The following is a 576716-nucleotide window of genomic DNA, read 5'->3' as shown; positions in this document are numbered from 1 at the left end:
CGCCTCACTCAAATTTGCAATGTATTTAGTCAATGGATGCTGCAAGAGAAACAATTTAAGCCAAGAATGGTTTAACTTCTATATTCATCTAGATTTGGAACATGGTGAGAAAAGATTTTAGGAAATCTGTTTTCTCTCTGATATTTTGTAGTGATACTCTTTTTTACATGCAAACACAATTTACAAAGTTACTAAGAGTCTAATTTTCCTCCAGAACATTTAACATAAACATACTTATTTTGATACCTTCTTTGTCAAAGAAACAAGCTTGTGATAGGAACTTTCTCAACCTAACAAAAGGTGTCTATGAGAAACTCATAACTAAAATCATGCTTTATGGTGAAAGACTAAAAACTGCCCCTCTAAGATCAGAAATAAGGCAAGGATAACTGCTCAGAGATATTCCGTTCAAAGAAGAACTGGAGAATGTAGCTAATATAATAAGGCAAGAAAAGAAAGTATCGCAACTGATAAATTTTGGCGGTTGTTTGCTAGTTCCTATTTAGTTTTAAGTATTTTCTTAACTTCTTTTGTGAGTTCTTCTTTGATTCAGAATACTATGTGTATAGTTTAATTTCCAAATATTTGGGAATTTTCCCTAATTCACTTGTGCTGATGCTTTCTAAATTAACTGTATTGTGTTCAGAAAACATTTTGAACTATTTCAATATTTTTTACATTTTTTAAGACTTGTTTTATGGCCTATCTTGTGGTCTGACATGGAGAATGGTTCATGTGTATTTGAAAAGAATTTTTATTCTGTGTCACTGGAATAAGTGTTTTAAAATTATCAGTTGAATCAAGTTAGTTGATAGTTTTATTTTAATCTTAAATATACTTATGGATATTTTGTCTAGTCACTCTATCAAGAATCAAGAGCAGAGTTACAATTGCAACCATAATCACTTAGTTATTTGTTTTTCCTTTCAAACATGTCACTTTTTGCTTCATGTAATGTGAAGCTCTATTGTCAAGTGCATGTATCTTCATACTTGTTATATCTTCCCAATATATTGACCCTTTTATCATTGTAAAACACACCTTTATATCTGTAGAATATAGGGATAGAAGTATTTGTTGTCTTAAAGTCTATTTTGTATGATCAATTAATATAACCACTCCCATTCACTTATCATTTTAAAAATGTTATATATTTTTTCCATTAAAATATTTTTAAACTGGGCGCCTGGGTGGCTCAGTTGGTTAAGCGACTGCCTTTGGCTCAGGTCATGATCCTGGAGTCCCGGGATCGAGTCCCGCATCAGGCTCCCTGCTTGGCAGGGAGTCTGCTTCTCCCTCTGGCCCTCCCCCCTCTCATGCTCTCTTTCATTCTCTCTCTCAAATAAATAAATAAAATCTTTAAAAATATATATATATATTTTAAGCATATCTGGAAAAATAGTTGGATCCTATGTTTAATTCTATATGACAATATCTTAGTGTTCATGAGAGTGTCTAGTCTAATTTTACCTCATTTAATATAATCATTCCTATGATTGTATTTATGCCTGATATTTTGCTATTTATTTGCTATATTGTTTATATCTACTTTGTTTCACCTGTTGATATACTAAATTTACTGTGTTAAACAAATGTAATGGTATATAATTCTAATTCTTTTGCTGATACTTTACCTATATTTTTGACTTGTTTTCTTAGTGGTTTATCATGAAATTACAGTATACATCATGATTTATCACTAATTCAGGTAAATATTTTTTTTTTTTAAAATGCAGTAATCTGGGGCCCCTGGGTGGCTCAGTAGGTTGAGCATTTGACTGAGGTCATACTCTCAGGTCATAACCTCAGGGTTGTGAGATCGAGCCCCACATTGGGCTCTGTGCTCAGTGAGGAGTCTGCTTGAGATTCTCTCCTTCACCCTCTCCTTCTTCTCCCCACACCCCGCTCACACTCTCTGTCTCTCAAATAAATAAATAAATCTTTGAAAAAAAATACAGCATTCTTGCTCAAATGCACTACCACTTCCTTCCCTACATTTGTTTTATTATAATTATACACCTTACTTATTTATACTATAAACCCAACAAAATAGTGTGATAATTATTGCTACATATCTTCTGTTACCTTAAAATATTAAATTAAAAATTTTGAAAATATTTAATGAACTCTTTCATGTTTTCCAGTACATTACCATTTCCTTTGCTATTTTATTTTTTCCTATGGATTAGAGTTACTGTCTGGTGACATTTCCAATTAGACTGAAGGAATTCCGTTGTTATTTATTGTACAACAAATCTCCTAGTAACAAATTCCCTCAGTGCTTTTTAATCCTGGGAATATATTTATCTTACTTCTATTTCAAAAGGATTTTTTGACTGATATAAAACTCTTGGGTAACAATCATTTTCTTTTACAACATAAAATGTGTTATTCTATTGTCTCCCGAATTAACTTAAGAAGAGATTTCCATGTATGGAAATGTAAAATGTATAGCTGTTCTTTTGAATATGATGTCATCTTCCTTTGTTGTTATAAAAGCTCTCTCTGTCTTTGGGCAATGATGTGTTTAGAGTGAACTGTTGTGTCCCTCCTACTTGGGATTCAGTGAACTTAGATATTCATTTTTTTAAGAAATTAAATTTATTGTATCAGGCATTATGTCTTCTAATATATTTTTTCTTCCCTCTCTTCTCCTCTGGGAGTCCCATTACACATATATTTGTCTGTTTTTTTAATTTCATCCACAGATCTGAAGCTCTGCATATGTGTCTTCAAATGTGCATTTCTTTCTGTTGTTCAGGTTTTATAATTAATATTGATCAAAATTCAAGTTCACTGATTCTATTAACTGTCACTTTAAATGTTTCTAGCATGATTCATATTTATTAATAATTTGAAGAGTGCTAACTATAATTTAGAAAAAATAAGTATATGGTTAGTTTTATCCATAACAAGCACAATCACAGGAGGATTTAAGTGGGAAATCATTACTTTCCCTTGAAATTGGAAAAGATAATGATCAAGTTTCCCAATGCTTCTAAAATTTGGAATTTTGTCTCACAATGAAATAATCTTTCTATTTTAAGATACTAATTATACACTTTACTTGGGTGGTTTTGTGCACCAAAGCCATAATTTAATAAACATTTACTAGTGAGTACATATATAGTTTAGAAAGATATCTATCCTCTTATTTTAATAATTTTATCTTATTTTTTTTTAACATAAGTCTTGAGGAATCTTCAAAGATTCAGTATTTGGCCTATGATTAAATACTTCTGGTACCAAGACACTAACTCTTAGAGTAATAAATCTTACTGCAGACATGAAATCCATTAGAAAGTCCTTACTGATACTGAGCCAAAATATTAGTACCTTTAAATTCCACCTGTAAATCTTAACCTAAGCTTCTGTGACCATATATACTTTTTTTTTTTAAACTTAATTTCACAAAGTAGACAAAGATTTTGGATGAGCAACAAATCTTTTGAATCTCCTTTTTACTTCAAAATATTTGCTACTATGTTAGTTTTTCTTTAAAAGATTTATGTATCGCCAATAGCAAGGGAAAGGGAACATAATAATCCAGGAGGTATTTTTGTCAACAAAGTGAAACAGAAGATTCAACTCCCTTCTTTTTTTTTTTTTTTAAAGATTTTATTTATTTGACAGAGAGAGATACAGCGAGAGAGGGAACACAAGCAGCGGGAGTGGGAGAGGGAGAAACAGGCTTCCCGCGGAGCAGGGAGCCCAATGTGGGGCTCGATCCCAGGACCCTGGGACCATGACCTGAGCCGAAGGCAGACGCTTAATGACTGAGCCACCCAGGCGCCCCTCAACTTCCTTCTTATGAAATTTATACTGTTGTTAGTGTAGTCTATTATCACATTACCTGCTTTGGTAAACACAACTTTTTTCTTCATATAGATTCAAAATGAATCTAAGTACATTTGTTTGTTTCTAGAAATATCTATGATAGTTCTTTGCATATAGTGTCAAGACATTCTTTTGTATTATCAAATGAATTGTTAATGACATAAATCTTTCCATCTGTGTATGTCTCAGTCTAAGTCTTGAATTATTTAGCAGAATAGGTAGAGGAAATATTATCCAAATAATGAATTACAGTAAAGAAATGCATACTTAACCATTCTCTATCTTATCTGCAATATAATTACAGGCTTGTAAAAGGACCAGTCCACAAAAAAAGACAAAATGAACAAAAGTATATACAGAGCATATCTGAGTGTTGGCAAACATACCAAGCATGTGGGCTTCCACCCACTGTATTCACAGCCAATATTTTTCAGATCATCTTCTGTCCTTAGCCCTCTGAAATATGTTCCTTTAAAAATTAACAAAAAAATATGCCTTTGTTTAATCTGAAGAATAAATCAGCTATGTTTGAAGCATGGTAATTTATTTTGATAATTTCTCTACAGCCCACTTATATTTTTACTTGGATTAATTTACTATTTAATTATTCATGGCCTGATTGTTGTTGATTTGATTTCCATCAAAGTATTCATGAAATACATATGTATATATATATATGTATATAAAAGAGGGCCCATTTCTTTAAAAGTGTCAAACAGTGTTTTAAATGCTTACTGTAGAGTGTCATTACTTACAATAACCCTAAATGCAGGGACTATAATTATTCCTATTTCACAGGTAGAAGAATTGAAGCATTGAAAAGTCATTTAATATGCAAAAGACTTTACTTTTTATTTTATTTAATTTATTCAATGACAGTTATTAAGTGATAAAACCAATTTGAAATCAATGTGCACTGACTCCAGAGCTTATGCTCCTAACCACTTTTGTTACTGAAAAACATGTACCATTATTCTTTATAATTAAGTAGACTTTTCAAATGGAAATAAACAAACCCAGTGGTATCTTTGGATTAAGACTTATGTTGTATTAATGAAGCACTGGATCACTCAATACAGAGAAGAAAGACATTTCTGTGTTTATTCTGCCTATAAGCAATTCCTGGCTTTAAAGTGAATTTATGACACGAACTTTTCCTTTAAGATTGAAGGTTAAAGATGCAGAAAATAACTCAAAACTGCTTTGACATACAATTTTATAGAACTATGTAATGTCACGTAGGAGAAACATGAATACATTTTAGTATTCATGAAATAGAGAAAATACTAAAAATAAATATATGTAATGATACACAACAAATTATTAAATTTGTTATATATAGGACCAAGTTGGGTGGGAGTGATAGATAATGACTTTCCCTTTTATTTTATATATCTCAAATTTATTAAAGATTTTACTGTGTGCCTCTAATCCTTTTAATATTAAAATTAAAAATTTGAATTTCCAGTTTTAATTTTGTTGGTTTCTCCTGTAATTATTATTTCTTTTCTGCTGCTTACTTTTAATTTGATCTTTCTTTTTTTTTCCTAAGGTGGGAGCTTAGATTACTTATCCCTCAAAGCACTACTTTTGCTGTATCCCACAAATTTGGATGAGCTTATTTTCATCTTCATATAATTCAAAATACTTTTAAATTTTTTGAGATTTATATTTTGACCCCAGTATTATTCAGAAATATGTTTTTTAATCTCTGTGACGGTTAATATTAAGTGCCAATTTGCCTGGTCATGGTGGGTCCAGACTATTATTTTTAAGTTTGTCTCTGGGAGGTTTCCAGATGAGATTAGCATTTGGAATAGTGGACTCAGTAAAGTAGATTATCGTCCCCAATGTGGATTGGCATCATCCAATCCATTGAGAGCCTGAATAAAACAAAAGCTGGGGCAAGGTGGAAATCACCTCCTTTTTTCCAGCCTAACTGATTGAGCTGGGACATCTCATCTTACTTTCTCCAGCCCTTGGACTGGGAATTATACCACTGACTCCTTTGGTTCTTGGTATTTCAGACTTGGAGTGATTTATACCTCTGGATTTCCTGGTTTTTCAACTTTCAGACATTAGATCATGGGACTTCTCAGCCTCTGTAATCACATGATGCAAGTCCTCATAATAACTAAATAAATTTCTCCCGCTGGTCTGTTTATTTGAAGAACCTGATGAATACAGTCTCCAAGTATTTGGGGATTTCCTACCTATCTTCCTAGTATTGATTTCTCATTTAATTCCTTTTGGTCTGGAAGCAGACATTATATGATTTCTAATTCTTTAAAATTTGTTAAGCTGCTCTGTTAGTTGGTAGATGATAATTTATCCAGTTTGTTGATGGTACATTTGAGATAAACTATGTCCTCACTGATTTTTCTGTCTACTGGACCTCTCCAGTACTTACAAGGAATTGTAATCTCCACCTATGATCATGGATTTATCTAGTCTGGTGGTTCTATAAGCTTTTGTCTCACAGATTCTGACACTTTGTTGTTAAATTTACACATACTAAAGGATTGTTACGTCTTCTTGACCTCTTCATAATTATCTAATGCTCCACTTTGTCCTTGATAACTTTCTTTGCTCTGAAGTCCGCTATGTCTGAAATTAACATAGATTCTCCCCCTTTCTTTTGATTAGTGCTAGTATGATATATCTATCTCTAACCACTTACTTTTAATCTATATGTTCTTTTAAATTTAAAGTAGGTCTTTTGTAGACAACATATAATTAGGTCTGGGTTTTTGATCCACTCTGATATCTCTTTTAAATGGTATATTTAGGCTTTTGAGTTCAAAGTGATTATTCACATAGTTATATTAATATGTATCATATTTGTTACTGTTTTCTATTTGTTGCCCTTTCTCTTTATTCCTAATTTGCCTTCTACTGTTTGCTTTATGGGGTATAATTGAACATCTCATGTTTTTTTCCCCTCACTTTTCATATCATATCTTTCTCCTCCTCCTGTTCACCCCTCCCCCTCTTCTTCTTCTCCCCCTCTTCATCCTTCTCCTCTTCCTTATCCTTCTTCCTCTTCCTTTTTTAGTGGTTGCCATAGAATTTGCAATACAAATAATCCAAGCCCTCTTTCAAATAACACTACACTACGAGTATATATATGTATATATATACACATATAGAGAGAGAGAGAGAGTACATGTCTGGGTATCAAGAAATATCAAAATAGACAGAAAAGTGACCACTTGCTGGAAGGTGGGACATGCAGAGAAGTTAATCCGAGGTGATATTCGGGAAGATAGACGGCAGGGGGAGGGGGCCTCTGTCAGCCGCTACTGGTAAGTGATAGAGGAGCAGAGAACAAAATTGGAACTTTTAGAAGTCGGTTCTGCTGAGGGACATTGCTCCAGCGGCTAAGCGGGGGGGTGGAACCCTCACTGGGACAATGTGGTCTCAGGACCCTCTGGGTCACAGAGAGACTGGGGGTGCCTGAGTACAGCAGAGCTCCCATGTATTGGAGCAGGGAAGCTGGCTGCAGTGACGGAGCCAAGGAGTGGCCTCTCAGCTCAGGGTTGCCATAAACCGTGATCCATGGCACAGTCAGGCCACTGCTCTTCCAGCAGGGACCCAACAAGTGGCAGATCGGGGGAGACTCCCCTTCCTCTCCCCGGAAGAGTGGCGTGGGAGCGCATTGCCAGGATCTGCTGGGTTTGGAGACTCCACACGGGGTTGTGTGCCAGAGATAGAAATGCTCGGTCACAGGCAGGATGAGCATGGAGTACGCCTGGAGACCATGGAGATGGGAGTGACTGACTGCTTTTCTCTGGGGGCTCACTGAGGAGTGGGGCCCCAAGTTCTCAGCCCCTCCAGGGCAGAGATTGGGAGGCTGCCATTTTCACTCTTGTCCTCCACAGCTGTACGGAAAGCTTGCAGGGAACAAAAGCTCCTGAGAGCAAACTTGAGCAGATTACTTAGCCTGGACCCAGCAAGGGCAGGGCAATTCTGATTCCAGCAAAGACATTTGAGAACCACTGCAACAGGCCCCTCCCCCAGAAGATCAGCAAGAACAGCCAGCCAAGACCAAGTTTACCTATCAATGAGAAATGCAGAACTCCAGTGCTAGGGGAATACAGCAGATAGAATTCATGGCTTTTTTCCCCCTGATTCTTTAGTCTTTCAAAGTTAATTTTTTTAATTTTCTTTTTTCTTTTTCTATTTTTTTTGAATTTTTCTTTTTCTCTTTTTCAACCAACATCTTATCAATCCCTTTTTTAAAAATCTTTTTTAATTTTCATTTTTAGACTCATATTCTATCCCTTCATAGTAGTTAACCTTATTTTTGGTATATATATAAGTTGTTCTCTCTTTAAAATTTTGGGATACAGTTGCTTCTTTTCTTTTTTTTAAGATTTTATTTACTTATTTGACAGAGAGAGATACAGCGAGAGAGGGAACACAAGCAGGGGGAGCAGGAGAGGGAGAAGCAGGCTTCCTGCTGAGCAGGGAGCCCGATGCGGGGCTCAATCCCAGGACCCTGGGATCACGACCTAAGCCGAAGGCAGACGCTTAAGGACTGAGCCACCCAGGCGCCCCGGGATACAGTTGTTTCTAACAGACCAAAATATACCCCAAATCTCTAGTGTATGGCTTTGTTCTAGTCTCCTGCCTGATCACATTTTTCCCCCCTTTTTTTTAAATTTCTCTTCTTTCTTTTTTCAACCAACTTCTTATCAATTCCTTTTATAAAATCTTTTATCATTTTCATCTTTACAGTCATATTCCATCCCTTCATCATATTAACCCTTATTTTTGTACATATATAAGTTTTTCTTTCATTAAATTTCTAACAGTTTCTACTAACAGACCAAAATACACACAAAATCTCATGTGTGACACTGATCTATTCACCAGTCTGATCATATTTGAACATTTTTTTAATCTTTTTCTTTTTTTTTTTCTTTTTTCTTTCTTTCCCTTTCTTTTCCCATGGTTACACATCCCTTCTGATTTGTTTAGTGTATATTTTTCTGGGGTCATTTTTACCCTGTTAGCATTTTGTTCTCTCATTCATTTATTCTCCTCTGGACAAAATGACAAGACTGAAAAAATCACCTCAAAAAAAAAAAAGAACAAGAAGCAGTACTGACTGCCAGGGACCTAATGAATACAGACATTAGTAAGATGTAGGAACTAGAGTTCAGAATGATGATTATAAAGATACTAGCTAGGCTTAAAAAAAGCATGGAAGATACTAGAGAAGCCTTTTCTGGAGAAATAAAAGAACTAAAAATCTAACCAAGTCAAAATCAAAAAGGTTATTAATGAGGTGCAATCAAAAATGGAGGTGCTAATGGCTAGGATAAATGAGGCAGAAGAGAGAATTAGTGACATATAAGACCAAATGATGGAAAAGAAAGAAGCTGAGAAAAAGAGAGATAAACAACTACTGGATCACGAGGGCAGAATTTGAGAGATAAGTGATACCATAAGACAAAACAACATTAGAATAATTGGGATCCCAGAAGAAAAAGAAACAGAGAGAGAGGGGCAGAAGGTATATTGGAGAAATGATAGCAGAGAACTTCCCTAATTTGTGGAAGGAAACAGGCATCAAAATCCAGGAAGCACAGAGAGCCCCCCTCAAAATCAATAAAACTAGGTCAATACCCCAATATCTAATAGTAAAACTTATGAGTCTCAGAGACAAAGAGAAAATCCTGAAAGCAGGTCGGGACAAGAAATCTGTAACCTACAATGGTAGAAACAATAGATTGGCAACAGACCTATCCACAGAGACCTAGAAGGCCAAAAAGGACTGGCATGATATATTCAGAGCAATAAATGAGAAAAATATGCAGCTAAGAATACTATATCCAGCTAGGCTGTCATTGAAAATAGAAGGAGAGATCAAAAGCTTCCAGGACAAACAAAAACTAAAGGAATGTGCAAACATGAAATCAGCCCTACAAGAAATATTGAAAGAGGTCCTCTAAGCAAAGAGAGAGCCTAAAAGTAACATAGACCAGAAAGGAACACAGATAATATACAGTAACAGTCACCTTACAGGCAATACAATGCACTAAATTCATATCTTTCAATAGTTACCCTGAATGTAAATGGGCTAAATGCCCCAATCAAAAGACACAGGCTATCAGATTGGATTAAAAAAACAAGACCCATTGATATGCTGTCTGCAAGAGACTCATTTTAGAACCAAAGACACCCCCAGATTTAAAGTGAGGTGATGGAAAACCATTTACCATGCTAATGGACACCAAAAGAAAGCTGGGGTGGCAATCCTTATATCAGACAAATTAGATTTTAAACCAAAGACTATAATAAGAGATGAGGAAGAACACTATATTATACTTAAAGGGTCTATCCAACAAGAAGATCTAATAATTGTAAATATCTATGCCCGTAACATGGGAGCAGACAATTATATAAGCCAATTAGTAACAAAATCAAAGAAACAGATAGATAACAACACAATAATAGTGGGGAACTTTTAACATCCCCCTCACTGAAATGGACAGATCATCTAAGCAAAAGATCAACAAGGAAATAAAGGCTTTAAATGACACACTCGACGAAATGGACTTCACAGATCTATTCAGAACATCACATCCCAAAACAAAAGAATACACATTCTTCTCTAGTGCCCATGGAACATTCTCCAGAATAGATCACATCCTAGGTCACAAATCAGGTCTCAACTGGTACCAAAAGATTGGGTTCATTCCCTACATATTTTCAAGCCACAATGCTTTCAAACTAGACCTCAAACACAAGAGGAAAGTTGGAAAGAACTCAAATACATGGATATTAAAGAGCATCCTACTAAAGAATGAATGGGTCAACCAGGAAATTAAAGAAGAATAAAAAAAATTCATGGAAACAAATGAAAATGAAAACACAACTGTTCAAAATCTTTGGGATGCAGCAAAGGCAGTCCTAAGAGGAAAGTATATAGCAATACAAGTCTTTCTCACGAAACAAGAAAGGTCTCAAATACACAACCTAACCCTACACCTAAAGGAGCTGGAGAAGGAACAGCAAATAAAGCCTAAACCCAGCAGGAGGAGAAGAATAATAAAGATCAGAGCCGAAATCAATGAAATAGAAACCAAAAGAACAGTAGAACAGATCAACGAAACTAGGAGATGGCTCTTTGAAAGAATTAACAAGATTGATAAACCCCTGGCCAGACTTATCAAAAAGAAAAGAGAAATGACCTAAATCAACAAAATCATGAATAAAAGATGAGAGATTACAACCAACACCAAAGAAAAACAAACAATTATACGAACATATTACGAGCAACTATATGCCAGCAAATTAGATAATCTGGAAGAAAAGGATGCATTCCTAGAGATGTATCAACTACCAAAACTGAACCAGGAAGAAATAGAAAACCTGAACAGACCTATAACCACTAAGGAAATTGAAGAAGTCATCAAAAATCTCCCAAAAAACAAGAGCCCATGGCCAGATGGCTTCCCAGGGGAATTCTACCAAACATTTAAAGAATTAATACCTATTCTTCTGAAATTGTTCCAAAAAATAGAAATGGAAGGAAAACTTCCAAACTCATTTTATGAGGCCAGCATTACTTTGATCCCAAAATCAGACAAAGACCCCATCAAAAAGAATTACAGACCAATATCCCTGATGAACATGGATGCAAAAATTCTCACCAAAATACTAGCCAATAGGATACAACAGTACATTAAAAGGATTATTCACCACGACCAAGTGGGATTTCTCCCTCGACTGCAAGGTTGGTTCAACATCCGCAAATCAATCAATATGATACAATACATTAATAAAAGAAAGAACAAGAACCATATGATCCTCTCAATAGATGCAGAAAAAGCATTTGACAAAGTACAGCATCCTTTCTTGATCAAAACTCTTCAGAGTATAGGGATAGAGGGTACATACCTCAATATCATAAAAGGCATCTATGAAAAACCCACAGCAAATATAATTCTCAATGGGGAAAAACTGAGAGCTTTCCCCCTAAGGTCAGGAACATGGCCAGGATGTCCACTGTCACCACTGTTATTCAACATAGTAATAGAAGTCCTAGCCACAGCAATCAGACAACAAAAAGAAATCAAAGGCATCTGAATCAGCAGAGAAGTCAAACTCTCACTCTTTGCAGATGATAGGATACTTTATGTGGAAAACCCAAAGACTCCACCCCAAAGCTGCTAGAACTCATACAAGAATTCAGTAAAGTGGCAGGATATGAAATCAATGCACAGAAAGCAGTGGCATTCCTAAACACCAACAACAAACAGAAGAAAGAGAAATTAAGGAGTCGATCCCATTTACAATTGCACCCAAAACCATAAGATACCTAGGAATAAATCTAACCAAAGAGGCAAAGGATCTGTACTCAGAAAACTATAAAATACTCATGAAAGAAATTAAGGAAGACACAAAGAAATGGAAAAACGTTCCATGCTCATGGATTAGAAGAACAAACATTGTGAAGATGTCAATGCTGCCTAGAGCAATCTACACTTTTAATGCAATCCCTATTAAAATACCATCAACTTTTTTCAAAGAAATGGAACAAATAATCCTAAAATTTGTATGGAACCAGAAAAGACCCCAAATAGCAATAGGAATGTTGAAAAAGAAAAGCAAAGCTGGTGGCATCACAATTCCGGACTTCAAGATCTATTAAAAAGTTGCAATCATCAAGACAGAATGGTACTGGCACAAAAAAAAGATACATAGATCAATGGAACAGAATAGAGAGCCCAGAAATGGACCCTCAACTCTATGGTCAACTTATCTTTGACAAAGCAGGAAAGAATATCCAATGGAAAAAAGACAGTCTCTTCAACAAATGATGTTGGGAAAATTGGACAGCCACATGTAGTAGAATGAAAGTGGAACATTTCCTTACACCACACACAAAAATAGACTCAAAATGGTTGAAAGACCTAAATGTGAGACAGGAGTCCATCAAAATCCTAAAGGAGAACACAGGCAGCAACCTCTTCGACCTCAGCCACTGCAACTTCTTCCTAGAAACATCGCCAAAGCAAAGGGAAGCAAGGGCAAAAATGAACTATTGGGACTTCATCAAGATAAAAAGCTTTTGCACAGCAAAGGAAACAGTCAACAAAACCAAAAGACAACTGACAGAATGGGAGAAGATATTTGCAAATGACATATCAGGTAAAGGGCTACTATCCAAAATCTATAAGGAACTTATCAAACTCAACACCCAAAGAACAGATGATCCAATCAAGAAATGGGCAGAAGACATGAACAGACATTTCTGCAAAGAAGACATCCAAATGGCCACCAGACATGTGAAAAAGTGCTCAACATTGCTCAGCATCAGGGAAATCCAAATCAAAACCTCAATGAGATACCACCTCACACAAGTCAGAATGGCTAAAATTAACAAGTCAGGAAATGACAGATGTTGGCAAGGATGCGGAGAAAGGGGAACCCTCCTACACTATTGGTGGGAATGCAAGCTGGTGCAGCCACTCTGGAAAACCGTATAGAGGTTCCTCAAAATTTGACAATAGAGCTACCGTATGACCCAGCAATTGCACTACTGGGTATTTACCCCAAAGATACAAATGTAGGGATCCAAAGGGATATGTGTACCCCAATGTTTATAGGAGCAATGTCCACAATAGCCAAACTATGGAAGGAGCCAAGATGTCCATCAACGGATGAATGGATAAAGAAGAAGTGGTATATATATATATACACACACACACACACACAATGGAATATTATGCAGCCATCAAAAAAAAAAAAAGAAATCTTGCCATTTGCAACAATGGGGATAGAACTAGAGGGTGTTATGCTAAGCGAAATAAGTCAATCAAAGAAAAACATGTATCATATGATCTCACTGATATGAGGAATTCTTAATCTCAGGAAACAAACTGAGGGTTTCTGGAGTGGTGGGAGGTGGGAGGGATGGGGTGGCTGGGTGATAGACATTGGGGAGGGTATGTGCTATGGTGAGTGCTGTGAATTGTGTAAGACTGTTGAATCACAGACCTGTACCTCTGAAACAAATAATACATTATATGTTAAAAAATAATAAATTAAAGAAGATAGTAGGAAGGGGGGGCACCTGGGTGGCTCAGTTGGTTAAGCGACTGCCTTCGGCTCAGGTCATGATCCTGGAGTCCCGGGATCGAGTCCCGCATCGGGCTCCCTGCTCGGCGGGGAGTCTGCTTCTCCCTCTGACCCTCCTCCCTCTCATGCTCTCTGTCTCTCATTCTCTCTCTCTCAAATAAATAAATAAAATCTTTAAAAAAAAAAAAAGAAGAAGATAGTAGGAAGGGAAAAATGAAGGGGGGGAATCAGAGGGGGAGATGAAAAATGAGATACTATGGACTCTGAGAAACAAACTGAGGGTTCTAGAGGGGAGGGGGGTTTGGGGATGGGTCAGCCTGGTGATGGGTATAAAAGAGGGCACGTATTGAATGGAGCACTGGGTGTTATACGTAAACAATGAATCATGGAACTCTATATCAAAAACTAATGATGTATGTATGGTGATTGATATAACATAATAAAATAAAATTTTAAAAAATATATAAAAATAATACTAATTCCTTGCTCCCATTCCTTGTACCATTGCTGTCATTCATATCACAGATAAATAGATAGGTATATGTTAGATATAAATATATATATATATATATATATATATATATATAATACCAATTAAGAATAATAGCAACAGGGGCACCTGGGTGCCTCAGTTATGAAGCATCTGCCTTCGGCTCTTGTCATGATCCCAGGATCCTGGGATCGAGCCCCACATCGGGCTCCCTGCTCAGCAGGAAGCCTGCTTTTCCCTTTGCCACTCCCCCTGCTTGTGTTCCCTCTCTCGCTGTCTCTCTCTCTCCATCAAATTAATTAATTAATTAATTAATTAATAGAATAATAGCAACAAAAGGTTTTTTTTTTTTTTCACTTCTACCATTTCTGATGCTTCTTTTTCCTTTAGAAAGATATGAGCTCCTGGCCTATACTATTTTCATTCTCTTTGAGGAACTCTTTTTAACCATTTCTTGCGAGACAGGTCTACTCTCTACTGGCAACAAATTCCCTCAATTTCTGTTTTTCTGGAAGTTTTCATTTCTCTTTCACTTTTGAAGGATAGTTTTGCAGGGTACAGAATTCTAAATTGCTATTTTTTTCTTCTTAATATTTAAAATATTTCCCTTCAGTCTCTTCTTGTTTATATGGCTTCTAAGGAGAAGTAATCATTATTTCTGCTCTCTATAGGTAACACATTTTCTCCCCCAGGCTTCTTTCAAAATTCCTTCATTTTTGTATTTCTGCAATTCAAATAAGATATGTCTAAAGATAGATTTCGTTTTTGCATTTTTGTTTGTTTTTGTTTATTTCATTTATCCTCTGAGCTTCCTTGATCCATGGTTTCATGTCTGACATTAACTTTAAGGAAATTCTCTCTTATTATTGCTTCAAATATATATTTTTTTCTATTCTTTTCTCTCTGTTTTTCTGTTTCTGATATTCCCATTACATGTAAGATACACATTTTGTAGTGTCCCACAGTTCTTGGTAACTGGCATTTTTTTTTCCAGGATTTTTCTTATTTATGTTTTAGTTTTCAAAATTTCTATTTTTTTCTATTTTTTTATTTATTCATTTGAGACACAGAGATACAGAGAAAGAGAGAGAACATGAGCAGGGGGAGAAGCAGAGGGAGGGGGAGAAGCAGGCACCCCGCTGAGCAGGGAGCCTCATGTGGGGCTCAATCCCAGGACCCTGGGATCATGACCTGAGCTGAAGGCAGATACTTAAACATCTGAGCCACCCAGGTGCCCCTCAAAATTTCTAATGATACATCCTTAGGCTCAGAGTCTTTCTTCAGCCATGTACAGTCCCTTCATAAGTCCACTAAAGGCATTCTTTGTTTCATTCACTCTTCTTTTAGTGTGTTTGGTCATTAGAATTTCATTTTGATTCTCTCTTAGAATTCCCATTTCTCTGCTTATATTACCCATCTATTCTTGTATGTCATCTACTTTATCCATTAGTACACTTAGCATATTAATCATAGTTGTTTTAAATTCTCAGTTTTAAAATCCCAACATTTCTGTCATATCTTGTTCTAATGCTTACACTGTCTTTTTTAATTGTTATCTATTTTTGTCTTTTGGCATGCCTGGTAATTTTTTCTTGATACCCAGACATGATGTATTATTTAAAAAGAGTTGTGGTTAATAAGCTTTTACTAACATGATGGTAAGGTGTGATAAGACATGTTTTATTATCCTATGATTAAGTCTCAGTCTAAGTACTCAAAAGGTAACTCTGAACTCCAAATTTCACAAATGCTTCACAGTTTTTTTCCTCCCTTAAGATAGGATGGCTAGAGTAGGTTAGAGTAGTGTCTATCCCTTTTCAGAGGTCAGTCAGGCTCTGAAAAAACCTCAATAGTTTAGGCTCTAGTAAAATAGTTTCTCTTGGGGCCAAGACTTTTGACAAAAATTCTCTAGAGTATTTCAAAATGATTATTTTTCTCCTCACTCTGCCAGAAGCAGGAGGGAATTTTTCTCTGTTATTCACTTTGGAAACCTGATCAATTGTCTGGAGGTAAAACTCACAGAAGTGAGGCATCCCTCCCCCACCTCCTGCCCCCATGACCGGGTTTCCTGGAGTTTTTAACTCTCAGAGTTATCCACAGTGAGTCTCCAGTAACTTGTCAATTACAATTTGGTTTACCTACATCAACACTGTTCCCACAGAGATTTTTGTTTTTATTTGTTGTTAGGTCAGAACAAGGAGTTCCAAGTTCTTTACATGATGGACCAGAATTCAGAAACCTTTTTTTTATCAGTTTTATAAGATGCTACATTGCTATAAATCTTTAAGTTTTGAGTATATGTGACTAATAAATAAGCTGTTTTTGATCTCATCTGTCAAGTGTCTGGTGCCATGTGTTTACCCATCCTCATGAAACAAGAATGGCAATCCTTCTAGTAACAAGGAGTGAATTATTTAAATATTACTCATAATATTTAAATACATATTTATTTATTCATATTATCCTGAAAATAGACATGAGATTTATGGGGTATGGATAGATAATTATCCTCATTCCCAGCAATAACTGCATTTTTCTCCCTTCGCCCCAGTGTTATGAGAGCTGGATGCCATCCTATATATGCTGGGGTTTGTACTGTGATTGAAGAAGCCCCCAAATTTAGGTTATTTTAGGAAACTTATTTTCAATTGTTTTTCTTTCTTTTTTCAGTGTCAGCCCTAATAATGCATATTTTAGATTGCCCTTTCCTAAGATCTATATCTATAATGTTAACTTTAATTCACTATATTCTTTCTGTTTATTTATATGTATCATTGTACCAATACTGTTTATCTTCTGTGTTCTCATTGTGCTTTCTATCTTGTCTATTTTCTTTTGTGTTTCTTTGTATTTATTCTTTATTTATGAATTTTTCCTTTCTTTTCATTTTGTCAGAACTCATTTCACATTCCACTGCTGTCCTGTCATCAGATTCTATTTCCAATTTAACTGTTATTTGAGTTTCTAGATGTTTACCCTTTGTGCTACTTCATAAATCTGACTGCTTCATTTTAAACAAAAATATGTTGGAAACATGTTATCATGTTTTTGTTGTTATTAAAACTTTTTTTTTAATAGAGTATATCAACTTTAGGATTGCTCTATTAACTTTTTAAATATTTTTCCCAAGCCTACTTCTGTGGAGTTTTGAGTATTCCTTTTCTGGTACTTGTGTTGGACTGAATTAATTTCCCTGTACTAATAGCAGGAAGTTTCAATGGAGTGTAGAAAGAGGGGAGCTTTTCAGGCTTTACATTTTCAGGTCTCCCTCTGTCTGTTATTACAGTGGTAATTCATACCACCACTGTGTAGCCCCCCCTCCTGTGACCCTTAGAACCTATTCTATTTCATGGAGACTTCTACTGATAAGTTGGGCTTTCTTTGATATTTTTTTATAGTCTGCTGTCACCAAGAGACACAGTCCTTTCTTCAAATGTGAAGCAGTCACTTTTAGAAGATGTATTTGGTAGAGACTATGAGATCAGTCACCTCTGGGCACTTCTGCACCTTCTTTCTTCCCAATTCACAGCAACAGTACTACACTTACACTGCAGCATTCCTATCAGGATGAGGCTTTTTGTTTTCTTCTGGAAGTGAATATATACTAGAGAGTTCTGAAATATGCAACCACAAGATGGTTTTCCTCTTCAAGGTACTTCCTTGACTTCCTATGTGGTCTCGCTAGTGGGCTTTGCTTTTTGGTCACATTTTTATCACATGAAATTTGGAGGCATTTCTGTGTCCTAATTTAGCTGAGAATGTAGTTTTTAAAATATTTTTTATTTTCTTTGATGACCTAGTTGGTTTTTTTAATGAGAAGTAAAGAAATTAAGCCAAATTGCTGCCTATTCTTACCAAAGATGAACATTTTCACATAAAAATGTTTCTAAAATATACTTCTAAATTTTGATATATACTTTCATGTAATTCAACCTATTTATATATATTATTCAGAAGATATTTGATATATCCTTATCATTGCAATGGTTTAGAAAAAAATGAAACCAAAAGCCAGATATAGATAGGTTCCAATTATTCTCAACAGTCTATTACCATGCATGTATATACGTATGTAAAAAAATTTTTAATTTCATTAAAAAGAAAAAAGTCTACCTAGATCATATTTATAACATTACACTTAAAAATATTCAATTAGAATTTGTGCTATTAGGATACAAAACTGGAAGGTACATAGTGGAATAAATAGAGAAATCTAGTTATTAAATGTTGGAATTTAGAGAACATGATAATTATCCATCAATCTGACTTACAGTAAATATTTTAATTCAATTAACTTGATCCCAGATAGTATTATAAAATAATTTATTTCATTGGGAGTATTCTTTCAATTTTCTTTCTTTGCCTTCTTTCTGTATGTCTCATATTATTATGCAAACCAATGTAGATTTTATTTTCAACTCCAACAATTCTCCCTCTCCCTCTCTGTCTGTCTGTCTCTCTCAATACTATTCTAATTAATGTAGCTTTAATGATATACTGCAATAATTGCCTCCAGATTTCAATATCATTGCCTCATATAACATATTGCAAAAAGTTAAATGGCAGACATAGAAATACAAATAAATTATGTCACCATAATTACTTTTGCTTAGTTTAAGTCATTATTATCACAAGAGCTTGGAAAATTCTTCAATTCACTTTCTGGAAAAGAATAGCAGTAAAATCCATAGTATTTCCAGAGGTAGGCAGATAAAACATTATTGACAACACTAAAACTAAATATTAAAATGTAATTATATATAATATAAATATATATAATGTAAATATATATAATATAAATATATTATATATATTATATAATAAATAACCATGGTAAACTTAGTACTTTGTGTTTATTTTGTGCTATACATTTTAGTAGTAGAGATTCTTTATGTCTGTAACTCTCAACATTAGATTTCTTTCACAATATTTTTTAAAAGACTTCACTGCTCATTCAGAGAGTTGTAAATATGTTATTTATAACTTAATATTTTTCTTATGTGTACAAAATATAAGGTAGAAAACTACCTGAATCAACAATAGCATAAATTAAATTCTGTAAAAACACCTAAGATGATGATACAACTATCATCATCTAAATATAGGTTAGGACTAAGAGTATTTCTAGAAAAAATATTTGTAATACTATTAAAAGCCATCTGTCAATGCAGAGTGGAGCTTAGAAAAGATATGACAGGAGGCCTAAGAACAGATGACTCATACTGAACCCCATCTGATTGTAGATGCTGAGGTCTAATTAAAAGAAGAAAAAGAATTGAGCTAGTCTAAATGTAAAGCTCCAAAGACTGCTCTCTCCTCATTCTTATTGTCCATTCATCTGTATACAAGCTTAGGAAATGGTTATAATTTGGTCTTGTCAAGAAGGCTAGTTCCTTTCTTTCTGATCATTCAGCTTGTTTGGAGTTGGAGATTCTGTATTCTTTTTTTTTTTTTTTTATGAGGTAAAAGTGTCTTGAATTTCATTTTTCTTGAGTACAGTTGATACCCAATATTACATTAGTGTAAGTTGTACAACATAGGGACTCAACAAGTCTGTGTTATGCTATGCTCACCATGGGTGTTCTTATCCTTCATTTCAACTTTGTCCTTTTTATAATTAATTTAGATGCATGAGAGAAGCATAAATAACATTTTAAAGAAGTCAGGAATTATGAGTTTTTTCCAACTTTATCGCTCCAAAATGGCATTAGATAAAAACTTACTATTACTGATTAAATAAAAGAAGCCCATTTCAATTTGAAATTAAAACTCACACAATTATTTAGAATGTTATTTAATAACCATAAGCATATTTCATTCTCTCAGTTTGTCAGATTGACATTGTTCAGGAGATAAACACATTCCCAGGAATTACTGTCTTACTTGCCTATTATTACACACAGTATAATAAGAAAAGGAAATTAAAAATGAACCTTGACTTCAGAATTCTAGCTAAAAATTCAGATCACCTTAGTGATTCTTGAAATCATATTACTATAACATATGATTTGTTTTTGGATACTATAAAGTAGCACTATCTTAATTTGAGAATAATCTGCCCATTGGGATTGTACCACATGCATAAATCACTTGAATATTCTGTTTACTTCATTTATCAAGTAGCTAGTTTTACACATTATCTTCAGATGGTTTACAAGTACCTATTAGTATTTTTTAGAGTGACATTTTAGTACCATCACAGTTTTACCCAGCACCAAACAAAAATCAAAGTCTATTTTTCTTTGCTTTAGGATTGTTTGGAGAATAGAGGTGCATGGCAGATATTAGTTGCAGAGACCTTTTCAAAATTTGTCACATCTGACATAAACATGACAGTAGGGATTGTAGCAGGGTGATGGGAATTCCATTGTTGTTACAGCTTTCCTATCTCTTGGCAAAAGTAGTACTTCTCACTAGAGTTCACTAGGTAAGGAAAGATAGAGCTTTCACTTCGGAAAGCATAGGATTTTTATCCAACTGCCTCCACTGTAGGCTTTAATAACAGTTTTTAAGAATATCTACCAATTCTCTGACTGCCATATCTTTTTCCAGAAGAATGTGGAGAAAATGGTAAGATGTATAATGTGATTATATATTTGTCATGTTTTAGGGATAAGAAACATCTTTCAAACATGTTTCATAATGTCAACTTACAGGAGTGCTTTAGATGGCAAAGAATTTTAAGTTAGAAAAGATTTTAGAGATTACTGGTAAACTCACCTACATGTTAAATAGTTTCCCTAAAGTTTTACAATGTATTAGTACAGGGTTATGAAAGGAAACTCAGTCTCCTGACTCTAAATTAGCTTCTTGGTTATCCCACAGTCTGCTCATTTACTAGCTACAACTTGCCAAGACCATTGAGGAAACCACCAACAAAATGAGAAAATAAGTTAATGACAAGGACTTTTAAAGATAAAAAATAGGTGGAAAAATCTATCTTGAGAAATATTCCCTAAAATGTGTTTCATACCTTGCTGCAGTGGATGGCAAAAGAGTGATTATCATAATATTGTAATTATAAGTATTACTACATAAGAACCTTGTCATGCACAAGAAACCTTCCCAAACTGGCAAAGAAAATCCCAAAATATAATTATCCTTGTATAGCAGATAAATAAAGAAGATTTATTATGGGAATGAGCTAAGTGATCTATAATGCCATCTAATTTCTCATCATTAGATGTTAATGTACCTATGGAGTCACCTATAAATAATAAAAACTGCACATGTTAAAGCTTTAAAAAAGATTCCATTTACTCAAATGTGTTCTTTAATGTGTTACTTAATGAAAGCAAAAATTGAGAAGTAGTGAACTCACACTTTATATATTTTACACATCAAAAAGTAAAAATAATTCAGTAGATTTTCAATAAAACTTATAGTTCCTTTTTATACAATTATTTAAAACCCTAAAAGGAGGGGAGCCTGGGTGGCTCAGTCAGTTAAACGTCTGCCTTCAGCTCAGATCATGATCTTGGTGTCCTGGTATTGAGCCCTGCATTTTCTGAACTAGGTGCTATTATTATCTCAATTTTATAGACACTGAAGCAGATATATATAGAAAAAAATATTTAAAATATCAAAACCCAAATGAATGCCTGAGAACCAAGCTAGCTGTAGTAAACTCAGAATATAGAAGCTTTCAATCCACTCATAGCAAAAGATGCTTATATGTATTCCAAAACTCCTAATGGTCTCAAGGTTTGTTTAAACAAAAATGTACCATGGTTGGCACACAAACTCCATGAGCTCATTATAAGAAGCTCTGGGTTCTGTAGAGTTTAAATAAGATTGAATTAATGACTGGTAGAGATGGAAGGGCCCCAGAGAGTCCCTGTACTACTTTTTAAATGTATAGATAGAGGAGAGGAAAGATGGCAGAGGAGTAGGGGACCCTATTTCAACTGGTCCCTGGAATTGAGCTGGATATCTACCAGACCACTCTGAGCACCCACAAAACCAGCCTGAGATGTAAGAAGATCTGGATCTCTACAAACAGAATAGTCACAAGCGGTTGGTTTTGAGGTATGAAGTGGGGAGCCATAATTCCATGGGCAGATATCGGAAGATAAATGGCAGCAGGAGGGTGACTGGCTAAGGGGATCCTACACCGCCGGTGAGTGACAACCTCCTGTGCTACAGACGGGGCACAGACTCGCAGACCGGTAGCAGCGAGAAAAGGACTTTAGGGCAGCCCCCAGGGCAGAAACCCGGAGCAGAGGGATCGCGCGCGCAAACTGGGAGCAGCTGGCGGTTTTAGAAGCACAAAAGGCAGAGACGTGCCCCGACCTGGAGGCAGGACTGGAAGCGCTGCAGAGGGGTGCACAACCCAGGACGCTGCAGTTTATAGCAGCACAGACAGAAACGGAGACAGTGTGGCCTGGAGAGCTCACTGAAGAACAGACTGCGGTCTCTCTGCTCTGAGGCAGAGGGTTGGAAATGGTCTCTTCTGCTCTGACTCATGGAAGAGACGCGGAAAGCCTCCAGAGAACAAAAGCCCCAAAAAGTGATTCCCGCTGAGCCCATCCCCCGCCACAGGGGGGCAGGGCAACTCTGCCCAAACAGGGTTGCCTGAGTAACAGTGCGGCAGCCCCCGCCCCCCTCCCCCAGAAAACAGCTGGGGAAAACAAGAAGTCAGCAACCCTAAGGTCCCTAGAAAACAGGCACATCTTGTTTGGGTTCTGGTCAATAATTTGGACTCTATACATTCCCTTAAACACCCATCAACAGAATGACTAGGAGGAGGAGACCCCAAAATAGAAAAGACTCAGAGATTATGACTTATGCTACAGATTTACAAATGGATGCAGATATAACCAAGATGTCAGAGATGGAATTCAGGCTAGCAAGTGTGAAGACAATAGCTAGAATGGAGAAATCAATTAATGGCAACATACAGTCTCTAAGGGCAGAAACAAAAGCTGAATTGGCAGAACTTAAAAATCCTATCAATGAGATCCAATCCAATCTAGATAATCTAACAGCTAGGGTAACTGAGACAGAAGAAAAAATAAGTGACCTGGAAGAAAATATAATAGATAAAAAGGGAAAAGAGGAGGCCAGGGAAAAACAACTCAGAATCCAAGAAAATCGAATCAGAGAAATAAGTGACACCATGAAGTGTTCCAGTGTCAGAATAATTGGAATCCTGGAGGGAGTGGAGAGACAGAGAGGACTAGAAGATGTCTTTGAGCAAATCATAGCTGAGAACTTCCCTAATCTGGGAAATGAAACAAACATTTGCGTCCTAGAGGCAGAGAGGGCCCCTCCCAAGATCAAGAAAAACAGGCCAACACCCTGGCATGTAATAGTAAAACTTGCAAATCTTAGAACCAAGGAAACCACCTTAAGGGCAGTTAGGGGGAAGAGATTCCTTATGTACAGAGGGAGAAACATCAGAATAACGTCAGACCTATCCACAGAGACCTGGCAAGCCAGAAAGGCCTGGCAAGACATATTCAGGGTACTAAATGAGAAGAACATGCAGCCAAGAATACTTTATCGGGCAAGGCTCTCATTTAGAATGGATGGAGAGATGCAGAGTTTCCATGACTGGCAGAAATTGAAAGAATATGTGACCACTAAGCTGGCCCTGTAAGAAATATTAAGGGGGGTTCCATAAAAGGAGAAAGACCCCAAGAGTGATATACAACAGAAATTTACAGGGACAATCTATAAAAACAACATCTTCACAAGCAACGTGATGACAATTAATTCATCTCTTTCAATAATCACTCTCAACGTGAATGACCTAAACGCTCCCATAAAATGGCACGGGGTTGCAGATTGGATAAAAAGACAGGACCCATCCATATGCTGTCTACAAGAGACTCATTTTGAACTTAAGATACATCCAGACTGAAAGTGAAGGGATGGAGATCCATCTTCCATGCCAGTGGACCTCAAAAGAAAGCTGCTGTAGCAATTCTTATATCAGACAAATTAGATTTAAACTAAAGTCTGTAATTAGAGACACAGAAGGACACTATATAATTCTTAAAGGGTCTATCCAACAAGAAGATCTAACAATTGTAAATATCTATGCCCCCAACATGGGAGCAGCCATCTACATAAGCCAACTGTTAACCAAAATAAAGAGTCATATTAATAACAATACATTAATTGTAGGAGACCTCAATACTCCACTCTCAGCAATGGACAGATCATCTAAGCAGAAAATCAACAAGGAAACAAGAGCTTTGAATGATACATTGGACCAGATGGACCTCATAGATATTTACAGAACATTCCACCCTGAAACAACAGAATACACATTCTTCTTGAGCGCACATGGAACTTTCTCCAGAATAGACCATATACTAGGTCACAAATCAGGTCTCAACCGATACCAAAAGATTGAGATCATTCCCTGCATATTCTCAGAACACAATGCTTTAAAAATGGAACTCAATCACATGAAAAAATTTGGCAGAAATTCAAACACTTGGAAGCTAAAGACCACTCTGCTCAAGAATGTTTGAGTCAACCAGGAAATCAAAGAACTTAAACAATTCATGGAAATCAATGAGAACGAAAACACATTGGTCCAAAACCTATGGGATACTGCAAAGGCAGTCCTAAGGGGGAAATACATAGCCATCCAAGCCTCACTCAAAAAAATAGAAAAATCCCGAATTCACCAACTAACTCTACACCTTAAAGAACTAGAGAAAATGCAACAAACGATGTCTAAGCCATGCATTAGAAGAGAAATAATTAAAATTAAAGCAGAGATCAATGAATTAGAAATCAGAAACACAGTAGATCAGATCAACGAAACTAGAAGTTGGTTCTTTGAAAGAATTAATAAGATTGATAAACCACTGGCCAGACTTATCCAAAAGAAAAGAGAAAGGACCCAAATTAATAAAATTATGAATGAAAAGGGAGAGATCATGACTAACACAAAGGAAATAGAAACAATTATTAGAAATTATTATCAACAACATTATGCCAATCAACTGAGCAATCTGGATGAAATGGAGGCCTTCCTGGAAACCTAGAAGATGCCAAGACTGAAACAGGAAGAAATTGACAACCTGAATAGGCCAATAACCAGTAACGAGATTGAAGCAGTGATCAAAAACCTCCCAAAAACAAGAGTCCAGGGCCTGATGGATTCCCTGGGGAATTCTACCAAACTTTCAAAGAAGAAATAATACCTATTCTACTGAAGCTGTTTCAAAAAATAGAAACAGAAGGAAAACTTCCAAACTCATTCTATGAGGCCAGCATTACCTTAATCCCCAAACCAGGGAAAGACCCCATCAAAAAGGAGAATTTCAGACCAATATCCCAGATGAATATGGATTCCAAAATCCTCAACAAAATCCTAGCTAATAGGATCCAACAATACATTAAAAGGATCATCCACCATGACCAAGTGGGATTTATCCCCGGGATGCAAGGGTGGTTCAACATTCGAAAATCAATCAATGTGATAGAACACATTAATAAGAGGAGGGAGAAGAACCATATGGTCCTCTCAATTGATGCTGAAAAAGCATCTGACCAAATACAACATCATTTCCTTATTAAAACTCTCCAGAGTATAGGGATAGAGGGAACATTCCTCAAGTTCATAAAATCCATCTATGAAAACATACAGTGAATACCATCCTCAATGGGGAAAACCCAAAAGACTCCACCCCCAAATTACTAGAACTCATACAGCAATTCAGTAATGTGGCAGGATACAAAATCAATGCACAGAAATCAGTTGCTTTCTTATACAATGACAATGCAACTGTAGAAAGAGAAATTAGAGAAACGATTCTATTTACAATAGCACCAAAACCATAAGATACCTCGGAATAACCTCACCAAAGAGGTAAAGGATCTATACTCTAGAAACTACAAAACACTGATGAAAGAAATTGAAGAAGACACAAAAAGATGGAAAAATATTCCATGCTCATGGATTGGAAGAATAAACATTGTTAAAATGTCTATGCTACCCAGAGCAATCTATACCTTCAATGCCATCCTGATCAAAATTCCAATGACATTTTTCAAAGTGCTGGAACAAATAATCCTAAAATTTGTATGGAATCAGAAAAGACCCCGAATCACCAAGGAAATGTTGAAAAAGGAAAACAAAGCTGGGGGCATCACGTTGCCTGATTTCAAGCTATATTACAAAGCTGTGATCACCAAGACAGCATGGTACTGGCACAAAAACAGACATACAGACCAATGGAACAGAATAGAGAACCCAGATATGGACTCTCAATTCTATGGTCAAATAATCTTTGACAAAGCAGGAAAAAACATGCAATGGAAAAAAGACAGTCTCTTCAATAAATGGTGTTGGGAAAATTGGACAGCCACATGCAGGAAAATGAAACTCAACCACTCTCTAACACCATTCACAAAGATAAACTCAAAGTGGATGATAGACCTCAATGTGAGACAGGAATCCATCAAAATCCTGGAGGAGAACATATGCAGTAACCTCTTTGACATCGGCCACAGCAACTTCTTTCAAGATACATCTCCAAAAGCTAGTGAAACAAAAGCAAAAATGAACTTTTGGGACTTCATCAAGATAAAAACTTCTGCACAGCAAAGGAAACAGTCAACAAAACAAAGAGGCAAGCCACAGAAGAGGAGAAGATATTTGCAAATGACACTACAGATAAATGGCTGGTATCCAAGATCTATAAAGAGCTTCTCAAACTCAACACCCAAAAAACAAATAATCAAGTCAAAAAGTGGGCAGAAGAGATGAACAGACACTTCTCTGAAGATGACATACAAATGGCTAACAGACACATGAAAAAATGTTCATCATCATTAGCCATCAGGGAGATTCAAATCAAAACCACACTGAGCTACCACCTTAGACCAGTTAGAATGGCAAAAATGGACGGGGAAAGAAACAACAAATGTTGGAGAGGTTGTGGAGAAACGGGAACCCTCTTACACTGTTGGTAGGAATGCAAGTTGGTACAGCCACTTTGGAAAACAGTGTGGAGGTTCCTTAAAAAGTTAAAAATAGAGCTACTCGGGGGCGGAGCAAGATGGCGGAGGAGTAGGAGACCTGGATTTTGTCTGGTCTCAGGAATTCAGCTGGATAGGGATCAAACCATTCTGAACACCTACAAACCCAACAGGAGATCGAAGAAAAGAAGAGCAACAACTCGCTGAACAGAAAAGCGACCAGTTTTTGGAAGGTAGGACATGCAGAGAAGTGAATCCGAGGCGATATTCGGGAGGCTAGACGGTGGGGGAGGGGCCTCCGTCGGCCGCTTCTGGCAAGTGCTAGAGCCGCGGAGCACAAAATTGGAACTTTTAGAAGTCGGCTCCGCTGAGGGACGTCACTCTGGTGGCTAAGAGAGGGGTGGAACCCTCGTGGGACAGTGTGGTCTCAGGACCCTCGGGGTCACAGAAAGACCGGGGGTGCCTGAGTGCGGCCGAGCTCCCAGGTAACGGAGCCGGGAAGCCGGCTGCAGAGGCGGAGCCCAGGCGCGGGCTCTCAGCTCGGGGTGGCCATTGACCGAGATCCGCGGCACAGTCGGGCCCCTGCTCCTCCAGCAGGGACCCAACAAGCAGCAGATCCGGGGAGACTCACCTTCTTCCCCCGGGAAGAGCCGCGCAGGAGTGCACTGCAGGGATCTGCTGGGTTTGGAGACTCCACCCGGGGTCGGGTGCCAGAGATAGAAATGCGCGGTCACAGGCCAGGTGAGCACGGAGTGCGGCCGGAGACCGGAGAGACGGGAGTCACTGACGGCTTTTCTCTGGGGGCTCACTGAGGAGCGGGGCCCCGAGTTCTCGGCTCCTCTGGGGCAGAGATTGGGAGGCCGCCATTTTCACTCTCCGCCTCCAAAGCTGTACAGAAAGCTTTCAGGGAACAAAAGCCCCGGAGAGCAAACCCGAGCAGATTACTTAGCCGGGAGGGGGCAAGGGCGGGGCAATTCCGCCTCCGGCAGAGACATTTGGAAACCACAGCAACAGGCCCCTCCCCAGAAGATCAGCGAGAACAGCCAGCCAAGACCAAGTTTACCGATCAATGAGAACGGCAGAACTCCAGCGCTAGGGGAATACTGCACATAGAATTCATGGCTTTTTTACCATGATTCTTTAGTCTTTCAAAGTTAATTATTTTTTTTAACTGTCTTTTTTTCTTTTTTTTCTTTTCTTGAATTTTTCTTTTTCCCTTTTTCAACCAACATCTTATCAATCCCTTTTTTAAAAAACATTTTTATTTTTCATTTTTAGAGTCATGTTCTATCCCTTCATAGTAGTTACCCATATTTTTGGCATATATATATAAGTTGTTCTCTCTTTAAAATTTTGAGATAGTTTCTTCTAACAGATTAAAATATACTCTAAATCTCTAGTGTATGGTTTTTTTCTACTTCCCTACCTGATAACATTTCTCTCCCTTTTTTTTCTTTTTTTTTTTAAATCCTCCTCTTTCTTTTTTCAAACAACTTATCAATTCCTTTTATAAAATTTTTTATAATTTCCATCTTTACAGTCATATTCCATCCCTTCAATATATTAACCCTTATTTTTGTACATATATCAGTTTTTCTTTCTTTAAAATTTTGGGAGGCACTTTCTTTTAACAGACCAAAATACACCCAAAATCTAGTGTGTGGCACTGATCTATATACCAGCCTGAACATATTTGATCACATTATGTTTTTGTTTTGTTTTGTTTTGCTCTGTTTTTGTTTGTTTTTATCTTTATCTTTTTCTTTCTCTTTTTTTTATTTTTCCTTTCTTTTTTCTCTCTTTCCCTTTCTTTTCCCACTGCTTCAGGTCTTTTCTGATTTGTTTAGAGTATATTTTCTGAGGACGTTATTACCCTGCTAGCATTCTGTTCTCTCATTAATCTATTCTCCTCTGCACAAAATGACAAGACAGAAAAAATCACCTCAACAAAAAGAACAAGAGGTAGTACCAACTGCCAGGGACCTACTCAATACGGACATTAGTACAATGTAGATCTAGAGTTCAGAATCATCACTTTAAAGATACTAGCTGGGCTTGAAAAAAGCATGGAAGTTATTAGAGAAACCCTTTCTGGAGAAATAAAAGAACTAAAATCTAACCAAGTAGAAATCAAAAAGGCTATTAATGAGGTGCAAACAAATATGGGGGCACTAACTGCTAGGATAAATGAGGCAGAAGAAAGAACCACTGATATAGAAGACCAAATGATGGAAAATAAAGAAGCTGAGAAAAAGAGAGATAAACAACTACTGGATCACGAGGGCAGAATTCGAGAGATAAGCGATACCATAAGATGAAACAACATTAGAATAATTGGGATCCCAGAAGAAGGAGAGAGAGGGGCAGAAGGTATAATGGAGCAAATTATAGCAGAGTACTTCCCTAATTCGGGGAAGGAAACAGGCATCAAAATCCAGGAAGCACAGAGAACCCCTTTCAAAATCAATAAAAATAGGTCAACACCCCGACATCTAATAGTAAAACTTATGAGTCTCAGAGACAAAGAGAAAATCCTGAAGGCAGCTCGGGAGAAGAGATCTGTAACCTACAATGGTAGAAACATTACATTGGCAACAGACCTATCCACAGAGACCTGGCAGGCCAGAAAGGACTGGCATGATATATTCAGAGCACTAAATGAGAAAAATATGCAGCCAAGAATACTATATCCAGCTAGGCTGTCATTGAAAATAGAAGGAGAGATCAAAAGCTTCCAGGACAAACAAAAACTAAAGGAATGTGCAAACACGAAACCAGCCCTACAAGAAATCTTTAAAGGGGTCCTCTAAGCAAAGAGAGAGCCTAAAAGAAACATAGACCAGAAAAGAACACAGACAATATACAGTAACAGTCACCTTACAGGCAATATAATGGCACTAAATTCCTATCTTTCAATAGTTACCCTGAATGTAAATGGGCTAAATGCCCTAGTCAAAAGACACAGGCTATCAGATTGGATTAAAAAAACAAGACCCATTGATATGCTGTCTGCAAGAGACTCATTTTAGGACCAAAGACACCCCCAGATTTAAAGTGAGGCAGTGGAAAACCATTTACCATGCTAATGGACACCAAAAAAAAGCTGGGGTGGCAATCTTTATATAAGAGAAATTAGATTTTAAACCAAAGACTGTAATAAGAGATGAGGAAGGACACTATATCATACTTAAAGGGTCTATCCAACAAGAAGATCTAACAATTGTAAATATCTATGCCCCTAACATGGGAGCAGCCAATTATATAAGGCAATTAATAACAAAAGCAAAGAAACACATTGACAACAATACAATAATAGTGGGGGACTTTAACACCCCCCTCACTGAAATGGACAGATTGTCTAAGCAAAAGATCAACAAGGAAATAAAGACTTTAAATGACACACTGGACCAAATGGACTTCACAGACATATTCAGAACATTCCATCCCAAAGCAATGGAATACACATTCTTCTCTAGTGCCCATGGAACATTCTCCAGAATAGATCACATCCTAGGTCATAAATCAGGTCTCAACTGGTACCAAAAGATTGGGATCATTCCCTGCCTATTTTCAGACCACAATGTTTTGAAACTAGAACTCAATCACAAGAGAAAAGTTGGAAAGAACTCAAATACATGGAGGCAAAAGAGCATCCTACTGAAGAATGAATGGGTCAACCAGGAAATTAAAGAAGAATTAAAAAAATTCATGGAAACCAATGAAAATGAAAACACAACTATTCAAAATCTTTGGGATGCAGCAAAGGCAGTCCTAAGAGGAAAGTATACAGCAATACAAGCCTTTCTCAAGAAACAAGAAAAGTCTCAAGTACACAACCTAACCCTACACCTAAAGGAGCTGGAGAAGGAACAGCAAATAAAGCCTATACCCAGCAGGAGAAGAGAAATCATAAAGATCAGAGCAGAAATCAATGAAATAGAATCTAAAAGAACAGTAGAACAGATCAACGAAACTAGGAGCTAGTTCTTTGAAAGAATAAACAAGATTGATAAATCCCTGGCCAGACTTATCAAAAAGAAAAGAGAAATGACCCAAATCAACAAAATCATGAATGAAAGAGGAGAGATCACAACCAACACCAAAGAAATACAAACAATTATAAGAACATATTATGAGCAACTCTATGCCAGCAAATTAGATAATCTGGAAGAAATGGATGCATTCCTAGAGATGTATCAACTACCAAAACTGAACCAGGAAGAAATAGAAAACCTGAACAGACCTATAACCACTAAGGAAATTGAAGCAGTCATCAAAAATCTCCCAAAACACAAAAGCCCAGGGCCAGATGGCTTCCCAGGGGAATTCTACCAAACATTTAAAGAAAAATTAATACCTTTTCTTCTGAAACTGCTCCAAAAAATAGATATGGAAGGAAAACTTCCAAACTCATTTTATGAGGCCAGCATTACCTTGATCCCAAAACCAGACAAAGACCCCATCAAAAAGGAGAATTACAGACCAATATCCCTGATGAACATGGATGCAAAAATTCTAACCAAAATACTAGCTAATAGGATCCAACAGTACATTAAAAGGATTATTCACCATGACCAAGTGGGATTTATCCCTGGGCTGCAAGGTTGGTTCAACATCCGCAAATCAATCAACGTGATATAATACATCAACAAAAGAAAGAACAAAAATCATATGATCCTCTCAATAGATGCAGAAAAAGCATTTGACAAAGTACAGCATCCTTTCTTGATCAAAACTCTTCAGAGTATAGGCATAGAGGGTACATACCTCAATATCATAAAAGCCATCTATGAAAAACCTACAGCGAATATCATTCTCAATGGAGAAAAACTGAGAGCTTTCCCCCTAAGGTCAGGAATGCAACAGGGATGTCCACTATCACCACTGCTATTCAACATAGTATTGGAAGTCCTAGCCACAGCAATCAGACAACAAAAAGAAATCAAAGGCATCCAAATCGGCAGAGAAGAAGTCAAACTCTCACTCTTTGCAGATGATACGATACTTTATGTGGAAAACCCAAAAGACTCCACCCCAAAACTGCTAGAATTCATACAGGAATTCAGTAAAGTGGCAGGATATAAAATCAATGCACAGAAGTCAGTGGCATTCCTATACACCAACAACAAGACAGAAGAAAGAGAAATTAAGGAATCGATCCCATTTACAATTGCACCCAAAACCATAAGATACCTAGGAATAAATCTAACCAAAGAGGCAAAGGATCTGTACTCAGAAAACTATAAAATACTCATGAAAGAAATTAAGGAAGACACAAAGAAATGGAAAAACATTCCATGCTCATGGATTAGAAAAACAAACATTGTGAACATGTCAATGCTACCTAGAGCAATCTACACATTCAATGCAATCCCCATCAAAATACCATCCACTTTTTTCAAAGAAATGGAACAAATAATCCTAAAATTTGTATGGAACCAGAAAAGACCCCACATAACCAGAGGAATGTTGAAAAAGAAAAGCAAAGCTGGTGGCATCACAATTCCGGACTTCCAGCTCTATTACAAAGCTGTCATCATCAAGACAGCATGGTACTGGCACAAAAACAGGCACATAGATCAATGGAACAGAAAAGAGAGCCCAGAAATGGACCCTCAACTCTATGGTCAGCTGATCTTTGACAAAGCAGGAAAAAATGTCCAATGGAAAAAAGACAGTCTCTTCAACAAATGGTGTTGGGAAAATTGGACAGCCACATGCAGAAGAATGAAACTGGACCATTTCCTTACACCACACACAAAAATAGACCTCCAAAATGTGAGAAGGGGTCCATCAAAATCCTAAAAGAGAACACAAGCAGCAACCTCTTCGACCTCAGCCGAAGCAACTTCTTCCTAGAAACATCGCTAAAGGCGAGGGAAGCAAGGGCAAAAATGAATTATTGGGTCTTCATCAAGATAAAAAGCTTTTGCAAAGCAAAGGAAACAGCCAACAAAACCAGAAGACAACTGAAAGAATGGGAGAAGATATTTGCAAATGACTTATCAAATAAAGGGCTACTATCCAAAATCTATAAAGAACTCATCAAACTCAACACCCAAAGAACAAATGATCCAATCAAGAAATGGGCAGAAGACATGAACAGACATTTTTCCAAAGAAGACATCCAAGTGGCCGACACATGAAAAAGTGCTCAATATTGCTCAGCATCAGGGAAATCCAAATCAAAACCTCAATGAGATACCACCTCACACCAGTCAGAATGGCTAAAATCAACAAGTCAGGAAATGACAGATGTTGGCGGGGATGCAGAGAAAGGGGAACCCTCCTACACTGTTGGTGGGAATGCAAGCTGGTGCAGCCACTGTGGAAAACAGTATGGAGGTTCCTCAAAAAGTTGAAAATAGAGCTACCATATGATCCAGCAATTGCACTACTGGGTATTTACCCCAAAGATACAAAAGTAGGGATCCGAAAGGGTACGTGCACCCCGATGTTTATAGCAGTAATGTCCACAATAGCCAAACTGTGGAAAGAGCCAAGATGTCCATCGACAGATGCATGGATAAAGAAGAAGTGGTATATATATACAATGGAATATTATGCAGCCATCAAAAGGAATGAGATCTTGCCATTTGCAACGACGTGGATGGAACTGAAGGGTAGTATGCTGAGCGAAATAAGTCAAACAGAGAAAGACATGTATCATATGACTTCACTGATATGAGGAATTCTTGATCTCAGGAAACAAACTGAGCATTGCTGGAGTGGGTGGTGGGGGGGAGGGATGGGGTGACTCAGTGATGGACACTGGGGAGGGTATGTGCTCTGGTAAGCGCTGTGAATTGTGCAAGACTGTTGAATCTCAGATCTGTACCTCTGAAACAAATAATGCAATATATGTTAAGAAAGAAAAAAAAGAAGAAGAAGAAGAATGTAGCAGGAGGGGAAGAATGAAGGGGGGGGAAATAGAGCTACCTAACGACCCAGCAATTGCAATCCTGGGTATTTACCCCAATGACACAGATGTAGTGAAAAGAAGGGCCATATGCACACCAATGTTCATAGCAGCAATGTCCACAATAGCCAAACTGTGGAAAGAGCCGAGATGCCCTTCAACAGATGAATGGATAAAGAAGATGTGGTCCAAATATACAATGGAATATTACTCAGCCATCAGAAAGGATGAATACCCAACTTTTACATCAACATGGATAGGTCTGGAGGAGATTATGCTAAGTGAAATAAGTCAAGCAGAGAAAGTCAATTATCATATGGTTTCACTTATTTTTGGAACATAAGGAATAGTATGGAGGATATTAGGAGAAGGAAGGGAAAAATGAGGGGGCGGATTGGAGGGAGAGATGAACCATGAGAGACTATGGACTCTGAGAAACAAACAGGGTTTTAGAGGGGAGGGGGGAGAGGGGATTGGGTAGCCCGGTGATGGGTATTAAGGAGGGCACGTACTGCATGGAGCACTGGGTGTTATACGAAAACAATGGATCGTGGATCACCACATCAACAACTAATGATGTATTGTATGGTGACTAACATAACATAATAAAATTTAAAAAATAAATAAATAAATAAAATAAAAATAAATACATGTATAGATAAAGAACCTGAAACCCAGAGAGTTTGAATGCTTGCTTGAGTCAAGGAACTAGTTGGTGGTAAAGCTTTGGTTAATTCAGATTTCCCAACTCAGGATCATAGATTCTGTACTCTTCTACTTCCCAGATCAAAATTTGGTTGGAAGAATATGCTAGGTATTTAGTAAAAAAAACATAGAGATTATAATTTGGCTGAAATGCTTCATGAAGTCTATTTCCATTCCTCCAAATGAAAGTTCTTTGAAAAATAAATGTGTATATAAGTTATAAAATTTCTTTTGCAATATTGATTTAAAAGGGAGGCTATGAGTATTTTTTAATGTCATGTAACAGAATTGTACTTAACTCCTAATTGAATGTATCTATGATAAACTGTAAGATTGATAAAAATTTGATATTAAAAAGAAGTGACAGAACTCTGGGTTGTAAGTAAAAAGGACTGTATTCAATTCTTGGATTAATCTTTAAATGAACTATATTTCCTTGTGGAAGTCACTTTGTATCTCTAAATCTAATTTTCCTCATGTACAGACCAAGGTATTTAATTTTAATGATATTTATTATTTTCTAGCACTACATTTCCATACTTTTGTTTGAACTTTAATTATCTCACTCTTTTTGCAATTTTTTAACTGCAAGCTCTCTTTTCTGTCCCCTTTCCTTCCAAATATCATTCTCTCTACTATCATATTCATTTTCTTAACATTGCTGTAATAACAGCATTCATGCAGAATCCTTCATTGACTGCTCATTTCATTTTAAATAAAAATTAAATACATTAGCTTGGAATTTAAGACTTTTCTTTTTCAACAGTAGGGTCCTAAACACACTTTCGTCCTGTAGCTACCACTCCACCTAGTTTAGAAGACTTTAAAAATTATCTATGTAAAAAAAAATTATCTTTGTATATCAAACCTGCATAGGTCTTTATTTCAAAAAATAAACTGAAATCAAAAGAAATGAGTATGAAAAATACTTCACTGTACATACCTATTATCTTAAAAAAGGGATTTTCTTAAAAACATCAAAATATGTAATTTCTGACAATTTCTATTTTATTCACTTTTTCATTAAATATAAATACCTGATAAATAATTTGCATGTTTTGCATAATTTCTTTTAACATAAGCATCATATAAAAAATGTTGCTTCTTTTTAACATACAAAAAGTTTTGTGTTTTTTTTCAGCCAAAAAATATCACTATATTGGACACTAGGATATGCCCTGTAAAGGCAGCATTTTGTAATGGGTATCACTTACTTAATTGCCATATATGGACAGCAAAATCTTGGCTCACTGATAATATAAAGTGCCTCCAGGAAAAATATTATTAACATCTATTTGCAACTTTGGAATTTTTTTTAAAAGACAGAAACAAATCTTTTTACCAGAATATTAAATCAAGATGGTAGAAGAAGCTCAGTTTGTTTCACCCACTCTGGCCTCAAATCAGAATATAACATATTACAGGGGTGCCTGGGTGGCTGTCGTTAAGCATCTGCCTTCGGCTCAGGTCATGATCTCAGAGTCCTGGGATCGAGCCCCACATCAGGCTCCCTGCTCTGCAGGAAGCCTTCTTCTCCCTCTCCCACTCCCCCTGCTTGTGTTCCCTCTCTCGCTGTGTCTCTCTCTGTCAAATACATAAATAAAATCTTTAAAAAAAAAGAATATACCATAATACAGATATGCATATAAATATTGTATTATAAATACATACATATGCACATACATAGGTGTGAAGATCAATTTTACGTGTCAAAAATGACTGGGCTAAAGGATGCCTGGATAGCTGGGAAACATTATTTCTGGTTGTGCCTATGAGGGTGTTTCTGTAAGAAATTAGTATTTGCATTGTCCTACTGAGTAAAGGTCACCCCTACCAATGTGGATAGGTTGAGGAATCATTGGAAGATTTAAATGAGTAATAAGATGGTTAGAGTCACCATTAGTAGAATCCCAGAGATCATCAGAAGAAGACTGTTGTGAATGTAAAAGTGGGAAAGATGAGATAGACACAGGGAAGGTGTGGGGGATGGGACTCACACTTAGATGAGGAGAAACAAGGTGTCCTGACCAAACACCAGACAGATAAAATTTTGAGCAACTGATCGGTCAGTGCCTCTTCCCAACTCATCCTTTGTTAGACAGCTGGAAGAAGTGGGATTTACCCATAATGTAAAGTAGAGAGAACAGATGTTTGGTCCAAAGAGATAACAACAACAACAAAAAGTCAATGGATGACAGAGTGCCACAATCCTTCAAAGGTAAGCTACCAGTGTATCCCTTTGAACATCATACTTCACAATCATTTGAGGAGTCAGAAAATTCAAGTATATGCCTATCATTAAGACTCACTGAAACTTGTAAGAAACAATACCAAGAAAGAGAAGCAGCAAAAATAAAATGTAATAAAACTCTTAGCCAAGAGAAAATAGAAGTTTTAGAAAAACTAATATCTTCAGAGAGATTTTAGAATATTTTGTAAAATGTAAAATAACTATGTAGATTGGTTTTAATAAAAAATCTAGATTGTAGGAGTAAAAGTCAAATTAAAGGACAAAAATGCAGAATGGATTTGACTGAAGAGAAAATTATTGACCTGGAAGAGTGTGCCAAGAAAGATCTAGGAAGACAGAAAGAATATAATTATCAGAGAAAAAAAAAAGAGAAAAAATATATGAAGAAGTAGTGAGTGGAATGACTGAGTGTACACTTTGGATTGAGACTGTCAGGAATTAAATCCTGGTTTCTCTTAATATTTGCATAACTTTGCCAAGTAATTTAGCCTTTCTGCTTCTTTTTCACTTTTAGAATACTAACAATAGTAGTAGTAGTAGTAGTAGTAGTAGTAGTAGTAGTAATATAATAATAGTTATTTCTTAGAAATATTGTGGGGTTCAACAGTTAATATATGCAAAGTCCTTAAAATGCATTTGACAATATTAATTGCTTGGTAAATGTTAGCTAGCATCCATATTGTAAGGGTAAAATTATGACATTTTATCATCTCCCCTTTAGTGTGTCTCCTTAGAAGCAGAATAGACTTGATATTGAATAGTCCTGGAATATTATTTTTAAGGGCTTTCTGATTCATGGAAATGTAAACACACATCTCTGAAATAAACTCAACAGTCCTTCAGGAGATGCAGGAGACTATCACAAGGTATAACCATGAGTCAAGGAGATAAGAAGCATTTACATTGTTCTTTCTTCTGTTCTACCTAACTAATGGGTGTGAAATTCTGTCTAGACTTTGTAGTCTCTTTTGCAGACTGCCTACAATGTGCATTCCACTATAGATATATACCATTTTGTAATAAAATTGCTTTCTTTCTTTTCCCTGCTCTGTGGAGAGAATTCTGTCTTGATAGGATTTTTATTTTCTCAGCACTATATTTTCAGACATTTCAATATCCATTTAGTAGAAGTTCTGGGAAAAAAAATACTAAAAAAGTGAATGAGTGGAGAAGATAATAATAATAAAAAAAACAATAGAAGAAAGATGCCTTTAGCCAAACAATTAGAATTTTCAGATTAAAAGGACCCAATTAGTATATCTTCAAATGGGAAAAAAAAAGAGCCCATACCTAATTTCACTATGTTGAAATTTAAGAACACTAAGATTCAAGATTAAAGTCTAAATATTCCCAGACAGAAAAATAAAAAATTCCATAGGAACAAGAATCAGAGTATTATCACAACTTGGCAAATGTTAGTCCAGGATAATGGAAATGGACCCAATTGAGAGAGAAATCTATGATAAATGAAATAATGTGGCATCTAGATGTATTTATCAATTCATTTTTTCTTAAGGACTGGTAAAAATATTTTATCAGGGTTGACTAAAATAGTTTTCTTTATATTGGTATGACCTTCCATTTTTATCTTACTTTGTTTCACTTCTGACCATATATTTCACCTACTTCCGTGTCTCTCAAATCACCTTTTCATCCACACAGCTCTATGATTCCTCAAATCATAACACTCAATATTAATTCAAGAAAATTAGACTCTATAATTAGGAAAAGATGAAATTCTAAATTAAAAAAAAAATCTCTATCAATTGATTAGATGCCTTTATTTCTTTCCTCTGGAACAAGTATCTAATTTTACTACGTACCAGACAGTGGTTTCCTTTTCTATTTGTGTTGTGTTCTAGTAGTTTTTCTCTTGTCTGTGTGTTTTTCACTAATCTGTGATTATGTTTTTTCTGTTGAAGTAATAATAGTGTTTTTCCAGATTATCTTCTAGAGGGGAGAATAGACTTGAGATAGCTCAGAGCTGATAATAGATTTCTAATTATGTAGAAATATTCATGCCAAAATACCTGTTAGAAGTTATCACATTTTTATTTTATTTGGAAAAGCTCTTTTAATCATTTAAGATGCATTTTCATGTCACTGCCATACATAATTTTAGTGGACATATGTTTCTTGGTCAATAACCATTCCTTTAGGGAATCAGCCTTCCTGAACTCCATAAGGTCTAAGATGATGTGTCAATGATCATCTCTATCATTCTCAAAAGGGACACATTATCCCTATGGTCACAAAATTGGTTCAAAGAAGAACATTTGACTGAAGCCAAGTCAATTATGTGTTTTCCTCCCTGAGTTGGAAAGACAGACCCTCTCGTTCCCATACATTACAATGTAGATTGCATTTGAATTTGGACCATCTGAAATCAACTCCCTTACTGCATCTAAAGAGCATAATTAGAGAATGAAATCTACATACAGAAGAAAGGTAGAATATGAATGAAATGAGTAACAGAAATTTGACAACATTGCTTGAACTCCCAGTATCCAGTAGCATCTTACACTTATGGGTTTCCTAATTAATCCAGCTTTCTTCCACTTGCACCTGAAAGATTCTCAACCAATACAGAGATAATATTTCAATTTTACATAAGAGACTAAGATTAAGAATTTAAGCAATTCTCTCAGTGTACATATACTCACATATGTATGTGCATGCATGCAAACTTATTTATCGATCTATTTATTTGTTTGAAACATTCTTTTTCCTTCCAACATTGCAGAACAAATATTATATAACAGACATCATATTAAGTAGGCATCTATATTTCATAATCTAATATCCCTTCATTAAAACAAGCACATAAAGTAGACTGATAGATAAATAAAATAAAATAATGGAATACACCACTAATTGATCATTTAGAATTAGTCCTTTCCCCTTTCCTCCAAAATCATTTAGTTACTAAGACCATCTTAAGACGTTCATGTCTCAAGATATATTGTGGTGAGTGGAATTTTGTTGGAAGATTTCTTAGAGTAATTTACCTGCTACTTTTCTCACCATTTGTTACAGCAGCCCAATCCTTAATAGTAGCAGCTTATCTCTCTCATGGTTTGTTGTATCAGAGATTGTTGTTGTATCAGAGATTCACAGATGGTTGTTGTATCAGAGATTCACTTAATACCCAATTCAAATAATTAATCCTGAGGTCATAATTGGGTGTTTCCGCGGGGGATACTTCCTTATACATAGCTACTACATAGCCCTTTACTCAGATCTACTAAGAAAATATAAACCCTCATTTCTCTCTTGCTGGCTTTTCTGTGTAGAGTCTTTCAACATGTGTTCTTGATTTATGGGTTTCAGTTGCTTAATTCCATGGCTAGTCATGCCCTGTATGATCTTGGAAGTGGCCTGACAACTTTATCACACTGACAATGAGACATAATTTCCCCCACCCCCAATGTATTTCCTAAGACTAAAGTTCCTAAACTGTCTGAACTCCAAGTATTATAGATTTTTCTATGGTTTATATACATGATCTTCAATGGGACATAATGATTTACCCTTTCCAAATTGGCTTCCTTAGTCGTATAGATAACATGAGACCCTTAAAGAATCCACAATCAAATGTAACGTTTGGCAATGTTACATATAGAATCAAGTATCTATTCTTGTATTTGAGAACTTCTGAAAATATTTTTTAAAAATTTTCTGCAATATATGTTAAATTTGTTCCAAATACGCACGCCTCTATTCAATTCTATACTTACAGAGTCTCCCCTATTGAAGAAGTACACTTCTCACCACCATGACTTTAGGATTGGCTATATGACTTGCTTTAGGAGAAGAAACACGCACAGAAGGGACATAAGCCATATCTGAACCAAAGTTCCACGAGGAAGATTAGGTTTTTCTTTTAGTCTGGACCCTGAATGAAGACTCCATAAACAGAGTCAAATCTAACCCATACTAATACATAAAATGAGCAAGAAATAAAATTTTAATATGTTATAATTTGAGGCCTATTATTGCAGCATAACTAGAGAAAGCTAACTCATATGTTCATACTACTTAAAATTCCAAGTGATTTATTTTTGGTGTCTGACACTAATTTTGGAAATCTCTTGGCAATTGTCTCTTCCAATATTTTCTTTTCACTTTATAAATATAAACATCATTTCACAAATTTTAATTCTTATAGTGATTAATGAAAATTTTGTCTAATCTTCAAAACTGTTCTGATTAGAAGAATCTGCCCATTGATTTCTTTAAAGCCTTCATTTAATATTAGTGTTAGGGGAGGGCTTTAAGAAGATGTGACCATTGGTTGACCCTTGAGCTGGATCCAGAAATTGGCAACTCCTCACTGCCTTCCCTGTCCTTTGAATGTCTGCTCTGCTTACGTCTCCTGCTCCCAGAAGCTGCCCTGAGAGGCAAGGATACAGCCCTGAGACAGTAATGTGGTGGTGAGACTATCTGAACCATGTGCATGAATGAACCCAGTTAAAGCCTTTAAATAAACTTTTAAGATTCTGGTGGGCAGGTGCAGGAATCTACTCATCTTGCAGTCATCCAAAGACAAACCTCATTAGTAAGTTCCCTTGCTTATTAAACCTGCCACCTACCAACCTGGACTAGTCTGCCTCTTTCTTCCATCTCCCCTATCCTCCACATATAGGGACCAGCTTCATATTACACCCAGGAAGTGCTTGAGGTTGCAAAGCAACAATAACAATTAGAAAAATTTTCAGTATGCTTCTACTCATTCAGATTATATTATTTATTCTTGCAATTTACACTAAGTTTCAACTAAAATATCTAAGAATTAACATATCTTGAGCATCCTATATTAACATTTTCTGTTCTATATTCCAGATTGTCACAAAAGTGTTTCAATGAATTTCCCCATTAATATTAATGGGGAATATTAAATATTAACCGACTTGAAGCTGGAATAGTCAAGACAGTTCATTGGAAAATAAATGTATTCTGTTTTATGTTATATCTTTTTTTATTTCAACTTAATTTTTTAAAGATTTTATTTATTTATTTGACAGAGAGACACACAGAGAGAGAGGGAACACAAGCAGAGGAAGTGGGAGAGGGAGAAGCAGGCTTCCCGCCGAGCAGGTTGCCCAATGCGGGGCTCGATCCCAGAATCCTGGGATCATGACCTGAGCTGAAGACAGACGCTTAATGACTGAGGCACCCAGGCGCCCCTCAGCTTATTTTGAAGATGATTTTTATATCTAATTTCATGATGTTAAAAGTCAAAAGACCTACATTTTTATTCAATCTTTTTTTGGTGGTTAGTTACTGAGTACCTTCTATGTCTCATAGGTTACGTTGTTCTTGGATTTGTATACAAGAAATTTCTGAGAAATATGAAAAATAATATATGATTCAGTGATCAATTTATATTATAGGGTTCAGAGATTAACAAAATCTATGTAAGTATTAAGAGACACCTGTCGGGCACCTGGGTGGCTCAGATGGTTAAGCGTCTGCCTTCGGCTCAGGTCATGATCCCAGGGTCCTGGGATCGAGTCCCACATCGGGCTCCCTGCTCCTTGGGAGCCTGCTTCTCCCTCTGCCTCTCTCTCTCTCTGTCTCTCATGAATAAATAAATAAAATCTTTAAAAAAAAAAAAAAGAGAGACACCTGTCAGTAATTCTTCCACTAATGTATATGTCATCTTGGGCAAGTCGCATAAATTTTATATAGTTTAGTTTTTTCAAATTTAAAGAAAAACTTAATACTTTTAAATTTCATATGTTGTAAAGCAAAAGCAAATAAACATATGTATAATACATTCTAATATATGAACACTACAAAACAAGTACAAATTACCAAATTAAACAATTTTTACTCTGGACTTTTTTATAGTAATCTGTAAAAGATATAACATATTCCTGTATACTTTATAAAGTAGTTTCAATTGTACAGTCTAAAAAGCTTTCCTTTTTTCCTTCTAGATTCTTTGGCTGGCCTAATAATTAAATTGACATAAGACAGATTAAAGGGAAAAATTATTTTGTATGTACAGGAGCTCATAAAAATTTGAGACTCAAAGAAGTGACCAAAGCAGGCAGCTTTTATACCTTTAGGATAAAGAAACAATAGATTTGTGAAGAGTTGATAAGACAAAGAAGTTTGGGCTTGGGCTACTGAATTATAATGAAGTAACAAAGTTTGTTTATACAGCCTTCTGGGCCTTGAATTACTATCTCTGTTGATAAGAATACCTCCTTTCCTCCTGGTACAGGAAGGGTATCTTTCACATGGGAGATTTATTTTCTGCTTTCAGGGAGGTAAAGGATGCTCAGAGTGTCCTTGCATTGACTGTTTCTTAGTTAACTTTAGTTCCAAATAACCAATACGACAAAGTGGCATATTTGGGGAAAGCCTGCCCTGAACCCCATCACAACAAAAAGTATAATGGAGAAAGTGGAAATTGGATTATGAAAATTCTTTCTAGTCCTGTGTGTGTACATATGCACATCCACACACAATTACCTTTAGTCTATAAAGCATTAGTTTTCTGGAAACTGCCTATAGACATACAACTCTCATTATCAGATCATGAGCACTATCACAGCTGTTCATGTCAGTATTAAAATGATTAGGTTCAAATAAGTTTTGCATGTGTAAAAAATAAGAGATTTTTTCTCTCACCTCTGCCAAGTTTCTCACTAATCCACCCTCATTTTATTTGAAGTATGTCAAGAGAAAACCATAAAAGGTAAAACTATGGGACTAACTTCCAGCTGTTAGTCCAAACATAACAGTTAGAAAAAAATGTGAAAGAAGTTTCAATTTGTTCTTAGATTTGTAGTACAAGTAGATATGGGATAATATGTTAAACATTTTAATATAGAGCCAATATTTTAATCACTATATATGTAAATATATTTATATATAATGAATACACAGCTATGCATATATATATGCATATATAAACATGTCTATTATTTATTTATGCATAATGTAAGCATACGTATGCATAAATGGTACTTAGAAGTTGTTACATTTCTATTCATAGTTATATTATTGTGCAAAACCCATTTTCCCTAAGTAATAATGTTTTTCCTTCCTGCATATATGTCAATACAAATTTTTCTCAGACCATGTTATTTTTCACTCTTTCCAGAAATGAAAAGTAAGTGACCTGCTTAATTGGGAGGTTGTGTATCAGATACCTTTAATTCTACAGTATAGCTCTGCATTCTCAAGATTGTTTCACATCATTGTCATTCCCTGGCAGATATGAATGACAAGTCCAAAAGCCGCCGTTTTAAATTTTGTATAAAGAAAAGAAAAAGCAGACAACTTTATGAATAGTTTTTCTTCCTTTCTATAATAAATGGGGTGTATGTATTTGTGCAGCCCAGTTAAAATCTATAATTAGAATGACATGGATGCATGAAGGAGGATTCAGCAAACACTAAGAAACTGCTAAGTGTAGCTGAAAGGTTTTTGAATACCAAATAATACCCACTATGGAGCCACCTTTAAAGTCACATTTACTGAAGGAAATGTAAACTTGGTGAATGTTATTGAGAAAGCAAACATTATTTCAAGCTCCAGGCATGCAAGTACAGAACATTAATAACCACCTATTTCTAGCTTTAATCCATGCAATTAAAAAGGTCAAAAGTGTTAATGTTGATAAAGGTCTCGTAGAAAGAGAAGTAGTAGATGAGATTCTAATTATTAATCATTATCAAGAAAAGTCCTGACAGCAATTACCACACCATCACAAAATAAGTATCTCAGAGGACTCTAAGAACACAAGCACATTTTCATAACCAAACAAACTCAAATTTTACATTATTAAAGACACAAGGATAAAGGTGTATTTCATATATCTAACACAACAATTATGCTAAGATTTGCAAAACATCTTCATAGACTGAATATGTTTAGTGTGAATTATATTAAACAGTACCTCATATGATTTTTTACTATTGATGTGTTCTTTCAGAAGATGCACTCTGCAGAGGGCATAATATTTGCAAAAGCAATCAGATATTTGATTTGAGTTCATTATTATTGTAATCTTTTGGTGATAAAGTGGCAAGATTTCCATTTTAGCACAGAAAAGATTCAGGATTATTATAAAATTTGTGCTCACAATAAATCTCTAATTTAGAAAAGGAAAGTAAACGTTGATATGTTAGAGTAAAAAGTATGACTCAGAGATGAATCTAAGGAACTTAGAATTGTGGGGTATCTTCTAAAGTTACAGCTTGTGAAATAAGAAAGATATTTAGTAATAAACATAAATAGTCATTCATTGATTCATTTACCTAGTGAGTCCCTTCTATGTCCCAGTAAGTGTATTAGGCACTCACTATATACTTATTATACTTAATATAGTGTACTAATATTGGATGTCAATAGAAATAATATTTTAAGGGCTATATAAAAATGTTGGGTCAACCTTCATTAATTCAACAAATATTTATACTAGTCATTATGATAATTTCTAGTGATTAAAAATAAAGAAAAGATCAATTCCTTGCCCTTAAGTAGCTCTAGTTTCCAGTGCTGTTCATTGCAATGTAATTACTTTGACACAAGTGTGTTAAAATGTTGAGAGCTCAAATGTTACTCTGCCCTAGGATAATTCAATGGAATTATCAGTAGAGAACATTTTTAAAGAAAAAAATCAATGAATTTGAAGATAGGTCAATAGAAATTCCCCCAAATACAAAGGAAGTAGAAAAAAGGTAAAACAAACAAACAACAAAAATAAGCAAACAAAAATAAAGCAAAATCCCCACACTATCCAGGAGCTGTGACACACTACAAAAAGGATTAATATATATGTAATTGGAATCTTGGAATGAAAAAATAGGATTGAGAGAAAGAAATATTGGAAGAAATAATAACCAAGAAATTTCCAAAATTAGTGTTGGACTCCAATAATGTCTTATTAATATCAGGTATTACCTAACATAATACAATGAGAAGGCACTTCACCCCCTTGTAGTCTCCCCAAAACCCATAACCCCACTCTCATGAAATCATCACACAAAGTCAAATCAAGGGACATTCTATAAAATGCTCAACTACTAGCTCTTCCAAAGTGGCAAGGTTATGAAAATTAAGGAAAGATGAAGAAACAAAAACATATTGGGGCATTAAGGTGACATGAAAACTAAATGCAATGAGATATTCAAGACTAATTGAATCCTAGCACAGTAAAAGGACATTATTGGGGAAAGGAAAAAACAGGGCAAACAAAAAACAACACTTGGCAAATTTGAATATAATCCTTAGCTTAGCTAATAGCATTGTAACAGTGTTAATTTCTTGATTTTGATAAATACAACATGATTATGTAAAACAATAACATCAGCGAAAGTTGAGTGGAGGGTATAAGAGATCTTTCCATACTATCTTTACAACTTTTTTGTAAATCTAAAATTGTTCCAAAATAAGAAGTTAAGGAAGAACATTAAAAAATAATCTTGGATACAAAATACGTAATCATATGTAAACAGAGGTACAATGACAATGCAATTCTGAAGTTTTCTGTGTTTTATAAACCCATTCTTTATTTCCATATTTTTCTGTTCTAATGACTGACATTTATAAAATATAATTAATTTTGGATTAAAAATGTTTATTGTCTCAATTTAATAATCACAGTAACATTTAAGAAACTGCAAATTAAAAGCTATTATCATTATTAGAAAACATTAAAGTCTAAAAGGAGAGTTAATTGTACACTAAGGAGCTAGAAGTTTAATGAATTCTCACATGAACAAAAGACAAAAATATAAATGGGGATTATACTTGGAAATATTTTGATTATATTATACATACTATTTCTTATTGATATTAAATGAGTGTTTTGGCTATATTACCATTATACTTCATGATTAGTCAAATGCAACCAGACAATTTCATTAAATGTAAACAGAACATCCAGAAATATTACAAAAATGTTCAGAAAATAAATAGATTCATTGAGTAGAAAGATAATCATTATAAAATCTGTTAACTAATTCCATGTTAATATGTGTATGATATAAAATACTGTATCAATTATAATTTTGTGGGCACCTGGATGGTTCAGTCAGTTAAGTGCCAACTCATGATTTTGGCTCAGGTCAAGATCTCAGGGTCATGAGATCAAGCCCCACATTGGGCTCCACACTCAGCGGGGAGTCTGCTTGAGATTCTCTCTCTCCCTCTTCCTCTGACCCCCCAGGGCATGCTCTCTCTCTCTCTCTAAAATAAATAAATAAATCTTTTTAAAAACCAATTATAATTTTTATCTAATCTAATAGTAAGGTAACTTAAAATATTAAAAGAATATCCAATTTTAGTGCATGCTAGTTGCCTATGCATTTTTGTCCTTGTGCATGTTTATTATTCTTAAATAATTATTTATGTACTGTAGATTCTACCATCTCTACATTTCTCAAATTATTATTTCTGCTCTCTTCTTATTGTCATATTCTACTGAGAACAATAATTTTTATTTCAACAAAATTCTTCAGGATATGTGTGGATATGTAAATCAACAGACATGTGGAATATTTGCAGAAATGATTTTTTTTACAGACAATAAGAGGTGCACTTTTCAACTTATATCCACTGCTTCATATTCATCCTGCTAAATTTTGGTAAATGAAGATAATTGCAGTATACTAAGTAAGTGGCATGAGGTTTTAACAAGTAGTAGTATCCTATTTGTACTTCATACCAAAGCTGTTGGGCTTTCTCTCCCGCTTTCAGATCTGAGAGAAAGTGTAATTTTATCACTGGTCTTTTTCATCCATCCAGTTCTTTAAGATTTTTATTAATTCTTAACTTTTCTATTAAGATTCAATAGCTCCTGAACTTTTGTCTGGATTATAGTACCCATTGCCTCTGCTATTCCTATTGTAGCAACTTGCCCTGTTCTTATACTAATATTTTATGTTTTATTATTGTTATTTCAGTTGTCATGTGATCTTGTTTCTACACATTGCTATGAACATTATAATAGCTCAAAATACAAATATGTGGTAAAATAAAAATACTATGTAAGGCATAAGTAACTGTTGCAGAATACATAATCCACATGGTACAATACTATTAATTAGAATGTGATGCATTTGTGCACATTATTGGTGATTCCAGCATATGCCATGAGTGAAAAGTGCAATCAGTGAATGAAAATTTTTTTTTTGTTGCATATTATTGTAGGACATTGGTAAACCATTTTAACTATAAAACTAGCATTATTTGGGGTTTATCATTTTTTGTGCATACTCAAAATTCTATTTTAGCCATTCAATACTTTGGAATTTCCTTCATCAGGATATTCATTCCAAAGACATGTAACAGAAAGTATAATAGACAGATTTCCTATTTCAGCTCTAATGAGAATACAATCCAAAAAAGTTTATAACACAATAAGAAAAACAAACAAACAAACTGAAAATCGGTAACTTACTTTGTGCTCATCAGAGTACTGACGTTGCAGGGCAGATCCCTTCCTGCAATCTGGAGACACAAATGAATCTAGAATCACAGCCATGAACTGTTTACCTTGAGCAGAAGTCACTGAAGCCATAAACTGGAAGAAACATTTAAATGGTAATTTTGATTAATTGTTGGAGGCTAGGTGTGGACTAGCTTAATAGTAAAGAAATCCCAGAGGTGACAGTCTCTGTAGGGGGGCCCACACTTTCATAGGTTTTATTGCTAAGAACCCTATCACATTCTCATGATTAAGAGGAAGAAAGATGCCTTCCTGGGTATGGCAGGGATAGGGATAACGTAAACATTGTGAAATATGTCTAGAATGTTCTCCAAAACAAAAACCTAGTCTCCAGAGGAAAAGATCTTAACAGAGCCTTCTATCAGGTGAGATAAAGGAATTCCTCCCATTCCAGACCCCTCTAGTCTTCCTGTCTCACATACAGAAGGAAACAAGGTAAGAAACATTTGTGAACGGCACAGCTCAGGCACAGGGGCCCACTAAATGACTGAATCTTAATCATAACAGGATAGGATACCTCCCTCTTTCACACTTTACCACCACAACAGGGCTCCAGCATAATAAAAACAATGACAGCTGAAAGGACTGCAAAATTCACTCTATCTGAGGAGAAGTTCATAGGAAAGTCCAAAGAAAACAGAGGGGAAAAAAAAAAAAACTAAAATTTTGAAGCCTCTGACATCTTTGCTATAGCAAACAGTGAATAGTTTTCAGCTCTTGACTAGATTAACATAAAACCTCATACTAAAGGCCTATTTATTCAATGCCTCTTATCTGATACATCATGTTTGGCTTTTAAGAAAAAATCATAAGCCATATCAAAATGCAAGAAAAAACACAGTCAGAAGGGAAAAAGCAAGCATTAGAACCAGACTCAGCTATAATCACATTTTGGAATTATCTGACAAGGAATTTAAAATAACCATCGCTTATATGCTAAGGACTCTAATGAAAACAGTAGACAACTTGCAAGAGCAGATGGGTAAAAGAGCAGAGAGATGGAAACTCTAAAGAGAATTAAAAGAAGTTACTAGAAATAAAAAACTGAAACAGAACTAAACAATGCCTTTGATGGGCACGTTACTAGACTAGATATTACCAAGAAAATAATCAGTGAGCTTGAAGACAGGACAATAGCAACTTCTTGAATGGAAATGCAAAGATTTTTTTTTTAAAAGAATCATAATTTTAAAAAGACCCAAACATCCAAAAATCATATATAACATACATATATTTGTAGCACTAAAAGGATAAGAAAGAGAGAAGCAGAAGAAATCTTTGAGGTAATAATGGCTAAGAATTTTTCCAAAATTAATGACGAGACACTGAATTGCAGATTAGGGAGTTTCAGAGAATACCAAGCAGGATAAATGCCAAAAATATCTATAGTTAAGTTTATCATATTCAATATTCATAAATCCAAAGCAAGGAGAAATCTTAAAAGAATCCAGAGAGAAGTGTCATAAAGACATATAAGTTTTAAGTGAATATGAATAAAAAATAAGATTGTCTTTGGTCTTGGGAATATTTTGGATATGACATAAAAGGCACTAGCAACACAATGAAAACTAAGCATCAAACTAACTTCACAACAAAAGAACCAATCAACAAAATTAAAAGGCAATGTAAAGAATGGAAGAAAATATTTGTAAATTATACAGGTGATAAGGAGTTAATATCCAAAATATGTAAGGAACTCATAGAAATAATAGGGAAAAAAAAAGACAACAAATAACCCTATTAAAATATGGGCAAAGGATCTGAATCTATGTCTTCCAAAGCAGACAAGGAAGTAGCCCAGAGATATATGAAAAGGTGCTCAGCATCACTACCACAAGGGAAACACAAGTCAAATCACATTGAGATATCACTTCACACCTATTAGAATGGCTACTGACAAAAAGATAAGAGATAAATCTCGGCCAGCTTGTAGAAAAAAAGGAATCTTGGTTCACTGTTGATGGCAATGTAAATTGTACAGTCACTCTGGAAAACAGTATGGAGATTCCTCAAAAAAATAAATATAAAAATAGAATTACCATATGATCCAGCAATTCTACTTCTGAAGGAAATGAAATCACTATATCAAAAAGATATCACCACCCCCATGTTAATTGAAGTATTACTTAAATTAGCCAAGACATGGAAACCACCTACTTAGGGATTTTTGGAATGGAAAAGGGACAGATGAATGAAAAAGAAATTTACACACATATATCTATGTGTGTGTGTGTGTGTGTATATATATATATATATATATATCCCAGTATATATAACTGGGATATTATTCAGCCACTTGTGACAACATGGTTAGACCTTGAGGGCGTTATGATAAGTGAAATAAGTCAGAGAAAGACAAATACTGTACAATCTCATTTATATGTGGAATCAAAAAAATATATCAAACTCACTGTGTTTGCTGAAGCTCAGGCACTGGAAAGAATGTGCTGCAAAGGGCTCACTAGGCAGAGTCAAAGACAGAAGAGAGAGGAGTAAGACGGAGACAGAGAGACAGAGAGACAGAGAGAAGGCTGGGTAGGTCCGCACGCTAAAGGGTCAGCTCCAGGTTTGCCCAGGCCCATAGACGACCTTTCAACATACTTATATGAGGTGATGAGTTGTAACTAACCTTACTGTCATGATCATTCACAATATACATTTACATCAAATCATCACATTGTACATCTTAAATTTACACAATGTTATCTGTCAATTATATGTCAATAAAGCTGGGGGAAAAAAAACTTTTAAAAAAGTTCATAGCAAATTTGAACAAAAAGAAATAGCCAAAACAGAAATATCAGAGAAAACTAGAAATAGATACATATTTGGGTTGCCCCAGCTCCATTTTACTCAACAACAGATAAAGGAACTCACCAGTTTGAGTATCAGGAAGTAAAAGATCAGAGCATCATCCCCAGCATCAAGCTAGGCCTTTTTATTACCAATTCCAAGAGCATGCCGAAAGACTTGACCTACATTCCAATATCTTCACTGACAACAAGCACAAGCACAACAAAAAACGTTGGAGGTCCCATGATAGGTTACATACATAAAATTAGACTCTAAGAGTATATTCTATATTACCTACTGTCTACACATTACAGTCTTGCTAGGTTCTGCATGCAACAAGAGGTAAGGTTGGACTGTATTTGGTGGTCTATTTTGAAATCTATAAGCAAACAAATAAGCAAACGAATGTATATTTACTTTAATAGCACCAGTATCATGAGTGTATTATCTAAATGCCTTCACCAAGAATGCATATTAAATCTTAGTATTGACAGCTAATGAATTTCTAGCATCATTTATGTTCAAATGGGAACATTCTGGAATATAATTTATCCTTCATAGATTTATTATTTTGGGCTCCTAAACTTGCAACCATGTTTTTTGTTTGTTTGTTTGTTTTTTGGTTTTTTTTTTTTTTTTTTGCCAATATGTTTTGAGCTCTGTATACATATTTCTTCCTGGGTCCTCTTTACCATTTTTGGTACATAGTTCTCATCTATGGTAGATTCATCTTAAAAATTCCTCATTGACCAAGCAGTAGTTTAGTATCCCATGTAATTTTTTATGCTTAAATTCTAATTCTATTGGACTTTAAACTCAGTAGAACAGCTATGGCGACTACAATTTTATTTTCACACTAACTGAAAAACCACAAAGATATGACTCAAGTATTAAATATCTATAGAAGAACATAACTAAATGACCTAATCCCCAAAGAAAGAGTCATGCTAATGAGAAGTTTGAAGAACAAATGTTAAAGTATCTTCTACTGAAATAACAACAGTAGATTTTAAACTTAAATAATGCCATACTTTTTAAAAAATATGAGTGTATGTATATGGTTTGATGTATGTATACTTAAATATCTATATAGATATATTGACCTTAACTCATGTTAATATCCCAAAATTTGATTTATATTAATAAATTACTATTCTGAGTATTATTAGAGAGATAAAGTAGATTAGTGGTTCCCAGAGGATACGGGGAAGGAAAGATGGGGATGGAGTAGTCTTTGGAGTGATTAAAAAGTTTTGAAACCAGGAAGCTGGTGATACACAAAATTGTGAAGGTACTAAATGCTTCCTCATCAAAACTCTTACTTATGGATACTGAAATTTAAATTTCATAAAAGTTTAACGTGAAAAAATATTTTTCTTCTGATCTTTTTTCAAACTTTTACAACATAACATGCATTCTTAGTTGGAAGTCCCTATAAAAATAGACTGAGGGCTGGATGCAGCCTGGTCTATTCTGCTGACTCCTAGTCTGGAGATAAAACATTTCTAATTTTCTGGAAATAAACTCTAGTCCTTGGGCAAGTCACTAACTCGTCTGTTTTCTCTATTTATGGAAGTTTATCGTGTTGGGGAAAACAAGCAGATCACTCTAATTTCTGCTGAGCCACTGCAGCTGCAAATCAATGCTCAAGTGTTACTGAACTTGCAAAGAATTGCTTTAAAATAGAAAACAATGAGTTTGTAAATATTGATTTTTAAATGATGTAAACTATTTTCTTTTTTTTTTTAAGATTTTATTTATTTATTTGACAGAGAGAGACACAGCGAGAGAGGGAACACAAGCAGGGGGAGCGGGAGAGGGAGAAGCAGGCTTCCCGCGGAGCAGGGAGCCCAATGTGGGGCTCGATCCCGGGACCCTGGAATCATGACCTGAACCGAAGGCAGACACTTCATGACTGAGCCACCCAGGCACCCCCTAAACTATTTTAATTACCAGTTAATGTTAAAATTTTTAAACAGTTTTATAAATTCATTTCTACTAATATAATTGAATTCTACAATTGAAATTTTTTCTACAATTGAATTATATTGACAAAGAGAAAAAAGTCCAGACCATTCAAAAATAACCATCTTCTTGGGGCGCCTGGGTGGCTCAGTCAGTTAAGAGGCTGCCTTCGGCTCAGGTCATGATCCCAGGGTCCTGGGATCGAGCCCCACATCGGGCTCCCTGCTCGGTGGGAAGCGTGCTTCTCCCTCTCCCACTCCCCCTGCTTGTGTTCCCTCTCTCGCTGTGTCTCTCTCTGTCAAATAAATAAATCTTTAAAAAAATAAAAAATAACCATCTTCTTATACCTCCTTTCCCATTATAATTGTTGTTTTAGATTTTGTGTGCATATTGATAATTATCACTTGTGAGTGTTGTATTTAATTAAGGTAATGCTATACATACTTCTTTGCAACTTAGTTTCTATGTGTATAGATCCTTGCACTTCCCCTTGACAAACATTTCACAGTGTATAATTACATAGGTGGATGGGTGATTACTTGAATTAATTCATTTGACTCTTTGATCAATGCATACAGTATTAATAACTATATAGTATGGTGCTTGCCACACACTAGACAACTTCCTCTTTTAAGGCTTTGTTTTATACTATTATATATAGATGATAGATAAGGATATATATACATATATATATACACACACAACCTTTTATTGATGTACATTTGATTGTATATACTACTTTTACTTATATATAATTGTGTTATTTCAACAGTTTTTATCACAAACAATGGTTTCCCAAATACTATGGTAAAAATATAATTACCTTTTATAAGTAGATTTACTAGGTAAGAAGGTAGGCACATTTTATAATGCTATTAACAGGCCTTTCTTAATGATATTGTTTTGACAATAATACATATATAATTTCTCAATATCCCCTAACATACAAGGTGATTCCTATCATATGCCTTTCTAACTTCTCTCTGGAGCCTTAACATTGCAGGGGCAGGTATAGTCTAAAACCATTGATTATCATGTTTTATAATTTTGGGAGATTATATAAATTTGCATAGAAGTATTCAGACAAAAGTGCTAAATCAAAACAAATATTATTTGAAAATAAACTTGACCTCATGATGCAGCATTGTTTCTGTAAAAATAAGCTTGGAATTTAATTACAGAAGAGAATATTTAACAGGTTTCTGGCAGAGGCCTTTTGTAGATGGTTCTTTGTGAAAACACCTAGTTTGTTTCACACTGAAATGTTTCTTTAGCAGAGTTAAATAAAATCACAATGGTAACAAAAAAATATGAGCCACAGCTAGAGATTCTAGATTCAAAGCCAGGTGGTAACTTTGTCTGATTGAAAAATACAACCGGAATGCCTAAGCCCATTCAAAAGCAGCTAAGCAAGAAAAGTAATTCAAACTGGTGACTATAGACATATAAGAAACTGACATGTCTCTACCTACTGGCTTGCCACAGTGAGCTTATAAATGATGTATTTTGTGTGGGACGTTTTCAATTTGTCCTAGGAAGCTTCCAAAAACCTATCTTTATGTTTGGAATGTACATAATATGGTCTATTGTATATGGAAACAGTAACCAAAAATGTACTACTAACTATAATACAAACACAACCATAGATATTTAAGAGTTAAGTTGTACTTGATTGTGTTACATATCATATTGCCCAAATTGCATCTTATTAAAATTAAAATGTGTATTTCCAAAAGAAACTTAAGTAACAAGAAAAAGCATTGGAAGAAAATGTAATATTTTGATTATAAAAAGGAGAAGTGTATGTTTCACTCGGTTTAGACCAAAATAAAAATGCTCAGAAACATTGCAAATACAAGAAGTTATATGCAGAATATAGAACTTCAAGGACACTTCATGTAACAAGTCATTTCTGTTTAATAAAGTTTACTTATCTACAGTCTAGTCTTTGTGATATTCTGAAATGGAGCATTCATAATTTGGCTGAAGCCATTAACATACCTAACTCAGATTAAAATGTATGCACAATGCCTCAAAAATCCTACTGGACTGTGTACTGATTGTGAAGCTAATAGTTATGAACAATCAAGTATATTTCAGTTTATTCATAACTCAATTTGAATTTCTTAACCTTTCTGCATAATACTCCATAGAATTGGAATTTGTGTTTTAAAAAAAAGCCTAATATCTTTTGTTATGGTTGTTAAATATATTTAGACTCCTTGTATTATTAAAATAGTAAAAACAATACAGACTATAAAAATGTATTTTTAATTTTTTTTCAAAGATGATAAGGTTATCTTAAAGAATATATCTGGTGTTTCTGAAATGTGGACAATTTATTTGGGCATTTATTTCAAATTAGGTGTTATTAATGTAGAAGACTTGAACTTCAGGGCAGAGAAATCTCATTTTATAAGAAGTTTTTTATTTATATTTAAGATCAAATTATAATTAAAATTAATAACGTTTGAAATTTTTCAGTACTTTTTTATTTTAAAAGTACTACTGTACTGTTTTAAAGTTTCAGAAAATTATAAGAGAAAAATAAACAAGAACTATCTTACCATTCAAAGGTAATCATTGATGTAATCTATAAAACACTGACAGACTTTGTGTGCTTCTTTTTCTCTGATAATAAACATAATAATATACCCAACTCTGCATTCCAGGTTATTAACCTGACATAATATCGTGTACCTCTCTTCATATTGATAATTACAAAATAATTCCATATATTAATCAAGATTTTGTTTGAGTACGATACAACCACTCACCTGACAGATGCTAACGGAAAGAAAAACTTATTACTTCAACCAAATCCTCAAAAAAAGTCAGTGTGGGTAGCTTATTCTCAAGGGTAACTACAAGCTGGTGTGTAACTTCTTTCCAGGATTTCCTATTCAAGTCTTCTCTGTGATTCTGACTTTTACTTTTTACTGGAATTTACCTACGAAGAGGTATAGAAATTTCACAGCCCTACTATGACTGGCATCTTCCATCAAGTAAGTCTGATTTAAACAAAAGAGGTAAGTTTCCCACCAGAAAGTTGTGCTGTGTCCATATGATGGTGGTGTGACCAGTCTAACCATTGTTACCTTTTATCTGTAGCCACTATTACCTTAGCCTACAACTGGAAAGTCTTGCTAATAACGCTTTTCTTTTTTTTCCTTTTTTTTATTATGTTCAATTAGCCAACATATAGTACAACATTAGTTTCTGATGTAGTGTTCAGTGATTCATTAGTTGCATATAACATCCAGTGCTCATCACATCACATGCCCTCCTTAACACCCATCACCTGGTTACCCCATCCCCCCAATCCCCTCCCTTCTGTAACCCTCAGTTTGTTTCCCAGAGTCCAGAGTCTCTCATGGTTTGTCTCCCTCTCTAATTTCTTCCCATTCAGTTTTCCCTACCTTCCCCTGTGGTCCTCTATGTTATTCCTTATGTTCCACGTATGAGTGAAATCATACAATAATTGTCTTTCTCTGCTTGACTTATTTCACTTAGCACGATCCCCTCCAGTTACATCCATGCCAATACAAATGGTGGCTATTCATCCTTTCTGATGGCTAAGTAGTATTCCATTGTATATATGAATCACATCTTCTTCATCCATTCATCTGTTAAAGGGCATCTCAGCTCCTTCCACAGTTTGGCTATTGTGGAAATTGCTGCTATGAACATTGGGGTGCATGTGCCCCTTCTTTTCACTACATCTATATCTTTGGGATAAATACCTAGTAGTGCCCCTTTCTATTCTGCCCCCACCAGCCTAAATTCATCACAAGCTACCAGAGTTGCCTTTTTAAAATATAAATCAGATTAGGGGTGCCTGCAAGGATCAGTTGGAAGCGTCCAACTCTTGATTTGGGCTCAGGTCATGATGTCATGGTCTCATGGGTCATGAGAAGGAGCCCTGCATCAGGCTCCATGCTCAGTGGGGAGTCTGCTTGAAGATCCTCTCCCTGTGCCCCTGCCCCCATTCACACACACACTTTCTCTTTACACACACTCTCTCTTTCTCTCTCTAAAATAAATAAATAAATCTTAAATATATATCAGGTTAAATCATTTCTCTTAAAATCTCCCAATGGTTTTCCTTTGAAGCAAGAATAAATCTGAATTTCTTACTATTAAATGACATGGTCATAAGTGATCTGCTCCTGCCTACATCTCTGGTCTCATATCCTTCACACCGCCACTCACCCTCACTCATGTTCCTCCAGTGAAATCATCTCCTATCCTTTTCTCATATACATTAACTCTTTTCAGGATTACAGATTCTTAAATCATGGTCTGTGTACTCCTGGACACACCAAGACACTTTCAAGAAGCTCACAAGGGTCAAACCTATTTTTATTATAATAGCAAGACTTTATATGCCTGTTAAGATTCATTCTTTCACCACTTGCAAGAATTTTTCATGGTGGAATTTTCAAGAGTCTACATAAACTATGTAGCCCACAGATACCTTCTGTCAAGGCAGAGATTAAAGAATTTTGAAAAATGTACTATACTGATATTCTTCTGCATATTTATTTTGTTTTGAAAGATAACATTTTTAAATTAAAAATATTATATTTTAACATGTAAGGAGTTTATTATTGTTTTTAAATAAACCATTAAAATAATATCTTTTTCATTGTCAGTTTTAATTTCTAATACGGCAAATAGTGATAGATATAGGCCCCAAAGCAAAAGTTCTTTGAGGTCCTTAATGATTTTTAAGAGTGGAAAAGTGGGGGCACCTGGGTGGCTCAGTTGGTTGAGCAACTGCCTTCGGCTCAGGTCATGATCCTGGAGTCCCTGGATCGAGTCCCACATCGGGCTCCCTGCTCGGCGGGGAGTCTGCTTCTCCCTCTGACCCTCCCCCCCTCATGCTCTCTCTCTCTCATTCTCTCTCTCGCAAATAAATAAATAAAATCTTTAATAAAAAAAAAAAAGAGTGGAAAAGTGATTTTAGGCCAAAAAGTTTGACACTACAACACCAGATCTTTGAGTTCACTTCTGTTTAAAAAATTCTTTCCCAAAACTTTCACATGGTTCTTTTACCAAGCTGTTTCCATGGCCTCTTTTTCAACATTCAGATCCCTGCTCAGATGTCAACTCTTCTGAGCAGCCCCTCCACTGAAAGAGTGAAAGAGAAGCTCTGTTATTTATAAAAATCTGTTTTCTTTGTGTTAGCTGAATGTGGTATCGATTTTCAAATCAGATTTTATGAAACAAAGATAACACCTAGCATCAAAGGTACAAGAAATCAACTGTCATGGGCAAATCACATTTGTGAGACTTTGATGGTGGCTCCTGGTCCTCCATTCCCACGTGAGATACTCTTTCTCTAACCCAGAGTAATAGATGAGTTTTCTGAATGAAGTACATGGTTACTTCTCACAGGGAGCATCTTGTTTATGACACCACTTTATACACCAAAGCATTGCATAAATGACATGGCATTTTCTAAGGATCCAGGCCTGAAAAACTTGCAGATTTGTTTACCATAAGCAATCCTATTCAGGGACTTCCTGTTAAAATTATTCCATGTAAATATTCTCTTCATTATTAGTCTGTGTGTTAGGGAGTCTGTTTATTAACATATTTACAAGGAGATTAGATTGGGTCACTTTCTTTCCCCAGTGCATCCTTCTCTTAATAAGGACAGAAAATGAGCAGGTCAGCTACATAAATACCTTTTGTCCAACCACTAAAACCCTAGTTCTTGAGATAGAAACCTAGAATATACTAAGTGTTCATTACTATGTGTAATTTGAGTGACTGGAAGTTATTATATTTCAATGTTCTTTTAATATTTCACTATGTAATTTGATACAATTTATGCCTTTTTAAAAACAACTGGGGGCCTTTATATAATATTGTAGTGAACATTCTTGCTGATCTTTCTTGGTGCATTTACCTAATTCTTTCCTTACATTAAAAGTGGAGTCCTGGAGGCATCTGGGTGGCTCAGATGGTTAAGTGTCTGCCTTCGGCTCAGGTCATGATCTCCAGGTCCTGGGATCCAGCCCCATGCCAGGATCCCTGCTCAGTGGGGAGTCTGCTTCTCCCTCTCCCTCTGCCTCTCCCTCTGCTTGTGAGCTCTCTCTCTCTCAAATGAATAAATAAAATCTTAAAAAAAAAAAAAGTGGAGTTCTGGATCTAAAGACATACATATATCACATTTTTAAGCATGTAACAAAACTGCCATTAGAAAGATTATACCACATTGCATCCCTGTCAGCAATATATAAAATTCTCTACTGAGTCACACTCTCATATATATTTTGTAATGACAGACTTTAAAAGTTGTTAATGCTATAAGCCAAAATAAAGTAAGCTTTTAAAATATGTATTTCTACATGAACAGACATTTCTGCAAAGACAGCCAAATGGCCAACAAACACATGAAAAAGTGTTCAACATCACTGAGCATCAGGGAAATACAAATCAAAACCTCAATGAGATACCACCTCACACCAGTCAGAATGGCTAAAATTAACAAGTCAGGAAATGATAGATGTTGGTAGGGATGTGGAGAAAGGGGAACCCACCTACATTGTTGGTGGGAATGCAAGCTGGTGCAGCCACTCTGGACAACAGTATGGAGGTTCCTCAAAAAGTTGAAAATAGAGCTACCCTACGACCCAGAAATTGTACTACTGGGTATTTATCCCAAAGATAAAATTGTAGGGACCCAAAGGGGTACATGCACCCCAATGTTTATAGCAGCAATGTCCACAATAGCAAAACTATGAAAAAAGCCTAGATGTCCATCGACAGATTAATGGATAAAGAAGATGTGGTGTATATATGTACAATGCACTATTATGCAGCCATAAAAAAAAAATGAAATCTTGCCATTTGCAACGATGGGGATAGAACTAGAGAGTATTGTGCTAAGTGAAATAAGTCAGTCGGAGAAAGACAATTATCATATGATCTCACTGATATGTGGAATTTGAGAAACAAGGCAGAGGATCATAGGGGAAGAGAGGAAAAAATGAAATAAGACAAAACCAGAGAGGGAGACAAACCATAAGAGAATCTTAATCTCAGGAAACAAACTGAGGTTTGTGGGAGGGATGGGGTGGCTGGGTGATGGACATTGGGAAGAGTATGTGCTATGGTGAGCACTGTGAATTGTGTAAGACTGATGAATCACAGACCTGTACCCCTGAAATAAATAATACATTATATGTTAATAAAAAATAAAAAAATAAAATGTGTATTTCTTTGATAAATAGTAAGAAAAAACTTTTGTTGCATATGATTATAATTATATTTGATTTTTATGATGTCTTTTATATATTTCTATATTTTTATCTATATTTTTCTGTATTTTTCCTTTTCTAGCTTTATACATTCAGTTTAACCAGCTGAGTGTATATTTGCATATATATAGACATACATATATGTGTATATATACATATATTTCTCTAGATTTATAAACACACATTCATATTTTCACCTGTGTTAAGAATTCAATATGCATAATTCTGTACAAATTCATTGGTTAATATCTGATTTTCTTGGTACAATGGCCATCATTCTATGAACTTTTGACTGTTAATTATGCCATGAAATATGGCCTGTTATTGATATACATTGTCATCACAGGGTAGCTCTTATGTAATGTCCTAAGTTATAATTCAGCTCTGAATTCTCAACTCATAATTTTATAGGAAAATTTTAGCTCCTTCAAGTAGATTATTTGAATATTTTGTTGTATTTCTGAAAAAGTTATTTTCTGCAAACTTTTATAAATGATTTTCCTTCTGTTCTTCTAAGGCTTAAGGTAGAAGTCATAAATGAAAGTCTTCAGGGACAGAAAGATAGTTTTAATGTCTAAAAAAAAGTGACATAATGAGGTGTAGTACCAATGGTGGCCATGTAAACGATGGTAAGTCCAACTAAAGGCAAATTCATTTTGTATAATTAATTGTGGTGAAACAAAACCTATCTACTGACTGAGAATGACCACAACAGTCCTCAACCTTTAGAGAGTGAAAATTCTATATGTTTAGTGAAGACTATCAATCCTTATTAATTTCATAAAATAAATTCCTCTTTGCTTTAAATATACAGACATGCACACACATGGGCATGTGTCCATACTACACAGGAACATATATATGTATGTATATGCATATATATAAAATATTTTTATTATTAGTCCAAGTTAGACATATAGATATTTTTTGTCTTAGTATTCTGTATATGCTAGAATTTTGAAATTGGCAATAACAAAACAGACCAAAACCTTAGGTGTAATAAAAAATTTGGATGTAAGTCTAGCTTGTACCCAACAGAAGAATTTTTGTATGATCTACATTTTTCTATTTGCTTAATATCTTCCTTCCCAACTAGAATGAGGGAAGAAACAAATTGGAAATAATTAATATTACGTGTTAGTATCTCTCTATTTCTTCCTAGGATATTGTTCCCTCAATACTTGAGTTTCTTTGGAAACACTTCATTTAATGTAAGTCATTTTTCTTACATTTATATATTGGTTTTTTAACGTTATTCTTCGTGGAAGCTATTCAGAACCTATTTATGAAATATCAGTTTGAAAGTACATGAAGAAATGTGGTATCTCTAGATGCTAAAACATTTGTGTAGTTTAGTTATACAACTTCTCAGTTAAGTGCAGCTTAAATTGGAACTCAGCTGACATGTCTCAAAAGAGATTTTCTCTCCTTCCCAGGCATTTGAAAAACTTGCTATAAACTTCAGGTCTTCTGCTAATTAGCATTGGTAATAAACTTGTTAGAAGGGTTAGAGTTCCTTGTATTTTTTCTGAAAAGCCCTTAATGATTATTTTTTTCTCGTGGTCTGTGAATGACTTAATCATTGATTTGTGGTACATAGATAAAAATATTTCCATTTATCTTTGGCTTTAACAATAACTACTGGGAGAAATAGAATGTCAGTGATTTTGTTTGATATAGCATTTGTCCTTTTTTTAAAGATTTTACTTATATATTTGGGAGAGAGAGCACATACCAACAGGGGAGAGGGCAGGGGGGAGAGGGAGGAGCAGACTCTGGGCTGGGCAGAGAGACCGACTCAGGGCTCCATCCCAGGACTCTGGGATCATGACCTGAACCGAAGGCAGACATTTAACTGACTGAGCCACCCAGGAGCCACCTGGCATTTATCTTTTGAATGTGATATCAAATGAGATACAATAAAGACTTTTACATTTTGACAGTGTTAAGTATAAAATGGAAATAGGTATAAGCACAAAAGAAAACGCAACAGTGTCCATGTAATTAAAGTAAATGAATAAAATAAAATAATGATCATAAAGAGATTTGACTCAATAATACTTAGATTATAGAATTAAATGCACCAACTTGGTGAATGTTTATTAAATAACTTAGATATTCCAGCTTATTCACTAACACTCATTTCATTTCTTTATTCCTTTTCTTTTTTTCTTTACATGGTGAAAGATTGTAAATTTATGTTACTAATACAGAATTTTCTAATTATGCAAAGATTAATTGATCTTTAAAATGCTGCACATTTAATTATTTTTAATTTCGTATTTGTGGGCCAGAAATTTTTTTGAGAAAGAAAGAATTTGGAAGATACTTTCAGATTTGGTCAAAAATAATGAAATAGATCCAGTAAGCTGGAGATCTGAACATTATTTTGACAGATGTGGGAAATAAGGGTTGTACCTGCCTATCTAGGACCTGGTTTTCAATGCTTCACTTGCACTGACTTCCAGCCATTCTCAACCATGGTATGAATGAGGTATATAGTTAACATTAAGTGACAAGGTCACTACTAATGATGTCCTGGAGGGCAGCCAGTCTAATCCTAAACTCTGAATTGGCCATGTGGAAAGAAATGAGCATAAAGTGTGAAAAACTGCTGCATCTAAATTCTGTGATAATAATACAAATAAATACATATTTTCTATGCTTTACAAAGCACATTAACATACAGAATTTATTATGATAGTCACAGTTAAAACAATGAGGAAAGGCAGTGCTTTTAGCCATGCTTACAAACAACAAAATTCATCTTCAGAAGCAAATAGCATGTTTGAGGTCAGACATTAATAAAAAAAAAAGATGCTTTCTTAAGCAAGACAAAGAGAAAGAAAAAGGAAGCCCTAAGTTATCATTTTGAGTTTAAAACTGATAGCCAAGAGGCGCTTGGGTGGCTCAGTTGGTTAAGCGTCTGCCTTTGCTCAGGTCATGATCCCAGGGTCCTGGGATCAAGCCCCATCAGGCTCCCTGCCCAACCTGCTTCTCCCTCTCCCTCTACCCCTCCCCCACCACTCGTGCTCTCTCTCTCTCCGCTCTCTCAAATAAATAAAATCTTTTAAAAAAAGTGATAGCCAATACAAAATGTCAAAGTATCTCCATACGTATAAAACACTAGTATTGCAGAATGGAGCAGGGGGATGGGGAGAGCAAAGGCTCTACAATATTAATATCCATCTGACAGTAGATGCCTTTCACAATTTTACAATTCTGTTCAGATATGTGATTCAGTAATCCCTTGACTCAATGGTTTGTTAAAGAAAAGTTTATGATAAAATAAAAATTATATGAATTGACTTAAATCATTAGCCCTTATTTTCTTCAAGCCTACTAGCCACTCTTAACTGTTAACTACCTTTTTTTTTGCGGCCCTGCAGAAAACAAGTGTGTATTGCTCTTTCACTGAATAATTACTTATCTACATTGTGAGCTATTAAGTTCCTGTTCTCTTAATTTCTTTTTTGTTGTAAAATGGAAATCATTTAATTTTTAAGTTCTTTACACAGTGCCTTTACAAATATAAACTTAAACCTTATGTCCTATGGATTCTTAACTATCATTCTCTTTAGTTCTTATTAGAAGCTGTCCCATCCCTTCCATTTCTATCATAGGTCGTATAATGTTTGAGCTAGGAGAACCCCCAGACACACTGAGGGCTACTCACTTACAGATAAGACATGTTGGTTAAAAGATTAATTCTCACCCTGTCACCTTAACAATTCAAAAGAAAGAGCACTCACATCCTAGGCACTACTGTGCCATTATTGTATACAGAATAGCACTGAAAACCAGATAGCTACTTTAACAATTGAGGTCTGATTTTTTTTTTTTAAGATTTATTTATTTATTTTAGGGGTGGGGCAGAAGGAGAGAGAGAATCTCACGCAGACTCCCCACTGAGTGTGGAGCCAGATGTGGGGCTCAGTCTCACCATCCTGAGATTGTGACCTGAGCTGAAATCAAGAGTCAGATGCTGAACCAACTGAGCCGCTCAGGTGCCCCAGGCCTGATTTTTTTCTTAGGTGCTTGTAATACCTAACCCTTCTTCAGCTTATATCAAGTAATAGCAGGGTGACTACTTTAAAATCACGCTAAAAGGAGAAGAAAATATATTATTAAACAATGCAAGGTTAATTATGTAATTCATAAATGAATGCACAGGCCTATTCTTGAACGTTGAGTGAGCCTGAGCATATAGGGCACTCAACTCACAATTTAGCAAATGGCAAAAGATTGCTAAATGAAACCCCAAACTAATCATCTAAAATACTGTATATTTACCAATAGAATATATAATATGTTATATTCCTCCCTTTCTTTTCATGCCTTGGTAATTCATTTCTTTTTGATGGTGAATAATACTCCTCTTTTAGTCTATTGATGTGATGCATTACATGAATTGATTTTGGGGAGCTTTTTAAAAATTTTAATTCCAGTTAGTTAATATACAGTGTTATATTAGTTTCAAGTGTACATCATAGTGATTCAACAATTCCCTATATCACCCAGTGCTCATCACAAGTGCATTTCTTAATCCCTATCACCCTTGCCATGGCCTTGTCCTGCTCTTCCATTTGGGATAAATTTCTCTGTCTTCTCATTTTGTCTAAGTCTCTGCCTGTTTCTGTGTGTTAGGAAAGTCATCTACATCTCCTGTTCTTGAGGGCAATGGCTTTATGAAGAAGCAGTTCTGTAGTGCCTTGCTGGGTAGTGTCTCCTGTTCCCTAGGGGGCTAGGTGCTTCCATGAAGGTCTCCAGTGTGTGCTGTTTATGCTCTGCTGTTGTGTCCTGGCCACTTTATCCTTCAGGCCAGTCGTCTGCAGAGGCTTTTTGCCTATTGCAGGCAGTGTTTGGGGCCTGGCCTGAATGTGGCACATTTTAACTTGGTGTGCCCTCGTCTGTTTGTGAAATGAGACATGTCACCACTGCTGCCAGAACTGAGGCTCCATACAACTCCCCAGTTGGAAGACACAATGTGAGCAGGGGTTTGGGCTGGTGTTCCAGTGGAGGGGGCCAGCTGCATTGGGATTGAGACCAGCTTGACTGGGAGGAGCGGTTCCCCTGGAGCACAAGGGAGCAGCACTTGGTGTAACCAAGTTAGGTAGTGAATGTTCTCATGGTGCTGGTTCCCACAGGTGGCCCTGTGCTTATGCTAAGAGGTGGGGGAGGGAAATGGCTCCAGCCAGTTCCTTTGCTCCTGGAGGGATCTCGCCATGGACGCTGTTTCTCTGGGACACACCTCAAGATGAGCAAACAACCTCCTAACTGTGAGCCTCAGGAGATCTTCAGATCACTGTTTCCACGCTGTATGTCCATGCATTGTTTGCCAGACTTCTCCTGAAGATCAGCACAATCCCTGTGGTCTCTATTCCACCCAAATCTGCTAACCTTCGAAACTGCAGGCTTTAGAACCCTGCTGGTTTCAAGAACTCACAAAATTCAGCCCCTCTTGCTTTTCAAGCCAGCTGCTATGGGGATTAGTTTAGTCTCTGTGTTAGTCTGTCTCTTGCCCTTCTTCAAGGCTGGGGCTCCCTCCCCACTGCAGTGGTAGGATCCATTTCTCTCCCAAACCACATCTCCACACTTCCTACCTTCTTCAATGTGACCTCTTCTCTACCTTTAGTTGTGGAGTTTGTTCTGCCAGTCTTCAAGTCAGTTTCTGGGTAATTAGGATGATTTGACAGTTATTTAGTAATATCCTGGGACCAGTTGAGCCTAAGTCCTCCTACTCTGCCATCATCTCCCAATCTCTTCTATATTAATTGATTTTTAAACATTGAACAACCCTTGCATACCTGAGATAAATCCCAGTTGGTCATAGTGCATAATTCTTTTTATGTATAATTGATTTGACTTGCTAATATTTTGTTGAGGATTTTTGCATCTTTGTTCATGAGAGATATTGTTCTGTACTTTTTTGTTTTTTGTAATGTCTTTGTCTAGTTTTGGTATTTGGGTAATGCCGGCCTCATAGAAATTTCCTCTGGCAATAAATTCCTTCAATTTCTGTTTGTCTAAATAAGTCTTTATTTCACCTTCACAAGAGAAATAGTTTCACAGAATACAGAATTCTAGGTGGATTTTTTTTTTAACCTCTCAACCCTTTAAATATTTCACTCCACTCTTGCTTGCATGGTTGTTGAGAAAATATTGGATGTGATTCTTCTCTTTGCTTCTCTATGGGTAAGATACTTTTTTTCCTGTGGCTTTTTTCAAGATTTTTTTTTTTTTTTTACTTTATCTTTGATTTTCTGTAGTTTGAAAATTATATGCCTAGGAGTAGGGTTTTTTGGTATTCATTCTGCTTAGTGTTCTCTGAACTTCCTAGATCTATGGTTTGGTGTTTGGCATTAGTTTGGGAAAATTCTATCATTTTTTCAAACATTTTTTCTGTTCCCTTCTCTTTATTTTCCATCTGGTATTCCCATTACCTGTATGGGATGCCTTTTGTAATTGTCCCACAGTTTAGATATTCTGTTGTAATTTTTTTTTGTCTTTGCTTTTCAGTTTTAAGTTTCCACTGGTATACCCTCAAGCTCAGAGACTCTTTCCTCAGCAGTATCCAGTCTACTAGTAACCCATTTTGATGACTAATTTTGTGGGTTAACTCGACTGGGCTAAGGAATGCACAAATGGCTGACACACTTTTTTTTTTTTTTCCTGGATGTGTCTGTGAGAGTGCCTCTGTAAGAAATAAGCATTTGCACCAGTAGACTTAGTAATTAAGATTCACCCTAACCAGTGTGGGCTGGCACCATCCAAATGGTTGAGGACTTGAATAGAAGCAAGAAGAAGAAAAGAGAAGAGAGAAGAAAAGAGAAAAGAAGAAAAGAAAAAAGAAAAGAAAAGATAAAAAAAGAAGAAAAGGCAAAGGAAGAGCTAGTTCTTGCCCTCTCCTCTTTGAGATGGGAAGTTCATCCTTTCCTGCTCTTGGACATTGGAACTCCTCGTTCTTGGGCCTTCAGACTTACACCAGTGGACCTCCCGGTTCTCAGACTTTCAGCCTTGGACAAGGAGTTACACCATCAACTCCCTTGGTTGTCAGGATTTTAGACATGAGCTGAATTATATCACCACTCCCCTAGTTCTCCAGCTTGTGTAAGGAAGATTGTGTGATTTCTCATCCTTCACAATCATGTGAGCAAATTTCTATAATAAATCTCCTCTTATACATATCTCTATATCTTTTGCTGGTTCTGCTTCTCTGACTAATACACCAACCAAAAGCATTCTTCATTTCTTTTATAGTGTGTTTGACCTCTAGCATGTCTAGTCAGTTCTTTTTAGGATTTCCATCTCTGTTTATGTTGCCCACCTGTTCTTACATGTTATCTACTTTATGCATTAGAACCCTTAGCATATTAATCATAATTATTTTAAATTCCTGGTCTGATAATTCTAGTATCCCTGCCATGTCTAGTTCTGATGCTTGCTCTGTCCTTTCAAGTTGTGTTTTTTGCCTTTTATTAAGCTCTGTAATTTCTCCCTCATAGCCATACATGAAGTACTGGGAAAAAGGAATATCTTTAAATAGGCCTTTAGTAATTGGTGGTAAGATATAGAGGGAGGGGAAGTGTTCTATAGTTCTGTGATTAGGTTTCAGTCTTTTAGTGAGTCTGTGCCTCTGGACTATAAACTTCACAATCCTGTCTCAGGTTTTTCTCCTCCCTAAGGTAGGCCAGGATGGCTAGAGAGGGCTGGAGTTGGGTATTTCCTTTCTCCCACTTGGCAAGATAGAGCTGACTGGAGTTGGATAGTTCTACTCCCCCAGTCAGTAAGGTCCTGATTAACAAAGTAGATTAGGCTAGGCTCTGGTTAACTAGTTTCCCCTGAAGGTGGGATTTTAGGGAGAACAGAATTCTCTGGTATATTTCAAAATGTTTCCTTTTCCCTTTCTCCCCTGCAAGAAGCAGGCAGGGATTTTTCTCAAATGTTTACTGAGGGGACCTGGTTGAGCTCCTGGAGGTAAATCTCACAAAAATTGTGGGGACCCCTTGTGACAGGGTTCCCTTTAAGTTTTTAATTCTCAGAGTTGTCCACATTGAGCCTGCAACAATTCACCAATTTCAGTTCAGTTTTACCTACCTGGCAGTTCCCTTGGCAGCTTCCACTCTTGAATCTCTGTTCTGTTAAGCTATGCCTTATTATATTGGTCTGTCCGAATCTCTCATCTTTGGCTCTCTCCTCTCTAATGGGTCCAAGAGGAGTTGTTGGTTTTTCAGTCTGTTCAGATTGTTACTTGTTGTTAGGATGGTGGGGTGACGTCCAAGCTCTTTACATGCTGAACCAAAACCCAGAACTGATTTATTTTTATAACGTAACTAATAATGTTCTCTATAATCTGTCTCTATAATCTGATTAGAGTTGTGTCCATCCTCAGACCATTTTTATTCATGTTAACATTTGGATTGATTTCTATGTGTTGTGACACACATTTTTTGTTCTACTTTCTTGCTGATATTTGATGGTTTAGATGTTGCAATTAATGACTTCTGTCTTACTGACTGTATTATTTGAAAATGTGGCCAAGGTAAATGTCTCTCTGCCCCACCACCCCATAGCTTATAATCTATTGCTCTCCAAAATCTTTAGCCCACCTGTTTCTTTTCTTGTTTCCTTTTCCTTTTCCTTCATTTGGCTTAGACTTTCTTAGAATTTGGCTGTTAGATCTGGGTTATCAGGAACCTGACCATAAGAAAACAAGAATGTTGCAATGGTACCATGCAGAAACAATGACAATTGTCTCTAGTGCCATTCAGCATTCAATCCCCCCAATATTTTGTTCACTCCATGCCAATAAAGGAATAAAGTTTATAGCTCCATAATTCAAGGAATTTGGAATACAATAGTGGAATAAAAACATGTACATATTACTATAACAGAATGTCATTTAAAATGTGGGTCAACAAGGTACAAAGTGTTATTCAATTTAATTCAAGGAATACTGAGTGTATTAACAAGCACTGTGCTGCAGGCTGGATGGAAAATGATGTTTTCTTAGCAGCTCTCTGTCTAATGAGAGAGATAGGAAAGTAAACAAACTATTATGATACATTGAGAAAAGTGCTATGATAGAGGAATGTTATAATAGTTCAAAAAAAAAAAAAGAGAGAGTCACATCCCACACACTACTCTGTTATAATGCAGGTTTTTATTTTTATTTTTTTATGATTTTAGAATAATAGAAAAAACTTCTAAAGAACCTTAATGAGAAAAGTTGCATTAGATATTCGGCTGAATCCATAAAAAGGTATATATGTTGACAAGTTCTTTTGCTAAAACTTAATGCTATTGAGAAGTGCAAACTCAGGCAGAAATATTCTCAAAGACTTTCATCTTTTAGGATAGCCTCAATTCTCTTTAAAATTTCTTTGGTCAGCAAAATTCTATTAATCAAAACATAGAAGTTTACACATATTTCAGGTAACTTCTATGAAAGGATAGCCACAATGTTAACTATAATCAAATACAAAATTTTAGAAGCATAAACAATTAGAACAGGAGGATTTGGAATAGTCAAGCTGGAGAAGGCTCCTACGTGTCACTTTAGCCTCTCAGAGTTTATTCTTTAAGTTACACTGGACATAGGTCTAATAATGAATAGTTGACATAATTCAATGAATATATTTTTACATATTAGAATTTATAAAACAATTTAAGAGGTTTCCTCATTTCAGTTCCATAAATACACTTTGCAGTGATAATAATTCCAATTTTAGAAAGAAGAGGAACAGAGATTGGAGAAGATAAAAAACTGCAAGCTGGCTAAGTCACACTTTGAGCAATGTCTTCTAATGTCAAGGTCAGCAATTTTTCTAAAACATTTCAGCTACTAGCAAAATATTGGTTCTGATTTATTTTTACCTTATAATCTATAAATTTTCTGCAGAGATATCTATCAAGTCTTTCTCATTTTACCATTAAACTCTTCAAAATATTAGTTGGGGTAGAAATTTTCAATACATAAAAGCTAAAATAAATAAAAGTTCTAAAGTACTTGACACCCTCCAAAAAGGCTTTGCATTAATTTTATGTAGAGTTTTCTTTCAACAGAACTTTGCATTCATTAGTTTAAAAATGTATGTTTATGACCATTCATCATACTCACATCCTCCAATTTGTATCGAGTGTTAAACAAAAAAACAACCCATTTGATTGCTTAAAGATACTTAAAGAGAGGTCTAAAAAAATTAAACTGAATAAAGATATTACAAAATGGCTTAAATGACACCAAATAACTTTGTGTTCACATTATCACATTAGTAAACATTTGTATTCTCTAATTTAAACATGCACTTTCAATGTGAGTGATATAGCTTCCAAGGGGACAAAAGTTGGTTCTTGCAGTATAAAAAATGTTAGCTATTATAAAGAAGTCCTCCAAAGAGCCACAGTACATCAACAGATATATACATATACATCTTTGGTATTAAATGTTACAGAAGTAGGCAATTAGAAAAAAAAATGGTCTAAAAGGCTAGTAGGGGAAGGGGACAATAATGAAAAAAGTTGAGATATACATTCTAAAGATTATGTCTCAGTGGATCTCAGCATTCTCTTTTGTAAAAACAGAGGTGGTGGTGGCTGCGGTTGGCGGGGAGAGATTAAATTGTTGAATTTTATGGAATGGAAAAGACAGATTTAATATACAGGTCCACTGTATAGTTACCACTTATCCACCATTCCAAAATCCCAAAACTCTGCTTTAAATTTTAAAAAATTCTCCTAAGTTGGTATCTAAAGAAACACAAATCAAGATATCCCTGAGATCTCATCTCCTACCTTCCTTTTGGTAGATTAGCGAAGTGCTATTTCAGCAGACCTGAGTTAACTCAGCAGAAGAACAAACTAGTAACATTTGCTTCTAGTTCCAGAGCCCTCTCCTTCTTTCCAGTGAAGCCACTTCCTTGACCTCTGAAACTTTCATTACCTCACAGTCACCTAGATATTCCCTGCCACCTGCACTTTCCGTTGTATAAGTGATGAACAGTTTGAGAGCTGGGGTCTTCTTCCAGATTTAATTCTATACTGCGTCCCGCTCAGTTTATCCAGACTAAACACAACCCTGGCTTGAAGTGATGTGAGGTTATTTCCTGCCTATGTGTATACCACTTAATGTAAATAGTCATTCCTGAGACACCAGAAAAAAAACAAAAACATATTTACTTACAGAGTGCTACCCCAAACCTCACTGAGTGTTATTAAATATACAGAATATTAACTGTATTGTCTTTCTAAAATTGAAAAAATTCTTAATTTCAAAAATTATCTGGCCCCAGGGTTTCAGATAAAGATTATAAGCATGCAGGAAATGCAAAGTTTTGCCAGGGAACTTGAGATAACATAGTAAGGTTTGTGAGGGCAAAATAGAAAAAGTAAGAAACTGTTTCTGTGAACAGTGTGTCTGTGGTTAAAAGTAGGTTAGATATGAGACACAAGTCTGTGTGGGATGAACCTTAGAGATGATTTCTTTAAAGCTGTGATCCTTTACTGCGCATTCTGCAAGGCTGAGCACCTTCCAACTGGTAATGCTTACATTGTTTTGCCTTAGGTTTGCCTCTGAAGCCAAGCTAGGTTGTTCCTCTCCTTAAGCCAGCAGTCTTCCACAAATGACTGGTAGTATTTACTATATAAATCCTCTGAGGGGCGCCTGGGTGGCTCAGTTGGTTAAGTGACTGCCTTCGGCTCAGGTCATGATCCTGGAGTCCAGGGATCGAGTCCCACATCAGGCTCCCTGCTCAGCAGGGAGTCTGCCTCTCCCTCTGACCCTCCTCCCTCTCATGCTCTCTGTCTCTCATTCTCTCTCTCTCAAATAAATAAATAAAATCTTAAAAAAAAAATAAAAAAAATAAAAAAAATTATAAAAAAAAAAATCCTCTGATTCCTTTACCATTTAAAGCAAGTGGGCTTTAATAATTTTCCCATGGGGTTAAATCTCAGTTGTCCACAGCATAGCTGGCTTGATAGCATAATCTATTGGCTGCCTTCACTCTCTTTTTTTACTTCTGTACTTCTCTACTGGTGTTTACTACCTCTTCCAAATAAGCTACTTGTGCTTTCTTCTCTCTCGGTCTAATCCTGGGGGAACTCAAACTAAAACAAAGACTTACAAGTTTTCTAGTCTTCCCTAAGAACTGGAATTCTTTGACTGAATCCCACATAGGTGCCAGGGCATCTGTTACTTATAATTTTCTAATGCTGTCTGACTGCTTGCCTAGCTTTCTTACAACTAGTTTTTACATTCCTTATTATGATTTTCCATTAGTCAGTTAATGGTTTTGCAACATCAACTTGAACAGTACTATTCCCTTCAAGCTGCTTGATTATTTGACCTGTTGTCTAGTTCCATAACCTACTGAAAATTATGATACACCAGCTGGATTAAACATCTATCAAGCCTCTCCATTGGATCCAAATGCTTCTCTATGTTAGAATATCTTAGTTTCAACAGCACAAATTCAAGCCCAACAATGATCGGTCTGCTTTTTTCCACTGTAATTAAGTGGGCTGTGTCTAGCCATGTTCTGAGATAATAAGATCTTACGAATCATGGTAATTATCATCATCATAATAAAAAAGTTATAGAGGACTTACTAAGTGCCATGAACCTTGCTAAATGCTTTACTGTTGTGTATCATATCTATGAACTTGCTCTGTTTATCATCACACAGACCTCAAATAGTGAAGTAACACACTCAAGGACATACAACTGGGAAGATGTAGACTAGTAGTTTGTCCCCAGGACACTTGACTGCAGAATCTTAACTTTTAACTGCTATACTGTGATACCTTTCTAAATTCTTCCAAAAGAAAAATAAATTCTTTCAAACTAAAGAATTCTTGTCCCTTGAAAAAAAGTCTTAGTCCAGTGTTAATCATTAGATGCCCCTTAGCCATGACCCCAGGACGCTAAGAGACTTCTTTTATTCAGGAGATGCCAAGATTTCCAAGATTGGTAGCCTATAAATTTGCCCTTTTCTTGCTTTTACTTACTGTCTTTCACAGATCAACAGCCATAACTGAGCAAGAGATATAATTGCTCCTAAAACTCCAACTTTTGAATATTTGCATTATATGACCCACCATGAATAACGCTTGTTAGAAGCAATCTTAAGAAGTTTAAGAAAAGAACTAGATAAATATGCCATTAAAATCAGGGCTTATTTTATCTCTCAAGACATCGTTGTATTACAAATGCTTGTTTAATAGTTTAATCATTACAAGATGCTTGTGTGATTAATATCTACTTATTATTTAAATCCTTAAATGGAGCTTTCCTTGCAAATAACCTCCCATCCAAACACTGATATTTAGCACACAGATGCATGATGAACATTGAAGCTATCATTGCGTACCTACTTTGAGTCAAGAATTTTACATACATTTTCATGATAAAGCTTCCCAACAACCTTGGAGAGTATAGATTATCTACATTTTCTTTTTCAGAGAGACTGAAAATGAGAAGATTTTGACCAACAGCTCAAAGGCGACAGCTTTTAAATTAAAAATTCAATTGGTATCTGAGGTTTGCTTTTCTCCAATGTTCCTATAAAAAAACTTTAATTGTGATCAAATATACATAGTAAAAACTTCCATTTTAACCTTTTTTTAAATTTTATTATGTTGTTAATCACCATACATTACATCATTTGTTTTTGTTTTGTTTTGTTTTGTTTTAAGGTTAAAATCTCTTTTATTTTTTTTATTCTTATGTTAATCCCCATACATTACATCATTAGTTTTTGATGTAGTGTTCCATGATTCATTGTTTGCGTATAACACCCAGCGCTCCATGCAGTACGTGCCCTCTTTAATACCCATCACCAGGCTAACCCATCCCCCCACCCCTCTCCCCTCTAGAACCCTCAGTTTGTTTCTCAGAGTCCATAGTCTCTCATGGTTCAAATAATACATCATATGTTAAAAAAAAAAAAAAAGAAGATAGTATATATGGATTGCATTGAATCTGTACATTGCTTTGGGTATATTGACATCTTAACAATATTAAATCTCCCAGTCAATGAACACAGGAATCAACTTTCCATTTATTTTTGTCTTTAACGTATTTCAGCAACATGTGGTATTTTCCAGCGTGCAAGTCTTTTGCCTCCCTGGTTAAGTTTATTCCCAAGTATTTTATTCTTTGTGATGTAAACAGAACTGGTTTCTTAATTTTTATTCAGATTGTTCATTGCTAGCATGCAAAAATCCAACTGATTTCTGTGTTGATTTGGTGTTCTGCAAATTTGCTAAATTTGCTTATTACTTCTAACAGGACTTTTGGGGAAGGTATTTCTTTATGGCACATCATTTTGCTATATCACACTGCCTCTACTATTAGCGTGAATTGCAGCCACTATCTATGCAATTGTGGCGAAGGCATGACTCTTATTTGTTTTTTCATCTTGGGACTATGAACATCATGATGAAAACAGTAACAACAGCAATGTGATTAAAAACATAGATTTTGGCAAAAGTTAATTTTGGCCCTTTACTGGCTTTGTTTCCCTGAGCATCTTTATTTATTGAATTAAACCATGCTTACCTAGGCTTATCAAGTACAGTCACTTGCTAGTGCTTAATATGTGAGTCTCAGATTTCTCTTCTATTACTTGGGTATGATCAAAAGCTGTAAGGATTCAATAAAGTGAATCAACACAGTGTCTGGCTCATACATCAGTAAATGTTAGAAATCGTCATCTCACAGTATCCTCACATCAAATGAAATAATATATATGAAAATACATTGTGATCCAGGAAACTCTCTTATAAAATAATAATTTTTAAAGCATGTATTCTTTCATTTACTGCCCCATAAGGAAGACATTTTATCCCACAATATTTCTGCAGGAATAATGAGTTGCTACCCCTGGGAGACAAAATGAGCATTAAAATACTCTGTTTCTGCCTTTTCCCATTGGACCACTAAGAATCACCCACTGATCATGAGGAGTCCCGTTATCTCTGCAATCCCTCTGTCACTACTAACAAGTACTTTCTAAACATGTAGCCACTTCACATGAAAGCTATAAAGTACATAGTAATTCAGCCATAGTTTAATAAGGATTAACGAGTTTAGATTTGTAAAGCATTTAGAATGCTGCCTGATATATATACGGTGTTATATAAGTGTTTATTCAATAATTGAAATAGTTATGTGAAAAGTCGTGATCTGCAAATGCTGTCTTTGTGTCCTGCTTAAAATGGTGTGAATTTATGTTTATGTCTTATACAAAATTCTAATGAAAAGAATATAAGGTCAGGATAGAAGATTTAGCAAACAATTTTATTCTTTAATTCTATCCACTCAGCCTTAATTGATAAATCGTTTTATTTTTTTATAAAATATTTGGGTATTTTACAAGTTTTGCCTCAAAGATTCTGGAGGCTTCTTTTTTCTCTTACACATCTCATGATAAATTATGATTCCTTGACTGTTTACTTGTAAATATTACATCAGTTAAAACACCAGTGTTTGATGAACTCCTCCGTGTCAAGCATGTGATGGTTACCTGTTCATCTACCACTGATTAGTGAAGTAGTCATTGTGAAATAATAATTAAGAAATTTTAGAGGAAGATTTGGTCAGTGCAGGAAAAGCCAATGTCTTAGTATTAGCAAAATGAAGCTATGGTGTTACAATTACTAGAGAACAAGTTTCTTAAGAAACTTCATTCACTTTATGATACCCGCATAGGCTGAAATTATGCTTGGTGTGGAAGTGATCTCAGGTCAAAACTTTAAAGTTTAATAGGATGTTCAGTTCACAGAGTAGCTTATGAAGACAGTGATCAATTTGGAATAATCTATATACTATGAAACTGAATTATGAAATGTATACTTGAAAAAAGTATCAGATTAATGTGGAGAAATAACAACATGAAGAAGGAAGAAATCAAGCATCTCTCAAGGATACATTTGAATGAGTCCTTAAAAGAACATCCTTGCTGGTATATAAGGTGGTTATCCCTTCCCAAATTAGGTGCCTTCCAGAAATTAAAAACAAAACAAAACAAAACAAAAATCCTGATCTCACTTGTATTAAGAAAGGGGATAACAGATGGTCATACAAAAGTTAATTTTTTTCCTATGCACACGGGCAAGGTGAACAGAAACACTATTAACCTTGGCAATTGTTCACAGTTATTATAGCATCTAAAATGAGCCTGAATGCTAGATAGAAAATAAAATTAAGACACGCTAGAACAAGAGGGAGATAATCCAATGTGGTATTCCTTTTGATGGCTCCCATCATATACAACAAAGTTAGCTACCTCCTTGTGGCCGAAAAATTGTTCATGGTCTGGCCACTGCTCACTTTTTTCTGTTCTTTCTCTCACCAGTCCCCTCATCTTACTCTGTGACCCATCTCCATGACAAAGCAAACACACCCCACATTCCAATTTTACTGAAATGCAGTTTACTGACAATATTTCTCCTCCAATGTAGTCTCAGACTATCGTGCTATTATACTTTAATTTTCTGTACCTGAAATCTTTTTTTCTTTCTTCTCTCTTTGTTATTTCCTGGTCTCAGTTCTACTTACAAGATTCTGGATAGCAGGAGCCATGCTTCACTCCTTTTTGTATCCCCAGATCAGGCCACATTTTAAAGTCTAAACAAGTTACCTAACTGAAATACAAGTGTCCTAGGACACCTGGGTGGCTCAGATGGTTAAGCGTCTGCCTTCGGCTCAGGTCATGATCCCAGGGTCCTGGGATCGAGTCCCATGTCAGGCTCTCTGCTCAGAGGGGAGCCTGCTTCTCCCTCTTCTTCTGCCCCTCCTCCTGCTCTCTCTCTCACATGTGCTTTCTTTCTCTCTAATAAATTTAAAAAAATAAAAAATAAAATACAAGTGTCCTATTAAAATTATTGAATAAGAAAAATAAAAGATATCAGTGAGATAAAAATTATTCCAATAGATACATAACAGTATTAAACTTAAGAAATAATGTATTACAAGCTGAAAGAGGGATTTTTTTGTTGAATTACTATTGCTTCTATGGTGAAATTCTAGGAGGAAAGATTAAAACTATTGCATATAAAGAGAAAAAACACTGAGTTGGGATTTGAAATACTGGGGAAGTCCCATATCTGCTATTTACTAATTATCTGGTGAGGGAAGTAATACATCATCTGTACCATCATGAAAAAAAATCTCCTATAAGCCCTTCTTCATTACATTTGAGTTTACATCCCATTTCAGTTAAGGGTACCATTGCTATATCATAAGTAGCAAGAAGTTTTATAAGCAATAATGTGGTTGGTAAATAGAAAATTTGAAGCACTTCGCTCTTTATTATTTTCACGTGTTTTACTTCAATAATAAAATACGGTCGACAAGACATTATGTTGAAACAGCAGTTCAGTTAGCAGGAGGTGTCAAGAGTAGCCTCGAGATCAGCTTTTGATCTGGTAAAAGACTGCTTACTGATAAGCAGTTTTCCATCCTTTCTAGACATACGGAAGACTGAACCTGAGAATCCCTTAAGTTTGGGTGCTTGCAATACTAGCTCTTGAGGTAAGAGAGGGAAATGTCAGGTTATTTCCAAACGGCAACTTTAATTCCCAGTGTGATGAGCTCCTGAGTTCTCTCTCCCCTGCTAGGATGATTGTGGGAACGCATGTTCAGATGGCACTTCGTCATCCCCGTCCCTAAGTGAACGAGATGAGAAAATAAATAAACATCTTCTCAAGGCTACCAACCCACAAAAAATAAACTTTGTTTGTCTTAAGCCACCAAAATTTTGAAGGTGTTTAATTCCACAGCATAACCTAGTTTATCCTTATTGGTAGAGAATTTGGTTCACATATTTGAAATGCTGACATATAGAAAAGCCTAAAACACGTGGCATGAGATTAGGTATTCAGAGGCAGGTAACGAGGTAAATGTTATCAAAGACTTGAAAGGTGGGGATCAGGAACAGTTTAACTATGAAGTTAATGAAACAGACTTCAGGTCCCCCCACTTACACAGGCCCATCCCAAAGCCCTAGGAGGGAATCTAGTAATGTGTTCACAGGGACTTTACAAGCAGACATATTTGCAAAATGTTCTGACATCAGTACTATAATCTCACTTTATTAGGATGACTGTCTCTTTTTACTCTACCTCTCCATCACCTTCTTCATGTTAAGTGGAATTAGTGTTACCACAATCATTTCTGGTATTTGTCTAAGGGGAAATTGAGTTGGAGATACATTTAGTTTGAGGATAATAGAATATAAGAATTAACACAATTTATAACTAAGTTTTGTTAGCCATAACAGGGGAGAAATGCTTTCCAGAACATTCCTACAGCTCTCTGTGCCAATTCACCTGGTATTATTCAACAGAAACGTGTCCTCTATCATCTGGCACCAGAAGAATGTGAGTTGTGGAGGAGTAACAAGATTGGTATGTATGGAGTCAGAAATGAGAATATGGAATATTTTTTCTAGTTTTCTAGTTATAAAACTGTAAGCAAAAGATTTGTTTTTTATAGAAGCCAAGTCAAAACTGAAGCTCTCTCCTTTATGTTACATAGAAAATAATGTGATGCATATAACTATAAACACACAATACATGTTTAAGTGGAATTATAGAATTCATCAGCATTCCCTTATTTTGAGGGGCAAAAAGATGCACTTGCTACTAACAGTGTGTATTTCTATAAATGAAGTCATGTTCTATGTGTCCAAACTGTCAATAATTTTTAAAAAGATCTACCATGTTAAAGGAAAAACAGATGTACTTTTCTGTTCTTGAAGGAAAATATTATTAAAATTCACTGTAATATTAAGATGCAATAAAAGATAATATAATTAAAAAGGCAGAAAAATGTATAGGTATATCATAAGTAAGATTTTAAAAATCTGTGATTTTAAAAATTTGTGATCATATTTTTTTATTTGTAATTATTTTGTTGTTTATCTTCTCATTGTAAATACCTAATTTTGTGTTTATAATTTGGTGTTCTTATTTATTTATTTATTTATTTTTAAAGATTTTATTTATTTATTTGCGAGAAAGAGAACACAAGCAGGGGGAGGGGCCAAGGGAGAGGGAGAAGCCGGCTCCCCACTGAACAGGGAGCCTGATGCAGGGCTTGATCCCAGGACCCCGGGATCATGACCTGAGCTGAAGGCAGACACTTAACTAACTGAGCCACTCAGGTGTCCTTTGGTGTTCTTTTTTAAAAGAGGTCTTCTCAGCTTCTTCCCTGAAAACTTCAACACACACCATCATACCGATTCACATTTTATGGTAGAAAAACTTTTAGCAAGACTTTTTTTTGACCATTTGGGATTCAGGTAATATCTAATAAACTAATAACACTGGGGCTACAGGTTGAAATACAGAATGTTGATAATGTATGTTTGTTATTATTGGCTGCATTTGGAAAGGTATTGAGAAAGATGAACCCAGAAAATGACTGACAGTAATGAATGAAAACAGACAAAACCCTTCAATTCATATAGATTTGGAAGAAGAAACTGCTATTCAACCACAGATAATAAAATGTACCATTTAAAACAAAAAAAAAGAAAGATATTTGTGAATGAATATTCAAAGCAGTTTTATTGGGGCACCTGGGTGGCTCAGTCATTAAGTGTCTGCCTTCGGCTCAGGTCATGATCCCAGGGTCCTGGGATGAAGCCCAGCATGGGGCTCCCTGTTCCACCGGGAGACTGCTTCCCCTCTCTGCCACTCCCCCTGCTTGTGTTCCCTCTCTCTCTGTGTCTCTCTCTGTCAAATAAATAAATAAAATCTAAAAGACACACACACACACACACACACACACAAAAGCAGTTTTATTAGCAATAGACAAAAACTAGAAACAATTCAAGTGTCTATCAATAGATAAATAAAAACATTTTTATACATCCATAAAATCAAATACTATGCAGCAATGGAAAAAATAATTATGCTAAGTGTAACAAACAAAATTCTAATTATGTAAAATTATAGACAATATTTACTATGGTCACAAAAACTAGATCAGTTGTTGCTTGGGGATAAGGAACAGAAGGGAGGATATAAACAAAAAGGAAGGAGGAAATATTTGCAGGTGATGAATATGGCCATTATCTTGACTGTGGTGATGCTTTTGCAGGTTTATACACATGCAAAAACCTAAAAGACTATACACTTTAAATATGTGTAATTTATTGTCAATTATAGCTCAATAAAAGTATAAATAATTACTACGAGAAACAAAGGCTGACTGAAACTGTTTTGTTGCAAGGATCAAATTAAGAAGATGGCCATCCACATTGTTTAAAGTCTCTGATGGGATGGAATTGATGCCCAGAGTATCTTCACAAATGGAAATATATATATCTGCCACAGAGAAAATATACTGCATGAGTGGATTTCCCAATGAAGCCTGAGAGGATGAGGGTATCTAAAAATAAGTCATATGTGAGAGTGAGAAAAAGTGAGGGAGAGCAAAAGAGAGAGAATTGTATTCAATGTAGACACAAATCTTTAAAAAAAGCAAAAATGAGAAATATTCTAGAAAAGAGTTGGAATCAACTAGATGATAGGTCCACTAAGGTTTTAGCAGAGTAACACCAAAGAAACATTGCATAGACCCTAGAGTAAAAATGGGTCTATGTCTGAGGTGTGAAACAATCCTTGATTCCAAACCCATAGAAAGAAAAGAAGTTTTAATTAAAAAAAAAACTTCACAATGACAACAACAACAACAAAAAAACCCTTGGGTTTCAACTTTCTATAAGCAGCCTGCCTGCTGAGAAAACTTCTTACCTTCTTGTAACCCCCACCCCCCAACCCCACTCACACACAACCAGGAAAGCATGCCTCTCAACATCAACTTTCTCTGTAGTGTTACATTAATTAAACATGGAGGGCATTAGACTGAGGTGGCTCTGATGTCTTGATGACCCATTTAAGCAAACCAAAATCTAAGCCTGTAAACGCCTCAAAACTAAGGACAACCAATCACAAACAGACAACTAGACTTTAAGCTATAGCTCATCAATAATTTCCTTGCTTTGCTTCTGCCTTTTCTCTATAAATGTCTCTCACTGAGCTCCTGTCATTGGAGTGCTCCTGACTACTTCCAGTTTGCCGCTGCCCGAATTGGAATTGATTTTGCTCAAATAGACTCTTAAAAATTTTACTACTAAAAAAAAGTTTATCTTTTACAGTAGCCAACAATGTTATCTTTTTATAAACACACACACAGAACAGAAAAACCAAACATGTAATGGGACAATGGTATGACATGACAAAGAGCCTATTGATTTTGATCTCCACAGGTTTGTCAAGGGTGGATTGGTGAGGGGCAGCATCTTAAGGAAGGGACACCCTAAAAAATAATTTTTACTCACTTGAACCTGCAGCCACTTATATCTTTTATGTTTTCTTCAAATGTAAATGTTTGTAAGTTTTGAAGAGTGAAAAACTATCAACTCACAGTACCCTGAGAAGTGGAAGAGATAGAGAAAGCAAACTAGCTTTTCTCGGTAAACCAGCTTGTGGATGGGCTAATCCTCTTTGCCCTGCCTTTCAATATAGTAAAAAAAGGATGCAATTTCAGTTGAGGTGAATCCTCTTCTAGGATTCACATTTAGTCCTCTTAGCATAGCCCTTTGACCTGACAACACTCCCTCCCTTCCCTAACTGGATACATGCTCCCACACACAAGCCAATGAAAAACAAGGATGGTATTTGTTTCATTCCTTCACTTATGAAATATCAACACATGTTCATTGACATTAAACCTTTTCATCAATTGTAAAATGATAGATTTAAGGATACTTTTAGGACTTCTATTTAGATGAATACACATAGAATATTCATCACAGGATATTATACAATATCATCAACACTTAAAATTTATGCTCTGAAATAAGACTGAATTTTTGGACGTTCAGACTGTAATATTTACTGGCTGTGTGGCTTTGGATACATCACTTATCCATGTATGGCTTCAGTTTTTATCTATAAAATGAGCACAAGAATATTATCAACCTAATGTAGTTATTGAGAGGATTAAATAAAAAAAAAAAAGCAATTTTATGGGACCAGCTTAATGTCTGGCCCATAATGAGCACTCTGAAAGATATTATTTTTATTACATGAAGAAATCAAGTTTTGAAGTTGTCACAATTTTTTAAAAAGTCTCAGTTATAATAAAATAAAAATTATCTTTGCCTATAGCTTACACACACATACATGCACAAAGGGCCTAAAACTTCTTGGGAGAATAGCACAATTGGATAGCTCCAGTTTTTCATGGTTTCTTCAGAAAATGAACTATGATCTGAAGTTTTCTTTTTTTATGAATTATTCTGAGACTATCAGGAGGGTGAAGAGCTAATTAAAAAGGTTTTTTGTTTGTTTTGTTTTGGTTTTTTGTAGAAAATCTCTCCTTGGCCTAAAGCCAAAAGATCAGAAGGAAGGACGATGCAAAGAAGAGAAGGTAAGCCAGTACTGATGAATTTCTAATGAACATTGAGGGTCAACAGGTCAGGCTACAACAGTGTGAGGTGCCATAAATAATTTTAACTCACTTGAACCTGCAACCACTTATATCTTTTATGTTTTCTTCAAGTGTAAATGTTTGTAAGTTTTGAAGAGTGAAAAACTATCAACTTATAATTCTATAATATAATTTAACTAACAATTAAAAACAAAAGATGTATATCAATATAATTGTTTTGCCAGAAACTTAGTAAGTGGTAGAAACAATCTAATAATAGCAGTGCATGCAGATAAAGGGGTGAAGAGAACAAGTCAAGTGAAACAACATTGTTAGCTTTGGTTGGGATTGATTCAAGGAATAGAGTTTAGGATAGTTGGAAGGGATTTTTTTCCCCCTGTGTTTTGTTGCCTTTTTAAAAGTTATTATTTGTTATTATTATTGTTTTATAAAGAGAGATAAGGTGAATCCCACAGAAATTCAAGAAAGTCCATGATAAAGCTGAGCTGTTGGCCAGATCTGAATTAGAGGAAACTCTTGGAACCTCAGCAGCAGATTTTGTGAATCTTCATTTGAAGTTTTCTCCATTATCTTGACTCATTTATTCCATATATCTTTCAGAAATTCAAGTCCTGAACTCCAGGAATATGCTCTGTTATAAAATGTTGCCTCTCAACTCTGCATGAGTTGGAAGAAAGCAATCTATAAAATAAATATTCAAAGGTGCCAGAAATCATTCCCTGTAAATGGAAATTTTGAGGTAGTAAATAGAAGTTGTGTATAAATTAAGAAGGGCAAGATAAGAAGTGAGGCCTTTCCTTAGGAGGATATAGAAAAGTCAGAGACAAAGAGTAATTATCTGGGATGCCTGAGTGGCTCAGCCAGTTAAGCATCTACCTTTGGCTCAGGTCATGATCTCAGGGTCCTGGGATCCGATCAAGCAAGCCCCACATCAGCATCAGCTGCCTGCTCAGCGGGGAGCCTGCTTCTCCCTCTCCCTCTGCATACCCCCCCATTTGTGCTCTCTCTCTCATTCTCTCGCTCTCTCTCAAATAAATAAATTTCTTTTAAAAAGAGTAATTATTTAAGATTAAGGTGGTGGGTTTATGCTAGTAAAAACAGACCCATATTCTGAAACAAAATGCTGATAAAAAGATGTAGGTTTTCTTTCTCTCTTGCATAGACAAAGAATTATCTTGACTCATTTCCAATTTCTCTCTTCCCGCTATTTCTTCAACCTACTCCTCTCAGGCTTTTACCCTCACCTTTCCACCTCAAAGAGGTTTTTTTGTCAAAGTAAGCAATGACCTCTACTTTGCTCCATCTCATAGCTAAATTTCAGTTGACATTTATTTATCAACAGCATTCAACAAAATTGATTAAAAAAATAATTTCTTTACTGCCTTTCCATAGTATTATACACTACTGATTTTACTTTTTCCTCACTGGTCACTCCTTATCAGTTGTCTTTCTGGTTCTTCCTCATAACCTTGACCTTACTTCATTAATGTTGAGATGCTGGGGCATTCATCCTTTGGATGTCTTTAGTTTTTTAGTCTACTTACTCTCTTAAGGATCTCATGCAATCTGTGTCTCCCAAATTTACATATTGCTAACCCAAACTACTCTTCGGAAATTCAGAAGTATACATATACCCCACTATTTGACACCTCAACTTGGATGTTTAATAGAAACCTCTAACTTAACATGTCCAAAAGAGAGCTTCTGGGGCGCCTGGGTGGCTCAGTTGGTTGAGCGACTGCCTTCGGCTCAGGTCATGATCCTGGAGTCCCTGGATCGAGTCCCGCGTCGGGCTCCCTGCTCGGCAGGGAGTCTGCTTCTCCCTCTGACCCTCCTCCCTCTCATGCTCTCTGTCTCTCATTCTCTCTGTCTCAAATAAATAAATAAAATCTTAAAAAAAAAAAAAGAGCTTCTAATCTTCCCCCTTCAAACTTGCTATGCTTATATGTCTCCAACTGAGATATTGACAATTCTATCTTCCATTTGTTCAGACCAAATAACTTGGACTCTTCTCAATTGCTCATGCCATTCATTCAACTTGTTAGCATGTCCTGTTATTTCCATATTCAAAATATTTCTGGTGTCTAAGCATTTTTCAGCAATTCCACCATTACCGCCCTGTTTAAGCCACAATTATCATTTATCCAGATCACTGTAAGAGTCTCCTTCACCTGTTTATGCAGTCTGTTGTCAAGGCAGCAAAGTGTTTCTGTTGAAGACTCATCACATCATGTCACTCCTTTTCACAGGAACCCCCAGTGCCTTCCTATCTCACTCAGAATAAAAGTCAAACTATGTACAATTATCTATAAGACCCAACCGAATCCCTTATAGGCGATTGTCAATTATAGCTGAATAAAAGTATAATAAATAAATATATTTATATATTTATATATAAATAAATAAATATAGGCGATTGTCAATGATAGCTCAATAAAAGTATAAATAATTACTATGAGAAACAAAGGCTGATTGAAACTGTTTTGTTGCAAGGATCAAATTAAGAAGATGGCCATCCACATTGTTTAAAGTCTCTGATGGGATGGAACTGATGCCCAGAGTATCTTCACAAATGGAAATATATATATCTGCCACAGAGAAAATATACTGCATGAGTGGAAGTTCCTTATAGGCACTTTGGCCTCTTCTCCTCCCCACTCACTCCACTCCAGCCACACTGTTTTCTCTGCTTTTCCTTGAACTTGCCAGACACGTGTACCATCTTAGGTTGTTTGCCAGACACGTGTACCATCTTAGGTTCAACTACCTGAAATACTATTCCCCCAGTCATCAACATAACTTTGCTCAGTTAACATTACCTTCACGTCTTTGCTCAAATGTTACTCTCCAAGAAAGGACTCCTTTTACTAGCTATCCGACTTCCCAACACACTCTAGTTTGTTTTGTCTTTTTGTCCAAAGCACTTACACCATTAACACACTGTATATTTTATTTTAGTTGTTTATATCCCACTGTTTCAACATAAACTCCTTCAAGGCAGGGCTATTTGTTTTTATCTACTGTGTTCCTAGAACCTAAAACAATGCCTAACTCAAGGTAGGACTTAATATATCATATATCATAATTAAATGAATGGATATTAAGTATCAAATTATTGTATCGACAATAGCAGTTTAGTAATTCAGATCAAAGGACACTGTGGATTACAAGGATGTCTATATAGATAAAATGGTACTACATTTGGACCTCAAATGAGGATAGGATACATATGAGGAAAACGGTAAGAAAGGCAGCAATATGCCAGCCATGTCTGATAGAGTTACTGTAACTACCTACCTGGAATAGGTGATTTATGCTGAAGAATGGTAAGAAATCAGCTTATCAATTTTTTTGGCCCAAATGATAAAATATGAAAGGGATCTCCCCACTAGAGAATTTTGATTTTAAAATGTCTTCCTTTTTATTAAAAACAGAACAAAATATAAATGACCTCCTCAATGCTGAGAAAGCTCAATGCTGAATGATGAATACCATCTCATGTTATAACGTCCAAAACTTTCTAAAAGGTGGTCATTTGGGGAGTTAAAAAGCAGCAACAGCCTGAGAAATCTGTGAATGAATTTTTGGCTAACGTGATGTCTAATCACAACTCTCAGATGAGTGTGTTTGCTTGTGTTTTGCGTCCTACCCCTACCTCTTTGCGTTTTACTATTTTAGTGCACATAAGAAAACCTCCAATTGCTACATGTGAATCTCTTTGCATTTTCTGACAGCTTGAACTTATTCTGCCCACATGCAAGTGTTAAAGAATTAATGCAACCTCCAAAGTAGCTCTCAACTAATGACTGTTGGAAGTTGGAGTATAAATGTTTCAGCTATTTTCTCCCTTTGGTGGGATAATTCTGAGAGACATTCTTTACATCAGCTCTCCGAGTTCCCCAGTAGGATCATGCTAAGGGAAATAAATCAGTCAGAGAAAGACAAATGTCATATGATTTCACACATATGTGGAATTTAAGAAACAAAACAAATGAGCAAAGGGGGAAAAAAAAGAGAGGGGCAAACCAAGAAACAGACTCTTAACTCTAGAGAACAAACTGATAGTTCCAGAGGGGAGGTAGGTAGGTGGATGAATTAAATAGGTGATGAGGATTAAGGAGTGCACTTGCCATGATGAGCACAGGGTGATGTATGGAAATGTTAAATCACTATATTGTACACCTGTAACTAATATGTCACTGTGTGTTTACTAACTGGAATTAAAGTAAAAACTTAAAAAAAAATAAATGTACACAATGATCACTTGTCTAATAACCCAACATATTTGCTGCCTTCCCTTTCCTGTCTCACTTTCTTATTGCCATACAGGTGTCCTGGTATCAGATCCCAAATATACTATCATTTTCCAATACTCTTACATTAGTGTTTGCTATTCAGAAATGCTGAGTCTGTCAGGGAAAATCTAGATATTTTGTGAATATAACAGAACAAGTCCAATAAGGCATTGAGTTTATCAGCTATAATTTTCATCAATTATTCTGTCTATTTTAATAACTCTATCTTGTTAAATGGGTGATCATCCATACATCAATGGGTGCATGCCACAAATATCCTGGGCAAACACCACTTTAGTAGTGGCAGAGGGGAAATGAGTGCTAAAGAAATTAGCAACCTATACTAATAAAAACGCAGCAGGCAAGTTTGTTAAAAGCTTTCTCCTCTTGTGCTGACCCTTGCTACCTCATTTGTGAAATTCAGTTTCATTATATCATCAAGTGGTACAGACATAGGCCAATAGGCCACATGGGGTAAATATGCACATTAAAGTCTCAACACACTACCATTGTAACTAATACTTTAAACCTCACTAAAGTCATTTTATACCATTTCTCTATTTTTGCAAATAGCCAACTGTCTTAAAATATAACCATATTTTTATTTCAATTTTACCATAAGTTCTCACATATTTATTTTTCAGGTTTTTGAATTCTGATATAATAGATGGATTAATCCTACTTATATTAATTGTTACTGTGAGGTATTTATCATTGTCCACATAAAGAAGATTTCCTTCTTAATTATTTCTCTTGGGATCTTTACAACCCCATGTACTTTTAGCAATAAAAATGAAACTGACCTATATACCAAATAAGGTGGTTTAAAAAAAATAATTTCAGCAGAAATACACAGGTGTGTGTGTAAATCAAATTTGAGTTAGGTAAGTTTCTTTTTCTTCTACTTCTTTTAAAATACCACTCTTGAAACTTTCTGCATAGAAAACTGGTCAATCTTGCACTCACCATTTGAATGATAAAAAGGAGATAATTAGCAAACACTGCATTAATTGAGTTTAATAAAAATTAAGTTAGCATAATGGTTTTAGGGGCAATGTTCTTAGCTTGCAAAAACAAACAAACAAACAAAAAAACTCAGACTAGTGATTCCTAAGGCTTAGAGAAGAAAAAGATACCCTAACATTGACCAAGTGAAGCTATTTTCCATAAAGTATTTTGATTTCAGCTTTGATTGCTCTAGAACAATATTTCTAGAATACAACAGAAAGATAAATGAGAATAAATGAAGAATGTTCATAAAAAAACAAAGCCTATTGTTGAAAAATAAAAACTCTTTTATCTTATTACAAAATAGCAATGCAGTGATGAAAGAACTGTTAAAAATATGCAGGGCATATTTAAATATTCTATATTACTACTACATAGATTGCAAAATGTAATATTTGGCTATAGGATATTTTGAGTTCAAAATAAAGGATAAGAGAATCATAAACGCAGAACAGTTAAATTTAAAAATATCATTTGTCATTACTTTTCCTTAATATATATATTTTTTTACTCAGAGTGCTTAATAATATTATATTTTATGAGAAAATAATTTGATGAATTTTTATATTGATTTTAATATTTAATTAAGATATCAATTATTTCATTGAGAATTTAAAATCTGTTAAAATTTGCTTTTTAAACTTTGTAGTATTTTGTATACTAGAAATAAAATCCCTCAAATAATTCCCTGTAAAATATTAAATGATAGAAACATATTTATCTATTTTACAGAGCTTGTATGTAACTAGAGTTCATTTTCATAAAAATAGATTTTCATTAAAAAATTATTCATCAAATACACTTGGGAAATAGTTACAATAATTAATACTAATTCCCTGATTTTGGAATGTGTAAAATTCATTTATAAGCTTATATATTTGGGAAATTTCAAGAAAACATTATAATGGGCAACATCTTTAAGTTTATTTTGTAGAAAAACTTTCTTCCCCTTCTCTAATTCCCACTGCCACCCAACTATTCAATGAAATACTATAGGAATAAAAATGTTTATAAATAGGATGACATAACCAAAGCAATATTTTTAGAATATAGACCACCACCCATATGGCAGCATAGAGAATATATTAAACTACAAGAGGTTACCACTACTGAAAACTACAACAGATTTGACAATTTTCTTTGCAAGTCTTGCTTAGAAGTACAGTACATCACTTTGAAATGGTGGAGAAGTTGATATATAATATTCTGGTCTCTATTTTGGATATATCTGAAATGGAGACAAGTTCGCAACGTTGACCTTTTAGTTAGAGGTGAAAATTTATTTTTTAGACAAGTTTATACTTAGATTTGCTCACAATGTATGTGTTTAAAGTTAACTGCGGCAATATTATCTATAGGTTGGAAACCATTAGGATGTGCCATAGCTTTGTAGTTACATATATATCCAAATATGTTTCATGTGGTTTGTGCTCTCCTAGATACATGGTTCCCAAAGCATTAATCCAGTTGACTTCCAAACTTGAAAAGAACTTCATCTGGAGAAATTAATTTTGAATTGGAAGAATTTTATATTTTTTCATTTAATAGACTATATTGTAATGTACAAAGTTACAGAAGGAAGAAAGTGATCCAATAATGCTGTCCCAATAGTGAAAATTACACCTCTCTCTACAGTAGCTTAACATACACACACACACACAAAAAAAAACCATACACACACAACTATACAAGCACATATGCACACAAATATAATATTTGAATCTAAGGGATAATCATTAGAAATGAATGAATCAGCTTTTTACTCAATTCTTACAATTACTTGCCTTATAATTACATTAGAATCAATGAAATACTATATAAAACTACTTTGATTTACATGTACAGATCCCTAAATCTTGATACAATCATACATTTGTTAATTTATAAAAAAGCATGGACTGAATGTGGCAAAAATATCCATGCCAAATTCTTACTTTGTTTACTAAGAAATGTGAACAGGACATTTCTTGCTTATTTCATGATCTGGGTGGTAGCACCGGAACCAAGTAAGATATTGGCAACTAAACATTTCCTAACAGTTTCTGAAATCAATAAAGTTTTGAAATCTAAAAATACTCTCTTATTTTAGGGTTCATGACCATGGAAGAACAAATTCTTCCAAACAGACTTCTTTGTCAGTAAAACTGTTTTACTGAGCTTATGGTAAACTTGGTGCTATGTGTCTCATAACATATAAATCAGATCTAACCTCTGATGGAAGATCTCAATGACCTCTGTCTCCCTATAGGGATAAAAAAATAACAGATGGATTGTAACATTTTGAAGAATGATATAAATGATGTTACATCCTCAATTTAACTTTGAAATCTGCTCCCATTTGGCAAGATTAAGTGTAGTCCATATCTTCTTGGAAAGCAATCTATTTTTAAGCTATCACATGCTATTTGTTATTGTTTCTGAAAGACGTTTTAAAGAGCTTCATCTGGGACATATTATATGGGTTCTTAGTTTAGAGACTTGTTGAAAAAAAATTTAATGTACTTTATGCCTTAGATAATAAAGGTAGAAATTACCTGCTATCTCTGGATTTCTCACCGAAGATAAAATTTTTAACATGAGATAATTTGAAATTAGGAAGAATATTCCACATTCAATTATTTTTTAAAAACAATACCTTAAATGGTCAACATCAAGTCAATTGTTAATTATCTTCTGTCCTGGGCCATTTCATACTTATGTTGAATAAAAGTACAGGTTTCATGGTTTAGATTCATCATTTCGATAGCTTTATGTGGTTCATACGATGCTATATTTTCTCTAACACACATCATCTGTTACATTTCAAATCAGTTTTGATGTAAAAAATGAGAACAATAAACATGATTATAATTAGGGGGAGTTTGTTAAATGTGCTTAAAAGGTCCTATTGTGAGATGTGTCTGATGTACAAGCAGAAATCAAGGCTAGCATACTAAAGAAGAAAAGATAAACAAACCCCATGGTTAGTGAGTAGATATAGAACTTGAAATTGTTTGGTCTAGGAAGACATCTAAAATACAATTTGGTACATACAGAAAATGTAATTAAATGATAATTGCACTGAAGCACAATGAGTGTGGGATAAACAGCTTGTGAATCAATAAACCATGAGGCAGCAGGCTGAGGTATTTATTGATTTATGATTCATTTAGCTCCAAGTTCACTTCATTTCTAATTCAATTGGAACTACTGTATTATCCTTCATTGGGAGAGCTGGGTGGAGTGATTGTATCATTTTTATATGAAGAAAAGATTATCTGAATTAATATCATTTTTTTTAGTTTTATGTGAGTACACTCCTTTGAGTTTTCCTATTTACTAACCAAATCTATAGGCTATGATATATGGCTATACTAAAATTTGTCTTTTTACATATTATAATTTACATTAATTTGGAAACTTTAGGACAGCATACACCTGGGATAAATGAAAATCCTATGCTTTCATTAATTTAAGACATGAGTATTGTAGAGTATTATAATACACATTCTATCATGGGTCCTAACAAAAAAGCATTCTGCATTTGAACCTAAGAAAACTGAACATTTTAAGTAAACTAGACAATCTTATTGTTGCTAGGGAGTCTCATTATTAGCTTCTACATGGATTTTTTTTTATTTATGTTGTTACCCTGAGCACCTTCATAGATGAATCCTAAGTATCTGTTTCCCCTCACTGATCTCAAGTAGATCAAAAAGCAAAAATTCAGCTTTTTCCCTTCAGCAAGCATCAGAGGCAAGCCACTAAATAAGAACACTTTCTAAGTACCTCTCTCTGAGAGTGTGTACAATATGTAGAAAGCATAGTCACTGAATACTCATTACTGGTCACTTTAAAAAATAAGCAAAACTATTATTTTGTTCTATCACAAAAAAGCTGTCAGTTTATCAAGGATAATACTGGAAAAATGAGAAGTTTTTGAGGTGATGAAGAGCTTTATAATTTATAATTGAATTTGTACAGTTAAAGATGTCTCAAATAAACAAAGAAAAATGAAGCACAGGGACACCTGGGTGGCTCAGTTGGTTAAGCGTCTGCCTTAGGCTCAGGTCATGATCTCAGGGTCCTGGGATCAAACCCCAAACCCTGCATCATTGGGCTCCCTGCTCAGCGCCTGCTTCTTCCTTCCTATCCCTTTGCTCTTTCACCCTGGTTGTGCTCGCTCTCTCTCATGCATGCTGTCTCTTTCTCTCTCTCCCTAACTCCATTCCAAACATACATATATATTTGGTTTATGTGCTAAATAACCAAGTAATAAAACATATTTGTAGGGTATGGAGATTGCCTCTATATACCATATCAGTGTAAAAGAAGACATCTTAAGGTCTCATAGGAGAAATACCTAGGAGTGTTCTCTCTAGCCCGTCTTACCAATGTGAGAGAAGAGAGTTATTTAAATAGAGTGAATACTAGAGATGGGGGAAGGAAAGAAGAGTGTCAATATGAGAGATGGTCAAGCACTTGCTTGAGAGTAGCTAAGGGCCACTTCTTACCTCTTCAGGCTTCTGAGAGGAAGCTAGTTATCTTAATAAGATACAGACAATTAATCTTGCCTTGTGGTGTAATTAGAGTCCTAGATCAATGCATTATATTCCTTTCTTAAAAGCAAAGTACCTTCTTGCTTCTCATTTATCCTTCTAGAAGTACGAAAGGGGGAGGGATATTTAAGAGGAGCTTTTATCCCCTTCAAGGCTAAAAGTTAACTTATGTGCCATATAGCATCTCAAAAGGAATAAATTCTGACCCTAACACATACCTCTGAGTCCCTGGAGGAATTATTTAAACATCAAATTTGGCTATGTTATTCCAAATGGCAAATCATTATTCTCATGCAACAACCTTGAAATTTCTGCATTTATCTTTAAAAAATCAATTTCAAAACTAATTAATCAATACATATCCTTGATATAATACAATACTCCAAGAGTTTAGGTATATTTTCCTTCAAGGGATTAATCAATTGAATTCGTAAATATTTATTTAATATCTAGTCAAGAAAACTGCTAGACACTAGGAATACAAAAGTGAATAACTTAAGTGTTGTCCTTACCCTCAAATTATCATGATCTATTTAACAAGGGTACAAAAAAGAAATGCCTGGAAAACAAATAGATAGGATTTCACCAAATGCTGAGCTTTTCTAGGAGCAGAAAGTCACATTAGAATGAATTTCAAGTATCAGCTTACATAAAAATCAGAATGCATCAAGCATATATAGTAAGTACACATGAAAATTGCAATATCTAATGCAAGAATTCAATCTCCTATCTATAAGGATGTACAAATATACATATTCAACAACCTAAACATATTTTTTAGAAACCATGTTTTTGAAATATTTATGTGATTTATGGTTGCAGGAATGTTTCATGTCTTTTTTTTTAATTTTTAAAGATTTTATTTATTCATTCAAGACACAGAGAGAGAGAGAGAGAGCACGAGCAGGGGGAGAGGCAGAGGGAGAAGCAGGCTCCCCGCTGAGCCAGGAGCTGGACATGGGGCTCGATCCCAGGACCCTGGGATCATGACCCGAGCCGAAGGCAGATGCTTAACCATCTGAGCCCCTGTTTCATGTCTTTTTAAACTTCATATTGTATGTTGAATTATGAGAGCTACAGTGTAATAAGTGTACTGCACTTTTAAAATATTTTCCTTCAAGGAGCTTAACCATATTGGCGGTTTCCTAGTGAGAGGAGGCACTCAAAAACTTTAGATAAATGATGTCAAGAAGTAATCATTAAAAAACAAACAAAACAACTGTACTCATTATATGTCAGATGGCTTCTCTTTATAATGGAACCAGTGATCACTGAATTTAACATCTGTTCTCCCTCCCCGCACTGTTAGAAGGTGGAGGGTCAATAATGTATTCTCCAGACTGAGAAGGTACTTTAATACTGAAAAATGAAGCCAATCACTCCATACCATTTACAGAGTTTTAACTCAGGTTAACTTACTGATAGGGCAATCAGGTGGGCGATCCACGGGGTCCTACGTAGCTATACTACACAGCTCTTCCCCACTCCCACCCCCAGACCATAATCCCCAGCTTTTATGGAGCGAGAGGTATGGTGGTGAGGTCACAGGGTAGTTATCTAAAGTGGTGCCATCTGTGCGCCAGAGGATCTCTACTAGTTAATGTAAAGCACTCCAACTGTGCACCAGAGGGGAGAACAAGATGGAGGTCCAAAGATGGAGTCAGTGTTGTCCTCACTCCCACACCCCACCTTTGAAGGAACCACTATCAAATATTGCATTTCTTTCTGTAGTCAGGAAAAAGTGGGGTAGGTAAATATAACAATTGTGTCAATGACTAAGTAACACTGAGTACTCAAGGATATTGTGTTATTATTATTTAACGGTTACAGACATGCCAGTTTTTATTGTTGTTTATTTTAATTCCTGTATAGTTAACATACCGTGTGATATTAGTTTCAGGTGTACAATATAGTGATTCAACACTTCCATACATCACCTGGTGCTCATCACAAGTGCACTCCTTAATCCCCATCACCTACTTCACCCATCCCTCTACCCATCTCCCCTCTGGTAACCAGCCAGTTTTGACAGAAAATGAGTTGCCAGTTGGCAAAGTCTATCATTTTGCAAATATTTCCTGAGGTATCAGTTCACTGTCTGTATTTTGCCATGTAGGTGGCACAAATAAATCTTGTTTATAATTTTGAGCCTGGAGTGACATCATCTCATATTTGTCCTTGGGCTTTCTTTACTCTGGTTTTCATTTCTTAATATATAAATGTTTTATCTTAATAATATCATGTTGTATGGTCTTTTTGATCAATATTTTAAAATTACATTATTTGATAATTTCTTAAAGAAGTTTGTTAGCACTTCTTATTTCATAGTATATAGAAGGCTTTATTGTGTAATACCATTGTTTTTTAATATGTTCAGTATTTTCTTGTGACTTAGGCACATAATGAAAGTATTTTTCAAGTGAATGTAAAATGAAAAAAAAGGGAAATATAAGTTGATATAGAAATTATTCCAGCAACAGTTGAACCAGTAGGGACTGTAAGTGCCATGTTCAAAATATATATCTAATATTTATCAAAGTATATAAAAACTCATTATAGCTAAGCAACAGATACAAGCCAAAATGGACTAACACATACTTAAATTTTAAAGGCAGGAAATCTTGCTGCCGTCAAACCTAAAGCAATACTGAGGATAAGATTTTTTTCTAGACTAAAGAATGCTTTTTAAATGTATAAGTGGTCTCCTTTACTTTTACCACGACCTACTGATTGTCTTCAAAATTCCAAGTTCTGAAGTCAATTGAGGCATTTTGTTTCACTTGTTTCCTTCGTCATAAAACAATCCTATAAGATTAGTCTTTATTTGAGGAATGGAGTAATTGTGATAGTATTAATTTTTGAGTCTGGATTTGAAGAGTAAATATTTTGGTCTTTAGGAGGATTTATACCTTAAATTGAGAACAAATATTCAGTTAATTTTATATAATATAATCATGCAATAGAAAATACCAAAAAATGTTAAAATTCAACTAGCAGTTATTTAAATATAATTTTGAGACAATTTTTTTAAATGATCAATTTAAAATCCATCACATGTTCTAACATTGTATATTTTTATTTATCGCATTTTTTGGAATGTATTGGTTAGTTTTTACCTTACTTCTTTTTTTGTGTAGAGCATAATAATCAGTGAGTTATAATCACTAAATAGTAAATTATTAATCTGCATTTTAAAAATAACATAATTACATAAATTCTAGTAAAGTTCCAGTGATTGATTTACTTAATTCAATACATAAAACCAACAGTGTTTCCTCATTATCAATATGAATATCTAATTGTTTTGCTTCTTCTTGGAGTCTCAGTGCCAGTGATTATCAAGAACGTTTTCCATGGTGAATTTCCATGCATTTTCAAGTCTAAGTAACTTGAGGAGTGAGCTGTTTACAACCCCTTATCCTTTTCAGGCTTACTTCACCAAGCTGCAATTCACTATTTCTGGCACATTTTCTGAGTTATGATGTATTATAGCATGTGGATTAAGAACCTTCTTCTCTAAAGCCACACGAATGTGTGGTTCTAAACCAACTCTACTGGTTCTCATTACTGATACTCGTGTGCCTCTGATGGCCCACATATAAAAGGGAGATCACCTTACGCAGCTGTCGTGGGGGTTAAATGTATGTGCAGGGTCTAGCTCGTTATCCGGCTTCTAATTAATATTCCAAAACTATTTCCTTATAACATGTAATACTGGGCAACTTAGATTGACATTCCATTAGTTCACACTGAGATCTGTTTACAAAAAAGGCAGACATATTATTAATTTGACGTATGGAAATGAAATGAAATGAAATGGTTTGGGAGCTAAAATCTCTAATCGTTTACTACCCCGGATGAAACTCTATCAATGAGAATCTCTGCAGGTATTATGAATCAGATGATTGGAAAATGACAGGAGGAGATACAAATATCTGCTTATAGACAATTATTCTCATCAGAATAACAGAAAAAAATACTTTTAGAAAAGAATTTATGCTGTGGAGTTTGCTTTGAGTCATATTTTTTCTTTCTATCAAATTCTTTCTCTGCCTCCTGTTCAGTGGAAATAATTGGGTGATAGATATTAAAACTACCAAGTATTACAAACTTGAAACACATTGATGCATCCTTTTCACTCCTAACATTTCTTAATATTACTGAAAATGATAAAGCATTATAAGAAATCTCTTAGATAACTGAATTTCAATGATCTAACTAATTTCTATTTTAATGTTGAGTAATATTTGATAAAGCAAAAATTATATACTAATTGTTCCTATCTATATAATAGCATATATTGGTGTAAATAAAGCTTCTCTGAGATTATTAGGCATATAAAATTTTAAATCAGGAAATAAAGAGTTCTTCAACTTTGAATTCAACATCATAGGTCTGACTACATTCCTTCTCTCTCTCAGCCCCTCCTGGTTCAGTACTAGACACATTAAATACATCTGCTGGAAAAGGAAACCTTTACCATCACTCTGTTCCCTCTGATTCTGGGTACAAAGAATCTTAAAACCCTTCTTAGGCTGAATTTTAGGATTAAAGATACCACATTAAAAAAAATATTGTTGGCATGATTTTCCTGTTTGATTAATGATTATTTCTATTAGTCCCACAATTTTTACACATAATATATATTGATTTAAAGTACAGGGAATTACCATTGTTACAACTGAGTATCTAATGTCACTCTGTCTTGTGCTCTCCATTAATTCCAGGCGATTCCCATATTCAGGCCAGCCCACAACTAATTTTTTCAAATTTCAGTGACTGGGGAATTTTAGAAAAATCAAGAGATAAAGATCTGTTAAAGGATTCTCCATGCCATTTTTTTCTATATTCAAACCAATATCCAGCAACATTAACAATCATCCGTGTTGTTTTCAGCCTTCTGTTTTCAAATGGAGAGTATCCTTTGTGCTAATATTGGAGACAGTTAAATGATGAGGATAAAGGAGTATGAAATAGCCTAGGGATAATCTTCTGTAGGTCTATAGGTCATATTCTTTAAGAATTATAGGTAATGTTCTCATCTCTATCTGTAAACTTTCCTGAGGCTGAAGGGGAAGATGATTTCCTGATGATGAATTCTCTTTAGCCTCATGAATTAATCCCATTAGCACTAACAATAGACAAAGTCCCAGGTGTGACAAAAATCCTAACCTTTTCCTAAATAGATTAGGGAGCAGATATGTAATGGGATGAAATTACAGGATCTGAACAAAAGAACAAAAGGAAGGAAAATAGAAATATGTACATGCAAACTTCCTCATTGCAAAAATGAAGACATGGGGGCAGCTTACATCAAGGGAAAAGGGATACCTGTGATGCCTTGTTTATGAATAATAATTACACATTCATTAATAATTTTATTTCCATAAGAAATAAAATCTTTACATAGAGGGACCAAAAGTTTCCAGTCTCTAGAGAGGGAGAATTTCCTAAAACTCCCCTACTATACAATTGTGGATTCCCCTGCATATAACAAAATTAGACTTGTGTATCTAACTAAGCCTAAAGTTTTTAAAGGTTTCAGTTCTTCAGATACATGAGAAGTATACCTCTCCTTTACCATAGCGGTTAAGAAAGGTAGAATATCTTCTACATGCCACGTGATGGTGGCCTTCCTTGCTAACTGCAGCCACCTGTGGCTTTAGGATGTCCCCCAGGTTCCTGTGCTCCCTACGCTCTCACAGTCTGTCCCTCCCTATCTTCTCTCCTAGAGCAGTGTATCACTTCAATGTGCATAAATTAAAATTTCCCCTAGGAATTGTTAAATTACAGATTCCAGGGTCCACCTGCACAGATTCTGATTTAGAATGGCTGCTTTGTGGCCCAAGAATTTGCATTTTTTTTAAGTATTTATTTATTTATTTATTTGAGAGAGAGAGAGAGAGCATGAGCTGGGAGAGGAGCAGAGGGAGGAGAGAAGCAGACTCCCCGCTGAGCAGGGAGCCTGACCTGGGGCTGGATCCCAGGACTCTGAGATCATGACCTGAGCTGAAGGCAGATGCTTAACCGACTGAGCCACCCAGGCGCCCCCCAAATTTGCATTTTTAACAAACCCCTTAGGTGATTTTAGTCCAGTTAGCTGCTGCTATTGTAGGAAGGCCTGCCCTCTACTAGAGCAGTGCACACAGCTTTGTCTCCACTCCCCAGGTAATTGCTCCCCTTTCATCTGCTATTTCTCTGATCTCCTCTAGTGTGCATGCTAGTTCTTGGTGTTTAATTTGCTTAAGATATTTCTTTCTGCTGTGTAATATTCATGAATATTTTTTCCTCTTCTTGCTTGCCTATTCAATTTTCCAGAGTGCCACTATACCCATGGCCAATTTTTCACTCTTTTCAAGCCCTTATCCCATGGCCACGACCTCACCTTCTTTAGGTATCTTAGCTTTCTATTCTCCCAAAATGTAAGGCCTATCAATAATAAACTTCTTCAAATTTCCTTACCCCTTCCAATAGACTATTTCACTAGCTCTTAGCAGATTTTTAAACATGAGTTATAGAAAAAAGTGCTTCTGGGGCACCTAGCTGACTCAGTCAGAAGGGCATATGACTCTTGATCTCAGGGTCGTGAGTTCAAACCCCACATGGAGTGTAGAGATTACTTAAATAAATAAAAACTAAATAAGAAAAAAAAAAACTAAATAAGAAAAAAAAAAGAAAAAGAAAAAAGTGCTTCTACATTTTTCCAAGGTTAGCCTCCTCACTTATTTTCTTGATCTTATAAACTTTGTCTCTTTCCAGGGATCTTGTTAAATCAATCTTTAATGTAGGTTTTTATTTGTGACAAATAATTACTGAAAATATACTATGAGTTCAATCCAAAGACAAGGAAATTCCTTTCACAAATTTAACTTTTTCTTGTCTATGACCCTTTAAAAAATCAGACTCAAATTTCTGTCACAGTGTAAAATACTTTCCCTCCTTACTTTTACCTCCCAAAGTACATAAATTTCCCTCCCTCTTCCTGTTTGGAAACTTCTAAGGGCATCCCATCCCTATTATTCTCACCTTTAGCTATCCAACTGGCCATACGGTGTTGTTGCCATTTTTCTGTTTGATCCTGGCCCTTAATCACCACCTCCTCACACCCTCCTTTACTTCTTGGTACCATTTGATATTTAGGCAAACCTTCATGAATCTGTTCTCATAACTTCTGAGAGGCTGAATGTTCTATAGCATTTTAGATTTTCTTTTCTTATTATCATTCCCTAATGCATGATTGTGTTTCTGTGCTATAATTTTTGAGATTCCCGAAGTTCTGTCCCTAACCTCAAGTTTTCTTTCCAGGATTTCTCTCCCACGACAGTCTCAACCATAAAATAAATGCAATTATCTGTAATTCAGAAAAGGTACATCTATTAAAGGAAATCCTGTAGGCAATGTTTATTGCAGTTGCTGGCAAACATCGTGCATTCATAATAGATATTCATAGCTATGATTGCTGTGGATGTTTTTAATAGTAAATCATTATTGTGATTACTTCCAAAGCTCCATGGTCTTTCTAAAGCTCAAATACTCATTTTCCGTTTTTACCGCTTATACCTGAAAGACTCGTTTGTAAGACAAACTTAATAAAAGCAGTTATGCATAAGAGGCTATCAGTTATATGTTTATCAGTTTGAGAGTCCTACTACTTGTATAGTTTTCCATCATTACATTCTTTCTTTTGATTACTTAAATACTCTGTAATAAACTCACAAGTATTCAGTTGGAGGAATACATTGCATTTTTCCAGTGTACCTGGAAAATATTTTTTTCCAAAAAAAAAAAAAAATTTAACTCCAGATTACTACCATATGGGGAGACTAAACCAGCTGGATACTTCACAAGAAGTGTGTTCATGTCGCTGACTTAATAGCACAGAAGGGAATCTTGTTGCTGGAATATGGCTTAGGCTCTCAGAGGAGACCTTCTAATTGAATACCAACCATATGGGACCCTTTTGATGGAAATGCTCTGAAGGACATCTAAAGGTACAAATTTTGTGATATTAAAATGTTTCCCATTAATATAGTTTTAATTTTGTTCACCTCATGGGAGAAATTGATCGGTTTGATATCTAAGGGTAATCAAAATATATAGTGTCCCATTCTTCTCAATATAAACACATGTCTATTTTGAACTACTGGACATTAATTCATTTAAAAACAATTTTTTTGAGTTGTAAGTTACATGTCTAGCACTGAGTCAGTCACTAGGAATTAATTGACAGACATGGACCCTTTCCATGTAGCAAAATTTGCATTCTGTTAAAGGAGACATATCAGTTATAGTACCGAGTGATCAGTTACATAGCTGAAGTACAAAGTGTTATAAAAGCAAATAAAGACATTTTTTGCTAAATTTACAAGGTTTTATTACCTGAGACACAATCTAAGGTGTTATCTAATAGATAAGAAAAAAATAGCTAGATGAACTATTATCTGTATAATGTTCCTGAGAGCAACAATATGGTGCTGATACTAAAACTCTTTGTTATCAGAATAAAAACAACCATACCAGGAATCAATCCAGGGTTGTCAACTGTACCATTATCTAGAGAAAAATGAATGCACTTCAGATGTTCAATTAACTGCACTGAAGTATTTTAAGGTATAAACTCAAAGCTTCATTTAAGTTTAAAGACTGATTCTTATGAAATCTAAAACAGTCCCTAACCTCATCTTTTAGTTTCTCTTTTCCAGTCCTAAATCAGTTGTTCTTCTGTTTTTTATTGGAGAATGGTATTAGAAACAAAGTGCTAAGTGGGCTTGTAGCTTTTGAGTTGTTACTATTTCTAGGCCCTCTAAGTGGACAAAATTAGGAAATATATGTATTTTAACCCAGGTTAAATATCTATAATTATTTCATGATATGTTGAGCTAAAAAGAGTCCACACTGATGTCTCCAATTCTATTTCAGTAGAACATGACTCATTCCAATCTTCTCCCTTGCTTATCTGCAATGTCTCTGTCCAATAGTAAGAAACCTGACTCCAACCATTCACCATCTTCCATCCATTTACTTGTTTGTTCAACCCCCGTACACCTGGAAAGGACTTTCAGAATTGTTAACCCATACCCCTGTGAGAAACAGCTTTAGCAACTAGAATACAGTATTTTTGGAAGGTCCCTTTTTTGTTTATTGTTACAGTTTCCAGTGGAAACATCATTTTGCAAAGTTATTTAAGTCAGTTCCATTTTTTATCCACCTCCTTCAGTGAAGTTATGATCTATACTTGTAAAACAATCTGATTTTTTGTTACTGTCTGCATTCTATCCTGAAATCCCTGAACTCCTGGTTGATTTTTTTTTTCATTTGTACACATTAAAGTTAACTCTCTGTGACATACAGTTCTACAGGTTTTGCCAAATGTATAGAGTCATATGTCTGCCACCTCAGAACCATAGATAATAGATTCATTACTCTAAAAATTAGCCTGTGTATTCTCCTTTAGTCAATTACTCCCCAGTTCCCTGACCCATGGTAATCACTTGTTTCCATCAATATAATTTTGTATTTTCATAAATGTCATGTGAATGAATTCCTATAACAAGTAGCCCTTTGTATCTGTCATCTTTCTCTTAGCAAAAGGAATTATAGGTTCATATTCTTAGAAGATTTTTTTGTTTGTTTTTTCATATGGATATACACAATTGTTTCAGCATCATTTTTGAATTTGTTGAAAAGACAATTACTTCTCCATTGAAATGATTTTGCACCTTTGCCAAAAATTAACTGACGGTATTTATGTGACTCTATTTCTGGGCTCTCAATTCTATTCCATTCATCTCTATCTATCCTGTCACCAATACCACACTGTCTTGATTACTGCATCTTCATGGTAATTCTCAAAAAAGGCAATGTGAGTCTTCTTTGTTTTTTTTTTTCAGAATTGATTTGGTCTTTCCATATAAACTTTAGGATCAACTTGTTCAAAAATACAATGGTGAGATTTTTGTTGGGTTTGCATTAAATCTTTAAATAAAAGTGGGGAGTATTGAAATTTTAATAATGTTGAGTTTTTAAATGCTTGAATGAGGTATATCTCTCAATTTATTTAGATCACCTTTTATTTTTTTCATCAGCACACAAATTATGTACTTATTTTGTTAGATTTCTATTTCAGTATTTAATTTGTTTAATGCTGTTATATATTTTTTATTTCAATTTTTTTTTGTTCATTGCTAGTGTATAACAATACAAATGATGAAGAGGTCAATTGACTTTGTGTCCTTTGACCTCTATAAACTCACATCATTTTTAAGGCTATGGGATAGGAATATATCATCTAGGAAGAATATATCTTTTCACTTACCAAATAGTAATAGAATCTTTTAATCTTGCTTGTACAAGTCCTATTTTTTTTTATTTCATCATAATAGACTTTCTAGGGATGGAAAAAGAAGAACCTGTCCAATTATATTAATTTTATTTGCAAGTTAATGGAATGTATATGAATTATTTATTCAAAAATGGAAACATAGAATGTTAACTAACTGGAATTAAAATAAAAACTTTAAAAAATGGAGAAATAAATATCTTGCTACCAGAAGACAGGAGTAAAACAATTCTGAATATAATAAGAGCATGGTACAAATAATTTATAGTGTTCTCAAAAAAGAACCACATATATATGCTCAAAATATGTTAATTTTTTCTCTGTAGTTGTTAATATACTTTGAGACTATTAATGATTGACTTACATATCCAATCAATTTATGAATTTGGGTAGAATAAATTTAGAGAGCTTATTGAAATAATGGCCTAATGTAACTCTGTGACATAAGTTTTTTCAAAGACAATTTGGATGGCTTCCCACAGTGTCAGTCCAATACCATGATTATTAAATGATAAACCACTAACTCTAAACTGATTGAAGATAATGTGAAAGAATTGTATTTGAATTTTGGTAAAAGAGGTTGCTAGTTTAGATACCTGTGGCAAGACTTAAAATTTAAGTAGGTAAATATATAATTTCTTGAAATATATTATATATATATATACAACAACCATAAATGAAAGTCAAAAAACGAATTTGAGCCATAAAAAGTATCACTCTGATAAAGTAATAATAAAGCAATAAACTTGAATGCAATTAAATGCTATTGTTTTATAGCAATTAAAACTGTATTGAGTAGAAAAATTAGACTTAATTTTTTTTCAGCTGGATCAGAAAACTATATGTATCAAAAAGCCAAAATGGCTAATTTCATAGTTTCTATTTTGCATAAATCTTTATAAATTTTTCTAGATATAATGTGAAATGAACATATAATTGGCATTAGTGGCATTAATACAAGTAATTCGTTATGATCATGGACATTTTACACTCCTTAGTTGATTATCAACTATCCGTTATTATTAATATTATTATTTCTCTTTAAGCTTAGATTGTAGAAGTAGCAATGGTATTGTTTTCAAAGGAAAAACACATACACATATCACACAAAATTTAAGGGCAAAATTTTCCTTATAAATAAAAAAAGGTCAAATTGATCCTGACTTATTCATCACAGAATTATTGTGAGGTGGGGGGGCTGTCTTATAAGTAGCTATGAATGTAATATATATATATGTATATATTTAATTCAAGAATTATGTGGCAAAATACAATTTTGCAGCATTAACCAATGCGGATCTATGAATTTTTTGGCTATGTTATCTTTTAATTTCCCTTCATTTATCCTGTCAACCTTCAACCAAGCAAACTATAACTTGGCCTCCATTCTCCAGAGAAGTTAGACAGCTCAAATGGAAAGGCAAACAAACAAATCATGCTGTGTCATTCCAGCTTCCAAAGTCAAAGGCCTCTCAAAAATAGCAGTTTGGGCAGACTACTTGCCTAACCTTTGTCTTATTGACTTTCTTGTTCTCTCCTATGGGCTGGGAAAGGGATATAATCAGAAAAAAATTTGAAGATTTTTATTTCTAAGATGGGACTCAGAACAATCCTAATGCTCTACCCCTCTCAGACCAAACTTTGAAGGTGGTAGTAATAAAACCATAGATAGTTTTGGGTGTCAAGAAACTAAACAAACTTGTTCCTATTTCTCATCTTGGACTTGGCAAGCAATGGAATTTCAGATCCCTACTGTATTAGTCAGGGTGCATCAGAGAAACAGCACCAACAGGATATATATATATATATCTAATATATATAGTATATTAGATATAGATAAGAGATTTAATTTAGGAATTAGCTCACACAGTTAGGGAGTCTGAAAAGTCCCACAGTCTGCCATTTGCACACTGGAGAAACAGGAAACCTGGTGGTAGAATTGTATCCAAGTCCAAAGGCCTGAGAACCAGGGGAGCTGATAGTGTAATTTCCAGTCTGAGGTCAAAGACCTGAAAATCAGAGGGCTACTGGTGTAAGTCCTGTACTTCCAAGACCAGGAAACCAGGAGGTCTGATGTCCAAGGCAGGAGAAGATAGATATCCTAGCTCAAAAAGAGAAAAAGAATCCATCCTTCCTTAGCCTTTTTGTTCTATTCAGGCATCCAATGAACTTGGTGATACCTGCCCACATTGGTGAGAGAAAAGCTTAAAAAAAAAAAAGCTAATCAAATGCTAATCTCTTACAGAAAGACCCTCACAGACACACCCAGAAATAATATTTTACCAGCTATCTGGGCACATCTTAGGCCAGTCAAGTTGACACATAAAATTGAACAGCATACCCAGTACCACCCAGCAGGATGTATTAGAAGATTAGGCATGGCTATAAATTGCACTGGAGGCATGCCATCAAGTATTTTTCTAGAACCCCTAGTACTAGAAGGTAACTAAATGTTTAAATTTCTCTGATACATAGTTACAAATGTATTAAAAAGAAAACCAAAAACATCAAATGATTATGAAAATTTGCTACTGTAGAAAGCAGCATGGATGATTCAGTTGGGAACATGTATATCCTAATGGAAGTCAATGGGAAAGTTTGAGGATAGCCATGAACTACATGGGTAATGTAATTTTTAAAAAATACCTGCATAGACTGACATCAACCAATGTCAGGTAACTCCTCACATTAATGCCCTAACCTCTGAAATGTGGGTGTCATCCCAGGAAAAAAAAAAAAAAGAAAGAGGGAAATCCTGAATTTGGAGAGAATATGTGAAATTGACAAATATTATATTTTTTGCCATCAAGTTGACTAAGCATTTAAAATAGAGATTAAGTTACTTTATAGAACATTAAGAGTCCTTTATATTTCACATCTCAATATGAATATTATAATCTCCATGCCAATTATAGCAAAGACAATGAACACTAAGAAAAAACTGTCCTACAGGATAAATGTTAAACTCACAATAAAGAAAAGAATTTTCACATTTAGCAGCATTTTAAAACAGAGAGAAAATAGATAATCATATAGATAGACCAAAAAAAACAGGTAAATGACTTTTATTTAAATTGTCAAGTAATTTAGGAAGCAAGATAGCATATTCTTACTAAAATTTGTATAGTTACTATATGGTATGGTTATCTGCATTTCACACTGGTAGTTAAAACACTAGTTTTGTATTTTATCCTATTGTTTAAGTTAGGGTAACAATATTTAGAGTCAATAAGCCTACTGAGAGTCTTCATATATTTCAGAGATGGGTCTCATGTTGAATTATCATCATAAACTCTGTTATGGATAGCACTTGGATTCTGGAAGTTTCTTAAGTCACTAAGTATAACCAAGTGATTTAAAAACAATTTTTGTAGTGATATTTTTATGTACATGTTATATTCATGTAGTATGTATGTGATAATTGTAAAGAAGTGTCTACAAAACCCAAGTATCCAGTATTGATTCAAAAATGCTTATTTGGCTGAGGTATTTAAATTTATTTCGTGTTAATAAATCCAGACTTCACTCTACCTACATTAAGATAGTATGAAAGTGAACTAACTTGAGAAGGAATAGTCAAGGATTTTAATGATTTTTATTCATACTCAGTGACTTAAACAGAGACTAGTAACTTCTATTGTCCTTATGTACTGAATTGGGTATACTAAAGTCACAACCATAAACTCCTATTCCCTGATACTAATGTCATGAAAGGGTCCCAAACTGCTATGATTGCTATTACACACTTTAAAATGATTAAGTCTATGTTCAAAGTTCCTGCACAAATAATAACCTCTGATAAATCTAGATAGATTAGATAGATAGATAGATGATAGATGATAGATAGATAGATAGATAGATAGATAGATAGATAGATGATAGATAGATAGATAGATGATAGATAGATATAGAGTATATTAATATAGATGCATGAAAAACATAACTTACGTTTTATTTTTATTTCAACTGTCAAGTAACATAAGCAAGATTGATCTACCGACCTATTGATCAGTCTGTCCATAACTAAAATATCAGTTTTGCAGGAGTAGTAGTACCCTTGATTTATTTTGTTGGAGTCTTTTCCATCTCATTTCTGAAAGAATATATTTTTCGGCTCTAAAGTTCTATGATTTTCTTACTATTATCCACTAGAAGACTTTGAGAAAATCAGTTTTGTCAGCTGGAATGATAATCTTAATTGGGGGGGTATGTGATTTTTTTCCATCAATAGAAAACTCCTTGACATAATGATAAAAGAACAATTCTAGAGTCAGATATAATTGAATTTGGTTGCCAGCCCCAACAACGCTTCTTAGCAATATGAATTTGGGCAGCCTACTATAAGAAAACCTGAGGTCTCCCATATATAAATTTATCTTAGATGTTTATTGTGTATAAAAAAGAACTAAGCTCAGTGACTCACTCAGGATTGACACTCAGTAAGTGGCAGCTATGGTTATGGTTATAGCGTCAGAGCATAGTGATTAAATATGTCAAACAGTATCTAACAATAGCTTTTCAATAGATTGCTATTGAATGAATTGAGAAAATCTACCAAGAGTTGTATTAATGGTCAATACTATTTTAAGAAGCTTTTATTATATCTAGTTACTTTTTTAAGAGACACAACTTAAAGTGCAGTGTATTTAACTGCATGTGAATTACGCTACCAGGGATCTCTATTCCCACCTCAAAGGTAATACTGAGAGGATTTAGGAGCTCCTTGGGGGAATAGTGCCACAGAAATACAAAAGGTTATTTGCACATGCATTATTGAAGTACCATGGGGACCCATGAAATTCTATCACAGTTGGCCTGCTATCACTGTAGAATGACATTAGGAATTGACTATTCTGGATGAATGCAAGCCCCCAGTGCAATTTGGGTTAAAAGGTAGAAAAGTCAAACCACAAGGCCAAGGAGGTATTCCCTGAGTAATGAAAAGCTTTTTCTGAATGCTCTGCATCTCATATCTTGTGAGTAATGAACAGCTTTTATCATACTCTGAATTACGTATCCAAATAACCAGATTCCAATAATTGCTATTTCTTTGTATCTAACAGTCAGATTTAACACTTAAAAATCATATCTTCATCTCAGATTGGGCTTTTGGGAAATCTGTATGGGAACACTTCAACCAGTCACTTGATGTGTCTTGTCATAGTTTCCCTTTTTGCAAAATTGAGCTGATAATATGCGTTTTTTTCTCTCTCACAATGTACTCAAAATACAACTTAGGGATTCCTGGGTGGCTCAGTCAGTTAAGAATCTGCCTTCAGCTTAAGTCATGATCCCAAGGTCCTGGGATTGAGTCCTGCATTGGGCTCCCTGCTCAGCGGGGAGCCTGCTTCTCCCTCTCCCTCTGTTGTTCCCCCTGCTTGTGTGCTTTCTCTCCCTCTCTCTCTCTCTCTCTGGCAAATAAATAAATAAAATCTTCAAAAAAAAAAAAAAAAAAACAAAATAAGGCAGCCTCCCTTTCCTTTGAAAAACTTCCTCAGGGAATTTCTGTTTGAGCTGTATGTATGCTATATTATCTTAAACCAACATCTTTACTTCACTTAGACTTGGTTTATACTTAGCTTCAAAGGGGATATTAATGTATATTCATTATATTTATTCATTCATTTATTCAACAGATTTTTATAGAATGCCTTTTAAATGCCTGACATAATGCTAAAATAAATAGTGAACTGATCTTAGTCTCAGTTTATAAAGAATGTGTAGTCCATTGGTAAAGATGGATGAGGGACTGGAAAATGACAATCTATAAAAACAGGGTGCTAGAAAGTCTCATTTGCCATTCTGTAGGACCAAAGACAAAAGGTTCCCCAGAAGATGCAAGAATAGGAAAAGACTTCCTTGAACACACACTTTCTAGATTAGGAAGAAAGAGTAAGAACTAGCCAGACATAAGATAAGGAGAAGCAAAAAGCATTCCAAACATTGGGAATAACAGAAACACCCAAGCCTCTAAGCCTCTGAAGAGCATTCAGATAACAAAGTTCAACCTAGATGTCACGAATACTGACTTCTGGGAAATTAAATAATTCATGGGAAATCACTTTGAAAAGTGAAATATGCTATATAAGTTTAAGGGATTATTATCTCTAATAAATTCTCTCTAGTGGGTAAAAGTGAAAAAAAATACTGGATTAAAAGTCCATTTAATTTCAAACACATTATATTTTTTGCCCTAGGCCATAAGCAAAGCATCTAGTTAACTTTAAATGTTTTTTTTAATTTCTTCTAGATTCCCCCTTTTATTTTATATTGTGATATTTTGACACTGCTCTAGAAATAAAAAAAGATTGCATATAACTACTTTTCCCCATAGGGATTTTCTAAAATTTAGTTACATTTGTATTCCGCCCAATTATCTAGTAAAAAGAAATATTATGAGTGCTATACACATTTATTCAGGGCAAAGTTGTCATAACTGTATAAGTAACAATCAGAAACTCATACATGATAGACTATTTCACTGATAACATAATTTAGAGAAAGATCAGAGAGGAAAGTGAGGGAATTGACTCTCTCCTGAGAGAAAAGTCAGTATATCATAGATTTCCAGTCCCATGGTTGGTTAAGTGCCTTCTGATAATGTAGTACTGTAGGGATGGATATAGAGCAGAGATTCTGAACACCAGTCCCTTAATAAGCTACACCAGTATCCCCTGTGTGGCTTAAAAATATAAGATCTTTCCCTTTGAGATGCCGATTCCATTTCTAGGTCTGGATTCTTAGTGTAAGATCCAAGAATTTGTAGTCTTGAAACAAAAGATTGGAAATACTGAAAAACTTGTGCAAAAGGTGTAACATTTAAAACCCTTCAAGTTTAAAACATACTTGAGTTTTGACAGCATAAAGTATCTCCACTTCTCTGCTGCCGGTTGGTGGGAAGGTGCCATCCTGCACTGGTGAGAATAAAGTTTCTGGATTTGAATGATTCTCCCAGCTAAGGAGTGCTAAGTCTGGAAAGATTTGGTGATGTGTAGGCCGGTCATAACCACATGCAATGAGAAGTAGTCTGTTCAGGGGAATGCTCTGTAGCTTTCTGGGAAAAGAACTTCCTGTTGGTTTCTCTTGCTGAGGCTAACAGCTTGGGACTGCACACAACTGTAGACTGTATATTGTTTGACATCCGGTTGGAGTCTTCAGTTTTGCAAGTGGTTTATTTGTAATGGGCTCACATCATTTTCTGAGTTGTGCAGAGATGTCCCTTTGAGGAGGCATTTATTGGTTGAGAAAATGAACACAGCTTAATACATCTTTGAAGTGGTAGACTTTGTAACTATGGGAGGAGAATGATATACTATAGCTACATACTGTAGCTACAAGAGGAAAATAACTATGGGGGGAAGGCCAACAATAGCAATTCTAGGAAACATTTATCCTTTATTATAATTTCTATCACCAAACAAAAAAGCAATAAATAAGGAAGATATTCTAGCAATTAGGAAGATAGGCTTTCATCACTGAGCTGAAAACAACATGAATGTTGGAATGCTAACACAGCTTGTTGAAGTTTGATATATATAAGTATGGGGAAGGAAACAATTTTTCTCTACCTTTCAAGATTCTTGGATGAGACCCACCCATCCCCATAAGAAAAAGGCAGATTAACAGGAGAAAAGTAAACAGAAGTTTAATAACATGTATTTCCTCTAGGAAAACTGAGTAACTCCCTGGAAAGGCCTAAGCCACCACCTTAAATACCATCTTCAACTAAAGACAAAAGATAGGTGTTATGGGGACTTGTTAATGGGAGACCACCAGGAAAAGCACAGTAACAAGAAACAAGGGTATGGTTGTTATACAGATTTAAGTCCACTGATTGATTCTCCATTGATAGGAGTTTTTAGAGATTTAGTCATCCTTCTCTTCTAGGTACAGAGAGAGATGCATGCTTACACATGGAGATTTCCCTTACAAATGCAAATGTCCTTTAAAAAGGGTAACTACTACTTGGTTTTCAGAACTTTCCCTGTGTCTGCAGTTTCTTAAAAATAACCAACTGAAGGGGCGCCTAGGTGGCTCAGTCGTTAGGCGTCTGCCTTCGGCTTGGGTCATGGTCTCAGGGTCCTGGGATCGAGCCCCACATCGGGCTCCCTGCTCAGCAGGAAGCCTGCTTCTCCCTCTCCCACTCCCCCCACTTGCGTTCCCTCTCTCACTGTGTCTCTCTCTGTCAAATAAATAAATAAAATCTTAAAAAAAAAATAACCAACTGAAGATAATCATCATGCTAAAAAGGCATATTTTGAAGTGGCAAATTTTGCTCCCCTTCATAGGGGAAGTCAGTGACCATTAATCATCTCAATGCATAAGGTCATAAAATTGCAGTGGAATCAGGATTTTAGTTCAATATGGTTCAAATACTATGAATGGCTTCTTTCATGCTTCTAAAACTGTGATTCTTTGGATACTCAGAGGATAATGTTTATAGCATTGAAGTCTGCAGTCTTTTGACATAATTGCCTTAGTCCTTAAATGTATATTCGGAAATGATATACTATTGCATCAGATAATAAAAATTGAGGTAGATAAGACTTTAGTAGGAGAATATATGTTAATTTGAGTAGGAATTGGGTGTGTTCAATGTTTACTATAATATTGATAGTACCAGAGACTTCAAATCCCTCTAGTGTCTTTGCTTATGAGTCCCTGGTTGTTGTTGGGCTTCCGTGAGAACCCCTCAGATAGTCTGCATCTTGCAGTCCTGTCTATTGCAATCACCTATTACATAAGAGGTGGTAAGATGAGGAGAAGTGGAAACTTTCTGTCATTTTATAATGAGATCTCAGTCTTTGTTTCTCTGTGTTCTGACATTCTCTCATATATTTTCAGTGCTCTTTGTCCTTTTTTCATCTTTAGGTGAGACAGACAGGCTAAAGGGGGCATGCGTAGGAAGAGATTCCTTTTCCCCCAGTGACCTAAGACCTTATTAAAAGTCTTTTCCCCTGGAGAGAGTAAACCCTGTTGATGGAGAAGGTGACAGACTTTCATAATGGTTCCTCTTCCCCTCTCCCAGCTAGAGCAATAAGTGAGAGGATCTTTTTTCAGGTCCTCAATGTGAAAACCTAATGGGGTTTCTGGTGGCACAACCCACAAATTTCAGCCCTCCTTAAGACTCTAGGACTCTAGGACTTCCTCTAGGACTTCCTCACTCTTATGCTAGCCCACATTTAGTTTCAAAAACCCATCAAAATTTCCATTTGTGTGTTTCTAGGAGTTCATGACTCCAGCAACATCTGCCTCACATCAGCAAATCTCAGCCTTGACTATTTGGATTCACCTGTCTCTCAGTATTTCCCCATGGCGATTTGCCCTACAACCTCAAATTCCCTATGTGTCCAAGAAAAGTTGTTGATTTTCCATTTGTTCTGCTTTCTCTTGTTTTAAGTATGAGAGTGACATTCTTCAAGCTCTTTATATGCTAGAACTAAAACAGTAATTCCCCTTTATTAGGATTTAATGTACATTAACCTAATGACTACTGACATTAAACATTTTTGATGTTTATTATCTACTAAGTATATGTTTATTCCTTCAAGTATCTGTTCAATTTCTTTGCTCATTTTCTTGGGTTATGGTATGGACTGTGAATTTTGTCTTCCCAGAATTCATATGTTGAAGTCCTAACATCCAGTACCTCAGAATTTGACTGTATGTGGTGATCAGGTCTTTAAAAACACTAATTGAAGTTAAGTGAGGTCATGAGGGTCAGTTCTAACCCAATATGACTGATATCCTTATAAGAAGAAATTAGGACACAACACAGAGATAAGGATGACCACATGAGGGCACAGTGAGAAGGCTCTGTAAGCCAAGGAAAGAGACCAAGAGGAAACCAAACCTGCAGACACCTTGATGATCTTAGATTTCTAGCTTCTAAAACTGTGAGAAAATTAAGTTTTGTTGTTTAAGCCAGCCAGTTTGTAGTATTTTGTTGAATAGGGTCCCCTCTAAAAGCGATACTCACCCAAAACCTAAGAAAATGTTACTTTATTTGGAAATAGAGGCTTTACAGATGTAATTAGTTAAGAATCTCAAAGTGAAATTATCTCAAATTTAGATGTAGCCCTAAATCCAATGACTGGTATCTTCATGGTGAAAGGAGAGGACAGAGACACAAACAGGACAGTAGATGGGGTGGAGGTGGAGCCAGGAATTGGAGTGATGGGAAGGGTAACCATCATCTACCAGCATCTCAGAAAGAGGTGTGGGACAGTTTCCTCTCCAGAGCCTCCAGAAACCAACCCTGCTGACATCTTGATTTCAAACTTTTGCCTTCTAGAATGGTGAGAGAATAAATGTCTCTTGCTTTAAGTTACTAGTTTGTGGAAATTTGTCATAGCACCCCTAGAAAACTAATACACTTGTCTAAATATTTTTTTTTAATTTCTTAACGTGTAACTCCACTCATATTTTCATATCCCATTGTCCAAAATGGCATGTCAAAAGTTGATATCAATCAATAGGCATAAATATATAATTCCCTCCGGGAGGGATAGCAAGTATTTAGGGATAATAAATGTAGTCTACCGTACTCAATTTTATATTTTTGTATGTATAAAGTATAACTATTTAATGATAAACATTAGTACTTCTGTACTAATATACTATGGATACCTCAGACTTACAGAAACTTCTTGGTAAAGTTTTTATCAAACCTGATTATATGGTTCTTATTTTAACCTTATAATATTTTCAGTGGAGAACTTTTAGTTAGGTTTCTTGTCTGTGCTATTATTTTCTTTTTATACACTTGTGTTTGCATGAAATATTTCCTTTTAAGAATGCGTTTAAGGGGCGCCTGGGTAGCTCAGTTGGTTAAGCGACTGCCTTCGGCTCAGGTCATGATCCTGGAGTCCCTGGATCGAGTCCTGCATCGGGCTCCCTGCTCGGCAGGGAGCCTGCTTCTCCCTCTGACCCTCCCCCCTCTCATGTGCTCTCTCTCTCTCTCTCTCTCTCATTCTGTCTCAAATAAATAAATAAAATCTTTAAAAAAAAAAAAAAAAAGAATTCGTTTAAGACAGTCTTGCACCGTGAGAGGCAAGTTTCTTAAAGTTGTGTGATACGATATGTTAATCCACCTAAGCTGGAATACATTGCAACAGGCTACAAGTGAGTAAAGAATTCAGTTGTCACTATGCCACACTCCTGGTCTCCCTTAGGACTTGAAGTAGCTTGCCTGTGATATGTGGCCATCTCTCACACAGACAGATACCAAGGCTTGTTGTTTCCAGATTTAAACAAATTGTCAGAAGAATTTGTGGTATTCTTTCTCACACCAACTATCCTCTTGTACATCCTGACAATGTTTTATAACCCAAGTTTGGACACTCTGCCCCTAGAGGGAATTTCAAATTGTCTACCTTATGAGATCTTCTCTTATAAGATGAGTTCCCATCCTGCCCCTTATTTCTCATTCTGGTCGATGATACAGGAAAAAAAAAAAAAATCAAGACTCAAGAAGAAACAAAGTCCATCTTCAGTTTGTATTTTAGATCATCCTTTGTAAATGATTTTGTATTCAAAATTTTCCCCTCAGAAATTTTCTTTTAGTTTTTATTTTTTTATTTCTTTATTTTATTATGTTATGTTAATCACCATACATTACATCATTAGTTTTTGATGTAGTGTTCCGTGATTCATTGTTTGCGTGTAACACCCAGTGCTCCATTCAGTATGTGCCCTCTTTAATACCCATCACCCGGCTAACCCATCCCCCCACCCCTCTCCCCTCTAGAACTCTCAGTTTGTTTCTCAGAGTCCATAGTCTCTCATGGTTCATCTCCCCCACCAATTCCCCCCCTCTTCATTTCTCCCTTCCTACTATCTTCTTTTTTTTTTTTTTTAACATATAATGTATTATTTGTTTCAGAGATACAGGTCTGTGATTCAACAGTCTTACACAATTCACAGCGCTCACCATAGCACATGCCCTCCCCAATGTCTATCATCCAGCCACCCTATCCCTCCCACCCCCCACCACTCCAGCAACCCTCAGTTTGTTTCCTAAGATTAAGAATTCCTCATATCAGTGAGATAATATGATACATGTCTTTCTCTGACTGACTTATTTCGCTCGGCATAATACCCTCCAGTTCCATCCACGTCGTTGCAAATGGCAAGATTTCATTCCTTTTGATGGCTGCATAATATTCCATTACACACACACACACACACATACATATATACCACAGCTTCTTTATCCATTCATCTGTCAATGGACATCTTGGCTCTTTCCATAGTTTGGCTATTGTGGACATTGCTGCTATAAACATCGGGGTGATTTTTAGATTGGCTTGTTTTACTAGAGTGGCTTATTTAAGATATAGCTCACATACCATAAAATTATTCTATTTAAAGTCCAATTCAATGCTTTTAATATATTAACAGAGTTGTAAAATCATCAGCACCATGCAATTTTCAAACATTTTTATCATCTTCCCCCAAGTTCCCTATAGACATTTGTAGTCACTGCCCATCTCCCTACCACACACTCCCCGGTCTAATCAAACACTAATCATCTTACTGTCTCTATAGACTTGCCTCTTCTGGATACCTCATATAAATAGAATCATGCAATATATATTATTTTGTAACTGGCATATTTTACTTAGCATAGTGTTTCCAAAGTTCATTTATGCCATAGGAGGTGTCAGTCCTTTTTATTGCTGAATAACATTCCATTATATGAAAAGACCACATTTTGGAGACTCAGTCAACATTTGGTGGTTACTAGGTTGTTTTCACTTTCTGGCTATTATGAATAATGCTGCCATGAACATTTGTGTACAGATACTTATGTGGACATACATTCTCATTTCTGTTGAATGGAATTAAGAATGGAATTGCTGGATCATAGCATCTCTATGTTGTTTGAAGAACTGCCAGGCTGTCTTCCAAAGCAGTTGTACCATATTATATTACTGTACACATAATTAAAAATGAATGATGGTTCCAATTCCTCTACATCCTCCTCAATGCTTATGATTATGTCTTTTTTATTATAGTTGTCCTAGTGTGTGTGAAAGTGTATCCCATAGATCTGATTTGCATTTCTGTAATAGCTAATGATTTTGAGCATCTTTTCATGGCTTATTGGGTATTTGTATACCATCTCTGAATAAATATCTGTTCCTATTTTTGCCCATTTTTAATTGAGCTATTTATCTTTTTAATATTGAGGTATCAGTGTTTTTTATATATTCTGAATAAAACTTCCTTATCAGATCTATGAATTGTAAATATTTCCTCCTTTCTGTGGGTTTCCATTTTACTTTCTTGACAGTACATCTTGAAGCACAAAGGCTTTTAATTTTGATGAAATCCATTTTATCAATCTTTCACATTTTGTCACTGTACTTTTAGTGTCATATCTAAGAAATCATTGACTAATGGATAATCATGAAGACTTACTTCTATGTTTTCTTCTAAGAGTAATACAGTTTTAGCTCTTATGTTTTACAGCATCAATAACAAATACACAATTGTCATCAACTGAACTTTGCCTCCAATATAATTTTTTTTATACAATAGTTAACATTATTGAACTTAAAACTGTTACACTGTTTTGTTGGCTTTAAATAATAGACAATGATTTCTAGTTACTTGAGATACATGGGTTCACAGTCAGATATTACATGTAAAATTGATAGAAACACTGGCACTATCACACTTTAGGGGAAAAAGCCTAAGTCTGTCTGCTCCCCACTTTGTTCCTCCAAGTCAACATCCAGTATCTGAGCACCTTCTCCTAAACCTAAAGGCAAAGACAGGTGTCGTCTAACACAACCACAGAAAAACGTCAGTGCAGTCGTGTCTCCTTCTGCTGTCACCCCTTTGAGAAGGCGAACGCGCTCGCCCCGGTCCCCATACGCCCACAACGTCCGCGCTGGACGCACGCTTCCCGCGGAACCGGCAAGGCGATGCCCCGCCACGCGCTGAGCAGTCCGGCCAAAGACCCAGGCACAGTCCACAAAGGCGGTAAACCAATGAAAGCACGAGATGTCACCTCTCTGCGCACAGAGCACTTGGCCAGGGGCAGGAGCACACGGCGCGCACCGGGGCGCACACCCAGACTCTGCTCTCCGACGCCGGCCGCGCTCGCCAAGCTCCCTGCTCCGTTGTGCGGTCTGAGGTTCATTTGGAGTTATTTTTTGGTACGTAAAGAAAGGGTCAAAACTGGGGGGGGGGGGGTATATATATATAACTAGTGTCCTTGCACCATGTAGTAAAAAAAAATTCTTTGCCCCACTGAATTGTCTTGACATCACTTTGAAAATCAATTGACAATAAAAACAGGGCTTACTTTTGGACTTTTCCGTTTTATTCCATTGATCTCTATGTCTACTCATATGCTAATGGTTCACTCACGTGAGGACTATAGCTTTGCAATGTTTTGATTTCAGAAAGTATGAGTCCTCTAACTTTGTTCTTCTCTTTCATGGTTTTTTGGTTATTCTGTATCTTTTGCATTTCCATATAAATTTAATAATCAACTTGTCAATTAATGCAAAAAAAAATCTGGAAATTTAATAGGGATTGTTTTGAATCTGTAGATCAACTTGGGAGTATGCCATCTTAATAATATTGTCTCCTGATCCATGAGCACAGATTTCTTTCCATTTTTTCCATAAATATTTAGAAGTTTGCAGACTACGAGTCATGCCCTTCTTTTACTAATCTTATTCTTTATTATTCTTTAGTTTTAATGTTGATAGTATATTGACAGATCTAGATATTAAGTGTTAATATAAAATTTATATTCTGGACATGGAAACATACACAAATACACATACAATATACCCTTACTAAGTTATAACCTCATGTTTTTTTTGTTTGTTTGTTTTTACATTTCTCAGTAAGCTACATAAATGATTTGAATGGAGAATAAATTGGATCAAGAACAAATTAAGTGAACTTTATTTTAGGAGATTTGAAGATAGGAGGCTAAATATAGCACCAGTTGATACATAGCTTTAAGCAATTTAAAGATGGAAATCAGTGATTTGTAATTTTTTAATTATTCAATTAATGGAATTAGTAGAATGTAAATAAGTGGAATGTAAATATAGCTGTTACTGTTTGCAATAACATTTTGTGTGGCAAAGGATGATAGCTTATCTGAGCAAAACATTCAGAAGGAAAATGAGTCAAACAGGAATCAATTTTATGTCCTTTCCTGTGGTGGGCAGAAAAAGGCCTCCCTAAAATATATAAATTTCCTAATCCCTGGAACAAGTGAATATTGTGGTCTATGGCAAAAGAGTGACTATCACCTTTCTTTGGAAAAAAAAAAAATGTGATTAAGTTAAAAATCTTGAGAGGAGGAGATTAACCAGGTGGGTCCTAAATCCAATGACAAGTATTTTTATTAAAAAAAAAAAAAAAAAAAAAAAACAGAAGAGGAGAGGGAATGTGAAGATAATGGTAGAGATTGGACTAAAATGGCCACAAGCCAAGGAAAAGGAATTTCAACAGCCACCATCATCAGGAGAAAGCAAGAAAAGATACTCTTTTAAAACTTCCACAGTGGGGCGCCTGGGTGGCTCAGTTGGTTAAGCGACTGCCTTCGGCTCAGGTCATGATCCTGGAGTCCAGGGATCGAGTCCCGCATCGGGCTCCCTGCTCGGCAGGGAGTCTGCTTCTCCCTCTGACCCTCCTCCCTCTCATGCTCTCTGTCTCTCATTCTCTCTGTCTCAAATAAATAAATAAAATCTTTAAAAAAATAAATAAATAAAAATAAAAAAATAAAACTTCCACAGCAAGCGTGGTCCTCACAACACCCTGATTTTTAGAATGCTGGCCTCCAAAACTATGAAAAATTAAATTTCTGTTGCCTTAAGCCATCAGGATGGTATTGTTACAGCAGTTCTAGGAAATGAATACATTTCCTCTCTAGTATTTGATCTAGATGGATCCGAACATCTCTATTTTTAGATTTATTTTAAATTTTTAAAAATATTTGTCTTTAGTTAAAGTATTAATAGCTACTTAAACTTTGCCAAAGACATTTAGTATCTTATATGTATTATGAGTATTAATATAAATTCGATTTCCCAAGGATAAGCATTTTGTTAAAATGTGGTAAAATTCAAAATCTGAAAAGACATTTATACATGTACATGCAAATTTTAGTGTATGAAATTCACAGCATTAAGAACTAACTTAGTGGGGGCACCTGGGTGGCTCAGTTGGTTAAGCGACTGCCTTCGGCTCAGGTCATGATCCTGGAGTCCCGGGATCGAGTCCCGCATCGGGCTCCCTGCTCAGCGGGGGGTCTGCTTCTCTCTCTGACCCTCTTCCCTCTCATGCTGTCTCTCATTCTCTCTCTCAAATAAATAAATAAATAAAATCTTAAAAAAAAAGAACTAACTTAGTATTAACAAAGATTGTGAAACATTAATCAACAGATTCTGCTGGCCACTGTGTGTCAAGTTAACTGAGGTAATATTTAATCTAGAAGCAGAATATTAATATCTGTAAAAATTTAGTTACCTATTTACACTAGAAATAATTGCCACCTTGTTAACTAACTCCATATTCAGTTTTCAGATTATCATAATATTGATGGCTTCCATAAAAATAAGATTTTGAAAATGTTATTTTATGTAGTCTTTAGAACTCTATGACATTTGTACCTTAGTATAAATGTATATCTTCAATAAATAAAATTTTGGATTCAAATGTTTAAAATCATTTTAATAGAAAAATATAAGAAAAAAGCACATTACTATTTTAGATTTTTGTATTTGTTAAGTGACTGAAAATATAAATTCAAGATTGTCTTAATATTTTTTCTTTGATTTACAGATTGAAAGCAAACTTAGAAAATGTGCAACCATCTTGACTTTTATTCATGTAAAACATCATATAGACATGCTTTAGGCCTCATTAAAAAATTGAATTCCAATTACGTAGAAAAGAATGATAATTTTAACAAATGTCTTTCTGGTTAGATTTCATTCCTATCTTCCATAATATTTAGACTAGTATAAAAATATGATGTTCCAAGAGATATTTTTATACTAAATAGTCTTGGGTTGCCTGGGATACTCAGTTGGTCAAGTGTCTAACTCTTGATTTCAGCTAGGTTTATGATCTCATGATCTCAGGGTTGTGAGATCAGGCCCCATGTTGGGCTCTGTGCTGGGCGTGGAGCCTGCCTAAGATTCTCTTTCCCTCTCCCACTGCCCCTTCCTGGCCTGCTTGTTCTCTCTCTCTCTAAAACTTAATTAATTAACTAATTGTTTTATTACACGCATATTTCCTTTTCTTAAAGCTTATTGCAATGCAAAATGAAACTGAAAAGACTATGTGGAGAAATGAACACACTTTGATCTTGAAATCATAACTACAACCTCTTCTTTGTTCTGTCTTCAGAGCTCTGAACCCTGGCCCAGCCAATCAGGTAACCATACAGCCTAGCACCATTCTACAATAATGAGCAATCACTTTGGATGGACCACATACAGCATGGCAACCCCTTTTTCAATAGACTTTCCCATTTCCCTCTAGGTAATGTTTACAAATCTCCTTTGAATTCCTTCCTCTCTATTCACTGGAACTTCCTTCTTTTCTACTCATAAGCCTCTGCACCCCTGTACTCATCACTTCTTTCTCCTGTCCAGTATATGAAAGATTCTGTTAAGATTATACCTTGAAGCTCTAATGATAATCCAGGTTATGTCTATTCCTCACACATGACATGCTCTCTCTAATCTCTTTCTCTTCCCAACTTGCTTTTCCTAGAATTTTGGGTTACTTTCAAATTTCCATCATCAGACTTCTGCTGCATTGTATTGGTTATTTTAGCAAGCTTACTCACTCCTAAATGTGAAATACTACCTACATGTTCATAATTCCTAATCTGCGTCTCCAAACTGACCTCTTATGTCTTGCAGGTTCACATATCCCATTGCTAGCTGAATCTCTTCATGTGGGTATCCCACAAACAGCATGTCCAAAAATTAGCTCATCATAGTTGCCCTTAAAGTTCATCTTTTTTCTTTCTTCTCAGTCAGGTCACTTCAACTTGGTAACCCAAGTTTAAAATAATGCTGATGACCTATGCCCCTCCTTATCTCTAAGTCTGCCTTAAATCTCTAAACAAGTCGTATTTCACCTGAGTAATAGACTTAAAAATTGATTTTTTATATTCTTTCTGCATCATGGATTTTTGTGAGGATTAACTGAGATAACTAATGCAAAGTGCTTAAAATGCAGGCTAGTTGATGACATAGTGTCAAGAAATGTTAGTTGCGGGATGCCTGGGTGGCTCAGTCGGTTAAGCGTCTGCCTTCGGCTCAGGTCATGATCCCAGGGTCCTGGGATCGAGTCCCGCATCGGGCTCCCTGCTCCACGGGGAGCCTGCTTCTCCCTCTGCCTCTGTCTCTCTCTCTGTCTCTCATGAATAAATAAATAAAATCTTTAAAAAAAAATGTTAGTTGCTATCACTATAATTTTTGGTATAATTATTATTTGTTTAAATGTACTGATTGGAGTTATTCAAAACCAAAGTGAACAAACCTGAGCTAGGCAGAGAGATAACCAAAGTATAGCTAGGATATAGTAAAGGTGAAATGTAAAGTAGAGAAATGGGTGGTTCAATGTTATTGTATTATAAAGTCCTTATCAGAAAGAAGACAGAAATAAGGCTGGAAAGACAAGTTGAGGCCAAGTTTTCAAGTGCTCAGAAATCCAGAGTAATAAGTGAGTACAGGAAAATAGGAAAATCCCAGTGAATAGGGAAAATACCTGGAATGACATGATAAAGACCTCCAAAATGTGTTCTTCCACAAAAGCAGAGAGGACAATGGCAAAAATGATTAAGATCAATATTTTCCAAACTCTGGAAGTCAACCAAAGGTTTGGAACAATCTGAAGGACATTTATAAAGAATTACTGAATCTTGGTAAGAACAGTGGTTTTTTGTTTTTTGTTTTTTGTTTCTTGGTTTTGGGTTTTTTTTTTTTTTTAAGAATTTTCATTTGCCCTATTTTCATAATCTCTCCCTAGTTTTATGCTAGCCTTGAAATGAGTAGCCCAGCAGACTCTGGAGTTGGGAGGTTTGGAGCTCGGTAACAAGCCTCATCTCCATAGAATGAAAGGATTTGATTATTTGGGAACTGCGTGAACAAGACTCATTCACAAGATTTGTCTTTGTCTTTAATTGATCTGCTCAAGATTTTGCTCAGTGGGAAAGTTCTTTTCTCTTGTATTTTGTCAGGGTGTTGACACCAGTTGTGGGAAAAAAATAAAAATTCTGACCAAATACTTAAAAGGGAAATCTTGGGAATATAATAGCTGTAAGGGACTTTGAAAAGCTCTAACATATTCCTGGAAATCTAGAGATAATATCAGGTACAGGGCTGTCATGTACAGGGCTGAGAAGACTTCATCTCTCACATCTCTCTGACCTTGAGTCTCCATGTTAGCAAGAAACGAAGGCTAATGCAGAATTGTAAAATGTGTGAGTTTTGAAGTCTTTTCCAACACAATAAGTCTCTCAGAAATGGGTAGGAGACTAATTAGTAAAAAGTATCTTACAAATGTGTCTAGTCTTAAGCTGACCACTAAACTCACAAAAAATGACTTCAGGGGTCTCAAGAGACAAATAATAGAAACTATGCAGAATTAGTACAGGAAAGTCACTAAACAAATAACAAGAGACCTTGGAGGGAAGAAAGAGGATATTATTTCCAGCACTTCCATATTATTTTATTTAAAATATCCAGCTTTTTGAAAATATGAAGCTATGAAGCATGCAAAGAAGCAAGAAGATATGGCCAATTCAAAGGAAAAAAATAAGTCCCAGAAACTATTCCAGAAGAAGCCCATGTTTTAGACTAATTAGATAAAGACTTAAAAGTAGTTATTATAAATATCTTCAAAGAATTAAGAAAACTATATCTAAAGAATTAATGGAAAGTATGAGAATGATGGTTCACAAATATCAGGAAGAGATAAAAATTATTAAAAAAAAATCTGGAGTTCAAAACTATAATATTTGAAATGATTTGAAATACCAGAAGAAAACACTGGCAAGTTTGGAGATAGATCAATTGAGATTATCCAGTCTGAGGAACAGAAAGACAAAAAATGAAGAAGCATTGTTGAGGAAGTAGAGAAATCAGAACCTTCAAAATTGTTGAGTAGATTATAAAATGACACAGCTACACTGGAAAAATTTGGGAGCTCTTCACATATTAAATATAGCATTACTATATGACCCAGGAATTCTACTCTAAGGTATAAATCCAAGAGAAATTATAGTACACACACAGAAGACCTTTTGCATGAATGTTCATAACAGCATTATTTTTAATAGTCCAAAAGAAGATATAACCCAAACGTCCACCAACTGATGGATGGTTAAACAAGGTGGTTCATAAACTGTATGAATGTATATTCACACAATGGAATATTATTTGACAAAAAAAAATGGAGTAGTAAAACATGCTACAACATGATGAAGTTTGAAAACATTATGCAAATTTAAAGAAACCAGTAACTAAAGAACAGATATAGTATGATTCCATTTATATGAAACTTCCAGAATAGGCCAACATATAGAAAAAGTACATTGGTGGTTGCCAGGAATTAGGGGGAGAAGGGAATGAGAACTGACTGAAGATGGATAGGGGTTTCTTTTTGTCCTGGTCAATGAGATCTGGAATTAGATTATGATGACTGCACATCTCTGTGAATATACTAAAAAAACACTAAATTATCCACTTTACAAGGAAGAATTTTATGCTTTGTGAATGTATCTCAATAAAATTGTAAGAAAAAAATTCTAATGAACACATATTGCTTTGTCATAAATTGAGCAATAGTTTTCAACTTCTTATTTTGTATTGGTTACTTTACAGCAAAATTTAGTACAAGAAAGAGATGAGTAATATTAGGTCTTAGTGGTTGTTCCTTGCATGTAACATGCTTTGAAGAAACATCTTTTCATGCTTTGCTTACTGATACGCTATTTTCTTTTTTGAAAACTGAAAGGCAGAATTCTAAAAAGTTGCCATGTCTCTCTTTCTACAGAGATAGATGTTTTGTGTATTTGTGTGCATGTATATGCTAAAAAGAATTTAAAAGGCACAATGATAAAATGGATGAATAAATTTTATATATGTGAACACTAGAACATGACATAAAAATGAGAATAAAAATCTATAATCTTATGCAACAATATAGACAGATATTGCAAACATAATTATGAGTGTACACAAGAGAGTATATACAGCATGATTCAATTTTTATAGAGCACAAAAAAGCAGATATAAGTAATAATTTATGCTATTCGAAGTCAATATAATGATTACCATGGCAGGACCTGAGTCTAGAAACCTGGACGTCCGTGGTCCTGGTAATACTCTGTTTCTTGATCTGAGTTTTGGTTGCATGGTTGTGTTAGTTTATGATAACTCATCGAGGTGTTTATTTATGGTATATAAGCTTTTCTGTATGTACATTATACTTCAAAGAAAAGTTGAAAGAGAATAATTATATGTTGTCATATAATTTACTTGATGTTTATACTATAGAATTAAGTAGAATTTAATAGAAAATTAAAGGGAATCTATCCAATTAAGAATTTCAAACTGTTCAATACCACTTAAGTAAGCTACGCAGGCATACAAGTAATTCACTGTATAAACTTATTTAAATAATATGTAATAGTTAAATCAAAATGTTAACAACAATAACGAGGACAAACTGTCTCTTCACGTTCAATATTATGACAGTGTCAATGAATAATTTGGAATTGGGGGGTGGGGAAGGAAAGCCTTCTGATCCTTACATTTTTTTCTTCAGCAGTTACCTCAATACATTTATCTTCATGATAAGCTTATTAGTTACAACATTAATAATTTTATAATATACCCAACTCAGAGGTAGGCATTTGTACATTTGGATGCTTTCTTTAGTGTATAGCCATATTCAATTTTTTCTGAATCTTGGACATCTGAGAATATTTGATTTCTCAAAAACTCCAGGGCTCTAAAGGTTATCAAAACCTTTCTATTTTCAGGCTCCTGGGTGGCTCAGTTTTTAAGCATCTGTCTTCGGCTCAGGTCATGATCCCAGGGTCCTGGGATCGAGCCCCGCATCGGGCTCCTTGCTCCGCGGGAAGCCTGCTTCTCCCTCTCCCACTCCCCCTGCTTGTGTTCCCTCTCTCGCTGTGTCTCTCTTTGTCAGATAAATAAAATCTTAAAAAAAAAAAAAAAACTTTCTATTTTCAGAAAAGACTAGAGCATGTTTGGCTAAATGATTCTGGAAATGACATAATAAATATAACTGGATGGCTCTGTTAGATTGGTAACAAACAGAGGGGTTTGATACATATATTGAATACAAAATATAAATTTTAAGACCAATTTGGATTTTATTCTCTCCTAGTATGTCTAACCCCCCAAAATAGCTATGACATAGTATACTACTATGACACTTTGCAACAGAATCAACAGCTTTAGTTCAATATGCATATAAATCTAAAGGGACAGTTTAACATTGCTCAGATAATAACAAATAACTGCAGTATCCACCGGAGTATTCCATTTCCAGAGTAAAAGCATTTTACTAAATATTCCCCTGTCCATGTCGACTCAGGCATTTGCTAAAACCACTCCATAAGTACAGTGCTAGTTTTATAGCTCAAGGTTGCAAATATTATTTATTTTAGACTGATAATAATAAAAAGCATATAAAAATTTCAGACAGGGGGCTCCTGGGTGGCTCAGTCGTTAAGCATCTGCCTTCGGCTCATCTCATGATCCAGGGATTGAGCCCCGCATTGGGTTCCCCGCTCAGCGGGGAGTCTGCTTCTCCCTCACCCTCTGCCTGCCTCTCTGCCTACTTGTGCTCTCCCTCTCTCTCTGTCAAATAAATAAAATCTTAAAAAAAAAAAATTTCAGGGCGCCTGGGTGGCTCAGTTGGTTAAGTGACTGCCTTCGGCTCAGGTCATGATCCTGGAGTCCCGGGATCGAGTCCCGCATCGGGCTCCCTGCTCGGCGAGGAGCCTGCTTCTCCCTCTGACCCTCCCCCCTCTCATGTACTCTCTCTCATTCTCGCTCTCTCAAATAAATAAATAAATCTTAAAAAAAAAAAAAATTTCAGACAACGTATGCAACATAAAGTGCCTTTCTAATAGAAGGTTATCACCAGACAGTCACTGTAAGATTCCTTCTTATATGCAAATCTGTCCTTAGGACAAAAACATAGGAAGGAGGGTTGGGAAGAAGTTATCAAGTTAACTCACTTGCAGGCACTTAGGTAGAGAAGTTTATGAAATCCTGATAAATGTTTTTCCTAGATGGGAGCTAGTTGCAATTTAGAAGATAATATATTCATTCCTATCTGAACTCCTCTTCAGCATGTTAGGAAGTATACATCAGAAAATGTGTAATGCATTTGTGTATTGTAATCCCTCTGAAGCACTCTTAGAGATTAACTTAATCATAGAAACTTATGATTAACTAGGATAAGTGCTAGTTCATTTTTTCGTGCAGGCTACACATAAGCCTATTTTGTGTGAGTAGAAATTACCCAGTTAGTACTTTCAGGTCAAGCCTTTTTTCTTCTTCTCTCTTGTAGGTCCACAGCCTTGCACCACACCCACCTCAGAGCAGATACTTGAGTTACCGTTGGCTGAAAAATTCAAGAGTTTACTTGCTGCTATTACCGAAAGAGTTATTTTATTATTAATATTTTGTACAGCTTGAACATAAAAAGCACTATTTCTCATTTACAAGTTTAAAATGAGAGAACTCCTCAAAGATTTTTGTTAGAGTAACAGTTTTGGTAACATTGAAAGCATTTAATTTATAAATTAATTCTAAGATTCTTTGATGCTGGAGTTTTCTTGATCTTAGCAGGAGTCAAAAATAGGTTTTCACATAACTGCTACCTGGCTGACTGACAGCAATTGAAAACACCATTAACTGAAAGATGCATCCTGTTTTCAGAGAAATTAAAATGAAAATTTAAAAATGAATTGATGAAATAGGATGATTACAACTGGCTTTTCTCTCAGAAAAATAGCACAAAAGGTATGTTGATTTTCGCCCCCTCTCAATGTCACCATCCTTAGGCCCACATAGCTGCAGGTCTTGTCCATCTTTGATGATCCTCTCTTGACTTTGCCCCCCAACACTCTTCAGTTTTCAGTTAGTCCTGTAATTATACTCAGCCTCCCAAGCCTAGTATAGTGTTTTCAAACTTAATTGTCCTTTGAGCTCTGCTCTAGTTTTAACTTTCTTTACTAGAAAAATCTCATGGTAAAACTTCCTGACAGACTAGTGTGTAAAATCTTTAAGAAATTCTTTGACAGCCCCGCATTGGGCTCACTGCTCAGTGGAAAGCCTGCTTCTCCCTCTCCCACTCCCCCTGCTTGGGTTCCTTCTCTAGCTGTCTCTCTCTCTGTCAAATAAATAAGTAAAATCTTAAAGAAAAAAAAAAAGAAAAGAAATGCTTGACAAAAAGAAAAAGAAATGCTTTGACAAAAAAAAAGAAAGAAAGAAAGAAAAGAAATGCTGTGACAGGGCCACCTGGGTGGCTCAGTCGGTTAAGTGTCTGCCTTCTGCTCAGGTCATGATCCCAGGGGCCTGGGATCCAGCCCCACATCAGGTTCCCTGCTGGAGTCTGCTTCTCCCTCTCCAACTGCCTCTCTCCCTTGGCTCCTTCTCTCCTCTTGCTCACTCTCTCTCTCTCTCAAATAAATAAAGTCTTAAAAAAAAAATGCTTTGACAGTCTATCCAGGCAGTTATATAACACTAAATAGATATTTTCTCACCATTTTTTAGGGACCAACTGGTGCCTGGCACTGTGACAGATGCTCAGGATTCAGAGAGGAGCAAGATAGACATATGTCCTGAACCTATAGACTTTATATTCTAGCAAGACAAATTTCTGACAAATCACATTTAAAGCTCTTCTTGAAAAAAGACATTATTTACTTATTTATTGCTTCTAAATGCAATAGTAATATTTGTACATGGTAATAAATCAAATATACAAGCATTAAGGATAATGATAAATCTCTTCCACTCACCCTCCACCCACTCTCCACTCACTCACTCAACTAAAGTTAGTTAAAGAACTAACTTTAAATGCTTTCGTGTATATTTCTGGACGTTTCTCTGTCTCTCTTGCTCTCTCTCACACACACAGATAATTTTTCAGAAAAAAATATTTTTCTGTCTGTATGTCTTATTGAATACTTTTTTATGTATAGCATTTTCCTTCCATGTTTATTTATCAACAGTGATTTAACAACAGTGATTTAACAACAGTGATTTCTGTCACTGTTTTTAATGGTCTTATAATGTTTCATAGAATGGTCATTACACTCATCATAATATATTTAACTCTTGGTTTGTTTACAACTTTTCCTTATGAAAGGTATGTTGCAATGGCCATTGCTAATCATACATCTTTGGCTACAAGTGCAAAGGCTTCCCTAGGATAGAATACTACAAATAAAATTATTGGTCAAGTGATATGTTTATTTGACATTCTGTTACACAGTATCTGTTAGCCTTTATAAATGCTATATAATTTATACTTCCACCAAAGAACATAAAAATATTGATTCCTGATACTCTTACTAATACTAGATATGAATATTATTTTTATTGATATATGTTTGGATCAATTAAGAATGAAATCTGTTTTCTCTAACGTATGTATTACTATTATTGCTGAAGTTGTACTACTCCTTTATATGTTTATGCTATGATGTATACTCCTTCTGAGAACAGACTCTCATTTTCATCACATATTTTTCCAGTATTTTTTTTATTTTGGAAGATGTTTATATATTATGTGTATCAAGCAATTATTTCCATTTCCCAAGCAAAACAAAGACAATTCAAAGAATTATCATTTATTGCTTCTTGTTATGAACCAAGAGCTGTGCTAGAGTTTTTTACAGATATTATTAGTATTTCTTGCAACAATTCTATCAGAGTGAGATTATTAATTTTCATTTTACAGATAAAAACTAAGTATCAAAGAAGCTGATTCAAGTACCTGAGATCAGAGATAAAAAGTGATGGACATGGACTTGCAAGCTATATGTAGATAAGAGACAAGGATACAGTGGTCAGTCATCCTGGTTTACTTGGCCTTTTGTAGTTTTAGCTCTGAAAAGAACTGCATCCAGAGAATCCCCATAGTCCCAAGCAAAACAGGACATTCATTGGTCATCTGGATAAAAACATTTCCACCAAGTTTGAAATAAAGCAAATGAAGGTGGCAAATCTTGAGACAAGCATAATTTGAAAATTAGAATTCTAAATCTTTTACAGTCACTCTTTTTCTGAAACCATCAGAAGAATAAGAATAAGGTTCTATAATAACTCTGCTATAAAGTTAGAGTCAATTAAGGCAGGTTTATAATTGTAGGCCACCAAATCATTTCCACTGGAGAAGGCATATTCTGTCTAGAAATAGCAACATTATGTTTATGTAACAATAGATCTTAAAACCTTATGAGTTAAGTAAATCTGGAAACTAGGTTTTGTGCAATCAATTGTTAAAGGGCAAAATAATTCTGACATGCAGTATTTTGATGTTTTTCCAAATGCGACTATCTCCACAAGGTTGTTACATGGATTGAGTTTTACCCAATATTTTTTTTTTCTCTCAGATTAGATCCACAGAATATGTTTTTCACTCTGCTATTTTTGCCATACATTTTTGGATTTCCTATTTTGGGAGACAAAGGGACAGAACACATTAAATGGCTAAAAATCAAGGGTTTTCTGACCTTTTTAAAATAACACCATATCATAAATATAATCCATAATACAAGGATCATATGCCTCAATTTTTTGTTAGTAACCTGAGAAATATGAGAATACTTCTCATTATCAGGTCTCTTTGGGCTTCAGGAAAAAATTTGTTTTAGGTCTTTTCTGTTGTTTATAAAAGTTCATTTCCATCCTACCAGTTTCAACATCAAGAATGATTTTAAAGAAATAAATAATCAAGGTAATAAAATCAATACTAGAAACACTATTGTGTATAGAGATTCTCTTGAAGTGAAAGTTACCATAATTACCATACAGTTTTATTTTTGTGTTTTTAATTATTTTGCTAAATCCATTTTGTCTGCATTATTTTGATTTAGATTTTATCTGGATAAAAGAGCTGATTTAATTATTATTCTTTTTTTTTTAAAGATTTTATTTATTTATTTGAGAGAGAGAGAATGAGAGAGAGCAAGCACATGAGAGGGGGGAGGGTCAGAGGGAGAAGCAGGCTCCCCGCCGAGCAGGGAGCCCGATGTGGGACTCGATCCAGGGACTCGATCCAGGGACTCGATCCAGGGACTCCAGGATCATGACCTGAGCCGAACGCAGTCGCTTAACCAACTGAGCCACCCAGGCGCCCTAATTATTATTCTTAACAGATAATCTCTCATTCTATTTAGTCTTCTTTTCTTTAAGTTTCTCAACAATGTGTTAACGTTTTACTTACATCCACCCCTGCTGCCCCTTCTGCCCTCTCCCATCCCCAGGAAAGGGCTGGAATGTGTAATGAATATATTAAATCTGTTTGTTCAGTCCTTGACCAGAACTAACTGTAGGTTTCTTGGCAACTTTTGCAACATTCAGCATTTATCTAAGTATCTTCTCTTCTTAATAATGATTATAACAAGTCAAAAGATTGAAGTTCTATAGGAGTAACAAAAAAAGAAAAGAAATTATTAGACTTCTTAAATAAAGAAAAATAGAAGTCAGTATAAATACATATATTGGAGATAGTGTACATAATTTAGGGAAATTTTCTTCCTAAATAAATTAAAAAATCATTTATCTCTTTATCCATGTTCATCCTTTTTTGTTGTTATTTAAGTTTTCTGAGGTAATACATGTTTTTGTAAATTCCTAAAAATGTAATATTCCATTACATTGGTAGAGTTACTTATAAGAAAAGATAGCAGGACCTCTGAAAAGGTTGTCCACAGGTCTAAACCATTTTCATAATAATATACTAAAACTCATTTTACTTTCCCCTGTGCAACATTTGCATTGGCAATGATGAAGCTTTAGTGGGTAAAACTGCTGGTGCCTTAACGCAGTGTTTTTACACAAGTGTCCATGGTCATATTGTCATTGTCACTCATAGTCACACACTCACAGTAAATGAAATAACTTTTTTACTTAAGAATGTTCCTGAAAGAAAAAAAAAATGATCAAATCTTAATTCCTGACTATGTGACTGTGGAAAATAATCTCTGTGACAAAATTATAATAAGGAAAGATTTTCTGCTGACTACCAAAGCACAATTGTTACCTTCCAGCGAAGCATTTGAGTAAATGTTTGAGTTATGAGCCGAACTGGATTTTTTTTTTTAAGATTTTATTTATTTATTTGAGACAGAGAGAATGAGAGACAGAGAGCATGAGAGGGAGGAGGGTCAGAGGGAGAAGCAGACTCCCTGCCGAGCAGGGAGCCCGATGCGGGACTCGATCCCGGGACTCCAGGATCATGACCTGAGCCGAAGGCAGTCGCTTAACCAACTGAGCCACCCAGGCGCCCCACGAACTGGATTTTTTTATGAAACAACATGTTAAATGGATACAAGGACTTGACGCATAAACAATGATACTTTGCAGTTTGGTAGCTGGCAGACATTTTCTTGAGAATGAACAAAGGAAGCCTGCCCCACAAGGAACACGGCCAACAGTATTATTGCCAATTAAAAATTTGAGTTTTTAAGCAAAAATCCAAATACTCTAAAACCTATATCTGCCATTATAGGCTTGATACCTTTCCAATATTTGAAAAGGTTCTTGATGAGATTGGTTATCAGATTCACAGATATGATTATTTGATATTGCATAATAAAATGTGTCCATATTTAGAAGATATGGATAATTCAGGGAGCCAATATTTTCCAAATGGTAAATGGCTGATCTGATTAAAAAAAAAAAATCTTGTATGGGTTAAAAATTGATTCCAAATACAAAATGGACCAATGGGGTCTATTGAAACTAAGTACTAAAACCTCACTGATATGGTTTTGAATTCCATATTACAAGTTACCTTTAAGAAATTGCCAACAGTCAGGTTTTGGTGTAATATAAAAGTCTCCCTTCACAATTATCTGAAAGGAAATTAAAATATCCTGCATTTATTTTATAAGTATAAATCTGTATGAGGCCTGATTTTGTTCATATACTTCCACCAAAACAGTATATGGCAACAGATTGCATTCAGAGTAAATAGAAGAATCTAGCTGCAATTTGGTGTTCTGAGACCAATTGCAATGTGAATGCATGTGTGGTGTGGGGCGGGGCTCCTCACACATCAACCAAGCACTTCTTGGACACCAGCAGAGTGTCCAAGGATTCTACTCAATTCTGATACTTTCACCCCAAAGACGGTTTCAGATCCCCCAGGTTAAAGGGTCAGTCTTACAAGCCTGCCCCCCACCTCTCACACACACTTCGGACACCTGTCACAGGCACAGGGTATCACTTGTGCTTCTGACCCACGGGCTATAGACTGTTGGCTCTAACAACCCCTTCCTTGGACTCGGACAACCAATTGCAAGTTCAGCTTGTTACCTGTGCTTCTGACCCCTGGCTATAATTGAGAAGTTCCCAGGACCTCCTCTTCGGGTTCAATTAATTTGCTAATGTAACTCAGAGAAACATTTTACTTATTAGATCACTGGTTTATTATAAAAGGATATAATTCAGGAACAACCACATGGGAGAGCTGCGTAGGGCAGGGTACGGGGAAAGGGTGCAAAACTTCCATGCTCCTTCCAAGTGCACCACTTTCCCAGTGAAACCACTTAAAAGCATAAAGTTGAACAAAAATCAAAATGGCTACATTAATGCTTCAGCGAGTCTCAATTTTAAACTAAGAAACATCTTTCCTCTCTCTGCAAACATCTCCTCCTCCCTTCTTGGCCTCTTGTTTCAGGAACCTGGTACCACCCTGTAGAGGAGTAAGAAGGCTGGCAGCACAAACACAATTGCTGTTGAAACCGGCTAGATCCTGTATTTCCCTATAAAATCCCCCAGCCCCTTTTTCCTCTGGGTGGGTTTACAGTCTTTGAAGGCCTTAGCCTGCTGCAGCCCTCTTTGCCCCAGCAAAGCAATACACCTATCATTCCTCTTTATCTCCAACTCTCTTTGCCTTATGTTTTGGCTCCAAACCACAGAGGTCAGTTTTTGATAACACCAGTGCCTCCATATGTTTACCAACCTGGAAGCTCTCCAAACCTTATCCTTTGGGGTTTTTATGGAGGCTTCATTATTTAGGCATGATTGATTAACACATTGACCATTGGTGACTGGACCCAATTTCTAGCTGCCACCACTCCATCTCCTCTCCAGGGGCAGAGGGTGGGACTGAAAGTTCTAATCCTCTAATCACATGGTTTCCTCCACTGGAAAACAGACCCCATCCTTGGGTTCTAGCCAAAAATCACCTCATTAACATAACAAAAGACACTTTTATCACTCTCAACACTTGAGAAATTTCTAGGATTTGGGGAACCTTTCTGTCAGAAAAAGGGATAAAGACCAAATATATATTTCTTACTATAAAGCACAATATCACAAGCTATATTCTATTTAACCAGACTTTAAAGAAATTTGCAAAAATATAAATCAATGCCACTTTTCTCACATTTTTGTTTTGAATAGTTATTTTTCATTTGTTTATTTTTGTAATGTACTAATAAATATTTTAAATATTTTCTCATTTTTAATATCTGATTGGTATATAGAACTCACATAAACAAAAGTGCTTTGGAGCTCTCAAATTTCTTAAAGGTGTAAAAAGTTTTTGAGAAGCTTTAAGGGTGAGAAGTCTAAGAACCTCTGCACTAGATATTTGAAGAAAGAATATGAACAAAGGTGGGCAACTCAGTGGCAAAAAAATATTTGAAAAGATTTTCAAGCTTCTTAGAAGTAGTTTAGGGAAATCTATATTAAATCTAAATCTAATCTCAATCAAAGTCTATAACTAACTTGAAATATAATCTAAATCTAAAGCCAAATTAAATTTAAACTACATATAAATGAAAACCTAAGTTAATTTATATAAATTAGTAAGATAAGAGGATTTGTTAGACAAACAGAAAAGAGAAATTACAAGAGTGAATGATTAGAATATTCACCTATTATCTGTCTAAAATTATCCTACATATCTGAATATGGAAGAAACCAAGCCTGGATGTTCAATAACAAAAAAATAATTTTAATAATGCAAGAAAGAGATGATGATTGTATGAGCTAGAATAGTAGCAATGGAGAGGGAGAGAAGTAGACAGCTTTAAGAAGTATCCACATAAAATGACTCAACAGTACTTTGTGATTTATTCCAACTATTTATAGAATGAGAAAGAGTTGTCTACAATGTCTTCCATATTGCTTGCTTGGGAGACCATAAGTAAATGGTATCATTTATGGAGATAAAATTATAGGAGGTGGGACAGCCTTGATGGGAAAATAATCTCAGCTTGGAAATGTCGAATTTCAAGTGGAAATGCTCATCTATTTCTACATAAATATTTACATAACTGCTTGGAGCCCAGGAAACAAGTCTCAAAGGGAACAATAGATGTTGGGAATCATCAGCACTGATGATGACTACAGCCACAGGCTCAAATAAAAAGTAGATATTTTAAAACAAGAAAGAATAAGATGCAAACCAGAACCCTGCGATGTGAGCTGAGGGAAGAGAGCACTTAAGGAGACCAAGAGCCAGTGGCAAAGAAATAAGACTAAAACAAAGAAGGTGTGATTGCAAAGAAACAGACAGAGAGAAGGATGGTTATCTAGTTTACATACTTCTGGAAAATGAAGTATGGTACAGATTGAGAAATATCATCCACTATGGGATCCAAATACCATGAGTGACCTTGACAAACACAGCATCAGAAGAATGGTGGAGTGCAAGTGGTTGAGAATACAATGATGAGGAGTGGGAAATGAACAAGAGAAAGCAGGTGTACTAATCAGAACACAAATACCACGTAACAATTACAGCTTATCAAAACTTTTGCTTTTGTGGGGGAAATGGCACTTTTTCCAATGCCGCTCAAGCTAAGGTTTTTCATACACAGATCTATGATACATCTCCAAATAGAGATTGAAATATCAATCACCTAACATTTACAACTGAAGGGGTTTTTCTTATTATTCAAATATGGTAAAGTTGATAAATGGCTTAAATGCGTCAACAAATACGTCAAATTCAATTGCTCCTATATTTACAACACCTTATATATGAAGAGTAAAATGCAAAGAGATTGTTCTATTATTTTATTTAGTGATTGCTTTTACTTGAAGTTAGAAGAATGAAAAGCATCCAAATCCATATTGTATCTTTCATTATTCTGTTTTCTATACTGTTATAAATAAAATCTCAATTGTTCTTTCCAATATCCTATGGGGCAGTTAGGAAATATCATTAATCCTGGTTTAGACAGAATCTATAAACTTTTTTCCAAACAAATATTTAGTGTACATAGATGGATTAACAATTAGTAAGTTAAATTTTTCTAACACTAGACAGTTAAGTGAAAAGTCTTGCATTATCTATGAAATATCTAACATTAATTGAATGCTTACTGTATTCAAGTGTGCATTAATCATTTTCCATGCATTATATCATTTAATGCCCAAACTAACTCTTTGTGGTGGGCTCTATTATTATATGATCAAACTGAGACTTAGAAATTTTAGGGAACTTGTTAATATCACAAAATTACTCAATAAAAGGTCTGGATTAGGAATACAAATTTGAGCTCATTTATTCATTCAATAAATATTGATTCCATCCCTATTACATGTTAAGCACCAGTGCTGTTTCCTGGCACATATTAGTGAATACAACAAAGAATTATCTCTGTATTGCACAACTGACTCTCTGTTGGGGAAAATCAGACAACAAACAATAAACATTAAATAAGTAGATAAGGCAGTACGTTAGAACAGATGTCGGCAAACGTTTTCTAAAGGCTGGGCAGTAAAGATTTCAGGCTTTGCTGGCAATAAGGATTCTGATGTAACTATTGAACTCTGCCATTGTAATGTGAAAGTAGCTACAGACAATATGTAAACAGATGAGCATGGCTGTTTTCCAACAAAACTTAATTTGCAAAACAGGTGATAATTTGGATTTGGCCCATGGGCTGTCATTTGCCAACCCTTGTGTTAGAAGATAATACATGTTTGTTCTGTGTGGTTTTTTTAATTTTTATATTTGTCTATTAATCTATTAATCACAGGGCCAAATTAACAACCCAAGTTGTTTACAAATCCCCTGCAATCCAGCTTTCATGGGCACATGAAATCATATTATAAACCCTCCCACCAATCCTGAGTGCATACCCCCAACCACCTCCTTTATGTAATTTATACACCAAGCCAATATTTCCCCTGCCATAAACACCCAGGGCCAGACAATTAGAGACCATCCTTATAGCCCAGAGCCTGCTGACATTATTCAAACTAGCCAGTTGTAAGCTGCTTCCCTGCCCCACCTTGACTTTCCTACAGAAAATGCAGGAAGGCTCTGAGCCATGCTTTCCTTTCACTCTTCTTTCTGCCTCCTAACTAAACTTGGTGCTTCCCCTGAGGCTCTGCCTAGTAGAGTATGCCCTCTCCTCTCAGGAACTACAAGTAATAAAAATCTTCTTTCAATGATATTGACATCTTTGTCTGAACACTCAGTCACCATTAATTCAAAAACCAGGCCCAAATCAATGCGATGGAGAAAAGAAAAAGTATAGCAAACATATTTGTTTAAATCTTCCAAGAAGTAGATGCTAAGTCAGGAATAGATATGCAAGAAATTTATTGGGAAAACTTCTGTGAAGGAGAAAGAAGAGGAATCCAGAGAAGGCAAGAAGAACCTTCAAACTGTAATGCAGGTGTGACTCTTGTAAAGGAGACGGGAAAGGAGGAAGTCTTAAAGAGGAAGAGTCCTGAATATAACACAGTTCTAGGAAAAGTTTGGCAAGTCTGATGGGGAGTCCTTGAGGCAAAATCTGCCATTAAAGGAGCCCCATGCTTTGCTAGAACGGACTTCCATTAAACCTCCAATGGTGTTCATTTACTAATTGGGACCCAATGAGAAACATGGAGAGACAGGAGAACAGGGGTATCATTTGAGGTTAATCAAGAAAGGTAGCAACTGAAACATTAGTCAATTAGTGCTGGTCTGCAGGGTATCTGAGCAGGGCATTTTCATGGCCATCACTACAGGGCACTAAGGTGATCATATGGGATAAGGATGAATAAGTTGATCACAGTATTAAAGAGGTTGGTCACAATAGAATTCATTGAAAATGTTAACATCTGAGCAAAGATTTGAAGGAGGTACAGGGTTTGTGAAGCAGCTATCTTAGGGAAGAGCATTCTATGACAAAGAAATCCTTAGATTAACATCCCTGAGTACAAAATGTGCCCAGCAAGATCCATAAGCAATAAGGATGCCAGTGTGGCTGGACCAAAGTTAGTAAGAAAAGAGAGTGGTGGAAGATATGATGGCAGACCATAAAGGACCTTCTGGACCATAGGAAGGATTTCAGGTTTCTATTCCAGAAGAAGGGTTCAGGAGGTTAGAACAAATGAGTACAATGATTTGATTTACATTTTAAATTATTTTTTCTTGTTACCATATAAAATGTAATTAAAATTAAAATATTGTATTAAAATACATAGGGGTCAAGGGTAGAAGCATGTAGAACCAGTTTGGAGGTTCTTGCAAGAATTGAGGCAAGAGAGGATGATACCTAAGACAAGGCCACAGCTGTGGAGGTAAATGCTGAAAAGTGGTCAGATTCTGGATATATTTTGAAGTTAGAACTGACAAGATGTCCTGATCCCAGTATCCATGTTCTTATTCACTACATACTCCTGAATTGGTATCTTCCTGTCTATCTGCTTCTTCTATTAGTTCTCACATTGAAACAATAGTGCTCTCATTCATTAATTCACTCATTCAACTAGAAATGTCCATTAAATATTTGTTATAAGCCAAACATATTCTTACTTTCTGAGACAGTAAAACCTGGTCCTTGGTTTTAAATGACATCCTAATATACTCATTATAAATTACATATAGATGATATAGATAGATGTAGATATAGATAGATATAGATACCTTTAAATAGATATGATTACAGGTGTATAGATAGGTTAGGATAAAGGTAGAGGTGGAGATGGAGATAGACATAGACATAGAGATAATACTACTGCACAACCAGATGTGAAGGATAGGGAGGTGACAGAGGTTTGACTCTGATATGATGAAAGCAAAAATGCTGACAACATTGTTGTCATTTCCGCCTGGGTGAATGGAGACAGAAAATGCTTTATATAGAAAAGACATGAACTGAATTTTTTAAGCAGACAGCCGGGAGGTAACAGGAGGGGAGAAAGAAGAACATGGGCTGATCTAAGAACACTGCAAGCCATTGATCAACATGATCAAAGGCACTGAGGCAAGAAACAGCCTGGAGGAAGCAAGAGATAAATCCAGAGCTTAGACAAGAGCCAGATTATGGAGAAACTTGTAGGTTACACTAAGGGGTTTTAGGTTTATCCTCAGTTGTTTACAGAACCAGTGAAGTTTCAAGTAGGGAATTCAAAAAAATAAGAATTATATTTATAAAAAATCTCTTTGGCAGGAAGCAGTATATAGATAGGATTGGGTAAAAAATCACAGAAAAATACAGAACAAAATATTCATTTTTTTTCTTGAAAGAGATTACAATCTAGAATGAGAACTGTATAAGTAAACAAATGCAAGAGATTATGGGAAGTATGATGTATATTCCAGATAATTAGTATTTCACAAACATGCACACACACACAATTTTTTCCATTAAAGCATAGTATTTCCAAAAAATAAAATAGAAAACCTTGTAATAATACCCATAATGATAACTTTTTAGTTAATAAAAATTCTTGTACATTTATTCGAGAATGAGAACTTAAACCACCAATTTGGTGAAATAGCAGATGGATTTATGATTTAGGTCGTATAAATGTAATGAAAACTCTGGTTAAGATGATCAATATGGTGTCTCTCAGAAACACAAATACTTTAAAGTCAAACAGATTGATTATATAGTGATTGCTCATTTACAGCATAAGAAAATAAAGAAACAGAATCTACATGTAAATAAAAGGAAAAACCGTAGATCCGCTGGCTTTCATAGATTTCTATTTATCTAATGAATCAATTTTTGTGTCATAAACGGATTTGTTACAGAGCCATAATTTTGAACAAGCCACAAAATCTGAGCTTGAGCTGTGGTTAAATTTGATATTATTTATCTGTGTCCATATGGAAAATTAAGATTACCTAAATGATGAATGAATTTCAAATACTGTATTTTCCTAGGTAAAGTCATATTCATATAATATTTCTCTACTTTGTTCTTACAAAAGCATGACATTTTAATTCCAGGAAGACAAATTAGAGATATTATCCAGAATGTGTCAATTCAAGAGTTCAGATTTTTTTTAAAGTTACACTTTGTTATGGAGATTTAGAACATATTTTATTTTATTCTCTGCCAGATTTTCCAATCTCTCTGATCTTTTTTTCCTTCTGTATGCTTTCCTAAATGTCGCTTGACTATATCATTCATTCATGCATGCAGTAAAATGTGATTTAGTTCCTACTATGTTCCAAACATTATTATAGGTGCTAAACATACGATGATAAATAAAATATAAAATAATAAAATTAAATATGGAATTCACAGTCTCTGTTTCTTGTGACAGATGAGAAGAAAACTAATTATGGCAAAGAAGCATAAGAATAGTTAATGTAACTATTGTACTATTATGCTTTTCCTGTACCTTACATTTTGGTGTTCCCTGTCTGTCTTTATTTTTACTTTGTACCCTCCTTCCTGGGGAATGTCATTCAGGAAAGGCTTCAACACCTAAATGTATGAGGCTTTCTGCTAAATCTGTATCCAAACCACCATACTATTGTAACTAACTGCCTACTGAATATAACTATCTGTCTATCCCTTGGGGAATTCAAACTTTGCCTGTTAAAATGAAATTAAATCTATATTGAAATCCATCTCTACTTCTCCTCAACTCATCAGCAACAACCAAGTCTGGTTCTCCTTTAATGCTTACCATGATAAATGTCGTCATTATCCATTAAAAGGTTCAAGTTCAAAATCTGAGAGTCATCTTATACTCTTTCATCTTCCCTCAACCCTTCATTTTTTCCCCTTCCACATGCAATCACTCACTGAAGTCCTTGCAATTCAAACACTTCAATATTTCTATTATTTTTCATTCCCACTTGTTTTAGCCTAGTTCAGATGCTATTATTTCCTCTCATTATGTTTTTGTTGAAATATCCCTTAAGTAGTCCAGGATGATCATTTTTAATAACCATACTTTGCCAGCTTTACCTCTATTCAAAACTTCCGATAGTTTTACATTGCTTAAGGAACTGAAACCTTAATCTCCTCACAGACTCAGTCACATGGTCATGATTTGTGGGCTACCTCCCTGTCCATTCTCATCTTCTGCCAATCCACAGCTTAGACCTGAGGCACGAGCAATATTGAAACCTTTGTGTATCCTGACAGGTATTGACTTTGTATGTGCTACTCTTTCTCTCCAGGACTTTACCCTGCTTCTGACTGCTATTTCAACTTCTTCAAGAATCACCAGAAATGTCCCTTTGGCCTTCATGCTTTCTTTAACTCCCTCCAGTGGACTTAGTGCACATAAGTGTGAGTATATTATGCAGTAATATATACTGTAAGTGCCTTGATAGTAAGTGCCTTCTCTCTTTCCTATGAACCCTCAAATTTCAACTAAAAAAAAAAGTGGTACTTATTATTAAACAGAAAATCTAATCATTGAAAGAATAAATAAAATCTTCAATGAGGTTTGGTTCATTTATGTATAGACACAATGTCTAGGGTTCTTGACTTTGAATACTTCATGTCAGGACTCAGCAGAGTAGCACAAACTACATCTATTTGGCACACCGTAGGCTCTTAGTAAGTATTTGCTGGAGAGCAGTGAACCAGGGTCCAGGCTCTTCCATTGACTAAGTGTACAAGTTTTTATTAGTCTTTCATTTTACACAAGTTCCAGTTTTATCATTTGTTAAAATGGAGATGATGATATTTGCCATGTCAACCTCAAATGACAGCTATATGATTCCAATGAAACAATTAACATAACAATATTTGGAAAATAATACAACTCTGTATATGTTCTATTTAAAATGCTCTACCATTGATATATTTGTCTTTAAAGAGAACTATATCTGAAACATCCTGGAGTTCCTGCTGTCCGGCCTTATGTAGTGTCTCCAGACAGATCAGATTCCTTTCATGTTAACAAATCGATGCCTTACAATAGCTACAATAAAAAAAAATCCCTCCTGCTAGAATTTAAAATCACATTGAATTAAGATCTCCTCTTGTAACAGTGGAAAGAGCAAGCCCCAAATAAAATAGAGCCCTGTTTGTACCAAAAATCTAAAGAAATACATCTTATTAAAGAGCAATTATTTGAAAGCCTAAGTGTTTAAATAGTTCATTCTTGATTTTCCATTTTATTTAAGGGACGTTCCTTCTAAGAAGTCCTATTAGTCAGTGAAAATGTTTCTGAATTGTAACGAATCTTTATTTCAAAATTAATACACACACACACACCATAGCAGTTTGCTAAAGATAATGACTTTCATCATTTACTAAGATATTTAATAGTATTTTTACTAGACATTTACTAGTATAAATATCAACCAAAGTGCAGGATGTTACACTGAGTGCCAATTACAGATCGAATTTAATTTACAAAGAGGTATTTTCTTGCTTTACTTAAATCATTCTTCAGTTATAACCCTGTTAAATTAAATATATTTTGTTACTGTTATTTCAGAGGAAATTATTTTTAAAAATAAAGTTCCAAAAGATAATAGTCTGAAATGATAGCCAAAGTTTGAATTAAACACCCCAAATCTTCTAAATCTACATAAAGTCCCAGAACAGCATTTTATAAGCCATGACCTATGAGTTCTTTCTGAATTCCAATGTCTTTAAAATAACATTATCTACATGTATCTGTCTAATTAGAAATGGCAGTTAATAAAAACACTTTATATTACGTTGCCAACTACCAATTTATTCCAGTGTTATATTTCAATAATCCGAACCAAGCAAAGATTTTGCCTGCACAGAAGTGGCCTTGCCTATCATGATAAGCAGCTGAAAAATACACATAAGCTGTATGAACCCGGCAGAATCCATCTGGTGAACCATCTGTGTGAGGATTCACAAAAATTATACCCCATCTGTTGTTTCATTTTTGCTAAGATTGCCAACCTTGTCTTCACTCTATTATCTGACTATTTTCCTTCCCTGTGGACTTAGTACATTTGCTTTTATTCCCCATTGGCACCATATATCTAATTTTCAAAGCACTCTCTTCATTTTTGAAAGGAATTGGTTTATGCATTTAATTTATGCAACTTAACAATCCTCTTAGGAAATAAAATAATCAAAAAGAATTGCAGTAATATTGGTGTTTGTAGAAAATGAGTGCATTATTATAAAAAACAATTTCTGCCTGGTAAAGCCTAAACATAGAACTTCCCACCAAATGAACTAATTTCAATGTCAAGATAATGTTTAAAATATAATATTATCTGATCATCTCTCTCCCTTCTAAACTACTCTCCATTTCACTGCATGGTATTACTTTCTAAAACATTCTTGTCCCACTTCCTCCAATCAACACCCATCAACGGCTTTCCATCTCCCAAAATAAACTCTTGAGATTTTAGTTCTAGTTCTCATTTATTTGCCAAAGCTTTCTTAACTACACCTTGTGATCACTGTAGGCACAGTCTATACCTGTAATACTCCCTTAGCACTTATTCTAGCTTGTTCTATCTTGTCACCATGGTTCATGCATTTCCATTTATTTCTTCTATTTTCATGTTTGGCTGTTTTTATTCTGTATGTCTTGTATCAACAAATGGATATCAAGCCTCTAGAGAACTGGAACAATGTCACCCATTTGTTTTCTTCTTTAAGATGTGTACAAATAGATCTGAGCCCTGTCCACTTAACATTTGTTTGTTTAAAGTATGAATACCTAAGTTAAAAACCATATTCTGGTTCTATCACAATGAAAATAAATATTAAAATAAAGGATTATGCTGTCTTTGAGAAATTATAAAATCTGTGTCTATAGACACCCAATTAAAAGGGAATAGTCTCACTAAGGTAGACTTGCTCTTCTTTGACTCTGGCTTCAGAACAAACACCAGCTGCATTTGCTCTGGACTTCTGAAATGACAGCATGATCGGCACACCTCCTCAGAGTTAGTCTTCGTTAAACTCTGTAGAGGTGAAATCATAATTTTGGGACTTCTCCAACCATAAGACATAATTTCATGATGTCAGACCACATCTGAAGCCAGAGACCTTAATAGAAAACTCTAGCTGTTGACCTCTAGGTATGTCCATGTCTGTCTCTTTATCTGAATCTAGAATAGCATGCTTTTATTTCCATACTGATTTATATAGACTGCAAGTATATGAATAGAAATATATATATCTACATAGGCATGGATAGATAGTTCTAAATAAATAAGATTATAAAATGGGACAGGAGACAGAATGCCTAAGCATAGTTAGGAAAAATGGAGACCTGTGTGTAAGTAGAATAAAACCTTACCTATCTAAAGACCTGAGAGGAAAAACTACATGCATTCAAGAGGAAAATGAATCAATAGTTTTATGTGTTCCACTGTGAAACAGCACTCAATTTTCAAAGTATGCAAATGTCTTGGGAATTAGAAAGAGACATATAAAGTAGTTACAGCAAAATCATAGTCTTTATGAAGAACAAAAACTATTAAATCTCACACACTGATTTTTACCATGGTCACCTGCTCAAAGAGGTCTTCCCTGACCACCATATCTAAAATAGCATTACCTGGGTCCCTGGGTGTCTCAGTAGGTTAAGTGTCTGCCGTCAGCTCAGGTCATGATCCCATGGTTCTGGGATTGAGTACCGCATTGGGCTCCCTGCTCAATGGGGAGTCTGCTTCTCCCTCTGCCCCTCCCCCTGCTTGTGTGTGTGCTCGTGCTCTCTCTCTCTCTCTCAAAAATAAATAAATAAAATCTTAAAAAAAAATAAAATAGCATTACCTGTCCTTTTCTGGTAACTTATTCTTGTTATTCTTCATAATACTTTTCAATATATAATTTTTGGTTTCCATATTAAATTGTTTCATATTAAATTTCATATTTTTTTGTTTTCTGGTAACTTATTCTTGTTATTCTTCATACTTTTCAATATATAATTTTTTGTTTTCATATTAAATTGTTTCATATTAAATTGTTTGTTGCCTGTCTCCTCCAATAGAGTACAAACTTTCTGAGAGTGGGGACTTTGTTTTGTTTTCTGTGGTCCTCATGCTTGGCCCATAGCATCCACTCAATACATCTATTCTTATCTAAGGAATGAGCATTAAGGGTCTCTGAGAATGTCACATTTTATTTTTTCTATTTGAGGGTACATCCCAATTCTGTATTCTAAGCCCAGGTCATACTCCTACTGAGTCAACAGCTCTATATCCAACATAACTCTTGCCTTAAAGTATTTTAAATAACCACATTTATATTGTACACATACCCCAGCCTTTCTGGAAGAAGAATAACAGCATCACAATAATTAAAACCACTCACCGTATTTCTCCCCTACATATTACAAAATGTGAGATATCTTCAGCTTCCTGCCAGGTAATTGTTCTAAATCTCCAAGCCTGTGTTGCAAATGTATTTCATGGGACAATCCTCTTAGCCCATCTCCCTATAATTCCACGTCTCTTGTTACTCTCAATGACAAAAATAGGATCTGTGTGTGGATGTTCACCAATGATGACATGAATTTACCAAAGGTGGAGGGAACCTACCAAAGGTGATAAGCCCTTATTGAACTCTCTCAAAGAATACACTCTTGCTGCCTATGGTAGTAGCCAAAGCACTGATACCAAGGCTTCTGCAAAAGGGTTGTTTCCACTGATTTTCATAGCAGAGGTGCCAATGCCCAATATTAAGGGCACCAACACCCAATATTAAGGACACCAACGTTTGCCTTGTGTTATTGCAGAAATCAATGTTTTCTCTTCCCAATGTTTAGAAGCTGCTGGCAATGACATACCCAACAGATATGTGCTCAATTTCTTGAGTAGATAATACTGGAAAGAACAAAGGACTTTTTTTTTTTTTTTGAAACTCATCTTTCATTTCTCACAGACTTGCCTAAGGACTGAGGTATATGTCTCTGGCAGCTGGGTTGAGGGATTAACCAAGGCAGAGCTATGACCCTTTTTCTCTGATGCGGACCCACCATCCTCGAAACAAAACTCTGTATCACAATATCCTTAGTACGAGTTCTCTCTCAGGAGGCACCTTGTTCCTTCATATAAATCTTAGGGTGAATAAACCTTAGTTTCAAGCTGGGATGCCTGTTACAGAAAATACTGTGACTGAGCAGCTCATCAAATCATCAATGAGTTTTAAAGGCTTTAGAAAGTGTTTCAGGATAAAGGGTCAGCATGAAAGGACAGTAGCTAGCAGCCTTCTCAGGAGGAACAATATTCAAAGTCTCTTTGATAAAAACCAGGTGATTTTTTTTTTCTTTTCATACCTGGAGTGCAGCAACCTAGCAAGCACCTCCTCCAAACCTCTGAGCCAACCAAGCCAGACATGCACGAGCAGCCAGCTGGGACCCCAGGACTATGATATTCTGGTATATCTGGGGAGTGCAATATGAGGTCGCTTCTCTATTTAAGGAATTGTTATGACAGGTCTAGTTTGTCAGTTTGTAGATTCTCAAAACCCGGCACCTGTAGGAGTGTGATTTGTGTTACTGGAAAAGATATGCAGTGCATCTAAAAATAACACCAACAGAGAATTAGATAAGCTTAGGATTTGGTGTCACAACACATTTGAGCTACAGGGTGGTGCCGCCCATTGCTTTGAGACATCTGACAACCCACCAGGGATTGGACTAAGGACTTCAAAGGAAAGGTTGGATGTTTCTCCAAGTACCTTGATGGCAAGGTATAATCAAAATGTTTGGCCTACTCTTTATTTTAGCATAACTCAGAGATATTTGTAAAGTACTAGAATCATCAAAAAAAATTTTAAAAACCATATTAACCAGATTATATATGAATAGTAAATGTTTCTTTTTTATACATGTGAAGTCATTTTTTTTTTTTTATTTACTCACTTCACCTCTTTTTGGAATGTGTCAGGACATACTCTTGGCTAAGCAAAAATATCTTCTCCTTTGTGTTCCCAAATAAAACCAAAGCACATAATTGGAAGCTGCATTTTTATTTGGAGTTGTTTGATATACAAAGTTTGAAGGGGTTTTTCCTAGATTTTTAAGGCAGGGAAATTAAGAACTAAAAGAAGACAAGAGTTATGCCACAGGAAATATATGACATTCAAAAACCTACAACAACATTTTTACAGATTTGAGGGGTCATCCATAAAATATTATCATATTCTCACAGTCAAGAGTGGAAAACGGACTATTAAACTGATGTCTGCGCCCAATATAGCTGGTAGAGTCTATTTTGTAGTTTATTTGGAAGTACTTTTAGAGTTACTTCACATGCTTTAATGGGGTGTAAAAGCATAAGCCTGTCAGGAAAGTGTAGTGCAATGCCATATAATTGTTAGATGGATCAGCATTGTCGATGACTTTATTTGAACTTTATTGATTCACCTTATATTAGGTGATACTCTGGTCCACATAATGTATCTAGCTGTCAAGTTGTAGTAGCTCCCAAACAACAAGATTTCACAATAAATCTACCTCATAGTTTCAGGGAGAGTAAAAATGTGGTAGAAGAAGTAACTGCAATAATTATAGGGTCATTAATTCATATCTGGCTGGCTGTCTACATTGCTCTCATACCTAGACATCTCCCCAAGTAGATTCCCAGGTCTTTTTTTAGAAAATGACACAGATCATCCAACTTCTTCCCTCTCATTTCTAATCAAGAATGTTTGAAATCAATAGGTTGGTTGAAGTATATAATGTACTGGTTGATCGTTTATTATGTGTCAAGCTACATGGATACAATAGTGATTCAAAAATTATACCAATACATGAGGACAGTAGAGTATGGTGAGAAAAAGACATATAAGCACATAAGTATAAGGCCACATAAAAATGCAGTTTGAGAGTCCTGAACAAAATGTTAGAAAAGAGTAAAGATAGTGACTTTTCAAACTAAAAAGCTCTAGTATAAGCTCTCAGCAAAGTGCCTAGCACACGGTATATGTTCAATAAAGGTTAAAAATAATATTGTTTTTCAGTATATCATTATATGAATAGTTTGTGCTTATGGGATACTTGGATAGCACAGATTAATCAGTTGCTCTTAACAACATTATTTTCATCTGTTAAAGATTTCAGAAATTATTTCCTAGATAAAACAGTCTCTTTTGGCTGTCATATATATCAAAAAAAAGCTGTACTGAGAAAGAAAGTAACAAACTATTTATTTTGATCTTTATGTCATTCTACTAATTTGTAAATCTATATACTGTATAATTTTTCACAGTATCAATGATTCTAATAGTTTATCCTGGAAAAATATAAAAGGACCCAATAATAGAGGGACCATTTATTCTTTAAAGGACTTCTTATTTTAGAGAAGACTGAAGATTAATTTTTGCCTCCATGAATTCATGAAAGCCTATATGCAGCCTATAAAAATGCTAGCCAAGATTTCTCTCATGCAGAAAAACACCCATTGTTCTGATATGTTCAAGCATTATGATTCTGATGAACTCTTAATTATTTAACATTTTCTTTTTTTTATTGAAATCTCCTTTTGCCATTTGACTTGTATCCTTGGTACATAGAATATGAGTAATAGCTTTGTTAATGACATGTTATCAACATGAGATGATTAATGTTCTCCAAAGAAAACTCAGTTCCACACCCCTAGTGTTGCTTCTTTAGTCCAGATAAAAGTTTTCTGTGTGACACCCACCTGAGGCAGGAAGTATATATGTTTAAGCAATGGTTTTGCTAAATATGAATGACACTCACATATGAAGCAAAGCTCATTGTAGGATGAGAGCAGGGTTAGTCTTTGGAGGGGCCTAATGAAGAGCATCTGTCTTTCTTGCCTGATTCTGAACAAAATGAGATATAGGAAAAGGAGTAAGGCATTTAAGGTGAAAGCTAAATTGTTATTATTGTTACTATTGATAAAGACTAACTGAGGAATATAGTTCAGTGACTAGCAGATTGGAGCCTGCCAAGGCAGAGGGAACGGCCCATCCCATGTGGACAGAATAAGGGGGTGGAATGTCTATAGAGACTTTAGAAACAAATATACAATGGACTAAACTGTGGTCTGCTTTTTGTTCATCACCAATCATCAGCAATCTTAAACCATGTCAGTAATATAGAATTCCTACCTTCTTTTACCCCCACCTCCCTCACCTTGGTACACATTGCTAATAGGCAAACTTATTGACCTAGTCAAAGGTAATTATGTATGAGGGCAGAAAAAGCCCGCCTCTGAAGGAATAGAAGAGAACGCTTGCTTCCCAAGAGAAAGAAGAAAGAAATTGAGCTGGGCCTGCCCTGGCCTTTCTTTCCCAATATACCAACCATATAAATTGTTCCAGCTCCTGTGGGACAAAATAAATAAAAGGAGAGTGGGCAGGAGTATTACAGTAATCCGTATCCCTAAGCATGGCAGAAAACATCAAAAGTGGGGAAAAAGGATCCTTGAAGAAGAAACAGATAAGTTATAATAAACAAAGATGGGAAGAGATGAGATAGCCTGAAAATGCATAGCCTGAAAAGTGACTATTCACAAACACAGGAAGAGGGTTTGGTCCATTTGTTCATTTTGAAGAGGAATAAAAAATGTTGGAATCTGGCATATTTGATGAAATGGTCAATGGTGAATGAAAGGATCAAAATACCTAGGTATGTTTAAAATCATTAGTAAAAATAATTTAATGACTCTTGTTGCAAAAAAAAGATTGATAAGTAAATAGAATCTCAGAATCTAAAATCTATAAATTATCTTATTTTCTTTTTAATAACTGAATTAACACTGCTAGCTGAATCCCAGCATTTGCCCCGGCCTATGACAATGCCCGTGTTTTATTTCTGGTATGTGAGAACGTACTCTTTCACTTTTAGTTACACTATTCCTAGTTTTTTATCTCAAAAGAGTGTTGTGGGATTTTTTTTTAAGATTTTATTTATTTATTTGAGAGAGAGAATGAGATAGAAAGAGCATGAGAGGGGGGAGGGTCAGAGGGAGAAGCAGACTCCCTGCTGAGCAGGGAGCCCAATGAGGGACTTGATCTGGGGACTCCAGGATCATGACCTGAGCCGAAGGCAGTCACTTAACCAACTGAGCCACCCAGGCGTCCGAGTGTTCTGGGATTTTAAATCTCAATTTCTCTACTTTAGTGATCTCTCATCTTAAAAACAGACTAACAAGTAACTGCCTGGCATACACTTTAAAAAATTATTATATATAGTATAATATTTTAAAATTTTTAAATGGATAGGTATGGTATAGATATGCATTTTACGGCTTATGGTATTTAAAGTTTTTCTAGGACGAGTTTCCAATGTTCTGATATTCAGTCTTAGATAGTATGTATGTATGTACGTATGTATGTATATATGTAGAATTAGATTAGAATATGTGTTGAAATCATAGTAGCTTTGGAATTAAAAACTTAATCCAAATGGAATTCTTTAAGTTCCATAAAAAGGGCTTCAAGAATAAGTGTTGGGGGCGCCTGGGTGGCTCAGTTGGTTAAGCGACTGCCTTCGGCTCAGGTCATGATCCTGGAGTCCCGGGATGGAGTCCCGCATCGGGCTCCCTGCTCAGCAGGGAGCCTGCTTCTCCCTCTGACCCTCCCCACTCTCATGTGCTCTTTCTCTCTCATTCTCTCTCTCAAATAAATAAATAAAATCTTTAAAAAAAAAAAAAGAATAAGTGTTGGTATATTTTACATCATGAAATAAAAATACCTTGAGGCAGAATGCATGTTAAGAAATGTGTAATGTTTCCAGAAGTTACATTTTATAAATATTAGATGCTATGAGAAATGGAAGTTTGTACAGATTTCTTTCTACACAATCTCAAAACACCTTCAAGTCTTCAATGCATACAGATGCATAGTCGGTATACAACTGCTCTCTGCTCCAGCATTATTTACTTTTTAATAACATTAAGAAATGTTTTCTGAACCACTAGTTTGTTTGCTCAACAATTTTTTATTGAACAACTACTATGTGTTTCAAGCACACTTCTAGCTGTCTGAAAACAAAAGAGAAAAATATCCAGGTCCTAAAGAACTTATGTGCTAATTGAAGGATCCAGAAATTTAAAAAAAAAAAAAGTGTAATAAATAAATTTCCATGGATATATTCCAAAGTGATAGGTTCCAGAATATAAAATTAAATGGTGCAGAATAAGAGGGATGGGGAATGTTGGAGATGGGGTGGCACAGTTACAAATAATATGGTCAAAGCAGGACTCACTGAGAAAATGACATGTGAGCCAAGACTTTTAAGGAGGTGAAAAGGGTGGAAAGGTAAAAGCAATTCCAGGAAGGGGGAAGTGTGGAGACTCTATGAGAGGTTTACAGTGAAGTCAGTTTGATAGGCACAGAGTCAGTAAGCAAGAGCAGTTGAAGAGGATGTAGGATAGGAGAGGCCAGATCAAATAGAGCCTTTCTAAAAATCCTATGAACTTGGGCTATTACCAAGTGTGAAAGAAGAGGCCATAGAATTACTGGTCTGATCTTCTGGAAAGATGGAATACTCACTGACAGTGATTAAAAAGTTTGTGAGGGAAGCAGAGTTTTGAGTGGTCGAGGAAGGATTTGGTTTAGTATTGGACATGTTGAGTTGGAGATGTCTACTAGACATCCAAAAGGAGATGGTAAAGTAGGCAGATGGATATTTGTCTGCAAGTCAGCAGAGTGGTACACCATGGAAATAAGTGAGAACAAGTGCACAATAGGTACAGCCATTAGAGTGGATGAAATTAACGAAGAAGTGAATATAAATCAGAAGACAAATAGAAATTAACGAAGAAGTGAATATAAATCAGAAGACAAATGGAAACATTACACATTTATTAACATGCACCTGGACCAATGTGACATTACAGGATCAGGGAAGGAAAACCAGAAAAGGAAGCTAAGAAGGAGCAATCTATGAGCAAGTTTACAACCTAAAATCCAGAGGAGGAAAAGAAAGGAGAGTAACCAACCAATATGTCATTGGTTGGCATCTTCTGTTAAGACAAGGACCAATATATCTATCAACATGTAGGTCACTGATCAAATTGACAAGACTGGTTTTAAAAGATGACAGATAACTAACTTTGATACGCTTAAAAGAGGAAAGGAAAAGAAAAATTTGGACAGTAAATATAGGCAACTCTTGTAAAGAATTTTGCTACAAGCATCAGCTTAAACATGAAGAAATAGCCAGAAGAGAATCATGATAACTTTTTTAATATGGGAAAAACAATAGCACATTTGTCTGCTAATAGAATTGATCCAGAAGAGAGGAAAGAAATAATGATGCTAGAGGAGAGAAGTGCTAGAAAGTTGACCTTGAGCTGACTGAAGTGGGCAGAAGGTCATGCTCAGATTGAAGGATTAGTTTGAGATTGGAACAAGGAGAGCTCATTCACTACCACCAGACGAAAATGCCAAGTTCATGGAAACAGATGAGAGTGGGCAAATAAATATGAATGTGGTAATCTTTGGGTATTTTGCCATTATTATTATTATTTGCCTTAAATTCTTTAGCCAAGTAAGAAGCAAGTTCAAGAGCTGAGAGTGAGGATGAGAGAGAAATGCTAAAGTTTGAGAAGGGAAGATGAGTCATATTCCTCTAGAAGAGAAGGAGGCTAAAAGCAGAGGGTGGGTGGATGAGAGAAGTTAATTATTACAACCAGGTGGGCGCCTGGGTGGCTCAGTCGGTTAAGCGACTGCCTTCGGCTCAGGTCATGATCCTGGAGTCCCGGGATCGAGTCCCGCATCGGGCTCCCTGCTCAGCAGGGAGTCTGCTTCTCCCTCTGCCCCTCCCCCCTCTCATGTGCTCTCTCTCATTCTCTCTCTCTCAAATAAATAAATAAAAATCTTAAAAAAAAATTATTACAGCCAAGCAAAATTAAGAACATAGTCAAGATTAATGCTAGTAAAATTAAAGGGAGAGGTATCACATATATGGTCCACATGTATGCAGAAGTTCTCAAAAAAGACATTGGGGGGAAGGGAGTATTGGTCTCATATGGCAGAAATCCCCTAACTGGAAGAGACCTTGGCACAGGAATGGAAATTAATTAGAATTTAGTTCATGCTCAGGAACTATTTTGGGGCCATGGTGACATCATTATTGTAGCCACTGTGTCATATTTAGAGCACTGAATGTGGGTCAGGTGTTAAGCTGGGCTTTAGATTTATTGTGTCATCTATCCTTCACTACAAAATTACAAAGCAAAAATAAATATATCTATTTTAGACTAGCAAAGTGACATTTAGAGGAGTTCAGTAACTCACCTAAAGCTCAAGCTTGTAAGACATTGGATAGATTCAAATACATGCAGTTACACAGACTTTCCCTTCTCAACTACTTCTTGAAGAATATATTTTCATTTTACCAATAGCTTCTATCAGTATCTGATTTCCTTCATTTAATCAGACTAAAGCCACCCAACACTTACTCTAAAATAACCATTTGGTCTTTTGAATCCTGTAAATATCCTGCCTGTTTTATGGAGATGTAATTCAATTGTAATTAATCATTTATAATTTCAAGTATTATTACTGAATTATTTGGAGAATATATTCATATTTATTTTTTATTTCAATAAAAAATAAAATAAACAATAGGTCCATATTTCCATAAACATCTTGAGAACTTTATTCATATCCCCTCTTGGTAAATATCTGCCCAAACTGAAAATCCTGTCTCTCTCTCTCTCTCATTTCTTCTCTCCACTTCTATTCTTTCTAAGGACCCAGTTATAAACTGACATTTCCTAATCCATTTTTGCTGACCTTTTAAACTTCAGTTTACCCTTTCCATCCTCCACTGTTATAGGTCTTTCCATGAAGATCAGTCTCCCCATATGTCACTTTGCAGATTTCCTGCTACGACTTTCAGAAATAATGGCTCAAATTCCTTTATCTGCTGATACTGCCCCTTTTTCTTCCTTTGTTATCATCACAATGACCCAGCTAATACCCTAAATTCCAGTGTTAGCAAACACACTATCTGACTTACACGTATACATTTAACATTTATCCTAAGCAATGATTTATTTAGCATCTGTCCTATGCCAGGTAGTGATCCCACCTGGATAAAATCGCATGCTTCAAGGTTACTAAACCAGAAATATTTTAACTAATAAAAACCAAGAGATAAGAAAGTCACCCTGGAATTGGGCTAACATTAGAGTTTTATGATCTAAATTCAGCAACTGGCGTCAAAACCAAATAAACAAGAAATTTATAGTCCATATCATTTAGAGATAGATACAAATTCTCTAATAAGTCCACACAGAGCATTTTTTCTTTGTTACTGTCTCTTCAGTTGAACACCAGAATGGCTTAAATCTGAGGGTCAAACAGTATAAAAAATAGGTATCTTTCTTATTCAGTACACTGAGGTTCTTATATGATGAGAAGCACATGGAAATTGAGATTGACCAAGGGAAGGGTAGATCCATGTCTATGCTCTTAGATTTACTTGGCCAGAAGCTCATTAAATAAAACGACAGGCAGAATATCATAAATTGTAAAACCTGTTATAGCTCTTTCTTTTTCTTATTTATTCATTTGTTCGTTTATACCAAGAGCCAAATTAAATGTGCCTATGCTTTAAGTTTTTATTTTAATTCCAGTTAGTTAACATGTTATATTAGTTTCAGGTGTGGAACACAGTAATTCAACACTTCCATACATCACCCAGTGCTCATCATAATAAGTGCACTCCTCAATCCCCATCACCTCTCTAATGCATCCCCTAATCCCCCACCCTCTGGTAACCATCCCAGTTTGTTCTCTATAATTAAGAGTCTGTTTTTTTATCTCTCTCTCTCTCTCTCTTATTTTCCCTTTGTTAGTTTGTATTGTTTCTTAAATTCCACATATGAGTGAAATCATATGTTATTTGTCTTTCTCTGACTTATTTCCCTTAGCATTATATTCTCTAGCTCCATCTTTGTTGTTGCAAATGGCAAGATTTCATTCTTTTTTATGGCTGAATAATATTCCATTGTATGTATGTATGAAGTGGTAGATCAGTAGGTAGGTAGGTAGGTAGGTAGATAAATAGATCATTTCATCTTTATCCATTCACCTATTGATCGACACAGGCTATTACCATAATTTGGCTATTGCAAATAATGCTGCTATAAACATAAGGGTGTACGTATCACTTTGAATTATTGTTCTTATATTCTTTGGGTAAATACCTAGTAGTGTGATTACTGGATCATAAGGTAGTTCTATTTTTAACTTTTTGAGGACCCTCCATACTCTTTTCCACAGTGGCCTCACCAGTTTGCATTCCCACCAACAGTGCACGACGGTGCCTTTTTTTCCACATCCTTGCCACCACCTGTTGTTTCTTATGTTTTTTACTTTAGCCGTTATGACAGGTGTGAGGTGATATCTCATTGAAGTTTTGATTTGCATTTCCCTGATGATGAGTGATGATAAGCATCTTTTCATGTGTCTGTTGGCCATCTGTGTTTCATGGAGAAATGTCTGTCATATCTCCTGCCCATTTTTTAACTGAATTATTTGGTTTGGAGGTATTTTGGATACTAACCCTTTATTGGATATGCCATTTGCAAATATTTTCTCCCATTCAGTAGGTTGACTTCTAGTTTTGTTGATTGTTTACTTTGCTGTGCAGAAACTTTTGTTTTGATGTAATCCCAATAGTTTATTTTTGCTTTTGTTTCCCTTGCCTCAGGAGACATATCTAGAAAGAAGTTGCTATGATTAATGTCAAAGAAGTTACTGTCTGCATTCTCTTCTAGGATTTTTATGGTTTCAGATCTCACATTTATGTCCTTAATCCATTTTGAATTTATTTTTGTGTATGGTATAAGAAAGTGGTCCATTTTCATTGTTTTGCATGTTGCTGTCCAGTTTTCCCAACACCATTTGTTGGAGACTGTCCTTTTCCCATTGGATATTCTTTCCTGTTTTATCAAAGATTAATTGACCATATAATCATGGGTTTATCTGGATTTTCTATTCTGTTCTATTGATCTATGTGTCTATTCTTGTGCCAATACCATATTGTTTTGATTACCAGAGCTTTGTAATATAACTTGAAGTCTGGAATTGTGATGCCTCCAGCTCTGCTTTTGTTTTTCAAAGCTGCTTTGGCTTTTCTGGTTCCATACAAATTTTAGGATTGTTTGTTCTAGTTCTGTGAAAAAAAAAATGCTTTTGGTATTTTGATAGGGATTGCATTAAATGTGTAGAATGTTTTGGTAGGATAGACGTTTTAACAATGTTTGTATTTCCAATCCATGAGCATTGAATGTCTTCCATTTGTTTGTGTCACCTTCAATTTCTTTCATCAGTGTTTTGTAGTTTTCAAAGTAGAGGTATTTCTCCTCTTTGGTTTATTCTTAGGTATTTTATTATTTTGGGTGCAGTTATAAATGGGATTTTTTTCTTAACTTCTCTTTCTGCTGTTACATTATTGGTGTATAGAAATGCAGCAGATTTCTGTACATTGATTTTGTATCCTGTGACCTTACTGAATTTATTTATCAGTTCTAGCAGTTTGTTGGTGGAGTCTTTCAGGTTTTCTACATAGTATCATGTCACTGGCAAATAGTGATTTTCACTTCTTCCTTTCTGATTTGAATGCCTTTTATTTCTTTTTGTTGTTGGATTCATGTAGCTAGGACTTCCAGCAGTATGTTGAATAAAAGTGCTAAGAGTGGACATTCTTGTCTTCTTCCTGACCTTAGGGGAAAAGCTCTGTTTTTTTCCCATCAGGGATGAGATTAGCTGTGGGTTTTTCATAGATGGCCTTTATTATGTTGAGGTGTGTTCCCTCTAAACCTACTTTGTTGAGGTTTTCTATCATGAATGGATATTGTACTTTGTCAAATGCTTTTTCATATGGTTCTTATCCTTTCTCTTATTGATGTGATGTATCACATTGATTGATTTGTGAATATTGAACCACACCTTGCAGCCCAGGAATCAATCCCACTTGACCGTGGTGATTTTTTATTTATTTATAAATTTATAAATATTATTTATTTATAAATTTATAAATATTATTTATTTATAAATACTAGCAAATTTGATTTGCTAGTATTTTATTGAGAATTTTTGCATCTATGTTAATCAGGGATGTTGGTCTGTAGTTCTTTTCATGGTGTCTTTAGAATAAATGTGCCTATGTTAAATGCAATCGTATAGCTACAGGCACTTATGAAACTCAAATATGAAATAGGCACTGGCCTTTCATCACCATTAATAGTCAGAAAATACAGTGTTCTGATTTCAGTCCCATACTTGGCTAGATATGCAAATTTAGTTTCCAGATAATGATATCTATTTTGGTTACTTCACAAGATGTTTATGAAAATAGCTTATAAACTCTGAAGTCCTCTACAATCATAAAAGTATTATCATGTTCTTCTATAATGGATATAATATTATCAGAAGCAGATTTTTGTTGTTGTTGTTCTTATTTTGTGTTTGCTTTTGCCTTTCTGCAGAGGTTTGAAGAATGTTTATGAAGGGCACAGAACTCATTCATGGAGAGGGAAGAGAATTGCTTAAGAGCCTGCTGGCCAGAGCAGGAGTAAAAATATTGTGTATAAAAATTGTGTTTGAATGTGTGCTAGTAGAGTTATCAGGAAGTTTAATCAGCCAGTTTAAACCATTTCTTAATCCCTGCCAGCATCTTACCCTTTACACCACTGTTTTATAGGAAAGCACAGGCATGTCAATAAAGGACATCACCACAATCAATGATTCCCATGAAATGTTTGCTGTCACACCAGCTGCCTAATCCAGTATTATTCCATTGACAATTCCATCTTCAAAGAAAAATGATAACACAAATATTTGATTGAATTTAGACATCAGTCCTTCCTAGCATGTCAGTTATAAATTGCAGAAGCTAAATTGTATGCTTTTCCAAAATAAAATCAGTTTTCAATGAAGCTGTCCACCTCAGTATCAATTTAGTTGGAATAAAACACAATCTTTTTACTACAAGTAATATTTTGTCTTGGAAATGATGCCATAAGAAACAAGGTAAAAGTACTAATTAAACTCAACTGATATCCAAATTATGCAGTAAACATGGAAATGTCCTTTTGTAAATATTTTGTACTTTTTGAGGCTCTTTTATGATTCTTATATTCTTCCAACCTTTTACCCTCAATGTACACTCAAGTAATGATCTAAAATTCACTCACACTAAGTTGTAAATAATTGAAAAGGTATGTTGTTTCTACTGAATTCTTTTAATCTCAAAGTGCTAAGCTAAAGAAATGAATATCTAAAGGTAGAATTTTAAGGGACAACCAACGGATTATCATCTACTTTCCTGAGCAAAAGACCAATTTCTGTTGACTGGCTGATGCTTGCCAACACTAATCTACTAGAAAGAGTGTTTGTCATAGCAAACATATACAGTAAGCCAGTAACATTTGGTGGTTGAATAAAAGTTTGCCGATATTGGATATTTTGAAGTAAAAATAATTGAATAAATAGCAGAATGTACAACCTATATCATATCACTCACAAAATAGCCCTTTATTGTGCTGATTAAGTGAGGAATATGGGTTTTCAGAAAATCACTGTGAAGTCATTTATTATACTTGGCTAATTTTAGTGACACAAATTTTTACTGCCCTTAACCAGCCTCATTTTGCAAATTTTCTTCTTAGTGTCTCTATTCTGACTGCCAACGTGGGTGCTAATTAGCATCAATTTTGCTGGTAATATTTTTCTCCTCGTGGGGACTGAGTATAGCTGTTCACTAGGAACAGAAATGAGAGGAACCCCTGATTTTTGTGGACCAGTGGACTGTGATAATTGATTTTAGTCATAGCTAATCCAAGCTAGTTTAGAACTCCATAACTGACTGTATATCCTATTAGCGATCCCATTAGCCATTAAGCTTGCCTAAGGTGACAAGGAAAACAACTCAATAGCACCAAACTCAGCCACTGTGGAAAATAAACTCACCTACTGTGGAGTGACAGGACTCACTTGGGAACTGGGCTTCTCTAACTGAATACATTTTCAAGAAGCTCTCTTCAAGCACTTAATGAAATGGAGTTTTCTTTACGACTTTCATTTAAAAATACATTATGAAAGCCACTTGGCTCTTCCTTGCTATTGCCAAGTTTTGAATACCTGATTGCCAGACCCACAGCACAGCTATAACTAATTTCATATATTATGAAGATGTGTTTTCATTTCAGTTTATGGCAGTGAGTATCCAGGTTTGAAACTTGTTCATCACAGAAGACAAGCAATATTGTCACCTCAGGATACTGCAAACAGAAGCATTTAATGAAACATCGGTGTCTGCTAAGATGAATCAAAGTTTGCTTTTAATGTAAAAATGGAACTTTGATTTCTATGGGGGAAATGGATAATTCTGAGTGTGAAAATTTCCAGCTGCCTCTAAAAAAACACAAAAAATCTACCTGAACGCATTACCATCGAAGCAAATAAATTATGACCACTGAAGCCCTCCCAAACATCTCCCCATAAATAGCCCACAAATCCACAGTTCAGTCTAGAACTTTGGGAACCTCTTAATCCATTCTTTGCTTTCTTCCCCATATCTTCTTCACCATTGAACACTGACACTTCTCCCTTCAAACCATCCAATTTGTCTCATTCCCTATGACTAAATTCTTTTTCATTTCAACCTTGGATTACAGGAGCCACTTCATAATCAGATTACCCACCTTTAGTCCAGCTGTGCCACACCTTGGTTTAGCCTGGGAAATTTTTGAAAACTATGGATACTTGAGATCCACTGAGAGTCTGATTTAATTGGTCTGTTGTACAGCCCAGGCATTAGGGTTTATAAAACCTCCCCACCTGAGTGTAATGTTCAGCCATGGCTGAGAACTACTGCATCTAGTTGCTTCAATGTTGCCAACAGAATTATCACAACAGGACTCTCATCTGCTAAGGAACTAACAGTGGCCCTTTATTTGCTATGGTAAATACAAGGTTTAAATACTTCCACCTGCTAAGGAACTAACAGTGCCCTTTATCTGCTATGGTAAATGCAAGGTTTAAATACTTCCACCTGCATTTTAAATCGGTCTTTTTTTTTTAAAGTAAGCTCTACACCCAACGTGGGGCTTGAACTCACTACCCCGAGATCAAAAGTCACATGCTCTGGGGCACCTGAGTGGCTCAGTCGTTCAGTGTCTGCCTTCGGCTCAGGTCATGATCCCAGGATCCCGGGATCGAGCCCCACATCGGGCTCCCTGCTCTGCAGGAAGACTGCTTCTCCCTCTCCCACTCCCCCTGCTTGTGTTCCCTCTCTCGCTGTGTCTCTCTCTGTCAAATAAATAAATAAAATCTTAAAAAAAAAAAAAAAGTCACATGCTCTACTGACTGAGCCAGCCAGGCACCCCTAAATCTGTCTTTTTTAAACAACATCCTTAACCACCTAATCTTATTTCCATCAATACATACCACATTTGCTCTCTTTGAGCCAGATCTTTGCACACAAACGTGCATAGTAGCTTGACTTGTAGTAGCCAAAAACTGCAATCTGCCCAGATATCCTTCAACAGATGACTGGATAAATGAACTGGCACATACATACCAGGAAATATTACTCGGTAATGAAAAGGAACCAACAATAGATACATGCAACAACTTAGATGAATCACCAGGAAGATAAACTGAGTGAAAAAAAGTCAAAAAGTTACATAATATACAATTCCATTTACATAACATTTTTGATGTGACAGAATTTTAGAAATAGAAGACAGATTAGTGATTGCCAGGGATTAGAGACAAGGTGGAGGGTGGGGAAAGGAGGGAAGGAGAGGAGTTGGGTGTGGCTATAAAAATGGTAAAATAGGGCACTTGTGACATTTGAGCTATTCAGTATCTGGACTGTAATAGTGGATACACGAGCCTATGTAGGTGATACAATTACATTGAACTTTACTCACACACACACACACACCCTCGCAAGCAAGTTAAACTGGAAAATCTGAATAAAATCAGTGGATTGTATCAATGTCAATATCCTATAATATTATTCTATGATTTTGCAAAACTTACCGTGATGGAAACTGGTCAAACTGTCAGGGTCTCTCTGTATTATTTCTTAAAACTGCATGTGAATCTACAACTATCTCAATAAGCTATTGAGATAATTTTCAAAATTCCAATTTAAAAATAGGAATTACAAATTTCAATTTAATTAAAAATTTTAATTAAAAAAAATTCCTACCTATCCTTCAAGGTCCATCTGAACACTGTACATCTGCATACATTTTGTTCATTATTCAACATCATCTCTGGATAATTATCAAGGTTAGGAACAGCATATAACATAAAGTCTGTATGTTAATGTTGTTCTCATAAAGATAAGAACCCTGTGCTATTGTTTTCTTTGATGTGGAATAAACAGTTGATAAACTGATATCAATTGATTAGTAAATTAAATCTGTAAAAGGAGGGGCAGGCCACCCGGGTAGTCCAGTCAGTTAAGTCAACTCTGTTTCAGCGCTGGCTGTAATCTCAGGGTCCTGAAATGTAGCTCTGTATTGGGCTCCGCCCTCACTCAGTGGGGAGTCTGCTTGAAATTCTCTCTTCCTCTCCCTGTGCCCCTCCCACTCATGCTCTCTTTCTCTCTTTAAAATAAATAAATAAACTTTAAAAAAATAAAAAATAAATAAATCTTTAAAAGGAAACATATAGTAGATTTCATTTACATTTTTTTTTTCCACAGAAAACTATCCATTTGCAATGGGAGAAAGGGCATCTGGTTGAACTTTCATCTTCTAGGTTGATATATTTATTTCCTCTCTTTATTTCTTAACTTTTTTTTTGAGTAACAATATGCACACAGAAAAGAATACACATCCTAATTGACTCAATAGACCTCCGCAAGCTGAGACTTTATACATCCATGTAATAGATCCAGTTCAAGAAACAACATAAGGGGTACTCCAGATATCCTCCATGCTCTCTTCCAGTCCTTACAACCGAGGGGTAACCAGTATTGTTTTTCTGTAAGTGCATCATGCAATATGTAATGCTTTGTGGCTGGCTTCTTTTGTTGGAACACTGTTCAATTCATGCACATTATGTGTGTTGTACCCTATTATATTGCATTGGGTGAATTTCTACAATGTATCCAATTTATTGTTGATGGATATTTGAGTAGTTTCTGGTTGTGGATAACATGGATAGTATTGCTATGAATATTTTAGTCTGCACTCTAATTAACATTTCTGATGAATACCAGTTTGCTCTGGCTCCTCATCCTCATTCCTTTTTAGAGGGGGCTTGGAAAATGATACTTTATCTCATGAGCAAAAACAATCTCCTTCTACAGATAGTAGTCAAGCGGATCTGAAAAAGAAAAGTAATTCAGAGATTCGTTTTTTAGTTTCCATTTTCATGAAAGATATTTGACACCTAAGCCCTTAATTATCTTTCGTATTTCAAGAGATCGTATGAGACAGAGCAGAAGCAGAGACATAGAAAGTTCAGGCAGCAAGAGTGAAAGAGGTGATTTCTGCTGGGTGGCACCAGGGACTCAGTAGGGATTCCAGGAAGCTCCCCATTTCTATGTGAGGCAGACCTAAACCAGACACATTACCTGTTTGCTCTGAAATTCATAAACAACCAATGCATATGCTGCAAAAATAATTATAAAAATAAGTGAATTTCTCACCCAGGTTATGACTTCTACTTAGCACAGCTAATGCAGCTGGGGGTCAATTGCAAAGGGCACTAATCAAAAAACAAACAAACATCCATTTGGCATCGATCTGTTTAGTCCATCTTAAGAATGCCAAAAAATTGGAAAGACATGACTCTTCAAAGAAGAGAGGAAAAGATAATCTAGTTTGAAAAAGAACTAATGTATTTAATACCAAAGATACCATTTTATCTCTATAAGACACACAGCAATTCACTGTTGAATTAAATACATCATGAAACAGTAGTGAATAACGACACATATTATGATTTAAAGCTAAATAGTATACCTATAGAAGTTTACAGTCAGGGTTCAGTGAAGGCTGAACTAACCATGAAAGTCCTCCAACAGTTAAGCACTTATTGGAGAAAGATAATTTAAAGAGACAAAGGGGAAGAAGGTGACAGATTATTGAGGAAACGTAACTAACTCTAAACCTAATTCCAAATCTATCATAGGCTAACTGATTTTTATACATTATTGAGGTATGAATTAAGTGGCACTGGCAAGACTGAAAGTGCTGCATTCAGGGTCCACTGGGGAAATTGGTCTAATGCTGTAACTAGCGCAGTGGTTGGTTACTTACTAGGGAAAAAGAGAAAGTAAGCTCAAGAGTCCTGTGTGTTCTTTAAATATTTTTTCAATATTAAGGCATCATCCCTCATACTCCCATAATTAAGTGATTTTTTGCTTCGAGGCTTTATTTCAGATAAAAGTCATATTCCAGAACTTCAACTTGAAAGCATTATTCTGTATGATGATCGCATTAATTCATTCACATCAATGTAGTTTTTTTAGACTTTCTTAATACAGTGCAAACTGATGCTTAATCAGTTAAATAGTAAAATAAAATATAACAGTTTATTTTATGCCTTCCCAATCAAATGTACGTATTTATCACAATAATTAGGCTATATAAAGGTTCTGGGTCACTCCCTGACATTTCTTCCTTTCCTAACAAGTTTGGTATATTTGTAGTAAACATACTTTTTAGACTTTTTTTTTTTTTTGGTGAACGCCCCAAAGCTATTTTGGGTATTCACGTGTTGTATATTCATTAGATATTAAGCTCCCCTCAAAGTGAATGCTCTGTCAAGTAGTTCTGTTCCTATTACCACCTAAAAAACACTCTGGGCACAGTTAATGTACAATTAATACTAAAAGCCATATTAAACAACCAAAAAACAACTACCTTCATGTAATGACTACATATTTGGGTATTGTATTAACTTACACCAACCAGCGTAAAGGTTGAATAAAAAGTATCAATGTCTTTAAATGTTGAACTACTATCTACACAGCTAGACTTTTGCACAAGTTAGTACCTTCTCGTAGGAAAATTCTTGCACTCCTTAACATTTCTGAGTCAGCCACTTGGTCTTCAAGCTATTTTGATGCTCTGGACCTATCCATATTATCAGCTTCACTTTTAACAAGTGTGTCCATCCATAAATTTAGATATGTAGCTATGTTAATTTGAAAAATATGTTTCCTCCATTTTGAAGTTGTTTGGAAAATAAGTATTAAATATATTCTTTCAAGTCTCTCTGAAGTCATTTCTCTATATTTCAAACACTTGCACTGCTCAGTTCCAGCTTTGAAACTGCTATCAATTGTATTTGTAGAATTTCCATCAAAGATAAGAAGTCAAAGTCCAGGTAGTACAATAAAGAGTTAATCCATAGTCGTCAACGTAAGATGTTTTCGTCTTATGTTAATGTACATATCCTCCAGGATATATGACTTTAAGGCTGCTCTTTAGGACTAACATCACTTTGCATATCATACAGTACCTCATACACAGCATGCCTGTAATGGAGAATTAGAAGACCAAATGAAATATTCTGTTTATGTTTGAAGTTCCATATTACTAATGCAAAGGGTTTCTACTAATCCCTGAAAAATGTGTTTTTGAAGCTAGTTGAGTTAAAAATTAGTCATTAGAATCGACAAATATTTATAAGATTTTTGTTTTGTTTTGTTTTGACTACAAAGGAAAAAATGTATCAGCCTGACAAGGATGGAATGCAAGGAGTCGAGGTGAATGTACTTGCAATGCAGAAAAATAAATCCTAGGGATTTAAATAAATGACATAGGAGAAAAGCAAACAGCTTGAAAGCTCCTGGTTAGGTTTTGGTCAGAGTATTAAAAAAGAAAATCAAAATTCTTTTTGCTCTTTCCTTCTTTAGAAAACAAATTTAAAAGATAAAGTATGAACTAAAAAGATGCCTCTTGGTTTAAGGGCCCAGTTATAAAAAGTAGTCCCCTTTCTCAAATTTTACTCAAAATCATTGTCTTCTTTAATCTCCTTTTTCCCACTGAGCTCCATTAGAATACAATATGCTTTCTTGTTATGTTTCTGAGCTCATTTCCTGCACAGAAACCATGTTGTTGAGATTTTGACTCCTAAAATAAAATTTCTATGAGCAGAATTTTGAAGCTATGTATGTATATTCAAATGGTTCTCACCAACCAATGCTATTAAAAGTCATAGTTGAAAGCACACACTATTCACACTATATCTGATAATATAATATTGATCCGGCTGAAGTTGAAGAGGGGTTTATATCCTACTGGCTATGTCCTCAACAAGCGCCAATCCCCAGGCCTTAATTCAGGGTAATGGTTACAATTATATTTGACAATAATATGTGTATGTGTATACATATATAATAAATTATATAGTATATTTATTATATTATATGAAACATGAATCTGAAATAGAGTTAGAAACACTTCATTCTACATCCTTGTTTTCCACCTGAGCCAGTTTTCCAGAAATTTTTATATGTGAATATTACACACACACACACACACACACACATGCATGTGTGTAGGTAAAATAATGATTTTGGATTCTAAGGAAATTCATCTAATAATAATATGCCCTTCTATTTGATTAAACACATAATCATATTTATTAAACACATAGAAGATATCTTTCTGGGGCGCCTGGGTGGCTCAGTCAGTTTAGCGTCTGCCTTCGGCTCAGGTCATGATTTCAGGGTCCTGGGATCAAGCCCCACATCAGGCTCTCTGGAGGAGTCTGCTTGTCCCTCTCTCCCTGCCCCCACTTGTGTTCTCTCTCTGTCTCTCCCTCAAGTAAATAAATAAAATATTTTTTAAAAAAGAACATCTCTTTCTTACAGTGAATTATTTTCCTTTCCTTTAATATTTGATATGTAAATTAATTATAATAACATTGAAAAACCATTTCTCTTTGTAATATTCAGAACCCAGTAGATAATCCATTGGAAGAAAGAATTCTGCAATCTATTTCATTTTAAATATTTTCACTTTACAAATGTTTGAAGAAATGTTTCTCTTCTGCTCTTCACTGTATAGTTGTAAATTTAATATTAATTACTATGCAATAATTAGTATTAATCTTAATCATTTCATATTTATGAAACACCTTGATAAGCATAATGCAACCTTAGAATTAGAATAAAAATTTTTTAAACTAAAATTTTTAGTAGAGAAGATATCTGCCCTTTGGGAACCATTTTAAAGTGCTTTGTGTTCTGAGAAGGAATTTTGCTGCAATAGGTCCAAAACTAACATCATCAATGCAAAGCTTAGCACTGCTAATATCAACATCAGATTTTCAGGTAGTACCAGTATAATATAATTCACTGGTAGCTTTTCTAAAGCTGCAACCTTGTATCATATTTCAAATCATGTAAGGTGATTTTCATATAAAGGTATAGAAATTATCTGGAGATTGATTTCCAATTGTCACCTGCCAAGCTGTTATGGCTTTTCCAGCTAAACAATAAAAATTTAAGTACAAAATCTTTTAAATTCACTTAGAGACTAATCACCATGGAATCCTGAGATCTCTGTTTAAAAGAGTCTCTTTTGCTATTTTAAGTATGTTTCTTCTAAAACTAACAAATTGAAATATACCATTCTTGATTCTGAAGTAAAGAAAACTGCCCATATGACATATTTTCACAGATGAAGACAGAAGACATATGGAAGAGTGTCTCTTTGAGAATTACAAGTCAGAATATCTCTAAGGATAAGGTTTTTAAATTTCTGATTTTGCTACAAGACATCTAAAAGGCACATGTATATGTAATATTATGAAAAATAAAAACATATTACTAAACTACAGTAGTTATAAAAATGATTTCTAATAAGCTAATTTGAATCATTATTGTAATGCTAATGGCCCATAGTGGAATAGTGTCTTTTAGGTAAAATTTGAATGTTTTCTTACCACAATTATATGAGCTAAATGAGAAACAAGCATGTTTGGGGAGTTCTTTGACAGTCTTTTAAGACATTCTGGTACTGTGTGTTATCTGGAAAAAAAATAATACTTTTACCCAAACCACAATTAGCATATATTATATTGTACTTGCCGTATGTTCCCATTAATATAAAAGTATTCCTGTAGATTGTTTGGTCAATTTGTCCTTCTCTCTTTATATATGTATATACATATTTATTGCAGGCACAGAAGGTATCTGTACTGATAGTTGTCAAGTGTTATTACCAATTATTCTGTGTGACAGGATTTAGAGTGCTCATCACTGTTACCTTTGCATGTGTTAATGCTCCTAGAAATTTAGTAATGAATTTTACAAAGAATGAGTCCAATACTAATATATATATATTATATATATACATATATGTATAATATATATAAAAGATTTATTTATTTGAGAGAGAGAGAGAGCAAGGCAGGGAGGGGCAAAGGGAGAGGGAGAGAGAAACTTCAGCAGACTCTGCATTCAGCACATAGGCTGTCACTGGGCTTGATCTCAGAACCCTGAGATCATGACCTGAGCTGAAACCAAGAGTTGGCTGCTCACCTGACTACACCACCAGGAATTCTTAAATTCAATTTATCTATTTTATATTTCTAGCAAATTTCTTCTTAGCTTCTGGCATTAGGTTGTTTTTGGTCTCAGGTTTTGTTGTTGTTGTTGTTGTTGTTATGTTATTACTCTGAGTTCTTTGTGTTTTTTATTGTGACAATCCATATTTGAGGACTTTTAAACAGATACTTTTGAATCAGAAATAGACAAATATATTAAAAATTACTTTTCACATTAGGTTTCCTTTTCACTTTTTGGGAGCTTCTTTTCCATAATCCACTTACTTTCGATAGGTATTTTTTTCTACCAGAATTCCATGCAAGCAATTATGAAAAGATGAACTGAGGACTTCTTATGCTTGAGTGATAACAACATCCACATGTCAGAATCCCTTTAGAGCAAAACAAAACAAAACAAAACAAGTCAAGCAACCAAACAACCAGTAAACAAATAGAGGATTCAGAGGCATGATTCAGAGAGGCTGTTTTATCTTGACTCTCCTTAGCCAGGAACATAATTCTGAGGGACAAAACACATTCTAACAGCCCTCAATTGGTTCAGTGCAATCCATCAGAAGAGAAAATTACATAGGAATTTGCAGTAAAAATTCTAGGCAGTATGCACTTGCCTGAAACACTCACTTGTCTGGAGTACACTTTATTGATGATACCTCTCAGGAAACTATAAGGGTGGTAAGCAGATGGGTGTGATTTAAGATGTTCTAGAACTGATTGTGGTCAGAAGTGCCTCAACCATCATAATTAAATCTCCTCAATGTTCTCACATCTAAGAGATTTCTGGTGGCATTGAGTTCTCTTCTTTTTTTTTTCTTTTTTTTGTATAACCATACACTCTGCACTGTGAGAAAGAAAGGTGGGAAGGTAAATTCTGAACAGAGAGAAAAATATTTGCATATTTGTCTTATATTCAAATACCTTCTAACTACGCTTTCTGCCAAGGCCACTTTTTGGTATGGATAAGGCTGTCAAACAAGAAAGATGGAAAAGGATTAATTAATCGATATCTCCTAAGGGTTTTTAGCTAAAAGGCTAATGCAAAGGCCAAGCACTATCATTATCACTATGTGGTCCGATTATGGTGATTATGTGACCTAGAAGAAAAATGTCAAAAGGGAGACGTTCCCACGAATTTGCATTGTTAATAAAACTGTTGACAGCAAAGAAAAGTTTGCATATTTGAATAAGATCTCTCCCCACAAAATCCAGCTATCTCATAGATTGATACGTTTGATTAAGCTAAATTGTCACAGCCAGAATCATTATTGTCATTCTACACTACCATTAAATGTCTTTTCAGCATAGCTCCAAGAGCAATGCTTATGAAGTGTAAGGCTCAGGAGGATACAAGAAAGCATTTGCAGCTTTTCAGTGAGTGTACAAATAACAATGACTCGTATTCTAAAACAGCAGTCTTGGAAACCTTTAGCTTTTCACAAGAAAAGGTTACAGTAGCACGACTATAATACAGATTATAATGTAATATCCACTAATGAACAGATAAATCTACAAGCATATAAAGCTAGAGGAAAGAAAACATTGTATTAAAAATACTCTGGATACCATTTAAATTCGTCTTTAATCAGACAATTAAATATGGCCTTCAAAGTTTTTATGAAATATTTTTGCAAGGAGAATAAATAGAATACATTGTTTTAATTGTTTATTATCTTGATTTATCTTCTTTCAATATTTAGGACTATAGTACTTAGGTCTCAATTTATAAACTTGCCCCAGTTGTGTGCTTTCAAGGAGCAGTTCTGACTTTAAATTTAGAATTTTCTCACTCCTCTTAGTTTCAATCAAGATTGTAGTCTCACAGGGAGGGCTGGCTCTGAGTGTGCAGACACCCATACCTCTTCTAATCTCAGCTGCTTGCTTCCACCTGCCTCCACCACATAAAATTCATGACTTTTCCCCCTTGTTCGTATTTACAACATCATTCTCAGAAACTATTAGGTCCAAACAGAAGGAAATAAACATATGTGTAGAAGATTCCTATGATTTAATTAATAAGCACAGAGCAATATGATATTATAATACTTTTAGTATATAAACATATACACATATACTATTATATATAATAGTACATGTAATATGATACATATGTATTATTATAGCATTGATGTATATGCATATATATGTACATGTATGTATAGAGAGAGAGAAAGAGAGGGAGGGAGAAAGAGGGAGAAAAATATGTAAAACAAATGAATACAGAATAAAAACTAATTTTAAAAAACAAGTGGAACATGATGAATCATCAGACTATGTTCTTTTATCATAATTCATTAAAATTAGATATCAGTGGTTAAAAAAAAGATTAAGGGTGCTTGCGTGGCACAATCTGTTGAGCGACTGACTTGGTTTCAGCTCAGGTCTTGATCTCAGGGTCATGAGCTTGAGCCCCACTCCAGACTCTGTGTCTGCTTGGAATTCTCTCTCCCTTCCCCTTTTCCCCCCACCCAACCCTGCTTGTGCACACTTCCACATTTTCTCTCTCTCTCTCTCTAAAAAAAAAAAAAAAAAAAAAATTAAAGTGTTCTCATATTTAGAAATTAACAAAAGGCAAAAGCCCGCAAAACTAAAATCATAGACCTAAATGTAAAACACAAAACTAAATCTTCTGGAAGACAACAGGAGAAAACCCAGGTTACCGTGACTCTGGTGATGACTTTTTAGACATAACACAAAAAGTACAGTCTATATAAGAAAAAAGAATCAGTTGGACTTCATTAGAATAAAAAACTGCTCTGTGAAAGACACTGTTAAGAGAATGAGAAGACAAGCCACAGACTGGAAGAAAATATGTGCAAAACAGATTCTGAAAAGGACTTGAATTAAAAATTTATCCCGGAAATTTCAAAATACAACAATAAAGAAACATACTTAAAAAGAGAGCAAAAGATCAGAGCGGACACCTCACCAAAGAAGACATACAGATGGCAAATCAACATATGAAAAATGCTCGGCATATGTCATTAGGAAATTGCAAAAAAACAAAAAACAAACAAACAAAAAAACCCAAAAAACAGAGATACCACTACCAGCTAAAAGAATGGCTAAAATCTAAAAATTGGCCACACCAAATGCTGACAAGGATGTGGAGTAACCAGAATTCTCTTGCATTGGTAGTAGGAATGTAGAATAGTACAGTCATTCTGGAAGGCAGGTTAGTGGCTTCTTACAAAGCTAAACATAGTTGTATTATACAATCCAGCAACTGTACTGGATTTAGCGAAATGAGTTGAAAACTTCTATCTACACAAAAACCTGGACACAATTGTTTATAACAGCTTTATTCATAATTTCCAAAACTCGGAAGCAGCCAAGATGTCCCTCAATAGACAAATGGATTAAAAATTGTATTGCATCCATACCACAGAATATTATTCAGCGATAAAAAGAAATAAGCTATCAGGTCACAAAAAGACATGGAGGAAACTTAAATGCATATTTCTAGGTGAAAGAAGCCAGTCAGAAAGGATTACAGACTATATAATTTTAACTATATAACATTGTGGAAAAGATAAAACAATGAAGACGGTAAAAAGATCAATTGTTGCCAAATTTTGGGGGCAGGAAGAGAGTAGGAATGAGTAAGTGCAGCAGAGAGCGATTTGGGCCAGTGAAACTATCTTGTATGATTCTGTAATAGTAGATAAAAGACATCATGCATTTGGTAAACTCCATAACACTTTACAATGCAAAGAATAATCCCTATGACTTCAGTTGATAATGTCTCCATATCAGTTCATCATTTGTATCAAATGTAACATACCAATGCTTGATATTTATAATAGGGGAAACTGAAGGCTGGGGGAGAGAGAGAAATCATATGGGCAGTCTCTGTACTTGCAACTTATTTCTTCTATAATCCTAAAACTGCTCTAAAAATAAAATATATTACTTAAAAAAGCAAGATTAAAGAAGAGCACATAAAACAGTAACAAACCGTTTAGAACTACATTATGAATACATACGTCAAGGGCAATAGTTAAAAGAAAAAAAGCTTTTAAAACAAACAAAAGTTATATAATCTATTATAAGATAGATGATATATGATAGTCAGGTGATAGATAAACAGATAATCAGTTAACAAGAGTAAATACTCAAACCCTGACCTAATTTCACTCCAGTGATAGTACGTTGCCTCCAACTCAGTGGTGCCATGAATAATGCCAAGATGAATGTCTTCATACATGTCAGCTTGTAATTTTGCTGAATTAAAAATATACACACACATGTACACACTCAGGGGTTGAATTTTTTTAGCAATTATGCAAGCTTATTAAACTCGTGCTTATGTATATTTTTCCATATAAATCTTTCTCCAATGAGGCAATTACCTCAGCTCACTCCTACCACCCATCTTCTATTCTATGTCACCCTCTCCTCTTCCTTCTCCTCCTGCATTCCCATCTGCTCTAACATTGCAAGGGATTTCACCTGTAGATACATGAGCACTTCAGCTTACACATCCAAACTCCATCCACAATTCCTACTTACAGCTGCCCCGTGGCCACCCATCCAGTCTAGAGCTGTGTACACCAGAAGTACAATCTGATATCGGAGGACAAAGCCAGTGTGGCCCTGGAAAACAAATGGCTTGGGGACATTTGGATAGAAAACTCTGGGGTCCTGGTGCCTGAAATATGGCCTTGATGAGGAAACAGCTCTTGATGAGGAAATCCTCTTCGGTCCTATACTCCCTTCCCTGTATTGAGGGCAGAGCCAGAAGACCAGAATTGAGCACTATAAAGCATAAGTTGCTTCTTGATTGGGTCTCAAGTGTGTCTGACTAGAGTTAAGAATATGTCAATGACATAGTAGTCATCCATCCATTAGAAGCAATGAACTAAAAGTCTATGCTACCCCATTAATCTATCCTGTATAATGGGGTTGGATGAGAAGAGTACAGAACAGAATGAGATTTATTGAAAAGAAACAAGTTATTTAAATTTAAAGCATATAAAAACAACATTGTTGGGGCACCTGGGTAGCTCAGTCGGTTAAGCATCTGCCTTCACTCAGGTCATGATCCCAAGGTCCTAAGATAGAGCCCGCATCGGGCTCCCTGCTCAATGGGGAGTCTGCTTCTCCCTCTCCCTCTGCCTCTCCCCCCACCCCCTGGCTTGTGCTCTCTCTCTAACTCACTCTCTCAAGTAAATAAATAAAATCTTAAAAAAAAAAAAACTGTTTTAAAAAAATACATACATGCCTAACAATGTATCAAATATATTAGTGTGGGTACCAATGAAGGTGGAGGGAATAGAGCACAGATTAGAATTAGGGGAAGAACAAATAAGGGTGCCTAGGTAGCTCAGTCAGTTAAACGTCTGCCTTCAGCTCAGGTTATGATCCTAGGGTCCTGGAATTGAGCCCCACATCAGGCTCCCTGCTCAGGGAGGAGCCTGCTTCTTTCTCTCCCTCTGCCTGCCACTCCCCCTGCTTGTGCGCTCTCTCTCTGTCAAATAAATAAATAAAATGTGTTTTGTGTTTTTTTAAAGGGAAGAACAAATGCTGTACATCCTGAACTGAGGAGCATGTTTAATTCAACTTTTTACTTTTGTGTTAATAAAATAATAGAAATAAAATGTTTTAAAATAAATAAAAAACAAAACACTAGAACCCTTTGCTTCAAACTTCTTATATCTTGCATAAATCTCACCCTTCTTACCTCTATCTATTCAATGAGCTCCCCGTGTTTGAAATATGCTTCTTCATCTTTGCCTTTGTCCATGAATACACTGTTCAGTTTTAGCCTGTCAAGTCTCCATTCATACTCTTTCTCTTCCAAAAATCGTACCCAGACAATTCTGACTTCCTTTCATGACACAACATAACCCATTTCGTCTTAATATACTGTAGCATCCATTATATATCACCTGTGTTTCTCTGGTTTTTGTTTGCATAAGTATTCTTTTGGTACTGTCATATGCTCCTCAAAAGTTACTTATTCATTGATCATTCATTCATTCAACAAATACTTATTGAGAGCTAACTAGGCTCAAATGATTTGGAAAACTTTGGGAAAAGATAAGGGATAATCCTCATGGATTAATGAGCTCACAGTCTAGAGAAAAACTCAGACAAAATGTGATAAAAAGATTGACTTTATCATAGGGTGGTATGCATGCTAAAGTATATTTTGTGAATATTATATTATGTTCTCTAATAATTATGAATATTTTACATAAGCTATGTAATGATTAATATCAACTATTGATATTAATAATATTATACCATGTTTTACACTAATATACACCAATATTATAGCAATAATATTAATGATAATATTAATAATATCATACCATGTTACTTAATAATAAATTTAACCAAACAAGTCATGATGCAAATCCTGCAGAAATTACTGCTTATTTCACCGGCTTCTCTGAAATCTTCACATTATTGCTTCCTTCATTATTGCAAATAATCAGAAGTTGACTATTTATCAATTAGCCCAAAATTCATAAGGTAATCTCCGGTTGTGATTTATACTGTTGTCAGAATATGCAAGGAATAAATATGCCTACAATTTTGTTTCTATGACTTGCAAATATATTTCTATATTTATGGTTCAAGCTTTGCTGATTACTTACAAGGTAGATGACAGCAATCTTAGGAGATATAAATCCCTAGTCTCTCAAGGGCAGGATCAAAGCTGCATTACCAGTAATCTCCAATCAGCCATTTTTTTCCAATTTGCAAAAGGAGTCCAAAATTTATCAATACTCCTGCATTAATGAGACAACTGTCAGTATAAAATGATAAACGTAAAGGGTGTGTTTTAGGAAAGTGTTAGCAAATATTCAGTGACCAATTTACCTAGGTACTCCTATGCTTCAGTTCTTCTTTAATAACTAATTTTAGTAGTGTGAAGTAAACATTTCCTGATATATCCTGTAGTGATTGCCTCTGACCTACTCTCTGGGTTTTTCATTTTAAGTAACATTTTATTTATTTCTCCAATCTGTTCCTCCCTATTTCTGGAATAGCTATTAGTTTCTTATTAGTTTCAGCCTCTTTTTTCTCTCTCTTAACCATATGTAAGTATGGATTCTTAAATTCCAAATGAATTTCATTCTATGCCATATTCTGGATATGCAGAAATGGGAAGTACCTGCAGTATTTTCAAACTCAGGTCACTGAGTTTTCCTCAGTAGCTTTAAGATATCTTTGGTTTCTCCAATAACTCCCATTACTCAACATTCACTCATTCAGTAAGCAAACTAGGGCCAGCATCATGGGTGTGCGACCAGCGTGAGATGTACATCGTTCCATGCTTTGGCAGGCCTTGCACTTGGCTTAATGCTGTTGTTGTCTTGAAATTCCTAAGATGGAGCCCTGCATTTTCATGTTGCATTGAGCTCCCAAAACTAGGTAGCCTGTCTAAAGCTATGGATTGTACAAAGTAAGTATAGATGAATAATGGAAGGATACACATTAAATGCTAACCATAGTTATCCTTAGATGGTGGTATTAAAAATAATTTTCATTTTCTTTTCCTCTTTTCCTCTTTCTTCATTTTTAGATTTTCCTGATTTTTAGAGGTAAAGAAGGCTAAAAAAGTCCCAGAAGTCCCTTGGGATTCAACAAGTAGAAGTTATGAGACAGTCCTTTTGGGCTAAAGGATTTTGATCTGCAATAGACAAGATATTTTCATTTATAAGGTATAGACTATTTTACATTCAACAGAACTTCACAGCAAATGAAATACAGTTTATAATTAAGTAAGTAGAATCCAAAGCTATTGGTCCCCCCACAAAATTTTTTGAGTTCTCATAATGGCACTGGGTCACTGCATATAACTTCATTTTATCCTATTTTCCCTGAACACCCTCTGTTTTCCTGTATTTGTCCCTACTTCACACTTTCATGATTTTTTTTAAAAAACTTAATTCTAAAAACTAGAAGAAAATTGACAAGGAAAAAAATATTTACAATTACTTGGAGAATTGTGTAGTGTTGAGTTTTGAGTGTGTAGGAAACAAAATTGGTTTGCAACATCTAATGGATTTCATTTTCATTGCCAATGTACAATAACTGTATTTCTCCCCAAGAAGGATGAGATTCAAGAATTACTTTAAAAGAAGATAAAGGAGGAGGAGGAGAAGAGGGAGGAGAAAAAGAAGAAAGAAATTTTTGTTCTGCTCTTGTCTTTGTCTATTCAAATTATTGTAGTTTTTTCTTCAAATTTTTACTTAAATTCTAGTTAGTTATCATATAGTGTGACATTGTTTTCAGGAAAAGAATTTAGTGATTCATCACTTACATATAACACCAAGTGCTTATCTTAACAAGTGCCCTCCTTAATACCCATCACCCATTTAGCCCATCCCCCACCCAACTCCCCTCCATCAACCCTCAGTTTGTTCTCTGTAGTTAAGAGTTTTTTATGGTTTGTTTCCATCTCTCTCTCTCTTTTTTTTTCCTTCCCTCATGTTCATCTGTTTTGTTTCTTAAATTCCACTCATCATGTGAAATCATGTATTTGTTTGTTTTTCTTTTAAAGTGAACTCTATCCCCAACGTGGGGCTTGAACTCAGACCCTGAGATCAAGAGTTGCATACTCTAAGGACTGAGCCAGCCAGACACCCATTTTAGTCTTTTAAGGGTGAATATGCTCACTTTCATTTTTCCATATGAGTTGAAATTAATTTATCTTAAAGCCAAGAAATAAAACAAAATAAGAAGTATGAGAGCAAATTTGCAATACCCCCTTCAATGTTTCATTGGAACACTATGTATAAGACAGAAGTCTAAGGGGGGGAATTATATAACTTCACATTCAGTTTCTAGAAATAGTCACCCACCAGGATATTGAGAAAAATTGTTTTACCATTCTTGGAGTTAGGAGTAAGGAATTAAAAAGTCAGCATACTCGGTGTTTTAAAAGTGCAGCCACTGGTGCCAGAGTGTTGAGGTCAAATCCATAATTGAGTGGCTTTTGGCCAATAACTTAACCCTTTCTTTCAGCTTCATTTTTCTCATTTGTAATATGGGAATGGAAACAGAGTAGTTAGAATCATCCTTGGCACACTGTTAAGCTCTTCAAAAGTGTGAGCAATTATTATTATGTATTTTATTTTCATTATTTCATTTCATTAAAATTACTCTATTCATTAAATTATTAAAACTCATCTCCTAAAGAAGGTACTTGAAGAAAAGATTTAAAAAATTATGTCATTAAGCGTAGGGCAAAAGGAACAATAATATCCTAAAATACTGGGATGTGAAAAACTCACATTCAATCTTTTATTTTTTTTAAAGATTTTATTTATTTATTTATTTTATTTATTTATTTCACAGAGAGAGATAACGAGAGCAGGAACACAAGCAGGGGGAGTGGGAGAGGGAGAAGCAGGCTTCCCGCTGAGCAGGAAGCCCGACATGGGGCTCAATCCCAGAACCCTGGGATTATGACCTGAGCCAAAGGCAGACGCTTAACGACTGAGCCACCCAGGCACCCCTCAATCTTTTATAATTGTGGCAATCTCTCAGTAAATAAACATATATACTAATTATAGTAAGTTTTCACATTTATTCCTGTGCAGGATTATTTATCCCTTCATTCCTGGAAGTTGCTGGTCCCAGGACTTATATGAAGTGTAAGTACCTGAATAACATACTGGGAGAATATAATTGATGCTGTCATTTATTTCTCCAATATCCCCCAGGAATAAAGGATTATTCCCTTGGCTGCTGGGAGTACTGCTGGTAAAACACTCTCAGCTATCTGCCCTCTTCTATGACTGCCTGGGCTGAAGAGAATAGACCTGCCCAAGCCCAGGCTTCCTTGGGGGACAACCACATCCAATGACTAATGGATATGAGTGTTTAAATGCCTGGCACCCTTTCCTCCACACAGACATTTTAGATGTCTGTGGAACTTCTAAGTAGGATGGAGTTAAATGTGTGTTTTTTTTTTTTTCCTGTGTGGTGGGGGAAAGCCAAGAGAGTTGCACTTGGCAATCATGAGTATGGGGAGAGAGTTTCAGTGAAAGAAGACAGGCTTTTGGGGTGCCTGGGTGGTTCTGTTGGATGAATGTCCAAGTCTTGATCTCAGTTCAGGTCTTGATCTCAGGGTCATGACTTCAAGTTCCATGATGGGCTCCACCCCATGGAGCCTCCTTAAAAAAATAAAAATAAAAAAGTTAAGAGAAGACAGGATTTTAAGAGAATTAACAGATAATATAAGGAAATTAGGGGGAACTAGAAGAATGCCTTCCTGTCTCTTGGAATTTGGAAGAATGATAAAGCCATAGTAGTGCTGTCTATATACAGTTAGTGCAGGCTGCTGTAACCAATTCCCACAGACTAGGTTCTTAAACAATAGATATGTATTTCTTAATGGTTCTGGAGGCTGGCAAGTCCAAGATAAGAGTGCCAATTAGATTTGGTGTCAGGGGAGAAACCTTTTCCTGGTTTACAGACAGCCACCTTCTGATCTCTTCCTCTGCTTATAGGGATGCTAATCTCATCTTGGGGGTTCCACCCTCATGACCTCATCTAAATATAATTACCTCCCAAAAGGCCCACCTTCAAATACCATTTCATTGACGATTAGAGTTTCAACATATGAATTGGTGGGGAGGCAGTAAAAATTCAGTCCATCATAGCAGATGTGAAAAATAAAGCCTTACCTTAATTGGGGAAAGTTAGTTTTCAGTTAAGACAAAGAAATGGCGCCTGGGTGGCTCAGTCAGTTAAGCGTCTGCCTTTGGCTCAGGTCATGATCCCAGGGTCCTGGGAATCGAGTCCTACATCAGGCTCCCTGCTCGGTGGGGAGCCAGCTTCTCCCTCTCCTTCCTGCTCTCCTCTCTCCTATCTCTGTCACTATCTCTCTCGCTATCTTTGTCTCTATCTCTGTCATTATCTCTCTCTCTCAAAGAAATAAATAAAAATCTTTTTTAAAAAAAGACAAAGAAATGGGGTAAACATTCCTTTTACAAAGTAAAGAGGCTAAGAATATTTATTGGAAATATAATAAGTATTTTAAGGAAAGGTAAAGGAAAAAGTTCAAAAAATAATAATATAAAAAAGGGCAAGATGGGGCATCTGGGTGGCTCAGTTGATTAAGTGCCTGCCTTCAGCTCAGGTCATGATCTCAGGGTCCTGGATCCAGCCCCGCATCAGGCTCCCTGCTCAGTGGGGAACCTGCTTTTCCCTCTGCCTGTCACTCCTTCCATTCATGCTCTCTCCCGTGCACTCTCTCCTTCTCTCTCTCAAATAACTAAATAAAATCTTAAAAAATAAAAAGGGTAAGCCATCTAGGAAAGCAGCTGGATTGGGCTGAATAAAGCAGAGTAAATATGCAACCAAAGATCCCTATGAAGGGAAAATTACTGTGTGGCTTCTACAGTCTGCGGATCTTACAGATGTTGGAAGTAGGAAATTAAGTTTAAAGCATGCTTTTGGCTGCAATAACAGAATGCCCTGTCAAAATGATTCAAGAAAATCCATTCAGTTAGTTCACATAATTAGCATGATGACTTCATGATGTCAGAAGAACCTGAGCACTTTCTACATTTTGGCTTAACCTTTACCTGCAATTTACTCCAGCCACAGCATTATTTTTCCATAGTTGTTGCCTCATGGACAATGGAAGGCTGCAGCAGCTCTGTGACTCTCTACCCCAGACATGCCTTAGTAGACATCTTATATCCCATCCTCCAAAAGCAGACCAACAGTGAAACTGTAAAAGTGAGTATTTAAATATCTAGCAAACGATAAGAGGTCACAGTGGTTGAGTCAGCCAACAAGTATTGTTTGCACACTCCCCATGGATTCTCACAAATCACGGTCTCTAAAGAGGCAGTGGCCATCACTATCCCCTTACTTTCTGGATAATCAGGGTGCAGGTGATGGAAACTGAGTGCTTGTTACCTTGCTGGGTATCTAGGTTAAAGGTAAAACAAAAAAACAAAACTGCATTTTTTTGTTGTTGTGATTGTCATTGTTTATAGAGGTATTATGAAAACAAATACTTTCTCATTTAAATCCAAATATCTGAACACTACATAAAATTCTGGGCAGAAAACAAGGCCATCTCTTGTTGAGTGAAAGGAGAACAGAATTAGGCTTTAAATTTAGAAACTCATTTTTGGCTTTACAGTCTACTTGTAGTATGTCAATAATTGTCACTCAGTCTCCCTGAAACCCAACTTCCTTTGTGATATGGTGATAAAAATAATAGCATGAATAGCAGTTTACCTGAGAGGTTTGTTCCAAAGAGTAGTAAGATTATCTTTAAAAGGCTCTGAGCTGCTTGAAGAGCACTGCTTCTGGATTACTTCTCTTCTTTTTTCATCCCTAGAATTTCTTCATTCTCTGAAGTGTGTGTAGACTTTGTCAGGTAAAATAATTTTAACCTGAGAGTGAATCCCAAAGTGAATTTTTATGGTTGCCTCAACTCTTAAAACATGTATATTTGATGTAGACATCTCTCAGGGAGGGATAAAAATCATACTACTTACCAGAATGATTGCTGAAATATGGTTCGGATTTTAAGCTAATAAGAAGCATTTATTTCTTTCCAAAATTGGCAATCTCAACTACTAATGGGGAAAAAAAAAGTTTAACTGTAATAAATGACTCATTTTTGCATGATACGCTTTCTTCTCAAAAATCCCCCAGAAGCATATTTTAGGTAAAAAGAAAACAAAAAAACAGGGGCACCTGGCTGGCTCAGGTGTTTAACTGTCCGACTCTTGGTTTCACCTCAGGTCATGATCTCATGGTCGTGGGATCGAGCGCTGCGTGGGCTCTGCACTCAGTGCAGAGTCTGCTTCAGATTCTCTCTCCCTCTCACTCTCTCTCTCTCATATAAATCAATAAAATCTTAAAAAAAATGGAAAAAACATGAACAAACATAAAAACATTATGTTGTATTAGTTTTTTTCTTATCAGAAATATTAAAATGGTTGCATTAATCTTAGTATTTTACAAAGCACTTGTCAGATGTTTTCTCTTTTGTCACATGATGCACAAAACATCATCATACAAGTCTTTTTAAGATGCTATTGCTAACATGCCTTTATAAACCTGTACAATGTACAGAGGGAAGAGGGACAAACATTGTTCTGCTTCTGTTACTATTCTTACTTTCCAATAAGTTAAATGATTTGCTAAAATCTTATTATGATGTTATATAATAGATCCAAAAAGAAAAAAGAAACTGTATCCCTCCTGAACCCTATCCTGCTATTGCATCTCTACTCACTTTTCCTTTAAGTGATAGGGTGTTGTCATTTAAGTGGCAATTTTGCTACACTGTGATCAGGCTCTCTGGGACTGAGAACCAGGTGTCCTCCATCAAGAGACCCTGAGCTCCTCACGATATTATTGTGTCTTATTCATGTCTGCATCTCTATTGTCTAGGGCAGCGTTTAGCACAATGCAATGAACTGTTTCCTTATTTAATAAATATGTAAGAACTACTAATATTATAAAAACCAGTAGAAAGACACCGTTTTACTCTGGTTCTCAGCTCAATAAACAGACACTAACTGCAAGCACTTACATCTGGTAGGTTGTTTTCCAAACTCTCTGTACAACGTAAAGCAGATTCTCAATTTCTCTCAGCACAACTCTCATGTCTAAAAAGAAAAACATACAAAATTTTATTTTTTACTAGTAATGATGGAAAAAGTCAAAATAGGATAAAGATATAAATAGCAAACAGGGAGTTCTGTGTATATCAAGAAACCCTCAGAGAACTGGTTAATGTCAACACTAAAAGATAAATGGTGCTTGACTTACACCTTTTTAACTCCCCTCCTGTTCTTCTGTTAACTGTCCTAGCCTCTCTTGCCTTAAATGTCAGTCAATCCAGTTTATCGCTTTCATTCTCTAGTCTATAATCCTGCATCCTATCACCTGCTCCAACTGTCCCTCGAGACCAATGAGACTTCAGGTATCCGGGAGATGCACGCCAAAGTTCATGTACTGTTTAAATAATAAGAAACAGTATCTAGTGTAATAATTTCTGTTTTTTAAGGTAGACTCCTTAGACTTCAAAGAGATATGATGTGAAATGGGGCGGCAAGCAGTTAATGGCTGACACATGGCTCCACGTGAAAGGGGAAGGCATTAAAAAGAGTCTGTGTCGAATAAAACTAAAATTTATTGAGCACCAACCAAATGCCAGGCTCTTTACAAACATCATCTCACTTAATTATTGCATAGCAATATATTGTAATATTTATCACCACTTCACACAGATGCACAGATGAAGCAACAGAGTTTCAGAAAGGTTAAAATAACTGCCTGAAGTCACAAGACTCAGATCTTAACATAAATTTGCTTGGATCCAGATCTCTTCTCTCTCCAAGAAAATTACCCTGCTTCCAAAAGTTAATTCCTGAAGTTTCAATAATAATTTCTAAGTCACATTATAACCCAATCCTGTGTTTATTTTGGGGAGAAATAATGTAATTTCAACCCTATACAAAGGCAAAGCAAGCCACTTACTCCATTTGATTAAGGTTAATAAATACCATGCATTTATATTGTAAACATAAAGAGATGATAATATATGTGCTGACACCACTGGTTGTCAAATAAATAGTTTGAAATTTAACATTTCAGAGGTATAATTTAAATAATTATACTCTTCTCTGGCCCAATTATTTGTTTTAGCGACCAGCACACTGCCGTGTCTTCCAGAAGATTGTGAGCTGCAGATTCCAGGAAACTTGCTTAATTTATTATTTTACCTCCACCTATTTCTGAATACAGTATCTGGAATATAGCTGCTAATCAATAAATGAATAATGAAGAACCTAGTTTTCCATAGTTTTGTAACATATTCTATTTCTGCTCTAAAATCATTGGCCTTGCTGTCTCAAAAAACAACTTAGAAGTACTCTTCGAGAATTACAGGCTAAACATGACCTTTTCCTTCCTCACAAAGGACTAGTACATGACCATGAGGGGTTGGATTCAGAGAGAGGAAATAGGAGGAAAGAGAACAAGAACAAAGACCAAGGCCCACCCTCGTTAAAGTATTATTTCCACTCATATTTGAGGATTTCAGTCATGCTTTCCATTGAAAAACAAAATCATTTCCATATTTCTTTATTGTAGAAGAGGACAAAAATCAGAAATATTTGTCCTTCTACATCCTTTTGATAGATGAAATAATACTTCTCACACATTTGACTTTGGCATCTGAAGTTCAAGATGAAGAGTTATATTTGCTGACCAAAAAAAATATGAAAAGGAACTACTCTCTAATGTTACCAAAAATATCATTTCTTACGGGACTAGCATCTATTCTGCATGGTTAGGGAAGGTCAAAGAACAAATTTTACCACACACCACAGCAAATATAGATTCTTTACAAATAGATGAGCCTATACACTCATTGGAAACATATGAATAATCTCAAAAATGAACCTCAAAGTAACCTCAACTGCCGAATTCACATTAAAGAGATAGCTTATTTGTGTTCAAAATGAGATTATATAACTTCAGTTGAGCACCCATCAACTAATCTGTGCCAAATAATTTCATGTAAAGTTCAATTGTAACAAATAATACTACAATCCCCAAATATGACTATTTTGTTTGCTAAAACGAAGCAAGAATATATAAGCTTATACAAGAATGTATAAGAAAATTATAGTTTAGCAAATATTTTGGAGCAATTTTATCACTTCAGACTGGATCCTGGTCCATATTTATATCCCATAAAGTCAGGAATAAATCTGTAATTAGATTACTAGAGTGAAGCCAGCCATAGAGAATGATTTGAACAGCATGGGGTTTATTTCTGCTTCTTTTTTTTTTAAGTTTTTTTTTTAAGATTTTTTATTAAATTTATTTATTTGAAAGAGAGAGACAGAGATAGCGAGAGAGAGCACAGGCAGGGAGAAGAGGGAGAAGCAGGCTCCCGGCTGAGCAGGGAGCCCAATGTGGGGCTTGATCCCAAGACCCTGGGATCATGACCCGAGCTGAAGGCAGATGCTAAACTGACTGAGCCACCCAGATGCCTCTTATTTCTGCTTCTATATAATCTAAAGATTTCACAAGTCAAGTTACTGTCAGGTATGGAATGTTAAGTGTGATCCTCTTATGAATACTGGTCAATAGGTGAGATTTCCTAGCCAATGGAGACCAAATGTGTTTGCACAATTTAAAGCAATGATTCTCAAATTTAATCATGCATCAGAATCAGCCAAAAAGCTTGTTAAAACACAGATAGCTAGACCCAACCTCTAGGGTTTCTACTAGTGTAGGGAGGAGCTGAGAATTGACATTTCTAACAAGTTTCCAGGTCATGATGATGGTGATGCTGGTATGAAGACCACCACTCATTTAAAGAAACATGTCTCAAGGTGCAGTCTATCCCCTGACTTCATCAGAATAATAAGGGGTGCTTACTAAGATAAAGATTCCCAGATACCACACCAGATTTACTACTTCAGAATATCCAGGATAGGACCCAGATTGTCTGCATTTTTAACAAGAATTCCAGATAGTTCTGATGCACACTACAATTTGAGAACCTCTGTTCTTCTGTCCAAATCTGACATTTTGCTTGGGTTCTAACATCCAATGTACTTTCAAGGCTCTATGATTTATTTGGGGTTTCCTGTCATAAAATTGTTCTCTTCCTCTGCTTGACAATTTTTTTTTTTTTTTATTCTTCAGGACCCAGGTCAAATATCCTTTCTTTCTAAGATGTGCCTTCCCTGTCAGGGAGATTGATTTCTCTATCAATTCTAGTATCGGTCACTGAATTGTATGTTCACGTGTTTCTTTCCACTAAAAAAAGATGAAGTTCTAGACTGAGAAAGAGCATTGTATTTTTTCACTGAATTTTTCCTCATTAAGTGAGGGACACATTAGCCATCAGGAAAATATTGTTGACTCTGATGAAAATGAAGAGATATAAACTTGAAAACTTAATGAAACTGAACTTCACATTTTGCAATATAGAAAGATTATAATGACTACACTATTTCCAATGAACATTTGAGAACTTTGTTTCAGTGAAAGTTGTTTTCAGAAGGTATTTTTAATGAATATACATGTACGAACACACATGCTTGTACACTTTTTTTTTTGACCTTTTCAAAACTTCTCATCGATTTTTAAGGATTTGGATTGTTTATTTAAAGAGTTTCTGCCCTCTTCATTTGCCAATTTTTCCCTTTTGTCTAATTGTAACAGCTGCTGCCTTAGGTAACATCTGTTCTCCATTAACTCCTCAGAAAGACATTTTTGAGAGGTCATGAGGATCAGAGCTGCGATACACCTAGAGACATGGCCTAAAAGACTTAATCAGTGGATTATGGTGTGATTTTGTATCCTAAAATGCTTTAGGTATTATGACATATCTACCATTCAAAATAAGCCAATAAGGGTTTCAAATATGATATGATCATTAACAGAGCAAAAATTTGAATAATGCCAAGTTCTTACCATTTCAATTTCATTTCTATTATAATAATGACTTGCTCAGTTGGTAATGATTGCTGTGGTTTCTTCCTTTCTTCTTTCCTCTTTGAGATGAGGAGCATCAGCAAAACAAAGTCAAGGATGAAAACATTAGAAAGAGAAGCAGAGAAGCTACTCCCTGATAATGAAAAAGGACACTCTGTCAGAGCTAGTATGGTACTGATCATTACAGATCTGAAATACAGTATTCTATGGATCCATTGTGACATTAATGATTCAGATACATTGGTTACAAAATGAGTGAATAAATATCAGCCACAGAAAACATGATAGATACATCTAAAATAAATCTGGTGTTCAAAAGTAAGGGAACTCCGAACTAAAATATGCACCAATATCAAAGCCTGCTTTTATTTGTTTAAACCCTCCCCAGTATTCATAATATGCTAGTGAAGTGATAAAAATCCACCTTTTGAATAAATTTGTACACTGAAGACTTTACTTATATTTTATTGAATTATTTCAATTCATCCCTAGCAGCTAACCTTGTGGGGAGGGGGCGCCATAACTGTTCATAAAATGAATTTGTAAAGGCAACACCCTGTAGATTTAAGACCTGAACCCATAATGGAAAACAAGAATTATTGTTCCTGACAAGTTTTATTAACTTCAGAATAGATGCATTCAGTGAGATGTCTCAGCTCTCTCTAGAGTTCCCTGTGGCATAATGATGCAGAAACATATCAAAGATATTTGTGAATCAAAAGAAAAGTAAAAATCAGGAAGTCCTGAAGATACAATTCATCTAAACAAGACTTTACTTCCCTATTCATTTCAGACATGCCTGAGTTGGTTTAGTATACTAAAGATACTATATATGGGTTATGAATATAAGTCTATATCAGATAAGCTCTCCCTCACTCCCCAAATAAACAGAAGCTGAGAACTAATGGGAAGAGGGTAGAATTTCAAACTTGGAAATGTGTCTTTAAGTCAGTTTTGTCACTTAGTAGCTATGTTCTGTGGACCAGACCCTTATTCTTTCACCATAGGTGGGCACAGCATCCTAATTTTATGTGAGGCAAAGGAAATAATGTATAATAAAATATTTTATAAACTATAAGTAACTATATAAAGCAAGTATTAGTTGGTGAAAACTTTTAACAATTTACCATTGTACAAAAGAGGGCAGAGACAAAAGAGTACATAATTTAGGATTCCTTTATATGAAATTCAATAACTGATCAGTAATTGATTGTGTGAGAAGTCAGAATAGTGGTTATTGAGGCACCTTCTTGTTTTTCCTAAGCTACTCAATAGCTTAAGGTGAATGGTTTACCAATATCAACAGTCTGTGATCTTCAACCCCCTCCCAGCCTCTACTGTTCCTCTGACATGAGATTAAAGGGAGCTTCAGAACTCTGCATGCTTCTGGAAAGACATCATGTACCCACCAGTATTTACAGGCTTGACATCCCTTTTCACTTTAATACTATCTGCATTAATATACTTATTCTCTTTACAGCAACTTGAATTCATAACCACAAGATCAGTTCTTTCTGCTCATTCTTCAGCTCCCGCATGCAAATTCTAAGACTTCTCAAAGTCCACTTTTTTTCCCACTCTTTCCTAATTCCTGAATCCTTTCACTGTACTGTGATGGTGATTCACCAGCAAAATCCTGCCTTTCCTAAATCTTTATACATTCTTGCTCTAAAGGAAACCAGTTTCTCCCCTAAGGACACTGATTACTCTGTAGCCTCTTACATGGTGTCATATAATACAAAATTTGTCTAGTCTTTATCCCACATTCCTGGGACTAAGCTTCTAAACCCTGGGAATTTTTCTAAGTCATAGTGCCTTTTTTATTCATGGTGGGCCCCTGGGATTACATCTGAGTTTATTCTAAAGAAGTGACTCATGATGGATCCCTAGATTGTTTCAGATGGGGGTTGACCATGCAGGAAAGACCGACTATGTGATAGAGGGTTGAAGTTTTGAGCCAGATAATATCAACCTGACCTAAGGAGAAAGGAAGGGAGCTGGAGACTGATTTCAGTTATATAGCCAATAATTAATCCAGTCATGTCTATGTAATAAAACCCCAATAAAATTGGATATCAGACCTCAATTGAGCTTCCTGGTTGGTGAACACATCAATGTGCCTCCTGATTCCATGGGAGAAGACGTAAAAGCTTCGCAGTTGGGACCTCCAAAACCTCCCCCTATGTGTCTCTTTTTTTTGGCTGGTTCCTGATTTGTATTCTTACAATAAAACTGCAATTTAAGTCCAGGGCTTTCCTGAGTTCTGTGAGTTGTTCTAGCAAGTTATTGAACCTGAAGGGGTAAGAGAAAATCCTGAATTTGCATCATTTTTCAGAAGTATTGGTGACCTGGGGAACCCCAAACTTGTGGCTGGTGTCTGAAGAACAGGGGAGCCTTGTGGAAGTCTTGTGTTCTTAACCTGTGAAATCTATGCTACGAGTTAGCATGAGATTTACATTGCAGATGCTGACAGTTTTCTCCAACTCTACAGGTGGGATAGGTATCCTGTGTGTCCTTTATTGTCCATTCAAGACCATTTTCAGTACCTCTTCCATCAAAACGAACATCTAGGTTATGAAAATAGAAGTATCAGTATGTCTTACTATTAACATGACCCATAGATCTGTAGGTTACTCTGTTTCATTTCTTAGAGATTTTACTTCCTGGTTAACTGTTACTCTCTCCAACACTATATTCTTGATTATTTCAGTATACAAATTGTTGATCTTTGCAATGTTCTGATCTCACAGTTCATTAAATGACTCAGCCCCATTAATATTGTTACACTATTGTCCCTCACCCTAGACATTCACCACCATGGTCATTTCTCAAACTTTGTCATTACCAGTAACTATAACCCCTCCATAATCTCAGATTCACACACCCACTCTGTGACCACAATCTTGTATCTTTCTAGTTCACTTCTTTTGGTGTCTGAACTTCAAAAATCCTTTGAAACAACTAAGACAATACTGACCAGATTTTTTTCTTCATTTCCTATTACATTCATACTGTCATTTTCCTCACTTCAACACCTTTCCCCCATTCATATTCTTAGTTGATGACCTTACTTCTCATTTTACCAAGAATATCTAAGCAAGTATCTCTATTTTAAAATTATAAAAGTGAGTCATGAAAAGGTTAAATAAGTTTCTCATGGTAAACAGAACTTAACTCAAGTTCAGTGCACTTAATATTTGTGTTAGCCAACTGCGGCCAAAATGATGCTATATAACAAATCACCCCAAATCTCAGTGACTTATTTTTTTTAAAAAGTGGTTATTTTAATATTCCTGGGTATCTAGTTTTACTACAATTAAGCTAGTCTACGATGGGCTTGGTAGGCAACTCTGCCTCATGATGATTTATATCTGGACTTTCGGTTTGGTTCAATTTTGTTCTACTTGTGCTTGTTCTAGGGTCTGAGTTTTCTTTTTGGAGTCAGATGTTATGGATACTCTTTAGAAGTGGAGATAATGCCTGTTTTTAGATGATAAATCTCAGGAATGAAGAAAATTCTCAATTTTTTCTAAGATTACAGGAAAAAAAACTATGTTCCCAGATTGAAATTGTCAAAATTCTGATTCTTTTTTTAAATTAATTCCATGTGTTTTTTTGGTAAGATATTATTTATTTTAGAGAGAGAAAGAGTTCATATTTGGGAGATGGGAACAGAAGGCAAGGGAAAGGGAAGAGAAAGAATCTCAAGCAGACTCTGTGCTGAGTGTGGAGCCTAATTTGGGGCTGATCCCATGACCCTGAGATTACAACGTGAGCTGAAACCAAGAGTCAGTCACTCAACTGACTGAACCACCCAGGCACCCCTCAAAATTCTGATTCTTAGCCTAGTAGTCTCCTGTGGATATAGTTAATTTATCATCTTTGAATTTGTTAACAGCTTTACTGTTTCACATTGACACTATAAGCTAGTTGCAAAAAGAGAAAAACAACAACAGATGTTTTGCAATACTTCTGGAATTATACTTCTTCAACTCCTGTCTTCACAAATGTTTTTCATGAGGCCAAAAAAGTCATTTCATAAAAAAATGGTTTCACTTTTCCTCTCTGTCAAGGACAAAGGTGTAACAAGGTGGTGAGAAGATAATTTGATTGCCAATTCTTTATGATGGGTTATGAGTTAATTTTTTATGACACAACTTTTTTCACCCAGAAAGGCCAATGTGTAATATTTATCCCCCCCTCCTTCTAGGCAGCACAGCACACAAAACCATAGCCAGAAATCCTTATAAAATATACTCCTTCCTTTCCCTTGGCCTCTGTTTTGGGATTAGTAGATAATGAGTATAGCAAAATAGGTCACACCGTCCTGACCTTATGAGATATAGCTCATAATACTGAAATGTCATGGCTGGGAAAAAAATGGGGATCATCATTTTCCCATCCTGACATTTTTCCACATCATAACTCACAGGTACTTCATTAAAGATCAAAAATGAAATAGAGTAATAAGACTATATTGACAACCACAGTAAATAAAATTTAAATCTATGTAATATATTTGAGACTGGGTCTTGACATTAAAGTTTAGGAATTTGACATTTGGTTATATAGATATTCATCGTGAAGAAATTTAAAGTATATACTAACCATAAACAGAAGAAAAAAAGATATGAAAATGTTTTCAATCTAGGCTGTTATTAACTGAGATGGTGGTGGAGGTGGGAAACACTTTCTTTTCCTGATCTCCAGAGGACAAAGTATAGATTTTAAGTGGTATATATGTAAGCATAAAGACATATGACCCAAATAAGGATAGTCTACAAAATATTAATATATATATATTAAGAAGGGTTGTAACAAAATCAGTCATCAGAACAAAACATGGTATAATTCTACTTTTATCCTTTAAAAGACATTTCAAAAATACTTGCAAAAACAGAGACCTATGAGTTTATTTTAACATATATAAATGTATCATTTTAACCTAATAAGGGAGATAGCCTTATATAAAAAATTGATTTAATAGTTTATGTAAATGCCAATGGAGAGATATGTGTTTTAAATTTCTAGTAATATCTATGGTTTTATTCATTAATTTGTTTAGTTATTTATTTAAAAAAAATCAGTAACTACTATGTGTATCATATGTCTGCATATGATAATTCACATAGGTCTATTGATTTGTAAACCCCTTGGTTAAGGCAGGATCCATGATTATACTATTACTATCAATAATTCCAGTAATCTCTCTTCTAGTAAACTACTAAAAGATAAAAGAAAAATAATAATATTATTATTATTTATTATTATTATTATTATTATTATTATTATTATTATTATTTTGAAAATGACAGTATGAATGTAATAGGAATCTGGTATAAAAAATCTGGTATAATCCCAAATCTATGTTTTAAATGACCAAGCCAGGGACCTTGATCGAATTATATACCTCACTCTACATCAGTATCTTCTAAAAAATCAAGATTTTACATTTTACATGTAAAATAAAGATTTTTTATTTCACATCTCAAAAAACAAAAAAAATAAATAAAATATTTTTAAAAAAATAAATGTGAGTGGGGCGCCTGGGTGGCTCAGTTGGTTAAGCGATTGCCTTCGGCTCAGGTCATGATCCTGGAGTCCCGGGATCGAGTCCCGCATCGGGCTCCCTGCTCGGCAGGGAGTCTGCTTCTCCCTCTGACCCTCCTCCCTCTCATGCTCTCTGTCTCTCATTCTCCCTGTCTCAAATAAATAAATAAAAATCTTAAAAAAAAATTAAAAAAAATAAATGTGAGCTAGGATTTATTAACACAAGATTTGGGATTATGTTACTTAGAATATATATATTTTTTTAATTTTCTAATACAGGACTAGCATAAAGAATTTTACTTCTATGTCATCACTCCTTACAAAACTGCATTATGGTCTTAAAGAAAGTGGTTGGGCTAAATAGCTAACAGAAAACCTCAGCACAACTTACAGCATCTGCTCATGTCTTAAGGCTGACTTCTTTTGACTTGTATATTGCAAAAAAAAAGTTTCATTTTTATTGGGAAAGAGTACCTTTCCCACTGAGTTTCTTCCCTCCCCTCAGTATGCTAGAAAAAAAAAATCTCACCTTTATTAATTTTATAGACGGCACAATGGGCTGTAAGCATACATAGACCATTGCTAAGGAGCACAGTCAAATTCAAGCTCCCTGGTCTCTCATTAGAAATATAATAAATAATACAAAGTATAAAATCAGACAAATAAAATTCCAAGAAGACAGATTTTCAAAGCTGAATAAAGCAAGGAAAATATATTTGAGTTAAGTGGTGGAAAACTTTCACAAATCATGCTTACACGAAGAGAAGTTTATAGCTTTGATTCTGATGCTAAAACATCTCTCAATCTTATGGTGCTAGCTTAGTCATAGTTTAGAATAAAGCCTCGGCATGTCACATGATTTTTTTTTTTTTTGGAAGAAGTTAAATGTTAGCTAGGAGGTTGCCTGGCTGGCTCAGTCTGCAGCTCTTGATCGCGGGGTTGTGAGTTTGAGCCCCACGTTGGGTGTAGAGATTACTTAAAAATAAGATATTTTTTACATCAAAAACTAATGATGTAATGTATGGCGATTAACATAACATAATAAAATTTAAAAAATAGTAAGTTTTAGCAAATTAAAATATATCTAATGTATAAAATATTATAGTACCATTGGAAAAGACATTATCAAATACCAAAAAAATATTTAACAACATAATAAAATGATATGTCAAGGAAAAAAATTTAAAACAAGATACAAAACTATTATATGTAACTATATATAATTACATGTATGATCCCAAATCTGTGTTTTAAATGACCAAGCCAGGGACCTTGATCGAATTATATACCTCACTCTACATCAGTATCTTCTAAAAAATCAAGATTTTACATTTTACATGTAAAATAGATTTTTTATTTCATATCTCAAAAAACAAAAAAAATAAATAAAATATTTTTAAAAAAATTAAATAAATGTGAGCTAGGACTTATTAACACAAGATTTGGGATTATGTTACTTAGAATATATATATTTTTAATTTTCTAGTACAGGACTAGCATAAAGAATTTTACTTCCATGTCATCACTCCTTACAAATGTTTTCCATTCTCTGTATCCCCACTGATACCTACTGCACCTTATTTCATTGGCTTCTACTGCATGACTCAATATGCTCTAAAGTTCAGTAGACTCAACACCATTCCCCCGTCTCCACTCTCAGCCCTGGAGCCCACCAGCTAGTGTCTCAGCAGCACCAGAGTAACCTGAGGGATGTGAGACAAGGTGGGATGCTATTTTTGCCCTTCCAGCTCATCACAACATTTCCTTTCACGGAGCTTCTTTACTTGATGGATATGACTTGACACAAGCAAGACATGGAAAGGGACTTGGGAATTTTCCTAAAGAGGTTATTGACTGCAAAAAAATTCAAGATGTATTTACATTGACACGATGAAGGTTACTAGTCAATACCTGCTCCGCAGCTATTGAAGTAGCTTTTTCTCAGTAGAAGATTTAGATTTACATTGGGAAAATTAGAAAATTGCATAATTTCTTGTTGCGGCACATGCTCAGAATATTCTGAATATTTGAACAATTTTGGAATTCCACATATCTAAGTAAAGATTAAATCCTTCCCCTGTTTTTCAAAATTTAGAGTGTTTATTTGACTACATATAATTTTCTGGCTCAAAAACGTGAATTCCTGTTCATTTTTACAAAACAGGGAAATTCTTGGAGTTTTTCAACATGATGGAACAAATACTTAAGTATTTAAAAAATAGCTATATACATGTCTGTGCATTTTTCCAAATCATTTATTTTATTTTTCCAATTAGTACAAGAGTTCTCAGGAGCACAAATACAATTTACTGATCAACAACCTGCCCCTGTTAAAGTTATTCAACAGAATTACTCAAAAAGAGAAATACAGAGAAATTAAAAACAATAACAATAACAAAAAACCCTACATGATTATTTTGCCCAAGTGAAGCCACATGGACCATTTACCTACCAAGAACAAATTACAAAATGGTAATGAACTACAGTTCCTTCAAACGCCCACCAGAAATGCTGATCTTATGGATGGGCTATGTGAGGTTATGAGTACTCAGGATACACACTGATAGAAAGGTGGTCTCTCTCTCTCTCCTTTTGTCCTCTCTTCACTCCTTTTCTTCCTGTATTTTTCAGGTCTTTCCCCTTCTCTCCCCTATTTGCCTACATACCTATCTACAGAAATCTCCCTGTTAATTGAGAAAGCTAAAGACTATTAGTATTATTGTTTTCTTTCACTTGTGCAAGAAAGAGACATTAGAAAAAGAATCAGAGAACTCTTTACCAATTCTGTGATCATATGTAAATTATATTTATGTGCAATATGTAACTATTAACAACATAATAGAACTAATAATCTAATTTCAGAATTATAAAATATTCCTAAAAGTAAAGGAACTGCAAATTATAATAATGGTAGCTAACTTGATTAACTTACAAAATGCTATATGCACATTATCTATTTTAATGTACAAAAACTACTCTTGGAAATAACTACTATTCTTTTTTTCACAACAGATGAGGATATAGAGAGAGGTTCTTGTCCAATGTTATATAGCTAAGAAGTATCAAAGCCTCTGTAGAGACCCAAAAGTCTATATCAGTGCACCCTTCGATACTATACATACTTCCCTTGAGGTATTACAGAGTAAGTATTTGGTGAGGAGAATTTAAAAAGTAATGTCCCATATACCTCACTGAACTTCATGAAAATGTTTTCTTAAATGTAGAAACATTCAAAATGATTAATTTTACAATCTATGATACTTCTTTATAATTAAAATCCTTTTAAAGCAATCAAGTAAAAATCATTCCTACTTTAAAATTCTATCTTCACAACACAACACTAATTTGCTATTGTTAAATTCTATATTTGGGAATCATTGAAAGTGATGGCTATTTTGTTGGTCAGAACATATAATTGAAGTAAGTGTTCCAAAAAATATTGAAGACCATAGTTATACATGCCAGAGATTGCAAGAATTTTGAAAATTGCCAAAGGTGTCCCAGGATTAATGTCTATCATTTCCTGCCAGACTCCTTAGTCTCGTAACCACTCCTGTTCTCACCAATGGGGTCACTTAAGCCCTGTCTGAAAGTCCTGCTCTAATCTTTACTTGTAACTGGTCCTAAACTTAGGTATTAGTTCTAAAATGTTAACATTTGGCCATATTTGATTCATTTCTTTATTTTTATGAAATATTTAAAAATATCACCAAACTCCCTCATAACCCTATCCTATTCCTTTCTCTCCCAACCTAGAGGTAAACTACGTCTTAAGATGGGTATAAATTTGTATTTTTAATATATTTTGATACATATGTGTCTTATTTTATAAGAATATTTTAGATATTAAAAAGAAACATAAAGCTATTAAGCCTACGTATTCTCCTGCAACTTGCATGTTACACTCAATGTTCTATTTGTAGAATTGAACAGTTTATACATTTAAGTTTAATTTATCTTTATTTTAGATCATTGTGTTGTTATACCATAGGTTGAAGCAACCTAAATGTCCACTGATGGGGTGAATAGAAGAAAGAAAATGTGGTACCTGCATACAACACAATGCTATTCAGCTTTTAAAAAGAAGGAAATCCTACCATTTACAGCAATGTGTATGAACCTGGAGGAATTTTGATGAGTGAAATAAGCCAGATACTTAAGGGAAATACTACGTGCTGTCACTTCTATGATGAATCTAAATAGTTGAACTCATAGAAGCAGAGTGTAATGGTGGATGCTGGGGACTGGGGGGAGGGATGAGCAGGGAGGTATTAGTCAAAGGATACAAAGTTTTTGATATACAGCATGAATAAACCCTGGGGATCTACCACAGAGCATAGTGCCTATACTTTACAATACAGTATTGCATACTTAAAAATGTGCTAAGGGGCTAGATTCATCATCATCAATAAGAGGTCAGGAGGAAACATTTGGAGGTGATAGGTATATGGTGATGGTTTCATGGGTATATATGTATATATGTATCTCCAAACACATCAAGTTGTGTAAAGCTTTTTGCGTAACAATAAATAAACAAGTAAACAAACAAACAAATACCTGATTATATGTTCCCTAGACAGCATTTCACATTTAACATAGCTAAAATTTTGATTTCTCTTCAAGCTCTTCCTCTAAAAGCCTATTTCTGTATCTTAGTACAAAGTATCATCAGCCCCTGAATTACGCAGGTGAAATATTTAGGCATCACCTGTGATTCTTCCATTTCTCTCACCAATAACCAATATATTAACAAGCTGTTGATGATCAACTTCCAAAGCAAATCCTAAACTTGTCCACTTTGTTTAAAGACTAGCTGAAGATGTCATCATCTATCATCTGGACTACTACAAAAGTTTCGTAACTGATCTCCTTGCCACCATTTTCTTCTAAAGTGTATACTCCAACTAATAGCTACAGTAATATTTTACAATACTAAGTCTGATTGTATTCTTCCACCAATGGCTTCCTATTTATTTAGAATTCATACCAGCTGCCATTCTCTTAAAGAGCTTAAAATTAAAACATGAATTTTATTGTTTAGGAAAGATTAATATTCTACTTTAAGAAGATTAAACTAATTTAATCAGACTAGTAAAAATGTATCTCCTTCAGGAATATGTTTCACTTTTTATTTATTATTTCACTTCTCCATTTTATACATATCTTCAGTGCGACAAGATAAGATTTTATAGTCAATGTTTTTGGATTCAAAAAGAGAAGCACTGGGGCGCCTGGGTGGCTCAGTTAGTTAAGTGACTGCCTTTGGCTCAGGTCATGATCCTGGAGTCCTGGGATCGAGTCCCACATCAGGCTCCCTGCTCGGCAGGGAGTCTGCTTCTCCCTCTGACCCTCCCCCCTCATGCTCTCTCTCTCTCAAATAAATAAATAAAATCTTCAAAAAGAGAAACACTGAAGTCTACATAATAGAATCTATAAGCAAATCCTTATAAGTAAAGGCTTTCTTGGTGATACATATTTAGAGGAGGTTCTGTCATTAGGAATCGATAGTGATGTGGTTTCTCTGAAATATAATTATTCATTGAAGTCAAGAAATAACAATGGAAAAAAGCCAATATAAAAGCAAAAGAATCATCAGAGAACATTTAACATATGAAATACATTATTTTAAGTAGAGCATTATTCTATTCATAGTTGTCAGCCAGTTGAAACTTAAAGGTGTGAAGTTGTAGACTCATTTCTGAAAAGTACTATAATCATTAAAGATTTATGCATATCCATGAGTTAGTATATTTCTGCTAATTCCAAAGCTCTGCTCAAATCTTGAGTATCCTCCTTCTGATACTGTACCCAGAGCAGGTATAAAGAAGTACTAATGAGTAAAATGCCCCCTCCATGAGATAGAACTAAACTAAAAGTCTAGCTTTTTAATTTATAATTTTTTTAGCATACCAGGACATATCTATCCATTCACATCTAACCATCCATGTATGTATTTGTAAATTTTAGACATATAAAATTGCAACAGATTAACATTTGTTCTAGAACAGATTTATTCATCAAGTACTTTCATTTCCCTATTATAATGCCTGGTACCCAGGAAATATGAACAAGTTTTTGTTGACAAATGAATCAATAAATGGATAAATAAGTTAAAGCTAGGGTCTTGAATATTTTCTTTGATTTCCTCTTCAGGTATGTCTGTGAGTTGAATAATTTAACTAATTTTTTCCAGTGCCAATTAATTCAGCCACAATCATGTAATGTTATATAGACCCTGTGTTGGGGGAAAATTTCAATTTAAAGTCATCATTTAGGCTGATTCTTACTTGTTATATAGGGCCAAAATATTCAGAAGACTTCTGACCTCTAGCAATTTGGATGTAATGATCGGACTTGTCAGTAAGTATTTATTTGGTAGACAACATAATGTCATGGCTTTTATTTCAAAAATGATACTTAAAAACTTTTAAGTGTGAAAATACCATTCCTGGTAGACATAGCAGCAATGCCAAATATATTCTCTACCCTTTTACCCCAAATAACAGGGTACATTAAAATGAAATGAATTTCATTGAATATAGTCTGAGCTATATACTCCAACTAAAATTCAGCCTGGTTGAAGGAGCTAAATCAGGACTATCAATACTACATTTATTCTAGTCCATTTTTCAGGCCAACTTAAAAGGATCTAATGCCAAACTTTCCATATTTCACATTTTACTAACAAATATATTCATGAAGTAATCTTGTTATTTGATACCAAAAGTATATTTATGAATTTCCCATACACCCACCTGAAAATAAAATATTTTATTCCATCATTTTCTCCACTCTGTCTTTCCTTGACAATACACATGTACTCCTCTTTCATGAGGTCATATTTTTAGCTCATTACTATTTTAGTTCATTACTACATCACTCATATGAAATTACTGATTCCTGATTAATATAGAAAACACCCAGAAAAAAAGCTAATATATAAATATAATTAAATTAGCATTTTATATTTTATCAAATTCTTGTATATTAATTTTCCTCATTTAATTTCTATTAAATGTAAGCTTGTCCTCCCTAGATAAAACTCTTGAAGCTATTCAAGGTACCTAAATAAATTTTACATATTTCTGGTAAAATAATGATAAGCACTCCTAGGGAATTATTATTTTCATTTTTTAAAGAGTATTACTAATATATAGTTCTGTTATGAATAAGACCCAACTATATCATGGGAGGTTGGAGGGTGGGATACCAAATACGTTAACTTGGTTCTATTAATATTTCTATATTACATGTCCTTTAACTTATAATTAATTATGTTTTTATGTGCATAAGTTAGAAAATGTATAAAATAAAAGTACAAGAAAACATACAAAATCGTTTATAATCCCAAAGCCCAGTGTCAGAGTTTACTTTTGGAATATTTCTTTCCAATTTTTTTTTCTTTGAATTGTATATTTCTTTATTTTTGAATCAATATATACATACATACTTCTAGAAAAGCTAAATATAGATTAAATGCCAATCAAAAATCAATATTAATACTTTTTGTAAAATTTTATGATACAACCTCGTAAGTGTAGAATTACAAGAATATTACAAAGAAATGTATAGCCTTTACCTAGACTGACCAATTGTAATAATTTTGCCTGTTCACTTTAGTACTACCCCTCCTATTGTTCTCCCCACCTTTCTCATTCTCTTACTCTCTTGATAGATAAATGATAGATAGATAGATGATAGATAGATATACAGATATAGGTATATAGATATACATAATTTTCTTATTGAACCCTTTGAGAATAAGTTGGGTTATCATACCCCTTTACCTTAAATAGTTCAGTGTTTCATTCCTGAGAACAACAGAATTCTATGACATAGTTGTAATGCAATTATTAAAATCAAAATTTATTATTAATAAGGTGTTATTACCTAAAATATAATATATATTTACATATTATAAGTTGTCTTACTAACGTCCTTTGTAACTATTTCCTTTCCCTGTCTAGAATTAAATCAAACAGCTCTTTGCATTTGGTCTTTATTTCTGTTTAGTCAGTTAATTCCAACTTAAGTTTCATCTCGCGTTTATCTCAATGGGCTGCTTTCCTTTCAAATATGACCCTCGGTTTTTCCTTTTATTCATATCTCAAGGAAACATTTATTGTAAGCCGGGCATCTTGGATGGTATATTACAGTGACTTTGTATTCTATTATTAGCCACACAAGAGTTTTATTTTTTGGTCTTGAAGGCATTAACTTGGCTCAGTTCAACTCTGTTTTCCAGGGGCCAATACACCCTAGATTTACCCCATGTTCAAGCCTCAATAACCCTTTCATTTTAATAGAATCTGTGACTTACTTCTAATCAATAGAACATGGCAAAGGAGATGGGATATCACTCCCCTGATTTTGTTACATTAGATGGCAAAGTGATAGGGTGCCACTCCCATTATCATATTAAATTATACTCTGCCTTTACAAACTAGAGAGACCCTCTCCTGCTGATCTGAGAAAGCAAAACTATCTTATTGTAATTCTGCCAACAGACAGTGATTTTAAAGATGATTCTAGAAAAAGAAAAAAAAAAAGAAAAAGAAGATGATTCTGATCTTCAAATGAGACTCTGGCCCCAGCTGACTTCTTGATCACAACCTTGTGAGACCCTAAGCAAAGGATCAAGCTAAGATGTGTGTAGTCTCTTGAGTTATGGAAACTGTGAGATAATAAATATGTTATGGTAATCAACTAAATTTTTTGGCAATTTGTTATGCATACACAGAAAACTAATACACTTTCCTGTGGTGGGCCACAAGGTCACAGTCAGTCTCCACTTATTTCCTCAACCTACTGACTGCTGGCACCTTCCATCAGAATTTTTGGAATCTCCTATTCACATGCAAGTTCTGGGACCAGCCAAGACCTTGGGCTTTCTTTCCTAGAAGATTCTGGTGCTCCTTTCTTTCCAGGATTTCCCCCTTCCTCTTCAGATTCTTTGGCAATCCTATATTCAGGCCACTGACTTCTCAGTGAAAACCATATCATTTGGCCTGATTTCAGTTGCCTTTCCATGAAAAGCTAAACAAATGCAAATCTTTCCTGGTCCATTGTCCTTATTTTAATAGTGAAGGACTCTCTCCCTCTCTTGTTTCTGTCCATTTTTCTTTAAGATTTACTTATTTATTTGAGAGAGAGAGTATGCACACAGTAGTGGGGTAGGGGCAGAGGGAGAGAATCTTAGGAAGATTCTCTGAGTGCAGAGCCTAACACATTGGATCACACGACCCATGAGATCATGACCTGGGCCAAAACCAAGAGTCGAATGCTTAACTGACTGAGTGACCCAGGTGCCCCTGTCTACTTTTAATAGCTCTCCAGTGCATCCAAATAGTTGAATTAAAAAAAAAAAAAACTGTCCAAAGTTTATATTTTTTATCTGAAGAAATTTTAGCCTCAAACAAGCTATTCTACATTTCCAAAAGTCAATAATCATCATTAATATTCTGATGGATATGTTTCCATTCTTTTTCCAAACATACATATTGTGAAATAAGTCAATTTAAGTAATGTGAAATTTTGAACATTCATCAGTTCAAACATTTTCTGGAAAAAGGAAAAGGCACATCAAAATGAACTCTATTAAGTGGAAATAAAGATAAAATAGAATCAGGCCTCCTGTTTCTAGTAAAAACACACAGATGAAAATCACCCAAGTAATGGATTTGCCACCCTGAAGTAAGGCAAGAAGAGATCTAATTGTGAATACCAACCTTAAATATTTTTTGAAGAAAATTTTCTTGCTGAATAAATGTGTGTGTGTGGAGGGGGGTGGGGGATGGTAAGCAACTACCCAGAAGACAGAATTCTTATTCCAAAGATTTCCAGAGAAGGAAGCAGCAACAGAAATTACTGTGTTATTTGTAGGTATGTGGCTTTGAATATCAGGAGATCTAACTTGCTATGGAAGAATATGTAGAGAAGTGTTTGAAATAAGATCAGTAGAATGTTCAAGACTTTGCTTAGAGACATTCTTTTTATAAATATGAATACCTTATAAAATAAAAGAGAGGATTCAAAGACCAGTTAGAAGGAATATAGATAGTATGGTGCCTTTAAGAGGGGCTCAAGAATTAAATTTTCTACCTTTACTACCTATGTGATATTGAGGAAGTTATTACTTCTGAACTTCCCACGCTGAACTTCAGTTGACTTATCTGACAAATGGAATTGATTTATCTCAAAAATGGAGTAAGTAAAAATGTCTGCATCAGTAATCAGTGCAAAGCATCAAGTGCTATGTCTACAAGTAGTAAATGCTCAGTAAGGGCTGGTTTTAACAATGCTCTGTTGCCGCTTAGAGCTAAGTGAACATTCTCCTTGGTGCATAGTGTTTTGTCTAGATCTTCAATAACAAGGTTTCAATTGGCTTTTTGATCCAATTCACCATTTTCGTGGCGCTTTCCTCTATTTACATTCCCCTTGGGAAACTCATAGAATTGTTATACACAACTAAACCCAAGTTCCAGTTTATACCAGATATTCATATGTGGACTTCTGGACTGATTAAGCAATATTTTTCATTGCTCTAAATCTTGGGATTTCCTTTTAATCACAATTAAAAGGAAATTGCTGGGGGTGCCTGGGAGACTCAGTGGGTTAAGCCTCGGACTTGTGATTTCTGCTCAGGTCCTGACTTCATGCGTTGTGAGATCAAGCCCCGTGTGGAGCTCCATGCTCAGCGGGGAGTCCGCTTGAGATTCTCTCTCTCCCTCTGCTCCTCCCCACACTTGCAGGAAGGTATGTGTGTGCTCTCTCTTTCTCTAAAATAAATAAATAGATCTTCCAAAATAAAAAGAAATTTCTGCCAAGACTTTGGTGATTTTTTAGTTTTAGATTACAATATTTTTCCAGTAAGTTTTCCCCCTTCTTTCTATATCTTTAAATAAAAAAATATAACATGATTAATTATTTCAGAAGACCAATCCACAAAAGTGAACAACTTTCATTAATGTGAACTAGGCAGAAATGTTATTTGAATAACTGGCAGTTTAAATAAATACAATGAGTGAACTTGCTTTTCATAGATATAGTAAAAGTTTTTACTTTTGATGTCTTTATACATTATTAAGAAAAATGGAAAGGGAGAAAGAATAAAAATCACATCACATCACATATTTAGTAAAGCCAGCTGTGTACAATACAGTATAGACCCTTGGCACAAATAAAATGGCTTGGGGAGCAATCAAATTCTGGATATCATATCTAAATACATAAAATATATAAATAGCATATTTCTTACATATATGCCTTTATTATAATCTAAAAATCCAGAGAAGTAATTGAGTGAACATTGTATTTGTATATTGGCATATGTTTAGAAAAGAAGCTTTTCTGAAACTAAAGACTTCCATAACGGTGTTTGAAACATCATTACCAAAGTTTTCCCTAAAATGTGTAAGTGGAGTCATTAATGGGGACAATGGAGAAATATGTGCATACAGGCACATGCCTGCACGCATAGGGATATAAATCAGTAATACTTTCCAGGCTTGCTTCTTATTGGATAGAAATATTTTAAAGATTTTATTTATTTATTTATTCATTCAATCATTCATTCATTTAGAAAGTGCATGAGCAGGGCAGAAGGAGAGGGAGAGAATCTCAAGCGGACTCCATGCTGAGAACAGAGTCCAATGCAGGGTCCATCTCAACAACCCTGAGACCATGACCTGAGTGAAATCAAGAGTAGGGACACTTATATGACTGAGACACCCATGCACATCTGGAGTAGAAATATTTTAAAAGTATTAACCATTGAATATCCCTAATCCAAAAATAGACCAGTGTAATGTGAATAGACAGAGGACCTAGAATCCTCAAATCAGTTTCATGATACAGGCCCACACTGCAACTACAAAGATGGAATAAGATTTGACACCCTTAGTTTTCCATCAGGAGTCATTGTAGCTTTAGGTGTTAGAGGCTACAATTTCCTATGGTGTCCTTATTTTGTCTCTTCTGTTGACTTTTCTTTTTAAGATTTATTTATTTATTTTTAGAGAGTAAGAGTTGTGGGGGGTGGAGAGGAGCAGAGGGAAAGAATTTCAAGCAGACTCCCTGCTGAGTGTGGAGCCCAATGTGGGGCTCAATCTCATAACCCTGAGATGATGACCTGAGCCAAAATCAAGAGTAGGGTGCTCAACCAACAGAACCGCCCAGGAGCCCTCTCCTGTTGCCTTTGGGTTTCTATAGAGCCTGCTTCCTAAATAGGATTTGAGCCTTGCAATTCTTTCCAGATAGAGTCTTATTATATAAAGCCCTATTAATGTCCTGTGAAAATAGGGGAGAAAGAGCTGTGTTCTCTAATTCTATAATTAGGTATCAGTCTTTTAGTGACTTTGTGCCCCTGAGCTATGATCTTTACCAGTACTTTTCAGCCTTTTATTTATTTATTTTCAATTCTCAGCCTAGAGAGGACTGGCGTTCTCCATGTCAAAGGCTAGAAGAGGTTTGAGTTAGTTATTTCTCTTCCCTCATACAGATTAGGCTCTGGTAAAACAGCAGGCCTTTGTTAAGAACAGAGTGCTCTGGGAATATTTCAAAATGGTTGATTTTCCCTTCCCTTTAAGGAAGCATGAGGGGAATTTTCTCTGATCTTTGCCCTGAGAACTTGGTAGGACCTCTAGAGCTAAAACTCACAAAAGCCTCCCCAAAGGGTGAGGTCTTGAGAGTTTTTATTTCTCAAACTAGTCCAGTTTCAGGCCCAGCAATGAATTACTTACTCTCTGAGTGTCCCTACCTGATGCTGCAGTTCTGCTCCCCGTGAGTGGGGACCTTCTGTATGCCTCTCTTTCCAGTTTTAAGGTGGTGGTTTGCCCTACGAACCTCAATTCTCTGATTAAACTAAGAAGAGGTGTTGGCTTTCAGTTTGTTCCGCTCTTCTCCTATTGTGAGGATAGGAGTGATGACTTCCAAGCTCTTTGTATGTGGGGCTGGAAACCTGAAATCCAAATGTCTATAAAGGACCATCAAATCTTCTCATTTTGAAGACAAGCCCACGTCAGTGTCCTAGAACTCCAATACTGTAGCCACTACCCACATGTGCCTATTGAGCCCTTGAATTTTGGCTAGTTCATACTGAGATGAGCTGTAAGTACAAAATATACACAGGATTCGAATATTTAGTATAAAGCAAAAGAATGGAAAATATCTCATTGATAATTTTACATTAATTATATGATGAAATGGTAATATTTAGATATATTGGATTAAATAAAATAAGTTGTGAAAATAAACTTTAACTTCCTTTTGACTATTTTTTAACTAGAAAATTTAAAGTTTATAGATGTGGCTCACATTTTATTCAGATGGTCCACATCTAAAAAATAAGGAGAGATTATAGTGTATTATTGGCAAAGACTGGGAAGGATTCCCTTCTCCTTGCCATCTGAAATTAATTATAGGGTTCTATTGCTGGAGTGGTGGGGTGTGGGAGGCATGGGGTGGCTGGGTGATAGATATTGGGGAGGGTATGTGCTATGGTGAGCTCTGCGAATTGTGTAAGACTGTTGAATCACAGACCTGTACCTCTGAAACAAATAATAATATTATTATGTTTAAAAAAAAGAAGAAGAAGATAGTAGGAAGGGAAAAATGAAGGGGGGGAATCAGAGGGGGAGATGAACCATGAGAGACTATGGACTCTGAGAAACAAATTGAGGGTTCTAGAGGGGAGGGGGTGGGGGGATGGGTTAGCCTGGTGATGGGTATTAATGAGGGCACGTTCTGCATGGAGCACTGGGTGTTATACACAAACAATGAATCATGGAACACTACATCAAAAACTAATGATGTAATGTATGGTGATTAACATAACATAATAAAAAAAAAGGCCCTGAAACAAAATATATATAGGGTTCTATTTAGAGAAGAGAAGATGTGACAAGTTTAAAATTCCAAAAGACAGATATCAGCCATAGGGTATTATAAAAACAAAGTTCACTGTCCATAAGTGACCACAAATAAAGGGTCATTGCCAGGTGACAAATGGTGAGGAGAACCTGCTGCTGCATAGGCAGGACATCCACAGATCCACGAGCACATCTATTCATTGTTATTTCCACTCTTATTAGACCTGGGCTTCCAAAAGCTTACTAAACCCTACTATAAGGCCATTTTCCCAGATAAAAATAATGAAGACAGGTGACCATCTGGCCTGGCAACAGTATGAGCATAATACGATAAAAACACATGCTTTGGTAAACATAGGAGTTAAAAGGGACCAATCACAGCTGTATTTGCAAGGTCTAAATTGGTCTTATTTATATAATATTGACTATAGCTTCCATGAGGATAACAGCTTTTCTTTCTTTTTTTTTTTAGTACTTAGAAGATAACATTACACATATTAGATACTCAACAAATATGACTTTTTCTTGTGGGGTTTATTTCATTTCTACCTCTATGGACCCTCTTTCTGCCTTCTAGTGGCAGATAAAATGGTTCCTATTACATCTTAACTTAGATTAAGAGGATCTACATCTAAAGTACAATTCAGTTTTCAAATTTTGATCTGAATGTTCTTACTTTTCTGATATTCACCTTTTTCCCCTAGCCAATAAGATAGTACTATTATTTAGGGTGTCTATGACCATGTAAGATATGGCCCTAAAAGAATTATCAAATGTAACATTCATTAATTAATTTGAGTCATATAATTTTTCAGGTAATATTAGAAGTCTTAACTATTAGAGGAATGACCAATGTACCCTGAACAAAGAGAGACATTTTTTTTTAAAGATTTTATTTATTTATTTGAGAGAGAGAGAATGAGAGACAGAGAGCATGAGAGGGAGGAGGGTCAGAGGGAGAAGCAGTCTCCCTGCTGAGCAGGGAGCCCAATGCGGGACTCGATCCCGGGACTCCAGGATCATGACCCGAGCCGAAGGCAGTCGCTTAACCAACTGAGCCACCCAGGCGCCCCCAAAGGGAGACATTTTTAATGAACCTGCATTAAACAGGATTCAAGCCCTGCCAAGCTGAGCCATTAAATGTAGCCACTCTAGACTGGTGTTGCACAAAAAATTAACACCAGTAAGTGGGGCAGCTAATAATATAAATTGAGTTGGGAGAACAAAAGTGAACTGAATCTGTGACTAATCTATTGAGTGGTGTTATATAGTGTTTATTAGATATACTATAAATGGTACTATTTTGCAAAAGAGGGAATATTCTTTCTTTCTAGGTCCCAAATATGCAATTAATTGGGCCAATCCAGGTCATCCAGCATCATAAGAATTAAAATTAACAATTAGTGGGAGCTATAAAATAAAATAAAAATAAAGTTCTTATTTTGTGGCCTTTATTTCCCATATCCCCATTTAGCTAATGTTCAGACCCACCCAGTCTTTTTTTGTTTTATTGTTTTATGGAGTTAATTCATACATCTGATTAAAGGTTTTATTTTTAATTTTCATCTTTTTTAGTGTTTTATTAGTCATGAATTCCTATGTTTTAATTTAATCAATGTGTGCTGTCATCAATTTATATTCTCATATTATGTAAAGAAATATAAATATGGTGATCTTGTTGAAAAAATATTTATTTGATTTGTCTTTTTTCCCAGTTCATGGTCATCTTTCATGTGAACCATATAATTTTGGTTATGATCAAGCAAATTATCTCTCCCTCATTACTTCCTCCCCTGTGTCATAAAAAAGTTTCAGGTCTTCGTATTTGGATTTTTCAGTCATTTCATGGTGGATGCAGTAAAATAAATTTGGGGGTCTGGGCCATTCATTAACTATACTGCTACCTGTAATTTATCAGTTTACTTGGTTCTGTCTGCCATCAAGATATAAGGCTGGGAAAATAGCATAGAGAAAATAGTTACTGAGAAATAAATGGCCTGTGAGAGACCTGTCAGTCTGTAGTGTGTGGGGCAGAGGGCAGAAAGTGACCTTGGTCAAAGCTTTTGTTTGCATCCCTATGGCCAGGCAGTTTAGGAACTGCAGGAATCATGTTCCTGACTCATAGCTTCACCCACCTCCCAACTTCATTCTTATTCTTTTAGTCATGACTCCATAGAAAGTGCTCCTGGCCTCAGACTAGGATTATTCTTTTGCTCTACTGGGAAAACTTTCTTTATTCACATGAGGTTCTTTCTCCTTCCTTCCTTCCTTCCTCCCTTCCTTCCTTCCTTTCTTTTCTTCCTTCTTTTCTTTTCTTCCCTCTTTCCTTCCTTCAGCAGGGAGGAAAATAATTTTTACTCTACCCTTCTAAGTTCTTGGCTGAGATGACCCTGTAATAAAAGATAGATTAATAGGACAAAAACAAACAAAAAAGATGTTTAATAACATGTATATTCCTGTATACGTGGAAGACACCCAGGAAAACTAACTTCCCAAAATGGCCCAAGCCACCACCTTTAAGCATCTTAAAGAGATAGATCAGTAGGTCATATCTTGGAGATTCATCTATAAATTGTAGTTATTCCAAAAGGAGAAAACAAGGCAAGCGAATCAGAAGAAATATCACTGTATAAATAGAAGTAAAATTTTCTGAGCTGAAAAAGAAACTAGCCTTGGAAACCATGGGTTCTCACTCTTTGGGAAGCAAAGTTAATCAGATGAAACCAGATATAACCTGATTCATGGATATATCCTTTGAGCATTCAACATATTCAAAGACACTGAAAACTTCCCCATGCAGCTAAGCTGAAAACAAAATTCCAAGAGTCACCTATTCTACCACCTTTTACTGAGCACCTTTGATTTCCCAAGTCCTGGAGAGAGTGGTAAGACAGCCATGATTCCTCCTCTAACAGGCTTTTCAAGGCTACTGGAGGGAAGGGACAGGTACTCAGAGTGCAGCACAGTTATGGCTGATGTTGATCAAGCGCTTACTCTGGGTCAGCACTGTTCTGTGCGCTTTAAGTATGTAATCCTCATGATCTATTTTATAAGAGAGGAGGCTAAAGTGCAAGAGGTGAAAAGACTTGCCAAAGTCACAGTTCTTAGGTGAGAGGAGCTGGGATTTGAGCAAAGATTGTTTAGTTCCATCCTTCTAATTTTTTTCTACACATCTTAGAAAGGAAAGGATTTTTAAACTGAGGCTAGGAAGTAAGTAGTAGGTGACGGGGCAGATGCAGGGGAAGGCAAACAGTAGCATTTCCTAGGTAGGCAAAATAACTTGTTTCACAGTCTCTGAAATAGGAGGAACTTAGGTTTGGGGAAATTTGAAAGAAGACTCACATGGGGAGTCTTCAAACTGTAAAAGAAAGAAATGAATGGGGCACATTTTTCTTTCTTGAGGATTTTAGACACTATCATGATGTAACTACCATATATATTAAATTTACTTCAAAAATCTCCCTGATTATAGTAAAACAGCTAGTTTCTCTCTTCTTTTCTCTCTCTCTCCCTCCCTCCTCTTCCCTCCTCTCTCTTCCCCATCCCTACCCTTACCCATTCAACAGAAGTCTGATTGGTCCAACTGGCTCCTGGGTGGTTTCATTTAGATATCCCACAAGCGCCTCATTATACCACAAACTCGATTTACTTCTAGTATTACCTATCATTTGAGTGAACGACTTATGAACCTCCAGAGGTCCCAGAAATACCTGTACACCTCAAACTCAACCTTGATTATCTTCATGACTTACCAAGCTCTTAGATCATCAATCATCAAATTCTACAAAGTCTACCCCTTAGACAGCTACTGAAATCATTCGGTGTTCCCATAAACCACAGCCAAAGACTAAAGTTCTGACACTCATCATTACTCATGTGGGTTTCTTTCAGGAAAACTCAAAACTACGGAGACTCTGAATGATCATTTCTTTCCTTTTGTCAGTGGCTGAGCTGAGCCGGGAGGAGCTGAGATGCCAGGTGTCAGGGAAACCAATGAAAACCAAAATAAAAGTAACCAGGAAGCCTTTAGTCACTTACTGTGGTCATATAAGTAAGCAGTTAAACTAGAGAAAGTATTGACTCCTCCAGCTCCATTTTCCCCCGTGGGACTGTAGCAGCAGAAGGGCTAGTGGATCAGCACAGATGTGGAGAATTGCCTCACTACCAGGGGCAATCGGAGGCTCCTGCAATTGAAGGACCTGTGGGCTGGGAGAGCGCAGCAGGGAAGGATTAGGAGTGAGTCAGAGTCTTCAAGTTTTCTCCCTTCCCCTGATACCAGGCCCTGAGGAAGGCCTCTTGCCAAGGCTAGGAACGTAGATATGCATACAAGCATGGCCCACCAGGGGGCCCGGGCCATGACTCCAACTCTTTTCAGAGACTGCCAGGAACTGGCTGTGCACAAATATGGTGTGGGAAGGGCAGGTTTTCTCTGTGAGACCTGCCAGATAAATCCTTTTTAAATGCCTTTGGCTGGCCCTGAAAAACCATACAGAAGTCTATGTATTTTAGCCAGGTGCCAGCCTCCTCACCTTTTGAATTCACCTCTTACTGCAATCTTCTTCTTTGGACTACAGACACCTGCAACTCTCCACGCTTTTATGCTCTCATTCTGCTACTTCTGCCTTGTCCACGGATCTTAACCATTTTTGGTATATTTATCCCCTCCTCGTACTTCAGTCTAGATACGAAACCCATCCAGGAAGTCTCTCCAACTTGCTACGCAGATTTCTTCTAGCATTTTCAGCTAGGTCAATCATTGTGGTTCCCAACCATGCGTGTACATCAAAAGTTTCTTATGCTTATTTGAATCCTTGAATTAATGTTAAATATAAATATTATTTCAAATATAGTGCTTCCTAAATTTTCTTCAGTATTTACCTATGGCTTGAAAACAAAACACATTTTTAAAAAGTGGTATAGAATCTCTCCAAATAAAGTGTTTCTCTAAGAAAGAGATATTTTTCTGTCCTCTGGTTGAACAGATCTGTGACACAAGGATTCATTTTGGAACAATTATAATCATTAGAAAACTGCTTCTTATAGTGAACAGAAATCCACTATACTTTCGATCTTTGGTGCTCGTTCTGCTGTTTGATATTTAATCCTCTTCTTTGTTTTCCATAAAGGGTATTCAGGTAGTTTGAAAACAGATACTAATACCCCTAATAAGTATTCTCTCCTTCTTTAGCTATTCTTCAAATGTGAATGATTTTTAGATATTTTCCCACTCTGAACATTATCCTTTCTATGGGCTCCTATCTCTAAATATCCCTATAAAAATGTAATCCTATGAATGAACAAAATAAAACTGATGTAATCTTAGTTTAACACACTGGAGCTATATTAACTCCCTTGATCCTGTTACTTAATGCTTATCTGGATTTATTACATAGTCCTATAAATTACATTTCAAATATCTGAAAACTCCACATGTATGTTAATAGCTTCTTTCCCTTTAACACTACAGATAAGTGAACTATTAAAATATGTGTGCATATTTGAAGATATGAACTAGAAGTTTTTCTTTATCATTTTCAGCAATACTGAGACACATACTTAGACACTGAAGTTTTTTATCTCCTCTACTTACATTTCTCTATTAATATTTACCCTTTATCTCAATGTAATGTTGTGATATTATCAGTAAAGCATATCCTGTGTGGAGCATTCATTGGCATCTATTGGTGTCAGGCTGTACTTAATTGAACCCAGCCAGAGAAAAAGAAAGGCACATTCTGGGAGCTCAGAGTCTCTGTTACATAAGTTTCAAAAGGATGCAACTACAATCCCAATGGGTATAGTTATGCCATGAACCATCTCTAATAAAAATTATTTTTAAATAAGTATTTTAAAATCGGCCTTTTAAAAAACTTTATTCTAAAACACTATGTCTCTAATTTTATGATGGAATTCATTTGGAAACTGAATTTGCTTTACAGAAATTCTTGTTAAATATATTTTGATGGAATCCAATAAAGAGAAATCAATACTATATATACATATATTTTCAATACTATTTAGTCTACCTCTGGTCTATGAAATAGAGCTCATGTAAAAATCAATTTGGTCATTTCCAAGTAAGATTTAATAATCTGGTATGTCAAAAATGTTTTATTAGATCCAGCTATGGTTCATCTCTAACAAAATTACACATGAAGATTGAAGTCTCTTAGCTTGCAGAAGAGTTGTACAATCATTTGCAGAATGATTTAAGGGGAAACAATGAGCCTCTGTTGACAATGGCCTTTAAGGATATATATTTACTCTTAATCCAGGATATATAAGTAATTTGATGAATGATTTATTTTTTTTTTTAAGAAATAAGCTTGGAATATTGCTTCTGCAAAGAAATAACTAGAGAAGGTAGAGACACCTTGTGACCATGGTTCTATTCCAAAGGTCTCTGGATTGGAGGTCAGACTTTTCAACATAGTGGTTAAGGACCAAAGGCTCTGGAGACAGCTAGCTAGGTGCAGAGCTTGGCTTCACAGCTTAATAAATATGTTGCTTTTCCTCATATTTACAGTGATAATAACAATTGTATCCACCCAACAAATTTGTCAAGAAGGTAAAAAGAAACATCATATCTAAAATACCTACTGCAGAGGTGTCTGGGTGGCTCAGTCAGTCAAGCATCTGCCTTTGGCTCAGATCATGATCCTTGGGTCCTGGCATCGAGCCCTGCATTGGGCTCCCTGCTCAGTAGGGAGTCTGCTTCTCGCTCTTCCTCTCCCTCTGCCCCTCTCCACCTGCTCATGTTCTCTCTCTCTTTAAAAAAAAATAAAATAAAATATCTACTACAATGTTTGGTACATAAGAATTACTCAATAAATAAAACCATTATTAGCTTTGTAAGGTTGCATAAGAAACAAAAGCCTCTTTTCCTTTTCTTACTATTTTGAAATATTGGTATTTTGCACTATCATAATTGTTTAGAAAACATTTTTAAACACTGGAACAATGAGATTTAAAGCTCAGCTCTTTGGAATAAACTTCCTAATATAGTGCCCACCACCATACAGAAGATATTAAATAAGCTTCTAATGAATGAAGGGAGAACTGGGCCTTCTGAAGCATGACTTCCTCATACTTCCCACCCTAGGTTTCCAGAGGCACGCCTAATATCCTGTGCCCTGGAACACTTTTAGAATATTTGCACCAGATATTCCTTAAGTTTGGATCTCTTGTCTTAGGAGCAATTGTAGTAGGACTGGTAAGTGCTGGATTGTAGGATCCATTTATTAGGGAGACTTATACACTCACAGGTGATAGCAGACAGGCCAATGCACGAGAAGCAAATTTAGTGCCATGTCCCAGTGTGAGTACTTGAGATACCTTGATCTTAGCAGAAAGGCAAATTGTGGATTTGGGTGAATTCTAGAGCAGGGCTTAATCATCTACACAGGAAGCAGCATCATGGCGTGTGCTGGCCAGTGGCAGGACCGCAGACACATATGTGTTTGGGGAAGAAAGAATCGAAAGACCAGGCAAGACAGGAATTGGGTCTTAAAGAAATGGGATTTTAGATGGGTTACTAACACAGGGCCTTGGGTATAAGGAACCAGTTAGAAACCCCCCTACCATAACAAATTAGAGATGGGGTTTTAGGGGATGAGACAGAAACCATGTTTGAAGAATCGGGCCACAGGATGAAGGCTGACTTGCAGTCAAGTGTAACGTGATTCAGGGTGTTAGCATTAAGCAGCAGCTTTTTAAAATCCCTCTGCTGAAAGTTAAAATCCATCTTAAGAAGGAAGCAGAGCTGGATCTGTATGTAGGATTTAGAATCTCTTTGGGGGAAAGAAGTCTGCGGATCAGGCAGCACCCTAAAATTTTCCAACAGCATTTGTAATTAGACTTTAAAATATACTTCATTCTTTTTTTTTTATTTTGTTATGTTATGTTAATCACCATACATTACATCATTAGTTTTTGATGTAGCATTCCGTGATTCATTGTTTGCGTATAACACCCAGTGCTCCATTCAGTACGTGCCCTCTTTAATACCCATCACCAGGCTAACCAATCCCCCCACCCCCTCCCCTCTAGAACCCGCAGTTTGTTTCTCAGACTCCATAGTCTCTCATGGTTCGTCTCCCCCTCCGATTTCCCCCCTTCATTCTTCCCTTCCTGCTATCTTCTTTTTTTTAACATATAATGTATTATTTGTTTTAGGGGTACAGGTCTGTGATTCAACAGCCTTGCACACTTCACAGCGCTCCCCATAGCACATACCCTCCCCAATGTCTATCACCCAGCCTCCCTATCCCTCCAACCCCCCACCACTCCAGCAACCCTCAGTTTGTTTCCTGAGATTAAAATATACTTCATTCTTATAGTAACAACAAGAATTTTGACATCTGTTGAAATACAGCTTATTACAATAGTGTTTTAACTCTGACCTGATGCAACAATTCTTTCTCTTAAAGTTTCCTGTTGTGTTTAGCATTTGCTATGTATCCTCATCTATTCAAATATGTAAATACATGTAGGAATCTTTTTTTTTTTTTTTTTGTCCCTCCCTGTTAGAATGTATTTGGAGACTGCACACAAAATCCTGGCAAATGACCACATTGCCTGAAATCTTTTCAAGTACAATTCGATATTCTCTAGACAGAGCAATGATCTGGGGCTGTGGATCACTTATTACCAATACAGACTCCATGAATTCTCTTAACCTCTGCCATATACTTGCCAAGTCTGCAACAATTCGGTGGCATTTTCTTGCCATATCTTCTATGATCATCTCTGGCACTGGACTTCCTGAACATTGCTCTAGTGTCTGGTAGTATGTGTGTAGTCTATGCAAGCACTTTCAGACTTATTTTTTGTCTTGTCCTTTGTCAGCAGCCCTGTCTTTGGTGGATCCTATTTCCAAGCATCTCTCCTACACACCTCTTCTCCTTTTCCAAGAAAGACTCAAATGTCCTAAGATATTGTGAGTTTACAAAGGCTGAATTAAGCTTAATTTCTAGCCTGCAATGTTGTGAGGAAGTTTCTTAGATTTTTACCACCAGAAATGCATGCTTCTGGCAACTTTTCTGAATACCCAAGGCTGCAACAATATAAACTTCCCAAATTGACAAGTATGATTTTAAATGACTTTTATTGTTTCTTTTTGATGATGAGTTGAACAACTTAGGTATCATGACGAAAGAAAATTCTTGAAGTAATTTAAGGAGATTAAGAATAAACTCATGCATTTTTGCATTAAAAACTCCTCTGAAGGCATTGATAGAAAATACAGATTTTACTGAAGCTTTCCTGGGGGTATGGATTAGGGATTAGATTTTTATATCATATAACAAAGTCTTCCTAATAATCTCTTTCAACCTCTCTCTGGACCCTTGTCATCCAAATCTCATTATCTGTATCCCCTACCCCCATCATTTCCTCTCTGGCCACTGAGACTTTATTATTCAGAGCAACTTCCTTTTCTCTTGATTTTTCCTATTAGCATCTCCAGCTACCCTCCCTTTGATTAATCTCATTGTTCTCTATTTTTTTTCTCAAATGTTTCAAGTAGAGGTAATAAACTTAAAAAAAACTAATAATATTTTTATATTCTGCTAGTTATTTGATAGCAAGATCATGATCAGGTTCTTACCATTATAAGTATATGACTGATATAAGATCCTAAAATGTTACCCCTTTTTCCCAATACCATACAAGTACCATTTCCTGAGGTTCAAACAGAGGAAAAATTTTGAATGAATTTATGACTCAACTCAGCTCACCCTTTCTCTGTCAGTGAATCCAGACATTGGCAAGGGTAACTAGATGAAATACTAAGTCATTGGTGATGCTAATCCTATTTGAGGACTGAATTTGCTTGACAGGCCCTCAATGGGCATGTAAAAAAAATAAATCCCATACTTTTTTTTTTTTTTTCTCCTCTAAATGCTTATTTTAAAAAGACTGAAAGCTTGGAAAGGTATTCTCAATGTGATTGTTCTTGTTAGTGTTCAAAGTAACCTATTCTCAGAAAAAAGTACCAGATTATATTATTGGTGTTTTGTAATATGTCATGAGCATGCCTCTATCACGTGACTGAAATCTTTCAAGGAACAAGGCCATTTTTTTTTAAAGATTTTATTTATTTATTCGACAGAGAAAGACACAGCGAAAGAGGGAACACAAACGGGGAGTGGGAGAGGGAGAAGCAGACTCCCTGCCGAGCAGGGAGCCCGATGCGGGACTCGATCCCGGGACTCCAAGATCATGACCTGAGCCGAAGGCAGTCGCTTAACCAACTGAGCCACCCAGGCGCCCCAGACTTTTTTTCTTAATCTTAACTTCTATTGTTAACATAATGAGGAGAGGATGATTGAAATCTGATAAATTACAAACTGCATCTAAGGTGCCTTATTTATTATGTCCCCCTGTAAAGAATTTCAGGTGTAAGTCATGGAGGTATTCCACAGAGATAACAGACTTAAATTTATGAGCAGTCTTTTTTTTTTCCCAAAAACAAATTATCACACTTCTATAAGCATTTAATACTGATTGGAAAGTAGGTCAAGAAATCTCTGCCATATGTATAAATGTCCAAAACCTTTATTTATTTTATATATATATAAAATTTAATGTTACAATCCTTTCAGGTTCTTACTGAAACAGGAACAACATAGTAAGACCTCCTCAAATCAACCTATTTGTGCTATAATAAAATGAGACGAGTATATGTAATCTTGGATGTGGATTCCAAATTTAGCCCTGAAAATGACATATTATGTAATAATGAACAAGGCTCTTGACCCTTCTAACCCAACTCTTCATCCATAATATTGATGGGTTGGACTAGATTCTTCCTGTTTCCTTAAACACTTTCTTTCTTTCTTTCTTTCTTTCTTTTTTAAAGATTTTATTTATTTGACAGAGAGAGAGAGAAAGATAATGAGAGCAGGAACACAAGCAGGGGGAGTGGAAGAGGGAGAAGCAGACTGCCCGCTGAGCAGGGAGCCCAATGCCGGACTTGATCCCAGGACCCTGGGATTATGACCTGAGCTGAAGGCAGATGCTTAACTGACTGAGCCACCCAGGAGCCCCTAAACACTTTGATTCTATGTTCAAATAAAGAAGATAGAGGTATGTGGTTTAAAAAATGGCATTTAGAATTAAATACATGACCTTGGAACTATCACTGCTTCATTATTAGCTCAGGTATAATAGAGTTTAAAGATGAGAGCTCCATTGTCATTATTATATGATCACTTTAAGCTATATCCTTGGTGATATATTAATCTGAATTTCCCATTTGAGTAAACTTCTACGGAGTATACTTAAGTGGGTTGGTGAAACTTAGGTTTTCTTCCCCAAGCAGTTAAAAATTTTGTAATTACTCAAATCTTGAGATTCTCATAAAACTTCTTAAAACTTTAGCATCTTAGCAACTTTTAAACTCTAATTTAATAATTAGTGAAGAAGCTTCTTAGCCCTAACAACTCCTATCTTACTCATATTTTTATGCATAAAAAATCATAAAGAAGAGAAAAACTAAAAATTATTCTCTTTTTTCTTCAAACAAGGAATGGTGATCTGGTTTGAACTGATGATCATCATGAACTGATAACCAAAAATAAGGGTCCTTTATAAAATTATAGATAAACTAGGAAATGTGCTAAGCAGGGAACAGTACAGTTTGCTTAATATAAGTCTAAGTTTGGCATTTAATATGTGAATAAACAGAATTTAAATAATGCTTTTGTCAAGACAAATAATGCCACTCTCTTATTTAATTATTTAAAAATATTTATCTCAATTAAAAAAGAAAGACATACAAACTCTTTGAAAGGTAAGGAACATAGGAGGAAGAAGGAGAAGCAGAAATCAATTCTGTAGGTGTTGATAATGGAGGCTAAAACAGATAAAAACAAAGGGAATCCTGTTCCTACAGAGCATCTCTACAAGTCAGGTGATTATTTACAACCTAATGTTAAACCACATTAAAACATTTTAAAAATGACTAGCTGATTCAGGAAGACATCTTTCTAAATTATGAACTGCAGTTGTTTACTGCCCCATTTCATTTTCTTCAGTATTTACCCACCCTAGTTTTGATAAATGAATTCACAATTGCCCATGTTCAAAACAAGTATTAAATAGAAAAGGACTAAGCCAGGACCTATGCAAAAATAACACAAAAGGAAAGATAGAATGGCCTAATCAAAGATAAAGAACAATCTAAAAGTAATCACCCCAGAAAAACATTATATAACTAGGTATTTCCCTATATTTTGAAAGAAATCAAATAACTTGGAATATTTGGTTTAAAACACTCAAATAACAGGCATGTTTAAATAGTGGAAATAATGGTTAACTAGAGAAAAGATAGTTGTCTGAGGCCAGATTCCTTAGAAGGAAACAGTGAGAGACAAGTTCTATGCCATCAATTTATTAAGATAATTCCAGAAAAGAAGCTCAAGGAAAGTTCTCTGAAAAAAGCAAAACAAAACAAACAAACAAAAACAAATGTGCACATAGAAACAAAAGGAAGAAACACAATAACAAGAGGAAGGGAGCAGAGAATCAGTAAAAGTGGTCCATGAACATCAATAGCATAGCATTCCTGAAATTGTCTCGGTCTGTATTCCCATAAAAACAGACTGAGTCAAGGACTCAAGTGCAAATAGTCTCTTGGGATAGTGATCCCAGAAAAGACTGGTAAGAGACTGAAGTGAAACAGGGAAGGTGAGGAAGGAAATAGAGTGCTTTAGCAAGCAATTTTCCACTGTGGGCAACTAGAGATTAATCTTATCAATGTATGAAATACGGAGCTGCATCCTTAGAAACATTTGGTGTTTACGGTTTTTTTTCTTTTTAATTTGACCCATTCTCATGTGTGGTTATATACTATTGTGATTTCATATGTAAATCCTTGATAACTAAATACGTGTCCAATTTCTCCGGATGCTTTTAAGATTTATCTTTTTCTTCTCTGTGCGTCTGTGATGTGACTATTTGAATATGTCCCACTTGAGTTTGCTTAGCTTGTTGGATTTGGATACTTTTACAAATATTAGCAATTTTGGTGCTTTGTGTTTTTTTTCTGAATCAACACTCTTCACTTTCAGGGATTCCACATCAGACTTATTAATATTGTCCCACATAATACTGAGCTCTATTAATATTCTCTCAATTATTTTTTAATCCCTTTTTAAATCTGAATTGGATCTGTTGTTTGTTTGTTTGTTTGTTTACATTGCAGCCTCCAACCTTCTGGTAATCCCATTTGTTTTTCATTCCAGAAACTGCACTATTAAATTCTTGAATTTCCATGTCCACTCCAGACATCTGAATAGATTTGATTTCCCATCTTTTTGCTTATCATGTGCATCTTTTACTTCATCACCTTCTACATATTTATGTTAGAGTTTTAAAATCCTTGTCTGCTAATTCTGACTTTTCAGTTATCTTGGGTTCTATTTCTATTGACCATTCCTCTTTTTTAATTGATTTTAGACCCATTTTTCTCCTTCTCTCATGTCATATACATATTAAAATTATATATAATATATGAAATATATTTTGTGTTTATAAATATATATTTATTATATATACTTCATAATATGCGTGTATGTATATATATAATATTATTCTGAACTTTGTGGATATGTTGTGGGTAGTTTGTGTTCTCTAAAGACTGTTGAATTTCATTCTGGAGAGCACCTCACATCAAGAGGTAGTCATTGCTACCATTTCCTGAGTGTTTTGGAGTTTTTGAAGTTTCTCCTTTTTTCCCATTGCTTGTTTAGGATCAGATTTTTTTGTTGTTGTTGTTTTTTAAATTTTTTTCATATTTGTGAAGTCATTTATCAATTATCCATTTTCATTTTTCAAAATATTTTACCGTTATCTCTTCATTCATTCCCTTTGAATGTATTCCATTTCATGTCATTTATATCTTTTATAGGAGACTTTGGCAGGGAATGAAAGGAAACACTTGTGTCCAATCTGTCATCTTTAAACAAATTCTTTAAACAAATTTAAAACACTCTACTTTTTTAAATTCACAACTTACTTCATTCACTGTACACTGATGGTATTTGGTTTCCCATCAGTCTCTACATTTTTAAGATTTTATGGCTTAAAATACCCATTTTCCTCTGGCTGGAACACATTTCCCCACCGTCACTCCCTTCTCTGCTTATTGACATGTTATTCTTCCCTGATGGCTCTCTAAAATATTTCTTTCTCCTTGAAGCCGTCCCAGTTCCTACGAAATTAGAATTAAGTGGATTCCCAGAGACTAAACATATTTATATGTAACTTTATTTTATACTTTATTGCATTTGTCTGCATTATGCTTCATGTTTATCTCCTAAAACACATTGTAAGCTTCTTAAGCATAGGAATGATTTTGATCTCCCACAATTTTTCAGTCATGCTGAATAAATATCTTCAAATGTGTCACATTGTTAAAGAAATATTCTGACACTTGTTAAAATGGCAAGGAAGATTTTGTGCAAGACACTTGGAAGAGGGGTATCATAGTAGGGGAGAGTGATTGCGTGCAGAAATGCAACTAGGGATTTATAGCCAATGAACAGTGTGAGTGGTCAATGGATGGAAAATTACTAAGAAGAGATGTAGGGTGATTCTTGCTAGACTGTCCTAACAGAATTCTTGCTAAAGGCAGGCAAGGATTTGTACAACAAAGGTGAGGGAGATGAGGAAATTGATCAGATGCCAAGTGTGATTAGATACTAAGGGTAGGAAGATTCTTGCTAAAACTGGGCTAAGCAAGTCAAAGACAGGTACAGGGGTCAGGGTTCAGGCCTAATAGGAAAAAGAGCTCAGAGGAACTTGATTAAAGTTTGGTCAAGGAAAAGTCTTTGTCAGTATGCTCTTAGATTTACATTTCTTTGTAACATTGTGGACCCTCTGCATGAAATAGCTTCCCCACACCTCCACCCAGTATTTAGTATATCTTCTTGTTCTTATCCAAATATAATTTCCTAATATGGTATTTTTCATTAACTCCCTTGGAAATAATGAGATATAACTTAGTCTTATCTTCTCATAGTAATTTTTGCTTAGCCCATCATAGTACTTAACATAGGGTAATGTGCTTGAATCTTCTCCTACAGTAGACTCTACCTTTAAGCACCAGGAGGATGTCTTATTCAACATTTTAGTTCCCACAGTATAAGAATGTACACTGAAATGTTTGTTGAATTGAATTTCTCGACCTTTTACAGTTGGATAACCCTCAAAAATCATCTGAAATTTTGGATGTTAGCCAGATGATCTGTGAAATTTGTCACTATCAGCTATAATTACACATTTATTTATAAACATTCTTTGAATTTAAATGAATGTTTTGTACTAAAAATGATAATTATGATCAAGAGAAAGGTAAGGTCAATTCCTACTTGAAGGATAATGAATCTTGATTGTTATTTAAACATGACGTTAACCTGTCCATTGCCATTTATATGTCATTCTTTATTCTACACTTAATTTGATTTTATAAATATGGTTCATTTCAATGACGTTTTGAAAGAAATTTTCTTCAAAGTAGTTTTTGATGTGAGCAGAGCCTATCAATTGTAAGAAACACCATATATTATATATTGTTCCTCTAGTTCCTCGATATTTCATGTATGTAGTATACAGATACAACTGTATCATTTTTTATTATGTATTACTATTAATTTTTAATATGTCTAATACACCCTTAGTTTCCCATAATTTGCATATGTATTTCAGAGTAATTTTCTGGTTCCAGAGGATTCCGGACTTTATTACTTCTGAAATGGGCTAGTTGTTAAAAGCAAGGGGTGAGAGTACAGAAGCAAATTATCACAGGAGATAAAAAATAATGCTACTGCTGTCCTCAAGTATGTAAAAAAAGCATAGAGTTTCTCTATTTAGTGACTAGAATCTGTAAACATACCAAGTTGGTTGTTTTTTTTTTAAAGATTTTATTTATTTATTTGAGAGAGCGAGAGTGCGAGCAGGGGTGGACACATATGTATTTACATAATGGTATATGGGTGTGTATATATATGTATATGCATATATATGAATATAGATACATAGACTCATTTTTGTAAACTAATGGTAAATTTACTGTGGGAATTACTGTTTAGTAGTAGTGATTGGAAATCTGAGACACAATGTGCACTCCTGAAATTCTGTTTCTTTACCAAGTTAATTAGTTTGATTAGATGCTGCAGTAAATAAAACAGAAAGTAGCCCAGTCTCCCTCTTCACATATGCATTTGCTCTTGCAGATGTACTAGGAAAGATATTCACTAAGTGGGAGGCGATATATATATATATTTATTTAAAATAGGCACATATAGGGGCACCTGGGTGGCTCAGTCGTTAAGCGTCTGCCTTCGGCTCAGGTCATGATCCCAGGGTCCTGGGATCGAGCCCCACATCGGGCTCCCTGCTCAGAGGGAAGCCTGCATCTCACTCTCTCCCACTCCCCCTGCTTGTGTTCCCTCTCTCACTGTGTCTCTCTCTGCCAAGTAAATAAATAAAATCTTTAAAAAAAATAAAATAAAATAAAATAAAATAAAATAGGCACATATAATAAATAGGCATTGATATGGCTAAATTCTTGGCTTCTATCTTAGCTAATTCCAAACTTGGAAACAGTATGCTAACAAAAATAACGGATATGTGCATGCCTACATATGGATGCTGTTTTATTATATATAAAACACTGCAAACCATTTTGAAGTGGATGAGGGCTAAAGGTTGAGTGGTTGTAATGAAGCAAAATTGCAGGTTCCCAAGGGCAGGGTGGAAAAGCAAATGAACTGTGCTTTTAGTTCCTTAGAAATTACTTTGGCAATTAAGAGGTATTCATATATGTGGTTTGACTGCAGTCAGGGCACCCAGTGGAATACCCAGACATTTCTTAATGTATGTTGGCCATTATTTCAGCAATTATAAAAGAGATATAAATGCTAACATGCACATTTCCAGTAATATGGCTTTCAGTCCCCATACCATCATTGCAGAAATGTATTATGTGGCTTCTTTAAACCCAGCTTGTTCTGCAAGGTCAGTGCAACCAGCAATTCATTCCTTGCAGAGTAACCATTTTATTAGGTAGCGTGGAAGTCAGAGCTCCCTATTTCATTAAATGGCAATTAAGTAATTTAAAAATAATACTAAGCCTCTTAATCAGCTTGTTTTGTCATGTGTTCCACAAGGGACTTTGGCATTCTCCAACAATTAATAAGAAAAGTACTTCATGAATACAACCAATGCTTTTTTTTTTTAATTCTTATGTTAATCCCCATACATTACATCATTAGTTTTAGATGAAGTGTTCCATGATCCATTGTTTGTGCATAACACGCAGTGCTCCATGCAGAATGTGCCCTCCTCAATACCCACCACTGGGCTAACCCATCCTCCCACCCCCCTCCCCTCTAGAACCCTCAGTTTGTTTTTCAGAGTCCATCGTCTCTCATGGTTCATCTACCCCTCCGATTTCCCCCACTTCATTCTTCCCCTCCCGCTACCTTCTTCTTCTTCTTTTTTTTTTTCTTAACATATATTGCATTATTTGTTTCAGAGGTACAGATCTGAGATTCAACAGTCTTGCACAATTGCACCCAAAACCATAAGATACCTAGGAATAAATCTAACCAAAGAGACAAAGGATCTGTACTCAGAAAACTATAAAATACTCATTAAAGAAATTGAGGAAGACACAAAGAAATGGAAAAACGTTCCATGCTCATGGCTTGGAAGAACAAATATTGTGAAGATGTCAATGCTACCTAGAGCAATCTACACATTCAGTGCAATCCCCATCAAAATACCATCCACTTTTTTCAAAGAAATGGAACAAATAATCCTAAAATTTGTATGGAACCAGAAAAGACCCCGCATAGCCAGAGGAATGTTGAAAAAGAAAAGCAAAGCCGGTGGCATCACAATTCCGGACTTCCAGCTCTATTACAAAGCTGTCATCATCAAGACAGCATGGTACTGGCACAAAAACAGACACATAGGTCAATGGAACAGAATAGAGAGCCCAGAAATGGACCCTCAACTCTATGGTCAACTAATCTTTGACAAAGCAGGAAAGAATGTCCAATGGAACAAAGACAGTCTCTTCAACAAATAGTGTTGGGAAAATTGGATAGCCACATGCAGAAGAATGAAACTGGACCATTTCCTTACACCACACACAAAAATAGACTCCAAATGGTTGAAAGACCTCAATGTGAGACAGGAGTCCATCAAAATCCTAAAGGAGAACACAGGCAGCAACCTCTTTGACCTCAGCCGAAGCAACATCTTCCTAGAAACATCGCCAAAGGCAAGGGAAGCAAGGGCAAAAATGAACTATTGGGACTTCATCAAGACAACCAATGCTTTTAAGCTTTGATTTTTCCTGCCAACCCAGAGGTTTAAAAATATTTGCTGTCTTTTAAAATGCATTCTCTCTCAATAAGAAAGATGCTTTGAATGAGTTAATAAAGTAATTATCCATTGTTAGAGTATATTTTATTTTACAGTAGTTTAGACAAAAAGTCTTATCATAGATGAGTAGTTATGAGTGTGGCAAATAAAAAATCCTTATAAATTTGTGAGCAAATAAAAATCCTTATAAATATCTATTAAATCATTTTGTTGTTTTACCTTAGATATGTAGAATTTGAAACTGTCCTTGGAGAAAATTATACCTTAGATGGCTATTTGAGCTATCTATTGCTACATAACAAACCACCCCAAAGCTTAGTGTCTGAAACAACAACAATAATTTATTCGGATCATAAATATTCAATGTGAACAAGGCTCAGCAGGGACAATTATGTCTGTACTACGTGGTATCATCTGGCACAAGGGAGAAAGGGTTCACATCCAAGACGTCTCATGCACATGGCTGGCAAGTTGGTGTTGGACTGTCAGCTGGGAACTCAGCTGGTGGCGTGGGCACTGGTTACTCTCCATGGGGTACTTGGGTTTGCTCAGAGAATGGTGACGAAGTTTCAAGAGTAAGTGGCCCATGAAAACCATGTATTGTCTTTTTGGACTGAGACAAGGAAGCAACATAGCATCACTTCTGCCAGTCACAACGCCTCCCCAACTCAAAGGGAGGGAACCTGGTCCTCACTTCTCAATGGGAGAAGTGGAGAAGTATCACCATCATATTGGAAAAGAGCCTGTAGCATAGGAGACACTATTGTAGATATTTATGAAAAAGACTATCTGTCCCGAAATACATGATAAAGATAGAAATATATTTGAGGCCACATGATAAAATAATACATTCCTTTCATTTAGAGTAACAGGAAAAGAAATTCTTCTTAGATATTTAATTTGTTGGTCTTCATTCTACCTACCATATATTCAGTGTAATACAGTAGAAAGAGAACATGTGTTAGAATCCCACATTGTATTCTAAATCCTGTGATGACTAGATGGGAGGAAAGCCACATAAGCTTTCAGAGTCCTTTGAGATTCATCATTAAAATTAGGTCTAATAACAAGTTTGTAGGGATATCTGCAGTGAAGGTTAAATGAGGTGATAATATAAAGAACTCTGCACATAGGAGTCATTAACTTTTGTCTACAGTAAATATATTAGCAATGTCATTGTGTTGTTATCAAATAAGAGAACAGTGATAATTGAATCTATCAAAGCAATGCCAAAAATGACCCCTGTATACAACAGGCGTGATGAAATACGCCTGTTTGAGATGTCTATCAGGTTGATTCATATGGGGTTAGTTTGAAAGATGTCTATCAGGTTGATTCATATGGGGTTAGTTTGAAAGATATGAATTTCAACCTGCATTACTTTTAGTATCATATATCCTGATTCTCCATGTGTCTGGCTTCTCATATTCTGCTGGAAGGAAAAACACTTTAAGCTAAATAGTTCTTTTTGTTCTTTTCCTAGGACATGGAAAAAATAAAATCACCTATCACAAAAACATATTAAAATATTTTTGCTATTGTTATTATTGTTAATTCACAATTTAAATGGATCTGGACAATTCAAATATCCTGAATGATAAATTTAATAGATTATTGTAGTCATTTTCAACTTACTTGCCAACCATCAATGAAATAGTTTATAAACATATCATTATCTAATTATACATGCTGTCATTCAGTACTTTATAGAAATGATCATGGTCAACAAACCAAATGTCCGAGTCAATCTGTTTTTTTTATTATAATAACATGCAATTTATCAAATTATTAAGGAAACTCACATTCAATCACAAGTCTATCTTTCCATGTGCTCGTGTATCATTCACACACACAAAGCCACACTGAAATTCAGAGTGAGCAGCAGAAAGTCAAATAAGAAAGTGATTATTCAGGTTTCTAACCTACCTGTATATACTAGAAATGCTACATCTAGAGTCATACTATGTATACATTTGAATACATTGTTAACTCCTCTCTAGCTGGTTTTGAAGGAGGAAAAAAACTTTTCCATTTATAAAATTAAAAATTCCATAGAACAAATACAACAGTAAATTAATGTAACTGTGTTTTCCTGAAGTGTGCATGGAGAAACAATACTATTTAAAACTATGTGAGGAATAAAATTTATATCCTTCTACTTCTATGCAATCCTAACATTATTTTATTTTTCCTCTTCTACTATAAATACATTTGTCTATTCTTCTGCCAGTTCTAATTTTAATCCAAGGGATAGAGAAATAGGCTGGTTGAAACATAGATTACTGTTGTTGAAACATGATGGAGAGGAAGTGGTGATTAGAAAAAATTGCACAAATACACTAAAAGAAATTTTCAGGAAAGAAGGTACTATTTTTCCAATAATTGCTGGAATTACTGAAAATAGGTTTAGTAGTTTTGTTTCTCTGGCTTTTAAACAAGTTTGAACCATTGGAAATCAATATGTTCTTTATCCATTCATCTGTCGATGGACATCTTGGCTCTTTCCATAGTTTGGCTATTGTGGACATTGCTGCTATAAACATCGGGGTGCATGTACCCCTTCGGATCACTACATTTGTATCTTTGGGGTAAATACCCAGTAGTGCAATGGCTAGGTCATAGGGTAGCTCTATTTTCAACTTTTTGAAGAACCTCCATACTGTTTTCCAGAGTGGCTGCACCAGCTTGCATTCCCACCAACAGTGTAGGAGGGTTCCCTTTTCTCCGCATCCCCGCCAACATCTGTCCTTTCCTGACTTGTTAATTTTAGCCATTCTGACTGGTGTGAGGTGGTATCTCATTGTGGTTTTGATTTGGATTTCCCTGATGCCGAGCGATGCTGAGCACTTTTTCATGTGTCTGTTGGCCACTTGGATGTCTTCTTTGGAAAAATGTCTGTTCATGTCTTCTGCCCATTTCTTGATTGAATCATTTGTTCTTTGGGTGTTGAGTTTGGTAAGTTCTTTATAGATTTTGATACTAGCCCTTTATCTGATATGTCATTTGCAAATATCTTCACCCATTTTGTCGGTTGTCTTTTGGTTTTGTTGACTGTTTCTTTTGCTTTGCAAAAGCTTTTTATCTTGATGAAGTCCCAAAGAAGATGTGGTATATATATACAATGGAATATTATGCAGCCATCAAAAGGAATGAAATCTTGCCATTTGCACCGACGTGGATGGAACTGGAGGGTATTATGCTGAGCGAAATAAGTCTATCAGAGAAAGACATGTATCATATGATCTCACTGATATGAGGAATTCTTAATCTCAGGAAACAAACTGAGGGTTGCTGGAGTGGTGGGGGGTGGGAGGGATGGGGTGGCTGGGTGATAGACATTGGGGAGGGCATGTGCTATGGTGAGTGCTGTGAATTGTGTAAGACTGTTGAATCACAGACCTGTACCTCTAAAACAAATAATACATTACATGTTAAAAAAAAAAAAAAAGATAGTAGGAAGGGAAAAATGAAGGGGGGGAAATCAGAGGGGGAGATAAACCATGAGAGACTATGGACTCTGAGAAACAAACTGAGGATTCTAGGGGGAGGGGGGTTAGGGGGATGGGTTAGCCTGGTGATGGTTATTATTAAGGAGGGCACGTTCTGCATGGAGCACTGGGTGTTATACGCAAACAATGAATCATGGAACACTACAGCAAAAACTAATGATGTAATGTATGGTGAATAACATAACATAATAATAAAAAAAATTTAAAAAAAGAAGAAAGCAAGAAAATCAAGTGTTAAAAAATATAGGTTTTGACTTAAGCAAAGAACTAAAACATGAAACCTTAATTTTTGAAATTAATACAAATATTTGTTGAGCATAAGCTCATTCTAATGTTACCACTCTGACTGGTATAGAAAAAAGAAAGGTGTAGAAGCAAAATTATGGCCAAAAATCCATGATGCTTTTTAATATTTCATCTGGGCTTAGAAATGATGGCTTTTCTTTGTAACAATTCGGACTGTTTATAATTTTTTCTTTCAATTTTCATCTATGTTTTTAAAACTGAGAAGTCTTGATAAAACATATTGATTTTGACATAAAAATCACTCTTAGAAACATTATGGTAATCCTGCCTAACCTCTGTGAAAGCAATAGATTTAATTCAGGGTGGATATAAGGTGCACAGAAAAATTAAGGGTGGGAAATAGAAGGAGTCCAAAGAGTTAATCCCAATTGTGATCTTTGGCCAAAAAATTAATGTTGAATTTTCTCTTTAGTTACTTAGTATGAACTATTGCTTTGGTTACTATGGTTAGCAATAGCTTATAAAAATTCAAATCATCCTAAATTTGGCGATTTGAGAAAATTAAAATACATATTTTTTTAAAATTTACCTTACTTAAAAGAAAAAAATCTCCATAGGAAATACGCAACAAAAGTGACATTCCAATTATTTTTTTTAACATTTTTTTTTATTCTTATGTTAATCCCCATACATTACATCATTGGTTTTAGATGTAGTGTTCCATGATTCATTGTTTGTGCATAACACCCAGTGCTCCATGCAGAGTGTGCCCTCCTCAATACCCACCACCAGGCTAACCCATCCTCCCACCCCCCTCCCCTCTAGAACCCTGTTTGTTTTTCAGAGAGTGACATTCCAATTATACAAAACACTACCAGTAAAGAAAATGTTTGCATGGCTATGAAAAACAAGATTCATGTAAAAATAATCACAAAATTTCTTTCCACAGTTGTTTTATTTTAGAAATCAATTTTTGTTATAAAAACCCAGCAAAAAAAAATGTTGAAAGAAGAACTTAAGAAAGACTATAATCTAGATGCTTCTTCACAAGATGGTGATTATCATGATACATGTGATAGCAATTGATATGATTAAATTAAAACATGTTACAATGATAACAATGATCATCTGTGTCAATACAACACAACTGTTTCAGTATATCCTTCCTTGGGATGATAAGACTGTAAATTAGTATACCACTCCACCCTTTACTTCAGAAAATGCCTGCAAACGTTTTTCCAGACAGTTTACTCTTAATGACACTGCAGTGTCTACCAATATTAAGCTATTGTATGACAAAGCAGGCTAATTCCCAGTTTCCTGAGTGACTCCCAAACTATTGAGTCCAGGCCTAAATACATTCTCTCTTTATATAATTATATAAATGCAAAACTATACATATAAAAGTATAAAATTTTATATAAATGCATAAATATATAAGTTCATAAATAAATATAAATGTACATTTATACGTAAATGTAAAATAGATAGTAATATATAATACAATATATCACTATATTATGTTATATATACAATATATGTGTAACTCATATGTAAATCATATACATCCTATAAAACCATAAATTGTACATATTTTTCAATGTTGTTATTATTGAAGTTACCTTTGGGATAAAGGATAGAACATGCTTTATTTAGCAGTTTGGGGGCCTCCATTTGTACTCTTGCCCTGTTCCCCTCCAAAAAAATATTTGTGGTGGCCTTTTCAGTGAAAACAAACCAATTTTCCATAATCAGAAAAATTTTGCTTATCTGAAACATCATACGCCCCAGTAATGGCAAATTATGGAAGTGCTTTTGAGTTCTTTCTGCATTGATGATCTTCTTTTTCTCAGGAGCTATCATTTATCTGGGTGAAGTATGGCAGATTTGACAGAATAATTATGAATAATTTTCAGTCAGTTCCAGACATGAGAGCTTGATGTGGAGAAGAGCACATTGGTGCTGGGGGAGAAGTGTATGTGCATACAATTGCATGATGACATTAAAAGAACAGCGATTGTAACTAAAAATTTTAGTGTTTAATTTTTGAAAATGTGTGCTTGCATATTTAACCATGTTGACATGGACTTTTGAAAAAAGCAATGACCTGTTTCTGTCAATTATGTATTATTTTCTACCTGAAAATAATAGGAGCTACCCGAAACTACCACTATGCACTTTCATTGAATAAACTACTTTGCGACTAAAAACACACACAACCTTTTATTCATGAAAAAGCTCTCCAAGCCTTTATTCTTGTTTCCTCCTCATCTTTCTGCATTTTTAGTTTTATAGAAAGTATACAACCAAAAATAGGAGCTCAATGATAATTATTATCAAGCCAAAATCATTGGTTTTGATAGATAGTACACTAAAAGCAGCAGGTTTATATCAAATTACTCCATACAGCAACTCAATTTATCTAGCTATGTACAGGACCAGTTTGCTCATAATTAATCCTGGCAGGTGCACTAAGAAACCAAGTTGCTTAAAATCAGATAATCCATGAGAGGTATATTGATTTTCTTCCCCGGTGTTCTAAAGACTACTGAAAATTTCCAAACATTTCACTGTCCACATTTTTGGTGTAATGCCTCTGATTATTCAACTGGAACCTGCTCACAAGAGCGAACAAGAGTAGAACTGCTCCATACAAAAGGAGAATATAAGTCTGTATGACTACATGACAATGCTGACACAATGCTTGGGAGAGAGCAGACTAATTTAAATCTTTATTGAATTAATGAATATAACCCACCTCTTCATAGTTATTTGGGTGAACTTTAAGTCCACCAAAAGCTAAGTTTCTAAACTGTTAATAAGATATGATTTTGAAAACAAAATATGCTACATCCAACCAATGTTTGAGAATAAAAGCAATACTAAAAACCAGTTTTTTAAAAGTCTAGCCATACCCTGCTCTCCAATTCCCCTCCCAAATCCAGAGACAGACAAAATCCAGGGAAGCCTTGATAAAGATAACATGAATTATTTATGTAGTGCTGTGTAACAAAACAGCATCTTAAAACAACGCTGATTTTTGTGAGTCTGGAATTTGGCAATAGCTTAGTTGAGTGGTTCTGTCTCTGAAACTAGAACGCAGTTGTTGTCTAGATGTTGGCTGCATTTGTAGTCAACTGAGAACTTCCTTTGAATTAAAGGATCCCCTTCCAAGTGTTGTTGGCAAGAGTCTCCAGTTCCTTGCCATTCGGATCTTTCCATAGGGATGCTTGAGTGTCCTTATGACAGAACAACTTGTTTCCCCAAGAACAAATGATTCAAGAAAAAGCACAGAAAAGTCACAATGTCTTTTGTATGCTGTGCTCAGAAGCCACATGTCATCACTTCTGCCATATTCTGTTGATCATACAGACCAAACCTGATACAATGTGGCAGGGAAATACACAATGCTGTGAATACCAGAAGTCAGAGATCTCGGAGAGTTACCATGGAAGTGAATATTCAATATCTACTATCTCCTTCTGTGGATTTTATAGATCTTATTCCAAGATCAAAATGAATAATGAGGAATCTGCATACTTGAACCAAATTAGTTTATCTCGTACAAAACTGTCTTGATTTCTGACCGTGAATATCATTTATATTTGGCTTTTGACTTTTATATAATGTTGCAAGAATTAATAGAATTTAAAGTTCACTGTCACATTTCTTAGGACTATCCATTTCACTGTTTCTCTTATGAAATATATTTCCAACTGAGAAAAATCATGTAATTTAGCACTAAGAAGTTTTCTTTTCTCTGAGAACATTCTGAAGAACTCTAGGTAGTTGATCGTGTATACCCCATTTTTTTTCTTTCTTGCTGCCTGGAAGTTTAGAAACAAATGTGAATTTCAGTCCCATTGATTAAATTGACACCTCTGCTTCAAATGTTTATGCTTTTTCCTTTTTTGGTCATTTAAGTAGTTGTTCTAATACTATATTTTTATATAATTTTGAAATTGAGTGAGCATATACCTATGCTCTGTATGAAATTTATTACATATTACTGTCATAGAAAATTAAGAAAATACAGCAGGGTTTAAAAAAGAATAGAAGAGTAGAAAGAAGAAAATAATACTAGTTCTTATTAGAGTAATAATATAGTTCTACTAACTGTAATGAAAAACTGTTATAATTATAAGGTAGAATTACTCCTTTTTCATGATAATGCCCAATCAGATTATTACTCATTTCCTGTTGGTGTTGCTACTTACCTAAAATATCCTGTAAGGGCTCTGGTTTTGGTTCAGAAGAGTAAAGACCTTGGACCTTGTCATTCTTATTCTTACAAAAAGGAGAAGCTGGACAAAGTGAAAACAAATTTTCTTGGACACATTTAGAGAAGTGAGGTCCCAGAGAAAACCACTATCTCAGGATAGGTCTCTATTATATATTTAACTCACTGTCATCTGATGGTTTACATGAATATCTGAGTTGACATAAGCCCCCAAATGAAATACTTAATCCTATTTCTTTTCTGAATAAATATCCAACTTTGTGAGGAGTACCAAATTAAACTGCATAAAAATTAACTGAATATGTAGTTGATAAAAAGATCACATTTCATAGTATTATATAACACAAGAAATCAGTAATGGTATTCACTTTATATCCATTCAAAAACCACCTACTGAGTATATGTGTGGAAAAAAATTCTCAATTTCATCATTTTGGATCCTTGTTAAGAAGTTCACAGTCTAGGGCACCTGGGTGGCTCAGTTGCTTAAGCGACTGCCTTCGGCTCAGGTCATGATCCTGGAGTCCCAGGATCGAGTCCTGCATCAGGCTCCTTGCTCAGCAGGGAGTCTGCTTCTCCCTCTGACCCTCCCCCCTCTCATGCTCTCTCTATCTCATCCTCTCTCAAATGAATAAATAAAATCTTTAAAAAATATATTTAAAAATAAAAAAGAAGTTCACAGTCTAGTAAATAGAGTGATAAAGTATGAATTAAGAGATTTCTTTTTTTTACTTCTTAATTCTACATCAAGAAAATTATCTTTTTGTTACTTTCTTGTAAAATGTAATATTTCTTATGATTATGATTTTGGCCACTTAGAGCTATAGTTACTATTTATTAACATACAGCTGTATTAACCTGAAATAAAAATCAGTATTAAAAGCATTATTACTGCATCCTCACCTCCCATTTCACTAATTTCTGAGATATTGCATAAACCACCAGTTTGCCTTTCAGTATAAAACCCTTGCATCACAATATGAAAAATTTAATGATGTATCTTAAATATATATTTATCTGTGAAAACACATATTTATATCTGCATTGACTCTGATCTCCATGCTCTATATGTAACAGGCAGAAAAGTCATTCTAGATAAGGAGTAGAAGTCAACTGTTGTATCGTGGTTTATTTGATATTTCTTCCAATGTATTTTTGAAAGAAACATGAAGAAACTATACAAATAATTATCATGACTGCAAAGCAACCTCATATTAAGAAGGATATTTTTCGGGCGCCTGGGTGGCTCAGTTGGTTAAGCGACTGCCTTCAGCTCAGGTCATGATCCTGGAGTCCCGGATCGAGTCCCGCATCGGGCTCCCTGCTCGGCGGGGAGTCTGCTTCTCCCTCTGACCCTCCCCCCTCTCATGCTCTCTCTCTCTATCTCATTCTCTCTCTCAAGTAAATAAATGAAATCTTTAAAAAAAAAAAAAAGAAGGATATCTTTCAGAATTTTCTCAAGACAAAAGTAGATGGTAATATTAGAGAATATTTCAGAGAGAATAGCTCACATAATACTTCCTAATATATATTTTTATATTTGCATATTATATAAAGTATTAGGAGTTATAAAAGGATCAATAATCATACCTGAGTGAACTAGAATATGAATATTCATGATGATGAATAAAACAGAAAATAACATTTTTTATAATCATAGCATATATGCACCTGAAAAATATATATGGGTAAAATGTATACATTTCTATGTATATAGGTATCTTGTATAAACCATAACTCCATACTAAATAGACTGGTAGATATAAGAATAACCATCATCTTATAATTTAAAATTTCCTTTAGTAATCTTCGTTATCCTACTCAATTGGAAGTTGAATCTGAGTGAGTAGACTCTGGGACACCTAAGTCATGTTCATGAAGTCCCAGAGGAACCATCACCTATAATCAATCAAATATGTTTTGTACAACAAGGCAAAACACTTCAGAACAGTCAATCCAAAGTAATAAATAGGATGAATTCTCAACTTTGATTTAATTTTCCTCTTTAATAATAGGGGAATAACCCTAAAACCAAATGCATAAAGTTTTTTATTCATTTATTTCTTTTATTCGTTTTTCCTATGTACAATTTTTTGTTTTTGTTTTTGTTTTCTGAAATTGAGCAGTGACAGTGTCTTAGATGCTTTGGATACTTCAGTGAACAAGCTTCCACCATCTTTGATACGGGGTAAGGGTTCCATTGGTATGTGCAGTCATTTTGCAAGAGACACTCATGAACACAGTCATAAAGGCATTGATCTTGAAATACCCACTTCTGCCTTTACTCTCTTCTAAAACTAATTCTCCTGAGGAAAAAAATATCTGATTTTGTCCTTTCTTATCTCACATTCACATATCTCCATCTCCTACATTCTAAAAGGAAGGCATATTTTTCACACATTCCCTAATATTAACAGGGTGCTTTGCCGAGGAATGTAAAACCCTCAGGATGCCAAACAAATTACAATGTGGGATACTGGCATCACTAGTAAGAGAGTGAATGATTCTAAGGAGTGAGTAACAAATCACTTCTCAAAGCAGGAGGTTTCCAACTCTTTGCTTTCAAGAAAATTGAAGGAGAACATCAAATTGTCAGCTAATAAATCACTAAAAATAACTTTTAATGATAGAACAAAGACACTCAGTTTCAGAGACCTTAAATCCTATAATCCTATAATCTAATTTGCATAACACACCATTAAGGCAGGATTGGAACATTGTCTTTGGCTGCCAGTCTGGTGTCCTTTCTATTTCTCCATGCACCTTCTCCATTTCTCTTCTGCATAGGAAAAGCCTAAGAAATTGGCTGTGAGGGCTCCTGGGTGGCTCAGTTGGTTAAGCGGCTGCCTTTGGCTCAGGTCATGATCCTGGGGTCCTGGAATCAAGCCCTGCATCGGGCTTCCTGCTCAGGGCAGGGAGCCTGCTTCTCCCTCTGCCTCTGCCTGCTGCTCCCTCTGCTTGTACTCTATCTCCCTGTCAAATAAATAAATCAAATCAAAAAAAAAAAAAAGAAACTGGATGTGATATGTGTAAAAAAAACCCAAAAAATTGGTGTGTAATAGATATTTATGGTTGTACTTATTTAAAAAAGAGAAGAAAGAAAGAGAGAGAGGAAAGAGAAAGAAAGAAAGAGAAAGAAAGAAAGAAAGAAAGAAAGAAAGAAAGAAAGAAAGAAAGAAAGAAAGAAAGAAAGAAAGAAAGAAAGAAAGAAAGAAAGAAAGAAAGGAAAGAAAGAAAGAAAGAAAAGAAGAAAGAAAGAAGAAAGAAAGAAAGAAAGAAAGAAAGAAAGAAAGAAAGAAAGAAAGAAAGAAAGAGGGAGGAAGAAAGGAGGGGAGGAAGGAAAGATGAAGCAAAGTTAGAAACACTGTAAAGGCCAGAGAGAACAACATGGTATCTAGTTGATATCAAATGGGAAAATTATTGCTGGCATAAATGTTCCAGGCAATAAGAAAATATGAACATAACATAACTGCTGATCTTTTAGTAGTATAACTTTTTTTAGCTTTAATATCTAACCAATCTTTGAAAGTCAAACTTAAAATATATAAATCTGGAATTCAATAATTAGTCATGCCTTAAAAATAAAAATAAAAAAGTAGAAATTCATGAATAGCATAGATAACTATTATAGCATTCTCTTTAAAGTAAGATAACTGCTTTTCTTTGTCACATGAGAAAATATAAATCTATTCCTGTGTGTACTTTAGGGAAGCCTAAGAAGCCTACCTCATATAGGTAACAAAAACAAAGAAAAAAAATGTTGACTTTCGGAGACAGTCTTTAATTGGTCAAAAATGTACATGTTAATAGGGCTTAGAAACCATGGATGGATATCCATAATGTTTTCCTAGACTTATTTAGCACAAGTTCTTATTGACTTCTGAAAGAGAAGACAGTATATAGGATTTGTCCTCTGAAATACCAATGATCATTTTCACATATTCAACTGTAGAAATGTTTCATTGGAAATGAATTTGGGTTTTAGGAACCAACAGAAGCAAATACAGCACCTGATGCATCATGGGATAGTCCAGTCACTTACGTTCTGTAGGCTGTTTCGCCACTGAGCAAAGCAAGTAAGTGATGTTAATTACCCTCTCTTGCTCTAAAGATGGGATCTGGTGATGGATAGGAAAGGCCTGAGATATAATACATTTTCAATAAATGTTAGCCATGATTAATTTAAAAAGTACAGGGGAAAAAATTAAATTTAGGAGGCCATTGGAAAGATGACATTGTAATTTCATCAATGTCTTCAAAAAGTAGGTTTGACCAAAAGTGGCCATTAAAACTGATGTGTTAAAAAAAAAAAAAGCACCAAAATTAAGTTAAAACTCCTTTATAAATACATTTCTACTGTTATTTACATATTTAAAATTTTGCAAATTGTAATTACTATAAAATCACTATGGCTGAGTGATTTCAAGCTATACATCTGGAATATTATTTGCAAAGTGCTTAAAATAGTGCTTGAGGGGCACCTGGGTGGTTCAGTTGGTTAAACATCTTGGTCTCTGCTTGGGTTTTGATCTCAGAGTCATGAGCTTGAGCCCCGTGTTGGGTTCTGCATGGGGCATGGAGCCTACTTAAAAAAAGTAAATAAATAAATAATAATAAGATGGTGCTTGACACACACAGTACTGTATAAATAACCAATGTATGCTATGTGTGAATGTATGTGTAAATGTGTCCTCTCTCCCTACCTAGCTGCATGGAGTAGATGAGAATATAGGTTATGATACATGTACATCTTTTCTTTCTTAATAGCAGTTTTTATATAAATAGGAGAGCTTGCACTGAGAGTTCTTTGTTCTAGTCTCCATAGGGACGTACTAATCTTTTCTAGGGTATTTCCTGATCCTGTTTCTTTTTCCTAGAAAAGGCAAATAAAATGTTCCTTTTCAAGATAGCATGTTTCTGTTTCTTAATTTGTACTAGAGACACAAACAAATCACATTATTGAAATACGAGTTTGAGATAATAAGATACATTTCATGTGTTTGAAAAGATAACTAAAATGTGCTGGTTTTCTGATTTCTCCAAGGAATAATGCTTGAAAATGAGTACTCCAGACAAGCTTCTTAAAGAAACAAGGAATAAGGGTAGACCTGATGTGAAGCAGGGATGTTTTTTACTGCCTTTTTTTTTTTTTTTGATCTCTCATAAAGTGGTAGTTTTTCTTCAATATATATTACCTTTTAATATTTTTGTTCTCTTATAAAATAATTTAAGTATTTATTTTTTTACACCTTAAGTAACATTATGGAAAAAAATTGGGGGTGCTCAGAAAAGAAAAAGGAAAAAAAAAAAGATTTGTTCCTCCATCTGTGAATGTCAGCTCTGTTAACCTTTTCCCAGTTAATGGTATTAGAACAAATTTATCTTTCTTCATCACTGTTTAAGAAAAAACAAAACATTTTAACACAAGCAGTAGGAAGACCATAACCCCCGAATAAACTGAAAATTTTGCTCATGAAAAATTCACCAGAGGGTATTTTCATTTTTCTCATTGTGCATCTAGTGTCAATTAGCATTTGAGAATGACTGGTTTCGAGCAAGTTTTCCTCTTTTTTTTTTTTTTTTTTTTTTTAAAGATTTTATTTATTTATTTGAGAGAGAGAGAATGAGAGACAGAGAGCACGAGAGGGAGGAGGGTCAGAGGGAGAAGCAGACCCCCCGCCGAGCAGGGAGCCCGATGCGGGACTCGATCCTGGGACTCCGGGATCATGACCTGAGCCGAAGGCAGTCGCTTAACCAACTGAGCCACCCAGGCGCCCGCAAGTTTTCCTCTTTTTGAATGCATAGCCTAAAGAAATGTTTACCCCAGAAATCGCAGTTTCAGTGAGTGCATAATTAAAGGAATATATACAAGTCGTAGAATCTCATCCTATGAAGAAATATTATTGAGATTCTAATGTTTCACTTGCCTCCTAAAAATGCCATCAAGAAGTTCTTGTCTCACTTCTCTCTACAATATCTCATTTCCACACTCATCCACCTACTTGTCTTTGACCCTGACATTCTCTCTAAGGCCAACATCTCCACTTGTCCTATGAAATTACCTACTCTCTCTTTCTGAATTACAATTGGCTACCTCTCTTATGCAACATCATTTTGTGTTGGATGGTTCCTATAATTAAATAAAATGGTTTTCTATCTTAAAGAAAAAAAAAAAAAAACAATACCTCACTTTACTTCTCAGCCCTTCAAGACACGGTCCACTTCCAGCAAGACTTCACACAAAAAGCTGTCTCCTGTTCCTGCCACTCTCCACATGAAAACTTTCCAGTGGCCCCCTCTTTCAATTAGAATACACCTGAAATTATTTGCAGGGCCACAAGAGTCTCTATGAAGTGTCCCTATGGCTTGTGCAAACTCATCTAAACCACTCGACATCTCCTTCATGCACTATGGACATGCACACTAATCTTTAGTCCTTAAGATGCCTGGCTGCTTTCCTGTTTTCAGGAACATCTGACTTGCTTTGCCCTCTTTCCAGAATGCTCAGCTCTCAGATAATAAGAGAGCTGTCATTCAGGTCTCCGCTCAAATACCACTACCTCTGTGTCCTGCACTATGCAGCCAACCTTCAGAAGGGTCCCCACCATTCAGTCCCATCACCTACTTTACTTTCCTCATATCACTATCTGTAATTGACTTCTGCCTTTTTGCTAGTTGTCTCATTACCCCTCTGGGATACAAACACCATGTGAACAGGGGCGTTTTCTGTTTTATTTGCTGCTACGTTTGGCACACATAGAATTGTTGGCACATAGTCGAGTCTGTTACAATTGCTGTTAATATATGTAAATGTTTATGTATCAATGAACATTGCTCATCTTTGCACACATATATTTTTAAAGTTATATTAACTACTCTATGCATTAAATTAAGGGATTTGACCCCTTCATATTTGCTTTGATATGGAGTGATAAATAATTGAAAATATCCTCCTCTGTAATTTTCAAATAGAACTTTATAATAAATTGTTTTTAATTGTGAATTGCACTAAAATTACAGAAATGAGAAAAAAACCCTAATTTTTACCATAATTAATAAGGTTAAAAATGTATGTATAAATATTTGCAAATTTTTAAGGTCAAAGGACAATTTGGATTTCTTCATTGTTAAGTGGTAACTTAAAATATTTCTAATTTTTGAAATCAAAGTTATAGCAGTAGCTACTTATAACCTCTTGAGAGCTCCTCCATCATAGATATGTACATAAGCTCTCCGGTAGGCAGACTCTAAGTTGGTCTGCGATGATCCCTGCCTCTTGGTATTCAGGCCTTGAGAGTGGGATAGACCTGGTGACTTACTTCTATCCAGTAGAACACAACAAAGACAATGGGTCATTACTTTCATCATTACTTACTAAAGATTGTGATTTCGGTAATGCCAGCAGACCTCTGCTCTCATGGATTGCATACCTTAATCAGGCAAGCCACCATGTTAGAGAGACAAAAATCCAGTGAATAACTGACTCCTGCCACAAGAGCTTGAAAGCAGACTCTTCCAGTTGAGATGATTGCAGCCCAGCCTACATGGATGGTGGCCTGTGAGAGCTTCTGAGGTAGAAGACCCAGCTAAGCTGTGCCTGGATTCTTGACCCATAAAAACTGTGAGACAATAAACACATGTTGTCTTGAGCTGCTAAGTTTTGGGGTAATTGATTACTCGGCAACAGATAACTAAGACAGGGTCCTTTACACTGAATCCATCTTCAAATCAACTTAAAATTTCCACCTTTATTTTCTGACCCTTCCTCTACTGTAAGTCATCTAAATGTTTTCCTCTGATTTATTTTCAGTTTTCTCTTTTTTGTCTAGTGAAATAATAGCCACTTTATATTTAATACCACAATTATCTGATCAATCTTCAAATTACTGTAGCGAGAACTGAATATTATTGGCCATCAAACCCTGTATGTAGATCTATTGCTAAGCTTTTGTAATTGTAGAAACAGATGCTTGTACATCAGGTTGGGGAGCTGAGAAGAATGGCACACATTTCAGTGGCATATGGATTGAGGAGGAAGCAGAGCTCGGCATAAATAAATTGGAACTTCTCAAGAGTTGGGAGAGCTTGTCAAAAATAGTTTTCCCTAATCACTTATATTATTATGCTTCTGTCAGACCTTTCACACAGATATTTTTGAAATTGGATGCTGCAATTTGAAATGATCACATCTAGTTTCAAAGAGCAGTGAAATGTAGATGAAAATCAATATAGGGCCTCAAAGTCCCACCAACCAGTTACTCTGGGGAAAATATAGGGCTTAGATTCAAGCAGCCAAAGTTTACTGTGCCTTTTGATGTATTCCTAGTACAGAGTAGGCATTCAAAAATTGTTGCTTCTTGAATTTATAAGAAGTGTTGCTGTACTTTTACTTAAATTTAGTTGAGTAACACACAGTGTGACATTGTTAGTATTCTCTTAATCAATGAAATTTATATTAAGATGTATTTATTACTGTATCTATTTGTTTTATGTCTATATTCTTTACTAGATACATAATAATGACAAGGGCAATCTCCTTTTTTAATATACCATATACCTTTTACTAAAATGAGGTAATATGCATAAAATGTATCCCATATATTTTTTAACTAAAGAAAATAAATAATTATATTTACATTTTTCTAACATATATTTGAATATCATATTATTTTAAAAATAATTTGAGATTATTTCAATTTCTCTTAATCTCTTACTTGTGTTCAATATCCTTTCCATAAAATATCTAATCTGTTGCTGGATTTCTGGTTTTGTTGTTTTGTTTTTGTTGGTGTGTGTGAGTGTGTGTGTGTGTGTGTGTGTCTGAAGTCAAGTATAATCACTGATCTCCTAATTATAATGGACAAATACTTGTGTATAGAATATGACCTAAGACAGCCTACAAGTTCTTGTTAGTACAGAGTATGAAAAGATTTGCAGGCTTGAATCAGGTAGTCATGTGAGTAAAGCCATAGGCTTTCATTTATCACATATAAATCACATTGGACTTTGTACATATCTTCTTAATTCTCAATGTAATATCAAGGTGAAGATAAGATTGAAAACTTTGATAGTTGTTTGGAGGATTAAATAAATTAACTTATGGAAAAAACATATTCAAGTACCTGATTCATAAAATCAGGGGGGCAGTTGTCCTCAATAATTTTATTTTCTATCTACCTCACTTCCATTTATTTCTCCAGCCATGCTACCACAGAAAAGTTAGGGAGATGCTAGGGTTTCACCTCACATAATATTCCCTGTATCAAGTTTCCTTCACCTATCTTTATCTTTGTGATTTCCAAATCTCTCTTTCAGACCCAATTCAAGTAACATTTCCTATTAAGTCATCTTCCCTAATTATTCCCACAATTTTTACTATTTGCATACTTCATCTTATTCAATTTTTAAAATGTCATCTGATATATGATTATCTCTCATTACTTAATAATAAGTGGTTAGCATTTCGAAACCATTTTTAAAAAGTTTTTACCTTCTCTGCATTTAGCACAACACAAAGTGGGCATTTAATATCTGAGGGAGCAAATGAAATTAATTTATCATTGGGAACCTACTTGTAGTTATTGGATTTATGTCAAACATTTATTATAAATAATAGCAAAATAAACCATTCAACTGTTTTTTTTTTCATTTGCCATAAAATTAGTTATATAAATAAGAGTAGCAGAAGAGATACAATGTTTTGGTACAAAGGGTTACAGACAATTCTCCTCCCAAAGCTTAATTGTATACTTCATTGACTTCTTATCACATAAGAGAAATACAGGTCTCTCCACTCTGATGATAAGTTTTGTGGTCTTGTCATGGCCTCTAATTTTACCTTCAATTAAATAGTCAAAAGAGCAATTAGGTTTAAGGGATTTCTTTCCTGTTATAGACCACTTGGCTCCATCTATCTTTTCATTGGGAGCTTTGATATAGTCTTAGATTACTTGGAAAAATTGGTAATGAATTATGCTCCTCGAGGCTGTGGTTAATTAAATTGGCTACCCTTTTGTCTTCAGCATGGGCAGCTGGGGCACTGGACTACAGAGGACTAATGAATCCTACTTAAGGTAAGTCCTCAAGGGATTTGAATTCCTGCTGTCAGACAGGAATATGATTCAGATCACAAAGTTCTCCAATCTGCTAAGTAGGTCAAACTCTCTAAGGGAAAATATAAAGCAATTTGAGTCTGTTAAAATCAGAAACTATGAATTTAATTAATTATTATATCCAACAAACTTCTTTTTAATACTGCATTGTGAAGAAGCTCTTCGGAAATCCTTTGTATTTAATAGAAAAGCATTTGGATCAAAGATTAGTTCTGTTAGAAGCCATACGTCCAGAACTCAGGGACTTTCAGAAAAGGACATACACCTAAACAGATCATAAGCTTTATATTCAAATTTTTAAAGCACTAGTCAAGTGATTAAAAGTCCCATACCTGCTAGCCAATTACACAGTACTGTAAGTGCATTTTGGGATGTTATACATTTTACATGTGTCTACCAATTTGGTGCTAAGGATAAATAAATGTGTTGTGGTTTTCTCATTTTTCATTCATATTTTGCTTATAATTTTTCAGCATAGTCCTATGTAAACATGTAGATATTTCCATATGTGTTATTCACTGCTATGAAAAAATGTATTAAACTGGTCTAATACAGGTCAAACTAGAGTGAAAAGTTCACAGTAATAGTATTAACAGTAATAATAAGTTATTAAACACTTATGAAATGGAAGATACTGTAAATTTGTACAGATTCAATTCCACTGGAGGTGGGGGTGTCCCCACATGAAAAAACAATTCTTGGAATACCAGCTGGGTGTTCTACAATTCAACTCAGTTCAACTAAATTCTGACACTATTTACTCAGAAATAACATCAGATTCCACAGGTTGAGGGCTCAGTCCCACAAGACTGACACCCTCCCCCCTTCAGATGTCATTCATAAGCCCAGGCTGTTACCTGTGTTACAAATTAGAGATTCCCATGTCCCCCTCCTTAGGTTCAATTAATTTCCTAGAGTGGCTCACAGAACTCAGAAATATTTTATTTCCTAGATTATTGGTTTATCAGAAAATGATATAACTCAGGAAAAGTCAGCTGGAAGAGATGTATAGTGCAAAGCATGGGGAAATGGATCAAGTCTCTGAGAGCTGTCTCTGAGAGCACTACTCTCCCCAATTCTCCACATGTTCACCAACCTGGAAGCTCTCTGAAGACCACCCTGTAGGGAGTTTACAGAGATTTCATTATATAGGCATGATTGTTAAACCACTGGCCATTGGCAACTGGACTCAGTCTCCAGCCCCTCCTTTCTGATGTCTGTGGGTAGGACTGAAAGTTACAACTCTCTAATCACATGATTGACAGCCCCCATCCTTAGGTGAGATCCAAACGTTGTCTCATTAACATAACAAAAGGCATCTATAAGGTTCTCCTCACTTAACAAATTCCAAAGGTTTTGGGAACTGTAAACCAGAAATTGTGGAAGACCATATATACAGGAGAAATATATTTTGGTCATCTGACTGACCAAATACATATTTCTTATAATCACAATATCACACACTGTAATAATCATTTTCCATTGATTAGTCTATTAAATATTCACAAAATTATCTAAGGTAGTTATCATTACGAAGAAACTCAGCCACAGAGGTAATAAGAAATTTGCTCAAGGTTATATAGCTAATCACAGAAAAGCAAAATTTCAAATACAACCTCAGAACAGAGCCCACCTTCTTATAGACAAAGCAGTATTACCTCTTTTTGGCAATGAATTAAAAATTTTCAGAGAATCATATATTTCAGATATGGTGGCATGTTAAAGATAATATAATACTTTAGTATTATGTCCTGTGGACCAACAATATCAGCATCATCTGGTAGATTGCAAGAACTGCAGAATTTGTAGGTCTGGTAGGGGACCCAAGGATTTGTACTTCTAATATGTTCCTAGGTATTGCTGATCTGGGTACCACGTTTTGAGAACGATTGATCTAACAAATCTTTGGCTTTATAAAGTAAGTAATTAAAATTGCCTGGGAATGAAATGAGGAAGGTATAGAAAGTTCAGACTCTGAATCAGATACATCTAGTTTAAAACTTACTTCTTGTCAACTATTACCTTTAGAAACCTGGGAAAGGTATACCTAACCTGTTTGAGAAAAATCTTCTTACACACACACACACTAAAGATGATAAGACTAGTTTCATAGACAGTGGTAAAATAAAAATATATATGAATACCTAGGAATGGTATCTGACTGATATCCTTGCATAATCCATCTTCTAGGTAATAATTGTTAAGAATGAAACTGGAACATGGACCTTCTAATTTTCCCTCTACATCCCAATTACATCAGCTGGTATTAAATAAATTTTGCATTTCTAATTAGAGTTTTGCCAGTTATTAAAGATAATCAAACATATGGTGAGAGAAATGGAGAGCTTGAATTTTTCTTATAGGTTAATTATCCAAAAGCTAAGCACAGTGGAAAATCTCAAGCATAGACATATCATGCATTGAATTGAAAAGTTTCTCTCTCTGGCTTTTTAAATATAGCAATGGTCAACAATCTTTCTACCATAAATAGAACAATCTGTAAAGAACCCCACAGGTCCACAGGTATTATGTTTACCTTTGTTCTCCCTAGCTTCAATCATAAAGTTTAAACTTTATGCCTTAGACTCTGGAGCTATTTATAAGCTGATCCCTGCCTCCCTCTCTACTCAAGTCCGCACTCATTCTCCCCATATAATTTTCATCCAGCTGAAAGAAACGATTTGCAAATTCCCAATATCACAGTCTTGTTTCAGATATCTGGCCTTCTACACATCAATTTTCTACTACACTACTTTTCTTGATCATTCTGTAAACCTGCAACATCCTATGTGCTCATCTGGAATGGACTTAACACAGCATCATATGGAAATATTTGATGTACATTCTGTCTTCACTGTAAGCCTTGAGAGGGTAGATCTTCATTATTTACCTTACATTCCCAACTTCTCACAAAGTTTGCTTTATTGTAAATATTCAATAAACATCTGTTGAATGAACAATGCAACAGTGTACTTCAAAGTGGGATAGACACTTCACACACACATACACACACACACAAAAAAGCCAAGTAAAAATACACAAGTGCCATACTGATCTGGCAAATATGCCTATATGACTGGTTTAATGAACTGATTAGCTAGTATTTTCAAAAACAGGGCAATAAATATTGAAATTAATAAAATAAAAAATTTAGGTGAAGAATAACATGCTCTGCTCTTAGAAAAATGAATTATTTCAATCCAATATGGAAACTAATCAAAAATACTTGTTTAGACATTCTCTGAAGGCAAAACTATAAGGTGTAAGTCTCCAAGAAAATCACTGGATATTGATAAGGAGAAGGAAAGATGGAGAATGAAAAATGTACATTATAGTCACAAATATGCTCTATTCTGTATGCAGTTAAAGCATATAAAATTAAACAGAAAACTTTAAAAGTATTTAAATAACATTCCAAATTCACTTTATTTTAAAGGAACATTGCAATTAGGGCAGCCAACAAGGTTACAAGGCAAGAACATTTTACAAAATTGCAGAGGAAGCTGTGAATCTTGCTGTGCCAAAATAAATAAACCACCAGATAAAAATAACTCAGAAGTAGAACAAGCAAGAGAAATGATATCATTAACAACTAACTTTGACAATTACTTCTCCTCAGGTAAAGCAAGGATCTTGTTTTCAAAAACATGATAGGACATAAGGCAAATTGAGAATGCTAGAAATATAAACATAATATTAAAATAGAAGCATGAAATAGTCATTCTATTTTGAATCATCAAAAGAAGTAGCTGTGATATAGGAGAACAATTACTGGACTCTGAATCAGAAGACCAAAGCATAAATACAGCTTTGAACTTACTGGTTTTGTGACCTTAAGCATGGTTTTTAACTTCTGAGCTTCAATCTTTCAATCTCGTGTGTGTGTGTGTGTGTGTGTATCTGTTTTCAATGAATTAATAGATACAAATCTCCTAACCCTTTGTCTAGTATAATGTGTACACTTAATATATTTCTGTATTTGGCATGCAAATACATAAGACTTAAAGTTTTCAAATTTGTCTAGCATTTACATGTGAGATAGGGAACTTTAAAAATATTGTAGCCCCTTAACAATGAAAAATCTGCTAATTTCATAGCAGATGCCTGGAATTTCATATTGTGAATGTGCTGATAAATCCTGTCCTTTTTATTTATTTTTTTTTCTTGAAAAATATCTAGAAAAGTGGTAATCTGGTACCAAGGAGTAAAGGAGAAAGTTTGGCCTCTGCTCTTTTTGAAGGCCCTGCAACCAGCCTCTTAGGTGATCTCAGATACTTCTTTTCCCAGGCAATCCTTTCCTGAGCTCCAGAGAAGGGAGTAGCAGCAACATTCATCCTGAGTCATCGCCTTGGGGGAGAAAACATGAAAGCCAGCTCTCCTGAGGTGTTTTTCGCAGCACTTCCCATCAGTTTTTGCTGTATAAGGTGGACAGATTCTACCATTCATGAAAATAATTCAGAGCCAATTCTCAAGTACTCTTACCCTTTATCTACTCAGTATTTGTAATCAAACAACCAAATTAAAATTGCAGGGGGTTAGACAGGAGTTTATCAGTCAAACATCATCAGTGTTGAAGATACTGAACATGAACAAGCTTTGGTACGATGAAAATATTTGTAGATACACAGGGAATTATCATTATTATGTGAATTATCAAAGTAACCATGCCTTCAAATACATGTAGTTCTAAGGATGATGAAATCACCACAGGTGCAAATTTTAAAATTCTAAAGGTTAAGTGTCAAGGCTTTTTACAAAGATAAGACAATCCTAAAAATTAAATAGTGATCTGTCTAGGAATAGTTAGACAGAGCCCGGCTAAAGGTAGAAGGACGACTGAATTCAGCAAGAAAATATAATTTACGAACTTCCTATTAAAGTGAGCTGCTACAGAAGTGTTGGACATTCCTTTTCTGTTTAAGACAAATTCCATTTAGTCAAACAGCATTAGACCTTGACCCTGGACCTCTTCCACCAGTTCACTGGATGGATGTATATTTTTTTGTTTTGTTTTCCCTTCTCTGACAACCTTTTTGTTAATGTGCTACTTTATAACAAAAGACTGCTCTTTTCCTCTACTTGTGCCTAGAATATTCTGTATCCTTTTCCAATAATATGAGAGCTGAAAAGCTGAAAGAATCATTGTAATATTGCTTTTAGAACACAACATTAGAATAATCTTAATTCATTTATTATATAAAAATGTATATTATATAATAAACACCTACTATTAGCCAGGAACTCTTTTGGGTATTAGGAATATAACTGTAAACAAAACAACCTCCTTTGATTCATTGAGCTTGCATTGTGAAGGCATGCACTGAGGGTAGAGAAACAGATAATAGAAAAGTAAATATGCCTTATGTCAGAAAATGACCAATACTACGGGGCGGGCGGGAAGAGGAGGAAATTACTAAGCATCTAGTAACGAGGCTGGATGCTATTTGTAGCAATTATCATAATGACAATTATGCAGATAGCTGTAGGAAATAAAAGAGAAGCCATGTATGTAGGGAAAAGTATTTGAGGCAAAGGGAACAGTAAATGCAGAAACTCTGGAACCACAGTGTGAAGGAAGACCAATGTGGCTGGAGCAAATGGACAAGATTTCATTTATCTGAGTATATAACACATTACAGAGTTCTTATATAATTGCCTGTATTATTGAAAATATATTAACCTAGAAGTACTTATACTGAACTGAGTAGGTCCCAGGCTCTGGAATGGGAGTAAATCCACATGTATAGGAAAGAGGTCCTAACTGCCACTGATGGAAGCCTCAGGGCTGAAAGCAGACGTTAGATGCGTGTATATAGGCGTATGTGTTACTATACGTGCATGTGCATGATCCTAATTAAATGGGTGGATTTGACTAATAATGGCTGACTTGGCTTAGCTTTTTTTATTTAAGCCAAACTTTGTAAATTTTTTCTGTGATTTACTAATCATGTTTCCATATACACCACCCATTCGTCCCATTTGGCCTGTATATTTATTTCAATTCTTCACAGTTTTGAATGCATTAGTAAAGAACCACCTTCCAAAACGAGCACATAATCGATTTGCTCTAATCTAGAATGGCTTTGTTCTTCTCTATAGTATTCATATAAATTAAGCAGGCCCTTAAAGCAGGGAACAACTCAATAGTAGATAATCAGAAGCAGCGGTCAACCCCAAAGGGAGGTATATTTACTGTCTTCACCTTAACAATTAACTGACTTGTAAGGATTCCATTTTTGCTATTTAAATTTAGCACTAGTTGTAAGGTATTACTCTCAAGTTTTGTATTTTATATGATAATTTACAATAATTCATTTGTATTTATAATCATGGTTAGAATCAACTGTAAATTCATTATGCATACGAAGTTTAAATAAATAGTTAGAAAATTACCTGCACGAATCAGCAGAACAACCAGGCACTTTATATTTTGCAATTAGTGATAAATAAAGTTCTTAAAATTCAGTTTATTTTGCACAAGAAAAAAATATATGTAATTATGAGAGCCCTTTCTAAACTATCTAAATCACCCGTGATTGGCAACGTAGTCTTTTGTATACAGTTCTATTTGGTTGATTTTGCATATTCTGTCAATTAAATGTGCTAGGATTTCCTCCCATAGGCACTTTCAATAAATGGAGTTATAACCCCAGAACAAGAACACTGGGCTTTGTACCACCGTGGTTTGACTCAGCCCTCCCAGGATGGGAAATAGGTTTTATTTCAAGTAAAGTCTTAAATAGATTGGAGTTCTGAATTGAGTAGAGTATGCATATCTGGGCTGAATGAGAAAAATACTCTAATAGGGCAGTAATATCAGTGCTGTTCATGGATGGTCAGAGTGATTGTTATACATATCTTAGTTTGTCCATGCTATAATCTCAGCAATCTGTCCTGAGGGTTTCTATATGACAGGAACCTTCCAAGAACCACTATGTTATAGAAGTAGATCGGAAGATGAGAGAATTAAAACTCTCCTAACCTATCCATTTAACTTTATCACAGTAGTGTTATTAACAATCCCAATGGCCTAATACCGCCTCCCTTTCAATAACTCTTCTGTGAAGTCTAGGCTAGGATTAGTTAGAGTGGTAGTCTTTGATGCATGTGTGTCTCAGGAAGATAACCATACCTTTTGCTAAATGAACAACTGAAGAAAAGTGTTGTGGTAGTCTGTTCTTTCTACTTTAATCCCTGCTGAAAGTAGGAACTCTGAAAGCATGTATGTGTGTGTGTATGTGTTATGTGTGTACATATATATATGGATATATGTGAATCCAAATGTATTCAAATTGGGGGAAGAAAACATTTTGCCTATCACAATAATATTAAAAGCTCTGTGGATAACAAGTAATTATTGACTGATTATATTGTTAAATGTATGCATTGATCATATTCTTTATTAAAAAATAGAGTTTAAACAACAGATACTTCAGAAGTTTTGTATCACTCTGGGGATCTTATATTCTGATTTTCTTATCTCTGTATCAATATCTATCTATATAAAGATATGGACACATATATAGAGATAGATATATGTGAATATATACATATATATAAAATTTGGTAAGTGTAGGAATAGTTGTACCTATACAAGTAAATCACTTTAAATCTTCATCATAGTAATATATTTAAGTAGATATAAATTATTATCTAGTGAAGAGAAAGATCTTGAGAAAATGTGGGAGTGGGGCAAGCAGAATAAACAAATTTTGAAGAGTGACAGTATTTAAGCACTGAAAACAGACCCTTCTGTGAGTCCCAGAAAGTATGAGCACACTAGCAATTCTGGGTATAGATCTAGAACAAGGAAAGACTGTAAGAGATATTTTAATAAGAAAGACAAGATAAATGCTGCATATTTTACAGCATATTAGGAATGATACAGTTATTTTGTCTTTGATGTAATATGGGCTCAAGGTTCAGAAAACAGCATTATAATGTTGACAGTCTAACCATCAATCAGGCTATTAAGATTATAGTACAAGTCACAATTCTCATGGCATACACAGAACCAGCACCTGCCGTACATATAAAGTAGAATAGGGATTCATTAATCACATAAGTGTTATCAGATGAGCTTCTGAAATTTAATATGGGCAAATGGATTTGATTTCCTTTATTGGCTTTGTTATCAATAGTATGAGCATCCATTTGGCCTTTGACTTTTGAAGTCAGGCTCACTCAGGTATACACCACTCTCCATACCAACTCTTTAAATAAATATAGAGACACCAACAGGATTTTCACAAATGGCTGGTATTTTCCTGTTCCTTCCCACCTCACTATTCCCTTAACCATTATGACCATAATCTCTCTTTCTCACACACACACACACACACACACTTCTTGCCCTATTTATGTATTGTCTTGTTTTTTGGGCCATAACCCTGACTCTATAAACCAATTTTAACAGTAACTTTACCTCCATTCAGTTATGGTGACTTTCCCCTACCCTTGTCCTCAGAGTTGACTGGACTTCTGAAGTTATTATGGTTTTGCTCCCGTCTTTAGTTTCTGTGCTCCCTGTAGCACTATAGGCAAAATCCTAAATATAGTCCCGGGCATTAGAGCCCTGCTTCTCACCCAAACCCGTACTACTTATGTTTTTCTCGGAATGGAAAGGAATAGAAGGAATTTGGGATATACATGATTTAAAATTGTAAATTCATAAGGTTTATAAAGCTAAAATATAAAAAAATTAATATATGAAAATATTAGAAGAGCAGAATTCACAAAATCTTAGCCATGATTTTTACTAACTCATCTCTTAAACAAAGACAACAAAAAGCTTGCAATATAAGTTTTAAATAGGGATGTAATTCAACAACAACATCAAAAGTGTAATTTGTTATTAAAGAAATAAAGAGATAGGTTAAGATTAAAGCTCCCACATTAAAGTGTTCATATTACTGAATAATCAATCCTACTTAAAATTTTGTATTATTTTATAAAAGTATAAAGTGACTTCACAAGTATTTTCACGTGTATTTGTAGTGAGATTACAAACTCATGGCCTCAAATGTGCAGTATTTACTTTTTACTTTGTACTGACATGTAAAATACTTCACATAAAATTCTGAATTTCCAGCTTATCTGGAAAAAAATGTAATAATCTCGCTATTATGGACACATATTTCTACATGTCAACAATTAAGCCAAGCAGAGCCTGCTTACTCTACTAAAGCTTGAATGGTTTCCACAGTTGCAAATTGAACGTTTTAAATAAATCATCTGTAATACACATATGGTTGTACATTTAGCTCTTTTGCTCCTTTTATGTCTTTTCTATTTTTATAAATTTCAAACTTAGCGCAAAGTTGTAGTAAGAGTAACAGGAACTCTCATAAGCCCACATGCATATATCTACACATTTTTTCTAAACCATTTAAAAGTTACAGACATCATATTGCTTATAACTTCAGTGTGTATTTCCTAAGAACAATATCATTATTTTACATACCACTATATAATTATTTAGTCAATAAATACAACATTGATATTATGCTATATTTAACTACTAGTCTGTTATCTTTTGTAAAATTGTTTTCTTATATGTAACATACTATTTATTTCTGGATGCTTTCAAGAATTATTTTATTTACTTTTCAGCAATTTAAATACAGTATGCCTAGGTACTGTTTTCTCTGGGTTTAAGAGGCTTAGCTGTTGTTGAGATTCTTGGATCTTGAGTTGATATTTCCCCTCAATTTAAAAAAAATTCAGCCATTGTAGTCTCAAATATTCATTCTAATGTCTTTTCATCTACTTCTGGGACTCAGTTAAGTATATGGTAGGACAAACAATATTTTTCCAGAGGCCATTGAACCTTGTTTATTTTAGTTTTCAATATTTATTCCTTTGGTTGTTTAGATCAAATAATATCTATAGATCTACCTGTACAATAGTTGACCCCCTTTTTTGCTGTCTCCAACCTACCATGAAGCTCATCCAGCAAACCTTACTTTGTTCGTTTTCTTCATAATTTTAATTTCTCTGTCAATAATCACATCTGCATACCTATTATAAACATCTTTTCCTTTAATTCCTTAAACTATTTATTATAGTTCGTCCTAAAGTCTTTGTCTACCAATCCTCAAATCTGATTATCTTGTGTTTTTTTCTCTATTGACAGATTGCTTTTTATTGTGGGTTACATTTTCCTATTTTAGTGCATGAACAGTAATTTGTAGTATTTATTGGACATTGTACATGACACATTGAAATGACTGTGGATCTGTTATCCTCTCTTGACAATAATAGGATAAATTCCTGACTATATTGAGGAAGCAAGCCATGGCTATGTCTATGGAAAAGGCATTACACACAGGGGAAATAACAAATGCCAAGACAGTGCTTTCAAGGAAGGGAGAGGAGGCTAGTGTAAACAAGAGAGAGGCTAGTGTGAATAAGAAGGAGAAGAGTTTTCAGTATTGCTGTTGAGCAGTTGAATAACTAAATGTATCACTTTTCTCCTCTAGAGAAGACTTAGCATCCTGCCTTTGTACTTCACATTCTGAGGTTTCAAAGTATGTAGCTTTCAATCCAGAGACACTATACTTCCATTTTTTTTTAATGTTGCTTTTAGAATTCCATTTATTCTGTTGTCTGTTTTATACAATTCTTATTACAGAGAAATTGGATCTCCAGTATTTAATCTTCGATTTTCTTGTCTCTTTTGTTCCATTGTCCATGTGTTTGTATTTTCATGTATTTTCTGAATGAATTTCTTTGCTTTATCTTTCAATGTTCCTATTAATCTTAGAACATTTTATTTTATAAGATACCAATTGTCCTTCCTTATTTTCATATGCATCCTTTTATATATCTTTCTATTTCTTTCTTATTTCATCAGAGCAAAATCTTCCATCATCTCTCTAAAACCTAGTCTTTAGAAGTGTTTTGCCCTACATTTTCAGTCTGATATCTTATCTCTATACTATCTTATGTTTGCTGTCCCCAGTCTCAGAGCCTCTTTTGTTCAGTCTTTATTTGGAATAATCACCTAGTCTTTAGAGTTCGCAATCACTTTGTTGCAAATATTTAGCTCTGTCACTATAGCATAAAAGCAGCCACAGATGATATATAAATAAATTAGCATGACAGTGTTCCAAAATTCTATTTATGGACACTGAGATTTAAACTTCATATATTTTTCATGTGTCATGAAATAGTATTTTTTTCAGTCATTTAAAAATATAAAATCCAACTTGTGGGTCATACAAAACAAGCAGCAAGCTGAATTTGGCCCATAGGCCATAGTTTGCCAACCCCTATGTTGAAAGAATACATAATTGCCTCAAAACATATAACTAATTTGATTCAGGTTTGAGCATAAATCCTTCACATTACAAAAGTAATTCTGTTTTCATTGCAATTTCGATACAGTCCTACCAAAATCAGAATCAAGCATTTCTCACCTCTCCTGGCAAAACTTTAATTTAGTCTTTTCTTTTCCCAAAAAGATAAAAATGCCAATATAGAAGGAGACAGAAAATGTCTAAAAATGTTTTTTATTCTTTGTTGTTGTTGTTGTTCCTTTTCAAATACAGTGTCAAGTAGTATTTGGATTCCCTGCCCTCTACCTACTTGAAAGGTAAAATTCATCCAAGTTCTGACCATCTAAAATCCAACAGTTGACGTAGTTCACTTGAGTGGGAATAGAGGATGATTTTCTAAGGAAAGAAGTGAGCTGATCACTTTTATTACTTCATCCAAGGCAGAAAATACAGGTCTACCAAAATATTCAAATATATTTTTCTGATATTTGAGACATTGAGTGTAACAAGAATTCCTTTATAGAAACATGAAATATAAGCATAATCACTCTTAAAAGGAGCTGTTAGCAAAACACTTTAGATACTGTAGTTCTCTTTTACCAAAAATAAATGGACATAAGGGACACAAAATTCTTGGCCAACTATGGTACTTACTACTGCTGTTTGCTAGGTATTTATGTCTTCCTGTCATCTGGTAGCATTTTCTTTTCTGTCCCTCTGTGCTTTGGGATAGGGGAGACCATGTAATCATTTTAGTCAATGATTTAGGAGGAGAAAGTATAGTGTCTCACTTCTGGGTTGACCATTTAATTGGTTCTATAACACCCTTGTTATTTAACCTTTATCAGAGCAACTGGATATATTCTGGATTATGGATCCTCCAACAGCCTGGGTTCCACAGTGAGAATGACAACATGGAATGGATATTTAGAGTGAATGACATATAGAATAAGTAAGAAATGAGCCTTTGTTGTTTTAGGGAAATAAGTTTTGGTGTTTGTTTATTACTAGCTTGGCCTTTCCTGACTGATGTATCTATTTGTTGTTGTTGTTGTTTATTGTCATCATCATGTATTATCTCACTTTTTAATCTTCAAGCCAGTTCTTTTTTTTTTATGTTATGTTAATCACCATACATTACATCATTAGTTTTTGATGTAGTGTTCCATGATTCATTGTTTGCATATAACACCCAGTGCTCCATGCAGAACGTGCCCTCCTTAATACCCATCACCAGGCTAACCCATCCCCCCATGTATCTATTTATTTTAAGTGCAAAATCTGTTAACCCTATCAGCCTTTTGTAAAAAGGACAACTATTTGCTTGCACCTATTAGAATTTACATAGCAGATCTTACTGAGGGTGTCTAATTGCACATGCTATTTCCCAAGTGAATATACACGAGAATATATTTTGTCTATAGAAATCCTCCAGACCTATGTGATCTACTTCGTCATGGATTACCCACAGTGGGATTGTTTTCTATATGCTACCCAGAACAAAAGAGCAGGCTTGAGAGTATAAGGGTTCTTTGACCCTTGATGTCAAGAGTTAAACTCTGGCAATATTATTTATTGATTCATCATATTTGTTAATACTACCTTCTTAACATAATTAAATTAAATTAAATTAAAGAAATATTAGCTTCTTAGAATCTATTTTTTCACAAATTTTTATTTATTTAATAATTTTTTTAAGATTTTATTTATTTGAGAGAGAGAAGGAGAGAGCAAGCATGAGCAGGGAGAGGGGCAGAGGGAGAGGGAGAAGTAGACTCCCTGCTGAGCAGGAACTCTTTACTCAGGGCTCAATCCCAGGACCCTGGGATCATGACCTGAGCCAAAGGTAGACGCTTAAGCAACTGAGCCACCCCGGCGCCTGTATTTTTTTTTCACAAATTATAGCAATTATAAATGTCAAGATAGATATCAATTGAGGTACTCTATTTTATGAGATTCAAATGAAAATGCCTCCCATCCAGTAAGTCACTGGAATGTCCCTCCCAGTACTCCTAGTAATTTTGAGAAGGATGGTAGATATTGTGGAACACTTATATTGAAAAAAATAATAATAATAACATGTCATGTTACCAAAAAGAAACAACTATTCTTTGTTGCTTTGCATTGTATCTTTTATTTTAAACATCTGCATAAAAATTTATGGTTGTAGAAAATGAAAGAAAGTATCATCAAGAGATGCCCTGTTTTTCTGTTACTATATTGTTAATAAAATCATATAGTAAAAAGAAAGCTCTTCAATGGGCTGAATTTAAAAAGTGATTATATATATACATACACACACACACACATATATATATGTATAATATGATTGCTATGAAAGAAAAGGAAGAGCAAGTAAGTCATGCACTGAAATATTACAACTACGGACAGTGGATTTTCAAGTAGTGAATGGTTAGCATATTTTTTTTTTGAAATGTACAAAACCAGTTAGAGGCATTACTTTTGCTACTGATAATTTTAGAGCCTAGCAAAAGTCTTTAGATTATGAAAAGCAATTAAACAGTTTATGCACATAAGATATCTTTTCGTGCCAGAGTTAAATCCCCAAGGCCACGCAGGGCAGGGGGACTTAGGAGAATACAATGGGAGAAATTGCACACATTTCTTTCAGAGCTACAAGTGCAAGGTAAAGTATTACACACGAGAATACAGTAAGCTCAGTATTGAAGGAAAGAAGGAAACCAGCAGACCAGTAGGGAAATTAAACTAAACACTGGCTTAATAAGTGTGAAATTCTAATACTACACATCATACATCTTTTTTAACTCTTTTTTAAATGTCATTTCCAAAATATTATTACACTCTGATATATTCCCCTCATTTTTATTTAATAATAATGTATCTATTAAATATAATTATGATTATATGTTTTTTTCTCTTCTGTCACTGGATTGCAAACACTCCTTGGTTGCAAATATAGAGTCAGTCATAATATCTACTTACATCAAGAAAGTTCTTAAGGTTGCAAACTCAATCCTTTTTATTTAGTTCAAATATAATATGAGATAAATCTATAATACATGGATGGTGAGCCAAATATAGCAAGACATTGTTAAAACATACGAGGTCTTAGGAATCAGTATTTGAAAGAAAAATGAAAAATAATTCAGATTTGTTAAAAAAGCAACAAATGATAACATCTTGCATAAGTGAGCAACAAAAAAAATCTACAAACACCTGTTTAAACAAAGTAATTAACAAAAATAATGAGAAAGTGTAAAGAAGTACGATTTTCAATATTCATAAAGCTTTTAAGTAAATAAAAGGAAAATAATTAAAGGAAAATCATAATAGATAATAATTTACATAAGAATAATTATTCATTTAATGATAAGATCATTATAAAATAATGACATTGGCTTTATTTTATAACAAGTTACCCTGTTTGTCACTATAAAGAAGGACACTTGTTGTGATGAGCACTGGGGGTTATATGCAAGTGATGACTCACTTGATTCTACCCCTGAAACTAATATTACACTATATGTTAACTAACTAGAATTTAAATAAAAACTTGAAACATTAATAAATAAATAAATGCCTAAATGAAATTCCTCCATTGTACCTGACTTCTAAATAAAATAAAATTACCCTAACCAATGAAGCCTCTCTACCTATAATCACTATACTTGATCCTAAAGAAAAAATAAGTGATATTTGCCAGATCTCGATTTTTTTGATATTAGGAATATTCATGATGCTTAGCAAAATATTTTATAAGTAATCAAGGTATTAAAAATGTATTTCAAAAGATATACCTCCATTCTCTTAACTCCCCCTTTACACAGAAGAATAGGGATTTTATTGACTCAGAGAGGAGACAGAATATTGTTTGACAATATACTCTCCCTCAAAATTTCCACTCACCAGGAACAGAAGATGAAAAGAAAGATTCGTGATAATGAAGTTGGAATCATCTTCCTAAATGAAAAGGCCATGTAGTAATTGGGAATAACACTTTGAACATACAAACTTAGAAACAGGCAAGAGGTTCAAACGCAGCTGATTGAGGGCAGCTTAGTGAGCTTGCAGATAGTTGATGGGAGACTGAAATTAGAATAAGAATTACAACAATAGCAGCAACAATAACTGCCTAGGTCGGTTATAAGTTCAGAAATAAAAGTAAAAGTAAATTATGGTAAAAAAAATATTGTCTTTCCTCCAACCACATTGCAAACCAAGATTTGCTGGCTTATTAATCCCCATAGGGAAATAGTGTGAATATTGAGTTTTCTTTATAGCATCATTTATGGTAGTTACTACTGTCACTACAATCAAGAATCGTATCACTTTGTATTTAATTACCAAAAAATGTTTACACTGCTATTGTGCTTCTTTTACAAACCTTGTCAGCAATCTATGGTAGGAAAATTTTTTAAAAATGTATAATATTTGTTTTCCTTCAAAAAGGTATATATTGGGGTCCCTGGGTGGCTCAGTCGGTTGAGCACCTGACTCTTGATTTTGGCTCAGGTCATGATCTCAGGGTTGAGTCAGGCATCAGGCTCCCTGTTGAGCTGGGAATCTGCTTACGATTCTCTCTCTCCGGTACCTGGGTGGCTCAGTTGGTTAAGCGACTGCCTTCGGCTCAGGTCATGATCCTGGAGTCCCAGGATCGAGTCCCACATTGGGCTCCTTGCTCAGCAGGGAGTCTGCTTCTCCCTCTGACCCTCCCCTCTCTCATGTGCTCTCTCTCTCTCTCATTCTCTCTCTCAAATAAATAAAATCTTAAAAAAAGAAAAGATTATCTCTCTCCTTCTCCCTCTACCCCTCCGCACTCGTGCTTTCTCTCTCTCTCAAATAAATAAATAAATCTTTTTAAAAAAAGATATATAGGGCGCCTGGGTGGCTCAGTTGGTTAAAAAAAGATATATATTACTGCCAGACATCAGACAGATATAGGATAAGACAAACTCAGTGTATGTATGTACGCAAATGATGATCACAGTCAGAAAGAGTTGAGTAGATGCTGATGATGAGGTCTAATGGTCTAATGGATAGAAAAAAGCTATTTTCCTTGAAATAATCATTATTCATGCTCCACAAATATTAGGCTTTCAGGCTTGTGTTACAAGTGTCAGTTTTAATTAGCACTACAGAACAATGAAGAGTTGTAGATCTTGCCATACATAGCTACTAGTTGTTCTCTACAACTGAAATCAAAGGTAGAAAGAAATTGTCTCATTGAAAACAAGCATTCATTACTGACGGCTGCCCATATGTCATAACCATGTTTTTTTAATATTTTTTAATGAAATGTTTTAAGAAAAATGAGTATTTTTCTTTATCTATTTAAAAATACAAAATATTTTAAATAGTAATAGTTCAATATTTTAAATTTAATTTATTCAAATAATTATGTGTAATCATTTGTGAAAGTGTTGGCCATTGCACAAACATTAAATTAATTTTCAGGGTTAAAATTATACAGCTCATAAATTAAGGATTTGGAAACTCTCAAGTATTTATTAAGAATCAATTCATGAAACCAGCATCCTTATATTGGTAATTTATTTTTCATTTGGGCTTCCAATTTGCTGAGTAAGTAGGTTAATATAATGTGGAAGAGGAATTTATTTGTTGAGAGTAAAGTGTGTTGGAAAAATAAAAGATTAAACAAACATTGCTCCTATTTCATGGCCTGAGGCTAAAATTCTAATACTTGAAGGCCACCTTAAATATTCTTTTTTTTTCCTTAAGTTAATTGGTTATACCATATATGGGTTAGGAGAAAAACATCTCTGCTGCTGGGATGACAAAAGTCCATTTGCATGCCTTATTAATGATAGTTCATTAGTGCAATGCTTAATGGAATATAACATATCACATATATTTTTCATGTATAAAAGACTATAACTTGTCTTTTATACAGTAACTTTTGTATAAGTCAGATGAGCAAAGAGTTAGAGAGAGAGAGGCAAAGAACTTTGCTGGCGGTATTAATATGAACAGATACCAGGAAAGTGATATGTGAAAGGACACGGAAGGTGGAGAGCATTTGGCTAAATGGAGGGACTGGAATTTAGCAAATTTAGAGCATAAGTTAGCCCGGACATGGAGGGAACAGAAGCTGGATGGAAAGACTGTCTCATGAAGAACCTTCTCTCTAACTATATTTAGCCCATTAAGTGCTAATCCATAAGTCACATTATACCACACAGCCTTACTCACCTTTCGGGGTACCAGCTCTAAATAGCAGGTGACATTGTCACTGGGACAAAATGATTTGTTATTGGAAGAGGTTCAGCTCTTGTTTAGAAAGAATATAGAGGAGGGGAACATGAAGCAAGGATTCTCTCTTCTTAGTCTATAGAATACAGGCTCCCCTGGGAGAAGAGAAGATTTAGAACATACACAGGTCAAAGCTCATTCTAGTGACAGCTAGTCAGGGTTATGCCCTCTTTGTATTTGTGCTAAGATACCCAATCAAGGTTTTGGCCTCCTTTTTATTTTTAACTTAGGAAGATATGAAGAAAGACTGGGAAAGGAAAGCACTTTCTGTACTGAATAACTTTTGACAATGATTTTCATTCTAAATGATTTTTAAAAGCAGTGTTATTCTTGGCCATTACCTAGGATCCTAAAATACTTTCAGTTTAGTGCACTATCCATTATAATGATGTTCCTTTTGTAATGGATTTAGAACTTATTTCTTCAGAAATAGGATAAAGTTGGACTGGGTAAACACAAATTCCACTTAAGTTATGAAAAAAAAGATTCATTATCCTAGAAGTTTCCAGGAGACAAAAAGTGTAACAAACTGGCAACATAATAGTTTATATTGTTTGCTCCTTGAAGACATCTTTACTTTGAGAATTCAATTTAAAGAGTTTATATAGCCATAGAAATATTCTAGGTGGAATAGTATTTGCAGCAAGCATTATTTTTCTAATAATTGTAGGAGAATGAAGGTTCCAAAACCAAATCATAAATGAGAATATATGAATTCAGACCAAGATACTGTAAAATGGTTGACTTTGATTACACATTATTGATTAACTCATTAAAAAGGAAAGAAACACATATATTTGCAGCTTTCAGTGCAGAATTTCATTTTATCTCTTTAATATTTGCTGTGATTTAATTTTTTTTCAGTCTAGCCTGCCTTTTGGCTTTCCTTTTAGATCAATGCTTCTTTTTTATGTTTGCCCAAAATAATTATTTTGTAAAGAAAATGTGTACCATACAGTAAGCATAGCATAGAGAGACGATCTTCTTGCAATTCAGTAATGCTGAAAGTTGTTTATGACTGAACTATCCCCTTTTTAAAACTGTACTCTCTAACTCAAACATTTGAACTTATTTCAATTGACTTTTTTTTTTTCAACTTTAAAGATCATATTCCTGTTCTTTCTAGTCCATGGCATTCCTTTCCTTTTTTAAAAAGAAAATATTTTACAATATTTTTCCAAGTGATATTGAGCAATTTTATCTTTTGGTGAGCTGTTGAATGATCTGTTTTCATTCCTTTCTTTCAAGGATAAACATTCTTTCTCCTTTCAGACTAAAGTACTTATCAATACCTGCTTTTATCATATTCTTTTATTTTGCAAGACACGGTAGTACTTTGTAGTGCACTGGCCCAGGTGTTCTCCCCTTATTAGGAGATTTTAAGTAAACAAAGAGCATATTGGAAGAGAGTTTGCCACAATTTGTATTTTTCTTACAGACTTTTTATACCAAAGTGTGCTCTTATTTTATGCATTCTGTTTTTAGGGTCCTCTACTATTTAGAGTAGGGAACTTCCTTAAATACACAGATCTTCCTCTACTTCTGATGGGGTTGCATCCCAATAAACTCATTGGAAGTTGAAAATTTTGTAAACTGAAAATGCATTTAACACATGTAACCTACCAAACATCATATATTAGTCTAGCCTAACTTAAACATGCTCAGAACACTTATATTAGTCTATAGTTAGGCAAAAATCATTCACACAAAGCCTATTTTATAATAAAGTACTGAATAACTCATGTTGACTATTGTACTAAAAGTAAAAACAAACAAACCAGACTGGTTGTGTGGGCCCAGAATGGTTGTAAGTGTGTTGATTCACCCTCAGATCATGCGGCTGCCTGGCTCACTTCTGCCCAGCATTGTGAACAAGTATCATATGCATATCATGAGCCCAGGAAAAGATCACAATTAAAAGTCTGAAGTATGGTTTCTACTGAATGCCTATTGCTCTTGTACCATCATAAAGTAAAAAACTTCTAAGTAGAACCATCGTAAGTTGGTGACTATATTTCATAGAGCAGAGAGGGCTGTGTTTTTTTTTACCCCTGATTTATTTATTTTTTGCATTTCTTAAAGTTTTTATTTAAATTCCAGTTAGTTAACATACAGTGTAATATTAGTTTTGAGTGTACAATATAGTGATTCAACACTTCCATACATCACCCTATTAGAGCAAATAGCTTTGTATGCCAAGATTTATCTTGTTTTATACAGAATACCTTCACTTTTTGTCTCCTAAAATGGGAGATTCCAAATTTGTTTACATTTAATATTTTATTTTAAAAGAAATCTGAAAGTAGCATGGTACTTACCCTGCCTAAGACACAATATCGTCAACTGATTTCTTCACTCCTACCTGTCCTAATGATCTGTTTTACAGCATCAAGTACCATAAAATCTGGGACCTAAATAACTTATCTCTTCTTTATTTTCAAAAGGCATAACTTAATTTGTCAATCAGGTTTTGACAAATCACTTTAGTTTCCATTCATTGGAATAAAGCCCAAGTGTTGATTATCAAAGAGTATGTGGTATACATATGTGTACATATATATACACACACATATATATACACACACGTACATATACATATATATGTATGTAAAATACATATATATGTATATGTACGTGTGTGTATATATATGTGTGTGTATATATATGTATATATATATGTGTGTGTGTGTGTCAGAAGCAAGTATTTGTACATTTTACAGTATTTCATTTACAGTATTGCAAGTATTTCAGTATTCACCAAAAGATAAAATTGCTCAATATCACTTGGAAAAATATTGTAAAATATTTTCTTTTTAAAAAAGGAAAGGAATGCCATGGACTAGAAAGAACAGGAATATGATCTTTAAAGTTGAAAAAAAAAAACGTCAATTGAAATAAGTTCAAATGTTTGAGTTAGAGAGTACAGTTTTAAAAAGGGGATAGTTCAGTCATAAACAACTTTCAGCATTACTGAATTGCAAGAAGATCGTCTCTCTATGCTATGCTTACTGTATGGTACACATTTTCTTTACAAAATAATTATTTTGGGCAAACATAAAAAAGAAGCATTGATCTAAAAGTATTTCAGGACTTCAAACTCATTAAATAATGTTTTCGACAACAGTGAAATCAGAGCTAATTACCCAATATCTCTACATAATGAATCCTGCATACTTAACTGTGGGAATCAAGGTCATTGTTTGCATTTGCTTATTCTACAGGCACTAATGATTATTTTATATGGCACTCAGCTTCTCTCCTCAGACTAGAAACAGGTTACAAGAAACAAAACACTGTTGGAAACACTTTTGCAAAGCATTGAGGTTCAGTTAAAATCATGTTTTTCAAAATTGCAAGTCTATTTTTATACTTGAGCAGATACTATTATGACATGGAATCAATTTAATGTACTAACAAAGCAATGTTAATGACCAATTTTCTACAAGTACAAAAATGTTGCTCTTCTTAAAACACTAGCAAACACCAGTGACTTCCTAACAGAATTACTAAAATGATTTTTGGTGTGTCATTACAACTCCTGTGTTTTAATTAATTCAAATGTTGTTCTTTTCACTGCAAACACAGGAGGAAAACACTAATGTGCAAACATTTTGCTCTTTTCACAAAGGAAATGGAGAGGACTGGATCCATGTAAAAGGACTTATTGATTATTGTAATAACAGGGAATTTTATAATTCTGTATATGACAAATCTTTAAAATAAAATATTTGCCAATGTCTTTGTTAGTTTTAAATATATAAATTCTACAGACTACTTTGTTTTACCATAAGAAATTACTATATAAAAATACGGAATAAAGATTTAAGATAGAGTAAGGAATTAACCATAAATTTGTAAAAATTATTTTGTTAAGACATTTTTTTTTTGAGCAGTTTTAGATCACAGCAAAACTGAAGGGGAGGGAAGTACAGAGATTTCACATATATTTTTGTCTCTACACATGCATAGCCTTCCCCCTATTATCAACATCACTCAACAGAATGATGCATTTGTTACCAAAGATAAACCTACATTGACACATCATAGTGACTCAAAGCCCATGCTTAGTTTACCTTCCAGTTTACTTTTGGTGTTGTTCATTGCATGTGTTTAGACAAACCTATAGTGATAGGTATTCATCATTATAGTATAACACAGAGCATTTTTGCTGACCCAAACATATTTGTATCCCACCTACTTATCCTTCCCAAACCCTCAACCCCTGGCAACTGTTGATTTTTTTTACTGTTTCCATAATTTTGCCTTTTCCAGAATGCCATATAGTTGGAATTATACAGTCTTTTCAGATTGGCTTCTTTCAGTTAATAATATGGAGTTAAGTTTCCTCCATGTCTTTTCACGGCCTGATAGTTCATTTCTTTTTAGCACTCATTAGCACAATAATATTCCATAGTCTGTATGTACCACAGCTTATTTATCCATTTACCTACTGAAGGACAACTTGGTTGTTCCCAAGCTTGGGCAATTATGAATAAAGCTGCTATAAACATCCATGCTCAGAGTTTTGTGTGGACATAGTTTTCAACAAACCATATAGTTTAAGCCAACTTGACAAAATAATTTGTCACCAAAATGAATAATCATGTTCATCATTAATTAGTTTCTATAATCAATCTGAAGTTGTGTCGGGGCAGTGGAAGGGCCAAAGGAAAATGTAGAAGGAAATATAGAAATGATTAAATCATCACTCCCTACAGAACAAATGAAACAATTTTCTTCTTCTGAGAATAAGTAACATCCTGGGACTCACTATACCAATAATCTGAGCTAGTCATTTCCTATTAATTGAATTTTATTTGCTTTCTTTTCAATTTTCAAAGCCCCTGAAGATAGATGATATATAATTATATGTTTAGGTAATTATCATGCTCATAGCAACAAAGAGAAGAAGAACTTCTTCAGGAGACTTTCATCCTAGAACCTTGTATTAGTTTTCTCAAATGTATAAATGATACCTATTACTTGTTAGCTTAAAATAACATACTTATGTTATCTTACACTTTCTGAGGGTCAGAAATCCAGGCACATTTCAGCAGGTTCTTCTGCTAAAAAACAGCTGCAGAGCATCAGTCAGCCGGGTTCTCATCTATAGGCTAGGACTATGGTCCAGCAATTCTATTTCGGGGTCTATACCCAAAGGAAATGGAACCATGTTATTGAACAGATATATGTACTTCATGTTAATTGCAGTTTTAGAATTTATTCACAATAGCTGAGATATGGAAACAACATAAGTTCCCATCAACAGATGAATGGATAAAGAAGATGGGGTGTGTGTGTGTGTGTATGTATGTGTATAAACACAATGAAATATGATTCAGCCACTAGAATGAAGTTCTGCCATTTGAGACAACATGAATGGGTCTTCAAGACAATATGCTAAGTGAGATGGCACACAGAGAAAGACAAATACTGTATGACATTGCTTATATGTGAAATCTAAAAAGTCAAATTCATAAAAACAGAAAATAAGATACTAGGGGCTGGGGGGATGGGAGGGATAGGAGAGATTTTGTTTAAGGATACCAACTTGCAATGAGTAGTAGGTAAGTCCTAGAGATCTAAAGCAGAGTATAATGAATATAGACAATAATATTGTATTATAAGTATCAAGTTTGCTAAGAGACTAGATCTCAATTATTACAGTCACAAAAAAAAGAAATGATAATCACATGACATGATGGAGGTGCTACCTATGAGTAAAATGGCAATCATATTACAATATATAAATGTATCAAATCAACATCTTGTACACATTAAATTCACACCATGTTATACCTCAAATATATTTCAGTGGAGGAAGCATCCACTTCCCTGTTCATGTAGTCATTGGCTTCATTCAGTTCCTTGTATCTGAAGGATTTCTAGCAGCCTGCTTCTTAAAAGCCAGACAGGGAGGAGATAGTCTCTAGATTGCATTTGCTGGCAAGACAGAGTTTGACATAAATAAAATAAAATAAAATAATAAAATAAAATAATAAGTATAATAATGGGAGTAAAGTCCTGTCACCCTATGGTATTTTACATTGAGAAGTAAGGTAGGTCCTATCCACACTCAAAGATATAAGATGATACAAGTGTATGAACACCAGCAGGTGGGGATCATGGGAATCATCTTAAAGTCTTTCTGCTCAGATCTTTCCCCCTTCAGTTGCCTCCCATTCAGAGTCTAGCTTAACCAAGCACTGGTAGAAAATAAGAGAAAGGCTAGCATTGAGAGATTCCACTTTCTAAAATAACATTTAGATAATTTCTTACTTTAAAAGTATGACTTTCATTTTTCATTGACATTGAATGGAAGAAAAGTCATATGGTGAATAAAGGCTATCTTTTGGTGAGCAATCACAAAAAAGCAACTAGAAAAATGAAATAAAATTTTAGTATGTATAGAAGACAGCAAAAGGTAAAATAAAATGTTATTATAATTTATTCAGGGTTTTTATTACTAAGAAGGATTTATTTTTTTTTAAAGATTTTATTTATTTATTTGAGAGAGAGAGAATGAGAGACAGAGAGCACGAGAGGGAAGGGGATCAGAGGGAGAAGCAGACCCCCCCCCCCCGCTGAGCAGGGAGCCCGATGCGGGACTCGATCCCGGGACTCCAGGATCATGACCTGAGCTGAAGGCAGTCGCTTAACCAACTGAGCCACCCAGGCGCCCCACTAAGAAGGATTTAAACAAGTCTAACCATTTTAACTTTTTTAGTTCACATGCTATTCCCTTTTATTTTAAAAAATATGGCATATATATTTGCCATGTACCTGGTAATGAAAAATAAATGTTAATAAAGAACTAAGACAATGGCATAAAATATTTCAGAATAATAAATTTTAACTAAACTCTTTCATAATTCTAAAATTGAACTCAGGCAATGCCTTTCTTTAAATTTCAAATAGAATTTTTGTTTTTAACAATGAATCTAAGTACTTGTTTTAAATTCCTTTAATTATCAGTTTTAGAAACAAATGCGTATTCCTTAAAGAAAATTGCATTTTAAGTTTTCTAAATTGCTATCAATATTTCAATTCTAAGAATATAAGGGAATGGGTTTTAGAAGAGATATAGTTCTCTTAAAATTTTGACTAAAAAGTTATTAAAAGCATTTTTTTGTGTTTTTTCTTTCCCTCAATGGGCAAATAAAAATGTGTTGATTATCCATTTGTATAAATTTTTCATTGAGGAAAAAAACACAGTTAAGCACTTGAAAACTCATCAAATAATTAACACTTTGAACAACAGTAAAATCAGAGCTAATTACCAATATTTTGCTCAGTGAATCTTGTACCCTTACTCTGGGAATCAAGGTCATTGTTAACATTTGCCTATTCTAGAGACATAATGATTATTTCATACAGCATTCAGCTTCAGCTCTCAGACTACAACCTGATTAAAAAAGACAATGAGAGAATCATTTTTACAATATATTGTGATTGCATCAACACATAACTAAGCAACCTGATAATTTAAAGGAAGAGTTTTTGTTAATCAATTTGCTTTAGATTCTGATACCATAATTTTTTTTTAAGTTCTAATCCTTCTAGATTTTATCAGAAATGTTGCTTTGGTTCATGGGTCAGATATCATAAAAAGGGATCCTATGAAGAAGTTCTGTCTTTATGAGACTAATTTCTCTGGTAAAATTTTTATGAGGATTGTTATCCTCAGTACAATTGTTTATCATTGGAATTGTATACACAAAAGAATATCAATTGTATTTTTCTCTTTATGAAAGCTGACTATAAAATATCTAACTGTGTTTTTACTCCAAGAAATAAAAAAAAGATTTTTTGTTGTTTTATAGAGCAACCTGGGCAATAAAACAGAAGATTAAAAAGAAATCAGATATAAACAATTACATGGCTCAAATGACTCTGTGCCATTACTAAGAAGAAATTAATTTAAGACTTGACAGAAGTTCTTACAAGTTGGAGGGCAGGGATTAACTCCCTTCAAGTAGGTCATTAAAATAGTCCCCAGAAAAATAAACATACAAGGAAAATTATGCATAGAATTTTAGGACATAATTAACCTCTTGAAAGCCCATCCACCCAACCAACCACTGATACACGTTGAGTTTGTGGCAATTGGCCCAAGCAAAGCATCGCTTCCTTTCTCAACTCTTGAATCTCATTAAGTTATTTTCCTCTTTTATTTTTTATTTATTTTTTTATTTTTTTAAATTTTATTTTATTATGTTATGTTAATCACCATACATTACATCATTAGTTTTTGATGTAGTGTTCCATGATTCATTGTTTGCATATAACACCCAGTGCTCCATTCAATACGTGCCTTCTTTAATACCCATCACCAGGCTAACCCATCCTGGGTATTAAAGCCCCTCCCCTCTAGAACCCTCAGTTTGTTTCTCAGAGTCCATAGTCTCTCATGGTTCCTCTCCCCCTCCAATATCCCCCCTTCATTTTTCCCTTCTTACTATCCTCTTTTTTTTTTAACATATAATATATTGTTTGATTCAGAGGTACAGGTATGTGATTCAACAGTCTTACACAATTCACAGCGCTCACCATAGCACATACCCTCCCCAATGTCTATCACCCAGCCACCCCAACCATCCCACCCTCCTCCACTCCAGCAACCCTCAGCTTGTTTCTCGAAGTCCATAGTCTGTCATGGCTCCTCTCCCCCTCTGATTTTCCCCCCTTCATTTTTTCCTTCCTACTCTGTCTTTTTTTTTTTTTAACAGATAATGTGTTATTTGTTTCAGAGGTACAGGGCATGTACTGAATGGAGCACTGGGTGTTATATACAAACAATGAATCATGGAACACTACATCAAAAACTAATGATGTAATGTATGGTGTTCCTCTTTTAGATGACAGACTTTTAACTGAGTCCTTTATTGACTATTTAAATTACTCGGTTCCAGTCATAATAAATGCCAAGGTAGATAATTACCATACATACTAATTCTTTGTAGGGATTTTTCTAAAGAACTTGAAACTACCTGAAAAGAATCTATCAATAAGACATTTGTCATGTCCCTATATGCTACATTCCTAAAGACCTACTGGCTATACCGTCCACTCAAGCTGGAAAGTTTCTTTTTACTTCATAGATGCCACTTTTCATTGGGATACAAACCTGTTTCCACCTCCTAAAAACTAGCACAGAGTGCTAACTACTGGAGATGAGATGATAAGATAAAAGCATGATATTAAAATGTGTGTGTATGTGGAGGGGTGTGCTCAAAGGAAGAATTGCAATGAAGTACAATATCAAAATCAAAATCTGTATTAGAGGTAGTTGAGCATATATCTGAAGCTGTAGATAAACTGAATCATTGATACAGACGACAAACTAGAAGTATTCACAGAGAAAAGAAGAAAACAAAGAGCCAATCATAACAGACTATAAATCGTATGATTCCACTTATATAATGTGTTCAGAAAAGGCAAATCTGTAGGAACAAACTAGTGGTTTCTTGGGGCTAGAAGTTGGAGAGAATAGAGGTTAGCAGTAAATGGAATCTCAATGGGATGATGAAAATGTTCTAAAGCTGATTTATGGTAATGACTACAGAACTTCATAAATTCATTAAATATCACTGAGGTGCATACTTAGAATGGGTGAACTATATGATATGCAAAATATGTCTCAAAAGGATTATAAAAAAGGAGAAAAGGCAGTTGGTAAGCAAATGAAAGTAACACAACAAGCATGAAGGAAAGAGTTTTCGATCTTACATTCAGATATCTTTTATCCAAATAAAAACAAAGATCTAAAATGTAACAAACAACAATTAGAAGAAAACTGAACTGAAGGTAAATTTGTGAATGCAAATTGAAGGGATCTCCGAACACATGAGGAATAAATTATAAATGTTAGAATAAAAGCAAAAGAAAAAAGGCCTGTTGATGTGAGGGCAGAAAATAGATGTTAAATTTAGGGCACAGAAAACAAGGCTGTACCAAAACTGGGCTCGTAGCTTCCTCCAGTGTTAAGAAGACAATAGGTTTCTTTTTTTCAAAACTTTGGAAGAATTAATTATTATTCAGAAATAATATATCTAATAATTTCCATATATGAAAACATTATTCCCTTTAAATATGCAAAGCTTTGGAAAATGTACCACCCATATATTTATTTTTTTAGAAATACTAGATTTATTCTACTTCATCAGAGATGAAAGGAAATTAAAGTCCATAAATAGGAAATCATGTATAAAGAAACTTTCATGCATTTTGTAAATTAGTTTAAAACCAGAACTCGGGAGTCATTTTATTAGATTTTGTCACACAAAGATGAAGTTTTATTCTCTATCTATTCCCTTAACTTTCTTTCTTATGTAGTCATTTCTTTTCAGTTTCTAGAAATTTAGTTCTTGCACCAGATCTGTCACCCTACTGCTTAATTAATTATTTTGCTATTTCATTAATACTTAGAAGAATAATGATCACCAATCTTTTCTAAATAATGACAAACCAAATTATTTTTACAGTGGCCCATACTAGAAGAATCACTAAACAAAATAGTTCTTAATCTCCCGTAGTATAAATATATTGATATTGCATTGAGAGACTTTTTTTGGTATAAAAGAAGACTGAATCACATATATAATAACCCTTTTTTTTTTTTACTAAGTTGGAAAGACCAATACATTTATCAAATATTATTACTTGTCTTCAAGCCACTCATTTTATAAATTTTGGTCTAGTGACAATAGTTTTGCAATAATTTTTAAAATAAAAATTTATATTGTGAGCTCAATTCTGGTCAAATATTCATATAAAAACTCTGTAAGGAAGTACATTAAAATGTTACAAGTAAGCATGTCTACATATTAGAGTTATGCATTTAAATATATTTTATATGATTTCCATATTTCAAATTGTCCACAGTTAAATTTGTCAGACTTAGTAAATAAAATTTAAAAAATGTATATTGAGTTAAATTTGTACTTCAGAAAAAAATTAATAGAAATGTTATTATAAGCATGTCCCAAATATTGCAAAGGTAATACTTACACTAAAATTAAATTTGAATTTTTAGATAACAACAAATAATTCTTAATGTATTCCCATGCAATCAATACTTGAACCATACTTATAATAATAAAAATGTCCATTGTTTATTTCAAATGCAAATTTAACTCAGTATCCTGTATTTTCTCTGGTAACTTATAATAATAAAAATGTCCATTGTTTATTTCAAATGCAAATTTAACTCAGTATCCTGTATTTTCTCTGGTAATCCACCATGAGAAAATATGCTTCTTTTAGTTAGAAATATACCATTTAATTTCATACACTTAGCTTACTAGATTTGGAAGAAAATGCATAGATATGGTGAAGCTATTTCTTTGTCGGGTTCCAAGTTGCAGATGATGAGCATGTTATATATTTTATAATGAAAAAGTCTTCAGAAATAAAGACTATAGGGGCACCTGGGTGGCTCAGTCGTTAAGCGTCTGCCTTCAGCTCAGATCATGGTCCCAGGGTCCTGGGATCGAGCCCCACATCAGGCTCTCTGCTCCGCAGGAAGCCTGCTTCTCTCTCTCCCACTCCCCCCGCTTGTGTTCCCTCTCTTGCTGTATCTCTCTCTGTCAAATAAATAAATAAAATCTTAAAAAAAAAAAGAAAAAAGAAATAAAGACTATAAAAAGGATCACTAAGATAATTAGAATATACACAAAACATACTAATGAACCACAAAGTGAGTGGGAAGTAGCTAGAAACTAACCCATGGTTAGTGGAGAAGAATCTGGCACAACACCATTCCAATTTTTCCTCTCTAAATCTTTCAATGTAGCCTTCAACTAAGTGATAATTTCCTATTTATATAAATAACTTCAGTAACAATAAAAAGGAAAAAACATGCATTATGACATAATGATAAGATGCCGTTGTAGATGACTTTAAAAACTTACGTTATTAGCATTAACTCACACTTAAATACATACATACACACATTGTTCCTCCAACTTTCTTATGAAACATCTTAAAAATTGATTTTCATGCTTTTTCACTCAAGAAAGTGTAGATATCTATGTGGTGATAGAAACCAAGTCTTAGATCTACTTTATTGTTTTGGCTCTTTCCTCCTTTTTTTTTCCTCCTTGATTTAATAGCTGGATCAGAGAAGTCTGACTGACATGCCAGGGGGCAATAGAATCCTCTGAGCATCGCAGGTATACAGGCGAATTTCCCAGGAGGGAAAAGACTAGCAATCACAACACAACTGAAAACATTCTATAGAGAGACTACCGTTAAGAAACCCTAAAAGTCTTGGGGCGCCTGGGTGCTCAGCCGGTTAAGCGGCTGCCTTTGGTTCAGGTCATGATCCCAGGGTCCTGGGATCGAGCCCCACATCGGGCTCCCTGCTCAGCAGAGAGCCTGCTTCTCCCTTTCCCTCTGCCTGCCGCTCAGCCTACTTGTGCTATCTCTCTGTCAAATAAATAAATTTAAAAAAAAAAGAAACCGTCAAAGTCTTGACAATGGGGCTACTCTGCCAATCAGATCCAATTTGTGTACTCAACAGACTTTCTTCTTAAGTAAACGGGGGAAGTTCTGATTATCTCACTCCAGTGACTAGAGAGTGCAATGCTCAAATCTACCAGCAACTGCAACAAAGGGAAAGCTGCTTAGAGATCCACAAAGAAAATGAAATAAAATAGAGACCACACCAAATCTCTAGAATTATGAAGTAGTCAAACACATATAGTATAACACTTTTAAATAAAAATGGAGCATAAATTTTCAATTAATAAACACAGCTAAAGCTCATTTTGGAAGTTATTGATGACTAGAAGTAAAGTGGTTTTTTCATTAAAAAGTTAGATAAATTAACATGTGTTCATAAGCATGATGTAAAAAGAAAATAATTTTCTCATTTTATTGCCAAGTTAAGTTTTTAATTTTATAATCAATACTTTATAACATAATTCAGATAATAAAAGTTCTCTAATTTTCAATTGGGAAAGAATGGATAGCAGAAATAACTCATAAAGTAGGGCAGAAAAAGTACATATGGCTAGATGATTTTATTTTAGTTTCACTTTTTAAAAACGAAAAAAAAGTTAAAGTAAGACACAATTTTGTTGGCAGGGTACAATGCCAAAGTGTTGGAGGCAAAAACTTGTTTTATTTTAAGTTTTTTCATTTGGATCCTGAAACAGCTTTTTTTTTTTCTTTCTGTTTATATTAAATGAGGTTGCATATTCATTCTTAACTGTAATTTATAAATTAAAATATCAGGAATAATTATATTTTATTATAAGTTTTAAGTTATGTTGCTGTTGTTTTCTCCTACTGATGCATGCATTTAAATGACACATTGTCCTCCATTACAAAAGACATGAAGTAATTTTACATGAAGAAGAGTTTATTAAATGTTTATCAGGAAAATCTCGCCAGAGAATACCTACATGTGAAAACTAAATGTGACAGAGACCATTTTTACCTTCTAACATTTTCATGGGTAATCTTCCTTGTAAACAAAGAAGGAAAGATTGTCTAATCTGAGAAGGCAACTCTCCAAAAACAACCTTGCTATGAAACAAGGAGGCATTCTCCGTAAGGAAGACTCCCTTGTTTTTATAAATTTAGGAACTCACTTTGAGTCTTGCCACAATAATGTTTCTCTCTTCTAAATGAAAGTCTTCTCCCATGTTCCAGAAAAGATAGAATGGCCCTCATCTACATATTAAAAAGTGGGCATATTGCCAATTTAGGAAAGCTCTCTGGGAACTTTTACTCTATTATTATAGAACTTAGAAACAGTGCCTGGCTATCGCAGAATGGATAGTGTCTTTCCACGAGAAAAAGAATCGATAAAGACTACAGAAAAGGAAAAAGGCAAAGTACTGTAGGTTCTTAAATGAAAATTGATTTCCACCACTGACCATGGAACAAGCTCATCAGTAACATCGCATTTAAAGGGAATCTAATTGTTTCTTCTTACGGCAGAGTTTGAACTTGGAAAGGAAGTATAAGAGGGAAATCAATCCTCTGTTATCTCAAGTAGCTTAGTCACAGCATACTGATTCAAGAAAATACAATTGCTTAAGAGGCCATTGTAACCACTCAATGGATTGCCTCAGAAAACCAAGCTGCATTCCTCAGGAACATATGGGTTCAATTTTTAATTCTTTCTTTTTTCATGTACTTACCTGACCACTAGAGACATCCTTAATTCCTTTCGATTACAGGTTACATAGTAAATGAATTACAAAAGAAAATGGATTAGTGCAAATTCAGTAGTAAAGGAGGGGTGATCATCCAAATTGTGGATCATACTGATGATTCCTCTCTGTGTGTAAGGGACAACATGTTATTTTATTTACTTATTATGCAAGTATAATAAGGTTACAGAACTGACCGTGATACATAAATCTTTGATTTCATGGTACTTATATTTTACATGTGAATGAAAGAGAAGACAGATAAATAAAGAAGTAAAAAAGTAATGAAGAAAATACTTTCTAATACATGTAAATGTTAAGACCTGACCTTAAAGCAGATCATCCCAGGCAAAGGGAATAGCAAAAAGTGGAAGCATGATTTCTGTGGTAAAGGGACAGAAAGAAGAAAGTTCAGTGTGGTTGGAGCTGAATAAGCTAGAATAGTATTATGAACTGATATGGGAGGGCTAAGCCCAAACCAAAATGTGTATAACCATGAAGATCATGGTAAGTGGTTTAGGTCTCATTGAAAGTAAGTTTCGAAACTTTGAGGGTTTGGGAGGTTGGGAGTGGGACATTTGATTTACATTGTTCAAAAACTCATGCTGGCCAATAGATGAAGAATAAACTGAAGAAGCTTTCGTAATCAGTCCTTTAACTAGTCCAGGGAAGGAATGACTGTTTTCAACCATGGTGATAAAAGTTTTTGTTACAAGATGATTGTGTTTTCATAAAAGCCTCTTTAAATTTATCCATCTTGGGCTGCGACAGTTGCATTGAAAAATCACTGAATGTGGGGGCACCTCGGTGGTTCAGTCGGTTAAGCATCTGCCTTCAGCTCAGGTCATGATCTCTGGGTCCTGGGATGGAGCCCCACATTGGACTCCCTGCTCAGCAGGGCATCTGCTTCTCCCTCTGCCCCTCTGCCCCTCCTCCAGGCTCATGCTCACTCTCTGTCACTCTGCTCTCTCTCTCTCAAATAAGTAAATAAAATCTTAAAAAAAAGAAAATCACTGAATACAACTTAATGAGAAGAAGAAAAGTAGAGAGGGCCATAGATACATCTTCAGAGGGAAATCAGCCACAGACTAGCAAACACCTAAAAATAAGTCATCAGGCTTTCCAAAAAATCTCCCAATCCACCTCACGCACATCAAATACTACATTGCTAGACATTCAAGTTCTTTTGGCCGCAATAAAAACTACTATCAAGTCTACCTGGTTTCCCCTGCTAACCTCCCTCTCTCCTCCTTCATTCAGCCATAGTTCATTTCTCTTTCCATCTCCCTGCTAACGATTCACCACTGTCATTACCATAGTCTCATTCTGGCACCTTGGAAAGAGAGACGGATTCCAGTCCTGACACTTGCTGACTGCAACGAATTTATGAAGTTGTCCACCTTCCCAGGTCTTGGTTTCCTAATCTGTAAAGCTAAAACAGACTTTCCCATATTCTAGATGCTTTAGATATTTAAATGTAATCCAAAAAATAATTCTATGGGTTAAGTATTGTTATTGTTGTTGTTATCATTCCCATTAAACGGGTAGGGAAACCGAGCTACAGGGGCAAGGTGAACAGCTCAGTCAAAGTCACTCACCGATAAGTTGCAGAGCCTAGGTTCGAGCACAGGCTTCCTGATTACAGAACCCACCTTCTGAAACACTGTATTATATCTTTAATGAACTAAGATAGCATAGATACTTAATAAAGCTTTGTTACTGCTTTCATATGTTCTGTAGGTCCTTTATTTCAACTCGTAGTAACTCTATGTCCGGTAATAATTATATTTACCAGAATTATGCAGTCTTTCCGTGTCCTAGTCCAAACTGATAACCATCCTTCCCAATTTGTCATCTCTCCCAGAAGTCCTGAATCAGCGGCCACCCATTATTAAGAAATAAATCTGTTAGTTTAATTTCTCTCTTTATGACCTCCACAGTCATATAACCTGAGCTGGTAATGCTAATTGAATTCCAAATCTCCTGGATGATGCTTCCAAAAGAAAATAATATGCATAATGTATTTATAAGATTCAGAGAAAATGATAGAATTTTCTGCATTTGATAGAGCAACTGATATGTAGTTATGACTTTCTGAATTCTTACTTTCAAGTTACAGTAAATAATTTTTGATAAAAAAATAAAGGAAAATGTCACAAATCGCAGAATAATCTAAGCAATCACACACCTCAAAAGTCAAGGCAAGTCATTTCTGTCCAGTTAACAGTGTTTTACTAGTTATAGACAGGCTAATGAATAGTAGAAGTGAGTATCAGAAACAAGTAGAAGATGGAGCATTTATACTGAAAAATACTGAGGATAGCATTGAGGAGTCGTTTTCAGTTTCAGAAGTAGTAATGATCTTCAGTGTAGACATTGGTTAAACATTTTTCATATATATTTTTTATTTTATTTGCTTTCACAATAGCCTTAAGAAGTAGGTAGAAGGGGCAGGGGTAGGAGATAGTACCATGAGTACTGAGAGTAGTAGCAGTAGAACTATTTTGTAGAAGTAAAAACTGAGAAAGAGGTATAAGTAAATTACTTCAAGATCTACAGCTAATAAGGGAGAAAATTGGATCATGAGTTCACTTCCTTACACTCAAAATCTCTGGATTTTCCACTATAAAAAAAACTTTCAACATGAATTAATTTTTCATTATGGCATGGAACTATTTAAGAAGGACATTTATATTGGGCGCCTGGGTGGCTCAGTCGTTAAGCGTCTGCCTTCGGCTCAGGTCATGATCCCAGGGTCCTGGGATCGAGTCCCACATCGGGCCCCCTGCTTGGCAGGAAGCCTGCTTCTCCCGCTCCCCCTGCTTGTGTTCCCTCTCTCGCTGTGTCTCTATCAAATAAATAAATAAAATTAAAAAAAAAAGAAGGACATTTATATATCTGAAAAACACATTCATGGCTTGGGTTATATGTAATATGCACATTCTATTTTCAGCACAGAAATATTTTAAGTAGAATGTTGTGCTTTAATTTCCTAAGTGGGATAAAAGTTATTGAGAATAAATAAATTTAAAGAGGAAACACAGCTAAATTAAATCCCTTTAATGAATTTAATCCCAATTTATCTTTAATTGATTTCTAGATGTTAAATATTATCCTCATTTTTTTGAGTAAGGAAACTGAGAGATCTATTGAGTTCATGGACTAGCTGTCAACAAAGCTCACAAAATCTAATCACTCTAGTTTTATCTCATCCATTATAACATAAATATTCCTATGAAATGAAAATTGTGTTATTACTGTCTCCAAGCGTGTGCACAATTTTGCATTTTTAAATTATAAACATAAAGGTTCACCAAAGAATTACTACTCAGACAAGAATGGAACTAAGAACATTTATAGAATAACCACAGCGCCAAATGTAGCACTAGCTGTTTTCATCTGTACTCCCTTATTTAATCTCCTTCAAAGTATGATTGAAACAATTTGCCAGAGGAGTAAACTGAAATTGAGAAAGATTAATAACCTGTCCACATCGTGCTATTAGTAATTTTCACAGTTTATATTTGGTCATACCTAGTATCTTTTTGAGACCACTTAACTCATGGCAGGAGCTAAGAAGTAAAAAAAAAAAAACAAAACGCAACAGAAAACAAAAAACAGCAACAACTATAAAATAAATTCATTAACACCAACTGTTGAATAAATACTTCTCAGGAGAACTCACTGCTAGTACAAAGTCATATTAACTACCGAAGAGTAACAAAAAGATAATGACTTTTGGGCTCAACAGACCTGATCTTAATATTCCTCTGACATCTTGAAGAAGCATTAGATCCAGATCTCATCACTTTGTCTCCTTGATCCATTTTGTGTTCTTGTGATACCACTTGGTGCTGTTTCTTCACTTTCTATCATGCTGCAGTATTACATTATTATAAGCTTTTTCTACTTTTCCATTGTAAGTACCAACAACTTCTCAAGAAGTATCAACACTGAGCACTGCAGAAATGAGATAGGATTGCCTGTTAGCACAATCTTGGAGTACTCTTGAACTGATATATAAATCAGATATTCAGTGTTTTTGAAATCCATCATTTATAATAGAATTTAATATAAGAGAAGGAACAAAAGATATTTTTACCATTGATAACAATTCTAATTTCTGTAAATTTAACAAAAGGCATACATTCACTTCAGGTAGCAGAGCTAAGCAAGCAAAAAAATCAAACTTATAAGTTAAATTTTAGAAAGTTCTTTACAATTACAGAAGTATTCCAGGGACAAGAGGTCACTTAGATTTTTGCCCTCTTGTTGTTTTAACAATTAGTCACCACAGGTGAATGTTCTAAATGAAAAAGCTTTAAACCACAGTTCCTGCAGAGCCATGAATTGGAAATGAAGGAGAAGTAATTCTGTACCTAAAATATGATTTTTTAATTTGAAACAATTTTAAACAATGTAGTGATATCTTCTCAAAATGCAACTTATATTATAAAGTTACCTTTAATTGGACATTGTGATTCATATCATATTGACTAAAGTTCCAGTAAACTTAACTATAGAGCAAAGTTTTAAGTGATTTTCCTATAACTCTTATTTGCATTGATTTTGACTTCTATATTAAAAATCTTAGTCAATTAAAAATCTTAATAGCTAATGTTTTGTTATACCATTAATAGGTTACAATTAATTGATTCAAACACAATTACAATGAAGCTAAGGTCTTGGGGTATGTTCCAGTGTGGGTTTACAATGGCAAATTCTACTCTTGACTACCATCAGTCATTTTAGAGGTATTTGTTTGTGATTCTAAAGATGGCAAAATCCAAGAAAGAAAAGCTAATTCTATATCAGGCAATTTAACATCAATTTAACAGCAAAATGAGAAAAAACAATCTCAGCCAATTTCTGCATTTTAGAAGTACATTTTTTATTTTGCCAAAAATCACACCAATAATGTTCTAGGTCTCTGGGATGTAAAAGGCAGAGGCCTTGAAAAATAAGTACTTTAGAAACATGCCTTTCCAAAGTGAGCAAAAAGAAATCACAACTCTCAACGATCTATACTAAATGCAAACCTGGGATAAAACTGTAGTGTATAAAATGTCTAACATGGAAGATGATATGTAAAAGCATGCATTTCTGAGTATACGGCTAAGATGTTCAGTATCAACATAATTTTAAAATGATCCATCTGTGATCAGAAACTAGAGATATGATTCTATCCTTGGGAAAAAGTGATCCTTGATTCCAATGGCTGCCATGATCTCTGTCAGGATCCCAAGAATGGGCAGTCCTACCAAATGCATACTTTTTTGACTAGAACATTACTCCCAAGTCCCTATTTGTTTTCCTTAACTAGTGATGTGCATCAAGGAAGGCAAGCCACGTACCATTGTTAAGCTGGGTTCAACTTGGTTTCCACATAGAAATCTTTTCTCCAAGCAGGAGACATCTCTAGGCCCCAAAGAGAGAAATCTGAGTATTTCCTTGCCTGTGAAATAGGACCATTAATAACCCCTAGTGGGATAATTTATTTTGTGCCCTTGAGAACTTTCTTTTACCTTTTACTCACAGGAGAGCTCTGCCTTGAAGGGTACACACCGAGGAGAGGAAAACCTATTAGCTCTTTCCAGGCAAAGTTTCTTAATCTGAAGGTGAGCTTCAGGCAGGCCACACTGCACTGAAATTATATGCAAAATATTTTGGTTTTATAAATATGTCCTTTTAACTTCTGGGAGTCAAATTTAAAGAGTTGGTGACTCTGAAAAGATTAATAACATCTGGCTTAGAGATCAACTGCTGTATAAGATAAAAAAGAAATTTCTGAAGGGAGAAATTATTAGAGAAACAATATTTGAAATATCTCTAGGTTTTTTCATTTAGTTTATTTCCATTAAAATATTTTATGTCCTACAACATTTTAAAGAAATGTGTATGTGGCAAAATTATGCGAACATCTACTAATAAGTTTTGCCACAAAATTATGGAATTCCCACTTTTACCACACACCCATTCACACACACACACACTCCCTCCCGCCCCCAGTTTATTTACTGCATTGTCTAATTCTGCTGTTGTTCTAAAATGAATTCAGCTTTTAAAGCATGGTAACTGAATACACTATGGCCATCAAAGAAGTAGAAAGTCATGGTATTAATTCAGGTCTGGGCAGGCTGGGACACAGGATGAGAATCCTATCGAATCTTTCTGGAGAGAAGTGCCTGGCTGCACATGCCAAAAGACCTATGTTCTTTCCACCCTTTTCTGGCAAAATAAAACAACAAAATATACTCCAGTCCTTCTGAAAACATGATTTTGGGCCTCACTAAAGTTCTGAATCTGAACGAAAACCATTCAGATGCTGAATAATGTTCCATAGCATTCCTTCCAGGAGAAGTACACATGATATGGATGGTGCTCCCATGGCTAGATGGAAAGTCTACAGCAACTATATGTAAAGTTTGGGGGTAATGTAAATTTTGGTTAGCATAATGATGATGCAATATAGTGAAAATGGGATATCTTTCAAATCTTTCCTAGTCCTGTAATAAATTGATGGCCCCCCAAAGAGTTAAAAGGTCACAACATGTCTTCAGTGCTCCATTATCTGTCCTATGGAGATGCCAGAGGGCCCTGTATTTGGGGAAAGGTTCTTTGACTCAGCTTGTCCTAGATGAGGCACCAACATGGAGACCCCAGAAGAAACCCAATAAAAGCAGTCGTTGAGACTCATCACTAAACAAAAGAACCAAAACCAGGACATGAGTGCCAGGACAAGAATTCTGAGGGATGAGAAAAGCACCACAAAGGAGAATGTGAGATAGATTAGAATGTGGATCTCAGGCAATGAGCTATGATCAGCCAGGATATCTGTGGCTTATCCCAGGCTGGTTCCTGACCAGTATTAGGCTCCTGGGAATAGGGCGCTAGGTTGGGCCAAGCATTATCAATGTTCAATAAATTCAGATGACTATATCATATATTGTCAATGAGTATCACCATGTATCATGAATAGCTCTAGCAAGTTATCTAAGTATGCCCTTTATCTCTTCCTTCATGACTTCTCTGGGTCGCAAAGTCTCCATGTCAATCTTCTTTAACATGACGAATTTCCATCCACACATTTAGGCAGTTATTTATTCCAGTGGCTCTTAATTTTTAATATGATAGCTTGTATAAGAGCAAGCATTCAGAAATGAAGATTATTACATTTGATGGCTTTTTATAATATGCAAGAAAGTTTTCCCTGCAACACTGGAGATAAATTGACTTATTAAAGAACAGTTGTTTCACACATACTTGGCAGACAGGAATTAATTCACGTTCTGTTTTGCATCAGCCCAAAGTCTAATTTTTGAGCCAGGCCTATGTTAAACATTCAAGGCAATAATATATTTCTAAATGTATTTTAAAATCATGAGGAAGTATACACTGAATGCTTGAGAGGTAAACTGTGCCATATATCATACCCTAACTATGCCAAGGACGAGTGATTTTAATTTGTTCACTTAGTAAGCTCTTTGGAATTTCAAATGTATTTTAAACAAGCTGGTGATTGAGAATATACATTTTATTAGTGTGATTAAATATGACACTTCCATCTATTGCAGGTTGGGCCAGTCCTAGCTTCACAGCTCATATGTGAGAAGTGAAATAATTTAATATACATACCATGTGCCCTGCACAATTTTTCTATATCTCATTGAAATTCTGTCACAATTTATCATTATTTAAACACCATATAGTAGTGGTAGTCTATGAGATGTCTTCAAAGAAAAATAAAAAATGGGCTTAATAGCATGTATCAATCCTTGGAGAACTCCATATCTTTTTGATTCAAGAAAGGAATACATAAATTTATGGAATGGACTAAAAATTCCATAATTTAAATCACTTGTTACATTACACGGAAAGAAACCCAAAGTTATTAAGTTAGTCACAAATCGTTGGTATATATTTTATATGTTCTGTCAATATGTTGGTATTAAATCTTTATGTAAGGAGGAATTGAAGAGGTAGAAATTAAAAGAGGGTCAAACATTTTTTTGCTACTCTGGAAGTGCCTTTGACATTATGAAAGTTGTATTCCCTTACACTTCTTCCCAAAATAGCTGTAATCCACATCTAACCCACATTCTGAAAGTTATTATCAAATTTCTCAGAATGATCCAGATTCTGATGCCTTATCATTTCCATGTTTTAAAAGCAAATTCCATCCAATTTCATTCATTAGTTAAATTTTCTAGCACTAATTATTCAAATAATGTGTAATACTAGAAAAAGATTAATTCATTTTTTGGTTATAAGAAGTGAGATTATCCTACTTGAAATATATTTTTAAACTGTTGAAAGAAATACTTTAATTCAGAATTTTTAAAAATGCAGAAATTTTTAAAAAATGCAGAAATGTTATGAAAAATAAAAGTCAGCAAATCTTGAAATGCATTAACAATTTCTGGTAATATACTTTGTACTCTATAATGAACTATACAGTGCACAGTAACTTAAAAGAAGATTTTGACTTCAGTGTTTATCTAAATATTTAAAACCATAATTTACTTTTGCACAAGAACAGGATTACTGATAAAATGCTGATTTTTTTTGTAAGATTTTATTTATTTATTTGAGAGAGAGAGAGCACGCGTGCACAAACGCACACAAGCGAGGGCAGGGGGGCAGAAGGAGAGGAAGAAGCAGACTTGCCTCTGAGCAGGGAGCCAACTCTGGGCTAGATATCAGATCATGACCTGAGCCGAAGGCAGATGCTTACCCGACTGAGCCATCCAGGCACTTCTAAAGTGTTGATTTTTAAAGGCAAAAGAAAGTAACTTCTTAATGAGATCCAATTTAAGAGAATTCTACAAATAGCAGAGGAAAATCATCGTCTATGTCTAACACAAATGCCTGAATAAATGTGATGTGCAGTGTTAGCAATAAATGTTGCTGAGTGTACAAACTCGTACACGTGTGAATCCCATTTTCTCTCTCTTACCTATTCTTGCATTACTAAAACCTCTGTCTTTCCTGTCAGAGTACTTCCCCCACTTTAGCTCAGATCTCATTCTTTATCTCATTCTCAAAGTCTGCATGACTTTTTTAATCCTATCTCCCCATATCATCATCAAACTCTTTCTAGATTATCCATATTAGTATTAAACTGTGATCTGTTCCACTTAAAAACAGCATTTAAGAATAAGCAACAACAAAAAAACCCAAAACAAAACAATGCTTCCCTTGATCCAAATTCACCCCACCACCACCACCTACAGCGGCATTTGATACTCAATCCATTATTGACTGGATCCTGCCTTACTACAGTCAACAACAAGACTTATCCAAATGGGTGAACATTTGTCTATCTTCATCTCACTCAGCCTTCCAGAAACTATGACAAAGTGGCTAAGTAATCTCTTCTTCCTTAAAAACTGTGTGTGGGGGTGGGTTTGGAGGGGAGGGGAAGCATTGTTTATACCACTGTTCCTGGTTTTCCTCTTACTTCTCCGGATTTGCTTTGCTGTCTGTTGCTCATTCCTCTTTCCACATGTCTGGGTTCCCCACGGTACCAGCTTGAGTCTGCTTCTTGGGTCTCTGAATAGTCTAACCTATGATGCTAAACATAAGTTCCAGTTGATCGAAAGACCAACTCTCTGCTGATGTCTCCCTAATTGATTTATCCAGACTCCTTGTCTTGATTCTTTCTTTGCATGTCGCCATGATCTCTCCAAAACAATCTATCAGCGATCCTTTAAATCTTATGTACAAATTATAATCTATTCATCCTCTTACACTCATCTTACCTGCAGAACTTTAGCCCACACCACCATCATCTTTGGCCTAGACCCTACCAGGAACATATAAACTTATTACCCCAACTCTATTCATCTTATATCCCAATCCATTTTGGCAAAAGCCACCTTAAAATATAAATCTCGTCATATTTCTCTGCAGATGAAGTGTTTCAGTGACTTCCCACTGCAGTTAGAATCAAACCATATTATTTACTTTGGTCTGAAAGTTACCGTGTAATTGGGTTCCTCTCTATTTTTCCATCCTTATCTCTAACTACTGTCATCTTTCCTTCACTGTGCTTTAGGCACTCTAATGTTCTTTGAATTCTTGGAATAAGCCAAGTTCTATCAGTCTCAGGACATTTGCCCATGGTGTGGACCATGCCTGGAATGTTCTTCATTTCATCTTCAATAGTTAACATCTTCTAATTGATTTTTGTTACAGCTTGAATTATAACACTTTAAGATTTGTCCTAACCACCTTCTATAAAATATTAATCTGTTTACCCTGCAAATATTCTCTATTTAGATCCTCCTTGTTTTTTAATATATAATTATTATTAATATTATAATATTGTTATTTATAATGATCTAATTTGATTATCTATCTATTTTGCATTTTCATCCCCCACTGTTTTGCACTTCCATCTTTTGGTTGAAGGAATCAATGGATTATATTTGACATCTGCACACCAATTAATTAGTAGGTGCGGCTATTTTAATTTTAATTTTTTAATGACTTAAATAGACAGAATAACTTGGCCGCTACTAAGTTGTTTTGGGAACATGGAAGTGCAAAGATTGGAACCAGTTAATGAACATTGTTTTGGGAGGCTCATTTTCTCCAAAGGCAGCATTTAAAATGAGCATTCAGGTCCTAGAACAGAAATATGTAGATACAGAAAATTGTAGCACCTTCTAATTTAAACCACACTTTATTGATAATGTCATTTCTCTTTGGCATGGACATCCAGCTTACTATAGAAATCTCAGTACTAAAATCACTAAAGATTTGTGCAAGAAAAGAATGGACAAATGAACAAACATTTCACCAAATGAAAAGAGTCTTTATAAAATATTTTTATAAGTAGATCTGTTAATATATCTTTTAACACAAGTAGCACTGTGGAGAAAGCAAGAGACTTTACATCTATGTAGTAGCACAAGATTTCATCATCCATAAATATAGAGATATTATTTTCCTCATAAAATTAATGTGAGGATTTAATGAGAGATGTAAAACAATACTAATATTTGGTGCATAGTAGGTTCTAATGTGTTATTTTCAAGTATGCATTCAAGTATGCATCATAAAGTCTCACTTAGTACTGATTTCAGGGAAGGCAAATATAATAAAGAAAATGTATAATTATGATACATTTAAATAAGTAGTTTTATCTTTTTCAACTTCATATATTAATAAAAATGGACTCAGAATATGCTATCTACATATATAAAGTTTTAAATTGTGAATTAGTGATCTTTCATTATCAGCTTAATAGATAATATAGTGCATTACCTAGTAAAGATTCTTAAAGAGTTTGATTTTATAAATACTCATCTTGATTTATAGTTTGTGGCTGCTTGAAAATAACTTAAATATTTAAGACTGTCTTTTCCCCATTGTATATTCTTGCCTCCTTAGATTAATTTACCATATAAGCATGGGTTTCTTTCTGAGCTCTCTATTCTGTTCTATTGATTTATGTGTCTATATTTGTGCCAGCACCATACTCTTTTGAGTACTGCTTCTTTGTATGTATCTTGAAATCTGGAGTTGCAGTGTCTCCAACTTTGTTCTTCTTCTTCAAGTTTGCTTTGGCTATTTGGGGTCCTTTGTGGTTCCGTACAAATTTTAGTATGATTTGCTCCAGTTTTGTGAAAAATGCCATTAGTATTATGATAGTGATTGCATCGAATCTGTAGATTGCTTTGGGTAATATGAATAAGGTTTTAAAGGGATCTCTAAGCTGCTTTGTTACGAATAAAGGAGGTGGAGGAAGGTCAAATAGCATTAGGTAGGCCATCAAATTTATAAGGTATTGCTATAATCCAGATGAGACAGATCTGTTGTTTAGAACATAGGTTAATAAGAGCTGAATAAAAGGGGTCAGATTCTGAATATATTTTATAGTTAGAGTCAATAGAGTCCAACAGGATTTTCTGATACTAGCATGTTTTGTATTCTAAAGTGAACGACATCAGTGTATCAAGAGTGGTACCAAGGTTTTGGATCTGAGTAACCGGAAGCCTAGATTTGCCATAACTGTGTTGGGGTGGGAAAAGATGCAGATGAAGAACATTTACTGTGTTGTTTGAAAGTGGGAGTGGATTTGTGTTGAGTTTGAGATGTTGTACTTGATTTTTAGTTGATAAACACTCTTCTTTTATAGTTGAGAGACCAATAATTCAGCTTAGTAATAATAGTTAGCATTTATGTAGCACATATTACATGCCAGATGTTGATTTAAGCTCATTACTTTTCAATGAATGCCAATCCATATTGCTCAAAATTTATTTTCATAAGGATGTTTAGATTGACAATTTCTTATCCAGGGCCGCTGAGGCTAGAGGCTTTTTAGATATCAGGAATTACTAGATCGTACAAAACTAGTGTAGCGTATATGCAATCTATTTTACAATACCTTTCAGTTGGATCTAGGGTACTACTCTTTAGCTGACCATATTATTACCTCTTCAGAAAAACATATAAATACTCACAGTAAGAGGGATCAATAAAGACTATAATTAGCTTCTACCTGTTCAGGTCAGGCATTCCACCAAACAAGTTCAAGTCAAATCAGATTTTATTGCCAGATGAGTTATTAAAAAAAAAAAACCTCAGATTTTCAGAATTTTTTGGGTTTCAGATAAAATTTTAGATAAACCCATGCAAACTTACATTAAGTATGTAATTCTGGAAATCCTAAAAATAAAACACAAAGTTGATGCTGACAAGCCACCCTTCTATATGGGTGAACTCTTTCTTTGGATTATAGCTCAAAAGAGATAATTTCCATAGGATCCATACAAATAATAACTATTATTTCTCTAACCAATAATAAAGAATACAATAGGCATTGAAACACTAGTATTTGTTATTGGATCATATAAGATTCAATTTTTTATTAAGAGCTTTGTAACTAATATTTTAAAATATGCATCAAAGCACATATGCCACAAAATACTAGAAATGAATTAAATATTCAAGAAGTTTGTATGACTCCTATGGAAATTATCTCTTTTGAGCTATAACCCAAAGAAAGAGTTCACCCATATAGAAGGGTGACTAACATAACATAATAATAAAAAAAAAGAAAAGAAATAATAGCTTGTTATCATTAAAAAAAAAAGATAAATGGGAAATGATGTATAAGCTATATGCAAGAACTACTCACAAATTAAAGTGGTCATTATTAATTATTTTCCTAAGTATTTGTCTATGCCCATAATAATTAAAAATACCTTAGAATAGAATGGTTAAACAAATAACCTTAAATGTTAGATCAAATAAATGTGTCTACTTTAAAGAATACAAGTAATTGCCATAAAATGTTAAACACCACAGAATATTTTTAAATGTTTTTGAAAACATTATATGTCAATGTTTGTCTATCAACTACATTGAATTCCCAAGTAAATTGAAAAATATACTCTTTTTAAAAATAGACTTAATTTTGGGGGGTAATTTTAGGTTCATAGCAAAACAGTGCAAAAAGTACAGAGTTGGCATATACCCCCTGCCTTTCTTTACACATGAGTGGCCTCCCTACTGTCCCCCATGCACCCCCCCAGCAACCTTCCCCTCACCCACGCTCTCAACATCTTTCACCAAAGTGGTACATTTGTTGCAAGCAATAAACCTACATTGACATATCATTACTATGCAAAATCCATAGTTTTCATTAGGATTCACTCTTAGTCTTGTACATTCTACACATTTTGCCAAATGTCTGATGACACATATCTACCATTATAGCATTTTACAGAATACTTTTATTGCCCTAAAATTCCTCCAGGTCCACTCCGTTTTAATACATGAAAATTGTGCTTGAAATGTTGTATGGAAAAATTTATAGTTTTTTTCCCTAATGACTCCCAACAAGGTTTACATTTCATATAAATGACTCCTTCAGTCATGTATTCTTCCATCTTTCCAGGCATTATCTGGAAAGGCATTATCCACCTCTACAGCATGAATTTAGGAAAAACCTGAAATAGTCAAATAACTTAAAACAGAAAAATAAGGAGAATATTAGGGGATAACAGTAACCATCATTTTATCAATTCATTCGTTTTGCACTTAATAAATGTATATTTACTGTCTATTTTATGCCAAGCACTCTTGTGGGTACTGCAAAATGTGAACATACAGATAAAATTCCTTTGCTTGGGGAAAAGAAAGACAATAAATATAAATAAATAGTTAACAAAATGTGTTGAAGTATTATGGTAAATATTACAAGAAGAAGCAAAGCGATGTAGGGGGAAAATTCAGTGGGAGATTTTATAGAGTAGTGGCTGGAAAGGGCCTCTTAGAGCCGATGCACTATGAAAACAGACCCAGATCGAGTGGGGGAACAAGTCATGCATAAGTCTAAGAAAGTATGTTCCAGGGAGAAGGTAAAGAAATTACTAAGTCCCCTAGGTAGCTTTGATCTTGGTACATACAGTTAAAGAGTAGAAAGAAGGCAATGTTCTTTCAGTAGAGGAAGTGGTCAGAGATGGAGTGCAAAGTAAGAGAAAGAGGCCAAATAATATTGGGCTCTTACACTATTAAAAGCTTAGTTTTTATTTTGTTTTATTTTTTCTCTACTGAGTGTAATGGGAATCCATTAGAGGTTTGAGTTGGCATATTATTTCCTCATTAAAAACTTAACAAAATCTACCAGTATAGCTATATGGACATAATGTTTCAATTGTGAAAAGATTTTATACTATGAATTAAATTTATTTAATTGATATAGGTCACCTCGAATTATTTGTTTATTCTAGAGTCAGTGTTGATATTTGTATTAATTTTCTATTGCTGTCATAACAAATTACCATAAATTTAGTTGCATCAAACAACACATTTTTATCTCACACTTCAATAGGTAAGAAATCCAGGTGTAGAATGGTTTAGTTGGGTCATCTGTTTAATGTCTCCCAAGGCTAGAATCAAGATGTCCTTTTGAGAGGCTCTGAGAATAAATGCACTTCGAAGCTCTTTTAAGATATTAGCCAAATTCAGTTCCTTGTGAATGTAGAGTTGAGTTCCAGGTTTCCTGGTTGCCAGTCAAATGGAATCTTCTCACATTGCTTCTCATGCTCTCCATGTGACCCCTCTCCAGCAACAAAGAGGAGTCCTTTTCATCCTTCAAATCTCTTGGAACCCCTCTTCTGCCCAATCTCTTTAAACCCAGCCTGAGAGGGCTCCTGGGTGGCTCAGATGGTTAAGCGTCTGCCTTCGGCTCAGGTCATGATTTCAGGGTTCTGGGATCGAGCCCTGCATTAGGTTCCCTGCTCAGTGGGAAGGAAGTCTGCTTCTCCCTCTGCCTCTGCCTCTCTCTCTGTATGTCTCTCATGAATAAATAAATAAAATCTTAAAAAAAAAAAAAAAAAAAAACAGACTGAGAATATTCTCTGCTTTTAAGGGCTCATATGATTAGATTTCAGCAAGATAATCAGGATACTCTCCCTGCTTTATGGTTCATTATATTATTTACATCTAAAAAGTCCCTTTAGCCATGTAACATAACAGATTCACAGATTCCAGGGATTAGTGCATAGATGTATTTGGGGTCAATTCTGCCTATCACAGTGGCTTTCAAAGAATTTGTCCATTTTATCTAAGTTGTATTGAATTGGTTTACAAAAAATTGTTTATAGTACTTCTTTATTATTGTTGTAGTGTCTTTAAGATAGGTACAGATACCCCCCTTTTATTCTTAATGTTAGAAGTTTGTGAGGTATTTGTGTTGATTGATCTAGCCAGAGGTTTACTCAATCATATTTATCTTTGTAAAAAAAAATCTTTTAGTTCTCTTGATTTCTCTATTGTTGCACATTTTCAATTTTATTATTTCTGCTCTTATATTTAATATTTGATTCTTTCTACATACTTAATTTAATTATTCTTTTTGAGTTTCTTTTTTTCCTTTTTTTTTTTTAAAGATTTTATTTATTTATTTGACAGAGGGAGAGCACAAGCAGGGAAAGTGGCAGGCAGATGGAGAGGGAGAAGCGGGCTCCCCACAGAGCAAGGGAAGCTTGATGTGGGACTCAATCCCAGGACCCCGGGACCATGACCTGTGTTGAAGGCAGTCGCTTAACCAACTGAGCCACCCAGGCGCCCTCCTTTTGAGTTTTTTAAAACAATGTCTTCAATCTTTGATTTGGTTAATAATATTATTAATGACTTCTATATCCCCACTGACTTTTGTTGTCTATTTATTCTAGCAATTACTGAGAGAGGCTAGTTGAAGTTTGTAACTATAATTGTCAATTTGTCTATTTCCTTAAGTTCTGTCCATTTTTGTACCAAGTATTTTAATGCCCTGTTAAGTTTTGTGGAATTGTGATATAATAATAAATACATATTTTCCTCTTCATCACCGGCTCCTAGATAGAGCTCCTAAACCCTTGCAATTTCCTAAACTCCAAGGGTGCTAGGAGCATTTTGTTCTATCTGGCTTTTGACCCTTCCTTGGCATAAAGCTCCTAAAACCTTTGTAATTTCCTAAGCGGTGGGGGTGCTAGGAGTATTCTTTGTTCTAACACTTCGTCTTTGACTCCAGTTCCTATCATAGAGCTTCTAAATCCCTTGGAATTTTCTGGGTGATAGGAGCACCTTTTGTTGTAATGAAGCAACTCTTGGCAAACTCTGTATTAGCTTCAGAATGGGGGTTGGTCACAGAAAGACGGAGCCATCAATAGATACTTGGATCTTTCAGCCCCAGCCTCCCATCACCCAGGGAGGGAAGAAAGGCTGAAGATTAAGTTAATCAATCATGCCTATGTAACAAAGCCTCCATAAAAATCCCTAAATTAGGGGGTTTGGAGGATTTCTGGTTTGGTGAACACATCCACGTACCATGTTGGAAACACCCTAACTCCACAGATACAGAAGTTCCTCTACTCGTGTCCTTGTCCTACATATCTTTCCATCTGGCTGTTCACCTATATCCTTTATCAAAGCTTTTATTGTATAACAAACTTGTAAACAAAGTGTTTCCCTGAGTTTTGTGAACTGTTCTTGCAAATTATCAAAGCAAAGAGGAGGCTGTGGGAACCCCAATTTATAGCTGGCAGTCATAAATATAGGTGGCAACCTGGACTTGAGACTGGTGTCTGAAGTGGAGGCAGTCCTGTGGGACTGAACCCTTTAATTTGTAGGATCCGATGCTAACTCCAGGTAGATAGTTCCAGAATTGAGTGTAATTGCAGGGTACCCAGGTGGTGTCTGGAGAATAGGAGAATTGCTTGGTGTGGAAAAATCTCACACGCTTGGTGTCAGAAGTAAAACGTTCTGAGAGTGTTGAGAGGAGAGACAGAGTTTTTCCTTCCCTTTGGGGCAGAGAAGTTTGTTTTTTGTTTTTTTTCCAGGTTTGTAGACATTTGAGGTATTATATGTTCTTGATAGAGTGTTCCTTTCACATTATGAAATGTTTTCTTTATCCTCTTAATATTCCTTGTTTGGGAGTCTATTTTTCTGATATTAAAATAATCACTCAAATTATCTCATGCTAGCTATATCTTTTATATATCTTTTTATATATGGTTATAATCTCATTTTAAAAAACTTTAAACTTCTCTATATACTTATATTTAAAATAAGTTTCTAATAGGTATAATCTTTCTTTTTATTGGATAAGATTTTAATGTATTGTTTCATAAAAAAATCTAATATTTTTCTTTAAATATCAAATACTTTGCCACATTTTTGAACACCCAAAGATTTATTATTAATATTTAAAAAGAGATATTTTCAGGAATTTTCCTATGATTATCAAATAACAAAAGCAAAATTGTGAGCTAGTGAAAAGAGCAAGATTTGTTCAAAAAGTTAACTGTGTTATGTAACAACTGTGTTATGGGTAAGATGAGAGAAAATATATTTTCTATCATTCACTCTATTTTTTTATATCTTTACTTACAAATTGCAGTTACATCCATTTATTTGTGTCTTCGCTTGATGTCTGTCTCCCCACTAAAGAGCGTGCATTGAAAGGCAGGATATATTCTCTTTTATGAAGTCCTTTATACATAGCCCCTACCACAGTGCTTTAAACATTGTAGATGACCAATGGATAACTATTGAATAAGTGAATTTTATTTATTTATGTTATTATTATTTATTATTATTTTATTATAAATTTATTTATTATAACTAATACTAGGTAGTATTAGTCTTGCATTTGCTAATCTCTTAGATAATGACGATACATAACATGAAAGAGTTTGAAGTATGTAAATATTATGACAAAAGTAAAAAGATGTATTTTCCAGAGAAAAATAAGATGTGTCATTTGCCAAAAATTATCAACAGACAGCTGAACTGTGATACAGTCTTATTAAAAGAAAGAAATGGGAAAGAAATTAATGAACTCTAAAACATACTCTCCCTACTGCTTTGGCAAAGGTGAGACTGCAGGGGCCCCACCTCGTCTAGGAAGGCTTTGTTCATTAGGTTCTTTGATTATCTCAGCCCTTTGAAGCCTTAAGATGTTTTATAATTTGGTAGATTTTCCAGTTTATTCTTGTTAGAATGGGACTACATTCTCTTGCCATTCTCCATATTCTCAGCAGGAACCCTCTTTATTCTTGGCTATTGGGTATTTTCCTTAATATATAGAAAATCAAGCTCTATTTAAAATAATGGCTTTTGTTAGTTGTCTATCATCCAAGTGTTCTGTATTGAAGGTCCTCCAACCCTGGAATATCTCTAAAGAAAAATTGAGATGGAAAATGAAGTCTTCATTTTTCAAAGCAAAGTCCGTAAATATTGCCTAAAGTTGACTAAAGAGAAAAGAATACTGTTATTTAGAATTATAGATTTCACTTTCAGAAGAATTCAAACCTCCAATAAGCAAAAGTGGTTGTTTCTGGGGAGTTCATTAGAATTTTGGACTTTGACTTTTTAATCTATACGTTTTGGTAGTGCTTAACTTTTTTTTTTTAACATTGTTTATGTATTATTGTTAGCACTGAAATATATTTTTTAAAAAATCTTACCTGTAAGAATTAGGGTAGGTTTGGTTGCTGAATCAAAAAGGTGTTAGGTGAACAAAAGTGATTTTAGCCATTTAGGATTGGTATTCACCTGGAATGCAACTCATGCTAGCTCAGAGTCTTGCGACATATTAGGTGAACCAGGGAACTAAACTGGATGGTCAAGAAATTTAAACATCAGAATGGCAAGTTAAGAGTGAGGCAAAACAAGATCTTGAGATTTACAAGAGTACAAGACAGACTCTGAGAGTCCCAGTTAAAGTCTGGTTAGCAAAGACAACAAGATAGATTGAGATCAATAATCATGAAATAAAGCTAATTAGGTTATTCAATGAAAAGCCAGAGAAACCTTCAGAGGAACGAATTTAGGATATGACATTTTATTATATCTCTCCCCTCTGTCTCCAATACAATACTGTAAAACCTATCTGGATAATACAGGTTCTGGGCACAAATATTTTAACACAAATCAGGGCGAAAAATTCTTGCTGTCAAATTGGTTTTTAGAATACTCGGCCAATTCTAAAATACATGAGTTTTTGAACATTTATGTAAAATATGCTCATAATGTTCATGATCTTTTTTCTTTCAAATCTATATTGAAAATTATTACCATGAGTATGCTGTTATTGATTTAAGTTGTTAGACGATAAGGTATGTACTACTTTGTAGTAGTTATGCTGGATCAGTTGACCTAAGGTAATTAAGAATAATGGACCTCAATGATGGCTTCTTTCATCAACAATTTTAAAAGAAACTATAAGATGAGAGAGTTAATTACTGTTTCAGTAAATTCAATAATTTTGCAAAGCCCCGGCAAAAATAAATACATGACACATATCTACTTTTCAATAAATCAGAAATTAGTGTAGCCTCTACATAAATACCTTGTTTTGATTACCTACACATTTATTTAAGGGTAGGAATTATCAAATAACAAGTACTAGATACAACAGGTATTGAATGAAATTAAAATAACTATGTTAAACATGTGTTATACAGCAATTTCATTTCTAATACTTTAGCATATACTAGAAATATTAATTCATAAGTGATGTACACTAATTTGAGAGCTCTGACAGGGTAAGCAAATGATTAGAAGTCACATGTGGTATTATTGTATGAGAACTTAAGCATGCGATATTTGTCTTCCAATAAAGTACAAGCAGAGTCTAGTTTCATAATGTGTGTGTTTGTAATTGTAATAAAAGCGAATTGTTTGAAACACAAGACCCCACATAAATTGATCGCAACCTGGGGACCAAAATTTTATGATTTGCTTGAATTATTATTCTACAGTTAGTATTGATGGCTTAAATGAATCATTGAATCATAAAAATGTAGGGCTGGAAGCCATTTCAAAGTCACCTTTTCCAACAGTGCAGAAGCAATCGAAACAAATGGAGTCTATCAGATGGCTGTCTTGTCATTAAAAATTTCCCTTAAGAGAAATTTACCGATCTCCCTAAGTACCTGGCTCTGAAGTTTGATTGGCCTGATTACCTTGACACTAAGTCTGTTTTTTGACTAAAAATTTTAATAATGTTAAAAATATTTTAAAAGCTTCTTGAAAAGCTGGTCTCTCTTACTCCTTTGTATTCAGTGTAACACTGAAAATGAAAATAAGAGCAGAGCACAGAGGATTTTTAGAGCAGTGAAAATACTCCACATGCTATTGTAATGATTGATACATGTCATTATACTTTTGTCCAAACCCATAGAATAAACAACACCAACAGTGAACCCTAAGGTAAACTATAGACTTTGAGTGATTATGAATGTCAGTGTAGGTTCATCAATTGTAACAAATGTACCACTCTGGTGGGGGATGCTCAGAGGGGAGAGGCTGTGTGTGTTTGATGGCAGAGGATGTATGGGAAACCTCTGAACCTTTCTCTCGATTTTGCTGTGAACTTATAACCACTCTAAAAAAAAATAAATCCTAGAGAAGAACACAGGCAGCAACCTCTTTGACCTCAACTGCAGCAACTTCTTACTAGACACACTTCCAAAGGCAAGAGAAACAAAAGCAAAACTGAACTATTGGGATTTGATCAAGATAAAAAGCTTTTACACAGCAAAGGAAACAGTCAACAAAACTAAAAGGCAACCTACTGAATGGGAGAAGATATTTGCAAATGTCTTATCAGATTAAAGGACTAGTATCCAAAATCTATAAAGTACTTATCAAACTCAACACCCAAAGAACAAAAAATCCAGTCAAGAAATGGGCAGAAGAGATGAACAGACATTTCTCCAAAGAAGACATGCAAATGGCCAACAGACACATGAAAAAATACTCAACATAACTCGGCATCAGGAAAATCCAAATCAAAACCCCAATGAAATACCAGCTTATACCAGTAAGAAAGGCTAAAGTTAACAGCACAGGAAACAAGAGATGTTGGTGAGGATGTGGAGAAAGGAGAATCCTCTTACACTGTTGGTGGGAATGCAAACTGGTGCAGCCACTCTGGAAAACAGTTTGGAGGTTCCTCAAAAAGTTGAAAATAGAGCAACCCCATGACCCAGCAATTGTACTACTAAGGATTTACCCCAAAGATACAAATGTAGTGATCCGAAAGGGTACCTGCACCCCAATGTTCATAGCAGCAATGTCCACAATAGCCAAATAGTAGAAAGAGCCAAGATGTCCAACAACAGATGAATGGATAAAGAAGAAATGGTATATATATATGTATATATATATACACATATATATACACATTCCATGATATATACATATACATATATATATATATACACACAATGGAATATTACTCAGCCATCAGAAAGGATGAATACTTAACCATTTACTTTGACGTGGATGGAACTGGAGGGTGTTATGTTGAGCGAAATAAGTCAATCAGAGAAAGACAATTATATGTTTTCATTCATATGTGGAATATAAGAAGCAAAATAGATGAACATAGGGGAAGGGAAGGAAAAATAAATTAAGATGAAAATAGAGAAGGAAGCAAACCATAAGAGATGCTGAACTCGAGGAAACAAACTGAGGGTTACTGGAGGGGAAATGGGTGGAGAGATGGGGTAACTGGGTGATGGGCATTCAGGAGGGTACTTGATGTAATGAGCACTGGGTGTTATATGCAAGTGATGAATCACTAAATTCTACCTCTGAAACTATAAAAAAAATAACAAAAAAATTAAAACAAAGAAGAAAATATTAAGAGTAAAAACTGAAAAAAATAAAATCTTTAAAAAAAGAGACTTTTCAACTTTTTAAGATTATCTTCATTTACATTTTATGCCCCCTATTCAATTCTGTCCTCCTTTCTCTCTTACTGTATCTCTCCCAAGTTCTCTTCCAGTCACTCTTTCTCCTTGGACTGTCTGTAGTCAAGTTTTTCTAATCTCCAAAACAACTTTTCCTTAACCTGAGATAACCTCTAAGAGGTATAGGCCTATGTATGCTTTTTGAGTTCATCACACCATTATTTACTAATTTGTGCTAGAGATTATATATTATATTCATTTCCTCTACTTTTTTTTTTTTAAGATTTTATTTATTTGCGAGAGAGAGAATGAGAGACAGAGAGCATGAGAGGGAGGAGGGTCAGAGGGAGAAGCAGACTCCCTGCTGAGCAGGGAGCCCGATGTGGGACTCGGTGTGGGACTCGATCCCGGGACTCCAGGATCATGACCTGAGCCAAAGGCAGTCGCTTAACCAACTGAGCCACCCAGGAGCCCGGTTTCCTCTACTTTTTAACATCCAATCCTTACCCCTTCCTATTTGATCATTATTCACTTATTTGTGAATGAACTTGAGAATTCCTGTTACGTACCAAAAACCAACGGTGGTTAGAAGAGTGATGAGATAGACACAGGGTGGGAGGTAGAAAAAACACGTTTTGTTTTGCAAAGCACATTCCATGATTCTACAAAATTGTTCCTTTAGAGGTTATTGATAATAGTGTACTTGTCACATCTAGCAGGCTTGACTCAGTGTACATCTGAGTTGGTCTTTTTGGAATGTATGACCTAATTGACTCTTTCTTGACAATTTTTCCCACCTTAGTTTCCATGAGTGTAAATCTCTCAGGAAATGGAGGAAATATATTGGCCCACTGCAGGAATGAGACAAAAATAAAATAGTTGGTAGCAAACTGTTTGATTTAATTCCCCTATCAATACTGCTTTTGATATGTAGATTCTGGCAAAATAACATCAGATGTTTTCTCTACCTCATAACACAACTCTGCTGTTCAAACTTGCTGCTTGAATCTCAAATTACCTCCTTTATATTTCTATAATATTCCACAACCTAACCTTTGTCATTCTCTCTCTTTTCTTTTTTTTTTTTTTTGAAGATTTATTTATTTATTTATTTTAGGGACAGAGAGAGCATGAACATGAGCTTGAGGGACAGAGGGAGAAGGAAAAAGAGCATGGAGCCTGATGTGGGGCTGTGGGGCTCGCAACCCTGAGATCGCAACCTGAGCCTAAAGGAAGGGTCCGAAGCTTAACCAACCTCCACCCAGGCACTCTGTCATTCTCTCATCTTATGAATCTCTAGGATATATTGCCACAAAATTAGCCTTTTATAATACATCAATGATTATATCCTGCACTTGCTCAAAGTTATTATACTTTCCCAGTGCCAAGAATTGGTGACTCAATATAAATCATTTTTCCCTCTCTGATTCAAAATTATATATTTTTTCACCTCTCCTCACACCCTCAATAAGCAAAGATCATGCTTGTTTGCATGCACAAACACATACACAGACACATAAACACACATGAACAAGGACTCGTGAAGACAAGGACTTAATCTTGTTCGCTGCTCTATCCTCAGAACATAGCACTATACTTGGCACATATTAAATGATTAATAAATATGTTTTGGATGCATGAAAACATGAATGAATGAATGAATGATGTTATTGTATCTTCCCTCTCAGGACTTTGAGTAAAGTTGGTATTTCAAAAGAATGCTATCTACGGAACCCTTAGGATACAACTGTGCACTGTGGATGTACTTATATGTCGGTCCAAACTAGAAACAGGGCTTTCATTTAAATCCTCCTTGTGCTGAAGAGAAAATTGAACTCAAGATCAATCAGGCAACATTTCCAATATTTCATTCAATGGCATCGATAGGCTTTGCTTCCGCGTGAGATGTTTTCCCTCTTCTTTTCTGTCAAATTATTTAGTTGCTATTCCTTTGGTATTTTAAGATCTAACTCACATGCTATATCACTCATCCTGTCTCCTTAGATCAGTCTGGTGGAATTTTGGTTTCGCCTGTGTTATAGAGGAATGAATATCTGGCTGAAATTGCAGAAGACACTGTTTTTCCCAGCTTCATCTCTTATTGGATGTGTCACTATTTTTTTTAAAAAAAGAAGTGTTTTTAAGTCTTATATTCTTTATCTGCAACATCATAGTATTGCCTTTTCTATGTAACAGTGAATGCAGGTCTTCTTGGTCAACTGCGTATGGGGGTGTGTGTGCAGGGGAGTAAGATGTGCCATGGTTGCCAGATTATTGTCAGAAAATATTTCTTCAAATTCTCTTCTCTCCACAGGCTGTGAGAAATAGTATTGAAAATGACTTGCCCAAACTAATGCGAGTACTATTGCACTGAATTCAAAAACTCATGCAAATACATTTTGCACACAGAAGTCTTTCTTTAGGCATCTGCCCTGATCCCCAAGAGTGTAGCCTTTTTTGTTGATAAGAATACATCAGTGACAAAATCTAAGCAGTCCCAACAATTGAAATCATGTCAAACATGTATTTAAAGCAAGTTTTTCAGGGTGCTTAGGTGGCTCAGTTTGTTAAGTGACTGCCTGCGGCTCAAGTCATGATCCTGGAGTCCCGGGATCAAGTTCCACATCAGGCCCCCTGCTCGTCGGGGAGTCTGCTTCTCCCTCTGACCCTCCCCCCTCTCGTGCTTTCTCTCTCTCTCTCTCATTCTCTCTCTCAATAAATAAAATCTTAAAAAAATAAAAAAACAAGTTTTTCTATTACCAAATTGGATGCTGACATTAAAACTTTAGAAGAATCAAAGGTGACTGCAAGAAAGTTGAACAAATTCTCATATTGCATTTATACTCTAGAGGCTATGATAGGAGATATCTTTCCATGACTTCATGTAAATTCTCACATATAACAACAGAATAAATTACTTTTACTTTATGAGTTTCTATTTCTGTGTATGTAGTTATGTAAGAATGTGTGTATGTATATCCATGTAGATATAAGTTGTAGCAAAAATATAAGTATATATTTTTTCAAGAATCTGACCTGAAAGATTTTTTTATTTTTTTATTTTTTTGTTTTTTTTAAGTTTTTATTTATTTATTTGACAGAGTGAAAGAGAGAGAGTACAAGCAGGGGGAGCAGCAGGGAGAGGGAGAAGCAGGCTCCCGCTGAGCAGAGAGCCTGACATGGGGCTCGGTCCCAGGACCCTGGGATCATGACCTGAGCTGAAGGCAAACGCTTAACCAACTGAGCCACCCAGGAGTTCCTGAAAGATTTTTTTAACTATATTTAATTTTTTTAGGTTTCTTCTTACTTTATCTACTACAGTACTTCATATACATGCAGGCTCAGCTTGCAAAGAATTTTTTTTTTCCACTGTGAATAAATGTAAAACAAATCTAAACACCTAAGGAATAGAAATGTAATACCTCCTTTTTTTGGCTAAGTCATTTTAACTCAGATTAGAAAGCTTATAAGCACATGATTGCTGCTACAGAAAAAAAGCTTGTTTAGAAAACAGTGTTTATTCTCTTTTAAATGCCCCACATCATCATTCCCAACAATTTCTTAAAATTTGATTGGAAGGAAGGAAGGAAGGAAGGAAGGAAGGAAGGAAGGAAGGAAGGAAGGAAGGAAGGAAGGAAGAACACATTGAAGGCTCAGTATTGGAGAAAGGAAGGAGGAAGAAGGAAGAAGAGAGATGAAAACCTAAATAACCATTAACCTGCCATCTACAAATAACCACATTTTGTTTTAATTTTTTTAGAAATATATTTTTATTCTCAATTAAAAATGATGTTTGCTTTCTCAACAACAATACAGGAAAGTGTCCACTTTCCAAACAATTGCAAAGGTGGGGAATTTAACAACAATAATAAATGATTATCATTTAATGTAATAATAATAATATGATATAATTATACAATGTAATAATAATTATCATTATTATATTAGAGGAGAATCATATCCAATTTTTATTTTCATATGCTTTGTGGATCACTTGAATCACATTATTTGTAAAATTCTGTTCATGTTCTTTCTCAATTTTTTTTCTATAATGTGTTTCAATTTTTCTATGTTGTGTCAGTACAATTTAAATATCATGGATGTTTATTATTCCTGCATTACGTATTCATAAAATATTCTTCTCAGTCTGCCCTTGTGATGTAGGAAAGATGTTGGGGTTTGGAGCCAACATCCAAGAAAGAATTCTTGAGATGTCTTTGGTGCGAAAAGGTGATTTTTTTTTTTTAAAGCATGGGAACAGGAACCATGGGCAGAAAGAGCCGGGGGGAAGTGGGGATCATGAGGAATGCCAGATTATATACTTTCAAGTTGGGAGGGGGTTAGGGATAGCATAAGTCTCTAATTTTGGAAGCTAGGTTACCAGGACCTTGAGGGAGCTGGCTATTATTAGGAAAAGATAAAACCTTAGTCATGAGACCTTTCTGATGTATATTGGTGGGCCATATGCTTGGGGGGTGATTGCTAACATATATGTCAGGGGGTAGAGATAAAGGAAGTTTCCAAAGGAATTTTTGTATGTTAAAGCAGATTTACAGGATCCTGTGGGGTCAGAATAATGTTAAGCTAAGATTGCCTTTTGCCCTTAGCAAAGTATTAACATGGAGGCAGCTGAGTACCTGAAGGAATGTCACTCTGCTTGTTTCAAGGACTTGTCAGTGGGCAGTAAGGAAACTTATTTTTTTTCTCTTGCCTTTGCTTCCCATATCACTTGGACTGTACTAACAATATTTTGTTTGTTTTCTTTTCCATCTTTGGTCTTTGATACCTGATTTGGAAAAACCTTCTTCAATCAAGATATATATTCACCCATAATGTCTTCATATTTTTAAAAAGTTTAAATTCTTTTATATTTAACTCTTTAATCCATCTGAAATTTTGTAACTTAAGATCAACTATGATGCTTTCACTTAATTTCCCTCAAAGAAGTAATTGCCCTGCACCATTTATTTTATTTTTTTAAAGATTTATTTATTTATTTAGTTGAGAGACAGAGAGCAGGGGGAGGGGCAGAGGGAGAGGAAGAGAAAGAATCTTAAGCAGATTCCCCGCTGAGCACAGAGCCCACAGAGGCTCCATCCCAGAACCCTGAGATCATGACCTGAGCTGAAATCAAGAATCAAGGATGCTCAACAAACTGAGCCACCCAGGTGGCCCTTCCCTGCACCATTCATTAACTGACCCATCTTTTCCTTAGGGTATAGAAACTAACTGTATATTTATACTAAATGCATACAAACATATACACACATCCACACATATATTTATTTCTGAGTTTTCTAATTGATCCCCTACATCTGCTCTTTTCCTTTGGTACCAATGTCATATTTCAGTTTTCATTACTGCGTCTTTGTAATTGGTTTGTTAAATATAGTGGTAATGGAAATTGTTTTCAATCCTGAATTATTGTTGTGCTTAATTATGTAGATGTAATACTTTTAAACTGTCTTGTATTCATTACTAGAATAAAACATACTAAGTAATCATGTATTATCATTTTAATGTAGCACTCTATTTGATTTACTGATATTTTTAGGTAAGATTTTTTTATCTGCTAGACCTAATGCTCTAGGAGTGTGTACTAGGGTACACATTTTATAATATTCTGATATTAGGATTATTCTCACTTCATTCCAATCATGTGGTTGCTTCTCATTGTCATAGTGTTATTTAAGCTTACATTTATAAAGTCATGTATTTGCCCCTCCACTCTGTAGAGATAGCTATTTTGGTCCAATTGTCTAAGTAGGCCCTGAAGTTCCTATATTTTGGTTCTGCTAGTTCACATCCCATGTTCAGCTATGATTCCCCAAAACAACCTTCACTGAGGGGTGACTGGGTCTTGAAAGATTATAGCCACACTACGGCAATATAAAGGAAGTATTTTTGTGTTTCTGTAGAGATGGAGCTTTCTGAATAAATTTTGCTAAAATCTGGGACCCTGGGCTAAAAACAAGTGTTAGGAGATTAATATTCACCTACCTAGAGACAACTCCGAAGAGAATTACCTAATTCCTGAGATATATGTTTATATTTCAAAGGAAAATCATGCCCAGACCCTGGGCAGCAAAATCCTGAAACACTAGGCTGTACCTGGTCTTTAGAGAGATACATTCACATCCCATATTATTAGAGTGAGAACCTGGGATCCTTTCATCCCATCTCAAAGGAGCAGAGGTTTTTCTGCTTCCTTTTGGCAAAGAAGACAGGTAGCTGCCTCCTTCTCCTTAATATAAGCAGAGAAAATCCATTTTACTTTCTTCCTCACCTATGGAATATATGGCCACACGTGGATTCTATTTTTTTCATCTGATTTTCATTATGTCATCTCAGGGATAAAACTGGGGCAAAGAAGGCCAGTGAAGTTACTATCATTTAAATAATAATAACTAGTCTTTCTGATCCAGAACACTCATATGTGCATTCTGAATAAAATTAATAAAAATAAATGCTTAAAACATGATATTCATTCCCTGTGCCTAGAAAAGCATCTGGAACCTAGACCATGAATGCCTTTCCTGATTGTTCTTTTCCTCTACAGTACTTGCTCCCCTCCTGTAAGCAGGCCTTTGCTGAGGGAATAAAAATCAAGAATTGTGTTGAGTACAAGTGTACAAGAATGATTTGGGTCATGATTTCTACCAACAATTTAACAAGTACTAGTGTGATACAGTCATGCTAACAAATAAGTGCAAACAAGTTCTCCAGTATCTTACAGGAAACATTTAGGAGGAAGTAAGGATACAAAGAGAGGTGGGAATTAAGCTAGACTTATGCTTGGCAGGAATGAAAAAGCCTTTATAGATGTTGTCTCTATATGTAACAAACATTTGTTAACTTTCTCAGTGTCAAACACTGTTTTAGCCACTAGATGTGCAAAGAAATATTTGAATGTCTGTTCTTCAGACATTCATTGTTTACTGGAAGAGTCAAAAAGTAACATTTAACTAGGCACTATGATAGGAGTATAGAGGTGGACAGATAAATGTTTGGAAAGCAAAATTGTCAAGGCTTGGTGTCAGCTAGAATGAAGGGCATAGAGAAAAGAAGAGTTTATATCTTTTCTGGTTTAGAGGATTAGATGAACGGTGATGTCACTTAAAAGAAAAATCTAGAAGTAATTGAATCTAGGTTTAGAGCTCAGAAGAGAGGTCAGGGCTGATAATATGGATTTTTCCAGCAACAACATGTTTCCCAAAAAGTACCACATTTTCTCCTGACCCTTTTCTTCCACGCCTGTGGCAAATATCAGACATTGATTGTTGCTACTAATCAGGAATATGGAATACAAATCCTTCTTAGTCTTAGCTTTCCAGAGAGCACTATAAAATTATTAAACTTGACAGATGAGATAAAACTAATTGCTTTTTCCCTTTCAAGCTAAAGGAATGATCTTAATTACTATAGAGCAAATATAAATAGTGAAAATATAGAGGAGCTAAGGCAAAATTTAAAGCATAGCAGAATTAAAGAGGTGTGGGGTAAAAGAGAAGTACAATAGACCAAAATAAGTAAAAGTAGCTTAAAATACACTAGAGTTGTATGGTTATAATATGAATCATTATGTACTGCAGTCAAAATCATATCATGCAATCCCAGTATTATGAGAAAAAAGCATGAAGACAGGTGTCAGTCCTGTTTTGTGCCTATAGTCTTTTAATAAGGTTATAATGATTCCTCGCATATTGAAAAAGTTAAAAAGCTAGCTTTGCCAGAAAAAAAAGGACATTTTTCCTGAGCACTGTGTAAATAATCCTACAGCAGCTGGGTTCCCTGGCAAAACAGAACCAGCAAATCTACATCTATATCTGTATCTCTGGCTATGTCGACATCTATAAAATAAAGAGATTTAGTTCAAGGACTGGCTCATGTGAATGTGGAGACTGGCAAGTTTAAAATTTGTAGGACAAGTCAGCAGACTGGAAACTTTCAAGTGAACGTGAGGCAAAACAATGTTGCAAACGTGAGGCAAAATTTCTCTTCCCTTAAGGAAACCTCAGTTTTTACTGTTCGGGCCTTGCAATCAAATGGATGAAGCCCGCCTATGTTATCAAGGTGATTTCTTTAACGTTAAGTCAGCCGATGGGTAGATGTTAACTACAACAACAAAATATCTCCACAGCAACAACTAGGTTAGTGTTTGCTTGAATAGTAGGTATATAAAATAGCCTAGCCAAGTTGACACATGAAACTACCCAGTGCAAATACTTTTCCTCACAATACAGAGAAATCCTCACTTGTTTCAATGGTCTCAATGTGTTCTCATTTTGTTACCCTTTTGTTTTCTTGTTAATGTGATATGGCATTGATACGGGACACTGGTATTCAGAATGTTTCTGATAGATTGCTGATGCCAGTCTTTTGATCTCTGGGTTAAAACAGGGGCCCAATTTGCAACGATGTGGAGGGAACTGGAGGGTGTTATGCTGAGCAAAATAAGTCAATCGGAGAAAGACATGTATCATATGACCTCACTGATATGAGGAATTCTTAATCTCAGGAAACAAACCAAGGTTTGCTGGAGTGGTGGGTGGGGGGAAGGGATGGGGTGGCTGGGTGATAGACATTGGGGAGGGTATGTGCTATGGTGAGCACTGTGAATTGTGTAAGACTGTTGAATCACAGACCTGTACCTCTGAAACAAATAATACATCATATGTTAAGAAAAAAAAAAAAAAAAGAAGAAGATAGCAGGAGGGGAAGAATGAAGGGGGGGAAATTGGAGGGGGAGACGAACCATGAGAGACGATGGACTCTGAAAAACAAACTGAGGGTTCTAGAGGGGAGAGGGGTGGGGGGATGGGTTAGCCTGGTGATGGGTATTGAGGAGGGCACATTCTGCATGGAGCACTGGGTGTTATACGCAAACAATGAATCATGGAACACTATATCAAAAACTAATGATGTAATGTATGGTGATTAACATAACAATAAAAAAAATTTTTAAAGAATAAATAAATAAATAAATAAAACAGGGGCCCAGAGGACGCCTGGGTGGCTCAGTCGGTTAAGCGTCTGCCTTTGACTCAGGTCATGATCCTGGCGTCCTGGAATCAAGCCCTGTATGGGGCTCCCTGCTCAGAGCGGAGTCTGCTTCTCCCTCGCCCTGTGCCTCCCCCAACCTCTGTTTATGCACACTCTCTCTCACACACACAAAAATAAACAAATAAAAATCTAAAAACAAAACAAAACAAAAAAACACAAAAACAAAAAACAGGGGCCCAGGAACTTCGACTGTGTCACCTACAACTGTGTCCCTAAGTTCATTAAGACCTGGTGGGAACTGTCACTATATGGTTCAGATGCGTGGCCCAAGGCAGACCAAATATAGCTCCCAGATGAAACAAATCCTTCCTGTTGAACTCTAGGTTCAGGGCAGTTGGTAAAAGTCGGAGGTAAAAAAAAAATGGTTTGCTTCCCAAAGCCCCTCAAGCAGTTTCTGGGGAGGGGAAATGGAAGGGCTGAGACATGACTGGACTCAGAAGCACAAACCTTTGAAAATATTTGAAAATATTTGGCTTTTCTAATGCTTCACACACTCAGTCTGGTGCTTTTATATTCTGATGGTGACTTAATTAAATATAAATGCTGATTTATTTCTCAGGTTGAAAAACACTCTGCTGAAATTGAGCATAAGTCAGTACAAAGTGTTTCTAAAAAGCCATAGCATTTATCTATGTTAAAGATTTTTAAATATTTTAACAGCGAGAGGAATATCGGAAGGAGGGTAGGAGAAAGAAAGGGAAATAGAAAAAAAATGGGAGAAATAAATGCAGAAAGAAAAGTTACATGTTTCCACTTAGTTGATTTTGTTCAATTATGTTTATAATTTTCAAAACTATAATCAAATAGCAAATACTATGTGCTATTGCACAATGCTTAAATTAGTAAGAAGAAAACTTTATTTCATCATGTTGATTGAAAATCTTCAGTTAATTTTTAAAAGAATTCCCTTCTTAGGATTTAAAGAAACTATGAAATCGTGTATATTAACTAAAAATAATAAAAGAAATAGACCAGGATACATAATAAGGAGGAAAAGAACAAAAATGGAAAACTGAGACACTAATCATAATAATTATAAAAAATACTTTAACTATCATGTTAGAATAATTATAATATGTACTAAGTGTACTTGGCACATTTGATATCAAGGCAAAAGTGATATATAATATTTTCCATATTTCCAATAATGCCACAGAACCCTTGTAAAGATACTTTCTTCTCTAGGGAAGTTTGACTACCTAAATGTTTGACACAAACAACACAAAATCTCAAACAAACAAAACCTGCCATTGAAAATGAATCCCTGTGCAAATATTGCATTTGATTTAGAAAACAGTATGAAATATCTATGAGTTATGCTTTTACATCATTTATGGTTTTTTATACCATTTGAACCTATATAACAAAACATTGAGAAAATACATCCAGAAGGATGTTATAAATACATGTTGAGGATTTTGATAATAAAAAACCAATTGTGTTTTATAAAACCAAAACAAACCATGGTAAAAAAAAAAAAATGTCTAGTTGCTTTTACAAATCCATTATTTTAAATCGATTTCAACTAACACTTCTTTGAGGATGATGTAAAATTCGCACTTTAATAACCTTGAAAAGAGAATACTCGTATATTGTGCTAGAGATATATTCTTGAAGAAATCTTTGTAATTCAAATTTATGTTATTCAAAACTTATTTTTTAGGTAAAGGGGATTAATAGTATACTTACCACAATGAGCACTGAGAATTGTGAATCATTATATTGTAAACCCGTAACTAATGTAACACTGCACGTCAACTATACTGAAATTAAAAAAAAAAAAGAACAGGGGAAAATAACCGTATTTTTCTCCATAGGAATAAATATAAAATATGGGAAAGATATTCTCAGAGCACATAAATCTACACACTTTTTGTGTCTTAACGGTGTGGATCTTGCAGCCAATCACCAGCATTTTCCCATCAACCTTGCCTGCTTAGATGCTGGTTTTCTTTTTCTTTTTTTTTAAAGATGTTATTTATTTACTTAGAGCACACACGAGGAGGAGGGGAAGAGGGGGAGGGAGAGAGAGAATCTCAAGCAGACTCTGCGCTGAGTGTGGAGACTAACTTGGGGTTTGATCTCATGACCCTGAGATCATGACCTCAGCTGAAATCAAGAGTCAGACCCAACCGAATGAGCCACCCAGGTGCCCCTTTCAACACAGTTTCAAAATTATAAGCATTTCTGTTTTAATGTCCTTTAAAAATATTTGCTGCATTACATCAGTATTTTGTGGAGTGTGCAATTCTAAATTAACAGCAGAGTGTGTCATTATTTACTTGGTCTTTTCTTTTTTGCTGTAGTTTTTGTGTCACATCCAATTTCTGGTTCACAATTAAGGATTTTAGGTATGATTTTTAGGGGTGATACTAGTAATACTAAACAATGAATGTGTATATAACATTGTTACTGGATATGAAAATATTTTAAATTGTAAAATTAGGTAAAAATAAAAGAACAGCACAATTGGCATCCAAAACCATTCACAGAAAAATCCAGTGCATGAAAGCAACAATATTTGAGTCAAGACACTTACGTCATAGGAATTTGTTTCTCAGCGTCAGTGGCCCCAGCTAAAACAAAATGTTATTTTCCTGCCAACTTTGAAGTCATTCAATTCTTGATAATTTTTTTTTATAATTTGCATGTTGTACATGTTTCTAGGTGCATAAGGAGAAATTTTTATTTATTTATTTATTTAACACCATGTATATTGTCCTAATTTTAGATCCAGTTCTTACCGATCTAAATTTTGTATCTAGTTTCTCATTAAGTTAAAGTTGCTGAGAATAACCGAGGTGATGCTGTGACCAACATTCATCATACATACTATGTGTGCTACATGTATCTGTTGTATGTATAGACATGCTAGTTATTCACATGCTTTTATCCCTTATGGTTGCACATAAACATATATAAGTAGGTAAAAGTGATTAGAAATAAAGTGTGGGCAAGAACCGTTTTGTCTTGTAAGAATATACTATCAGTACAGTGCTTTGCACATAAGAAGTGCCTTAGTTGAGGTTATCCCCAAAAGCAAATTTTTAGACAAGGGTTGAGTATTTGTCATTTTGGGGGGAATGCTGACAGTGTTATGGGGAGGTGACTTGGGAAATGGAAGGCAGACAATAAGGGATATATTGTTAAATGAACTTCTGTGGTCACTGACCATAGCTCAAACCCACGGGAAGCTTGGGAAACAGTGTGAAACATGTTTCAGAAGTAACATGGCCAGAGTGAGGGAGCTGGGGTATTTAGTCACTCACCCCTACCTCTCTGCTGTCCGTTAGGAGGTGGGCTTCGGTTGAGGCACGTGATTTCTCAGACGTTCCCAGTCCACCGAGCTCATGGGCAAGGCAGGGTCCAGCAGTCTGAGGGAGAGGCCGTGCTCGTGTATGGAAGAGAAAGATGAATTCAAGGATGTGGGTCAAGTGCAGATTGAATCCATACAATGGGTAATCAGAAAACACCTAATAAAATAAATGAATCAAGTAAAATAATTATTCAGTATTAAATGGCTAGTCCTAGAAAGTATAAACGTTTTTTTAATTTAAATGTTTTAAGCACTAAAGAAAAAAATTTTCTTATGTAATGATACCTACTCATTCCCATTTACTAAATATCAATTTTTTATTTTTTTTAATTTTATTGTTATGTTAATCACCATACATTACATCATCAGTTTTTGATGTAGTGTTCCATGATTCGTTGTTTGCGTATAACACCCAGTGCTCCATGCAGTACATGCCCTCTTTAATACCCATCACCAGGCTGACCCATCCCCGCACCTCCCTCCCCTCTAGAACCCTCAGTTTGTTTCTCAGAGTCCATAGTCTCTCATGGTTCATCTCCCCCTCCAATTTCCCCCCCTTCATTTTTCCCTTCCTACTTTTTTTTTTAACATATAATGTATGATTTGTTTCAGAAGTACAGGTCTGTGTTTCAACAGTCTTACAGAATTCACAGCACTCACCATAGCACCTCCCCAGTGTCTATCACCCAGCCATAACTATCATCTTTTAAAGGTTTGTTTCTTGCTCAGCAGAAAGCCTAGTTCTCCGTCTCCCTCTGCTGCTCCCCCTGCTTTCTCTGTCTTGCTCTTTCTCTCTCTCTGTCAAATAAATAATTTTTTAAAAATCTTAAAAAAAAATAACATTTTATTTTAAACAATTATTATTATTATTATTATTATTTCATTTTCAATTCCTAAATCATCAATGGCCTACAACTCAGGAATCTTTGAAATGACATGTGCCATTCGTATAAGCTAACTCCTTAGATTGAATTTCGATTGCAGTATCTCCTGAAAAAGATAATATAAGATTTATTAGCTCTTAAAACCAGAAATTTTTGTGCATAAAACATTGGCTTCTTCTATTAATAAGGTTGACCTATACTTTGCTTTGGTTATGATTCTGTTGTAATCTCTCCAAGGTTTTTCCCCCAGGGTTTACTTTGTAAAAAACAAAAAACAAACAAAAAAGATTTTTTTTTTTTTGTTCCACTCCAAATAGGTCACATATCTGCCATGGGCTTCTGCCAAGGCTGACTTATGGAAAACCCCAGCAGTTGACTCCTAACTGATGAAAAGATCTGTCTCTGAAGTACATGTTCCCTAGTCAAATTAAACTACGTAAACATTGAACAGCCAACATACACAAAGTACTGTGTTGCAGATTGGGCCACCAAAACTAAAAAATCATAGAATAGCCATTCCTCAACTTTCTCAAGCTGATAATTTTGGACTGTGAATTCTCAGAGCAGCCTCCACAAATCTTTCCTATAGCCTCCGACGCTGGATATTGCAATACTTTGCATGGAATAAGAAGCAGGTATCTTTTTCTTCGAAAGCATAATGTCATTTTTTCAAAGCAACTTAGCTAAGGCACAGGATTTATATGGCTTAGTTCTTTTATAAAGTTCAATAGAATGTTAATAGCCACAAAGTATTGAAATCTAGGATTTAGATTTCATTATAATGGGACCAAATGGAAGGAATGCAGGAAACCCCAAGAGTCCTGTTCAGTTTTGCAATACTTGGCATACCTTGAAGGTGGTTTCCAGGAACTTGTGTAATAGAAAAATAAGGAAGAATATAGCAGAGAGAAGAATGATAGGCATATTGAATTTCTTCTCAAGGTTTTAAAAATATTCAATTCTTCTTTGCTAAGAAACTTTTGAAACTGTTGCCATAGATCTGAAACAAATTAAAATCAAAGCTTGCCTAAGCTCTGTTATATTTTTCTAATTTCAAGTTGATAGATTTTACAGTTTTATAGTTGTACTATTAAAATATTAGGATAAGCCTTGTATATTGCAAGGTTCCCAGTTTAGCTAATAATAAATTAAGATTTCAAAGTTAAAATTTTCGAGATCTAGGGTAAAAGCTGAGAAATCTAAATAAAACTTTCAGGAAAATTTCCTATAGAAATGGTAAAGCATCAATATAAAATGTACCACCATTTCTTTGTGAGTCATAACTTTGATCAATATATCTTTCTGGGAATAGATATGTGTAGAGCTTGTATAAGATTGTGGAATTAAAAGCTAGAAGAAAACTGCATGTCTACCAAGAGAAACCTGGGAATACCCAGACCCATCTAATTTTATATTCCCCGTGGAGACCTCTTTTCTTAGTGACTCTAGATCAGCATTGTCCAATAAAAATGTGAACCACAAATGAAAGGCGCACATGTCAGCTTGATACGGTCCTTCGCATAATGCATAACCTAACCAACCAAACAGGTCTCGAACGTGGATGCACGCACATATGTAAAAGTGCACACACACATTCCTGCGCCTCCAGTGGTGTTCCACATCATGATAGATGGTTGTGTGTCTCCAGGTTCATTCTCCACTCCTCTCACTCCTTGTTTCACTCTGCCCATGGTTGACAGCCATAGGAATGAGCAGGCGGGAGTAAGGGGCATTTAGTATTCTATTGCCCCTGCCCCCATCTCTCCTTAGCAGATTGCAATTTGACAGTGGCTGAAATTTTCTACCTAAGACAAGAGTTCCTTCTTTTTTTTTTTTTTTAATTTTATTTATTTATTTGACAGAAAGAGACACAGCGAGAGAGGGAACACAAGCAGGGGGAGTGGGAAAGGGAGAGGGAGAAGCAGGCTTCCCGCGGAGCAGGGAGCCCGATGCGGGGCTCGATCCCAGGACCTTGGGACCATGACCTGAGCGGAAGTCAGACGCTTAACGACTGAGCCACCCAGGCGCCCCTACAAGAGTTCCTTCTTGATGCCCATCTCACAGAAGGAGCTCTTGTCAGGTTTAATAGCACCACAGTCTTTCCTTACCCTTCAGTAAGGCAACACTGACTTTCTGTGATGCTAGTTCCGGGAGGTTTTACCATCTCTGGGTGGATTCCTTTACTTTGCCCACATCCCTGTAAATAAGTCCTTTATTACCTTCTCTGCAATTAAACCTTTGAATGTAGCATCTGTTTCTCATTGTGACCCTAATTGATATAATGGTATAATAATTTACTTACTCTTACTTATGCCATAAAACTAACATCATTTTTTACTCATGTCTGCCAAATTAGCAGGCTATTTAGCCATTAATTGCTTTCTCCTATTACTTCCCATATTCTCATCTTGGACTCCGTCACTTTCTAATGTAATTTGTCAAAATCTTCTTCTGCCTCCTTGCCTTCACTAAAAATTGGATTTCCCCACAAGATACCACATTTCTTCTGTCTGCTCTTTATTCTCATGCTTAGATCATAGGGCCAGGAGGCAAAGCCCACATTCTTATTTTCCAATTACCAATTTATTCATCGTTCTTTGATTTATCCTTCTAGCTCTGATTCAACAGATATTTATTGAACACTAACTATATGTCAGGAAAATTTTAAGAAAAAGGAAAACTCAAGAACCAGTTATGCAAAATTCTGTGTTCTTGTGGAGCTTATATACTGCTGGGGAGGGGGCAGATAATCAGCAAGATAAGTAAATATTATTTATTTTATGTTAAAGAGTGACATGGCCTCTTACACATCATTTCTCTTCAGCAATCAGGCATGAACATCCCTTTTGAGGCTTATGTCACCTGAATAATCATGTAAGAATTTCTGAGTGACACTCTACACTATCACTCTCCATGACAGTTGTGGCTCTGGACTCACAGCCCTCATCTGTCTCCTCCAACTATTATTCTGAGTAATATTTGTATTAATGTGTGGAAACAGATGCACACTGCACCTTCAGAGTTCTTTGACCTTCTTTAAAGCCTCATTCTAGTTCAGTCACTCTGACAACCAAACTTCATGAGTATATTTAGTATGTCATAGTAACACAGACAGATTCTATTTCTGATACATTAATATAACATAACACCCTCTTACCTAAACTATCATCATTCTAGCACACCAACAGCCTTATTTTCACTGTATCTACTGTTAGATATAAATAAAACTTCAGAACTTCTGTATTCCTATGGGCCATTGGCCACATACTGCTCCTTTTTCTTTCTCTATCCAGCATGGGCTGCAAGGTTCCCTTTGCAGACCTTCCAGCTGACACTTTTAACTTTATCAACCTCAGAGCCTCACTGTAAACCTCTAAACCTTAATGAATCCAGGTTAAGTGCTTTCTTTGCCTCTACTACAAGATTAACACACACACACATAGGAACAAACAAATATACAACAAAAGCAACAACAAGCCTGCATATTTGCAAATCACAGTGTTGCCTATTTTCTAGGTCTGTTTAGTTGACACATGAAATTATTTGAAACAGTTAACTTTTCAGGTCCCATAACTTTCATAATCCTCCTTACTCACTGCTGATGAGGAGTCTCTACCCAAAAGGAACTGAAGCTAATATGCACAAACTGCCTTATTTCCACCCTGAAGACCTGTGTGCCTCATGCTCATGCTTACTTTCTTGTCTCCCATCTCTGAGGAATAGATGGTTCCGTTTGGCTACTTCATCATTGTCTTTATCTTCTCCTTTGAATCTTTCTTTGCCTTCAATTACTCATTCTCTCTCCACTAACTTTCTAATAGACCTTATGCTTCGTATATAACAGAGCCCAAGGTTGTTACATTAAAATGCAAACATATCATGAACATATAAATACATCAAAAAAGAAAAGTAAGTAAATAACTCTTATGTCTCCTTTTTCTTCCACTTCATATTTCTAGAATTCCTCAGTAACTCAAAGAAAGATGAGGGAAGAGTTTGAGGAGCAAATCCAAAGCAGCAGTAAGAACTCTTCTCTTTCCATGATTGTCCAGGTCAAGGTCTGGAGCCATATCAGTGCAGAACAAAGTCCAGCTTTATCACCCACTAGTTGTGAAACTCTGGAGAGAAACTGCATTATTTCTCTGGACTTTCTTCTGGTCTTCTTACTGTAAAATGGAAAGAAAAGAGTAGCTAAATAACTATGTTGTGTATGCACTATATTATTATGTGTAAAACAATATCTATCACAGCTCAGCAATCAATAAATGTCCTCTATCATCATTATCATTATTGCCACCCTGAGAAAATATAAGTGAATTCTCTCATAACATTCATGACGTTTCAGAAAACAATCCAGAGGACTTCCTCTTTATGAATTTTATAAACTATAACAGATTACACTAAGGAACTAGCTATCTTGCAGTCCATATGCCTATCCCATTTGGGCACTATCAATTCAATCTTAATTGCAAGATATTTATTTTTAAAAGACTGGATTTATTTTTAAAATTAAATGCTATATCTTGTGTCCAAAATTGCCTAATGGTATGCTTGTGATTATTGTTTAGACTCGATAAGAAGTGGTATTCAATGCCTGTGATTGAAGATGACATCAAGACTGCTTTGATTTGCCTTGTAAGAATTTATCAGTCTGAGAGAATACTCCAAAGCATTCTGGAACAACTACTTATTTCCAGTGACTGATAGATGAAACGATTGTTTATAGGAATTACCTAGAGCCACTAGCTTACTTAAAACTTCTCATTGTAGTTGACAGGACCTTGGAAGGATATGTGCACTGGCTCCTCAGGGTGTTTAATCAACTAGGAAATAGGAGCTTACAACTGTGTCTTGGCAAATGTCAATTCGCCATACCTCTCTGATAAGTTTCACATGTAATGCCACAAGGGGAGATAAGCTCCTGAAAATATCTCTGCTGTGATCAATTTATCATATCACAACAGATGTATATAATTAAACATATTTTGAGGATTCAGCGGAAACTATGGAGGTTTGTGATTTATGCAAGAATTTCACCTCCATGCAATGACTTAAGTAATCAGATAAGAATTAGGGAACACATGAGGCGGGTAGAAAGATAGAAAAGTACTTTTATGATGACAAAGTAAGATGTGAAGAAATAGAAACAGATGGATCAATCTTAAGAAAAAGAAGGATTTCTTGTGGTAAAGAATGTTGTGGTAGAGAGCAGGACTTCTTAAAGGCTTGAGAATGATAGCACAGAAACTTGGAAGAAGATTTAGAGACAAGGAAACGTATCAGAATCCTCCCTAAGAAGCCTGTGTGCCAACAGGAAACATTAGAATTTTATGAAATGTTGCATTCATACAAACTTGTAAAATGATTATATGGAGAATGAAGAGATGGGACTGTGTCTTCTCCAATATTACTCTGTCATAGGGCTAACAGGATGATAGTGTCATCACATCAAGAATAATAGTTCTCTCAGCGATTCTTCTATTGCTAAACAGTGAAGCCAGCAGAGTCCACCAGAAGATCCAGGATTGCTAGAGAGCATAATGCCATGGCAAGAAACATTTTATAAGGTGACACATTGAAAAAAAGGCTAGAAGTTGGTTGCATATTTATGGTATCAACAAACCTTTGATTATTTAGGCATTGTGGTACCAAGATGCCTTCAGAACAATGCTAGACAGGGAAAATGGAGCAGAAAAACTTTTAAACCCTACATATGGTAGACAGAATAATGCCCCTCTCACGCAAAGATGTTCACAGCCTAATTCCCAGAACTTATGAATAAGTTGCCATACATGGTAAAAGGGACTTTGCCAATGTGATTAAAATAATGATACTGATGAGGGAAGTTATCCTGGATTATTTAGGAAGAGCCAGCATAATCACAAGGGATTTTATAAGAGAAAGAAGGAGGCAAGAGAGACATAGAGAACCACGATGACAGAAGTTGAAGTGATGTGCTTTGAAGATGATGGAAGGATCATAGCCCAAGGAAACTCAGAAAAACAGGTTCTCAAATACCATATGATCCAATTATTCCACTACTGGTTATTTACCCAAAGAAAACAAAATCACTAATTCAAAAAGATATATGCACCCCTATGTTTATTGCACTTTTTACAATAGCCGAGATATAGCAGCAACCCAAGTATCCATTGCTAGATGAATGGATAAAGAGGATGTGAGAGACACACACGCTCACACACACACACACACACACACACACACTGAAATATTACTCATCCATAAAAAAAAGATGAGATTTTACCATTTGCAACAATATGGATGGACCTAGGAGGTATTATGACAAGTGAAATAAGTCAGACTGAGAAAGAGAAATACCATCTGATTTCACTTATATGTGGCATCTAAAAAATCAAAACAAACGAATAAACAAACAAAAGGCAGAACCAGAACTATAAATATAGAGAGCAAACTGATGGCTGCCTGAGGGAAGAAGGATAGTGGTGTGGGGGGGTGAGCAAAATGGATGAAGGGGAGTGGAAAACACAGGCTTCCAGTTATGGAATGAATAAGTCATAAGAATAAAATATACAGCATAGGGAATATAATCAATGGTATTGTAGTAATGTCGTATGGTGACAGTAGCTACATTTGTGGTGAGTGTATCGTAATGTATAAATTTGCTGAATCATTGTACACCTGAAAGTAATGTAACACTGTGTGTCAACTATACTAAAATAAAAACAAAAAGGGAATAAAATAAAATAAGATAAAAAGAAAATATTCTCTCCTGGAAACCCCAGAAGGAATGCAGTTTTGTCAAAACCCTGATATTGACCCATAAGATTAATTTCAGACCTCTGACTTCCAGAACCACAAGAGAATAAATTTTTGTTGTTTTAATCCACTAAATTGGTGGGAAATTGCTACAGCAGGAATATGAAAATAATAAACTGCTCAAAAGAAATATATAGTCTGTATCTTATGTAGACAAACTGTTCAATAATTAAACACAAACATCAAGAGTATTCTAGAGAGTTTTGCAAATACCAGTGGCAGTCCAGAAAAAGGGCATTGGACTTTTACTGGGGGCTTATGAAGGGCTTTCTAAATAAGATTATTGTCAATTTTAAATTATGAGGAGGGCTGAACCAGGATCCTTAGCCAATATAACTTCTGTTTTCTGGTCATGCCATTCCCAGTGCCATCTTTCTAAAATAGAAATCTGATCACATTATTCCCACATTTAAATCCATCAGGGGGTTCCCAGTTTATAATCCTGATACCTTATTTTTAAATTGTTTCCCCTTGATATATCTCTCTAATCTATCATTTTACAATAAACAGCAGGGAGAAAGAACAACAACTAAACAGGCAGAACCTCCAATACTTAGCTTGGAAATCTCTTTTGCTATATGACCAGTGTTCTGCCTGGCACATAATTGTAAGAGATATTTTCCCTAAATTCTCTGCCACTACAAAAGAACTCACTTCCTTGAGCTTCCAATAGCATGTTCCTTCTGAGCCCTCAGTGTCAGCATGCTTAAAGTCCAGACTTCTACCAGAAGTCTCTTCAAGGTGATTTAGGCTTTGATTACCATGTCCCTCAAATTGTTTCCAGACTCCACCCACTAGCAAGCTTCAAAACCACACCCACGTTTTTAGGTATTTGTTACAGAAGCACTCCACTTCTGGTACCAAAACTGATATTGGTTTTCTATTGATACTTAACAAATTTACTCAAATGTAGTAGCTAAAAACAACACACAATTATTATCACATAGATTCTGTGTGGCATAGTCCGGCATGACTTAACTACATCCACTACTGAGGATCTCGCAAGGACTATGGCCAAAGTGTTAGACAGGCTATATTTTCATCTGGAGGCTGGTCTGGGGAAAAATCTGCTTTCATATTCATTCAGATTGTTGGCAGAGTTCATTTCTTTGTGGCTGCATGACTGAAGGCCCTAGCTTTTTGCTGGATGTGGGATGGAGGGTGGGCTCATGTTTTAGAGATAGCCAACAGTTCCATGCCCTATGAACTTTCTCAGCATGGTGGACACTTACTGTACTAAGCCAACCAAGAGAATTTCATGCTCCGGTCTGCTAAAATGAAGATTTCTATAATGTAATGTAATCTCAGGGATTACTCACCTTTCCTATATTCAATTGCTTAGAAGCCTCAGATCTCGCCCACACTCAAGAGGAGGGTACCACACCACACACTGACACCAGAAGGTGAGAAATCTTAGGGTTTCCCATCATTAATAATGTTCAACTTCTTCTATATAGAATGTACACATACATAGTGTATCCTGGGACTGACTTGCCCTCAAGGGTCAAGAAAATTATTCCCCATCCTATTAATTACCAAAAACATTGTTTAAATTAACAGAATCCTCAATATTGTCATTTATAATTTGTTTAAGATTTTATTTATTTATTTGTCAGAGAGAGAGCACACACAAGCAGGGGGAGCAGCAGACAGAGGGAGAAGTAGGCTCCCCGCCCAGCAGGGAGCCTGATACAGGACTCAATCCCAGGACTCTGAGATCATGACCTGAGCTGAAAGCAGACGCTTAACCAACTGAGCCACCCAGGCATTCCTGTCATTTATAATTTTTATATTAAATTAGTACACACGTATTCTCTCATGGCAGGGCAGTGTGGTGAAAATAGCTTGGACTATAAAGTAAAAGCTTCCGGGGCACCTGGGTGACTCGGTTAAGTTTTGGCTCAGGTCACGATCCCAGGGTCCTGGGATCGAGCCCTGAGTTGGGCTCCCTGCTCAGCAGAGAGTCTCCTTCTCCCTCTGCCCCTCCCCATAACTCATGCTCTCTCTCTGGAGCTCTCTCTCTTTGTCAAAGAAATAAAATCTTTAAAAATAACTAAATAAATAAAATAAAGTAAAAGCTTCCAAGACTATTATGTTGACTACTGACTTGTCTATAGCTCCTTTTTATATTTTTTTTTTTTAAGGATTTTATTTATTTGACAGAGACACAGAGAGAGAGGGAACACAAGCAGGGGGAGTGGGAGAGGGAGAAGCAGGCTCCCCACTGAGCAAGGAGCCCGACGTGGGGCTCGATCCCAGGACCCTGGGATCATGACCTGAGCCAAAGGCAGACGCTAAACTGACTGAGCCACCCAGGCGCCCCTATAGCTCCTTTTTATATTCTTATATGCTCTGAGTCAATCCATTTTAACTCTCTGAGCTTAAGTTTCTTTATCTGTCAAGTCAGGATAATAACCAACAGTGTCGTGAACAACCATGTATGTGTGTGTATATATATGTATATATGTGTGTGTGTGTGTATGTATTTACAATGTATATACATATAGTCATACACATATCTTTTGTAAACTTTAAAGTTCTATGCATATGTTGATTTGGATAAATCAATAATCACTGTACTAATTACAGAGTAAGACCTGTGAATGTCATCCCAGTGGTTAGTCTTTGGGAATTCTGAAAAGATAAACTGGATGAGCGTTTTGTTTCATTACATTTTTATTATTATTACTTTTGCCTTATTACTTTTCAAAAAGATTTCTTGCCATGATCATCTATTTTACACAAACTTATTTTCATCTACACACGATGCCTCCTCTGAGGCTTTTGTCCAACATCTTTTAGTTTTTCCTCATTTCTTCACAAACATGTGGTAATAATGTCCCATATTCTCTGTAAACAGTTTACTTTTACAGAACTAGTTACAAGAGACTCAAATAAAAATAAGCTTTCCTTTATCAGTCTTTCTGTTCAACCTTATTTTCCACCTTTATGTGCTTGCCTTAATCATTAATTATATTCTTTACCTTTAGCACAGTTCAAGCATATCCTCAGGGGTTAAGATCCCTAGGAGTATTTAGGATACAGTACTGTAGGTTTTTACTGTCTTTGCCTTTTCCTTATCTGACTCTACTTTATATAAAATGATGATAATAAGTGTGTATATGCAAATTTAGATATATATATATATCTTATTTTTATTTACAGAGTGCTATATTTGAAAGAATTACCACAGCTAAAATTATTCCAGTTGACACTAAGCCAGATTTTTATTGTCACACAGCATAAACCAATTGGTTTATAACAGATGAAAGGTTAGCCTCCTGAGAAAAATGAAACTTTTTAAGAACATAAAAAATAAAATTTAGGAAAGGGAAGTATTTTTAAACACATGAATGAGTTTCCTAAAGGAATACTGAAAGTGATTTTAAAACTTCATTTATAGCCATGAATGGTTTATTTTTATTTTTAAAAAGTCTGTGAATTTTTTGTTTTCTTATTTGCTTAATTAAAATATATAGTCAATTCCCTCTGAAAACCTTAATTTTGGCCTTTCTAAAGGCATAATTTTATTCCTGTGATAAGTAGAAATTCTCATCATTTATTTAAAATTCTAACTTTGCTATTCATCATTATATTTAGTGTGCAAATCTACCTTAAAACACAAATTTATATAAGTAGTGGAACTAACATTAGTTTTTTCCTTTATATTTATTTTCAGGTTTGAAACAGAGCGAAGAAAAATGTAGACCTTTGATGTTCTTCCATATAAATCATTCATCTCTGTGAAAACTACTGAGGAGCAATGACAAGATAAAGAACTAGTAAACATTTAGATTCTAAACTCTTTAAGTTCTCAAATACTTACTAATTAAGTTAGGTATTTTTTAAAGATTGTTTGACAAATGTTTTTAAATTACATTGCCCTTGCACGGTACCATAATGATTATTGATGACTTTGGCCCCCTTCAAATGCAGGAGAATTCTTCACATTAAAGCTTTAATCTTGGGCGCCTGGGTGGCTCAGTTGGTTAAGCGACTGCCTTCGGCTCAGGTCATGATCCTGGAGTCCCTGGATCGAGTCCCGCATCGGGCTCCCTGCTCGGCAGGGAGCCTGCTTCTGCCTCTGACCCTCCCCCCTCTTATGTGCTCTCGCTCTCTCTCATTCTCTCTGTCTCAAATAAATAAAATCTTAAAAAAAAAAATTAAAAAAAAAAAGCTTTAATCTTAATGTTTCAAATACTTTCCCAAAGCTTTTTCTCTGGGTTAACATTAATGGGACACCTGCTACCGTAAAGCAGCTAGAAAGTCAGTTCATCTGTAAGACAAGAAATAAATCAGACAACTGGACAGCTACAAATGAAATAGTGGGCTCAAAATAGAATGAGTAGCAGTAAGCTAATTAGTCTGCTTATAGTGTTTCTCACTATTTAATAACAGATATTTATTCCACAGTTATTATCAGCTTATTATTCCACTGATAATCATAATTTTAGAAATAAGGTATCTTTTTGTCAGTTGAGTATATTTGGTTGTGGAATATATCAAGTAATGAACCAGTGAATATGTATTTATTCAATAAATATTTGAGGAGATACAAATGTGCACAAGTTATGGGGCCAACCAGTAAGATCAGAGGTAAAGATGAATAAAGTCCAGTCTATGCTTTGAAAGGATGTGTCACCTAGTTCTGAAGATATCTACACATAATTGTAATACACATCAAAATACAGTAAGTGTGGGAAAGAGATATAAATAAAACCATTGTGGTGGTTCAAAAAGGAAAAAAAACAAACCAAACATTTATTTGTCCAAAAGTGATCAGACAAACCTTGAGAAAGGTGGCGTTCAGTTATGTCTTGCATGGTAACAGTTTTGTTCTTTTAGATAAATGTACGTGAAATCAGTGTCTGTGCAAAACAAAAATGTTATAGCTTGCAAAAAGCACTGAATACTCTCAATGTGCCAAATGGTGTCTTGGACCCTTTGTTAGTTTTCTATTGCAGCATAAGAAATGATCACAAATTTAATGTCCTAAAACATCACAAATGTCTTGAGGTCAAAAGTCCAGCTTGGCTCACTGGGATTTTTCTTAAAATACCACAAAGATGAAATCAAAGTAATGACTAGGTTGGGCTCTTATTTATAGACTCTGGGAAGAATCTTCTAGGTTTATTCCTAATGTTAGCAAACTCTAGTTCCTTGTGGTTGTGGATTGGAAGTCCTGTCTTTTTGTTGCCTGTCAGCCAGGACAGCTTTCTGCTCCTAGAGTTCCTACACATTCCTTCTCATGTGGCTTCCTCCAAGTTTAAAGCAGCAACAGGGTATCTTGCTATGTTTCATGTCTCTGATAGTCCTTCTGCCATATCTGTCTTCCCTTTTGTCTTACTCTTCTGCTATCAGCCAGAGAAAGTTCTCTGTTTAAGGGTCATGTGATTAATTTAAGCCCATCTGGATAATTTTCTCCTTTTTAAGAACAATCATGTCATAAAACATAACATAATCATCACCTTCACAGGTGCTGGGGATTAAGATTTGTTGGATTCCAATGTTCAGGTTCAAAATTCCACTACCTATAAAATTAGTGATGTTCAGCATTGTGAAAATTATGTAAATCTCATTTTTATCCAAGTTAGAAACGTTGCATTTATCAAATAGACAGCTTCAAAAGAAAATTGTGATTCTGAGATATTTCTACAATTAGAAGCCCCTGGTGACGACACCCTGAGGAAACTGCATTTCCAGAAAGTACATCAAGCAGGCTAGAAAATGGGCTCTCCAAAGGGATTCAGATAAGCCTACTAGTGCAACTTTCCAGTGCCCTGAGGAAGAAAGGGGCACCTGGGATTCCTCAGACCACCTCTTTTATCTGCTTGGGTAATTACAACATGAGCATGATACTGCAAGACCACGTTGATCACAATTTCAGGACTCCTGATAAAAAGAATGGCCCCAGAAAATATCCAGACAGACCCTTTTATTAACATGGGTGATTCCAACATGAATTCGGTAGTACAGGGTCCAGCTGGTCCCACATCAAAAAGAATAAAATACTAAAGACTAAACTTAGCCAAGGAGGTAAAAGACTTGTGCAATGAAAACTACAAAGTGTTGCTTAAAGAAATTAGAGAAGACACAAATAAATGGAGAAACATGTCTTGCTCATAGATTGGTAGAGTTAATGTTGTTAAGATGTCACTACTACCCAAAACAATCTACAAAAATAATGTAATATAAAATATTTATATTATAAAATATAAAAATCATTAGATTCCCAATGGTGTTTTTTGCAGAAATAGGAAAATCCATCCAAGGTTCATGGAATCTGAAAGGACCCCAAATAGCCAAAACAATCGTAAAAAAGAACAAAGTTGGACATCTCATATTTCCTGATGTCAATACTTAGTACAAAACTACAGTAATCAAACAGTAGTCATTGCCATAAAGAGAGACATATTGACCATAGTAAAGAATGAAGAGCCAAGAAATACACCCTCACTATATGGTAAACTGATTTTCAACAAGGATGCCAAAACAATTCAGTGGAAAAAGACGGTCTCTTCAACAAATGCTGTTGGTAAAACTGATGATATCCATATGCAAAAGAATGAAGTTGTATCCTTACCTTACTACATACAACTTAACTCAAAATTGATCAAATACTTAAATATTAGACCTAAAACTATAAAACTCTTAAAACATAGGAGCAGAGTTTCAGTTTTGCCATATAAAAAAGGGTTCTGGAGATTGCACAATAACGTGAATGTATTAACAGTACTGAATTGTATATTAAAAAATGATTAAGAGGGTAAATTCTACATTATGTATATTTTACCATAATTGAAAAATATATATGATTGTAAAAAAAAGTCCCTGATGAGTTTTTTTAAGATTTTATTTATTTATTCGACATAGAGAGACACAGCGAGAGAGGGACCACAAGCAGGGAGAGTGGGAGAGGGAGAAGCAGGCTTCCCGCTGAGCAGGGAGCCCCATGCAAGGCTCAATCCCAGGACCCTGGGATCGTGACCTGAGCTGAAGGCAGACACTTAACGACTGAGCCACCTAGGCGCCCCATCCCTGATGAGTTTTAAATAAATTTATCTACTATTATGCAATTATTTAAGGATATATAAGGACACACACACACACAAACACACACAAGCATGAAGTGCAAAAATGGGGCCAGTCAGGGAGAAATCCACTCCAGTTTATAGGAGGAACTAGACAATTTTGAGGGAAAGTCAAAGTTGAATTGATTCAATATTGCTTTCACATAGGCTCTTTACTGGTTAATATACTGTTTGTCCATCATCCAAATAATTACTCACATAATACCAAACTCCTGCATATTTGGAAACATAATATAGACTTTTGTTTCCCTCACTCCCTTTGCACTGATAGGTAGACACAAAACATTTCATTGTTTTATCTAAAGAGAAAAAACCTGGAAATGTTGGGTTGGGATATAGAAGGTATATATTTCTCATGTTTTCATTATTCACCTCTGTTATTGTTAGAGTATTAACTTTTTAAAAATTCCATCACAAAATGGGGTGCCTGGGTGGCTCAGTTGGTTAAGCATTCAACTCTTGATTTCAGCTCAGGTCATGATCTCTGGATATCGAGATCAAGCCCTGTCTGGGTTCCATGCCCTGCATCAGGCTCTACACTCAGTATGGAGTCTGCTTGAGATTCTCTGTCTCCCTCTCCTTCTGTCCCTCCCTCTGCTCATGTGTGCTATAAATAAATAATAAATAAATAAATAAATAAATAAATAAATAAATACTTTTTAAAAATCCAATAAATAAACTAATTAAAGAAATTTTAAAAAATTTTATCCATCACAATCTATGAAAAAATCCTCTTATTCAAAATATCCTTTTATCAACACTATATTTCTTTTTGATAACAACGTCTGTATTTTCTGTAAGAAAATTTTGTCTTTAATTCTATAGCAGTGATCACTCAACAAGATCTTTGCAAGTGGAAGTCACATATTTTTTTATATTTTGGTTTTTTCCCTACAAATGCATTGAGTCTGACGTTATTGTGGTGATCTTCAACAATGTATTAAATTTAAAACTCAAGAAAGCTCAAATGTTCAAGTAATGCAGAAGTTCCAAGAGTAATAACAATTGTTCTGGCTTTAACTTTAGTTGAATTAAGGGCACTGGATATCTAGTAATGTTGATAATATTTTATATTTATGTACCACTTTAAACTTTGCAGAGTCACTCATTTATTTTTAGTGGATGCATACAATGATCCTTGAGGCTTTTTGTCATCATCTACGTCTTTCTGATGAAAACCCTGATGATAAGACATTGGATAATTTGCCAAAATTCAAAGCTCATGTGTGACAGAGTTGAGAAGAAACTCAGAGGTACTTGAATATAATTTTAGTTTCTTTTTCTTGCTTCCTGTCATATTTCAAAACTACATAGATGGCCTTTGGTTGGGTTCTTGTAGCAAACTCTAATTTGCCTGTCTTTGCTTGATATTCTCTCTGTCCCAGAAAAGGAAAGTTGCTCTTTCTTCTGATAAGGTGGCATGCTGCCATTACAACATCCTTTAATAAATAAACACATCTATTCAATGTCACAACAAATTAGAAAGTACTTATTTCTGTTCAGTGAGCTGGATGAAATCAATAATCACCAGGGAGTTGCTACTATAACTCATTAGAATCATTCACTGGGCCTCAGTAATCAGCTCAGAGAATGGAGCCAAAGTCTGGTTCACTGGGGAGAGAAAGTTGGGATCAAATGTCTCAGCTCAAGTGAAAATAGTATTGAATACTCATTGCATTTCAGCTTTTTACACTTCAAAGTGCTGCATTTCCTTCTCAGTAATGGAAGAAATGGTTTCAGAATCACCCACTAATTTTGAGAATGTACCCAGCATTTTAAAAAATTTTTAAATGACATAAACTGAAAGAAATAATGGCAAAGATTATTTGAAAAGTACTGTGAAATTCTGGTCTTTTTGGTCCCCTAAGTCCACCTTGTTGGTCACAACTCTGCAGCTCCTCCTGGTTGATTTCACTACTTACTACTTTCATTTCCATTCTTGAAGTCTCCTTTCCTCTTCTACCTCAGTGTTGGAGACTTCAAAGTGATCTTGTCCTCTCTATATCTAAATTCATTTCCCTAGTGATATTAGTCATTTTCACAGTTTTAAATAAAATTTGAATATCCTTGGTTCAGCATCCACAAATCAATCAATGTGATACACTACATAAATAAATGAAAGGACAAGAACCATATGATCCTCTCAATAGATGCAGAAAAAGCATTTGACAAAGTACAGCATCCTTTCTTGATTAAAACTCTTCACAGTGTAGGGATAAATGGTACATACCTCAATATCATAAAAGCCATCTATGAAAAATCCACATCAAGTATCATTCTCAATGGGGAATAACTGAGAACTTTTCCCCTAAGGTCAGGAACACGGCAGGGATGTCCACTGTCACCACTGCTGTGCAACATAGTACTAGAAGTCCTAGCCTCAGCAATCAGATAACAGAAAGAAATAAAAGATATCTGAATCAACAAAGAAGAAGTCAAACGCTCACTCTTTGCAGATGACATGATCCTCTATGTGAAAACCCAAAAGACTTCACCCCCAAATTGCTAGAATTCATACAGGAATTCAGCAAAGTGGCAGGATATAAAATCAATGCACAGAAATTAGTGGCATTTTTATACACCAACAATGAGACAGAAGAAAGAGAAATTAAGGAGTTGATCCCATTTACAATTGCACCCAAAACATAAGATACCTAGGAATAAATCTAACCAAAGAGTCAAATAATCTGTACACAGAAAACTACAGAATACTCATGACAGAAATTGAAGAAGACACAAAAAAATTGAAAAAGGTTCCATGCTCATGGATTGGAAGACCAAATATCATTAAAATGTCTATGCTACCCAGACCAGTCTACACATTCAATGGAATCCCTATCAAAATGCATCAACTTTTTTCACAGAATTGGAACAAAAAATCCTAAATTTTGTATGGAGCCAGAAAAGCCCCCGAATAGCCAAAAGAATGTTGAAAAAGAAAACCAAAGCTGGTGGCATCACAATTCCGAACTTCAAGTTCCATTACAAAGCTGTAATCATCAAGACATATGGTACTGGCACAAAAACAGACACATACATCAGTGTAACAGAATAGAGAGCCCAGAAATGGACCCTCAACTCTGTGTTCAACTAATCTTCAACAAAGCAGGAAAAAATGTCCAATGGAAAAAAGATAGTCTCTTCAACAATTGGTGTTGGGAAAGTTGGACAGCCACATGCAGAAGAATGAAACTGGACCATTTCCTTACACCACACACAAAAATAGACTCAAAATGGATCAAAGACTCCAATGTGAGACAGTAATCCACCAAAATCCTAGAGGAGAACACAGGCAGCAACCTCTTCGACCTCAGCCGCAGCAACTTCTTCCTAGAAACATCGCCAAAGGCAAGGGAAGCAAGGGCAAAGATGAACTATTGGGACTTCCTCAAGATAAAAAGCTTTTGCACAGCAAAGGAAACAGTCAACAAAACCAAAAGACAACCAACAGAATGGGAGAAGATATTTGCAAATGACATATCAGATAAAGGACTAGTATCCAAAATCTATAAAGAACTTATCAAACTCAAAACGCAAAGAACAAAAAATCCAGTCAAGAAATGGGCAGAAGACATGAACAGACATTTCTGCAAAGGAGACATCCAAATGGCCAACAGACACATGAAAAATACTCAACATCACTCGGCATCAGGGAAATCCAAATCAAAACCTCAATGAGATACCACCTCACACCAGTCAGAATGGCTAAAATTAACAAGTAAGGAAATAACAGATGTTGGTGAGGATTCAGGGAAAGGGCAACCCTCCTACACTGTTGGTGGGAATGCAAGTTGGTGCAGCCACTCTGGAAAACAGTATGGAGGTTCCTCAGAAAGTTGAAAATAGAGCTACCTTATGACTCAGCAATTGCACTACTAGGTATTTACCCCAAAGATACAAATGTAGGGATTCGAAGGGGCACCTGTACCCCAATGTTTATAGCAACAATGTCCACAATAGCTAAACTATGCAAAGAGCCCAGATGTCCATCGACAGATGAATGGATAAAGAAGATGTGGTATATATATAGAGATATATAGATATATATATATACACACATATACATATATATACACACACACACTAGAATATTAGGCAGCCATCAAAAAATGAAATATTGCCATTTGCAGTGACCTGGATGGAACTGGAGCGTATTATGCCAAATGAAATAAGTCAATCAGAGAGACAATTATCATATGATCTCAGTGATATGTGGAATTTAAGAAACAGAGGATCACAGGGGAAGAGAGGAAAAAATGAAACAAGACAAAATCAGAGAGGGAGACAAACCATAAGAGACTCTTAATCATAGGAAACCTGAGGGTTCCTGGAGGGGAGGGGCCTGGAGGGATGGGGTAACTGGGTGATGGACACTGGGGAGGGTATGTGTTGTAATGAGCACTGGATATTATATAAGATTGATGAATTACAGACCTGTACCCCTGAGACAAATAATATATTATATATTAATTAATTGAATTTAAATTAAAGAATATTCAAATGGCCACAAATCCTGAATTTATAAGTCTACCCTAGATTGTTTGCTAAACTCCTCACTCATATATCCAATTTGACATGACAATTGGCAACTCCATTTGGATTCCTTTTTTTCTTTAAGATTTTATTTATTTATTTGAGACAGAGAGAGAGAGAGAGAGAGAAAGAGCAGGAGTGGGGAGGGGGAGGGCAGAGGGAGAGGGAGAGGCAGCCTCTATGCTGAGCAGGGCACATGTTGTGGGCTTGATCCCAGGACCCAGGAGCCAAAGGGAGAAGCTTAACCAACTAAGCCACCCAGGTACCCCTCCACTTGGCTTTCTAAAAAAAAAACAAACAAACATTTCAAATGCAGCCTGACCAGAACTGACCCTTCATTTGCTTCCTAAAACTACTTTACTCAACCTATCTCAGTTGATAGCAACTCATTCTACAGTTGCTCAGTCTTTTGAACCTTGATGTCACACTGTGTTTTCCCCTTTCTCTTGCACTGACCTCTATCCCAGGAAACTGTGTACTTTGTCTTCAAATACATGCAGAATCTACCCACTTCTTACTGCCCTCATTACTACTTCCACTTACAGTTAATATTATTTTACCTGAATTCATGCAGGAGCCCCCTGAAAATTCCCTCTGCATCAAGTTTGTGCTTCTCCTCTCAGTTTATTCTCAAAACAGCAGAAAGTATAATCCTTTGACATTATAAATCAGATACTATGAATAACCTGTTTAAAATCTTTCAATGGTCTACACAAAATAAAAACAAAAGTCCTGAACATGGCCTTAAAAGGTCTACAGAATTTGGCCCACATTGACCTTATTACTCACTCACTTCACTCCACATATTGGCCTCATGCAGCTCCAGGAACACACCAGCCCTGCTACAGGTATAGAGAGCATTTGCACTGGCCGCTCCCCCCTGCCTACAATGCTCTTTTTCCCAATATCTACATGGTTCTGTCCTGCAAACACTTCAAGTCTTCATTCAGTTTCCACTTACTCAGTGACCCTTTTTAAAGTCACAGCTTGTAATTCCAGTCAACTCCACCTTTCTAGTTCCATTTTTCCCATAGCTTTTACTGTCTTCTAACCTACTACAGAATTCACTTTATTACTATGATCATTATTTGCTATCCACCTTTTGTTGTTACAGTGTAAGCTCCATAAGGGAATGAATCATTGCTTTTTTCATTTTTGTACAGCAACTTCTAAAGGGTCTGATGGAAAATAGACACTCAGCAATGGGTGAAATATTTTTTCTAACGAAGTTTCTCTCTTTAGACTGACACAATAACTGTTTTTCCAGATATCCTATAAAACATATGTATATACATGTGTGTATTTTTATATGTTGCTTGGTTCTAATATTTTAAAATAGTTTTCTGTGTCACTAACTTGAGTAAAATTGCCCTATGACTAATGCATATAGTTGTTTACAGAAACAAATTGTATAAAACTCATCTCAAATCATTCAGTAATAAGTTATGTTTAATTAAAATTAAATGATAGTGTATATACATAAAGAAAGAAGTACTACGTAAAATAGAGAATTAGAAATTACATCTAGAATTGGAAATGAAGAAGTGTAAACAAAAAGAATATTATTAAAATAAAACTAGCTTCTTAAAATTATTTACATTAGGGAAATGACACAAAATTTCATATTTATTATTCTAACTTTTTTTAACCCAAAATTATTTTTTTCCATTTCAGATAAATTATACAGAAGATACGAAGTTCTATTTGAACAGCATGTTTATTCAGAAAAAAAATACTATTTCTGACCTAGTGTTATGAAGAGGAGCAACTAGATTTACTGAGTTTTTAACCTTTCAATATGATTCAGAATGTTAGAATTTATAGTTTCCTTTTATTACTTTCTTACTTGTTTGCTACCATTGAGATTGGTTATACTCTGCTCCGTGGTATCTATCTAGACAGATAAAAGAGTTGTTGATTTGTCAAGAAATTGTAAGTTATCTATTGATGCATTAAATTTCTCCAAATTTAACAGTTTAAAACAACAAACACTTATTTTTTCATGGTTTCTCTGGGCCAGGAATCTGGGAGTGGTTTAGCTGAGTGGTTCTGGCTCAAAGTCTCTTACGGAAGTGAAGTTAAGCTGTAGGCTAGGATTACAGTCTCTCCTGAACACTTGATTGGAGCAGGATGTGCTTTCATGCTCACTAGCACGATTGTAGGTAGACCTCTGTTCTTCACTAGCTGTCAACCAGAGACTTCAATACCTCACCACATGGGCCTCTCCATTTGTTCCCTGAGTGCTGTAAAGACATGATATCTGGTTTTCCCAGAGTAAGTAAGTGATCTGAGACAGTGAGTGTGGGAAGAACATCCATGATTTAAAAAAAAAAAATCTGTTTTATAATCTAATCTCAGTAGTGACATGTTATCAATTCTGCCATATTCTATTCATCAGAAGAACATCATTAAATCAAATCCACACTCCAGCAGAGAATATTAAGTAAAGATAATATCAAAGGGCAGTGACCATTGGGGACAATCTTAGAGGCTGCTAACTAAAGTCCAACCTCTAGTCTCTAATTATTCATGCCCTTCCATACATCCCTTTCAAAGGGCCCCACAAAAGTCTCATTACAGAATTTACTCAAAATCTAGAATCTTATCATCTAAATCACATTCAGGTGTGGAAGAGACACTGGGTTTAATTCCTTAATTATGGCTCCTCAATACAGATACTCTCATTCTATAGACCTGTGAAACTAAAGAGAAAAGATGTCCGTTCCCACACACCCAACATACAATAGTAGAAAAGGCACATAATAATCCCTGTGTACATTTCTGTTCAAAAAGGACAAAAAATGTAAAGTACAAATGAATCTGAAATTAGCAATTCTGAAATTTAATTGGAAATATGGAAGTGTCTTGATTATGCCTAAAGGTCCAAGAATAATTTACTCCAAAATCACAAGGGACTCTACTGATCCAGCTCTAGAGGACTGCTAAAGCCTTCAAAGAGCAACTCTACTTACCATGACAATTCAAACACTAATGGATATTCTGAGTTCTATGTTTCCAGCAGCAAAGCATTTATAGAGGAATTGCTGCTTCCTGCTCACTGGGTTCAATCAGCATAATATTATCAATATAGTAGAGTAATGTGATGTCCTGTGGATTGAAAGGCAATCAAGGTCATTGTAGATGAAATTATGACAAAAGGCTTTTGGTAGGCAGAATAATGACCTCCCCAAAATGTCCACATCCTAATCTCAGAAACTTGTGAATATGTTACCTTACATGAAGAGAGAGAGAGAGAGATTACAAATGTGATTAAGTTAAAGATCTTGAGATGAGGAGACTATTCAGGTGGGCCTGTTATAATCACAGGAGTCCTCAGAAGGAGTCAGGAAGATCAAAGTTAGAGAAGGGGATGTGACAATGGGAGCAACTATGTTCACATTCTACTCTCAGAAGTTGTGAATGTTAATTCATATGGCAAAAGGGACTTTGCAAATGTAACTAAATTAAGGATCTTGAGATGGTGGAATTATTCTGGATTATCTCTGTGGGTCCAAATAATCAAAAGGGTCTTAATAAGAGGGACTCAGGAGTCAGATTTAGAGGAGATGCAAGTTCACTCTGGAGTGGCTCACTCTGAGTGAAGGAATGGGCCACAGGGAAAGGAATACAGGCAAGCATTGGAAGCTGAAAAGGTAAAGAAAGAGATTCATCCCTCCGTTTCCAGAAGGAACAAACCCTGCCAACACCTTGACTTTAGTCCAGGGAAATTGATTTTAAGACATCTGACCTCCAGAAGTATGAAAGAATAAATTTGTGTTGGCTTAAGCCACTAAATTAATGGTAATTTGTTACAGCAGCAATAGAAACTTGATACAATATGTAGAGAAAAAAAGAACTTGCCAAATCAATAACTACATATTAGATGCCAGGGAATGTATTTATTTGCTCTTGCACCAAAATCTAATCTGGTACAGCAGCTACAATGGGAGTCACTACCTGATTAAGTTTATAAAAATCTACTATCATTTTCTAAGATTCATTTATCTTCTACAAAGGCCAAATTGGTGAGTTGAAGGGGAATGCGGTAATATTAACTGTAAAAACTCTCAGCATACAATGACTCTGTCCAAACCCCTGAACTGAGACTTGGCCAGAGTCTAGCATGTCTTCTAGCAGCTTCAGGCTGTGTCCTTAGGATGGGGTCTTAAAATTCCTGCCTATGAAAGCTAAATGCTGCCAGGAGAATGATGATATGTTCTTCAAACAGTTGCTTTGGAGGGCTTGCAATTATAAATCCTTTTTCTGCCCCTTTAAGATGTTAATCTTCTACCACCCAGAACTCTCACTTCAAGGATCTGCGAGTTCTCTCTTTGAAATGCAAACATTCAGGGAAATAACTTCCACTCTTGCCTGCCAATTCCTATGGGAGGGGAGGGGCCTAAATTCTATGGCCAACTTGTTCCAACTTGCACAATAACTACCCCTGCTTGTCATAAGAATACAAGAGGTTTGTTTTGCCTCTGGATAAGTGCCAATTAACATACACAGAAGACCTACTCATGTGGATCAAATCTTCCCTTTATGTCCCTCAGGGTCTTTCCTTTAACATATCCCAGTATTTAAAAAGTTTCCCACCTGTGTTTCTGTGAAGTTGAGGTCAGTCTATACTGAGTTCTCGTCCCTAATGCAGTAGTTACCACTAAATAAAATCTGGCTTTACCACCTTTAACTACTCTCCAGCTTTGTTTCTCTTTGACAGTAGTAATCACACCCCTGCCATTTCCAAGTCCTTGATGGTATCACCAATCTTTGCAATCCCTCCAGAAGTGAGGTATTGTTTTTCTTTTGATTTATTGCATTCATATATAGAGGCTGTTTTAGTGGCTTCTATGTGGCATTTTCTATCACAATAGCTCTTACTTCACAGCCTAAGGAAGCAATGAAGGTATTCTACCAGGTATTGACTATGTCTGTTTCAATTATGTATCTGGAATTGGGGAAATAACCACAGAATGGGTCCAGGGACCTACTGGGTACATTGTAGGATTAACTGGAGTGAAACTCCCTGGAGGACCTGACTGTTAACCTCTAGTCTGACCAGAGGACTACATTGGTGTTTGGTTCTCAAGGACTTAGTTTCATTTCTTTTCCAGTATTTTGTAATCCAAAAAATGTCTGAGTGTGCTTCCTTCCTTAATTCAGTTATCCTGGAAAATGGCTGCATTTCTCTTTAGGGAAGGCAGGGAGAAAAATTAATAGTATAAAATGTTGTGAGTATAAGAGTCCTTCCTTGGGGCACCTGGGTGGCTCAGTCAGTTAAGCTCAGGTCAAGATTCCAGGGTCCTGGGATTGAGCCTCATGTCGAGCTCCCTGCTCAGCAAGGAGTCTGCTTCTCCCTCTCCCTCTGCCCCTCCCCCTGCTTGCACTCTCTCTCTCTCTCTGACAAATAAATAAATAGAATATTTAAAAAAAAAAAAAAAAAGAGTCCTTCCTCAAGATGACCTGGCATTCCATTTATTCAAGAAGCTTCTAGTTCTATGAAATGGTTCAAGTATGAGAATTGAATGAGTGAGAAGCAATGGTTCTTTGTTTTGGTTATTTAAGTCAGACTTTTCTTCATTAGACCAGGAGATTTCCCATTTACACAGATAAGTAAAACTTTAGTTTTCTTTTTTTTTAAGATTTTATTTATTTATCTGAGAGAGAGACAGAGAGAGCACAAGCAGGGGGAAGGACAGAATAGGAGGGACAGGGACAAGAAGATACCCCAGTGAACAGGGAGCCTGATGTAGGGCTTGATCCCAGGACCTTGAGATCATGATCTGAGCCAAAGTCAGACACTTAACCAACTGAGCCACTCATGTGCCCTAACACTTTAGTTTTCTACCCATCTTTTTCACTCTAGGGGTACCATAGATCAACTAGCCAATGCAAATCTCTCCTCAGGTCAGAATATTCTGATTATACTTTTTGCTCCACTGTGTATTACAACTATGAGCATCTTCTCCTTGGCAATTAAGTTCACCACTTAGACCCTATAACCTGGGATCCTTTTATCCCAATTGCATTTAGGGATCCCAGTTCTATGGTAGCATTTCTCACTATAATTTCTGATACATAGAGATGAGTGGCCACAGAGCTCTTCAAGGATGCTGAGGCTTCTCTCACAAATCTAGTTCTTATAGTTGTGGCAAAGAGCATGTCCTCTGGATTTTCATGGGGGTGAATTGGCAAGTCTTCAGCTCTCTAGCATTCTGAATCCCTAAGTTTTTGGATATCTTGAGATATATATATATATATATATATATATATATATATATATATATATATATATATACCAAAGAATCTTGACTTCATTAGAGTAGGATGTCTTTGGATACTCATTTTAGTCAACCAATCAAGCAAACTATTAGAGTCATTATTATCCTCTCAAACTAAAACACTGAAGCTGGAGTCCAATTTCACATTCCTTCAATCTAGATCCTCTATTCCCAGACACATTCCAGAGGCTTCAGTTAATAAATATTGGCAAATTTGTGCAATTATTTTGGTGTGCATCACACTTCCTCATGAGTCACACTTTGTACCTCAGATTCTTTGGGGTCTGATGGGACTTAAATCTGGTTATGAATCTACCACAAAGACAGGTGGAAGAGAAAGACCCTAAAGAGGAATCAGCTGTGTTTTGCAAGGCAAATGCCACACAGGAACAAATTACAGTTTCTTCAAGGTAGGGCAGACTAGTCTTTTTAGGCAAAGCTCACTCTATAGAAGACACAGGTTTCAAGGTTCACTAGAATCTGTCTATATTTTCCTATCCCAAATTTTACTATTACATTCCTTCCCAATCATTGCACCAGCTTTATTTAAAGAGACCCTAATACAGTGGGAATTCATTTTGCACTATTATTTAGTCATCTACATGATTAGACATTTATCATGGTTTTCAGAAATCTTGGCCCTGCAGATATGAGAGATAAGTCTTCTTTCATGGCACTCGTAGAACCTTTCAGGTTCCTTGAACTGAGAATTTAGTCTTCAGCTTATCATGTTCCTTCCCTAAACTCTCCAGTGCAGTTAGAAGCAACCAATCAAGGGGCGCCTGGGTGGCTCAGTTGGTTGGGCGACTGCCTTCAGCTCAGGTCATGATCCTGGAGTCCCGGGATTGAGTCCGGCATCGGGCTCCCTGCTCGGCAGGGAGTCTGCTTCTCCCTCGGACCCTCCCCCCTCTCATGTGCTCTCTTTCTCATTCTCTCTCTCTCAAATAAATAAATAAAATCTTTAAAAAAAAAAAAAAAGCAACCAATCAATCCCGTTATTCTCTTTTTCTTTATCCATATATGTTTAAGGTAATGAACATTTTATTGCCTTTTTTTTATAGGTAATTGACTACAGGTATCTATAGGTGATCATTTGAGTAACCACTTGCCATGCATGCCATGGAATATCCAGTGCCCTCTTCACCATAGGAAACAAGAAAATTAATGACTTTAAAGCTAATAAGATCAGAGAATCAGTTTCATAAAACCCAAAAACAATTAAAAAAATCCATCCTTAAAATTTTGGTACTTAAATGTAGATTGATCAATCATCCCAGTTTGCTCAGAACTGTCCTAATGATGGCACTGAATATCTCATATCCCGGAAAACCCTTCACTCCCAGCAAGCAAGGGAATAGGTCATTCAGCAACCATTCTTCATTCCAAATTCCAGGTTTGAGGTTTACTCAAAGAAGATATATATCTGGAGCTTTCCTTCTACCGTCTAAAACTCACACAGGAATATATCATATCCCACCATAAGCAGAAAGAGAATTCTGGGAAATGAGTTCAGCCTAACCACATTGACAGATTTTAATGCAAAAACACCACAAGATCATTAAACACCATATCCTCCCTACTTCTAGGGAAAATCATTTGTGATTTCTGCTTTTTTAATTGTTTCTGCCTAAGAATGCAACAATATCCATCCCACGTATCTAGAACTTAACGTGGAAGACTTTTTTATTTCATAGTGTTTCTTCACAGAAGTGCTTACATTTGGAATTGAGTCTAATATGTAGCTTTAAAAAAATTATCTATGGTTATTTTAGTCACAAGCATAGAAATGTGGTTCTGCCTAATTTGTTAAGCTATGTAAAATGTGACTTCTCTCAATGAACCCTAGATTTTCAATGAATTTCACAAACCTCGTAAGTCCTTATTTGATTGAAATATTTTTGGTAGCACGGCATGGGGGAAATTTTGCATCCAAGGCGGTTGCAATACTAAAGGACAGTCACAAGAATAAAGAATTGCAGGAAACAACCGAGGTTGTAAATACATTCAGCAACCAGGCAATGAACAACAACAAAAATCAGGAAAGGAACTTCACAGATTCCCATGCTTTGAAATCAGAATTTTACAATGGTGCTATGTAGATCTCCCAGGTCCAAAAAAAGACTATATGATATCATATAAAAAATATTTTTGTTTTTGTTTGTATTTAATTTCCTTAACACAGCAATCTCCTTATTATATATTGCCTTTAATTGAGGTGATTTCAGAGAATTTCTATGTGCTATTTTCATTTCAAAAAGAAATATTTAATGAATAAGTTTTCAATGCCCCTAGGTCTGCAGAATTTCTATTTGTTCCACTATCATGAAGAAATGTTCACGGTCTTAAATTCAAGACATCCAGTACCCACTCTTCTTGGGGAGGGGCATAACAAAAAGATATTCCATGTCCTAAACACAGTGGGATGCACTCAAGGAAACTAACACAAATTTGAAGGAACCTCTTGAGTCTGAGTCCAGAAATTAAAACACTGGGTAGTTTCAGCATTGTCCAGGCCATATATGAGACCGTCTGAGATAGGAAATAAGATTATGAATTGTAAGTTCAAGACATGGGTAAACCAAGGTCCCAAACCTTTGACTATATAAAGACAATGCAGAAAGAGAAGGGTTAATTCAGGAAGTTATTCCTGCAGTGATAGGATTAAAATAATTATGCAGTTATTTCCCACATTCTAATACTCCAGTACGTTTGTTTACAGAGATCAATAAAGTGTCACTAAAATGCAACCCATATTAAGTACTAGTTGAAGTGTTCTGTTTACATGTTCTAGGTGTTGGGATAATTTGGGAAGTATTATTTGGGCTTACAGCATGTGGAATCCAAAATGTTTTCATTATATACTCATTTATTTTTTAATTCTTAACTATAGAAATTATAGCAATTATCATTTAAAGAAGTATTTTTAAAGATAACTTCTGCTTTTTGCCAAATTTAAAAAAAAATGGTATATAAGAACTCCAATCTCACTTTTTTGAAGAAGTATAATTTGCATATATGGTCCTGTATTGCCACACAGTATTTCTTCATATACATCTCAATTAAATTGATTTAAAATATGTTGTAAAAATAAAATTTAAAATACTATACTTAAAAACATAGTTATTTAAAATGTTATATGGAAGTATTTTCATGACTTTTTTTGGTAATTGAATAGATGGAATGTATCTTACTAAAGTTTTTTGTGATTATTTGAAAATCTATGCTCTTAGCTGTAATATGGTAAAACAGCTTATATAAAATTTGTTGAATTAAAACAACTATATTAAAGTACTCTAGATTAGTTCACTATGTCAATTAAATTACATAAATTCCTTAAAATAATTTTGTACTCATATGTCAGTATATTCACTAAAAGAAATGTGGTTCCACAGATAATGAGAGGTTCAATTTCAGCCTTGCCTTTTCTCAAATTCTCAAATACAGTTTTTCAAAATGGCTTGAATTAATGAGTCGTTTTTATTATAAAACTCTGAAGGAAACATTAAAATGATGAATGTATCACAAACTTAGGAAGGAGCTGGTGTCGTAAAAAGAACTTAACGCTTCTAATAATAAATAATTCTCTCAACTGCTGAATTTTCAGTTCAATACCTTCTCAGGAAAATGTCAGAATGAAGCATTAAGGGTTGCTTGACTCCATCAGAATGGGAATAGAGTGGCAATCTTGAGGAGAATGCAGCTAGAGGAATCAATAAAGCTCCCCAGGATGGCTCCACAGAGAGTGAAATGGAATTAGTAGTATGAGCACTTGTGACAGACTGGACATTTTCAACATATTTTTCCATTTACTTCCCACAACAAAGCTAGATATGATTTTCCTTAATGTAGAGGTGAGAAGAATGCGTCTTAAAAAGCCTAAATGACTTAAAATTTGGTAAGCCAAGATTAAAAGTGAGATCTAGCGGAACCAGCTGCTCAGTGTGGTCCACCAAGCTGCAGCATCCCTACCACCTGGAAGCTTGTTGGAAATAGCCACCGTGGCCTCATCTTAGATGTACTGAATCACAGTCTGTAGGGATGACGCTCAGAAATTGTCTTTAGCCAGCTTTCTAGGTGGTTTTAAGGTATACAACAATTTTAGAGAGTACTGCCTTATACCACAAAGGTGACTCGGAACTGGGCTTCATTTATCAGGTTTACAACTACATGTCCTTGTACAAACCACTGAATTTTATATATCATTTTATCATCTTTTTTAAAAGGTAAAAAAAATCCAGGTCCTGGGATCGAGCCCCGCATCGGGCTCCCTGCTCCGCGGGAAGCCTGCTTTTCCCTCTCCCACTCCCCCTGCTTGTGTTCCCTCTCTCGCTGTGTCTGTCAAATAAATAAAAAATCTTTTAAAAAAAAAAAAAGGTAAAAAAAAATACCCTCCATGCCTTTCTCATAAGACCTTTTAAAAAGAATACCATATCCTACAAAGCATTATAAAATATAAATGTCGAAAGTACAATTATTTTATGTCACATGTATGAAATCTTTGTAGTTAAAAATCTTTAAAGAAAGAAGCTGAACACCCACCCCCCATGTTATTTCCTTTGTCAAGAGTTCTTAGCAGTTGCCCTTGAGCACAACAGTAACTGATGGCCTTGTCAACATAATAATTACATCATTTGAGGGTTTGCTTTCCCAACTTGACCAATAAACAATTAGCTTCCTTAGGTTATTTGAGATCAAGATTAGAACTTAACTGTTCTTTTTGGGGGGAACAAGATTTGGGGATCTTAACAAATCCTGCTTCTAAAGAAAGGACAGTGCTAAGTTACAATTGGAATTCATCATTCGTATCTTAATTTAGCAGCAGGTTTGAGCCAGCTTTAGAGACTAAACATCAAGCATTCAGAAGCGTGATCTGTCAGAAGTGAGATAACCTTGTAGAAATAGGAGTTTGTGCTTTGTTATACAAGGGTTAAGTCCCTCCCTACTTCTCTTTCAGTATACTGGGAATTTGTGGGTGTGTGTGTGCAGACAAGTGCATGAATAATGCATAAACAAGTTATGTTTTTAGAAACTTCTAAATGAGGATAATTCTGAAATAGAGACAGTTACACTTTCTGAAGATTGACTGTTTATATCGTCTGTTTTTCTCAAATCCACAATTTTGTATTAATCCTTCCTCCATGCCAACATTCCTCAAATTAGTAAATGTAATTTTCTCATCTCTAATTTTTTTAAATAAATAGACAAAGTACACACATGCAGGCCCACACATTTTATGCCTACCCCAAAATAACCTAGAATCAAGCATTTTAAACTTTTGGGGGGATAATACTGTTTGTATATTGATCCAAGCTGGGATCTATCTGTCTCTTTGTCTCTGTGTTTCTCTCTCATTCTCTATCTCTGTCTGTCTGTCTGTCTGACAGACCCAGGCACCCATCAACGTCATTAATTTTTTTAATTTCAATTCTACTTAGTTGACATATAGGTCAGTACTGGATTCAGGAGTAGAGTTCAGTGGTTCATTATTTACATATAAACACCCAGTGCTCGTCATAAGAAGTGCCCTCCTTAATGCCCTCACCCACCTCCCTCCACCAACGCTCAGTTTGTTCTTTATTGGACTCAACTTCATTAATAATCAGGAAAATGAATACTGAAATTTAAACTACAACACAAACCACTATACAGCTACCACACTGACTAAAATGAAGAGACAAAATAACAAATGTCAGGATGCCTGGGTGGCTCAGTCGGTTAAGCGTCTGCCTTTGGCTCAGGTCATGATCCCAGGGTCCTGGGATGGAGTCCTGCATTCGGCTCCTTGCTCAGCGGGGAGCCTGCTTCTCTCTCCGCCTGCCGCTCCCCCTGCTTGTGCGCTCTCTCTCTCTGGCAAATAAATTTTAAAAATCTTTAAAAAAAAAATAACAAATATCGGGGGATGTGGGAAATCAGATTCAAGCATTGCTGGTGGGAGTGAAAAATGACATACCTATGTTGTGAAAATGTGTAGCAATATCTTAAAGCTGAACATATGAATATTCTACATGACCCACAATTTCACTCTTAGATTAATACAGTGCCTCCTTAGCTTCACCAAAGATATGTAGAAGAATGTTTAAAGAAGCTGTATTCATAAGGGTCTCCATTATTCTTGAGAGGGAGCATATTGAAATTGTTAAGGCTAACTGGAATCAATTACCTTGTAATTCTGTTCAATTACTTAGCTACTATGTTAACTTTAGACAAGTTAATTAACCTCTCTATAACTCAGTTTCCTATCTCTAAAATGGGGCAGCAGTAGTTACCTCTAAAGAGAAGTATTTAAATAAGTATTAAAATATTAAATTAGTAAGTATTAAAATAAATTAAATTTCCCTTATTCAAAGAGAGGACATAAACGAGATAAAACCAAACAAAGAACCAGTGTTAGACAAATAGTTGATAAATGTCAGGTTTCTTAAGGAAACAACTGAAGCCTAACATAAGAGAATTATAAGTTGTTACTATGTCAAAGATATTAAAAGCCACGTGTGTGGGAGTATGTGTGTGTATGTATCTGAGTGTGTTTTGTGTGTGACTATTGGGAAAATGATGATTCTAAAAACTCCTAATGAACTACATACAGTAATTTGAGGGTAATAATGAATGTGTTACAATGAAAAAAAGAATGAGTGAGAACATGAGGAAATATTGAACAAATTTCCTCATGTTCTCACTCACATTCAAGAGCACTGTGAATAAAGAAAAGAAAGCAGACTGAAACAAAAGTATATACTTCTAATATCATTTATACCATGCATGGATTCACAAAAGATTTGTTGAGCTTTGTAGAAAACATAAGCATAATACAATATTATCCCCATAGGAAACCAAACATTTGATGATTTAAAAAATAATATTGAAAGGTACACTTCCGATAAGAGTTTAGATTACTAAACTTAGGGGCAGAGGGAAAGGGAGGGAGAGAATCTCAAGCAGACTCTGTGCTGAGTGCAGAGCCCATTCTGGGTCTTGATCTCAGGACCCCAGGATTGTGATTTGAGCTGAAATCAAGAGTCAAACACAACCAACTCAAACCACCTAGGTGCCCCTAAACTTTTGTTTAAAGATAATTCAGTTTGGAAAATATTTGAAAGCTTTGCATATTTCAAAAAAATATATATAATCACTCTTAAAAATATCAATAATATTAAGCTTTTATTTATTTCTGTTAAGAAACTATGTTAGTTATATAATAAAATTTTGTTTTATAAGGAGGAAAATAATTCCTGAAAATAATTAGTGACAATTCTATTTCTCTCATACACGTGCATCCACATTCTTAGTATCTCTATATGTCTTTCATTTCTCCTTTCCTATTAAGAAGGATCTTAGAAATTTTATATTTATTTAATTAAATAATAGTTAATACAATATTTCTAGTAATTGAAAAGCTATGCTTATGAAATTTGGACCTTTCATGATTTCTATCTATGCCTTTGGAGTGTGTAATACTTATGCTCCATGTTTCTGAGAATTTGAGTTAGTGTTTTATATGCAGCAACACAATTGACTAAGTAGTTTGTGAATGTCCTTAAAAAAAAAGAAAAAAGTAGTTGTAGTGGGATGCTTTATTTGAACATGACTCTCAGATGTCAGTGGATCATGAAGTACTGTGTCAATTACTTGAAAGATTCAGTATCACTAACAAGTTTCTTTTTTTTAATTTTATTATGTTATATTAATCACCATAAATTACGTCATTAGTTTTTGATGTAGTGTTCCATGATTCGTTGTTTGCGTATAATACCCAATGATCCATTCAGTACATGCCCTCTATACCCATCACCAGGCTAACCCAGCCCCCCACCCCCTCCCCTCTAAAACCCTCAGTTTGTTTCTCAGAGTCCATAGTCTCTCACTGACAAGTTTCTACACTCCATGGTCAATGCCCTTAGATGAGACCAGAGGTTATGTTGACTGGATTTTCAAAACACCTTCCTACACATTCTAGTCACTATCTAGGGATAAAGAAAGAACAAAAATGTACTTTTCTTCTTCCTTCTTAAGATGAGAATTTCCGGAGTAGAGTTGCTCCCATTGTAAAGGTGAAGTTTTCCTTAAAGAGGGAAGGGATGGACCTATCTTTGATTAAGATGCCTGCAAATTTTCATCTCTCTGTTCCATTTATTCCTCTGAATTTTACAAGGTAAAAATAAAGGAAATAAAATGTTTTCACTGAGGCACTTTCCTTGAAATAGTAGAAATAATACAGACTGACATGAAAATGGGGATGAAAATACTTTTAGGATACATGGACAAAATTCTCAAGATGCACTAAAAATATGTAATCTGGCTGGCAGAGAAGAAATAGGAGATAAAGAGATGAAAAATAGTGTTGGGGTCTTGAGCTTTAAAACTGAGTGTGATATAGCCAGTGGAAAATTGCATTTACGTTGCTCCTCCTCCTCCCCATCTCTATTGAAGAAGAGATTAATCCCTCAAAAAGAACATTGCTAACACTTCAAAAATCCAATTTGTGAACAATGTTCAAGTGTCTGAGAGTACACATTTATAATCTTAACAACCTAGTCACTCTAAACTTGGAGGAACCTGTCATTCATTTTCAAATATCAGAGGATGTCATACCCTGAAAAGAAAATTAACATCAGAAAGAATGACAATTTTACAAAAAATTGAAGAAAGAACAGTAAAAGATATAGATACTTTTGCTCCCCTGACAATAAAGTTTAGCTGGCTGGCACTACCGCAAAATATTTGGGGTTCAATATTTTGGTTGGAAGATGTTATAATGACTTTTTCATGCTTTTTATTAAATACTTAAGTATATGGAGAAGGTCTGCTGCAAGGTAAATGAAAGTGGCAGGAGAGAAAGTCTAAAAAGAAGAAGTATAATGAGTATGTTTCATATTGAAAGTATGGGTCTCATATACCAAAATCCATCTTCTCAAAATACAGACTTAAAATACTTAATTGAATCTCATGGACCCTTTGAAATTATTATTTTTTTCTTTTTTAGTAAGATTTTATTTATTTATTTTAGAGAGAGCACGATTGGAGGGAGGAACAGAGGGAACGGGAGGGAGAGAATCTCAAGCAGATTCTGCGCTCAGTGTGGAGCCTGACACGGGACCCGATCCCACAACCCTGAGATCAGGAACTGAGCCAAAATCAAGAGTCAGATGCTTAATCGACTGAGCCACCCAGATGCCCCCAAAATTATTATTAATGTCACTAAGTTTTAGTTTTCTCATCTGTAAAATGATAATAACAGTTATCACAGTTGCTGTGAAGATTAGTGAGAAAACCACAAAGTTGTAGCAGAGTTCCAGGCACAGAATTAGGTGCTCGTTAGATGTCAGCTATACTACTACTAGTACTTCAAAAGCCACCTCAACTGTTACTCCTATTACCAACATTAATATCAGTGATAATAATTTATGTTGTCTTTTTTTATTTTTATTGGTACTCGGTTTTTATCTACCCTATTAACACAACCTTCTGTTTGTTTGATGGCTTGTCCCTAAGCACTTGAACACAAGACAGATGGGATGGGGTGGCTGGGTGATAGACACTGGGGAGGAAAGTACTATGGTGAGCACTGTGAATTGTGTAAGACTGATGAATCACAGACCTGTACCCCTGAAACAAATAATACATTAAATGTCAATAAAAAATTTTTTAAAACCTATATATCCTTGTTTTTCTTTAAATTTGTTATAATACCCTGTATCACAACAATATCCCAAGAAATGTTATCAAACATCTAAAATTTAGGGAATAAAGTCAATCATTTTCTTTGATTTAAAAAGCAAATATAATACATTGAGAGGGATGCTTGGGTGGCTTAGTTAAGCATCTGCCTGCAGCTCAGGTCATGATCCAGAGTTTTGGGATCGAGCCCCATGTAAGGCTCTGCTCATCGGGGAGTCTGCTTCTCCCTCTCCCTTTGCCCCTCCCCCTGCTCTTTCCCTCTCTCTCTTTCCCTCTCTCTCTTTCTTTCTCTCTCTCTCTCTCTTGCTCACTCTCTGTCTCAAATAAACAAATAAAATTGAAAAAAAAAAAACACATTGAGAAATTATTTGACAGAATACTTTTCTGAGGCCTGTGTTGGCATATATAGAAAATGGCATTATTAAAGGAAAAAGCTTTCCCTGTGTTATGAATGGTTTATTTGAATTAAAAACAAGTTTTAAAAAGCTGGACACAATGTCTTGTTGACATTTTAACATAAGGCACAAAGTGTTGTTAGTTATTAATCCCATTAATCTTTCTGGATGGTTTAACCTGAGCATTCACTCTATGTAAGACACATGGACATGTATGCTACATACATTTTGACTGTATGATGAGAGGAATTATAGTACACATTGAAGTAATAAAACCCTGTGATTTAAAAAAATATATATATACTTAAGTTATAACCGAAGCTAGCTTAAGCAAAAAATGGAGGAATTTGTGAGACAATAGAAAGAAAGAACAATTGTTATTTCTAAGGCCCTGGAACCAGGAAATAAATGAATTTCCTCTCTAATAATCAGCTCTGCTTTTCTCTAATCTCTGCCTCAGTTTTTAATGCTAGAGTCTGCATCGTTCTCCACTCTCATAGTTGAGGATAGGCACCGCACTTAGATAGTTTCTAAGTTTGCAATTTATGATTCTGGCTCATAGAGAGAGAGACTCAACAGTGTCTGTGAATCCCAATCCAGACTTCTCAGGGGAGAGAATATGACTGGCCCAGAACGAGGCAGCAGCTTATCTCGTGTGATTAGTTGTGGCCAAAATGACTCTGTCACATACTACAACAATAGCACTTAATCCCTGGGGGCTAGGGAGGCAATTCTCAAAAAATAAGAGGTCATTGTGAAATGGCAAAATGCCATCAAATGTATCCATATCATCTAGCCTTATTCTTGAGTCTGAATACCCAGTAGGTTGGCCCTATACTAGCTACTTTCCAGAAATTTGCGTCAGAGCCAAATGATTTCCTATGTACGATTCCTCTTCAAAATATGCCCCTTGACCAGGCTACATAGAGTGACCTCCCTTTTCCCCACAGTCCAATAACTGCTTGGAAATCTTTTGCCGTTCTTCATGAGTTATATTGAGTAAAGGCAAATTGAAAAACAAAACTAAATTTTCTTGTTGGTAGTTCTGTTATTGCCATTTGTTAAACATGGTTATATAGATGCTGATTAACAATGCTAATTCATCTTTCATAGACAGGATTCCAGTTCTGCTTGAAGCATAACAAAAGACCCAAAGATTTGGTTTGCCTAGAAAGTCAATTCAGTAAGAAATATAAAAGCAGTCGGTGCAGCATTTAGATTTTTATAAGAATGATGTTCAAGATTTCCCTGAGAACCCAGGGAGCATGCTATTTGTTTCTATGAATAGTAACGACTGTTTAAAAAACTGCTTATGTATTTGAAAATAAAGGTGGCTGGCAACAGTTAACAATGTCTTGGAAATATTTACACTTCCAAAGAAGAAGCTAGGGAGGAAGAGAATTAGCCCAAAGTACTAAACACTGTAAGTGAATGTGACGTGGCCCATAGAAAGAATGCCTATTTGGATATAGGGGTTGCTCCAGTTCATATCTCCATTTATATCAACCTGCAAAACTGGCATATAATATTTCAAATGGTTTACAAAATAAAATTCCTCACTTATAAAATTATCTTTATGTGGTATATAAAAGCAATCTTAATGTATTAGGGCTTAACATAGATTCTTCAGCCATGTCTACATTTGAATTGGCATTTTAATATAAACAATTGATCATATTGCTTCATTACTCCAAAAATCATCTTTGGGGATGAATATGTTGAAACCTAAAATCAGACAGATAATTATATGTGCATAGTTACTTTTGCTCCGCTGCTCTTGAGACTCCAGAATTCAGAAATATTTTCTGATTTTTCCATACAAAGGCTGTGACAGTGTATTTCCTCTCAGTACTAAATCCATGCCTTTTTGAAATGCTGATGATTCTGGGGCTGAATTCTGTAAACATTTCTGCTTTGATAACTAGAGTGATATTAAACTGTTTCATAGAGGATAGATGAGGATCATTGTGAGGCTATCACAAAAGAAAATGCCTGTCTCCCTGGCTATGATGTGTCACTGCTTTGTAGGTATGCGTGCTGGCAGTAGACCCGTGGGAGGCCCAGTGGTGCTTATCTTCATGGTCCTTGCAGACCAGTTCCTGTTCACCTGTACCCTTCAGGAAGTTTGTTGGCCATCCTGTGGACTATTATTACAAACCAGCTTTGACCTGCCCACACAGCCTTGTGAATTTCTCTCCTAATGATTCACACCTACAATCCTCACCTATTCCTCTGTCAAGTTTCTCTGCCTCTGGTGGACTATGTGTTTCTGTGGTAGACACACATTCTTCTACACGTTCAGAATCTTAGCTTTGGGATGGATGGAGTTGGGGCCCAAGGATGTTTCCCTAAGTTCTTAGTCTCTTCCTTATCACTTTTTCTCAGCCCTAGAGGTAGTGGGTGCTTCCTGCATTTGCTTTTTCTGTATTTCTAGAGTCCTAGGTTGCAACCCTTTCAGTTAGTTACCTTTTTTACTAGTTAGTAGTGATTTACATTAAATTGCCCCTGTTCAAATTGGTGATGTGCTTTTTACTTCATGACTGATGGAAATGCATAGTGATATTTAAAAAGTCACATTTAAAAGTTTCAATTGTACCAGTGGTGAATCTGGTCTATAAGAAAATATCACTAGATCTCAAAGTATGGTGTTCAAAATACCAATTTAAGTAGGTGGGATTCATTTGTTTTAATATTTGTCTTTTAGGTTAAAAGAATATTGCAGAAAAGGAAAGGCAACAGTTGGTTATGAAAGGTAAGTCTATCCAATAAACTATTGTACTCATTACTTGACTCAATATAGAACATCTTGTACATATGTGTTTCCTAAGTATTAGAAGCTTTGAGAAGATTTATGTGACTATAAAGAAGTCTCCCAACAATATTCATTTCCATTACTACTATATTTACCTCTGACAAATGAGAGAACAGTAACTGAAGCAGCTTAAAATAGTTAATGGGATACTGTTGCCATGTCAATAGAACTCTATCTCTTAGGAAAGTACCCTATATCCTACTAGGCACTCCTAAATCTTTTCTATTTAGGGTTTTAGTTACATTACTTCCCATATTATCACTGTATTACAGAACTACCTCAGGCAACTTTAAAACACTGATGTTCTCATGTGAAGTGAAGAGCACTCCAAGCCTCAAAGTACTTGGAAAAGATGCTTGGAGCTTGTCTGATAAAACCCACCTTGCTTCCCCAAAGCAGAAGTCACTCAAATCACCTCTAACAAATCAGTAGAAATCTCAAAGTTGATGATCTTCAGAATGAAGTTTTCTTCAGATTTTTCTCCTCCCAGTATCAACCCAACTCGGGTTAGCTAATTGTAGCTTTCACTAACCCATGATATCTCACTATTCTACCACCCATATAACTGAAACAGGAAAATCTATGATGCTTTACCACAGCTGTCTCTCATATTCTATGTACTTCAAGGTCAGATGGTGGAGATGGTGTCCTCACAGCTCTCCAATGTCCTTTCTAAGTAGCTGCCCTCCCAACTTTATAGATCTTGCCCCTGTGAGTTAATCATGTCTGACTATACAACTCCTTCTCATTGTAGTGGTCTCCAAATTTCCCTATCATTGTCAATAAATAATTAGTCATTAAGCATTAGTAATTAATCATAAAGACTTCTAAATTTATTCTTTTCAACCTAAGCCTTTTATCATTATTTTAAAATATCAATGTTCATAAAAATAATTTTCCAAAGAATATCAGCAAATAAGTCTTTCTATATCCTTATCACTCCCCAGGACTTAAAACTATTTCATCTCCAAAACTGTTAACTTAAACATGCCATTCTCTGGCCACAATCTTGGCTGCCCTCTTCATTTTCCTATACTTAGATTTCATGCAGACCACCAGGATATGATGTAAAAAATGCCATTTTCCCTTTATTTCTTCTTTTTTTTTAAGATTTTATTTATTTAGGGTGCCTGGGTGGCTCAGTTGGTTAAGTGACTGCCTTCGGCTCAGGTCATGATCCTGGAGGCCCCGAATCGAGTCCCGCATCGGGCTCCCTGCTCAGCAGGGAGTCTGCTTCTCCCTCGGACCCTCCCCCCTCTCATGTGCTCTCTCTCATTCTCTCTCTCTCAAATAAATAAATAAAATCTTAAAAAAAAGATTTTATTTATTTATTTGACAGAGAGAGACACAGCGAGAGAGGGAACACAAGCAGAGGGAGACGCAGGCTTCCCACCCAGCAGGGAACCCAATGCAAGGCTCTATCCCAGGACCCTGGGATCATAACCTGAGCCAAAGGCAGACGCTTAAGGACTGAGCCACCCAGGCGCGCCAACAAGAGCCCACTTCTAACATCTGTTACATAAAGGAGTATCTGTTATATAATAGGACTACCTTCTGAAGGGCTTTTAGTAGCTGCTTTGGGAGTGTGACCTTTCTGATTAAACACCAGCTGATCACTCCTAGAATGTAAATTCTTACTAACATTTAGATATAAAAGAATGTAAGCTCCATGAAGGCAAGGGTTTTTTGTCTTTTTTGCTCACTACTGTACCTGGCCCAGAGTAAGTGATCAAATATTTTTTGAAATGACTTTGCTGAAGTATTTAAGGTGCAAACATTATAAAAACAAAAACATATTTTAGCCACAAGCATTCTTAATACAATCATAATAATAATAAATAGTTTTCAAACACGATCTTATTTTAGGGAAGTTCAAGAACTTAAAAGGAAGTGAGGGGAAGCATCCAGGTAAGAGGACATGCACACTAGATTTCCAATGTTGGATATTATATACTTTCTCTGAGATTGTATCAATCTGGCAACCATAACAGAGGCCCACTTAATCTAAAAATTAAACTGGTACTTAACAGCCAATGCGTTTTGGGCTTGCACTCTCTGTACAGCTCTTAACTCCTTTTTCTTCCCTTGCTTTTGAATAATTTATTTTTAAATACTTCACCTTAATATTTCACCACATTTTTGCATCATACTAAATAAACCCTGGCTAATCCTTAAAATGTTAAAGGCAAGACATTACCATATTTCTTAAAGAATACATTAAACCTTTACTATAAATGCTTTAATATGCAGCCCCTATAAAGCCATCAGGTGTCTGAAAAGTTTTTGAGCATGAATCAAAGAGTAGTTTTAAGAACGTAGCTACGGATGGGTGAGATCATTACCCATTTAATATAGTCCCCAAAAGGAGTAACAAGAGTATGTAAAATGAAAGAAAGTCCCTCAGAGTTTAAAATTCTGTTGCACAATCCTGTCTTCTTTGTTCAAGAAGTTTGTGGTCATTTTCAGAATCCACTCCAGGAGCCAACTTCTTAATCTAGACATCAGGCAAACCATTCATGGTAAAAGATACACGAAGATAAACAACACTACATCGAAGAGGATGAAGAGCCAGAGATCCAACCAGCAGGAATGCTTTGGAAACCGGTCGGCCCGGGATTGAGACCACACTTCGTGGTTCTGCTGCTGCCTCCCAGCTTCACCCAAGCCTAGCTGCTCCCGGGGATGGGGATCGTCCGCACCATCTTCCGCAGCTGCTCCCGCCTCCATCTCGCTCCAGTCGCCCCACCACAGTCTGAGCAGCCGGCTAACCCTCACGTCCTCCTTTCATATCTTCTGTATCCAGCTTTAATTCCAAGCAAAAAATTCTTCATTTTAATCACTATTTTGAAAGTACCCACATCTCTGAACCACTGCTTTCTCATTACAACCCCATGGCAAATCCACATCCACAGTGAACCCAATCAGAAGCTTTGTCCATGACTACTATCAGGTAGCTGGATATTTCTGGGGAAAAAAATCACATATCTGACAAGTTTATAATAATTTGTGGTTTTCACTTCAATATTTCCCAGAGATATCACAATGTTTCTTCAGTAGGTTACCTCTCCTTAAACCTCTGACCTCCTTATATCACTTTGTACTCAGAATATTACTTTTCCTTTGCTGCAATGATAAAAATAGAAGTTTCTATCTGATGCAAACTCTATCAACTCTCTCTCCAATAAACAGAACTATATGCACTATAAACATTCTCCTCTCGTTCTGACACTATAATATGGGGAAAATGTCTTCTCTTAAGTTTCATCTTTCTCTCAGCTTTGGTCCCATATTCTTTGAAATTCTTAGGATTATTTTGCTATAGATTCTTTTTTCAATCTATCAGAGATATTTTCAATCCACTAGGTTCTTCCAGGTAGGATTGAAATATGATTTTTGTCAGTGGTTTTCATAATGTGACACTATAATCATGCAAAGAATACTTTTACAGATGCCAGTGTGTTTTGGCTCTATACCCAGAGGTTCTGATCAATTGGCCAGTGGTAGGTCTTGACATCTTTTTTTTCCCCCTTAGGCGATGATTTTAATTAATGTACAAGATTGAGAAACATTGTTCTAATCTCTCATATAGCTAGATTTCTTCCCCCCAGTGCCACCTATCTCTTTGAGATACCACCATATTATTTTTCTTCCCTTCAAAGTGCAAGGGTCTCAATGAGTAATTTACACTGGTTGTCTAAATGTCTTTTCTCAGCATTGACTTATCAATACTCTTTATAAAATCTTTCCTTGCCAAGCACAAAAATGGTTGCTATGTAACTAAATCCCATACCTTCAATCCTTATTTTACTCAACTTCACAGCATTTGACGTATATGATCATTTGATATTCTTGTAACACTCTTCTTCATTTCTCCCCCCTCTAGTTCCATCTACCATTCTGGAGATAGCTTTTGAAACTCTTTTATAATTGTTTCTCTTTATCTATTGGGATTCATAATTCACTGGGATTCTTCCAGTATAGAAGGTATTAACTTTGAATCAATAAGCTTTTTATCCATTATTCTCAAAGTGTGGACTGAAGCATCCATATATCCATCAAGATAGGCTACATATGGCTGAAGGCTTAAAAAAAATCCATAGCTTAAAATGGCAAAGGTTTATTATTACTCATTCATACTTCATGATCATCAACAGAGGTTGGCAAGGAAGGAAACTCTGCTAATAGAGGTTATTCAAGGAATCAGGCTGGCAGATCAGCTACCATCTCAAATGTTGCCTGTCACTCTGCCAAAGAAAAATTTTTAAAAATCCCAGCCCATAAATAACAAATACCATTTCTTCTTCAACTCAATGACCAGAACTAGTTATATGTTCTACCTAAACACAAAAGGGCCAAAAAAAAAAAAAAAAAAAAAAAAAAAGTCTACCATGGGCCTGAAATCAGAGCTGTATTGTAGTGAACAGCACTCAAAATTGCCACCTAAGTAAAAAGACCTTTGTTACCCATAACAGAGCTTCTGAACAAGACAGTTTGGAAGACAGCCCCGTATTCTATATGTGGTATGTAACAAGTAATCAAGAGATCTGTATGCACACTAAAATTAGAAACCACTTCCTTCTGGGTCTGTGGGTTCTGTGGATAGACTTCAAAGAGGCTGAAATATCATGCAAAGTGTGTATCTGTACATAAGTAAGGTTAAAATTATATTACCAAAAGCAACACACTTTTGACAGTGAATGGTACATGATTAATATTTTACCAGGACAGGGGCATAAACCAAGACTATCCAAAGTAAACTGGGTTAGAAGGTCATGGGACATAGAGGCAGAAGATGAAAGATATTAAGTAATTTTCCCAAAGCCAGATGGCTCATTTGAATAAAAAACAAGATGAAACAGATTTCCTGGTTCTAGTGGTCTTTTCACTACTTCATACTCTATACGAGATCCCTGTTTGTCTTCATTGTAAATGTACAATTTCTCATATAGCATTATATAGTTGGAATGGCTAATGATCTTTTTCAAAAATAATGGAGTATTTTCCTTATAAATTCCATACTGAAGACTTTGATTTGGAATTATTTTTATCCTACTTACACTTTTAATTGCTGTGTGTTTCCGAGTTGGACTTTGAAGATGTAAATTTCTAGAAGTTAGAAAAGACACTCTTCAGAATTTCTCCTAGCAACTGTAACTATCCTAATAATACAAAGGCTATACTAAAAATTCAATGTAACCTCAATTTTGTTTCTAATGTGCCATACTTCTGCTTCACATTAACATAATTAAAATATTATTTCAACTGAACCTAAATTACAAGACAAAGAAGGCTAACAATTTCAGAAGATAATCTCAATCTCAATCTGCTAGTACTTTTACTGTTCTTTCTGGTGCATGTTCCTCAGTCACTCACTTTATTTTAGTTATAATGATTCTTATTGTATCTTGATGTCGGTTGAGTTCTTGATGAAGGAATAAATTGCAAGAAAATAAATTACATAAAAAAGTGTTCGTTTGATAAGGGATTATTATTACAAATATACAAAGAACTTTCGGAACATAACAATAAGAAACAACAAGATCAAGCCAATTTAAAAATGGGCCAAAGACGGGCGCCTGGGTTGCTCAGTTGGTTAAGCGACTGCCTTCGGCTCAGGTCATGATCCTGGAGTCCCTGGATCGAGTCCCGCATGGGGCTCCCTGCTCGGCAGAGAGTCTGCTTCTCCCTCTGACCCTCCCCCCTCTCATGTGCTTGCTCTCTCTCATTCTCTCTCTCTCAAATAAGTAAATAAAATCTTTTTAAAAAATAAATAAATAAATAAATAAATAATGGGCCAAAGACCTGAACAGATACCTCATAAAAAAGATACAAATGCAAATAAGCATATGAAAAAATGTTCCACATCATATATCAAGACATGAAAATTAAAACAACACCGCAAATCAAAGCACATCTGTTGGAATGGCCAAAATCTGGAACACTGACAATATTAAGTGCTGATGAGGATATGGAGCAATAGGACCCCTTCTTCATTGCTGGGAGGTATGCAAAATAGTACAGTCACTTCAGAAAACAATTTGGTGGTTTCTTACAAAACTAAACATGTTATTACTATACCATCCATATCATGCTTCTTGGTATTTACCCAAATGAGTTAAAAATTTATGTCCACATAAAACCTGCACACAGATGTTTACGGCAGCTCTATTCATAATTGCCAAAATTTGGAAGGAACCAAGATAAAGTAAGTAAATGGATAAATAAGCTAGTATATTCAGACTAAGGATATTATTCAGTGTTAAAAAAAGAAAAGAAAGAAAAAGAAAAATCAAAAAGAGCTATCAAACTGTGAAAAGACATGGAAGAATCTTAAATGAGTATTACACAGTGAAAAAGAAAGCAATCTAGAAAGACTACATATTGTATGATTCCAGCTATATAATATTCTGAAAAAGGCAAAACTATGGAGACAGTAAAAGGATCAGTAGTTGCCAGGAGTTAAGGGCATGAGATGGATGAGTAGGTGGAGCACTATGGATTTTAAGGCAGTGAAAATACTCTGTATGATATTGTAATATAAATACATGTCATTATACATTTGTCCAAACCCACAGAAGGTACGACACCAAGAGTGGGCCATGATGTAAACTATGGACTTTGGGTGATTATGATGTGCCAATGCACAATGACCAGTTGTAACCAATGTACCACTCTGAATGGGAATGTTGACAATGGGAGAGACCATGCATGTGTGGGGTAAGGTGTATATGAGAAAACCTCTGTACCTTTCCCTCACTTTTGCTGTGAACCTAAAACTGCTCTAAAAAATAAAGTTTTAATGAGAAAAAATTAAGTGTTCTTTCTAGCTTTGTCCTAAAGTGAAACGTTTATTATCACACATGAAACAAATACTAATAAATGTATTATATAATATTCTTTCAAGTTTTTTGATAACACATTTTTAAACCACCCTAAAAGAATGAATATTTATAAGGAAAATAGAAATACACCCTCAATTTGTCAGCCTGTCACATGTGAAATGAGACTTCTGAAGTAGACAGAAAGATAATAGCTACTGAAGCATAAATGAACGTGACATCATCTAGGCAAACTACAAATGACAGACAACCGTTTCACTACTTGTTCTTTTACTGAAAATCTTTGAAGAAATTCACATGACACGTGTTATATACAAAGTTATGGAATAAATTAGTTTTGTTAAATTTTTTAAACATCATGGAATGAAACCTCTTTGCCACATTTAAATAAGCTTGCTTAGGGCGCCTGGGTGGCTCAGTTGGTTAAGCGACTGCCTTCGGCTCAGGTCATGATCCTGGAGTCCCTGGATCAAGTCCCGCATCGAGCAGGGAGCAGGGAGCCTGCTTCTCCCTCTGACCCTCCCCCCTCTCATGTGCTCTCTCTCATTCTCTCTCTCTCTCAAATAAATAAATAAAATCTTAAAAAAAAAACTTTAAAAATAAATAAATAAATAAATAAATAAGCTTGCTTAGTATTTTAAAGTAAAAATAATAGGCTTTATTTTTTAATGGTTCGCTACCCAGTTAGGGGTAGCTTCTTTGAAGTTTTTCCTTATTTTAAAAAAAATTCTTTTCAGGCGCCTGAGTGGCTCAGTTGGTTAAGTGACTGCCTTCGGCTCAGGTCATGATCCTGGAGTCGCTGGATCGAGTCTCGCATGGGGCTCCCTGCTCGGCAGGGAGTCTGCTCCTCCCTCTGATGCTCCCCCATCTCATGCTCTCTCTGTCTCTATCTCATTCTCTCTCTCAAATAAATAAATAAAATCTTTTAAAAAAATTATTTTCAATTATTTATAAATTTAAGGTCACTCATGCACACATGCTAAGTTTTATACAAGTATAGCCTAGTTTAATAGAATTGTCTTTAGAATACCTGTCTTACTCTCATCTCTCTCACCTCCCTCTTCCCTCTGGGTAAACCAAATTAGTAATGGAATATATATATTTCCATGTTTTTCTGGGCTTCTATTTAAATCTACATATATATATATATGAGAATGTTCATTAACATTTTGCAAAAATACTCAAGTTTGACACGCTTTTCTGCATCTTACATTTCTTTCTCAACAGACCTTATAATACCTTCAAAGTAAACTGTTAGAGCTTAAACTAATTCTTTTTAATGGCTGCATATTACCTCATAGTTAGGTATGGCATAATTTGGTAAGCCATCACAAAGAATAATAAGCTTGTATAGTAGTTCTACAAAAATGTTTCAGTAAATGTTTTATATGTTTATTTTTATGTTCTGGTTCTTGAACAGATAGATTTCTATGCTTAGGTTTGTTAGGATGATAGGTGATTTAAAATTTTAATGTAGGGACGCCTGGGTGGCTGAGTTGGTTAAGAGTCTGCCTTCGGCTCAGGTCATGATCCCAGGGTCCTGGGATCGAGGCTCGGCAGGGAGCCTGCTGCTGCCTGCTTCTCCCTCTGCCTGCCACTTCCCCTGCTTGTGCTCGTGCCAATTTCAAGTTTCTTTATCTCAGTGATTGCTGTAATGCTGTTGGTTATCACAGTCTCAGTAAAACTAAAAAGTCAAAATAATTTATTGTAGTAAATTAGTTCAAGATATATTTATGCAGTATAGAAAGAAATTGTTTAGATATATTTTGTTTACCTTATAAACATGTTTTATAGCACTTGTGAAAATAGATGCAAAAATTCTGAATATAAGATATTAGCACTATAGTTCAGCCATATATCAAGAATATGATGGCCAAATAGGTTTAATTTTAGGAATAAAAGGGTAGTTTTAATACAAGTGTATGTGTATACATAATTGATTACATCAACACATAAGGGGGGAAACCATAAAGATAAACTTATATATAAAATGCAGAACAGAGATTTGATAACATTTAGCGATCATCATAGATAAAATACTAAATATACATAATAGAAGGGAACTATATAAATATTACAAGCTATTTATAATTACTTGATAAAAATATTATCCCAGCATGGAAATATTGAACACTTTAATTAAAACAGGAAATAGCCAGGAATGCCAGTTATCACCTGTATTTATTTAATACTATCTTAGGGATTCTAACAGATGTGTTGGACAAGAAAACTAAATAAGCAGAATAAATATTGGAAAAGAAGAGGCAAATTTAGCTCCTTTACTATGATTGAATTCCTTATAATTGAATTCCGAAAGAATCTGAGAGGTCCCAGTAACAAAGGTGCCAGGAAAAAAAATAATAAGTTGATAATTTGTTTGTATATAATATTAACCTGTAAACTCAGTTATTTTTTATTCCAGTGTGCTCCCAGTAATAAATATTGGAAAAAAATACAATTTACAACACCACATAAACTCAAAAATTTAGAAATATGTCTTATGAAGAAATACATAACAATATAATTATTTTTAATATAGAAATTACAGTAAAATTTTTAATAAGTATATTAAAGAGACCTAAACATATGGCAAGACATATGACTTTGGATATGAATCCAGTATCTTATAGATATGAATTCTCCAATTACTTTTGTGTTTTCAAAATAATTTCCTTACTCCTTACTTCAACATTCATATGGCAAACTAATACCTGAAAATATCTAAAAAGAAATTTTAAGAAAGAGAAAGGGAGTATTAAATTGTAAATATCATATTTCTATTAATATAACCAAAATAACATCAATGTGGCACTAGCACTGGAATAGATTGGAATAGATGAATAGCACAGGGTCACACAGTATGATGTACAGAGATAGTTCTCAGTATATAAGAATGTATTATGTGAAAAGTGGTATTTCAATTTGGTAGTAAACAGATGCATTATTTTAAATATTCTAGCCCAAGAAAATGAAGTTTTACAGTACAGAAGAAAGGTTTTTCAAATGATAAAAACAGACATGTAAAAAAACCAAATATATATATATATTATATACATGTATATACATATATAATATTATATATATACATATATATATACTAACAGTGAAAAAATATAAATCAATACCTGTACAGTCTGGAGGCATGGAAAATATTATTTATCAAAAATAAAGCATCTGCCTTCAGTTCAGGTCATGATCCCAGGGTCTTGGGATTGAGTCCCAGAGTCACTGGGGCTCCCTGCTCAGTGGGGAGTCTGCTTCCTCTCCCTCTGCCCCTCTCCCTCTGCCCCTCCCCCTGCTTGTGCTCTCTCTCTCTTTCTCTCTCTCTCTTTCTCTCTCTCTCTCTCAAATAAATAAAATCTTTTAAAAATTAAAAATGTAAAATCCTACAAGCCATAAAAAACAATATAAGCATACTTGTTTGGAGAAATTATATATCTATATATTCTTCAATAGAGAAAATACTCAAATGGTAAGTCTAGATTCTTAGTCTACACAAAGAGCTCTTAGCTCTTACAAATTGACAAACAAAAGGAAAGCAACTCAATACATAAATTGGCCAAAATTTTGAAGAAAAAATGGTGAGATCATATTCAAATGGCTAACCAACACATGAAAAAATACTTTGAATCACTAATAATAAGATAAATACCAACTTTGGTAACATGAGATAGTTTTACATGCACTTGATTGGAAAACAATAAAAAGAGGTAAACAATTTTTGCCAATGAAATCATGTAATTATACATTATTTTATAGATGACTTCGGGGGAGGGAACTTACCTCTGATATGATTTCAAAGGTGCTGGGAGGTCATCCTATCTTCCAACATATATTTTCACAGTGTTAGTGCTTGACCCAGTAGAGAATACCCACCACCCTGTTCTAGTACCACGGCAGCCATCAGTTCTGATTGGACACTTATTATCCTGTATATGTTGTTAATAATTTGAAGATCTTACCTGGTTATAAACATATATTTTATGAGAGTAAGTTTTAATAAAAAATGAAGATGGCATGAATACACTGAATATTTTTTAATATAAAAGAATAATCATTGGGCCAGAAGGTAGATTAGAGAATTATGGAAAACAGAGGCCTGAGTTAATATGAACTAATAGAGAATGTTCCCTAAGATTCGTTTTGCTCACATCTGCATTTTCTAGCCTACCCTTCCTATCTTGACACTAGAGAAGCATATGAAAGAAACCATGTATCTTAAACTATTCACTAAGGGAGATAACTTCTGATGTTCCACAGAAGCAGGAATCCCAAGGCAAGGAAGGTCTTTATGCATGGCCATATTTAGACTATTAGGGTTCATCTCTCAGCTCTAGGCTATATATTATGCCTTTCCCATGGGAAAGACTGCTACCATTTTCAAATTACAATCTAAGATACTAATTTCTATCTAATTATAAAATTAGCATATACAGAGTCTGCATTTACAAACATATATATTATAATTGATTAAATTAAATGGGACTTTGGTCTTTTATCATTTGATAGTGTCATAAGAATTTTAAAAGATAACTTCCCTCAAAAGTTGTCAGTCATATTGAATTCACTTAGTACAACGCAGAATCTATAGTACAACGCTGTACTTTTTTTTTTAAGATTTTATTTATTTCTTTGACAGAGAGCAGGAGAAAGAGTGAGAGAGAGCACAAGCAGGGAGAACAGCAGAAGGAGAGGGAGAAGCAGGCTCCCCACTGAGCAGGGAGCCTGATGCAGAGCTCGATCCAAGGACCCCGGGATCATGCCCCAAGTGGAAGGCAGATGCTTAACCAACTGAGCCACCCAGGCACCCCAGAATCTATGGTATTCTTAATTCTGATTTAAACATTGATTTTCCCTTCAGAAAAGCAAGGTTGGTTGACTCTCAAAGACTGATACCATCAAGGAGTCTACAGGAAATCTTATACCTTCTTTCTTCAGATAAGTATTTGAGACACTGCCAAGGAGATGGGAGGCTAGCTTGAGCTTCACCATGAGTGTAAAATTCTAGAAGTAGCTCAGATATAGGAAAGGTCCAGACAGAGCACTTGGAGCTATCCAAAAACCCTTTAAGTCAGAGTGATCAGACAGAATGGAAGAAAAAACATGCTACTGGTAAAATGGAAAAAAAATAAACACAGCCATTTTTCTTATTCCTTTAATTTGGGCAAAACTGCCGAACAAAAATTATGGATCTTCTTCAATAAGCCATGCTGAATCTTTGGCCTTTAAGGCCACAGTTCCCCATAGGTTAATAGATTTTTTGACAACAAAAGAGAGGCTGGAATCGATTACAGCACTTCATCATGTCAAGGCTTTTTTTTTTTTTTTTTTTTTGCGAAGAAGGACAGATAATGATCATTTGTCAGTAGCCCAGACATTCCTCATTAAAAGAGGTTTTTATGAACAGCTAGCTGTAGTTCCATCCTTAAGATGAAGGCTAACAACTAACAGCTTTGCTATCAGAGAGGATTGGGAGGTAATCATTTCACTTATCAAAATGTCTGTTTTTTCACTTTGTAAAGTGAATTGCATGACTTGTCAGACATTCCACATAGTTTTCAAACAAATGTCAGTATTGATTTTATCCCTAGTACTTTTATGTATGGAATCAGCAAAATACACGTAGTTTCAGGAGACAAATGTAAACTATAGGTGAGTAGAGTTTCAGACTTTGTTTCTCACCAGGGAGTTGAGTAAAAATACAGCCAAGAGGTATTTTGAGGAGGTCTAATGAAATCTAAGAAAGTCATATATTTGAAATACTCACCAATATGCCATGGTTCATGAAACAGACACAGAGCCGTGGTGCTCGGCTCTCTTCCAATTTAGTGTTTTGTGTCCATCATCATCTTTACCTAATGGTAAACCTAAATGTGTATGATGGTTTCTTGTGTATTTAGTGTTGGAGAAAAGACACAGAGCAAAGTGAAAGTAAGAATTTAGAGAATTTTCATAGGGCCTTGTAAGATAAGAAAGTTTATTATCCAAAATAGAGATAAAATGTTAGAGTCAAAGCTCTTAATTTGTTTTTCCCCCTAGAAAAGACATAATGCATAGAAACATACTAAGGAAGAGAAATATATACATATATATAGGAAATGACTTCATCTTACCTCTCTATTCTTTCCCTCTACCTGAACTAAACATAGAATCATTTTTACAGGTGAAGCAAGTAACTTTTAATAAAATGGGTGAGCTCCAAAATGGAAATTATAAAAAGTTAGAAAATTATTTAGATTATCCTTTAATTATAATGGATGTCCTCTGAGAATCCCCTTCATGATGGACTGTGCCAGAACTTACATACTTGTTTGTGGTTAGGGGCAAGATACCAAGTATGGAGAAAAAAAGCTTGGAAAATTTCTGAAGCCAAGATGCAGAACTCCTTGAATACAGCAGGAAGTAGCTGACCAAGATAAAGAGAAGGAGGATGGAAAAATATACTACAGGAAGAAGGATTTATAAAAGAAAGAAGGTAGTGGAAGAGTGGTAAAGTATTGAGGAAAACACAGAAGAGAGGCATGTTGAGAAAGGAAGAGATACAAGGAAAGGAAAATAAATCATTATTTGATTTGAAGTTGAGGACTGATATTTAATAGTCCTAGTTATTACCCCAAAGAATTTGTCACTTGAAGGTCAATATATTGTGGAAATGTGATTTTTCAACATATGCCCACTAAGACCTTCATCCATCTACCCGAAAGAGAGGACATAAAACTCTCCTCAATATGATGATAGTGGGAAGTGATTTAATGTTTAACAAGCTTTTCTGGAACTGTATCTCTTTTTCTCCTTGCTTTGCCCTATCAGATTACTTTTCTAACGTCACTGTTTCAACTTTTCTTCTTTTTTAAGATTTATTTATTTATTTGAGAGAGAGAGAGAGTGAACAAGTGGGAGGGAGAGAGGGAGAGAATCTCAAGCAGACTCCAATCTCTCAACTGTGAGATCACCACCCTGAGATCATGACCTAAGCTGAAACCAAGAGTCAGACACTTAACCAACTGTGACGCTCATCTTTTCTTCTGTTCTTTCTCCTACTCTATAATAGATACCAAAATACTGGCCTAGAATACTGTAATGCCAATGTGTCCAATTTCTCATCAATTTTGTACTGAGTTTAACCTTTGTTGAAATGTCTTTTGTTGAACTTATGATCCTAGACCATTAAATTGGCCCCATGATATCTTGGTAAATTTGGTTAAAAAAAGAAAGAAAGAAAGAAAGAAAAACCCACAAGTATCCTTTTCAAGACCCTACAGGATTTCCACCAATAAAGATCCATGGAAATTAATATGCTAAATTCAAGCACTCAGGAAAACAATTCAAGGAATTCATACGTTTCATTAATAAATATATTTACAGAGATTAAAGACATAAGGGAAGGAACCAAAACCATACAAAGTTGATAAAAGTCAAATATATTTTTAAAAAGGTAAAAGAGAAATAGAGCCAATAGAAATTCTGGGGATAAAATGGATACTGTTGAAATGAAAGATTCATTGTTTAGGTTCAATGACAGATAATGAAAAAGATTTAGTAGAAAGAGAAGGATTTTGCTGACTATATACAAAGCAGGGTTAAGGGTAAAAAGGGGATAAAATATGAAAAGGAAGATAAGAAAAAAGGGAGATTAAAAAAAAACCTAAATCACTTCTGATAGGAATTTCAGGAAAACTTTCTTTTTGCATTTTCTCATGAATGTTCCAAAACTTTTCAAATAAATGATTGAATCATGTACATTTTAAGGTGACAAACCAATACATTAATATTTGTTAATGAGAAGTTAAAGATGTATATATTTTGAAATTAAAGAACCTCTTCTAAATAACTCATCCTTATAAATACCTGAGAGTGGAAAAAGTGATCACAAAGTTGTGTATTATTTGGAATGAATCTTAGTACATTTCAGAATTATAGAATATAACTAAATACTTAGAAAACTGTAGCATAAAATGCATTTTTTTGAAACACTAACATTTTGAAAAAATCAACTCACTGTTCAATTAAGAAGCTAGAGGAATAAGAAAAGAAAACTAGACAACCCAGAAATAAAGCAAGAGAAAAGAAAAGGTTAATGAAATATTAAATTTAAACTAGAAGGATGTTTCCTTGAAAAATCTAATAAAAGTGACACACTTCTATAAAGATAGATTAGGGAATACAGAAAGGGTATGGAAAAATATTGAGAGACTTAAAAAACAATCATTACAAGAGGCTAAGAGCAAATAGATGATATAAATTTGACAACAAACAAAATGTATAGCTTTATTAAAAAATAACTTATAAAACCTAATATAAAAACTAGAAGCATACTTTTTATAAGAATTAAATAATCAAATCAATATTTAAAATTCTCCCTCAAAATAAAGAATCAGATCTGGATGTATTTATCAGCAAATCTTATCAAACCCTTAAGTAACAGATACTACTAATCTCATATAAACATTGAGATAATAGAAAAAAGGGAAAGGACATCTTTGATGCCAAAGCCAGGCATGAATTGTGTGATGAAGTGAAATTATTATCTAATTTCACAAATGATCATAAATGAACATATTGTACATAAAATAGGAGCAAACTAATTATAATAAAGTTTATGAAATAATTATGTATGATGATTAGGTTCAATCTCTCTAAGAAATGCAAGTATAGTTTAAAGTTAAAACAAATATCAATGTTATTAAAAATATTAACATATTAAGGTTAAAAATGTAATTATAATGCAAAATACAAATAATAGTATTTCATTAAAATATCTTAGTAACTTAATAGAAGTGAGCATTCATAACTTGATAAAAAGATACATCATGAAATATACTTAAAATCTAGAAAATAGGCCATTTCTCTCCTATTGAGAAATATAACACAGATATGTAGATGATGAAGTTAAAAAACAACAATAAATTTTGTTCAGAAAGGAAAACACAAAGACCATTTTTTTCTTTATACCCATAATTATCCTCACAAGAATTTTAAGATACTTTAGACAATATTTGTAATATGTGAGATCATACAATATCTCTATCCAGAAGTTATTATGTCTCAAACATCCCAATTAGAAAGATTTGTTACTTTTAACATATATCATGTACACCAGCAAATAAAATTTTAAGAGGTCTGACATGTAATTTCAATAAAAGACAGAACTTTCAAAGAAAAGTATAAAATCCATATCAAAAGACCTGTAAGAAGACCCAAATAAATGTAGAAGTAGATAAATTCTATGTAATTTTATTTAAATATATAATAGACTTAATATTATAAGATATTGAAGAGCTAATGACTATTCAACTTGAAGGTAATGCTATAGAGCTCACGATTCTTTTACTCATTCATTCATTCAAATTCAATTTCCTGATTGCTTATAAATTTAATTTAAACTTAAATTAAATTTAATTTAAATTTTAATTCCTTGTGCTAGAATTGAAAAGATAATTTGAACAATATCTCTGTACCAAGAGGCAGATAGGATTGTGCATAGGATAAGATTGAATAAATAATTGTAATAGATAATCTAAGGCATGCAGAGAACTACAACTTGGTAGAAGTAGTGAATAACACAGCCAGAGTCTGAAGTTTGAGGAATATTTACATAGATAATGCTTAAGTTTATCCTTCTAAAATATATTCCAACTTAAGCTAAACCAGGCCTAGATGGGCCACTGAAACAGATAAAGTAATACATGAAAAGCATAAAAGAGTTCTCTTCAAATATTTTTAAGTGCTGTCATATGGAAGAGAGCACAGAATTGTTTTGCTTTGTTCAGGAATATCAGTAAGAGCGTTTTCTGTGGGAGATTTAACAGAATGTGTAAAGCCAGTCATTTTCATGGTACTAAAACTGGACTTGGTAGTTGAACATGAAAAGCCTTAGGGAAAAGACAGAAAACACCAGGAGTGGTTTCCTAGATGACAGCGATGAAGTCAAGCAGAAAAGTGAGCTTGAAACTGGTTATTTATCAAAGGAGTGGGGCCCATGCTAAGTGTGGAGATATACTTTTGAGAAACTGAAGAACTATTTATTTTAAGAGCAAGACCAAAGCAGATAAAGAAGCACTATTCTAGATTAACTATGGACAGTGAGTACTAAGGTTTGATTGGCTTTCAAGTACTGCCAGCTAGAGCTGGGTGAAAAAATGGTCTCATAAATACACTGTCTTAGAGAGTTTGAAAAGATAGATCTTCTTTTGATATAAGAAAGAACTTTTAATTTTTTTAATGAGTTTTCTATTCTCTGCAATATATTCCTCCCTGAAATGGGTTTAATTCTATCTTTCAAAAAAGATATGCTGGAGTCCTTCTGCGGGTAATTTGTTGTGACTTTATTTAGAAAGGTCTTTACAGGGTAATCAAGTTAAATAAAGTCAGTAGGGTGAGCCCTAATCCAATATGTTTGGTATCCTTATAACAAGTGGAAATTTGGGCACAGAGACATACATGTACACAGGAAGAATGTCATGGGAAGATGAAGGCGGAGACTGGAGTGATGCAACCACAGGCTAAAAAATGCCAAGACTAATAATAAAAACCACCAGAAGCTAGGGAAGAGGCAGGGAACAGATTTTTCCCTCACAGCCCCCAAAAGGAACAAACATTGCCTCCATCTTTATTTCAGACATGTGGACATCAAAAGAAGGGCAGGGTGACAATCCTTATATCAGATCAATTAGATTTTAAACCAAAGACTATAATAAGAGATGAGGAAGGATACTATATCATAATTAAAGGATCTATCCAACAGGAAGATCTAACAATTGTAAATATTTATGGCCCTAACATCAGAGCAGCCAATTATATAAGGCAATTAATAACAAAATCAAAGAAACACATTGATAATAATACAATAATAGTAGGGGACTTTAACAACAATGGACAGATCTCACTGCAATGGACAGATCATCTAAGGAGAAGATCAACAAGGAAATAAGAGCTTTGAATGACACACTGGACCAAATGGACTTCACAGATATAATCAGAACATTCCGTCCCAAAACAACAGAATTCACATTCCTCTCAAGTGCACATGGAACATTCTCCAGAATAGATCACATCCTGGGTCACAAATCAGGTCTCAACCAGTGCCAAAAGAATAGGATCATTCCCTGCATATTTTGGACCACAATGCTTTGAAACTGGAGCTCAATCAAAGAGGAAATTTGGAAAGAACTCAAATACATGGAGGCTAAAGAGCATCCTACTGAAGAATGAATGGGTCAACCAGGAAATTAAAGAATTAAAAAAAAATAATGAAAACCAATGAAAATGAAAACACAACTGTTCAAAATCTTTGGGATGCAACAAAGGTGGTCCTAAGAGGAAAGTATATAGCAATACAAGCCTTTCTCAAGAAACAAGAAAGGTCTCAAATACACAACCTAACCCTACACCTAAAGGAGCTGGAGAAAGAATAGCAAATAAAGCCTAAACCCAGCAGGAGAAGAGAAATAATAAAGATCAGAACAGAAATCAATGAACTAGAAACCAAAAGAACAGTAAAACAGATCAACGAAACTAGGAGCTTGTTCTTTGAAAGATATAATAAGACTGATAAACCCCTGGCTAGACTTATCAAAAAGAAAAGAGAAAGGACCCAAATAAATAAAATCATGAATGAAAGAGGAGACACAATAACAACCAACAGCAAAGAAATACAAACAATTATAAGAACATATTACGAACAACTATATGCCAGCAAATTAGACAATCTGGAAGAAATGGATGCTTTCTTAGAGATGTATAAACTACCAAAACTGAACCAGGAAGAAATAGAAAACCTGAACAGACCCATAACCACCAAGGAAATTGAAACAGTAATCAATAATCTCCCAACAAACAAGAGTCCAGAGCCAGATGGCTTCCCAAGGGAATTCTACCAAATATTTAAAGAGAATTAATACCCATTCTTCTGAAACTGTTCCACAAAATAGAAATGGAAGGAAAACTTCCAAACTCATTTTATGAGGCCAGCATTACCTTGAGCCCAAAACCAGACAAAGACCCCATCAAAAAGGAGAGTTACAGACCAATATCCCTGATGAACATGGATGTCAAAATTCTCACCAAAATACTAGCCAATAGGATCCAACAGTACATTAAAAGGATTATTCACCATGACCGAGTGGGATTTATTCTTGGGCTGCAAGGTTGGTTTAACATCCACAAATCAATCAATGTGATATGATACATTAATAAAAGAAAGACAAGAACCATATGATCCTCTCAATAGATGCAGAAAAAGCATTTGACAAAGTATAGCATACTTTCCTGATTAAAACTCTTCACAGTGTAGGAATAGAGGGTACATACCTCAATATCATAACAGCCATCTATAAAAATCCATAGCAAATATCATTCTCAATGGGGAAAAAATGAGGGCCTTTCCCCTAAGGTCAGGAACATGGCAGGGATGTCCACTACCACCACTGCTATTCAACATAGTACTAGAAGTCCTAGCCTTGGCAGTCAGACAACAAAAAGAAATAGAAGGCATCCAAATCAGCAAGGAAGAAGTCAAATTCTCACTCTTTGCAGATGATATGATACTTTATGTGGAAAACCCAAAAGACTACACCCCAAAACTGCTAGAATTCATACAGGAATTCAGTAAAGTGGCAGGATAGAAAATCAATGCACATAAATCAGTGGCATTTCTATACACCAACAAGACAGAAGAAAGAGAAATTAAGGAGTCGATCCCATTTACAATTGCACCCCAAACCATAAGATACCTAGGAATAAATCTAGCCAAATAATCTGTACACAGAAAGCTATAGAATACTCATGAAAGAAATTGAGGAAGACACAAAGAAATGGAAAAACGTTTCATGCTCATGGATTTGAAAAACAAATATTGTGAAAATGTCTATGCTACCCAGGGCAATCTACACATTCAATGCAATCCCTATCAAAAGACCATCAACTTATTTCACAGAACTGGAACAAATAGTCCTAAAATTTGTATGGAACTAGAAAAGACCCCAAATAGCCCAAGGAAAGTTGAAATAGAAAACCAAAGCTGGTGGCATCACAAATCCTAACTTCAAGCTCCATTACAAAGCTGTAATCATTAAGACTGTATGGTATTGGCACAAACATAGACACATAGGTCAATGGAACAGAATAGAGAGCCCAGAAATGGACCCTCAACTCTATGGTCAACTAATCTTTGACAAAGCAGGAAAGATTATCCAGTGGAAAAAGACAGTCTCTTCAACAAATGGTGTTAGGAAAATTGGACAGCCACTTGCAGAAGAATAAAACTAGACCACTTCCTTACACCACACACAAAAATAGACTCAAAATGGATCAGAGACCTCAATGTGAGACTGGAATCCATCAAAATCCTAGAGAAGAACACAGGCAGCAACCTCTTCCTACCTCAGCCACAGCAATTTCTTGCTAAACAATTCTCCAAAGGCAAGGGAAACAAAAGCAAAAATGAACTATTGGGACTTCAGCAAGATAAAAAGCTTTTGCATAGAAAAAGGAAACAGTTGACAAAACCAAAAGACAACCAACAGAACGAGGAGAAGATATTTGCAAATGATATATCAGATAAAGGGCTAGTATGCAAAATCTATAAAGAATTTACTAAACCCCACACCCAAAGAACAAAAAATCCAATCAAGAAATGGGCAGAAGGCATGAACAGACATTTCTCCAAAGATGTCACCCAAATGGCCAACACACACATGAAAAATACTCAACATCACTCAGCATCAGGGAAATACAAATAAAAACCACAATGGATACCACTTCACACCAGTGAAAATGGCTAAAATTAACAGGTCAGGAAACAACAGATGTCAGTGAGGATGAAGAGAAAGGGGAATCTTCCTACACTGTTGGTGAGAATGCAAGCTGGTGTAGCCACTCTGGAAAACAGTGTGGAGATTCCTCAAAAAGTTGAAAATATAGTTACCCTACAACCCAGCAATTGCACTACTGGGTATCTACCCCAAAGATACAAATGTAGTGATCCAAAGGGGCACCCACATCCCAATCGTTATAGCAGCAATGTCCACAATAGCCAAACTATGGAAAGAGCCCAAATGTCCATCGACAAATGAATGGATAAAGAAGATGTGATACACACACACACACACACACACACACACACACACACACACAATGGAATATTATGCAGCCATAAAAAAGAAATATTGCCATTTGCAACAACATGGATGGGACTGGAGAGTATTATGGTAAGCGAAATAAGTCAATCAGAGAAAGACAATTATCGTATGATCTCACTGATACGTGGAATTTAAGAAACAAGGCAGAGGATCATAGGGGAAGAGAGGAAAAAATGAAACAAGACAAAACCAGAGAGAGAGACAAACCTTAAGAAACTCTTAAGCTTAGGGCGCCTGGGTGGCTCAGTTGGTTAAGCAACTGCCTCCAGCTCAGGTCATGATCCTGGAGTCCCTGGATCGAGTCCCGCATCAGGCTCCCTGCTCTGCAGGGAGTCTGCTTCTCCCTCCGACTCTCCCCCCTCTCATGTGCTCTCTCTCATTCTCTCTCTCTCAAATAAATAAATAAAATCTTTAAAAAAAAAAAAAAAAGAAACTCTTAAGCTTAGGAAACAAACTGCGAGTTGGAGGGGAGAAAGGTGGGGGGAGGGGTTAATGGGGTGATGGACATTGGAGAGGATATGTGTTGTAATGAGCACTGGGTATTTTATAAGACTGATGAATCACAGACCTTTACCCCGTAAACAAATAAAATATTCTATGTTAATTAAAAAATAAATAAATTAAAAAAATTTAAAAATAAAACAAAATAAAAAAAGACAGACATCTGACCTCCAGACTCTGAGACAACAAATTTCTATTGTTTAAACCATCCAGTTTATGACACTTTGTTATGGAAGCCCTAGGAAACTAATACAATTATAATTTAGTGAGAATTTAACATTTCATATATAGTCTGTTAGTCACTTTCCCATCATGTAATTTGTCATAATTTTAAGGTATACTAACACAGTAATTAGCACATATAAAATTTTACAATTTGTTTAGAATTTAGAAATGGAATCAAACTTTTCCCAATAGTTTTGTATTTTTCAAGAAGTATGTGCATTCACCTAAGTTGTCAAATTTGTTGGCATAAAGTTTTTCATAGTATTTACTCATTACATTTTAATTTCTGCAGCATTTTTATGATAGCCTTATCTATATGATTTGTGTTCCCTTATTTTCTTAATTAGGCTATATAGGGATTTGTTTTATATTTTGATGTTTTTAATGTTTTACATTTTAATAAATGCCTCTCAATCTTTGGTTCTTAATTAGAATGTTTAGACCATTAACATTTGATATAATTATTGAAGTGGTTGAATACAGGTCTCATATTTTATTGTTGTTTTCTGTTTTTTCCCTCTAATTTTGGTTGTCCCATTTTACCATTTGTCCCATCTTTTGGATAATTTGATCCTTATATTTAATGTGTCCAATGGGGCACCTGGGTGGCTCAGTTGGTTAAGCGACTGCCTTCGGCTTGGGTCATGATCCTGGAGTCCCGGGATCGAGTCCCGCATCGGGCTCCCTGCTCAGCAGGGAGTCTGCTTCTCCTTCTGACCCTCCCCCCTCTCATGCTCTCTCTCTATCTCATTCTCGCTCTCAAATAAATAAATAAAATCTTTAAAAATAATAATAATAATGTGTCCAATGATTTTGTAGCTATATCTCTGTATAATTTCTGTTACTCTAGAAATTAAAATATACATATTCAAATATTCAATCTAAGAATTAATGTTGCACTACAGTAAAATGTAGGAAGTTTGCCACCATATGTCTCTTTATACCCCCACTAAGCTTGATATTATAGCTTTCAATCTATTACATCTACACACATTGAAAACCCCCGGAGGCATTTTTTGCTGTCAACATGTATCTTTCTTTTAAAGAAATTAAAAATAGTCTACTATACTTAGCTGGATATTTATCATTCCTGGTCTTTCTTCACTCCTAAAGAGCCAAGATTCTCTCTGGTATTGTTTTTCTCCAGTTTGAGAAACATTTCCTATAGAGTAAGTTTGCTGATGATAAGTGCTCTTACTTTCTAATTAATCTCAAAATCCATTTTTATTTCTCCTTCATTCTCCTAATGCACTCAATTACTCCAAATTTTTCTTTCCTCTACAACCTGATTTTATCTGTTTACTTTTATCACAAAAAATATAATTCTAGATCTCAGGTAGTTACTTTTTGTATTTTGTTCAGAGATTTAGTGGTAATCAGCAAAAAAGGCTGGAATAATTTAATACAGCCATACCAGATTTGTAGCTCTATATAAACTGATTTTTGTTAAGAGTGACATGGAAGTGCAGTGATGAAAGTGTAGGTTCCCAATATGGAAAAAAGCAGGGGCTATTCACAATGAAAATCCATCCATGTGGAAAAAAAAAATGAAATTTGTCACCCTAACCCAACAGCATACATAATGAATGTTCTACATGGGTCACTGATTTACATTTAAATATACTAAACAATAAAATGTTTAATATAATATGTGTTGGGGCACCTGGGTGGCTCAGATGTTAAGCATCTGCCTTTGGCTCAGATCATGATCCCAGGGTCCGGGGATTGAGCCCTGCATTAGGCTCCCTGCTCCGCAGGAGGCCTACCTCTCCCTTTCCCACTCCCCCTGCTTGTGTTTCCTCTCTCGCTCTCTCTCTCTCTATGTCAAATAAATAAATAAAATCTTTTAAAAAATTTAAAAATATATAATATATGTTATCTTTATATTCATAAGGTATAAAAATATTTTTTAAAAAGATGCAAAAAGTACTAACTATAAATGAGAAAAAAGCTAAAAAAAAATTAGACTACATTATCACTAACAGATATCTATCAAAAATAACAATAAGTAAGTGAAAAGATAATCCACAGGGTGGGAAAATATATGAAATACAAATATATAACAAATGATTCATTTCCATAATGTAAATAAATCCATCATTCACACCACACACACACGTATATGTATATACATAAAGGACTTATATGTAATATATATACACAATATATAATCTACATACACAGATAATATGCAAAATTGTCCTACAAAATGTAGACAACTCAGTAGAAAAATGATGAAAAGACTTGAATGGGCACTTCATAAAACATGATCTCCAATGACTAATAAGCAGAAGAGAATGTGTGCAACTTTATTAGTTATCAGGGCAATGAAAACCAAACAACACATAAACACACATACACAATGTGAAACCACTTCTCATCCAAAAAATACTGTATTATTTAACTATGGTCATAATAATACTATGTAAGAAATAACCACATAATGTCGGCATCATTAAACAGTGAACATTATTTCACCAAATTTCAGGTCTGCTAGAGGTCAGCTAGCCTAGGATAGGTTCCATTGGATAGCTCTGCTCTGCTCCTCAAGTCTTTCATCCTTCTCCTACGATCCACATGATTAACTTGGATAAATATTTCTCATGCGAATTACTGAAACACAAGAGAGCAAGCCAACCAGGCAACTATTTCTCATTACTCACATTGTAAAGCTAGTATTTCATTGACCACAGCAATTCACATGATCAGGCCTAGAATCTAATGGCAGGGAGTTATAGTCTACTCATTGAAGTGGAGGAAATAGTGTAACCATTTTTTATTAATCTAATCTACTGCAGTAATAATAATACCAAGTGTTGGTGAGTGTGTGAATTACCTAGAACTCTCACAATGATGTTGGAAGTATAAATTGGTGTAGCCACTTTGAATAACTATATGATACTATCTGAAAAAATTGGAACAAGTTATGTTTTTTGACCCAGTAATTCTACTTCAGTTACATACCAAAAAACACATATATGTGTATATAAATGTATATGTGTATATATTTACATATAAATGTTGATACTATTTGTAATGGCTAAAGTATAATATGTAAATAAATTGCTGTATATTCATATTATGGAATACTACCAACAATGAGAATAAATGAATTATTGCCTTATTGAACAACACAGATAAATCTTGCAACATAATATTGAACAAAAGAAACAAAACACTCTTTTGAAATGATTCTGTTTATATAATGTTCAAATACAGACAAGAATAATATAGTCCATAAGAGGATAGGCTAGTAGTTACCTTTCAAAGAAAGCTTGACTAAAAAGGGAGAATGAGGAGCTTCTTAGGTAATAGTAAGATTTCTCCATCTAGGTGTCACTATTTTTTTTTTTATGTTTTTTAATGTTTTTAATGTTTTGCTTTATTTTGTTTTGTTTTTCTTTTGTGAAAATTCATTAAACTGATCACTAATTCTTTATTGTTTTCTGCATGAATGCAATACTTCAATAAATATTAAAATGAAAAAGAAAAGAATGAAACACAAACTGGGACCATAAAAAAATAAAAGGAGGCTTTGGATGGTAATTCAAAAAAGCACGGAAGATAATGTAATGCTATTGGCAAAGTTCCAATCAAGTTAGGTTGTAGATTGATGTCTATTCATTTTACTGTTTTTTTCATTATATAGATATATGTGTATTGACTATTTACATACCATTTATTACACAGTAATTAAAAATCATATGATTGCATAATAACATAAAAAAAGAACCTCATGATTGCACAGAGTAGGTTCTCAAAGTAGTTATGAAATAAATAACTAAACATGACTAATTCATTTTAATATACGTTTTGTATATTTTTTGGTAATAAATCATATTATTATTATATATTTCATTAAAACATATTATACTTAATATTTTACAACTTTTTTGTTTGCTTCACACGATTCTAAACATCGATTTTTCAGTTTTTTGTTGCTGCCAGAAACAAGTATAGTCATATGGGTAGGTCATATCTCATTTACCAACCTACAAACAATGATGCAATAAATTGAAACCCTTCTATATAGTCCCATTGATGTGAATACATTTGTGATACTAATTTCTAAGAATGATAGTGTGGCAAAGAACACTTAATGCTTAGAAACTAATAAAAGGTCCTCCAAAATGATGTAGCAACTCAGTTCACATTCCACCAACAGTATAGGAAAGAGGCTTTTTTCTCCCTCCCAACAATATAAGATAGACACAGATAATTAACATTCTTGTTGGCATGGAAAAAAAAAAAAAGGCTGTTTCATATCTTTAATGGAATGTGAAAATAAATTATGATATAGAGGAATATAGATAGGTAGATAGACAAACAGACATGTACTTTTTAAAGTCTATTTTAACTTCTTTATTAGTGAAAACTAATCATTTGTTTTATAATTCATTTTATTTGGGATGTTCCTTTTTAAACTGATTCATTGATGTTCCTTTCATAATAAAAAAATTTGTATATTATCTCTTTTATTCACAGTACTAAATTTTAAATTTATCTTCTAGAATTTCTGTGATGATTTTAGTTCAGTATAAGGCTCTGTGTCTTTTGGAATATGTGTATTTGTTTCCACAGTCTGAATATTCATCCATAGTTTATTTAGTAGTTGCTTTTTTTCTTTAAAATTTTGATACAGCCCAAATTATTTTTGGTGTAGGAGCTCAGAAATCCAGCCTCATTTTATTTTCCAAATGGCTAGCCATCTAATAATAAGTATTGAATAAGACATTAATTTAATTTACAGTAATTTAAGACTTATTATATATTAAATGTATATATTTTATATTCAAAATCTTCATTTTAAGATAGTTTTAAATATACCATGAATTTACAATTCTTTTTTACTTTGTAGTTATAGCAAATTTCAGCCATTTCACATTTAAAAAATTGAACATATTTTGAAAAGTATATAGCTATACATCATCATATTCAATACATACTTCCTTTTCCCCACCCTTTATCTTCCTGCACTTTGAAAACCAAATAAATAGTTTTGGTGACAAGATACAAACAACTAATGTTGAAAAAGAATGACAAACTCATAAAAAATTTGTAGGTGCTCAGGAAATATTTTTTCAACCTTATTGTTAGGTTTACTTTTTTGTTTGTAATATACCTATGGAGGAAATAAAGCCTCATCAGTAACATGAATATAGAATCTCTATTCTTACATATGCTTTTTCATCTCATACCTAAAAGCAGCCTTGAATTCATTTCAGGAATGTTTACAGCAAATCTAGACAACAATACATATTCACCAATGTAAAAATCACCTTGAAATCTTGTGCTCTTGCTATGTAAAAATTATTATTTTCTTCCTTTCATGATAGTTTGGAAGAAGCTATATAATGGGAAACAGGGAAAGTAATGAAGATTATATAGTTTGTATCAGTAAATGGGTTGAAATGTTTTTTGATTGAACCTTTCTTTATAAACACGATTTGGGATTTCAATAAGGGCATATTGCAAATGTCACTCAGTACATTCAGCAAATGTTACCTTCTATCACCGAACACAACTAAGGCTCCAATGTAATTTGAGTAAAAAGGAACCATGAGGGAATAGCTCATAAATGAGACTTTAGCTTTTCAGTCCTGATTGATTTCAATGCTGAATTTGAGAACAATTTTGCTGCATTTGTAAACAAAGTTTACTTCTAGTTTTATGTAGCCATTAAGTGTTTTCCTTTAACATTCAAGAAATTATTGCTTCTTCCACTAAAGTCTGTATTTCATTTTTGTACCATAATAGATTTTAAAACTTTGGATAAGGAGTGCTGAAATCCTAACTATTCCTGTGGGCATTACTTGTATTTCCATGAAATCAACTGTGCAGTGAAACTTCTTCAAGATGGAACAGGAGGAGATTATGCTAAGGGAAATAAGTCAAATAGAGAAAGTCAATTATCATATGGTTTCACTTATTTGTGGAACATAAGGAATAGCATGGAGGAAATTAGGAGAAGGAAGGGAAAAATGAAAGGGGGGGAATCAGAGGGGGAGACAAACCATGAGAGACTATGGACGCTGGGAAACAAACTGAGGGTTTTAGAGGGGAGGTGGGTGGGGAGTTGGGTTAGCCCAGTGATGGGTATTAATGAGGGCATGTATTGCATGGAGCACTGGGTGTTATCTGCAAACAATGAATCATGGAACATTACATCAAAAACTAATGATGTACTGTGTGGTGACTAACATAACATAATTAAAAAATAAATAAATAAAACATTTTAAAAAAGAATCCTTTAGTAGGAGGTCCCTCTCCTTTTCCAAATACATGTGCTCTTAATACTACTGCTCGACGTCCTCACCATCAATCACAGGGATGTAGGAAAATCTGGTAAAGCTTTCTTTTGCATTTGCTCTCCCACTCCATTACTGAATCTTAATAATAAATGCCCATTTCTAAAAAATCTGTATAATAACAGAGTTTTCAAATGACAATTCATATAAAAATACATAGATTCAGTGACTAAACAAACCAAATTATTGAAAGCCCTATTCTCTATACCCAGCATAAAACCAGATCCATGTCCACAGATTATTCTTATGTATGATTCTTTTCATTCACATTCTGTTATCAAAACATTTAATTAGAGCAAATAAATTGTGATTATTATTTTTTAAATTACACTAATCATTAGAATAACTCAGGAACTTTGGATCACTCTAATCTAATTTCTAGTAATGATTCAATAACCTAAGCCATTCTTTTGTAATTATTAAAATCAGCATCCTGAGATTCACATATTGCAAGATGTTGTACCTCACATGGCTTGGTAGTGGCCTAGGGATGCCACTCAAGAAACAAAATCAGAGAGCTTAGTAATCTTGTCTCAGAAAAATCTCTGAATCTCCTCTTCATATAATCGACCATCTTTGTCCTACTTTTAATTATTGCTGGCTATGGTTAAGTGTTGCTTTTAGTTCCTAAAGGCTGCTCTGTGGTCATTGAACATGGCCTTCCATCTTTAAAGCCAGCAAAGATGTACAGAAACTTTTTTTTTTTTTGCATATCTCTGGCTTCTCATTCTGCTACTAGCTAGAGAAATTATCCCTGCTTTTAAAAGGTTAATGTAAATAAATTAGACCCACTTGAATAATTTCCTTTTTGAGTAACTCAATGTCAACTGATTAGCAACCTTAATCACATCTACAAAATCCATATTGCTATGTAACATGACATAATCATGCGCAAGAGGTGTCCATACTTATCATCATGGGTATTAAGGAGGAAAATCTTAGGAGATAATTTTAGAATTTCCCTACCACAGATATTGATCTCCCATCCCCTACTTGGCATAAAGAAGCAATGCTCTAATTCTTCAGTCAGGGGAATGTCAGTATATCTAAACAGAGAGTTGTCTTCACTTTTCTGCCCAGCAGAAACAGATGGTGTTCTAATTCACCTGCCAGGGTACTTTCATGGCTGTCCAGCAGGGAGCTGAACTGCCAACCACACTTGGCAGTAATAAGATTTGGCAAGGTGGTAAGAGGTGGGTTAGTCAGCATTTCACTTACCCTGTCCTGGTACAAACAGGACCTAGTGAGGAATTGGGCCCCATCTCCCATCCAGCAGCAACAAGACTGAATGAGGCTGTGTGAGGCAGGGCTACTCAGCACTCTGTTCTCTCCCCACCCCACTGGGTGTCAGCAGAAACCAGTGGGGAGCTGAACTTCCACTCTCACTTAATACCAGTGTATCCTAAGAAGGGCAACTGCTTGCTAAAACAGATTATACAGGATCTAGAGTGTCTAAAGTGTCACAACATTATACCCAAAAAAAGTCACTCACTGCAACTTGAATAAGATATACTCAAAAACATTAATATTAAAATTAGCGAGATGCTAGTTACCAGACAAGGATTTCAAAGTAGCAATCATAAAAATGTGTCATAAGCAATTATGAACAAGCTTATAACAAGTGAAAATATAGAAAATATTGGCAAAGGATTTGAGGATATAAAAAAGAACCAAAAAGAAATCATAGATGTGAAAATACAGTAACTGAAGGTATGAAAAACAACATATCAAAGGATGGCTCAGTAGCAGAATGGAGATGACAAAGAATTCATGAACTCAGAGACATATCAAGAGATATACCAAATCTGAACAATCTGAAAAATGAGAAAATATAGACTAAAAAAATTTAAAAAAAGAACCTCAAGGACCTGTAGGCCAGTACAAGACTATTTAGCATTCAAAACACGAGTCCTAGAAAAAGAGAAGAAAGAATATGGAGTTCATACAAGAACTTGGATGGATCTCAAGGACATTATGCTAAGTGGAAAAAAACAACTACTCAAAAGGTTATGTATCATAGTCCATTTATTTAATATTACTGAATAGCAAAATTATAGAAAATTATAGGTAGACAATGGATTGGTGTATCCAGAGATTAGGGATGGAGGTGGGAGAGAGTGTGAGCTTGGCTATAAAGGGTTAATCAGATGGACCTTGTGGTACTAAAACAGTTCTGTATCTTGAGAGGGGTGGTAGTTACATGAATCTATACATGTGATAAAAATGCATAGCACTACATATACTCCCCCACACACAAATACACAAATGAGTGTATCTAATAAGTTTTGCGGAATGTACACCAATGTCAGTCTCCCAGTTGATAGTGTACTATGGTCATTAAAGATGTTGCCACTGGCAAAGCTCGGGTGAGTCATGCATATAATTTCCCTGTACTTTGCTGTTTGTTTTTTGTTCATTTGTTTGTTTGTTGCAACTTGCTATGAATCTGTACTCATTTCAAAATAAAAAAGTTAAAAACATTGTTGAGCTCTTTTATATAGTACTCATATAATTTGGTTTACACTCTATACCTTAGTTTATCTCTCCTTTAAAATGTTCTCATTTGGTCAAAATTATTTATGATGACTTTGTCCTAATAAATATCCTGAGGACCTATGTTGGCTCCTTTCCTCAGACTGCTAACAATAAGATATCCTACTTTCATTACTTTCTCTCTTTTTTAAATATTTATTTTGGGGGTGGGAAGGTGCGGAGGGAGAGAGAGAATCTCAAGCTGACTCCCTGCTGAGCATGGAGCTGCGTCAACACATGGGGCTCCATCTCAGGACCCTGAGATCATGACCTCAGCTGAAATCAAGACTTGGTCACTTAACCACCCTGGTGCCCCACTTACTTTTATTACTTTCATCCCATGACAAAATTGTTGTGTTTGTCCTACTAGCTACTTAGTGAATAGGCAGAAAATGATGCCAAGAAAATCCATTTCAAACACTTGAATCTTTCTGTATAGCTAGGTAAGTGGGACACTGGATCTCTGATGAATCAAAATGGTCCATTGTAATAGTCCCTACATTTTGAAGAGATCATTTGGTATTTATAGAGTTGACACTTCATTCTATTGTTTCTTTTTTAAGTGATTCTTTCCTTACCTTGTAAAAATTTTGTAAGGAGTAATTACAAATATCTAATGAAATTTTTAAAGTCTGCACATAGTTTTTATAGCATGCTATAACAAATAAAATAGAAAGAAACAAATACTGACATTGTAAATACCTGCAGATTCTAATATCAAGGAAGATTTAAGTAAAAAATCTTGAGTCTCAGGAAACAAATAAAATAGCATTCACAGAAATGTTTAAGCAACTTGATAATCAGTCTTAAAATATTTAGTCAGTAAACCCGGTTGGTCACTGGGTCAATTTAAAATAATGACTTAAAAAATAAAATTGTGTTTAATAAAATCTTTAACATTTTGTATTTTATGCCAACAAGTGAAGAAATCTAGAATAACCTGGCAGATTTTTTTTTCTAAAGTTAATATCTTGAGTAAACCACATTAAAATCCTTTGAAAGGTTTGAATATCTGCCTCCCCAACCCCATAAATCAATAAAAAGAAAAGTTAAAGATTTCATGATGCATTCTGTTATCTATATAGCTTCATTTCAGCTTGTTTATTGGGTGAACATAGCAGTGTCCTCAAATTTTATTAATGAGGAGAAAGTTGCAGCCTAGAAAAGATCAATGCTTCAACATCAGATGACCTAGAACAAAGGCAGGGGAACAATATAATAGCATAGAAATTTATTTTACTATCAACTAAATATTCAGCTAGAGTTAAAAATAGAAGCTAACCATAAATTACCGTATGAAGAAGAATATACTTTTTTTTTTTCACTTTCTGGTCAAATTATGTATATAGAATAACTTTCTAATTTGAGTCCTATAAGCATATTACTGTCCTTAGATTTAGAGGACATTTCATATTTATGTTGAGGCTCAGAATGCCTAATAACCCATTAATAGAATATCAAACTAGATTGTTTTTTTAAATGTTGTGTTTTATTTATACTGTACTATGACATCTAACTTCCAAGATTACAGGCTCTCATCTAACTTTTGAGATTACACGCTCTCTTAGTTACAGGATTAACTAAATTAAATCTTATCATAGGTTAGTGAGTTTGTAAATTCAGTCATCACCTGAACAAATGGTCTGAAAAGGCACAGATAGAGAACACCTGAGAGAGAAGGCTGTAAGGACAAAGCATGCAAAAAAATCATACAAACTGTCAGCATCTAGAAAAATTGTTCACTGTTTTTGACAAGCAGGTCAATGGTGAATACTCACCTTTTGCCTTTTGGACTTAAAAATATATATAGTCAGCAAGTTGGCAGTTCTTAGTCACTATGTAATTCAATGAGGAACCGGGAGAAATAGAGTTTCTTGTCTCTTACATTATGCTTTATAATTTCAGAAAATCTTGAAACATTTGAGCTTGACCTTCATACTCTCGTTATAGGACCAAAAAAATAAATAAACAAAAACAAGCCTCGGTTGACTCTTAAAATAACAATTTTATAGAAATTTAGCAGGAAAAAATATTCTCAGAAATTCAACTTGTTTTATTCGAATAGAGCTCCATTTTTCTCCACATAAAAATGCCTACTACCTTGTAACTTATTGGGAATATTAGCCAAATATTTAACATAGTAAGCAGAAAAAAACCTCAAATTGCCAGCTGCAGTAATAAAAACAAGCTAGAAAGTCCATACACTAACTTTGTTGAAATCTCTATGTCTTTATTTTCTAAAATAAAAATCTCAGGGGACAAGAGGGATAAACTGAGAGGAAATAATCTCTAGATGTGCTGTATGCTATAATAATGATGAGCTATTGAGCAATTGTAATATTATTAGTCCAATATGAGTTGTGCTTAAATGGAAATACATAATAGATTTTGAAGACTTGGTATGGAAAACAGAGAGTATAAATCTCATTAATAATTTTAGATTAATTAAATGTTGAAATGATATTTTGAACATATTGAATTAAATAAAATATATTATTAAAATTCATTTCATTTTTTATCAGGTAACTACAAAATTTAAAACTATATATGTGGCTTTTGTTTGTGGCTCATGTTATATTTCTGTTGGACCATGCTTCTCTATAGAATACTTGTAGTTCTTTTATTTACAATTTCCTTTATCAAGTTTACTCTACTACCATCTTCCCAATCACCATAACCCTGAGGAAAAATATGTAGGCAGAATGTAATAAGTTTCTATATTGCATATTTGCTCTTCTACAAAGCTTTTTTTTTTTTTTTTTTTTTTAACCTTACTTGTTTATCTGTTTCCCACTGTTAACCCCCCAGGGTGGAACACTTCTGTTCTCTTTGCATTTCTTTCTTTTTTTTTTTTTTTAAGATTTATTTATTTATTTATTTATTTATTTGTGAGAGAGAAAGAGAGAGCATGAGCAATGGGAAGGATCAGAGGGAGAGGGGAGAAGCAGACTCTCAGCTGCCTTAGGGTTCCATCTCAGGACCCTGAGATCATGACCTGAGCTGAAGGCAGATGCTTAACCAACTAAGCCACCCAGGTGCCCCTTTTTCCATTTCTAAGAAGTAAGATTACATTTGCACACAAAAGATATATTGAGTAAATATATACTGAGTCAGTCTCCAACTCCCATTTCCTATTTTATCTGGAATGTTATGTATTTATTTATTTCCTTATTTGTATATTTCTGCCTCCCCTCACTAGAAAGTAAGCTTCCTAAAGACAAGGACTTGGTTTACTCTGATTATGGCTATTATGTAAGTCTAGAGTCTAGAATAGTGACTGACACGAACTGATGCTCAAAAGTGTCTGTTGAAGAAATGAAAGTATATCTGTTGAACAGAGTCAGTTCCTGCTGGCAAGGCAAATACTTTCCTTTTCCTTTCTTTCCATAATGAGATTCTATTTTCCAAATCATCCTAGTTAAGAAGATAGCCTTCTAACCTTTCTTTCTTGATGGCAGAGATTTTTTTTTTCCTTCTTTTCTAGTCATCTGTTCTTTAATAGAACATTCTATCCCCTATTCATGTTTTAAGGGTCAGATTATAAATGCCAGTTAAGGCAAAACACTTTTATGGGATATTGACATCCTGCTGTTTTCATGTGAATAAAGTTGTCCCAACTGTGCCCTACTCCTGCTCTGCATCAGGCCAGCCTTCAGCTCCTTGAACAAAGAAAATGTCTTTTAAGGAATATCCATAATTATCAAACAATATATTCATGAATGAATTCTTGAAGTTCTTTACAAAATATCAGTGGTACACTTAGGGTGATTAGGAGGAAAGGCAAGGGTTCTAAACATAGTATTTATCATCAATAAATACAAGTAGGCTAAAATAAATAATATATATTCATTTTCTAAATATGTTAATATATTTTTATGTATGTTTTATATTAAAAGTCTCACACCTATGTATAAAGAAAGTACTAATTTTCATCATATCATAGACTTTCTGAAAAAAAGATTATTTTTTTTTAGAAAAAGAGCAGGGTAAATAAAAAAGGCAAAGCCAAAACTATGGAACTAAGACAATTTCTTTATTTTAGAAAATAAAACTTCTTTGAAGTCCTAAAAACTTCATGTTACCTATCAAAGAAAGACAGAAATGTTCACCAATCACTTTTAAAAAATGACAACCTCAGGTAGAAGAATCAACCATAACATATAAGACCAAGAATATTTCTTGGGAGAGTGTCAGATACTAAGGATCAAATTTTTATTCAATTCTGAATTGTCACTGTGACAACTAATGTGATTTACTCAAAATGCAATGCTTTACAATTCAATAGTAATATTACTAACATATATTTCAAAGAAATGAAAATAATACTATGATGTATGTAGCTGTTTTACTTATATATATTATCCATATATAGAGAGCTCAACCCTCTGCAATAAAATTGACTTCTTAACTTTCCTAATTTCCCAACGATTATTCCCTACAATTCAAATACTATAGAATTTTCAAGGCCCAAAATTAGATAAGCTCCCACATTCTAGTCCATACTAAAGGAGAAGTTTAAGAATTATTAGATGGCAGGGGCACCTGTGTGGCTCAGTCAGTTAAGCCGCTGCCTTCGACCTAGATCATGATCCCAAGGTACTGGGATCAAGCCCCGCATCGGGCTCCCTGCTCAGCGGGAAGCCTGCTTCTCCCTCTCCTCCCCACTCGTGCTCTCTCTCGCTGTCTCTCTCTCTCTCTCAAATAAATAACTAAAATCTAAAAAAAAAAATAATTATTAGATGGCAAACTATAGCTAATATTTGCCTACTAAAATCATAAGAACAGTGAGTTTTCCAATGGCAGTTGAAATAATTTTACCATGATTACACTGTCTAGATGAATGGCACACAAATAGCGACTCATGGAAGAAGATGATTATTTAAGGGAAGGAACTTCTGTCCAAGTGAGTTCCGAAAACTAGGAGCAATATACCATGCACCTTCCTGAATAGACCTTTCCTAACTGCTGCCATTTAGCTGGTAACAGTGCACTATGGTGAAAAAGGCACAATAGTTCTGTTCTAATCCTAGCTGTGACACTAATAGTTCGTGAACATGAGCAAGTTACCTCACCAGCATGCATTTCTGGTCTCTTATTTGAAAAATTATTGGAACAGAATAAAAATTCCTAATGTTAATTTTTAGTTATAAATGTCTATGGCAAAACAAAACAAACAAACAAAAAACAGAAGAAAACAAAAGAAAACAAAAAATAGAAAACCACTTTTTGACCACAGATGTTTACAAAGTTAATTTAAAACTTTCATGAGTATTTTACAGGATATTATACCCAAAAATAAGTTAGACAATGTCATTTGTTTATTTGATTGTTTATTTTCTGGCATGACTCTCTTTAATCTTGCTTATTATAGAAATGATCATACTCTTTTAATAAGAAATTTTGGTAGTTCTTCATCTGAGTAAAAAATTAAAATAAAATCCTAGATTAAAAACGTAGCAGAAACAGGCTGCCAAAATTCACAGAATAGGTAATCTGAACAGGCCTATGTCTATTGAAGAAATTGAATCAATAATTAATAACTTCCCCAAACAGAAAGCACCAGATCAGGTTACTGGTGAATTCTACCAAGCATTTAAGAAAGAAATTATATCAATTCTCTATAATGTCTTCCAGAGAATAGAAGCAGGGGAACAATTAATTCTTAACTCATTTTGTGAGACAGAAATTACCCTACTAAAAAGTCCTAAAATATAACAAGCGAAAACCTAGATAAGCTTGTGTATGGTGATGACTTTTTGGATACAACAAAAAAAGGTACAATCCATGAAAGGAACAATTGATAAGCTGGACTTCTTTAAAATTAAAAACTTCTGCTCTGTGAAAAACAATGTCAAGAGAATGAGAAGACAAACCACAGCCTGGGAGAAATATTTCAAAAGACACACCAGATAAAGGACTGTTACCCAAAATATACAAAGAACTCTTAAAATTCAACAATAAGAAGCACACAATCCAGTTAGAAAATGGGCCAAAGACCCTAACAGATGACTCACCAAATATATACAGATGGCAAATAAGTGTATGGAAAGATACTCTGCATCATTTCTCATCAAGGAAATGAAAACTAAAACAACAAAATACCACTACACATCTATTCAAATGGCCAAAATATGAAGCACAGCTAGTGAGGACATGGAGCAACTGTAACTCTCATTCATTGTTAGTGGGAATACAAAATGGTACTGCTACTTGGGAAGACAGTTTGGTGGTTTCTTATGAAGTTAGACATACTCTTACCATATGATCCAGCAATTGAGCACCTTGGTATTGACCCAAAGGAGTTGAAAATTTATGTCCGCACAAAAACCTGCACATGAATGCTTACAGCATCTTTGCTCATAATTGTTAAAACTTAGAAACAACTAAGATGTCCTTCAGTAGGTGAGTGGACAAACTGTGGTACATCCAAACTACAGAATATTATTCATTGCTAAAGAGAAATGAGTTATCAAGCCATAAAAAGTCACGGAGAAACTTTGCATGCATGTTACTAAGCAAAATAAACCAATCTAAAAGGGTTGCATACTTTGTAATTCCAGCTATATGACATTATGTGAAAGGTAAAGCTATAATGACAGTGAAAAGATCGGTGGTTGCAAAGGGGTGGGGGTAGCAGTAAGGATGAATAGGCAGAACGCAGAGGTATTTAGGGTAGCTAACCATTCTGTATGATACCATTATTATACATTTGCCCAAACACATAGAATGTACAACACTAGGAGTGAACTTTAATGTAAACTATAGACTTGGAATGATTATGATGTGTCAGTGTAGGTAGATCAATTGTAATAATTGTACCACTCTACTGAGGGATTTTGATATTGAGGGAGGCTGTGAACCTGTGAGCAGAAAGTAGATGGGAAATCTCTGCACCTTCCCTCAATTTTGCTGTGAACCCAAAACTTCACTAAAAAATCTCTTTTTAAAAAGACATGTAGCAGTTATTTATTTTGAATATATAAGGATTTCTTTTATTATTTAACTTCAAAGTCAAAGTGCTAAGAAATCTTGTCAATTAAAACACTCAGCTGTGAGAAACACTACTCTTAGAAATCAAATCAGTAACAATGGAACATTCTGCCTTTGTTCAAAGAATCTCAACAACTGGGGTCACTTTGACATACTGAAATAGCCTCAATTTCCAACCTCAGTTCTTCAGATAAAAGTAGTTTTGGCGGTTCGCTTTCTTGTCTTTTTATTTTCACGGCATTCCTCACTTATCTTAACTTTGTAGTTGCTGAAGAAACAGAACCCAAAGTCTTCCTATTAGTGCTGCTAGTAATCAGACTATCCAGCATTTCTAACAGAAACTAAAAGAATGTTTTCAAGTAGATGTGGGTAAGACCACATAATCTGATCAGTTATTACTTCCTTACCAATGACTTCTTTAGCCCTGCTTTGTTTCTCTTGCCTCCTGGATAAGACTACAGTGATAAACAATTCAGAGCTGTTTCATGCTTCTCCAAGTTGCTCCTTAGAAACAGTTATTAGGTACAAACAAGTCCTATTAAAAGTCCCTTCCCATTCCCCCTTACTTATCTGACCCATTGTTCCTCATTGAGAGTGTTTTTCCTTAGAAATTTAATAATCCTAACTTTGTTTTACTGCAGGCATATTCTTGGGGATATTTATCAGATAGGCTTTCTCAACATGAAAATGTGTATCTTAAAAGAGGGTGGCAGACATTTGTTGATTGCCTCTTCAGTTACAATTCTCTTTCCTCCATCAACACTTTTTGATCTTCCCTCTTTTTTTTTTTTTAAGATTTTATTTATTTACCTGACAGAGAGAGACACAGCAAGAGAGGGAACACCAACAGGGGGAGTGGGAGAGAGGGAAGCAGGCTTTCCGCTGAGCAGGAAGCCCGATGTGGGGCTCAATCCCAGGACCCTGGTATCACGACCTGAGCCAAAGGCAGATGCCCAACGACAGAGCCACCCAGGTGCCCCATGATCTTTCCTTTCTTGGCTACAGGGCTTGTGTGGGATTGATTGCCTGAAACAAACCTTCCTGGTCAATAAAAATTGATTCAAGTCAATGGAAATAAGTAATCTCCGAGATCTGAAGAGATAGTAAAGATACATTCTATTTTATCCTGGATTGGAAAGTATAAAAATGTATGGTCTGAATATGCTCTAGCGATGTTGCCATCCTAATAGGAGAATCTGGAACTCTGGTGTGAAAACAGGCACCATTAAAAGCACAGTGAAGAGACAGAGACATGAAGTCCTAGGGGATACAGTATTTCTTACTTCTGAGCTTTTAAGATAAGTAACCCAATAAAATCCTTTCTTAAACTAGCTTGAGGTATATACTTTCTTTAGCTGTACTTGAAAACCTCCTAACTCATGTAATTATAAAAGTGGTCTGACCTCAAGACAGAGAATATGGTGAAAATTCAGAAGGGATATCAACTTTGGTGACTCCATATGCACCACAGTTAAATAAGACCAATTAAAGACTAGTCTGTTCCTATTTACCTTGGCCCATCCACAGGGCAAGGAAGACATAGTAATCTGGGAGCTATGTGTTTGACAGTATTGATTAATAACAGCAGAGTCAGCTCTTCTGCTCTGACTGAGAATAAAATAAAAAAATTTAGCCCTGAGGGGTAAAAGACTTGAGATTCTTTACTTATTTTGGAAAAGAGAAAACAAGAACAAATAGTAAAACTAATAGCCACATTTTATGGTTTAGCCATTATGTTTCAGGCCACACACACACCTTATCCCACTCAATGAAGTATAACTATCATAATTTTGATTATATAGATGAGAGACTGAGGTACTGAAAACAATTTACTCAATAGCACTGAAGTCATAAAAGTCAAACCTGGGAATTGAACCTATGTCTCTTACCCTCCAGGGAATACACACCTAACTACTAGCTATGTTTCATCACTAGGATCCAAATATTTTGATTCTCCATCCAGAGATCATAAACATCTCTAAAGATGGGATCAAAGTATCAGTTTGTTTCTCAAAGAAGTTATGGACAAAAAAACCAATAGAAACATGAAATCTTTCTTAGAAGATTAATTCTATAATATTGTTTTACTAGTTATGCCTTATCTTTTTCTACTTGTATATGTGTACGAGGGAGCTGGGAGTCCTTTATTCAATAATAAATATCCACTACTTACTCTTCTTTTAGGCACTAATATTTGCACTGATAATACAGCTTTTCATGGAACTTATACTTTAGTGGGAGAAACAAGTAAAATAACAAATGTATGATATTAGAAGTTATTCAAAGAAAGTAATATGGGGCAGGGGATAAAAGAATGACAGGGACAGAGATGGTAATGCTATTTTGTTAGGAGGATGAAGGAAGGGAATCTGAAAATAGAGAAACTGAGGAAAACCTTAAGTGAAACAAAAGAAAAAGTCATTTAAAACCTAAAATGTAAGAAGAGCACTTCAACTTAAGAGAACAAGGACAAAGACCTTCAGGTGAGAATCACTTGACAATTTGAAGGGACAGTATTATTCCAGTGGTTAAGGAAAGGTAAGCAATATGGAGAGGTAGAAGATGAAGTTGGAAACGTTGATAATTCATAAAGTTGCATAATAGCAACTCAGGTCATACACGGCTTTGTAAGACATGTTAAAATATTTAGAGTTTTTTCAGAGTTTTGTGGAAAGTAGAGTTTCAATTAAGCGTGCTAATAAATTCTAAATTTAATCATTAATTTTAAAAACTGAGTTGGCATTATAATTATTTCAATAGAAAATCAGATCTGGAGAGTAAAAATTTTAAATGTTATAATGTTTTCTTAAAGGACAGCTGCCATTTTCTGTACATTCTACCCTTACCCTTTTCTGTACATTTTACTCTACCCTTATTAATATAATAATATTATCACATTAGTTTTTAGTTATATAAGAAATGCAAAATGGCATAAACTGTGATATGGTATAAATGTGATAATAATATTATCACATTGGTTTTTAGTTATATAGGAAATACAAATTGGTATAAACTTTTCTACTTAAAAAAGTCAAACCCAAAAATAAAATTATTTTTAGGAAATCACAGAAAGTTTCATTGCCAAAGAGACGTTTGAGAAAGTTATATGCAGTTCAAAGCAAGAATCTATAAATATAATCACATCGTCTCTTGGCTAGAGTGTTTACAACTGTAGATATAATGTAGTTTTAACTTTTTGCATTCAATAGACATTATCCATTAATCCCAATGGAATATATTTTTTCCTCTGGGTTTTGGTAGTTCTAAGCAAAATCTTCTTTAAGAAAACAATTTAATCAGCTATTTTGTGGCCTTATGATACTGCTTCAGCAGGTTGGGCTTGAGGCCAATTGATATGGCAAGTATCAGAGGAATTCATTTCTACCACCAGAAAAAAATTTTTTCTATCTTTATCCAGATTGTATTATGATGTTCCCTCCATCTATTATATGTATCCTCTGGCTCCCAGTATATTCTACAGAACTATAGCCATACCTGGGCTTCTATGCTCTTAATATTTTTAAGAGCTGATTACAGGTTAGGGAAAAAATTAAAACTACATATCCATGTATTAAATATGTATATTTGTTGTAAAAAAAATGAAGTGACTTCTGCTTCTGGCAAAGATGAAATATCCAATAGGCTAAATCTCCAGCTAACTTAACAACTCTAAGATCTGGTTAAAATACAAAAACAGTGTTTTGAGGGCATCATGTTTTAAACACAGTAGGTAGAATTTGGCAAATAAAGATTCTGAAGGAAAAGAAATATATTGATGTGAATGCTAACTTTCCACTCATCCCCAAGCTTGACATTTGATTATTTACTGTTCAGGGACAAAGACCAAAAACATACAGCAGTGGTCTAGAGCTTACAGCAATCTCATTGGGCTGGAGAGAAAAAATTGACACTGAGGTTTAACAAACAAGTTTAAACTCTATGGGTCAAGATGCAGAGAAAGGGAAAACAAAAACTTTAGCAACTTTATCATATTAGGTTGATGAAAATTGGAGTTTATGGGCTTTCATGTATAAGAGGGCAAAGTAAACATCCCAACCTTTCAGTTCAGCCTTAGAAGTGCTATATACTAGTAAAAAAAGGCAAACTCTAAATTTACCAGGATTACATGGGCAGGAGATTTGCCCATGCTCTACCTACTAGAAGAAAAATAAATTATTTCTAGAGAGTCTGTATTATTTTTCTTATACAATGTCCAGCATGTAAAGTAAAATTTAAATGTCATGTAAGGAAACAAAATTAAAATGTCAAAAATAAAGAAAAATGGACAAGTAGAAAAAAACAGATATTCAGCTATTTAAATCCTGAGGATTAGCATGTTTATTAAATGAAAATTTAAAAATTAAGAATTTCACAAAAAACAGGAGTAAATAAAAATAGCAAAAAAAAAAATTCGCATTGATTGACTTGCAGATGTTGAACCAACCTTGCAGCCCAGGAATAAATTCCATTTGGTTATGGTGAATAATCTTGTTAATGTACTGTTGGATCCTATTAGCTAGAATCTTGGTGAGAATTTTTGCATCCATGTTCTTCAGGGATATTGGCCATAATTCTCCTTTTTAGTGGGGTATTTATCTGGTTTTGGGATCAAGGTAATGCTGGCCTCATAAAATGAGTTTGGAAGTTTTCCTTCAATTTCTATTTTTTGAAACAGTTTTAGAAGAATAAGTATTAATTCTTCTTTAAAGATTTGGTAGAATTTCAATGGCAGGCCATCTGTCCCTGAACTCTTGTTTGGTGGGAGATTTTTGGTTATTGATTCAATTTCTTTGCTCTTTATGGCTCTGTTCAGATTTTCTATTTCTTCCTGTTTCAGTTTTGTTAGTTTATATGTTTCTAGGAATGCATCCATTTCTTCCAGATTACCTAATTTGTTGACGTATAATTTCTCATAATATTTTCTTATAGTTGTTTTGTATCTGTAATGTCAGTTGTGATCTCTCCTCTTTTATTCATGATTTTATTTTTTGGGGTACTTTCTCTTTTCTTTTTGATAAGATTGGCTAGGGGTTTATCGATCTTATTAATTTTTTCAAAGAACAGCTCCTAGTTTCATTGATCTGTTCTACTGTTTATTTATTTCTATGTCGCTGATTCCTACTCTAATCTTTATTATTTCTATTCTCCTGCTGGATTTAGGCTTTATTTGCTGTTCTTTCTCCAGCTCCTTTAGGTGTAAATTTAGGTGGTATATTTGAGACTTTTCTTGCTTCTTGAGGAAGGCCTCCTTTGCTTCATCCCAAAGGTTTTGAACTGTTGTGCTTTCATTTTCCTTTGCTTCCATGTGTTTTTTAAATTCTTCTTTAATTTCTTGGTTGACCTATTCATTCTTTAGTAGGATGCTCTTTAACATCCATGTATTCGTGGTCCTTCCAAATTTTTTCTTGTGGTTGACTTCCAGTTTTAAAGCACTGTGGTCTGAAAATATGCATGGTATAATCTCAATCATTTTATACCACTTGAGACCCGATTTGAAACCCAGGCTGTGATCTATCCTGGAGAATGTTCCATGTGCACTCAAGAGGAATTTGTATTCTGTGGCTTTAGGATAAAATGCTCTGAATATATCTGTGAAGTCCATCTGGTCCAGCCTATCATTCAAAACTCTTGTTTTCTTGATAATCTTCTGCTTAGATGATCTGTCCATTGCCATGAGTTAAAGTCCCCTATTATTATTGCATTATTATCAATGAGTTTCTTTAATTTTGTTATTAATTGGTTTATATATTTGGCTGTTCCCAATAGGGGCATAAGTATTTACAATTGTTAGATTTTGTTGAATAGACCCTTTTATTATGATATAGTCTCCTTCTTCATCTCTTACTACAGTCTTTGGTTTAAAATCTAGTTCGTCGGATATAAGGAAGGCTACTTCAGCTTTCTTTTGATGTCCATTGGTATGATAGATTGTTCTCCACCCTCTTACTTTCAATTTGGAGGTGTCTTTGGATCTAAAATGAGTCTCTTGTAAGAAGCATATTGATGGGTCTTGTTTTTCATACATTCTGACACCGTATGTCTTTTGATGGGAACATTTAGTCCATTTACATTCAGAGCAATTATTGAAAGATATGAATTTCATGCCATTGTTTTACCTGTAAAGTCACTGTTCCTATAGATTGCCTCTGTTCCTTTCTGTCTTTCTTACTTTGGGGCTCTTTCTCTATTCAAAAGATCCTCTTTAATATTTCCTGCAAGGCTGGTTTAGTGTTCACAAATTCCTTTAGTTTTGTTTGTTCTTTAAACTCTTTATCTCTCCCATTCTAAATGACAGCCTTGCTGGATATAGTATTCTTCATTGCATATTTTTCCCATTTAGCACATTGAATATATCATGCTAGTCCTTTCTGGCCTGACAGGTCTTTGTGACAGGTCTGCTACCAGCCTAATGTTTCTACCCTTGTAGATTAAGGACCTCTTGTTTGAGTTGCTTTTAGGATTTTCTCTTTATCTTTGAAATTTATAGACTTCACTATCATATGTTAAATTGTTGACCTATTTTTATTGATTTTGAAGGGTATTCTCTGTGTCTTCCGGATTTGAATGCCTGTTTCCTTCCCCAGATTAGGGAAGTTCTCAGCTACAATTTATTCAAACAAATTCTGCCCCAGACTCCCTCTCATCTTCTGGAACCCATATTTTCTGGTTATTATTTCACTTTATGGAATCACTGCATTCTCTAAGTCCCCCTTCATAATCCAATAGTTTTCTTTCTCTCTTCTTTTCAGCTTCCTTATTTTCCATCATTTTATCTTCTATATCACTGACACTCTCTTCTGCCTCATTCTAATTTTTATAGCCTCCATTTGGGACTGCATCTCAGTAATAGCATTTTTTAATTTTGGCCTGACTAGATTTTATTTCTTTTATTTCTACAATAAGGGATTTTGTCGTATCATCTATGCTTTTTTCAAGACTAGCAAGTATCTTTATAATCATTTTAAAATCTAAATCAGACATCATACTTATATCCATGTTGATTAAATACCTGCAGTGAGTACTACCTTCTGTTCTTTCTTTTGCAGTGAATTTCTCTATTTCATCATTTTGTCCAGAAAAGAATGGAAGAAAGAAAGAGGAAAAAGAAGAAAAAGAAAAAAAAACCAATAACAGCAACAGACAAAAACAAAAACAAAACAAAACAAAAAACTAGACCTGGGTGTGTTTTGGTTTTCTTGTTAAGAGAAACTACATCCCAAAATAAGAAAGAAAAAAATATATATATATAATATGCATATAATATATATGTGATATATATATATATATATCCAAACATAAAATGAAATAAAATAAAATGCAATGAAAGGAAACAAAAAATAATATATACATAATGTATATAAAAATAAAAATTTTAAAGAATAAAAAAATTGAAAAAATAAGAAAATAACTGAAAAAATAATACTGAAAGACTAAAGAATTAAAAAAAAAAAAAAAAACACTGAATGTTATATACTGTTTTCCCCAAGAGCTGAAGCTTTGCAGCCCTCTATGATCCATAAACTTGGTGCAAGCCAGTTGTTTGTGCTCGTCTTCTGGAGGAGAGGCCTGTTGCACTGATTCTCTGGTGCAGTTGCCCTCTTGCAAATGCACCTCCCTTGTCAGGAGGCTTGGCTCACTGTAAGCTGCTCTGGATTCCACTCTGTAGCACTGTTTTGCTCCATGAAGGCTTAAGCACCAATGGCCAGGATGAAAATGGTGGTGCCCCACAACCTAGACCCTGACCTGAAAGTTCACACCCCCACTCTTCAGTGAGCCCACACAGAAAAACAGTCAATCACTCTTGTCTCCCGGTTTCTGTCCAAACTCTGTGTTCACCTGGTCTGTGATTGAGTGTTTTTATCTCAGGTATGTGACTGAGTTTCAAAACTCCAGATTTTACGGATTCCTGTGGGCAAACCCACACTCTTCCTTCCAGGAAAGGAAGGGGATTTCACCATGCTTTTGCCAGTTTCTAGGCTCCTGCCAGGAAAGCAGTCGCATGACCATGCAGTGGTTCAGTTTAGGGCAACACAAAGCACGAAGCCAGTGCCTAGACTCACTGTTTTCATTTGGCTTCCCCACTCCTATGCTGGGAACTCGGCCACACACTCAGGCACCCTTATTCTTGCGACCCTGGGGATCCTGAGACCATGCTGTCCCACCTTGAATTTTGCCCCATTTTGCTACCTGAGCACCTTTTACGTCAGGGATGTATCCCATTGTAGCAGACTTCTAAAAGTTCCAATTTTGCCCTCCACTGCTTATAATACTTTGTGGTAGCCTCCTTAAGCCAGCTCCCTCCAAGCTGTCACATCCTCTGATATATCATTTGATACATTCAAGTCTCCATACCTCCTACCTTCCAAAAAGTGGTTGCTTTTCTACTTGTAGAACTGCAGCATTTCTTTTCTCAGATCTCCAATTGATTTTGCAGGTGTTCAGAATGATTTGGTAACTACCTAGCTGTATTCAACAGCCCAGACAAACTTAGGGTCCCCCACTCCTCTGCCATCTTAATTCCCCTAAAGATCTGCTAATCTAACATTTGTCCAAAAGCTAACAGCTGTAAGCCCACAGAATCAGGATTAGGACTCAATTCAATGGTGCCAGTATAAATGTCAGTAAAAATTCTGACTTCACTATGGGCACAAAATTTGACCTAATGTGCCATTTCATTAACAGCTATTAAATATTTTTCTAAATTATATAAGGAGATTATAAGTTTGTTATATGGATTACATAAAACAAAACATTTAAAAGACTTAAGGAGTTCTATTGTATCAGCCAAATTATTATTTAAGATTAGATGACCCAAAATGTATGGATGTATGCAAGTAATTGCCAACATTTTGAAACACCAAAACTGAAATTAACAGGCATTTGGTAAAGAATATGAGGCAAATACTTTATATGCTTCAACTTTGTAAAGAGATAAATTATCAATTACATATTGGCAGAAATGTCCATGTGACTTTTCAATAACCTAATTAATGAGAGAGACTTGCCCTTCTCTTGTTTATCTTTTAATGGCTTTCCACTTATAATTAAAACTCAGTCACTTATTTTGGTTGATTAAAGATGGCTACAGATTTGTTGGCACTCATCTATGTGTCCTCTTGAATCTTGGCAGGCTCTGTGACTGCTCTGACAAACAGCATACAGTGGAAGTGATGTTCTGCCTCCTTCTAAATCCTGGCTATGAGACTTTGTCCTCTCTCAGAAAACTGCTCTGAGAATTCTGATCAGCCACATAAGAAGTACAACTCCCCTGAGGCCACCATATTGAGGACATTACAAGAGAAGACTACATGGAGAAACCAAAAGAAGCCCTGAAACTACATAAAAAGAGATGCCCCAGGTTTCCAGCTCCCAGTTATTTGAGTTATCCCTACTGATACCCTGTACATTGTGGAACAAGGACAAGTCTTCTTCTATGTCCTTACCTAAGGACCCCAAAAATATAAAGAATAATAACAAAATGGGTGTTAGTTTAAGTCACCAAATTTGGTGAAAATTTGTGTTAAAACATGGAACCAGAGCACTGACCATGATAAAATCTGGAATCAGGTATTAGTGAAAATCAAGCACCTCTTTAGGTTGTTTTCTTAATAATAACATCCCACTTCCAAATGAAAAAGAGTATATCTAAACTGCAAATATCATCCTAAAGCTTGTAATTAGGCCATAATTTCAGTAGCATTATTTGGAAAGCAAAGGTAAATTAGCAAAACTTACTACAAATAGGAAGACTGAAAGATCCTTAGAAATCTAGACATCTTCCCACTTGTGTGGGTTGGCTATTATAAGAGATAAGATAAACACTTTAAAGTGTCCAGCCAAGCTCTATATCCATCAAATATAATGATAGCTATTTATCTAAATTACCTTTGATGAGAAGCCATTCAGCCAACAAATATATTTTCTGAACATCTATGGTATAACAGACATCATTAAAGGTATTGGAGAAAAAAAATGGTAAGAAAAAAACAAGATTACTTGACTTCATGGAATGTACACTCTAGTTGAACAGACAGACAAAAGAACAAATAAAAGACAAAGAAAATATTTTTAAGACAAAAAGAACCAAGAAATAAATAAACCAGAAAGGTTAGAGATCATTGTGGAAAAGTCTACTTTAGATAAAGTAATCAAGACTTTCTTTGAACAGAGGTTGTATAAGAGACAAAAATGAAATTGAGACAATCAGATGAAGAGGAAATTGTGGCCACATTTATAGTGGGGACAGGGGTTCAACATGGACATTTTCACCAAAATAAAAATAATTTTACATATTTTAGCAACTGAGAAAAGACCAATGGGATTAGGAAAAGACCAGTGGGATTAGGAAAGGACATAACTGTGAAGTGAGTTCAGTGATTCAGCAGAGGTGGATTATGCACAACTGAACAGACCATTAAGAATGTTAAATTTCAGGGGCGCCTAGGTGGCTCAGTCATTAAGTGGCTGCTTTCAGCTCAGGTCATGATCCCAGGGTTCTGGGATCAAGTCCCTCATTGAGCTCCCTGCTCAGTGGGAAGCCTGCTTCTCCCTCTCCCACTCCCCTTGCTTGTGTTCCCTCTTTCACTGTCTCTCTCTCTCTGTCAAATGAATAAATAAAATCTTCTTAAAAAAAAAAAGAATGTTAAATTTCAGGGGTGCCTGTGTGGCTCAGTCATTAAGCGTCTGCCTTCGACTCAGATCATGATCCCAGGGTCCTAGGATTGAGCCCCGTGTCAGCTCCTTGCTCAGCAGGGAGCCTGCTTCTCCCTCTCCCTCTGCCTGCTGATCCTCCTGCTTGTGCTCTCTCTCCTTCTCCTCTGTCAAATAAATGAATAAAATCTTTGAAAAAAAAAAAGGTTAAATTCTATTTTAAGAACTTTGGAAAACAACTCAAACTTATAAGCAGTGAAACAATATGATCCAACTTACACTTTAAAAAGATCACTTTTGGGGTGCCTGGTGGCTCAGTCAGTTAAGTGTCCAACTCTTGATTTCAGCTCAGTTCATGATCTCAGGGTTGTGAAATCAAGCCCCGCATCAGGCTCCGAGCTGGGCATGGAATCTGTTTAAGATTCTTTCTCTCCCTTTCCCTCTACTCCTCCCCCCTCCCACTCTCTCCTTCTCTCTCTTCCCCCTCTCTAAAAAAAAAAAAAATCACTTTTACTGCCACATAGAGAAGAAATTGAAGCAAACTGACAAGAGGTAACTATAGTAATTTAGATAATAGTTAACAGCAATCCAAGATAAACTATATAGTAGAGGAATCTAAAAATTGGCACATTTCCAAAATATCATCAGTATATAATTCAAAAATGTAATCAATATAATTCAGAGATATGATCAATAGGACTTGCTGTTGAAAGGATGGGTGCAGGGAAGCAATTATTGACATAAACAGATTATTATATATATAGTTATTTATAAATTATATATTAGTTGTATAAATATAAATTACTATTATTAATAATAAGGGATTCCCCCCTGAATTCTTGCTTCAAGTGAATGGTAGTAGTATTTACTGAAATGAGCAAGAAAAAAAGTAGAGAGAGGTTTAAAAAAGATACCAAGAGCTAGAGATGTTATCTAAAAGGTAGCTGTCTGTGAAATATGAAATTATAGAGAAACAGAGTCAAGGAGCTGCCTCTACAAAGAAAATAAAACTTTTGAGTCATCAACATGGAGATGACACTGGAATTCTTTGGAATTAGTGAGATTACTGAGAAGTAGTAATGGGAAAGAAATCCTTAAAAGACCCAAGACCAAAGGAGGATCTGAGGATCTCAACAATTAAAGATTCAGTTTAGGAAGATGAGCTGGAAAAGAAAATGGGATAAGTGGTAGAAGAAAATCCAAAAAAGAAGGATTTTGTGGAAGCCAAGAAAGGAGAGTACTTCAAGAAGGAAAAAGGTATTCATTAAGTCCTGCAGTAAAAATGTCATTGATAACCTTGACAAGAGAAGATTCACTGGGATGTTGAAGGGTGGAACTAGACTCAAGGAGAAGAGGCAAAATCAGGAGATCAGGCCATGGAAACTTGGTGAAAACAAATCATCTATGAAGTTTGTTAATAAATGGGGCCAGATAGGAGTTAAGAGTACACTTATCAAAAATAACAACAACATGTGGTGCCTGGGTGGCTCAGTTGGTTAAGCCTCTGACTCTTGATTTTGGCTCAGGTCATAATCTCAGGGTTGTGAGATCAAACCCCAAGTCGGGCTCTTCCCTCAGCAGGAGTCTGCTTCTCTCTCTCTCTCTTTCCCTCTGCTCCTCCCCCTGCCTGTGCTTTCTAAAAAATAAATAAATAAATCTTGAAAAAAGACAAAAATAACAACAACAAAGAGTACACTTATCATGATGAGCACTGAGTAATGTATAGAATTGTTGAATCACTATATTGTACACCTGAAACTAATATAACACTGTATGTTAACTATACTGGAATTAAAATTTAAAAAATAAAAAATCAATTAAGAATAAATAAATAGGGGTGCCTGGGTGGCTCAGTCATAAGCGTCTGCCTTTGCCTCAGGTCATGATCCCAGGGTCCTGGGATGGAGCCCCGCATTAGGCTCCCTGCTCAGTGGGGAGCCTGCTTCTCCCTCTCGCACTCCCCCTCCTTGCATTCCCTCTCTCGCTGGGTCTCTCTCTGTCAAATAAATAAATAAAATCTTTTAAAAAAACAATAAATAAATAAATGGGGTTAGATAAGTGTTTCTATAACTGAACTGAGAGTGCAGTCCCCAGAAAAATAGAAGCTATCAGAATATGTTTTATGTTTGTGGGGATTATCAACTGGAGAGGAAGAGATTCTCTAGGGAGGAAGTAAGAGGTATGACTAAAAGAGCAAACCTTTTGAAAGGGATTAGATCCAGAGAAATGCAGGGGTAGAATGCTTTTGAAGAGAAGAATAACACTCTAAATTGTAGTAGGAGAGAAGAGAGAATATAGGTGTGGGATAAATTTGTAGATGTGGACCATGGAGGAAAATGGCTTCTGATAGCTTCTACTTTGTCAGTGAGTTAAAGATGAATATTTAGCTCAGATTAAAGGTGAAGAAGGTTAGGAGACAGAAGAAGGTATATCTTGCAGCATAATATGAGCCCCCAAAGAAAGCATTATTAGATTTTGGCAGTTTTGAGGACCTGTTTAAAATGGGTAATGTAAATTATTCAGGTCAGCTGAGCAGTTATTTGCTGAAGTAGAAATCTGGAGAAAATAAATGAATATTGGTGTTTAAATCACCTTCACGTCTTCAGGTGAATTCTATCAATGTGAAATAAAAGAGATTTGGTAGGCTTTACAAAGAAATAATGATAATGATGGAGTATGAGTTATAGGCTAGACAAGGAAAAATGAACACCAGAGAGGTCTGATTAATAATGATAAAGTGGTATAATAATTAGAAATCTTGACAAAATCAAAGAATCATTGTAGTAGAGGTACTTCAATAAATAAATTGGAAAATAGGATATAATTTAAAAGATATTTTTATACTGAGATTTCAGAGTTAGATCAAGTGTAATAACCTAAGTAAATGTATGTAACTTGATATAAACTGATAAAAACCTAGAAGTGAGCTAGTAATGTACCTTACCACCTAGTACTTAGTTATATTAAGTTTCTGATTAAGTACTATTTTCATGATTATTCTATAAATTTCAACAGAATATCTGGTTAGAACTGCTAATTTAAGTAAAAAGATAGGTGGTAAATTCATATGTAAACAGCAGGTTCATGTAACCTAATGGCATGAGAATGTAAGTTAGGATCCTTTAATATAGTTATGTTCCATGAGCTGAATATAAGAAGTAGAAAAGATCTCAACTATTATAATTTTAGAAGAGTTTATTTTTTTCTACAAAGAAGAGATACTTGTGGGTTTCTTTTAGAAATTTAAGTAACACATTTGATAACTAAAAAGTATCATCTGGAAGAAATGTGTTAAGAAAAATGTCTGAGTTTTGTTGATTTTTTAGGTATATGAGGAAAAGCAAACTAGACATGCCCTTGTACTTCATTGTTTGAAAGTACTGTCAAACGTGCTTCAGAGGGAACAGAGTAGACTCATAGCAGGTGCAAGTCTTACTCCACACACGTAAATAATCAAGAAATGTATTTTTCTTCTTTTTTTAAAAAGATTTTATTTATTTATTTGACAGACAGAGAGAGAGACAGCAAGAGAGGGAACACAAGCATGGGGGCTGGGAGAGGGAGAAGCAGGCTTCCTGCTGAGCAGGGAGTCCAATGCAAGGCTTGATCCCAGGACCTAAGATGAAGGCAGACACTTAAGGACTGAGCCACCCAGGTGCCCCGAAATGTATTTTTCTTTATAATTCTGTATAATTTTCCTTTCAATTCCACCACTGAGAGAGTGGAGAGGAAAAAACTTAATCCAAGTCAATTTAAATTCTCTCCCCTACTCCCTGGAATTGTGTGTAACTTCTAATATCTTGCATAATAGAAAGGATTTCATAGTTAATATCTGGTCCTCCTATGCCTTCAATCTCAGTCGACAACCACTGAAAGAGTCATCATCCCATCTGATCATCTTCATTTGTTCATTCCCGTGTCTCCACTTCATCTCATGTTAAAATTTGAATACCCACTTTACTTTTAGCAGCATTCCTTGTTGGTATTCACTTAACTGCCTCCACACCATACCAGAACATGACATGATATCTTGGTCAACACCACTCTTTAGTTCATATAATCATTCAGCTACATCCATGCTATAGTGGTACAAGTGAGAACCAAGTAAGCTCATTTCTAGATACATCACACATACATTCCTAGAATGGGGCCTTGCTACTTTTCCATGGTCTACTAAGAAACAGAAGTGCTCATCTTTTTTTTTTTTTTTCTGCTCTTAGATGAGATGGTCCTCATTGACTTTCTACTGTTCCGCTACACTTGCAGCTCATACCACTTGAGGCTCAAACCCTTTTTCAAAGTGGTTCTGCCATATCTAAACTCTCCCTGTTTCCATTTTGATAATGTTTATCTTCCATTCTGATCTAGTCTGAGGATGACCTGGCTTTTATACTGTAGATATTCTCCCCTATATTTATTTTCTAAGATACAAATTCTATTTCCCTCCAATTACCAAACTTTTGAAACACAAAGGCAGTATTTGACCACAGAATTTTCTTGGTCAAATTAGCCTTTCTCTCAGTGAGGAAAGGGTCAAATCATGTAAGAAAACACAAGGAGAAATTATGGATTAGTATTTTGAAATTGTGTATTATTATGTGGTAATGATACAGAATTAATAAAATCTTTTCAAATAAGGTTTAAGCAATCCAAAAATCCTGTGAAGAATTGTTAGAAATCTATAAAAATAAAATGCAGATGCTGCTTTTGAAAGGAGGGTTATAAAGTAGGGGAGTACAGACTGATAGAAAACAAGAAAAGATGTGCTATGATATTGTGCCAATTTTAATTAAATAATTACTAAGACCAGGGCAAAAATACAGTTAAGTATATTAGGTTATCTGTTCTATATCTAATAGGTAATTGATAATATTGTGTCTTTGTGTTATGTAATAAGCTATATTTAGGTATCATGTTGTTTAAAGAAAATAAGAAGGGTTAGCTTTGACCATGCCATAAGACTCTGGTCTAGAGTCTTATGGGGTGCTTTGATACAAAAACTGTATACTATTATGGGAGTCATAGAAATGAAATATTAATGGTCACATTCTCAAGTGACTAACATGTATGATAATTAATTGGCAAATAAGAAAATATACTTTTTAGATGGTCAAATGGATAGGCTTAGATTTAAAGCATGTTATTATAGTATCCCTGAGTACGTCAAACTCAATTATAAGATGTGTCAAAATAATATTCCCTTTTTCCACATTCCTCTTTTTTCCTTTCTTTCTAAGATAGTCCTTTCAACCCTAGAGACTTACTGAATATTTTTACTCTGTTTTGAAAACTCCCCTCAATTTGTATTTTTTTTTCCTGTGGAGGTGACACCTAATCATTATTCTAAGTTTAACTCAATTATTACCTCTTCTAGAAAATCTTCATGTTCTGCCAAGGGAGAGTTCAGATCTTGTTAGCACTGTTCTCCTAAGAGTAATGTCTTAAGACATCATGAAATATAGAATTTAAAGATTTTATTTATTTGTTTATTTAGAGAGAGTGAGCATGGGGGTAGGGGCAGAGGGAGAGGAGAGAATCCCAAACAGATTCCCTGTTGAATGTGAAGCCCAACACAGGGCCTGATCTCAGGACCCTGAAATCATGACCTGAGCAGAAGTCAAGAGTCAGACACTTAACCGACTGAGCTATGCAGGCACCCCATGAAATATAGTGTTTAATCATGTTTTCCTCTCTTCCTAGACTAGAAGTCTTAAGAAGGCTTAGACAGTATGCAAGAGAAACTTTAACATATTTCAATATTTCTTATGTTTTCAGGACCTAATGCATGGCAGTTTTTAGTCACCTTTTAATAATGTAAATCAGACCGTATAACTTATGTGGTTAGAATACTCTTTTGGCTGACTGCTACAGCTGGAGTAAATCCAAAATGCCATTTCTAAGCTGCAGGGACTTATAAGCTTGTTTACATCTTGAACCCCATCTTTTATCACTATATCACCAGTCAGTATACTGTCATCTAACTATCTTTGTAGTTTCTTTTTTAGAGTCTTTGTACTATTTCTTCTGCCTTGATTATCCTGACCTTAGGATTTTCTTGTGGCTGACTCCTTCAGCTCCTCAGACCAAACTTTATCATTCCAACATAAGTGCCAGGCTCCACTCTTTGTGGTCAATTATTAAACCATCAAATCAGTTTATTTTCTTCATACCACTTATTAATAGCCATTATTTTGAGTATTATAATGCTTATTTTCTATTTATTTCCAGTATTACAAACCCCACAAAACACTGTTAGTTTTCTTTAGTCAATTATTTTTTAAAGAGTTGTTAAGTAATAAGGAAAAGAGTCTTTACATTTTCAGATGCAACTGCCATTTCTTCTGTGCTTCATTCTTTTGTGTAGATCCAGATTTTGATTTGGCATTACTTTTCCTCTGTCCTTCCTTTAATATTTCTTATAGTACAGTTTTACTGGTGATTAAATCTTTTAGTGCTTTTGTATCTGAAAAAGTATTTTTTTTGGAAGGTATTTTTGCTGGGTATAGAATTCAGTGTTGGTAGTTTCTCCCATTAATTTCAAGATGTTACTTTCTGCATGCATCCTCAGTGGGGCAATGTCAGTCTCAAGAAAGTGAAAATTGATTGCAGGGGAGAGGGAAAAAATTATGTTACGATGGCTTGTGTCTTTCAAAAGAGCCACAATACATACAGTATAAATGAGTATTGAATAGATACCTGTATGTATATTTGTATGTACTGAACAGACATATAGTACATCTGAGATATCGAGATTTGATCAGGCAGGAGTGATTAGGAAAAAAGAATTTTAAAAGTCTTCTGGGTGAAGGTGATAATGAAAACAAGGCTGAGGAATACTGCTCTATTGTCTTCTCACTTGCATTGTTTTGATGAGAAATCTGTTAATAATCCCTATAATCTTTCCTCTTCTTCATATAATGCTTCAGAACAATATGATTATGCTAAGACTTGGGGCACTTTTCTTCATATTTCTTTGGGATTTGTTGAGATTTTTAAATATGGATTTTTTTTTTTTCATAAAATTGGAAAAATTCCAGTCTTTATTACTTCAAATATTTTCCACCCTCCCCTCCCTTTCAGGGACCCAATTACACATATATATTCCACAGATTTTCTCTCTCTGTTTCATTTTGGATAGTTTCTATAACTATCTTTTTAAGTTCACTGATCTTTTCTTCTGCAATATCTAATCTTCCATTCATCTCATGTGTGATAAAGATAGTTATATGTGTGTGCATGTGTGTATGTGTGTGTGCATGCATGCATTTGAGTAAAAAGAACAGAAACATAAAAAGTACACATCTTAATAATGTTAATATTCAAAGAGAGAAATTAATACATTGCTTCATACAGGCCAAGAATTCCATGGCTGACTGCAATATAGAAGGCTATATTTAGGAACAATGATTTAACTCATGAATTAATTATATCTCTTCATTTTTGAGCCATATTAAAATGGGATCCTACATTCTATTTTAAGGTGGGTTTAAGATACTATGAGAATAGTAAGGCATTCTTATTACAAACATTTCATTCATATTTAAAGCCACACCTATACAAGCAAATGATTGAAAGGTGATTTGATTTGAAATTTAAAAAATATATATATAATAGATACAAATGACCAAGATCTATTTGAATGGAATAATGAAAACCAAAGCCAAAGTATAAAAGTTGGAAAGTGAAGATAGGAAAATTGTATCAATAATCCCTGGCTAAAGAATGCAACCTCTGATGGGAACTTCCTATCATCTATAAGAAAGAGGAAGCAGATGTGGTCCATGCCATTTGTCTTGTTTAGAAAATTCCACTAAATATATGAATCTGTACATAAAGGTCATTGAGAACAAAACAAATAATATCCTGAGAGTAGCTATATTTTTAAAGGCAGCAGATCTTCTCATGCACATTGCTACTACAACATTTCTACCTTGCTACTAGTCTGCATTGTGGCCTCAGAAGTGCCACTGTCAGGTGATTTGTCTCCATGGTGAAATAAAATATAAAGAAACTCCAATGTACACTTGACATACCCCTTAGACCCAGAGATTTTTAAACTTATTTTTTTCTGTATGGAAGCACTTGTATTGAAAAATATATATTATTGTCAATAATTTTGGTTTTGATGTAATTACATTTATATGATGTTCAAGACACTAAAAGTAGTATAGTGTCAGCACTCTGAATGGTGTCTGACCACCTTTTTTTCCATGACAAGAGGAAAGAACATATCTAAAATATATATTGAATATTTCATATCTGAGTAAGGAAGAAATGGAAACATGAAGGTCTCCTTAAAATTATATGAATTTGCTCTGCTAGAAAGTAATTGCCAGCTCCATTCTTTTCTAACCTGCATATAAATAATTCTGGTTGGTGGAGCTCTAAATAAATAAACACATGCTAGATCAATCATTGCACAGATGGCGCTGCATTTATTTTTGACCAAAGTTTTACTAAGTAAAAAAAGAAGGTAACAATGGACCAAAATAAACTAATTAGGCCAGAAGTCTTCATATTTCTTCCTCAGGATATTAAACTAAGAGCCTTGTAAAAAAAGAAGCTGGTGTCAATTTTGAGGGGATAGTTAACAACTAATGGCTCTGCATTTTGAACTAATAATCATTTGAACATGAAATAGACTATACTTTAGAAACAACCTCTGTTACTACAATTACTTTCATGTGTTCTGCTTTGAGCAGATGTATTTGTTTGAGATGCAAACTGAGGACAGAAGGTATACTTCTTCATCCACTTCTTTTGGGGAAATTGTTTTTATAGTAATTCATGTTGTTCTAATAAAATGACCTGAATTGGCATTACTCTTTTCAGGTGAGATTCTTGAGATTGGATTTCCAGGCTATTTAGCACTGAATAATTTCCAACTATAGTTCTAATCTGTTTAGACTTGTGAAGTCTTAAATTACCATCTAGGTATAAATGAGCAAACATTTCATTAAAAAATGAAGAGTTTTATGACAATACCTTTCCTTGGAAAATGGAGCCACCTGAGCTTTTCTAATAGCTGGTGACATCCATTAGTGGTTTTCTCTGAAATTGAAAACATTTTCCATCTGTTCATACACACTCATTACAAAGTAGTTAAGAGCCTGTGGGATCACAGAGGCACATTTTGGCAAATTACAAAATATCAAAATGAGTTATTGAAGAGGCAGCAATGACTATATAATAAGCTGCTCAAACTTGCAATTGTCTGGTTTTGTGTAAAAAAAGACATCTGTATGCTAAAATCTAGTTTACCTTTTTTTTCAATACTTGGGACTCTTTCATTTGATGGTATTCATTACTGTGCCTATGACCCAAATTCTTTCTTCTATGGGAATTTGTGTAATTTTGTGAATTTTAAAAATAAAGACTTTCTTTTTCAGTCTTTAGGGAAGTGCTATTTAATGGATTCTCTTCAGAGGAACGAATTGATGCAATGGACTTAAATAAAGGCAGGAAAGGATTAAGTGCACACCAAGAAGAAAATCTTGATTGTCAGTCTACTAAATAATGGAAAAATCAAGGGTGCAAGTAATAGAGGCTTTTCATCTGGATACCTTCAGGAAGAGACGACATGGCCATCTCTGCTGGACGCTAAAGACAGTCTCTTGCCAAACTGATGGGGAAAGTTCTAGCTGATCTTTGGCAAATGTTTCAGTGATCTCTTTTTCTGCCTTAATAATAACATATTAGCTATGCAGGAGTTGTTTATGTGTCACCTAGAAGTTGAGACCTAAAGGAATATGATATGTTGCAGCTAAAGTTCAACCTAAGGTGGAAAACAGATCATAGCAATCACAATCTCTGTGAGACAAGGGAGGTTAAGTCTTAAACGGTAACAATATGAGAACTGAAAATGAAGCAGAGACAGAAAAATATGGCTTCAAAAAAGAAAACCTTATTTAGTTTGCACTTTTCCCCAAGACTTATCTGCAAATACTACATAAAAGTAAAACCATAGATATTTAAATATATATATATATATATAAATAATTATTTTCTTGTGTAGAAGGAACAATTAAAATTTGATAAATGTTATTTCAGATTTAATCTTTCAGGCAATTTTGTCAATGCAACCTATTTGCATGAAATAATTCTATACTGAGAGTCTATCTTCATTTTATTCTTATTTCTCAAGAACTGAAAAGGAAAGAAGGAAGGAGAAATGGAGGGAGTGGGGGAGGAGTAAGTAGGGAGGAAGGAAGGGAAGGTGGGAGAAGCAAATACTTAAGCTTTTGCATGAAATTATAATACCATTATCTCTAGCACTCACTAACATCATGCCCCAACAATTTTTCCGATGTCTTTAGAGATACAAATCAAAGTGAAACTGAAAGAAGAATTACAAAGTATTCTCAACAGCACTTAGTGTTTGGTAGTCTTAGGCAGTATGATTATTTCAAATCCAAGTTTCATTCATTATAAAAATCAAAGGTTAGTTTTATCACTTTTACATTTTAATTTTTGTTTACCAGCCAATTAGATTTTAATGCCCTTCAATATTATAGAATTAGTTCAAATTGTTGTTAAAGAGGTAATATTTCTGCTATCTCCGAAATATTCCTTAAGGAAACAGAAAGATAAAAAACTGTAGTTAAATACGAAAGAATGCAAACAATGAATCATGGAACACTACATCAGAAACTAATGATGTAATGTATGGTGATTAGCATAACATAATAAAATAAAATTTAAAAAAAATACGAAAGAACTCTCATCAGAAAATAGTTGTAAGTTCTGATGTATAACAGGAGTGCTGGCTTATGAAAGTATAAATATTTTCTTGCTTCTTTCAAGATGCTTTTATCCTTTCTATATTAAACATTGAATATTTCCTTCTATTTTCTATACCCTTTCACTCATAATGCGGAATCTAGTATATTTTTCTACCACCCTGTCATGCCACTCTGCATTATTAATAAAAAAAAAGAGAAAGTAAAAGAGAAACCAGCTTCTTGATCACTCATTAGATCATATTACACAGTCAGTCTAATCTGAATGGTAGATTCTTGGAATGAGGCGCTTTCCTCATTTATTTGAAAAGCACTGTGTGGTATATTTGCTCTCCATACAACTATGAATAAGAAGAAATATTTTCTGATGAAATCTGCCTTGAATATTTTCAAGAAGATTAACCTTTAAAAATTGAGGATGTTTGTACTGAAACATAATAAAATCATTAAACACAGGTAAGACTGCCTCTAACCTGAAAGGAAGATTTCAGCCCCAAATTCAATGCTGAATAGAACTCTGGTCTATTCTGTGGTAAATGCCTTATGAATTTTTGTAATACTAATCTCAACTCTTATCTGATGGAGAATTCACTCCAGATGGATAATACCAAGTGTTATAAATTTGTATTTGGAGGCCATATTCCTTTGCATATTGCATACTGCATATTAGATTTGACTTCAAATTGAATTCAGTAGTAAAGTTGCAAAAATCAGTATAATCATATAAATTCTGCCTTTATCAGCTGTGATGACAAATGCAGTTTATATGCCAAAGGCTTAAATGAAATTGAGTTGAGCCTGATGGGAGTCAGGCCTAAAAAGACTAAAGTAGCAAGCCCAAAAGAAATTCAAACCACTTTTAAATCCACATTCTATTCACTACTTGTTTGGTTTTTTTTCATCAGCATGTGCTAGTGAATTCTGAGCATATTTGCTGCAGACAGATGCTACTGTTGTTTTAGCTTATTGGAACAAGGAGCAGCAGGAGGTATGGATTAAGAGGAGCTAATGATAAACAGGGGTGGGCTGAATGAGTTTTTAGCAGGCTAAAGACATGTATTGTAGATGGAGTGTTTTTTGAGGATGATTTTAAATCTGTAGTGTTGCTATATATATGACGATATTATTAAACAAAAGAGGGTAAATATTAAAAATAATTAAAGCCAATGACATACTTTAACAGAATACACATGAGCCAAAGATTTCTGATCTTAGATACACTTTTGTCGATGTACATTAAAATTTATGTTATTTTTCTATAATGAAATAGGCCCCCTTAAGTAAAACCCAGGTATCTTCAGCATTTTTCTACTGAAACACCCAAGTTTTACTTACGATATTCTTCAAGGCATAGTGAGCACATTCCTGAAGTGTAGCTAGAGAAACAGATTCATACATACAAACAACTCTAACTAAGCATCAATAATAAATATTTACTGCTCATAGTGTACATTTGTGAAGATAAAGTATAAAATGCTTTGAATTTGCAGTTAAAAGACCAGGTTTCAAGTCTAAGGTTCATTACTTACTTACTGTTGATGGGAACTCAGAGAAGTAAATTAAACTCTTCGAATTGAAATTTGGGCATTATAATAATTATCATATATAGTGGTTGTGAAAATGATAGTAACACCAATTATTGCTTAGGTGGCTAGTAATTACTGTATTCAAGAAATTATGAATGTCACCTTACGAAATTAGTATAAATAAAACATTTGTGATTGAAGATAGGTTTGCTTCTCTGACTTGTTTCTTAAATTAAATAAATAATAAAGTATCGTTAACAAGGAAAACTTTAAAAATGTATTGTTTGTGTGACAGAATTTAGGCATGATCTTCGACAGGCAATGGAAAATATACGATCACGTTAAGGGCAGCAGACAGCCGTCGTGTAGCAAGAACATCAGGAAAATGAAAGTTATTAATGCAATAGAAGGAGAGCGTTGACCATGAAGAAAAAGAAGCATTTTCTTGTCTAATTAAAGGAACAAAAGTGACCAGTAGTGACAAACTTTATTTTAAAAAAAGCCAAAAGAGAGGACCACAGATTTTGAAGATCACCTCTATTTGTGTACACTTGTAATGAAGCAGTGACGTCATAGCCACCTCAAAAAGAAATTTCTAGTAAGAATTTTGTTGCATTTTTTTCTCATCAGCAGTAGCTATAATTCCAAATATTACTACATAATGAATGAATGCAGGTATTAATTAAATAAAAACCCTTATCCTTGGGAAGCCTACTTTCACATACTCATTCCTTTAATCAACAGATGTATCACATACCAACTCTGTGCCACGTAATATTAGCCAATATAATGACAGAGACAGAAAAAGTTATAAAAATTAAGTCTGTTAACAAATAACCTGCTAATTTTCCTCTTGTTAATATTAAGTATATTTGAAGAAAGGTAAATTCATTGCATGTTTAGAGAAGGCACTGGGCCCACAGACCAAAAGGCCTGAAGAGATTTTTATAAAAGGAAATAAACTATATTAGACTTCTGCAACATGAAAAAAAATTTAGGTGTCTCTTGGTCATTGCTAACCCAATACAGAATTGTCTATCTGCTGCTTTAAAGACAGTATTTTAAATATGTCTAGTTAACAAAACAAATTTGATATTAGTGAATAAAAGTATCAAATGTTGAGATATAACAATTTAAGGAAGAGAACAAAGATTTTGAGTTCAGCAGACCTGATTCCATTCTTGGTTTTACCATTGTAAAGAAAAAAAATTATCCTGACACTTGGTAAGAGAGACTATTCTAGACTATTGTGGTAGGTGTCAACACTATGGCACTAGGGAAGAGCAACAGAGCTCAACTCCAAGTATTATAACAAAGAAAAGGAAATATAGCCAAAGAGCAGACTGGAGGGGGTATTTGGCGGATGGAAAATTAACAGGGTCAGGCATCAAACATAGGAGGAATTCTTGCTAAACTGATTTAGAACTTGTGCTGAAGTCAGACAAACGATTTATACATCAAAGCCAAGGGATGAAGAATTTGATCAGATATCCAGGGTGGGGGATTCTCTCTGAACTGGCTTAGCAGGGTTCTTGCTGAAACCCGACTCTGCAGGCCCAGCAGGACAGGGACGGTGGTCCACTCAACAGAAGAGGGCTCCAAGGAGCTTGAGCAGAGTTTGATCAAGGAGAGTCTTTGTCACTACCTACCAGCTTTGTGATCTTGTTAATTTACCAAAACTTTGTAAGCCTCAAATTCCACAGCAGCAAAACTAGGGTAATCTCGATCATGAACTTGTTATAAGGCAAAAGTTTCTTTGGCACTTCTGTTAACATGCTGGTCTGGATAAATATACAGTTTCACACACCTGGATTCCTTAGGTTTTTAGGCTGGATTTGAATCGAGAGAAGTGAGATTCTTTTTTTTTATTTTTTTGACAGAGAGAGATATAGCGAGAGCAGAACACAAGCAGGGGGAGCGGGACAGGGAGAAGCAGGCTTCCCGCAGAGCAGGGAGCCCGATGTGGGACTCGATCCCAGGACCCTGGGATCATGACCTGAGCCTAAGGCAGACGCTTAACGACTGAGCCACCCAGGCGCCCGAGAAGTGAGATTCTTCTGACCACAGGCTCTGTCTTCCACAAGAATTTCGATAAAAACACTTTCAGCCCCCCGGCTTTAGCATTTACAGTTGTTAATATTTCCTCAGATAGAAACCCAACACAGTATTTTAAACTCCAGAGGCTTAGTATAGTTCCTAGTTGCCCAGAGGTAAAGGCAATACTTAGTTTCCTACTGAAAGAGAAAAGATAACAAGATTATATTAGCAAAAAATTTTTTTTTCTCTACTGGCTCCAGGCATTCTATTTCATCTCATCTTCTGAGTTTATAAATGATTTGAAACACTCGATGACGATGAAGGAAGTACAATGTTAGGGAACAAGCAAAGCTTGTCTTATTTGACCAATATCAAGGCTTAATAAAGTAGGAATAAGGGAGAAAGGTGGTAAGAGCAGTCGTTCTGTTTCACCTGCTGGTCACTGTTCAGATAGAAAGGGCAAATCTCATTAGAGTCCTCTTCAACAGAGAGGAATTCGTGTTAAAGAACACTAAATATGTGTGTGTGCTTTTATCCAGATGTCATCGATTATATTTTAAAATGTCATTTGTTCTCATTACAGAGGCTGAGCGGGATGTTTTGAAAGCCGATTTTACAGAGTGTAAAATGAGAAAGAGTAAGTCTCAAGGTATTCTGCTTTTTAACGACAAAACTCTGTATTATTTTCTCTTTAGAGTAATATTTTACTCTATACTACTTTATTCTCACACAGTAGTAGACAAAAACTAAATTTTATTTAAATAGGCATATATAGCATTTAAAAAATTTATGACATTTTGCAAATGAGTGACAGTGTTTTTCCATAAGAAAGTGGAATACTGTTTTCCTTAGCTTTATATATCTAAATTTTTCTTCTCTAAACCAGTTTTTGACATGTGAACAACTGCTAGTCAAATAATGATTTTACGAGTTTGAATGTCATTTTTAATCTGCAAGCTATTTTTATCTAAAAGTGGAGAAATCTATAATGCAAGTTTTCAGTAAGAATCTCAACATTCTCTGGCAGGTTAGGAAAGAGAAAAATTCTAATAAGTAGAAAAATCTTGAAAGTCCCTTCTAGATCCCATTTTTTAGGTTCAGCAAAAAGCTACTTCTTCTAAAACTCCATTTCAATTCAACTACTTTTTTTCAAATATTGATTCTCTTTTTATTGAAATATTTATGAGAGATAATAGCATGAGAACATTAGTACTCATTGAATATTTACCATGTCCTAGTCACAGTATTTGGTGTTTTGCTTATGGCATTCATTTGCCCCCAAACTCTCTATATGATAGGTAATATTATTTTTATCTTTCAGATGTGAAAATTTCAGCTTACTGAAGATAAGAAATTTACCCAAGGCTGCATAGCAGTGAGGTGGCAAAGCCAAGATTTTAACTCATATGGGGTCACTCTTGAGCTCTCTTCTTCCATTATGTAAAATTACAACTATAACTCTACCATGGATCCAGCTCCAGCTTGTCAAATATTAACTATCTGAGAAAACAACTCATAGCTTTACCTTGAAAAGCTTTTGTTCTGTTTTGTTATTATTTTTGGGTTTGGTTTTGTTTTGTTTTTTTCCTGGAGGGGTTAATTATTAAGTGAAACAAGTAAATTGCTTCAGGCAGAAAAGAAACTGATATCTTGTTCCCAGGATCAAAATAGAAGCCCACACTGTCCCTTTGTTGAAACATGTTTCAGTCCAGCTTTCTGGCTCAAAAATAAAAGAATAATAAATGTCTTGGATAAAATTCTAACCTAAGGTGGTCAGTCTGGCCTAAATAGGACTTTGGGTCTTACCTGTGCCTTGAGAAAGGGATCTGAAATTTCTGGTGAATGGTTATATTACCTGCAGTGATGCCCAGTTAGCAGATTATTGATGATTTCCAAAGCAAACAGTTGCAGGACAGAGAAAGAAATGCCTCCCAAAAAATGATTTATACCACCTACATAGAGCAGCGTATACAACACATGTTCCATAAAGGGCTAAGGCTCAAATGTGTGTTCCATGAAGGAGTGTTTGTTTTAGTCAGTTCTGTATCCCTAGCATTCCAGTGGCTTCCCAGTAAACATTTCTTTAATAAATGGTTTGTTATTCATTTGCAACAGAAGTTTAAGGTTGGAAGAGTTGGGAGAGAGAAAGGGCACCATAGTTTTTCTAGTCTCAACAGTCATTACCTGGGTGTGAGATTTTATTCTAAAATTTTATTTTAATAATCTTCCAAGCCATGAAATTAAGGGCATCACACCTTGTGCGAATCAGTCCCTTCGGGATACATTGGCCCTTAGGGTTTGGAGAGCTGGAGGTGCTCCAAAATGGACCTGAGAATCAGAGGCATGACACACTAGAAGATCGCAAGTTCAGGGATCATATCCTACTCAGGATTACTCATTGTATTCGAGTCCCTGCCACCTTGATTGGGCATAGTTTGAAATACAAAACTTCAGTTCAGAAAAAATGGAAGTCGGCGAAGAGAGGTCTGAGCTTAACATCAACCCTTGACAGAAAAACAGCTCCTGTCCCAGTTACCGGGAGAACATGATGTAAACTTCTCACAGAAAAAAAAGGAAACCTGAAAGAGCAAGGTTACCTGGTGAGGCCAAAAGAACATGAATCAGATAGGCTTTCCAACACCACTAAAAATGAAGACAGGTCTTTCTACTTGGGGCTGGAAAATTTTTACTCATAGCTATTATAGAAAGTCTATTACGTACCAGGTGCTCTGTTACCATTAGTTCTAATCTACAGCAATCTTCCAAGGTCATATCTCCTTTTCTTCATAAGAAGAAACTAAAACTCAGTAGGCCAAGCAACTTGCCCACAGCCACACAGAGATGGGATTAGAAATCTATGCCTGTCTGGTTTTAATACCTTTGTGCTTTACATTATACCTTGATGCCTATAAAATGTGTAACACTTAGTGAAAGCAATCCTAGTTTATTGATTGCCTTGGATACTGGAGGGCATCTGCCCATTGCTGAAAGGGATCTTACAGCTTGAGGACTACATAGATTTTTTTTTTTTTTTTTTTTACATTGCCCTTTCATTCAATAAATACTTTTTTGGGCATTCTATGCCTATTCTCTGATAGGCATACTTCCTTAAATAAGTTGCCCTAGATACTGAGACGGAAAAAGAGACCAGAGGCATTCTGGCATCACAAGCAACTACTTGTGAAGGCTGGTGGAATTGGAACTTCAATGGAGAATTTTTTTATTTTTAAAGGAATTTAAAGCTTCATTGATTTAAGTTGGGTACTTGATTTTTTTCCTTAGGTCTGAGTTAGCCTGTGGCAATCAAAGGTTACATTAAATAGAGTCATCAACTCTCTTTTCTTGATTCCCTTTTTCTGACTCTACAAATTCTATTGCATAAATCTCACTGAGGGTAATATGAAAAACCTCTAGGCTTTGAAAAATGCCATTCAAGTACGCAATAAAGCATGCAATAAAGACCAGTTTTAGATTCGATGGTTTAAAACACTACCAATGATGCATTAACTCAAGCATAAGAAATGGCATAAAAGGAAAAACAAGGACATTGTGTTTTAAAATCTACTTTTAAAAATCACTAGAACCTTGTCGATTAGTTCCTACAGTAACAGTTAAAATAATTCAGGATTTTATCCTACTCTTTTCTGGGTGACTGAAAACTTATCTTAGATCTTACTTCTGTTCCTAATTTAGCTGCCTTCCTCCCAAGGGCATCTTAGTTATGTGCAGGCATGTAAAAAATAAGCATATAACCTTATATAGCCATATGATTTAAGAAAATCAATTATTTAATAAAAATTACATTAGCTTCATTCTTCTTCCAAAAAACAGCTCACTAATTTGTAACAATAATAACGTATAGAAGAAGCAAATTGATTCTTTATTGCTACTTGACTTCTTATCAGGAACAAAATTCAAATGTAAGCTATCTTAAAACACTGATGCAATTACATAGTAACCCTTTGAAACTGGGTGAGACTTGAGTTTTAAGTTTGTCTATGTGCTACTATAATCTAGTCCATTATTTCCAGTGTTGCTCTAGACCACAAATAATATTAACCGTTAGGAAGGTAAGTGAAAGAGTCCATTATCTATAAAAAACTTGGAATGTTCAGAGTTCACTGGGAATGAGCTGGCATAAACTGTGTCTTCTTATAGTACTTTCCAACTAGAAAAGATACTCAGAGGAGAAACTCATTCATAAAGTTTTACTGCGAAGATTGGCTTTGGGAATAAACAGTTCAACTTTTAGTTGTCTCATTGGCTATGAGACACTCCACTGAGGCTTTCTATGTCCGACATATCACAATCATATCAAACTATTCTGTGAAATGAACAAAGAAGTGCAGTCATACTCATGTGAAATGTATAAAAATTATCAATAGACTCATAACCTTTGTTTTTCAAATACAGAATGATATATATCAAAAATATATTCAATTTGTTTTACAAAAAACCAGTAAATGGCAAAGCTGGTTGAAACAGCATCTTGAGAAACTAGGTATTTTGGGGAACTGGAAAACTAGGTAGATTCAAAATTGGTTAATGCTTGCAGAAAATTAAAAATAAAACATTTGAAATTATCTTCTATTGGACAGAAATTATTTGAAACTCTGTGGGACAAAATCTAGGCCTCTAATCAATAATAAACAGTAAGGTAAAAAAGTACACTCAGTACTTTGAGTACTGTATGCTCAGGTAAACATGAAGGTACATTCCTCACTTAGAGCAGGAGTTGCATGCTCATAATCACCAGCTCCAAGATACTTGCTTCCAGCTTTATAAAAGAGAGATGTGAAATACCAACATGGCAGAAAATTTGAATGAATTTCCAAGGTAGCCATTATTGTCTGCCTTAATCTCAGTGACTTCCCTTACACAGTCCTTTTTTAAAAAGCTAAGAGCCAAATAAACCAATCTATATCAGGAATTTGTCACAAAAGATCTTTTAAAAAATTTTTAATAAAAATTTTTTAATAAAAATTTTTTAATAAAAATTTTTAATAAAAATTTTTACAACAATATTTGAGGAAACCATGGTATCAACTTGAATGATCCAGAAGTCCTAAAAATAATTATGTATTCATGAGCTAGTTAATTTTGTTGAGTATTTAAATATGACACAGCAAGTGATTTTCAAATGAGGAAACATCTTATTAGATGTCTTTTCTTCAAAAAGTGTATTTGGAGTGAGGAAATGTTTAAAATATCTGCTACTGAAAATAACCAGAGAAAAACCAAAATAGAAAATTTGAAATTCTGCCAGTAAAACAAAAAAATTATCTAGATCTGGATGTAATAAAAAAGATATTAATCCTGGGGTGCCTGGGTGGCTCAGTCATTAAGCGTCTGCTTCAGCTCAAGTCATGATCCCAGAGTCCTGAGATCGAGTCCCACATCAGGCTCCCTGTTCAGCGGGGAGCCTGCTTCTCCCTCTCCCATTCCCCCTGCTTGTGTTCCCTCTCTCGCTGTCTCTCTCTCTGTCAAATAAATAAATAAAATCTTTAAAAAAGATATTAATACTGAAACTATTAATAATATCAAAATATTCCTACCAAAATGTACTCCTATCTTCAACAATAAGTCAAATCCATCTTTATGCATGCTAGTGTTCATGACACACAACTTGGGTTTCAGTGAGAGATTCGGTTTTATTTTCATTCTCTATTATTTTACATTTTTTTTCCCCAATGAAGTTTTTTTTCTCATAGCATCTACATATACTCTTCTCCTTTTTGGAAACCTAGAGAAATGAGGAACATATTATATGTTTTAACTGATTTGGGCAGTGAATACATTAGACAAACATAAATCACCACATTCAAATAAAGAACTTCTGAAAGTAGGAACATATTCAAGGTTTGGGTACAATTTTCCTATATAGCTAAAGTTTTCCTTTGCACAATTAAACTCTCTTTTGATAAGGTAATGAATCATACACAAAGACCCTTATAAAAAAAATCCAAAGGCATTATATATGATTATTTAGACTTTGTCAGAGAAAGTTGAAAAGTGATATATAACAGTATTCAAACATAAAAAAAAGGTATTACATAAATCAGATCATGTACAGCTGTTCTTTTCCACCAATAAATGCTATTTTCCTACAAGGCATGTAGAATGAATAAAAAATAAGAATGTTTCCCCTTACAAATAGTAAGGAAAGATAAAGTTTAGCTCATTCATTTATTTACTTATTTATCGTGTGTCTACCAGATAGAATCTCAACTTGCCACAACATGAAAACCATATGATAAACCTTCTAAAAAAAAAATCTAAATTTCCTATTGAATCCTAATATCAGGGCATACATATTTTGAGAACTGCCTTCAATGTTCCTGCCAGGCAGCCAGGAATGATAATCATTGGTGCTGTGTGTGCTTGGCACATCATTTTGTTGCAGGGATACAGACTGTGTGAAATATAATCTTGCCTTCAGGAATCTCATTGTGTAATGAGAGAGATAACCATGTAAGAAATGCAGCAGAAAAGAGCTGGGTATAAGTGAAAATACAGTGGTCACACAGAGGCGAGAATGATTAATTCTGCCCAAGTCTGTCAGAAAAGAGTTCTTAGAAGGGAATCTAGAAAATAATGAGTAGGATTTTTTTCTAGGCAATAATAAAATGGTAGCAAATATACACCAGGCAATATCTAAGGGATTTTCACATATTAATTCTACTGATCCTCTACAATATTCTATAATAACCCATGGAATAAATAGTATTCTTTCCCTTATTTATTTTTATTTTTTTCTTTCCCTTATTTAACAGTGAAGAAACTGAGGCACAGAGAAGTGAGGCACAGATCATCCAACTCAAAAGTTTGGCATTCTGATTCTGTAACTGCAGTACTATGTTCTCAGCTCCATTGCACTCTTCTTTCAAAGGTGAGGAAAGGAAATACAAACAAAGGTAATGAAATGTACTAAAGAATGTTTAAGGTACTGTAAGCATAGACATATCCTTTTTTTTAAGATTTTTTATTTATTCACTTGAGAGAGAGAGAGAGCATAAGCTGAGGGGAAGGGCAGAGGGAGAGGGAGAAGGAGGATCCCTGCCAAGCAGGGAGCCCAATGTGGGACTCAATCTCAGGACCCTGGGATCATGACCTGAGCCGAAGGCAGACGCTTAACTGACTGAGGCACCCAGGTGCCCCCGTAACTTTTTTTTAAATCTTAAAAGCATAGTAAAAAAACAAATAAACAAAAACCACTATTTTCTTTTTTTTTAATTTTATTTTATTTTATTGTTATGTTAGTCACCATACAGTACATCAAAGTTTTTGATGTAGTGTTCCATGATTCATTGTTTTCGTATAAGACCCAGTGCTCTATGCAATAGGTGCCCTCCTTAATATCCATCACCAGGCTAACCCATTCCCCCACCCACCTCCCCTCTAAAACCCTCAGTTTGTTTCTCAGAGTCCATAGAGTTTCTCATGGTTCATCTCCCCTTCCAATATCCCTCCCTTCATTTTTCCCTTCCTTCTCCTAATGTCCTCTGTTCCACAAATAAGTGAAACCATATGATAATTGACTTTCTCTGCTTGACTTATTTCACTTAGCATAATCTCCTCCAGTCCCATCCATGTTAATGTAAAAGTTGGGTATTCATCTTTTCTGATGGCTGAGTAATATTCCATTGTATACATGGACCACATCTTTGTCCATTCATCTGTTGAAGGGCATCTCGGCTCTTTCCACAGTTTGGCTATTGTGGACATTGCTGCTATGAACATTGGGGTGCATATGGCCCTTCCTTTCACTACATCTGTGTCTTTTGGGTAAATATCCAGGAGTGCAATTGCTGGGTCATAGGGTAGCTCTATTTTTAATTTTTTGAGGCACCTCCACACTGTTTTCCAAAGTGGCTGTACCAACTTGCATTCCCACCAACAGCGTAAGAGGTTTCCTCTTTCTCCACAACTCTCCAACATTTGTTGTTTCTTTCCCTGTCCATTTTTGCCATTCTAACTGGTGTAAAGTGGTATCTCAATGTGGTTTTGATTTGAATTTCCCTGATGGCTAATGATGATGAACATTTTTTCATGTGTCTGTTAGTCATTTGTATGTCTTCTTCAGAGAAGTGTCTGTTCATGTCTTCTGTCCACTTTTTTGACTTGATTATTTGTTTTTTGGGGTGTTGAGTTTGAGAAGTTCTTAATAGATCTTGGATATCAGCCCTTTCTCTGCTGTGTCATTTGCAAATATCTTCTCCCATTCTGTGGGTTGCCTCTTTGAGAGCAATCTATACCTTCAATGCCATCCTGATCAAAATTCCAATGACATTTTTCAAAGTGCTGGAACAAACAATCCTAAAATTTGTATGGAATCAAAAAAGACCCCAAATCAACAAGAAATGCTGAAAAAGAAAAACAGAGCTGGGGGCATCACGCTGCCTGATTTCAAGCTATATTACAAAGCCATGATCACCAAGACAGCATGGTACTGGCACAAAAACAGACATATAGACCAGTGGAACAGAATAGAGAGCCCAGATATGGACCGTCAACTCTATGGTCAAATAATCTTTGACAAAGCAGGAAAAAACATGCAATGGAAAAAAGACAGTCTCTTCAATAAATCATGCTAGGAAAGTTGGACAGCTATATACAGAAGACTGAAACTCTACCACTCTCTAATGCCATACACAAAGATAAACTCAAAATAGATAAAAGACTTCAATGTGAGACTGGAATCCAACAAAACCCTAGAGGAGAACGTAGGCAGTAACCTCTTCGACATTGGCCACAGCAACTTCTTTCAAGATACATCTCCAAAGGCAGGTGAAACAAAAGGGATAATGAACTTTTGGGACTTGATCAAGATAAAAAGCTTCTGCACAGCAAAAAAACAAACAAACAAAAAAACACTATTTTCAATGACTCAAGACCACTAGAATTTACTTCCTAATTAAAGGTCAGAGAGGATGCACCAAATAATTCATCATTAGGCTCCTCTTAGCTATCTTTAATCTGAATGATGGTAACAGAAGAAACTAACTACATAAACAAAAGTTTGTTGGCTGTAGAGGCTCTGGAATTCTAATAGGTTGGTTCCTAATACTCTGAATCTCACTGAGCTGCTTCAGAATTCTAATAGAGTTCAAATACTCACCTGTTTTGTTCATTCAGTAGCACTTGTCACTGTTGGCTATGACCTCCTTCTTGAAATATCTTTTTTAGACTTTTGTACATCTATCTCACTTCTTCTTCCCACCTCACTGACAATTTTCCTTTGTCAACTTTCAGAATGTTGAAGTGTCTCATCCATTTTGGCCCTTTGTTTCTGAGTAATCTTATCCAATATCATGACTGTAAACACTTTCCATCTATGCCTGACTCCAAAATATCTATTTGTGAGCCCAAAACTTTCTCTGGGCTTCAAACTTCTAGATGTATTTGAGTACTTGATATATACACTTGTCCAAAATAGAATTTTTTGGTTTTCTTTCACTCAATCTATTCCTTTTAAGGATCTCTCATTTTGGTAAAGACCAGAACCCAGTTGTTCAGGCCAAAATTCAAGGCATCATCTATCTAACATGTTAGATAGTTGTTCGATAGTTGAGTATTAAATCACTTTATGCCCGATATTATATGAGCAAAATTTTCAGATGGCTCATTCGGTTACTAGTAAATTCATTTACATGCTTGTTTAAGAAAGGAGATTACAATAAGGAAGAATAGAAGAAGTAATAACAAACATTATATGTATCTTAAAGAGATGAGCATGTTTTGGTCATGAAGAATTTGATGCTAATACAGTACTTTCAAGTAAGGACTCTATAGAAAGCTAGAAATATGGATTTGATATTTGGTTAAAAAATTTGGGGTATATATAAGAACATATTTTAAAATATTTGCAGATTGGGGGCACCTGGGTGGCTCAGGTGGCCTTCAACTCAGGTCATGATGTCAGGGTCCTGGGATCAAGCCTGGTGTCAGGCACCCTGCTTGGCAGGGAGTCTGCTTCTCCCTCTCCCTCTGTTCCTATCCCCTGCTCACTCTCTCTTTCTCTCAAATAAATAAAATACCTTAAAAAATATTTGTAGATTGGACTCCATGAGAGGCTGACTCTAAGAGAATACTTTTAGGAAATACACTTGGCATGAACACCTTTAGGAGGAGAGCTAAAAAAAAAAAAAAAAAAAAAAAGCAGAATTAGGGAGAGAGGTTGAGCTAAATGCAGTTCCAGGGAAGGCCTCTGCTGACTCCAGTGGGGAACTTTAGAGCTGAGACTGTCCTTCAGAGTTACTTCAAGAAGGAGTAAGAAGAAGCCTTTACCCCTATATTGACCAATCACTGGATTCTGGTTGCCCTGGAAGGAGGTGTGGCCATATCCAGGCAGCTCTTTAGCTGATGCAGTCTGCAAAGTGGAAAGACATCTGAAAAAACCACCTGCAGCAGCATTCCTAATAGCTGAGGGAATAAGTTCTCCATTCCTGAAGGGAGATCTGGGTCCCACATCACAACATCAAAGCTTCCATTTTAAGTAACACAAATAGTGTATAATTTTCTTAGGTAAATTACTTAAGCAGTTGGAGTTGAATTGTATATTACAATATACTCGAATGAAGTTCCTGCTTTTTGTTTCATCAAAGGATTATTTTATGTAGATTAAAATAGACTAATTGTGGAATATTCTACCAACTTTTCACTGATATGCTAACTTTTACAACAAAATACTAATTGCCATGTATAACTTAATTTTAGAAGTCTATTGTCAACAAGTCTGACCCTGTTGCTCTTTTGGAAGATAGTTTATTATTTTCTGACTGTGAGAATATTGAAGTCTGAGATTTTTGGCTTCCAAGAAGAGATGTCAAACATGTTTCAAGAGAACCCCATACCTAAATAAAGTGAATGACATTTATACTGCTCTGGAAAGAGCTACTCAGTCGCCCTGACAATCATGAAGTAAAAGGGAGTAAACACTTTTAAAGAGAGACTAAGAGGAAATAAATGAAATGGTTCAAGAAGATTGACATCCCCTCATGTATTAAGTAAGCAGTTCTTCCTATTTTCTGCTTCATGTAAAGTTAAAATATTTAACAGGGCATACATGTGAGCCCTAATTGTTTTTTTTTTTTTTTTTTCATAATTATACCACCTAACAGAATAATTTGGCCTCCTAGTACATATCTATGAAAGGTTTTAGAGTCCTTGTCAGTATTCACTGATTGGAGAAGTTGGGTCTAGCTTCTTAGTCATATCTAGCACTACTATGTCTTCCATCACTTTTTTTAAAATATGTTCTTTAACCCTTAGAAACCATCTTAACATTATTTATTTTTTAAAACACATACATGAATTCATCCCTTTCTTAAAGCTTTGAAACACTGTTCCAATCTTCTTTAACCCTCTCATGAAATTAAGAACATAGATTATGTGATGTATGTTTATTACTATTATTAACAGTATTAATTTCTTCTATGTTCAGTCAAATAGGTGATGGGCTAAGGAGGGCACTTTTTGTGATGAGCACTGGGTGTTGTATGTAAATGATGAATCACTAAAATGTACACCTGAAACTAATATTACACTGTATGCTAACTAACTGGAACTTAAATAAAAATTTGGAGAGAGAAAAAAAATCAATTATATGTTAGGACATGTCTTCTCAACTAGATTATATATTCAGTGACAGCAAAACTCATTTCATATATAGTGCCTAGAATGATGAAGACAGTAAGCTCTATAACTGGTTGATAATGCTATGATTCACTGAGGCATCGAAGCAACTTGTCTAAAAAATTTTTACTTAAGTTTACTCAAATGTCAAGAACTAAGAGGAAAAACTATTAGTGTGTTGTAAATATGCTGCCTTTTCAACTTCTACTTACTATAAAATTTAATCAAAGTCATTTTCTGGGCAAATCTTCCAAGTTGCCGTGTTCAATTTTTATTTTTATTTTTTCCACCTATCATCTAGCTGAAAAAAAAAATTTAATTCTGGAGGAAAAAATGGCAAACTTGAACTTCATATAAATAATATGAAAAAATTAAAATAAAAAATAAGTTTTTGTTGTAAGCTGTATCTTTGAATCATTTCATTATATCTCTCCCTGCAGGCAGAAATCCCCAGGTGTTTGCTTAAACAAATATGAAATGAAAGGAAAGGCAAATTCAATTATTTCCACTTAGCAATTGAAATTAGCATGATGGAAATTTTCAGGAACAGGTATAATTAGAAACAACAGATGTGTTTTTATATATTAAGCTGCCATGTTGTAATCACAGAAATAATCACAATGTCTAAGAAAGTCATATTTTAGATCATAAAAATTATTTATATATATATAGATATATACACACATATATCAATGGGTATATAGATGTGTATCTATCTATCATCTATCTATCTTCTATCTATATACACATATATACTCATTGATGTTGATGTGGAAACAACAATAAAATATAGTCAATTTCAGTAAATGGAGTTTTTTCTCCCAGTGATGCTATTTTAAAAATACAGATTTTTTTCTTATAAAGCCTTCTTGCTTCCCACCACACTATACTATGAACATTTCTCCACTATGATATGTAGCAAGAAGTTTCACAAAAAGCTACTCATTACAAAATCATGTTGCCTTCTACCCTGTTGGGTACATATGAGTGTTTGCGAAGGAGGGCACTACCATTCCCTTTGCTAAATTGAATAATAAATTATCTTAAGCATTTTAATAAAAATAGTAACTAATCAAGAACATAGAGTCCTAACCAGTAATAATAAGGCTAGTACAAATTATTGTATTGTATAATGCACTTGATCAAGTGTGTGTTTATTTTTTTAAGATATTTTTGTGTGTATTTCAAACCAAGTTTGAGATAAAAAGGAAACAGAACATATAAGAATTAATGATTATGATATCTGAAATGTTTGACATTTATGGCACAATTTATGTGATGTTTTTTAAATCAACATATTTCCCACTTGAGATAGTACATCTCTGTGTCACATATATTTCTTTTTTTAAATTAATTAATTATTTAATTATTTTTGATGTAGTGTTCCATGATTCATTGTTTGCATATAACACCCAGTGCCCCATTCAATACGTGCCCTCTTTAATACCCACCACCAGGCTAACACATCCCCCCACCCCCTCCCCTCTAGTTTGTTTCTCAGAGTCCATAGTCTCTCATGGTTCGTCTCCCCCTCCAATTTCCCCTCTTCATTTTTCCATTCCTACTATCTTTTTCTATTTCTTTTTTTTTTTAACATATTAATGTACTGTTGAATCCTATTGGCTAGTATTTTGGTGAGAATTTGGCATCCATGTTCATCAGGGATATTGGTCTGTAATTCTCCTTTTTGATGGGGTCTTTGTCTGGTTTGGGGATCAAGTAATGCTGCCCTCATAAAATGAGGAATGCATCTCTAGGAATGCATCCATTTCTTCCAGATTATCTAATTTGCTGGCATAGAGTTGCTCATAATATGTTCTTATAATTGTTTGTATTTCTTTGCTGTTGGTTGTGATCTCTCCTCTTTCATTCATGATTTTGTTTATTTGGGTCGTTTTTCTTTTCTTTTTGCTATGTCTGGCCAGGGGTTTATCAATCTTATTAATTCTTTCAAAGAACCAGCTCCTAGTTTCATTGATCTGTTTTATTGTTCTTTTGGTTTCTATTTCATTGATTTCTGCTCTGATCTTTATTATTTCCCTTCTCCTGCTGGGTTTAGGCTTTATTTGCTGTTCTTTCTCCAGCTCCTTTAGGTGTAGGGTTAGGTTGTGTATTTGAGACCTTTCTTGTATCTTGAGAAAGGCATGTATTGCTATATACTTTCCTCTTAGGACCACCTTTACTGCATCCCAAAGATTTTGAACAGTTGTGTTTTCATTTTCATTGGTTTCCACGAATTTTTTTTTAATTCTTCTTTAATTTCCTGGTTGACCCATTCATTCTTCAGTAGGATGCTCTTTAGCCTCCATGTATTTGAGTGCTTTCTGACTTTCCTCTTGTGATTGAGTTCTAGTTTCAAAGCATTGTGGTCCAAAAATATGGAGGGAATGATCCTAATCTTTTGGTACCAGTTGAGACCTGATTTGTGACCTAGGATGTGATCTATTCTGGACAAGGTTCCATGGGCACTAGAGAAGAATGTGTATTCTGTTGCTTTGGGATGGAATGTTCTGAATATATCTGTGATGTCCATTTGGTCTAGTGTGTCATTTAAAGTTTTTATTTCCTTGTTGATCTTTTGCTTAGATGATCTGTCCATTTCAGTAAGGGGGTGTTAAAGTCCCCTACTATTATTGTATTGTTCTTGGTGTGTTTCTTTGCTTTTGTTATTAATTGGCTTATATTATTGTCTGCTCCCATGTTAGGGGATAGATATTTACAATTGTTAGATCTTCTTTTTGGATGACCCTTTAAGTATGATATAGTGTCCTTCCTCATCTCTTATTATAGTTTTTGGTTTAAAATCTAATTTGTCTGATATAAGAATTGCCACTCCAGCTTCTTTTGGTGTCCATTAGCATGGCAAATTGTTTTTGACCCCCTCACTTTCAATCTGGAGGTGTCTTTGGGTCTAAAGTGAGTCTCTTGTAGACAGCATATCAGTGGGTCTTGTTTTTTTAATCCAATCTGATAGCCTGTGTCTTTTGATTGGGGCATTTAGCCCATTTACATTCAGGGTAACTATTGAAAAATATGAATTTAGTGCCATTGTATTGCCCGTAAGGTGACTGTTACTGTATGTTGTCTCTGTTCCTTTCTGGTCTATGTTACTTTTAGGCTCTCTCTTTGCTTAGAGGACCCCTTTCAATATTTCTTGTAGTGCTGGTTTCATGTTTGCAAATTCTTTTAGTTTTTGTTTGTCCTGGAAACTTTTTATCCCTCCTTCTATTTTCAATGACAACCTAGCTGGATATAGTATTCTTGGCTGCATAGTTTTCTCATTTAGTGCTCTAAATATATCATGCCAGTCCTTCCTGCCCTGTGGGTAGGTCTGTTGCCAATCTAATGCTTCTACCATTGTAGGTTACAGCCCTCTTGTCCTGAGCTTCTTCCAGGAATTTTTCTTTCTCTCTGAGACTTGTAAATTTTAGTATTAGATGTCAGGTGTTGACCTATCCTTACTGATTTTGAGGGGGGTTCTCTGTGCTTCCTCGATTTTGATGCCCATTCCTTCCCCAAATTAAGGAAGTTCTCTGCTATAATTTGCTCCAATATACTTTCTGCCCCTCTCTCTCTTTCTTCTTCTTCTGGGATCCCAATTATTTTAATATTGTTTCATCTTATGGTATTACTTATCTCTTGAATTCTGCCATCCTGATCCAGTAGTTGTTTATCTCTCTTTTTCTCAGCTTTTTTCTCCATCATTTGGTCTTCTGTATCACTAATTCTCTCTTCTGCCTCATTAATCCTATCAGTTAGAGCCTCCATTTTTGATTGCACCTCATTAATAGCCTTTTCGATTTCGACTTGGTTAGATTTTAATTCTTTTATTTCTCCAGAAAGTGTTTGTTTAGGATCTTCCATGCTTTTTTCAAGCCCAGGTAGTATCTTTATAATCATCATTCTGAACTATAGTTCTGACATCTTACTAATGTCCATATTAATTAGGTCCCTGGCAGTCGGTACGGCCTCTTGTTCTTTTTTTGAGGTGAGTTTTTCCATCTTGTCATTTTGTCCAGAGGAGAATAGATGAATGAAAGAACAAAATGCCAACAGGGTAACAATGACTCCAGAAAAATATACACTAAACAAATCAGGAGAGACCCAAAACCAGGGGAAAAGAAAGGGAAAGAAAGAAAAAAGAAAAAGAAAAAAAGGATATGTCCAAATATGATCAGGCTGGTGAATAGATCAGTGCCACACACTAGTTTTGGGGCATATTTTGTTCTATTAGAAGAAACTGCCTCCCAAAATTTTAAAGAAAGAAAAACTTATATATGTAAAAAATAAGGGTAAATCCAATGAAGGGATGGAATATGACTATAAAGATGAAAATTATAAAAGATTTTATAAAAGGAATTGATAAGATAAGAAGCTGGCTGAAAAAAGAAAGAAGAGAAATCAAAAAAAAGGGGCGGGAGAGAATGTGATCAGGCAGGAGACTAGAACAAAGCCATACACTAGAGATTTAGAGTGTATTTTGGTCTGTTAGAAGAAACTGTAACCCAAAATTTTAAAAAGAGAGCAACTTATATATATACCAAAAATAAGGCTAACTACAATGAAGGGGTAGAATATGACTCTAAAAATGAAAAATAAAAAAGATTTTTAAAAAAAGGATTGATAAGATGTTGTTTGAAAAAGGGAAAAGAAAAAATCCAAAAAAAAATAGAAAAAGAAAATTTAAAAAATTAACTTTGAAAGACTAAAGAATCAGGGGGAAAAAAGCCATGAATTCTATATGCTGTATTCCCCTATTGATGGAGTTCTGCCATTCTCATTGATCAGTAAACTTGGTCTTGGCTTGCTGTTCTTGCTGATCTTCTGGGGGAGGGGCCTGTTGCAGTGGTTCTCAAATATTTTTGCCTGAGGCAGAATTGCACCACCCTTGCCGGGGGCCAGGCTAGGTAATCTGCTTGGGTTTGTTCTCCTAGCTTTTGTTTCCTGCAAGCTTTCTGTACAGCTTTGGAGGACGAGACTGAAAATGGTGGCTTCCCAATCTCCGCCCCAGAAGAGCTGAGAGCTCAGGGACCCACTCCTCAATGAGCCCCCAGACAAAAGTGGTCAATCACTCTCATCTCCCCGGTCTTGGGCCGCAATCCGTGCTTGCCCTGCCTGTGACCAAGCATTTCTATCTCTGGCACCTGACCCCGTGTGGAGTCTCCAAACCCAACAGATCCCTGTGGTGAACTCCCGTGCCACTCCTCCCAGGGAAGAAAGGTGAGTCTCCCTGGATCTGCCACTTGTTGAGTCCCTGCTGGAAAAACAGTGGCCCGACTGTGCTGCGGATCACGGTTTATGGCAACCCCGAGCTGAAAGCCCACTCCTCAGCTCCGTGTTTGCAGCCAGCTTCCCTGCTCCAATACCTGGGAGCTCTGCTACACTCAGGCACCCCTGGGTCTTTCTGTGACCCCGAGGGTGCTGAGACCACACTGTCCCAGCAAGGGTTCCACCCCCTGCTTAGCCACTGGAGCGACGTCCCTCAGCGGAGCAGACTTCTAAAAGTTCTGATTTTGTGCTCCATTGCTCTATCACTTGCCAGTGATGGAGGCCCTTCCCCTGCCATCTATCTTCCCAAATATCACCTCGAATTCACTTCTCCGCATATCCTACCTTCCAGAAAGTGGTTGCTTTTCTGTTCTGAGAGTTGCTGCTATTCTTTTCTTTGATCTCCTGTTGAGTTCATAGGTGTTCAGAATGGTTTGATCCCTATCTATCTGAATTCCTGGGACCAGATGAAATTTAGGTCTCCTACTCTTCTGCCACCTTGCTCCTCCTCCTCCTGTCACATATATTTCTATCTCAAATGCTTCTCCCTAAAGATAGATCTTTCTTTCTCTTTAGGAGACTAATAACAACTAATATTCTAACAAAATAAATTGTCAACAGAATCAAACAGGACTTGCTAGTAATGATAATGACAATGAACACTAAATAAATGTTATTTCCTCCAAGCAGTGCAACAAAATACTAATTTTACCTTGATGACTTCTATAATACTTAAGAAAATCCTTATTGTGCTAATGTTTTGTGGTATATCTTCCCTACCAACTTGATTAATAGGCGCTAGATAATAAGATTTCTTCTATAGCGCTGCTAGGATCCAGGTCTGAAGAGCATGCACTCTTAGCAAGATGACTTCATCCTACCTTTTGAAGTATATTCAGAAATGTATACCTTGTCCACATCCATCTTCTAGTTACATGGTCTATTATAGTCAACCTTCTGTCAGTAAAAAGTATTTTCATTCAGCTTCTACTGAAAGTCTATATATTTACTTACAAATCTCTATATCCAGAAATGTACTATAAGAAATGTAATTTTCAGGTTTCATGTCTAAACTGTTAATATTGTATAAACTTTGATTTTAGAATAGTTTTAGATTTCCAGAAAAGTTGCAGAGATACCACAAAAAAATACCATATTTTCCATACCCGGCTGGTCACAATTAATCAACCAATACTGATATGTTAAAATTAACTAAAGTCCATATGTTACTCATATTTCCTTAGTTTGTACCTAATATTCTTTTTCTATTTCAAAACTCCATGCAAGATATCATACAATATTTTGTCATTATGTCTCCTTAGGCTCCTCTTGACATTTTCTCAGACTTGCCTTGTTTTTATGATTTTAACAGCTTTTAGGAGTATTACTCGGAAAATAAAAACGAGAATTATTCAGGCATTTTGTAGAATGCCCTCAACTGGGATTTTTCTGATGTTTTTCTCATAATTAGACCTAGTGTTTTGTGTGCAGAAGGAAAACAACAAAGGTCAAATGTCCTCTCCTCATTACTTTGTATCAAAGGTACACACCATCAATGTAACTTATCACTGAGAATGTTAAACTTGATCATCTGAGCTAAGATAGAATTTGTCAGATTTCTTCACTCTAAAGTTACTATTTTCCCCTCTTTTCCTTGCTGTTGTCTTTGAAAAGTAGTCATTATGTGCAGCCCAACCTTAAGGAGTGAGGAGTTATAGTCCACCTCCTTGAAGGTGAATTTTCTACATAAATTATTTGGAATTCTTATGCTCAGGACACCTGTTTGTTCTTCTCCATTTGTCTATTCATTCAATCATTTATTCATGTCAATATGGACTCAAGGATATTTATTTCATACTTTGGGTTATGATCCAATACTCTTCTTTTGTTGTTACTGAAATTGTTCTGTATATGGCAACTGAAAGCTCTTTAATTTGGTGCCTATATCCTGACATACCTCCATCATCATTTGTGTTTTTAATTTTAATTTTTTGGACTACTTTAATCTCAGGCACAATGGATAAGATGCCCTAGGCTCATCTTGTACATTCCTTGCCCCAGTATTTAAATCAGCCATTTCTCCAAGGATTCCTAGTTCCTTTTATTGGAGGATGATATCTGAAACCAAGATCTGGGCACTGGGTGTGCTACTGGAATGTTGTTGCTTCTAGATGCTCTCAGCTAACTGAACAAGGAAATATATATGCATACATTAGCTCATGTATATACACATATCTGTAATTATTTCTTATTTCTCTGTGTAACCATTTGTATTTATACAAAGGTAAACATGAGTTCATACTATTCTCTACAGCTAAGTCCTTTATGGCATGGATTGTTCTAGCTTCTTCTCCTTGCTGGTCTGTAACCTTCCACTTCAACAGTGAGAAATCTGGTTCCTACCATCTGTCATCCAACTACTTAATTGTTTAATTCCAGGACACATGTATAGTAATTTCAGTATTATAAATCTGTACCTCCACATCAAACAAGTTTATCAACTACAGTACAGTGTTATATATACAGTGTTATATTTCCCTTTCCTTTTAGTCTTATAGATTCCATTCATTTCCAAAGTTATGGAGATCAGGAATTTTTTTCCCCCTAATATGAAGTTAAACTTGATCACCTGAGCTAAGATAGAATCCAGAACACTGGATAATATTACATTGTGTGGAATTATCACAGTTTGTTTATACATTCATCTACTAAGTAATATCTTGGTTGCTTCCAGTTTGGGGTGATTATGAATAAAGGTGTTATGATCATTTGCATGCCAGTTTTGTGTGGACATAATTTCAAATAAGTTGGGTAAATCTGAAGGAATGCAATTGCTGGATTGTATAGTAGGGTTCTGTTTAGCTCTTAAAAAACTGCCAAACTGTCCTCCAAAATGACAGTACTATTGTGCATTCTCATCAGCAATGAATGAGAGTCCTTATTGCTCTACCTCTTCATTAGTAATTAGTATTATCAGTTTATTGGATTTTGACCATTCTACTGAAAGATGACATATGAGCAAAAGCTAACATTGAGAAGGATGGAAAGAGTTGCACTGAATTTCCATACACTACTCAATCTCATTATTTCTCCACTTTTAAACCATGTATATTTGGAAATTGGGTTGGGAAAAAGGCTTGTGTGTTAGTGTTATAAATCTTGCTTTTAAAACTGTCTTGTGTATTATTTTCATAAGAGAAATTGTCACTGCAGCTTTCTTCTGTGCAAGCTCTAGACACTTGCCATGATCTTATAATATCCTCTGTCTCTATCAGAGGTCCTCCATTTATATCTCTAGAATCCCTGATTGCAGTCCTCTAATCCCCTTTTCATTTTTTCCAGAGCAGTCAATTTTCTCTTTGGTCTGCCATTAAACTTCCAAGCCATATTCAGGAGGCCTTATTTCCAAAACCAAACAAATCCACTAAGGAGGATTCTTGTTCAGAGAATTCTCTTCTAGAACTCTGTGACTAATGTTTTATTTAATAATTTTGTTTTGTTTTGTTTCCTACTACATGCATTATCACATGGATTACCCCAAAGAGCATCTATTCACCCACCCAACTGCATGACAGACTTGGTCCATCCTGGGATTCCTCAGTCTAGAGTGAAAATAATTTTTCTTGAGTGAGATTGGGAAGCATAGAGACTGAAATGGTTCCTTTGGGAAAGAAAAGAGAACTGGCTTATCCAGAGATGGAGGGAATGAATTTTGAAATTGGCTGCATTTATAATGACTGGCCATGATTATTGGTTAAATATTAGAGCTTCTTAAGGAAGTATCAATGTGGCTGTGAACTTTCAGGAAATCAGTGTACTTTGGGAAGCAGCCAGAATAAGAAACAGTCACAAAGCTTTGCATGATGGGCCTCCACACGGTCTCCAGTTCTGACAATCTGTTGTCACAGTCCTGCCCACCCTTATTCCCCTTAATATTTCCATGGATGAGATTTCAGATCTCCTTGTAGGACATTACTGTGGTAACATAGTTGGTTAAAATGTCAATTTGAGTGACTTTAAATGGCTAATTTTCAAGGCCATCATGGAGTATCCTTTATCTTTAAGGTGTTGTACATAGTTTGAGTAATTAACAGATTATACACTTCATAATTAGATTTGTCTACTATGTTTTTAAAACTGTAAAACAGATATTTGATAAATAGTATTCCATTAAATTTATATGCATCTGTGATTCTTCTCCACTCTTATTTGCCTTTTGGTAACACTTTGCCTATGGTTTTCTTCTGATTAGCATCCCCATCTTTTTTCTCTTATTTGGCTCAGTTTTGAATGTATAAATACTCCCTACTTATAGGATATATGGTTATCTATGCCCATATGAACAGGAAGAAAAATCATAGAGCATTCTGTTTTCCTCAACAATAATTCTTATTTAGTGGTAAAGTGACAACTTATAAATGAGAAAATTTCAAGTAGGGTAAGTTCATAGAAACTTTATTTTTCCTTTGTTAATCATTCAATTCTGTCATCCTGTCACCACTAAAATTTTTCATCTTTAGAACCTAATTACCAAGGTCAATTTCTAACAATTCCTTTATTCTGTAACTATGGAAAAATGAACCATTTGAGTAGAAGCTCTGATTAAAAATGAAACGGTGAAATAAATTGAACAGGTGACATTCTTTTCAAGGTTTATAATTCATTTTTATTAGTAGAAATTGTGTTTCATATAATTAATAGGAAGTTTTTACCGGGCTCAGAATGAGATTCAAGCAGGAGTTTGTTAGTTATAACACAGAAGAAATATTTATATTTGGCCAGGATTAATAACTTCTAAACTCTAAATATGTCTAACTGCCAGTATGTATTCAAAATCCTAAGTTAAAGACTAAATTAGAGCTGTTGTGAAATTTTGCACAAATTCAGGCTTTCAGAATGACTTATTTTCTATCTCTCCTTCATTTTCAACTGAAAATATTTCCTGTTCACTCATAGTTTACTTAAGGTGTAATTACAAACTCTCAGTTTTCTTTAAATGCTTGACAGGTGTCATGTGAATTTTAAGCGAGGTTCATTCTCATGCCATGTAACAAATATTTGTTCATAAAGAGCCTTAAGCTTTTCTAAACTCTGGTAGTAAAATATGCTTATTGATTCATTATAGCTATATATTGAAAACAAGATAATGCATAGGGTTTTTTTCTTATATTAGAACTTACTCTTTTTTATTAAGGTGTACCTGACATAACATTATATTAATTTCAGGTGTACAATGTAATAATTTGGTATTTGTAAATATTGTAAAATGATCATTACAATAAGTCTAGTTAGCATCCATTACCATACATAGTTACAAAATTTTTCTTTTTTGTGATGAGAATGTTCAAGATCCACTCTTCTAGCTACTTTCAAATATGCAATAAAATATTATTAACTATTGTCACTATGCTATACAGTAGATCCTATGACTTACCAATTTTATGACTTGGAATTTGTACCTTCTCACCCCCTTTATCCATTTCACCTATCCCCCCCAAACCCTCACCTCAGGCAACTACAACCTCTTCTCTGTATCTAAACTCAAGTTTATTTGTTTGTTCATTTTGTTTTGTTTTTAGATTCCACATATAAGTGAGATCATACAATATTCATCTTTTCCTATATGATTTATTTCACTGAGCATAAAGCCCTCAAGATCCATCCATGTTGTCACAAATGGCAAGGCTTCATTCTTTTTTATGGTTGAATAATATTCCATTGTATACATTTACCATATTTTCTTTATCTACTAAAAGAAAAAGACTTTATCTACTAATCCTTTGATGGACATTTAAGTTGTTTCCATGTCTTGGTTATTATAAATAATGCTGCAATGAACATAGACATATATCTTTCAATTTAGTGTCTAATTTTCTTTAGATAAACACTCAGAAGTAGAATTGCTAGATCATATGATAGTTCTATTTTTTAACTTTTTGAGGAACTTCCATACCGTTTTCCATGTGGCTATACCAATTTACATGGGGGTTAAGACTTCAGCATATGAATTTTGGGGAGACATAAATAGTTAGTCTGCAAGAGTCACCTTTAAGACAGGCATTCTGATATCCGAAGCCTTGATTTTGGGGGGAAAAGAGAAAAGATACACAAATGTAGGAAATATAGAGAGGGATCCTTTGGGACTATCCTAAGTTATAAAATAATATTTTCTAAGCAATGTAGCCTTGTGATGTTACAGAAGAAGAAAAAAATAAATCTGTTACTATACATGGGGTGCCTGGGTGGCTCAGTCATTAAGCATCTGCCTTCAGCTCAAGCCATTATCCCAGGGCTCCCTGCTTAGTGGGAAACCTGCTTCTCCCTCTCCCACTGCCTCTGCTTGTGTTCTGTCTCTCACTGGGTCTCTCTCTGTCAAACAAATAAATAAATAAATCTTTTAAAAATTTTTTTGTTACTATACAAAACATGATAGTCCATGAAACACTATGTCAACTGTGAAATATAAGTCCTAGTTTAATTTGGTAAGCCACCATGTAAAAATTCAGAAATTTAGCAAAACATTAACAAATTAGCAAAAAAAAAAAAAAGAGAGAGAGAGAGAGAGAAAGTATCAGTGCCATATTATTGTAAGATACACTGATAAAGCTTCACATTATGTCTACTTAGTCAATTCTTTCTGACACTACCAGCCAAGGAACACAAGAAAAAATTGCCCATGTTACTGAGATAATAGATGAAGTTTATCTGACTTTGTGTTAAGAACAGAAATGATCCCGTCAGACTAAGCCATTCTGATCTTGGTTCTCCGTCCTGTTTTCAAATGAACACACTACTAATTATTGAGAATTAATGCTGAGGGAAATGCTGGTTTCACTAGGAACTTCAAGAAGTAGGGACCCCTAGATAATGTGACTGGCCATATTTTTTTGGCCAAAAGACTGATTCTTATATAACAAAATCAGTAGATTCTAAACCATCTATATCTGAAGGCTGATCATGCCTCATTCCTACTCTTACTCCCTGCTTGAAGGTTAGACACTGTAAGTCATTGTCACTCAGTTCCAATAAGAGATTTCTGTCATGTTGTTTGGAGTGCTCTCCTTCCTTACCTGCCTTTGCCGGGCTAAGTCCTACTCATTTAAGTTGTTACTAATCGTTGGAAGAGTAATGGCCTCCCATAAGTACCCAAAGCTTAATCCTGGAACCTGTGAATATATTGGATTACATGGCAAATGAGAACATTGCATATGGAAATAAGACTTATAATCATTTACTCTTGACATGGAAAGATGATCCTGGATTATCCAGATGGGTTCAATGTAATCACAGGAGACCATAAAAGTAGAGGAAAAAGTCAGAAGAGAAAGAATCACAAGTATGACAGCATGAGACCAGTATGACAGCTGCAGTTGCTGCCTTTGATCCCTAGAAGCAGGAAAAGGCAAAGAAACAAATTCTTCCCCCAGAAGGAGTGCATCCATGGAAATCTTGATTTTAACCCTTTGAGACGCATTTTGGACTTTTGACCTCCTGAAATAAAAGATAATAAATTTGTGTTATTTTAAACTAGTAAGTGCGTGACAATAATAAATAATGTCATTCTTAAATGGTCTTAAATGGAACTTTTTAAATTGAGCAAATATTGTTTAGTAATATTTGTTACCTATCTGAGAATATATGCTCGATGAAGACAGGGATTATGTACCTTATATCCTAGCAATATTTCCAATGTGTAACATAGGACCCAACTCAATAAGTACTTGATAAATACTCATTAGATAAGATGGATTTTTAAATAAGAAGCTGAATGAGGTTTGCTTTTCTGTGGCTAAAGACCAATCTGAAAAAAATAGATGTTGATTTCCTTATTTAAATATTTTGAGAAAAGGATCCCAAGAAAGTAAGAACATTTTGCCAGGGAAGCAAAAAGACTTTCCCCAGGGGAGTACTATTAGTACTAGGGCTTCCTCCTTGACTTCCTTGTGAATACATCTTCTCTCCTTTGAAGGCAGGGTATTTATTGTCCTTCAATCTGAATTCTAATTCATATAAATTTACCTGAATCAAAATATTTCTTTTATGACTATTTACAAATATTCCTAAAAATAGGTGGGGCCCTAATCCAATAGAACTGGAATCAAATAGATTAGAATCTAATCTGATAGAAGAGAAAGAGACACCTGAGGTCTCTTTTCCCATGCATGCACACAGGAAAGGCCACATGAGGACACAGAGAGAAGGCAGCCCTCTGTAAGCCAGGAAGATGTCTTACCAGGAACCAATCCTGATGGTACTCCTATTGGACTTTCAGCCTACAGAACTGTGAGAAAATAAATTTGTATTATTTAAGCCATTCAAATGTGTGTGTGTGTGTGTATTCTTAGTATACATATAGAATATTTATTTAATAAACCTATTGTTGGTATAGGAAATTAAAACAATTTAATGTTTCATAATGTTTCTATATCAGTTTTGCTTTCATGATAGTTCCATGTTCAGGGATAGATAAGTAATACAAATTGAGAAGAAATAAAAAACTTACCTTTTTCCTTACGCTTAAAAACAAAAGGAATTAGCTGTCTAGAAATGATGGGAGACATTGATAATGTCAAGTCCCAGAAGGATATTTAGGAAATACCCAGTCAATAAAAAAAAAATTATCAAATGCCATAAATCATGATTCCATGAAGCCCTGTCATAGTTCAGGTTGCCAAAAGAGTGACATCTCTACATGAAGAATTGGTTCCAAACCTTCTGAGCATAACCAAATTCCTAGGAAATGTGAGTAAATATCAAAAGAAATGATTGCTTTGTTGGCAGATTTACTGGGACATCAACCAAATCAATTCAGCAAAGGAGGCTTAAAATTACTTGCAGCAAGTAATCCTTGCGTCTGTTTCTTAGGAAGCTATATTCTGTTATTTTTGCTTATTGAAATTATTTTCAGTCTATAGGTTTCAATAAATTTTGTTGATTTCAAATAGAGTTTTTAATTTATTTATTACTAACCTCTACATTATAATGACCACTAGCCAAGGTCAATTTACCAACACTTGTTAATTTCTTTAAATGTAAATAAAAGTACAGAAATATTAATTGCACAATTCATAGCCTTATACTCTACTTGAAATTTTCATTAGCCATTTAAATAAAAAATGCATTAGTATACAAAAATATCTTTGTCAATATGCCAGATACTAAAAGGACACTAAGAAAATATGTTTTGTTATAATACTCCAAATTAATTAATTTAATAAACATATTTGAGCATTTATTATGTATCACATCTTCAACTAGAGTCCTAGAGGAAATTATAAACAAATCTATATGATACAATGTAGTAGAAACCACAATAAGTGAATACAAATACATATAGTCCATTAAAACACATAAAAGAGAAATAATTCACTAGGGAGGAGAGCACTTTAAATAAGGGGAATTGAGTTAAAATCTTAAAGACAGTGTGGAAAAGAGGCCACTCTGTGTTTGAGTATTCCAGAGGGAATGCTTTATTTACTTGCAGTGTTTGTTACAAAGCAAATGCAAGATCCGAAAGTCTAAAGATTTTTTAGTAACAAAAACACATCTACTTTATATATAACATAGCACTTACTACTACAGAGCTTGCAAACCACTGGAGTAGGACCCGAAGGATTAATTAAATGTGTGATTTATTCTCTGGGCCCTGGGCAAAGTTTGATGCCATCTGGTGGTGGACTTCCTGGGCCAGGAGGACAAACTGTGGACACAAATGGACTTTCAGGCCATCATGAGCTGCCAGTGCTGTGTGCTGGGAGGAGGTCCTGGCCAAGGAACGATCCCACTAGGAGCGGTACACCTGCCCATGGTGGAGCTCTAAGGGGTTGCCCAAAGGCCCTGGGTCCCCCTCCTTCGAGGCGGTGACCTCTTGCCCCCCCCGCATTCCCTCAGTGGCTTGCCTCCCTGGTGTAGCCACTGATGCCACCACAGTTGCCCTTTGCTTTCCTTAACCAAGTGCCCTTCCCCAAACTCTGAATGGTATTTCCTTCCCTCCCTCCCATACTTGTCTCTTATTGGCTGAAGACCCCTGGGGTAGGAGCTTCCTCATCATCCTGCTCCCCACAGCTACAACTGGAGCCAGGCATCTCTACCCTAGACATCCTCCCAAAGCCTCCACCACGTCCTAAGGTGCTGACACTGGCAGGGTGAGAAGAGGCCTGCCGGCTTCCCTGCTGTGCCAGTGCTTACTAGTTGTGACACCCCTGGCCTCCTCTCCTACTGGCTTCAGGCTGCCAGGGCTGCCCATGCACCCTGTTCCTCTTTTCCCAACCTGCAACCTGTCTCCACTAATAAATTCCTGTCCACAGGACACCAATTGAAAAAAAAAGAAAACTATACATACATGTATATTAGTATATGTAATTTTACACATCTATATAAAATGAGCAAATTTTACATTTCTACACAGGAAGTTTTCTGCTAAAATGTGCATGGCTTATAATAAGATTAAATTGTAAAGACTTCTATTACTAGTTAAGATGTAGAAATTAAATTTCTAAGAGACCATCACTCCCCGCAGAAACAATGTGAACAAGCCAGATAAACAACAAAGTCTTCAGGGTGGTTGTTTGGTTTTGGTTGTAGTGGAGGTGGTGGTAGTGTTTTTTTTGTTTGTTTGCTTTCCTTTCTTTATTTTCTTACCATACTAAGAAAACTAAATTAATGTGTAGCAGGCAGCCTTTAAGGTAGTCACTGATGATGCCCTTGTTACTGATTTTCTCTGAGTGCACATCAGGTCCTCTCTGAGTGCAAAACAGTGGCCCATGAATGCTGTGCTTGGGTTAACAGAGCTAATAAGGGTCCCCTTAGCCACTCCAGACCTTCCCTGGGTACACTGGAGCAGCACTCAAAGTCTGCAGACAGAGTGAAAAGACAGATGGAGATTTTCCAATGCCCAGGAATCTAGGGACAGGGCAGAAGAAAAATCAAACCAGTGATCAAACAAAAAACATCCCCGGAGAGAAAAGGCTGGAAGCCAGGCTGTAAAGCAAAGAGAGACCACCCATGCTTGGGAAAACTGGAGGTACTTTTATAAAATACAAAGGGATTGCTAGAATCTCTCCAGTGCTTAGGGTGCAAGCACTGCTGAAGGAAAGTCTAGACTGTGTCTTCAAAATATTTGAAAATAATAGTGAACTAACTAAATTTGTAACCAAGCCCCCACACAACTCAACCACAGACCATAATAACTCAATCTGCACTTAGAACAAACACTAATGGCCTTATAGAATGTAGGGTTTGTGCTGTTCTTGAGGTAAGTATTATCTACTTTAGTCTCTATTTTTGCACACAATGATTGCCACATAACCATAAGTTATGAGAAATTTGAAAGAGCAGATATATGTGATCCATAACCAAAGGTAAAAAAAAAAAAAAAGCGAACCCACAGGTGGCCAAATATTGAAATTAGACAAAGACATTATTTTTTGTAATAGATACCTTAAAGAATCTAATAGAAAGAGTAAACCACATATACAAAGAGTTGGTGACTTTCCAGCAGAAAATGGAAAGTAAAAAAAAGAAAGAAAGAAAAATGCTAAAAATTAAAAGTATATATAATATTAATCTTAAAGCTGACTTGATACAAAGAAAAAATAATGAACAGAAATGAAACAGACCAAAAGGAGTTCTTTAAATTGAAACACAAAGAAAAACAAATACATAAAAAGTTGAAGCAACACATCTGAGATCTGTGGTATAATATCAAATGGCCTAACATGAAAGATTCTGTGGCTTATCTGGCTTGAAGTTGGATTTTAAGAAGGAAGCGAAAACAACAGAGTAGAGAATTTGTATGGTGGGATAATGACCAAAAAAAAATTCCTAAAATTAATAAAAGGCTTCAATCCCCAAACCTAACAGATTCAGTGAAATGCAAAGGAAAATACAAAGAAAACACCAAGGTACATAAACCTGCTGAAAAACCGGAGAAAGAAAATCTTAAGAGCATCCAGAGGAAAATGCATATTTTATATACAGGAAAATACCAGTAGGAATTTTGAATGACTTCTCAACTGAAACAACAGAGCTCAGAAGATAAATGTTACCCTGAAAGTCCTGCAAAAAGATTAGGCTGTTAAAATATTGCTTTTTTATAATTAGATTGTTAAATCACTGCTTTATTTTCTGAGAATTTTTCTTAATTAAAATAATAGGTATTTTACAGTGCAGGGTAATCTTAAGTTTGGGCCTGGTAGAAAGAAGAAATTCATGGAAAATGTGTATGATAATCATGATAATATCTATGTTGTCCTTGAACCTGTGAACTGAGAGTAGGCACTTAAGAGTATCCTGAAGAATTGGGAGGGGTCAGAAAAAAATCAAAAACCCCAGGTAAAAAAAGTAAAAGACAAAAATTAATTAATTTTGGGATCCTCCATCCCAACCAGGCGGTGGCATCAGTAATTGGTCATAAAGACTCAAGTGCTACCGTAGCTGTGTGGGCTTATGGGTATTCTGCTTTATAGAACTATGATGAATTAATTCAAGTGCCCTTTACCTTCTGAATTTATTAAACAAAACAAAGAATATTTTCCTAGTGTCTGTGGAAGTCTTTTCAATAACCAACATGGCTCTAATCAAAACATTTAGTAGTTGAATCTTACAAGACTCCAGCTCCATTTGGACATTTTGTTTTCTATTTGATTTAGTATTCTAGCATCACTTAATGTAAACATTTTTGAATCTTCTATTTCTTATCTTTACTGAGAAAAATAGTAACTAGCACAGATTGCCTCTATCACTCCCCTCTTCAATGGAGTGTATTGTGCAGTTGTCCTGACCCTTTTCCACCATTGTATGTTCACAAATGGGGGAGACCAAGTCTCTTTTTAGAGGACAAAATTATCTTCAGACTTTGATGCAATTTGATAAAACCTTTTGAGTAGAAGAGATGAGTTTTTGCATGTGGAAGGGATGAAATCTTTGGGGGCAAGGAATGTGAAATATTTTTGTCACTGTACAGATGTTGGTAGGCAGTCTCCAAACCTGGCTGCCATATATTTCTTCCCTTTATGCTCATGCCACTCTCTAAGCAACAGATAGAATTTATTTCACTGTTACTCATTTTTTCCATCCTCCTCATGCTCTGTCTCTGCATGACACTTCTTTCTTTAGTTTCTTGTTTTAGTCACTATGGATTATTCACACTAATATTGATTATTTAAAACACTGTATTAAAATATTACCTGTCTTTGTTAGTGAGGTGTTTGGAGCTTCTTTAAATTTTGTACCTTTGGTGAGTACATCTCATTTGCCTTGCCCTAGTCCTGCATGGGTGAGAGGGTAGAGAATAGTCAAAAGACATCAAACCTACTAGGATATAAGCTCTATAAAGACAGTTTCAAATATGTTTTGTATATTACCTTATATGTGATGCCAAAAATACAGGCTAATACATGGAAAATATTGGATAAATCTTTGTTGAATAGAGGAGCCTTAAGAACATGAACTATTTATCTAATTGGAACGAACAATTGTTGAAATTCTTTAAGAAAGGAGGCGATATGATCTGACCACAAATGAGGGCATTATTTCACAAAACCTGATTCTTCCATCTTGTAAATCTCTGGAAGGTGCTACTTGCTGACATTTGAAAATTAAACATGCCACTAGGCTATTAACACACCTTTCTCTAGTGTCATTTTTACAAGACTGCATTTTAAAGAGACTTTGTAAAAGCAATGCATGTGCCTAATTATTAGTAACAAATGCTGTGTATTTAGCAAATTGAAAATGCAATAATTTCTTAGACTTCTAAATGCTAATGAATTAATGAAAAAATCCAAAGTTGAATTCCTTATTGCTCTTTCTATACATTTTATAGAATTCTATTATAGAGTACCAATCAATTGAGAAAGCAATTCGAGTCAGAAATGCTAGCTTATTCATAGGAACATTATTAAATCAATTAACTTACTAATGGCATCTGCCAGTTCATTTTAGGAAAGGCTCAGTAGCAATAAAATTAAAGTACAGTCATAAATTTTTCTTTGTTCCAGGTGTTGCAGGAAGAAAAATACTAAAAATGTTTTCAACTTTGCCTTTAACATTAATCAGATTGGGATAAGAAGCTCAGAAACAAGTTATGCTATCAAATGGGAAATCTATTCTGAAACATTTCCCATTAACTGAAAATTATTTTTATGTAACCTTTTTTAATTGCTGACAGTGCAATTACCTTTCACACATTTACTCTCTGTTTAGGGCCAAAATGAAGTATATCCACACACACTGCTACATTTTACATCATGTTTCTTCTGACTAATTTTCCTGCATCCGTTTCTCTTCAGTAGTGTAAACAGTTCTAATTACTGTCTCCTAGGAAGATGTAACATAATAGACAATCTTTGAGAACAGTGAGATAAGAACAAATAACCAAACATTCAGATGTATTACCTTAAGGTGTAATCAGTCTGCCCTACGCTAGATAGAAAATGTGAAAGATTTAAGAAAAAGCTAACACTTTTTCTTAGGAAAAGCTGGCATTTTTTTCTGATGAATCAGAGCCTATATTAAGATCACTAGAAAAAATATATGCATTTCTGTTATAGTTCATGGGAAAATACAGGTTACCTGTGCATTTAAAAACCTAAGGTAAAAGGTGAAAGATTTATGCGATATGAAGAGAAACCAGAGTATAAAAACCTAAGGTATAGCTCATCATGGACCATTAGAAATAGGTAATTTAAAGTGTTCACAAAATAACAAGAGAAAAGAAAGAATAAAACCAATTGGTAAATGATAAGAAAAATCAAGTTTCATGGGAGAATGTTATGTTCGGATTATATTCAGATAGTCTTAAGTGTAGAAAGAAATCAAAGGTACAGCCTTTTTTCAAGAAAGAGAATTAGCCAAGTTTTTTAAAAATTGTCTTTCTATCCATTTTAATGAAAGTGCTGTCAGCAACACTGAAGCAAAATTAAGACTAAACATGAACATATCTCAATTCAAAAAATAACTTGCATATATAATTTTTTACCATCCTGGCAATAGCAATAAGCTTAAATAAAATGTAAAATTTGTGCTTCATACTGAAAGAAAGAAAAAAAAATGCGATCTCTTTTCAGTTCTCCTGTTGATTATGTAGATGGCACTACAAGTTAATAATATGTCGAAGATGAAGATTTCATATTTCAAATTGCTATAAAATCTTATTTTCAATGGGCTTCTATTTCAAAAGGTGTTTTTAATGTTTATAGGATCATAAGAAAAACCACTGGGTCAATTTCATCTGTTATATGTCTAATGATTTATTTCCTTTTCCCAGAGTTTTGTTGTCTAATATGTGGGCTGCTACATCTTAGTGATACGTATTTTGTGCTAACTAGACTTGTAGAATGACCCTGATTCAAATGCCATTCCAGATGATGTTATATGATTTATTAAATTGGTAGCACCGAAATGTTTGAAACAGTGCTAAATTATAAAATATCCTGGTCCTCTAACTTTAATATTCTAGATGATCATGCTTGGGGGGTTTTGAATGTCATTGTTTGAGATATTCCAAATTATTTGAAATGCTTCAGATGAGAGGTATAATAGCTTTGCAGCACTCATGTTCCCATGGCAATCTGTGAGAAAACCAAGCCTTACTCTTTCTGTTAAAGCTAATTTAATCCTTCGAATTAAAGAGCTACGTCCAACCTTATGGCAACAGAGGTGTCAGGAAACATGAACTTTGGAACTCTGTATTAGGATATGATTTTAAGCAGAAAAAGTTGATAAAATACAATTTATGTAATTTATTTGATCTCCCATAACCATTCTGTGACAAGGGCATGCAAAAATGTCAAGAATAGAAATTTCAATGTTTATTGTCTGCCACAAGCCGAGTGAAGACTATAAACCAAAATGATGAAATACTTTCCTAAGAAATCCAACCACATTTTTCCCAAGTCCCAGAAGTTGCATAATGCATTTCTTTGTTAAAACTCAAATGCTCAAATTAAATATATGTTCCTCAGAAAGCAGCGGTCTTTCTCAAAATTCTGAAAATTGATAATAGCCTCTAATCTGGTATATACTCTTACCACTATTAGATAAGTTTAAATCCCCTCTAAGACAAATCTCGGTATTTCTAGTCATGCTTTATTTTTGTTTTTGTTTTTGTTTTTTTAATTCACTCCTACAGGCAACTTTCACTAAGAACCAAGAAAACCTCAAGCTTTGTGCTAGATTCTGGGAAAGATGAAAAGGTGTAACACCATATTGTCCATGACTCTGAGAATTCAGTAACTAGATGGAGAGAGACAGATGTACAAACAGCACTGGTCCCACTGTATATGAAATCAAATATTGAAACACTATGTGGTACAAAGCAGAGATAAGAGCTAGATGCTTTGTGGGCGCCTGGGTGGCTCAGTTGGTTAAGCGACTGCCTTCGACTCAGGTCATGATCCTGGAGTCCCGGGATCGAGTCCCGCATTGGGCTCCCTGCTCGGCAGGGAGTCTGCTTCTCCCTCTGACCCTCCTCCCTCTCATGTGCTCTCTCTCTCTCCTCTCATCCTCTCTCTCAAATAAATAAATAAAATCTTTTAAAAAAAAAAGAGCTAGATGCTTTGTGAATGCCAAGAAAAGAGTGGTTAATTCTGTTAGATGGAGAATTGGAGGCCCTAAAGTTAGAAGAGTATTTGAGCTGGAACTTGGGAGATGAACAGGATTTTATGAATCAGAAAAGGGACAACCATCATTGATTGTCAGTTGCATCTATATACACAGACATAAAAGAACGAGCCTTCCTGTTTTATAAAAGATCACCAGTGATGATAAAGTAGAGGCTATATTTGAAGGAAACCACTGAGAGGGAAAACTGAAAAAGCAAGCAGGACAAAAAAGGAAAGAACACATATACTAAGTTAAAGGGTTTGCTATTTATTTAATTAATGGTGACTGAATAGAGGTTTTAAGCAGAAAAATTGTATGAAAAAAATCTGTGTTTTTAACAAATTCTCAAAATACTATAGAAAGAAATCTGACATGAGAAGAGATGGTTTGCAAAGAGGGCAGATAAAAGGTGGCCCAAACAATATATAAGATCCTGAATATTAATGCAATAAAGATAAAGAGAAGAACATGATTCAAATGTCTGTTGGGAAACTGAATGGAGTATGATCCTGGAAACGAAGGAATATACAATATAGGAATTAGAAAATGGGGGAGAGGAAGGATAGTAAGATTAGTTTGGGACAATTTAAGCTGGAAATGTCTTAGAGAAATATAAAAGTTATCCAGTAGACCAGAAGTCAGCTAATATTTTCCATAAAGGACAAATAATAAATATTTTTGGTTTTGTAGGCCATATATATCTCTGCTATTCTATCATGAAAACAGTCATTAGTAATAAGTATATGAAAAGGTATGATTGTGTTCCAATAAAATTTATTTATAAAAACAGGCCCTGTGGCCATTGTTCACTGAACCCTATTGTAAACTGTTAAAAATATCTAACTTTTGCAAAAATGCCATTGTCATAGTTGGGTTCCTGGAAACAGATGCTCAGAAGGGGAAATCTATAGGGGGTTTATTGAGGAAGGCACTACAGACTGACAAAGTAAGGAACGAAAGCTTGAGCAGAAGTAGAACTTGAACTTGTGGTGTGCTGATAAACAGAAAAAAATAATTTAGCATTTGCTGAATTTCATGGTGTATCTCATCCTTTTCAGCTGCCATTATAAATTCACTGAATGCAGAATTGGGTAAAATTCACACAACTGGCTCTCAGAAGCCATTTGGAGCTGGTTCCAGTACACCATTGAATTGAACTATAATGCAGTTGCAACAGAGGCCTCAGCAGATCCTAGAGTCTGGAGCTGAGACTCTCTCCACACCAAGTTGATGCAAGAGGGCTAGGTCTTCATACCACTACAGTCATTTGAGTGTGAGCTGCCTGAGGAAAGGGCAAAAGAACTCCCTTTAGCTAAGAACAATTCCTGGAGAGGAGTTAGCTATGAAGCTCAAGGATGGAGTGCCTTAACCATGAAGATCATTATCTGTAATGAGCATCATAGTACCCAAAGATTGCCAGATAGTATGAGTATGTTTGTGTAAAATTATATTTTATTCAAATATTTCACAATATTTACCTCCCTAAAATAGTAGCAAATATAGTAGCCATTGTATCTGTCATAAAGCTACCATTTCACAAAATATATTCCCAAAATTGCCATTGATTATTTTGTTAGCCAAATGATTTACTTTATTAGGTAAAACAGTTAGGACATGAATAGATTAAGCAATTTCTATACAATTCGGTACTGTCGATGATAATACCAAAGTTAATTATCACAATTATAGCTTCCATCCTTTGCTTAATTCAGTATGTTTCTTCTCATTAAGAATCAACTTTAACCATAACAACGGGCAGGAGCTCTGCAGACAGAACCACATTTGAAACATGTCCACATCTTACTTTCTAGCCTTTACGAAGTATCTTAACTTCTCTGAGACCTGTTTTCCAAATCTATACACTGAAAATAACATCTGCTTTGTTAATGTTTGATTTGATATGGTATGTAATCCATGTATTTTAAACCTTGCCCATCATCATTTTCCATGTGCTCAGTTCATGAATTGTATCCCTTCCTCTACCTACCGCCTTATTTTTGTGCCTTCTTTCATAGCCAACCTTCTAGAAACCGGTGTCTCACCAATGATTTTCAAACTTTAATATGCTGGGCAATCTCCTGGATATCTTGTTAAAATGCAGATTCTGATGCAGTAGCTGTGAGGAGCTGCCTGAGATTCCACATTTCTAAAAATCTGTTAAGGGAAGCTGATGCCATTGGTCCACGGACCACTGTTTGAATAGTAAGAATTACTCCTACGGAGGTAAATGCCACCTCATCCCCAGAACTCCACAGCAGCTAATGAAACCATGACCACTTGGTTTTACTGCAATTTAGGAGATTTTATCTTATCCCTATGAAACCATATAGTCCTGTATTTCCTTATTTCTTTTCTCTTATCCCTTAACGTGCTTAATCTCTTCATCCTTTAGCACTAAATTTAGACTCAACACCTTTGAGAAATATTCCACTCATAGGAACATGGAGAATGTTGTAATATTAAAAGGGGAAACAAAAAGAATCATATCTTTTTTAAACCAGAAAACAATATATATCATTCTTTCTCTATTAAAGCATGATTTCTTTCTTTAATTTTTTCAAGAAAAAAAAAGTGTGAATAATGATAGTTAGCAAGTGCAATATCAAGTAAATTTAGGACATGGAGATGTTCTATTATCGGAGCAGTTAAAAGCCCATGATGATCTTAAAAAAAAAAAAAAAAAAAAAGGGTGGAGGGGAAATATCCTTACACCATACCAACCAGGGTAGTTACTCTTTTTCTTCTCACATACCTCACATGCTCACACACACACACACACACACACACACAGTTCAGCTTGAGTTCCAACAATTTTTATACTACCATGAGGACATTAAAAAATGTAAGAATATGAATAACACAAAGATCAAACTAAATAAGATGAGTAGATCAGTTATTTAAGTATTCACCAAAAAGGATTTGAGGTAAATGTCAAAGTGAAATTTTCAAGTGGGCTATGAATTGGTAGGAGGAAACAAAAAATAGACTGAATTTATGATCTAATTAGACAAGAATGCAGGATCCCGCTGGAACTGAAGTGATCATATGCAACAGGAATAGAAACAGCCTAGCTACAAGAGCAACAGATAACAGACCCATTTTATATTTCAGGAAACTGAGGCATGAACACTTTAAATAACTTACCCAACATTACACAGCAAGTAAGTGTCAATGTTACCTTCTCATTCAAGTAATCTTATTCTAGAGCCTGCAGTTTTAACTCTTAATTATAACCCGGACACCCTTCTTGGAATTGGGGGTGTACAAAACATGGCAAAACATTTATGAGTCCCTCTGCTCATGAAATTTACAAATCTTATATTTGGATGTGGTTATCTTTCTGCTAAGAATTAAATTAAATATATGAAAGAAGCCTGCTAGAAGTGTAAAAGCTGGGCACATTTTAGTGGCATCTACTCGTCCCAAATTCAGAAACACATTGATAGAATCAGAGTCAACCAGAATCCCTGGATTACAGTTTAAGTGTCCTGTACACATACATACACATATAAACACCCGTTCATACAAATGTACAAGGGACACACATACTTAATATTAATAAGTAAAGTGTCTTTCCCAAAATCATAAATATTTTTAAAAGATAAGTTTAAGGCTTAATATTTAAAATGGCTACTCAGAACCATTAGTCGTAAGAATGACATTTACAAGACATTACTCTGAGCACTTCATTATTTTGGCCATATCCCGAAGCAATCCTTAATAATTTCTTTAATGGAATGAGCAGATCAGAACTGTAATGAACCTCGTCAACTTTTTTTAATGGATATTTTATTAGTTAAAATAGATATCTTCTTCTCTGTGTTTAAACCTTCTATAAAAATCCCACATCAGTCATATTGGATATTAAAAAATAAAAACAAAAACTAGCTCTCTTCATTTTGATCAACCAGATCTAAATGCATTTTTGAACTAGTCAAATCTAAGTATATTTTTGAGGACCCAACAGACATAGAATGCAGAGCTAAAATAATTTAAAAATCCCAATATTTTTCTTTCTTCCACCATAGCGCTTGTACACTTGTAATACTTATAAATGTTATATCAATCTCCTTTGGTTCTACTGGATACCAAGTGGCATGATGACATTAGCCCTGGTGGATCCCAGGTCAAAGCATATATAAGGGCATCACTGTGTCCTCATCCAAGAATAGGATCCTGAGCTGACCCTTTTGTCTAAAATGTCTAGAAATTAGTAAATTCACTGTTGTCAATCAAATGATGGGGCAGATTTATAAAGTCAGTAAATTAGACCCATAAGCAATGTGGCAGAATTTCTATAGCCTGGAAACTATTGCAGAAAATGGAACAAAAAGATTTATGGCTATTAGACTGGCACAGACTCTGGTATAGGGTAGCAAAAAAATACTGATGAAGTTTTCAGATTGAAATGATAAAATCTACAGGTAGGCAAGTCCTGGATTTGATTTTCATAGATCTTCTAGCCACACATAAAAAAAACCAAAATCTCTATTATGCAGTCAGCATCAAAAATGGACCTTCTTAACCACATATATATTTGTAGGCGGTATGTATACATTTAAACAAAATCAAATCATACTGTGTGTTAAAAAATTATTATAGACATGTTCTTCTTTATATGACCTTATCTAAGTTTGCAAAATGTATCTTATAAAGCTTATTTTCTTTTAGATTACTAAAATGTGAGGAGTGCAGGCAGAGAGGAAAGGATAGAAAACGCGTATTAGTTTGGATTACTAAAATGTGAGGAGTGTAAGCAGAGAAGAAAGGATGAAAAACACATACACAGTTTTGGAGAGCTTTTTTTCCAAACTCTTTACAAGCTCTACTTTTGAAATGCAAGGACATTTTCAAATATAACATAGAATTGTAGTGCAATAAATGCTTGATAAGAACAATTCTCAGTTAATGGTTCAGTCTTAAAGAATTGGGTTCTTACTATAAGCCACTTCAAATCCTTTTAGCAGAAGGTGAAATATAAATGTAGAAGTAAATAAAATAAACAGAAGCACCATAATACTGGTTTATATTCCTAATTTAAAGTAATAGCAAATTCACTCCTTGCAAGAAAACAAAGAAATCTTACCTACCTAACTTTAACATAATATTGAGTTCCAGCTGCCCCGCCACTGAACCCTCCTTCCAATATAATGTTTTCTGCCTCCCCTTAACTATGCAAAATGCCAAATAACCAATAAGAAGTTGTATAATAAAAGATGGTGGGAGAATCTAATAACAAACCCTATTTCAACTTTAAGTAATAGGAGGAAAGTCAAAGTGCTATTACCCAACGCAAGAGGGCTTGAAATTGGTAGATTAATTAAAATCCACTTTAAATTGAAGACCCCCTCCCAAAAAAAGACACATTTCTAACTTAAATATTTTATCATAACTTAAATATGGAAGTATATATTTGTTTGCTAAACTTTTGATACAGGGCCAAAGGTTTTTTTTAATGTAGATTAGATTGGAGCTTAGAATCACCTATCCTAAGTAAACCACACCCAAAATTTAACATCAGTTTACCATTTCTCAAATTCTATCAAAAGCACAGACGCATCAAAATATGAGTAGAATGTTTTTTTAAAAAAATATTTGTATGCCAACCTTTCAGAGTTGACTTACCCACATCTAATTCTACAGCACTTTAAAAAATCTTCTTTCTTTGTTGAGTCATTCCAAAGTATTCAATTCAGTTTTCATGGCAACAGAAATTGTTTTTATTTTTGCACTCAAATTCCATTGATTTATGTAATAGGTAATTGAATTTAGTAATTCAACTTAGTATCAATGAACTGGCATAGTGGGGGAACAGACAAGATTGACTGGTTAAGCCCTGAATTCAAAGGGCAGAATCAGGAGGGGTAGAATACTAGACAGGAAGCTACTAGTCGTGCGCACTCACTCAAACATTACTGCAATGAGAGGTCAGGATGCTTTCCAGAAGGAACTGCTGGTTAATCTGATGAATCAATCATTGGGGCACCTGTGTGGCTCAGTCAGTTAAGCATCTGCCTTCAGCTTGGGTCATGATCTCAGGGTCCTGGGATCAAGCCTCACGTTGGGCCAGGCTCCTGCTAGGCAGGAAGCCTTCTTCTCCCTCTCCTGCTCCCTCTGCTTGTGCACTCTCTCTCTCTCCCCCTCTCTGTCAAATAAATAAATAAAATCTTAAAAAAAAAAATTCTGTTGAATCAGTAAAGTGCAGATGGCTTCAGAGGACTTCCAATATATTTATGATTAAAATACAGCCGTGTCTGATGAAAGATAGGTTTGGGGTGCAGCTGGGATTCAGGCAGAGGCAGAACCATTGACTGCAAGAGGCATAAGAGGAAAGCTAGAAAGTTTCTGGTGGGGGAAGAGTGGCATGGCCACAGATAGGTCCTGTTAATGTAGTATTACATGTATCCTACCACAAATGAAATTTCCAGACCTTCTAATTCACCTAAGAGAAAATGACTGCCAGCAGGCTCTGGGTTTAATCTCTCTCTCTCTTTTTTTTTTTTTTTTATCCTGGAAAATTAATTCTAAGACTTAAATATTTTGGTACCACTTTCAAAGTTCCAGGGGAGGACTTTTATTTCTTAAGTGCCCATCTTGGCCCCAAACTATTTGGCTGGCTGCTCTTTGAAAGTATGTACAAGGGGCGCCTGGGTGGCTCAGATGGTTAAGCGTCTGCCTTCAGCTCAGGTCATGATCCCAGGGTCCTGGGATCGAGCCCCGCGTCGGGCTCCCTGCTCAGCGGGGAGCCTGCTTCTCCCTCTCCCTCTGCGTCTCCCCTGCTCATGCTCGCTCTCTCTCTGTATCTCTCTGTCTCAAATGAATAAATAAAATCTTTAAAAAAAAAAAAAAAAAAAGTATGTACAAGTGGGGAAGATATGTTTAATGTGGGAAAAATACTGAGTGTCTACTTCAGATAAACTTTCTCCAGCACTGGAAAAAGGGGAAATCACAAGGTAGACTGAATTTAAATAAAAAGAAATCAAACTGGCGTCCCAGGCAGCAGGAAAGCCTGAGACCCACAGGCTTAAATAAAAACAAGCAAACAGAAAGGAAAGTAAGGCAGGATCACATCGCAGTTTTTTAGGCCATGTTGGGAATTTTGCCAAATTACTTTGAATAAAATGAATAGCCATTGAAGGGTTTTAGGAAGAGGTATGACTTTATTTCAGTTAATGTTTTTTAAAAAGATCATCCTGGTTGTGGTTTCCAAATGGCTTCAGTGAAGACTCTCATGACAAAAAGCGATGAGTAACAATGAGACAGAGATCTTGTAATTACATTTAAAGCAAAATGGTAAAAATAGCAAACATTATGGCAGGATGTAATATATTTGCAAAAAATATCTTGTCTTTGTGGAATTGTAATCAAATAGAGGGAAAGCAACCCAAATCAGAATTTGTTATACTCATTGGATAACCCTGAAGAGAGATGATTTTTCATAGAGGCAAACCAAGCACTTGTCTGTCAGCAAGTATGCAAAACTCATTCAGAGGATCTCATCTTCAACTCTTGGTTCTACTTTAAAAATTTACCCAAGCAATTTCCACCGCTATGCCAGTCTCTAGCATGTCTACATGCTAGGAGTGCTTGAGGACTGAAGATAGAACTTTCCTTTGACAAACATAGGCTTTTTGACACAGAAGCTGGTAGCATGCTCTCTTTCAAGCATTTGTTTTTGGAGTTTTGCTTACCTGAATGTGAGCTCTGAGACAATCCTGAAGTGTTCTGGGCTTGAATTTCTTCATATATAAAGTAGGGCTATTATTACCTATTTCACAGAGTTATTTTGAAGTCTAAATCTTTAAGTGCTTAGCTTACCTACTGAATAAAAAGCAGCCAATAAATAGCAGTTGTACTTAATTCTGGGATTAAGCTTCTATAGCAAAAGTAGGTGACTTACAATATAAATTAGTAAATAATAACATGATGAGCGGAACTTTTCTGCCTGAACTTCTACCATATTTAACCAATTTACAAACTAAAGTTTAACAGAGAACAAAACCATTACCAGCACATAAAAGCAGGTTTGGGATGGGGTTTAACTAAATGACATAATTCTCTTCTTGGACTGATTTCAAAGAATGGAATAGAGACTCAAGTTATCTCAGAAAAAAGTGGGATGATTTCAGTAACGCTTATAGACAGGACTGGAATAGAAAACCTACTACAAAGTGAACCCACTGTAGACACAGGCTACTCTCCTGCTCTCTCTGAAACCGTATTTGCACAACGGTGTAAATGTATACAACACCACTGAACTACAAATGATTGAGATGGTTAATTTTATGTTATGTATTATTTTACCACAATTAATTTTTTTAAAAGTCCCCACTATGTCTCTGGACCCTTATAGAATCCCTTACTATGATGACAACCATGTTATCCACCACAATTGCAGTTTACACATTACCATCTGCCACACGTGTTCCAGATCTCTCAAAGACCATCTTCAACAGCTTTTATGTGAAATCCTTTTAGATAATTTAGACTTAATCCCTAAAGCTGAGAAAAAAACAAATACCATATCAATAACACCATAAACAACCTCCTTTTCTCTTTGCCTTGGGTACCACAGGAACCTCCTTATTTCAACTTTTTAGCAAATTTCTTTTACTGGCCCAATCTTGGAAATGGATGCCAGATAAGTCTAAAAGGAGGATGAGTGTTAATAACCTCCCATGCCCGACTGTCTTCATCTGAATTAAGCCAAATGTTATACCATAAGTGGCCGATTCTCTTCCTTACCCTTTGGCAAAGCATCCATCAATATAAAATTTCACGTAAACAACTGGGATGAGTCTAAGAAACCACTGTTCTCATTTTATATTTGGATCTTAAATAAATACATCAATCAAAATGAAATTTTAAAATTCAATTCATGACAGCAGCATAGCATGTTAAAGCCAACAATTTATTAGGAATTTATAATAAAAGATGCTGAACTCTAGGAAACAAACTGAGGGTTGCTGGAAGGGGAGATGGGTGGGGGAAGGGATAACTGGGTGATGGGCATTAAGGAGGGCATGTGATGTAATGAGCACTGGGTATTATATGCAAATGATGAATCACTAAATTCAACCCTTGAAACTAATAATATAGTATATGTTAACTAAATTGAATTTAAATAAAGAATTAAAAAAATTACAATTAGCACTAGACACTATTCTAAACAGTTTAAATGTATTTACTCACTCAATCTTCACAACAAAGCTATGAGCTAGTACTGTAATCTGCATTGTGAAAGTGAGGGAAAAGTTCCAGAGACATTAGGAAACTTGCCTAATAGGACACATAAATGGTGGACTGCAATTTTTACTTCAGCAAATCAGCTCCAGAACAAGTAATCTTAATCATTACTTGATACTGCTGAATGAAGAAAGTAAGATCCAGAGAGGTGAAATGATTTCTCAAGACCATAACAACCGTGTAATAGAAGAGCCAGACCTCTTATTCCCAGTCCAGTGACTTTCTTCCCTTCTTCATATCAAAGCAATCAAAGTAACCATTTTGTAATCTCTCAATAAGACAAAGTAGTCCTACTGACTATGATATGACAGTCTTCCCTCCCTGTCATAGTAAGGAAGTGAGAATTTAAAGGGACTTTAGCCATCAGATATTTGACCCCTCTGTCATATTATTCTTCTCCTCTTTATGTTGGTTAAATTAGGTTAAATTACAGCACTTACTTATTGATTTTACTCTGGTTAATTCAAGAGTTTATAATTTGAAGCAAACACCATGTTTCTTTCTTTTTTCCTTAAATATAACCATGTATTTATTTATTTTTAATATTTTATTTATTTATTTGATTCTGGGGTTGGGGGTAGAAAGCACAAGCAGGCAGAGCCCAGAGGGAGAGGAAGAAGCAGGCTCCCTGCTGAGCAGGAAGCCCAACATGGGGCTTGATCACAGGACCCTAGGATCATAACCTGAGCCAAAGGCAGATACTTAACCTACTGAGCCACCCACGCACCCCTAATTATCACCATTTAGACAAACTTTAAGTGGTAGAGTTAAAGCACAGCTAATATATAATTACAAGTTTAGGGGCCCCTGGGTGAAACAGTCCGTTAAGCATCTGACTCTTGATTTTGGCTCAGGTCGTGGTTTCAGGGTCGTGAGATCGAGCCCCACATCAGAGCTCTGTGCTTGGCATGGAGTCTGCTTGAGATTCTCTCTCCTGCTCCCTCTGCCCCTCTCGCTCAGGCTCTCTCTCAAATAAATAAATAAATCTTTAAAAACATAATTACAATTTTAATAACATTCTAAATTAAGATACATTTCTTTTAATATTATACATTCTTTTCCAGCATGTTGAATGGAAAATGTCATAATGTATTAGTTAGGTGGTCCTGAGATTTGATTAGGTGTGATATTACTGAACTTTTAAACTTTTCCCTTTTCTTTTTATATGAGATGACATCTTTTGGCTGTTCTTTGACTTAGTAGCTAATACATTAAGTTTTTGAAAAGAGTATTACACAGACATGTATTTAGAATATGATTAGTTAGGAAAAAAAGAAGAGACACAATATAAATATAAGTTATTCATTCATCACTGCCATTTAGTTGGCACAATCACACTGATAATTTGGCCCCTTTCCTTCTCCTAGGCATTAGGAAATGATTTGATCTTATCAAACACAAAAGTGTCACCAAATGAGTATAAGTCATACTGGTCTAAGCAGGTACTATCATCTTGATAATGTATAGAAAACTATTTTGTTTTACTTACATGTAAACATGCCCCCCCAAAAAAATCTTGGCAAAGACTTGGCTTTTATTTTCAAGTAAATGACTGCCTTAAGTCACTTGAAGTGTACCAAAACAAAACCAGACCTCTGTTATTTGAAATCAGATCACAACTGTGTTCACGTATCACATTACAATTTAATCAATAGCCAACAAACTATTCTGAAATGATTGCAAACATTAGTTTTCTAAGCAATTCTTACTTTCTCTCCAATGAATCCATTTATTAATAGAGAAAAAGAAGAGAAAAAATAAAAGGAGACTACTTCAAGCTTTTCCCCCCCATTATTATTCTCAAAGGGGAACAGTACAAAGGTGAGGCAATGTAAGCTGGTCATAAAATGTTCGAACGAGAAAAAGAAATCACGGCATGAAGAAGATCATTTTGTCAAGGCTAAAGGGAATAATATAAAATTGTGTTCTCTCAAGGCTGGGGCCAAGGCCCCAATTCTATCACTGTTGGAGAAAATGGTGCAAGTTCAAGAGTCAAACTAGTTTCTACTATAAAAGCAGTAGATTATTCTGTGATTAGTGCTTGAAAGTGCTAAGCTTTACCTCTGCCTCTATTGAGCAGTATTCTCAAATAACCTGGTTTCTGATAACTGTCCCTGTCTACCAGGATAGGTGAAATTCTCTAATGTTCTACATAAATGGCAACATTTGAGTAAGATAAATATTAAGCAATTTGAGGTAACAAACTGATTCCATTTTGAGGTAACAAATCTGAAATTGCATTTCCTACTACTTTGTTGTTAAGTACGGAGGTGATACAATTAAACCCAATAAGCAGAATATATGCATTTCTTTCTATAACGGTGATTGGCTAGTGTCCTTCTACCCTTACCCTCACCCTCCTCTTTGAGTATAAGACCAGATTCAGTGGCATTTGGGTGGTTCAGCCAGTTAAGTGTCTGACTCTCAATTTCAACTCAGGTCATGATCTCAGAGTCATGAGATCAAGCCCCACATCAGGCTCCATGCTCAGTTCGGAGTCTACCTGTCCCTCTCCCTCCCCTTTTGCCCCTCCCCTCACACTCATTCTCACTAAAAATGGATAAATAAAATCTTAAAAAAAAAAAAAAAAAAGACCAGATCCATATTTGCACAGTTCTTGGCACTGCTTGGAAATTTCATCATGGCCATTGAACAAGTTGATGGTAAGTAGTGGGCACAAGAAAAAAAAACCATCACTCTGGCCCAAATAGATGGATGTTCCAATTAATTAATCTAGCCATATTCAGTTCCTGGCTCATGAGGGGCATCTACAACACTGATACTAGAGTTCAAAATGAAGAGGGCAGCATATAGGCCAGAATATTCAATTTAACTATAGTAATATGCCAGAATTATCTAAACAGAAATAACATTGATAAAATACAGAAATGCTAAATTGGGAATACAGCTGAGACTGAATCAGGGCATATTCAAAATGGCTTCATTTGGTAGGAAAATATCTTATGGGTTACAACATGTGAACCATTTTATTATACACACACACTTAGGCTTCAATCAATATTGCTTGAACATGATGATGATTATAGCTATATTTATAGTTGATCAATGTTTCAGTGTTCAAGAAGAATTCTAACAAACTTTCTAGCAAAGAAATAATCTGTATCTGCTATCCTGTTTTGCTCCAAAATAAAGAATTTTAAGAAATTAAATATAGTAAATAAATTTAAAAAAAAAACACCTCAGGCCTATTTTAATGAATTACAGTACTGAAATTTGGATAGTGGCAATATACTTTTTTTTAATGTAGAAGACAGGATCCTCAATTGTAGCCCATTGTGGGATTTTGTTTTGTTTTGTCTATCCCTTAGATCACCCTTTAGTTGTTAGATCCATCTGGACCTTGTTCTGATATTTATAAGTCAAAGGTAGACAGCAGGGAGGGATTTGAGGAAAGATTCAGGAAATGTTTGGGGACTATAAGGCAGCATGCTTAATACAGTGAGTGGTTATAAAAAGTGAGCAGCTCAATATTCTACATAAGGCCATAAAACTTTTAAATTGTATATATCAAGGCATCAAAGAAATAGAATACAAATCATGATAATTCAAGGAGGGTTTTGTAAAGGGATAACACAAAATTGTGGGCAGAGTACAGGAAGACTGTGAAGGATAGCAGTTCCCCATGGCTAGTGAGAGTAGTGCACCATTCTACCCAATGGACTGAAGAAGGAAAGACGTACCACTGTTTAGAGGCTGAGAAGTCTTTGTGGAAAGATTGTCTCAAGGAGTTGAAATCTTTAGTCAAGGAACTCAGTTGGATCCTGGCTGCACCACAGGGAGAAAGCAAAAGTAATGATGATTCCCACCTCCTTCTCCTCTTCCAATCTATTGCTGAGCTTCCCAATGGCTAAGCCCACTGGAAGCTTGAGGGAGAGAACCCATTAATGTAATCCATATAGATCAATTCCTGAGACTTTGGTGCAGATGGAGAAGGGTGAGGATTGGGGACGGGGGAGCGCATCCAGCATGTATATAGGAACACAAAGTCATCCTTTCAAAACTTACTGACATGTAACTATTTCTTTAGAACCTTGCTGGGCAATGTGTTAGTTTTGTCTAAAGAAGAAGACAGAGATACTTAAATGTACCAAGCATCCATTCCATATAAGCTGTGTAAGTAGGGGCTAAACAAACAGGCTTTGGAGTCAAGCTGTCTCAGTCTGAATTACCCATCAACTCTTTAGCTGTTTGACATTGGACAAATTACTTAGCTTCTCTGTATATAAATCTCTTCATCTCTGTAGTAAGAGTGTTTGTTATAAATCCTAACTCAGAGAAGTATTTGGAGCATTTGACAAGATAATAAATGTAAATTAATAAGCAAAATTAAAAGGAAGCCTCAATAGATGATTATCATGATAATTTTGTGACACATTAGTAATAAAAAGAATGGGTAGCAAGGATGAGGCTATACCAATTCTGACTCTCAAAGCTTCCTCCTGTTGATTTTGTTCTAAGTTATTTCAGACTGAAGAGCCATTGCAAGTGAAGAGGCAATGCTGAACTCAGCTAGGTTCATCTCTAGCTTCTTGAAGACTTGGTACAAATTGGAATTAACAAGAGATTTTTTTAGATGTTTTCTTTCTACAGAACATGATAATGACTAGAATAAGTGAGATCATGAATAAGTCTATCTGCTCAGTGTAAGCCTGAGAGTGGCAGAATCTGTAAATGCACCCCTACAATGGTTTTGATTGGAATACTGTACTGTCACCCCCTTCTGGAATCAAATGATGCCATTTTTCATATTCTGAAAGGAGCACCACAAGAGGTCAATGCAGAAACAACTTCCCCTCATAAATTTTTGTTCTTTTATGAAGTTAATCAAAAGAAGCCTGGAGAACAAGCAGATTATCTGTGCATGGTTCACTCCATGGGTTATAAGGTTTGTGGGAGAAAAAAAAATTACCTGCTCACAAACTTCAGGCTATCTAACACCCCTGCTGGCTGTCATGGCCTCCTGAAGATGTAAGCATATTCGTCATTGCATAGAAGGCCTGCCAAGTGTGCCTTTATAAGCAAGCATTTTAAAACTATTTAGATTCTCTTACAAGATTTGACTGAAGTATGATTCTACTACCTTGATTTTCTGACTAGCTTGATTTTGCAATACAATTTAATATTGTAGGATAATTAGTATTTCCACAGCTCTGCTTTGTCTAATGGAGGTCTGCTTTGATAAGATTTCAAAATAACTCTTATTCTTATTAACCTAGTCTAACATGTTCAGAACAGAAAATACAATACAAGATAACTGCAATGATTTGTCCTTCTTGTGGCATTGGGATCCCCTATATCTATGCCATAGCACTAATAGATTTTCAGGAAAGCGTAACATCTTACTTGGTGCCCTACAATAGTGTCCTGTAAACAGGAAACTTTGGTTTTCAAAATTGTTTATTTTATATCTTAGATTAGTTAAAAGATTAATGTATCGGTTTTTTAGGGTTGCTATAACAAGATACCACAAGCTGGGTGGCTTAAACAACAGAAACTTAAAATACTTCTGGACACTAGGAATCAGAGATCAAAGTGTCTGCAAGGTTGTTTCTTCTAAGACCTCTCTCCTTGGCTTATAGATAGTCATCTTCTCCGTCTTCACATGGTCTTCCCTCTGAGTGTGTCTGTGTCCTACTCTCCTCTTCTTAAAAGGACAAAGTTCATATTGGAGTAGGGTCCACCCTCACGACCTCATTTAACCTTAATTCCCTCATTAAAGACCCTATATCCCCTCAATAGGCACATTCTGAGATACTGGGAGTTACGACTTCAACATATAATTTTGTGAGAACAAAATTCAGGCCATAATAATTAATTACTGTATAAGATGTTTAAAACATACTTCTGAGACAAGAATTGTAAACTTTATGTCAGGATGTTGGGCAGAGTCAAATTCATGACTGATGAAATATAACATACCCAATACTATTTCATTCTTTGCATTGGTCTTCCCTCTGCTTTCCCAAGGATAGTTCCATGGCTCACTCATTTTCCTCCCTAGGCCTTTACTTAATGTCTCTTTCTCAGTGAAACATCCCTGATTTATATTTGGACTCTGTCCCCAAAACTCTCCATCACACTTTCCTTCTCTGATGTTTCCCAAAACACTTATTGCCTACTAAATATCTTACATTTTACTCATTTTTTATTGTTCTTTACTATTAACTAAACTTAAAGTTCTGTGAGCATAAACAGTTTTGTTCAATATATTTACAGTAGTAACCCTAGTACCTGGCATGTAATAGGAGGTTGGTAAATATTTGTTGAGTTAATATAAAATAGTTTCATAAATACCATTGTTTTCTATTAAATAAGAATAAAGAGTAATTTATTCTCTCCAATTGAGTCTCCTAAGTACTAGTGATACTTTAATGTTATCTGTATGGTATTTTTGGAGGTATAAAGACATCTAAGCTTTGTATTTCCAGATGTCTTTAGCAAGCAAAGAACTTCTTGCCAACATGGTGCTAAAAGTTCCAAGCATACTCACTTCAAACAGAATGTGACAATGAGTGTAATTTTTGTGAAGAGCGATATTAAGGTCTACACTGGGGTCAATGAGAGGATGGATGAAATGAGGTTGGTTGAGACAAGAACTTAATTCCAGATTAAAAATTCAGGGATGTTTGATGTACAATGGTGCTATTCTAAATTAATAAACAGAGTAATGGCTTTAGAAATGAAAAAAATGAATGTAATGTAAACCAAAGAAAGTAAAGATGGAGAAATAAAAACTCTGAAGCAGTAGATATTTATATTAGCTGTCCTGTTTATGTGGCTTAGGAGATCTGTTGATTTACCTGGGAAATAGTTGAAAAATGAGAAGTTAAATTCAGCCATGTATTTTTTTCTAGAATTGTTAGTACAATATACTAGTACCCATAGTATGTACTTCATTAAAATTTAATAATATAAAGGTAAATAATTTTCTTTCATGGAAATATATATTTAAATGATAAATGTGATTGGATCATGGTTGATATATAATGAGAGTTCAAATTATAATTGAAGTACTTTGTTTTCACAGAAAGATGAAAGATAGGAGACCTAGCCCTGACCCATTCTAATTATACAATTAAATATAAATTTAAAATAATCACACAGACTACTGTATGGAGAATACTTATAGACATTTGGGGATGTGTATGAGTGGAATCAGGAAAATAGTTAAAAGGCCACTAAGATAATTTTGTTAAAAATGACAATACCTTTGGACTAAGGTGGTAGCAGGAAGCAGTTGGAATTGGAACTTACGTGATAGGATGTGCTGATGAGTTGGAAGTGGGATGTGAAAGAATGAGAGAAGTGAAGGATAAATGCCTTGCATTTATTCCTTGATCCCCAAAATTGATATATTGTTCCTCATTAAAATTTACATTAATAGCTGGGTATTATTCAATATTCATTTCTCAAATGTTTATTAAGTGGTAACAGACTGTTTCAAATACTGTGCTAGATGGTAGGGCTCAAGTGATAAAAAATAGCAAAAATAACATGGCTCCTATTAGACTATAGTCTGCTGGAGGTTCTCACTAGAAGGTATACTAGTGCATGGTACCATCCTTTGAATACAGGAAGTGTTCCGTAAGTTTTAATGGAAGAGATGAACAAATGAGTCAGTCAAGGCTCTACATTGCTAGGTATCTAGACTTTCCAGCATAATTATATTATTTCATTATGGCTAACTTAGATGAATTTTCATCCTCTTCTTTGGAAAAGATTTTTCTTTTTTTTTTTTTTAAAGGTTTTATTTATTTATTTGACAGATTGAGACATAGCGAGAGAGGTAACACAAGCAGGGGGGAGTGGGAGAGGGAGAAGCAGGCTCCCTGCTAAGCAGGGAGCCTGATGCAGGGCTCGATACCAGGACCCTGGGATCATGACCTGAGCCTAAGGCAGACGCTTAACGACTGAGCCACCCAGGCGCCCCTGGAAAAGATTTTTCTAAATCATACATTATTTCTTTGTTCACATTATTATATGAATTAGTTAGAACTAAATAGAACAAGTTTATAGATACTATACATAAATATTCATCCCTACCCCTTAAATATTTCCAATGTTTCCCTTATTCATTTTCCTGTGATACTTGTAATTTCTTTTTGCTATAGATAATATGCTAAACCAAAAACTGTTAATGTGTATTTGATGTGTGTTTGGTTCTTTTGTCCAAATTTTCAATATATTTCTGATATTATGTCTATGGATCATCACTACAATGTCACCATCTTATTGTCTCAAAAGCACCTAAAAAAATTTGATAGTCTGTTGTAATTTATGTAGTTAATTTTATCTATAGAGATATTTTTCAAATTTACTCCCCATCTGACCAAAAGAAAAAAACAAACAAAAATCAGCCCACCAACCAAACACAAAGGAACCCCACGTCAGCACACCATAACAAGGAAAACTATTTGTGGTCAGCTTTATGCCAAGGAAGATCCTAATTTTCCCTTTTCCCTCATCTCTTCATCTCTCCCTCTAATTAACTACAGACTGCAATTCTGTGCACTGGCTTTACCATAACATCCTTACCTTAGCCTTTTAAAAACTCCTTTGTAAACAGGAGGGTGTTTATGAAGTCAGGAAACATAGGAAAATACACATAATGTTATCAAGGACCTCTTCAATTATAAAAATAACCAAACATATTAACTATGTTTCAAGAAATCATGGACATCCTGTAGAAATACAGGGGCACACATTTTTACCACTTGTTTTGTATTATTCCCCAAAGGAGTAAAATCACATTTCCCAGTTATTAGAATAAAACTCTCAAAGAGTCTATACATGTATCTACATAAACTTGAATTTCAAATAGATAAGCACAATTAGGTCAAAGGCTTACTATAATAACCTTAAAACAATATTCAAGAAGAAAGCTAAAAACATTCCTACAACTTAATAATTAGAAACTGTACATGGCTCTTCCTAATAGTCACTACAGGTCACTTTCTAGACTACGTTATTATCTCTCTGACCTACCATTTTTTATCTTAGTATTAACAAAACTTCGTGTTTTCCTGGTGGTAGTGGCAATAACTTCCTTTGACCATACCTTCCTACTCATTAATAAGATTAAATAAGAATATATTCCTTTTCTGGGTGGGGGGATGGGTTAGCCTGATGGTGGGTAATAAAGAGGGCACATATTGAATGGAGCACTGGGTGTTATATGCAAACAATGAATCATGGAACACTACATCAAAAACTAATGATGTAATGTATGGCGACTAACATAACATAATAAAATAAAATTTAAAAAAGAAAAAAAGAATATATTCCTTTTACTGTATTCAAATATTACTTTATATAGCTTGTGTAGTGTGCTATTATAAATGTCTCTTTACAAGTCTTTCTATTCAACTTGTTTGTGAATATCTTAAAGGAGAAACCATTTTTTATCCTTATTTAGTCTTTTATTCTTTCATTCAACAAATATTCACTGACAGCCTCCCTCTGTATTTCATTAAAACTAGCATGTCATTGATGGTAAGATATACTGTATTATTTTACCTACAAATAAGAAAGAAAAATAATCTTTTCAATTGATCTATGATCTGCTATCGATAGTATAATGCATCCTGTTTATAAAGATATTTTAAAAGTTTAGCAATGTGCATTTCAGACTAGATGAAATTTGGTGTGTACAAGAGATTGTTTTAGGTGCCCAATATATATCAGTGGAAAAAAAAAGCCAGGTTAACTTCCCTGTCCTCAGGTGATGATATCTGATCAATGACTAAAAGAAATGAGTACCTTTTCTATGTGGATATTTTGTGATTGATCACTCCAGGCAAAAAGAAGAGCTAGTGCAAATATTCTGAGACAGGAGTGCACCTGGCATGTTTGAGGAAAAGCAGGGAAGCCAATGTGATTGCAGTGTGAGCAGGAGAAAAACAGAAATTGAGGTAGGTGATAAAGAAAGGCAGGAGTTGGATCATGTGGAACCTTAATAGGCCATCAGCATAACTAAGGCTTATGAATTGAGTAAAATGGAGATCTTCTGTAGTGTTTTGAGCAGGAATAATATGATCTTATTTGTGTTCTAACAGAATAATTCTTGCCACAAATAAAAAAGAAGGTTATTTCGGCTCAGATGTGAATGGTGGTGAGAGGGAAATTGACTTTGGATATATTTTGAGAGTAAGGCCAACAGAGTTTCCTAACAGATTGGATGCAGAATCATAAGGAAAAAAAAGTGAAAGGTGTTTCAAGCATTTTGGCCTGAGTAAATAAAAAGATGCAGCTGTCTTTAACTGAAACAAGAAGGGTGTATAGATAGATAAGAAAACGAAAGCCTGAATACTTGGATACACCAACATTAACAGTGCAGGAGAAGAGGAGAAATCAGCAAAGAAATCTACAAAGGACTGTTCAGTAAAGTAAAAGGAATACCAAAAGTGCTGGCGTCCTGGAGACAGATCCAACCTCAGGACACAGGAGGGTAAACAGGACAGAGTAAGTTCTCAATAACTGTTAAATGAGTAAATTGCTTTTTACCCATTGGCTATTATATGGCTTGTGAAATCTACTTTCTCATCCAATTAGAGTACAGAGTGATGATATCCATAACTTCTACTATACATTACTCCACCATTAAAACACAGAGTACAGGTAGGAGATCCATAGCAAGCCCTTCACAGAGATCAATTAGGTATGAGAGGGGGCATTATACATAAATTCATAGAGAAGAGAAGGAAAGAGAGGAGATATGAAACTCATTCTGTCAAGTGGTGATATTTATGGTCAGTTCTGTTAAGTTTTGCTGGGTGAGAAAGCTGACAGTATTGCTCAAAATGATGTTTGGAGATTTATAAGTAGATTTAAATTATTTTCTTATTCCCTTTCATATTTGTTTTTTTAATAACAAGAGTTGAAATGTATTCATTTAGGCAAAATACTAATCCTCATAATTATTTGTAATTTTTTTTTTACTTTTGGCCATATAAATTCTGGTTCTAGTTATGCCCATGAAGAAGAATTCAAGCAGATTGGTTGAACATTTACCACCCTGATGACAAATGGTGTTTTAGGTATGGCATTTCAATTTCGGTGCTATGGATAGAAATGTAATAAATCAAATATTTATATGCTGTTCATTTTTGACAAAGCCCGTTCAAGAGGGACATTGAAAAAAACATATTTTATGAGAAAAAAAGCCTAGATAAAAACCCCAGTCATATAATTTACTGCAGTTTACAGTTTACTACTGCTATTAATGGGCATCCTCTATTAGATAGTATATTGAGATAGTATTAGACAAGTTACTAGAAGAGAAGGATTTATGAAATCAGCTAAGAAGAGATAAAACTAAGGTTACGTGGAGACATATAAGTCAGAAATTGAGGAGTAGATAGAAATAGCATTACAAAGTATATTAAGGTCAAGCAGCTCATATTGTGGAATTGAGTGAATCAATCCAGCTGATCTGTAACTGTCAGAATATTCCAGAAATTATTGCAGTGATAGGTTAAAACAAAGCTTTCAAAATATATCATTGTATTTGTCTTATAAAAATAATAAATTATATATGTGTGAGGATGTTTATATCCATATATGATGTAATCTAGTTGAAATGATTTCAATTAAAAGACTGGAAAATTCAGAGTAACTAAAAATTAGCAATAGTATGGGGTGCCTGGGTGGCTCAGTTGGTTAAGCGACTGCCTTCGGCTCAGGTCATGATCCTGGAGTCCTGGGATCAAGTCCCGCATCGGGCTACCTGCTCAGTGGGGAGTCTGCTTCTCCCTCTGACCCTCCCCCGGTCTCATGCTGTCTCTCTCTATCTCATTCTCTCTCTCAAATAAATAAATAAAATATTTTTAAAAAATAAAAAATAAAAATTAGCAACAGTAAAAGGGTTCTTTATTCAAATTAGGAAAAATTTTAGTATTTTTTATATTATTAAGTAATTAGGGTGAGTTATTAGAGATTTGGGGTCAACTAATTCAGAGGTTTGTTTATAACAGTCTTCGTAATGGTTGCCACATCTTCCATCTTCCTGCCCCTTCTATCTATCTAATGAATTGATTCCAATAAAATATGGCTTTAATTATGTTATCTCTCTTTGCTATTACTGCTATTCAGAAACATTTAATAACTCCACACAAAGAAATAAATCACAAATACTTTGGCATAGCATTGAAAGCTGACACCATCTGTCTCCATTCTGCAGATGAATCACTTTATTACTCCTCAGTAAGACTCCTTGGATCCAGTAGATAGGTTGGAGCTACTTTGCTCATTACAGCCTCTTGGTTTTGTTATTCCTTAATCTTCTCTTAACCAGAGTTGGCCTCTGCTTCCCACGCTCCACCACTGCTGCCTCATTTCTCCTCATTCCAACTCAAGCCTCCCCTCCTCTCTAATGACCTAGTTACTGCAACCCATAAGTAAAATCTTATCTCTTATAATTGGATACAAATATTTTATTGGGGAGTAATGGTTCCTATGTTTATACATTAACAACCACAAAGGCCAAAATATTGTTAGAATGTGAAGAATGTGATGAATAATGATGAACTCATTTATATTTGATGCTAGGAAAACTGATTTAACCACAGTAAATATCTCATAGCCAAAAATATTAGTATAGATATTTAGTCAGTCATTTGAGTAAAATGCGGGATTACAAAAAATGGGTGATTCTAAAAACCTATAAATGCCTTAAACATTTTATTTGAATATAAAGTATTAAATGCACATCCATTCACCAATTATTTTTAATGTAGATCCCAAATCTTGTATTTAAATGTTTAAAGTTCTGCACTGTCTTCATTGCATAAACTACCATCTAATGTGTGCATTTCAGCTTGAGTTTCTTCAAAGATAGCTGGAATTTCAGACAGTTGCTAAGCAATATAATGTAGCATGTCTCCAGATTTTTCTGATTTTCTCCCAAGTTTTTGCGGTTTTCTGCCTATACATCAATTCAGCAGATTTTCTTTTCCTCTCATCTTCATCAAGTCTATCCTAAGCATTCAAGTTCATTTTCACGCAAGCATCAACACTTCATCTTTCACACTCATATTTCATCTGAACAGGCATACTTAAAATTTATAATTGTAATGACAAGTTAACTGGAATAAATAAGTTTAGGAATGAACACAAAGGACTTTTAGTAGATTCAATTCAAACAGTACAAATACACAGGCTTTTGATCCAAGACTTCAGTATGCAATAGGCAATCATCTGCATTATCTGCAGAGTTGATTAACCAAAAAGTCAGTTAAGAATTTGTTTTTATAAAACAAATACTCAACATATATGAATTGAGCAATTATTAGCTGAACACTGTGACTACAGGTCTGCAGTTGTCAGAATGAAAGACATGTGAAAGGTGAGGACAAAGGAATGAATGAGTCTAAGCACCAGCATCAAAGACATTACAGTTTCTCCGAGATCCTGAAAAATAGCACCAAATAAATAGATAAATAAATTAATAAACAAATAAAAGACAGTCCATGGTCTTAAGGCATAAAAAACTGTAAACATAGATGGAAACTGAGGGAATTGTTCAAGATTTCTTTCTTATCCTTTGCTTAGAACTCTTTCACTCTGGTTTGTTCCTTTTAACTTCCACCCAGGTGCTTCTTACCAGTGCTGACTTCCTCTTCTACTTCTGCTACCCACCCTGCTGAGGTCCAGTCAAATTAAGGGTGGTGGGAGTAATCAAGATGCCAATTATTACAATGTCTCTAACCCTAAAACAAGTTACACAAACATGAAAGCAATAAGGTTCAGTATTTTCCCTAAGTTTCCTCACAGGCTGGCAAGGAGAACAGGCAAGACAATACAGGCATGAAACCACATGATCTGATATCTACATGGATTTGAATAAAGTTAGTAGGACAAAGTACAGTCCAATGGGATGTGAATACACAGGCTTAATTAATATTTTTGTACATTTATCAAATTATTTAATTCATGATAAACCTTTCCCAAACTTCTTATAGAACCTTCTCCTTACAGCTAGAACATAAGTGACTATCCCTCAAATTATACTTCACTTCCTTTTTTGTAAGTATGTGTTTCCTCTTTTTCTCATCATAAGATCATTGCCATAGAGAGGGAGCCTCATCACCTGAACAGCTAGGATTTCCACTTACTCCATTCTGTGACAGTTGACCCTCTACTCCATTTGGTCCAGCCTAACTATGTCTTTTTTTTCCTTTTTTTTTTCATTAACATATGATGTATTACTTGTTTCAGGTGTACAGGTCTGTGATTCATCAGTCTTACACAATTCACAGCACTCACCATAGCACATACCCTCCCCAGTGTCCATCACCCAGTGACCCCATCCCTCCCATCCCCCTCCACTCCAGCAGCCCTCAGTTTGTTTCCTGAGACTAAGAGTCTCTTACGGTTTGTCTCCCTCTCTGGTTTCATCTTGTTACATTTTTCACTCCCTTCCCCTATGATCCTCTTCTTTGTTTCTCAAATTCCACATATCAGTGAGATCATATGATACTTGTCTTTCTCTGATTGACTTATTTCACTTAGCATAATACCTTCTAGTTCCATCCACATCGTTGCAAATGGCAAGATTTCAATTTTTCATGGCTGCATGATATTCCATTGTATATATTATATATATATATATATATACCACATTTTCTTTATCCATTTTTATGTTGATGGACATCTAGGCTCTTTCCATAGTTTGCTGTTGTGGACATTGCTGCTATAAACATCAGGGTGCATGTGCCCCTTCGGATCATTACATTAGTATCTTTGGGGTAAATACCCAGTAGTGCAATTGGGTCATAGGGTAGCTCTATTTTCAACTTTTTGAGGAACCTCCATACTGTTTTCCAGAGTGACTGCACCAGCTTGCATTCCCACCAACAGTGTAGGAGGGTTCCCCTGTCTCCACATCCTCACCAAGATCTGTTGTCTCCTGACTTGTTAATTTTAGCCATTCTGACTGGTGTGAGGTGGTATCTCATTGAAATTTTTGATTTGGATTTCCCTGATGCCGAGTGATGTTGAGTATTTTTCTTGTGTCTGTTGGCCATTTGGATGTCTTCTTTGCAGAAATGTCTGTTCATGTCTTCTGCCCATTTCTTGATTGGATTATTTGTTCTTTGGGTGTTGAGTTCGATAAGTTCTTTACAGATTTTGGATACTAACCCTTTATCAGATATGTCATTTGCAAATATCTTCTCCCATTCTGTCGGTTGTCTTTTGGTTTTGTTGACTGTTTCCTTTGCTGTGCAAAAGCTTTTTATCTTGATGAAGTTCCAGTACTTCATTTTTGCCCTTGCTTCCCTTGTCTTTGGTGATGTTTCTATGAAGAAGTTGCTGTAGCTGAGGTCAAAGAGGTTGCTGCCTGTGTTCTCTTCAAGGATCTTGATGGATTCCTGCCTCACATTTAGGTCTTTCACCCATTCTGAGTCTATTTTTGTGTGTGGTGTAAAGAGATGGTCCAGTTTCATTCTTCTGCATGTGGCTGTCCAATTACCCCAACACCATTTGTTGAAGAGACTGTCTTTTTTCCACTGGACATTCTTTCCTGCTTTGTCGAAGATTAGTTGACCATAGAGTTGAGGGTCCATTTCTGGGCTCTCTCTTCTGTTGCAATGATGTATGTGTCTGTTTTAATGCCAGTACCATACTGTCTTGATGATGACAGCTTTGTAATAGAGCTTGAAGTCCAAAATTGTGAAGTCACCAACTTTGCTTTGCTTTTTCAACATTCCTCTGGCTATTTGGGGTTTTTTCTGGTTCCATACAAATTTTAGGATTATTTGTTCCATTTCTTTGAAAAAAGTGGATGTTATTTTGATGGGGATTTGCATTAAATGTGTAGATTGCTCTAGGTAGCATAGACATTTTCACAGTACTTGTTCTTCCAATCCATGAGCATGGAATGTTTTTCCATTTCTTTGTGTCTTCCTCAATTTCTTTCATGAGTATTTTATAGTTTTCTGAGTACAGATTCTTTGCCTCTTTGGTTAGATTTATTCCTAGGTATCTTATGGTTTTGGGTGCAATTGTAAATGGGATCAACTCCTTAATTTCTCTTTCTTGTCTTGTTGTTGGTGTATAGAAATGCCTGCATTGATTTTATATCCTGCCACTTCACTGAATTCCTGATGAGTTCTAGCAGTCTTAAGCTCAATAAACTTTTGTGGTCACTTTGTCTGATTTCCACAAGGTGTCAGAGATTAGTATTTTGTGAATTCACTGACTTTATATTTTCTGTTTCTACTAATGTAATGGTTAATTATGGGTAATCTTAACTCGGCCATGGCGTGCTCAGAAATTTAGTCAACATGGGGCGCTTGGGTTGCTCAGTCAGTTAAGTGTCTACCTCAGCTCAGGTCATGATCACAGGGTCCTGGGATTGAGCCCCAAGTTAGGCTCCTAAGGGAGCCTGCTTCTCCCTCTTCCTCTGCCCCTCCACTCATTTTCTCTCTCTCTCTCTCAAATAAATAAATAAATAAAATCTTTAAAAAAAAAGAAAAAGAAATTTAGTCAAACACTCCTCTGGATGTTTCTGTGAAAGTGTTTTAGATGAGAGTAACATCAAAATAGGTAGACTGAGTAAAACATACTGCCCTCCTTAATGTTGATGGGCCTCATTCAATCAGTGGAAGGATTTAATATAACAAAAATGAAGGGCCTTCCTCAAAATAAGGAAGATTCCTTTTTGCATGATGGCCTTTGAACTGGAGCACTGGCCTTTTTCCTGCCTTAGGACTTGAAGTGAAACCAGTGTTTTGGAGGTCTAGAGTCTACCAGCATTTGGAGTAGAACTACACCATTGATTCTTCTGGTTCTGAGGCCTTCAGACTCAGACTGGAACTATTACTATCTACTCTCTGTGGTTTCCAGGTTTCCAACTCACTCTGAAGGTTTTAAGAGTTGCCAGCCTGCATAACTATGTGAGCTGATACCTTATAATCTCTCTCATATATATATGTACATCCTATTGGTTTCTCTGGAGAACCTTTATGAATACAACTAAAAAGCCTTTTTATAATTCTGTTTTCAGAGGAGATATCTCTTCCCCCTTAATTCTTGCTCTGATTAATACTGCTAAGGCAATAAGTTGTCGACTCCTGTTAATCTTAGTCTCTTCAGACCACCAATGTCTGAATTGAAGTGACTGTTTCACTTTGGTTTTCTTTTTACCAATAGTGACTCTCCAAATGCCTACCTCAATTTTATACACTGAAATTTATGAGAAGTTCTCATTCTGCCCTGTGCTTAGTCTAGGTTGCTGGAACAACACATCCTAGCCCTGATAAGCACCCAAACTCCTACATATTTGATTTTTAAAATATTACATATGGTGAATTAGAAAAAAAAAATGTATGAGGCATATTTACTCTTAAAACATTCTCCTATCCTACAGAAACACACACACACACGCACATGCACACAAAACTTTGTAATAATTCAACATCAAGTTAGCAAGGAATCTAAAATATTATGTATATTATAATATGTAAAAATTATGAGTGATTTTATAAAATAAATCATTACTGGAATTATTTAGAATGTTTAGAAATTTGTTTTTAAAACTGAGCATTTTATGCCACAGATGATGTGAGAAGACACAGACATTTTTTATTACTAAAAAATATGACAATCTGTCTACAAAAAAATCTGAAATGGCCACTTGACCCCTTTTATCTGGAATGTTAGGATACCTTACATTAGATGGAAGACCCATTGACTGACTCTCATAGTCAAAACAGATGAGAACCAAAACCTCAATACCTCACTGAAGTGCTGATATGTGCAGCAGCTAAATAGGATTATAGAAGTTCTGATGAACTAGACAGTAATGAGAACAAGAATGCAAATCTCTGGGAAATGCTGGGGTTTCCTGCACAGAGAGTTGTCTTCCCCAGCTACAATAGAACTTAATGTTGGTACACCATATATACTGATCTATCCTAAAATCCCAACTACAAATAAGAGAAAAACAAGGTTTAAAGATTTCATGTCCTTGAATATACTGCAGTTCAGTATCTAACACCTACTTTTATATGGGCCCTGAATATTTTTTTGGTCTCCTGTGTATGTTTGGATCAGCAAGAAGATTCACAAGTCATAACTCAATTTTCCTGGCACCTCTAACTTTGTCTTAGAAAAGGAAATGAAACATCAAAATGCTCAGCTCATGATTAGCACTGAATGAATTTGCCATACCTTATGTTCTCTTTGTGAAGTGAGAAAGTTTACCAGAGTTGATGAAACATGGAGAACACTGCAGGAAAAAACAAAGATTATATTATGAAAAAATAAAGCAATATTTCTAGTATTTATAATTAAAAACAGATGAACCTAACATTTCATGGAATTAAACATGAAAATACAGCTGCTGAGAAGCACAAACAATATCTCTTAAATCCAGGATTTATTTGAATACCCAAGAGCCATTTAAATATTATGCCTTATTTTCTCTTATTGGAAGAACCTCTTATGAACATACTTCCTACATCATCTTCAACATGAGATTCAAGAAATAGTCACTGAAAGTCTATTATATGCTAGGTAATGTATTAAGCACTATGTGTTAAAAGATATACTGAATAGGGTATTAAACTGAATGATGCTAAGAGTCCATGGGAGAGAGATATGCAAACAAAAAAATATTATATACTCTAATAGGCTCAAGTAGGGTTTTCAGGGGGTTATGGGATTAAGGAGATTGAAATATTCACTTAGGCATATTAAAGATCACATCCTCAGATCGAGAAGGATCAGTTAGAATTTTCCAGGAAAATAAAGTTAGAACAAACATTTCAAGCAGAAAGAATATTATTTAAATAGGCATGGGGGCATTCAACATCATGACATAGTCAGAAGAATACAAATAGGTTAGTGTGGATAGACTGGTTGATATGATTTACAAAGATTGACAGATGACCTAAGAAAATTGGAGAGGCTGGGGCGCCTGGGTGGCTCAGTTGGTTAAGCGACTGCCTTCGGCTCAGGTCATGATCCTGGAGTCCCGGGATCGAGTCCCGTATCCGGCTCCCTGCTCAGCAGGGAGTCTGCTTCTCCCTCTGACCCTCCCCCCTCTCATGCTCTCTCTATCTCATTCTCTCTCTCAAATAAATAAATAAAATCTTTAAAAAAAAGAAAAAAGAAAAAGAAAATTGGAGAGGCCAAAATGTGAAGGGGTTCGAATTGCATGGTAAGAATTCTGGCTTTTATCTTGGAAGTACCCACTGAGCATTAAGCAAAGGAGTAATAACATAAACTAGATTAGTGTTTCACATTGACTGTAATATTGGCTGTAACATGGAGAATGGATAGGAGATTTAAGTAGGAGACACTTGTTGTTTGATCAGGTGACACCATTCATTTAACCATACTTCCTTACCAACACTTCTTTAATAAGGATTACTACCTTTTGCCAGGCATTTTGCATATATTCACTCATTAAATTCCCTTAAGAGTTGTGTGAGTTAATTATCATCATCCTACTCCTACATAAGGAGAGTGAGGTATATAAAGTAAAATGAGATGTTAAGAAATATATACATAGGAGTAGGAATGATTTTAAGTTCTGGTGTATTTTTTTTAGACTCTGGCAAAAATCAAATAGAAAATATTCATATTTATCAGCTTATATGTAAGCCATCTATAATTAATCTGTCTGTGTAAGACCGCACTTACAAGGAAAAGCTTCTTAATTTTATTCAGTATAGTTAGAAAGACAACATGTTATCTCTCTTAGTATATTTTATTTCTAATGATGTCATAAAAATAATCTAGTGTGGACATTCAAGTTATATATATATACAATTCACACACATACATATATGTATATATTTGTGAATATTACTGCCCCACCATTACCTGTACCACAACCAGTAACAATCAGATAGAACTTGCAGTGTTCTGTATTACATAAGAATAGTAGAAGTGAGAAAGACTTCAAGAGGGGAGTTCAGTACTTGCTATTTTAAATATAAGCCTAATAACCCTTTCTGACCTTTTGGTAGCGTTTTTGGCCCTTTGAAACACTATTTTTCAAACCTTTGGATTATTAGAAACAAATTTTTATTTAAACTTTGTAAGTCACATTCTGCATTCCTACTTTTTGTCTTATTAAAATATCTAAATCAAAATGTATCCCTTATTCTTATCATTTTCAAAAACTTAGGTGCAAAATGAAATTCTAATACTGCATTAAAAACTGAGTTCCAAAAAAAATTAACATGAAATTACTAAGTAATGCACAAATTAACACAAATCAGAGTTCATTACGTGGCATTAGCAGCTAATTTATTGAAATCATTATGTCTGCTGTTAAAGAGAGCCATATGCCAACTCCAGAAATAATAAGCATTCAGAATCAGGGTCATTGCCTTCATATTTGCATATGTGATACATTAATTGATCTCATGTGCATATTAAAATTAATATTCCCTAAGAATTTTGGATAGCATTATATTATTAAGGCAAATGTTTATTTCTAGATAACTTCTTCTGCATATGTATATTTACTCATACAAATCATTATTAGTTACATGTTTCCTTATTTTTTCTTACATATCAAGCATGATTTTTTCTTCTTTTTAGAAATCTTTTTATGCTTTTATACTTATATCTTTATCCTATATTCGGTGACAAGTCTAATAATTTAACAGCCATTTCTGAGATACATATTTACCTTAAAGTAGAAGGAAATAAATTATTATTATGTGTTAAAAAAATCTTTCCTACTAAATTGTTCTAAAATAAACTAATTAAAGAACATATTTTTTTAGTTTCTCTGAAGCATTTTTTTAAGTTTTTATTTAAATTCCTGTTAGTTAACATACAGTGTGATATTAATTTCATACATACAGTACAGTGATTCAACACTTCCGTACAGTAGCTGGTGCTCATCACAACTGCACTCCTTAATCCCCATCACCTATTTAGCTGATCCCCTCAATTACCTCCCCCCTGGTAACCATCAGTTTGTTCTCTATAGTTAAGAGTCTGTTTCTTGGTTTGCCACTCTCTTTTTTTACCTCTTTGCTTGTTTGTTTCTTAAATTCCACATGAGTGAAATCATATGGTATTTACCTTTCTTTGGTTAACTTATTTCGCTTAACACAATACTCTAGATCCATCCACATAGTTGCAAATGGCAAGATTTCATTCTTTTTTTATGGCTAAGTAATACTCCGTGTGTGTGTGTGCACGTGCGTGTGTATCACCCCTTCTTTTATCCATTCATCAGTTGATGGACACTTGAACTATTGTAGATAATGCTGCTATAAACATCAGGATGTCTGTACCCTTTGAATTAGTATTTTTGTATTCTTCTGTTGAATACCTAATAGTACAGTTGCTGGATTGTAGGGTAGTTCTATTTTTAACTTTTGAGAAACCTCCATTTGTTTTCCACAGTGGTTGCACCAGTTTGCATTCTCACCAACAGTACAAGAGGGTTCCCCTTTCTCCACATCCTCACCAACACGTGTTGTTTCTTGTGTTGTTATTAGCCATTCTGACAGGTGTGAGGGATATCTTATTGTAGTTTTGATTTGCATTTCCCTGGTGATCAGTGAATTTGAGCATCTTTTTATGTGTCTGCTGGCCATCTTCTTTGGAGAAATCTCTGTTCATGTCTTCTGCCCAAATTTTAGTTAGATTATTTGTTTTTTGGGTGTTGAGTTTGACAAGTTCTTTATAGATTTTGGATACTAACCCTTTATCAGATATGTCATTTGCAAATATCTTCTCCCATTCTGTAGGTTGCCTTTTGGTTTGGTTGATTGTTTCCTTTGTTGTGCAGAAAACTTTTTTTTTAGGACTACCCATACCTTTATTATTTTTTTTTTAATTTTTTAAATTTTATCATGTTATGTTAGTCACCATACAGTACATCATCAGTTTTTGATGTGGTGATCCATGATCCATTGTTTTCATATAACACCCAGTGCTCCATGCAGTACGTGCTCTCCTTAATACTCATCACTGGGCTAACCAATCCCCCCACCCCCCTACCCTCTAAAACCCTGTTTGTTTCTCAGAGTCCATAGTCTCTCATGGTTCATCTCTTCCTCCAATTCCCCCCCGCTTCATTTTTCCCTTCCTTCTCCTAATGTCCTCCATACTATTCCTTATGTTCCACAAATAAGTGAAACCATAGGATAATTGACTTTCTCTGCTTGACTTATTTCACTTAGCATAATCTCCTCCAGTCCCATCCAGGTTGATGTAAAAGTTGGGTATTCATCCTTTCTGATGGCTGAGTAATATCCCATTGTATATATGGACCACATCTTCTTTATCCATTCATCTGTTGAAGGGCATCTCGGCTCTTTCTACAGTTTGGCTATTTGTGCAGAAAGTTTTTATCTTGATGAAGTCCCAATAGTTCATTTTTGCTTTTGTTTCCCTTGCCTCAGGAGACATATCTAGAAGGAAGTTTTACAGTCCAGGTCAAAAAGGTTACTGCCTGTGTTCTCCTCTGGGATTTTTATGGTTTCATGTCTCACATTTAGGTCTTTCATTCATTTTGAATTTATTTGTCTGCATGGTGTGAGAAAGTGGTCCAGTTTCAATCTTTTGTATGCTGTTGTCCAGTTTTCCCAACATCATTTGTTGAAGAGACAGTCTTTTTTCCATTGGATATTCTTTCCTGCTTTGTCGAAGATTAACTGACCATATAGTTGTGAGTTCATTTCCAGGTTTTTTATTCTGTTCTGTTGATCTATGGTGTGTATTTTTGTGCCAGTATCATACTGCTTTGATTACTACAGCTTTGTAATATAACTTGAAATCCAGAATTGTGATGCCTCCAGCTTTGCTTTTCTTTTTCAAGGTTGCTTTGGCTATTTGGGATCTTTTGTGGTTCTATACACATTTCAGGATTGTTTGTTCTAGCTCTGTGAAAAGTGCTGTTGGTATTTTGATAGGGATCGCATTAAAAGTATAGATTGCTTTGGGTAGGATAGACATTTTAACAATACTTGTTCTTCCAACCCATAAGCATGAAATTTTTTTCCATTTCTTTGTGTCATCTTCAGTTATCTCATCAGTGTTTTCTAGTTTACAGAGTTCAGTTCTTTCACCTCTTTGGTTAGGTTTATTCCTAGGTATCTTAGGGTTTTGGTGAAATTACAAGGTGGGATTGATTCCTTAATTTCCCTTTCTGCTGCTTTGTCATTGTTGTATAGAAATGCAACTGATTCCTGTACATTGATTTTGTATCCTGTGACTTTACTGAATTTGTGTATCAATTCTAGCAATTTTTTGACAGTCTTTCAGGTTCTGTATACATCAGATATGTCATTTGCAAATATCTTCTCCCATTCTGTAGTTCACCTTTTAGTTTTATTGATTGTTTCCTTTGCTGTGCAGAAACTTTTTATCTTGATAAAGATCATATGATCATATGATCTGTATCATATTATCTGTAAATAGTGCAAGTTTTACTTCTCTCTTGCCAATTTGAATGTCTTTTATTCCTTTTTGTTGTCTGATTGCTAGGACTTGCAGTACTATGTTAAATATCAGTGGTGAGAGTAATATCATTAGAGAGAAATTTAAAACTAGTGAAATATAAGTTATTCACTTATTGACTTCATTATAAATTTCACACAATTTTTATTCTATAATATGTAGGACACCCACAATAGATGTCACAAAAAAATCTTAAAATCACACATTACATATAGGACCAACTTGCATACTAAGTTCAGGCAAAAAAAAAAAAATTGAGAGGTCTATCAGCTTGACTATTTTACCAGGTGGCTTGACAATTATCAGAGTCTGTTGCCAGGGGGGGAAAAAAGAAAGAGAGAGAGAGGGAGGAATTGGAAGAGGAAGTACATTATTACCTGTTTCAGCAATTGAATTCCAGAAGAGCCTGAGCTCAGGAAACATGAGTAAAACCTGAGATTTTTAGAAGGCCTTCCAAAACTGATTGACCCCATATTGTTATTGTTGTGCTGTTGCTGAGTCTAACACATATATCAAAGATCGTCTACGGTACACTGCCCTAGCATTAAAGCTGCTCCCTCCACATTAGAAAATTTGCATAGGAGTCTTAGAAATTAACTTGAGTGACATCTGACTTTGAGTAAAATTTCTGGCATATTGGTTAAAAATGTGGGCTCAATTGGACTGCTAATCCTATTGCTCACTAACTATAAATTAATTTCTCTGTGCCTCTACATCTTCATCTATAAGATAAAGAATATTACACTTACAGCTTGGTGATATGATGAGGAATAAATAGATGATGCATGAAACACCCTTGAAACAGTGTCTGACTCGGCTGATGTTTACTGTAATTTTTATCTGCTCATTACAGAAACTCATAAAAAGAAGATTCACAAAGTTTCACTGGATTTTACAGCAATTTCTGTTCAATTCAGAGCATGGCCCTGTGTGATTGTCCTAATCTCTACTCCCTTGTGTGGTTGGACATACAGAAAAGATTTCTTGAAAGTTATTATGGAAGGATGGTGGAGGAAGTAGAGCTGGGGTACTGTATGAGATGTGGTAAGTCTCAGAGTTTTAAGGTTTACAGCCCAGACAGGGAATCATAAAGTCCATTTATGGCTAGCCCTCCTGACAGCACTTTATCTATGAACTAGGATGATTTTCCTGACCTGCCTACAACTTTCTTTCTTAACTTCCTCTGATATTTTCAGATCTGGTATCTTGGCTTGCAATATAGTGGCGACAAGTGAGAAGCACATGGTTTTCCAAGTTGTTATTTTACTTCAGTTTTAGCCTTTCCTTTCCTCTACACTTTCATCAGTTCACATGTATCCATACCTACACACACACACACACACACACATACACACACACTTCAAAACCCCACATACTCATATAAATATATACACACACAGGCTGATAGCCAGAAATTCTATGCTAATCTTATAAACTTCTTGTATTAGTTTTCTATTGCTGCTGTAACAAATTACCATAAACTTGATGTTTCTAACAACAGAAATTTATTATGTTACAGTTATAGAAACCATAAGTCCAAAATTAATTTCATACTCTGAAATTAACATACTGCCAGAACTGTGCTCCCTTATGAGAGCTTAAGGGAGAATCCTTTTCTTGCCTCTTCTTCTTCCACCTTCTAGCTTCTGCTGGTATCTTTGGTTCATCAATCCAATCTCTGATTCTGTGGATACATTGCCTTCTCTTCTTTCTGAATTATTCTTCCTCTACCTTGTAAGGATGCTTGTGACTGCATTTAGAGTCTACCTAGATAATCCAGGATGATTTCCCCATCTCATGATCCTGAACTTAATCAGATCTGAAAATTCTTTCCTATATAAGATAACATTTACAGGCTCCAGAAATTAGGACATAAATATCTTCTGGGGCCATTATTCTGCCCACCACATTTCTCTTTTTGAACCCTCTTGATATAAATGGCACCATTTTCTTCCCAATCACAAAAACTGGAAGCTCCACTATAATCTCTACTTCTCCGTTCTCCTCTAACATTGACATCTCACAATATAACAAGCCCTCCTTCCCACCAGTGACTCTAAAATTTACAATATTCTCTCCATGTGCACTGTCACTGCTATAAAGATGTGAATTAGTCTCATCTGTATTATTTCAATAACCAAATGAATCTTCTTGCCTACAAGTCCTTCCTCTTGTGTCCATCTTCCGCATGGTTTCCAAAATATTTTAAAAGCAAACATCATCATGTTCTTGCCCAACTTAAAAATCTGTCAGTGGTTCTTCACTGTTGTCAGAATGTATTTAAACTACATTAATGATACCATCATCCACTTCTTATCTCTACTTGCTCCTTGACCATTAGTTATGTATAAAATGCGTGCCCAGTGCTACTGAGCATGCCATTTCTGTCATCTGAAGAGCCCTTCTCCTTGGTACATTGGAACTTCCTTCTTAGTCTTTGGGGTTTACATTGTATATCTCCAAGATTTCTTCTGTGATCGTTTTTCTGAATCGTTTAGGTAGTATCTCTCAAATATTCTTTAGCTCTTCATTTCTCTTAATAGAGCACGACATTACTACTACTCTCTCAGAATTTTAACTACTCATTTATAATCTTTTTATATTATTAGATTGTTGTATTTTAAGGAATTTTCTTTTCTTAGTGCCAAGCAAAGTGTCATTATAGAATAGGAACTCAATAAACATTATGTGAATCAGTAAGGACATGCTGGGGTGCTCAATAGCTGTACATCACAGGACATGTGCCCAAATATCCCACTCAACATACTGAACTTCAGGGCAGATAAAATGAATATAATTGCCATTTACATGAATAGGAGGTTATAATGAAATAATAAATTATACTAATGTATCAATGGCTTCATAAAACAAATCCTATGTCTTATTAATGCAAAATATGATGAGGTTCAATAACTTTCCAGGGCAGTTTTTTACTAAGTAGTGTCTTGGGAAATCTGCCTACTTTTTATATTATGATTTCTTCAACACAAAGCATGGCTTTGAAAATATAGAAGGTTGCAGAAGGATTTTACACAGACTCATCCGTAAGGTGACACCCAGACTTTCTACTCACATCTATGCACTAAAATGAGTCATACGACTTACCCAACTACATCTAGACTGGGGAGGATAGTCTTCCAGGTGTCCAGATAGGAGACGTCAACCAGATAAGCCTGAAGCGACTATTATATATGCTCTTCAATTAGCTTCTGAAGAGTTCCAAATCAATGGCCAGACTTTATCCTATTTATATCTCACTCTCTTCTTTTTCCTCTTCAAAGTAATTAGCCCATTATAGACAGGAACAGAAGTCAGTAGCAAGTACATCCATTACCAAATCAAATGGTTGAAAACAGCTGTGGCTAATAGGTCTTAAAGTCATCATTTTTTTTTTTACTCTAGCAAACCATTCTGCAATTTGAAAGTATATTCAAATAATTATACATGTTTTAACAAATGCTTACTCAAACAAACCTTCTGTCCTTCTATTAAATGAGATTTTTGTTTCTTTTTTTCTTAAAAATTATCTCTCGTTGTAACTATTATCTAATGAACATGAGTTGGATCTTTTGTGTCTGTGGTTGATGCTAAATGATTTAATGGAATAATCAAAACTCTAGCTCTCTACAAGAATGTATTCAGAAGATTTTCTTGGCAAGATGACTAATCGAATCTAAAATTCTAATGGTGAATTTAATAAGATAAGGAATGTATGTGGTCTATGGATGCAATTCAGAGCAGCTTCATATCAGCAATGCAGAACCTCATCTACCAGGACTCTTGCTAAAAGAAGTTGACATATTTTCCACAGCCCTTAACAATAAGAAAGAGGCCATTTGTTTTAAAATATTCAAGGGTACACAACACAGGAAATATTTTCTCCATCTTATTTTTTTCTGCATAATAAACTATAAACTTGAACAAGTGTCTCATTCTCATTGTATCACATAAATATGCTAGAAAAGAACAATATATATGACATTTGGATATATTCTATGTCAACAAGACACTTTCCTCCTGGATGTGTTATAAGAACAGAAAGTTCAACTTGGTCTAAATAAATGAGCTACAAACTTCTATAAAGGCAAACAAACAACAAGAAAATAAAAAATAAACATAAAATAGTAACTAAACAAAAATCCATGGCCATAAATGCTATTTTTTTAAAAAGTAGTTTTCTACTGTTCATTCCACTAGAAATTTTATTTTATTCATTCACATATGTATGCATTCAACAAATATGTATCTAAATATTTAATCTATTTGGATTCCACAAAATGGGTGATTTGAAAGTGAATGAGAAAAGGTCTTGCTCTCAGGAGACTTGCAGATTCTAGTATGGGAGATCTATGTTTTGAGTGTTTGTGTGTATCACTCTTCTAGGACCTATGATATAGACACATGAAAAAGTATCTGAATACATCCAGAGTTTAGAGAATTTTTTTTAAGTTTTTTTTTTAGAGTAAGAAAGAGAACACAGCTGCACAAGTGGGGTGTGGAGGGGCAGAGGAAGAGGGGAGAGGCAGGGGAGGGGCAGAGTGAGAGGAAGAGAGAGAGAATCTGAAGCAGGCTCTACATCCAGTGTGGAGCCCTACACGGAGCTTGATGTCACAACCCTGAGATCATGATCTGAGCAGAAATTAAGAGTCATATGTTTAACCAACTGAGCTACCCAGGCATCCCAGAAAGAATTTTTTATTTATTTATTTTATTATTATTTTTTTTTTTGGTAATCTCTACACCCAACATGGGTCTTGATCTCATGAACCCGAGATCAAGAGTTACGTGCTCTTCTGGCTGAGCCAGCCAGGTGCTAGAGAAATTTTTAAAACAGGATGCCTGGGATGAATATAAGTCTTAAAATGAAATCACATCTGAGAGAAAAGAGGTGTTGATTAAATTTCACATTAAAGTGTAAATGATCTAGTCCCACATTGACGGATTTATGGAGAAGACCTGGGAGAAAATCCCAGTACAGGGTCAGTGGCATGAAGATTAGTGGCAAAGGAGAGAAATACCAGGGAAAGTTACAGAGAGAGGAAGTTGCCTGGGATAAAAAGTATCTCCTATTTCACTGTTTCCCTTAGGTAGCCCTAATGCAAAAAATGGAAGAGAGGTTATAAAATGGTAGTATAAATATAATATTGGCAAATGTGATTATAAAATAGGCAGTAAATTAGCAAAGACACCATAAAGGACACCTAATTTATGAACAGGTAGAAATACAAAGTTAACAATGAATCAGAATTTTCAAACTTGGTCTACAATTCTGGCATTATAGAGAAAAGAGATAGTAAATATTGGCTTCTCCTCTTTCTTTCACTGATACCAAACAAATCCTAGGAAACATTAGCTGATATTTATCTGTGGTATTTTTCTTTCATTTTCTATCCCATTCCTATTCTATTCCCCTTCCCTCATTACTCCATATATTAACCCAATATTTATAGAGTGCCTACCAGGCGCCAGGCACTGATGATAGATACAACAGTGCCTAGAATTGACAAAGCCCTTCCCCTTGTGCACAGTACATTCCAGGGAGGAGACAGACAATAAACAAATATATAAGCAATATACCAAGTCAGGTGATAAATATAACGAATGAAAGTACAGCAGAGAGGAGGAGGGCAGTGAGTATGAGAGTGGCAGTAGATTTTGTTGTTTTGTAGGAATACATAGTGAAAGCCTCTGTGGTTAGGTGACATTTTCACAAAACTGAAGGAACTGATGGAGCTACCTGGCAAAGTGCCTAAAAGAAGAAGAGGCAGAAAAGTGATTTGGATTTTCTGTGTTCACTGAACCAAACTACCAAGAGGGCAGAGTTACTGGAGTTAAATGAACAAGGGGGCTGGTGGTAGGGGTTGAATATAGTGAAAAAGTTCCTTTCACACAAGAAATACAGGAAGAGTTCTTAAAGGGCTACACACTCCATTGAACATCTCTCTTAGTTTTAATCTGAGTGAGGTAGAGATCTGCAATAGAATAGTGATATGAACTGATTGTTTTTTTTTTTTAAATCTCCCAGTTACCTATTTATGTAGAGAGTGGACTATGGGGGCGAGAGTGGAGGCATGGAGTCGGTAACGGCAATAACCCAGTTAAGAGAGAATGGTGGCCCAGACGAACGGTCACAGTGAAAGTACAGATTCTGGATTGTTTTAAAATATGGAACATAAGAATTTCTGCTAGAGGGCGCCTGGGTGGCTCAGTTGGTTAAGCGACTGCTTTCGGCTCAGGTCATGATCCTGGAGTCCCTTGATCGAGTCCCGCATCGGGCTCTCTGCTCGGCAGGGAGCCTGCTTCTCCCTCTGACCCTCCCCCTCTCATGTGCTCTCTCTCTCTCATTCTCTCTGTCTCAAATAAATAAATAAAATCTTTAAAAAAAAAAAAAGAATTTCTGCTAGATTGGTCATGGGGTTTTAATATCCCACCAATCTTCCTTATTTGCACACATATCCTATGATCCTCCATTGAAATTTCTATTGCTTCAGTCATCTAATTTAAATTACCAAGAAAGGGAAGGTTATTGTATATTATTGATGGTTTCCTTTCAACTCATTCAGGGGTACTTATGGTAAAAAAGAAAGAGAACGAATATCAGTTTGACTAATCTGAAATTCATAGGCTCTTGCGAAGTGCATTAAAATGAAGAAGAATATCGTGGTAATGTTGGGAGCATATTAAAATGGTAAGGAGTGTGAGAACCATTTGTATGAACAAGTCAATTAATAGACCAGTGTGTATAGGTCAGTTACAGATGCCTCTATAATCATGTGCCATCAGAAAATTTACAGTAAGGCCTAACAAAAGACATTAAAGAAAAGAGGTTAAGTGAACAGACTTTAAAAACAGATGGCCTGCGTTCTAATTCTGGCTCTGCAATTGCCTAGCTTTGTGACCTTAGCAAAATAACCTCTTTATACATAAGTTTTCTTGTCTAGAGAACTGGGGTGAGGAGAATAATGACAATTACCTCATACAGTTGTTGTAAGTAGTCAATGAATTAACAAATCACATTTATAATAGTGCCTGACAAATAATAAGTACTCATTAAATATGAGTATTCATTAAGTGACATTCACTAAGTGATTAAGTGACATTGGTATAAATATAGACACACACATACATATACACTAAAGCTTCAGTCCAAGTTTAGATCATATTTTCTATTCACTAAATATATTTAATAACATGGTGATTTGTGTAACAACTTACATGGCATTTTTTGGATGCTAATAAGCCACTTGAGGGAAGTTTAATCCCTGAAATGCCAAGAAATTTAATAGTGTTACCACCATAATATTTTTTTTAAGAGTTTTATTTATTTATTAGAGAGAGTGAGTACAAGTAGGCAGAGAGGCAGGCAGAGGGAGAGGGAGAAGCAGGCTCCCCACGGAGCAGGGAGCCCGATGCGGGACTCGATCCCAGGACCCTGGGATCATGACCTGAGCCGGAGGCAGACACTTAACGACTGAGCCACCCAGGCGCCCACCACCATAATATTTAATGAGAAAAAAAGTCATTCAAAATTCTTTCCATAAATAAAGCAATACGTATTGATCCGAACACTAATACTGTACATCTTCTCTTGTCCAGCACTGTGTTAGGTCCTACTAATAAAAACTTGAATCAGAGACATATCACTAACACAAACAGTATGTTCTTAGGATTTGAAATAGTCTTCCTTTGGATTAAACTATTTCTGTTTTGTTTTGTACCATTTGAAGAAAATGACCATATCTCTTCTTTAAAAAAAAAAAAAAAAACTACCCAAAATTCCACAAAGCACAGCCATGACTATGAAATCAGAGCAAAATATATTTAAGGCGGTGTTCTTGATTGTTTGAACATCACTTGTAACATGCCAGTATAAGAACATTCTAAATTGTTCTGCAGTGGAAAAATCAGCATTTTAGTGATTTGCAATTTAATTTTGATGAACAACTTTCAGAGTTAAGGAATATTGGTTTCTCTGTCATAATCAGTTCTAAATATAAAAGTGCTCTAATTTAATGGTGTAGATTATGGAGATTTTTTAATCCTCAGTAGCAGAATCTGCCTTCTATTTATGTAGAGTCCTCCCCCTCTCCCCCATATCCTCACAACACTGGAGACTGAAGAATTGGGCCAACTGTCTGCACCTGTTCATCGTTTGCACCTGTGTCCCTGGTAACTCCAGGAAAGGTGGTTCCAGTGGGAACCAGTTGGAGTAACTGTAATGATTTGGGTACAGAAGAAAACACTACCACTGGTATATTTTCATTGTCTTTTAAAAATTCTGTTGACATTTTTACCCCTGAACAGTGTTCATTATGGTGGCAAAAGTGTACCAGGCCATTTGTTTTATAGCATAAGAGATTTATTCTACTTTAAAGGCGTTCATCAAAGCATTGTCTTTGGCAACTGAAAATATGTCATGCAGAATTGCACTCTGTTATCACATGACATTAATCTAAAATCTGAGGTTACCCTGAGGTGAAGAAATAAATTGAAACTGGGAGTGTTGAACATGGCACATAGAGTGATGCTCTACACTGAACTGATAATAAATCTATTTGGGACATTGTTAGTCTTTTAAAATAGGGAAGAGTTTTATTGACTTTAAAACAAGAGTCAGGGAATATCAGATTTTAACATATTTGGTAATTTTGGAGCAAGAGAAAAGGAGATGACAAATAGAAGCAAAAATAGATATTTTCCCCAAATTGTATAACTTTAGAAATATTTACGTTATGAGAACCATTCACTATATTTTCTTTCCCAAATGGCTAATTTAAGAGCAAATCTAAAGTTATTATGGTTACTGTGGCAGGTCCAAATAGCAATTATATTTATAATAGTTATAACACTTTCTCACCTATTGCATTTAAAATATACACATATGATGGGAAATTACTAAGAATGATATGGGCTTTTGGTTTTATTATATCAATATTTTCTGTTAATTAGTTGATGAATTAGAAACCATTAAAATTAATGTTGCTTATTTAAGAAGAGCTTGGGATATTTTTGAAAACATGGTTCAGTCATTATTAAAATAGGTTAGAAAATATTCTTAGACTCAAACCCTGAGTTAAAAGTCGCATCCTTAAGATTTGTTACCTTTAATTATTTTTAACTCCTTAAGTGCTTTCACCTGTAAGTGTATATTATTTAGTCCTGCTTTGTTATGTTGGTATGCTTTCCTTAAGTCTTATCCCTGAATTTCTTCTACTTAGCTAATTGTTTAAAAATAAAAACTAATAAATGCAAAATTTATTAGCTTCACTTGGTTCCCTAGGCATCCTTATTAACAGTAGAGTGTAGATAGGCCAGTGCAAAGCTCTTTACACATATTCATTAAACAATATATGACCTGGGGTGCCTGGGTGGCACAGTCCAGTCAGTTAAGTGTTGGCCTATTGGTTTTGGCTCAGGCCCTGATCCCAGGGTCCTGAGATCCAGCCCTGGGTAGGGCTCCACGCTCAGAGTTTCTCTCTCCTTTTCCCTCTGCCCCGCCCCCCTCACTTTTTAAAACAGATAAATAAATCTTTAAAAAATAAACAAACAACATAGGACCTGATCAAAGTAGGTTGTCTTATTATCACAATTCCTGAAAACTCTGCTTCTATTGCAACACTTATTCAAATTCATATTCTACTGATTAATAAAAACCACCTCCAAAGTAAGAATAAGAAACAGCTTCCTGCATTTATCCATAATTAGTATATCAAAATTAAATTTCTTTTTTTTAAGATTTTATTTATTTATTTGACAGAGAGAGAGAGCACAAGTAGGCAGAGCAGCAGAGAGAGAGGGACAAGTAGGTTCTTCACTGAGCAGGGAGCCTGATGCGGGGCTTGATCCCAGGACCCTGGGATCATGACCAGAGCCGAGAACGGTTGCTTAACTGACTGAGCCACCCAGGTGCCCCCAAAATTAAATTTCTAGAATTCCCAATTGGGGGAATTTTTACAATTATTATGAAGTTATGTTATTTGGAAGAAGGACAAGAGAAAAAACAGAAATGAAGAAACAAGAATGAATGGAGAAATTATTAGATAGTAGACTCTCAAAATAATTTTAAATTCATCGCTAAAGACATATATACATGTAATTTACATATACATGTAAGTACATACATATACATCTAAATATACATATATATTCCACAAAATAAATAACATTTTATGCTTTATAAATTAATTTCACTTTTTTTTTTTTTTAAAGATTTTATTTATTTATTTATTTGAGAGAGAGAATGAGATACAGAGAGTATGAGAGGGAGGAGGGTCAGAGGGAGAAGCAGACTCCCTGCCGAGCAGGGAGCCCGATGCAGGACTCGATCCCGGGACTCCAGGATCATGACCTGAGCCGAAGGCAGTCGCTTAACCAACTGAGCCACCCAAGCACCCTAATTTCACTTTCATTATCTAATTTGATTTAAACATTTGAACACTGATAAACTTATTTTTTACTAGTAAGCTATATTAAAAAGAATAAAAATAAGAATTTTTTTAAACATGTCTGAAATTCCAATGGCCTATTATTAGTTTGATTTTATCAATTAAAAAGATATATTCATTGAATACTTATTCAATCCAAGTATGACCTAAACTATAAAATATCTTTCCTATTCTCTAATGAGAATATTTAAAGGTAGGGAACTCATAAAATATGCACATATACACACACATACACGGATTAATTTTAAATAAAAAGTCAGAGTTGGGACTTTATTCTAAATGAAATGGAAGTCAGTGAGGAATTTTAAGAAATTGAGTGCCATGTAATGTATTAAGTTTTTTAAAAAATCATTCTGGTCGTTTTATGTTTATATTAAATACCCTGATTGTACTCCAACCTATTTTTTATCAACTACATTTAATACTAATGTTGTTTTCACTTTGTGCTTTCTATATTCCTTTTCTGTCTATTCCTATCACAATATCTGTTACTTCAATAATTTGTCTATGTCTAGCACGGTGCCATAGATTTATGGAGGTATTTAATGACCTTTAAAAGTCATGCTTATCACATTTTCAAGGGATGCCTTTACCTACAAAACCCCCAAAGTGGCCTGACCATTAAGAAAGAGCCAATTGGAACTCACTGGTAATGTGAAAAAGCCTAAAAATGAGCCTGTAACATTGGATTTCAAAATAATGAATGGGCTGAGAGATAGAGCACAGTTAGGAAAGAGGTCTTGAGTGTTAAGTAAGCACACTTCAAAGTTAAAAGAAAATAATAGTAATCAGCATGCCTTTGATTATATAATATTTTTGTCTACAAAGAGCTTTCATATTAATTCATTTTATCCTGGCAACCTCTTCATGAGATATTTTCTCTCTATTTTAACATCAGGGAAGGGAAGCAAAAAAGGCTAAGTGGCTGGCTGCTTGTGTCATAAGACTTGTGACTGAGCAAGGCCTTGAACCTAAGTCATCTGATAACAACTCCAGGACTATTTCCATCACTCCACATAGTGTTCCACAGCTAAGACCTGGAAAATTAAATGTCTCAGATGGATGGGAACTCTTAAGGAGCGATCTCAATGGGGGTTGAAGAGAAGTTTATCATGATTACTTGTGAGATTTTTTTTAACTGTTCACACACACACACACACACACACACACACAGACTCAACTAATGCTGTCTCTGCAGACTATATTATTCATAGTTTGGGGTATTGTCATAGTGAGCCACTGATATTGATGGAAATGACTATGCAAAGGTGTAAAGATATTTAAGAACTGAAATTGTTGAAAATCAATGATCCAATTATTTCATTCTAAAAAATCATCTTGAGTAATTTCTATCTGAAAGTAAGAATAAATGTGGTCAAATAAATTAATATAAATGCCAAGCTGGTCACTGAGTAGATTAGGTATGAAATAAGCTTGTGTAGAAGATGAATAAAAGTCATACTAAAGGATAAAAACAACAGGATTTTGTGGATCTGAGAGAAGAGTGTCAGAAAGATTTGGACTTAGAATATATTGAGACACATAAAATGAAACAACAAACAAAGGAGATTTTAACAAAGAAATAAAACTTCATTTTTAATTATAAAAGAAAACATATTCATTAGTTAAAAAGTTGAAAAAATACAAAGAACTGAAGAAATTAAAATTATCAAGAACCTCATAACCCAGAGATAAGCACTACTAACATTATAGAATATTCTCTCATATTGTGTATACATTGTTTAAATATATTTATTGTTTTTCAGAGAGGCTGAACATGTTTTATACTCTTACCATACATATTCATTAATACTTCTGCTAACAATAATAATAATTTTTCCTGTGGACTTCCTCTCTACAAAGACATGCTACTAAGTGCTTTATGTGCATTATCTTATTTAATTCTTTTCTAATTGAAATATAATATTATATTGAAATATTTTTGAATTACATACAACATTATGTAAGTTTAAGGTATATAATATGTTGATTTGATACATTTATATATTGCAATATGAGCACCACTGTAGAGTTAGCTAACACCTCTATCACATCACATAATCATCATTTAATTCTTTTAAATGACTCAGTGCCCTTTTTCTATTTTCAGGATAATAGTGCTTCTTGAAACTTTACTTGTCTTAACTCGTTTTAGCTTAACAATATAACCCTTTTCCTAGCATATCTAAAAGGATTTTTAATGCTAATTCTAAAGAAACATAATTAACAGACCTTTGCACATGATTAACATTTAGGGAGGAGTGTTAACAGATGACACAGAAAAGCAGACAAAAGGGTAGGTTTATTCTGTGAATCTTCAGGAAAATTACTGAATTTTGTTTACATAAAAATATTTTAAAAGCTATAATTTAACATAAAATTATGAAACCACTTTTACTACTATTAGTATAATTTTTAGTTATTAATATCTAAAAGTGAGATTTCAGATTTTTTTTTAGAGAGAGAGAGAGCACACAAGGGGGGGAGGGGCAGAGGAAGAGGGAGAGAGAGAATCTTAACGCAGGCTCCGTGCCCAGTAGAGCCCAATGCAGGGCTCGATCTCACAACCCTGAGATCATGACCTGAGCCGAAATCAAGAGTCAGATGCTTAACCAACTGAGCCACCCACGTGGCCCTCAGATTTCAGATTATTAAAAGAAAAAATATTCAGGCATTTAAAATGGTCTAGTAACAGAATGAAAACCTGGATGAACTCCTTCCATCAGTGGAAATGTCCACAGACAGCCCAAAATGTTATGAGCATTTATGTGTGTATTGATGTTTGTGTGTATAAGGGTGGATACCTATATCATTGGTTCATTCAATTAAATTTTACACTTTCATTGAAAGTCTAATATATGTAAGATCCTATAACAGGTATTTGGTGGAAAACATTGATGAACAGTATTACCTTGTAGTCTAATAGAGGTGATAAAATATACAATCAAAAATGTAATATTAATATGAACACCAACTGTGTGGGGAAATATTTCTTTTAGATAACACAATCAAGTGAAATTCCATGAAAGAATAAACATTAGAACTACTGATGGATGGGAGCGTTTTTTGTTTGTTTGTTTGTTTTAAAGATTTTATTTATTTATTTGACAGAGAGAGACACAGCGAGAGAGGGAATACAAGCAGGGGAAGCAGGAGAGGGAGAAGCAGGCTTCCCTCCGAGCAGGGAGCCGGATGCGGGGCTCGATCTCAGGACCCTGGGATCATGACCTGAGCCGAAGGCAGACGCTTAACGACTGAGCCACCCAGGCGCCCCGGATGGGAGCGTTTTAAATGTGTTAGTGGGAAAGGCCAAAGTAGTATTATAGATAGATGGAAAGATGGGAAATAAATTGCATAATTTAATATAGGTGAATAAATACAGTAAGCTAAATTCTAGAAGCAGCCACGGGAAGAAAAATGGGAGATTAAACCTCAGTTAGGTTTAGTTCAATCTAAGAAGCTTGAGGAGTGAAAATTATATCACAAGAGACTGACATGTTTCTATTATTTGAGATGCTTACTCTTGAAAAAATAAAAAGGAGAAATATTAGAAAGATTTTGAAAAAAGCCAATGAAAACCAATGACAAAACCAATGAAACAGTGTGAGAGCTGTTGCCTACATGATGAAGAACTGAATGGCTAAATGGAGAGTGGTATGTAAAAAAAGAAGTAATGATGCTGAGAATCTAAACATGTCAATGCTATTAACAGAAACATAATATTAGAAAGAAGAGCAAATTGTGGTATATATTTGGGTTGATTTGGAACTTATGTGACACAGATTACAGGTAGCTTGCCCTTAGATATTTCTATCAAAATGGCAAGAATATGTAAGTATATGCAGCAAGGGCTATTTGTTCCTTTGGATAAAAAGTACTTAGGGGTGTGGGTAACTTTTGTCAATTGTGCTTAGTTCTGTGTTTCAGCTTCTGTTGAAATAATTAACTTGACAGAAAATATCTCCATCTTATACATGCTGATTCTTCCTCACCATGTGGACACAACCATAAAATGTAATTCCCTGCATATTACAATTTCTGGCATACTGCCAACTACTAAAAGGAAAACTATGAAAAAGGAGAATTACCAAACTTATATACACATGATGTTCAGCAAAAGAATTTAATCACAAGTGAGCTAGTCCTATAATTAAAAACATGTATTTTTGAACTTGCAGTTAACTCAATCATGTACTATAACCAAACAGTATCACAGATTTTTAAAGGTTTTCTCAACCAACATAAGGGGAGATATCTATCCTCTAGGCCCTGAGTTAATTAGTAGTTTACTTTGATTGACAACGATGAGCATTAATTACCATATTTTGTTTTCCTCATGTGTGGTAGGTAGTCTCTAAGATGGTACACAATGATCCCTGCCTCCTTGTATTCACATCCATATGTAATACCCTACACTTGAATGTAGGTTGGACACAGTGACTTTCAACAAATAAAATACAAAAAAAAAAATAGATTATTCACTTTTGAAATTAGATTACAAAAAGACTTATTTCCATATGATTGTCTCTCTTGCTCTTAGAAAAGCCAACTTCCATGTTGTAACCACTGAACAAGAAAGTAAAAGAGGTTTGCCAACAACCAATGAGAAGCTGAAAATTTCAGTCCAAGAGCCCATGAAAAATTGAGTCTTTTCAAAGATGACTTGAGTGAGCTTAGAAGTGAATGTTCTCTCATTCAAGCTTTTAGATGAGACCACAGCTCCAGCTGATACCTTGATTGCAGCCTTATGAGAGAGCCTGGGGCCAAAGCATCCAGCTTACACAAGCCTGATTCCTGACTCATAGGAAATCAAATTTAATGTTTATTGCTTTTCCTACTAGATTTGGGGAGGATGGGTTTCACAGCAATAGATAACTAACGCATTGGGGAATGTTTAGAGGTGAGCTTCTTCTATTCTGTGAAATAAATAATTCATAAACCAAGCATGTAAATGTCATCCTGGCACTGAGCAAAATAAAGATATGTGATTATCTCATACTTCCATTGCATCTACTTTTTGTAATTTATATAAATTACCTCTTGGGAATGGAACCAGTCAAATCTTGCTATGTCATATAACAAGTACTAGTTTATCAAGACATTTTCCCCTAGGAGACTTAGTCTGCTTCATAAGATGGAGAATCTCTGGACACAGTCAGATTTTTCTGAGGATCTGGAGACATAAAACACATTTACATTGTAGAGGTTTTAGCAACATAGACACAAACATTATTCATTATGTTTCTTAAAGGTTCTAAGCTGTCTCTCTTCCTTCAGGTTTCATACTCATACCATGTTAATTCAACTTCTTTCTCCTGTGTTGACCCACTCTGCTCATTTTCATCTTTTTTTTACCCACCCTAAAATTATTCTTCATTTATTCTTAGAAACAATTTGTTTTGATTACTTGCTTCCTGCAAATTTATGCCTTCATTTTCTTATTCTCCATCCACAGGTTTCCTATAAATGAATTTTTCCAAAGGAGAAAAATTTCTTCCGGATTACTAATTCTAGTGACAAGCTGTTAAGATAATATTTGGTTTTTGCCCTGGAACATTGGATTTGAGGCATCAATTAGCAACTAACTTATCAGTTTATATTTTAGCAAAGATTGGTGACATAAGATAAAATCATCCTCCAGGGAGAGGCCATCTTCAAGAGAAACTAACTTTTTTAGTTTAGCAATGGCGAAAGGAGACCTACTGAAGGGCCCCTGACCAAACTGTTCACAATCAGGTTTTTTTTTCTCCCCAGTTTGACATTAAAAATAAATTTTCTAAAAACAACTTAGAATGCTATCTCACAGTATAGTACCACTCAGTGGGTAAATCACTTCCAAATTGACACTGTAAATTTTATTGCAAATTAGGAAGAAAGAAATATTTTGAATCTATGTGAGCCAGAGGGATGAACTCAAGCTAAGGTATTTTGTAAAATAATGTGATAAAATAATCTTTAAAAAAAATAACATTTTTGGCTTTTAGCCAGATGAAGTAAAAGATCAGATTTTTTTTCCTCCTTCCTAAAACAACCAAAACTGTACAAAATATATAACACAATAGTTTGTAAGACAAATGTACATCAGGAAACAAAGGACACTAATCACTGAGACCAGGAAACAGACAAGGTGATCCTTGTGATTTCCCACAGCTTACTTCCTTAAAGGGTTTCCAGCCAAAACGCAGGCAAAGGGAACCCAGGTAGAGCCCAGCAGATTACCTGAGGCAGAATGAAAGAGATGAGAGGCTGGGGAGACTGAGGCAACCAGGCTCTGCAGGACAGAGTACTAGAGAGGAAAAAATTATATGGAAAGAAAACTTGAGAGATCTGCAGAAAATTTCCCTTGAGTATTTCTCTAAGTACTGATTACTGCATGTGTATGAGGAACTCACCTGAGGCTAGGAAAAGAACCACCTGAAAGGTCTAGTGGTAAGTGTTCAGTACTCACATAAGACCAGATACAGTGCTTGTTCTCACCAGCCAGAACAGACAACCTAACCTCAAGATTCATGGGACATAAAATAGCCTTCTGCAGTTAGTGGGGAATAAATAGTCTAGACTGGGCACTGCTCTGGTCCCACCTATTACATCTTAATAGGAAGACCTGAATGGGTCAAACTGCTTCCAAGTAATTTTATTATGTCTTAGTATAATGCTTAACAATATAGAAATACAACAATATTTAGCACAAAAAGCAGTTAAAATCCACAATGTCTTGAATCTAGTAAATTACTGGGCATTAGAAAGAAGCAGGGGAATCTGATGCATAGTGAAGAAACAAGTTCGTCAATCTTAAATTACATTGGATTGATAACGATCTTTGAATTAGCAGAAAAGAACACTAAAGCAGTTACTATAACTATGTTGCATAACTTCAAATGCTAAGTAAACACGAAAAATATGTAAAAAAAAAAAAAAAGGATCCAAATAGAAATTCTAGAAATGAGGGTACCTGGGTGGTTCAGTTGGTTAAGCGTCAGCCTTCAGCTCCGGTCATGATTCCAGGGTCCTGAGATTGAACCCTGCTTCAGGCTCCCTGCTCAGTAGGGCGTCTGCTTCTCCCTCTCCCTCTGACCCTCCCTCCAGCTTGTGCTTTCTCTCTCTCTCTCTCTCAAATGAATAAATAAGAATTTAAAAAAAAATAAAAGAAAGAAAGAGCAAAGAATAAGTGAACTGTGGGGAAACTTGAAGCATCTCAATATACAGAAAACAGAAGCCATTAAGAAGAGAATATAGAAGGGACAAGGTAAAAAAAAATAATGGAAGGGAAAATGACTAGACATTTTCCAAATTTGATTAAAGCTATAAATTTCTTGTAGGTCACTGAGCTCCAAGCATAAGAAAAATAAAGAAAACTATAAAACCAGTGATAAAGATAAAACCTTAAATTCACTCAGTGTAGAAAACAAGAGAAGAACTAAGATAAAATGACGGAAGATTTCTCATTGGAAAAAATGCAAGTTAGAGGGCAGTATAGCAATATCTTTAGAGCACTGAAAGAAAAATTTAACCCAGAATCTATACCAAGAGAAAATACCTTTAAAAAAAGAAGGTGAGGGGCACCTGGGTGGCTCAGTCATTAAGCATCTGCCTTCGGCTCAGGTCATGATCCCAGGGTCCTGGGATCAAGCCCAGCATTGGGCTCCCTGCTCCATGGGAAGCCTGCTTCTCCTTCTCCCACTCCCCCTGCTTGTGTTCCCTCTCTCATTGTGTCTCTCTCTGTCAAATAAATAAATAAAATCTGTAAAAAAAAAAAAAAAAGAAGGTGAAATAAGGAGTATTTCAAATATACACAAAAAATTCATCACCATACTTCAAGAAATATTAAAGAAATTATTCAAGAAGAGGAAAAGTATACCAAATAGAAATATGGATCTACACACAAAAAAATGAAGACCACAAAAAATGGTAAACATTTGGGTAAGTGTGTAAAGTATTTTCTTATTACTTAAATCTCTTTTAAAAATAATTGGCTGCTTAAATAAAAACATTCATGTAGTGCACAGTTTATAAAAAACATGAAAATAAAATATATAACAATAACAGAAAGATCAGGAAGGGAAATGTGTAAATTTATTACTACAGTATAAGGTTATATGCTACTCATGAATGGTATAATATCACTTAAATTAAACTACGGTAAGTTAAAAATATATATTATAAACCATAAAGGAACCACTAAAATAATCAGTGACAGCTAATAAGCCACAAAGGAAAGAAAATGAAATCATTAAAAAAATTAATCCAAAATGAGGCAGAAAAAGAGTAAGAAGGAAACAAAAAACAGCAAGAAGACAGACTGCAACCTAGTCATATAAATAAGCAAAGTAAATGTAAATGACGAAACACAAATAAAAACCGGAGATATATGCTGCCCACCAGAAATAAACTTTGAAAACACAAATAAGTTAAAAGTAAAAGGTTGGAAAAACTGTATGTTAATACTAACCAAAAGAAATCTAGAGTGGCTATATTATTATTAGACCAAACAGATTTCAAAACAAAGACTATTGCCAGGAATAAAGAAGGTCATTTCGTAAAGAGGATATAACAGGCCGTTTATGTACATAATAACAGAACTTCAAAACACATGAAGCAAAAATTTATAGAATTGCCAGGAGAAATAGACACTTCAATCATCCTTTTTCAATAATTAACACAACAGGTAGACAAATTAGTAAGGATATGTAAGATTTGAGTAAGATTATCAAATTGTCTTAATTGACATTACTAGAACATTCTATCTAACAATAACAGAATACACTTTATTTTCAATTACACACACATAAGCATATTATGGGCCCTAATACCAGTCTTAACAAGTTTAAAAAGGTTCAATGTATATTCTCTGAATATAAGGAATTAAATATACAATATACAATGTATATTCTCTGAATATAAGGAATTAAACTAGAAATCAGAAAATTAGATCTCTGGAAATTCCTCAGACACTGCTAAGTAATCCATAGATCAAAGAAGGAATTATAATTAAAATTAAAAAGTATTTTTAACTAAATAAAAATGACAACATATCAAAATTTGTGAGATGAAACAAAAGCAATGCTTAGAGAAAAATTTACAGCACTAAATGACATTATAGAAAAGAAGAAAGATATCAAATCAATAACCTCAGCTTCTACCTTGAGAAGCTAAAAAAAGAAGAGCAAATTAAGCCCAAAGTAAATAAGTGAAAGGAAATAATTTTAAAAATGGAAATCAATGAAATAGAAAAGAAAAAAAAGAAAAATTAATAAAATGAAAATCTTATTTGAGATGATAAACAGAATTAATAAACCTCTACTGAAACTAATTGGAAAGAAAAAGACACAAATTACAAATATTAGGAAGAGAAAGAAATGTCTTTAACACAGATTCCCCAGATATTGAAAGGATAACAAGGCAATGTTGTGAACAAACTTATGCCAAAAAATTTGACAACATAGATGTACCAATTCTTTAAGAAACATTATCACAAATTCTGCTCGGGAAGAACAGATAACCTGAATAGGCTTATATCTATTGAAAACATGGAATTTATAGATTCAAACCTTCTAAAAAAGAAAACTCTAGGTCCAGATGGTTTCACTAATAAATGTGATCAAGAGAGCATTTAGAGAAAACTACAATACCAATACTACACAACCTATTTCAGAAAATTGAAAAGAATACTTTAAAATTCAATCTATAAAGCCAGAAGTACTCTGATACCAAAAGTAGACAGAGGTAAAAATAAAACTATGGATCAATCTCTTATGAACAATGATGCAAAAACACAAACAAAAAATATCATGACCAGTTGGGATTTATCCTATAAATGCAAGGTTATTTTAACATTTGAAAATCAATGCATGTATTTTCTCACATTAAAAATTGAAAAAAGGAAAATGCTAGAAACATAATCAACAGAAAGATGTTTAACAAATTTTAACATTTCTTCTTGATTAAAAAATACATATATAGCAAACTAGGAAATTGGCGAAAGACATCAAAAAAACCTATAGTTATTATCTTACAAAATGATGAAATATCAGATGCTTTGTCCTGGAGATCAGGAACCAAAAACAATATATCTTATATACTATATATAGAGTAAGTTCTACTCAATATTATACAGAAAGTAATAACCAGTAAGTTAAAGGAAAATGAGTAACAAAATAATAATAACAAAAGACACCCAGATCAGAAAAATAGAAGTAAAAATGTCTTTATGCACAGACAACATGATTTTCTATGTAGAAAATCCACTGGAATTTACTAAAAAATAAATATTGACCAGAAAAATAAGAGAATTTATTAAAGTTACAGAATGCATTAACATACAAAAATCAATTATGTTTTTATAAACTAGCAATGAATAATTGGAAACTAAAACTTTTAAAACTGTATCATTTACAAGAGCATTAAAAATATAAAAATGCTAAGGGATAAATTTGACAAAATACGTAAGTACTCAACATTGAAAATGAAAAATACTAAAAGCTAAAACACACTTTGTCCTTGGATTGGAAGACTCAATATTGTTAAAACGTCAATTCTCCCTATATTGATCTTTAGATTCAGTGTAGCCACAAAGTCCTATCAGACTTTTTTGTAGAAATTCACAAACTAATTTTCAAATTTATATAAAAATGATAAAATCTAGAATAACCAAAGTAATTTAAAAAAAAAGCTAGAATAATCATACTACCTGACTTCAAGCTTTACAATAAAACTACAGTGATCAAGACAGTGTAATATAGTTGATCCTTGAACAATGTGGGGATTAAGGGTACTGATTCCCCAAGCAGTCAAAAATCCACATGTAATTTTTTACTCCCCCAAGACTTAACTACTATTGACCAAAAGCCTTACACATATTTTATATGTTATAATTATATACTGTATACTGTATTCTTACAATAAAGTAAGCTAAAGAAAAGAAAATGTGGTTAAGAATATCATAAGGAAGAGAAAACACATTTATAGTACTACAGTACTATAATATATTTAATGAAAAATTCTGCTTAAAAATATTATCATAGGATAGACAAATGAATCATGTGAACAAAATAGGGAGTCTAGGAATAGACCACATGAACATGGACAACAGTTTTTCAACAAAGATGCAAAGGCAATATGGTGGGAAAAGGATGGTGTTTTCACCAAATTATGCTGGAACAAATGGATCATATGCAAAAAAAATCTTTATACACAAAAGACATTAAAAAATTAACTCAAATGGATTAATTTTAAACATAAAATATAAAACTACAAAAATATTTAAATAAAACTTAGGAGAAGATTTTTATTACTTTTGGTTAGCAAAAGATTTTCTTAGAAATGACCCAAAAAGTACCACCCATAAAAGAACAAATTGACAAAGCAGACTCCATTAAAATTAAGAACTTCTGCTAAAAAGATATTGTTAAGATAAGGGAAAGAAAAGCCATAGATTAGGGTATGGTATATTAATACAATATTAAAGACTTGTATCCAGAATACATAAGGAATTCTCAAAACTCAATAATACCAAATCAAAGCATCCAAAATAAAAATAAATGAAAGATTTAAACAGATACTTCACAATGAAGATGTGGATGGCAAGCTCATGAAAAGATGCTCATCATCATTGGCCATTAGGGAAATGCAAATTAAAACCATAAGGAGATACTATCAAACACCTATTTTACAATGACTAAAGTTAAAAAGTCCATCTATACCAATTGTTGGAGAGGACTTAGAACTTTCATACATCCCCGGTAGGAGTATAAAATTGTACAACCATTTCAGAAAAGAGTTTAGCAATTTCTTAAAAAGTTAAACACACATAGATCATATGATCCAACCATTATACTGCTGGGTATTTAGCCAATAGAAAGCATACGACCTTACAAATACTTTTCCACAAGTATTGATAGCAGCTTCATGTGTGATATTCAAAAACTGGAAACAATCCAGATGTCTATCAACAGGTAAATATATAAACTCTGTTATATTCTATAGCACAGTACTTCTCAGCAATTAAAAGAGAATGAACTCTTCATACACACTAAAACTGGGTGAATCTCAAAATAACTATGCTGAGTAAAAAAGGAAGACTAAAGTGCACGTTGTATGAATTTATTTATTTATGTGAAATTCTACAAAGTTCAGATTAATATATAATGAAAGAAAGCAGGTTAGAGGTTGCTTCCAGAGTAGGAATGGGGAGGGCAAGACTATGGCATTAAAAATGGGAACAAGGAAATTAAGATAATGAATGATATTAATTTTCTTCATTGTGGTGATTCTTTTAGGTTTGTATACATTTGTCAAAACGAATCAAATTGTACATTTTAAATATGTGTAGTTTATTTTATGTCAATTATATTTTGATAAAAAAATTCTTTTTAAGACCATTTTGCTATTTAGAACTATAAAGCATTAATTTTCCAAAAGATTTCATATTAGTGTATTATAGAAAATACTAAAATCAAAAGTATGTAGTAAAACTGTCAGGAGATAGAAATAAAATTATTGTAAACAAACCAGAATAGTTATGTTTGAGTTATCCAGTGCAAATTTAGCAGAATTCAGGAGTTTGTGGACCTTATAAATATTAACTTAATATTTGAAAAATAAAATGAACAAGCAAATTGATTATGAAACAGGCATTTATTAAAGTGTTTATACTACATGTATTATTGTTTTGTCTTACGTTGAATTATGAAGTTCTCAGCTATGGGGAAAAAATATTTTATGACTTCCCTTCAACTTGAGTCAGGTTTCAGCCTGGAGCAAATTTCTGTGAAGATGATAGAAATGATGAGAAGTCATTAAATGCCACAGATCAAACATTGCCACTACAGTGTAACCCAGAATGGCAAGGCAACAACAGTTTAGGAGACTTAAAAGAAATTCTGAACTTACTCCCTAGAAGCCATTACATTGGTGAAGTTTATCTCAGTCTTGAAATTCGCATAAGTCATGAGCTGAATTGAATTTACTACTAAGGCATCAGCATCAACTACTGCAGTGTCATCTCGTTCCCCTTCTAAATCACCTTATTCTACTCAAAGATAAAAGGCCACTTTCATTTCTGCAGGGGACAGATTAAACATTAGCAGGCAGAAGCAACTGCTTTTCCCTTCACCATCACCTCTAGCCTTTTTACTTACAACACCCTCTCCAGGGATTTCCCGCTGGCTGAAGAAGAGGCAAATAACATTTGTGCCTCTGCACGGCACGGTTGATCCCATGCTGCAAAACTGAGTTCTTTCCAAACAATGAGTGAGGTCTTACCAGATGAGAGGTAGAGCCATAGAATAGAGCTTTGAGAAGCTCATAAATCTTAATGCAGCTTCCCCAGAAGTCTCTTCATGTTGCTTAGAATAACTCATAAGCTATAAGTACAGACTTCATAAAAGACTACTTCAGTAGTATCTGACATCAGTATAGGACATCAGTCCTCTAACTGTTGACCAAGACAGCCTTAATCTTCACCTCTGCTTCATCAAACTTTAGATAGATATCCCACTGACTGCAGAGCCCTGACCTCCCTTTTCTTAGAGCACTTACTTTAGAAAATTTGCAATTATCAATTCTTTTTCTACCCTTTGAGATGTAAATATTCTCCCAGAAAGGTGATGATCAAGAAAACAGGGCCACTATCTCCCAGTCTCTATGGGAAGTTAGGAGCCTAACTTTGACAAGTCAATCAGCAAACAGAGATGGCCTAGTCACACTGAACGTAGCTCCTCACTAATGTCCTCAAGTACTCTTCTGCTCGCCCCAATGCTTAAAAATTTTTCTGCTTTTGTGTCAGTGGAGTTGAATTTAATCTCTCTCCCTTATTACAGTAGTCTTAAATAAATTGTTCCTTGCCTGTTTAACTCCATTTGACACAATTTTCTTTGACACTGCCCTTGAGAAACCACTCCTCTCTGGCAACCATTAGGGTACAAAAGAGATAGGATATAATTTTTAGCAAAGTAACTTAAACATTTCTTAAATTTCAAAATTAAATTATGAATTACTAAAGGTTGAGTCATTCTGAATTGGCTCCCTACTATGACCTGGTTAACATGAGGGGTTACAGAAATCCCGGCTTTACTACTCAAATGTTTCTTCTGTTGTGATTCTAGTTGCCTGCACTCCTTATCTATTAAACAATATTCACTGGTAGTAGACACTAAAACCCATTTTGCCTTAGAATATTTTGTCTTTACCTGTTATTAGATATCTTTATGATTTTTATTTCCTCCTGGCCTACTGATCTGAAGATGAGGGAGGAAAGCCAAAGGAAACACCTAATGGGAAACTGCAGTGAATCCTTAATTCTATAGGGCTAGTAATCGAAGTATCACAAATCTATGGGCAGACAGAAGGAACTCAGTACAAACAACTCTAAGTTAAAAATCGCAAAAACAAACTACTTTCCCCAGGTTTTCCTGATAGTGTTTTCCCCATTCTCTGTCACAAAGTGTGAATCTTTTCCATGGGTGGAGGGAATTGAAAATAGGACTGGCTGCTGTCATAATAGAGTAAGCTAAGAGTTTTATAGTGGTCTCCTTTATGAACCTGGTTCAGAATGACCATTTTGGCGCTTGGCCTCAAAAGACCAAGTTGACTTATAAAAACTCCAGACCAGCAGTTTCTTCTGTAAAGTTATTCTAGGACCCAAAAGGCCATGACTACTGTGAAAATGCGGTTCTGGTCCTGTGATAAAATCTATTGACTATAAGACTTAAATTTATAACAAATTAGTTAACATATTATAGGGATATTGACTTTTTTCTGCTCTCAATTACCAATTGTTAACATTTAGCCCTGTGTCTTCCTTGATGGGTTGCTATTATTTTCTGTACCAAACTGTCTCTTCAGATGAGTTCTTGCTGATATCTTCAGACTAGCATTGTGCTTAGCCTGTCCAACTAAATTTTAAAAGTTTTAGAGTTCTTATTGCTTATGTTGTTATTCTTTATCTCTCAAGTCTTAGTACCTATAAGCCCCGTGTAATGTGGCCATGCGGTATAGAGGTGCTGCAAGTATATTTACATACATGGTCTCCTATGAGGAAACTCAAAACCATTCTCTTGTATTCTTTCTTATTTACTATGAAAAATAAAATTGCAACTGTGGAGTAGGACCAAAAAAGCCTGCAACTTTAGGATTATTGCTCACAACCTTACTGTATTTATTGTAACTCCTTGTGAGTTACAACAGGAGTAAATGTGTACCTAAAAATAGTACGGTGTTATTTACAGCCCTGGAAAAGATAATGTGGGAAGATGACTAAAATGACCACCTGCAAATATTGACATTATTAATATTCATGGTAATTACAAAATTTATGAAGTCTTCTAGAAAACAGCATCTGGATTTACATGTTTTAACCCTGCAAAATGCATTCCATAGTACTAGGCATAAGTGAACTAAGGAAATAGTAGACATTATGGTTTTTGAAGTTGCTATTCAATGGGGAGATAGGATAAGAGAAAATGTAAATGTGTAGAGAACCATATGTATAGAGAGCCAATATTCCTTAATGCTTTAAGAGTTATCAAAGCATTTTAACACCCCATCACCATATTTGGTTTCCAAGAAGCTTATAAAAGAAATAGAATAGATTTAACTTTTTTAATTTTATGGCAAGGACTTGAGACCTCAGAGAAAGTCAAATGATTTGTCCAAAGTTACATGACTTATAAATTCTTCTTTTTCTTGTTTCACTTTTGCTTGTACTTTATTTTATTTTTTACACCCCAGCCTGATTATAGTTTTTAAAATTAAAGGAATACAAGAGGCTGATGAGTTTCTGGGGAAGACATATTTTGAAGGTCTTTAATCTTGCACTTTTTAATTAAACATGTGTGGGTCATTGTGGTATTCATTTTACTTGAATTCTCAACAATTCAGCAGAGTTCACCATTCCTTTATCCCAGTAATACTCTGCTCCCTGCTGTCATGAAATTTCTTTCCTTATTTCCTCTTATGTACTTGGTCAGACCATGTTGGTGTCTTTTGCTTCCTTAGCAAGACTTTACATGTTGATATCCCTCAGGTCTCAGCTCTCTCTCCTTTCTACATAGTCATACCAACAGACATATAATACCATGTGCAACTCCCAAGTATCTATTTCTGGACAAGACTTTTTCCTGGATCTGCTAACCTTAATGAGTTATAAGCACTGTTTTAGACTGAAGCAGACAATGCAACTTTCACTTTGCCAGTTGCTGCTAACCCAGTGTGGGGAAATTAACTTCTCTATATCTCAGTAAATTCATTTGTACAGTGGGGAATATAACAAAACCACCTCAGAAGTTCAATTACATGAAGTTTATCAGAGCCTAGACATCTCCACTGGCATATCTCATAGGCATCTCAGATTTAATCTACCAAAAATGACTCCTGCTGTTCCTCTGTAAATCCTATCTCATAGCCATATAACTGCTCATCCCATTGCTTTTACTATTGTATTCTCTCCTTCCACTCATTTATCCAATGAACAGCAAGCCCTTATTAAAAACAAATAATATCATGCCACTCCCACACTTAAAATTTTGCAGTTTTATTTCACTAAGAATACTACTAAAACCCTGTATCATTATCTGCAAGAACCTGTGTAACCAATCTCTTCCTCATCTCTCCATCGTTATCTTGAGCCACTCTCTTCTTCATTCACAGTGCTCTAGTCACAGTGGTCTTCCAACAATTCTCAGTATTTAATAAGCTCTTTCACGTCATCTGTCCTTTATACTTCCTATCCCTTTTGGTTGAATGTGTTTCCCCTGGCTGTAAGCAAGGAAGTTTCCTTCTCACTCTTAAAGTCTTTGTTATTATTTCAGAGAGATATTTCTCTGACAATCCTATTCACTACCCCACAGTTAAATTGTTTTTAAACACAACACCACACACTATTTTCTCCTTCAGAGCATATATAACTGTTATTATTTTACTTCTTGATTTTGTTTATTCATTTTTCAAAAATTTTGAGTTCTTACTATGTTGTTTTGTTCTAGGTTCCAAGGGTAGAGCAATGCATGTTCTCAGGAGTCTTACTTTCTAGAGGGAGAGATAGAAAATAATCGAGTAAACACTCTGAAGGGAAATATAGCAGAGTAAGAGAATGTAGTTAGGAGAAGTTTTGACTGGATGACTAGGATGGGATTTTCTGAAGAAAAGATACTCAAGCTTAGACTTGAATGACATAAAGAAGAAGTTTAGAAGCTATAAGGAAAAGCACCCCATGACATGGATTGAGCAGATTAAGAGAATCAGTGATAGTCAGCCAGGTACAGAAGCAGCATGCTCACTGAAACTGAGTATAACTTGCCCAAGATAATATTCTAGAAACTGGCAGGATTTTCAGGGAGAGATATAGATAAGTTTTTTTGTCTGTTTGTTGCAGAAAGGTTAGAGAGCAACTGGTGAGTACTTTTTGTATTAATCAGTAACTTCCTTTGTGTTTTGACTTCAAGTCTCTGACACAGGATTCTCACTAAATGGAACCTCATAGTTAATTGCCACAACTTCCTAGGATAGATACCAAGAGATTTTTATTCTAATTATCTATGGCTTTGCTTTCCTTCCAGAGTGAGTCATATCTTCTTGCTTTCATCCCTACATTTAGAACACTCTCCAACCTCTGATTATGCTCAGCTTTAGGCCAATCACATGGTTTTCCCTTAAGAAACTTGCCAGGCATTTAATATGAACCATCTTAGTCTGAAAGGCATGTATATGAAAGGTTTTTAAAATTATTATTACTCTAAACACATGACAAATATTAATTGATATTTTATAGCCAAAGTAGTAGGGAGAGGAGATGAATGATATTTTTATTAAAGTTGGATGTTGGGAAAAAGCTTGCTATTTCAGGAATTTTTTATTGAAGGTAATCTTCCAAACATTTCAAGAAACACTAGCTAAGAATATACTATTTAAAACTATGTATTATGTTTAACAATTTTGGAAAAGAAGCTTAGGATGTGTAAATGCAAGCACTGACTTATTTATAAGGACACATTTGGGAAAATGCTACTGAAAAACTATCAAGGGCGCCTGGGTGGCTCAGATGGTTAAGCGTCTGCCTTCGGCTCAGGTCATGATCTCAGGGTCCTGGGATCGAGTCCCGCATTGGGCTCCCTGCTCCTTGGGAGCCTGCTTCTCCCTCTGCCTCTCTCTCTCTCTCTGTCTCTCATGAATAAATAAATAAAATCTTTAAAAAAAAAACTATCAAGTTATTCTGGCTCCATTTAACAAAATTAAATGAACACTTTTACCAGTCCACATTATGACTCTATTGTGATCTTAAAATATTAGCCCCTAAAGCTATTTTAATTTGGTCAATGGACAAATAGAAAGATTTTTATGATACCTTTTTTTTTTTATGAAGCAGAAAGCATCCAGAGTTTCAAAAGCTATCACAAAGTTTCAAAAGAATCAAAAGAATGAGCAAAGTGCTTGGGGAAGACAAGGTGTTGGGGAAGACTGGAAGGGTAGGGTTTAAAAATAGATGCTTGAAAATATATTTGCTTTGGCCATTCCACATTATAATAATTGGTATCAAACACACAGCGGCAATTACCACATAATCACTGTCAATGTCATGTGTAGGCAGATGGTAGCAATGTTTGGGAGAGGAGATAACACTGAATTTTTAACAAGTGACAAAAGGATTGGCATGGTGCAAACAGAACACCACTACACTTGGCCAGCAGCCAGGCAGCCCCATGTGTTGCCATCCTGCCACTCACAGAAGGCTTACATGGTAAACAAGATAGTGGATTTTTTCCTTAGTCAAAGACACAGACCTACAGAATGAGAAGGAAAAAAAAAAAAAAAATATATATATATATATATATATATATATACACACACACACACACACACATACATATCAAAAAGTAAGTAAATGGTTGCTTTTATATTGTAAGGCTAATTTAATTGGAAGCTTTAACATAGTAGCCCAGTATGATATTCTGCCCGTGATAGACAGCAGTAGCTCTGGTCAGAGTTGTATGTATAGCATTCTGGTTAAGAGCAAGGGCTCTGGGGCCTGTTTGAAGACCAGCTCTCCTAGGTATTAGTTACATAACTTTCAGGAAGTTATTTTATTCATCTGTACCTCCATTTGAACATCTTGAAAATGTGAAAACTAAAAGGACCTACCAGTTTATATAATATACCAGTTTTAGGCATAATCATCTAGAAGGAGATCTGAAATGATGATTCTCATGCAAGCGACATCCGAAAGGGCTTCACTGAAGAAAGGAGAGGAGGTGAGAGGCAGCATAGAGCTGGGGAAGAAGCTAAGCAAGTGTGTGGTCTCAGCTGGTGTTCTTGTTATCTATTGCTGCACACTTCCTCCCAAATTAGTGGTCTAAAACAACAATCATTTTATTATCTCTTGATTCTGGTGGATCAGGAACTTGAGGAGGGTCCAGCAAAGTCAGATGGCTCAAATGACTAAAGATGACTGGGACAACACAACTAGAGACCAGCTTGGGGCCCTGGTTTCTCGCCCATGTTACATCCACTGGGATTGCACAATCCAAGATAGTTTCTGCCCCCCACATCTGACACTTGGGCTGGGATAGTTGGAACACCTGGAGCTGGTCAGCATCTGCTCTGTCTCTAGCCAGACTCTACACGGTTGTACTGCTAACCAGCATGGCCTTCCCAAGATAGTCAGATGTTTTTACATGGTGGCCTACGTTCTCCAAATAAACATTACTAAAGACAAATGGCAATTCAATGATTCTTATAATTTAACTTCAGAAATTTGCAGTGTTACTTTTGCCACATTCTATTGGTTACACAAGGCTATCCCAGATTCAGTATAGAGGAGGACCACACCAAAAGAAAAATTCCAAGAGATGTGGGTTCACTGGGGAGCCATCTTGGAGAGTACATACTGCTGCTGGAGCCTACTTCAGCTTGAACCCATGGGGGAAACATGGAGTTGGTCCAACCTTTAGGCAAAGAGCCAGCCTTTTGTGCCTTCATATGAGATTGGGACTAATCTCTCCAGCAAGACGGTTCCAGGCAGAGGAGAGGGCAATTGCCCAAAAGATGGGGTTATCGGTGAACAGGTAGCACCCAGAACCCAGAACAGCTAAGGTATGACCTAAAGCTAGGTAAAGATGAAGAGAGCACAGATACTGTCTACTCTGTGCCTCTGAGGGTTGCTGTGAAGACTGCAGCATACACATGTTAATGAAATGCTCCATGAGAGTCACTTTGATTTCTATCTCTCAGTACTGAAGAACTGCTTCCTCTGGGACACTGTGTTTCATAAGGGCCTGAGAAAACATACCTGTAGATTATTAAGCTGAAGGAACCCAACTAACAAAAATTTCTTCTATTGTGTATTTGAGTATTCTACTTAAGAACAGTCACAATTAAACACTAATTATCAGACTCCTTCTACATTCTGCTACATATACAGAGCATTTTCTAAGAAGCATTATGGTATAAAAATTAAGGAACTTCAAATGACATAGCTTCTAATAAGCCACCTTAATTTGCACTTGGATTTCAAAGAAATTTTAAGACTGCCAATAACCTTGTTGAGCATCAGTGAGGCACTAATTACTGAAGGATTAGCTTGGTATACATTATTTTATCAAGTCTCATAATACTCCCATGAGTTAGATATTATTTTCCTTATCATACACAAGCTGAAAAACTAGAAAGATGTAGTAATTTTTAATGCACGAACATACACATTTCAGTAAGTATGAAGTAGAGTTGGATTTGAACCTGGATCTCTCTAATTTTAAAACTCTGCTTGCCAATCATATTATATAATAATCTATGGCAAACACTCTGGAAGTGGTTATTTTGCAAACACTATGGAGGCTTCTTTTTAAGTGTCTATGCTGTCACTAAGATAATTTGTCTAATGTTTCTCCAGGGAAACAAAGGCAGATTTTTGGATCAAAGGAATTGCCAGAGGTTTCATTGACTATTCAGAGGAGCACAACAACTCAACAAGAAAAATCTTTAGCTCCTTAATGAGCCTATTGATATAAATAATGGCAGTGTAGCTACTGTATTCTAACCAATAAATTATAGTGTTATCACAGCCAAGACAATTTCTGTTTTTAACTTTTTAAAAAGAAACTGGGTAATTATTCTTACTACTGTATTGTATAAATACTGGTTCTTCTAAGCCATAGATACATTAGCAATATAAAAAAAGGACTGGCTTTTTCAATTCTGACATTTTTCCCGTGAGCAGGATTTTAAATCCAGGGGGGAAAAAAGGAAATGTGCTCTCTCTAATTAAAAAGAGTGTTTAGTTGTACTCTCTCAAAGTTACTGGTTGGATATTGTTACCTTAAAAGTTAGAAAATAAATCATTAACATATCTTAACATGTTTAAATCATATTAGTAAGTGGTAAAAAATTAGTAAGTGGTGATAATTAGGGAGGGAAAGTATGCTTATTGTTGGAGGGAGAAGTAACAATCATTGTGCAGAAGAGAGTACCATTAATTCTACTAACATTTAAGATAGTTTATATGAGGGGTACATGGCTGGCTCAGTCAGTAGAGTGTGCAACTCTTGATCTCGGGGTTGTGAGTTCAAGCCCTGTGTTGGGTGTAGAGATTACTTAAAACAAAACAAAACAAGAACAAAGAAAAGATAATATAAATGAGTACTATCAAAATTAATTTTAAGGTAAAATTATTTTTATGGCGTCTATAAAAGACAGCCCAAAAGCAAAGAATTTAGGCACAGCTGGGGCAGAAAGAACAAACAGACAGGGGGCTCAACATGGGGTTGAGCTGGAGCCAGGTTGTGAAGTACTGTATAGACCATGTTAAAAGAAAGTCTGGATTTTAAGCCTTCTTTACTTAGAGGTGAATGGCAACCTCCTGAATATGAACCTGTTCACACAGTCTCCTCAAAATCACATAAGCAACAGAAACGTCAAAGAAAACCACACACAACCCATGCCTTCGGCATCATTAGAAGGTGGGAAATTCCACAAATTTTCCATCATCATAGATATGTAGAAAAATAAACTCCAAATCCTGACGGAGATAATGCTGGAACACCCATGCATGACTGCAGGCTTGTGTGCGTGGAGAGTGGACAAAGGAGGATTTGACTGAGAGAAAGCGTATAGCAGAGTGGAGACCTTAGATGTAGCACAGACAGAAACCACCTCCACAAAGCAAAAGTCCAATACCAAGCATTAAAATACTGAAAACAGGTATCTCTGCCCCAGTCATTCACAGCACCACCTGCAGGAAAAGGGCTTCAAAGAAAATGAAAATAAAAGTTTATAGACTTAGAGAAGCATTGCTCTGGGACAGAATGAGATAAATACAATTTCTGCCTCTTGGAGATCGGAAGTAGAGGGACAGAAGGAAGAAAAAGAAAAAAATTAAGATGCAGAAATGAAAGAGAACAAGATGCTGCAAACCCTCTTTGCACCACCACCACCATCATGAGCCATTAAAGAAACTGAATTTGACTATACAATTGCAGAGGGTGCTCTTCAATTAGGATCCCTGTCCATGAAATACTTAGGGGGAAAAAAAAAAAAACTTAGATAAGTCACATTTAAATGACATGGAGTCCTTTTCAGGAAACATTAAGTCAAATTTAAAGTTTACATACAATATGCTATCATGTATATAAGGAAGAAATAAAAAACATGTATCTGTTCAGTTAAAAAAAAAAAAGAAAGAAACACAGGAAATATAAACCAAAAAGCAATGTAATTAGTGACCCATATGGGGCGCCTGGGTGGCTCAGTCAGTTAGGCGACTGCCTTCGGCTCAGGTCATGATCCTGGAGTCCCTGGATCGAGTCCCGCATCGGGCTCCCTGCTCAGCAAGGAGTCTGCTTCTCCCTCTGACCCTCCCCCCTCCCATGTGCTCTCTCTCTCTCTCAAATAAATAAATAAAATCTTTAAAAAAAAAAGAAATTAGTGACCCATAAGGAGAAAAGTGGGTGTGAAATGGCACAAAGGAAGAGGTGAGGGTCAACACTTTTCTGAGTATCACATTGTTGTACTTCTGTCTTTTGGGAGAATGCTAGAGTTCTATGTATTCAAAAACAAACGTAAATCAACCAGAGTTGGATAAAACTGCAGATTTTATCAAAAGATGATGGTAAGCAATTGCAGGGGATTGAAGAGGAAGAAAGAGTGGGTGAGTTTTGAGTTCTCAGAGTTCATTTTAACTGCAGTGTGGAGAAATAGAACACCAACTAGGAGTATGAAACAGAGCAAACACTCTCCCTTTTCCCTTCAGGGGCTTGTTAGAGGGGCTTGAAGAGGCTTGTTAGAAAGATGATTTGTGAGGGTAAGTTTCTGAGGCCCTGAGGAGCTCAACTGCCTGGTAGGTGGCATCACCTTCTTCAATGTGAGCTCACTGGCCTCTTGGTATGCAGAACCAGCACAGAAGAACACCTGTAGTAGCAGACAGCCAATCCAGAGAAAGGCATGAAACAAGGTCTGACACTATGAACCAACTTGGTTTCTTAGCACCAAAAACAAATCTAAAAACAGTTGAGTGTGGTTGAAATTCCGGAATCTGCCTGGGAGGCCAGGAGACCCTGCCTGATATTTGTCATGATACACCAAAGGGAGGTTATACAATTATTAAAGAAGTTAAAGAGGAGAATATGAAGAGTCTAATGATTCTTTAAAAAAAAAAAAATGCATCTCCTTTATTTTATATATATATATATATATTATATGTATATATAATATATAAAATATTTATTTTTTTCTATAGTATATATGTGGGGGGTAGATAGATTTATTGATTTGGGGTCTGCAGAAACTAGCATTTCCCTCTTAATTAATAAACTAGAAAATAAAATAACAAGGATATAGCAATGTATCATTACAAACCAAAAAGAAATGTTCTGATATAATTACATAAGGTCAATGTAATTACCATAAACTCAAGTAGAATTCTTGCAATTTGACAGTGAGACATAGCAGATTATAGATTTTAGAACATCACTCCTAGAAGGATAGATCTGAAACAACCTAACAGGTGATGAACAGAATCATTCAAACAGAACTATTTCAGCTATACTATCACAGATGGAAAGAGTTCAAATTTACTGTTACTTTGATTTTCTCACCGGCTAGCATGGGTTGGTACTCATATCAACGGAAGAGAAAGCTCTGGATTGTAGATTAAAGCCCTTAGGTGGGGGAAAGCTATTAAAATCATTCTGTGCTCATCTCCCCATTCAATAGCACAGTCATAATGATCAAAGTAAAACTGGGCCTTATTGTTTTAAAAACAATAAATATGTAAACTTTTAAGACACTAAAATTCTGGGGGCGCCTGGGTGGCTCAGTCCTTAAGCGTCTGCCTTCGGCTCGGGTCTATCCCAGGGTCCTGGGATCGAGCCCCGCATCGGGCTCCCTGCTTGGTGGGAGGCCTGCTTCTCCCTCTCCCACTCCCCCTGCTTGTGTTCTCTCTCTCGCTGTGTCTCTCTCTGTCAAATAAATAGATGAAATCTTTAAAAAAAAAAAAAAGACACTAAAATTCTGTCCAATGTAATTCTCCATACAGCCCTATGTAAAGGATCTGGTGATGAATAGCAGAAGTATTGCTTTTGAATCTGAAAAGCTCTTCTTGTAAAACAAATCATGCTTATGATATACATTGTTAGAAGGGGTTCGGTTAGAAGGAGTGGAATTCATGAGGACATATCTAAATCTTTATCCAGTGGCAAGTATATATATGAAAGGTCCAAACTAATTTTCATAAAACACAACTAAAAGATTCATTTTCCATAATTCAAAGCTATAGGAAATAAGATGTTATCAGGCATATATGCATGACAGATACTAGTATTTCTAGAGTATTCACTATTTTGAAAGAGGAAGTAGATTCTTTGAAGGTGTGGGGAGGGAAAAAGAGAAACATTCCTGGTCCTTCAAAATGTTATTATTTGTTTAGTTATTCAGAACACATTCCTGATAAACTTAGAAGCAAATACAAAGCAATATGTTAAAATTGCAAATTAAAATAGCGTATACTGTAAAAGTGTAGAAAAATCACTGAATAAGGGAGGAATTAGGGGTGGGTGTGTTTAATGGGAGGAGGCTTTCTTTTAGAACTATGTTTTAAATATTGGTATAGAAGTGAATGGAGCAGTCCAAGAAAAGAGTATGGTGTATCCCTAGCTATCTAAGTAGATATTTCCACAAATATTAATAAGGAAATACATAAAGCAAATTAGATTTTCTTAGATGGAGAACTCTATCAAGTGTTGATATAATCCTTAGGGAGTTAGAACTGACATGAATTAACAAATTCATAAAGAAGGAGCAATTAGTAGTAGCAAGAAAATAGCAGAGAATCTCCGTGGGCTGGTGCTTTGAGGATCACACTGATTTTAAATAACAGTTAACAATCACTATGAGCCAAGCACATTGTACAGTATTTGAAATTTGTACTGAATCTTCATAACACTACGGGGTAGAGTATTATTATTCTCTCCATGCAACATATGAAGAGATTGAGGTTCACATAGCTAATTAATAACATAGCTAAGAATAAAGGTTGTCTGAGTCCAGTTGTTACTAGAGAATGTTGTCAAATCATGTAATGACAATGGGTTCCCAAAAATTAAACTGTGAAACTAGATTTACTCACTCAGCTATAAACAGCACTGCAGTGTCTCAGACTTCTCCAACTAAGGACCTTCTCCAGTAAAGTGAATGGAATGGAGGTATAGACCACAATGTATGCTTCCTTCATGTACCTTGTCTCCCTGGAGGAAGAGGTAGGAAGGGCCCATTTCTATTTCTGATTCGGAGATAAGTCATGTTTCCTCCCCGTGAGGAGAATTAAGTGAGATGACAGAGAACAATCAGTATTATGCTAGTGGAAATCCCTGTCCATAGCAGGAAACCCTCCCTTCCTTGCACATACACAAAATGTCTAGAAGCAGAATGAAAGATAAATGAAGACGTGTCCTACTTCCTGATCGTGAGATGTGAGCTGAGGAAAAATAGGCCAGCAACCCCATCTTCAGAATGCTACCTAGGAAGTAGAATTTTCATGAAGAACTCCAGGTAGCATTATGTTCTGCAAGAAAAAAAAAATCAGTAAAGAAATAGATGATTTAGGAGACTTTGAATAAAAAGAAATACATATACACACATATGCATATACATATGTGTGATGTGAGATATGTATACGTAGAGAGAGACAGAGACAGAGAGAGAAGACCCAGAAGGCCCAGGTCCAGTAAAGAGGTCTGGGAAGAAGAGGAGAACTATAAGTTTGGATTAAAGAAGTATACCTCTGGAGTGAGAATATGGGAAAGTAAAGATGACTTAAAAGGAGCTTTCATGTTGCATTGGTAAGCATGGTTAGTTTCTTCTTTACAACCACCTGGTGGATGATGTACATTCTGGCCTCATGTAATCTGAGGACCATGTTCCTTTATCTCTTAAACTCTTGAGATTGCTAGTATCAGTGGACAGCTACAAGCAAACTGGCCTTGGGATTCTTATGCGGCCAAGGTGGAGGGCCTGGAGGAAGGAGGAAGGGAAGTAAATAGTTTAACACTTAGAAGCAACATAATTGTTTTCTGTGGCTTGTGTGGTTTGAATATTCATTTTTAAATGTACCCCAGGAGGTATTTAGCAATGTATATATTTAGGAAAATGCCATAAGTAACTGAAAATACTAAACTGGAGATAGACATTAGGGTAGAAATTGAGCTTAGGCTAACATCTAAATGGAAAGGTCAACTGGAGCTACAGGAAAAAGAGCGAAGAGGGGAAAAGAATAAGAAAAGAAAGCTCAGAGAAGTAAATGTCAGAGAGGAGGGAGACAATTTAACAGAGTATAGTGTTCAAGTTTCACAATAGATTTTCAAGAAGAAACACAATCAGAACAACTGAACCCAATAATACAATGCAGGGCACAGTGTTTCAGATCTAAATGAAGCCTGTTAAGAAGGAATTGCAGATATTCTAGATAATATTTTCTGTTGAGTGGTAAAAAGAGGTACCAGATTCAAGGGGTTAAGGAGATAATCTGAAATGAAATGATTGGCTAAGAGAAATGGAAAGATTCAGGCCATGATAAAAGCAGTAAATAGATTCAGTGGATTTGAGAAGATGGAGGTGATGGAAGGATGGAAGGTTGTAGTCAGAGAAACACATGTGAATTTGAGTGCTTGAAAGGAAAGAATTTTTTTAAGTGACATTTAAATTTAAATTGTGATGTCACCAGCTTTGCTTTGCTTTGCTTTTTCAACATTCGTCTGGCTATTTGGGGTCTTTTACTTCCACTAAGTAGAAGTCAAAAATAAAGGTTACCTATTTTACTTAAAAAGTGGGGGGTACCCAGTAAAGCTTAATTATTTTAGCTTAAGAAAAAAATGGATTTGATTTAAAGGTTACTAGCAGTTTCCATCTCTAAGTGGTATATACCGCTTTACCTTTAAAATAGTTTGAGAAATTCACTTAACAAATAGGTGAATAAAATAATAGCAAACATAAAATAATTAAAAACTTACTGTTGGAAAAGATATCAAAGGCAACATTCTCCAGCATGTGAGGGTTTCAGACTGGATGTTTTCCTTGTCAATCATCCTGGGTCAGTCAAGAAGTCTGGCTTTGAACCAGAATAAAGAAAGTCTTCTCTTCTCTCTAGCCAGGACACATTTAATTTGGACCCTAGGTAGGGGAGTGTGGTCAGAGGCACCCTTTTTGAAGGAGATTGGTTGACCCCTATACCATGAAAACAACCCTGGGGGGCCACAGAAAGGGCTGGCCAGTGGAGGGCAGGCATCTATTTGAAAGGTGTAACCTAAGGACCCTATAAGCAGTGACTGAATTTAAAGTTTCCTTTTTCCTTCACGTAAACCCAAGTTTTCAGTAAAGTTCGTTAGTTCTGCATTGAAGAGTGAAGAGAGTGGCTTTTGTCCACATGTGGAGAAGGGGTGGTACTATAACAGAACAGCAGCAGCTTTGAGAAATTTATAATATGATGACAAGAGGTGACCTATAGAAAGTGAAAGTAGATATTTAAGATAAAGAGAGCAGGTGTAGATGAGAAGTAACTACCACCTTTTCTTGGAAATTCCCAAAGACTTATTAGGGAGAAAAAAACAATTGGAAAATACAAACTTCTTAAGCTTTCAGGATGGAGGCTATGGGAAACATGGCTGGCTTGAGGATTGTGAAATTTCTGAGTTCCAGATATCTAAACAACCTCTAATTATAAAAAAATATATATTGTTTTCCGAGAAGATGCTTATATGTCAATTGGAATTCATGATACATTTTCAATAAAAATCACTTCAGATATTTTATGATTTTAAAGTAGTCTACAAAGCATCTCTACCTCACTACATTTGATTTCTGGTGCTTATGAGGACGCAATCACTCCCCTAACCATCTTTATCATATTGTCTCCTTTAATTCTCATAATAACTCTATGAAGTGGCTACTGTTAAGTTATGATTCTATATATAAGGTAACCAACATATGTTCAATGCCACACAGCTCATGAGGGATTCTACTGGGATATGAACACAAAATATTAGACCCCCAAATTTTCACTCTTAAATATTACACATCACACTGTAATACACTAATACTATTGAACCAAATAATTGTTTGTGTGTGTGAGTGTGTGTGTATGTGTGTGAGAGAGAGAGAAAGAGAGAAAGAGAAATAGAGAGCAGGCTCACAATCCAAACTGCAACCCCAAATTCCAGGAGTATATACTCCCAACATCTGTAAGAATGTCATCTCCCACCACTTACCTTATAGTGAGAGTGGTCTGGCTGCTATCTTTTAACTAAATGATACTCTAGTCATCCAAAACAGCAACCTAGCAAATGGGCATTCCTGTAATTGGTGTCACTGAATTGAGGCTCAGGAAGCTTCTTGGTCTAGAAGGCAGATTGCTAGGACATTGTCCAGAATGCAGTAAATAATCAAAAACTTAAATTGACTGAAAGAAGTAAACAGGAAATATCTGGGGCCAAGGAGAAGTGCTATTCTTGCAATAATTTCTTCATACATAAAGAATTAGATAAGTAGAACTTTATATTTGCCTAAGAGTAATGTACATAAAACCATGAAATGGATCCATGCCAGAGGTGAGAACAAAATGAAACAGAGTTTGGAGAGACAGAGATTGTTATAGGCTGGGAAGAAAACAAAAGAAACACAGAAAAGTGAGCAAAAAGAAAGAACAAAAGGAGGTATTATCCTAGAAGTCATGGATTTCATGATTTCCAAAGAGGCAACTTCTTGTTTATTCTGTTCCTTGAATAGGTGTGAATGAGCTTTGTTCTGCCTTATACCTTCTCAGAACAACATTGTCATTATTGATCATTTTAACTACATACACAGCATTTATAATAGATCGCTCTGGGTATTGACATGTAATACCACCAGGGATATTTCAAAGGCAAATTTTAAAGAAATTTGAATATTTTCCAGTGTATTAATTTTGGTTTACTTATGTTTGGATGGCTTCCAGATTAAATATTAGAGAAAGAAGTCACTCTTTGTAGTTTCATAAAACCTGGGGAAAACACAAACATAAAACCAGGCATATTTTTCAAAATCCCTAAACCTTTTAATAGAGCTAATAGGCTCAAAGAGTAATATCATTCTCAAATTTATTCCAAATGAATTTTAGATTGGGTAGAGGCAGTGATTGACAACAGGAAATACAAGTGAAGATGAGCTTAAATAATTTGGTACATCCATGACATATCTCTGCTAGCATTTATTCTACAATAAATAAATGCAGAGTCTATAAATTATCTGGTCCCAGAGTCTGATTTTGTAGTTACAGAATACTAACTTTGAGAATGGTAGTGAAACAATCCTTGCCATTTCATTTTCATTGTAAATTTTCTCTTGAATATTTTTTCAAAGGGATTTGTTCATTACTTCAAAAATACCAAAATGAAAGCTGAGTTTCCATGTCACTTGGGAAAAATGCAATTTGCTTTTTACAATAACTTAGCTCCTGAAAATCACCTCTAAATCAAATTAGTGGAAATGCAATAATTTAAAATGCAGTAAAGAATCTCACAATTAAAAAGATGAGTCAACAGTGGATTGCAAAGTAAATAACTCTTTCTTGAAATGCCATTTTCTAATGTAAGTTTCCTGTATATGTGTCCTAATATACATAGATGCACATGCATAAGATATTTTATCTCATGTAGAATCTGTATATGATCAGCTTTTTTTTTTTAAAGATTTTATTTATTTATTTGACAGAGAGATAGAGAGAGAACACAAGTAGGCAGAGGGAGAGGGAGAAGCAGGCTCCCCGCAGAGCAGGGAGCCCGATGCGGGATTCGATCCCAGGACCCTGGAATCATGACCTGAGCCGAAGGCAGCCGCTTAACCGACTGAGCCACCCAGGTGCCCCATGATCAGCTTTTATATTAGAATTCTTTATCAGTTCTTAGAGAACATGGAAGTCACAATCAGAAAAATTACTATAAAAGCCTGACAAGTCATGGGATAATAAAAACCAAAGGAGCCTGTGTAAGGTTGAATCATTTTGAAATCACACATGTGAAAACACTCAGCTGAATTGCTTCAGGGAAAGAAATGAATGAAATATCAGTGACTACAGGAATGATCATTAGAGCTGCCCTTCCCTGCGCCCTTGAAGTTAGGCATTGGCACATGACTTGCTTTGGCCAATGAAATGTGCGTGGATCTGACATGTGTCACACTTGAGCAGAAACATTTAACAGCAGAGTGCAATCATCCGTTCTTGTTCTTCTCCTATCTTGACAAATATGGAAGTGCATATTGATTTGGAGGTGCAACACTTTACGGAGCACAGCTGCCCCAGAGAGTCATTCAGACATACAAGGACTCTGTATTATCAAGAAATAAAAGTCTCTTGCTTTAGAACAGAGATCAGCAAACATTATCTGTAAAGAGTAAAACTGTAAATATTTTCAGCTTTGTGAGCCAAACACTATCTCAACAACTCATTCTTTCCATTCTAATGTAAAAGCAGCCATAAACAATATGTAAATAAATGGGTGTGGCTGTGTTTTAATAAAACATTATTTATAAAACAGGTGGATGGCTTGGTTTGGCTTTGTTTTAAGCCACTGAGATTATTGGGTTGATTCCTGCTACAATATACCATAATACTCTAACACAAGCATCTTCTACTCTTTGTTGTCAGACACTTTTTATCACAGAAGAAAAAGGTTGTGGTGTGATATGGGAACTATGGGAATGTATCCCTGAGAGGGAAGGAGCATAGGCATCATGACATCCCCACTCTTTTTCAAGATAACTGTTTTCATCATCCACAACTCACAGATGTTGATCAGGACCCAAACTGATTTTTAAAATACCAACTTTATTGAAATATAATTCACATACAATAAAAGTCACTCTTTGAAAATGCATGACCCAATGATTTTTAGTGTATTCCCAGGGTTGTGCAACCATCACCACTAGTTAATTTAAGAGAATTTTCATTATCCCCAAAAGAAACTCCTTACCCATTAGCAATCATTTCCCATTCTCTCCTCTCTCCAGGGCCCAGCAGTCACTAAGCTATGTTTTGTGTCAGTAAATTTGTTATTCTCAACCCTTCATATAAATGGTGTCATAAAATATGTAGTTTTTTGTAACTGGTTTCATTCACTTAGCACAATGTTTTTAAGTTTCATCTATGTTGTAGCATGTAGTAAAGTCAGTACTTTATTCCATTTTATTACTGAATAATCTCCAATTATGTGGATATATCAATTTTGCTTATCCATTAACCAGTTGATACATATTTATGATGTTTGCACTTTTTGGTTGTTATGAATAATGCTGTTAGGGGATTTGTGGTCAAGTTTTTACATTAAAAATGCATTTTCCTTTCTCTTGAGTACATAGCTAGAAATGTAAATCCTGGGATGTATGGAACTCCATATTTAACATTTTGAGGAACTGCCAAACAATTTTCCAAAGTGGCTGCATCATTTTACATTCCCACCAGCAATGCAATTTCTCCAAATCCTCATCAACACTTCTTATTATATATCTTTTTAGACATCCTACTGAGGAGGAATACTACCTCTTTGTGGTTTTCAGTAGCATTTCCTAAAGACTGATGATGTTGAGCATCTTTTCACGTGCTTTTTGGATATTTGTATATGTTTTTGGAGAAACATCTACTCAAATCATTGGCCTATTTTTATCAGATCATTTTTCTATTGTTGAGTTTTAAGAGTCATTTATATATTCTAGTTACAAAACCCTTCTCAGATAAATAATTTGCAAATATTTTCTCCTATTCCAGGGGTTGTCATTTTACTTTCTTTTCTTTTTTTGTTTTTCTTTTTAAGATTTTATTTATTTGACAGAGAGAGACACAGCGAGAGAGGGAACACAAGCAGGGGGAGTGGGAGAGGGAGAAGCAGGCTTCCTGCCGAGCAGGGAGCCCGATGTGGGACTCGATCCCAGGACCCCGGGATCATGACCCGAGCCAAAGGCAGACGCTTAATGACTGAACCACCCAGGTGCCCCGTCATTTTACTTTCTTGATGGGATCAGTGATGCACAAGATTTTAAAATGTTAAGGTCCAATTTCTCTCCTTTTCTTTTCTTACTTGTGCTGTTGGCACATTTAAGAATTCTGTGCCAAATGCAAGGTCATAAAGATTTACCCCCGATATTGTCTTCTCTAAGAGTTTTATAGTCTTAGATCTTCAATAGCACTGTTTGTAGTGTAAGCCCTGACAGTTGGCTTTTCTTTTTGTAATGCAAGCAACTGATTTAAGCTTTGATTGCTGAGGCATCCACTTCAAAGAGGTATCAACTTCAAAGATGGCTATCTGGAATAAAAACATTGCCAGCCATAGGACCAGATAAAGATAAATAAAGAATTAGGCCTACACCCCTGACCCCAGACTCCCTTGTTTTAGTGATCTTGCTTAATTTCAATAACTGACCATTTGGGCTACTTGTTTTTTCTTTTCCCACACTATAAATTCCCATTCTCACCTTTCAAAATTCACCAACTCATAAAACACTAAGCTTCCACCTTTGACCCCAATGAAAGCAGGACCCCTGGCCTGCACTCTCTCTCTCTGTCTCTACCCTTCATCTCATTGGGTGGCCCCAGATGTGCTATGTAATTTCCAGAACCTATAGGTGGTAACAAACCTTGTCTCTTTCAAAGTTCCCTGATGGCTACTGCTGACGGCATCTTGCAATCATAAGAACCACAGGGATGGTCCTGCCATAGTACTGGTTATCAACAGGCTGAGAACAGCACACAACATTGTTATATCTATTTTAAGTTAATTTATCCATATGTATACATATCTATGGTAAGGGTACAGATTTATTCTTTTGTATGTGGCTATCTAGCTGTTGAAAAGACTATTTTTGCCCATTGAATGGTCCTTGAATCTGTGTCAAAATTAGTTGACTATATATACATGGGTTTATTTCTGGACTCTGAATTCTATTGATTGGATTTTTATGTCTATCCTTATGCCAATACTACACTATCCTTGATTGCAGTAGCTTTGTAGTAAGTTTTAAAATCATGAAGTGTGAGTCTTCCAAATTTATTCTTTTTCAAGGTTGTTTTGGCTATTTTTCAATCATAAAGTCTGTATGAACATTAGGATCAACTAGTCAATTTTTACAAATGAGATAGTGAGATTTTGATAGGGACTGTATTGAATCTATAGATCAATTTGGGGAATACTGTCATCTTAATATTAAGTCTTTTAATCCATGAACACAGTATGTCTTTCCATTTATTTAGGTTGTCTTTAATTTCAAGCAATAATATTTTATAGTTTCATAGTTTTAATCTTCCTTTGTTGAATTTATTCCAAAGTATTTTATTCCTTTTGATGCTATTGCAAACAGAATTGTTTTCTTAACTTATTTTTTCATTGGTAATTACAAAAATATAGGAATACAATTAATTTCTGTATATCAATTTTGTATCCTGCAACCTTGCTGAATTTGTTTATAGGTTCCAATGGTTGTTTAGTGGATTCCTTAGGATTTCTATGTATAAGATGATGTCAACAGCAAATAGATATAGTTTTACGTTTTCCTACATTTTATAGAGAAGAAAAATTTTGGAGGTCCTTAATCTGTTGTTACAGAATGTTTCTCCCATCTGGTTATGACAGAAATGGTACCATTACATATGATGCAAAATAAAAATCAATAATAATGAGAAATGGAGCTTAAAATAGCAGTAAGATACCTGGGAGGGAGATTTTCTGAGCATTTTTCAAAAAAGGTAATTTTTTCCATTCAAAAATTGAATTTAGGGACTTTCCAAGATGGCAGAATAGTAGGAGACCTTTTGGGCTATTTTCCGGGCCCAGGAATTCAGCTAGACACTTATCAAATCATTCTAAACACCCATGAACTCAACTAGAGATCTAAGAAAAGAATTGCTGCAATTCTACAAATAGAAAAGCAACCACTTTCTGCAAGATTGACAAGATGGAAAAACTCACCTCAAAAAAGAGAACAAGAGGCAGTACTGACTGCCAGGGACCTAATCAGTATGGATATAAGTAAGATGTCAGAAATAGAGTTCAGAATAACGATTATAAAGATACTAGCTGGCTTGAAAAAAGCATAGAAGATACTAGAGAATCCCTCTCAGGAGAAATAAAACTATTAAATCTAATCAAGTTGAAATAAAAAAGGTTATTAATGAGATGCAATAAAAAATGGAGTATAAATGAGACAGAAGAGAGAATTAGTGATATAGAAGACCAAATGATGGAGAATAAAGAAGCTGAGAAAAAGAGATAAACAACTATTGGATCAAGGGGAGAATTCGAGAGATATCTGATACCATAAAGCAAAACAATATTAGAATAATTGGGATCCCAGGAGAAGGGGGGGGCAGAAGGTATACTGGAGCAAATTATAGCTGAGAACTTCCCTAATCTGAGAAAAGAAATAGGCATTCAAGTCCAGGAGGCACCGAGGAACCCCCCCCCCCATCATTAAAAAGGGTCAATACCTCAACAAGCTTGCAAATCTCAAAGACAAAGAGAAAATCCTGAAAGCAGCTCGGGACAACAGGTCCGTAACCTACAAGGATAGAAACAATAGACTGGCACAGACCTATCCACAGAGACCTGGCAGGCCAGAAAGGACTGGCATGATATATTCAGGAATGCTCCTGATGTGGATGGAACTAGAGGGTATTATGCTAAGTGAAATAAATCAATCAGAGAAAGAAAGACAGTTATCATATGATCTCACTCATGTGGAATTTAAGAAACAAAACAGAGGAGCATAGGGGAAGGGAAGGAAAAATAAAAGAAGATGAAATCACAGACGGAGACAAACCATAAGGGACTCTTAATCATAGGAAACAAACTGAGGGTTGCTGGAAGGGAGGGGGTGACGGGATGTGGTAACTAGGTGATGGACATTAAGGAGAGCATGTGATATAATGATCCCTGGGTATTATATAAGATTGATGAATCACTGAACTCTACCTCTGAAACTGTAATAATATACTATATGTTAATTAATTGAACTTAAATTAAAAACAACAACAACAAAAATAGAATGTAGCTTATGATTCTCTGGGTATCTCTCAAGATGTAAGTGATTTAGTTTTTTGATTTTTAAATACTGAAATAATGTTTTATACCAACAAAAATACCAGTATTTTGTTAGGTATAACTAGCATAGTATATCTGAAAAGCTGTATTGCTAATCAATCAGCCTTGTTTACAAGAAAAAGGAAAGCTATGGCATGCATGCCAGGGAGGAGGGAGAATATACTCATTTAATTCTCTAAAACATTTTTGGTGAAGCTAAATTGAGGAATGACAAAAGATAGAACATGGAAGGATCCTGGGAAGTGGGTAAGGTGTCAGGAACGTGAGGAGTAAAGGAGGGACCTCAGAGTTGATTATTCCATCATGGGACATATTTGCCTAAATTTAAAGATAAGCAATTTACTGGAAAGATGTAGGAAACAGAACACCACAATGACCACTGGTGCATGTTCGTTCAGACTCCAGGATCTCTGAGAAAACTCGAGATTGCAGGGTTAAAAATAACCCAAAAGGATCAGAGTGAAATGCCCTTGGGATGTGTGTGGTTTGTTCTAAAGTACACAGCAGAAGATGTTTTGTAGATAGGAAGCCAGCTGTAAACAGCACGCTGTGCATTTCCTCTTTGTTCTCTTATCCTGTGTTAAGGTCCGAGTACAATGGTATTTACAATTAATTGATCACAGCCAGTTACAGATTTCTTTACTCCTTCTCCACTCCCACTGCTTCACTTAACTAACCCTGTGTACGTGGAAGAATGTGCCTTACTAAGCCCCTGCTGTAAATCATTATAGACCTATGTCATTGTAGAAGGTATATTAGACTATGGAAAATAAACCTCGGCGCCTCGGGCTGTTTGCTCGGGGTCCCCTGTGCCTCGCTATACTGTCGTCTCTTTTTCTCAGTTCCTTCGCCGCCCCAGGTCCCTGACTCTCAGAGGTTGACAAGTGGCACCCGAACAGGGACCTGAAGCCCCTGTCAAGGAGTGATCGGCCAGCAATAGGAACCCTACAGAAGGTGGTAAGTAGGAAAGTTTATTACAGGGTTATGGGGCAATCAAATTCAAAAGCATCAGGTTTTGTTGCATTAATACATCATTTTCTTAAAGAATATGGAGCTAAAGTTACTAAGCAGTGCATAGAAAAATGTTTGGAAACAGTAGTTGAATATAATCCTTGGTTCCCGGAAGAAGGCTCCTTAGATGAGGAGACTTGGGTCCGAGTGAAAAATAACGTCTTGAAGGCTATGAGACAGGGTGAAACGATTCCCCTTGATTTCTGGCCCATTTGGGCTTTAGTACGAGTGGTGATCAATACTATGGAAACTGGGGATAAGTTATCCCTGGCTGAGGTTGCTAAAGAAACTACCAACTCTTTACATACATATGAATTAGACGATGAGACTTTAGAAAAGGCTAAGACTGAAAGTAAAAAAATTTTCACAGCTTCACAGTCCCGGCCATCACCCACGGCCCCTCCGCTTTTAACAGAGGACCCCACTGAAGATGATCAACCTCCCTCCACAGTAGATTTACTTCCTCTTAAACGATCCTCCCTAGCTCTCTCACCTCTCGAGAAGGAACTCCGACAGCAAGGGGCTAATGATCTATTTATGGCTTTCCCCATAGACTGAACACAAGCTGCTGGTCCCGTCTATGAGAGATTAGATTTAAATGCTTTAAGGAAACTAAAGAAGGCTTGCCACTCGTATGGACCCACAACGCCTTACACTATAGAGATTTTGAAAGCTTGGGCAAATTCTGGGGAGTGGATCCCTCATGATTGGCATATGGTTGCACGGGCTTGCCTTAAGCCACAGGATTTATTACAATGGAAAATGTCATTATCGGATGCTGCCTATATGAAAGCCCGGGCAAATCGGGCTAACCCAGCCATGCATCATATTTCTTTTGAAATGCTCACTGGCTCTGGCGCCTTTTCAGATGTTCGAGAGCAGTTGGTTAACACCCCACCTGCAGCCACAGCGCAGGTATCTGAAATCGCCCTCGCAGCTTGGGGAAAGTTAACCCTTCAGGGGAAGTGGGGCAAAGTTATATAAAAATTGTGCAAGGCCTTACAGAAGCATATACTGATTTTATTTCTCGGCTCGAAATGGCTATTGACCGCCAAGTCGATAGTAAACCTGCTAAAGAGCACTTGCTAAACAGCTTGCTTTTGAAAATGCTAATGAGGACTACCAAGCGGCCATCCGGCCACATAGAGAAACAGGAAACATTCTCGATTATCTTTGTCTATGTAGAAATATTGGCACTTTTACACATCAAACCCAGATAGCCTCCCTTCAGCTCATGGCCCTACAAAAACAACAGGATATAAAATGTTATAATTGTGGAAAAATAGGACATGTCAAGAAAGAATGCCGTAAAGCCCCCCAACCTAGAGCCAATTCTCCTTTTAATACCGCCCCTAGCCTCTGCCCTCGTTGTAGCAAAGGCAAACATTGGGCCAAGGAATGCAAATCCAAATTTGACAGGCAAGGTAACCCACTCCCATTAAGGTCAGGAAACGGGATGCGGGGCCACCCCGGGGCCTGGAACAACAACGGGGGATTCAATATGTCGCCTCTCCAGCAGCAACTTCCTGCTGCGCACATAAACTCTCCATGTTATCACTCAGTCCCGCCACTCAGGGAAGTGCCGCAGTAGATTTAACCACTCCTTTTACAGTAAGTCTTCACCCTGGTCTCAGGCCTCAAAAAATACCCACGGGTTATTACGGACCTTTACCAAGAGGAACTGTGGGTCTTGTGCTAGGAAGATCTAGCCTAAATCTTAAGGGAATCAAGGTGATGACTGGAGTAATAGATTCTGACTATGAGGGAGAAATAATGGTGGTCGCACAGACTCGGGTTCCTTGGACCTTTAAGGGAGGAGATAGAATTGCTCAGTTATTATTGCCCTATGTACAAATTGGTCAGTCCCAACAGATCAGACGAGGAGGATTTGGTAGTACTGATCTTCTCATGGTTAAATGGGCTTCATTATTGACTCAGACTAATCGTCCTTCTATGACTCTTAAAGTTCGAGGAAGGACTTTCTCAGGTCTAGTAGACTCTGGAGCCGATATTTCAGTAATAGCCTCCCAGCATTGGCCTAATACCTGGCCCACGCGAGCAACCTCTAGTCCGGTAGAAGGAATAGGTTTTGTGACGGCAGAAGAAATTCGACAAAGTAGTGTGCCACTTAAATGTGAGGGACCAGACGGATTAGAAGGAGTTATCCAGCCTTTCATCTTAAAAACCCCCATTAATCTATGGGGAAGGGATCTCTTGCAACAATGGGGAGCTGAGCTAATCATCCCCCCAAGTCAACCAGCTAGTCAAATCATGACAAAGATGGGCTATAAGCCAGGACAGGGCTTAGGCAGACAACATCAAGGAATAAAGGAGCCTATCATTGCCCAAGGACAAACTCATAGGGCTGGACTGGATTACCCTTTTTTCTAGGGGCCATTGAGGAAAAGAGGCCTGCCCCTATTAAAATAACATGGAAAACTTCTTCCCCGGTTTGGACTCCTCAGTGGCCCCTTCTGATAGAAAAACTGCAGGCCTTAGAGCAAATTGTTCAAGAGCAATTGCGGGCAGGACATATCGAGCCTTCGCAATCTCCTTGGAACTCTCCTGTTTCTGTTATCAGAAAGAAATCAGGTAAGTGGAAGCTCTTAATAGACCTTCGGAATGTTAATCCCATCATGGGGCTTCTGGGTGCCTTGCAGCCTGGGTTACCCACTCCTACAGCCATTCCCAAACAATGGCCATTGATAATAATAGATCTTAAGGATTGTTTCTATACCATAGCCATTCACCCTGGGGATAAGGAGAAATTTGCCTTTTCTATTCCCAGCACTAACAATAAGGAACAAATGAGATGATATCAATGGACAGTTTTGCCACAAGGCATGACTAATTCTCCTACCATGTGTCAGTATTATGTTGGCCAGGTCCTCAGACCTGTAAGAGATCATTATCCTCAATCCTATATCATTCATTATATGGATGATATTTTGCTAGCATCACAAACTGAAACCGAATTACAAGATGTATACAGGCCACTTCCCAATATTTGACTTTCGCCAGTCTCTTAATAGCCCTGGAGAAAATCCAAACAACTACTCCGGCTTCTTATCTAGGCACTGTGGTAGGTAGAACCACAGTGAAACCTCAAACAATGCAAATTCGTAGGGATACCCTCCTTACACTTAACGATTTTCAGAAACACCTAGGAGACATTAACTGGACTCGCCTTCTCCTAGGGATTCCAACTTAAAAATTACAAAATTTATTTAACACTTTACAAGGTGATTCTGCTTTAGATAGTCCTCTCACTCAATCCTCAGAGGCAGAGGCCGAACTGCAGTTTATTGAGTCGCGATTAAAAACTGCCTTTGCTCACAGGTATGATGATTCTCTCCCCCTGCTGCTGCTTATTTTCCCTACCCCTCATTCTCCAACTGGTGTCTTAGCACAAGAAGACAAACCTCTCGAATGGGTGACTTTACATACAAAAACTTCTCGAACTGTTACTCCGTATCTATCTCTTGTCGCTTCACTCATTCTCCAAGGACGAAAGCATTCTATTCAAATTCTTGGTTTTGACCCTGCGCTCATTGTTTTACCTCCCTCCTACATCTTTCAAGGAAGTCTTTCCCTTCTCTACTGATCTGCAAATATCTCTTGCTGATTATACTGGGCGCATAGGTTGCCACTATCCGTCAGGTAAACTATGGGACTTCCTAAAGCGCACTGCCTGGGTTATAAATCGCGTAGTTCGTTAACACCCCAGACCCCTCAGCTCCTACATACTTTATTGATGGCTCTTCCTGTGGGCTCGCTGGAGTCTGGGGCCCTGCTATTCAGCTCTCCATAAAAACCCCTTATACTTCTGCTCAACAGGTCGAACTTGCAGCTTTATTGTTCTTATTGCAGAATGTTCATTATCCTATAAATATCGTATCTGATTCTGCTTACGTAGTCGGCACTGTTGCGCCTTTGGAAACAGCTCTTATTTCCACAATTCATTCTGTCATTAACCCTTTGCTTCAGGAATTACAATTAGAAATTCAATCTCGAACTCTCCCTTTGTTCATTACTCATATCCGCTCTCATTCTAACCTCCCTGGACCTCTTACACAGGAAATCAGTCTGCTGATTTATTGGCTATTCCTATTTTTGAAACTCCACAAGTAGAACACGCCCATCTTCATACCAACGCCAACCGCCTTCATTCACACCATAAAATACCCTTGCACTCTGCCCGGCGAATAGTCTCTTCCTGTCCTATTTGTCGACCTCTACATTTAACTGAGCATCCTGTGGGTATCAATCCCAGAGGCACAGCTCCTGACTGTATTTGGCAAATGGATGTTACTCATTTTCCCCCTTTTGGACGCCTCTCATATATTCATGTCACAATAGACACCTTTTCAAGATTTCTTCATGCTACTCCTTTGACGGGGGAAAAGGCTGGGCATGTCATTTCTCATTTGCTTGAATGTTTTGCTATTATGGGGTTACCTACTTGTATCAAGACAGACAATGGCCCAGCATATAGTAGCAAAAAAGTACGAGAACTCCTTGCAGAATGGCAAATACAGCATATCACAGGTATTCCTTATAATCCTCAAGGACAGGCTGTAGTAGAAAGGGCGCATGCCACCATTAAAAAACAACTCCGTAAAACTACGTCTAAAAAGAAAGGGGGAATCTCCCCCCGAGACGTCAGGGCACAAACCTTATTTATTTTAAATTTTTTAAACTGACCCCAAGGAGAACCATATACTAGAGCTGACAAACATTTCTCACCAGCCTCAATCTCAACTCAGGACGCACCCGTGTGGATAAAAAATGAGGAAAATAATTGGTTGCCCGGGAAATTAATTACCCAAGGCCCTGGTTATGCTTGTGTCATTCCAGATGGATCCAGCGGAGCAATTTGGATACCTCTTCGGAAAGTCCGGCCCAGGACCGGAGATAAAGACAACAGAAGAGGTCTCTCAGCTGCTGCAGGGATTGCCTACCCAGCCCCCTGCCCGAGAGATGGCAGCACTCTCCTTGAAGAGACCTTGAAAACGAAAATTGCCCCTGACAACACCCCCAACTTGGGGGCAACTGAAGACCCTCACTCAGAGGGCAGAGCGAGTCCTGGAGACAACCAGATCTACCAAAACCCCTGAACATTTGTTGCTGGCTATGTTAGCGGTGGTGACATGCATCTGTGCAGTAGGTGAAAAACACGCCGACTGGGCATACGTACCGCATCCTCCCTTGTTGCGTCTAATCGAATGGACAGAATATGGACCTACTGTTCTTACAAATGACTCTACTCGCCTCCCAGGACCTTGGTCCTCTGTACCTCCATCTAAACCAGAAGAAGAAGGGACTCTTAGGAGTATCTCTTTGGGATTTGAAACATTACCCTTATGCTTGGGACAGAAAAAATATGTCTCCCCCTTCACGGACAAACTTGGGCCCATATCCTTCCCCTGACCAAATCATACAGAACCTTGATGGGAATAATGACCGCTTTATCATTTAATTTTAGTGAGGTCAACACAACTAACACACTGCGAAAATCTGATGATCCTGTCCGTACTACAATCTCCTATAAACATTATGTTTTTGAGCCTATATACTGGTCCTGCTGCAGGGCACCCCGTGGAAAAATCCTTATGTTAAATAATAGAATGGTGGTAGATTGGGGCCCACATGGGAAGTTTTTAAATAACTGTTCTGAGGATGTGAATAGCACCATATGTGATTACATTACACCCATAGTTTTAGTAGCTCACTTTTCGCAATTTTAATATGTTGCCTTATATTTCTCATAGGATACCGTACTTTCAAAAAACGAGTGAATGCCCAAAACCTCCATCACAGAGTGCTTATGGCAACAGCTGTTTTGAAAAAAGAAAGGGGGAGCTGTAGGAAACAACGCCACAACGACCACTGGTGCATGTTTGTTCAGACTCCGAGATCTCTGAGAAAACTCGAGATTGCAGGGTTAAAAATAACCCGAAAGGATCAGAGTGAAATGCCCTTGGGGTGTGTGTGGTCTGTTCTAAAGTACGCAGCAGAAGATGTTTTGTAGATAGGAAGCCAGCTGTAAACAGCATACTGTGCATTCCCTTCTTTCTTCTCTTATCCTGTGTTAAGGTCTGAGTACAATGGTGTTTACAATTAATTGATCACAGCCAGTTACAGATTTCTTTACTCCTTCTCCACTCCCACTGCTTCACTTAACTAACCCTGTGTATGTGGAAGAATGTGCCTTACTAAGCCCCTGCTGTAAATCATTATAGACCTATGTCATTGTAGAAGGTATATTAGACTATGGAAAATAAACCTCGGCGCCTCGGGCTGTTTGCTCGGGGTCCCCTGTGCCTCGCTATACTGTCGTCTCTTTTTCTCAGTTCCTTTGCCGCCCCAGGTTCCCGACTCTCAGAAGTCCACAGAAAGATGTCTAAGAAATACATAATTTTATTAAAATTTGACTCACTCCCAAAATTACACCTACTCTGTATTATAATTCTTTGACTGCTAAAAGTAAACTACAATAGGAAAAATGAAGTCAATTTAAGCTACTGCTCCTGTTAATAGGACAACCCCCCACAATTCTGCAGTTAGCAAGCTGTTATAGGCATTCATATTTTATATTAGTAATTACAGTATAATTCATGTTAATTCTAAAGCATGTTATGCTGATAATACCAGCCACTTGTGTCACTGTTACATGGGAGAAGACTTGCTAATTATTTAATAATTCACTAACTGCAAAAAATAAAGGTTAGGATTCAAAGCTCCAAGTCTAGGAACATTTTAGAAAAATCTCATCCACTTTTGAATTAATCTGTGAAAACCTTAGCAATGTCACTATGCTAATGAACAAATGCACACAGACAGTGGTTAATTTAAACTCTCAAAGAGATTATCCATGATTTAAAAACTGCTGTGACACATGTGAATTGAGATATCAAATTCTAGACATCCTTAATATAGTAGATACTCAGGGGTCCCACACAGGTCCCCTTACTAGAGCTAAAGCAGGCATCCCCCATCTGCTGTGTGCTGGGTGTTTATGGTACACAGCTGCCCCTTCTCCAGAGAATTCCTATTGGCTGAACAGGAGCCACCTTGCCCTGTAGAAAAAGCACATTGCTCCTCATCCCCATCCTGCACTTGTAGCTGGGAGCCAGGGCTGGTCATGACAGACAAGGCTATAAAAATGGCTGCTCCCTTTGCCTCCTGGAGTAATTCTCAGGTGCAACTGGTGTTCCAGAGCTCCCATGCAATCAGGCTAAGGTTAAATTCACATTCTTGCTTAGAAGCTTCCCCTAATCTTACTTTGCTTACTTCAGTTGCTTTCTCCTAAAGGATATCCTCAATCACTCACACTTGAATCCCATCTCAGGCTTTCTTGCTAGGGAATCAGACCTAAGACAATTCATATCCCTGATGAAAGGTGATAGAAGAAATCTTACATTTTTGAAAACCTACGAAGTCCTATTCTGTACAAGTGGCACTATTATTATTCTCATTTCATATTGAAGAAAACAATCAGAATCCAAATCCCATACTATATCCACTGACTCATGTGATTTAATAGAAAAACTTCAAAATGCCAAATTTGCAAAATTTCATTATATAAAATATCTCTCTAAATCTTCTTTGATTATGACACCAAAGTTACTCAGAAAAGCAAACAGGGAACAAATAAATAGTGTTGCAGCACAGAAGGTGAGACTAAGTGAGACTGATCTGTCACTATTTCTATGACTGTGAGTAAGTTAACTTTTCTGTGTCTTAGTTTCCACATTTGTAAAACAGGGATAATTATAGTATCTTCCTCGGATTTATTTTTAAAATTTATGAGTCCATAAATGAGTCTATAAAACTGATGACCTTTTGGAAAAGTGTCACAAATCTGCTACATTTGGAGAGATAAAAGGCAGAATTTTTTTCAAAAACACAGAAAATCAAAAGAAATATAAATTTGGTAACTGATGATTTCCTTGACTGTGAAAAACCCTAAAAGCCATTTTGTATTTTATTGCATGTGTTTGCTATATAAGGTCAGAAAGCTCTGGAATTTCCTCTCTGCATATCTAAAACCATTTTTATGTACTAAATATAGGGAGGCTTTACACTATTAACTCACACGGTTATTTAAAACAAGCAGGTTCCAGGGTTTGTTTGTTGTTGTTATTGTTGTTTCTCCATTTCACTTCCTGAATATCCAGGAAAAGATCTGAAACCAAAATAATTTTTTAAAAAAATTTAAGGCAATTTGGTTAACAGAAAATCAGTGCCCTAAGGGTCTTACTTAATTGTGAAATCTGATCCCATTTTAGATGAGTAAGAGATCAAAGGACTGAGCCAAATAGAGAGGGTCAGCAACTTTTAGTTTAAATCACTGTTCATCAAAATATTTCAAGAAATATAAAATAATCTAGTTTTTCTTCAGGAAAAAATCCCTACATGACATCCTTTCCTTTAATTGCTTCTAATAACATCTTCAGAACAAGATGTTTTGTCTTCCTCTACATTTCATTCAAAACTATGTATTCAAAAGGATATAAAGTTTGAGCAAAAATGTGTAACTCAGATCAGGAATTTCCTAAATTATTATCTTCCTGGGAAATACTGCATATTAATTGTATCCAACAGCACTTTTTAAGAACTGAAGGATCTCATGCTTCTAGAAATTGGATATTTCTTTCACTCATTCCTTAATCAGGTATTTATGTAATTACTTCACTCAGCCAGGCTGTCATAGATACAGCAGGTATTGACTGAGAATCTTCTAAGTGTATGGTACTTCCCTAGATATTGATATAGTGACAGACAAGGCTTTTGTTTCTTGGAGCTTACATCCCTAGTGTTGAAAATTCATATTGAACTAATAAATGATCAAACAAGATAATTATAGTTTGTGATCATTTCTATAAAGGGAATGAACTGTGTGTTGTTTTAGAAGAAACTGGAAGGTCTGGGCAGTTCTGAAAAGCAGCTTTAAAGAGCTACAGTTGGAAGACTGAAAATAAGCCAGTCAGGAAGAGTTGGGAGAAGACTTCTGAGCAGAAGAGCAGGTGCAAAGGCTCTGAGTACAAGACTTGGAATGTTCATGGAGGTAACAGAAGATTATCACCACTCTTAAAGCACAAGTAAGTGGCAAAACATAAAGCAGGAGAGGGAGACAGGACTTAGGTCATGCTGGTTCATGTAGTCTGATAAGGGATTTTAATTTTATTGAAAGAACAACCGGCAACCACTGAGGTTTTAAGTAGGGAGTGACATGATTTAATTAAAAATTAAATTTAAAAATTGACTCATTTGCATCTAAAATGGATTGGAAAATAATAAAATAAACTAAGGAAGATAAGTAGGAGGCTAGGAAAGAAATCTAGGCAAGAGATGATGGCAGCTTGAAAGTATAGTGGAAAAGGTGGAGAGAAGTAAACAGAAGCAAGATATTTTGGCAGCTAAATTGAAAGGCTTGTTGACATTTCAAATGTGGGTAGGGAGATGAGATAAGCAGAGGAATTAACTAGATTTTTAACTTAAGAGTTGATGGTAGTGAAGCCACTGAAATGGTGAAGATTAAGGAAGGTAGAGGCATGCAGAAAAAAGAATAGAGAACCTCATTTTGGTCATACTAAATTTGAGATGGTTCCTGCTTGACACCCAAGTGGTGATAACAAGTAGGCATTTGGAAATAAAAATATGACTATCGGGAGATAAATCAGGTGAAGATACAGAATTGGAAGACATCAGTATATAGATAGATTTTCAAGCCATGGCAAAGAACAAGATCATCTAAGAAAAGGAATGTAAATATATGTATAAAAGAAGGCAAGTGAAGACTGTGTTTCAGGGAGGAATGGTCAACTTTGAATGCTTTTAGATGAACTCCAGTTAGAGAGGGATAAGGATGTGGAGGTGTCCATTATATATGGAAAATAGGAATGTTTGGTTCTCCCTGACAGGAACAGATTGAGAAAAATACAGGAATGAAAACCAAGAAGGGTTGGAGTAAGAACAAATGAGAATTGAAGCAGTAGAGACATATCAGTGTAAATAACATATCTGAGCAATTTTGCTGGGAAAAGATGCAGAAAAAAAGGTTTGTGATTAAAGGGAAATATAGAGCGAATTAATGATTTTTCTTAAGATGGGAAATACTGGTATATATTATAGGCTGGTAAAAATGAAGGAGTGGAGAGAAAGAGACTATTGATTCAGGAGAAAAATACTGGAAATAAAGAAAGAGCACAGTCTTTAAAAAGAAGTCAGTGGAAGCATGAGAAACAAAAAGATTTGGATTTCACCTGAACGGAGTCATTTCTTCCATTTGAACAGCAAAGAACACAGAAAACAAGCACAGGTAGAAGCTTTGACTTTAGGTTTGACTAATGGAGATGAGGAAGGTTACAGCTAGTGGCTGGAAGTCAGGAAATTTAGGAGGAGGAAAGCCTTGATAAGAAATGATGCTTTTTTGAAAAAGTTAGGGTTGGTTAGAGAATGAGATAAACAGTGGTGATAAAATGATAACAAGAGAAGTTAGTGGCCCAGCTAATGTAAAATACGTATAACTGGCCTTATTACTTCATTTCTGGTATTTGTCAAAAAGGGCAACTCTAAAGATAATGTGAAAGAACAAGAAATATTTCAAGGGCTTAGAATAGAAAATGAAGGCTCTGGACTACTTTTAAAAGGTCTAAAATTTTAATTTATTATGATGCACTCAATCTTTTTGTTTTAATGGAGAAAGCACCTTTCCTCAAAATTTCCATAGAACACACTCTTCAAAATTTTTGAAATTCTGGTAAGCCTACCAGCTGAACTCTTTATTGCATGTGTTTCCTTTTGGTTGAAGACAAAAAAAATTTCAAAAATTAATATTTTACCAATATGTCAGTTCCATTGTACTTAGTACAAATAAGATAATTTGTTTTTTTATATTTTTGTAAAACATAATATACATTCAGAAAAAAAGCTAGAATTTAAATATACAACTGGATGAATTATTGTAATATGAATATCTATATAGCCAACACTAGAGCAAGAGAGAAAAAATATTGCCAAGCCCCCAAATGCTTCTTCCAGATGATAACACCCTTCTTCCTTCCCAAAATTAACCTGACTTTATAGTTTTATTCTTTAGTGGTATATAAGCTATATGGTTTCCTCTGACTGTTTTGAACTTTATATGAATGGAATCATAAAGTATGTGTTCTTTTATACCTGAATTATTTTGCTCAAACCTATGTTCTTAATACCCATCCTTGTTTGTTTTGTGTATCTATATAGCTAACTCATTTTCATAGCTATGAGGTACTCTAAATCTATACATCTTCTTATCTAACCATTCCACCATAATAATTTCCAGTTTGGGACTACTATAGAAAAGAAAATGCTACGAACATTCTTGACCACACATTCTGGTAAAACTAAGCACTCACTTTAGTAGTACATAAAATAAGTAAAACTGCTAATCAAAGGGTTTAAATATCTTTAGTAGATAACATCAAACTGATTTCAATGTAATTGACTTACATTTCCACCAGCTTTTTAATCAGAATTCCTATTGTTCAACACTTGATATTCTTGCCAACACCTGATAATATCTAGCATTTTTATTTTAACCAAATCTGTTGTGTGTGTAATAGTATCTCATTGTTTTAACTTGTATTTCCCTGATTACTACTGAAGTGTGGGACGAGTCCGGTGGGAAAAGGGAGATTGCTATTGGTATCTGGTTGCCAGAAGACAGAGATGCTATCAGAGATGCTGCTAAAAAATCCCATAATGTACAGACAGCCCCCACAATTATCTGGTCCCAAATGTCAATAGTGCTGAGGTTGAGAAACTCTGACTTAGAGAACACCCTAAAATTTCTGAACTATTGGAATCTGATCCTATAATTTCTACGCTACTAGAAGCTGTACACATGGATGACACTGAGTTTGTGCTATTTTGGTTTAGAAAGAAAATTCATTGATCAAAGAAAATGAAATGTCAGAGCTGGCAGGAATTTTGGAAATCATCTAATTCAGCCTTCTTATTTGATGGTTGAGGAAAGATGAAGCTTAAAAATGATTAAGTTTTTTGCCCATTTAGATATCGGCTTTCTTCCTCATGATAATGCTTTCCATTGCTAGAGCTACATTAACATCTTGTGTCACTACAGTTGAATTTACTAGATAGCTTTCTGTTTCAGAAAAAGAAAAATGCTTCTTTTCTACATAATAAAATTCTCATTGGAAATCAAGACAAAATAAATACTTAATTGGTCTTTAGTAAATGTTGCTGATGATTATGAAAATGAACCATCACCACTGAGTAAAACAAATCCACTTGCATTCTTATTCACCAGATTTGATGTGAAGTGTAAAGAAACAGACTAAAACAAACTTTGACCTCAATTATGCACAAATGGATAATCAAGCTTCATTTGGGACTGCAGAAACATTAACCTCCAGTTTAGACTTAATCACGTGTGTTCTTTCTCAGTATTCTCAAAAGGATCTCAAATTTTATTTCTAATTTTATTTCTAGAATACATATAAACTAGTTTAATATTTATTAGAAATATAAAGTAAAATGATATCAAAAAGTCCATACTTCAACTATTTTTACATAACTGCTGGTAACATCAAATGGAAACCTTTTTGGGAAGAATTCCCACATCATTCAAGGCATTTTAGGTTTTTTAGAAGTTTTCTGTTTTAGAAGTTTTCTGTTTCCAAGAGGTCCATCTGCATTAATGGCTTTTATGTGGTAATTTAAACTGCCATTAAAACTCAGAACGGAATGATAGGGTTCCGTTTGACCCTGGATAAAACACATTCTTCCATTCTGACCTTGTTTTTGCAACTTTTCAGTAAAGCCTGACTGAATCATAAGCTTCTGACCCAGCTCAAAGATGCCCTTGAATCCTGATATTTTTAGGAAACATTTTATATAGCAATATGTCCTTTAAATGTTATTTTCTAAAAGGGAGAAATCAACGTGACCTCCAAAATATTTTGTTAAGTTAAATCAAAATTATATATATTTGAAATGAGCTGACCTATATTCACTTCATTTTTCTACATGACACTAGCCCTAGATGCAGAAATCTGTTTGAAAGTGCTTATCTAGTTTAAATGTATACTAACTACAACCCACCCTAAGGGTTTGTTTATTTTAATCAGTGTGATCAGTAGCCCTTTCTTGCTGTCTGTCCAGAGAGCAGCTTGTAGTTATTACTTCCACCACTGAGATCTGACACTGTATATCGTCTAAATGGGACAGATGGAGCTTGTCTAAGGTTGTGTTTCATCAGCCATATCCTTGGCAGGTGTCCCATAGACATCAGAGTAAGGCAGACTGATGCCCGATCTGTTATTTATTAAAAAAAAAAAAAGATTTAATATTAAATTACAAAATGCTATGACACAATTATAGGAGAGAAATTAATAGTGTCAGATTCAGTAATATGAAAGTTTCTCTGACATCATAAAGCCATCATCAACCACCTTATTCATGCATCAGTATCCCACAAGCAAAAAAATATGAGAGTGAGGCCCTTATTCTTAAGTAACAAAACACTGGAGAAGCTAACTGTGGTAGTGTTTTTGCCCTGACTCTTTGAAGAGCAAGTCAGGCTTGAAAATGATGACTTCACTGCTGATGAGACAGCTTTCAGTAAGTGGATCCACTGGTTCTTGAGTATTAAATCTCACAGACTGACTGAGAGCTAGAGATGAATAGTGACAATGGCCACACTATTCTACTGAGATGTTTTATTAGCTCTAGTTTTCTCCTTCTAATTTTTCATGGAAGGATGTGTTTTCAACTTCAATGTGGAAATTAAAAGGTCAGAGGAATTTCCAGACAAAGATTAAATTACTACAAATATTGTGCAAAACAATGGATCCCTGTATGGGAAGGATATAAAAACAAACTTTAGCCCCCTGAAGGTCTTTGCATCACCCCCGCACCCCCAGTTTATTATGTTTGCCATCGGATATACTTTTTCGTCTCCAAAAATCCCATGTTATTAATTTGCTGCCTCATTCAATTTGGCACTTAACTCAGGTTCTGTTTAGTGCAGTCCTGATGTTTTCTAGGAATGTATCTTTTGTCTCTTTCAAGAGTAGTAAACCCCTTTGAGGTAAATACTCTATTTAATACTATGTGATCTCCTCTACACCACCAAGTAGAGAAATACAGGTATTTAAAAAATACCTATAAAACCAATGAAAACTGAATGATTGAATTGCTTAAAAGCAGTGCTTAAGCAAATGTTTAAAACACATCAATAGATTTTAGTGCTATTAGGTAAAATGAAAAACCAAGATATAGAAAAGCTCATATTTCTCCCACAGCCTCTTCTTTGTTTCCCTTCTGTTATACTATATATTGAGAAACAAATACCAAAAGAGTTCCAAAAAGAAGGGTAAGTGAGACCAAAATAAAAATAGAAAATACTGGGCGCCTGGGTGGCTCAGTTGGTTGGGCGACTGCCTTCGGCTCAGGTCATGGTCCCGGAGTCCTGGGATCGAGTCCCACATCGGGCTCCCTGCTCAGCGGGGAGCCTGCTTCTCCCTCTGACCCTCTCCCCTCTCGTGCTGTTTCTCTCTCTCTCTCAAATAAATAAATAAATAAAATCTTTAAAAAAAAAAAAAGAAAATACTAATATAGTGTGACATACTGCATAGGTAATGTTTATACCAGCTACAAGAGTGGCGTGAAGGAGGCAGTGATCAGTTTTCCCAGATAAATCAAAGAGGAAGTACTTGATCTGGATCTTGAGGCATGAGTAGAAATTCAGTCACTATGTGGAAGAATCTAAGTGTGATAACTATTTCCTGGCTCCACATACTGCCATAGATATTAAGATAGGCATTAATGATTACTGCAAATTCATGAGAATTTTTAAGAATCAAACATTAAGGGCGCCTGGGTGGCTCAGTTGGTTAAGCGTCTGCCTTCGGCTCAGGTCATGATCCCAGGATCCTGGGATCGAGTCCCGCATCGGACTCCCTGCTCGGCAGGAAGCCTGCTTCTCCCTCTCCCTCCCCTGCCTCTCTGCCTACTTGTGCTCTCTCTCTCTCTCTAGCTCTGTCAAATAAATAAGTAAAATCTTAAAAAAAAAAAAAAGAGTCAAACATTAATTGAACCCATAAGGAAGTATAGAATGTAAATAAATTTAGAGGTACAAAGTAGACATGACTTTATGTAATAAACTTATTTACAAATGAAGTTAATTGTGGCTAGTGTTCTTAAAGTGAAGAAAGGCTACTCAAAAGAGCACGTACAGCACTAATATCTTGACTCCAATTTGCATCTATCATCAAACAAGCATAGGTCCCCAAATACTAACCTTAATACATTCATTTTATTGTTACATGTTTTGAACTATCTGGCATTAGTCATGTTACACAGATGGAATCAATGAAAATATTTTACTAAAAAATATTTGTGCTATTTATTGAATTCACCAAGATACTGATTTACTGAAAAATTCGAAGTCAAACAGATAAAATAGTTTATCAATATACCAATATCTGCTAAAAGAATCTATCTCTAGTATTGAGTCATATCATGCAAGAACAACTTTCAGAAACATTCTCATTCAGTAAGGACGCACCTAAGAAGCTTAAATTGGAATCCATTTCTAGACAAACATAGTTGAGTTTATGTGAACTTCAGTGAATCAGCAATAGCAAAAAATATATATAATCCACCAAAGATTTATTGGCATAACCTCCTATGGTACACCTGGTGCCTTTAGATAGCTAATAGAACTGATTCACCAGGAATGACATGTCAAAGCCTTAAGAGAAAATGACTCCTGCCAGATGCCACCTATAATCACTTTCTGCTGGTTCTAATATCTGTCTCTCTCTGGATGGCCTCAATCCATTCTGGCAGACACAACACAGAGAACAATGTCAGTAGACATTAGAAATGAATGGGAAGTGTAAATGAAAAGACTGCTGTGGAGTAGGTCACATTGCAAACTCAATACACAGAGGCTTAAAAACAGCAACAATTTGGTTCCATTTCATTTAAATGTCATCCAAACTGTTTTAAGTATTTCCTAGTAGGAATGACTTTTTAATAAGAGATTTTTAAATCCCACCTTCAGGCTTAGAGTTTGTGGCCTTCAGAGCTAAGGAGATACTTTGTCCTTGCCTTTTATCCCTCTTATTCTTTTATTATTACAACAAGACTTACTGTATTCTGTGCCTATTATGTGCTTACCATTATACTAGCATATCTGAGGGATACACAGATGAAGATACTGACCTCATGGAGCTTGACTTAAATTAACACAAATGCACCCACAGGAATGGAAAGAATGCTACTAGTCACCAGTCACAGGAAATTCTTTCTGGAAAAAGTTCAAGTTGTATACAAGGACAGTGAGAACGCCCTGGCCAAGTCTTCATTTCTTGGTATCTATTCAATTTTCTTCAAATGCTCTAATTTCTGACACTTATGGCTATTTTCTTAATATATTTCGAAAAACTCTTTGAAATAATTCCATCAGCAATGAGTATATTTTCTCCAAATTAAAAGGACAATAAATCCCAGACCCTGGAGATTTTTCTGTATTTGAGTGTGTTGTCTTAATCATGATGTTTTTGCTTTCCTCTAGACACTGTTTCTCATGTTTATTTTTTGACAACTACCCTGATAAAATTCATTAGAGTATAAAGCTCCAAATGTAATATTTTGAAGGAATTTATTAAGCAAGATATAATTAAACCTCAAAGGAGAAAAATTCTTTTACATTTATGACAAAGGCTCTTTCATCTTTTTTATACTTTATTCATTCATTAGCCCCCAATCATATCAATGTGTGTTGAAAGATTAGCCCGTGGGACAAGAAACACTATTTCATTCCTGTGCTGTTCAGCATCTAGATCACACTTGGCACTCCACAGGAACCAACTGGTCTACTTTAATAAGCCTTTAAAAAAACAAAGACATCATATGTACTCCACTAGGTTAAACTATGTTCTCTTCAGATTCAGTTGCAACAATACTGGGGCCTGTTGAATCAATGAGACATTCTCTTCCTGACAGCAAAATTCTCAAGTTGAACATTGTTTGGCTTTACAATAAAGATTTATTAAGTAGTAGCAAAAGATTCTATTATAAGGAGGGCAATCCAAGAGCTAGGTAGTTCTCAAAATGACTAATTTATAGAGTGATAATGACTCAATTTTTCTTTCTCATGTGAGTTCAGAAGCAGAGTGCTTTTATAAGTACTAACAAGGGCCTCATATTTCAGTCTTTCAGAGGCATACATCTCAGTTCTTTGCCTTTATAATCCTTCTCATGACCATTCTGCTGACTAGGATGAGAGTCAAGGAAAAAAAAAACACCACCTGACTCTCACCATAAATACTCTGTTTTTTATTTGATTATTATTTTAATTTTAATGCTCCCTCTTTTATGGTCACCCAGTGTACACAAATCATTAGCTGAGCTTCCTATCTTCCAGGTCTTTGTCTCAGGAGTGAGCACAGAATCCCAAAGCAGGACACAAATGCCAAGCCCAACGCGTCTGTCAGTGTGAATTGTGGGGATAAGCTGAGATCAGACATAGAGCTGACTGTCCTGAGAGAGGAACATATGACAAGTATTGTAAGAATATGCTCATCTGCATCTGAGATACTTCTCTTCACAAGCATGCCCATAATTTTACAATGTTTCTTTAGTCTAAGATTGCATACATCAAAATGATTTTAGTAACATAATGCTTAGGCAGGGCCTTTCTGGAAAAGAACTTTACCATTAGTAGTGCCTGTTAGTGATTTATATTATTTGAGTTTTATATAATAGATACAAATAAAACACAAATACCATTGCATGTGACCGTTTTAGTTTTGAATTCATTGTGGGATGGTTCAAAAGAGCAAGCAAACCCTGCAGTCAGGCAGGCCTGACTAGTTCCAGGTTCTTCACTTAGTAGTTATAAAAACCTTAAGGAAATCACCATGTAGTCCCTACCTAAAGTGATGTTGAAGAATAAATGAGAGAACATACATGAAACCCTTAGCACTGTGCTTAAATAGATTCACAAAATAGTAGAATGTGTGTGCTTACATATATATTTGCAGGTATGTACCAGCACGTAGATCAGGGGGCAACATCTTCACATGAAAAAAAGACCATATTTTTAAACCTGAAAGAAGAAAGTAATGCAAGCAGTCTCCAACTCACTAATTGGATATGTTCTGTAAATTGGTTGTTATATTAGAAACAACAAGTAACAACAAACTTAGTGGCTTTAGACAATATAAACCCATTGCCTTATAGTTCTAGAGGTCAAAAGTCTGAAATGGGTATCAGTGAGCTAAAATCAGGGTGTGGGCAAAGTTGTGCTCTTTTCTGAAGGCTCTAGGAGAGAATTTGTTTCCTTTTCCAGCTTCTAGATGTCACCCACATGCCTTAGCTCCTGGGTCTCTTCATCTACCTTCACAGCAGGAACATCACATCTTTTCTGACACTCTTGCATTATCACATTTCCCTCTGACCACAGCTTCTGACTTGGCTGGGAAAGGTTTTTTTGCTTTCAGAGATTCATGATTAGATTAGGCCCACCTGGATCATACAGGATCCTCTCCCTATCTCCATCTCCTTCACCTTAACCACAACTGCTGAGTCCCTTTTGCCATGTAAGGTAATGTATTTATAGATTCTGAGGATTAGGCTGTGGACATCTTTGGAGGTCATTCTGCCCAAATAGTTCTGAGTGATATCTGATTAAAATCCATGTGAAATAGTTACATAAGCTAGCTATGTCCACAGATTAATTTACAAAATGTTTAAATCATAATGTATCTCAACTATAAAAATGCACCAAATGAACAAATTGGGAAAGTATAGTGCCAAAAGAGGTTTGCTGAATTTACCTTTAAGAATTTCTGCAAAATTCGCCAACTTTAAATCCTTGAGCTGAACGATTAGGATTGGGGTGAAGAGAATAGAGCAAGTATGGGATTTAGGTATTAAGGCATAAAGAGTTGTGATGATTAATTTTATGTATCAACTTGACTGGGTTAAAGGATGCCCAGATAGCTGATAAAGTATTATTTCTAAGTGTGTCTGTGAGGGTGTTTCTAGAAGAGATTGGCTTTTTTTTTTTTTTAAGATTTTATTTATTTATTTGAGAGAGAGTGAGAAAGAGAGAACACGAGAGTGGGAAGAGTCAGAGGGAGAAGCAGACTCTCCGCTGAGCAGGGAGCCCCACACAGGGCTAGTTCCTGGGACTCCGGAATCATGACTCCAGCCGAAGGCAGATGCTCAGTGGACGGAGCCACAGAGGCACCCCAGAGATTGGCATTTGAATTAGCAGACTAAGTAATCCCTTGAGGGCCTGAATAGATAAAAAGGCAGAAGAAAGATGAATGCTCTCTCTCTCTTCTTGAGCCAAGACATCCATATTCTCTTGCCCTTGGACATCAGAGTTCCTGGTTCTCCAAACTTCAGACTCTAGAACCTACACAAGCAGCCCCCACTGGTTCTCAAGCCTTGAACTCAGACTGAACTGTATCACCAGCTTTCCTAGTTCTCCAGATTGCAGATGGCAGACTGTGGGACTTCTCAGCCTCCATTATCTTGTGAGACAATGCCTATAATAAATTATCTCTTTTATCTCTATATATCCTATTGATTGTTTCTCTGGAGAGCCCTGACTAATACAGGAGCTTCAATCCTTGCCTATGGTGACTTTGTCATTATCCCATGATAAGTCTCCCTCTGCCTCAGTAGATGGCAGGACAACATGCTTCCATTTCCTCTGCCACCTTCTGCTTTCTGCCAAAATCTTTCCTTTTACCCCTCTAGCTTAAGCCCAGAATATTAACTCACAGCTCATCCCTGCAGCTCCTGTACTTGAAATTCACTCTGAGTTGTCATTATGAGGAGAAAAGAGAAAACTCAAGATTCAAAAGCCTTCTCAGCATGCCTCCTCCTTTGCTCTCTTCTCATCTTGTTTTTATTTCCTTCCATTACTCCTGCCTTCAGTAAACACATCCTTTTCCCGAGGGAAATTTAAGAATCAGGACCTTGGGTGGATGAGTTTTCCTAGGCAGTGAAGTTCAAGGAGAATAGAGGGGATTCAGTGGGATGGAGACTAGTGGTGTCAATGAGCTATGTAGCATTGCTGATAATTTCTTGGTGATCAGTCTTGCATAAAAAATGATCATAAATCTGGTATAAACTTTGAAATAACAGACAGTATGTGTATCATTTTTACAGACAATACAGGCTAGAAAAAAATAACCTATATTTCATCAACAGAGTATTTATAAAGTATGAACATCTTAAAAGAGTCTACCTTTTCCCATACTAGGTAATACAAGACCTCTGGCTTCTTGTCAACAGTAGTTTCTGAGATTCTGCAAGCTACGTCACACAGTTGCTGATCATAAGCCCTCTCTACCACAAAAGCATCAGTCCTGATATCTCCATCTTGTTCCTGTGCCCTCCACTGCCCTGAAGCAGGGCAAAGGTACCTTCATGCTACCTTGAGCATCCACCCTTGAACCATCCTCTGACTCTGGTGTCTTCCCATAAAGCACTTCTAATCTCCCGCTGCTCTTGCTCCTGCTATTCCTACAGCAGACCCTCAAATTCCTGAAGTAGCCCTCTTTCTCTGGTGCAGAGAAGCCTCACTGAATCCTCATAAAATGAAAAGAAAAAGTTCTTAAAAAGTTTCTATCCTACCTTGACTCACATATCATTACCCAACGCAGGGGTTCTTATGCCAAAAGCAGCTCAATTTTCCCTGGTGATAAGGCCTTTCAGCTCCCACTTAAAGCAGTTCTCGCCACAGGGTTAGAATCTGGGGATGAACTTCTTAGTTGAGCTCCCAAATGTCCCCTCCTTGGATACTTGTCAGCCTTTCTTTCGAATATCCTCATGTAAATTTGATTCTGGGTGAAACATGTCTGAATATGTTGGGAACAGCTCAGAGGAAAGCTAAAACTCCCATCACACAAAGAAAATATCAGATAAAAAATGAAAAAGAATACATTGGAAGTGTCTCCTGGCTTTATTGGAAGTGGATGTGTTACAACACTAAATAATACAAAGTGGCATCATATGTGGGATGGTGGTGATGTCTTTGGTGGTGATAAGAGTTGGGTGATGTTTATCACCAGTTGGATTCCCATTTTGTTGTGATTTGTCACTATAATAATTTGGTTAATTTGAAACATGAAGGTTCTTCGAGCATTGTGGTTACATTCTAATTCTTTTTATAGGCTATAATGTAATCCTCCTGCTAATTGACTGCATTCACTTACACTCACTTAAATAAATGTGTACCAGTAACAACAATAGGAAGCACATACTCTTGAGACCCTTAGGAATCAAAAATGAAAAAGACTTACAATCCCTGCCATCAATAAGATCATCATTTTGCAACGAACCATATTCATAAAACATACTAAAGTTGAACTACTTTAAAGATGTCAGTGTTTAATTATATTAACAAATAGAATTTGAAATTGAAAAACATTTTACAAATGTGTTGTAGATTAATAAAATGAACTTTTCAAGCAATTAATGTGGATGAATATTCTTTTTAAAGAGAAGTAAAAGTAACAGAAATAGATAAAGTTTAGCCAGAAACTTACTTGAAACTCTTGAAGACAAGTACAGATTCATGTATAAGTTTAGGTGTGCTTACAAGTGCAGGCGTGGTTTCCAAAGCAAGCCTGCATACAAGCACCTGGATTGGCTTACAAAAGGATCCAGCTGTGTAGTGGAGAATTCACTCTATGCCACAGAGAGGTCTGACATTTGCCTTGGGCTACTACTGAGAGGTGATCTCTAGGCCCCTGGAATGTCTTGCCTGATAAGAATATTTCTGTCCACCTAGTTGCTTTCACTGCTTAGGCAGTCTTATAATGTGAGTTATGATAGGAGTTTTGGAATATGCCATTTCAGTTGTGATCTCCAGAGGAACTGGAGACTAAGCCTCCAGGAGGGGCTGGAAACTAAAGGTCATCCACATGAGCAGCATGTGATAGAACCCCAATAGGAATTCAGGACATCAGAGGCTTAGGTAAGCTTCCCTAGTTCACAGTACTGAGTATTAGAGCCAGGAGGAGGTAATATATCCAGGAATCCACAGGGAGGGCAACCAGAAGTTCTATATGTCCTTTCTAGACTTCACCCTATGTATTTCTTCCTTTTGTCAGTTCTGATTTGTATCTTTACTATAATAAAACTTCAATTGTAAGCTTAGCCCTTTCCTGAGTTCTGTGTATCATTGCAGCAAATTATCAAAACTGACATGGTAGCAGGAACTCACAAATTTATAGCCAGCTGGTCAGAAGTTAGGGTGGCCTGTGGACCCATGAACTTGGGGCCACTGTCCATAGTGGGGCCAGACTGTGCCCTTAACCTGTGAGGTGTGGCCCAGTTCTAATAGTTGGTTTCAGAAGTCATTGTTATCTGCATTTTTTTTCTTTATGATCCATAAACAAGATAAAGGGCAAATAGGAAATGGGTAGAACAATATGTCATTCCAATTTTCATAAGAATTACTGTGAGTTAAAAGGAGAAAATTAGTCCCTCAATTATGATTGTGACTTCTCATTCATTGTAAGGTACCCCAGCCAATTAAGATTAAGATATGAGGGGAGAAACTCCAGTTCCTTATTAAATTCTTTAATAGACCTCCAATAAGCCAATCTGAAGTGCGAGGACTAGAGTAATCAGCAAGGTGAGGCACTCTTATTCAGTATTATTTCACCAAGGCCAATTACAGTACTACACATAGCAGGTTACTGCACTGGAAGAAAATTTTCTAAATTATTTTATTTCCTCATTAGCATTTAAACAATCAAGCCTGAGAGATCTATGCACATGGAGTTCTCTCTAAAGAAATCTCCCAAGGTTACTCAGCCATAAAAAAAGAATGATATCTTGCTGTTTGTGATAACATAGATGGACCTAGAGGGTATTATGCTAACTGAAATGACTCAGTCAGAGAAAGTCAAATACTGTATGATTCACTTACATGGGGAATCTAAAAACAAAACAAATGAATGAACAAAATGAAATAGAAAGAGGTTCATAAATATAGAGAACAAACTGATGGTTGCCAGAAGGGAGGGGGACATTGAGATGGGCAAAATAGGTGAAGGCCATTAAGAGGTTAAAAAAGAAAGAAATCTCCCAAGGTAGAGAAACTCTTTTGACCTGTCTATTTCAAGCTTTGGATTTACAGGGAGAAAAAAAAAGAAACAGGACTTAAACACTTATTCATATGTATCCCAACATTCCCATTTCAAGACTGGCTAAGTGATTAGTGAGTTATATTGGAGAAGTGTGGATAATGTCAAGAGCAAAGATAATGCATTCTTTTGCCGTCCTCACCTCATCTCTATCTATTTTCTCCCCCATATATCCTCAAACATATTATATTTCAGATTACCTCCTCACCTAGATGGAGTACAGACCTATCAATTTAGTTATTGTAGTCTGGTCATTGAATCCAGATTGACAGTCTGAATTTTTACCTTCCTATGTCACCATTCTGGTTATATGAGTTGAGGAGACCCAGAAATAGTGGAGAAACCAGATGGAGGACTTACTAGAAGAGCAGGTGGCTGTGTATTGAGAGCTACAGAGCAGATCACCCACATCAGGACTGAATGAAGTTCACAGCCAGACACATTCAAGGAGTCTCCAAATCCTGCTGGAGACAAAATGAAACCTGCTGAGCCAGATAATGCCTCAGGATTATCATCAAGTCAAAAGATCTGACCAGGAGTAGGCTTCAGTTTCATGACCAGACGACTGTCTAGCCATAAAGTGGACAAGAAATGTCTCCTGAAGATCAAAAGAATGAGGGTCACTCTACCTAGTGACTCATCTCTTCCATGCTAAGATAATCCAAACCGCAAAAAGGACCTCCTTAATGACAGATGGTGTTGTAGAATGTCTACTTTTGAAGAACCTAATATTATCTGAAGATATTATTTAAAAGATTAAATTGGGCTAAGATTTAAATAAGGTAGGAAATTTAAATTTTGCTTTCAGTGTCAATGAGTGAAAGAGGCTTAGAAAAGGAAGAACAATTAATTATTCATATCCCAAATAAAGATATGATGTTTTTCTGCACAATCATATTGCAGATTGGGTTAAATTTTGCAACCCACTAAACAAATAGATGGTTAATTTTGCATCTCCAGCTGTCTTCAATATAAAGATCCATACCGAATACACACATATAAATTACTTGGAGAGGAAAAGATAGATAAATGATAGATAGATGATAGATAGATATGATGATAGATAGATGATAGATAGATAGATAGATAGATAGATAGATAGATAGATAGATAGATAGAAGAAAAGTAAAGACTGGTAAAAAATTGGGGCACCTGGGTGGCTCAGTCATTAAGCATCTGCCTTTGGCTCAGGTCATGATCCTGGGGTCCTGGAATGGAGCCCCGCATCAGGCTCCCTGCTCCGCAGGAAGCCTGCTTCTCCTTCTCCCACTCCCCCTGCTTGTGTTCCCTCTCTCGCTGTGTCTCTCTCTGTCAAATAAATATAAAGACTTAAAAAAAAAAAAGAGAAGCATCTGCCTTTGGCTCAGGTGGTGATCTCAGAGTCAGGGCTCCCTGCTCAGTGGGGAGTCTGCTTCTCCCTCTCCCTCTGCCTGCCGCTCCCCCTCCTTGTGCTCTCTCTCTCTGTCAAATAAATAAATAAAATCTTAAAAAAAAAAAAAAAGAAAAGACAGGTAAAAAATTTATGAGGATTTCTCACCCTAACTAGTTTTAAAACCTAGTAAACTATTTGAGTCACCATAATGGACTTTTCTTTTTTTTTTTTAGTTTTTTTTTATTCTGTTATGTTAATCACCATACATTAACCTTTTTAGTTTTTGATGTAGTGTTCCATGATTCATTGTTTGTGTATAACACCCAGTGCTCCATGCAGAGCGTGCCCTCTTTAATACCCATCACCAGGCTGACCCATCCCCCCACCCCCTCCGCTCTAGAACCCTCAGTTTGTTTCTCAGAGTCCATAGTCTCTCATGGTTAGTCTCCCCCTCCGATTTCCCCCCCTTCATTTTTCCCTTCCTGCTATCTTCTTCTTTTTTTTTTTAACATATAATGTATTATTTGTTTCAGAAGTACAGGTCTGTGATTCAACAGTCTTACACAACTCACAGCGTTCATTTCTAATGGACAAGTGACATATACCCAGGCCAACAGAGTTTAACTGCAGCAAGCATAGCTTTGGTGCTGGCAAATGGATGCAAAACAGGACTTCAGATCTACTGAAAATGGATAGGACCATCCTACCATACTAGAAACAGCTCATTATAACATCAAGAGGACAATAAACATAGGCAGACTTAACTGCAACTGGTAAATTATAGTTTGGATACTGTCTTACCCTCTCAATGCATGTACCAGTTAAACATTAATTTAATCTACCAAATGAACACTCTTGTATTCAAACACCCATTTTTCCTAGGAATATAAAGTCAGTCTTGGAAGCCTAGTATTTGACCAAAAATAAACTACTGTTTATTTTCATAAAGTGAATTTTTGAATCACGTATCATAGATAAAGGCAAACTGATTTCATGTCCTCAAGGTAAGTCCCACTGAACTCAACTATCAGATATCCCTCACGTTTAATTATGTGATGTTTATAGTCTGGGAAAAACCTGAGGGAAGGTTTTAATATACTTGTGTCTTTGGTGTCTATAATAAAACTTATTATTTTTCATAGTCCCTGAACCATGGGGACAGTGGCTTTGTTAGCAACCAACTCATCTATGTATCAAAATCCACCTTACCTGATAAGCCCATAATGGACAGTTATTTATAGAAGTGGAAAATTCCTATATGCAGAATTTGTAAAAATAAGCACAGATGTAATCTGACCATTTCTATAGATTCAGAGTTCATGTATTAAAAAACTCAAACACTATCTGAAAAGAACACACCCAAACCAGACTCTGAGGTAGCTTTCAGGGAATAACATTTAGGAAAAAGCAAATGCCTCTGTCCAGTCATACTGGGATTGTACCACAAGTAACTTGGTAGACATGCCTGATATTTACAAAATTGTTGAGTTGTGGATGCAATTTTTTTTTTAAGTTTTGCTGATATTCTGTGAGCAGAATTTTGAAGTTAATCTGACACAAAAATAGAACAAAAACTGTGGTACTTTTACTGGGTAGAAACAAACGTTTTCATTTTTATCGTTATCTCCATAAATACTCATTTTTTGGAGGGTAGAAGACTCAGAAAGGTAGCTCTTAGAAATTGATTTCAAATTTTCTCCACTTGTGACCTAAAAATGCTTAGGACAAATTAAATAGAATTAAAGCTCTGTTGCATTTCTCTTTCCTCTCACTTCAACTTCCCTAAGCTACATATCTCAAACCGACATGCAAGTGGGAAGTGACAACCCTACCTACCTAAAAGGAGAATAGTTCTGGTGAAGAGCATAGTAACTCACAAACCCATGTTTCATTCCTGGTAAGAACTTACAATGGACCCCTGAGTAAATACTGCTTGAGAACCCAAGGCTCTGAGGAAAAGTAGACTTTCTTCCTGGCTTCACCTACAACTGCCCATTGGTACCTAGTTCAAAGAATAAAACATAATTCTCTTAAGGACAGACTTCACAGCAGTTTTGTCATTAATCTGATAGAGTCTGTTTGACCCTAGTGAAGACTGCCTTTTCCTAAAATTCAGTTTGAGACTGTACAATTTTAAAATCAAAGATTTTAAGTAAATAGTATATAATGAATACATGTTATATTGAGTTTATGTGAACTATCTCATTTAATTCTCATACCATGAAATATGCACTATGACTATCTCTATGCACAGATAAGGAAACCAAAGCTAAGAAATGTTAAGTACTAGTCTCTCCAGCCCCTACTGATGCAGGACTAGGGCTGATGTAGGTGATCCCATTTAACCACTGCCATAAAGATCAAAGGCAAAGAAACAAAACTGGTAAACTCCATTAAAATAATCATTTTTTTAATTTAGTTACCAAAAAAGGGGGAGGGGGTAGCAGGGAAAGAGAAAGAATATTTAGGGGAGGGAAAGAATTTGTTGGAAAATATAAACATTATTATAAAAAGACTTACTTAAACTAATGTTTTTTTACAATCTGGTTACAGTGCAGTTGACAGCCTTCCATCACCTAATTAGCAAGAGTTGGTTCATTTTAAAATCTGAACTGTTTCTTCTTACCTTTTCTTTCTTGTGAACTAATTGCACATCATGCTTATATTGGACATTTATACACCACAGTTGGAACCCACACAAAACAAGAAAACAAAAAAGTGTTCTAAGTCAAAAACTCATTTTTGTGAATCAGTAAAACATTCAACTATGATCAGGATTAACACTTTAATTTTTATCATAAATTTGTATTTGTGGGCTCTACTGTGCTAATTAATACATTTAACCTGATCTATTTATTACCTCAGAATTTTCTAGTATTAAAGAAATGCCTGAAGTCATTTTATAATTTTGGGTTAATTGAATAATATTGACAGCTGAATTAGTTAAATGTATGTATTAATTGCCCAACAAAGCACTGTTTTTCTATTTAAGGAAATCTTCATTTAAAAAGGTCCTTCCCATATCAAGTTCTGATTAAAACAGGTATATGCCTTCCCCTCGAGATGCATTTCTCTGCATTACATTAGCCTGAAATGTTTTTAGGATGCACAGACATTTATAATGAAACTATCCAGACTAAATACCTGTTCTAAGTTCTTTGCCTGGAAATGGTTTCATTATCAGTATATTGCTTCTTCAGTATTTAAATGCTGCACTATTTTAGCAAAGCACGACAGAATTAGCTTTGGATGTTGAATAGTTCGAACTGTTTCACATAATAAGTGTCTGCTTTCAATGTTTCCGGAGAGGTTATTTCACTTCTTGCTGCCTCATGAAGAGATGAAACTGTCTATAAAGTCAGAAATGTGCCTGCCCTCTGGATTTCACAGCAAATAAATCACAAAGGATAAATCATCCCCGATAATGAAAATGATGTTCTCTGAGGAACTCTCCTTACATAATACATAGGAAGGATAGTAAACATTTTAATTTTTCATCTGAATCTATTGCTCCAGGCCATTAGCAAAGATCATTAAAGCCCTACACAAAAATCAAACTAATGTTGCATTGTCACCTTTCAAATGTGTAGGAGCCATTCATCATGTTCAGAAACAGAAAGTGATGTTTCTTTAATCAAATAGGCATGAATAAATTCATAATCTATGATATGAGTTAGAAAGGGTGCTTTCACAAGAGAAAAAGTAGCTTTAACAGTCCAGAGAATGGTTTGATTCTTTAAAAAAAAAATTTTAATTTTTTTTTAAAGATTTTATTTATTTATTTGACAGAGAGAGACAGTGAGAGGGGGTGGGTATTATCAGCATTTATATAAATTGAACTCATAAATAGATATTTTATAACAATAATAACAGCAAAAGGACAAGACACTTATGTCTTTATACCAAGCCAGCAAAGTCCTAAACGCTTTACATATTTAAATTCATCCAAAGATATGTACACTTATAAGTTCCACTCCAAATGTCATCTGGCATACATACTTTGGGAAAAACCCTTCTAGTAGTTGACCTGTAATCTAAGGAAAATAGAAAGACTGTGAATCAAGGGAACATAACTACGTATTTTAAATTTGCTTCATTTTTTCATTCAACTAACAAATGAGAGGCCACTACATACAAGGCCCTGGGATGTAAAATTTAGAACCTCCCTTCAAAGAGCACACAACCTAATAGAGGGATTGGTATTCTAGTGGGTTTTTCCCATTTTCAAAAACTAAGACAATTTAAGCAACCTCCCAAAGTGCTGAAATCTTTGTAACAAAAATGAGGATAATTATAGATTCCTGATTAAAGTGTGTAAAAAAAATTATGTAACAAGTCTTCACTTAGAGGATACTCAATAAATGGCAGTTAAAAGTCAACAAACCATTGAAATATTCTTCTTCTCAAAAGCTTAGAAAACTCATAGGGGAAGCTTGTCAGAATTTTAGTGTTCTGAGTTGGAGCAGAAGAATATCTGGAGACCGATATAAGTAAGAAACTGGCAGGCATAACATCTAGAAAGTAATAATAAAAACCTTTATTTCAATATTTTTTCTCATTCTAAAGATAAAACATGTTCACATGTAATAAGATTTACATGAGAAAGTCGTCTCCTTCTTCACCCTTTCTTTCAGTAATGGGAAATTTTCTCAGGTATATCTCACAAGCCATTTTATTAGGGTTTGAAGAGCACATGTCCACTTTCCACAAAATAGTAATATTCCAAACCAGTACAGCAAAGAAAAAAAATTATATATATTGAAGCCTCACCAGTTAGGCTTCCATGCTATTTTAAGTCATTGTTCACCTTTCTTGGCTACATCATGTCCATCAGTTGCTGAATTCTGAAAAAACAGATGGAGGCCAAGTTCTCCATTCTTCCAGAAACTTTGATGTTAGAAGTTGTCCTTTCCATTCTCCCCAGTCATTTTGTATTGTATGTTTGTTTTATGAAGTCTACAGAGAAACGGAGCTCCTTTTTCTAAAACATTGGGGGTAATCTGTTTCTTTTCATAGGCTTACATAATATGATGTTCTCTGACATGTTCTTCCTCCCTAACCTTTGAAAAAAAGTAAGTAGGTAGCCTTGGGTCATAGAAGCAAAAAGTCAAATTATAATACAGTTTCAAGATTCAAAGTTAAGAAAGTATCAAGGAACAATTAATAGGAATTTATGACAAAACAGAAACCTCAAATCTGAAGGAAAAATCTTAACAGTAAAAACAGGAAGACAATGAGAAGTTGGTAATCATCACTCACCAAGTGGCAGGGGAACCAGAATATCATCAAAGATGATGTATGAACTTCAGATAATTGCATGAGTGAGTTTTAAATTTAAGACAATGAGATTTGGAGGATTGAATTTTGCAAAAGTTTGGGCATTTAGTGAACAGATTATTTATGATTGTTAAAAAAAAACATTGTGGATCATTTGTTACTGAGACAGGAAAACATGAATAACTTAATAAAATATACATAATCCAGAGAAGATTTGAGCAAAATACCTCTGCAACATAAGGAGACACTTTAAGTAGACCTTGGTCCAGAATCATTAGAATTAAAAGTGTAATTTCTGGCCAGTGAAGTATAATAGAAGCATATCTAAGAAAATGGGATTTTAAAGTGATATGTTGTTCCCCATACCCAAGGCCTCTATAATGCTGTTTCTTTAATGTTTACCTTTGAGATGAGAGTATAGGCAGGAAGCAGAAGGAAAAAAAAAAGCTTGTCTTGTCTTCTTTTTTTGTTTTTGGATAAAGATATATTTATTTACTTGAGAGAGAGATAGAGGGCTGGGGAGGACAGGCAGAAGGAAAGGGAAGAGAGAGAATCTCAAGCAGACTCCCCACTGAGCACAGGGCTTGATCTCAGGACCCTGAGATCAGGACCTGCGTTGAAATCAAGAGTGGGAAGCTTAACCAAGTGAGCCACCCAGGCGCCCCAAGATTTTTTATCTTTTCTTCCATTCAAGGAGTTTCCCTTATAATGCGATACATATTTATACCAAACTTTAAGTTGGTTTCACAATATAAGTAGTCCTCCAAAGAGTTAACTCTCCACAATCCAATCCAAACCACAGGTCCAATTCAATAGAATCACTGATGAATAACCTCAATTCAATAGAATCACTGATAAATTTGTTAGAAATCCTTGGTTGCAATGTCAAAACCCAACTTAGGGAAAAGGAAGATTGACTAGGCAGAGCACAGAGGATTTTTAGGGCCGTGAGGCAACTCCCTATGATACTATAATGATGAATACATGCCATTCTACATTTGTCCAAACCCACAGAATATATAATACCAAGAGTGAACACTAATGTAAACTAGGGACTCGTGGAGATAATGATGTGACAATGTGGGTTCATCAGTTATAGCAGATGTACCACTCTGGTTGCGATGCTGATAATGGAGGAGGCTTTACACACATGGGGAAGGGGGTATATGGGAAATCTCTGGACCTTCGCTCCATTTTGCTGTGAACCTAAAACTGCTCTAAAAAATAAAGTCTATTTTTTTAAAAAAATCCAACTCAAATTAATTTAGGCAAATTGGGAGAGTTCTCATAAAGTATATGTAGCCACGATAAGGTCAAATGGTCTTCAAGACACCAGGAACAAGGGACTAGACGGTTAATGATCTGTCTCTCTCCTCTCTCTTTCCCTCTGTCCTCATTCCTCCATACCTAGGCATATGTTTGTGGTTTTCCTTGACAAAGCCAGTCTTCAATGCAGAAAAGTGTTATGGCATATCCATCTCACTATGAGCTACGGGGTAGGAACACATTTCTCCATTCCTAGCTGAAGACTCCCAAGACATGCCCTGAAGATCCGAGCTGGTTTGGGTGGCTATTTTCATTGAAATTAACTATCACCAGGAACCTGGAATCAGATGAGAACACAGAAGTCCCACTAAAACCCCATGGCTGGAGTGGGAGAACTAGCTCTTCCCAGAAGATGTGGGAATGAATGCCAAACAGACCCACAATTCATTTTCATATGGCTCTACCCCCTATTTCCTTTTAAAGGAAAATAGCAGCACTTTTGGAAATTCTGTTACAAAGTGGCCATGCTAGATATACATTTAGCCTTGCTACTTATAATGATTCCATGACCTTCTCTTTTTGATCACCTTTGCCTGCTGTTAAGAACATAATTGCTTGTGAAATCATAGGTATAAGGAAAGCTCCAGCAGGATTCTGTGCAGAGCATTAAACTGCTGAAATATATCCAAAATACTTGGTTAAAGGTGTTTAAGTAATGAATGATACTGAGAGTTGGCTTACAATTCATGCTGCTTTTCTCCGGGTCAAGAATCAAAAGTAGAAATTAGCATCATATATTGTTTCTTTCTTCCAACAAATTTTTATTATAGAGGACCAAAAGATTTGCGTTGTTTAAAATGCTCCTTTACCAACTCAAAGGGAACGATATTATCTTCCTTTCAGTCTTTCAAATAGAGTAAATGATGCTACCATTTATATCTAATGCAGAATTTCTCTAAGTGTGGTCTTGGACCACCTGCACTAGAAGTGCTGGTATTCTTGTTAAATCTATTGAATTGAACCTTTATGATTTGGCCTCAGTAAATGTGCATTAAAAAAAAAAAAAACCCTCAAGTGATTCTTAGGCATGTAAAAGCTCAAAATCCATTAAAATTATGAATCTTCTGAATATTTCAACTCATCACTGTTTTTCACATATCTAGTACATGGTCAAATCATATCAGTTTTTTTCAGGGCAGCTTTATTTATTCAGCACACAATTCTTAAGTGACTAATATGTGTCATACAGTCTGTATTTCTCTTGTATTTCTCTTATATTTCCCTTCATCTGCATCAATTTTAGCCAAATGATGACTGGATTCTTCCACTGATTCATTTGTTCATTTAGCTGTTCATTCTGCCACTCAATAAATATAAAGTGCTTATTTCATGCCACATACTTTGTAGATACTGTGAATACAAATGAATCAAGCATAGTCACTGCCTGGGCTCACGATGACAGACTTGCTCGGCTGCAGAGGAATGAGGGTTGTGATGCACAAGATGCAATGGGGCAAAAGGAGCAATTAATAGAAAACCATTATAACCAATTTCTTAAAAGCATATACCTACTCCAAACATCATAATTATTTAGATCAGGTTTTATTAAACTTATCCTATTAAATCGTTTTAACCAATTCACAAAATTTACCTGAACACCTGGTCTGTACAGGGCAATGTTCTAAGTACTGATGGAAAACACAAAATTGTAAGATTCGTTCTTAAGTATGTTATGGTTGCTAATGAGACAACATACCATTAAATAGGAAAATATTTCAACATCCTATAATACATGTCTACTAGTTAGTGAATTGAGTTTAAAATATTACCAAGTAATTTAAAAGCCCTTTGTTAGAGCACAGCCTTATGGATCCCTTAAATCTCTTTGTTCTCATTTCTAGAGGTCTCACCCAAACCTATCCAAGAATTCTTGCTAGTCATCTGATTTTTCCTTTGAACTTGCCCTTATATTCATTAGTCCCTAGACACCCACTAATTTTCTGAACAAACATAATGCCAGATTCCAATTTGCCCCAGAAATCGAAAGAGCAAGTTATGAGAAACCACACTGTTGTGTATCTAAATATGTCTTTGTTTTATTTATTTGTTCTAAGCTACTCCCTGGGACGGTGTATCTTTCAAGTTCTTTCTTCTTCCAGGGAAGCTCTTCACCTCAAATCCTTATTTGACAAACTTCTACTCATTCTTAAGGTTTCAGCTTAAATGCCTTTGCCTTAACCATTTTAATCCTTTTCTTTAAACCCAAATCAGTTTCCCTGTTATACTTTTTTTTAACAAGTTAGATTTTTCCCTTCAGAGCACGTATAATAAGTTGTATTGTTGGTCAGTATACATATTGGTTTAATATATCTCCTCCTGTAAATTGTAATTCCATGAGGACCAGAATGGCATTTTTTTAGTCACCATTGTGCATGCAGTACTTAAGGCCTTGGCTGTCTTCCCGTAGGTATATACTAACTAATTTAGAAAGGACAAACTACAAAAACAAATTTCAAAATTGTGTTATGGAGAACTTCTGTATGTAAAAGAATTTATACTAAATTTTGTTATATAATATCTTAAGTACAATTGCACTTATTATTTCCATCACTTTTCCAGTTAAGAATTAGAGTATATATTAACTCAAAATATTATGCAACTATTCTTTGAGTTTATGTGTTGTACTTGCAGTTAAATTATGAAATACTTAAGGATCAAGGATTTTGCCTTATGCATGTTCTGCACTGCCCAGAGTATGTAGAATGACATTGAGCACATAGTACGTTTTCAATACTGCTTAGTGAATCAAATTGAGCTGAACTGAATTGAAATGAATCAAAGAAGAAACTTCCATAACATTTTGCCTTCTGGGTTTGGCAGAACACTGAAGTGCTAGTTAGAATTACTATACTTAGTTCTCATCTAGCTAGTGACTTGGAGCCATTTGAAAGCTTTCCAATTCTCCACCTAGAGAATGAGGATAATGCCTATCATCTTCAAGAGGATGCTATGAAGATTAGATACCATCTTCTCATCAAAAAATCTTAATATATATGAAGTATTGTCATTCGATATCTGAGCAGGTTAAACACAGACCAAGTGACATAATTGAGGTCTTACTCACATAGACGGAAATCGGTTAGAGTACAGAAAGATACTCAGAAAAACTTGTGAGATAATTTTTTTTTATTTGATTACACATATCTCATTGGCTTAGTAATTTCAGGATGATTTTGGATACTTACCTGTTCTTAGATCCTGGAGAAGAATATGAAGCTTGCACTGATATTGTGTAAAATTTCTCCATCGATGACGAAAGTTTGTTGTTGATATTATCTTTATCCAGTTGTATCATGCAAACTCCAAAATTAATGAGGTCAGAAATAATGAGTATTTCTAATAGTCCGCTGACATACTTTTGCCTCCTGAGCAATCAATCTATTAGGGAAATTACCCCCCAACACACAGCATGAGACTACTGATTACACCCCCACCTTTACTACACTCTCCATCATAAGTTTGGGCATACAAGTGTACAGATGACCCAAGGAGGGCCAATCAGAAGCATCTTGGGGGAATCAATAAGGATATTACATGGAAGAAAGATTCCTTCAATCAAATATTGTTAAGTCCCTTGGCCATTATAAGACTGAATCAACTACAGGATCCCACTGTTGCCACATATAGAGAGGTTGCCTGAGAATAAAGCCGCCACAGTAGAAAGCAGAGCTGAGAGACAGAGAGAGAAAAAGGCAGATACTTGATGACGTGGTTGGAAAAGTACCATCTGTTCCTGTAACCGTTATACATCATTAGACTTCCACATAGTTATGTATAAATCCATTGCCTATGTCTTAAACGAATTTGAGTTGGGTTTTGTAACTTGCACCTAACTAATCCCTTCTTAAAAACTCTACTTGCCATAGAATAGAAATCTTCTGTTCCATCTTCATTTTCTCCATTCCCTACCAAAAAGCATAATAACAATCTTTGTAATTTAGAAGTTTTATGGTTAAATTTTTCTGAGAACTCAGAAATGACAGACTATTAATGTCATAAATAAATAGGAAGTCTAAAAATAGGATTTAATATTGATCATGTTTAGCCTAAGCTTACTCATAAAAAAAAATGCTTCATATTTGATTAATTTACTATCATAACATTTCCTTTGAGTTGTGCCTACTAAACTGTCTTCAATTAAAGGAACCAAAGTAAAGACATATTCATAAAATTATATGGAGAGGGAGACTTGGTATAGGACTTCACTCAGTGTTTAAATTTCCAAACAAGTGGCCATCTGGTGCATGTGATCCCTCTAGTAACAAAAACATAAACAGGAACATCAGCCCTGAGGAATCCATTCCATTTGGGAGCAGTTCTGTTTGAGAAAGTTTTCTTTATATTGATCTGAAATCTGCTTGTATTGGCTTTGTTTTGGCCAATGGTATTTATCCTTTCATTCTATAATCTCAAACAGATCAGGGACAATGTCTCTTGTGTTCATCATCATATTATGATTACACAGTAAGTGCGTGGACAATTATATGTGCCAATGAATATTTCTGAATAAATGAAATCATAAATTAATGCATGAATAAATAAACAAATGGATATATAATCTCTGTGACCATGCAGAATAATTCCAATAATGAAAAGTAACTTGTACTAAGGCTTCAGTTTTTCAAATTCAAAAGTTTTTTATTTCAAACTGTTACTCAAACTCCTCACTATTCTGTTTGTTCTTCTAACGATCCATTCTAATCTATTAATGTTTCCTTAGAAGCATATTCTTCTATAATTCTATGACCACATTCTTAGGTCCTACTAATTTTTGTTTTATATTTTTATTTTTTGTTTATCAGTGCATAATATCGTTGTTAATGAATATAGAGTAAGCTAAAACCCTAGAATGTTCTCAAAAACTGTACTTGTGCAGGTCTTTATTTATGTATATAATATTTTATATCAAGATTCCTAAAGCTAAATTGGATCCATTTATCCAGTCTTGCAAAATAATTTTTCATATTAACTATGTTGTTCAACACATTTGTCTTTTTAGTTTGATACATTTGGTAAACTTTTACCTTTTATGACATTTATACAAGAATATATTGAATAGAAGAAGCACTCTCAAATATTTTTGAATTAATGAAGTCAGTGAATCTAATGAAATCAATGATATATCCAATGCGGTTCAAACTTAAGATGAGCAGGAAATCAGCTGTTGGGAATCACAGGTTTGGTGTTAATCACTTTCTTTGTCATATCACTTTCTGCACTCAGCATTGCAATATGCTAATGAGAAAATAAATATTCTAGCTAGGACATTTATCAGGAGAAGAGTTGGACTTCTCATCTTTGAGCTTTATTGTAATCAGTGGCACTTTGTTTTTACTGATGTGTTGCCAATTTAGTGTTTGTCTGACTGCAGTAAATTTTCTTTGACATGCACTCAATATGAGCTTTTAGACACATACATTGTATCTAAAAAAGAGAGGGAGAATTGCCATTGCTTTGGTTTTCTCTTCCATCCCACTGACAGAATTTAGAAAGAGCAACAGGAAACATACAAGAGAAGCATATGCAAAATGGAAAGAAGTAGGTCTTGAAAATATCCAAGGGGAGCCCATGCTGAACGATTAATTAGTGTCTTCATTAGTGCTTCACAATAAGAAATATAAGCATGGAGGGAGGGAACTCCTAGATTTCTCCGGAGAGATTATAAAACAAAGTACTCCTTGATCTGATCTCATCTGTTCTTCTCTCTTATCTTTACAGACAAAGAGGAGACATAAATAAGCTCCCACCTTCTGCTAAGGGCCACAGGGCTTGCCAATTATTTAAATGATTAAGGAGGAGATATGACTATTGGAAAGTGCACTTAAAAGGAGAGAAAGAGGCCAAAATATCTATATCATGGTGAAAGATTCACCTCCCCTTTACTCCAGATTTGGGCACATTTAAGATAGAAACCAAGAAGCTCTGAGATATAAATCCTTGTCCCTTTACTTTGCATAGGCTTGACTGGATAAGTGCTTAGAAGCTGGGTACCTGAGATGGTGTAGGCTTGTAAGCCCCTTGCAAACCAGGGTCATTTGAGGACTGCACTGAGGTTAAGGTCGGCCAGGCAGGCCTAGGCCAGGAGGAGAAAATGTTCTCTTCCCCTTACCTCATGTTGCAAGTTCTAAATGCCTGGATCAGCAGGAAGTGGCTCTTGCCTAGCTTAAAGTGTATCTTTCTAATCAGAAGTGTTCTTTCTAAAGACAAAGAACATGTTGTCTCCAAAGGAAGGATGGCTAAGAGAATTCTTTATTCTGCAAGCATAAACAGGATGTATTTTGTTCTTAGTGAATTTTGTGTATATTTCACTTCACGGATGTTGGCTTGATACTTTAAGTATACATTGTTATGTTTATCTGATCACTGCAAGTATATAGCTATGTGAGTAATAAACGGCAGTATGCAGTTGCAAGTGCTGCCTTTGCTCTGCATCCCCTGTGTCCTGGTGATTTCGAAGACCCTTACCCAGGGACCCCAACGCACTAGACGTTGACAGGTACCTACTTAGACAGGGCCCAGAAATAAGTCAAAGGGAGGAGAGTCTTGCACACTCGCTCCTCTAAAACAACAGTCATTCCTTCAGAATCATCCTGGTCCTGAAAGAATAGGTAACATTTTACTAAAACATCATTATTGCCAGAGTTTTAGGAAAGATCATAGAATTTACATTCTAATCCCAAGATTCCTCGGCAATACTAGTAATAGCTGATATTGTGATATTTGCAACACACTGGGCAGTTTTCTGAGGGCTGTATATGTATATTAGGCTATTACTTTACACAGAGATGAAGATGGGGAAACTGAGAGTGAGCCATTTGCCCGGGTAAGTGCTGGAGTTGGAAGTGGAAACGCTGAGTGGGCTCTCAACCATCCCACGAAACTGTTGCTTTAGGGATCAACATACTTTAGCCATGTGTCAAACTCAGGCCACAATCTGGACCACAGATATGTGGTTTCCCTCTAGGGCAATTACTATGTAAAGATTCTTTCTCTTCATTCACCACGTAGAACTTTGACAAATCAATGTTGGCAGTGGCATCAAACTTAAGTCAAGATTTAAATATCTAATCAGGTCTTGTCATACCCATTGATTTACATATTATGAGTAGCTAATAAATTTTCTTATTCTACTCTTTTTTTCCCCATTTTTTTACTATGTAAGCACAAAAACTGACCATTCTAACCATTTAAATATACTGTCCAGTGGCATTAAGTGCTTTGTTGTGCAGCCATCATCACTATCCATCTCCAGAACTCTTTATCCTGTAAAACTGAAACTATGCCCGTTAAACAACCCCCCCATTCTGCCCTTCATCCAGCCCTAAGCAACCACCATTCTACTGTCTGTCTCTGTGAGTTTGACTACTCTAGGTGCCTCATAGAAATGGAACCATACAGAATTTGTCTTTATGTGACTGGTTTATTTTACTTAATATAATGTCCTCACGATTCAACCATGTTGTAACATGTGTCAAAACTGCCTTCATTTTTTAGGGTGAGTAATATTCCATTGTGTGAATGTAGATTCCATTTTGTTTATTCATTCATCTGTCAATGGGCACTCAGGTTGCTTCTACTTTCTACGTATTGTGAACAGTGCTGCCTTAAACATGGGTGTACTCTCCCACTCTTAAGTGCAGAAGAGAATTACTCAAATTTTACTCAAAAATTACTACATAAATTAACTAAAAATAATTATTTTAATTAGATTTTGAATCAGTGATCAAATTACTCAAAAATTACTCCTAAATTAACTAAAAATAATTATTTTAATTAGATTTTGAATCAGTGATCGAATTATAAAACTATTATTCCAGCTGATAAAAATATTTTTAAATTTATATATACATCTGTATCATTTGGCATATTATAAGTTTAAAGTCCATTCATTTCACAAGCACTAAGGAATGCTTATTTTGTGCAGAGTACTGAGTATAGCAGGTGCTTGGAGGAATTCAATGATGATTAAGAAATCACCCCTCCACAGAAGGGGTATATATACATATATTAAAAATAGGGGCACCTGGGTAACTCAATCGGTTAAGTGTCCGCCTTCAGCTCAGGTCATGATCCCAGGGTCCTGGGATCAAGCCCCACATTGGGCTCCATGCTCAACAGGGAGACTGCTTCTCCCTCTGCCTGCCACCCCCGCCCCCACTTGTGCTCTCTCTCTTTCCTTCTCTCTCTCTCTCAAATAAACAAATAAAATTTTTAAAAAAAAAATAAAAAATAAACTACACATGAAATATTTTGTTTAGTTAATTCATTCAAAAATAACAATCTGGGTATGTATTATTTTTGAATGAATTACCTCTGTCAAATATAGTCAGGGTAAGATGATAACTGCAGTAACAGAAGTATAAACTAAAACTATGCTAGTATGATGAATCTGATTGCTATTGCTGAATTAAGAACCACCCCCAAACTCAGTAACAACCTAGGCTGTGTTCAGCTGGGCAGTTCTACATTAGGCCTCAGCAACTGTGTGGCTCTGCTTTTTTCGCAACGACCTCGTTGCATTGGCCAAAACAAGCCATATAGCCACCCTGAAAGTCAAGAGAGATGGAAGTATCTTTGACTCCAAGCCTGAAGAACTGCAAAGTCACATCACAAAAAGTATGATAGAGGAGGAGGAAAATGGCATCGATGAGGCAAACTACCAAGTGGAAAATAAACATCAAGTCTGATTAGAGGATTAGCAGTTGGCTCACAAAAGAGAAATTACCTTAGTAGGGAACCAGAATTGATAAAGATTATGTGAAATAAAGATTGTTGTCAAGGTATTAGATATGCCTTGAAAGAAATAGCCATTGCAAATTGTGATTATACATTACTCAGAGTTTTCAGTGAGGCAGCGTAATACCTGAGAATTTACAGTATCTGGACTCCTTTAAAAATTGGAAAGGACTATAATTGGAGATGTGGGGAGTGGATGAAGGAGGGTGAAAAAACGTGTACAAAAAACCCAGGGAATGTTCAGATGTAGAACAAATGATTTGTGTAAGGAAATAGTAGGATAATGGGAGATAAGTTACAGAACTTTTAAAAATGCTTTTTAAAAGTAGTTTGGGGGCACCTGGGTGGCTCAGTCAGTTAAGTGGCTGACTCTTGATTTTGGCTCAGATCATGATCTTCGGGTCCTGGAATTGAGCCCAAATTAGGCTCTGCACTCAGCGGAGAGTCTACTTGAGATTCTCTTCTTCTGCCTCTGCCCCTCCCCCTCCTTGCTCGCTCTCTCTCTAAAATACATAAATAAATCTTAAGAAAAAAAAAAGGTATTTAGTTTTTATTCAAAGGATTCTGTGGAAAATTAAAGACCTCTGAACAAATGCTTAAAATAACCAAAATAGTGAAGTGAGAGGAAAAATCTACCTGGGAATGTAGGATTGAAAGAAAGAGTCTAGAGGCAGGATTCTAGGTAGAAGGCTGCTAAAATGATGGAAGACATGATCTTCAATTGGGGAAGAAATACAGTGACAGAGGAAGGAAGAAGGTTATGTGAGAACATTTGGGACATGACAGGGCTGAGAAGCTGTAAAAAAAATAGAACTCAAAAAAATTTCAACTCAAAGTTCTCAAGTCTGGAGGACCAGAGACATGAACATATAATTCCTTAACAAAAATGAGGAAGAGGATTTACTTTAGTGAGAATTCTGGAGAGATTGTGTGAGTGTCCCGAGGTGAGAGACTCTGTGACCAGTTCCAGAAATTAAAAAACAAAACAAAAGCAAAATAGAAGATGAAGAAGAACAATATACAGTAGTTCCCACTTATCCGAGGTTTTGATTTGCAAGGTTTGTTACCTGTGGTCAACCGCCTCAGGAAGCAGATGATCCTGGTTCCGACATACTGCCAGAAGGTCCATGATGGCCTAACGCTACATCAAAATGCCTGTCTTTCCCCTCACTTCAATTCACCATGTAGGCATTTTATCATCTCACATCACCACAAGAAGAAGGATGGTAAGAACCATACAATAAGATGTCCCTGCAGGTAAGAGGGACTACTGTAATTGGAATTTTAAAAGTTAGAAAGTGAGAAAGTAAGAGAAAGTGTCAACCATTTAAGACTGTGGAAGTAGGCAGATTCCACATAGAAAATGCTTTTAAGTAGGTTAAATATTAGAAACTTTGTGTGAACAGTAGGAAGTTTTAAGCACCAGAAAAAACATGATCTGATCAATATTTTTGAAAGATCAATCTGATGTTTGAGTTGACATATGTAAGGAAATTACTAATTAAACCAATTATAGACAGTGTACACAATCTTTCATCATAAATGTGTCACCCCTGGTATTATGTCAACATGTGTCCTGTGTAAACCAGGTAACTAAAATGAGTTAAATATGTTTTGGGTTTTTCTGAATACAAAAAGGAAAAAAAGCACAATCTCTATTTCACAAGTTGAAATACGCATCTTCCTTCATAGTTATACCATTAACTACTTGGGGACTGGCTAGAAATGTCCATGATTATTAACAGTACAATACAGCTTGTGAAAAAATAAAGTGATAGGCAAAACTGGTATATCAAAGATTATCTACTAAGAAGCAGTGACAATAAGGTTATCTAAGAAGGAAGATGTAAGTCTTAAAAGCCACAGCAATTTTTACCTAATCAAAACCCATTATATTGGTCAGAACACAATAGCCTTAGCATGCCAACACTATTGCAACTTTGTTTCAGGTTGAAGAAATGGGTATATTATTTTGGTGATTATCAAATATTCCTTTCTTTATTGTGGCATGATTTCCCAGTTTCTCTCTCCTTCTTGAATGCTTTGATACAAAATCAGAATTTATAGAATATTCAGGTGATTTTTTAAAAAGAATATTTTGCTGAAGTACTGATTGGATGGAAAGGAGAGCAAAATAAATAGCACATCACATCTCAATTTTCTAAATAGCCTACATTTTCCTTTTTGTCCACAAAACTGACATTTAAGTACATCATAACTTTGCATGTTATTTCTCATTGAAGATTTATCTTCTCCTGAAGATGATTAAACATTATGTAGATTCATATACATATAAATGTATCTCCTACACCTTTATTTAAATATGAAATAGTGATTTTTTTTTTTTTTTACTTAACCTTCTAAATTAAACTTCTGAAAAAATGTAAAGGCCAAAGTTAGAGTGAACTTACTCTATTTTCATCTTAACCAAAGTTGAACTTACTCTAATTAAATTACTTAAAAGGAAGATGCAAATCTTCTTATAACTATGAGTCATTTTTAAGAGTATCAAAGTAAACATAATAGCAAAATACACTTGAACTCTCCCAAGGGCAACCACTAAAAGCAAAGGAATCACAAGAAGGAAATAGCAGAGGTAACAAACACCAGGTTCTATTTTAGTACTTTTTCTCTTGTATGTGTTGCAAATATTTTGGTTCTCAAGTTTTGCTCATATTTTGACTTTACTTAAGGAATTTTTTTTTCCATGAAGAAATTTTGTAATGCAATTCAACCCAACAATTATCCCTATTGTTGCTTCTGGATATTTTGCTAAGCTTAGAAATAAATGCAATTAAATTCTCCAATATTTTCTTCTTGTACTTTTTTTTTAAAAGATTTTATTTATTTTTTAGAGAGCGAGCAAGAGAGAAACAGCATGAGAGGAGAGAGGGTCAGAGGGAGAAGCAGGCTCCCCGCTGAGCCGGGAGCCCGATGCAGGACTCCATCCCAGGACCCTGGGATCATGACCTGAGCCGAAGGCAGACGCTTAACCATCTGAGCCACCCAGGTACCCTCTTCTTGTACTTTTTTTTATGGCTTCCATTTTATATGATGATATTCATCTTCACTAATCGTCAGGAAAATGCAAATCAAAACCATAATAACATATCACCCCATATCCCTCAGAATGGTTATTATAAAAAAAAAAAAAAAAAAAAAAACAAGGACAGCAAGTGTTGGCAAGAATGTGAAGAAATTGTAGTCTTTGTACACTGTTAGTAGGAATGTAAAATAGTGCAGCTGCTATGAAAAAGAGTATGGAGGTTCCTCAAAAAATTAAAAATGGAACTGCGATATGATCCAGCTATCCCACTTTTGGGTATATGTCCAGACTAATTGAAATTCGGATCTCAAAGAGATATTAACACTCTCATGTTTCCTGCAGCATATTCACAATAGCCAAGATGTGGAAACAAGCTAACGATGATAGGATAAAGAAAACATGATATACAGACATACATTAGAATAATATTCAGCCTTTAAAAGGAAGAAAAATCCACACTATGGGACAATGTAGATAGACCCTGAGGACTTTATGTTAAGTGAAATAAACCAGTCGCAAGTACTGCATGAAACCACTTACATGAGGTAGCTAAAAGAGATTCGTAAAATGAAACAGTGGAATGATGGTTGCCAGAGGTGGGGTGGGGGGGGAATGGGTGTTATTAATCAACAGGCATAACATTTCAGTTAAGTAAGATTAATTGTACCTACAACATTGTACCTGCAGTCAACAACAATGGATTGTGCACTTAAAACTTGTTAAGAGGATAGGTCTCACATTAAGTGTCCTTACCACAGTAAAAATAATAATAAGATATTTAGTTTATTGGAAATTTACTGTGGGATAATGATTAATGATTAGGGGGCCCAACTTTTTATTATTTTCCTGTGGGTTATTTCAATGTTTCCAGCAACACTAATTGAAAAGACTGACCCACTTTAATCAATGCCACTTGTATTACATATTTATTTGAATAGATTTCTGACCACCAATGTGTTCCATTCTTATGATTTTTTATTTTTTGAATCAGTTACACTATTTTATGTATTGTAACTCTAAAATTTATTCTAACATTTACTAAGAATAGTTTCCTGCATAAACCATTTAATTGACAAATGCTGGTAGGAGGTCCATTTTGAAAGAGAGACCAAGACAGAGACTTTAATTGGTAAATTAAACAAATTTGACAAGATACATTAAAAAATCTGCTCAGTAGGTTTTATAGGAGAAAGGGCCAAACTATTCTCCAATGAGAGGTGAAGTATTAATTTTGAGAGGTGAAGTATTAATTTTTTGGATCTCCAGAAAGGATACGCAGTTGTAGATCTTAAATATGAGTCTGGGAGAGCTGAGAGTCAGAACTTGAGGAAGCTCAACTATCCCCCTTTTTGGTGCAGACTTACGTGCAAAAGGCGATAGCACCACATTCCTATCTGTAAAGGTCTCCTGCTAGAAACCTCTGAAACTGGCTGGGGCACTTCTTTTCTTTTCTTTTCTTTTTTTTCTTTTAAAGATTTTATTTATTTGTCAGAGAGAAAGAGAGAGTTGCCGACAGAGGGAGAAGCAGGCTTCTCACTGAGCAAGGAGCCTGATGCGAGACTTGATCCCAGGACTCCAGGATCATGACCTGAGCTGAAGGCAGATGCTTAACTGACTGAGCCACCCAGACGTCCCTGCTGGGGCACTTCTTATCCTTCAACTTACACAATGTACTGCTTGATCCCTACTAGTATGTACACGGCAGGAGGGCGGGAACTATCTGTTTTGTTCATCACTTTATTCCCAGCATCAAGAACTGAGCCTGGCATGGAGTAAGAATAAACAATTGCTGAATGCTAAAAAAAAGGAGTGAAAAGGTTTCTGGGATAAAGCACACAATATACTTTGACTGAAAACAACTCTTTATCCATCACTCTCAACATCTTAACACAGTTTGGCTGACCTTGTAACTATAGAAATGTGACAAGGGTCAGTTTTGTCACTGAGAGTTATGTTAATCAGATCCTGGACAAGCAGTAAGGTCTTTTGTGAATTGCCCGTATTATTCTCCAGTTTCAGAAACTTCTTGGTTATTTAGGCAAGTTCTTTTTGTTGTTGTTTTCTTTTTTTGTTTTGTTTTGGTTTGGTTTGGTTTTGGTTTTTGGTTTTTTCATATAAGGATTTTTTTAAAAATTTTATTGTGTTATTTAGTCACCATACAATACATCATTGGTTTTTGAATTTAAAAGATTATCTGATTTTTAAAAAAATCAGTATTTGGGGGCTATCTTGTTAAATTAATACATTATTTGAGAGCAAAATGACACAAGCCCAGACCAGTAACATATTATGTCTTCCTATTTACTAAAGCTCTAGCTTATGACCTTAAGTAGCTTTATGATTAGTTTTTCACATAGGTCTTGCTTTTTGTGAAGCTTATTTCTAAGTATTTTATATATTATTTGCCTATTGTAAATGAGGTGATTTCCTTCATTATATTTTCTCATTGGGTTTGTTTGTATAGAGAAAGATAAATACTTCTCCATGTAAATACTGGATACAGCTACACTACTGAATGTTCCCATTAATCATCATAATATCCCATGTCACTCTCTTGAGTTGTATAATTGTATCTCCAATAATAAATATTTTTCTTTTACTATCTTATCTTCTTACAACTAACTATAGCACTAGTAACTCTAGAACAATTTTAAATTAATTAACTAAAATTAAATTAAACATTTTTGCTCCACCTTGATTGTGAAATTCTGGTATTTCATTATAAGACATAATGCTAAGGACAGAGAGGTAGATGATAGATGATAGATAGATAGATAAATAGATGGATAAATAGATAGATAAGCTAACTATCCCTATTTTACTAAGAACATTTTTTATCCAAAACAGCTAAAAAAAAACTCTTTAGCCAATGCATGTTTAGCATTTCTAGCGATCATGATTTTTATTTTGAGTTAACATTGTGAATTATTAACAGATTTCCTACTTGTTAAATTCAAACATGACTACATGCCTGCTATGAGCCAGAATTACCAACGTCACATAATATTATTATATTGTATATTGTGATGTATCGTAATAAACACGAGTGAGTAGTTTATATTCTAATAAACTTTCATAAGTGCATTTGCTCTGCTGATGTGTTTTTGTATGAGAGGATGTATGTATCTGTGTGGATGTACATATGTACTGAGTCCGTGCCAGCCCTGAAAATGCGCTCAGCAAATCTCTGACTTCAGGAATGTAATTGAGTGATGGCCCCAGCTCTACATTCTCCAATCCAACACGGCATTTGCTCTGGAGCCACGCATCCCATGGGCTACTCTCAACCAATAACCGAGCACAACAGGGATATAGCGGTGACTTTGTCTGAAGACCTTCTATGGGCCTGGCTGAACTTCTTTAGAGCTGTGCTGAAATCTAAGACTCATCCTTCCAACCAATATTTCCCTCATTCCTTGGTAAGGATCAGATATGCGTAGCACATCCCTGGCTTGGCAGCAACTTTGACTCACTTCCGATTCCCTTTCACATTCATGTCTCCTAGTAAATCTTTTATGTATCGAATCCCATTTTGGTATCCACTTCTCAGAAAACTCAAGACTATCACAAGTGTCCCCAGAATGGTCAGAGAAACGGGTAGGTTGCTGGGGATTGGGGACTGGCCTGAGTGAACAATAGATTCTAAAATGGAGTGAATGGCTCTGTGTGAGAATATTCTGTGACTGACAGGAAAGAAAATAGACTACATTAAAAGGATTGCATAAATTAGGTGGGTCGCATGTACCAGCAGGAGCCAGAGAAATATACCTAGCACCGGATTTTTAGGGGGCTTGACCAAGGTGTCTAGAATCTAAGACTGGATAAGAGTTCATTGATTTGGGGATGTTTTCTCCGGGCATAGAATTAACAGCCCAGCAAAGATACGAGGGGTGTGCCTAACTCTGCTGGCAGCGCTCTTCCAAACATGGTAAAAGTGATGTAAAGCACTCAGAAAAGAGTAAATGTCTGAGTTTCCTGGAAAACGGCAGAGAAACAAGTAAAGATGCTGAGGGCTGCAGGCATGCTAGAATAATGTATATGTGAGATCAGAAGACTCATCAGAATATGTTCCAAGAGAGGGCTCAAAGGACACACCTTCCATCAGAGCTTTTAGGAACTGTTGCTGACAGAGTCATCAGCATGACATAGAATTTCAGGCAGGCTGCAGGCCAAGCATGATGGTAAGAGTGATGACCACAGAGCTGGGCTTATGAACACCTATGGGGTGATATGGCCTCAAAATGGTAAAAGTCAAGTGGCAGGATTTAATTGTCAGAACCCAGGAGGTCATAATTATTGGAAAGTTGCTAAAGGAGATGAGGCCGATAAGGAGACTTGAAATGCAGGAAATTTTAGAAGTGGTTTATTGAGCATGGCAACAAAAGAGGCAAAAGGACAGGTAGCCAACAAAGGTGCCATGACTTCTACAATATCTGCAACCAGAAAGCAGCAAGAATGGAAGAGTGGGAGGCTCAAGGTTATTGCTGCAACATCAAACAATGATCCCTTGCTTAGTTCTCATGCCTAAGCCAGTTTTCACATCTGGAGCCCACTGACTGAAGAGGAAATATTCTGTAACACCCATGATGATTCCCTGAGTCCCAAAGAGAACTATGGCAATTAACTCAGGTTGCACTGAGGAATAAGACTTACCCAGCTATTTCAAGGGCTATAAGACACAGGGTCTGAGTTGGCATAGATATCATCATGGCCCTTCTGTTAGCATAGGGATTTATGCGGTCAGGTAATAATAAGAGTCCTCACAAAAGTCCCGCTCCCAGTGGCTCACTGCATCTGCAGACACACACAGTGGTTATTTCTGTAGACTCCAAGTATATCACTGGAATTGATAAGCTTGGCAGTTGACGTACCTCCCACCTTGTGTTCTTGTCCTGTGAGGTAAGAACTCAAGGAAAGGTTAAGTGGAAATCTCTAAATCTAAACCCCCTAGCTTGCCCAAGATAATGAATGAAACACAGTATCACAAGCCTAGAGAATAACAGAAACTAGTGATGTGATTAAGGACCTAAAGGATGCCTGGGTCATAGCCCCTTACCATATCTCCATTTAATTCACAAATCTAGCCCCTGAAGAGACTAAATGGATCCTGGAGAAGGACTGCAGACTACCACATGCTTCATTCAAATAGTAACCTGATCAGAGCTACTATGCTAAATTTGGCATCATTGCCAGAACAAATTAATAAAGCTATTCAGTGTATGCATTATTTTCCATTAGAAGAGAGGATTCATTTATAGGGGTTTTGCCTCAGAGTTTTTGAAGTCTCCTGCCCAGAGTCATAATATAGTCTGAAGAGCAAACCATCTGATTTAAGAAAAAAATTACACTGACCCATTACTTCGATGACATCATACTTATTGATAAAATGAGCAAGAGGTGGCTAGCATGCTGAAGTCCTTGGAGTATACGTGATCTGCAGGGAGTGGGAGATAAACCCTATGAATGCTTGAGATCTGAACTTCTATGAAGTTTTTAGAGATCCAATCATCAGATGCAATGTTAAAGTAAATGACAAATTACTGCATCACTCATTTCCTACCACAATGAAGGAAGCATAGCACTCTTTGGCTTCTGGAAGTAATACATTTCATAGTAATAAGCCAGCCTGTATACTGGGTGACATGGAAGGCCCCAGCTCTGAGTGAGTCCCACGGAGGGAAGGGTTCTGCAACAAACTCAGACTGTGGTGTAAAAGGCATTATTGCTTGAGTCATACTGTCCCGCAGACACTATGATGTTGGTGGTAAGTGCTGGGGAAAGATGCCATATGGAGCTATGGCAAGCCCCAGTGGGAGAATCACAACACTGGTTCATGGGATTCTGGAACAAGGCCATGGCCTCTTCCATGGAGAATTATATGGTCTTTGAGAAACTGTTCCTGACATGTTAATGAGTCCTAGTAGAAATGGAATGCTTGACCAGAAGACACAATGTGACCATTCACCTACAGCGGCCATTATAAACTAGATTCCATTGCACTTGCCAAATCATAAAGTTGGGTTTGCTCAGTAGCAGTCCACCATAAAATAGAAATAATACACCTGGGAATGAGCCTGAGCAAGGCCGGAGGGCATACAAGTAAGCTTTGCCTGAGAAGTACCCCTCTTTGGACTTGTACTTAGAGCTATGAGTGTGTCGCAAACCAGCTGAATGAAAAGGAAAAAGACTGAGCTTCTTTTGCACCTAGGTTAGCTCACTATGTTTACACAGCCCAAACCAAATGTGAATGGATTTCAGGCACAGTTAAGGGTACTACTGAAAGATAGTGGAGAGGACAATTCTCCCCAACAGCTGATCCAGTGCATCGGGTCATCAGCTTTAGGTGAAAGTGACTTGAGATGAGAATATATAGATTCTTAGGCACTACTCTGTCTTGGATTTCTTCAGGAGTTTGCCTATACATTTTGATGTAATAAACTATTATACATGTATAACATAAAAGATAATCAGTTTAGATTATGCATTTTTCTTTTTTAATCTTTCTTGGTCATGTACATTGGTTTTTACATCAGAAATTAACTTATCTGATATTAAGATACTCTTCTTTATTTTTATTATTTTGTTCCTTAGTCTTTTCAAGTTCAACCACTCTGAGTCCATTTCATAATATTTCTCTTACAAGTGACATAGAGTAGAGATTTTTGTTGAGATCTGAACCTAAAATAATTTTCTCTTAATAGAAAAGTTTAGTTGATTCACATTTATGGATATAACATATTTCATCTTAGCCCTGGTAAATTGGTTTATATTAGGATGGCTATTCTTAATGATATTCTTGTTTTTATCTTTTATTAAATGTCACCACACTTCCTTTCCCTGAAGATTTTTTTGTAGATATAGTAGCCATCACATTCTAGCATGGGACTGCTGCTGTGGTCTGAGGTTCTAAACTTTTCCCCTTCATAGGTGACATATTTTGCTTGAATGATCATCTAATTTGGGGGGATATAATAATTTACTATATTATGCATAGATTATATGTTGCTTCCTTTTTATTTTTACTTATCTCTGAGTGCATTTAATTCTGCAGGGAAAAGATTATTGAGGCAAAAGAAGTTGAAGCAAATTCTGAGTTCAGGAAATACTCTGACTTCACAGCAAAGATCCTTAAATACTGGCTTGTGGGTGATGGTTTCAACTACAGTTTGCCCACAATTTTCTACATTTCTGAGGCTCTTCTTTCAATTATCTGAACAGTTCCAGTGTCTTTCAGATAAAATTCAATTTTGTTTTTTTTGGTTTATCTTCTTTCTGCCTTCAACCACTTTAAATGGGTTTCTTTAACTGTCAACTGAAAGAAAACAGATACAAAGTAGTCAACATAGACATTTGGAAGTAACAAAGTTGAAGGTTAAAACATCTTAGCTGTTCTTTCAGAACAGTGGAACAAAAGTTCCAGACCTTTGAATGGTGGCATGCTTTCCTGTTTGTAGTAATTTGCCCTAAGCACATAATGTAACCCCAAGGTCTTGCACAGTATGTGGTACTAGCAGGAAATTAACAGAGTGAGAAAGTTCCCAAGCCTCCGTCAGCCTCAATTATTCAATATGTGAAGTGAAGGAGAGAGTATAGCTCAGAATAGGCATAAGAATTAGAAGCAATGCATGGAGAACATTTGGTTGAATGCATGGTATATTATGTAAAGAATGTAAGCAGTATTGGTTAATAGTTCAATGTTATTAGTAATATTATTAACTAATGATTAAATTAAATTTGAATGGCAACTTCTTAGGGGTAATAATTTCTTAAACTGCTTAAAATTCTTAAATGATTAAAATCAAAGTCACACTATCAAGTCATCTAAGACGAACTTCAAATGCTGAGGGCCTGAAAAAGAAGCTTTGTAAATGAAAGGATAAGAGGCTGGAGTTTAGAATATTCAATATTTGGTTCTTGATGGTCCCCACAAATGATTATTTCTCATACAATTTTTTGAGAAAACGTGTAGATGCCATAATAAAAGTGGGCTCTAGGAATCAGAAGCACTATGGCATTGTAGGAAAGTAATAGCTGTGATCTTTGAATAAAACCCCAGAGACACAATGAGGCTGAAATCAGTCTTGTTGGCAGGTACCTGACTCTGCCCAAAGACTTGCTTTTTTTTTTTTTTTTTTTTTTAATTTATTTATTTGAGAGAGAGAGAGAGAGAGAGAGAGAATCATGAGTGGGGGGAGGGGCAGAGGGAGAAAGAGAATCTCAAGCAGACTCCGTGCTGAGTGTGGACCCCAACATGGGGCTCCATGGGTGAAGGACTGTGGGGTGACAGGAGGGCTCTATCCCAGGACCCTGAGATCATGATCTGAACCAAAACCAAGAGTTGGCCGCTTAACCAACTGAGCCACGCAGGCACCCCTCTAAAGACTTCCTAATTCAGGAGCATTAGGGTGACTGTTAGCAAACTAAATCCATACAGAATTTTAAATTTCATTATAAATGAGTAATCACACATACACACACAAAAAGTTGACTGAATTCACCTATTAATCTCAAGTTGAAAAATAAATGTTAAAATTTCTATAAAGTAGGGAATTTTACTGTTTCCGGGTAAGTTAAAAAATATGATAAAATTTATTATTTTGATCAGTCTCCCAAACTAGTCAGAGGAGGACCCAGGAGGTAATTCTTTCCACTCTCCCAAGCCCATCCTTCCAGCAAGTTATTACAAATCTAGCCTAATACAGGTGTGTGCTTTAAGTACATATTATACAACGAATAACAAATTATATTCCCCAGTAATATCTCCCAAGTCTCCATAACTTGTTATTAACACTAATCAGCGAATCAATATAGGAATAAGCATTTCAGAAATGCAGAATTTCAGACAGTGTAGTTTTTCCTATACATATTCACTATGTTTTGGTTTATACTGATAGAGAATCAACACACAATGAGATTTTTTTGTAATCCTATTTCTCATTATTTTTACTTGTGTCCTTTCTTTCTCTTAAAGATGTTTTGCATTATAAATAAAAACGTTAACTCTGTCTAACTGTAATTAAAGATAAAGTTCAAAGAATGTATTGGCGGCCTCAGAGTAGAAGAAACTATTGGTAGCCTGTGTTGGCAAATACTATTTTGTGTGCTAGAATGAAAACCAAAAGCATAAGTCAAGCTCTGAGGGCCTAGGGGCTAGCAAGATAAAATGACAGCAAGCCTATTTAGAAAACAGTATCACCAAAACCTGAATGGCTCCTTGTTTTATAAAGCATTAGTTAAAGCCAAGAAATATACTTGGAACAATACACTATCCTTGTGGCCCTCTGATACTTTTATTTTTATTTTTAAAGATTTTATTTATTTATTTGAGAGAGAGAGAACACCTGAGAGGGGATAGGGTCAGAGGACGAAGCAGACTCCCTGCGGAGCAGGAAGCCCGATGCAGGGCTCGATCCAGGGACTCCAGGATCATGACCTGAGCCGAAGGCAGTCGCTTAACCAACTGAGCCACCCAGGCGCCTGTGGCCATCTGATACTTTTAAACACTACACGGAACATGACAGAAATATAGTGCCCTCCTCATTGATTCCCCTCCCACTTTGCTTTGGAAATAATTGTCCAATGGAGGGTCCCCTGCCAGTGTATTAAAGCCCATTTAACCATAAGCAGACCAAACTCTCTATCCATTGTGAGTTAATTCTTGGTCATCATCTTTCCTAAAAGAATGGGTCAATCAGTACCTAAAACATAATGTTATTATTCACTAAAACTATTTTTAATTGCACTCACTAAAATGTATCTTGCACATCCATTGCCAAATTTCTAAATTTAAAAGATGAAACTCTTCTTACTCACGTAGGAAATCTTTTAAAACTGCTCCTCTCTTTAGGTTCAATACTTAATGAGGGCCTCCTATGTGTCAGAGTCAGCTGGGCGGTTCCACATGCACAGTGCATACCTGCTAGATTTTGGCTTTTACCCACAGATCATGCCCCCTTATGTGGAATTAGGTAATTTAACAAGCAAAACATATTCATGTAGGTTATATAATCTCATAAACATCGTTAAAAATAACTACCATAACAACAATATTTATATATTAAAGTAATTTTTATCTACAGATCATTATCCATCACTTGGCAAATCCTGTATTCTCAAAATATCCCTGATTCAGATTTCCTGTCACTGTTATATTCAGAAAATAAAAAAGTATATAATGGTCCAGGGACACAATTGTTGAATTAACAATAAATCATATTATTTTCAAAAGCAATAAACAACATATAATGAAAAGCTACAGTAAATGCATGTTTCTAAGGAATAGTAACTGATTTATATAACAGTCCAGACCCTGTCCATTTTCTGTTATCTGGGGCGTGTATTTGTGTGTGTGTAGGTTTTTTAATTACTACACTCATTCTCTTTTTTTTCCTTATTAAAAGAATGTAAAATCTATAGCAGTTATAAGGACATTTTTCTTAAGTATGAATGTGTTTTCCTAAACTGTGGTTAAACAAATAAATTATAAAACATTGAGAACATTAAACATTTAATTTTATGTAAGTTTAGAAAGAGAAAATACAAATTCAAAATGAGAAAATACATGAAAAATTAAACAGACACCTCAAAATACAGTAAAATTCTTATGCCAATATTTTTTAAAAAGGTAGGGAGTAGTCCTTAGGGATAACAAGGTTAGTTTGAGATCATATGTCTCAGTCATTTAAATATTATGTTATAATAACTTATATAACTTATAAAATTAGTTATCAATTGGATTTAAATATAAATCTTCACGTTTTATTGTGATGATTTAAACTCCTTAGGAATTACCTATATTAAAATTTGTACAATAATAAAATTAGTTTATATAAAGCTTTAGAATTTATAAATCACGATCATGCACATTCCCTCATTAAATTCTCACATCAAGAGTGTGCATATTAATGCCATCTTGATTTTATACCAAGTGAGCCATTCAGGGTTCCACCAACAGTTGGTAATGGAGAAGGAAATTAAAACCAGGTCTTCTAGCTTCAGGACCTTTCTGTTAACTTATGATCCTTCTGCATACAATTGCCATCTAATTCTCTTTTATAACAGAACATTGCTCCTCATGAAGACTAAAAACAAGGTGGCATTTAAAACAAAACCAAAAAACTTTAAAGTCTGACAACCAGGTTCAAATCACACCAGTGTCACTTGGATAGCTCTGAACAGGCTATACAATTTCATCTTATGACTCTCAAATTAATCTTGTCTGTAAATATAGAGTAACCACCTTATGGAGATGCTGACTTAAATAAGAATCATAAAGCAGTAATCCTATTATAAGTCCTCAAAATACGTGCATTCTATTTCCTTTATAGAAGTTTGTTTTGATATTTAAAAGTTTTCATTTTGGGGGGCGCCTGGGTGGCTCAGTCGTTAAGCATCTGCCTTCCGCTCAGGTCATGATCCCAGGGTCCTGGGATCGAGCCCCGCATCAGGCTCCCTGCTCAGCGGCAAGCCTGCTTCTCCCTCTCTCACTCCCCCTGCTTGTGTTCCCTCTCTCGCTGTGTCTCTCTCTGTCAAATAAATAAATAAATAATCTTTAAAAAAAAAGTTTTTATTTTTTAATTTTTTAAAGATGTATTTATTTATTTTAGAGTAGGGTTAGGGCCAGAGAAAGGGGGAGAATCCTCAAGCAGACTCCCCACTAAGTGCAGAGCCAGACATGGGGCTCAATCGAGGACCCTGAGATCATGACCTGAGCCAAAACCAAGAGCCGGATTCTTAACCACGGAGCCACCCAGGTGCCCCATATTGAAAATTTTTAAATTAAAATCATGATTTTATTCAGATGTAATCAATTTCATTCTCATTATGTTTTAAAGTAAAACAAGTAACAACAAAGAAAAAAATCTTCAAGAATGAAACATAGGAAAGAATTGTGTGAACACCAGGAAAATTAAAAGAAAAAATTGTAGAGCTGAGAGATAAAGAATAAAAACTCCTAGTTAAGGGATGTGTTTTATTTGTCCACTGAGGATGCAGATTTGAACCTTCCATTTAATCATCAAAGAGTCTCGCAATCGATTTCCTCAAAGACTCCTCGCTCATATCGTTGACATTGAATTATCAAACTGGGGGCAGATCAGTGTGTGGAAATCTCATGTTCCAGAAAAATCTTGAAGTGTTTCTTGACATGTAGCAAATTCCATTAGCGTCACCTCGCATACAAAATTAGTTCTTAAGGACAATTCAGGGGAAGCACTACAGAGTAGCCAGATAACTGGAACAAATGTACTAGGGAAGACCAAGCACAGGAACTCAGAACAGTATGCCAAGAAGAAATGAGAGCAAGGACTCTAAGCCCTTTCTGTGTGGGACGCTGACTTGGGATGAAACTGAAGAAGGCTAGTAATGTGCTAAGGAAAGATCAAAACGTGGTTTCCAGCCAAGTGAGACATTCAGATTTCTATGAAAGGACAGTGTTTCCTCCTCATCCTTGACCTTTGCTTTAGTTAGAAGCCTCTGTGATGGTTTAGAATGTCTGTTTAGATTAGTCAAACAACAAAGGAAGTTTTTAGTAAGAATTAGATAATGTGTATCAAAGGAGAGGAAATAAAAATATCAGCTAAGCATCAGATCCT

Source organism: Mirounga angustirostris, unplaced genomic scaffold (genome assembly GCF_029215605.1).
Source record: "Mirounga angustirostris isolate CCGP_5_RB_7025 unplaced genomic scaffold, mMirAng1.0.hap1 SCAF_2, whole genome shotgun sequence".
Lineage (NCBI taxonomy): Eukaryota > Metazoa > Chordata > Mammalia > Carnivora > Phocidae > Mirounga > Mirounga angustirostris.
Note: the sequence above shows the minus strand (reverse complement) of the source record.